The following is a 561,613-nucleotide window of genomic DNA, read 5'->3' as shown; positions in this document are numbered from 1 at the left end:
AACAGTCTGACCCCGGCGGGGTCACGTTCCCCCTGAGCGGTGGCGATGTCACGGGGCCGTTATGAGAGGAATCAGGGAGGAGGTCAATCTCCTGGATTACAGTGGGGGGGATTTATAGAGATTAATAGTCCCAGCCATCCAACTAATCCTGGATAATCTCCTCCGAGGAGGGGGGGAGCCATGCAGCAGACGTTTTAACCAGGGTTTCTACTGGTGTTTTATTTACATATGTAATCTTCCAGCTAGAGGATAGAGCAAGGCCGACTTCCTTTCTCACACTCCCGATAACGATCTCATCATTCTTGCAACACCATCGCTATCCTTCTTCCGCTCTGTGGCGCACGCTCTGTACATTTTAATGACACGCACCTGATTAAAATTAATACAAATAGTCCCCTCTAATCACACAGAAGACGCCACCACCTTCCTCGTCGACACATCCGTCCTGTAATTCAATTCAATTCAGTTTATTTGTATAGCCCAATTTCACAAATTACAAATTTGTCTCGGAGTGCTTTACAATCTGTACACATAGACATCCCTGCCCCAAAACCTCACATCGGACCAGGAAAAACTCCCAAATAACCCTTCAGGGGGAAAAAAAGGGAAGAAACCTGGAGGAGAGCAACAGAGGAGGATCCCTCTCCAGGATGGACAGATGCAATAGATGTAATGTGTACAGAAGGACAGATTTAGAGTTTAAATACATTCAATGAATGTGACAGAGTGTATGAATAGTTCATAGTAGGCATATTCCACGATGGAGACCTCCACGATCCATCAGGCAGATGGCGGTGGGGAGGAGGAGTGGGCGGAGTCTCAACAGTAGGCGGAGTCTCAACAGGACAGTGGCGCAGTCAGGAGCAGGAATTCCACGACCCAGACCTCAATGATCCATCAGGCAGATAGGATCTATGCCGTCTCATAGGGTCCGATGACCCCATGAGACGTTTCAACGTTCATGCCTTGTGCTGTTGTCGGCCTCTATCATTGCTGTTAGAATTAAACTTTCCGTGACAACAACATCGTCAACAACAAGAAATTCCCAGCCGTCACTCAGCATCGCGTCAGGCCAGGTGTGATCAGGTGTGATCTTTGGCTGATGCGTAGCCAAAGCGTGTGATCGATTGACGTACGAGTCCATGGAACTCGGCCACTAAGTCTCCTCTGAAATCATTAATCTTATTAGTTTGGGTCCGGAGCTTTGCATAACTAACACACAGTGTGTGTGTGTGTGTGTGTGTGTGTGTGTGTGTGTGTGTGTGTGTGTGTGTGTGTGTGTGTGTGTGTGTGTGTGTGTGTGTGTGTGTGTGTGTGTGTGTGTGTGTGTGTGTGTGTGTGTGTGCCTCGAGACCTGCATGCATGGTGACAGGATGTGTGTGCGGTGTCGTTTCCTGTCGGGCTGCCTGGGGGCGAAGGTTGAGGGGAAGTCAAAAAAGAAAGCATCCTTTCAGACATCCTGACCCAGTCACGGGCTTCCAACACAACAGACTCGACTCATCGCTTATTTATTTATACACCGTGTGTGTGTGTGTGTGTGTGTGTGTGTGTGTGTGTGTGTGTGTGTGTGTGTGTGTGTGTGTGTGTGTGTGTGTGTGTGTGTGTGTGTGTGTGTGTGTGTGTTCTGGAGCCTAAAGTACAGGTTGAGGCTATATGTAAATGCACCGTCAGCTGGCGCTGCTGACAGCCATGATGTACTGTACCAAAGAGTGTGTGTGTGTTGAAAACGCCGCCTCAGCAGTGGGAGAGCATGACAGAGTGGAAGCGCTGCTGAGGGTCCAGCAGGCAGAGGAAGTGGGAACGTGAAGGAAGTGGAGTCAGAGGTTTGAGTGGGAGACGTCTGTGGGAAGGCAGAGTGACTTTAAACGTGTCATGAAGAAATGAAGACGTCAGATCACAATTTGATTTAAACTCTCCCCCACCCGTGTGTGTGTGTGTCTGCGGGTTTCAGGACGATATCCTCTTCAATATCCTCTTCAACTAAAAAGGCTTTAAAACTTTTTTTAGAATGATTTATTCACAACTGAACAAGCAGCAATCACATTTAAAATGCATTTAAATATAATACATGCCTTGTTTATTAAGAGTTGTTTCATTCATGTAAAAAACCTGTTTGAGCTTAAGAAGGTCACCAAGAAAGGCAACATGGCGTGCCAGCAGCTGCAGCTGTAGGTTCATTATTGTTTGACAAACACCGTTTGTTATCTATAATATTCTATCCTCCATCTTGTTGTAAACAAGCCCACAAATAAAGCTATAACGTCGCATGCATCTTACTCTGCGACCTCCATTATGTCTGGAAACTATTCAAACTACGTCAGTGAGCCACATTGTGATGAATAAGTAGTAAATCGTAGTTATTTTATTTATTTTGAGTCCCTCCGCAGCTGAAAATAGTCCCCAACTCATGCTCTGTTTACTCCTGTTTGCTTAAAAACCACCGTGCCCTGTATTTATTGTAGCGCAATGTGGGTTTTTAGTCTTTTAGTGGGATTTGCTTACAATGACATAAACAGATGTAGCTAATAAGTTACTTTCCACCTCGCCATGTGCAACGTGAAAGCAACGGGAGCGCAGTGAGAGCGGAGGGACTTCGTGGGGTTCATGAAATCAGGAGCTCGGCCTTCGCGTGGGGTTTTAACTGCATTACGTCATCCAATCACAGGAACATGGGATAACCCCGAACGGCCGCGCGCGGGGGTAGGAAAGGCAGACTTGACGTCAATGTCCATATAAGGAGTGACGGCCGGGCCATATATGGTCGTTCCGCTTATGACGCTGTGGCCTTCTTCAAAAACAAGGAGGAAGGTGAGGGCGGGGCCGCGGTGGCCACGCCCCCTCTCACGGCTGTTATCAATGAACAAGTGAAACTCTCAATCTGAACGCGCAGTGGACCCGACGGAGATGTCAACAATCTCCAACCTCTTTATAACACAGAAAGTGTGACAAAAAACAAAAAAAACACTTAACCCGGATTTATTTTTCTTATTTATTATATCTATATTAGCTGTTCGTTTATTATTTATTACTTTTAAATCATTTTCAGTACTTTTTTCCGACATGGCTTCAAACAGTGAGCCTTTGGAAATAGCTGGCAATGAGCTGGTCCACATACTCCGGACCCCCTGGGACCGGTACGCCTGCGCCGGGCCTGTGGTGCTGGACTGCAGGCCTTTCCTCGGTTTTACCTCCGCGCACATCTGCGAGTCGCGCAACGTCAACTGGAACTCGGTGCTGCGCCGCAGGTCCAAGAGCGCCGTGGTGGCCCTGGAGTGGCTCGTCCCCGACAAGGCGCTGCTGGGCCGGCTGCGGCGCGGGGACTTCTCCCCGGTGGTGGTGGTGGATGTCAGCAGCCGCTCCGTGGCCGAGCTGAAGGCGGACAGCGTGGGCCACATGCTGCTCGCCGCCCTGCAGAACGAGGTCCACACGCAGATCTGCTTCCTTCAGGGTAATGACACTTTGATTTTATTTTAATATATAAATCATGTCTGTTAATGTTTCACACAAAGACATTTTTAAGGAGGACTTTGGTGAAAGCTTGGGGCTCATGCTAATAATATGTGACCTCCATTTAGGTGGATTTGAGGGATTTACAGAGGCCTACCCAGAGCTGTGTTACATCTCAGCCAGCAATCACCTCTCTGCAGAGGAGCCAGTGGTGACGGGTCGGATGACACCAGCATATGATCAGGTGAGCAGACACCAGATGACTATACAGAACAACAACAACAACAGTTCTTTAGGTGATGAACAATACATTGGCATCATTACTGCTTTGTGTCAACTTTAGGGTGGTCCCGTGGAGCTGCTGCCGTTCCTGTTTCTGGGCAGCGCCGTCCACTCCTCCCGCAGAGAGACGCTGGCAGCGGCGGGCATCACCGCCGTGCTCAACGTCTCCTCCACGTGCCCCAACTTCTACGAGGGCGACTTCCAGTACCTGCGGCTCACCGTGGAGGACAACATGGCGGCTGACATCAGAGCCTGCTTCTCCACAGCCATCGCCTTCATCGGTGAGTCTCCCCCCTTGAACTGCAGCCCCCCCCCCCTTAAGGTGAAAGTCCAGTAACGGGGTCATGACATGTTATATATCAAACCCACAGCATTAGCCTGGTCTCGGCTAAGCTCTTTTACACTGAATGGAATGTGAAATATCCGAAGAGAAATTCTTCGCGGCTTGTCCACTGTAATCCATTCTGTAGCCTGGACCTGAGGTCCAACAGTGTAATCTTCTGATTACAAAACAAATGGATTAAAACACTTTAATAACGAAGTCATTGTTTAATAAACTTAATAGCATACCCAACCACACGGTCTATTCAAATAAATGTGGTGTTAAAGTAAACAGTGAAACTGGATATTGGGCTGTACAAAATAAACTGAATTGAACTTGTGAGATATTGTTCAGATGTGTTTACCACTATGTATATGATACTGGTTCAGAGTAAATGAAGACGGCACACACCACAAGTTAAAGGTGTCCGGTTCGCCTGAAGGCCCTTTCAGGATGTTCTGACGCAGCAGCCCGTCGGCTCCACTGACGGCACAATATGTGAACATCTCTCTGCAGAGTTTTTATTTGAAAAAGTGAAGCAGAACAAACTTAGAGTTTTTAGTAAAGACAATTTAGGCCCAAACCGTAAGTTTTGGTCCGAATGGGCATTTGGGCACCGTGTGTGTCATTTGAATTTTCTCACTTTGCAAACTATACATTTCACTTATATATTAATTGTTGTTCAACAGAAAGCGTGTGCAACTCGAGCTAAAGCAACAGCTGTTGTGCGTCATTCTGCGTAGTGAAGATTTTCTCCTCCATGGCGACAATTGTCTAATATATTTAATCTTTTATTTATTGTTGGAGTTGTGTTTGGAGCTTGTACATTAAGATTATATGTTCTTGTATTCCTGCTTTTTCAGATTTATCTCATTACCAACATTGTTTATTAATTCCTTATATTACTGTGTTATATACACATTACTATAGTACTTGTACAGTTTAACGTAAAGGAACTCACTTTAACTAATGGCAATAAATAAATAAAAACACTCTCTGTGACGTCACAGAACGGTGTGTTAAACGGAGCTTCTCTCTCTCTCAATCTCTCTCTCTCCCTCTCCCCCTCTTTCCGTCTCCGCCCACAGACTCGGTGAAGCAGAGCGGCGGTCGGGTGCTGGTGCACTGCCAGGCGGGTATCTCGCGCTCCGCCACCATCTGCCTGGCGTACCTCATGCACACGCAGCGCGTCAAGCTGGACGAGGCCTTCGACTTCGTGAAGCGCCGGCGGCAGGTCATCTCGCCCAACCTGGCCTTCATGGGCCAGCTGCTGCAGTTCGAGACCGACGTCCTCTGCCGGGGTTGAGGGCGCCGGCCCCCGTTGAGGAGAACCGCCCCCCTCCCCGTTCACATGCTCCTCCATCTCCATCCTCCTGGTCGGGACTCGTCTGTCCGAGCGACCGGTTAGCACGATTGAAACTGTCACAACCAGAAATGTATTCTTCGTACGTTTTAGAGGGAACAAAACCTGCCGCGTGCTGCTGGCGTCACATGGCGGGTGGATCTGGGCCTCATGGTGGATCTGGTCCTCAGGGTGGATCTGGTCCTCAGGGTGGATCTGGTCCTCAGGGTGGATCTGGTCCTCAGGGTGGATCTAGTCCTCATGGTGGATCTGGTCCTCAGGGTGGATCTGGTCCTCAGGGTGGATCTGGTCCTCATGGTGGATCTGGTTCTGCTTTTCCCGGAGAAACTGACCAACAGTTGGCGACGTACACAACTGTGAATCTGAGCCCTGGGCGACTCGAGTTGCATCTCATTCTGGTGTCGTATCCTGAGGTGGATCCCACACTAGCTGGACTTTTTATATTTTGTATTATGTAAATAGACTTTTACTTATTTATGACTTCAACATTGGTCACAACATCGTGAGCATTGTTCCTGCACTTTACGGCTTTTGGCTGATTTCCTGCTGTGGTTTGTTTTGTTTGTTTTTTACCACTAAAATAAAAAACACACACCGGGTCTGTCAACCTGTGTAATGTGCTTATTCCATACGCGTTGTGCTACATATCTCACTTTTATACACGGCCGACGCATATAGTCCCTATTACAAATGCTCAAGGTCACACACTGACCTTGCAGTGCTGTGGTACAGTGAGTGATTTTGGGAGATTCTCCACAAAGAATGAGTTTCACAGTCTGAAGTCCTTTTTGACCTCCAACCGCCGGCTTTGATTTCACATCCACTTGCTCGAGTCGCGAGAACAACTCTGGGTCATTATTGTATGACTTTCCAAACTTCCCCGAAGTTTGGAAAGTTAAACAAAACTCAGATCCATTGTTGTCTCACGCGGCGCTACTTTGACCAAGTGCTGGTTCCTCATATTGGGGGGGGGGGGGGCAACACGAACATCCGACACGGTTCAGCACTCTCACGTCATTAAAGTAGACGTCTCCTCCTCATGAACATCCACTGGAGTCTCCCCGTTCTGTGATGTTGAATTTTGTCTTTTATGATGAACGGTGTAAACTCCACATGTGACCCTGATGGGCAGCGATGACAAAGAACTCCCACTGCATTAGAGACCAGCTGCCACGCCGTGCCTCATCCCCGACGCTAATGGTGCCACCCACGCGCCTGACGTCGCTAAAATAATCCACTTCCTCTTATTTGCATGAATCCGTTGTCCAAAACGTACACGAGCACAGCTGCCATTCACTCGGCTTCTTCCTTCCATTACCCAGTTTCCAGTCGCACGAGTTTCCAGGTTTTGATGAAGACCCAGAATATAAATATATATATATAATCCTGTTCAATTATATCAAGGTTTTTTGAGTGTATATAATATGAAAATACACCTACACTGTCTCGTCTGTGCAATATCCATGTACGCCACACCATGCAAACATTTACACTGTAAATATGTTTATAGGGCAACCTCTTCAGTACTTTTTCATTTTCCATGAAAGTGATCAAATCAAAGTGAAACAGGAAGAAGGAAATAGAGAATATAAATAGATATTATAGGCCGGTTTTAGTGCAAGTTGTCAGACTGTACGGGAGGTGGAAAGTAACTAAACTAACATTTTAACAGTACGATTTTGAGGTATTTATATTTTTACTTGTCTATATATTTGTTTTTATTGAAATGCAATGTGTTGTCTCCTTGGTGCTCCTTGTCATGTGACAGTCTTTGACTTGAAGCAGTTCTTCGATATGAATAAAATAACTACTCCAGGCCAGAAGAGGTAAATTCATCCAATATGTTCACAAAATAATAAAAGATTAGAAACACATGGGCGTAACCAGTGGCCCTAGATGTATATCCAGTACACACGTTACACTTTAGCTCCACCCAACCAGCTCCAACGGTGAAATGCTACGTTCATAATTAACAATCTAATGAAGTAATATATAATCCTATATGAGTTATGTAACTTAATTCTGCTCATAATTCCCCTATCCTTACCTATTCAGTACTTTCTTTTTTGACGTGAATACATGCACTTTTCTAGGTGATGTGTATGTGTTCCTTGTTGCTCTATGTATCAGGGTCTGAGTTCTTCTTCCACCACTGCAGGTAGTTTCAATAGAACACAACCCACTGGCGTACCGGACCTCGGTTTGCAGGGAGACAGCGCCCTCTAGTGGCGAGTCCGGGGAACGAGCAGAAACCGAGACGATTCCAAAGTATCCAGCAGATGACGACAGCAGACTGTTTGGTAACTGTGGATCCTATTTGAGACAGAGGAAACGCATCACACACACACACACACACTTACCTATCATCTCACTCTGTCATGTATTTATCACTGGAAGCAGACTCTTCCACCAAACGTTATTCATCTCGTTTGCTGCATTAATTTGCTCCTCTGTCAGCCCAGTTCCTTAATGAGAAACCATTGGGTGTCAGAATCGATCACAATACATTAGGCTGTGTGTGTGTGTGTGTGCTTGTATAGGGATCACACTTCCGGTATTTGCTATTCACAGCTGGAGACGTGGCACTTGTTTGTCATGTCCAAATGTTGCACCTTCCACCAAAAAAAATTCCTCGTTTGTTTGTGAAAACATTCATTCTTTGGCAATAAACCTGTTTCTGATTCTGATTCTGATTCTGATTAAACCAGAAATCCACAGAACACTGCCAACAGCTCATATGAGCAATATGTGTGATATTGTTAGTAGGGTAATTACAATGTGGTGATATAACACACACACACGCACACCAAAGTTAAACACACACATATGGCAGTTGTCCTCATTGCAAATGCAGGAAGGAAAAGGACAGTGTGACCACGTGGGAGGGCTCGCGATAATTGTTTGCAGGTTACACACACAAACACACACACTCACTCACACACACAGTAGAAACATAAGATGAAAACATATTCTCCTGCCTATAAATATACTTTTTATTCTAATATTTGACTGTTTTTTTTAACTTTGTAAAGGCCTCTCTAACCATCTGGACCTGAGAACATCACTGTTTGGTGGACCGGTTATTTGATAAATTCCCATTATTACCTTCGCATTGAAAATGCCGGAAGGTTATGTTTTGATCGCCGTGTATTTATTTATTTATTTATTTATTTATTTGTATGCGTGTTATTCGCAAAACTCAAAAAGTATTGAACCGAATCGCATGAAATTTAGTGGGATGATTGTTTATTATCCGGGGACCAGTTGATTAGATTTTGGGATCGATCGGGTCAAAGGTCAAAGGTCATGAACAGGTCAAAATCTTTCGCAGAACTCAAAAAGTATTGAACCGAATCGCATGAAATTTGGTGGGATGATTGTTTATTATCCGGGGACCAGTTGATTAGATTTTGGGATCTATCGGGTCAAAGGTCAAGGTCAAAGGTCATGAACAGGTCAAAATGTTCTTGAATCTCATGAAATTTGGTGGGATGATTGGTTATTATCCGGGGACCATTTGATTAGATTTTGGGATCAATCAGGTCAAAGGTCAAGGTCAAGGTCATGGAAAGGTCAAACTCTTTTTTTACCATAGCACGATACATTTTTGTCCAATTGGCATGCAACTAATGCCAAAATGTTCATAATTCAATGCCCAATCTTGTGATATGCGAAGGTATGCGCTCTACCGAGTGCCCATTCTAGTTAACACTGAAATGATTCTCTGCAGACTTGGAAGCATCCGGGTACTGTGCTGTCCCCGGATGCCCCCCCCCCCCCCCAGCATCGGCACCAAAACACATGTTCACCTTCTCAAAGCAGATCAAGGGGTTAACACTTTACGCGCGATCTACCGTGCGTGATGCACGCGCGTGTGCGCGTGGATGCGCGTGCATACCACGCATTTGCTCTTTACGCAAAAGCACCTCGGTCTGCATAACCTTGGCATCCGTAACACGCCCCTCTCCCCAGAATGCATTGTGCAGCGCGTCACCAGAGACACTTGATTGAAGTGCACTCTCCCGCTAAAAGCTTTATTCTCTTTCTTCTTTTTTCTCTTCCTTTTTTTATATTTAGAATGTGTAGCGTGGAGCGGAACGTGTACAAGTGTGTGTGTGGGTGTGTAGGTGTGTGTGCGTGTGTGTGTGTGTGTTGGGGGGGGGGGGGGGGGGTCACACAATTAGTGAGCAGGGCTCCCGATTGTAATTCATTAAAGCGGCGATGCATGGGGCGCAAGTAAACAGGACCACCCACCCACACGCCATTCATGAGATCGTGTGCGTGCACGTGTAGGCTGGCGAATGTGTGCGTGTGTTTGTGTGTGTGTGTGTGTGTTTTTTTGTGAGTTTGCATCGGAGAGGCCCCCCACCCGCCTTTAAACTGGAGCTCAGTGGTTTGGGGCGCAGTGACGCGGACGTACACAATAAGCAGAGGTGACGCGCAGCATTCTGCCCCGAGCCCATGAGCACGAGGAGTTTCTATCAGGTTCACATATCTTTCCGCGAGGAAATTTATTCGCTTTTTTTTTGGCGACGGCTGTTTATTTGTGAGCGGCTGCAGTTTGGAGCGTCTATAATTTATTAGGACTCCTGAAGGTGGTGATTTATCAAACTGAGAGCTTTTCACTTTATAGAAAATAAATGTGTGAACTTTTTATACGACTGGGACTACTTTTTCACAACTTGGTCGCTCCAGCGGAGGCGTCACAACATATGACCGGGACACCTCCCCGTGTTGGTTACTTACTTAAGATACTTGTGTTTTTGTATTACAGATTGGTTTTTTTAAGTTTAATGTTTAGATATGCAAATTATCCATTATCTAAATGTGAATACATTTCCGGAACAGATGTCTGATCATTTCTCTGCGTCACTAATAAATACATAAATCAACTCTGTCTAAAATAATAGATTTTCTCGATATGTTTGTGGGGATTAAATGATATATTAACCAAGGTTATGAGTTTTCATGTTTTGTACAACATAAGCTTTTCATTGTGTTGCACGATGAGTCGACAATGAATGAAACCTTGAAGCAACCCCTTTCTAAAAAACCTTCACACACACACGTATGTGAAGCTGCACATGTTGATGTACTACTGAAGTGGACAGTTCTGGTTAAGAGTTTGAGAAAACGGCCTTGTGTATTGATTGTAGAAGGCCATCACTGAGGGGAATAGAGGGTGAAAACATATACAGGACTGTCTCAGAAAATTAGAATATTGTGATAAAGTTCTTTATTTTCTGTAATGCAATTAAAAAAACAAAAATGTCATGCATTCTGGATTCATTACAAATCAACTGAAATATTGCAAGCCTTTTATTCTTTTAATATTGCTGATTATGGCTTACAGCTTAAGAAAACTCTAAAATCCTATCTCATAAAATTTTAATATTTCCTCAGACCAAGTAAAAAAGATTTATAACAGCTGAGTGTTTGTCAAGGCTCAGGAAACCCTTGCAGGTGTTTCGAGTTAATTAGACAATTCAAGTGATTTGTTTAATACCCTACTAGTATACTTTTTCATGATATTCTAATATTTAGAGATAGGATATTTGAGTTTTCTTAAGCTGTAAGCCATAATCAGCAATAAATCAGAATAAAAGACTTGCAATATTTCAGTTGATTTGTAATGAATCCAGAATGCATGACATTTTTGTTTTTTTAATTGCATTACAGAAAATAAAGAACTTCATCACAATATTCTAATTTTCTGAGACAGTCCTGTATATCACATATGACTGTTATCTTTTGTTTGTATATGCATTATCCAATCTTTATAGGAATCAACAGACAAAGAGACACATTCAAAAACACTTTAATGTGTATTTTGGATGTTTTCTGTCTACTATGTGTTTACCTGTCATGTCTCCTCTTCAGGATATAGATGACCACGATGAAACATTCACAACACGACTCTGCCTAAAAAGGAAAACCACAGGCCAGGGTGTAGTACATTGGTCTCAAATCAGAGAGCAGGTGTGTACTCGACCTTCACAGTGAAAACGTGCTTTGGCCCAAAACACCTTGTTTACGTGAAACGGGTGCAAAAGTTCAAAAGTGTGAAGATGATCACACGAGCTTGATTGGAACGCATTGATCAGCCAAGTGTGCTGTGCCCCATATTAAAGAGGATGATGATGATGATGATGATGATGATGATGACGGGGATGTGGATGATGATGACGATGATGATGTTGATGATGAGTATTATAAAAAGCAGATGGCATAGGCTCAGCACTCGGCTGGACACCGCAGCTCACTGTGGAGTTAATTGATCGAACTGCGTTGGTTGGTATGCGTTTAATGTCAGCAGGGAGGGAGAGATGCGGGGGAGGGAGTGGGGGGGTGGCCACAGGGAGAGCGAAAGATCCCATGACGCCCACAGCTTCACGGTGACATCACCGGGTCTAAAAAAGAAGCGCCAGAGGGAGATGGGGAGGCACCCTTCGTTAGATTTTGTCGCAAGATGATGCTGCGCCCCTGCGAGGACGCCTGGGTGTGTGCTCCGGCGTGAGCGGCTGTTTCTTGGGATCTAACTTCTTAGGAGACCGGGGCTCCGGAGACCCGCAGTCTAGAGCTGCTCCCGGGAGCCTTCGTTTTCCCCGCCGGAGGAAAACAGCGCACTTTGGACTCCGTCTCCGCGCGCAGAGCCGGGTCTGTTCTGGTGGACCGGCCGTGTAGACGCGCTGCCACCCGGTCTGACCGCCCTTCGCAGGGGGAGTGGGGTGGAGGGACACCAGCGCCCGTTCATCAGTGAATCCCACACTAACTTTACTTCACTTCCTCTGAGCCGTCCTGCGTTCGGTGTTCAGATGAGACTGTCGGTTAGACGCGCGTCTCCAAACGCGGACGCACGGAGGTCGAGATTATTTACTCTCATCCGATCTCTTGTATTCATTGTCGCTGCGCTGAATTACACCATTATGAACTGAATCTCCCCATCTTTAGGAAAGCAATCAATCCACTGAGGAGGGAAGGAAAGAGGATCAAACTTCGTGCGCAAAATAAGTTTTGGGGTCTTTTTTTTGGGTGACTCTGCAAAGGTTGGTGCGCAACGGGCAGCTTCACACACCAACGTACTTTTTTGGGGTGGGTTGGGGGTGGGTGGGGGTTGTTGGGGACATCTGTTCTATGAAGTGAGACTCTTTTTTAAATTGAAAAGCAGTGATCCGCGTCTTCACTTTTTAAAATGGACTTGAAAGAGCTGCCGTGGAGGATGCAAGAGGTCTACGGTTTGGAAACGACGCAGGGACGAAAAGCCAGCAACTGAGGTAAATGTCATCAAATTATAATGTATTTTGATCACATATATATTCATAAAAAATGCAAAAACACTTTGTTTTATTGTGCACCTCCATGTACAGGACTGTCTCAGAAAATTAGAATATTGTGATGAAGTTCTTTATTTTCTGTAATGCAATTAAAAAAACAAAAATGTCATGCATTCTGGATTCATTACAAATCAACTGAAATATTGCAAGCCTTTTATTCTGATTTATTGCTGATTATGGTTTACAGCTTAAGAAAACTCAAATATCCTATCTCTAAATATTAGAATATCATGAAAAAGTATACTAGTAGGGTATTAAACAAATCACTTGAATTGTCTAATTAACTCGAAACACCTGCAAGGGTTTCCTGAGCCTTGACAAACACTCAGCTGTTATAAATCTTTTTTTTAACTTGGTCTGAGGAAATATTAAAATTTTATGAGATAGGATTTTAGAGTTTTCTTAAGCTGTAAACCATAATCAGCAATATAAAAAAAAATAAAAGGCTTGCAATATTTCAGTTGATTTGTAATGAATCCAGAATGCATGACATTTTTGTTTTTTTAATTGCATTACAGAAAATAAAGAACTTTATCACAATATTCTAATTTTCTGAGACAGTCCTGTATGATAATCTCATGACACACTTAGAATGTATTATGTTCTAAACCGTGAGGTGAAATCAATTTTAATGACGCAATGTATTCGGTGACAGAACATGTTTGTTTTCGTTTATTCTGTAAAGACTCCTGGACCAACACGCTTCTCCCAGCATGGCCTCAGCCCTGGAGAACAGCTGCTCCATGGAGCTGAGCGGCTGGAACAGCAGCAGCGCGAGCGGCGCCGGCGCCTCGGTGCCCTGCAACCAGAGCATCCTGAAGCTCGCCCCTTACTCCCCGGAAGCCACGGCGGCCTTCGCCACTGCCATAACCTTGATGGTCATCTTCACCATCGTGGGGAACATCATGGTCATCATAGCCGTTCTGACGAGCCGGGCTCTCCGGGGACCGCAGAATCTGTTCCTCGTGTCTCTGGCCGCCGCGGACATCCTGGTGGCCACACTCATCATCCCCTTCTCCCTGGCCAACGAGCTGCTCGGCTACTGGTACTTCAAATCCTTGTGGTGCGAGATCTACCTGGCGCTGGACGTGCTGTTCTGCACCTCCTCCATCGTGCACCTGTGCGCCATCTCGCTGGACCGCTACCTGTCGATTTCCCGGGTGACGTACGGCCGCCAACGGACCCCCAAACGCATCAAAGCCGCCATCGTGGTGGTGTGGCTCATCGCCGCCACCATCTCCTTCCCGCCCCTGCTCTCGCTGAACAAAAGCGAAGGAGGGGAGGAGGGCAGCGAGAGAGGCCCCCAGTGCCAGCTGAACGACGAGCGCTGGTACATCCTCTACTCCACCATCGGCTCCTTCTTCGCGCCGTGCGTCATCATGATCCTGGTCTACGTGAGAATCTACCAGATCGCCAAGCAGAGGACGCGCTGCCCGCCGGGAGAGCCCCGGAAGGACGGAGTGGTCTCCGCCAAGCCGGGTCAGCCCCCTCAACACGTGGAAGCCAACGGGAAGGAGGAGGAAGAGAGCACGCCCCCTTCATCCAACAAGACCTCCAACATCAGACCCCCCACCCTTGCCGTCACCCCTTCCCCTCACCTAGGGAACACTCAAACCACCCAGAGTCCCGCCTCCATTAACCTATTGCAACCTCCCTCCCCTTCTCTAGCCATGACCCCTCTCATGACCTCCATTGACACCTCTCCCCGCGAGCCCTCGAGCCCCACCTCCTCCGTGCCACAGCCCGCCCCTGCCAATCCTAACGAGAAGAAGGGGAAGAAGGGGAAGAAGATCAAGCAGCAGGTATGTAAAAAAGCCGACAACAACAACGGCGACAGCTCGACCACAGAGAGCGACAACGAGCACAGCCACGGCGGAGGCCACGGTGGCGCCAGCATGCCGGGGTCACCGGGCGGGATCCACTCTCCGGCCTCGGTCAAGCTCTACCGGGACATGATCGTTAACTCGAAGGGGAGTCGGCTGGTGCCCGGAAGTAAGTCCAAGACAGACAACAACCCCGGGACGGCGAGGCGCAAAGCGATGGTCAACCGCGAGAAGCGGTTCACGTTCGTCCTGGCGGTGGTCATCGGCGTCTTCGTGGTGTGCTGGTTCCCGTTCTTCTTCTCCTACTCCCTGCAGGCCGTGTGCCCGGAGACGTGCGTCATCCCCGGGCCGCTCTTCACGTTTTTCTTCTGGATCGGCTACTGCAACTCCTCGCTCAACCCGGTCATCTACACCATCTTCAACAAAGACTTTAGAAAGGCCTTCAAAAAGATAGTGTGCAGAAGCACCAAGGGCACTTTCTTTTAGCAGAAACACGCACTGGACACGCACACAGAGGAAAGAAATGCAATTTTTTGAGGCATGGTAGAAAATAAATAATTTCCATTTTTTCCAGAAAACTCAAAGGGCTGACTCTTTTTTACAAGCCCCAGTGTGTACGAAAAAGGCAACTTTGACTGTGAAACGGCAGCTTGCAGCAGACACACACACACACACATATACTTTTTTACAAGATGTGGGTGGACAGCAGGACATGGAGTCTGGAGTAATTTCGCTTTGATTTCAAAGTTTTATCTCCGGATCACATTTGACTACATGATGCTCCGCGGTGCAGAAAAAGGCCAGAGGGGTGTAAGAAAAACCACTGAGAATTAATTGAAATAGAAGACAGTTAATTCATGATATGTGAGGGGCTTTTTCTCCCAGTTATGGACCAAAGGGGGAAGAAAACAAGTAAGAAGAAGAAAAAGTGACCTTAGATCCTTTGTATTGATTTATTCATCAATACAAGTGGGGGAAGTTACCTGTAATTTCTCATGCCTGCAGTCGAGCCCTGTGGTAAACATGTGTTCCCTCTATTTTTAACCCAACAACAAGGTTTCTGATGATTTTCAAATGTGACAGTGCAGAAAAAAAAGTGGACAGCTGAAATCGTGGGACTGTCATAAGGAGGGCGTCAGACAACTCTGCCTCTTTTGGTGGGCGTCGGTCTAGAACGGACACTCAGGTTGTTTGTAATGACACTCTTGGCTTTTTACGGCCTTTTAATGAAAGACACAAAACCCGGACTGCCACACAGGTTGGACTGGACTGAGCGCTCCTGCCAATAAACTCAGTATTTTGAACACTTAAGAGACATCACAATCTGTTCCTGAGCCTCTTGAAAGTGCTCCAGACGTTATATCGAAACAAAAGTTATATAACATCTGCTGAAGACTGAAAGAGAAAAAAAAAGAAAAATATTCTTCTTATTCAACATTGTTTTTCCGGAAATCTCAGTTGACATTTCCATTGCCGGTAAAGGACGGATGAACAATGCGATTCCGGATGTGTGATGTTGGTCCTAATCACACCTGAACGGGGCTCACTGAGCGCCCTGTGGCTGAGTCACTCTTTGCCAGCGCCTGCAGTGGGGCGTTGCTTCAGAGATGAGGGGCGACAGTATCAATGGTGCGTTTCTTTATTTTGTTCTCGCCATGAGACGAGGCTCTTCTGTTAGCTTCCTCGACCTAAAGAAAAAGAAAAGAAGAAAAAAAGCATGTCTTGTGTTTGTGAACAGCACACCGGCTTATCGAATCCATGGGACAAGGGCTGTCAGCAAGGACACTCAGTTTATTACTCGTCTAATACTGCTGACCTGTATGAGTGTGTGTATGTGCGTGTGTGCATGTGTGTGTGCGTGTGCGTGTGTGTGTGTGTGTAGGGGTAGTTGCGCGTTGACTTTGTTCTTTTTGTGTCATTGCCTCTTCCGGCCGCTTTGTGCTGCAGATCTACTGTAATATTGATGTATGTGATGAACTGAGTCCAGATTTCCTGCTGTAGGCGGCACTTTGTGAATGTTCCTACTTGACGGACAGGTCGGCGGCGCAGGTGGTGTCACTGAACCGAGGGTCCGTTCAGTGATCGCCCTCAGGGGACCAAAGAGCCTCGCAGGACACCAGCCTTGAGGTGTGACCTGTGACCTGTGACTGGAAGGCAAAGGTTGAAAAACACTGTATTATTTATTTCACAAATGTTTTTTTTTCTGTGTTTTCTATTTATTGTTCTGTTTTATTGTGCTTTTATTCTGAAAGTGAAGAGAAACAAAAGTAAAAGTGAAACAGATCGACGATCAAAAAGTGAGAACACTGTACAGAAGCTTGACTATAAGAACACAATGGATTTCATGCTATAGAGCTTTTGCTTTTAGAAGTTGAGGGGGAGCGCATTTTACTTTTATGCATAATGCAGCAACTACAATGCAACAACTTCTCATTTAGTTTCATCTGGTTAGAGCACGGTTTAAAAATAAATAAGAAAAAAAGGGTGAAATCGGAGACACGAGCACATGTGGATGAACAATCTATATCGAGCACAGCGCAGCAGGAAGAAGTTTCTCCCCAGCACTGCTCTGCAAAACTTTTCCTGGAGAAGTAATCAAACAGGAACGAAGCCAACTGCGGCCCGGCGCCAGTTTCAGTTGGATGATTTGCTTCATGCGGGACATTGAGGCTGCTCTCCAAACCACAAAGGAGACGCTTGGAGACTCAAATAACTGCCTGAAACAAAATGTCTGAGAGCGAGAGGCGCGAATACAACTGCTCGCTTTTCTCTCGACAGCTACGGCGACGCCACAGAGAGGCCGCCGATTCACGACCGTTTCCAATAAATCTGAGTTGCTATGCTCAACCCCCCCCCCCCTCCCCCCCATGGCTTTATGTGTTGAGACTGCTGCTTTGTTTATTATATTAAGAATGACTTATATGGCTTACAGTTGACAGACACAGTAATCTGCCTCTCGGTCGCCGTCCTCTCTTCTGAAAACGCCTGTATTGTCTCTTCTCCTGCTGCGTTTGGACCATAACTGCACGGTCTGAGTTTTACGATGCTCCCCCCCCCTCTCTCTCCCCATCTGTCATCAAAACCCTGCAGTTGAGACAAATAAAGCAACTTGAAAAAAGCACAAGTCGTTCCCTCGGGCTCGTTCATTTCATACATGTTTCCTACACGAAACGAGAATTTACAAACAGTTAGTGTCACAAGACTCCCAACAGAATGATGTTCCTTTCGCACCCCTCGGCATTCACGTTGAACCCTGCAGGCGCTAATCCAAAGCAACTCCCAGCCAGCGAATGACTATACGCAACGTCACGTAAATAGCCCGCACCGAGAGCCGAGAGCTGATGTCAGTTCAAGATGTCGTTGGAAAATGTCGTATGGCGCAGTGGGACATGAGAAGTAGGCCGCACGGCGCCCGCTGCCAACAAACACAGAGGAAGTCCATAAGGGGTTGGAGCATGTTGCTAAATATCACATATGCACACACACACACACACACACATATTGAGGGTCTCATTCTGTACCAAGTGTCACATACTGTATTCAAGTCATGAAACAGACTCAAGCCACACACACACACACACACACACACACAAACACACGCAGTGACAGCTTGTTATATTTGAGGTCAGCAGGTCTACAGTTTAATTGATTTATGTTGATGGACAGAATGGGGTTTCTAAGCAATGAATCTAGCCTCTCTGTCTTGCTTTTCCTTCACCCCCCCCCACACACACACACACACACACACACACACACACACACACGCAGTCTCATTTCTATGGTGTTGTGTTTCAAGGTGTGCGAGGAGGCAACCAGATAACTCATCATAGCCAAGGCGACGCGTGTGCGTGGTCACGCCACCGAGGCCGCAGAGTGCCGCGCGTGCACGCGCTGCTCCTTGTCCGTACATCCTTCGCTGGAATATAAAGCAGGCCTGACCCGGTGGTAGAGGAGCCACAGGAGAGTCAGCACGAGGGACCGCACACGCAGAGAAGAGGTGCACACACACACACACACAGACACACACACATACACACGTACACACGCAGAAGCACATACAGGGCGCATTAGCGCTCCGTTTAGGATCGTGTAATGGATGTGGCACCCCGCAGTGTGAATATGAATGTGTTTGGAGGATGTCGTTCCGGCGCGGAGCGTTTCCCAATTTCCAATCTCGTGGCTACGTTCTGACGGCAGATAGATTTCAGCTGTAATTTGTCTGTTGATTAACGCCCAAGAGGCAGGATGAGAAATGACAGACCGCAGAGCACAAAGGTGCAGGCATTAAAATGCGCCGTGCAGTGTGCAATTTGCATGAAGGTAAAATCATTTCCAAGCCAAAATAAGTTTGTATTTATGCAATAGAGCTGCAGGGATGGCTATAGTTGTATTGATTGAGTTACAATGGCACAAATGTGAACTTTGCATCAAATGTAATACATCAAATGTGTAGAGTGTCAGACTCCACACATGACTTCTTTTATATGAGAGAGAGCATTGTTACTTGAACAAACCGGTTTACAAAAAAAAACACAAAATAAAAGTAATTGAGACGCAAAAGATGTTTCAAAATAAAAGCCTGTCCGTTTATCTTCCCAGTGTGTGGTGTGACTTTCAGACACAGTCTTGCTTGTTTCTGCTTTCCCTGTGGACACAATTACTTTCATGTTTTTCCATGGTCATAAACACTGATGTGTTATTGTGCCTCCATGGTGTTGGTAAGGGACAGAGTGGCCAGGCCAAATTGACACTCTCTTATCATGGGGAGCATCCGGCCCGGCTGTAATAACTCTATTACCAATTATTTTTTTGTGGAAAATGAATCGAAGCTCAGAACTCTGAAGGGTTATCCAAATCTGATTGAGAAGTGTTCAAGCCGGTTGAGAAAACGGCCATAAAATCTGCAACCAAGAACATTATGTGCAGTATTGTAGGACTCACAAGGCCCAATATAAAGAGAGAGAGGGGGGGGGGGGATCTTTATTTAGCCCGGCCAACATGGAAAGTACGCACGTACTCTTCATACACGCGCTGAGGCTAACACAAACCAACACAAAAAGTCAGAGCACACACACACATACACAAACTAAGAGAAACAAATTCTAACCTAAAATAGATAAACATATGACACAAACAGATGCACAAACAGATACGCACTTATGAATGTCAGTACACACACACAGAGTGTACGCGGCCACACATGCTGTCACATGGGCTCATGCGCACACACACACATGCACACACACACACACATACACACACACACCATCACAGGCATCAATATATCAAACCAGATTAAAGCTGTAATATTCAGCTAAAGCATTTGCAGTGCTTTGCTGCCATTAATATATCAATAAAAAATGTTTATACTCAAATCTTCCACACACAGTGGACTATGTGTGTGTGTGTGTGTGTGTGTGTGTGTGTGTGGTGGACCGAAAGAGAGAAGAGAAAAAGTTTATGAGATTTGCAATAGGCAGGCTGTTTGTTGACATACAGTATGTGTTTTCTTGTGAGTGAGTGTGTGTGTGTGTGTGTGTGTGTGTGTGTGTGTGTGTGTGTGTGTGTGTGTGTGTGTGTGTGTGTGTGTGTGTGTGTGTGTGTGTGTGTGTGTGTGTGTGTGTCATTTCTGGTGCACAAAGGCGAACAGGAAGTGCCAGGTGGATGTGAGAGTGTCCTTTCCTTTCTGAGCCACACAAAAGGGTTTGAGTCATATAGGGCTGTATAAATTGGCCTGACTTGGTTGACAAAGTTTCCATTAAAAACAATCACAAAGCAAAATGTCATTCAATTTAATTTCCCGTTTTACTGCCCGCATCTTTTGATGTCTAGAATAATAATAATTAGTTTTGCTCATGTGAAAAGTCTGGAACTCCAACCACTTGCAGCATGCCGTGATTTGTTTTCAGTGAAGTGTTGTTTTGATTTTACACTTAACACGCGGAAAAATCACCTGGAACCAAAGCGCCCATGTTTTATGTTTTTTGAAGTGACATCTGAACTTCGTGTATAGTTTATCCAACAAAGTTCACGCGCACTGACCTAATGGAGAAGACGTTTTGACGGACAGACTGTGGCTCCTGTTTGATTAAATCAGATTATTTAGAAGACTCGTGACTCATTTATTATCACGAGCACAGACACAAAACAAAAGGTCACGTCATCCTGATTGTCTAAGAATAAATGTGTCTTCTCTTTCAGTGAGAGAGTCAGATGAGACGAGCTGACCGTGATCTATCCGACACAAAACCCTCTGACAAGTTGTGCAAGTTGTGCTGTGATGGGGCGTCATGGCTGGAATCGGTGACTTCCAGGAGTTTTCAGTTGTCAAACATTTAATAATGTGTTTACTATTGAGCTTTTAGAGGCTTTTAGAGGCAGATTCTTGTACCTTTAAGACGAAGCCTTAGCTTTCCCCCCTTTTGTTTCCTGTCTATTCCGGCTTTGTATTTATCCCTCTCGTCTAACTCTTGGCGAAGGAACGGAGTGAACGATCACTAAATGAAGGAAATTCATTCAAGTCGAGTTAGAGTGCTTTAGAAATACAGACTGCCGTGAATAAAAAACTTGTAGAAATACAGTAACTGCTGATTGTGGATTTCTGCTCGAGTCATGAATGAAGAAGACGCTTGACGATTTAAACGAGGCCGCTGACCTTTGTCCCCCCCCTCTCTGCCCCCCCCCCCCCATGACTGATGTCAGCGGTCGGCCTCTCATCATCAGTGTGGATGAAGTGCTCCATGTGACTAACAGGAGGAGAGCATCCAGCACAGCAAAGAGAAAGAGGCATTTAGTTCTTATCACAATCTCAATATTCAATACTTGTTTTTTATATTTTTTATTCTCTCTCAGGGTTTGAAAGCTTTTCACTGTCGTTATTATTCAATATTAATATTATTTTTTTCACTGGGAAAGAGGCCACCAGACAAAGAACTCGGCACACAACGTGGATTATCTCTTATCATTTCTTTTATAAGATTCAAAGATCTGCAGCGTTGTCTTCTCTGCTCATATGACCAGTACTCGTTATCATATTATTACATTTTCAATTATTCTACGTTGCCTTAAAAAGGGTTGTGGCATGGAGGCATATAGAGCAGAATTCTGCATTAATGCTTGAATATTTCTGCCATCCATCACTCTGCAACATTAGGGTAGAAGTCTGAATCCATCTTGGGGGGGGGGGAGGAAACCCCCGTTTGCTCTCTAATACGATGGAGACAAGTCATCTGAGATGCTTAAGATAACTGTTTCCTGTAAGCCTCCCTTAAGATATCACGCTTGCATATTCCAGAATTAACATTAACATTAATCCAATGTTGAAGTGCATACACAGTGTCCCCATGTCAGTCATTTGGTAATGTTGAATGTCAAATGTCACCCCCATTTTGCGAGATGACGATGACATTTCCCCTGAAACGCAGAGAGCGGAGACGTTCCACGTCTCTGCAGTGCAGAGTGCATTCTGCTGCAAGAAACCGTTTGAAGCATCGTTGGAGCAAGAAACCAGGACACACGAGGGACAATAAATCCATTCACTCCGCTCTAATTCGCCACTTGTATATTGTATGATCCTCTCCGAGACATTTCACACTCTGGTTCCAGGAAGGCACATGACAGCCTTCCAGCTGGGAAGATGCTCCCCCCCCCCCCCCCCTACACACACACACACACACACACACACTCCTCCCCGTGGCTTTCACTGCATGCCCGATGACAAAAGCGGCAACACCGTGTGATCCGAGTCAAGAGGGGAGCCGAGGAGGGTCAGCGGGTCATTTGATAGAGAGGGGTGTCACTGACTGACAGCTGAGAAATTCTCCATGATTTCCCATCCAGCACCGTAAACTGTGACCGAACATGGCGCGGAGATAACTGTTGGTGCTCGTGAACGGTTGAACGGCTGGTGGAGAGCAGTGATCTGCTGTCTGGGGGCCGCTCATCCATCACTTCCAAGAATTCAACTTGGAAAGAGTTCTAGGAGCGAAAGGTACACACACACACACACACACACACACACACACACACACACAGAGAACCCGCAGTGCAGGATTTTATTCAGCAGCAGCAAAAGCGCTGAGCCTTATGTATGAACACAGAGTCATCATCCGGGGTCAGATGTACAGCCTATACCTTGTAAAGGCATCACCGGATACATTCACCCTGTTGCATTGTGGGAGTGAACTCCTGAGTGTGGTGCCAAACGTATATATCATATATATATATTGCCTTTCTCTGTGATATATAATCTGACACGTCTTCCAAGGACTCATGGAGTCTGGCATTGCCCTCTGTTTAATTCCCATGTGGGTGGATGTCTAATTAGCTCAGCATTCTGCCTGGCTGAAAGTACACTAAATACTTTATTGACATCATATAGCGTGCAAATGAACACGCACATGCACTGGATGGCAATCAAAAGATATTCAAAGCATAAACGGCAGCTGTGTCAGCAATACGGAGAGTGTTGAGAGACACAACACTCGGCTTTGAATTACTTTGGACATTTCCAGGCCTACAATAAAAAGAAATGAAAGAAAGTCATAAAATACATCGTTGGGGTCTCGCTTGTCCTCCCCATCAGTGCCACACCTCTTTCCCCACAAAGTAGGACAAGAGGAGTCGAGGTGTCGTAACCCAAGCTTATACGTTACACCTCGGAGCCCCTGAACGCACCTGGTAGCAATCAGCAGGCAGACATATAGTTAACAACCCGCCGAGGGGAGATCCAAACGGACCTAAAAGCAGACTATGGGACTTGTCAAGTGTCTACACGACTCCATGTGCATATTAATATAAGTCTCTGGAGAAAATGTCCTCCTTTGCATTCTCTTGCAAATCCAACAGTGTATCTTCTATACATAATTTATATGTAAGCAAACACACATAACTTCACGAGGTGACAATATGTCAATGTGTTCAGCTTGTTCCACTGCCACAAACGAATAGACAATAAAAACAGCATTGACACAAAACAACTTAAAACAGAACAAGATCTAACCAACACAAAAGGAGAACCATCAAATGTGATGTTATGCTTTATTATACTTACATGTTGGCATTATATGTTGATCATGAGACTTCATGGAGCTTATAATGATGCCATGTGAATACTATTGAAGAGACCGAGGTGGAGTAGTCCAGGGTAATGTGTGTGGCTGCAGGAGTCAATACTTTCAAAGCTGTTTTAAGAAATCGTATGTATAAATGTATCTGCCGGGTTGATGACTCATCATGGTGTTATAAAAAATAACGTTCAGTACCACAGGCTACCGGACCCAGTTATGGAGACGTTGGTACAGCTGTCTATTTATAAAGCATTTGTAGTTCTGTGTATTTTACTGGTGATTTTGTATGTATTTTATTCTATTTTAATGTTTTTCTATTATCTGGACCTTGAGTCTGTAATATAAGTTTGATTCATTGATTGATTGATTGATTGATTGTCAATGGTCTCATATGTTGTGTGAGGTCCCAACTGTAAAAAGCTTCTTGGAGAAGAAACATTTATTTTTGTTGGGGGGATCTTTTAGGCCCCTGATTTCACTGGTTAACATAGCCTCACCCCGGGGAGGTAAACGAATCAGTGAAATTAACCTGGATGAATGTCAACTCCCTCGAGGCTGGGTCAATACCTGTATGCGCCCACAATGGAGGAAATCCTTCCCCCTGGTGTCTTGCTTCTCATTAAACAGGCGATGTGAGATTGGAGATGGACTGAGTACTTAATGTTGTGTGCACAATCGAGTGCACGCAGCTCTCTATTTGCCCATCTGTTAAAACTGGCTCAGCTTTAACACTCAGCGCGACAGCCATTAGCAGACATGGGGCGACAGAGCCGTCTCTATATCTGCCTCCTCGCTCTGGAACTCATCCGAGACGGCACCGACCTTTACATATTCAAATCACGAATCAAAACCCACCTGTTCAGAACTGCTTTTAATGTGTGATTGTGTGCTCTACGTTCTTATAGTCACTTTTATTGTATAGCTTTTAGGATGTTTTAAATATGTTATGTAAAGTGTCTTTGAGTGCCTTGAAAAGCACTATTTAAATTAAATGCATTATTATTAGTATTATCATGACGCACCCTCGCAGGGAATCTCGAGGATTACCATACAGTCAAATTACAAGTTATTGCTCTGTAATGGCAGCTAAGCTTCCAGTTTCTTTGGTTTTGCATTGTTTTGTCTCTGCAGCTTCTGCACTCCAATATTTAAGATCAGTCAAGAGACTGCGAGTCTCTTTTCTGTCTGGCTCCGTCCTCTCATTTAAACAAGCTGCAGTTTATCTGCCTTTCTTGGCGTGTTTTGCTGTGCGTTCATCCGCCAATTGTAGCCAGGTGTGCTGGTAAGCGGGGTCCAGGTGAAAGTGGCAAGATGGGAACAAAGCACTCACATACACGGACCGGCCAGCCGGGGACTTGGCAGACACGGGACGAGAGGGGGAGACAATTAAACATTGGGGAGAGACAGTGCCACGGACGAGGCCACGACACAGCCAGGTCAGAGACGGGTCACAGACGGGGTTAACAGTGGAACTGGAGGAGGAGGGTAGTGGCCTATCTCCACTCAGACACAGGTCCTCACACCTGGCGCCTTCGCGGGACCTGAGCCAGACTGCTCAAGCTCTTTAGAGCAAATGACAGGAAACAAGATCCATAATGGAATGTATATACACAAATTGTTGTGATCTGCGATAATTATCATTCCATTGAAAATAAAAGGATCCACCGTTTGCCGAGCTGTATCCACATTATGAATACTATAAAAGTATTTAACTATAGGATCTATGTTTGGCAGGATTTATAAAGGTATTATACAACCATGGCAATCATATTATAATTAGCTATGGCTATCTAAATGATTGCAGACGCATTCTCCTCATTTAATAACCATCCTGTGTCTGCTAATTAGTTTAATTTAAAAAATCCAACTCAAGGTCAGCTGAAAAAGCTGAAAGCTCTTGGAAATAGTTAGAGGTGGAAAACGTGGGATTGTTTCGTAGTCAAACTTCTATTCTGTAGGTCGAGAATAAACTCCACAGCTCAAGCTGTAATCACCATATTTGGATGAGGGACATCTCCAGTATTAATGGTCTGCTCCCTCTATTTGGCCTCGGCCCTTTCTGCATGCTAAGTGAGGTCCCGGGTGGCACCCAGAGGACCAAGGCTGAATGAATTGTAGCGACCCTGGGTCAGGAGAGCGACCAGACGTTGTCTTATTTATTGCAGTTTCTTCGGGACACAGGCTGCTGTGGGCGGAGCCTACGCCGAACAATTGTAAACACCGTTAAACGTTATAATCCGTCTGTCTCGGTCAGAGACTCCTTCACACGCGAGTAACACAAACAACAACATCATGGGTCCCACCCACGAGCGTAGCCATAGGTAGCTAGGATGATTGACAGGTTTCACAGCCACTCAGAGGTCATGAGGCGTTCACTGACCTCCTGAACTCAGCAATTGCTGAAACCAATCTTCTTATCGAGAACAACTTCTTCCTGTTAACCCAATAACACTTATAACTAAACGGGTTAACATTACATATCCGTTACACTATGATGACACTTCCGGTCACGGTCTTTGCTTTGAATTACGAGATGTAAGTTAATGAGAGAAACGGGGACAAAACAACAACCAACAACCGTTTTAAGGGCAGCGGACGGGATATCGAACCCGCAGAAGATTCTGGAAACGTCTTCAGAGCTGCGAGGAGTGTTTCTGGATTTTTTGAACGTGTGCCAAGAATTCCCGAAGCGGAAGACGTGACCCGTCGACCAACAGGTGCAGCGCAGGCGCAGCGTAGGCGACCCGGGAACGCACAAGGAGACAGGCGAGCAGACAGGTGAGCAGACAGGTGAGCAGCCGTGATCCGACTGGGCCGTTGGTATTTCAATAGCTCGTGTACTTGCCCCTGTTCTGTAAATGTCAGGGTGACTTTAAACAATATAATGATTAATGTAACGCGCTCGTTTGGTACATTAACATGTAACAGTTAGTTCGCTTGCTAACGTGTATTAGCATGCTAACACGTTAGCCACGAGTGTCCTGCTTTTGGCCATGCTCACGTGGGACACGCGCACATGTTAGTTCGGTGGCTTTTGGCATTTTAATTAAACATACCACACGTGTCTTGAAAAACGGTTCCTCTAAACCAGCTCGATAACTAATAGTGTAACTTGTGATTTAACGTTAGCTTATGGATAAAAGCTAACAGCTATCTCAAGGCCACTTGTTAGCTGTTTGCTGCACCAAACTTAATTAATGTTTTATCTTTTGGAAATGGCTGCTTTTGCCGGTGTTTGGCCTTGCAAATACAGGCCATCAATCCAAATCTTGGTGTCCTTTTAGAAGATGTATTTAGTCCAAGTCCTTTCTGCTTTGCAAACTTTACACTTGTTGTATATGCAGGGGAAACTGATTATGCACATCTTTATGCTGCTGGCTAATGCTGAACTATACATCTGTGTGTCTCACCCTCTGGTGTTGAATTCAAATGTTGTGTAAGATGCATAAAAGAAGATGTATGTCCTTGTTTGTTCATAACAGTGTGGTTAAATGATTCTAAAAAGATAGCAAATGGCAATAAAAAGCAAAGCACAATATCGGCAGGAGATTTTGCTTTCCTTCTTGCACAATAATAAATGCACGAGTCAGCTATCATTCATATATACATATATATATATATATATATGCTAATAATGTTGAGGACAATGTAGGTTTTTGGGATGCACATTTTTCAATAAATCTTTTTCTATGATGCAGGATTTTTTTTCTAGTGGAGTTAATAACATATTAATGACTCGGTGCCGTTAAGTCTCCCAGTAAAGCCAAGTTCATACCACTTGACTTTCGAGTTGTCAGATTGCTGTATGTTCCCACTGTCTTGTAATCGGTAGTGATGCACCAACTGCGAATTTTTCATATTCAATTTAGATAGGAACACATTACGATAGCATCATATATATTAATATTTACCTTTGCCCCAAAACATTTTTTACAGGTGCAATTGAATGCACGACTATGCAAGTCATAGTGACTGTTGGCTCAGTTATGAGCAGAACTGTGCAGGGCAGAGACCCCGTGCTGTTGGCCGACGGGTCAAAGTCATTAATCTGAGCAGCATGCACTGGAATCAATTATAAGTGTCGGATTTCAGTTCGTTGTTTCTTCACATCTTTTTCTTTCCTGCAGTTGTGACACATTGTGAGCTTTGTTTTGTTTACTCACCGACACATGTTGTGTGCGTGGCTTTGACATTGCTGCCTGTGCCATTGTGTGTGGATACGTAAAACTATCATACAGTGGCAGCACAGGATATAAGTATATCGAAAATATGAAAATACTCAGCTGTTCATCGGGGATGATAAGCTAAAAATCACAATCTTTTGATAAGCAGCCAATTGAGCGGTGCATCTCTCATAAAAAGGAGGAAAGTCAGATTTGTTTTCTTAGGTAATAGCAAAGTAAAGTACAATATATGTCAATAATGACACCAGGTTTGAGGGAAGTATGAACACCTGGATTGTCATCGTCGCACTACTCACGCAACCACATAAATGCACAGGCCTGCCGTGACTCAGGCCCGTTGGGCTGATGATGTAAAAGGACCCAGGAGGCTCGTGGGGGAAACAGATAAAATACAATTTGCAGTGTAAAATAAGAGATTAATATAATGATGAGCTTTCAATTTAACACTTCTAACTATTAATCAAAGTGACAATTGACAGATTAATGGATTATCAAAAAAGTTCTTCCTTACTGCCCGATTACCGCATGTTGTGTTCTTGTTAGTTTCCTACAGTGGAGACAGAAGTCTTCTGTGTAAAGAGCGAGAGAATAATAGTTGACACAGACATTATCAGCATATGTTACATGTTCGGTGTTCTACGTTTTCCTTTTCACTGCAGACTCACGATCGTCTTTACTCCAGAGTCAAAGGGATGCGACGGATCATCGATCATCCCTTCAAGGTTCGATATACAATCCCATCGGCACAGGGCTAGGTCACACATACCACACGTATTCATTAATTAAAATATTTGGCATAGTTCCCAACAGACATTTGCCAAAAAACGGCATATGCTGGCTAATGTAAATACTGCTCAAAGGCCTCGAGGCACCCTGCTACGTGGCATCAGCACTGACTTCAGCGTTGCTCCGACGTGGGGCCACCCGGGTCAGTTTTAACGGGGCTGCCACAGGATCATAAATAATGAAAATGTAATTATGAAACCTTAAATCAAATCATACAACTGCACCAAATAGCACACATCTGGAATAAAAACACAGTAGTCGGGGATCTTGTGGAGATGAGACGAAGGCATAAAAGTATATATTCACAAGTGTTTCAGCTCTGTTCAGACAGAATTATTTAATACATTATTAAATAATTCTAGCAGAATGACTAAATGATGTAAACAATAATAAAAATGAACCAGTGAATGATTAAAACCCTACATGAACTAATATCTATACTATATACTGTTGAGTGTTGACATGAAACAGACAGCCTTTTTAACAAAGCAAACTCATTCCCCTGCCATTCTGTGATCGGCAGTGATCTGAACTGATGGAAGTAAAATTGCATGCAGAGATGATGAAATCCAATATCAGGAATGTAAAAGCGCTACTCGTCTCTTTTGACATGATCTTAATTACCAAGAGCACCGACCACATCCGTGGCTGGAATAAATATTGTGTAGCGGGGGGGAGAAAACCTTCCCCCGCACAAAAGTGTCCTCTGAATGGCTTGAATATGAATTCATGCACAAGTTTGATCACACTAATCCTAGAAATGTGAATATAAATATATTTTACATTTGGGTTATTTTAATGCCCTTTTCCTCTCTTCACTGAGGTCTGGTGCATTTACGCCGTCCAAACCCTCTGCTGTGTCCACATGAACAATCGATCGTTTCTAGGAAGCGTTCCAGTCGGTTATCCGAGAAGTCGGGACAGTACTTTAGTTCGAAAATAACTTGGCACACTGAAAATGCAACAAACGGACCACTGCAGACATGCAGTTTACCCAGAGTTATTACAGAGTAAACTTATGATGATAATCATCATTGTGTTGTTATGATGGCATCAAACTTTTTACTTCAGGTGTAGAAGACACAGCAATGAGTTAGTCTTGATTTAAATGGATTAATGGAAGGAGGAAGGGTATATTTCATGTAAGTTACTGTCCTGCAAGGCCGTCTTGCTGCCATGTGCATGGGCTGTAATGCAATGATACTGTCATTTTATTTCCCTCATGTCCCCATAATTCTGGAGATATACATTTACTTCCTGTGGGCAGAATCTCTGGGAGTATAAATCCAGGAGATAAGCTTCCTCTTTGTTAGGCTGTGCCGCTGCATTGAGGAGATTGTTTATAAACAATGTTGACATATGACAGCGTCCGGTCCGGTGTATACTTCGCAAACATGCTGACTATGATGAGATTGGACAAAATATTAGTCAAGCAGAAAGCAAATAATAACAGGAAGGGGTTTTTCAGCTACGCGTCTTAGTTTTAATTAAGCTTGTGTAGCTTATTCTTCATAAAGCTCAAGTCTGTAGTCTCTAAGAACATTTAATTAGTTTGTCAATAGCAATGATCGGAAATCACAGTTTAAAAAAAATCTCTTGGGCAACCTGTCTGTGTGTAAAATTGATAGTTGCATGGACAAACTGATAACTCAATCAAGCATGCAACTTCTCAAAGTGTGAAAGATGGGACAACAAGCTTCGTTCAGCCCATTTACGGATATTGTTTCATCAGAATTTGAGTGTTGATTCCACACAGGCCTGTTTTCAAGAAGCACGAGTCTCCGCTGATTGAGTCAACAAAGCTGAGTCCAAATACAGCGCGGCTCACGCCGATTAACATTACGTTCATTCATGATTAGAATGTCGTCACAACAGTTTGTAAAAAGCAGTCGGAGCTGTGTGATAACTGATGCTATGACCATCGACAGGGCTTCAGAGCTAAGACTTAGACTATTATTATATTCAAAAAAAAAAAAAGCATACTTGCCTAGAGAAGATATTACCAGGAGAGGAGAGAGGAGACTGATAGTAGTAACTCATGCTCATGAATACATTTTAATATAATAATTCCATTGTGCCATTTGCAGTCTGCATCATGTTCTCAGCTTTTGCTTCTCATTTCCTGGCGAAACACCCAAATAACGGAGGCATCTGGCTAAAGTAGCCTTGTTATTTTTCTCTTCCGGTTTGAACGCATTTGTATTCGTTTTCTCGGCTTTACGCGAGTCGCGTTGTAACCGATGTTGATATTTAATGCCACAAGCACTAAGAATGTCTATAGAAATGGCAATTTTCTCGCTCTTGATCTCGTTGACTGAAAATTGAGAGCGTTTCAAAGTTCCTAACAATAACTTTAAGTTACCAAAAGTTACAGGGATGATTCAAGGACTCACACTGAATCAGTAACAGGTTATATCCCACTTGCAAGATTTATTTTTGGACAAGAACATTTTTATTTTCATTTTTCAAACACCCACTTGATGTGTGGGTTGAGGTTCGACAAAAAAAAGATGAAATGGTGAAAATAAGAGACATTAAAAGCACAGCTGACCCCTAATGCAATGTGTTTTTAAAGCTCTGAAAGGATCAGCGATATCACGTCATTTCACCCTCTGATGGCGAGGAGAGGAGGGAAGCCTGTATCCGTGTCATGTTGATACACAAGCTGATCCACGTTTTGAGTGCCCGCATATGTGGGTGAGCGCGGAGCAACAGTTGCCGGTTAAATGGATTGGCTCGATTAAAGTAAAAAGCAATGTCCATCCGGGCTGGTTTGCTGAAAGCGTGCGATTGAGGGCGTCGGCGAGCGTTTACACGCACATCACGGCTGATGGAGGAGTTTGTTCACTGCAATCAAATGAGCTGTGAGTCAGAGGTTTCCTCTCCCTCCCCCTCCCATCTCATCCCTCTCCTCTCTAATTTGTCTTCGCTCTCTGCACTGATGTCTTCCCTATTATCTCTGATTCGGCTTGTCTGGTTGTGAATACCTAATCACCCTGAAGATGCCACACTTTGGCTCCTTGAAGGCTTCATTCTCACTCCTCATCTCGTGGTTGGGCTTTCACACAGATGTAAATATGCGTGTCATGACCTTTCTTTGCTTGCCCACCCGCACTTGCCCATCTGTGCAAGTTTTGAAGGGATAACACAAATACCCTTATTTTGATAATTATTGATTTGCGTCATTTTAGATATCCCCTCTTACTCAGATTGTCTCGTCTTGAATGCTCCGATATCGTTCACCGAGACGACTCGCAGGCTCCTAACATGTCCTTTTGGTTTCTTTAAAGCGCAGCGCTTCAGGTCCCGCCACCAGTCGCCCTCGTCAGACAAAACCCGCTGCTGCCTCGGAATAAGGTAGGACAAACATTCCTCTTCCTTTTGCCAACAGCACAACACGATGCATAAAGAGCCCACTGGGTCTCGGCCAGTATGTTGAAGAATGCGCCAATTCTCAGTAAAATATGCAACCAAGACATGAGCATTTATGCTTTCTGTTCGCTGATCTATGATGATGTTCCATTGTAATCAACCAATCCGTGTTTAAATTCAAACGAGGCGTGCTACTATCGATGGCATCACCGCTAACGAAGGAACATTATGATGCATTCAGGCTCTGTTTAGTGAAAATGTGTTGACAAAAAAAGAAAAACGTGCTCAGGGATCTCCAAAAGTTATATTTGCGCCCTTTGTTTTATTTTGTGAAATTACAATCTGTGATCCGCTCTGTGACTGAAACTGTGACTTTTATGATCCGTTGCACCACTATAAGCGACCACAGCAACAGCGTACCTTCATCACTATTATAGCTTTTCTTAGCGGGGCAAAACAAACGTTCTTTGAATTTATAGCATCGGTGGGCCATCAGGGCCAGCTAAGCTTTCTCTGCTGGCCTAAACAGAATCACAAAGCAATTTTCTAATTTAATTCGACATGTATTATAATAATTTTTCCGTGTTAGCTTGTTTTCTCGTTGCACAGCTCCTGTCTTCCTCTGTTGCTCTGCTTTCAGTGCAGCTTGTTTTTAATATTGTCTTTGTGATAATAATGTTGCATTGTCCGTTAAGCATGCAGCGTCCACGTCATGCCAGTGTTTATTTATCTGCACTCTGCAGTTGGTGTAATTAAAGGTGTTTCGCTTGTCAAATGTTGTAGTGTTATGTGAATATGAGGTGTTTACCCGAAACACATCATAATGTAGCTGCGGCGTCATAATTAGGTTATTAGGTTGTTCAGCTGTAGTCGGCACAGAAGGCCCGGGTAGGAAATGCACGACCAGCCACTGATTTGTAGTGCGGCCCGTTTCTGTATGTGAAAATCAAAAGGGATGATAGTTGAGATATTCGACTATAGATTATGTATGATCTAATATCATGTAATATCTAAATATAATGACATCTCTTTGAGTTGTGCTACTTCGTGGTGCTGGTCATATGTGCGTTAGCTGTCTAAATTCCACTCTCTCTGTGTTCACTGCGATTGGAAACACAACCGCACTATAAACCGTGTACAGGGAATATGAATACAGAAATAGATTTCAGATAAAAAAACTAAATACATTTTAAAAAGTAACTGGGCTATAGCCTATTTGCATGTGTTCTTTGATGAGCTGTGCCTTGTGAGTGTCTTGTGAGTGCCAAGGGAACTGAGGCAGTAATTCATGGTATCTGGTGGGCGATGATTGCATCTGTCTCCCTCTACATGAGTGCTCTCGAGGGAATTGTGTTAGTTAGTCCATGCATGTTCATCTGGATGTGTGTGTGCGTGTGTGTGTGTGTGTTATAGCTGCACGTGTTCTCAAAACCCGGTTTGCAGTATTCATCTAGTCAATTGAAGTATCTCGTTTCAAAATGTCTTTTAATTCATCTTTTGCCTCATAAGTTCACTATTGTAAACATTTTGTTTGTGTTTGTGCCATGAGACTCGTCGCACTTTTCAAAAGAGCTCTGGGATTCTGAACAATATAATTAGATTAAAATAGTTTTTGCACCCAATAATTTGAACAAGGATAGCAACAATGTTTTTACTTCCAATTGATGTTTATTTTTTATTTAATTAATTATATTAGTAGAAAAAGCGTAAGAAAATAGTGTAAAATGCTTGTCAAAAGTTCCCAGAATCTAAAGTAACATAGATTGCTTGTTTGTCTGACCGACAGCCTAAACCTAAGCCTATAAAAGTACAGAATTTCCCCCAGCAGATGTGTGATAATTGACCGAAAATAATCCAGGGTTTTTCCTGGGTCAAAATGGGTCTTCGGTGCTCCCAAAACATTTTTTTTCCGCGGTCTCTATTGCTATATCACCGTAATTAGCAGGCATCTATGTATTTTTTTTTGCTTTGTTTCCCATAAATAATGGAGGCAATGCTTGAGGAAATCATTTTGCTAAAATAGATAGGCTAATAGATTGACAATTAGAGATGCACCGATCAGGTTTTTTGGTGCCGATCACTGAAATCAGTATCTGCCGATCCGGTAATACCGATCACGGTGTTGATTGAAGCATTCTATTTATTGTGTAGCATTATTGCCTTGGACTATGAGGAAATACATATATAAAGCACCTCAAACATGAAAGAAATTACTGATTTCTTTAAGCATTTTGGACTTTTATTTTGAAAAATGACCTAATTGATACATTAAAATTGTTTGATTGCTATTGTAGGGGATTTCAGATATGTATGGAACACATCTGCATTATTCATTTCCTGGAGCTCTTGGGGAAATCCATTTACAGGACTTTGTTTAACATACAAAAGTCTGACTTATTTTGATCAACTCTTCCTTGGTACAGTAAAAATGTTTTAATGTGAGCATAATTTAAGATAAATCTCAGAAACGATCTCTAAAGATACAAAATCAGTTCATTGTTTACTTTTATATGCTAGTGTATGATTTGTCGTCATCTTATTTTGAAAAACGGATGTTGTTTCACGTGGTTCTTTCCGCTAACTTTGCAAAACCGGATGTTGTCACATAAATCCTTCCGCTAACTTGATCAAAACCCTCGCGCGCTCCCGATCGAATGCGTTTACCGTGAGCATCAGTCTGTAGGGGCTCAGACATGTGAGAGTCGGCTGAGTCGACCCAGAGATTCAACTCGGGGGACGGGGACGCCGCTCGGTGGTGAGGATCCCCTCTGACCTCTCACTCTGCGGCCCTCGCCGGGCGATCGTCTCCGATGCGCGGCGATTGAAACGTCTCTGATAGTTCTCGCAGATTTTATGTCATCTGATCGGCCGTTTTGAGAACGCCGATCAAAACCGATAATGGGAATATCAGCCGATATGGATCGACGCCGATCAGATCGGCGCATCCCTATTGACAATAGTCCAGGTGTATTCGTGCACGTCGGGCTGTTGAGTGATCAGCAGCTGGCCGCTCTGTCCATTCGCGCACCTCACAGTTGCGTATTGATCAGACAAGAAGACACGCTTATTAACTCGATTACTATTGATCAAAGCAGAACGAGGGTTCGGCTGTAGCCTACTTGAAACATACTATTGAGAACATATTCGCTGACATGCACGTGATGAACAGTTTTTTTCCTGTTTGTTTTTTTTCATCGCGGACTTTTTTTTGCCTTAGGCGCTCGGGAAAACGGTGTAGGCGCGCGCCCAAATGTTCTCTATGCAGGAAAAACCCTGTAATCATTTATATTGATTGACTTCAACCAGTTGCTTTCTCTTTTATTTTTATTAGCGTTCGACAATTACTGTTTTTAAGCAAGCTTTATCAAAACCTCGTGGGACTATATCGTGTAGTTGCGAGTTACTGTAAATGGTACAGACAGCACCGCCTTTGTACTCTGAATGCCATAAATGTCATGGTGGAGATGTCCTGGGCCTATAACATAAATGTTATTAACATTTATTGATTAGTTACGCTAAGGTTTCAAAAGGGAATGCGCAGAATGAAGTAGCATCGCGTCTCTGAGGGAGTAACAGTTGACTCTAGGAATACATACAGTATATGATGCTCTGGACTACCGACCATTAGGAGTTTGATGGGTAAAACGTACACTATCTTTACATTTCTAAGTTTTGGATTAGATGCTGGCGGATAAAAGATCACCAAATAAAATATTGATATTGGTGCAAATGTCGGCCAACATTAAAAAAGAAGATGTTGAGAATTGACACGATTTAGAAACGCGATTTCATAGTTTGTCCACCAGAGAGAACTTACAAGTTGAACCAAAATGTCCCACTCATTGTGTTTGTATGTATGTTATGTGTGTGTGTATATATATATATATAAATAAAAGAATATTGGTCAGTGTATTGTTTTACTCTTAAACCGTAATATCCTTAATGAGCTTTGAAAAAATCAGTTAAAAAAATTATTCAAATAAAACAAATCCCATACCTGTTCTTTCTATTACCAAATTTTATTTAGCAAAATTGTAGACCATTACAGCAACGCATGCAATAACTTTAAGCCTGTGACTGAGAATGTAGAACATTTGTTTTAATGGTCACATATTATATTCAGTCCCTGGGTGAGCGCTGACTTAAAGAGCTGATTGTACTTCTGTCTGTTTGTCCACCGCAGTCAACTAACACTCTACCCTCTCTCTCTCACCCGCTCCCTCTTCCTCTTCCTGAGGCAGAACCACAGGAACAGGCTCGAGGGAGACGGTCGGAATTATTTTCCTCTCTTTTCACGTTTGCCTTCCTTTAAAAAATTAAAAAAGAAGTGAAAGTTTATCTCCTCGAGCACATGCTCTCACACAAAGCTGGTATTCTTTCTCTGAGCTGCACATCGTGTCACACTTGCTAGCCAGGAGACAGTGGGTGGGTATCTTTGGCCTTGAGGGTGAAAATGCATCTGTAAGTATCTCTTTATCTTTCACCCCCAAACCGCCATTTCCACCATGTGCCGTGATCCACCCCTCTGTCTCGCAAAACTTGTAAACAACTATTCCTCTGAAATTGTGCTAGTGGTAGAACATTTTTTCTTTAACTTTTTTTAACAACAAAAAAGACAGACATCCCGTACCCCTGTTTCTTATTATATTTCGACGCGTGACGTCTCGAGGTTTCTATGAAGATGAACTGTTTCCAGTAGCTATATGCATTTAGAGTCTGAGCATCCATGTTATTGATTTAAAGGATAAATTAAGCAGATCTTGTAAATGGATAGCGACGGATACATCGGATACATTGGCTGTTACTCATCACAGATGCACCGGTGTCGTTGTAGATGCTGGCCAATAAGTCACGTGGACTTGTAGAAATGTTTGTGGTAGTTTAGAAATTGTCACGCAGTTGCATAGTTGGCCCACCAGGCGGCACTGCCAAGTTTCTTTTTTGACTTTAAATTGTCAAACAAAGCTTTGAAGCTGCGATGACAAACGACCAATAGGACTTAAAGTGGAAGTTAAATGACGTCTGTTCCACGGTTAGACAGCAGATCAGAGACTCGTGTTATTTAAGATACAACATTGTTCCGGGTGTAAACATCACATTCCGTTTGGAGATTCTGAATTAGGAGCGTTTTCCGATTTGGACGTGGGATATACCGATATTATCTATTATCTAATATTAATTTCTTCATTTTTTCAACTTTATATCAAAGGAAGGGCCATTTGCTAACTTCCTGTTTTAACACACGCTAAACTACAAGCGACGTTTCAAACTCGAGTAGACTCTTTTCCTCAAAAGACTCAACGCTTACTCCGTTCTTTTGTGCCCAGAGACTGCATACGAGAAGGTTTGACATTGAGTTGCAGAATTAAACAATATGGCATTCGTGAGGACAGCTACAAGTACGCGAGGGCTGCCTGTTACACCATAACACCGGCATAAAAACAAAAATTGAACAAAGCGTTACGCTGAATTATCGCCATATTATGCAGAGAGGGCGTGTGGTAAATCACCTGAAGTGGTGAACCCGTATTTATATTGTATTTCAAGTGCAGCTTTCTTTTTCTTGTAAGTCATAGGCCCTTCTTCTCTCCTTTTCCCCTCTTTACAAAGAAGGTCTCGCAAGACGGTTGTTTACAAATTTTTACTCTCTTGTGGGCTTCATTTTTGGGGTAACATCATGTGACCAAGACAAGCGTCTTGACGTGTGGCAAGAGGCAAAGAGGGATGTACCCGGTCATTTTCTAAATAAAATATATTTCCGACCGTGATAATAAATTAAATATTTTTTTAATTCTTGCTTTCTGTGCAGTGTGTGGCCCTCTACCAAAGGACCCACAAACCAGTACTGATCCGCGGCCCGGTGGTTGGGGACCACTGACCTAGCGGACAGGATGAATGACTTGATACTGACTGATGTCTGTCATCGATTTGCAGGGTTCGTACGGTCATGGAAAACCTGGAAGTCATGGAATTTTAAAATGGTCATTTCCAGGCTTGGAAAACTCATGGAAAGACCGTAAATCATAAAAGTTTTGGAAAAGTCATGGAAATTTGTTATCACATGTTCATTTACGCCGAGTTTGAAATAATTAATATGTTTTTTAAAGAAAGACGCTCAAAATATACGCCGGCATACGCTCTCAATACGCACAATTTTCAAAAAATGTCATGTTTATACTGAGATTTCAGTTTGGTCATGGACATTTGGTTTAAAGTCATGGAAAAGTCCTGGAAATCCATTGATCAAAATGTGTAAGAACCCTGGATTTGTTTCAAGAGATATATTGATGAGTTACATTACTGTTGCTGCTCGAGAAAAAACATTTAGCCAATTAGTGTTTTTAAAATTCTCAATTCTCACCTAGTTCTAAATATTAAAGTCATCCAGCCTGACAGAGGAAATGTACAGCTAATATCCACACTTCAATATTTTGTTTATTTCAGTCGTATTGTCATCACGGTATTGAACAATATCATCGCACATCGCCAATTTCCCTCATGTCACGCAGGCCTACCTCCTGTACCCTTTTTTAAAATTAAATAAATGGCAACCACCAACCCAGTCTGCCACCCCACAGCATAACAGCCACGGTTATCATTTCATCCATAAAGTCTGCAGCAGAACATTCTTTTCAGCTCCCTCAACCACACAGGTGTAGGAAGACCCTCAGCTGTTATTTGCAGAGAGTGCATTTCATAGGAGCCGGATCTGTCGTGCGTCAAGGACTCGCTGACGTCAATTCACTTCCACACTGGTGACCTCGGTGTCCCGGAGTCCTTTTGCGGCGCTTTGTTTGTGCCACTTCACGCTGTAGTGCCAGCAGTAGCATCACAGCTGTGTGATCTGGAAAGGCACTTGAAGTGTTTATTTGTTTCGATATTCCTGCAGGAGTCTGCTTGTTTTTACAGTGCACGGAGCTTCATACCTCCACCAAATTAACTCTTGAGTGGTGTTTTTATAATGTCTCTCGCTCTGCCTCGCTATTTTTCAATTTCACCGCCCTCTTCTCCCACCGCTCTTCTCCCTTTTTTATTATTCTGTTTCCTTTTTTTTCGCCCTCTTTCTCTGTTGCTGTCATCTTAACCTCTCCCCCCTCCAACACTACGCCGGACCACTTTGGAGCCAAAGTCTCATTTGTTATAATGTTTAGGCATAGCCCTGATAAATTGTTTGGCTTGATCCCGGAGAGCAGGCCTGCTATTGGAATGCTTTATCTGATTTGATGCCGTGGGAAGCACATTTGCCATTATTTTTATGTGATTAAAAAGGGTTCTCATGGGTAGGCGTTTCATTACAGTGTTCCCAAATCTCAAGCCCTGATGGGTTGCAATTTGCTATCTTCTTTTTTTTGTTTGGATATAACATGCACTTTCACAGTTAAATCATTTGTTTCTTGTGTGTATATATATATATTTGTACGATATATTCATATGTGTGTGTGTGTGTCTGTGTGTGTATATATATATATATATATATATACATATGCACATAAATAAAGTTATTTTGCTTACATTCTTTCAAAGTCAATCATCCACCAAAGCATGATCTTGTTGCCCTCGCATCGCTATGTTGTCGTTAGCATGGCGACAGGGGGAGGGCCCCATGACATTAATCAGCTGCTGCACAGGACTCTCAACTGTGTGTTTGTATGTGCATGCTTGAGTGGAGTCAAGTGTCATGTCCAACTCTGTTTTTCATCGCCGTTAGGTTGATAGTTGCTTTTTTTTCAGTCCAGTGTCTTACTCTGCTCTAATTACGCTACTGTAGGGTTGAATGTTATGTTCCCACCACTAAAGAAGCAGACTTAAAGGAATTTACAGAGAGCATGTAAGATAAAACCGTATATTTCAGGTCAATGTCAGTACGAGGGGTAGGTAGATCCCAAGTTTCATCAGGAAACACTATTCTATTTATTCTTTGGACGACCATACAATACTTAACTGAATTAAAGATGTCTGGAATGATACAATGTCAATTATGAGGACCTGTGATGAAATATGAGTCAATATCATATTCCCATTGAACACAATAATGTTATTTTTCTGCGTCTCGTAACAAATACAGATCTAAGCTCAGATCAAGTCGGCAACCCCATTTAAAAAAGATTTGTAGTGGAAATTAGGCTCATTGCAGCCACGAATACTTATACAACTTGATGGATCACGTATATTTGCACTAATTCAGTCTTGCACAGGTTGCACGTTGTTGTTTTAAAAAGATATGCCATGTAAAACTCTTTATTGGAAAATAATTGAACTGGTTTTGTTTATTTTTTCCACAGGTTGCACTTTATTGTTATCTTTAAAAAAAATCTGTGCAAAATCTGTTAATTTGGCAACAAAAAGCTTTTTTGTAGCCAACATTTTTGTTATTTTGGCACAGATAGAAATTTATTTATTTTAAAAGCATATTGAGCCAAAATATTTTAAAATGAAGCAACATGATGTTTGAATTTTGTTTTGGGGATTTAAAGAGACGATTGAGTGCAATAAGTCATCACGTCAACATGATCCGAAAAGAAAGTAGCCGTAGCTTTCTGCTGCAAAAGTAATGAACTCGTTTTAGATCAATTCAAACAGATCACGCAAACAACAATCTTCTGTGGTCATTACGGGGAAATATTCTGGTGCCACCAACTGCTTCACCAAGTTCTGTACAGCACATGACGTAATAAAGTTATCATTAGCGTACAGTGCGAAGATACAAAACAGTCTAAATTTGAACACAAGGATTACGTTAAAATGTACCACCGCCCAATAACATTTTGACTGAATAAAGCATGAACGCATCATAATGTCACCCAATAGACCTGATGTGTGTCAGCAGTTATCAGTGCTGCCTACATAACTCACTCTCCTCCTACCGAATTGAACAGAGATTTGTTTCACAATGCAGTGTTATCATTAGGGATGCACCGATCTGATCGGCGCTGATCCATATCGGCCGATATTCCCATTATCGGGTTTGATCGGCGTTCTCAAAACGGCCGATCAGATGACGTCACATCTGCGAGAACTATCAGACGTTTCAATCGCGGCGCACCGCAACGGAGACGATGCGCCCGGCGAGGGCCGCAGAGTGAGAGGTCAGAGGGGATCCTCACGCACCGAGCGGCGTCCCCGTCCCCCGAGTTGAATCTCTGGGTCGACTCAGCCGACACTTACATGTCTGAGCCCCTATAGACTGATGCTCACGGTAAACGCATTCGATCGGGAGCGCGCGAGGGTTTTGATCAAGTTAGCGGAAGGATTTATGTGACAACATCCGGTTTCGCAAAGTTAGCGGAAAGAACCACGTGAAACAACATCCGTTTTTCAAAATAAGATGACGACAAATCATACACTAGCATATAAAAGTAAACAATGAACTGATTTTGTATCTTTAGAGATCGTTTCTGAGATTTATCTTAAATTATGCTCACATTAAAACATGTTTACTGTACCATGGAAGAGTTGATAAAAATAAGTCAGACTTTTGTATGTTAAACAAAGTCCTGTAAATGGATTTCCCCAAGAGCTCCAGGATATGAATAATGCAGATGTGTTCCATACATATCTGAAATCCCCTACAATAGCAATCAAACAATTTTAATGTATCAATTAGGACATTTTTCAAAGTAAAAGTCCTAAATGTTTAAAGAAATCGGTAATTTCTTTAATGTTTGAGGTGCTTTATATATGTATTTCCTCATAGTCCTAGGCAATAATGCTACACAATAAATAGAATGCTTCAAACGACACCGTGATCGGTATTTTCGGATTGGCAGATACTGATTTCAGTGATCGGTATTATCGGTGATCGGCAGATACTGATTTCAGTGATCGGTGATCGGCACCAAAAACCTGATCGGTGCATCTCTAGTTATCATGGGTTGTGGCCTGGAAAGCATTGGGACGGATCTATGTGGGCCGTTACAGCCCTGGTCAGGATGCTTCCTGGATGTCTCCCATTGGTGCAGAGTAGATTTTTGTAATGCCAACCTCGAAAGTTAGTCACACTGGTTCCATCAAGAAAAACTCAATGGGATTTTTCGATTGGATATTGGATAATATTGTGTAAAATAAGCTCTGTGCCAAGCTAACATTTATAATACCAACATGTTTTGTTCAGACCTTCACACGGAAACACTATTTTTGAAGGGCATATGCAATCGGCAGAAGTAAAAAGCTAACAAACTACATCAGGGTTGCATAAGCCTGAGAAATACACAACTAGCCAGTGAAAGTAGACCGCCAAAGAGATGACGTTTAGAAATCTCCTTTTGTCAACATTTAGCCGTTATTTTTTTATATCGTAGAACAAAAACATTAATAATCTCTTCAGTCTGTGTTAACCACAGACCTTAATGTCGGGCATCGCACCAAAAAGCCATAAAGAAAACAACAACATTGACTTTGACGAGGGAACCAGAAGTGCTCATATCCGGTGTTTTCAGAGAACTACCTGCACCACCCTATTGTGGCCAGGTCCAACTGGAAGAAACCCAGAACATACTAGAGCGATTACATACCACGTCTGACCTGTGAACACTTTGGGTTCCCAAAGGAATCACTGAAGGAGAGGGTTGAGTTGGGCAGAAGGCATGCTTCCACATTGACCAGGACCCTCGGTAAACCGGGGAAGTGAATGGGCTGATGGAGGGATTGGGCAGTCCATTTGTTCCTAAGCCAGTGCTGGCAGGTTCAGAATGCTTATCATCTTTCAATGAGGAAAGCAGAAACAAAAAACACAAACAAACAAGGCCAATAAATGGCTTTCCCTTATCTGTTTGTTTTTGTGCACTTTCTAGCAATTATTTGCTGCAGCTCTGCCTTCTGTTCACATCAACATGGAAGGACAGTTGGAGGGGATTAAAATCCGGACCGGTGACAAATTTTAAGAAAGTCTTGCTCAATGAGTGTACAAACATAACATGCAGATACGATAGAGGAGACTAAGCCATCTGCCAGCCCACAGAGAGTGTATGAGAAGGCATACGAGTAAAACTGAATTTTGAGGGGTTCTTATTGCATGTTAATTTGACAATAGCAACCTGCCTATTTATGTATTCAGTACTGAATAGACTTGTTTGCGCAAACCCAAAAAACTAAAACAAATTCTTGCCTTTAATTTCTCTTCAAAGTATAATATATTGCTTACTCAGGTACAGTCGTTCTTTTCCGATATGGGCTGGTTTTGATTCACGGGGTACTCAAACATTCAGAATCAATTAAAGTCGGTGACGTCGTTCTGAATCGCACAGCACACCTGAATGCTGTTTTATCTTTGAAATAGTTTTCATCACATTAAACCCAACGTTCACAATGCATTTCATTATCGTCTGTCGCAATTTACAAATCTACAACTTCCTAGTGGCACATCTCATATGATTTGACAAATATTAGTTTTATTTTCGGCTTTTTTCCCAGCCTTAGGCTAATTAATCGGGTTAACAACAGGAAAATGAGACCCAAGATCGCCGTCATGTCATCAATGCACCAGTGCAAACCAAAGCATCAAAAAAACAGTCGAGAAAAATGTACATTGTGTTTTTTTGCTGTTTTCCTACTGTATACGTCATTGTCACATTAAACCCTGATACATGTAAAAACACAACTTTTCTAATTTTGCCTATTAACATGACTGCAATGGATTTCAAATGAAGCGGTCATTGTGTGGTTGAAGTGTAGACCTTCAGTGTTAATTCAATGGACATTACAAAACTATCGCATTAACCGTTTTAGAATTACAACCATTTTTACACAGTCCCCCAAAGGCTCAAAAGTAATTGCACAATTGTCTTACAAATGGTTTGATGGGCAGGTGTGGCCGGTTATTTCATGACAAATTAGGCAAATAAAAGGGTCCGGAGTTGACTCAAAATGTTGAATTTGCTTTTGGTAGCTGGTCCAGGGAACTCTCAGTATGACGACCAAAGAGGTATCAATGCAAGTGAAGGAGGCCTGTAAAAGGCTGACGAACTACACAAACCTATCAGGCAGATAAGAGAAACATTAAGGTTGACTAAATCAACAGTTTGGTACATTCCTAAAAATAAGTAATGCACAGTCATGCTCATCAACACCAAAGGGCCCCAAAGACCACGGAAGACATGTAAAGTAGATGTAGCCGAATCATTTATTGGTGAAGAAAAACCCCGTAACACTAATACTGAGGTCAAAAATACTCTGGAGGACTACCTCCTTCAGAGTATTCATGTCATTGTCAAACTCTACAATTAAGCGATGCCTTCATGAACCTAATTTTACAAACAGGTGCAAGTCACTGGTAACAGTGCAGAACAGGAAGGCCGGATTAGACGACAGAAAGCATCTGAATAAGACAGATCAGTTTTAGTTTTAGTTCTTTTGAAGATAAAACCACCAAGATTAACTTAAACCAGAATGACGGGAAAAGGAAAGTGTAGTGATCCGATGCAAACCACATTATCTAGTTAACATGGTGGAGGCAGTGCTGTCGCATGGGCTTGTATGGCTGCCAATGGAACTGGGTCACTGGAGTTCATTGAGGATGTCACAGCTGATGGAAGTAGCAGGATGCGTTCTGAGGTGTTTAGAGCTTTACTATCTGCTCAGATTCAGCCAAATGCTGCAAAACTGATTGGATGGCGCTTCTCAGTAAAGATGGATAATGACTCAAAACATACTGTGAAAACAACGCAAAAGCTTCTCAAGTAATGGAATATCCTTCGAGCTTTTCATTTACTTAAGATACTAATTAAATACACTGAATAACACTGAAGGCAGAAAGAACCACAAACAAGCAGCAACTGAAGGAGGCTGCCGTAAAGGCCTGGCAAAGCATAACAAAGGGAAGCTTAGGGTTTGGTGATGACTTCAGGCAAGTATTAAAAATAATCATTATATTCACTATGTAGTTTGTCCAATTACTTTTGAGCCTCTGAACATGCGAGGGACTGTGTAAAACTAAAAATGTCTAATTCCGAAACAGTTTATACTTTATTGTTGTTATATCCATTGAAATAAAGCTGAACGTCTACTCTTCAACCACATATTGACTGCTTTATTTAAAATCCTTTGCAGTCCTGTAAATAGAATAGTTGTGTCTCCGTCCATATAGACCGAATTGTATGAGCCATTGAAAAGCTGAACACGCGCAATGTCATCCAAGGATTTTATAATGTTTATTGGGATCACTTATCTTATTTTTAGGCCACATATTTGATAATTCAATCTAAAACATGCAATGCTTGCCAAGTTTCTGCTCCTCAAATTTAAATCACATGTTACACAATGTGTTGATTGTGAAAACAAAATGTGCCTTTTCTCCTTTTCTTATCTTGGTACAAGTTCTCTTGAACATTGCATCAAATTCTTAGAGCAAAAATAATGAAACACTTGTGAATCAATGGGTACTAACTCAAAACAAACAAATCATAGTTACGAACAAAAATAAGCCATGTTGTTGCTTCAAAGTCCATAAAAACGTGAACTTTGAGTATCGCGACCAGAATGGCGGTTGTTTTCTGTAATTTACTCGCCAACGACGGCATTTACTCGCCTTTGGCGACTGGCGAGTGTTCATTTCGAGGCGCCGTGTGCTTGTGTGTTCTAACCCTTCTGTTACCAATCATTCAGTGTTTAACGTCTCTATATATGATTGACATCATGTTTTTTGCTTTTTTCCTAATTTACACATTTATTTGGGATGATATTGAGGTCACGATAACATGTAATTTTATAATCTTCAAAAGCTTTAGGGCCCTATTATAACCATAGCTGTAGTAGTGCAACAAACACTGATAGTTCACAAGGACGTGGGGGAGGGGAGATATGGTTCCCATGAAGATATTGATAGTTCACACAACATGGGCAACATGTACAAGTTTGCACAGCAGCCTTCTAAACACTTTTTTTTATTTAAAGGGCTATTTAGGTAGTCAACAAACGCATAAAAAGTACCTGACACCTAAACTTGGGAAATAATTTGAATTATAATAATTTTCTGGAGGTTTAAATTGCTGGAGTCAAATTGACCTCAAGGGTAAAAGATGTTGGTACATTTGAAGAGAACAGGAGGGTTAAGTTTGGGCTGGATTTTAGCTGCGTTCAGCAGGATCAGTGAGAGCTCTGAACACGGCCAAGGCTCTGGACAGGATTCTGCCCCTCAGACATCAAGTGTGCTGAAGAGGAAGAAAAGCAGTGTGCCGGCTTTAGAAAATCCTCCAGGAAGATATAGTGTTTTTCCAATTACCCGCTGTTGTCTTTTCTTTCTCGCTCTTTCTTCTTCCCCTTGTACTACGGTGATTAAATCGGCTGAGAAATGTAATATCAGAAGTTTTAGTTGATTTGATTCTTTTGAGACACAGGCTGAAACTACTTTATTTCAAATAAAAAATTGATGATTGTTTTTGGCGTTCTCCATCCGTCATTTTTTATTTTTTAACAGCTAATGGAGAAGTCATGGCCGCAGTATGAGCAGCCCAAGGTAGCATCAAATGGTATTGTTTGTGTTGCATTTTTTAAAGTGTTTTTATTTATAATCATGAAGTCTTTTGAGGGAAACTTAATTATAATACGCACAGGATATCCCCTCTGTGGTTTCATTTCCATTCTCTTATTAGATTTTCGCCAGATTGATATTTAAAGTACTATTAAATATGCTCGAGCAAATCAGTTGCTTTAGTGGTTTAATTTAACAAGAATGTTGGGAATATTCCTACTTAACCTGCAGAGGAAAATGGGGTTGGGAGTGTGGGGGGGAGATGAGAAACTGAAGTGTTTCATAGATGAACGTACAAACAGAGTAGTGGAGAAGAGAAGCTGACACAGCACAGATATAGAGCGGATAGAGAAATGGTGTGGAGAGAATAAGCCGGGGATAGACGAGCGAGGAGAGGAAAGTAAATCAGAGCTCCAGAGGACTGGGAAATTGCACGGCCTCTACGACTCGGAGAGCCGGGATGCTGATTGATTGAGGAATGACTAGTCTGTTGTTTATCACTGGAGTTAAGGTGGTGTTAAGAAGCCTTATGCTGCGGTGAGGGAGAAGAATGAGACGGGTGGAGGACGTATGGGGAGGGTGGACGAGAGGAGAAATAATTACAGCGCGGTGGAAGGTTGGCAGCTTCGGGCTTTAAAGTGAGAGGCACATACTTTAGAGACTATTGACAATATGAAGTCATACGTGAGAGTTGTGAATAGAGGGGATGACTGGGTACAAAGAGATACACCTGCAGTGTTATTTGTTTCAGTATATCTTTGTCTTGTGGATATCAAGATATTATATATATTAAAATCCCTCTAATCCTGATTTTCGCCCATTGTTTATAGTTGTTTATTTGAAGAATTTGTTATATTGCAAACAATCATGTAGTCTCTACTTTGAGGGATTAAACGTATAGAATGTTTAATCCCTCAAAGTAAAGAGTTTTGTTTCCCCTTTGTGGGAACCCTCTGGAGATTAATTACATAATGCGCCGCACTCACTCAAGCGATATTTATAAAAAAGACAATGTGAGGTATGGGCCTATGTTCTAAAATGTTTAAATGTATTTTGCTTCCAGCAGGCGTGTTTGTCTTGACACGCAACCACAGATAAAATGCCATAGTGGTCGTAAAGAAGTTAGGAAATCTCCGGCGGGGATTGCTTCCATGGTCGTCTTATGCAAAACTGACAACCTGCTCGTCAGGAAATATAGCCACGTATGTTTTAGAGCTGCACTAGCGTGGCAGTGTAAAGGTGTTGTAAGCAATTCCCCCCAAGCTTAAATTAGGCTCATAACAACATTCGAGTGTGTGTATGTGAAAGGTTCATCTCCATAAGCCCCCGATGACGGCAACAGAACGGCATGCTAATTCTTCCCTTCACTGGTAGATGTACATTACTTATGTTCACACGGTCATGAATGTGTTATAGGGAGAGACACAGAGACACAGAACATCGGAAAGTCAAAGTGACTATTTACTCAGGTATGAGAGAGTGAAATTATAAACTATCTGATTGGCTAATATTCAGTCAGCATCCTATGCAGAACGCCAGAAAGCCTTATGGACGGATGCATTAGATCTGCTGGAGGCACCTTCAGATTGGTTTCCTTTTCTTTCCAAGGCCAGGTTTTATGAAATCAGTGTCGTTTATCTGAAATAGTTTTACACATTGATGGTCCAGGGACCAATAATAAAGTCTGCACAAGGAATTGGCAGCGTGAAGGACTTTTAGAGTCTTTAATTTAATTGTCAACCGTCTATATTTGCATGAGGAGTTGAAGGAATCCGAAAAATGTAATTTAACAATTTTGACAGTCGGGGTCTGTGGGGAGGTGAGAAGATATGTAGAATTTGAACTTCTCTTCTGAAGCCCTCTTTACTTCCATCACGAACAGGCGAGGGTAATACCATAAAGAAGTATCAAAGCATTGTCAGCTTCATCCCGCCTTCTAGTGAGTCTATTCTAAAGGGCTAGAAAAACTGTTGCCTTGAAACGAAGTTGGTCAACATCTAAACTAGGTTTGGTTTACAAGCCTATTACCCCCCCCCCCCTCATTCTGGAGAGTCTCTTATATTTTGAAGCCTCTGAGTCTTAATCCATCTCCTTATCAGTTGATCCTACCTCTCGGACAGCCTCTTCAGCGAATGAGGGTACAGAGTTTTAAAAAATAAATAAAAAATAGACACGCAGTTTAAGGGTGTGTCAGTCGGCAACTGCAGATAAATCTTGTCCCCACAAACGACTGTCAGGAATGTAATGGAATTGCTTGTGTGATCCATTTCCAACCCTCTGAGAGGCTTTAGCCATGTGATCGCGGGGATAACATCTCACTCTTGTCTCCGCAGAATACCAATGTCATACTTGCCCTTGCCTCCAACTGCAGCACTTCTACACAGATTAGATTGAGCCGCCAAACTTTCTCTGTTGCTGATTGAGAGGAAATTGCGAGCTGGATGAGTAATATGTTGAGGTGTGTTAGAGAACCTGGAGGGGAAATACAAAGTCCTGAAATTTGTCTGAAAAGCCCAAAGGTTTTCCTCTTTTGTGAGTTTCCTAATTAAACAGGTGTTCCACTTATCCTGCTGATATGAGAGCTGGGAAATGACTCGACTCCTGCCTCATTTACATTCACGTGAAACAAACAGTCCTATAAGTCACCGGCCCTTTCATTACACTTCCAGTCATTTGACTTGGAACAATGTGGTTTCCTTATTTACTGCGGCGCAGATTTAATCTGCTTTCACCCACTGACGGCGATAATACAACAACCGATTAAAGGTCACATGTAAACAAGTTCTCTCATCACAATTTACAGGTTCAAACTGCCATTTCAGGATCAGTCAAAAAAAGACGATGTAATAAACATCAAAATCAACATATAAAAAACTAAACGACTGTTCACGATGCGGTTGTGGAGCAGCTGAACGACCTGACGGCTCACGTCTGCTGGTTGTCACATCAGTGCAGCATTCCAGCTGGTTTCTGTTGGCTGTCGGCGCATGCGATACAAATATTTGTCACACGCTCTTTAAATGCTGATGCATATCGTGTCTCAACGTTGAATGACTGAAACCAAAAAAATAACTAAAATCAGACTGTCAGTCTCACAGCTTCACGAACAGGCTTTGGCTGTTAGTGATACACATCTGTATTTGTATATGTATAAATACATGCATTACTGTATGACTTCGCAATGCAGGTTTCTGACATCACATTTATTTTAGCTTTATTATACTCAAGACAATTACCTCTGGAGTTCTCCTTAGAATGTTGTTTGTTATGCCAATGTACGGCCCAGATGTAGGGAAATCCTACTTTTAAAGATATTTAAAGTGTCTAATCGATATTTTAATCGCAATACATCGAACGACCGCTTGTCGTAATGAATGTACAGAACAAATTACCCAAATATGCTGCTCGCCCGAACCAGGACCACGTTTGGGCATATTGCTCAGCGGTCGGCCTGCACTGGGCTTTCCTTTCATTGACCTTTGTGTCATTTTTAGAGAAACGGCTCGGAAAAACACCCCACTCGCCAAACAGCCCTCAAAGAGAAATGATCACTTTTTGTAGGTTTTAAGAAATGCAATTAGTATACTTAATTAATATATTTAATTCACTGTTTATTCTATGTTCGGTATTAATATCCAAATCCACGGCAGCAACATAGCCAAGGGATTTATTCAAAGCTATCGCTCGCTTACTGTATATGGACTAGCATCACTCTCAGATACTGTATTATTATTATGTAATTTAGATGTTCATTGTTTTATTTGACAAATACATCAAAACTAATTCTCATAACAGATGTCTGGAAAGGGTGTATTGCGTTCCAAGATGGCGTCCCATTCAATCCCAAGTAAGTCGTTCATGGGCTGCGTACGGCTAATACATTTTTCAGGCCATGTGGCTTAAAAAAAAAAAAAAAAAGGCCCATGCAGAGACACTGCTGTCATTTATTATTCAAATGTCAACAGCGTTATCCCGGCACGTACTGTAGGACCGCCTTGCTACCAAAGGTGTGTGCGCTCTTGTGCGAGTTTGCAATCCGGTGGCACACTTGGCCGCGCGCTGCACCCACCGTGCACTCCCTCTCTCCGCCACGTTCTGTGTGGCTCCTTGTTAATGGCTTCCTTTGTAACATAGATTAGGCTTGAAAGGCGGGTGATAGTGAGCACATGATTGAGGGCCGAGAGACGCACAGTGAGCATGATGGATTCCTCTATCATTAATACGGACGGCCGTGCCGCAGGAGCTCCATCATGTCGGGTAATTATATTGACTGAGTCCGTCAGTCAAGCATTTCATCAGAGTGTAGATTTCGCGGGTGGTGTGCATCCGTGTGCCGGCTGTAGAATTAGCCGTGTCACCCAAGGGCCGGTCCGAGGACTTTGGCTGTAATTAAATACTGTGTGGCAGCAGCATGTTTCCCATTAGGCCACCAGTGTCACGTCCCAGCCATGTGACCTGTGGCAGTCTGGCACTCTCGCCCTATTTTTAAATAAAAGTTGAACAGAAACCCTCGTGCAAATGTTCCACTGAGATATTTGGATTTGCCTGTAGCGTTCCCATTCTGCAGCAGCGGCTGTGATCCAAAAAATAGAATAGGTCAGGCATAAATACCCATTTATCTTTTAAGTTTATGTCCTCAGGTAAAATGTTCTGCGTTTTGGGTTTTTAATGAATTACATTTCCGGAGAAAGATTCACTGCACAGATCCAGGATGCAGCTGCATCATTGATTGCCTTCAGGGAGATTCTGAGGAGCTGAACACCATTAATGCCAATGTTATGTTCTGTGAAAGCACTTCAGAAAAGTACAATTTCTTCCCAGACTCTAATGTTTCTTACTCTCAAACCCCTCGCCACGTCCGTCTCCTTTGTTCTCCCTGCCACTCTGTCGTCCAGCGTGCTGCATTCCCTCTCTTTTGTCTCTTGTTCCTATTTTCTGTAATGTTATTAAGGGGCTTGAATGGCTGTTTTTTGAAGGGCTTAAAGCTGCAGAGGACATTATGGCGTGCTGTAAGACGGTGGGATGGCGAGGACCGGTTTGGAGGCAGAGAGGGGGTGGCGGTCCCCTATCTTGCCGTACCTGTACTGTTGCAGGTTAAGTGGCGCAGGACATAACCACACGTCACGGGGGAGATGAATTGGAGGAAGGGGATTATTTTCCTTTCTGCCATGCCAGCTGGTGCCTGTGGCCCAATTCGTGTTAATTGGGTCTATACAGGTTCTGATCGCTCAACAGCACGCGGGTGAGGCAGTCAGCGATAGAGAGGAAGAGGCACACACAGCCTCTCTCCCAAGGCATCCTGGCCATTCGTTTCTCTATTTAGTGCGTCACTGAATGAACAGGCTGTTATTAAAACTGCTCTTGTCTCCGTCGCTGGAAAGTCCCCTTTCTAAAAGACACTTTGGTGGCTTTGGGGTCATTTTCCACAGATACTCTTGCCACGTAGTTGACAGCGTTTCAGGCGGGCTGAACGGTAAGGGCGTGTGCATCCTCTTTTGCATTTTAAGTAGATTTCTCTTTGAAGACAAACAGTTTCTTTTACGCGAAGTAATGATGGATCACAATGTTAAACGGGAACCAGACACTTTAATAAAAGAGAAATATTGTGTAGTATTAATTTCTATGATTTGTTTGTGACTTCCCGCAAACATATCCCGAAGGCCGACATTTACACACATTGCGCTGTCATTTTTATAAAAACAAACCAGCAATTTTGATTGTTGACCTTTATTATTTCCTGTCGCCGGAGGAGAGCAAAAGGAAATATTAAATCTACTCTGGCTTGATCGCACGTTTTCACTGAAAATTGGCAAACGATGATCGTTAGTAAAATATAATCTTTATGACACTAAACTGTGTAATTAATCCACGGTTCACATGCATAGTTCAACACCCTTACACCACCAACTGTCAGTTTCACTACAACCAGGTGGGACACGGGAGCTGTGGATGGAGCAAGATGTGCTGGTGGCACAGAGGTTAACAGACTTCACTGATTACGATTGGAGAGAGAATTTCCGCATGACAGGGCGTCAGTTTTTAACCACTGTGGGACCCAGTTGAACGGTTCATGAGACCAGACCAAAAACAACATGAGCACCAGTTCTGCTACTGATGAGGGTTGCCATGGCGTTGTACAAACTGGGCCATTGTGGAGATATCGCTCACTTGCTAACCAGTTTAGGGTTCACACAATCACAGTAAGACCAAAAGTGTGTTGCTCGAAGCTGTGAGCCACTGCATGACGGTGCCAAGCCAAGAGGAACTGATCCAAAAAGACGTGTGCTTCCAACGTGCCTACGTGCTCCCGCGAGTGATCGGCCGCGCAGACGGAAACCACGTGCCAACTCTGCCCCCTAGGGACGGCTACCGAGATCTGTGAGTCGGAAAGGGTGGGCTTAGTCGTTACGTCCTACTGAGTATCGAGGATGACCAATTCGAGGGTTTCTTTTTTCACTGTCCCCTCTTCCTGTTTTTTTGTCAGTCTAAATATTCCTGAAAGTCACAATGCTGCCAACAGCTATCCCCCAAAACAATTTGAAATGATACTATATTTAAATGAATATATAAATATAACTTGTACACATGTCTTGATATTAAACTTCATAAAACGATGTTTCCGAGTAGAAAGACAGAGGACCTCATAATGGATGTTAGTGGGACTAAGGGAGCCTGCTGCATAGGAGGTGGGATGTGAAAGAATCTCCGCCCACTCGGCAACTGGCTCTCTGCTGACTGTTGGATCACCTCCGTGAGAAGCCTGTGCTCTCTCGCAGCTCCATCCATTCATTTTGGTTTTGCTAGAGCCTTCCGGCGGCTGTTGGTGCCGAACCATGTCAGCCAAAATCTAGTACGGTTTAAATAGTTCATGGATCCGAGCCACATCTTTGAACTTTGCGTTACACTGCGTACGAGAGGTATTTTTCCCCACCGTGACTAACTGTGCTGTACACCTTAGGTTACCGGCGTCCTGTAACCCGGGGCACCACAGACTTTAATGGGTCAGCAGTTCAATGCCTCTCCCCAGCGTAACAATGTATTCAGCATGGTTACATGGTAATAAAAGGGATAAGGTGTAATAATGCAGCAGAGTCTCTGCTTCTTTCGGATGACTCCAGCTCGCATATTCGGGTTTCTAATAAACAGGATATGGGCGTATCCTGGTTGTCTGAAAACAAGAGGTGTGAAGATGCTCAGACGCCGATCTATTAATGTAAACGGTCGATGTTGTTTATTTGCCTCTCTCTGTCTGCCAACTGCAGATTCTTTATTTAGGGGAAAGAAAACTGCATATTAAGAGCTGAAATGATTACTGGTCCCTGCCCCTCAGTGTGAGGGTTTAACATCATTTAAAATGTAATATCAGTACAAAATAAAATAGACGTTTGATGAGGTCACTTGAGGCTTTAGGAAATTGTGGTGGACATTTTTCCAAATGTTTTGACATTTAGGTTTGTGCCATTCAAACGGAGCTGCTGTCGCATCTGTCATAAATGTTGACCTATTTTTAACAGGTCCAAATGTTGGAGTGTCTTTTCTACTTTGGACCTGCAACAGTAGAATTACAGTTGTTCACATGACTTGTAAAAAGAAGAATTCTACAAAGCAAATAAGTTTTGTTGCAAATGTTGTATTAAAGTGGCTTTAATCAATATTGTGAAGCCATCTGGCTGTGAACACAATGTTATTTTTCTTGTCTGTAGAGACGGAGCTCTGCTGAATGTGTAAACTGTTTGCTAACGAGTTCACCAAACCTTCTAAAAGGTGTTGGGTTTACAACCTGTTTCTGCTGCCCAATGTGGGCGAAAAAAATAAATAATTGAAGGTCTAAAGTTTGACAACAGCATTGGGCGAACAGGTTCGTTGACAGGTTCACTGACAACATAACCAGATGTTTCCTGTATCTGTATTTTTAATTTCATGGAGGTTTTAAAGAGTGAAATAAAGTTTTACGGTGTTAATGCCTTTTAGTCAACAATCCCTGATATTTCTACATTGTTACCAACCATTAAGAGAGCTAGTGGGCCGATGGCTAAGGATACGTATAGTGTCTCCTCAGTGAAAAGTCAAAAGTAATTCATAACGTTATCATGTGCAGTGTTTCCCCTAGGTTTACAGCTTCAGGGGGGCGGGACTAGTGCCGCTGCTAGCCATGTTGGTGCCCTAAGCTTAACTCCTTCACGATGCCCCCCCTGAGATAGGAAAGGGACCCACGGCGAGCGTTGTCGACGGGGGGGTGCTCGTGAGTGTGGTCACCTGTGTGAGCGGATGTGTCTGCTGCGCCACCCTGTTACCATGGTAGGGGAAACACTGATTTGGTGAGAAACTTGAATAAATGCAGTTCTTTGAGGGAGATGTTTTCATCATCAAACATCATCAAAATGACTGAACACTATAATTAGTTTTATTAATGAAAATACAATATATTATTTGCTAACCATGCAAGACGACTAAAAAAGTAAAAATATAATTTTTAATGGTAAACTCTGATTTAAGAGTGGTTGTATTGAAGTTCGGAGACTAAACCACCTAACGCAACGAATCATCCAAAACGATCTCCATCGGCCAATTGGGATCCTCGGTCATCGCCACTTGGTATCTGAGTCTTAAAAGGTGCAATCGGGGGATCTCTAAAAACAACATTTGCTCCCTTTTTTGTTCAGAACCGGGATTAGAGCTGAACCGTCGGGGCTGTGATCCGTCACATCCCTAGTAGTTGCTTCCATAACTGCATTAATATTAATTTTGAATTGATGAGAAGGAGGGGAAGCCAGAAACAAGGATCCATAAATGATGATAATCCGTTTAACTCGGCCCAGTCTCCACTGTTCCTGGAATTACGTTTTAAGCTTGTAAATGAAATTACTGTGTGTGTGTGTGTGTGTGTGTGTTTTTCCAGTTAGCGCCTCAACTCACAAACATATTGAGTTTAAGTATTGTAAAATGTCCAAGAAAACCTTGATGTCAGTAAAGAAACATGCTCTTAGTTCATTTAATCTGGTTATGTCAATAAATGACCAGCACATCCTTTCAGGGAGACGCAGAGATGCCAGTGCACTGACATCCTTCGATCTGTTTTCTCTCACACACACACACACACACACACACACATCTAGTACATGCGCCCACACACACGCCCACACACGTCCAGATCCACATAAACATATACGACACATAGTATTGTATAAAGCGCAGAGCCTGTGCTCTGATGTTATTGATCACGGAATGCCCTGCTCTAATGGGGGAAGAGTCTCGGCCTCTCAGGAATTCTGGCCTTTTTGAAATGTCAGTCGTTTCTTTCACACACTTTTTGCACTCTCAATCGTCATTGTTCATCCTTTCTTGGAGTCCATCTTGAAGCTTTGAAGGGAGTCCTTCAGGCATATGTAATGGGGAATTAAAGCGCACTGTGCCAGGTAAAGCTGTGGTGTCGCTTTTCCAGTTGTTCGGCTGTTTTGAGTACATGTTGGCAGATTAGATGCTCTCTAAAATCCTCACTGCGGGATTTCCCTTTTATATTTTAAACTCTCCCCTTTTTTATTTTCTTTTGTTGGTGTTTTTTGCAAAGCCAATTTAATGTAGTTCACCATCTACAGTGTTAGTATTTTTTATATTGCATAATCAGAAATGTTTGATTTGAGGAAATCACTTTTCAATGTCGGCAAAGGCTCAAACATGTTTTTTATTCTAAGTGTTATTTTTCGACTCATTGATAAACACTTTTCAAAGCAAATTGTGAAAAAAACTACATGGCCAAATGTGTCTTCTTAAAATGTGCTGTTTAATGGGAAATTTACATTTTTTAACTTAAAATTCTCATCTCATCTGTGAAAAGTATAATAAATACTACGTCACATGGCATATTCTGACTATTTTAATTGAATTGTAACTATTTACTGCATTCGGCGGTGCACAATTGGATAATTGGCGAGCAAGTTTTCATGTAAGATTTGATTAATTAAATAATTTCCGTTATTTCCTGACGAATTTCCCTTAAATTAAGTTAAGTGTTAATTCCAATTGAAAGTTTCCACCTAAACATATTTACTGACAAATTCATGACTAAGAGTACAAGGTTTCTTACATTTAAGAAGCTATGTGGAAATTAACTAAATGGTTAATAAACTCACTTTTTGTGTGATTTGTCCGACATACGTTTTTAGCTAATAGGAGGGACTTTTTGTCGAGCCCTACCTTTCTCTTTTTTCTTTTTCTTAAGAGTTGGCAGGACAAAGTTCTCCCATCCGGTGCCAGTGGGACCCAGCAGATATGAGTCTCATACACTTGACCTTAACATGAAACCATTAAGCGCTCAGACGTGGAGTGAAGTGCTTTGCTTCACCAAAGGTCACTCCCGCGTATTCCTCCAACCCTGGAGATCGGCAGCAAGAAAGAAAAGGGTGAACCCAGCAGGCTCCCCCCGCTTTATGACCTCAGGTCGAATACATTCCTGGACAAATATAGCCTCGATCGGTCTCCACACACTACGGTCCTGAGCTTGTGAAAGGGCCCCCACAGAAATGAGATGGATGGAAGCTGTTTATAGAGATGGGCTTTCATTTGCAGTTCAGCAACTGTGACCTAAACTGATGTGGATACAGATGAACCTCTGAGATTGAACCATACATATGTGTGTGTGTGTGACCTGTATTTTTTCTTTCAATGTTTACCTTTTTTTGGAAGCCGAAACAAATTAGATTTTTTTTTTGTAGTATATAACTGTAATGACCGGGAGACAGGGTTGTCTGAAAATGTTCTAAACTAGCTTGTAGAAGAAGAAAAACAACTGCGTATAGGTCTGAACCTCGTGGGTGTTACATCACTAATCAATTTACTCTCCACTCTGTTGGTCTTTTGAGATCTGCTGATTTTGATCTGTAACATTTCTAATCTATACAACCTCGAATGTGACCGACTCAGTCACTGAGTCTTTGATTCAGGGATACGCACGCACACACACACACACACAATACGCCCCTCTTAATTTCCCTTTCCCAATGTTTGCTTGTTTTGTTTCCCAGCCGAGATGACAATATGCAGTGTCGCCAAACTTGACATTCAACTGTCCATCAACTGCCGACATGATTTCTTGTCCCCCCCCCCCCCCCATTCTGTATTCCTGCATGTCATTTTTCTCTCTCTCCGTCTCCCAACATAACATGCCTTCTTTCTCCTGGCGCCTCCCTCCTCCTCGTCCTCATTCTCTCCTCTTCTTTCATCAAATCACTCTGTCCTCAGTCTTCCCCAGCTATTGGAGATGTCAGCTCTAACCCTGCTTCCTCATATGCCCATTTCTCTCCCCTCTGCCTCCTTTGCAACACCGCTCCACTCTCATTTCTCCACTCCACTCTCTCCCGTTTCGACTAAACGCTGCGGCCGCTTCAGTTCTCGCCGTGTATCGGTTTTGTTTGAACTAGAATCGGCTTCTTTCTCCCTTTGCTGGCGTTTCCTCTCACCACATCATCGCATCTGTCTTCATCCAACGCTCTTCCCCCTCCGCCCTGTGTGCTTTTACGTCTCTTCTTCTGCCCCTGTTTAATGTTGTTCCATCTACTCTGTGTCTGTGTCGTTTATCTTCCTCCTCCTCTTCTCCCTCTTAGGGAACCTTGTCTTTCTCCCTTTTCTTACTTCAGATTCATGTATCCGTCCAACCGTTAGGATTTGTCAACACGGTTTGTGTAAGTGTTTTAAGAACGAAGACAATCTGTACAAAGCTATGGTGATCCAGATCTGCGTTTGGTTCATCCTCAGTGACAGTGGTCGTTTAAAGCAGTGCTCTAGATATTTAATGATCTCTGTGACGCTGTCCAGTAGACAGATTTGAGTTTTTGTAGAAAGCTTCATGGAGCAGTGGGCAATATGACCTTAAATTACTACCGTGGTAAAAAAACAATTCTACCAATTTTTATTCTCTTGGAAATGTAAGGTACACATCTCTTTGATAAGCCCAAAAATATCTATTGAAGAAGAAAAACAGATTAGTATCTACAGACTTTCTCTGAATGAAAATGAGGTACAGAGTTACATGTGTTGGGAGATGCGGCCCCATAATTCAGTTTATTTTATACAGCCCAACATCACAAATTAAAACTTTGCCTCAAAGGGCTTTACAATCTGTACACATACGACATCCCTGACCTTTGACCTCGCATCGGATCAGGAAAAACTCCCAAGAAATAGAAAAAAAACTTTCACGGGGAAAAGGGGAAGAAACCTTCAGAAGAGCAACAGAGGAGGATCCCTCTCCAGGGTGGACAGAAGACATAGATGTCATGTTTACACATGTGATTAATTCAGAGTCAGTAGCCTAGTTGTGTGTGTGTGTGTGTGTGTGTGTGTGATGTAGATCTCTAGAAAGATTATTCACTTTAGTTTTTTTCTCCTTGTCAAAATCGGGAGTTTCACTCCATTTAAAAGAAGAAACCGAGAGCTGACGTAACCTTTTTACATCTTTAGCGCCCGGGGCCACAGTGTCTGCGTGGTCTGTAATATACTTCCTTTTTCCCTTTCAAACTAACTGACATTTATTGACATGGTTTACTCCCACCAGCATGAAAAGCAAGAGTAGGCGGCAGCCTGTACAAAACCATGAACGGCATGGGAGTCGTTCATCGGGTGACCATGTGTTTATCGCGTTAAAGGTGGTATTGCAAGACCCATGTATTGGCTATCGAAACTTGACACCGGTGACTGTATTGAAAGTAATGGGACCTTCCCCCCCGAGCTTCATGGCTCGTCTGGACTTGAAAGATCTGGAGTAATGGAAAGCACCCAATCGACAGGAAGCCCTGCTGGTCTCGTTAGCTCTTCCGGGGAGATGAAGACCTTCATCCCTCTATTCATCTCTCTGTGACGTCGGAGTAGGAGTCTGTTTTTCCCCCGTTTCACACTGCATATCCACCTTCGTCTCCTCCTTGTCTTCTGTCATCTGGATCCTGTACTTGTTTTCTCTCCCTATGGGGAAAAATTGGCACATCCTGATCCTGCCCACCCACACTATACGTGCAGTAGATGGCCCCGCTTAAAAAATACTGGGGGTGGGCCGGATAAAAAAACGTGTTTTGATCCATAGAAAACACTCTACGGAAAGAGGCAATTTCCTTCTTGTCTCTCTCCCCGAATGTGATGCTTCCTCAACTTGCTCAGGCAGAACCCCGTTAACACGCTTTAATTCACCCAGATCCTCCATCGTTTAATGTCTCACGTAGCTGTTTGCGCTGGATCTAATGAAAGCAGCAGATCCTCTTTTTCATTTGAAGATTTGACATTAAATAACCACTTTTAAAGTGTTGTACAGTATCCAGAGGTCACACATTGGCTGATAGAAAAGGCATAATGGTGCTCTTCTTCTTCTCCTCCTCAAGTTCTTCCGTCATTCTCACATTACTCCAAAATGCTTCGTCCCGGACTATTTTCCCCGACTCACCAAATGGATTTTTGCTCCTTTCCATCTTCCCCCTCCCCGCTTTCCTGTCCCTCCGTTTTTCAAATGCCTTTTTGTCACAGATCAGCTGAAATTCCTGTATATTTGTACATTTGAGCACTGTGAAGTGACAAATGGAGCAATGTCAGAGAACACAAGATGAGCAGTGTCTGGGGAGTCCGCTGATTCAGCATAGTTTTCTCCCGACATTATTTTTGCATTACTGGGAGATTAAGTGCAGGACTCTATTTCAATAGTGGCCCAGTCCCTGGTACAGGGGTATAAAAGGAACTGTGGGACAGAAGGTAGAAGAAAAATATGCAACTGCGATTAAACGATAACATCGATTGCTAATGAAGTTGTTGATGTAGAGCAGGGATTCCCAAAGTGTGGTGCCTCTAGGGGGTGCGCGAGAGGAAAAATGTAATGGTCTAATGGTGTAATAATTAATATTAAACATTCTCAGGGCTCTCAAGTGTCATTTCGGTCTTAACTCACGCACTCCCGCCACACATCGTATTTCTTACGCTGAAAAAAACTTGTCTATTTAATGTTTGAATGCAGGGGTGCTCAATACGTCGATCGTGGTTGTCGCAGAGCTCCGACGCCGGTCTGCGCGCATCGGGACAGAGCAAAGAAAAGTCACTGGCACCCCCCCCCGTCAACAACTCTTGCATTCTGTTGCGTTTTTTTTTTAAAGGTGTGGGGGATTGGGGGTGCGTGGTCTAAAAAGTTTGGGAACCCGTGATGTAGAGTACACAATTCAAGAGTGTGCATGCACCTTAGAAATACTTGAACAGGAGCAGAATAGACATTCCAAATTTAACGCACTGGCGGCCATTTTTTCACGTGCTGTTGCCAATGTGAAGATTGTAGCCAGCCTCCGTGTAAACTGAACCCACTGGGGGCAAGTCGCCAGGCTGCTTCGAGTCCACCGGGCTTCTTTAAGTCCACCGGGTTTCTTCAAGTCCACCGGGTTTCTTTAAGTCTGAGACGAGGTCGTGGAGCAGTCGGCTAACGTTGGGAGGCGCAGAAGGCTCTCGAGTCAATGAGTAAAACAAGTTAATGCTTCATCCACAAGCTCTCATTGGCACCAACACACCGCCATCGCCAGATGACTCGACTCGTCTTCCGTGACCAGTGTAGCGTTGTAGCATGGACGAATTAGCAAGCGAGCTAAACTAGCGGGCAGCCGGCCAGTTAGCTGGCTTGTTAATTCTGTTTTGCTTTAACGACCGCCAACGAGTCGAGCTAGCTGACGCGCCGTCTCTCTCACTTGATGTATGGATTAATATCGATATGAATACATCGACTAACATGGGCAATTCCAATGAGTGAATTAATATCTTCCTCGCACCGCGTTTCGTAAAGATAAACATCTAAAGTCCAGTGTTTAAATCCCCAAGTGTACAAATATATAACTTAATTAATTTTGATATCAGATCAGTTATTTCGATGTACTGTGACGACGATCCAAGAAGGCAACCTGCGGGAGGAAATAAAAGTCCATTTTAGATGAGCTTTGCATAAATTAACTCGACCAATCCGTGTAACAAAAAGAACCTGATGTGTTGAAATGGATGCCGTGACACCCGGCGGTCACCGTGTTCCCTCCGGTGCTGATTAATGCTGCTGTGAAATGCTCCCCATTGAGTCCCGTCTCAAGCGTGACAGTTTGTTTGATGCGTGTGACTTTCCCTTGTTCTCTGTTGGATGCCGTCCGTTGCTGTGCTCTGTGACTCTCGGGCCGGGTGGGAGACGCACACACACACACACACACACACACACACACACACACACACACAGAGACGAGAGGGCCTCTGTTGAAGCTCATGCCTGGCCTCCCCTCTGTCTCCAATTGCCTTGTTTCCCATCTAGTCGATCTGGCATTAGTTGCGCTCTTCCTTTTCCTCTCTACCACCCTGCCGGTTTGTCCTTCTCCGATAGCGACGTCTCCAATTTACAAAGTTGTGTTCTGCAAAGGTTGTGAGGGCAGAACCTCTGTGACATCACTTCCGCACTCTTCTGATGGGGATTAGGTTAAAATTATTCAGATTCAGACTACACCAGTTCACTCCAATGGTCTTGACGGGGATTTGTTTTATTTAAAAAGAAACTCAGTTTCAACATTTTAATGGAACCTTTACTTTCATTACATGGCTCAAGACTAACTTCAGGATCACTAAACTGAACTCTCACACACACACACACACACACACACACACACACACACCAATTCTCCATCCCTAGTGTTTAACATAATATCTATGATCAAGTTTTAAAGAGAAAGGCACATTTTCAAGTGTTGACTGACTCAGGGAAAAGAGCGGAGTCATAACTTCTTAATCGCAAGGTTGGTGGTTTCATCTCCGGCTTCTTCGCATGTCTTGGTGTCCTTGAGCAAGACATCCGAGCCCCCAAGTTGCTCACAGCAACCAACTGGTATGAAATGCTGAGGGTAGGTGAAAGCAAATTGAAGTTGACAGGGACCTCGTTTTACTGAGGCAGGGTCCGACAGTTTGCCCCCACGCAGCACCGAGGTCACAAGGTGGCAGAGCGGTTTCTCAGTTGTCTGCTTTTGGAACCGTCTGTCATCACTGAGACAGGCTGCCACAACATTTGAAATTTCAGGCTGTATTTCAAACCAGACCTCCATAAAAACAATTTTTCTGTTTAAAAAATATCTTTGCTTGCCCTTGCCAGTCCGTTCCAACACCAGCAGCTGTACTTTCACACATTTGTCTCCCTTTTAGAGGCGTTGATTGTCGTGAAAACGGTGTGCTTCTCCACATTTTTGGCAGTTGCACACCAAGTCACAGAGTTCAGTCATCATAATCTGAGCTTTCATTACTCAGCATATTACTTTCTTCTTTATGTTAGCCAAATCCTCCCGCGTGTTCGAGTGCCTGGACACTCTGGGCTACAGTGAGCCTTTCATTTGGAGGCTTTGATGGTGTGTGACAGGCAGAAAATGAGATCATTAAAACCCACCACGGAAATTATCCTCATAACACTGCTGCATGTTGTGTTATTGACAACATAGTTGGGTCCCGATTTTATGGATGGATACCAATATTTATTAAACAGTTTTTAGTTTAACTCTTAACAATACATACAAAATAAATTAATATCCCTGATACTAAGGCCTGGCAGGGTCAATTTCAGTCCACCGGGCTTGCAATATGCTGACGGACACCCTGATCTTTTTTCTTTAATTCCTATATTTCTGTATTATGAAGCAAGAAAAAACAAGATGCCGACCAACATCATGGTGAACCAATGTTCGATGGTCTTGGCCAGGGGTGTCAAACTCATTTTCACTGTGAGCCACATCAGCGTCATGGCTGCCCTCCAAGGGACGGTAATACTGTAACACTATAAATGTATATAATGTATGATCGTAACTACTCCCGAGCATATTGTTAAATAACTGTCTTTGCATTTGATTACTGTTTATTTGAGTGTAAACATATTGTACATGCATTTATATAAATGTGAAAATACAGTGCATCCGGAAAGTATTCACAGCGCTTAACTTTTTCCACATTTTGTTATGTTACAGCCTTATTCCAAAATGGATTAAATTCATTATTTTCCTCAACATTCTACACACAACAACCCATAATGACAAAGTGTAAACTGTTTTTTGCACATTTTTGCACATTTATTAAAAATAAAGAACGAAAACATAACATGTACATAAGTATTCACAGCCTTTGCCATGACACTCAAAATTTAGCTCAGGTGCATCCTGTTTCCACTCATCATCCTTGAGATGTTTGATTGGAGTCCACTTGTGCTAAATTCAGTTGATTGGACATGATTGAGAAAGGCACACACCTGTCTATATCAGGTATCACAGTTGACAGTGCATGTCAGAGCATAAACCAAGCCATGAAGTTCAAGGAATTATCTATAGACCTCAGAGACAGAATTGTATCGAGGCACAGATCTGGCGAAGGGTACAGAAAGATTTCTGCAGCATTGAAAGTCCCAATGAGCACAATGGCCTCCATCATCCGGACATGGAAGAAGTTTGGAACCACCAGGACTCTTCCTAGAGTTGGCCGCCCAGCCAGACTGAGCGATCGGAGGAGAAGGGCCTTAGTCAGGGAGGTGACCAGGAACCCGATGGTCACTCTGACAGAGCTCCAGTGTTGTTCTATGAAGAGGAGAACCTTCCAGAAGGACAACCATCTCTGCAGCACTCCACAAATCAGGCCTGTTTGGTAGAGTGGCCAGACGGAAGCCACTCCTCAGTAAAAAGCACCTGAAGGACTCTCAGACCATGAGAAACAAAATTCTCTGGTCTGATGAAACAAAGATTGAACTCTTTGGCCTGAATGCCAAGTGTCATGTCTGGAGGAAACCAGGCACTGCTCATCACCTGGCCAATACCATCCTACAGTGAAGCATGGTGGTGGCAGCATCATGCTGTGGGGATGTTTTTCAGCGGGAGGAACTGGGAGACGAGTCAGGATTGAGGGAAAGATGAATGCAGCAATGTACAGAGACATCCTGGATGAAAACATGCTCCAAAGCGCTCTGGACCTCAGACTGGGGCGACGGTTCATCTTCCAACAGGACAACGACCCGAAGCACACAATCAAGATAACAAAGGAGTGGCTTCAGGACGACTCTGTGAAGGTCCTGGAGTGGCCCAGCCAGAGCCCTGACTTGAACCCGATTGAACATCTCTGGAGAGATCTGAAAATGGCTGTGCACCGACGCTCCCCATCCAACCTGATGGAACTTGAGAGGTTCTGCAAAGAAGAATGGGAGAAACTGTCCAGAAATAGGTGTGCCACGCTTGTGGAATCATACCCAAGAAGACTTGAGGCTGTAATTGCTGCCAAAGGTGCTTCAACAAAGTATTGAGCAAAGGCTGTGAATACTTATGGACATGTTATGTTTTCGTTTTTTATTTTCAATAAATGTGCAAACATTTGCAAAAATCAGTTTTCACTTTGTCATTATGGGTTTTTGTGTGTAGAATGTTGAGCAAAATAATGAATTTAATCCATTTTGGAATAAGACTGTAACATAACAAAATGTGGAAAAAATCAAGCGCTGTGAATACTTTCCGGATGCACTGTATATATGCAAATTTCTCCAATATTATAAAATATATCCCTTTAATTTACTATAACTCACATTACTGTATCAAAGATCAAATGCACGTTGTAACATAAACTTCGATTAAAGCTTTTTTGTTACAGTTGAGAAGGACAATAACTATTTCTAGCAGATCACATAATAATTGTGAGCTGCTAAGAACATGTGTGACAGATGTGGTCCGGGGCAGTGGTTCTCCAGTGAGCAAGCTGAAAGCTGAGACCCACATCAAGGAACATTTTAAACTTCTCCAATTGATTTAATGAAAAGATGGTGCAGTTTGAAACTGAGATAAATAATATCACAGTATGCACAACAAATAAATATTCCCTTTTACGTTCAATTATAAACCAAAAAGTGCATCTTAAGGACACAAGGTAATACAACATACATAACAATTCAATAACAGTGCTTTCATGCACACACATAAAATAGAAAAGTCTAGTGAAAAGCCTCAAAAGATGTAATTCATGGCTCACTCACTGAATCTATGACAACCAACGCTGCACTACAAGTCAGGGTCTTGAGGAGCAGCTTTTATCCACTCAAAATACAAAGTATGATTCAAACATACCGTATTACCTTATCGTTGGTTAAATACTGAAAAAGATGAAGCAGCGTTCACATCAACCTGAGTGTCCCACTGACATAGACCTCATGGAGGAATTCATAATGAAAGAACTGGGGATGATTTTTTACTACAAAGCCAATGCACAGACGCTGGATGTGATGAAACCGCCATTTCCGGCGAACGCGTGAATGACGAAAGTAGGGCTGCAACAACGAATCGATAAAATCGCTAAAAATCGATTATTAAAATAGTTGGCAACGAATTTCATTATCGATTCGTTGTGTCGCGTGATTATTACGGCGCTCAATAAGTCACGGAGTATAAACAAAGTTGAGTTGAGCGCAGAGCGGCGCAGGGGAAACCAGAGCGGAGGGAGAGGACAGAACGCTGCGTTGTGAGAGCCAATCAGCGACGTGTGTGGCATTTCCACAAGAGTATAACGTAGAAAACGTGGTTATTTATTCCGTGGCGGATAGCAGAAAATATTTTGCAACGGAGATAAGCCACGACGCCACTCGCTCTGTGCGCTGCGCGTGCAGACAACATTTAACGGAGCGGAGCAGCGCGTGAGCTCTGATCGGGCGCTCTCTTAATGAAGTATCGATACTAAAAATATGCTAAATCACATCGTGTTTAACGTACGGGTACTTTGTTAGTATCGCTACACCGTGCAGCGTGACAGCAGCAGATGTAGCGGACTAACATTCAAGCTAACCTAACTTCCCAAACGCTGTGGACATCTGAACGCTGATTGGCCGAGACTCGACACGTCCCATCAAAGATGTTTTATTGCGAAGAGCACCACTTCACATTTTTTCCGCGTCTCACTGCAATCTCAACGGCAGCGGGCCAGGTGAAGAAAATAATGAATCGGAACGCGTCTCTGATATTGTTCAGGGGGCCGGTCCACATGGGGACCACTGCTCAGGAGAGGAAAGCTGTCAGTCTGTTTGTGACGGTTCATCACCATGGTGACCAGTGGGTCTCCAGGACCTTTCCATGACTTTAAACCAAATTTCCATGATTAAACATTTTGTGAAAACTCTGTCTATACGTGACAAAGTGAGAAGATGTAGTATTTAAAATAACAATGAGAATTCCAAAGCATACCGTATCTATACCGTGTAAATTAACATTTGAATAAAACAAATTTGCATTACTTTTCCAAATATTTTGGGATTTTATTTTTTTCAATTACTTTTCTAGGCCTGCTAATAGCCATTTAAAAATTCTATGACTTTTCCAGGTTTTCCATGACCATACGGACCCTGTTTTGAATAACGGGTTGAAAATTGAAGTTTTTTTGTTTTTTTATCCGATTAATCGATAAAATAATCAACCGTTTAATCGATTATCAAAATAATCGTTAGTTGCAGCCCTAGACGCAACGCGAAAAACGTCATTCGGGCACGCTGAATTTTTTAACTCGGGTTAAACATTGTTGTGCCGCTGTGTCGTTGCAGCCAATCAGCGTTGAGATGCTCCGCCTGACATCACTGATGTCATGCAGTTGTTGAAACGGAAACAATAGATCTTCTGGAAGCGGCCGTCATCCAGACGCAGTTACTGGAGAAGCTGTCTACGGATAATATTATATTTAATTTATCATATAAATATTATGAACCCAGACACGAGGGCTTGATGGCTAGACTTGTGGACTTGCACAACACGTACAAATAAGGGTTACTTCCGGACGATATATGCGTTATATGGTTAGTTTCCCTTGATAAACAGTCCCAATCAATTTTTTTGGAAAATATTTTCACAGTTAATTCGGCAACTGCTTTGCACTCATCCATGTGCTGCTTTATTAGCGCAGGCGAAGATGAGTGTTGTGGCGATTGAACGCTACATTGGAGCTCTATAGGTCTTGTGTGTGTGTGTATTTTTAGTTGATGCAGACACACCAGCTACTGCTCCTGGGGAGTAAAACTTTGAAGCGGATGACACAAAACAACATTAATCATCCTAATTATCTGGGCGCCGTTGGAGGAGGACTGTTCTTTAGAGAACTGCGTTATTCCACTCCCACTCCCAAGAACACAGTGTTCATGAGTTGAAGAGGGCTTTTTAATACAATCATTAAAAACGAAAGACCCCATTTCTTTGTGCAGAGCAAGGCACTTCACGTTGCATTGTTGTGGAATAGAATGCTTTGTGTATAGAGAAGGCAAAACAATTCACGAGTTCAATTATTTCTTTTTTCTGTTTCTCCATCATAGTCGGGAGGGTCAGAAGAGGTCTCTGAGCAAATGGGATGGAGGTTCACAGACCCAGAAGCTTGTTAAACAGGCTGCTGCTGCGTGTAAAATTTACTCCACCCAAACAGTCACATCGGGCGGCTCGTGCTTTACAACAAGGATAAATTGCATGCATTTGCCCTTTTTAATGCATTAAATGGGCTGAGATAAAAACAATGAACTGGAGTCAAGCTTTTGGTGGCACAAATGCACGGGAAATTCCAGTAAAGGCAAAGTGCAGTAGGGCGGGAGATTCAGTTAAGTGACATATCCACCCACTCTGTTTTTTAATTCTGGGATTTTTTTTTTTTTTTTGTGATTCGTGACTGGGAAAAAAACAAAACATGTTGAAACACTAAATAGCCGCTTGCGAAGTGTAAAAGAAGTCTCACGAATGATTAAACCTAAAAGCCCTGTGTGTTAAATCATCGGGTAATGTCCAAACACTCGTCTGTTTGAGTGCATCAGGGAGATTAACAGCCGGACACACTTCTTGGATCGATTCTTAGAAGACCTGCACAATTCCTTAGAATCTGGATTGGTTTTGACCGAGGGGCTCTCGCCATGTGCACTCTTAATACATTTTTGTTTTTCAATTCAGTTTATTTTGTAGAGCCCATTATCACAAATTACAAATTTACCTCAAAGGGCTTTATAATCTGTACACATACGACATCCCTACCCTTTGACCTCACATCGGATCAGGAGAAACTCCCAAGAAATAGAAAAAAACCTTCATGGGGAAGAAAAGGGAAGAAACCTTCATGAGAGCAACAGAGAAGGAATCCCTCTCCAGGATGGACAGAAGCAATAGATGTCATGTGACCAGAAGAAATACGCCTATCGCATCATATTTAGGGGCTGGGTGGTCCCTGCTGTCGGCTACATTACTTAATAAACCAGTGTAATGCTCCTACGTTGTCCCAGTGAGTCATGGTCAGGCACAAAGACGGCAACACACTTCATAGAGTTATCGATTCTCTTTCTTAAAGTAAATTGTGCTGGTGTCGGGTGTTTCAGCCCCGTCGACTCTGCTTCCTGCCTCCTTCCCCATTCTTCAGCTACTCCTGTTCTTATCGGGAATGAAGAGACACAAAACACTGATTGGCCCCAGCTGAGGCTGATTACACTTCATGCCCGTTACGTCCCCTCTGCAACTGAGGCATGCCCGCCGCCTCACAAGCGGTTCTCAAATCTAGTTATTTATATCGTACCTATATACCTTGGTGATGCACGGTTTTGGGTCATAAAGAAATAAACACGGACTGAAAGCAGATGGGTTGCGGCCAGGTGGTCGAAATCATAAAATAAAACGATGGCTTACATTAAAACTGTATGAACCTCAAAGCTCTCGACCTGATCCTCGGCAACGTCCTGCGGCCACTAGTCTATCACTCCTTAATGCAACAGTGATGACGTTGTCGTTCTTTTAGATGGATTAAAGAAAAAAAGAATGCTAAAATGGGTTGCAGGGCAGTTGATAAACCTGGATGCCAGTATATGTATGGGAAACACTTTGTATCTGTAAAGATTATTCAAGATTCATTTGTTTAAAAATGTAAAAAGACGCTCTCCTTTATTAGCTTGTCAGGTGACATCTTGTGTGACAGCGATAAATGCTGCTAAGCACAGTTTTACACATTAAAATAAAGCACAATCACTTAACTGTTTGCTGGCTGTTACAGTTTCAGATTTATAAATAACTGGATGAACGACAGGCCTCACGCGATCTCTTGTCACGGCGAGTTACAGACGTCTACTTTCGCATTGTTGTCCACATCGATTTGCAAGTCATTACGCGGTAATGGTTTCAATCGTCTGGTCGAGTGTCCCTGGCTGATAAAGCCCCCGTGGGCCGCTCGTTGCCAGCAAGTTGGACCTCAGTCGTAGCCAATTCCCCGACAGCACTGCCAGCTCCGCCGAGCCCTGCTGTCAGAATGCAGAGTGATAACGACCACCACGGGCCCTAATATGCAGTATCCACCAATCGGCGCTGTGCAGCCGGTTTACAAACCACACTCCTGAGTGGATGTCGACACCCCTGGCTAGATTTGAAAGCATTGGATTGTGTGGCGCTCATAATGACGCATTCTTTCCTGTCGTGTGGGATGTGCTTTCCACAGCCGGGAAACAGAAGGATGCACCCATTGTCATACACCAACGTACAGATTTAAATATCAGATATAAAACAGCACAGCAAATGAACGTGTGCTCTGATTCGCTCATTACATAGTCTAATTCACTTGGCTGATGTCGCGCCTCGGTTGTTCTGCAGAGGGAACAGAACTCCAGCTGAAGCTCGCCCATTTCCATTTCCAAGTGTTCGGTATCTCCGACAATATGTTTATGATGTTTGTGATGATCCAGCAGGGGGGATCAAAGCCATTTAAAAGTGTGAGTGCTCGATATGTGACGGCTCTGAGGTTCACATGGGATGTGTCTAGGTTTGGGTGCAGTGTGTCTGATGCTGACAAGTTTGTTTTTGGAGAAATGTGGGGGAGGGTCAGTATAGCAGGATGAGTTGGATTATGGTTTCATAGAGCACGTGGGCAAAGTTCTGAGTGTACGGAAACCATGAAGTCTTTGCTGAGAGGGTTTATGTACGTCTGAAGTGTGTTGATCAGAACTTAGTTTTTAGTTTTGTTGTCCACGGTGTGTCTGAGTTATTTGCTCAACTGCCTCACAGCGTCAACATGGTGAACTCTGTGGAAGAGCAGTGGAGGGATCTGGAGACGGGCGCCTTCAGATTCTGCTTCGTACACCTCCACGGCGAGCTCCTTTTTTCTGTCCCATGTTTGATGGAAGGATAACTGCTGTCTCGATATTTAAGGAGACTTTCCTGCTTGAAGGCGAGCGGTCTGTAGCCGCCAGCCTCTTGTTGTATAGCGTTGAGTCGGTATCGTTGATCCACAGGGTTATGAAGGCCATCATGAAGACTTTGTACAGGTGGAGCGTTTATTGAGCTAGAAGAACGCCATCGTAACACTCCGCAAAACACGGCAAGACGAAAGGCAGACAAGGACACCAACAGCACACTTCATAGTTCATTACAATAGCATGTCATCTGGCGAAGTATTTCCTTCAGTATTGTTCATGTGACTTCAAACAGATGACACTTCTAGATTTAATGGTTGCAATATAAATTACATAAATGTCTGTGTGTGTGTGTGGAAATGTTTGGAAATGCTTATCAGGATTTTACCAGAGGCTGAAGTTGTCAGCATGAAAAAAGAATGTCTCAAGCTGGGCCTGGTGTAGAGGAGGCTATGGACTCATACATAATTCATGGTGCGACTCGTTCACTTCCTATTCTAGGAAAAGGTGTGGAGCATCTCTGTCAGCCTTTGTCCAGACCAGAGCCAGACTCTTCTAAATATTAACACGAGGTAAGAACTATCGACTGCCTCTACAGTTGAGGATGAAGTTTGAAGAGTGCAGGATGATGATAATAATGCATTTTATTTATTCAGCACTTTTCATTTATAAAGAATCTCAGAGTGCATATATATATATATATATATATATATATATATATATATATATATATGGGCACTCTGTTTTTAGAATAATGGGAAAGAGGAGTGCGAATGCATTAAGAGGGTACAGGGTGGGATGTCGATAAGAGTTGTGGAGGAGTGTAAGTGGGAGAATTGTTTTGCTTGCATCCAATTCTGGATGTTCTCTGAGTGGTCTCACTGGTCAAAAGGAGACGAATGGAGAAGGGCTTCTGACATGTTGACCACAAAGAGGCAACAAGCTGGTGCGTGATGGTCAGCTGAGATAAAGGGTCGTCTTCTGTGAATGCAGCCAAAGCCATCCTCACATCTCGTAACAATATGGATAATCGGTAGAGTGTGCAGAGAAAGCAAGAGAGTTTGTGAATGTGTGTCTTATGAGCGCGTCGAGATGAAGTGTCTTTAACAGCTTGGGTGCAAATCGAGAGAATAAAATCTGCGAATTTCCTCCGAGGGGAGTATTATGGGATCCAATTTAAATGTGTGAGGATTTAAACAAGAGGTTATCTAAGCCCAGCCCATGATAACCCCCATGAGTAAGGCTCAGAAAGGTACGATTATAAGACAGAATTTTGAGAGGTGTTAAGACGACCATTAGTTGTAAAAACCTTGTGGTTGTGCTTCGCCACCAGGATTCTCCATTACTCACGTAAATGTTCTACGCCTCCCTGATGCTGTTTGATGCCTGACATTCTCTCTCTGTTGTCGAGTTCATGTATTCATTTCCATTTAAGTCCAGTACAAGAGGTTCTCTCTCTCTCTCTCTCTCTCTCTCTCTCTCTCTCTCTCTCTCTCTCTCTGACTCTCTCTCACTCTCTCTCTCTGACTCTCACTCTCTCTCTCTGTCTCACTCTCACTCTAACTCTGACTCTCTCTCTCTCTGACTCTCTCTCTCTCTCTCTCTCTCTCTGACTCTCACTCTCTCTCGCTCACTCTAACTCTCTCTCTCTCTCTCTCTCTCTCTCTCTCTCTCTCTCTCAGTTCACGCTGAGCGTCAGAGCGACAGGGTGTGTGTTTGGGAGCTGCGGAGCGTTGTCTGTGTGTTTCTCTCTTCTCTATTCTTTCATAGTTGTGTGTATTTAGTTTATGTGGTTTATTAGTTGGGTTTCACAGTAGTTTAAGTTGTTTGGTGGTTATTTGGTTTTTTCTCTGGGTGTCTTCCCGCTGCCGGTGCCTCACCGGGCTCGGTGCGTGGCAGAAATGTTTGCCCCGATTCCCCCCCCGCTGCTCACGAGGAGACACGGGATTAAGATCTCCGGTGACTCCTCGTGCAGCGTGGAGGAATTGGCTCGGGCAGTCGGGAAGAAGGTCGGGTTCAGCAGCGTGAAGTCCGCCGGCAAGATGAATGGCTCGGTCGTGATCTTCCTGGATCAGGTGGGGAAGGTAAGCCGCGTGGTAGAGGAGGGTCTCTCGGTGGGAGATTTGTTTGTACAGGTGTTTCCGCTGGATCAGCCGTCCACCAGAGTCCTCGTGTCAAACGTCCCTCCGCTCATCTCCGATGAGTTTCTCAGCAGAGAGCTCTCCCGGCACGGAAAACTGGTCTCCCCGATGAGAGAGATCTCATCGGGGTTCAAGGAGAGCGAGATGAAGCACATCATGAGTCATCGTAGATCGGTTTATATGATACTCAACGACCGGAGCGCGGAGTTAAACCTGCGCTTCAGCGTCAGAGTAGATGATTTCAACTATAACGTTTACGCGTCTTCATCGGCGATGAAGTGCTTTCATGCGGAGAGGAGGGCACACCGCGAGGTTTGCTCGGCGCGGCGACCCTGCACCAGCTGGTCCGGGCGGCTCGGGTCCGTCCGGCGCCGCGCGCTACACCAGCGTGGGGCCCGCTGGCGGCGGTTGCGCTGCGCGCAGCAGGGATTGCAACCGGCGTCTCTGAGAGGAGACGCTGCGGGCGCCGGACGCTGCGCTGCGGCCGCCGATTCCAGCGGAGGCGCGGCGGCGTCAATGCTGCTGTATCTGACACCCATGGGGTGAGTATGAATCAGGGACTGACTGATAGTGGTCATGGTGGTGATGGTGGTGATGGGGGTAAGGGTGGCGAGGGGAAGAGGGTGGGAGGCTGGACAGGGCAGGCAGCACCAAGTAAATGGGGAGGATGTGGGGATCTGCCAAGAGCAGTGGGGTAGAGGCTGTGGATGAGGTGGGAAGTGGGGAGGAGGAAGGAAAAAGAAAAGAAGGGAAAAACAAACAAAAAAAGATTAAAAAAACAACAAAAAATATTGGTGATGGTGGTGATGGTGGCACGGGCTTAGTGGTGGAAATGGGGAGTGGGGTGGAGAATAAAGAGGAAAGTGGGAAAGAGGAGGAAAAGGGAAATAAAGACGAGGACAAGGGTGGTGAGAAGCCCATAGAGGGGTAGGACAGGTGGGTGGAGGCGAAGAGGTGGAGGAGGACGGTGCAGAGGAAGAGGGGGCGGAGCAGGTAGAGATGGATGAGGAGGAAGCAGGGGGGCAGAAAGGGGCCCCAAAAAGAAAGAAGAGGCCAGAGTGCGGCAGCGAGGCCAAGGCCAGCAGGGTGGAGGAGGAGGAGGAGTCAAGGGCGGGGCCGGTGGAGGACAGTAGTGATGAGGAGGGGCAGACGACAGCGACTCTCCTCTAATTTTAACAAGCAGTCAAACTCAAAACTTCACACAGTGGATGAAATAAGCCAGTTTTACACAGAACAAAAAACAAAAGGAAAGTGGAGGTCAGGGATCACTTCCCTGACCTCGTGACCTTTGTACAGTCTTGCCGATATTATATGAAAAAGAAAAGTTTGAAAAGCAAGAGGTTTTTAGGATTAAAAAGATTTTACTCAAAGTAAAGGAGTGCATCCAGCAGGAGGAGGTGGAGAGCTCCAATGTGGGTTTTATTTGATTTGTTGATTTTAAGTTTTATTTGTTTTTTAAACTCTTTTCTTTTAATGAACACATTCAGAGTCGGAGTTTTAAACGTAAATGGAGCGAGGGACAGTAAGAAGAGAACATCTATTTATGAATTTAACAAGATGAAGGCCAACGATGTTCTCTTCTTACAAGAGACGACAGCGACAGCACCAACGAGGCGGACTGGAGGAGGGAGTGGGGGGGGGAAGTCCTTCTGAGCCACAACACCAACCTCAGCGGAGGAGTGGGCTTCCTCTTCTCCAGGGCCTTCAGCCCGCGGTCACTGGAGGTCAAACACATCGTGGAGGGGAGGCTGTTCTTTGTGAAAGCACGGTTCGACCTTCTTAACGTGGTTTTATAAATATCTATGCTCCAACAACTGGGACAGAGGGACAGTTGTTTTATCCAAAGTTAATGATGTTTTAAATGACTGTGCCTCGGAGGATTTTTTATTCTTGGGGGGGGATTTTAACTGCACAGAGGATGATTTTAATGACAGAAACCACACAGAGCCACATCCAGCTTCACAGCAGGTGCTGAGGAGGTTGGTCCATTCTCACGGCCTGGTGGACGTGTGGAGAAGGATGCATCCGGACTGCCGACAGTACACATGGTCCCACGTTAGGGAGGGAAGGATCTCCTCAGCCAGGTTAGACCGTATTTATGTTTTTAAGCACCATTTTAATATTTTTAAAATGTGCAGCATTGTTCGCTGGTTTTACTGATCACTCTTTGGTTTTATGTCATGTTTTATTAGGAATTTTTACCCAGGAGTGCATATTGGCATTTTAGTACAGTTTTAACTTTCGATAGGAATCTTAGAGAGGTGTTGTTTTATTTTGGGGCATTTTTAGGCTGAGGAAGAGTGATTTTAATAATCTTAGGCAGTGGTGGGACCGTGGTAAGGTGGAAATTAAGCTCCTTTGTCAGCAGCACACTTTCAACGTCACTAGAGACGCCACCAGATCTATGAAGGACCTGGAGACTGAGATAGTGGACCTAGAAAGTTTAAGCGAGTCCACAGGAGAACGAGGACATATTGAAGTCCTCAAAAAAAGGCGGCTCTCGCCGACCTGTTCAAGTAAAGTGCAAGGCGCACTGGTCAGGTCCCGATTCCAGACCATCGCGAGATGGACACTCCTCTAGCTTCTTCTTCGGCCTGGAGAAGAGGAGTGGGCAGGCGAGTGATCCACTCACTGCTGACGGACGAGGGCAGTCGGTTGTGGAGCCAAGCCAGATCCGCAAGCGAGCGGTGCGCGTTTACTCCTCCCTTTATGCCACTGAGTATAGCGAGGAGGGAGAGTCGGCGGAGGGGCTCTGTGGGAGCTGCCTCAGGTCTCCGAGGAGACTAATGAGGAGCTCGACAGACCCATAACCCCCCAAGAGCAGAAAGCTGCCCTGCAGGGAATGCAGGAGGCGCGCCCGGAATCGACGGCCTCCCGCTGAATTCTACAAGAAATACTGGGATGTCCTCGAAGGGACATCCTAGACGTCTTCAATGAGAGTCTGGCCTCTGGTTCCATGCCGATGTCCTGCGGAGGGCAGTGCTGACGCTACTGCCGAAAAGGAAACCCGCAGGACATCGGTAACTGGCGCCTGTGTCTCTGCTGTGTGTGGATTACAAGCTTCTGTCCAGGGTCCTGGCCTCCAGGCTGAGGGGAGCTATGGAGCAGGTCCTCCATCGGGACCAGACCTACTGTGTGCCCGGCAGGTCCATGGTGGACAACGTCCACCTCATTCGGGACGTTTTGGAGGTCTCCAGCTCGTTGGGTATGAATACTGGTCTGATTTCTCTAGATCAGGAAAAGGCTTTTGACCGCGTTGAACACGGCTTCCTCTGGAAAGTTCTGGGGAAGTTTGGGTTCAGCGCTGGTTTCATAGCTAAGATCAAGGTGTTGTACAGTAATGTTGAGAGTGTGCTGAAGATAAACGGCAGGCTGTGTGCTCCTTTTAGAGTGGGTAGAGGGTCCGGCAGGGCTGTGCTCTGTCCGGGATGCTCACGCACTCTCCTCGAGCCCTCCTCATTAAAATACGCTCTAGCCTACATGGTTTGGTTTTACCTGGTTTTAGTAAAGGAATGATTTTATCGGCATATGCCGACGACGTTGTTGTTTTATCAAGAATCAAAATGATGTAAACCTTTAAATCGAATAGTACAGGATTTTAGCACGGCATCATCAGCGAGGGTGAACTGGAAGAAAAGCGAAGCCCTCGCTGTGGGGAGTGGCGTGGCCTCCCGGTTCTTCCACAAAAACTCATATGGAAGACGGACGGTTTTAAATATTTAGGAATATACCTGGGGAAACCGAGCATGGTCCAGAAGAACTGGGAGGCGTCACAGAGAAGATAGAGGGAAACTTTCCAAGTGGAAGTGGCTGCTCCCCAGATGTCTTTTAAAGGTAGAGTACTGGTTTTAAACAATCTTATTGCATCCCAACTGTGGCACAGGTTGACAGTTTTAGACCCTCCCACGGGCTTCTTAGCCAACATACAAAAGAAGATGGTAGATTTCTTTTGGGAGGGTCTACACTGGGTGCCACAGGGGTGCTGTTTTAGCCAGAGAGGAGGGGGAACAGGGCCTTGTCCACCTGGCCAGCCGGACGGCCACTTTTAGATTACAGTTTGTTCAGAAGTTTTTAACGAGTCCGGGGTTTAGTGTGGCGAGACGTGGCCAGCTGCATCCTCAGACGTGCTGACAACCTAGGGCTGGATACTGCTCTGTTTTTAATAGACCCCAGCTTTTTAAAACTAAGTGGGCTGCCTCCTTTTATCAGGGTGTTTTTAAGTCGTGGGCCCTTTTAGCACGAAAGGTGCCCACAGTCTGACTCTCTGTTCTGGTTGTTGAGAGAACCATTAATTCACGGGGCAAAACTAGACATTAGCAGCAGCGTCATCCCTGGACTAACGGGGGCGCTGCTGCGAACAAAGACCCTTTCCCTGCAGCAGTTGGTGGATGCAGTGGGGCCGACGCTGAGCGACCCCGGCCCTGGGCTCCCTGCTGGGTCTGCATTCCGACCGGGTGGCGAGGAGGCTCCTGGAGCTGTGGAGGCAGAGGCTGACCGGGTTGGAGAGGAGCCTCCTCAACGACTACAGCCAGCGGAGAGCAGAGCCGGACCCTGCAGACCCCTTCCCAAACATCTCCCTCAGCCCGGGGCTAGGGGGACTCACCGGGCCCTGCTAAGAACGAGCCACCCAGAAAACTGCACACTGAACAAAGCAGACAAGAAGACTTTGTATTTTAACCTCGTGAAGAGCATCAACAGGTCCAGACTGTGCAACAGACCGCCCACTGTGTGGTCAGAGAGACTTGGGCATGGAGGCCCTGGCCCGCAGTGGGGGGTCCTATACAAGCCTCCCCTAAAGAAAAGGACCGCTGACCTCCAGTGGCGGATTTTACACGGTGCTGTCGCGTCCAACGCTTTTATTTCGGTAATCAATCCCGCTGTCCTGAGCCAGTGCCCTTCTGTGACCTCCGGGAGACTATTTACCATGTTTTTAACGAGTGTAAGAGACTTTGAGTTTCTTCGCTCTTTTAACAGTGGTTTTAGTCTTTTAATGTGGTTTTTACAGAGAAGGTTTTTATCATGGGAGCTGCCTACAAAAAAACAGAAAAAGAAAAGTGGCAGCTCCTAAATTTTTTATCCCGTGAAGCAAAAATGGCAATTTATTTAACTAGGAAGTCCCGGTGGAAAACAGAGAGGGGCAGGAGGCCAAGGCAGTGTGGCTCTGTAACATCAGAGCCAGACTCTGGCTGGAGTTCAGGTTTTACAAACACATTGGAGACCTGGATGCTTTTAAACAACGCTGGTGTTTTAAAGATATTGTTTGTTCTGTGGTAGAGGAGGAGCTGGAGTTTGCGCCACTTTTTATTAGGTAAAACATGTTTTTCTTTTGTTTTAAGGTTTTTTTTGTTTTGTTTGTGTGCTTTTATTTTAACCAATTAGATTTTTTAAAACACTTTATTTTTAAAGAAATGTTGTAATGGAAAAAATGTAAATAAAGTGTTTTTCAAAAATCAAAAAAAATCTCTCTGACTCTCTCTCTCTGACTCTCTCACTCTCTCTCTCTGACTCTCTCACTCTCTCTCTCTCTCTCACTCTAACTCTCTGACTCTCTCTCTCTCTGACTCTCTCTCTCTCTCTGACTCTCTCTCTCTCTCTCTCTCTCTCTCACTCTCTCTCTCTGACTCTCACTCTCTCTCTCTCACTCTCTCTCTGACTCTCACTCTCTCTCACTCTCACTCTAACTCTCTGACTCTCTCTCTCTCTCTGACTCTCTCTCACTCTCTCTCTCTGACTCTCACTCTCTCTCACTCTAACTCTCTGACTCTCTCTCTCTGACTCTCTCTCTCTCTCTCTCTAACGTTACTCCGGGCTGTCAAAACTCTGACTCAGTTTACTGCTTAGTACAGTGCAGCTGGTAATGAATCACGGAGTTCACCTGTTTGTGCGTCGGGTATCGTTGCAGCTTGTAAGCCCTCCGACCGCAGCGTGGAGGATCTCTGTCCTCTGACCAGGAGAGGGCACAGCTGAGTTTCTACTAAACACTAATAATGACGATTAATAACAAATTTATTCCAGCAAGACGTCTTTCCTGAGCTGTTATTGGCAAGAAAATGTTAAAGAGGACATATTATGAAAATTCCACTTTGTTAGTGCTTCTATACGTTAATTTGGGTATCTGGCATGTCTCCCAACACAAACACGCTGGGAAAAAACAACTCACGCGGCTTGTTGTGGTTCCTCTATAACAGAAACGATATGCTTGAGTGCGTCCAATGGGATCACCACCAACGTCTACGTAGATTTTGAAGCACGCCCATGTAGGGAGTCTGGCTACATGGCCTGGGACCGCCCCCCACCACAACTTTGCAGGTAAAGTTTATTTGAAAGTTGTGTTCATATTACAGACATGAGTCATCAAATAAGTCATAAGTCATCAAATACAACGATTTAATAAGTAAACAAGGTTTAAACGCTAATTAATGGAGGTAAAAACGTTACCCCCGCTGCTGCTTGGTCACTTATTGTTGTCAGATAACACTTTAGTTTACAGATGGAACTTTACTCATGTAGCATTTATATCTTTATGGCGTTCCCGTTACTTGCATTTACACAAACACTTTCACAAACTGTAACTTACATAAACACACTGTATTTGCTACATACTCCTACATGCACAAACTATTCACGTACTCGAATCTCTAGCACCACTATGCTCTCAAAACCGCTAACAAGACTGTGAGACCTTAGCCAATGGACAAACAAACAAAAATGTAGAAGTGACAAAGTTAACTTACCATTCAGAAACATCCTGTTGAGCCCTAACTTCTCGAACTTGTTCGGGAGCCTCTTCTTGTTCAGGGTCTGACTGGTTCAAAACGATATGGTTGCACGACGCTATCTTCATCTGCATCTCGTGGAGGAGGGGAGAGGGGGAGAAGGGGGAGAGGGGGGAGCTGGCTCATTAGCATTTAAAGGAACAGGCACTCAAACCACGTTAATCTGTGGGGAAGTGTTTTTGACAGGGTAAAAAGGGTGCTGTTTGAAATGATTCTTGTGGTATTTTGACCAAAATATGTTACAAACATTTCATTAAGACCCCAAGGAACCATATCAACTTCTGGAAAAATGGGCATACGATGGGTCCTTTAAGCAATTTAACTTTTATCCAGCCCCAATGTTGTTAAATCTTCAACTTTCATTTGGCTGTTGCCCTTTAGCGTGTGGCGCATGAATCAACTTTTGGTCGATTGAGCTGAACTAAAGTTGATGTCTGTGTACCCAGTACCATTGTTGCTCAACAAGAAGTAAGACAATTAATATGCTGTGCTATAAACAATAAGTCCCGCAAATTAACTCATCGCCGAGTTTGAACACACTTGTCTCCAACCCGTGGATTGATTATGCTTAATAAACAGCCAGCCATTATTAATTTCCAAATATGCCGCAGCCCTGCAATAAGAATAACTTCCACAGTCTATCAAAGATAGTGCCGAGCGCGGCTGGAACCCTGCCAGCACCAAGTCAGCCGACGTCGAGAGAGAAACACACTGCTATTATCAAAGTAAACACTTTGCCTATGAGAGATGGAGATAGAGAGAGAGAGACTTTAAGACGTTGTGAATGATCTATAAAAAGTAAGTCAATATTGCCGGGGGGCCTCGTTAAGTCAGTTCTCTTTCTTTGGTATCTGAGTTTGTCATTTTATAGATGCCGTGCACCTGTCGGTCCCGACGAGAGTTGAGAGAGGTAATGAATGAATGTGAGTTCAGCACCTTGCATCTACTCCCCTAATCTTTTAAATGTAGCCGACTGGTATGCATGAAAGATGTTGGAAATCGCGATACCTTTCATAAATATCACGAAACTTACGATACCAGAATTCGATACAATAACACAAATACGATATTGGTATATTTATCTATAATGTTAAATAAATTAAATATCTATGGTTTTTACCAGCTTGCTCCTGCCCAGCTTTTTGAACACTTAACAAATGGCATTAATATTAGTTTTAGCCTACAGTAAGATATTAATGAAACTACATGATGCCATCATAGCCTTGATTATACACGGCTATGTGGCCTTTTGTCCGTATCTGACCAGATGACTCCATAGTTCCTTCCATAAGTATGAGCAAGTACTTACAGTTATCTGTTCTGACCGGAGAAACCCGCCAACAGCCCTCTGTAGTCTTCGGCGGGCGACCTCAGAAGGCCCCGTGAAGCAACGTGGTCAACCGAGCCCGTTAATTCTTATGAAGCATACGTTTGAGTCTGACGAGGATAGTGTTGACGCACTAAACATCAGGCCAGACTAAAGCATGAAAGCAAGATTTGTATTGCTCTGACTTTTCTTAGAGATCCGCCTGATGGTTGATCTGGAAATCTCAAGCCAGATTAAATGTTTCATTTCAATTCACTGAATCTAAATACTGACTCCTAGACAGGCAGACCATTTCACAAACGCACCATTCAACTTCTAAGAATCACAGGCTACTTTATTTTTGGGCTGACGGCAGTAATGCCGACAGCCACTGCATTGGCTGCTCTTGTTCAGAAACAATGAGCACAGCAGTGCTTCTCAATGCATGAGGGGTCAAATATCTCAACTTGTTGGAACCACTGCTGCCGACAGCTGTGGCAGTCGGCACGGATCAGCCGTCCGTCTAAAAAAGGTCACTGTGACCCCCAAAGACCCTTTTTGGGCCGTAACTCAAGAATGTGTTTGATAATTATGACGAATTCACACAGTTGACGGATAAAATGATGAAGTGATGACATTTTAGACTACAACAGGGCTTACAACCTGTTAATTCTAGTTTTCTGTATCAATTTATTTTCCTATGTATGTACACTACCGTTCAAAAGTTTGGGGTCACTTAGAAATGTCTTTATTTTTCAAAGCAAAGCACTGTTTTTTCAATAAAGATAACATTAATCAAAAATACACACTATACATTGTTAATGTGGTAAATGACTATTCTAGGTGGAAACGTCTGGTTTCTAATGAAATATCTCCATAGGTGTATAGAAGCCCATTTCCATCAACTATCACTCCAGTGTTCTAATGGTACATTGTGTTTGCTAATCGCCTTAGAAGACTAATGTCTGATTCGAAAACCCTTGTGCAATTATGCTAGCACAGCTGAAAACAGTTATGCTGGTGATTTAAGCTATACAACTGGCCTTCCTTTGAGCTTGAAGTTTGAAGAACAAAATTAATACTTCAAATATGAATCATTATTTCTAACCTTGTCAATGTCTTGACTATTTTCTATTCAATTTTCAATTCATTTGATAAATAAAAGTGAGTTTTCATGGAAGACACGAAATTGTCTGGATGACTCCAAACTTTTGAACGGTAGTGTATATATATATATATATATATATATCCTACAAATATTTTGTGTATATATGTCTGTATGTGTGTGTGTGTGTGTGTGTGTGTGTGTATATATATATCAGGCATGAGAATCCCTCACCTTTCGGCGAAATTCGCCGTTTTGAAACCAAAATAGGTGACTTACGTGAATCGTGTAGATCCGAAGAGTTTTTGTTTTGGGGTAGGGGGGGGGGGGGTCAATTGGCCGGCCGGCGTTTATAAGATTGGAGTGGGACACGGAGAAAATGTGGAGTGGTGCTCTTCGCAATAAAACATCTTTGATGGGACGTGTCGCGTCTCGGCCAATCAGCGTCAAGATGTCTTCAGCGTTTGGTGGTTTAGGTTAGCTTGAATGTTAGTCCGCTACATCTGCAGCTGTCACGATGCACGTAGCGATACTAACAAAGTACCCGCACGTTAAAAACGATGTGATTTAGCATATTTTTAGTATCGATACTTCATTAAAAGAGCGCGGGATCAGAGCGCACGCGCTGCTCCGTGTTAAGCTGTTTGCACGCGCAGCGCAGCGCTCACAGCGAGGGGCGTTAAGTGGCGGAATTTTCAGCTTTAAAAATAAAAAAAGATGCCAGAAGTGAAATGTTTAAGTTCAGTCTGTAAAGTTGTGTAACTCTCCAGCTGCTCATCCTGATGAACTCGGTATCATCTGGTCAGATACAGACTAACGGCCTCATAGTGATAATCATTGCTATGATGGCTCCATGTAGTTTCATTAATATCTTGTAGGCTCATACTAATATTACTGCCATTTGTTAAGTGTTGAAAAAGTTGGTAAAAAGTGAATCATACAGATATTTTATTTATTACTATTATAGATAAATATACCAGTGTCTTATTTATGGTAGCCTATACTGTTTTATGGTATTGTATCAGAATCATGATATTTATGGCAGGTATGGTAGAGAAGATCATGACAACCAGGTAGAGGCAGAACAGACTCAAGGAACAGACTCAAGGCTCAGCAGAGCACAAGACTTGAAAACTTGTTCACGCCAAAAAAAAAGGAAGTTGGTTCATCATGAATGACCATATTATACACAATATTACTATTATTATAGGGCCCGATCACTGACTTGGTGCCAGAATGGAGGACCTACAGATTATCATACAACGTCCGACATCGATGTTCGTGGAAGTCACCAGCACCCCCCCCCCCCCCCCGCGCGCCGACCCTTCTCACTTTTTTCACCCCTGACCCGTTTTCATGCCTGATATATATATACACTACCGTTCAAAAGTTTGGGGTCACTTAGAAATGTCTTTATTTTTCAAAGAAAAGCACTGTTTTTTCAATAAAGATAACATTAAATTAATCAAAAATACACTCTATACATTGTTAATGTAGTAAATTAATATTCAAGGTGGAAGTGTCTGGTTTCTAATGAAATATCTCCAGAGGTGTATAGAGGCCCATTTCCATCAACTATCACTCCAGTGTTCTAATGGTACATTGTGTTTGCTAATTGCCTTAGAAGACTAATATCTGATTAGAAAACCCTTGTGCAATTATGCTAGCACAGCTGAAAACAGTTATGCTGGTGATTAAAGCTATACAACTGGCCTTCCTTTGAGCTTGAAGTTTGTCGAACAAAATTAATACTTCAAATATTAATCATTATTTCTAACCTTGTCAATGTCTTGACTATATGTTCTATGAAATGTTCAATTCATTTGATAAATAAAAGTGAGTTTTCATGGAAGACACGAAATTGTCTGGGTGACCACAAACTTTTGAACGGTAGTGTATATATATATTTTCTATGTATACATATATGTGTGTGTGTGTGTGTGTGTATCCTATTGTGTTGAGACAGTTTGATGCATATGATAAGAGTTATGTGGGTGTTGAGAGACTGTGGATGCGCTCGGAGCAGTTCAAGTGTTGGCTCTCGGAGCGGAGAAGAAATGAACAGTTAAGCTGTCAAGTGGAAGCAAATGGAGTGTAGGTTTCACTTTGTCCTTAAATATAACGCCGCAGCTCACCAACCTGATGACCAACTTCAACATTGGAGGCAAAGTAAAGTTCCCCGGTGCCTCCCCACCAACTTTCGAGGCTGTTGGCAGATGTTTCACAAAGTAACTTTTATTACACATTAACACATAAGGTATAAAAGCAGAGCGTGTAATTATATTGAGGAACTGATTCAATTAAAGCAGTTCTCAATTATTTGACTTTGAGCATAGCATTACCACCAGTTAATCAATAAAGGAAGAACCCGATTATGTGCCATTCCCAAACAAGAAGAATGTGAAACTCGTTTTGTGGAGTCACCTTAGAAAGTTTACCCGTCAAAGAACTTCTGCTCCCTCGTTTCTTTTTTCCCTTTTTATTTTCCGTCAGCAGTCGTTTCCTCCCTCCTTCTCTGACGGTCTTTGACTTTAAAGGAAATAGGCTTGGGCTCTCGTGTTGCGCCGGTCAGCGTTTATTATTACTCAGATTACTCCAATCAGCACCGTGCCCTGTGGATCTGTCACACATCTCTCCATTTATTTGGCGAGTTGTTCAATTAAAAGCGATCTTGATATTGAATTACATTTTTTTTGTGAGGGTCGATATCGGAAAACTTTACTTTTACATGTCACTGCACAGGCTATGTAAGATGTTGTCGGATCCATACAGCGCACAGTGGAGTAAATTGACTTTTCTTTAATTTAATTATAAAAGAAAACACACACGCACACACACGCAATTACTTTGTTGCCAAAGGACTGATGTTTTACTGTTTGACAACTACCCTCCCAGAGTGTGTTCTCATCGATACTGCAGTGGGTAAATTATTCTGATTAATTCAAGAGCGTAGTGCCTTCAGCTCGTGCATACCTGAGTCCAGGAGGTGCTGTGGGACAAAGACACGTCTGTGTTTGTGTGAGTATTTGTTTTAATAGTAATTAAAAGAAAACAAAGTGTCACCGGTACTTTTGATTTGTTAAGAGACTTCCTTTTGGCCGCATATTATTTCTTTATTCTAGTTATTCCCCCATGCATAATGGTCCTTATAGGAGTTGCTCCTTGCAATGTGACAACAATTATGTCCTTCCCACGCAAAATAAAAAGTAAATGCTGTTTTTTTATTGGGCTCCCGGCTAAGTCTGAGATTTGCTTTGTGCATTGGTGGGTAGGTGCAAATTCCTCTTGGCATACAGTATCTTGTTCAAAATTGAACTCGTGGGGCGCTCATGTCGAGTCCAACTTGCTAAACTTATATAATATGAGTGTCATTGACGTAGAGCAAACTCATCTGGACAGTGCTGAGGAAATAAAGAGCCGGAGAGGAACACTGCTGTTGTGCAAACGGCTCCATCACAAAGCCAAGGTCTGCAAACAGCTAGGATTTGATTGTACAAATACATCTTTTTAATTATCTGTTAGTTTAATTTAATGTTGCGTCTTGGCAAATATTGGTTTAAGTCGTCAATCTGTCTAACGCAAACACTGTCATCATAAAGTACAGTTAGGGTGATTAACAAAACTAACATTTGGACAGCAGATAAAAATTCAAAAAACACTTCATACTGAGCAGAGGGGTGAGACTTCTAGTGCATATTTTTAAATGTGTGCATTAAAAGTTGGTGTATCATTTTCTTTTTCATGAAAGTATCCCCTCCTCTATAAGGTACTCAGACAGAGGCCCAACAATGTGGTGATTTGTATGCTCCTCAAATAGGAAACGGCTTTTCACCGCTGGGCTGCACCGACGCTCCTGAATGCGAATGCAGCCCGGAGCGCTTTGATGGGGTCTGTTTACCTCTAACTTCTAAATAATAATAAAAACATGTGAGGGAGAGTGTCTTAATTCTCTGTTCAGGTAGACATTACTCTTATATATATTCATATTACAAATAATTGTTCACTGCTAAATTAATGCTTTGTTTATTGTTTAGAGAGTCTGTTTAAAATTTGAAAAGCACATTCCTTAAAAAGCCCAGTCTGCTCTGATTGGGGAGCATTTTTACCGGCTTTCGCTTCGCCGCCGTCTCCGTCTTCACGGCGCCGTTGCAGGCGGTGACTCATTTGGTGTGTCAACTCTCGTGGCTGCAGGTGACTGTAAAGCTGCGACATCACAACCTCTCTTGATACAGGCTATGTGCGTTTCTCTATGGAGTCACCGTCTTCACACAGCTCTCACACCTGCTTAATAATCCAAAAAAGACATGGAGATCTCAAATGTCTGCAATTTGTGATCTTTGAGGTTCAAAGAGTGGATGAGTCCCACTGCTGTGATGCATTTATTATGGCATGCAGCATGTGGACATGTTCTTGACTATGTGCTGTTAGCGAGGCCGCTGACACGTGTCCTTTTGGGTAAACTGAAGCTTTGATGCTGATATCAACAAATGCATAATTAATAAATCTTCTACAGATCTTCCTCATTGGACCTCATGCTGCCGCTTGAAGTGTTGCCCCTGAACGATTGTCACGATTGTTACTCTGAAGGGAATACCGTCTCCTTCTTGTGGCCTTGAACCCTCCAAGGTCCTAAATTGGGAACTCTCGTTCAAAAGCAGGGGTTTGCGATATCGTGCATTTTGTTGAGATTGCCATAGTAACCATCGTCATTGATTTAATTTCATCCCAGTTTACTCTGTGTAATCTGATGAGTAACGGACCTCACAAAGCCCATTCTGTGTCTCACACAAGCTCTATTCTCAGATGCATGCCCGATCTCCAATCCCCGAGCTATAGGGACTGTGTAGCTATTGGTGGGAATCGCCTCCTCTCACAACCCATGAACCTTTTAACAACTATTAAAAGTAGGCATTGTAGATACAACTTATAAAATAAAGCATGTTCATGCAGCTGCATGGCTCTCTTTCTGTTATTAAATTCATGGCTGGAGTAAATGCTGGTGCTTAAATTATTCCCTTTCAATTAAAACCTCCACATTTGGCCTTCTGATAACATTAAAAATGCAAAAACCAATGCTGCACTCATATTACATGTGTGTTTGCATAAAGGAGAGATGGGTCTGACTGGTCCAAGTCTGATCTGTGCAATGTGGATATTTATTGTATTCTTATCAAAGCCATCAGAATCAAATTGCCCCGATTGGTCACTTGTATTAAATATGTAGATTAATTGCATTTAAAAAAACATTTTGATTGCTTTCCATTGATGTAAACATATGAGGGTGGAGGGAATCGGAGGTAGGGCCGAGGGAAGCAGAGAATCATGACTCGGCTAAATGAGCTGATGCTAACATTATTGGCTGTCTACCTGCAGGCCAGGAGGAGTTTTACACACACACTAAACGGCCGTATGTTATTGATCGTATCTACATAGCGGCATGTCATTTCTGTCTCTACGTGGTTGCGTTAACGCTTCTCCTCGACTCTCAGCATCGCGCACGGCGGAGCTCCGCCCGATGCGCACGGACAGGTGAGCACACAAGTGAGCACACAAGTGAGCAGACTCCCAACAGCCGGCCGAGAGCGTTGAATATGTCGCGTGAAAAGCAAACTAATATGTGTGGTTTTTTTTTTCCAACGCTCCCATAATGGTGAAGATGTGACGAGTAGTACTCGGAGTAGCTCTCCTGCTCCGGGTTCAAGACCAGAAACTAGCCTCAGTGCTAATGGATATATAATACAGTACACAGAGAATGAAAAAGGGATTATTTCAGTTTTCTTTTTGGTTTTAGGAATGTTCTCTTGAATATGTAGACGGTATAAACAGTTGTGACAGGAAACCAGGCCCGACTCCCTGCCAATCCTACAGAAAGCACCAACTATAGGTGTTTGTGTCGGTGTGTTTCCCTCCTCCCCCCGGAAGCCGTAAACCTGGGGGAAACACTGAAATACCGAAACACTGAGTGACACACAAACACTGTGAACATGGTAATTCAGAGTGCTGTAGAAAGGATTCAGCTCTATGGTAATCTTTTTTAAGCTTGTATTGGATTCTTTCACATTGTGAGGGAAGTTTTAGTCCATGAAAAGCGAGTAAAGCTTGTAAATGAAATCGTAGAAACAGCCTCCAGTATAATGCGGTCTTATACAACACTACTACAAAGTACAGACTACAGACAAAAATGACCATCGGACCCAGTGCGCACACAAACGTAGTCAATAGAACTGCATAATTTACAGTGGTATGACAGGGCTCCACACTAACTGTTTTTACTAGGAGCACAGTGGCCCCTAACTTACAATTTTAGGGACGCAAGCAGAAAATTTAGGGGCGCACACTATAAATCGACTTGCAAAGTGTTCCCATCATTTTTACTGTATTACTGATAAATACCCCCCCCCCCAGAACGCAATTTTCGGATATTAGTCAGTCGCGCGCAATTCCAGGATGCTTTATTTTCATTGGTTGCTGGATTGAATCTTACCCAGATACGGGTTTTTTTTCTGATTGGCTATTGTGTAGCCCATTTCTTTTTTTGGATTGGCTGATAAGTGGCTCCTCACAGCAGAACTCCAGGGGAGCGCTTGATTCCTCCACGGTGAGGGCAGCGCGGCTCATGTTGGCATTAAAACATTAAATAGCCGAGTTTTTTTCAGCGTGAAAAATACGATGTGTGGCGGGAGTGCGTGACTTAAGACCGAAATGCGTGAGTCTCACGCTCAATGCCCCCCCCCCCCCCCCCCCGCGCTCACACACAGGCCAGCCTTCTTCTTCTTCTTCTTCTGTTTTCGTCTCCTTTCTTCTTCTTCTTCTGGAGTTAATGTCGGTTAGCAAACTAGTCATTCAGGCATTACCGCTAACTATAGTGGGCTGAAGTGTAGAACAAGTTTGTCAGCAACAAAAATATTTAATAACTAAAAAATAAAAAATCTGCTAATTTACTGGTCGCGCATGCGCGAGTTGATGAAAAATGTACTCGCACTGTGTCTAATTTTAGGCGCAAAATGCGACCATTTGGTCGCAGTCTGGAGCCCTGTATGAGGTGGAGGGCTACAGTGTTGATTCCAGTCTCCTGTTTATTGATCCACATTGCCCTGCAGGGCTCCAGACTAACTTTTTTTACTAGGACCACAGTGGCCCCTAACTTAAAATGTTAGGGGCGCAAGCAGAAAATTTAGGGGCGCACACAGGGTTTTTCCTGGGTCAAAATGGGTCTTCGGTGCTCCCCAAAAAAAATGTTTGCGCGCTACGCGCGCACCGTCTATTCGTGCAGGTCGAGCTATTGAGTGAGTAATCAGCAGCTAGCCGCTCTGTCCATTCACGCACCTCACAGTTGTGTATTGATCAGACAAGAAGACACGCTTATCAACTCCAGTGTTTCCCCTACCATTATAACAGGGTGAAATCTCCACCCGCCACTCTGTAATTTTCGTCTACCCCCCCCCCGTCAACAATTCTCGGCTCGCGTGACAGAGCGATGCGCGCACCGACATCGAAGTTCTGCCGTGATGCGCGCACACGGGTGAGCACACTCTCACCACCCCCCCCCCCCCCACCCATTGATTGAATGCATTCATAGAAAGCAGTTTCTTTTAGGAAACGGAATCAAAAATAAATATTACTATGCAGCACGTTCTCTTTTCAATACCATCTAGGGTTTGATGATGTTATGATTAGAGATGCACCGATCAGGTTTTTGGTGCCGATCACCGATCACTGAAATCAGTATCTGCCGATTACCGATCACTGAAATCAGTATCTGCCGATCACCGATAATACCGATCACCGAGTCGATTGAAGCATTCTATTTATTGTGTAGCATTATTGCCTAGGACTATGAGGAAATACATATATAAAGCAACTCAAACATTAAAGAAATTACAGATTTCTTTAAACATTTAGGACTTTTACTTTGAAAAATGTCCTAATTGATACATTAAAATTGTTTGATTGCTATTGTAGGGGATTTCAGATATGTATGGAACACATCTGCATTATTCATTTCCTGGAACTCTTGGGGAAATCTATATACAGGACTTTTCTTAACATACAAAAGTCTGACTAATTTTTATAAACTCTTCCTTGGTCCAGTAAAAATGTTTTAATGTTAGCATAATTTAAGCTAAATCTCAGAAATGATCTATAAAGATATATCAGTTCATTGTTTCCGCTAACTTTGCAAAACCGGATGTTGTCACTTAGATCCTTCCGCTAACTTTATCAAAATCCTCGCGCGCTCCAGATCGAATGCGTTTACCGTGAACATCAGTCTATAGGGGCTCAGACATGTGAGAGTCGGCTGAGTCGACCCAAAGATTCAACTCGGGGGACGGGGACGCCGCTCGGTGGTGAGGATCCCCTCTGACCTCTCACTCTGCGGCCCTCGCCCTCGTTGTGTCTTCGCTGCGGTGCGCCTCTTTTCACACATTAGCCCCCCCCCCCACACACACAGGCCAGCCTTCTGCTTCGGTTTTCGTCTCCTTTCTTCTTCTTCTGGAGTTAATGTCGGTTAGCAAACCAGTCATTCAGGCATTACCGCTAACTATAGTGGGCTGAAGTGTAGAACAAGTTTGTCAGCAACAAAAATATTTAATAACAAAAAAAAGAAATCTGCTAATTTACTGGTCGCGCATGCGCGAGTTGATGACAAATTTACTCGCACTGTGTCTAATTTTAGGCGCAAAATGCGACCATTTGGTCGCAGTCTGGAGCCCTGCCCTGGATATTTATTTTCTTTAATTTATTGGAAACTTGTGAACATTTTTTTGCCTCTTTGGTGTCATTTTGTGTTGCAATCAATGTTAGCTTCTGGCTGCGCTGTAACCAACTTTTTATTTTTAGTTCTTGCTATTTAGTTGATCAATCGTTGGTTGGTTTATGGACGATAAAGAAAAGTGTTGAAAGATGCCGAACTCTGTCCTCGAGTTTAAGTTTTGTTTGTCAGAACAGCCCAAAAACTAAAACCTATTCAATTTACTATGATATACTGTGTACATTTTATGTTTTTGCTTTCAGAATTACCAAGACAATACATTTTCAAAGTCATAGCAGATTATTTGTGAAAATATTGACTCAGCCATTCAGCTCCAAACAATATTATGACATATAGTATAGGGGTGCTAGTGAGAGTGTGCTCACCTGTGTGCGTGCATCACGGCTGAGCGACGCGCGCGCCGAGAAGAGTTGTTGACGGGGGGGGGGGGGGTGCAAGTGATTTTTTTTTCGGCCCGATGTGCACGCACACGCTGGCATCGGAGCTCTGCGGCGCGCGAGACGGAGAGCCGAGAAGTGTTAACGCGACACGTAGAGACAGAATGACATGCTGCTGGTTAGAGACGATCAATATCAGATCGGTCAAGTACGCAAAGGCGCAAAGTAACACAAGTGGCATTACGCATTGTTGAATATTTTCGCGAATGCGTACCTGCGTACCAGTTATGTGCACCCCTGCATATAGTCTTCTATCGTACCATCATTTGTGAACATTTCATGGCACGAAGTATGTACTTCTCCAACATGTTCATTAACAGAATTAATCTGACAACGCACGAGTAAACTGTGCGTCTTTCCAATGAGAGACGGTGATCCTCTGGATCAATCCCACCGACCTACAGGAGCTGGTGTGTTTGTTCGGTGTTCCTGCCAACAGTGAAAAAGATTAATGTGTCATTCAGACGAGTTGAGGGGGCTTATCCTGCCCACCAACCGAACTCCATTGATTGAGCCCCATTGAGTGAAATGTGCTGAGACGAGAGCGTTGGACCAGATTTCAATAACACTTCTAACTGTTCTCACCGCTTTCCGGCCCGTCAGCGCTTTGCGTGAGGAAGCGGGATCCTGGGAGTCGTGCTGCTGTTGGAGAGCCACAATGAATCAGGCTAATTTGATCGGTAGTCTCCCGGAAGAAAACTCAAAGAATATGCTATAAATTGCCTCGTTAAGTAAATTAAACTTTCACTGTGTGCTTTATTTGTTCATTTTCGTGATTGAGGGAAAGAGTCAGAAAGCGAGGGATCCATCCCAGATAACTGTCTCCCATTACTTACATCAACGGCGCAGATAATACAAGTGTGCTTCTTTATTACCATCATCAGTTTTATTGGTGCTGTTAATACTACGGTTTTGTTCCTCTGGCACTCTAATGCAGAAGAGATGAGTGGATCAATCACCGCTAGATTGGCTCCTGGAGGAGAAGTAACCTGCACGAGGCCGAAGGAGAGGGAGAGGGAGAGGGAGAGAGAGAGAGACGGGCCGAGTGAGCGCCAGAAAGATAAAAAGCAACGAAGAGAGAAGAAAGATGATATGAAAGAACAAAATAATTGAACAAACAAACCAGCAGAGATGAGTTATTAGTTGAGACGGAGGACCCTAGTGAGCGGGATGAAAGAAAATGGGTTGCTTTGTAATGTACGTGCTGTGTGGGCATAAAAGTGATGTACAGTTTGGGGAGGGGACTTACAAAAGTACAGCGGAGGAGGGAATCATTCTTTTTTTATTTTTTTAAGTGAAGTAAAGCACTTTTTCAAGGGTTGAGGAAAACCAAGATGAGAATAATCGAAAGACTGGCAGTGAATAAAGTGAGTCCTTTATTTCTCTTAGTGCTTCTGTCAGCAGGACTGTGTGATACTAACGCATAGGAGACTCGATGTGTTGGACTCGGTTTAGTTTTTTCTTCGAACCTACGTCACATTATCCACTGCATCCATACTACTCATAGCTCATAGGACACAAGCGCCATTCTAATCCAAGTCAGGAAACGCAGCACGGCTCGTCTTTGGCTTGGGTCCCAGGTCTGTTTCTAGGACATAAGGCGTGGATGGATACGTAATGCCACACGGAGAACACTAGGGGTGCACAAAAGTCACGGTTTGGATCGTACGGTTTGGAGTCTGATCAGCACGAAAGAAAAGAGGAAACAAATGTCCAGATGCCCCGATCAGTCTTATTTTCCCGCCGCTACCGATCGCCAATGAGCTATATTGCCGGATACATTCATTTTAGTTGTCATACAATAGTTTTTGTTGTCATTTTATTTAGTTGAAGCATCTGGGAAAAAAGCTCCAGATTCTAATGTGAAGAAAGAAATTGTGATATGTGAAGAAAGGAGAAAAGGTTTAAGCAGCCCTATTCCCTAAACTCAATACTGTACACACACTCAAACCGTTATCAGTCACTCAGTTCGTCATTTCAGTCGTGGGAGGAATAGTTTAGGGTGTGAGAAGTTTATTGCATTGTAATTGCATTATTTTACTCAAACGGCCCTCAGTACTTTGCATAATACTTCTTGGCTTCCCCACATACGAAGTGGCAAGGCGTCGTTCTTCTCGAGTGTCTCATTTGGAAATGGAGATTTAAACAGTCTCTGCATTCCAGGTGAATTAATGCATGAACGGATTTTTAAAGTTTCATACCGATGCGGGCAGGACAGTAAGAAGCTCTGCGGTAGACGTCAATCTGTACCAGCTGATAAACGACTATCGCAAAATCAGTCGCTGCGTTGTCACTGATCCAATCCATCACGGCCGCCACGTCTCCGACACACTCGGCTTTCACAGGCTCTTTATGTTCCTTTCCAGCTCCATGAAAACTGGTGATGTTGTTGATTTAAAATGCAGTGAGGGAGGCAGTTGTTTCTGGTGACCGGTGCCTCACAAGCCTCACAGGGGCCTCCTTGTTAAGATGCTCTGAGCTACTGTTGCTGACACATTAAACGGTGAATTTCAGTGAGTTCTTTTTTCTCTAGTATTCATCCGTCTCCAGTTTGAGTCGAATGTTTGAGCAGTTATTTTGACACCCACTTTTGAACAGCCGGAGTCTGTGTTTACTAAGGCCACGGAGGGGACGGGGAAATGCGCCGCCACCTACTCCTGTTTGACAACGTTTCAACAGATGTTTGATCCGTAAAAGCCACGGCTTCATCGGTCAGTGAGCTGTCGCCCGGGGCGGGAGACCCTTCCAGCCTTCTCGAAGTCAGGAGATCGTTGTTGAGCGCAACAGAACACAACATGATGTGATCGACTAAAACGGGTCACAATGTTGACGAGGGCGTACTTAAAAAATACAATATTCCTCTGACAAATGCTTCAAAACAGGAGTTGCCCAATCGGTTATGAATCAGCCATCTCATTGACTGAGGCCTTTTGTTTTTTTACTAGTCGCGCAAATGGGGAAGAGGAGAAGAGACCGTTGTTATTGCCAAACGGTAGACGATGGGGCACATCACGGGGAGAAGGATGGGAAAGAGGGAATAAAGTTTGTAATGAAAGGGAAGACGGCAGATTGTGAGCAAAGGAGAAGACAGGTGGTGATGGGAAGTCGTGCACAACGCATCACCAAAAGCAAATGAGGGGGGAAAAAAGACAAAAAAAGAAAAGATCCTTCAGCTGTTTGACACGCTGGTTAGAAATTCAAGGGAGAGACGAGAAGTGGTGCTGAGACTTGGGGAGCCGAAGAGGCTCGAGTTTAGGAGCAGCGGGAAGAGACGGGTCGCAGTAAGACGGAAGAAGCCAACGCTGTGTTTTGTCGTGTAATTAGAGGAACTGTTACCCCGGGCCGCCATCGGGGAAGTTTCTGTTCTCCACTTGAGCTCCTTGTTGTTTATCTGCACAGCTTGCAAGGCTTCGGGGGGTGTCGTGTTTTTCAAGAAAATATGCACACACCTGTGGAGTTGGCTTGCTTTTCTGTGTGCCGCCATTACTTGTCATTCTTTGAGTTCTCCAATCTATCGTACGTGCGCGACCCCCGTTAAACAAACCTGCAAACTTGTCACCTTTCGGTGAAATTCGCTGTTTTGAAATCAAAATAGGTCGTCCACGTGAATCGTGTAGATCCGAAGAGTTTTTGTTTTGAGGTATTATAGGGCCCGATCACTGACTTAGTCAGAGCGGAGGACCTATTCTTAAAATGTTTATTATTATTATTATTATTTAGATCTGTAGTCACAATAATCAAATGACCGTAGTTCAAACAACGTGGATATGGTGTGGCGACCAAAAGAAAGTCTCCAGCGCACCTGTCCCAAGTTTAATGACGGGTTTTAATGCACAGACGCTTTTGTCACGCTTTTAAGCACCAGTTGTACAAGCAGGTTTACGTAAGTGTCACCGAATATGGTAAATAATTCAAGGTCGTCGTGACGTCGACCTTCTGAGTCATTTGTCCACTCAGCAGTGCATTTGGGATTTTCCTCTCAACGCCATCTTGTTGTGGATATTCTAATGTGCACGCCGCTGATTGGAGCGTTGTCCGGCGTTGTTACGAGGGACACGCCTCTTAATTTAACGGGGGGGGGGAAACAGTTTTCAAAGCCCAGTCCATCATGGCTGCAGCACACATTTTCAGCAAGTGAACAAAAAAGATGTCGCATTCGTGGTGAGCTAGAAACGCCAGCAGAAGGTGTGATACAGTGTCATGTTGTTCAGGCGAGCAGTGTACTGCACCGAAGCCACACAATCACATCTCCTCTTTGTGCCTTTCCTCATAATCCCCTTTCCCCTGTCTTTCTATTGCAAGTAGAAATACGTTGAACAGCAACTGAACAGCATTAAATACAGTTATTCAATACAGAAGTAACAGGGGTCACTGTAGTTCACAATGCCATTACAAAACTTCCTTTTTATTGAAAATACCACTTCACTTTTCTGAGTTAAAACATACAGAAGTTGTTTGGCTGTAGAGGCTCTGGTCTCTGGTTCCCAAGGCCTAACTGTGTGGAGCTCAGACTATGGGACCCCCCCGCCCCCGAAAATAAGAAACCAACTCAATCCAAACTACAGAAAAAAAACAGATTAGGCCTGGAGACAGACTGTTACAGTCTCTCCTGCTTCTCACTTGTTCTTGCGGGCTTTCTTTTTTTGCTCCTTCTCTGGATCCTCGACATCGGTACCTAACCGGGAGGAGCACACACAGCAAGAGGAGATTTAATAAAAAGACAATGTGGATGCACTGCTGCTTACACCCACCATTACACTCCCCCGCGGCGCCCCAAGAAATGTCCAGAAAATAAAAAGGGCTGCTGACAAAAACACCACACAGTGTATCTATAGGCCGAGGAGACTATGAGTTGCATACAACGCATGTTTGGGCGTCGTTAAATATTTTTAAAATGCTGCTATTCACAGTAAAGGTAACAGTAGATCGTTATTTAGCCCCAATTTTCCAATCGTTATTTAACCCCAAGCTTGCAAGCTTTGTTTACAGTGCAAGGTCTGTTTCTCGACATGAACAAAATGTAAATGTGTTTATATGCAAGGCATGGAACCCCATAATGCACTACACAGCTCTCTGAAGGGTATTACTCGAGGCTATTCCCACATCCAGCATAATGACCATGATAAAAAATCTCCATAAGATGCTATTGATTGCCTGTGCGGTAACAAAGCCCCTCCCAAACGGCTTTCTTTTGCCTTACATCAGTTGTGTGTATACCTGACACCATCATAAATATGGCTAGTGAGCCGAGAAGAAAGAGAAACAAAAACGGCTTCTTGGTAAAGTCCCCTAAAAAAATGAAATTAACTGTGCTGAAGATGAGCATCCTAGGCCCCTGAAGATTTCAACCCGCACTCCCACACACACATGAAGGTAAAGTATACACAACTTTGAAATTGTTGACGTATCCACGTTTACAAGGAGTGATGCACCGCTGGGTCATATAAGGTCGAATGCCAAACGGAAGTCTTCACCTGAGATTGAAGAGGCTGTGCAATACGCATAAAATGACTAACCGCAAATAAAACCATGTGTAGTGGTTGCTCAGCCACAGGGTCATGATAGAATCACTTCCTTCAAAGTAACAACGCCGGCTGCCAAAAGCTGCCACAAAATGAAAACTTTAAGTGTTCACAATGGAGGAATGTCCATCCTCAGAGAAAAATATAAATAAATCCACCCTCAAGACTAGTGTTTGTGATTCGATGTTTGGCAGGAACCTTGTTCTTTTAAAAACGCCCAGGACTGTTAACATGTCCAACCAGGACTGTTGACAAGTCCAACCAGGTCTGTTGACAAGTCCAACCAGGTCTGTTGACATATCCAACCAGGTCTGTTGACATATCCAAACAAGGTATGTCAAAAATGTCCACACAAGGTATGTTAACATGTCCAACCAAGGACTATTAACATTTCCAACCAACTTCACCCCCCCCCCCCCCCCCCAGTCTCAAGCCTTACCACTCGGTATGTCCGGTCCATGGTCTCTGGAGGGGAATGTGTCTGCATGTGCTGTCTTGTTTTCGTAATACTCAAATAAATTACACATTGTTTTGAGAATTAGCCTGGGAGGGAGGAATTCTTTTGGGCTATTATTTTCTTCACAAATCAGAGATGGTGCTTGGCAGGAGAAAAAAAAGAAAGATAAACAGGGACACCACTGTATTCCTTCAGAGGGAGAAAGATAGGAAGGGGGCAGATTCCCATAGAATATTCACTCATCGAGCCCACCTAATGATCCTCACATGTCTCCCTTCACACTGACATAGAGCCACAGAGCCCTCAGCCTGATAGTATAAGATTTAAAGTTATGGTCATGAGACTTCGATAAATCCCTTTTCTCTGTTCCTCCGTAGGCTTGTAAAGCATGTGGCAGAATTCCACATCCACATTACCCGTTTCGTGGCAATCTACTTGTGAAAGGAGCCTAGTTCCCTTTTGTTAGATATGATATTACCGGAATTATGTATGACCAGTATACTGGTTATGAAGAGCCCTTCAGTCTCAGCTGTTGGTATCAAAATGTGTTCCCAATAATAAGTGAAGATAACACAAAAACACACATTCGTCGGATTGAGCTTAAGATGTGGGGTAGGTGGTGGAGCAACTACGCTCCAATAACAAAGCAATATGATTGAACAACAAAACCGTCCAACAGGAAGGTCAATCCAGGCAACATGGAAGTAATTATTAGAACAACTTTATAATGTAACCTTAAGAGCCGCCATGGTTTATACCAGTGTAGGTCTCCAGGCCGTTCATGTGCAACACGTTGGCTATTTTCATGATTTAGCCGCTAGAATAAAGGCTTGGTAATACTTTGACCCCTGTTGCTCTTAGATTGTGGAGTGCTTGCATGGATTGCCCTCATGTTTATCGGCACTTTGTCCTCATTTTCTAGAAGCCCCCGCCTGAGCGCACAGAGGATCCAGTTATCTCTCTCTCCTCAGGCCTCTATCACATCGAGACGTGTTGCAACAGGCTGCTTAAAAAAATAATAACCCCTTGGCAAAGTGCATTGTGCAAAACAGCCGGTGAGCCTGTGGAGCAAGTGAGAAAGAGGGGGACGACGGGGGTGGGGGGGTCGCAACCAAGTGATACAAATTAATTCACAGGGAAAAAACATTGATTGAAGTCGACGTCTCTTGCCGTTTGATTATCGGAACATGTTTTATCTCATCGTAATTAGTAAGCGGTAAGATCAACCTTTTGTCTACACTGGCTGTTGTCCGTTAATCCAACGTTCGACTGCAAATAAAACCGTACGGCAGCATTAAAGAAGTGCAGTATAAGTTGTGATCGGGGACTAACAAAACAGTGCTTTGACAATTACAAGGTCCACACCAGAGCTTTTGAACAAAGCCCAATATCTTTGTCAGCAGAGTTGCCCAGTCAACATGAGACTGGTCAGATTGTCTGAGCTTTAAGATTTAAGTATTTATAATTGGGATTGAAAATGCAACTCAGAAGCTTCATGTGGAAGCTTTGGTTTGGACCATATTTAACTGAATATTGTTTTTATAGTTTTTCGCTCCATCTATTTTAACAGGGAAGTTCAGCCATGAGAAAACTCATGAATCAGAGGGAGCTTTCTAAATTTCCCAAAGATTATCCTGCTGATGTTACTGATGTTGCATTATGGGAAGTGTGATATCCAGGATTTTTTAAGGCCCGATCATGGATGTATTACAAAAAGTCGATACCAAGCTCCTAGATGTTTTCGGTCCCTTCCTTGTATAAAGAAATTAAATGTTTTCTATTTTCCAGCTTTTCTTTCATGCTCTGCACATGCTCATTTGTGTTTCCTCCTCCCAACTCTGCCCCTCGCTCATTTCGCTCGACCTGTAGACTTTAAATTGGCAAGATTTCATACAAATAACAATGTCATTTCTAGGCGAGAGTTTCACAAATATAAATGTTGGGTGCCTTGCGCGGTTGGAGTTGCCCCGTCAGCAGCTTTACGGGCATGTCTTTTATAATGGCCTAATATGGGGGGAAATTGTTGGGACCAGTAGCTCTGCTGTGCAATTGGATGCAGGTCTGAGTGATGGTATCAGCTTTGGTAATGCCTCCACACAAGTAACTAAAAGTAAGGATATCGTGGCCTCTGCTTCGAGTTTTGCCATTTAAAACCGTTTTCCTACAATCCACTGCCCCCCCCCCCCTTTCACCTCTTGCAGTTGACATTAATAAACTATGAGCTTTATATAGCAATGATATAATGGTCTATGTCTCCGTAACTGAAAGGTTGACTGAAATGTGTGCGCCCGGTGATGTGACTTACTGCTTAACGGCTCCGTTGAGGCTCTACGCCGCATGAGGACACTAAAGCAGTGATGTGCCCCCTAAAATCATCCGTCATCAGACTCGCTGCACCACCCTTCAGCTCGTATATCTTTTTACTGTGTCCAATGGCCTCAGGCTTCATCTGCGCTGCTCGTTTTGCCACGATCCCGCAGCCTTCCAACGCCCCATCATTTCACTCTTGGCTCAAACCGCTTCACCTTGCTCTCTTTTAAAGTAGGTTCTGTTTGGCCGAGATCAATCCAGCCCGTGTGCAGTGTGACGAAAGCCTTGAGCAAGTCTGCGGTTGTATTTTTTTGCGGCTGTCTGTTTCTGGCCTGATTTAAAGTTGCTGTCAACTGTTTTGTTGTACACCATTGCAATAACTCTTGTGACCGTGAATAAAAGCCGGGGTAATGATACACCTCTGTCTCCCATTATTCATCTGTTGGTCAGACGAATCAGATTCTGCTACCGTCCTCTTTCATTAAATTTTACATCATAGTTTTATTGTGTGTGTGTGTGTGTGTGTGTGTGTGTGTGTGTGTGTGTGTGTGTGTGTGTGTGTGTGTGTGTGTGTGTGTGTGTGTGTGTGTGTGTGTGTGTGTGTGTGTGTGTGTGTGTGTGTGTGTGTGTGTGTGTGTGTGTGTGTGTGTGTGTGTGTGTGTGTGTGTGTGTGCGTGCGTGCGTGCTCTAGGCCTACATGCATACAGAGATCATGGGTGCAGCAGAGATGTGCTGGAAGCTGAATACTTTATTTTTCCTGTTATTGAATTATAGACATCATTAGTAGACTGTGTCTCTCAGCTGCGGACAGTGAAAAAGCATCACAGGCTCTGTTTACTACATCTGAAACTATTAGTCTATTAATTGATTCGTCACTGAAGCAAAAAGCGATGCATTTTCTTTTGTGTTAGAGCAAAGTCATTAATTGGCATAAAATGTATCCGCTGAATCAGGTAATCAAAAATGCCACCGTCAATAATTATCTGTATATGAATTTGCTCTTTGTTTCAAATTTAACCTCCTCCAGTAAAAGTTAGGAAGATGAATAGAAACCCGACAATGGGAACAAAGTCAATAAATGAAGTGTTATTGACCAGACGATTTGATACATTTAATAATAATTGGTGATACAAATAAAAAAAGTAATTTGCAGCCCTTCCCCCTTCTTTAAAATGTGCCTTAGCTTCAAGCTTTCTAGGCCTCAAACGCAACCAATTATTCACAGCTGTGATCTTTTTTTGAAAGGGCTCAAGCTTTTTTTTAATGATCCCGCCGTGCTGCTTATCCTTCTGCACGGCAACACACCCTTAAAATTCTCTCAGCGCCTCTGCTCACGGTGAGACGTCTTCACTGTCTGTCTCTCTTAAGTCTGTCACTTCGAGACGAGACGGTCAGCGTTTCTGACCTCATAAGATTCAGTTAGTTCTCTGTCAAGTTATTTTCAGCTGCTCAGGAGGCGCGCTCATGCTCGACACGCTCTCGATCGGGTCAGCGCATTCTGCAGCTCCTTTGCAGCACAGTGCAACACGCTCACCTCTGGGTCAAAGATGGCCGAGATGATTGAATATGATGATACACGGATGTTATGGGCTAGTTGGTGTTGATCAAACAGGCTTGCACTGTTTTCCCATCGGTGCATCCTTCAGGGAAATCTAATGTGTGATTTTTGCACCGATACACAAGAGATACATTCACAGTTGTTTGACTATTCAGAATTTTTATTCTTGTCACTTTGATATTAGGCAGTATATGTGTATGTATCTTTGTATGTGTGTGTGTGTGTGTGTATATATAAAGAACATTTCGTGACTATGCATCACAGAGGGCATTGGTCATTGGTCGATGTGACAACGATTCCGCTCTGTAGTCGATTTTGAATGGCGTGTGGCAGTTTGTTCTGCTTGTGGCACAGTTAGTATGTCGATGGATGTCATAAATAATGTGTGAGTTGTGCTTAAGGCTGGGTAACATGCTCAACATCCAGAGATGCTACACAGAGTAATCTGGATGAAGACAATAGTTTGATTTCACTGAGGAATTTGTTCAGATGTTCTGGGAAATGTTTAGTCGTCTACGTGCGTTTTATTATCAATTAAGACGACTTCATTGTGTATCGCAATCTGTCTGTAGTGCAGGTTTATCGTTTTAACCATTCGTGAACAACACAAGCTGTAGTATTTTGCCACAAATGCTGCTGTGTTAGCTGTATATGGGATGATATGCAGATGAGCACTCCCACACTGTGGTGCTTGCCACAGTAAAATAGCAAAGTGTCCTGCTGGACAAGCAGAGACAGACATTTTTCAATTGCCAAAGCAGATTTCTCTCCATTGAATTCATTAAAATTATTCCATTTCATATCAGCACAAATCAGAAAACATATCGGCAACACCGATATATCTGATAGGCTGGTATTGGTAACTAAAATGCTCCGACCTACACTTAATGATCATAATATCCAGCCTAGACCTCCAGAAACCCAACCTGCCCGTTGCACAGTTCACTCTCCTCGAGCACAGCTGGTACTCGAGCCTTATTGCAGCAGTCGGAGCTGGTGAGCGTTATCAGGTTTGTTCATTGAGCGGCGACTCCGGTTGCAGAACGAGGTTGGATTGTATAGAAGTCTGAGAAAATGACTCTACTTTTGTCTTTATTTATTCCCTCAGTAAACATTGTAAACATGAGTCTATAATCTCAATCTCTAGTTTCAAGTCTTCTTAAATACAGCATAATGATGGTTAATTAGACCATAAAGCAGGGTGGACTGACTGTGATTGACCGGTCACTGCCGTGACCAGAACCTCATACGCCATCGCTACGTAGCTCCCAATCTGGTAACTTCCGTTTATCTGTTGCAAATAAACCCCCCAGGATGGCGACGGCCGTAATCAGAGATGGCTTACTTATAGAGGAAAGGTACCCAAATGTGAGGAAATGTGCTACATGTATATATATATACACTATTTGTTTATTTATTATTATTATTATTATTTAGCATTATTAATGTAGATAGATCTTTCTGACTTGGTCATTTTAAAAGTAGCTCGCAAGCCAAGAAAGTGCGGGCACCCCTGCAGTGTGTGGTTCAATCATAACTTGACTGAGACGAGTATGTTATTTACTACTATTTGTTGTGTTGCCTCTGCTCAGGGGACAAAACACTGAGATGGTATTCTCAAGCATTTCATAAAAGCTGCAAGCGCTGTTTCTCGTTCTTGGCCCAATTGCTATAGGCCAGTTGCAAAAGACATCAGGTTACATCATATTATTTTTTTAAAGGCTTTTTCTTCTCACTCCTCTCCACATGCTTGCACGTGTTTCACGTGTCCATGTGGCCCATGGCTTCTATATTTGTCTCAGGAGAAGCGTAGCTGCAGGTCTCTCGGCTCTCGCCTTTCCCCGGTGAAACCCGGCAGCTCGGCTCAGGCGCGTCCATAAAACGTCACAGCTGACAGGGAGGGATGTTTCTAGGCAGGAGAGGGGAAGTAACATGGAGGTGTGTAGGGTGAGAGAGGAAGGGTGTCTGACATGTAATTAGCACCCTCTTTGTTAACCAAGTGCAAGGTAGAAACCTTTATTTTTACTTCACAGTATCGGATAGAAACAGCTCCGCGATCGGCGTAATTACCGTCAGACTGTGAGTCAAAAACACGATGATCGGTGTAATTACAGATCCTGTTAGTCTAAAACATTCGGAGCTCTCTTTTTCACCGAGCCTGCCTCCCCCCCACTGTTTTCACTCAATCATAATCGTGTACAGTTTTGTACGCACGCGTCAATGTTGTTTTCGTGAAAGAAACATCAAAAGTCACAGCAATTTTTTTCATTATCTCACACAAACATTTGATCTTTTTATCGTTCTGTCTGAGCCTCGTCTTTGGTAACTCGATGAGCAGGGGGACCCACATCAAATCACACCAAAAGCGCCGTGACAACCAGGTTCTACAGCGTGGGCATTTTGACGAGTGTGTGAATATTAAATATTGTTTGGTCGGGCCGCTCGCTCGGTTTCGACCCCCGGGTTGGTCTCTCCCTTCTTTAACCTACAACCCCATCTAAATGCCACTCTCCAGCCACCCATCAGATGGCTTTGGACTTTTCCCTTTTTCATTGAACAGTTCACTTATCAAGCTGTTATGCTGCTGATATGTAATCAGCATCGTGATCATAATCGGAAATAAAAATGAGATATGGTGAAAACTTTTACCATCTTTAAAACTTTAAAATGGTTCCGGTCAGCCTGCAGTGTCTGCATTTGAGTCATATCCACACACCAGCCTGACAACAATCGGAAGATAAAGATGGAATCTAAATCCTACAGATGGCCGTATAGAAGTGAGCCACATCCCCCAGAATGCAAATGGGAAGAGGACGACATAAAGGGACCAACGCTGTCCCTGTAAAGCTGGATCCACTGTTCCGATCAGCACAATAGGCGCTTTCATAACGCACCGTTCTGTATGAGATGTCCACTTTGAAAGGATTCTAAGATATAAAATAACATTTGTTCAGACTTCAAGATTCCTCGGTTGGTGACGGATTACCATGGTTACGCATCTCCAGCCGGCAAGGCGGGTGTCACATGGTCGGTCTGCAGAGGATGGTATACAATATCAGACGTGGGTCTTCCAGAAGCATTTCGCCCCTTAGTAGTTTTCAACCACAAGAGGATCATTAATCTGCTATCGCTCATTAATATTATTTTGTATGAAACTTGACCGGTGTGGGCTCCCTGTAAGCCTGGGCCTGTTTATGAGGTGAAAGAAGCTTTAGTAACTCTCAACCATGAGTGGACAGGTTTATTTCTAACTCCTTTATACGTTTTTACGTAAATGTCTCATTCTCCCAGTTAACTGTTCATTCTGATTTAATGGTTTTGAATCAGAACCGTAAATTCTTATAAAAATAAGATGTGCCAAATTTAGAAGGCCAATCGGACAGATTAAAGGGCGTATATTGGGATCTGGGCTGGAAAAATGTAACTTGATTAAAGGTGTAGAAGAGAAGTGCATGAATTAGGATCCAAATGACAGCTGACATAAACCTACTGTATCATTATGAACAATATATTTTCCCCTAATTTTGTAACAAATACTAATGCCGTCACAAAAGTAAAGTGATCGTTTCACACCTGTTAATGAACAAGTGCACGGGACGTGAAGGGACAAGTAAAGGTGATAAAACTCTCTAGCGCTAAATATACTGAATAGCCTAATTTTGGGACAGCAATGCCTTTGTCGGACAAAATGCAGTTATTTCATCATTTTACCGTGAACGTTGAGGCTGTGATTTTTATAATGTTATCAAAAAGAGGATTATTTGCTTCTCTAATTTCATACGGATTCCTGTGTTAGTAGCATTGTACTGCAAGTAAACCATGCCATGTGCATATAGATGGAAATAAATAACATGAATAGCTAGTACATCATCAAATTAGTCAGTAAGAGTGTGAAACCCCTTTTTGGTTTTGTTCTTGTCCGTCAGAGTGTTGCATGAGGATCTTCTACGAGCCCGGACCTCGGCCATTAAAGCAAAACGGAGCGTGAAGCTGAAGAGCGGAAGGGAGCCGAGCGTAAAGGTACGTATTCCTTTTGTTCTGGGAAATCAATGATGCTCTGTGGCTCAATGACGCACATGTCTAATTCACGGATTGATTTTCCAGGTGGATGAGACAGTTGAGGCATCCGGGTGCATAGACGTCTGCGTGAATACCGTAATCACATTCCTTTTGATTCGCCTGGTTTACCTGCAGACTGGACATGAAAGCCCTTCACGTCGATGTCCCTGTGGCGTTATCTATCTGGCCTCTCTAACACAAACGCATCACAGAACTTATCCTTTCCCTGCCAAAGCCATTCCCATTTTCTTGTTTCTGTGTTCGGAGAGATCACTAGTGTCATTGTCTCCACCACATTATGTAACTACGGGGATGGTTGTTGTCAAATAAGGTCCGCCGCTCAGAGTTGGCCTGCGGCAGCATGCAGGGTTTCAGAGAGGACTTCGGTCGAGGATGATGCTGCGGTTCCCTCGCACCTCCTGTGACGGAGAACCCTCCACGCCATGATGATAATGAAGTTGGAGTAATGTGGCCGCAAGCGATGCTGCTAAGATAATCAAAGATTAATGGATTACCGGCACCATTAATTCCTCGCAGCAGCTTTTCTGCTTAATTTGTCTGACAGTTTGCCAACCTTTTGACCTTCTTGGACAGCAACGTGTGAACCAAGTTAAATATTACTCTGGACGGATATTTAAAGCCCCTGCACTAAAATGATTAACTCCTCCTTCATTTATTTACAGAGGGAAAAAAAGAGACCTGCGAGCTCTGATTGAAACCACAGATCCCAAAAAAAGCCTGTGTGTGTGTGTCATTTATTTTGTTTAATAAAAGAACAAGGTGTATATCTGTTCTATAGGAAAGGGAACCTTACACGAATTCTGTTGTGATCTGGCACTATATATATATATATATATGTATATTTTATATATTCCATTTTCTATATGAAAATGAAATAAACAAAATCTTCTCGACCTTCAAGGGTCCGGGGGGGAGAAGTTTCCACCTTAACAGCGTATGGAGTTTATTTCTGATTAATGTTGTCTTCGTTGGAAGAAACAGTGCTTTTCTTTGAGAGAAAAAACATGTCTACGTTTTTGAACTTTTGAACGGTGTACATTTACAACTATACCCACAATGTATTCAAAGCCCTCCACTCACAGCAGTTTTTAGAGTCGACCGCCGCCATCGCCTCGACTGCTGCTCTGAAATTAATTCGATTCTAACCTGACCTGGCAGCTCATAATGGCTTCTGATTTTTAATCTTTTCTCATCATGGGCCCACTTAGTGCTTGGGCCATCACAATCTCGCAAACTACAGCACATTAATTAAAGACTATAAGTGATAAATTACCAGGGGCGGAGGATGAACTAAACCAGCATAAATTGTGAGGAGGAACGTGTGACGCCAGTCGTCTTTCTACGCGTCTGCGTGTGAATTATGTTTGTAGTTGACGTCTAGAATTGAGGAATGAGGCTCTTTGTTCTTTGTAGTCTAGGCGTACTGCCGTCTCCTGAGAGTTGCTTATATAACCCAATTACAGCCTTTGCCGAATCTACGGCTGTTTTTAATTTACAGTTTAACAACCTACCTGCTTCGCTACCTCGTCTCCTCCGTCTCTCTCCGCATCACGGCCGCCCTGGGACCCTCAACATCCTCTTTCTTCTCACCAGAGACGGTAATGAATGTGGGAACTTGAGCCAGTTGAAATGGAGCATCTCCCAATGGGAATGGCTTAAGTTTTAATTAGCAAAGTTAATGGGGCAGAGTGGGATTAACAGAGCAGGTGACGCAGACGCAAATGAAAAGTCTTTCCGGTCACCATAAAGTAAGAGATCTCTGCATGTGTGTGTGTTTTCCTTCGCTTAATGAGCGTTTGGCCATACGGCCAAATATACATATATAAAAGGTGATATATATATATCACCTTTTCTTTTTCAGGCTGGATCACGATTCAACATTTTAGCTCAATCATTTTTATTTTTTAGTATTATTTTTATGATTTAACCTTTTCCCTTTTGATTTTAAATATCTATCAGCTACTTTCTCAAATCCACATGGACCACTCTTCGTAAATGTAGTTCGGCAGAAGATGGATCTGCCACACGGCACCAAACCAGCAATCTGTATTTGTGCTTCACTAAAAGCTCCTTTTCTGTGTGACGCATCAAATCTCAGTTGGTATCTATCACTTCAAGGGAATTGCTGTTGTTACTGGCATTGCATTTTATTTTTTATTTTATTTTTTACACGACACCGAGCCCGATGAACCGCAGAGAGATTTAGTCGAAGAGTTTGTGCCATCACACAGCCTCCGTCTCGTTTATCTTGTAACCATAGCGAGGCGCTCCTGGGATGGTGGCCTTGAACTGCCTTCGCTCTCTCCAGTACGCTGCCTCTTGATCTGCATTGAATCCACCTTAATCTAATGATTACTCCTTCGAGCTCAGGCACGGCCAACGCCATCAATTAGGTAACCTATTTAAGCTTGATCACATCCCATCGTGACCTACGACGCCAACGCTCATTACTGTTGTTTCTTGGCGGGCGTCGGTTACGTAAGCGCTGCTTTTCAGCTGATGACTATGCACCCTGCTTTAACAGGTCATAGCCCGCCGGTGACTGTTTTCCCTCCCAAGCCACCAGGTAAAGACGACCTCTTAATGGCAGTTCTGTGCTGGTTTTCATGGACATAAGGGGGCGCAAAACTTTAAAAGGAACGTTTGCCACAAGTCAAATAAAAGAAAACAATCAGGAAACTGGGCAGCGAGAAGCGTTTTTTCTCTTTAGCTGAATAGAATGAAGGGAAAGCTAGAAATTGGAGAGGATTTAGGGCGACGGCGGGGAAGAGAAAGTGCTTGTTGGATGGGTGAAATTGTAGCTGTGGGGCACAGGGTGATGGATCAGTGAGCGCTACCAGCTGTCTCCTGCCACAGGACCAGAGGACAAAATATATTTCATGTCACTCTGAGATTCTGTGTGTGCAAGTGGATGTGTGCTTATTTCCTCAAATTGAAAAGTAGAGGCCTTGTTTCAAAATAAAAGCACTGCCCTCTGAAAAGTCACAGAAGTATTGCGAAGCTCCTAAAAAACTAAACAAAAAAGCTTGTTCACATTCACATGTGCTCCCAAAGGACGCGTACTGTTCAACTCCTGCTGTTTTAACGGGACACTGGAATATTTTTGTTTGCTCCTGTCTTTTCTCTGCCAGGACACTGAGTATAAGTCTGCAGGGGAGTCACCATGCTGCATGAGAAGAATGATGGGAAAGACCAAGACGTGATCCTTCCACTAATCCAACAAAACAGACCTGCAGTAAGAACACTGCCTGCGTGACTCTCCCACTGACATGTCCCACTTCACCCCGTGTGCACCAATCCCAAACGCTTTGTTCTTCACAATCACCACAGAAACATGCACGGCCACATGTGCTTCACTCCGCTTGATGTTTTTTCCAAATCGCAGGATGTGGTTTATCATGAGGTTTAATGGGATACGGCAACATTTTGGGAAATGTTCTTATTTGCCGTTAAAAGAGAAGATTGATGTCATTCTCATATTGGTTTTTGTAATAAATATGGAGCTGAAGCCTGCAAGCGATGCAGCATAAAAACTGATTTGCCGTTTCTGTCCATAGTTCAAAAAGATACCAGCACATTTTAGCAACTCATAATGTAATAACTCTGCATCATGTAGTAATTTAAATGTATTGTACGCTCATGTTACATTAAGTTCTGAAAAGTGAGGCCAATACAGAAGTGCCTTAAACCTGCATTCTATCTATTGGTCGGCAGGGGGTGACTCCTCTCTATTTTTGTATAGAAGTCTATGAGAAAATGACTTCTTACGTGATTTATTCTTTCATTGTAAACATGAGTTTATGGTCTCAATCTCGAGTTTCAAGTCTTCTTCAAAACAGAATTATTTTTGGTTTATTTAGTAAATGATGGTCCTACAAAATAGTACAATAGACTATAAAGCGGGTTATGCTTTAGGACGGGGCTACCTTTTGATTGACAGGTTGCTACCAGAGTCCTATACAGTGTTTTTACATCCCCCGCAGTCCAAATATAATCTTTAGGCTCTTGACCAGCAACAGTGTTGCATGACGACTTCCCGGAGTCGCTCTTCCATCTAATTCTGGTCAACAAACTATAAACGTTTTACCCCAAATGCCCAAATATTCCATAACATATATGCAGGACTGTGGCTATACCCAAAATATTGTCTTGGATCCTCTGGGCCATTTTATTTCTCTTTATACTCGTATGGTCATTTTAAATATTGATGATTCCATCCAAGCGTTGTTATAGCAGTAACGTTTGAAATCGCACTAATTCAGTCAGCGGCTCCGTTTTCTGGAATCCATCATCATTCAACAAGGAGAATGTATTATTGATCTTTGGAGATTCATTTGCTCATTTAGTCTAAACATGGTCATCAGTCTGAATTCAAGCTAAGACCTCATTTCAGGCACAGCAGCACACGCATAATAATTAATGGATGACGTTGCATAACACAGAAATATGGGTCAAACTGACCAGCAGTCGGCGTGCTACAGGATACCTGAGGTCTGATTAGTACGCACTCTGGCCTGCGCGTCAGTACACAAGCTGCGTTATACCTGATGTGCACTGATTGCTAGAGGCCGGGTCTAATATGGGCCCCGTACCACGCTCCAATGTATTCAGAGTTAACCCAATCGCAGAGATCACAACAAACTCCTTATGCAATCAAGAGCAAAGAATCGAAGCATCTGAGCTGGCTATATATATATATATATAAATTATAAAATTTCTGCAGCGCTGATGAAATCAAATACACTTTCTGGTACATGCGCAGATAGAGAACATGAGAACCTGCACTGTAATAATAACATTATTTTTTTTGCACGACATTATAAACACCTTATTACAATATAATAAGGTGTTTTTTAGAGGTGTTTTTCCTTATTTAGCTGAACCCTCGTTGTTATGAAATGGGGTGGACAAATTAATAGAGACACCTGTAGTTGCAACCTTTTTGTTTGTGGTGTTAATTCTGCTTTCGATTCTTTCCCGCTCAGTTGTCATGGGATATAAAGATCAAGAAAAGGGTGAAGGCTCCCTGTCTGGGAAAGTTCAGGCCAATTGTTGGCCAGTGCTGCCACCAGTGTACCCCAGACAGCCTGGTGAGTGTGCCACGTAGAGGCCGGAGGGGAGGGGAACGGTTGACTATAAGACTACGTAGCATCCCAAGAGATTCGATACACTGACCTCATATGACGCTCTCAGCGTTAGTGGATTTGAAGACACTTGTACAGAGACTGAAAAGGGCTGAAACCTCAACGAAGTGCACGCAGCTAGCTAAAAACATCAGGTTTCAGCATGTCAAAGTATTCTTCTGGCACCTCGTGTCTACCAGAGATGCTATGAATAAGTAAAATGATTTAATACCCTCCATATAATACATGTCTATTGAAATGACAATCGGGCAAGTTAGCAAAGGCCCTTGCCAACGAAGTACTGCGTTGCCGTGTGAAGTATCCACAGTCCACTGACACACAGGTTCTATACCATCCAAATGCTTTAGAGAAGGAATATAGTGCGCAAGAGAGACACAATGAAGTCGTATTGCCTGTATAATTTTAAGCTTGTGATTTGACAGCATTTACTAACTTAATTCTGGGTTCTTCACCCTGTTGTCAAAGCATCCCAGCGCACTGCAGCTTTTTGACATTTCATAAAAAAGGCAAGTGGCGAACGAAAATACTGTTTCCCCCTCTATGGGGGGGGGGCAGGACTTAATTGCGCTCTCTCTATAGATGCCCCCATTCAGATGGCATCCGTCAGCTGCATGTGCCTTTTTAAAAATTGGATCTGGGTTGATCTTGACGCCCACATCATCCGTGTGTGTGTGTGTGTGTGTGTGTAGCGCAAGAAGCCTGGACAAACCACCTTCCTTGGCTTTCACAACCTGCTGAGCATTAACGAGACGGACACCAGGTATCGGTGACAGGCCAACGAACAGCCAAAATGCTGCTGTCTCCCCGAGCGCACTCAACTAATGCACAAGTGCTGCCTCTGTGTGTTTTTGTGTCGCAGGTATCGCGGCTGGCTGGTGCGGAGGGTGTGCTGCGCACTGTTCGTAAGTGGGCGCAAGGTGTACCCCAGCCCTGTTGGCAACCGCCATGAGAGCGTCTGCCAGAGCAATAGGTACCTGAGAGGAGGAGTAGATGATTGAGTAAATATATAATGGGCAAAGATACCGAAAATGTTTCGGAGAGTGGGAGAAGTAATAATAGACGCAAACATGTACAGAAAGTAACCGCCATCTTGGGTTCTGGGCCGAGAGAGTGAACACTTTCCCCGCCTCTTGTCCCTATATGTTGTTTTCTCTCCTTGGATGGGATTGAGTTTAACCTTTATGTAACCTGACGTCTTCACCTGAGCATGTTGTTGTTGTAGTTGTTGTCTCACTGCAAGGCAGGTGTTTGTCTGCGTGCAGCACAGAAGAGGCTTTGTGATGTGTTCACCCTGCTGTCCTGTGACCATGTGTTTCAGGGTGAAGGAGGCGCTCACAGCGCCCGAGGGGGGAGACGACCGAGGTCAGCTCAGCCACCTCTCACCACTCGTCGGCCTCATTAACACCTGCATCTCCCCTGGCTACCTGCGGTGTGTTTGTGTGTGTGTGTTTGTTTATTACAAATACATTAATTCTACGTTTTGATTTAAAGCTGCACTGAGCAACTCCTTTCAGGATGTATTCTTCTGTCATCCGTGTGATTTGAAAATAGAGTTTTGAAGTTCAGTTTGCAAGCAAGGCGACATAAAAACAAACGCCCAAATGTGGAACATAAACACACTAATGCTATGTTCAAGCTAGAAGCAACAAGAGCAGTAAAACCGCAACGCGTGGCTAGTCGCCGTGAAAGTGTCGCTCAAGTGTTTTCCAATTTAGTCTTTCAATACCACGGGGATCTGGCGAAGAGCATTTGAGTCATAATGCGTAAAACAAAAAACATAAGCAATTTGTGGCCCATCGCGCGCAGAGAGAGAGAAAGATCGTGCAATAAAACAAAATGTATTATTGTCCGTGCAGATAAAATAACAGGCAGGGCTTTTAGACATAACAACCCACTTCGATCGCGGCAGCCGAAAAAGATGCGCGTCGTGCGTTCAACTAAAATTGGGCGCTGTGACTGTTTTTACTCGCTCGAGAAAAGTGTAAAGTTGCGACTTTAAATGAACTTTTAGGCTGCCTTCCGCCTGCAGGAATCTCTCTTCAAAATCTGCTCTGTCCTGTCTTTCTTCTCCCCTCCTTTCTCCCTCATTTCCAGCCTCTGCCTCCTTCTCTATCTACAGCTGTCTCTCACACACACACACCCACACACTCCTCTTTATCGCATTCCATTTTGTGTCTTCCTTATGTCATCAGTTTCTCTCTCGACCTTATCCCTCTTCTCACGTTGTCACACTCCCATCTGTCTTGTTTACATGTTCTCACACTCGACTCCATCCTCGCCCAATAGCAAAAGCCCCTTTTGGCTATATCTTATTCCCACCGTTATCCGTCTCCTATTCCCTTGTGGCCATTGTCCTCCTGCTGTCATTATCGCCTGTCATTAATTTAATTTTTTCCCCCCTCCATCTCTTTCTTCACATGTGTCCTCCCGCTAACCCTCCTCCCCCGGCTAGATTCCTGAGCTGGGTGATGCTGAAGATGTTTTCCTGCGTGTTTGGCAGTGTTATTGTTAACCTCAACCATCTGCCGGCTTTGCACAGAGCCTCACAAGAGGTGCGAGTATCTACAACACGCACATACACATGCAGACCACATCGCCAAACCTATTTCATTCACAGCTGATTAGATGTGCTACCATGAACGGCTTCCCCCAAAGGGTGTCATCGACTCCTCGTGCAAAACATGGAAAGCATCCTTTTCATTTTGACATTTTACGCGAGCATGATGTTTTTGCCCCACACACACTACAACACACTCGGGATGTGCTCAGCCATCTAATGAGATGGTGAACAGCTACACCCCTGCATGTAAACATATCATAAGGTAAAAACACAATATACAGACAGGCTATTTGTCAGTGAAGTATAACTACTTTTGAAATTCTGTATTAAAAAATAACAACCAGAAAATAGCTAAAACGTTCTAGGTTCTATTGTTCTACTTAATTATTGTCTTTTTTTTTTACAGAAGACTACACAATTCTAATTACTTGGTTGACTAAATACAAGTATATAAATATTGAGTCAGGCTCAAGATGGGCATGAATGACTCCAGTTAACTTTGGCTTTAGTTTGGAGCTCAATGAAATGAAGACAATCATTCATGATTGTTTATATGTTCACCTTGTGATTAATTTGTATAACCAGGCAGTGTTGCATGTAAACGTCTGTTCAGCAAACTGGTTCATTTTCTGTGATTTATGAATTAAGAGGCTTATTTTAATATTTTTAAATCATATGATAGTCTTTAGATTTCTGGGATTGGGTTTGCCAGGTAGATGGAATATGATCAACACAAGTTTTAAAAAGTATTAATTTCTAAAACATTTTCTTCATGTGTTTAAAAGGAGTAATACAGTGGGGCAAACAAGTATTTAGTCAGCCACCAATTGTGCAAGTTCTCCCACTTAAAAAGATGAGAGAGGCCTGTAATTTTCATCATATGTATACCTCAACTATGAGAGACGAAATGAGGGGAAAAAATCTAGAAAATCACATTGTAGGATTTTTAATGAATTAATTGGTCAATTCCTCGGTAAAATAAGTATTTGGTCACCTACAAACAAGCAAGATGTATGGCTCTCACAGACCTGCAACTTCTTCTTTAAGAGGCTCCTCTGTCCTCCACTCGTTACCTGTATTAATGGCACGTGTTTGAACTTGTTATCAGTATAAAAGACGCCTGTCCACAACCTCAAACAGTCACACTCCAAACTCCAAAGAGCTGTCAAAGGACACCAGAAACAAAATTGTAGACCTGCAACAGGCTGGGAAGACTGAATCTGCAATAGGTAAGCAGCTCGGTGTGAAGAAATTAACTGTGGGAGCAATTTTTTTTAAATGGAAGACATACAAGACCACTGATAGTCTCCCTCGATCTGGTGCTCCACGCAAGACCTCACCCCGTGGGGTCAAAATGATCACAAGAACGGTGAACAAAAATCCCAAAAACACACGTGGGGGCCTAGTGAATGACCTGCAGAGAGCTGGGACCAACGTAACCAAGGCTACCATCAGTTACACACTACGCCGCCAGGGACTCAAACCCTGCAGGGCCAGAGTGTCCCCCTGCTTGAGCCAGTACATGTCCAGGCCCGTCTGAAGTTTGCTAGAGAGCATTTGGATGATCCAGAAGAGGATTGGGAGAATGTCATATGGTCAGATGAAACCAAAATAGAACTTTTTGGTAAAAAGTCAACTCGTCGTGTTTGGAGGAGAAAGAATGCTGAGTTGCATCCAAAGAACACCATACCTACTGTGAAGCGTGGGGGTGGAAACATCATGCTTTGGGGCTGTTTTTCTGCAAGGGGACCAGGACGACTGATCCGTGTAAAGGGAAGAATGAATGGGGCCATGTATCGTTAGATTTTGAGTGAAAACCTCCTTCCATCAGCAAGGGCCTTGAAGATGACACGTGGCTGGGTCTTTCAGCATGACAGTGATCCCAAACACACCGCCCGGGCAGCGAAGGAGTGGCTTCGGAAGAAGCAGCTCAAGGTCCTGGAGTGGCCTAGCCAGTCTCCAGATCTCAACCCCATAGACCAGTGGTCCCCAAACTACGGCCCGCGGGCCGGATTCGGCCCGCCTCCACATTTGGACCGGCCCCCTGAATAATACCAGAGACGCGTTCCGATTTATTATTATTTTCACCTTGGGCCAAAATACCTGCAACAGTGTGTGGAAAGCTTGTGAAGACTTACAGAAAACGTTTGACCTCTGTCATTGCCAACAAAGGGTAGATAACAAAGTATTGAGATGAACTTTTGTGATTGACCAAATACTTATTTTACCGAGGAATTTACCAATTAATTCATTAAAAATCCTACAATGTGATTTTCTAGATTTTTTTTCCTCATTTTGTCTCTCATAGTTGAGGTTTACCTATGATGAACATTACAGGCCTCTCTCATCTTTTTAAGTGGGAGAACTTGCACAATTGGTGGCTGACTAAATACTTTTTTGCCCCACTGTATATTGAATGCCTATTTCTGTTCTATTGCAGACCTTATAACTTTTAAAAAACATTTTTTATTGAAGGGACACAATTATACCCACTAATGTGCAATCATGTTTTATCGCCCTGCCTTGACTTCACTCGACATATAATTGAGTTTGCGATAGTGACCTTTCGTTTTATTTTCCACATTTGTATTTGGGAGAAAGAAATGCTCCTCAAAAGATAACGGGCCACATACTGTTCAGACTAATGGAGCTGCTGCTGACCTTGAACCAAACACTCCCAGTATGCTGTCAACCGCTACAGTTCATTCAGTCACTTAAACATCCTCCTCACGTACATCCATAATCTCTGTCTGGATCCTTCTCAACTATTACGGTGTGAAAAATAACAGAATTGTACAGTTTTTGTGTCTGCCGTTTTTAAATTCTGAGTGTATTTTTCTTCCGTTCTGCTGATACAATCTAAAGACCGTGGAACTTGATTATAATATTTATAAGAGTCCCCAGAAAAAACTCCTCACCCATGCGCCACCTCCACACAATCCACCATTGTTCGCCTTAATGGCCGATTATGTGAAGAATGTTGTTTACCCAAAGCCACTTTTCTTATGTAATGCAGGGATCTCCGCTGGTGTATGTGTATGTGCGTCAGAGCGCCGCGGACTGTGCCCTCATCCCTCTGGTGCTCTTCTGTCACAACCTGAGAGTACCATACACCGTGTGTCCCCTCCACATCACCAGCTCCCTCATAAGGTATCGACACACACAGACAAATAATGCATGAGCATCTTTTACAAGCCACAATGATGCTGAATTGATCACTTGTGTAACCCATATTAAGCACAGCCTTAAGATGAGAGATGCATCATTACTCTAATGATGTGTTATCCTACAGATCACTTCTGCAGAAAGTCGGCGTGATCCTCCTTCCGCCTTCTGCACCGACTGAGCAGGATGCTGAGATAGACAGTCTGTACTCCCCCGTCATGACCTCCGTAAGTTTCCCATGTTTTGTTTAGGTCAGAGGTCAGACAGGATAGGACAAAGGATGTGGCAATATTTTAGTTAATAGTTATTTGAGGGTTTAAGTAAAAATGTACTTCTGAGTCGGCTTTGATGATCCAAGAACCAAAAGTGTGTGCTTGACAGGGCCTCGGACAGTTGATCGTTTAAACATCTCAGAGTCTACAGCCAGGCTGCTGGCATGAAATGTCTGTTAAAATGTCTTTCATTCACTAACTGAGGTTTTTGACAACTTAGAAAGCTAAATTGCAAAGTCATTTCAAAAGTTATTTCAATTCATCCTGACGGGCCCATGAATGTCTGTTCCAGTTTTTGTGATAATCTATCCAAAAGTTGATCTGTTTCATCCCAAACCACAAAGGTCACCCTCATGGTGGCACCGGTTGAAAAAGGTCAAGAGTACTCCTGGGGACCATGAATATATGCACCAAATGTCACGGCAGAGATACTTAAGTCTGGACCACAGTGATGGACCAACTGACACACCGAGGTCTCAGCCAGTGACTTAGCTAAAGATATTTATTTTATTGGAAGACGCGTTTGGAGAAGCTACATGTAGCTAATTTAGTCGTTAGCCTTAATTGGAGCTTGTGTTTAGTGACGACAACTCCTTCCCACCAGCAACTATCCGAAGACGGACTTTCCGTTTCAACGTCAAATGGACAGGAACGGGAAACTTTTAAAATCTGTCAACGCGCATCCAAACGCTCGATTCTACAGAAGCTAAATCCGGTTTTGTGTTCCCCTTCTGAGTCACCATCCAAACGTCCTCTCGGCCTGACGATCGGAGCGGCTCCTCATTGTAAAGTAATAAGCATCCTGTTTACAAGTAACAAAACACTGGGTCACGAATCAGAGAACACGTTGCTAATGCGTTTTGTTGAAAAAATAAGAAGCCTCCCAGCAGGTAATTATATAAAATTGTAGGGGAAGCAAAAAAAAATACCATTCCTTCTATAGAGTCCAATTCGTAGTCACTGGCGTACACACTTTTATTTTCACTTCACGGTGAAGTGTTATCACAGCTAGCTCCTCACCCAGAATGCAACCTGTCTATTCTCCCCCCTCCCCCGGCCTCATTCCACTCTCTATTCATTCTCAAAATGACCAAGGGGCTTGAGGTTTGCTTCCTAGATTGTAGCTTTGAAGTTGGACGCAGTGACAAAGCAATGAGAGGGCGGAGAAACGTGAAGAATGGTGGTTAGCTTGATTGTGTGAGCTTGGCAGGTCTGAGCGGGTTGTTTCTATTTTTAAGGGAAGGTAATTTGTGTTTTTTTGGCCTTGTTTCAGAGATAAATGTGGTCTGTATTATTCGCTCCCTGCTCTTACTCTCCTCTCCTCCTGCATCCATCACACTTTCCTCTTGTACCTTTCCCTATTGCTGTCTTGTTATTTATTTTTATTTTTTTATTAACGACCGACACCTATTCACCGGCGATATCTTCACGGCTATATCGTGCACAGGAGCTCCTTTGTGCATTGTATCGGTTTGCCTGAAGACGCATTTCATTTGGAGAAGTTACCGACGTTATTAAGATCAATATTGTGCCACGCGGCTCAATAACACGGCCCGGTCTGAAATCAATCTATTAGACGACAGCCACGGTGCAGCATAAGCAGGTTGTGTATAAGTAATGCAGCAAGTAGGTTGGTTTTTTTATTTACGATTTATAGCAGTACACATATTGGCTGTGCGTGTGAAGGCAGGCAGGCTTGTTTATTGGTTGTATTTCAATGTTAATAGACCTTTTATTGTTTATTGAGGGTAGGCCTTTCTTAGCTGCCGCTCAATGGTAATTGAATTTTCCCTGTCTGACATGAAAACAGTACTTGGGGTGAGGGGAGTATCTCTGAAGTGTCCCCTGTAGTCCCCTTTTTTATGCTATTTATCCTGCCTGCTTCCTGCAGTTTGACTTGTCCGCCCTCCGCTGCCTTCCACACTTTGTTTTCTTGCCTCTTTGTATTCTGGTTCCCTGTATCGCTTATGTATATTTTAGAAATGCAGGATAGGGATTTTATGTTAATTGCTCCCATACTGCCAAGGCTTTTCAGATCTCTGTCATGTTCCTCTCTCCCCTTCTCCCCCAGCTGGCACGTGAACTGCTACATGAGGGTCAGGCGATGAGCGTTGGCGTGTCAGCGGAGTCTGGCCGAGGTGGCCGGTGGCTGGCTCACATCACACAACTCATCAAAGAGGGATCTGTCCCCGACGTCAGCCTGGTGCCTGTGAGCATCTCCTACGACTGTGTGCCCGAGGCCAACGCACAGGTGGGTGTGGGTGTAAACACACACTCGCAAGTAGGGATGCACCGATCTGATCGGCCGATATTCCCATTATCGGTTTTGATCGGCGTTCTCAAAACGGCCGATCAAAACGCCCGATCAGATGACGTAACATCTGCGAGAACTATCAGACGTTTCAATCGCCGCGCAACGGAGACGATGCGCCCGGCGAGGGGATCCTCACGCAGCGAGCGGCGTCCCCGTCCCCCGAGTTGAATCTCTGGGTCAACTCAGCCGACTCTCACATGTCTGAGCCCCGAGAGACTGATGCTCACAGTAAACACATTCGATCGGGAGCGCGCGAGGGTTTTGATAAAGTTAGGGGAAGGATTTAAGTGACAACATCCGGTTTTGCAAAGTTAGTGGAAAGAACCACGTGAAACAACATCCGTTTATCAAAATAAGATGTCGACAAATCAAACACTGACATATAAAAGTAAACAATGAACTGATTTTGGATCTTTATAGATCGTTTCTGAGATTTAGCTTAAATTATGCTAACATTAAAACATTTTTACTGTTCCAAGGAAGAGTTTATAAAAATAAGTCAGACTTTTGTATGTTAAAAAAAGTCCTGTAAATAGATTTCCCCAAGAGTTCCAGGAAATGAATAATGCAGATGTATTCCATACATAACTGAAATCCCCTATAATAGCAATCAAACAATTTTAATGTATCAATTATAGGACATTTTTCAAAGTAAAAGTCCTAAATGTTTAAAGAAATAGGTAATTTCACCAAAAACCTGATCGGTGCATCTCTACTCGCAAGCAAACACTATAAAACACTTAATATGAGCCATCTGTAAAGTCCTCGGGAGCTAAGGGAACAGGTTTGGTTTAATGCTGCGCCCCAGAAAAGACTTGAGGCAAAGAATGCTGCGTGAGCTGGGACAGATACGTGTTTCTAAGAACAACAGGAAGTTGGTGATTATAGTTTGGCCCGATTATTAACACGTCGGAGCTGCAGCCGAGGCCGTGACACACAATCGTACTCCCTCTCTTAACTCGGTCAAATCTCAAGCACACAGACGAGATGCACATATTTAATAATAATAATAATCCTAAATCTTATATAGCGCTTCTCTAAGTACCCGAAGTCGCTTTACAGAGTCCAGTAGTCATACACACACACAGTCATACCGGTGGGGGTAAGCTACATCAGTAGCCACAGCTGCCCTGGGGCAGACTGAGAGAAGCGTGGATTTAATGTCACTTAGAGCTCCCGAGGATATCAAGTATTCTTTGATGTGCATCTCATAATAAACTCTGAATAAATCTGCTTAGAAATCACAGAAGAAAACGTCCTTAATTCCACAACTTGCCAGAAAAATGGTCACCTTGCAAAGTATCAAAGTAATCCAATCTGACTACTTTTAATTGTGTAAAATGCAAACTTAAAAAATAAAATAAAATAACCGACCTGAATTTGTAGGACAAAGTGAAACTCACTGAATCCATGGCAACACCTATTTTACACCATGCAAAACACTAAGGGACACTTAATCGCCAAATCCATGTCAACAAAGAATAATAAACGGCATTACAAAATCAATTAATATTAATATATTCTATTCTTTACTTGGCATAATGGAGACAATGTAATTTAACATAGTTTCAATAGAGAGTATGAATAAACCAAATGGCCACTGATGATCCAGAGTGCAACTTTTAAAAGTTTTCACTCACAAATTTGCTAATTTCTCACCGGCCAGCGATCACTGATTAGTTAAAGATTGCATTTCATTATTATTATTTAAAAACATTTAAGCAGATTGATTGTTAATAGTCTCCATTAGTCTTGCCCTCTGTTATCTGCACTTTGAGACGATACTGGGGAGTGGCTGTTGCTCTCACTTAATTTCCATAATAAGGTGTGTGTGTGTGTGTGTGTGTGTGTGTGTGTGTGTGTGTGTGTGTGTGTGTGTGTGTGTGTGTGTGTGTGTGTGTGTGTGTGTGTGTGTGTGTGTGTGTGTGTGTGTGTGTGTGTGTGTGTGTGTGTGTGTGTGTGTGTGTGTGTGTGTGTGTGTGTGTGTGTGTGTGTGTGTGTGTGTGTGTGTGTGTGTGCCCCCCACAGGTTGGCTTAAGCTCTGTGTTTCGCTGGATGTGGTCTGGACTCTGGAGGAGACCGGCTGGCGGCGTGTGGGTCCACTTCGCTCAGCCCTTTTCTCTCAAGGTGCCCACTCGTTTACAAAAGGGACGCCCAACCATTTTGACTTGTAACCCTTTTTTTAATTAAGACACGTCATCACAGGACTGAGAGTAGTGCGACAAAAAAGTGCCCTTCATTTCCCTGATTGTTCATTTGAATTATTTTTAAAGATCTTCAGTCGTCGAAAAAGAAAAAAGCAACAATTTAGAAAAAAAGAAAGCCTATATTTTCTTGTACTTTAAAACATCATCTTGTGGCCTCTTATGGAGGTTAGACAGGAGAAGAATAAGCCTTATACATCACACTCACCTTGGAAGTGGTGAAACGGACTTGGCTTCCACAGTTGCATGTTGACGTTGTTTTCTTAAAGAAAAAAAACATATCTATCCTATAATAAGGAGGCATTTAATACTGTCTTATTAGGATTTCTAACATTTGTCAAGAACAGAGCCAGCCTTGCTTCTGGTTGTGGAGCATAGATACATCTCCCAATATGATTCATTGTGGATCCAGAGGAGCTCCTCAGTTAACAACCACTGAGCGTTGTAACCTTCACCACGGCAGCCTTCACTGCAGGACTGTTGCGTAGGTGTGCCCAGTAAACTTGCAACTGAGGAACGTGGGCTGCAGCAATGATAGTTGGGATTAAATGTTTTAATGCAAATTTGGTTGAATATTCCTCGCTTAGTTTCCACCGGAGAACCAATGTTGGATGATTTAGACATTGTACTTGTGTGTGTGTGTGTGTGTGTAGGAGATGTGCGCGTCTGGGAGGTGCAGAGTAGATGAATGGCTCCCCCTACAGGACCTGTTGCTGCCTGTTATCCTCAACAACAGGTAGTCAACAACACCCCCCACCCCACCCACCGTGTACACACCTGTGTGCTCTAGTGGGTGTTTACAGTCTGTGTGGACAAACCTCAATGGAACACGGATTAACTTCTGTGAAATAGAAAAAGTTACTTTTTCTCAAACTTTGATGATAAACCTCAAATCTGGCACAGACGCGATGTGAGCTCTGATGAGCATCCTCATCCTCTTAGACTTGGTCCAATTACCATCAACATTACAGTCTGCCAGCGAAAAAGAAGGAACAAAATAACTGAAAGAAAATAACATTCTCGCTCAATCTCAGCTTTGCTCCTGACGAGCAGAGGGGCTTCTCTCCCTTTGTGTGTTTAATTCTTCTGAGAGCTCACAGGAAGCGATAGATGAGATGGAGCAGAGGCTGATAGTCGGATTGTTATCAGTATGTGAGCAGTTTCAGTCACTTGCCTACGTCCACGTCGTTAACAAGCTCCAGTACTCAACACTGTATCGCTGCTAACGCCTCTTTCATTTTGTATCGGCGGCAAGGAAAATTCAAAATACTTTATTCATGCCTGAGACAAACGTTGCATCAACTGCAGGGTTCTTGTGTTAACAGAGCCAGATATGACACGCTGTGTTTGACACACCGCTGCGTATCTCCCTCGCACACGCTGAGACTCATAAATAACACACTCGTATCACTCCAGCGTAGCCTCAAACAAGCAGCTTGTAAAATTCCCAAACAGTTTTTTTACGATTGATGTAGCCGCCGTTCTAATTTGCTCGTATGCACCTGAAGTTTGTCTACGCTCTGGTTTTCTTGCGTGTTCTGTTTATTTCTCAGAAACATGGTGTCAAGTCATCAGCTGAACCCTCATAATGCCCGTTTAGCATTTAGCTGATGTGCCTGCCTCCCTTCCCACGAATGTTGTCATAAAAGCCAATTGAGCGTTAAAGAAAATGTCCCATGTAATATAATTAAATGAAGCTTTTCAAAAAAAATTCAGCTGGAGCGAATAACACTTGATTACGACTTGATTTGTTATGCAACTCCCCTGACAATGACTCCAATTTACTGCGACACATCCAGATGGCACGTGGCCAACTGTGGGTCTTTTCTTACCGGCTGTGTTTATCCTTCCTCTACGTCCAGATTTCAGCTCTGCTGGATTTTGCGACAGATGTGATTACTGTGGTTTAGTACGGGAACACTCGGTAAGCGGCGGCTTTGTCGGAAATACTGCAAAGCGCGTGTCTGTTTACGGTGATAGCAAACAAACTGTTGTGTAATAACAAGTTGATGACCTTGCTGAGGAGGTGGAGGTGTGCAGCCTTTCATCAGCTCTCTATGGCCTCTCCCTCCAGTTCCATCTAAAAGTGACACTTTGTCAAAGAAATGCTGAAAATGGCCACGTAATTATTTTTTTATCAAAGATCGCAATTTCAATTCCTTTTAGTTTCCCCGTAGCTTCTTCCCAGAATAAACACAAACCCCACGGGGTGTTGGCAGTTGATCGGCATCAGCAGGACGTTTTGGTTTTTCATCAGCAGTCACCGCTCTGACGGCAGAGCTGGGCTGTGGCGTAAAGAGAGAAGTAAACAGAGGCGGAGGGCAATGAGATTAAACTGCACTTAACTCCAGCGTAGGAGCAGCAGACGCCACCGATAACAATATAAACAACTATCCTTGAGGGTTGCGGCGGAGCGTACTTTATGAAACTCCTAACTTTCCAAAAAGTGATTGCATTTTTCTCGTCTCACTCTTTATTCGCTCAAGGACCGAATGTGTGTTTGGGCAGAGGCGGATGTCGTGGCTCCTGCCGTCTTCTCATTATGCGTCTGAACTCCCCGAGCCACCTCGCCATCCTGAGAGAGACCTCGGCATCGCCGTCGTCCTCCACCTCATCTTCTGTAGGTCCAGCATTATGTTCCCCTGCTGAATCGCAAACCTTTAGAAGTTTTTGTTTTAATGGTATGCCGCATTATCTCTCCCTCTCTCCCTCTCTCTCTCTCTCTCTCTCTCTCTCTCTCTCTCTCTCTGTGTGTTGGTGTGCGCTGTCTTTCTAGCTGCTGCCTCCTGCACGACTGTGATGTCCACCAGTCTGGTGTCGAGTCTTCTGCTGTACAGACACCGCAAGGTACCTGCAGTATTCATCTCCCCCGTGGTGGAGGGCTGGCAGAGCAATTATCCACTTGGCGTTGTCACAGTTAAAAATGCGCCACTGAGGATCCATCATGACTCCAAGAGGCTCATAAACAGAATTGGTTTTCCTGCTGGTTTTATGGGAGAGTGACGGTTATATTTCTGAGTCGTACCCCACCAGCCTCGTAATGTAACGCCACCCGGCGGTCGACGCTGGCGCCTCACTTCTGGAACCAAAAGCTTCTCCCTCCCTCTTCCCCCCGCAGGGTGTGAGCATCTCGGCCCTGTGTCGTGATATCGTCTGGCTCACGGAGGAGCTGCTGTTCAGGAACAAGGACGTGGGTTTCGGGGGAGCTTTCGAGGACGTGGTCCGCTCTTCCCTCTCCCTGCTCGCCCCTCACCTCATCATAGCTGCAGTGCCGTCTCGGTTTGTTTTTCTGTCTCAAAAGAAGACCACTGATAAGCCCCGCACAGAAAACTTGTGTTGCTTGTCTAAAATCCAATTTCCCTTCCCTCTGTCTCCATTACTGTCTGTCTCCCACCTTCCAGGAGAGACTTTTCTATCGCGCCCCGTCCTTCTCTTGCTGCCTCGCTTCACCTCGCCGCACAGGCCCAGATTGTCACTCACACCTTTATTTTGGAAGCTGTTGGAGGTGAGTGACTTTGCGTGCGTGTGTTTTTTTGTGGCTCACAAAACTGTCCCTGTAACATTTAAACCTAAATATCATCTTGCGACCCTGTGTTCTCCGGGCTCCTTATTTTTAGTGGGAGGCCTTGGCTGTGTCTCCCGACTGTTGGCATGTCAGGAGGGAAGATCCGTTTGAAACGTGACAGTCTCAAAGTTTACATACTTTATATTCTGAAAGTTAAAATGACGCAAAGTTTCGAGCGCTGTCGGGGGAACTGCTGGCAGAGGCTCATTTTTTTATTTTTTCCGACTGAAATTAAAAAAGAATGCAATGCAGCTCTTTAGCTACGTTTAGTTTCCTTTGTCACTTCCTGTATGATAATCTCCTCTGATATCCAGTCGTGTCAGTATGCCGGACATGGATCGATGAAGTGCTGCAAATTTAATGTGAACAACTCGAGAAGCAAGGGAGCAGAAAGATATGAGACCGTGCTTCAACTTCACGGCTTATTTTCCAGAACCACAATCTCTCCCTAACCTTGCGGTTCGTGCCGAAAGCGAGACATTTTAAAAACACTGGCATTGAACATAATCTGGTGAATGAAGGATCGCCCAGGTTTGGCGTTCTTGTCAATCGGGTTGTAAAAAGCATAATGAGTAAAAGTATGAGTAATATATGGTAATCATTGATTCGCGGGAAGCCTGGAGTGTTGTACCTGCTCATCCTTGAGTCTGTTGAATATACATTGTACTTCAACGTGTGCTGTTTTTTGTTTTTTTTTAGATGCCATGCTAACAGGAAGCCGTAGATACTGCCGCCCCGTTTCATCTTTGTTGCTGGAGTTAAAAATAATGTGGAAGCTACTTGGGCTGCATGATTCATTTTTGCTGCATGCCTTGTATTCCGACGGTGTGCGTTGACTTTGCATGCAATCAACGCAGCATAACAGCTCTTCCTGTTTTTCCTGGGAATGTACACTACCTTTCAAAGGTTTGGGGTCACTTAGAAATGTCTTTATTTTTCAAAGAAAAGCACTGTTTTTTCAATAAAGATAACATTAAGTTAATCAAAAATACACTCTATACATTGTTAATGTGGTAAATGACTATTCTAGGTGGAAACGTCTGGTTTCTAATGAAATATCTCCATAGGTGTATAGACGCCCATTTCCATCAACTATCACTCCAGTGTTCTAATGTTACATTGTGTTTGAAGACTAATGTCTGATGAGAAAACCCTTGTGCAATTATGTTAGCACAGCTGAAAACAGTTATGCTGGTGATATAAGCTATACAACTGGCCTTCCTTTGAGCTTGAAGTTTGAAGAACAAAATTAATACTTCAAATATTAATCATTATTTCTAACCTTGTCAATGTCTTGACTATATGTTCTATGAAATGTTCAATTCATTTGATAAATAAAAGTGTGAGTTTTCATGGAAGACACGAAATTGTCTGGGTGACCCCAAACTTTTGAACGGTAGTGTATCTCCACATACCGTTCCTAAAATATTGCAAATGCTTCGGCTTTCATCGGCGGGCCCAAGGCTCCATCGGCGTCGTGTTTGCTCATTCATTCATTTCCTTTTGTGACAAAGTCTGGGATTTTTAAGGCGAAAGAAACTATCTGGATGTCAAGACTTTCCCACCAGCACATGAACACAGGATGAATGGGATAAAAAGTACAAATAAAAACATGTGTAAATGGAGGAAATACTTAATCCTGACAATCTCATAAACGGATCCACCAGTCAAACACTGGCTTCATATTTCCCCCCCAAACAGAAATAGTTTGAGAAATGTTGCTAAGTTTACTTTGGACAACATCATAATTATGTGTATTTCGTATCGGAGCAAATAATAAAATGTTTGCGCGTGTGTGTGTGTGTGTGTGTTCCTAGCGTGTGCGGTGTCGGCCATGCTGTGCGAGGTGGTCCGCAGTGGCGTCAGCAGCAGGCTGAGGAGCAGCGGCGTGGACGGAGAGCAGGTCAACGGGGACATGGAGTTCAATGTGTTGCTCGGCCAGTCCGAGCTGACGGAGAAAGCCCTGCATCTCTGCCATCTCCTGCCTCCGGGCTTCATGCCAGTGAGTAGACATTCATATCACTCACACACACACACACACACACACACAGTGTGCCTCGTTCAATGGATGTTTAATGGAGCTGAACAGCCATTCATCCTGCCCTGCTGCCTCTATCTCAGGCGGAGAGAGGTTTTGAATTGAGGTGTGTGTGTCTGTGTGTGTGCGCGTGTGTGTGCGTCCTCCATCAGGCTGACTTAAAGGGCTCCAAATCCGAGCCAGAAATACTATTCCTTTCTCTGTTTGCCCAGCTTTCATTTCGGCAGCTACACTTTCTTGTCTCTTCTGCTCTGAGCTTTTTCCTCTCCTCCCATTCCTCACCGGAGAAAAAAAATAACATTGCGCCCGGTCTCACCTTCCTGTCGGCCGTCCTTCATTCTCCTCCTCTGATCTCTGCTACGTCTCTACTACACTCTCTGTCAGCTGTCTCTCTCTGAACTTGTGTGTGTGTGTGTGTCTGACCGACCTTTTCTTCACTTTTGAGCTTTCCATTACCATCCAATCGGCTTTATTAGCATGACGGGCCAGATGTTAATGTGGCCAAAGCGGCAGAGAACATGGGTAACATTGCCAGATGATAATTAGAAATGAATCAAAAATAATATGCAATATAATAAAGACTTTAAATAACGATGAATTAACTGAATTAACTACAGAGCTTGTTGCATACCGACTTCAGAGAGACGGATACACCTAAAATACTGGTTTTCTCTAAATGTCTCATATTTCACAGTACAGTAGGTAGACAGTTGTAGTGCTGTCTCACGCTCGCTCTCTTTCTCTCTTCTTTCTTTGTCTCTCTCTCCTTTTCTTCCTTTCTCTCTCTCTCTCCTTCCTTTCTCTCTCGCTCACGCTCTCTCTCTCTCTCTCTCCAGCCCTGTCAGTCGTCCCAGAGTTTCGCTCTGGATGCAGTTGACAGTCTGGTACGATGTGGTATCCTGATCATGGAAGAAGTAAGAAAATATTTTGTTTCTCAAAATGTATTATATTTATTTAACTCTGTGAGCTATTGAAGTGTTGTATCCATTGCGTCTGGGTTAAATTCTTAGCATCCTGCTATATTTACCTAAGAAAACAAGGGGTTTAACTAGGGATATATATACATATATATATACAGGACTGTCTCAGAAAATTAGAATATTGTGATAAAGTTCTTTATTTTCTGTAATGCAATTAAAAAAACAAAAATGTCATGCATTCTGGATTCATTACAAATCAACTGAAATATTGCAAGCCTTTTATTCTTTTAATATTGCTGATTATGGCTTACAGCTTAAGAAAACTCTAAAATCCTATCTCATAAAATTTTAATATTTCCTCAGACCAAGTAAAAAAAGATTTATAACAGCTGAGTGTTTGTCAAGGCTCAGGAAACCCTTGCAGGTGTTTCGAGTTAATTAGACAATTCAAGTGATTTGTTTAATACCCTACTAGTATACTTTTTCATGATATTCTAATATTTAGAGATAGGATATTTGAGTTTTCTTAAGCTGTAAGCCATAATCAGCAATATTAAAAGAATAAAAGGCTTGCAATATTTCAGTTGATTTGTAATGAATCCAGAATGCATGACATTTTTGTTTTATTTAATTGCATTACAGAAAATAAAGAACTTAATCACAATATTCTAATTTTCTGAGACAGTCCTGTATATATATGTATACATATATATACTTATATATATGTATATAAATGCATGAGAGTTTTGAGCCCACACTGACAGTATAACGGGGGGGGGGGGCGAGTCGAGAAGTGTTCACGCGACACGTAGAGACAGAATGACATGCTGTTGTGTAGATACGATCAATAACAGACGGCTGTTTAGTTTAATAAAAGAACAAAGACGTGCTCTTTAAGAAAAGGGACCAGACCGGGAGCTGATCCCAGACCAGCGAGCCTACGGCCGACAACCAGCGCCTGACGTCAATTTTTTTTTATGTCATGCGATCTACCAATATTACCGCTGCGATCGACTGATAGATTGGGATCGACGTATTGAGCACCCCTGAGCTAGAGAGTCGGTGGAGACCAAACACGGAGCTCAGCATAAAATGAACGTAACAAAAGACTGTTGACTTTAGTGGTATTTGGTGTCAACAGTCTTTTGTTACGAAATGTATTCTACGTTGCACACAAAAGGTCAAACACTCAGATCAAGATTTGAAGTCGGTCACAGAGGTTCTTACCGGACCAAGAAGAGTTACAGTCTGAAATGCTGCTTTTTTCTTCTTTTTTCTCCCATAGATTCCCAGAGACGTTCCCCTCTGTGACTTCTTGAAGAAGGAGGGCGCCCTGAACTGGACCACCTCTGACGACCCTTATCACAGCGACTCCGACTGTGATGTGGAGGAGCAGGACCTGCGTTCCTACAAGGTACAGAGAACCACCGAGCTGAACTGCTAGTGACAACGTCTCAAGGAGAAGCCTCACTCAAAGTTTAGCGATGTGCACCAAACACCTGAACTTTTAAAAGTGTAGAGCATTGTTCTCCAGAGACACTTTTCTTCTGTTGTTGTGTTTGTGTTAAGTTATTCATGTTAAACCTTCTTTCTCCGCTACGCAAGCCAAGAAGGAACATGTTCCTTGAGGTGGTTTATTGTTCATGACCTACAGCAGAAAAACTAATATTTAATAACAATGACTCCCCTCTCCCCACACTATATCAAACATTTCTCTGTTTTGTTCATTTATATTCACTCAGTGGCTAGCAGACACCCTGATGCATTCAACGTGATTAACTCATATATTATTCTTTCTTATTCTGTTTTTTTATTTTTTTAGGCAAGCAAATAGCACTGGCCTAGTTTAGTTTACTAACTGGATCCCGTTCGCTGACGCCTTAGCGGCCGCTAATCTTCACGGGGTCCACAGAAAGGACAACATGAAGTACATACAAGCATCCAAAACATGACGCCAAACAAACAGTTAAAAATAGCACAAACAGAATAATTCAATATAAAATGAAGTGCAGTCGAGGACTAGGATGTATATTGTGCAGTACATTTATTTACTGCACAACCCTTGGAATAAATTCATGGATAAACATAAAACAAAAATTATAAATTAAATGTGGCTATAAGAAAGAAAGGTGGGGTGTAAAGGGCCATCTGAAACACCAGCAACTACTCAAATTAAATGTACATTAAAATGAGAGTTATGTCTTTATTGCTCATTTCTGTTATTTGGCCAGCTCCGAGTTTTGCACCCACATGAAAGTGTGCCGCTCTTTATACTTGTGTGCCTCGGTGTCCTGCAGACCAACTGACACCAACGAGCTCACTGTGCGCTCACTGTAGTCGAAAATGCTTTATTTATCATTTTTATTCCTACATCCACCTCTATCCACTTTTCCCAGATAAGCCAGCCGAGTCAGTGCCCAGAGATGCTCTTCTTCCTCTGCAGGATGCTAGCTGGTCACATGAGGGCGCTGTGCTGGGCGACCAGCTGTCTGGACCTCCTGCCCACTCCTCTGCCAGGTAGGTCTCATCTTTGATTGCCGCCGGAGGGTTGCGACACACACAATGGTTTAAAACATGCAAAAGTATTTCACCACTTTTTCAAAGCAATGAACCGGAGGAGCTGATGAACGAATTCCACATCAAATCAGAAATGAATGCCGACGGCGTTCTCCGTGTCTCTGATCCGTGTGTCACCCTGAGCCGCGAGTGTTCCCCCGGTCATGAAGTGTGTGTGTGTTGGCGCGCCGTGTGTTGCAGAGGCAGAGTTCGTGGCTCAGATGCACTCGCACCTGTGTGACGCAGCCGATCAGAAGAAGCGGCACTATGGTGAGCCTCAAAGCTCCCAGGATCACACGCCCACACAAAAATCTTCTATTTCCCAGTGATTCACCTGTTTTATATTATTGTAAAGCCGTCTGTTCTGTTAATCATGTTCATTTGTGCCGATTTCACAGAGAGCTGCTCGGAGGAGGCTGCACACACTGCAGTTAGATCGCTAATAGACCTGGGGGTGAGTGACTGTGTGTGTGTGTGTGTGTGTGTGTGTGTACAGCTCGACTCAAAGTTTTGGTGCAGTCCAACTAATAAAAAATAGTTTTACCGGTGATCCGTTCCAAATCCCGAGTTCACCGCGAATAATCAATTGGCAGTTTTTCAACAACATTCTGGAGCTTCCATCTCAGCGTGAGCTCGGATCCAATCGGATTTTGCTGCAACAAGAGAAACTGAGCTCGAGCCAGCTATATCCAATCATGTTCCAGGCAGAAATGTCAATCTCTATAAAGAGAATTCACTGAGCCAAGGGCACAAGCAATTTTAAATTAAAGATGTGGGAAGGTGTCGCAGGCATCGCTTGGTTTTAGTCACATTTTAGGCTTTGATGAGAACAATCTACCGGGGACCCGTCACCCTCGTCATGTTGTCTATAAATACTTTACCAGCATTATGTTTTTCACTATGAAGGATGTAATTAGCTTTTCATAACATTCATAAATGATCTGAAATCCACATTTTAACAAAGATAACATCGACTGCGCTGTAGTGAAGTACAAATTTGATTTCCACAAACTGAAGTACTTCAGTGGAGCGTCTGTCTCGACACATGATGCGTTCATGCACAGTGTTCAGCGCAGGACAGAAAGAAACTTGTCTCAAAGCTCAAGAACACTAACACAACTTTGGACTTTTTACTTCACTGCATTTATCTGGCAGCTGTTGTCAGCAGCAACTCTATGGATAATTATTTTACACGCACATTACATGATCAGCTTCTAAAATAGGATTTCTTGTTTCTATCCCGCAGATATGAAAGATGGTGCACGCTTATTTCTCAGGTGCGGGTCGTCCCCCTGGTCTTTGGTCAGAGCTGGGCTAGCCACTTATGTACAGACATGAGTAGTAGCGATCTCCTCATTTAACTCTCGGGCGAAGGAAGCGGCTGCAATTATTTCCCATAAATACGAACAATCTCTATAAGTGCATCTGTTCAACAGCTTCATTGTTCTTCTCCTTTTGTATTATTCCCTGCTGATGTGACTGCAGTTGTGAGTAAGATGAGTATGTTGAATGCCTGTTCTTACTTTTGAGGATCCCTCTGACATATTGGATGAGTTGTGAGGAGGAATCTTTTTAATTTATTTTTTCATAAAGTGTAAGAAGCGAACGGTTGTTCACGAGCGTCTGTTATCTCCGTCTGCATCGGCTCTGCAAACAGCAGCAGGGAATAATAAAAAAGGAGAAGGAAGCGACTTAAAAATCTTGAACTGAAATAGAAACTTGTCATAAAGATGGAGGACACACAGCTGCTCCTTCGTAACTCTAATGCAGCCTTTTTTTAATATATTTTTTATATCCATGGATAAATTCATCTGGGTTTCGGCACAATTTACCACTAAGCCTTTGAACTGGGTGAAGTAGGCGGCGTGTGAATCCATTGGTCAGTGGGTTGGAAATCACTGCCTTTTTAAAAATGGAGCATCATTGACCCACATCTAGATCTCATGAGGCCATTAGAAACTTTCCTATCAAGGCTGCCAGTCAGAAGTGGTCGTCATGCGGCTCGTATCTACGGTTTCCACCGCTAATCCACTCCCTGAGTGGATTGATTCCTAAAATCAGCAGCTCAAATCAAGGAGGAGGAGGGTGGGGTGCTTCTTGTGTTCATGCACCTGTAAAACAACAGAAGAGGCAGAAGTTTGAGTCTCCTTGTTTCAGACTTTTGTGGTGTCCTTGTTTTGAAAGTTCTTGTTTTTATCTCTGTTATTGCGTCTGGTCTTTTTTCTTCTTTCTTCATTCGGTTTTGTGCAATAAAAAAACAACAACGAGCACACCACTAAAGAAAAGAACGGCTCCGAGCTCCCGGCGTTCAAATAAAGGTTACTAAATCACGGCGTTGTGTCCTGACGGCGCTTCTGTTTGCTCCCCGCCTCAGGTCCTTACGGAGGAGCGCCGGAAAGGAGGAGGAGGAGGAGGAGGAGGCGTCTTCCTGGGCGTCGGCTCTTTGTTCCAGTTGCCCGAAAACCGTCAGAAGCTGCAGCGCTTCATGTCTCAGTACCTCTTTAATTAATGTGTTTAACTGCGTGACTCGGGGCTTTGTTGTGTGGAGGTCTGACCTCGTTGCCGTCGGAGCCGCTCGTGTTCGCCGCCGAGACGCCTGCTGGGCGGCCGACGCTCGTGCCTTTAAGTTAATTGCGTTTTTGATTTTCCAATGATGAGACACTGATTTTAAGTTTCTTTAGTAATGGCATTAGCATAAAGCGACGGGAGACGAGAATTGTGAAGTCCCCGTAATCAACCGCGAGGACTCGGGGCGGCTCGCGGCTTCGGCCATGTTCGTGTGGCGGTCGCCAACGCTTTTTGTTTGTGACGTGAACGTTGAGTTTAGTTCCGGTTTGTTCCCATGTTGGTCACTTCAGCGATGTTCAGGCTGACAATAAAGAAACGAGCCCCCTGACTGGTCCCTAACTGGTTTACAGTCGTGTCTCCTGCTGCTTCTCCTGAAGATGACTTCCTCAGCAGCTCCTCGCTGTAGCTCTCCTCCTGCTGGAGGACGCTGTGTGCTGCTCAGACCTCAGGAGAGTCCGTCGACCTTTTGACACAGAGGAGACGGATCGATGGCTCACAGCCGTCCGTTTGCTCAGTCCAGTGTTTGTTCTTTTTCTTTTAACTGGAATCAAAGCTGCAGTCGACTGTGAAACTCGACTGCCCCCTGGTGGTGAGCCGAGGGTCGACGCCTCAGAGCTCTTCACAGCAGACGGTGGGAAATGTACACACTGATGCAAGCAGCTCGTCAACGTTCAGCATTTATACATCATATATGTTTGTATACATTTATATACATGTATATACACATGTATAAATATTTATATGTGTGTGTATATATATGACATGTATATACACATATATATGTGTATTATATATATAAATGTATTATATATATGTGTGTATATCCCTTCGTACAGTGTGTACTGGAGGAATTTAAGCTACTCTGGACAAAATCTGCCAGATTTAATGCTGAATTTTGTATCTTATTCATGAATAAAACAAATGGTTTCAGGTATAAAAAGTCAACTCACTGAACTACAAAATTAAAAATGAGTCGACTCAATGTGGTGATTTCTCTGAAGCTGTTTATCAGTGGGGAAAAATCTACTTCAGTGATTTAAGCCAAGAAAATTAATTGAGCAGGTACACGAATCAAAGAGCAGATCAAAGTCATTATGAACCATTTTCTCCCAGGCAATATAAAAGAGACACTTTAAAGTATTTTTAATTAGCTTAAATTCCTCCCTTAACTGAAAATCTGATAACTTGTTGTTAACTGAAGTTAGTTGAACAGTTTCTTATACAATTCATCATGAGTACTAAACTTAATTTAAATACCTTTTTTTACATTTTAAGGGTCCTGAGTCTATAGCGGGCTGCTGCTGGTGTATAGATGGGTGTTTTTACAGAAGGCAATGACTGACTCGCCGAGGTCAAGCTTCACATGAGTCACGTAATTACCCGGTTTCCTGAAATAAAAATACCGTTGGGTTCCTCCCTCGCAATTACTGTGATGAACACACACACAGTGACACTTTGTGGATTCAGTAATTCATTGTGTGAGGCGGCCGGATCAAAAGTGCAGTTCAGCTTGTTGACATTCCTTCCTCCTCGTTTACACCACCTTGTTGATGATGGAGCCCAACTGGTCGATCTGGCACTCCACCACGTCTCCTTTCTGGAAGGAGGAACATCCTTTACTCTTAGACTCAACCACTCCCCCTCGTGTCTATATTACATCGCCGTGTTACCGACTGCATTGTGCCAGTTTGCCACATTACATCACCTTGAGGAATATGGGCGGCGTTCTGAACACGCCCACGCCCGGAGGAGTGCCCGTCAGGAAAACATCTCCTGGAGTCCGAGTCACGAACCTGGCGGGAGAAGAACACACACACACACACACACAGGAGGGGGGGAGCATCATTTCTTTCTCCACATGAAGGCTTACACATCAATATATAAAACTCACTCTCGCTCTCTGTCTTGCACACATGGTTGAGATTGAGGTGCAGCAAAGAGCATGAATTGATTGCTCTTGACTAAACTTCCCTGAGGTATCCTGAGTGAACAGAGATCATAGGAAAGGGTTCTGTGGGCTGCCTATTGTTACAGAGGGGGGGGGCTCTGATCGCAGAACGCTCCAGTTGGGCAGGGTGCCTTCAGGGCAAACGGGTGGCGGTCGTGGTGTGAAGGTCTCAGTTGAAGCGTGTCATTTCAGCCCGCACCGCATCCCCACGGAGTTCATTGGCACGCACTCCAAGTTTGGTCATTTGCATATTTATTTTATGGGAAACTAAGCTTGAGTTACTGAAGCAGAACAAATGTCAAAGTTGTGATATATATATATAGATAGATATATCTATATAGATATCTATATAGATATATCTATTTATAGATATATATATTAGGGCTGTGAAACGATTAAAAATTTTAATCGGGTTAATCACAGGTTTCTGTGGATTAATCATGATTAATCACATATTACCGATATTCTCGGTATATTTTGTGAGAACAGAGATTTATGACAAAAGACGGATTTATACATTCTTCTATACAATGGTGCTGCAACTCAGCAGTTATTTAGCAGTTTTCTTCCAAATGGAACATGAATACATCTTCATCCTAAACAGAATGTTTAACCCTCCTGTTACCTTTTGGGTCAATTTGACCCCATTCAATGTTTAATGTCGGTGTTCTTTGGGGTCAATTTGACCCCAGCCTGTTTTTCACTGTGTCAAACATATAAGAAATATCAACTTTTTTATTTATTTAAAGAGCTATTTAGGTAGTCAACAAACAAACATAAAGTACCTCACACTTAAACTTGGGAAGCAATATTAATTCTAATAATTTTCTGGAGGTTTTAATTGCTGGGGTCAAATTGACCCAGGGTAAAATATGTTAGTAAATGTAAAGGTAACAGGAGGTTAAACAGAACATTTTTCTCTTGTTTGTCAACCATTAACTCCACCATGATACAATCTAAAGGCCTCTAGTCTTCCTCTAGCAGCTGCTGAGGCAAACTGACTGTGGGTTTTCTTCATGAACTGGGCCGTGATGAAAGGGACGGCGGGGACACCGCTGCAAAGCTGAAACCTCACCGGCCCGGACAGGTGGACAGATTGACAAGTGACTTTTTTTTGCTCGGTCCCGATGCGCGCGCACGGAGCTCTGTGGCGCGTGAGACGGAGATCGATAAGTGTTAACGCAACGCGTAGAGACAGAAATGACATGCTGCTGTGGAGATACGATCAACAACAGACGTTTAGTTTAATAAAAGAACATCTATGTTATCATAGGTAATCAGATTGATTGACCACTGCAATACAGAGATCTACCAGAGAACATCTCGGGGTAAAGCCAATCGGTTTAAACCAAATTGATAAAAAATTTACTTTTCTTTCATGTTTGAAACTGAAATTGAAATTTGCAATCATGTTCACCCGTAAAGACTGACTGATATGTGCAGCGCAAAAAGACACGCATGTGTTCAGCACACATTAACAAATGGACATCTGGAGGGGTTTGATCAAAATAAACGCGCCATTGAATTTTGAAATGTCTTCTTTACATTCACATTAAAATACTACGAGCAGTTACATAAATGCAAATATGTTTTTTGAATTTACGGTTCTGTATGCATTATATCGGGGACAGACGTATGTACACTATAGAGTGGGCACTGTTTTAAAGTAATGTTATAATAAAAATCTAACATTACTAAAGTATAGAGATATTTCAATGTTTGCATATTTTTATCTATGTTTTTCCCCAAAATATACACTTCATGACATTTTAACCGTGTCAGGACAATCCGACATATCACCTCCGTTCGGGACGACCAGACCAAATTTTGTATTTAAAATTGATCCATTACAAAGACCAATCTTAACTTTTTAAAAAAGATAAATTTTTATTTTGTTTCGTTTTTTATAGTTTTTGTCAGTTTTTTATACACTAGCATTACACTGTTCTATATACAGTCAAAATAATCTTTATCTAAATTAATGATCGATCAATTCCCAATAGTCCACATTTAAAAAGTTAAAAAATAGAAATTTTTATTCAAATTCATTTTTTCATGTTTTGAAGTGCTTAAAAATATTTTATAAATATCATTCATACTATTCCAGGACAAATCATACTGTTTTTCAAAGAATCACACATGACTGAATCAGCTGTGTTCAGGACAATCCAAACTTCCATTTATTTGAGTAATGAATATGTTTAAAAAAATACATTACACTTTTCTGTTCATTTTGTTAAACACATGTTTGTAGAATTTCATTTCAATTTCAGGATGATTTATATAGACATTCCCACTGGTGACAACACACCATATGAACATGGTGATATTTGCAGACATTGACAGACACACAGACACACACACCAAAGACATATCACACATTTGAAATTACACTACATCATTTTTCAAGCACTTTCAAATAAATTTGAACACACCACACACACAATTCAACAGACACACACTTACACAGACTAAAATCATGCACAGACCACAACTATGCACACACACATAACACAACACAACACAATGACACACACACACAGACACACAGACACACACACAACATGCACAGTACACAGAGATACATGTTAGACACACATTGACAGGTTTATATGTTTTCTGCACACACACATACACACCATAATTGCACTGACCACAACACACACATTATCAGAGGAACACTCTCACACCAGACTGACAGACAGATATACCAAATTACACATCTAAGTTTTAAGTAAAGACTATCAATTTAAAATGTTTCATTTCTTTAATTTTACACTTTTCATTAATATTATTTTTATCCATACATGCAGTCTTTGTGTAATCAGACATCATTTATTTCAATGAAGAGGGATATTATATGTAAATGGATTAAAGATTTTTCCACAGTCACATTAGCTTTAACAGTCATTTCAATCAAGATGAAGATTCAAAGAATATGTTTTTCCCCACAACCCAATTGGGACTTTTTTTCAAATGTGCCACTATCAAGCACACCAAATAACCCACAATAACCAATAGTGATGATGTGACTGCCTTTTTCAAACACCTGTCCTAACAATAACAATGTTATAGTATGTGTGTGTCACACTTTGTGTTTTTCCAACTTTTTAGTGTCCATGCTCCACACAAATAATTACATACATAAATACACACATTATTGTCAAGAACACAACAGACACACACTAACACACAGACAGACACACATGAACACACAGAATTATTAACCACATTTGTTAGACACATAGACCATTGATTGTTTACACACATACACAGATCTCACACATTGTCACTGTGTCTTACAACACTAATCACAGTCTCACACACACACACAAGACAGATGACACACACTCTACACACACACAATAAACAACACAACACACATGACACACACACACACATACACACACACACAGACACAACACACACACACACCTAGACACACACACTCACACACTACACACACACACAGACACACTCTTACACACACACACACAGACACACAGACACTACAGACACACACACAGCTTGAACACACACACTCAACACACAACACACACACACATTCACCATACACATTCAGGCAGACACACACACACACCTCAGACACACACACACCACACATATTACACACATTACAGGAACACTCACACAACAATACACACGCACACACACAGGCAGACTCACAACTTTGATCTCACACACACACACACACACACAGACACAGCTGCATACACTTCAATGACAAACAACAGACAACACACAACACACACACTTCAAACACACACATATGTGTGATAGACATAGAAAACACATACATGTGAGAAATCGATTAATTTATTTTGTGTGTCTTGCTGTTCAACACATGCATACCATTTATGTGATTCACACTTTCGGTCTGCCAAATTGTCCTGCACACAAACATACAAAATATATTATAAATCCCTAAAAACATGATAATCTGTGGACTGTTCAAATGAAAATATGAATGATTTCTCTAGATGCTTTGTTTTGTGAATGACCTGTGCCAAAATTTTTTGTTGTTGTATTATTGTTCTTCCAGGATGTTTCTGCTATGTTGGATTAACTGGAATTCTTTAATTCAAACATAGGTTAAGGGTCAAACACATAGCTTTCTGTGTAAACATGTGTGCGTTCAAATGTAAGAAAATGTTAATGATTGTGACTTTAATTTGAAATGTGTGTGTGTGATATATCTCTCCTGCATCCTGGTGGTGAGATAGTCTTCAGGAATATGGATGTGTGTGTCTCAAATGTGGTGGCATCATATGATGTGGAAAAACAAAGCAAAGGCTGTGTGTAGCAAAATGTGTGTGTTCTTTAAACAATGAAATTGTGTGTGTTGAATTAAAGATTTTTTTTTTTTTTTGATATGTGTCTTGTGTGTGTGGTATCTGAGTATTGATTCCGAGATACACATGGAGTTGAAGATTGTCTCATGTTTTATTAAAATACCCAAATTTATTCCAGATTTTTCTGCAAAAATATAAAAAACACCTCAAACAAATAAATGATTTTTACTTGTAATTTTTATTTTTTTTTTGAAAATAATATCCATTGGGTCCGTAGATAGATATGATTCCCAGGATAATGGAAGTCTGGATTGTCCTGAACACAGCTGCATCGGTCAATGCCGGGCATTATGGGGAAAAACATAGATAAAGCACTTCAAACATGAAAGAAATGACCGATTTCTTTAAACATGAAAGAAATGACCGATTTCTCTAAAGATTTTGGATTTTTAATTTGAAATATCTCCAAATTGGGTCCGTAGATATGTCTGATTCCCAGGATAATGGAAGTCTGGATTGTCCTGAACACAGCTGCATCAGTCACTGCCGGGCATTATGGGGAAAAACATAGATAAAGCACTTCAAACATGAAAGAAATGACCGATTTCTTTAAACATTTAGGACTTTTACTTTGAAATATCTCCAAATTGGGACCGTAGATATGTCTGATTCCCAGGATAATGGAAGTCTGGATTGTCCTGAACACAGCTGCATCAGTCAATGCCGGGCATTATGAGGAAAAACATATATAAAGCACTTCAAACATGAAAGAAATGACCGATTTCTTTAAACAGGAATTTTTTATCATAGTCTGAGTTTTCTTTTTATAAACTCTTCCTTGGTACAGTAAAACGTTTTAATGTTAGCATAATTTAAGCTAAATCTCAGAAACGATCTAGAAAGATTCAAAATCAGTTAATTGTTTACTTGTATATGCTAGTGTATGATTTGTCGACATCTTATTTTGAAAAACGGATGTTGTTTCACGTAGTTCTTTCCGCTAACTTTGTAAAACCGGATGTTGTGTCACGTGAATCCTGCCGCTAACTTTATCAAAACCCTTGCGCGCTCCCGATCGAATGCGTTTACCGTGAACATCAGTCTATAGGTGCACAGAAATTTAAGTGTCGGCTGAGTTGACCAAGGAGATCTGAGTGTCGGCTGAGTTGACCGCAGTGCCGCGATCGACTGGCAGGTCGCGATCGACGTGTTGAGACCCCTGATCTACAGGAAGTAAAAGTCGTAACAAGGTTTCCGGAGGTGAACCTGCGGAAGGATCATTACCGATGAACAGACCGTCTGCATGAGAGCGGACAGAGTTCAGATTGAAGTGGTGTATTGGAAGCTCATTTTGCAAGTGACTTTTTTTCGTCCCGATGCGCGCGCACACGCCGGCATCCGAGCTCTGCGGCGCGCAAGACGGGGATCGGAGTCGTGTTAACACGACACTAGACAGAATGACGTGCTGCTGGTTCGAGACGACCAACAACAGACGGATTGGAAGCTCATTCTGCGCATGCGTTAAATGCGTTTTAAAAAAATAACTAGTTAAACCTGTAATTTAATTAACTGAGTTAACGCGTTATTTTTCACAGCACTAATATATATCTGTGACTTACTTTGAGACCCAGGCAACCAGCGCCTCCGTCTGGAAGATCATCTGATCGGTGTTGCTGCTCTGGACTGTGTCTCCGTTCACCAGGCAGCGGATGCCCAGGCTGTGAGGGTCTGGAGTTAAGAAGACTTCAGTTTGATTCATTTATTGAACGTGTGTTCCTGCCGGCCAAAGGCAACAACATGAAATGTCTGTGTGTGTGTGTGGGGGGGTGAAAGTCTTATTATTGGTTAATCCATCAACTTTCTGCTGTTATCGGGTTACATTACTTTCTTAATTATTAAACATAATGTAACGCCATCCATAGACATGTGACAGAAATGTCAATATATTCTTGGAATTAATCAACATTGTGCCTTTATAATATTTTTAAGTTACCAGGTTTTCTGTCATCTTTGATCAGAATAGCGTAAAAGGTGGTAAATGGTCTTTGATTGAATTTGGTGATGGCATGCCTGTAAATGTCCACTTGGTGGTTACACCGCTCACCTTTCACCGAGTCCGTGGTCACCAAGGCGGGGCCGAGGGGACAGAAGCTGTCGAACGTTTTACCCAGCAGCCACTGCTTCCCGTTGCGCCTCATCTGCCAGTCGCGCGCGCTGACGTCGTTGGCCACGGTGAAACCGGCCACGTGGGCGAGCGCGTCCTCCTCCTGGGTAAAGAGGGAGAGGAGGCGGAGTCAGAGGCGCTCCTCAAAGATGGTTAAAGACGGAGCGACGCTCACCTTGATGTGTTTTCCTCCTCGTCCGATCACAAAGGCCAGCTCCACCTCCCAGTCCACCTCCTCCAGTCCGGAAAGAGAGGAAGCAAATGTTCAAACTCGTTCATACCGGTTTTTATTCTAAGTTCTTCTGAGTAGCGGAAGTCCAATTTGATTTAAGGTCCAACACCTGCACAGCGTGTTATATTTAAACCTTAATGTTGACTCCAAAGAGCTCTGGACAAACAAAAAGAAAACCAATCTTCAGCCGGAAGTTTTCTGGTATTAGGATGCAAATCTATAAGTGAATTGATCTTGGATCTTGGCTCTTATTTCAAGACATAAGATGAGTATTTTATGTTGATTAATATTAATATATGAATCTGCCCAGACACTCAGTTACCCAAATATATTTAATGTGCTTGTCAAAATGTTAACTCCGATGTATAAAGTAATCTTGGCATTACTTAAGATTCACACTGAAATGTTCCGCACCGTAAAATCGGCGCTTCAGTCACGCTCTTATTTTAAATCCCCCCAACTAAGATTGAGACGTCGATCGAAGAAAAGAATCCGTTCAGCCGCCTCGACTAATCTTAGACTGCAGCCCGCAGCCACATGAGTCACTGAACAGCAGCTTCCCCATTGGCTCCCTGTGACCTGCAGACGAGAACATGCTTCTCTTGACGCAGGAGGCGACGTTCCACTTAAAATAGTTGTTGAGAGAGAAGCCTCCTCCTCCTCCTCCTCCCTTTCCTTTATCTCCCTGTTCCGCCTTGTAAATGTAAAAATACTTGTCACCTCTTTGAAAAAGTGCCATCTAAATGCCGTGTGGGCGCTCGCTCTCACCTGGCTCTCCGAGGGCAGGGCGATGTCGTCGTACGGCCCCGTGATGGCGCTGGGGAATTTGCTGAAGATGATGGGCTCTGTGGGGATCGGGGCGTTCTGCTCCAGGCAGTGGTCCCGGTAGTTCATGCCCACGCACACCACCTTCTCCGGGGCCGACACGGGGGACAGCAGCTGGATGTCCGAGCGCTCCACCACGCACCGGCCGGACGACAAGGCTCTGGGGGGGGGGGGGGGAGGAAGAGGAAGATTCTCATCGAACGAGAAGATGACGTCTGACCACAGAGATGCGATGCTTTTAATGATTTAGGAGGAAGACGATTTAATAAGAAGAGGGAGTTATTATTGAAGGAAAGGGTGTTTTTACAATGATCGTGAGAATAGGTTTCTGATTCGGAAACGAGGCGATGATTTAAGAGACAACTGAATATGAGAATGATGAAACAAAAAGATTGTTGATGTGGGGGAAATGCATTTATTCAGGAAGAACGGGAGGATTTAAGGCGAATACTGTAACCGTGACGATGAGGGAGACAGTGATGGAGTAAAGCAATTAGGGAAGATTATGAGGATCAATTAGGAAAAATAAGGGCGTGATTTAGGAGTCGGAGCATATTTATGAGTCCGGATGCGTCGGGTACCTCTGCGCCCGCTCCAGACCCTCGGCTCCCAGCTCCAGCAGCTCTCTCATCGTCGAGGGCATGGAGGGGTCGAACGCCTTCAGATCCACCACGCCGAGCCCCTCGCCGCCTTGCTCCACGCCCACCCGGACACCGCCTCCGTCGCCACGCCGTCTGAACTGCACCAGACGCATCGCTGCGCCGCTCAGGCCTCGTCTCTGTGGGTTTGCGACTTGTTGCCTTTGAGGGAACAAACTCCTGAAGATGCAAAAGGGACCAAGAGGAAGTCTCATCTGTTGAGGGAGTGAAAAGGTGACATGAGAAGACTGGCGAGCAGAGAGGAAACAACTTGAAGAGCACCTGCACACACATCAAAGCCTCCCGTTATCTTCCTTTTTTTATTTGGCAATTCCGTGTTAAAATAGTGCCCAAAACTTCAAATCAAGATACTGCATTTGTTTGTATTCGTAAGAAACTGAGCAAAGCAGTAAATCACCACATTTAAGTGGCTGGAAACAAGAAAGTTTGGCATTTTTTCTTGTTAGTCTTTCATAAAAAACGATTAATGGATTCATCGACTTATGATTGCATCAGTGAAACTGAAAACTTGAATATAATGCAAAAACGAATATTCTGCCATGTTCCTATAAAAATAAGTGCATGTTTAAATTGCTGAACCCCATAAGATGTTGATAAACCCCTCTGACTTCAACTGTCTTGAGGGGAACTATTAAACTCGACACCCGTGACACCAGAGCTCAACTCGTGCCGAGGAGGCCGCAGAAGGTGAATCCCGTCGGCGTGTCTGTCCCTGCTCCCCCGGAGCTGCTCACCGGCCACCGGGCTTCCGGTCGGCAGCTCGCGCGGTGCAGAAAGACTTTTATCTGAGATAAAGCTCCATATCAGGAGGAGCGAGACACTGTCACCTGCTACTGGAGCACCGGGCCGCCGACACTTCTTACCTGCCCTTTGTACCGTCTCGCGTTAAAACTCACCTCTCCTTCAAAACACTGCTTTTTGACTACTTCCGGTTAGTGTTTGTAGTTCACGAGGTCCGTCCTGTCGGAGGACAAATGTATTTATATATTTCTCAACGGAAGCTAACGACAGTTTGTAGGCGAGATTTATATTATATTACGTCAATAAATAATGTTTATTTCAGTTATATATTCATATAAATGCTGTTTTTTACGTTTGTTAAACACTTCTTGGAACTACAACTCCCAACTGTATCCCTAAATGCGCCTTCATGTACAGTGGGAACTTTCCGATACCTGACACAACCCAACCGTTAGCATGACTAACTATTTAACGTGTGTTGTTAACCGGAGTCATATTACACATTTAAAGTATGCCAACGGGAAATAAACAAGTGGGTATTTAATATCAGGTGATCAGTGACCAAAAAGTTTAATTGTGCGACTTTGACATTCGTAATTCCGAGGGACCAGAAACTCGCGGAGGCAGCACCAGCGCGTCTGAAAGGATCACGTGATCAACCCGAGGGGACTGAAGGGAAGGATCAGTTGTTACCGGTTATCAGCTGTCTCTCTTGCCCTGAAGATCCCGCAGAAGCAGCAGGACACGATGTGCACCAGGTGAGATACCTACTGCGGTCATTATCACGTCTCGCGCCTGGTTCTTTTGTTTCGGGCGCAACGGTTTTCTCAAAGGGTTGCAGGCTTCCTCACGTGCGCTTTGTGCAGGAAGAGACCCAGAAGGGATATCCCCGACCCCACACACTCACTAACAGCTGGTGTATAATGTTGTTTCGTGCACGGGTTCAGACACTAATGTAGGTTAATAGTCATTTGATTTAAACGTGATGCTTCATTCGAGTGATGTAGGACATCTGAGCCTCATGCTGCTCCTTTCTGAGTCGGGCTCCACGAAAGGGCCCAACGGGCTTCTCCTTTCTTTATTTGTTGCTGAGGTTTTACTTTCGTTGCGACTATGTTGGATCATGTGATGCCAGAAATGTCTGAGTGTGCAACAACTGACGAGACACTCCGTACCCTTGAAGGACTGGGCGAGGCGGAGGTGTTAGGATTAATTGTGACTTAAATTTAATTAAGATAGTATAAATACTCAAAGTCGTCAGATTGACCATTGCACCTGTGACTCTTTTTTTTCTTTCTCAATCTATGCTGGCTATTCAAACTAGACTGGTTAATAGATTGTTATCATGCACACACTTTGACCCTCTGTTATCATCAGCCGGCTCTTAAACGTCTCGTCTGACTGCATCAGGCTTGTCTTCTGCTGACGTTGCTCTCTTGAGAGGTTAACGTGTCTGTGTCCCTCTGCAGCGTCCAGCCTGTGGAGTGGACCGCCGACCTCAAGAACCAGAAGTGAGTATTGGCAGAAACGCCGGACTTCCGCTTTAGCTGCTTGTGGAGTTTTGTTTGTGCATCTTGAACCAGGCCGATGATGATGATGGCTCCTTCTTCTTCTTAGATACGATGGCATCGTGTTGGTGACCAGGAGCCATGACACGCTGCCCTCTGAGCTGGCGTGTCTGAAAGCACCGCTGCAAGACTACAGCTCTGTAAGCCGCCCACGCATTCCCTCACCTGACCCTCCTTTGTCTCTTATCACACACACACACACACTAAAGGGACATGACCACACACACACACTAAAGGGACATGACATGTTGTTCCCATGTAGGACTGGGGGGAAACTACAGATTTTAGGAGTTATTTGTTACTGTGTGTGTGTGTGTGTATATATATATATATATCACACACACACACAGTCATAGTCCTCAGATGGACCTTTGTGCATTTTTTTTTTTTTTTCTTTTCAAAATATATTCTGGATATTCAAGACTTGTATCAGGACTTTCTGAATCCAACTTGGACATTAGAACCAATATTCAGCCCAACGTGAACTCGGGTTAGAGTCCGATTTCCCACCTCTCCACGGCGGCGTTGGACAGGACGAGGTTCTGCTTCAGAGTCTCAGAATCCGCTCCAGCTTGAGTTTCATGTGAGGCGGCGGAACGGGCTTCTGTGTGCGGTCTGACTCTCCTGCTCCGCTCTCCCTTCAGGTGGACAGCGGCCTCGGGGAGGAGGTGGTGGTCCTGAAGGTCCCCGGTCTCCCCGGTAACCGGCTGGTGTTTGCCTCCACCGGCCCGCTGAACCGCGACTACGACGACGTCAGGCGCTTCAGCGATGCGGCGGTCAACGGCATCAAGCGGTCGGTCGACGGGAGCGGAATCTCTTTGTTTTAATTTCCTTGAATGTCTCGTGCTGCTGGTTTCTTTGTCTCGCTCACCTGCTCGTCCTTTTTCAGGGCCATGAAAGCAGGCATGCAGCGCCCCCTGCTGGTCTGCCCTCCGCACCAGGACTACAAGAACAGCTCCATGGTGGCTGCACTCGGGGCGCTTCATGCTCTCTACATGGTGAGAGGACACGGTCCGCCTGCTAGTCGACGCTTTAAAGACTTGGCTGATACACTTTTAAAAGGTTATCAATGTGTTCTGTGGTTGTGTCCGCATGTACCAACATATAAGATGTCAGCTGGGAGCATGCTAACCTTTAAAATAATATATATATTTCCCCTTTCCCCCCAAAAGCCCCTGGAAGTGAGGGAGGCGAGCGTGAAACCCACCAAGGTGTGCGTCCTGGGTCTGTGGGCGTCACAGGAGGCCGAGGGACGGAGGCTGGTGGAGCTCGCCGAGGCCCTGGAGAGTGGGAGGTGGGTTGGAAACACTTCACCTCAGCCACTGCTGAGCTTTCTCATGGCGTTCACTCATTAACAAAATAAACTGAATTGAAATTCACCACCTGCTGCCCTCCCTTTTTTTTTTTTTATGATGTTTCCCTCCTCCTCCTCCTCAGAGTGGCATGCAGAGACATCGGCGGCTCTGACCCTGAACGCATGGCGGCCCCTCGTGTGGTCGACTACGTCCAGGAGCTCTTCAAGGACAGCCCCGTGACGGTAGCGAGGACCGTTTCATATCATGAGCCTCTGTGTTGTTGTTGTTGTTGTTGTTGATGAGAGAAAGCCCTCTGGTGTTCATCCTTTTAGAATCTGAAAAATGTCGAGAAACTATTTCGGTTTCAGTTCAGGAAGAGTTTGTGTTTTGTTCCTGAGCCCAAAACCGTCTGTCCATCAACCTCCAGGTGGAAGTGGTGAGCGACGTGAAGGTTCTGGAGAAGGAGTTTCCCTGTCTGGCTGCCGTCAACCGCTGTGCCGCCGGTAGGAGAACATATATTTAGGTGTTTTTTTCTCACTTAATAACACTGATTATTTGTTCGCATACTTACTCGTAGTTTCCTCCTCACACAGGCGTTCCCCGTCACCAGGCCCGAGTTATCCGGCTGCAGTACTGTGGAGAGGGACCGGTCGAAAAGACGCTCATGCTGGTGGGGAAGGTGAGAGGTTTCACCTTGAATGACCTGTGGTGCACCTCTTCCTTTGAAAGCACTTTAATTCTGTTGCACGAGCCTCAGAATATGTCGACGTAGTTGCACGTTTGAAATGGTTTTTTGGAGCTACAAATGAAACTTTATCATCTCGTTAAATGAAAGACGCCCGAAAGAATTGAACTGCAACTTTTTTGATCGTTTATTGAGCAAAAGAAATGCCAAACATCAACTGGTTGCAGCTTAATTTCGGCTTCTTTTCTTTTACATGATTATACCTTGTATATAATACAGTTTGAAGAACTCTCCTAGGGCAGAAAAAAATGATCTGCAGATAATGTAGAAATGTAATGAAGGGACATGTGTTGGTGTCTGTGGTCTCAACGTGTGCTGTTCTCCAGGGAATCACCTACGACACGGGCGGAGCCGACATCAAGGCTGGGGGTGTCATGGCTGGGATGCACAGGGACAAGTGTGGAGCTGCTGCTGTGGCCGGCTTCTTCCAGGTCGGTGCCCCCCCCCCCCCAACATGGACCCTGCAACTTGAAGTTGTATGCATTCGTTCTAAGTTTGAAGCCCTGCTCTCTTCCCGACTCCCTCGTGCTCTTTAGATTTTAGCCAAACTGAAGCCAAAACATCTGAAGGTTATCGGCTCCATGGCCATGGTGAGGAACAGCGTTGGTTCAGGTCAGTGTAACCCCCCCCCCACCCCCCCCCATCATGCATTTGTTTCTGCCCGTGGGGTCTGTGTTGGAGCCCCCCTGCCTGTGTTTCCAGACTGCTACGTGGCCGATGAACTGGTGGTGTCCCGCGCGGGCCGCAGAGTGAGAGTGGGGAACACCGATGCCGAGGGACGCATGGTGATGGTCGACCTGCTCTGCGAGATGAAGGAGAAGGTCAGAACATCCCGTTTATTAATACCTCTAAATGTTAACTCGTGTCCTGCAGCTCCATCCTTCTCACTGTGGTCATGTGTGTCTGCAGGCGGTCCACGAGACGTCTCCTGAGCTGTTCACCATCGCTACTCTGACCGGTCACGCCATCAGAGCCATGGGGCCCAACTACTCTGTAAGTACTGCTGAGCGACTCGCTGGGAGACGGTGAGAATTAAAATGTCATAGCGGCTGTAGAAATCCGTGTTTGTACCGAGTTCCTTTTTTACATTTTCTGTGTAGATCATCATGGACAACGGGCCGGCGCATCGCAACGGGAACGCTGCCCAGTGGCAGAAAGGTGAGGAAACTATAGAGTGCAATGTGACGGTGAGCAGGTCATTTTAATACCTCCACGACGGCCACGGGTGGAGACGTACGGTCCATTCTCGCCTGGCGTGGAGCAGGATTTCCTAAGATTTCGGACAAATGCACCCCCCCTGGACTCGAGGATGAACTGATTGTAGATTTGATTGATAAATCAAGTGTGACTTCCTTTTTTTTTAATAGACTTCTATAGAATCTGATTTTATTTTTGCAACAGCAACGTAACTCAGAACGAATGTTAGTTCAAGACACTTCAGCCTTGCATCACTTTTCAGGTCAAAGGTCACTGTGACCTCACATCTTCTCTGTAACTGAGCAAACTGCTGTAAAGACCGTGGCGTCCAGGTAAAAGCTCGTAAAGATAATTTCGTTAAACTCTTTTGCAACATTTGTCACTTCACAAAGAGTTGCATGTTTTTTCTCTATTTAATATCATGATTTGGATCAAACATTTTAAAACATAAATTTGCTATCTTGCTAAATTAATTTGTCAGAACTTTTGCCTTTTTTAAGGAATAATATTATTATTTTTTATGTACCACCCGTGTCTAAACATAACTTGGGAGTCTTTGTATAACTGCAATACCTTGGACCACCCACAGATGTCGCCATTCTGACTTGTAAAACAGAAAATAAGTTCCAGCCCATTTGGGGCTTTTCTTCCTCACCACTGACTAACTAACACGGTCTTCGTCCTCGTGCAGCTGGAGAGAAGCTGGGCGACGTGTTTGAGGTGTCCAGCATCAGACGAGAGGACTACGACTTCCACAAGGGAAAGTCTGAGTACGAGGACATTCTGCAGTCCAACAACCTGCCGTCCACCATGACTCCTCGAGGACATCAGACCCCGGCAGCGTTCCTCATCATGGCCGCGGGGCTCGACAAGGTGCGAGCACACCGGCGGACTGATCTGTTATTTATCTGTAAGTGTGAAAAATTCAATGTGGACTGCAGTGACTAACTCGTATTACTTTTCCTTCTGAACGTCCAACGCAGCACGGCGTGGATTCTACGGCTCCTCTGCCGTTCTCCCACATCGACATTGCTGGGTCCAGCGGGCCTTTCCCTGGGGTCCCAACAGGATCCCCCATCCTCGCCATGGCTACCAACTACATCCTGTCTGATAGTCTCTAAGCGTATTTCTAAAAAGAAGGGGAAAAGCCTCTGCAATCAATGCCAATAAAATTTTGGAACTATCTAAATAGCAATTAAATCCCTGCCACAACACATCATGTGTACGTCCGACATTCCTTAAAACCTCAGAGTGCTTTTCTCTGCTCTCTTTTCTAAGATCTTGTGACACTCGTCCTGCCTGCAGCCGGTGTCAAAAGACCCTGTTAAGTGGCCTGAATCAACATAGAGATATTCTCAGGTGTACAATGGCAGTAAAAAATGAACATCCTTTTTTATATGCGTGTATGTGTGCGACAAAGTGGGAACACGGTTGTGTCATCAGAGATGCTGTGAGTCGGTTAAACCAAGCGCCTCTCATTGATCAATAAAAAGCTAATTTGAAAATACTCAGTGTTTGTTGCGTATCATTATGGATATTATACATGAATATATAAATGATCAGAGGGAAAGCAGAATAAATATTGTCATGTACATTCATGCCTCTGTTTCTCCACGTATAGAACACATAGTTCTAGAGTCGTCATGTATTGCTGATAGCAAGAACAATAACACCTTTTAGTAGGTAAAATGTTGCACATCTGGAAATAAATAGATGGAGCAAGATATCTTTAGATTTATTTGGAGAAATTCTTTTGAACACTGATATACTGATGGATATTTACCTTCGCATTGAAAATGCCGGAAGGTTATGTTTTGATCGCCGTGTATTTATTTTTATTTATTTATTTGTATGCGTGTTATTCGCAAATCTCAAAAAGTATTGAACCGAATCGCATGAAATTTGGTGGGATGATTGTTTATTATCCGGGGACCTGTTGATTAGATTTTGGGATCGATCGGGTCAAAGGTCAAAGGTCATGAACAGGTCAAAATCTTTCGCAGAACTCAAAAAGTATTTAACCGAATCGCATGAAATTTGGTGGGATGATTGTTTATTATCCGGGGACCAGTTGATTAGATTTTGGGATCGATCGGGTCAAAGGTCAAAGGTCATGAACAGGTCAAAATCTTTCGCAGAACTCAAAAAGTATTGAACCGAATCGCATGAAATTTGGTGGGATGATTGTTTATTATCCGGGGACCAGTTGACTAGATTTTGGGATCGATCGGGTCAAAGGTCAAGGTCAAGGTCATGGAAAGGTCAAACTCTTTTTTTACCATAGCACGATACATTTTTGTCCAATTGGCATGCAACTAATGCCAAAATGTTCATAATTCAATGCCCAATCTTGTGATATGCGAAGGTATGCGCTCTACCGAGTGCCCATTCTAGTTACCAATGTGTTTAGTGTGTTTGTGAAGAGGAGGAACTGATAATAGTTGTATTAACAATACGGTCTATAGTCCACAAAATACATACGATTATCTTATTGTAATTGGCCGTAAACTATGGAAGCCCGTTTCCACCACTGAGAAAAAAAATGAGGATCCTGTGAGTCATAAGGAGATACTATCTCCTTATTATGAGATAGTAAGTCATAATGAGATGGCATCTCATTATTATGACTTGCAGGATCCTAATTTTTTTTCTTTCTCAGTGACGGAAACGGGCTTTCATAGTAAAGCTCCACATCCATTGAAATGAAAGGGCAGAATTTATTAAATACCCTTTTCTTGCATTCATTTAAAAGTTTGTCTGTAATTTCTTTTTTTAATAAATATAAAATGGATCTTAATATCTGCGTTTGTGTTTACTCTGTATGTGCTAGGCCAACTATGGTATATCTATTAATTATAATGTACTTGTCTTTATCCGTGTAATATTAATCTGGTGCCTGTATTCTCCTCAGCGTCGCTGCGTGGTGTCTGTTCTGTGTTGTTTGTGTCTGTTCTGTAATTGTGTCTGTTCCGTGTTGTGAGTAAAAAAAGTAAAATTAAATAATGATAACATCAAATTTATACTAATATTTGTCCACCGATCGTTATTTGTGACTAATTTCGAACATTTTATAGTCAAAATTGTTGAATTTGCCTATTTCCTGTTCAAATACAGGATGAAACGAGTTGAGGCAGCGACGAGTCGAGCCTCACCTCTGATTGCGCAATCCATCCAGTGTTGCCAGGTCCGCGGGTTTCCCGCGGAATTGGGCTACTTTTGAAGTGTTGCCGCGGGTTGAATTTTTTGTCCGCTGGTTCGGGTAGACCTATTTTGCATGCAAATACATGAATATCTTTAAATGAAAATCCATATTTTAAATGAAATAATTTATTTATACCCAAATCCTACCAAACTGACTCCAGATCAGCACATACACACATTTTATTTATGATAATATACTGTATCTAATTACACAAGGCCATTTTAGGACCTAGGTGAAATAACTCTTCAGGGAAAACTGCTTTTAATGCTGGCATACTAAACATTTGGTGTTACTTTGTAGATATTACAATACATTTGGCAATGATAGCAATGCTGTTGGACTTTAAAAGCAGTGTATATGGTTTGGCACGGGCATATTTTGAGTTCTGATATTGGGCTGTTTTTTGGGCTGTTTTTATTGGCCATTGGGCTGGTTTTGTCACACAGACCTGGCAACCCTGAGTGAGAGACGACCCGCAGCAGCACACACACACCTGAGCCTCGCGCAGCGTCTTTTCGCGGCTCTTTTTCGGACCAACAGTTACACGTAAGTACGCCGCATTTTGTCAATGAAGTTACTTAATGAACGGTTCTCAGTTGTATATGTTGTTCAACTGCTTCTATAGTTTACTTTACTTGTGTTGGTTAGCATTGTAACACTGTGTGTTGTTAGCACCGTAAGGTTAGTAGTGGGACGTATTTAATGTATAGTGTTGTGTGTTTAACGTGGTCAGCATCAACAGGAAATCATTGACTTGTCTTTATGAATAATATTAGTTTGAATGGGTAATTACTACAGTTCCCCACGTTTAAGATGGGTTCAAGTTCTATGACAAGCAGAATATAGAATAATAAGGTGGAAAACACTTAGTTTTCTTGTCTGTCTGCCTATATCTGTGTAATAAATGAAGCTGTTCCCTAGTTATTACAAATGCTCATCACTGTTAACGTGAGGGACTCTGGCGATGCGCTGCGTTGTGTTTTGCTGTGCACAGGAGATGATGAAGAAGACCACCAACTTCTTCCCAGGCAGGAAGGCGGTGTCGTTCCCATCGGGCCTCCGATGAGGCCATGAGGATTAAAACAGATCCCTCGCTTCAGGACAAGTCTCCTGCTCAGCTCCAGCATCCTTCAGCGACAGGAGGTGATGGGGGAGTACGTCCTGCAGTTTGGTAAATACAAGGGGAAATTATTCAGATGGCTCCTAGAAAATGACATTGGCTACGCCATCTACCTGATGAAAACGGTAGAAGAAGAGGAGAGACCTGCTCAGCCAGATGAGCCCCTTGTGGCTAAAGCTTCAGTAAAAGGTTATTATTTAGTTTTGCTCCTCACGTTCCACCATCCTGAACGTCGTTCTCACTACGTGTCGTTTCTTTGTTTTTCTTTCGATCCCACAGCGACTGATCGAAACTTTGTTCCAAAGCACATGCAAAGCCAGCGTCCCACACCTCTTCTGCAGAGCCGGGGATACCAGCAGCACCATTCCTTCCTGGGGGTACATGTTCTACTTTTCTTCATTGCAATGAGAAAGGATATTTAAATGTTGATTATTTAAATGTCTCTCTTGCCTTTCCTGATTTGATCTCACTCCTCTCTAGATTCACCATCTCAGAATAAGGCCCCTGTGGACACACGGAGACACACGGTCCTGGATCAAGGTGTGCATTTCTGTGACATTGTTGTAACCACGGAGCTCTCTTCCCTGTCCTCCGATTGTACATGTACTGTAATGTTGTTTTGGGTTTTACATCTCTTCCATGTGCAGCTCCTCCCGTCTCTGTCGACGCTTCACCCCAGCTTGCAGCCTCTGTCCCTGGTCGTGATCAGGATGTGGCTCAGTGGCTCTCAGCAGCCGAGGCTGTGGATGAAGGCGGAGCTAGAGGGGTTGGGGCTGTGGCCAGGGTCACGTCCAGTACGCCACCTGATGAACATGCCGTCTGTGACGTCATCCACCTCAAGCGGAGCTCATTGACTCGATCTCTGACCTGCCGTCCCTGAAGTACTTCCAGCTTCACCCTTTTTTCATCTGGAAGCCGGAGCACGCGCTCATGGAGAGGGTGAGGAACAATCACGTGTTGCCCTGTCTCCACGGTTGTCCTCATGTCGCTTCGTCTGGAGTTGGGAGGCCCAGAGTCATCATCGGCACCAGCAGCCAGTACTACATTTTAGCCTCACGTGTAGGGGCTGTAAGAAGTACTGACGAGCCCCAGTGGCTGGAGATGCTGCCGCAGCGCTTCCGTGACATTGTGCCGACTTTCTGACGCACAAAAAGGCCGTCTGCAAGTCAGTGATGGACGAGATGAGGCGCAGCGGTAGGTCACCGGAGGACATGGCCAAGCAGCTGACGGAGACGCTCCATCTCAAGTCCGAGAGAGCTCACCTGGCCTACCTGCTGAGCGTGCAGAACGTCAGGGATGCGGAGGCAGGGCTCTCTGGCCAGAGAACCATCACTGGGCTCCTCAGACAGGCCGACGCTCCAGAGGCATTTGGCGGCTACTCCGATGCTGACGGCTGGTGTGGAGTCTCCGTTTCATCCCACCTCACTCTGCTGCTGCAGGGGAGCTTCAGACAGGCGCTGAGGTCCGACCACACCGGCAAAGTGGCGAGGAAGGTGGTGCTGTGGTCCGGCACCATGTCATCATACGCCGTGATGAATGAGAACTGGATGATCCTGAGCTGATGCTGCAGTCAGAGTGGACCGGTCCCTTCATGCCATGTATGAGGGTCTGAGTCAACGCTACACTGCAGCTGGAGTGGAGAAGGCCGGCTTCCAGCGGGTGGACAGGCATGAAGAACTAGTTTCAGTTTAAAACATGATTTTCAGTTTTTGACTTGGACGTTATATAGTTTAGTTGTCTTGTTTTTTTTTTTATGAAAAGATATAATTAGTTGGAACACTTCAGGTTGATTTATTTTATATTGTAAAATATATTGAGGCTCAATTTGTACTCAATAAATTGTGAGATGTTTTTAGCTGTGAATTTATTTCCCATGTATTAGGGACTGCTTTGCTGCCTTCAGGGTCCTGCAGGCTGGAGCTCAGGAGCAGCTATTGTGGGACTGCTGGAGGACCTCAGAGGCATCGTCTGGGAACCTGGAGAACACCAGCGCCTCAAGGACCAAGTTCAACAACGATAGAACCATCTAGTTGGACTTGTTCCACTGCATGCGGCGCTTCAGTCTCGGAGCATCACTCTCTCTCCACCTTTCTGCCAGTTCCTCTCTGCAGCCTTCCTCGTTGTGGACCAGGGAGATCTCCAGAGGCTCAAGGAGGCGAACACCTTCTGTGGGATCTCTCCTCCTAATCCCACCAAGCTGCACATGAGGCGCTGCAGGTCCAAGGTGCCACAGCCCGAGAGCTGCTGCAGAGGGTGGAAGACGTCCTCCATCACTTCTACATCTCAAAAGATGTCAACCTGCTCCTCTACAAATCCTCCATGTTAAAGATATGAAGGATGCAGCGTGTGCACATCTTGAGAGGCTGCCTGAGCGACCCTGAGGTGGGGGAGGGAACCCTGTACAGGTTTGGTGGCACCTTGCAGCTGAACTACACCGAGGGAGAGGGAGCTGCTGCACCCATCTGGATCCCTGAGAGGCCCCTCTCAGCAGGAGGGCTTCCACTTTCACCAAGCCCAGTGGGTCACAGGGAACCGGGTTTCCTGTGAAGTAAGTAAGTAAGTAATTTATTTTCCATAAGTACATGCATAACGTGTACATACTGACAGACATTAACAACAGAAAAAATGTACGAATGGAGGACCGTCCAAAGACCGAGGTCTGTAGGCTCCTCTGAGATGAGGAGTTGGACGGCCCCTCCCCGAATCCTTTAACCCCCCCCCAACTACCACAGGCACACAGACAGTACACACACATGTGGATCAAAACATAAAATGTCGTACAAGCAACAACAACAACAACAACAAAACCAGAACAGGAAAAAGAAAAAGAAAGAGACATAGTAAAAATCATAATAAAAGGCAAACGTGAACTACTGATAACTTAGAAGAAAAAAATAATATCACGAACATCAAATTATGTATATACATTTTATTTTAAATATCTTTCCTCTATTGTACTGTGCCGCCAGGCTGTATATCAATATTAATAACTTTCAAAATGAAGTGAGATGGCGTTTAAGGCGAGAACCAAAAGCCTTGGTGGTGGATGCTGATTTGACCTCGTCCGGAATTTGGCTCCAGAGCTTTGGACCTCTACGGATGAAGCTTTTAAATACAATGTCGACTGTATGTTTATTTATATGTGAACTATTCCAGGCACAGGCCATGACGGGGGTGGTGCGCTGGAACTTCCGGAGACTGGTTGACCTGAAGCTGCCCGGTGTGGAGCTGCCAGCCGTGTTCAACCCCGTGTTGATAGCAGAGCTGAACAATTTGTCTGTAAAGGTGACGGCAAAGGCAAAATATCCAGCGCTGCAGGTCACCAACGGGGACACAGGAGAGAGATTCGGTCTGGACTATGTGGAGCCCGGCTGTCGTCCTGTTCCTCTCAACTGGGACAAGCACAAGACACAGCCAAGCATGGCCGCTGCGGTCGCCAAGGAGACGGAGCATCCTGCAGCTGTAGAGGCCACAGACCGTCAGGTAATCCAGATAAATGACCAGTCAATGATCAATAATCATGATCAGATTGTGAATACTTATTGTCCTCTCCGTGTGACGCTTCATTTCAGGAGACCAGTGCCACTGTGAGGGAAGCTCCATCCAGTCTTGTGCCCATCCTGTCCTTCCACGAGGGGTCTGACGTAAAGTTCCAGCCGCCCTGGAGGCCGTCGTCTGCTCCAGGTAAATTAAACCCCGACCACCCTCATATGGACTTTGCACTGAGAACCAGCCGTGTAAATAAAAGACAGAATAACAAGACAATCGTCTTAATATATTGTTTATTTACAATAATCCTGAAAATATAAAAAACACATCACCATATAATTGTATTCTCCCAAGAAACACTGTAATCAACATGTGCTTTATACGCTGTATTTATCTCCAGCACCGCTGCCCGTATCCTCCTCTCCATATAGCCGCTCGCACCGGACCGATGAAAACAGGAGGCATCGTCCAGGTGCTGGACCACGGCCGGTGGACAGAAGGTGCCATTGACGGCTTCTGATGAAACACCACGGAGCTCCACGCATGCTGAAGCAGGTGGATGACGACTACGCCGCCATGGTCCAGAGGGGGTGCACTGACCCTCACAGTTTGTTACATCCGACCACATGCCAACATATCTCCAGATATGTCAAGCATCTGGCCAAAAGAAAACCCACCAGCTCCTCTGTGAACACCAGCCCAGAGAAGGTGTTGGAGACACAGCAGCTGTGGCAGAGCTTGACCACCGGCAGCCAAACGGTCAGTGTGCCGGTCATCACCATGCCTCCTGCAACCGTCAACCCTCCAGCTGTGGCTCCTCTCAAGGAGGAGTCACTGAGCCGGGATGCAGTGGAGAAGATGGTGGCTGAGATCCTGGACAAGCAAGAGCAGCAACATCCGCAGCAGAAGATGACGAGGAACTGTCCGGCCTGCGCTCAGCCAAAGTCCCGCTACCTTGCCGACGGTTCCTCGGTTCATTTATTCTTCCAGACCAAGACAGTTAAAGATTTCTACTGCTCCACCAAGGTCTTTAAGACGTATGAATGCGAAGGCCTGAAAGACCCCCGCATGTCCTTTGAGGACTTTGCAGCGTCTCCTTTCTTTGAGCGCGAGCTGGAGGCCGCCAAGCAGAGGGGGGCCGAGTGGAAGAAGGTGAAGGAAGAAGAGGAAGAAGAGGAAGTCGGCGGAGCCGCTGCCGACAGGTCGCCTGTGCCGCTGAGGCAAGGCCCCGGCAGCCCTCATGTTCACAGCTGCTTCCCCGGGGTGTTGGGGAAGTACGTCTACTGCCCCTCCAGGGTGTTCTCCCTGTACAAGGACCAGGGCATGGGGAAGGAGATGGCCTGGGGGGACTTCACACAGTCCGCTTTCTATGAGGCGGAGAGAGACAGATGGGTCACAGAGAGGAAGAAGAGACCACACACATATATAGTATTAGGAATACTAATTAAATGATACAATAAGAATTATTGGACGAATATAAGCAGCATTATTGCATTGATATTGATTGCAAATATATATGTCCAGTACATGAGAATGTATATAATTATTGTTTTGGAATAAATATCGATATTTTACGAGAATAAATACAATTATTGCTGTATATAAATATTATATAATAATGTAAATATATATAAAATGTGTATCCATCCTGACATTTGAGAAGCTAAAACCAGGTCATGTTGCTGATTGTTTCAGCACTTATATTATAAATATGTTTTTGAATACACTACTCTATGTGTGTGTGTGTGTGTGTGTGTTTGTGTATGTATATATGTGTATGTATATGTCTATATATATATATATGGTTGTTTTATTATATGTATAATAATGTAATAATTATGTATGCATGTACATATATACTTATATGGGATTCACATGTTCATTTCATTGTTTTTATATTTTTTATTTGTTCATTTTAGACTTCAGCTGTGTTTTATATATATATATATGGATATACAGTATATCAGAATCAGAATCAGAATCAGAATCAGAAACAGGTTTATTGCCAAAGAATGAATGTTTTCACAAACAGGTGAGGAATTTGTTGCAACATAGGAGTGGGAGGAAGAGGGATAACTGTTTAGGTAAAACTGCTTTTAATGCTGGCATACTAAACATTTGGTGTTACTTTGTAGATATTACAATACATTTGGCAATGATAGCAATGCTGTTGGACTTTAAAAGCAGTGTATATGGTTTGGCACGGGCATATTTTGAGTTCTGATATTGGGCTGGTTTTTGGGCTGGTTTTATTGGCCATTGGGCTGGTTTTCGGCTGGTTTTGCTAGGCCATTGGGCTGGTTTTGTCACACAGACCTGGCAACCCTGAATCCATCACAAACTGGGTTGATGCATGCAATTGGCCCGTGCGGGATGCCGTATCTCTGCATGTCGCCAATATAATGTTTGCAGATATGTTTATTTGCCCTGATTAGCCACAGTCTGGCTAAGGTCTTTAACCATTACAGTTTAATGTTTGTAAGTATGCATGTAGTTATGTATGTATGCATACATACACACACACATAAACACATGCATACATACGTGTTGTATGCATACATGCATTTATACATGCATGCATAAATACATGCATGCATAAATACATGCATGTATTTATGATATTGTGGTATGTGCTGTTAAGTATTCCCACTGTGATGGAAAATGGCCAAACACCCGTCCCCGTTGTTCTGTGTTGTTTGTGTCTGTTCTGTGTTGTTGTGCGCGAGAGAGGCTGGTCCTTCCCAAAATGGCCGACATCGGCGCCCACTCGCGGTTTGATTGGTGCCGACAAACGGAAACGGAAATGACGCAATAACGCGGAGTCATTAAAAGCTGACGTTAGCGCGCGTTTTCATCACAAATCCTCCCTCTGCTGCGAGAGTGGCTTCTGCGTGCTGCACGTCTGAGAGCTGACGAACACAAAGGCTGAACTTCTACAGGCGCCTCTCCACCTCCTCTCCACCTCTACTCCACCTCCTCTCCACCTCTACTCCGCCGGCCTCTTGACGAAGCCATCTTTCCGGTTTAATCTACGCAGACGCCGAAACTCCTACAGCAACCATGTTCGAGGCTCGCCTGGTGCAGGGCTCCATCCTGAAGAAGGTGCTCGAGGCTCTGAAGGACCTGATCACAGAAGCCTGCTGGGACGTCAGCTCGTCCGGCATCTCCCTGCAGAGCATGGACTCGTCCCACGTGTCGCTGGTGCAGCTCACGCTGCGGCACGACGGCTTCGACTCGTACCGCTGCGACAGGAACCTCGCCATGGGAGTCAACCTCAGCAGGTGGGGTAGCCTCACGCGCCACAGCCCGTTGGCGCGCTTGACGTGCAGTGTGTGTGTGTCAGTCTGTCGTGGGCTCGAGGCATTAGCATAAAAGTGACGTTAGCTACTTCGAGAGGTCCACTTGCCAAAGTTTCGTTGCGGCTCAAATGGACAAATTAGCAGCTGATGTTTGGTTTGTGTGAGCGGTTTAAATGCTCGTTGTTCATGATGTATCTACACGAGGCTAGACCGGCAGGTCAGTGTCTTCAGTTGGCATGAATAGCGACGTCTCGTAACAAACTGCTACAAAGAGGGTAGCCATCTTGGAGGACTTGCCCGGGCAAGTCTCTCTCCTGGAGAGCGGTTAACTCTTTACTGCCTGATCACATGCTGGGAGTTCACATGAGTTTATTACCAATAGCCGGTTTTGAGTGTTTTATGTTAATTAATAAACTTGTGGCGCAGTTCGAGAGCCGCCGACAGCTGCGTAGTTGTGACGTAACTACGTCATTTGCGCGCCAAGTGCGCTGCTGATGCTTGGCGGGAACCTCCACTTCCGGTGCGCTGCCGCGTCTTTGTGACAACACCGGGGTCCCGGACCATCGAACATTTGCTTTGCTTTAAAGCACATAGTTGATTGGACTTCACTGTAGATACATATTCAATACGTGTATTTGCGGATTTCTAATAGATACAAAATATATGATAATAACCGAAATATTAGTATATTGGAACACTATGCAATTGAAACTAACGTTTTTTATGTATTAATTTTTATAAAAGAACTAGGGCTGTCAATCGATTAAAAATAATTAATTAATCGCACATTTTGAAATTCATTAATCGCAATTAAAAGTTAAAAGTTCATTCTTTTTAAAGACCAAACTTCACACATAGCTGTGTTTTCAAAGAGGCTCCTACCTATAAAGTGCCAGCGAGGTATTTAATATTGTGGATGATAAATTGTTTCTTCAGTGAAACATCAGATTAGTAATTTTAAAAAAGTATATTGAGACCCCATTGGTCCTGTCATCTTTAACAGTGACCTTGGGAACTGACTGACGTTCACATGTGTCACGTTAACCCTCTGGAGGCTGGGCTCATGTTCTCCATTTTACAAAAAAAATTAAATTCACTGTTTAAAGGCGTTTGCATATGACACATACCCACGTGTTATATATCAAACATTCCAGAACAATCTCAGCTCTATTCAATGAGGCTCAGTTGTCCTCGTGCCGTGTTCTCTGACTGGACTGACAGGTTGCTAATGAGCCTTACCTGTGAGGTGGGAGGTCCTTGTGATTTACTGAGTGTTCATTGGTTGTTTTTTCCCCAAAATGTTGACAGACAAAAGGATTGACCAATCACGTTGAAGGTTTCGTGTGACGAGTTCTTTCCGTGCCGCGTCACCCGACACGCCGCCCCTTGGTTCCTCTGTATCAGAGGGGTAGACGGGAGGAAGGAGCGCAGGAGGAAACCCGACTGATTCATCCACGAGTTTAAACTGATTTCTGCTCCTTATTTTCGCGGAGAAATAATTGTTTTAAAAACGGAAACAGTGTTAAACCGTACTGCCGCGGTTTGACACTCTGTTTGAGTGTAAAAACTTCAACGAACACCGGAAGTAAACAAAGTTGCGTTAATTGCGTTAAAATATTTTAGTGCGTTAACGCAGCCAAATTAATCTCAGATTAACGCGTTAACGCTGACAGCCCTAAAAAGAACATAATTGCACGTAAAGATGGGAACAATTTATTTTTTATAAACGGAGTATAAAAAGAATCAGTTTTTTAATTGACTTTTTTTTATACTTTCTTGTCCTTGTCCTACAGTATGTCCAAAATCCTGAAGTGTGCCGGAAATGAAGACATCATCACCCTCAGAGCGGAAGACAATGCAGACACACTGGCCCTAGTGTTTGAGACTGTCAGTAAGTATGTTGAGATATTGAAGCAGTATGACATCATCATGATGGTTGATGTTTAAGCTTGAATTCTTCAGGATCAAAGTCTTAATTTGCCTCTTCTTTTCACTCTAACAGACCAGGGGAAAGTGTCAGATTACGAGATGAAGTTGATGGACCTCGACGTGGAGCAGCTCGGTATTCCAGTAAGTCCTTTATTTATTTTATTTTATTATTTATATTTTATTAGTGTTCAGAATCACATACACATATTGACATTTTTCAGATTCTTTGTATAAAGAGAAGTAAAAAACAAAAAAATAAACACATATGCAAATAAAGAAACAAAAACAATACCATAGTAACAAAACTATAAATAAATAAGGCAGGGAGAAATCATTTTCTATAGAGTAAAGAAATACAGTCAGGCCATTTATCTGTGACATAGTTTCACCACTTTTGCCAGTGCTTAAGAAATGTTTCCATTCTTTGGTTCACATGGGCTGTAATCTGCTCCATTCTGTAGATCTCGTAAATCCTTTTTTTGCGTCCATTGCGCCGATGGTCCATGCACACGGTCCCTGACACTTCTTTCTTTTTTGTCTTTCAGGAGCAGGAGTACAGCTGCGTGGTGAAGATGCCCTCTGGGGAGTTTGCCCGCATCTGCCGCGACCTGTCCCAGATCGGTGACGCCGTCATGATCTCCTGCGCCAAAGACGGAGTCAAGTTCTCCACCTCAGGCGAGCTCGGCACGGGGAACGTCAAGCTGTCCCAGACCACCAACGTGGACAAGGAGGACGAGGCGGTGAGTACGAGAGCTGGGTTGAAACTGACATTCACACAGCTGGCCACGGCCATTTAATTGCCTAAACCATTTTTCATCTTTTTATAGATGATTAATGAAAAAAGATTCTGAAACATTGACAGTGAATTGATCTGAGGCTATTTTGATAATCATTTTGAGGACGTCCTTGAACGGCTTGAAATGGGATTAAGATGAATCTATTGGGAACGTAATAGAGTTGTGACCGTCCTTCACAACGTCTGAAATTTGTGTTCCTCTTCTGTGTTTTTTTAGGTCACTATTGAGATGAACGAACCCGTCCAGCTGATCTTTGCCCTCAACTACTTGAACTTCTTCACCAAGGCAACGCCGCTGTCCAAGACCGTCACCCTCAGCATGTCCGCCGATATCCCCCTCGGTAGGAGCACCTGTCACTCTTTTTTATTATTATTGTTTTTTTAAGTAGAAAAGTCTGTGTTTAGACCAACTACTGTGTTGACTTATTTTTTTATTTGTTGTCTTTCATCAGTGGTGGAGTACAAGATCGCTGATATGGGACACGTCAAATACTACTTGGCACCCAAGATCGACGAAGAAGCTTCCTAAGTTGTTAAATACCGGTCCTGCTAGGGGAGAAAAGAGGAGAGCAGTGAAGGATCAATGATGCCACCTGTGTGACGGCGGGTACGTGTTTTGGACTCTTCTTTGTTCAAAACGACGCTCCGTGTTGTTTTCCGACTTCGTCTGTGTAGATTCTTGCGCTCTATTTTTTGCCCCGTTTTTGGTAACGGTGCATATCAATTGAACCTTCCTCCTTGTAGATAACACATTTGTAAATACTTCCTGTGGTCAGCGAAACCCAAATGTTTTTGTATTCTGTGATGCAGTCCAAAATAAATAATAAAATTAAGTTGTTGCCGTAATCCTTTTTCTTTTTTTCCCGTATGCGCTTAGAGAGTTTTGAAGACTAAAGGTTTTAGGCAGAAGACGGTTGCTCTGCCTCAGGTCTTCTCATTTCAGTTATAACATTCCCTTTTGTCTGGATTTACAGAGCTATCCAAAACTATCCCAGCATTTTTACAAACAGTCTTGTTGGTATTTGTTGCCTCTCGTGGAGCTGAATACTAAAACAAGTCTTTTCTAAATGTGGTCCTCTCGCTTTTCAGGGTACCTTCTGGTGTAATTTGCCATATTGAAATCAAAACGGGCCATCCACGTGAATCGTGTAGATCAGAAGAGTTTTTGTTTTGGGTGGAGGGGGTGTCAACATACCAGTATCGTATTTATGGTATTTTATTGATTTCTGGTATCGGCTATCATGATTTATGGAAGGTATAGTATACATACCTGCAAACTTGTCACCTTTCGGTGAAATTCACCGTTTTGAACTCAAAATAGGTCATCCACGTGAATCGTGGAGATCCGAAGAGTTTTTTTGGGGGGGGTCACCTGGCCCGCTGCCGTTGAGATTGCAGTGAGACGCGGAGAAAAGTGTGAAGTGGTGCTCTTCGCAATAAAACATCTTTGATGGGACGTGTCGCGTCTCGGCCAATCAGCGTTCAGATGAACACAGCGTTTGGGGGTTCAGGTTAGCTTGAATGTTAGCCCGCTACATCGACTGCTGTCACGCTGCACGGTGTAGCGATGCTAACAAAGTACCCGTACGTTAAACACGATGTGATTTAGCATATTTTTAGTATCGATACTTCATTAAGAGAGCGATCAGAGCGCACGCGCTGCTCCGTGTCGAGCTGTCTGCGCACACTGCGCTGCGCAGCGCTCACAGCGAGAGAAGAGGCGGAGCTTTAGAGACTTCGGCTTAACAAATAAAAAGATGCCAGAAGTGAAATGTTTCAGTCTGTAAAGTTCTGTAACTCTCCAGCTGCTCATCCTGATGAACTGTGGATCATCTGGTCAGACTAACGGCCTCATAGTGTATAATCAATGCTATGATGGAACCATGTAGTTTCATTCATATCTGGCTGTATTAATACTATTACTGTCATTTGTTAAGTGTTGAAAAAGTGAACCATACAGATGTTTTATTTATTACTATTATAGATAAATATACCAGTCTCGTAATTATGTTACCATATTGTTTGTATGGTGTATTGAATTCTGGTATCGGGTATCATGATATTTATGGCAGGTATGTAATATGTATAGAAGTTATAATATGAGTATCGTGACAAACAGGTAGAGACAGAACAGATTCAGGGAAAAGTCCATGAGGACTGTTCAGGCAAAAAAAAGGAAGTTGGTTCATGAATGACTTTAACCATATTATATATAATGACAATGTATATTTGTTATTACTATCATTATAGGGCTGAGTCAGAGCGGAGAACCTTTTGTTCTTAAACTGTTTATTATCATTATTTAGATTTGTGGTCAGAACAATAAAATGACTGTAGTTGTGGTTCTAAAAGCTTTGAGGCTTCAAACAACGTGGATGTAGTGTGGTGACAACAACACCTACACCCCCCCCCCCCCCCCCCGTTGTCACCTTTTTCACCCCTCATGAGTTTGCAGGTATGAGTATAGTAGTTATACTTTTAGGATCGTGACAACCTGGTAGAGGAAGGAACAGACTCCAAGCTCAGCAGAGCACACAAGTTTAAAAAAAGGAAGTTGGTTCATGAATGACTAACCATATTATATATAATGACAATGTAAAGTTGTTATTACTATTATTAGTTGTCACCTTTTTCACTCATGAGTTTGCAGGTATACAAACGAAACAACCGTAGTCGTTATTCAATAACCAGACGGAACTTTTTATATTATATGCAAAAAAAACAGATGGAATCTGTTTAGGTTAATGCATAACAGTTTGCATGTCTAATCTTATTCAGAAAAGTACCAACGCTGTAGCTGTTGAGTGAGAAACGCCCTCTGACGAGAAGTAGAAAGTAGCATTAAAATAAACTTCGATAACATCTGCAGCAGTAACTATGTCTGGCCACTAGGTGGTGGTCTCACTACTTTTTAGTTTTTCTAAAGATAAATGTATTGTAGTCATCCTGTCAAGTCACATTGGCGACTTCATTTATTCTGAAGAAGTCTACCCCAAAATGAATGAATCCCAATGTGTATGGATGTAATGGAACCGGTGACAGGCAGATACTCTTTACAAATATATTTATTCTGATTTTACAAATTAACAAGACAGGACTTTAATGATATAATACAGAGGGAACGGAGAAATAAAAGGGTAAAGAACAAAAAACAGACCAAAAATCGGGGGCAAAGTCCAGCATGTCTAAGACCAGTTTCCACATCTTGACAAATCCCTTGACCTTGTCATGGAGGGCGTGGGTCGTCTTTGAGACGGAAACTCTTGATCCCGACAGGTCTGGCAGCCGGTCTCAGGGACCGGTCACTCTGCACGTGACTTAAAGAGATCCTGATGTCGCCACAGCTCCAGGTCTGTTTCCATGCCGGGACAATGCTGTTAAATATTCAGAGGGTTCCCTCGACATGCCATGTTTCACTGCAGGAGGTGATATTAGTTTGGAGTCAGACGGTTTAAATCCTCACAAAGCTTCAAAGCTGAACGTCCCTTCCCGGTGCTCATAATATATATATATATATTAGGGCTGTCAATCGATAAAAATTTGTTTACTAATTAATCACACATTTTGAAATTCATTAATCGCGATTAAAAGTTGTTTTTCTTCTAAAGACTAAATCTTCTAAATGAACTTCAGACAGCGTGTATTTCAGACACTTGTTTAATTGTATTCTTTTTTAAAGACAAAACTTCACACAGAGCTGTGTTTTCAAAGAGGCTCCTACATATAAAGTGCCGGCGAGGTATTTAATATCGTGAATGATAAATTGTTTCTTCAGTGAAACATTCAGATAAGTAAACAAAGGTGTATTAGAGACCCCATTGGTCCTGTCATCTTTAACACTGAACAACAGCAGAACAAGTGGCCTTGATAAACTGACAAATATGTAATGTTAACCCTCTGGAGTCTGGGCTCATTTTCTCGATTTTACAAAAAAATGTAAATTGACCTTTTAAAGGCTTTTGCAAGTGACACATCCCAGTGTTTCCCCCACCATTCTATCAGGGTGAGGCCCCGCCCCCCTGTCATGTTCTCTATCGCGCCAGATAACAGCAGAAGTAATGTCCGGTTCTTTCCTTAAAGACGTCTTTGTTCTTTTATTAAACTAAACGTCTGTTGTTGGTCGTCTCTACAGCAGCATGTCATTCTGTCTCGACGTGTCGTTCACTCTTCTCGGTTCTCCGTCTCGCGCGCCGCAGAGCTCCATGCCGGCGTGTCTGCGCGCGCATCGGGGCGGAGCAACAACAAAAAAGTCCCCTGCACCTTCCGCCCCGCGTCACCGACACGTCGCCCGATGTTCCTCTGTGAATATCGAGGAGCAGACGGGAGGAAGGAGGCGGACTGCCGCGGCTTGACACTCACAGGAGTGCAACAACTTCAACGCACATCGGAAGTAAACAAAGTTGCGTTAATTGCGGTAAAATATTTTAGTGCGTTAATCGCGGCCAAATTAATCGCATAGATTAACGCGTTAACGCTGACAGCCCTAATATATATATATATATATGTATATGAGAGAGAGAGAGAGAGATGTGACATTTCCTGAGGACATGGAAGAGCTTGATGTCTCCTGGTCGTCCGGCTTGGAAGCGGCTACAACTCATTTCAGATTAGTCCTAATGTGGGGACACTTTTTTACGACCACTCTTAAGGCAAAGTTAACTAACACGTTATATCTCGTTTGTGTAACTTTTAAAAACTGAACTGTCAAAACAAGTTAATGTTTTATGGTCAGGACCGGTTAGGCCTTAAGACAAACTGAACTAGATAAACAAAAGCATAAACTAGCTAACTCCAATATTATGTGTTACTTTAGAATAATGCTGGTAGCATTAGGTGTAGTTAGTGACCTTTGGACAAAGCAAGGCACTCTTTATGCTCGGCTAGTCTTACGGGCTACTAGCGAGCATATATAACATTATTAGATGGTTACTTAACTTATCTCTCAGCAAGAAAGCCATTAAAATATACCCTAAATGTCACATAATCGGCCCATCTCTCTATTATTATTTTTCTCCTCGCCGATTCTCATTCTCCAGGCCATCGCTGTGACATCTGATTCTGATCTTAACTGTTGAATGAAGTTTGAAAGCAGCCCGAGGTGCAGAGCGCAGAGTCAGCAGATTAGAACTCAAAATAGATTGCTCGGCATTGTAATCCCAAACTCCTCTGGAATATCAAAATTAATCTGCAGAAAGAGAGTTGATAGCCGATAATAAGATTACATCCTCTCAGTATAAAAAGAGGATTTTCAATTTTTGGGGGGGGATTTATTTTTTCGGCAGACACTTTGGATAAATGTATTTTTTAATTCCCAATACGTCTGTCTGAGTTGTCTAAATCCAGGCCAGCGGTCCACTCTGCACTCAAATGTTCTTGACCAGCATATTAGAGGAGCGGTTCTCATATTTGATTGCATGAACAGAATGTTCTGCAGCTGTGGAGGCTCCTGGTCGGGGGCCCCGTGTTCAGAGAAGGAGGAGAAGACAAGGGGACTGTCGTTTTAAGCAAAGCGGCAGCGCGGCCATTTAAACTGCGTCAATATTTAATTAACAACTGCCATCCCGGTTGAGATGAATGACTTCCTGCAACAGAGCAAAGAGGGTTCAACCTGTCGGGCCGTCGGTTCTGAGGCTTTATGATGACACAGCTGTAATTATGAGTAATGGTTGGAGCAGATTTAGACTAAATCAGGCCAGTCAGACAATATCTCTTGATGTCAGAGCTGTAGGAGACTTTATATTACTCTAACTGGTTTTGTATTTGTATGTTTGACTTGAATTACTGAAGATATTAGACATGTACGTCTAATGAGAAAGGTGATAACTATAGAGTGGACGACGCCATCATCTACCTGCTCATCTATCTATACGACCCATCCTCCTGCTCGTTACAGACCGGTGTTACATAAGCAACGGTTATCCAATTAAATTCAGTTTATTTTTTATAGCCCAAATACACAAATTAGGAATTTTCCTCAGAGGGCTGTACACATACGACATCCCTGACCTTTGACCTCACAGATCAGGAAAAACTCACAAGAAATAGAGAAAAAAAACTTTCACGGGGAAAAAAGTGAAGAAACCTGCAGGAGAGCAACAGAGGAGGATCCCTCTCCAGTGCAGCTCTCTCTCTCTCTCCCTCTCTCTCTCTTTCTCACTCTCTCTCTCTAAATTGCTTTCTGGAAGCAGGGGATTTTGGGCCGTGAAGATAAGGGGATGAAACACTCTCGCTGGCTGTCATTCTCTGCGAGGCATGATGGCGTGTCTGTGTGTGTGTGTGTGTGTGTGTTCTATTCTCTATTAAAGCGCTGACGCTGCAGAATGGACGTTCTTGTTCTTCCCGTTTTTCCGCTGTCCACATGCCGCACGCCCTCATGTGTCAGGTCAGGTCCTGGAGGGTCCTGGCGGGTCCTGGCCGACCCCCCACCTGACACTCCCTCACACAAGTCCTCCCCCTGTCTCTCCACAGGAGCCCGCCGCGTGGATTATTGATGAGCGAAGTCCTCACGGCAAGGACACACGTGTGAGATCCACCTGTCTCAAGCCTCGTATTGTTGCATGTTCCATCGTCTCATTATATGATTCAGAGGCCGCGCATGTCTGTCTGTGTGTGTGTGTGTGTGTGTGTGTGTGTGTGTGTGTGTGTGTGTGTGTGTGTGTGTGTGTGTGTGTGTGTGTGTGTGTGTGTGTGTGTGTGTGTGTGTGTGTGTGTGTGTGAGAGGATGCAGGGATTCCCTCTCCACAAACTGCACCACTTAACTTCTCACGTCCTCCTCCCTGAGCTCTGAGTTCGCCAGGCGACACACGTATCTCTGACTGAGTCGTCTCCCCGCATGGATTAGCATATTGATGAGGTGTCCCCTTCGTGCCTGTTTCCTGTCTGTCAGATTGCACAGTGGGGAGGGAGACGGACGAGGCCCGTGCGGTTGGGGGGAGTCAGAGTGTGATTGGCACAGGTGAGAGGAATAATCATGAAATCTTTCACAGGGACAATTGAAAGACTTTCAGAAAATAAAGCTATTTGTGAATAATACTGAAAGTAATCTTTGGTTGCAGCTGTGATGTTGCAGGATCATGTTTTGTACCTTTGAGGAAGTCGTGCCGTCAAAAGGAACTCACGGATGTTCACTCATCCGACTGAAATTCAGTTATTTATTTATTTTGTATTGAAATAACAATCTTTCTTCCTCCTTTCCTGGCACTTCTCCTCCCGCGTCACAATCACACATTCTGTCCCTCTCGGTCCAGGGATGCCTCGGCTCGCTACTTAGCAACTGTTTCCACGGCAACAAAGTTGCTCCCATTCTCCTCCCACCACTCCACCTCCACAATTGTCGCGCCGTCCCCTCCAACAAACACACCTGTTGTTCGTCTTCATGTAAACCACCAGCACACCGACTGTGTTGGTGCATCGCTTCAGACACACTGTCTCCTCTCTCCTTATCTCCTCTCTCCTGGTCCTCTCCCCTGGTCTCCTTTCGCCTTGTCTCCATTCTCTTGGTCTCCTCTCTCCTGGTCTCCTCTTTCCTGGTATCCTCTCTCCTGGTCTCCTCTCTCCTTGTCTCCTCTCTTCTGGTCCTTTCACCTGATCCTCTCTCCTGGTCTCCTCTCTCCTGGTCCTTTCTCCTGGTCTCCTTTCTCCTTGTCTCTTCTCTCCTAGTCTCCTCTCTCCTGGTCCTCTCCCCTGGTCTCCTTTCTCCTTGTCTCGAAGAAGAAGAAGAAGAAGAAGAAGAAGAAGAAGAAGAAGAAGAAGAAGAAGAAGAAGAAAGGCCGCTGGCTGAATTTCAGACATGAATGCAAAGTGTCGGAGGCACAGAAAGATTTATTTATAGCCTCCATGTGCATGTGTGTGTGTGTCCATAGAAACGTGAAATCATTCTGTGTGTGTGTGTGTGCATGTGCATGTGTGTGTGTGTGCATGTGCATGCGTGTGTGTGTGTGTGTGCATGTGCATGCGTACTTGTGTGTGTGTGTGTGTGCATGTGCATGTGTGTGTGTGTGCATGTGCATGCGTGTGTGTGTGTGTGTGAGTGTGTGCGTGCTTCTGCGTGTGTGTGCTTCTGTGTGTGTGCATGTGTGTGCGTGCTTCTGTGCGTGCGTGCGTGTGCATTCATGTGCGTACTTCTTTGTGTGTGCTTGTGTGTGCGTGTGCATGCGTGTGCGTGCTTCTGCGTGTGTGTGTGCATGCGTGTGCGTGCTTCTGCGTGTGATTGCGTGTGCATGCGTGTGCGTACTTCTTTGTGTGTGTGTGTGCGTGTGCATGCTTCTGTGTGTGCGTGCGTGTGCAAGCGTGTGCATGCTTCTGTGTGTGTGTGTGTGCATGTATGTGTGTGTGTGTGCATGTGCGTGTGTGTGCGGTGGGGGACTAGTGTAGTCCAGCAGGGTGAGGAGGAGGAGGAAGAGGAGGAGGAGAGGGAAACGAGTGTCAAGGATGTTGTGGTGACAGACAGTGAGGTGGACATGGAGGAGGAAGAGGAGGACTCTGTGAGTCGTTGTGTCTCTACAGGGGAGCAGATGAAGTCCTTCAGTCTTTTCTCCGGAGGACTGCATGTTGCACGTGAAGGTGGAAGATCACCATGAGACAAGTTCTTCATCTCTGCCTGTTTCTTCACGGCCAAGAAGGGAAGAGGAGGCTTCACACAGAAGGAGTTCTACCGGCTGAAGAAGATCCATCAGGAAGGACATCGACACTCAGAGTGAGGATGAGGAGGCTTCGGTGAGCTGTGGAACTCTTTGAAGAGGAAGAGCCTGCAGCCGGCGGCCTCACTGCACTGGAACAGGAACTTCAGCAGCAGGACGAAGGGCAGGAAGCACTTCCTGTCTCCAAGTCTGGATGAATAGTTTATTTTATAGGAGCATTATGGACGATTTATTTCAAGATCGGTTCTGCAATTATGTTGATGTTGTGTGTTAAAAGTAATTTTAGTTTTTTGTTCTGCTAATTATAAAATTAAAATAAATCTCTCTCTCTCTCTCTGGGTCTCTCAGCCTGCAGCAGACACTGTCGTGCTTTGACGTGGCCCCTCCTCCTCCTCCTCCTGTCATGGGGACTTACTTTACAGTAGTAAATAATGATTGGGGGGATCCTCCGCTAATCCAGTGTCGTCTCATTGATGTGTCAAAGGACTGAATGGCATGAAAACGGCTAATCCAGACAATAATTTGACGAAAAAACAATCCAATCTGCAAAAGCAGAAGACCTTTCTCTCGAGGATCATTAGCACTTCCCTGAGATCATGTTTGACATTTAAAAAATGAAAAGCCAGTGAGTGTTTCCATGGAAGTGTTGGTTCTGTGGTGGTGGTTATGGATACTGAGGATGGATGATAACATGGTTCTCCAGTAACACAGAATACAGAAAGACGGCTTCCTGCTGTGTGTCTCTCACATACCTCCAGTGTCTACGGACAGAGGCCCAAACTAAAGGAAATCTGAATCAAAAGTGTTTAGATATGTTGAACATATGAGGTATTTGACGAAAGGTGCGTAACAATAAATATAGACATAGGATAAACATTTAATAAAAACAATAAACAAAAGTCCTTAAAAACCTGATCTAAGATATTTAAGTCACTCGTAGGTTTGTACATGCTGTATTAAACCTAAGACACACAAACACACACACACACACACACAGGGCGACTCCAGCCGAGCTGTTCATCATGTTTATTCTCTGTGAGTTCAGGTGGAGCTGACCTTTGACCTTTGACCCGTGTACTGATTGTTTGTCTTACTGAGCTACTCTGATAACTGTGATCCCTTCTTGCTGTACGAAGAAAGTAAAATCGATGTGTTTGTCTGTGTGTGTGTGTTGGCATGAATATGGTGGTATTGGACCTGGGGCGGTTGGGTAAAACAAAGACCGAAAGGAGAGAAGAGAAAAAGAAGATAATATCTTAAGGAGCTTGTAGTACCATATTGCCCCACTAGAGCGCTGCGCTCACTAAATGCGGGGCTATTTGTATATCTTATAGTCTTAAAAAGTAGAATGGGAGCCAGAGCCTTCAGTTATCAAGCTCCTCTTTTATGGAACCAGCTTCCACCTTCAGTCCGGGAGGCAGACACAGTCACCTCGTTTAAGAGTAGACTTAAGACTTTCCTCTTTGACAGAGCTTATAGTGAGGGCTGAATCAGGGTCACCTGGTCCAGCCCCCAGATATGCTGCTATAGGCTTATAGGCTGCTGGGGGACATTTTAGGCTGCGCCGCCGCTCCCATAACGCGCACTACGCGCTGTGCGTAGGGCACCAAGTCCTGAGGGGGCACCAAAAAATAGGCACCAAAAAGAATCCTCATAGTTATAATAATTATAATGCCGATATTATTTCAGTCTAGAAATATTAGGCACCTTTTAGGCATGTATATCACAAAACAGGCAGAACAAGAGATATATTTAATTGCTTCATCTCTCTATTGCACATTACTAACTCTGTCATGACCCGGAGTTTCTGTCTTGTTGTGTATCTTATTTTGAAGTCCTTGTGTCGTCTGTCTCCCTGTGATCGTCTGCCCTGGTCCTGATTGTTTCCTTCTGTGTTATTGCTGGCCCCGCCCTCATTGTGTCCACCTGTGTCTCGTTCCCCGTTGTCCAATCACCTCCGCCTGCCTGTGTATGTAAACCCTGTTCGTATCATTCCCCGGTGTGGCGTCGTACCGTTTGGTTCGTGTTTGTCGGCCTGTGTTACCTGTAATTCAGAATTAAATATTGGTTTTGAAGCAGTGTCGGCGTTTGGGTTCTCGCTCTCGCTACGACACCTCATAATAAACTCTGCTTTCTCCCCGGAGTCCTTTTGACGTCACGTCTCATAGGGTCCGATGAGATGGATCATCGAGGTCTGGATCGTGGAATATGTCTACTACCAACTATGCCATGGCCCAGCTGAGACTCCGCCCACTCCTCTCTACATCCATCCGCCTGATGGATCATCGAGGTCTGGATGATATGCCTACTACCAACTATTCATACACTCTGTCATATCCATTGATTGTGTTGTTACTATGTTTTAATTTGTGTATAATGATTCATTCTGGTCACATGACATCTATTCTTCTGTCCATCCTGGAGAGGGAGCTTCCTCTGTTGCTCTCCTGAAGGTTTCTTCCCTTTTTCCCCAGTAAAGGGTTGTTTAGGAGTTTTTCCTGATCCGATGTGAGGTTTTGGGACAGGGATGTCTATGTGTACAGATTGTAAAGCACTCTGTGTGTGTGTGTGTGTGTGTGTGTGTGTGTGAACAAGATGCTGACAGATTTGAGATTACGTAAAACCCACTTTGTAAAAAGTCCCTTTTGAGATAAGAACTTCAGGAAAGAGAGATCCTCTCCTCTTGACCTTTCTGACCTTTTCAGGGGCCTCACGCTTGTTTATTGTGTTGCATCTCCTCAAAACAACTCTTTTAAAATCAGCACAGCCACTTGCATCGTGGGTCCTCTGACATTTATATATTATGAATGTGTGTTAAATTGATGAACTATCCTCCTGTTTGTTGTCCTCGTTTAAGGCATTGTATTATTTTATGTTAGTGTTGTAATGTTTGGTCATTATTCTTTTGGGATCTATAAACGATAAAATATTATATTACAAATTATATTTTCTTATGCAATTCCTAATAAGATAAATGCAACTGAAATGAGGCTGAAAAGCAAACGTTTGTGCATCTTCAGCCGGCCTGACGCCCAGAAACTGATGGGTTCATTATCTCTACACTAGTGACATAATGTGGGTTTAGCTCTGAAATCAAAAGTGAATAAATGTTTGCTTAAAATGATGTGTGTGTGTTCTGAGGACACGTGTAATCATGTGGTGGCTAGGAATCAGTTTTATTAGACAGAAGGACTTTCCTCATTCATCCGGCTGGCTATTTACATTTCTTGGCTTTTCATTATGTAATCAGGATGATGAGAGAGGATGCTCGACCTGGAGTGTTTAGCGTCTCTGTATCTTTCTCTCTCAATCTCTGTCTCTCTCTCTCTCTCATGTATGCCTCTCCCTTCTTTCTCCCTCCATCCCTCTCTCTCTTGGCAGCTTCACAGAGAGCCAAGGTCATCTAATTTGATTCAGTTCCCCACACGGATTTTACAGCAAGGCTTTAATTGCATTTCTGTACCAATCACTCAAATGACAATCTCACACACACACACACACACACATCACTGTAGTCTAATGCAACACACACAGGGTCTTCCTCTCTTGACATATGTAAATTGGCTGCAGTAATGCTGTCACGACAAATTTCCCCTTGGGGATTAATAAAGTATATCTATCTATCTATCTAATCATGGTGATAAATGAAAACAGGTCAAACCAGTTGGTCCCTTGTTTTACAGGTTACCATAACAACAATTTAATACAAAAATAACCCAATTATATTTTTAAAATGTACATATTAACACAAATTGACCATTGAAAGCTTAAAAAAGGCAGTTTGCGTGGCTGAAATTAATATTATGTGTGTATGTGTATTTATTTTCTGTAAGTTAATTTGACTAGACATACTTTGGGCAGTCATATTAAGTCTCTTGTAAATTCATGTTCAGAAATTTTCAATGAAGAAGTAAATGGTAAAGAAAATTTGTAAAACATTATAGACCATTATATATTATATACTCTTCTCCAGATGAGATGAAATATGCCTAACTGGGCCATGCCTACTTCCAACTATCATACACTCTGTCATATTGATTGAATGTGTTGGAACTCTGTAATGATTCCTTCTGTACACATGACATCTATTCTTCTTTCCATCCTGGAGAAGGATCCTCCTCTGTTGCTCTCCTGAAGGTTTCTTCTCTTTTTTCCCCTGAAAGGTTTTTTTCTATTATTTGGGAGTTGTTCTTGATCCGCTGTGAGGTCAAAGGTCAGGGATGTCGTTTGTGTACAGATTGTAAAGCCCTTTGAGGAAATTTTGTAATTTGTGATAGACATAATAAACTGAATTGAATTTAACTGAAATATCCCAGCTGATTTGGTCGTGTATCAAGTGACCCTTCATCCATTAAAGGTTCACTCATCACATACAAATCATATCATGACTTTAGAGAGAGAACATTCATGGTGTATCCTGCATTAATGCGTTATATATCTCAGCATGACTTGTGAATATGTTATAAGCATAAATCAAGAGCCTGTTGACTCCCCCCCGCCCCCTCCTCCTCCTCCTCCTCCCCCCCCCCTCCCTCCCTCCCTCGTGTGCGCATTCCTTCACATCCAGTGGAGCGGCAGTCGGAGGTTGCGGGTCGGCGCAGACACACACACGTCAGCCGTCGGTGTCGCCGTTATAACACAGGACAACATGCAGGTAAGACACGAATATAGCCTCAACTTGTATTAATATAATTTTTGTAAAATCAGTATCCGACGCGAACGCGACAGGTTGAAATCAGGATGTTGCGCGTGGCAAAAGCAAAACAGCGTCTTGAGTTCAATATGGGTCTAATTGTTTGCGAAATTGCTATTTCGTCTTTTGTCTATATGGTTTTTTTGTTTTTTTGAACCCTTAGCGGCTCATTTGCTCACACTTTTGTTGTTGTTGCTGAAAGATGAGTTTCGGGTGAAGTTATGTAATTACATCTCAGCTGAATGCGGAGGAGGAGACGCGTGCACGTCGCCTTCCACCCAGACCTAAACTCCCTCTCTGACTTCGGTAATTTGTTGGGGTGGGGGTGGGCTAAATGTGTGACATTATGTTCAGTGTGCAGTCGTTATGATGGGAAGAGACATCGCGTGGCATAAGTGACTGCACACGTGACTTCAAATCTGTCTTAAATTCCGCGCAGCCTGCCCTTAAATCCTGTAGCCTATTCTGGAAAGAGGAGGGGAGATTGTGTTTATGATTCTACTCTTGGCTAAAGTAATGAGCAACAAGCAATAAGAAACAAACAACAAGCAAACAGCAACAACAAACAAGCAACAAGAAACAATCAACAAGAAACAAGCAATAAGCAATAAGCAACAAGAAACCAGAAACAAGCAACAAGAAACAAGCAACAATACACAAGCAACAGGCAACAAGAAACAAGAAACAAGCAATAAGCAACAAGAAACCAGAAACAAGCAACAATACACAAGCAACAGGCAACAGGCAACAAGAAACAAGCAAAAAGAAACAAGCAACAACAAACAAGCAACAATATAGATAGATAGATAGATAGATAGATATATACTTTATTAATCCCCAAGGGGAAATTTGTCGAGTCAGTAGCAGCAACACACAAGAATAAAAAAACAAAACACAAAATATAAGAAGGGTTAGGGTGATCTGGCAAGAGGTGAACTGTTGTAGAGCCTCATAGCCGTCGGCAGGAATGTTCTCCTGTATCTCTCCTTGTGGCAGCGGAGCGTGAGGAGACGTCTGGAGAAAGTACTCCTCTGTCCCTGTAGGAGGTGGTGGAGAGGGTGGTCCGGGTTGTCCAATATGGACACCAGTTTCTTCAACGCCCTCCTCTCCACCACCTGTTCCAGGTGCTCCAGCTGGCAGCCGATGATGGAGCCAGCCTTCCTAACCAGTTTGTTAAGACGGCTGGTGTCACCGGCCCGATGCTGCTCCCCAGCAGACAATGGCAAAGTGCAGCACACTGGCGACAACCGACTGGTAGAATAACTCCAGCATCTTGCTGCACACGTTGAAGGATCGAAGCTTTCTCAGGAAAAAGAGTCGACTCATCCCCTTCTTGTACACAGCATTGATGTTGGCCTTCCAGTTCAGTCGGCTGTCGATGGAGACGCCCAGGTACTTGTACTCCTCCACCATGTCCACGTCCACTCCCAGGACACTCAGAGGTGTAGGAGCTGTCGCCTTCCTCCTGAAGTCCACCACCATCTCTCTGGTCTTGGCCACGTTCAGCCGCAGGTGGTTCTCATCGGCCCACTTTACAAAGTCACTCACCACTGCCCTGTACTCCTCCTCCCGTCCATCCCTAATACACCCGACCACTGCAGAGTCATCAGAGTACTTCTGCAGATGGCATGACTCCGTGTTGTACTGGAAGTCACTGGTGTACAGGGTGAAGAGGAAGGAGACAGAACAGTTCCTGTGGGGCTCAACATCACTGACCACCGTTCCAGACAGCACACGGCCCATTCTGACAAACTGTGGTCTGCCTGTGAGGTAGTCAGTGATCCAGGAGATGGTGGACGCGTCCACACCGGCCACCCGCAGCTTCTCACTCAGCAGCAGTGGCTGGATGGTGTTAAATGCACTGGAGAAGTCAAAGAAAATGACTCTCACAGAGACACCGGTTCCATCCAGGTGCGACTGAGCTCGTTGCAGCAGGTGGTGGTCTCCAGCAGGTTTACTTGGAGCTGGTGTACTTGGTCACGGCCTTGGTTCCCTCAGACACCGCGTGCTTCGCCAGCTCGCCGGGCAGCAGCAGGCGGACAGCGGTCTGGATCTCCCTGGAAGTTATGGTGGAGCGCTTGTTGTAGTGAGCCAGACGAGCGGCCTCACAGGCGATGCGCTCAAAGATGTCGTTCACGAAGCAGTTCATGATGCCCATGGCCTTGGAGGAGATGCCGGTATCGGGGTGGACCTGCTTCATCACCTTGTACACGTAGATGGCGTAGCTCTCCTTCCTGGACTTGCGCCTCTTCTTGCCGGTCTTGGTCACGGTCTTATTGACGGCTTTCTTGGAACCCTTCTTGGGCGCTTTGACGGTGGCTTCAGGCATGATTGACTGATTCTTCGGAGTGAGAATATATAAACAAGCAACAGGCAACACGCACTGACAGAAGAAAACTGTAAATATATCATCATGTCAGACAGGAACAGATGGTCTCTTCCTACACATACACAGACATATCTAAAATCTCCATGAACACCACACACACACTCACACACACACACAAACAGACACACGCACACAAAATCACTTCACGTCAATTTGAAATTTTTTCTGTCGTCAATAAATCAGTCGATCAATCATCATAATCAGGTGGGGAGCTGAGGTGTGTGTGTGTGTGAGTGTGTGTCTGTTTGTATGTGTGTGTGTGTGTGTGTGTGTCTCTGTGTGTGAGTGTCTCTGTGTGAGTGTGTGAGTGAGTGTTTGATTGATAGATCTAGACCCAATACGTCTGCATTGTCTGTCAATGTACTTATTGGCCTGCAACCACACACAAAGAGTAAGGCGATCTGATAAGTGCGTGTGTATGTCTGTGTGTGTGTGTCTGTGTGTGTGAGAGAGTAGGAGGAGCTGAACATTGAAACATGGTTCCTCTATGGTTCCCTGGAGCATCATTTCTTTCTCCACATGAACGCATCAATATAATACTGCTGCTCTTCGACATTGACACACACACACACACACACACAACCACACACACACGAATGCACACAAACACACACACACACACACAACCACACAACCACAAACTAACACACACTCACACACACAAACACACAAACACATACACAGTTACACATACACACTTACGCACACAAACAAACTTACACACACACTTACACACACACACACACACACAGTCACACACACACACACAGAACAGATTGCTCCACATGAATTGCGCCACTCACTGATTTCCTCTGATGGACTGAGAGGCTCTCCACCATCCGCCTGCTCGCAAAAATTTCAAATATATATTTCATATATATATGTTTCTTATATATTTCTTAAATATATATATTTCTTATATATATGTTTCTTCTATATTTCTTATATATGTTTCTTATATATTTCATATATATCTATATTTCTTCTATATTTCATATCTATATTTCTTATATATATTTCATATATATATGTTTCTTATATATATTTCATATATATATATTTCTTATATGTGTCTTATATATATTTCTTATATGTGTCTTATATATTTCTTATATATATTTCTTATATATACTGTATGTTTCCTCTATATTTCATATATATGTTTCTTCTATATTTCATATATATATATGTTTCCTCTATATTTCATATATATGTTTCTTCTATATTTCATATATATTTCTTATATATATGTTTCCTCTATATTTCATATATATGTTTCTTATATATTTCATATATATATATATGTTTCTTATATATTTCTTATATGTGTCTTATATATTTCATATATATGTTTCTTATATATTTCATATATATGTTTCCTATATATTTCTTATGTGTCTTATATATTTCTTCACTTGGAGATGTTTCTCTCTCAGCTGCCTTCAGAGGCAACATTCTGGTTGTGTATGTGACACCATGGCTCGCTCAGAAGTGATGACCACGACGACCATCCGTGGAGCTTTGGTTTCTGTTGTCGAGGGACAGCTCTCGTTTTCTTTGCTTCTGCTTCACTTCTTCACCTCAACAAGTGCAAGTGCCTATACACTATCAGTAAAACACATGAATTATCTTTAAAACCAACGTGTCAGTGAATGATTAGCAGATATGTTTAGTAAGGATTTTGCGACTTAACAGATTCATTCAAATAATTTCCCAAAAAAACATCATTATGTGACTTGTCTCTAATAATGTTACATAATCGTGCTGAAAAAAAACTGGACCAAATGTTATCAACAGAGGGAATAATTTGAATCCTTCGGAGGGGTCAAGCTCCAGAAAGCGCTGCGTCCTAGATTCCAGTTTCTATGTTAGTCCTTCGCTCTGTTTTTTATCAAGTATTTAATGTATCTCTCTCTCTCTCTGTAATGCCAGCGCTTGTCACACACACTCACGCACGCTACCCCCTTGTGTTTAACTCCCAGTCGGTATTTCTGCTTTCCCCTGAGCGTAGCCTGCAGACAGGTGACATTTTGGAGAGAGAGACGAGGGAGACTGTGAAATAAATTGAAAGCAATGAGAAGGTGAGGAGATGGAGGGACTGACTTGTGCAGAGATCCGGACTGAAGAGAAAACAATGAGTATTAAATGTGAATGGCAGATTCACTCCAAGTGAAAATAGGTTCTGCCGCCCTGTGGACCAATTAGAATAAAGTTGTGTTCGGTAATGTTGGACAATAAATAGACAGATATGCTAACGTTGTAGCTCATGGTGAAGGAGCAGCGTTTAGGATTTTGGGGAATCTATAAGTACAGATGGAATATAACATGCGTAGCTATGTTTTCATTAGTGTGCAATTGCCTGAATCGTTGTGATTTTAGCACTTTAAAAGCCTATTAAACCCTTTATATCTATATATGGAGCGGATCCTCTTCCACTGAGTCTGCATGCATGATTCTACGGCAGCCCAGAGTGGCCAAACCAAACACTGCCTCTGCACATAGGCCCTCTCGCATTTTTACTTAACACCATGGACGCTCGGAAAGTTAGGGGTGAGGGACGGCTACAAGAGACTCCAATTTTCAAACTCTTCATGTACGTATCCCTCAAACTATATGGGCATACTGCGGAGAAATCCACAGCTTCACACCCCTGTTCTGGTTGCTGAGCTGTGATTGGACCGTCAGTGTATGAGGAGGCTTTAGCAGCAAATTGTGCATTAATTGTAACCCAGGTTTGTTGGGTGCCAGTTCTGAGGGTCTTTTGCACTTCTGCGCTATCAGCGAGCTGCAGGGATGTGGGCGGTTGTTGTGTGTGTGACACAGAAGAAAGTGTTTGTGTGTTTGTGTGCATGCTGGGTCTCGCTGTATTTATAGTCTGTGCGCTTGCCTCTGCTTTCATGTGTCGACTCTGAATTCTCAATGATCTGTCACGCATGTCGGATGAGAAGATGCTTTCTCATGTGTGAAGTTGATTATTGTGGAGGACTTGTTGTGAGACTTCAATACCGACTCCTATTACTGGAACCACACGCTCAAAAACAACAGCAGTCAGTTCTAGATTCACTCTGGACTGTCCAATATGTCACGAGAAAGAAATTTGATCTGGTCCAGAGAAGTTATTGTTGGTCTCACCCATGGATCGACACGTTTTAAAGCACGTTTTGACCTTGAGGTTTTGACCTTGAGGTTCAAGCGGAACAGATGAACCTCTGCTGGCTGAAATAAGACAACTTATTCATGGAAAGTCCCATCTGCTAATGCAACATGTCAAGACTCTGTCTCTCGCTCTCTACTCCCTTTCCATCGCTCTTTCTCCTTCGATGTTCCCGTCTCGTCAGTCGCCTCCTATTATTGCGCAGATGCAAGAAAAATAAATAATTAGTTTTCACAATACCACAAAGCATACTGTAATGAAAGAAAACAAGAATGGATGCAAACCCCACAGTACCAACAGCTGCATTCATTAGTATTCTTATGATCACAGTGTGACTTGTTGGGTTCTAGACACATTGTTTATCTGGTTGCTTTGGCCTACTTTTCTAATTCACTTCTACCGCTCTCATCAGCCGTTTACACGACATGTTCACTCATCCAATGGAAGAAAGGACGAGGAGGACAGACGAGCACGCAGCAGCGCCAGAGCCAGATGTTTCCCTCTGGAGTCGGTGGAGACCAGAAACAGTGCTAGAGGGCGAGAGAACACTGGACCTAACACACCTCCATGTGAACGATAAAGAGAATCTGGACAACTTCACACGCCGATGACATGTCAGTGCACCCAGGTCCCCCAAACGACATCAATTTATACTGATGCAGACCGAGAGAGCAAATAAAAGACTTGATCGGGTCAAAGGTCAAAGGTCATGAACAGGTTAAAATCTTTCGCAGAACTCAAAAAGTATTGAACCGAATCGCATGAAATTTGGTGGGATGATTGTTTATTATCCGGGGACCAGTTGATTAGATTTTGGGATCGATCGGGTCAAAGGTCAAAGGTCATGAACAGGTCAAAATCTTTCGCAGAACTCAAAAAGTATTGAACCGAATCGCATGAAATTTGGTGGGATGATTGTTTATTATCCGGGGACCAGTTGACTAGATTTTGGGATCGATCGGGTCAAAGGTCAAGGTCAAAGGTCATGAACAGGTCAAAATGTTCTTGAATCGCATGAAATTTGGTGGGATGATTGGTTATTATCCGGGGACCATTTGATTAGATTTTGGGATCAATCGGGTCAAAGGTCAAGGTCAAGGTCATGGAAAGGTCAAACTCTTTTTTTACCATAGCACGATACATTTTGTCCAATTGGCATGCAACTAATGCCAAAATGTTCATAATTCAATGCCCAATCTTGTGATATGCGAAGGTATGCGCTCTACCGAGTGCCCATTCTAGTTTATATATTTTTTGGTCTGTTTTTTGTTTTTCTTTAACCTTTCATTTCTCCTTTCCCTTTGTATTATATCCTTAAAGTCCTTTCTTGTTAATTTGTAAAATCAAAATATATATATATATTTTTAATGTATATATATATATATACGTGTGTATGTATATATTATACATATATGTATGTGTGTATATGTATATATATATTATTTATATATTAGTTGGTCTTTAGCAGAAGTTGCATTAACAGAACTGTATTTATTTGTTTTTTAATGTCCTTTCAAAGTGTTTCTAAAAAAGGCTCCAATAACAGCAGATTATGGAAAGAAGTGTTAAAAATGAAAAAAAGCCAACATTTCTGAAAAAATAAAAAACTCAGTGGAAGAACTCACAGATTCTCTGAAGATGCGACTGAACTCTTGTTGAATGTCTTTAAGTGAAACACCTGCTGACCCGAGGCGAATCATATTTTCCAGACGCGCATAATCTCCCGTTTAATTTAAAGAGCTCATCCTGGTTTAATTCATTTCCACATCGACCTGAACTCTCTCTCTCTCTCTCTCCTCCTCCCCCGTCCTCCAGGCGGATGGCAAGGTGGTCGATGGCAGCCTGCTGGGCGATGCGAACGGCGTTGAGCCCGCGCCAGGCAGAGTGAAGGATTCTGGGAAGTGGCAGAAGCCACGGTTCTCTCGGAAAGCTCTGATGAAGTGCTGCCTGGTTAAATGGATCATCACGAGCACACAGCCACAGGACAAAGGTTAGAGAGAGGGAGAGATGGGGGGGGAGGGGGGGGGGGATGCACAACTAGTGTGACTAACTGTGTTTGAATTGATCGCTGATTTGACTGAATGGACTCGGGGCTCATTGTGCCGGGCAGGTGACCTCCGGGTCAAGTACCCAGAGATCATTCATCAAACGTCTCGACACCCTCCGCTCCCCATGTGGTTCTCCACATCGGCCTGACACACTCCTCTCTGCCCTCGGTTGTTTATGGATGGATGGTCCGGTCCATAAATAAATGATCTCATTAATCATATATACGTCTTAAATAATGAATTTTCTATTATATATTATTTAATTTACAAATGGGGAATACATCATTTATAAAGAAAAATCCCAAACGTAAAACGCATAGTAGTCGAGCGTATTAATCGAGAATAAAACATTTATGACTGTTTATGAATTGCATAATGAGTGTTAATGTTGGAACAACGGTTTATAAATGATGAATTAAGTGTTTACTCATCCTTAAATATGCTAAATGCTGTGTAGTTATAAAAAGGGCGGATGCCCTGAGTGCCAGTGCTCCACCCAGCGGTTCAGCTGTAATCGTGCACAATTCATCTCTCGCCTGCAGGCAAATTTAGGACATCTTTTTTTGCAGGTCTCGTTATCTTCAAAGCCCTCGGCATCGCCACACGCTGGCATGAAGTCGTAGTTCAGTCCACGGGGGTCGGAATTATCGCCCGACCTTGTTCACCCTCTTCTCTTCATTTTAAGGATGAATTATGGCTCAAAACAGCTTTTTGTAGTTAAAGATCACATCAAAGAGTTCTCCAGAAGCTCCGGCTCTTTTCCTCTTTCCTTCCTTTACTTCTTGGCTCCTTCTCCTTTCTAAATTATTTCCATCCATGCCTCCTCTCCTTTTCTTTATACTTGTCGTCTCCTACTTCTTCTTGTCCCTTCCTGCCGACCACATGTGTTCCTTAGCTCCTGGTTTCTTTCTCTGCGTCTTCATTATATTTGTTCTACCTGAATTACCTCATTAATCTCTTTTAGTTTATTTTCCAACTTCTTTCTGTACATCCCCACCTCCTCCTTCCTTACATCCTCTTGTCCTTCCTTTGTCTCCTTTGCTCCTTATTCCTCTTCCTTTCCTTCACTAACTCCTGTTTTTTTGTGCTCTCCTCCCTCTGTCTTGCCTTCATTATCTCCTTGTGTCCTTTCCTATATTTACCTTTACCTTCCTGCTATCTCGTTCCCCTCTCTAACTCCTAATCTGATTTCCTGCTTCCTACATACTTGCTTTCATCCCTACCTGTAGGTTTTCCTGTCCTGAACTTTTTAAATCTGGATCTCAAGACAGGTTTGAGGTTTTAAATCATTAAAATGGAAACATGACCTCAGGCTACAGAGAAGAACTCGGCCCAAATGATGCATATCATACCCTATAAACCAAACGAGGCGGACATGTGTCATTGTGACCCGTCTCAAGGTCGGAGGTCAGCTCTGTCTCGTGTCCCATGTGATGGCCCTCTAGCAGGTCACTGAAAAGTAAGAGTGAGATCCAGCTGTCTAAGACCCGCCCCTTGTGGCTTCACACCCAATCCCGTACATCGCACACTTTCATCCGGTCCTCTTCTCCCCTTTCTCCCTCGGCTCCATCAGCGGCACTTCACTAAGTGCCGTCATGTTTTCCCATCAAACTTCTGCACTTTAGCGTCCCCAAGAGACAACGACACACGGCTCGATGGAAGTTTGAATTTTGTGTGTTTTTCTAAATCATCTGGAAACGCCATCTCTAGCCTCTCGGATCTTCTCTTAAGATTTCTTAAGGCTGAACATTAAATTGTTTTGGCAGCCCCTCAGACGTCGTACCAATACTGTGATTATACTGTGTAAATGTCATGCATTAAAAACCGTACTTAACGGTTATCAGTATTATCAGGACAAATCTTCTTTCCTTGTTTGTGTTTTAACAAATATATATTTAAATTAATATTACTTCTGCATTAATATGTGTAATCCATTCCCCTGCTGTAAATGGTCATTATGATGCTAATGTTAACTCCTATATAATGCTGTGCATTATCAATGCATCACATTCTATCAGCGAGCTACAGTGGGCGTGTGTGGGTTGTTGTGTGTGTGTAACAGAAGTAAAGTGTTTGTGTGTTTGTGTGCATGCTGGGTCTCGCTGTATTTATAGTCTGTGCGCTTGCGTCTGCTTTCATGTGTCGGCTCTGAATTCTCATCTATAGATCACATATGTTCACGTGGTTGTTCTGGTGTTTCTGCTGCTCACATGTCCTCACAAGGATATACATCTCCGAGGCAGTAGCTCATTTATGTAAGACTGTAGGAAGCTCTGTGACATATGACAGAGTGATATTCTCTGAACACACAGGGAACCGACTCTCTCGGCAGAGTTCGGCTGTTGTGTCAAAATGAGCTTGTCTAATATTAGCAACGCAGAGTTTTATAGCCAACTCCTTTATGGATGTGGTTCAAATAAATGTAAAAGTTTTGCTTAAAATTATTCTGATATACCCCTGAACATATTTATAAGGGAATTTAATTACATTGTGAGTTTCGGCACCAATACCAAAACTATATTTTTTCCATTGAGGTCCTGGGTTCTGGTGCAGCCCAGGAAGCGTAAAGAGCTTCTCTCTGCGGCGTTCTTCAAGAAATTCTCCACTGTCTTCAGAGCGTTGAGCTCCAAGTTGCTTCCTCTGCACCGTGTCGTCACTCGTCAGGAGGTCAGCCCCCCCCCCCCCCCCCCAGCTGTATGCAGACTCATCCCCACCAGAGACGAGTCCAATGAGGGCGGTGTCATCCGCGAACTCCGGGAGCTTCACGGACTGGTGACTGGAGATGCAGCTGTTGGCATACAGGGGGAAGAGAAGGGGGGAAAGAGGGAAGCCTTGAGGGGGAACCGGGGCTGATGGTCCGAGAGCCAGAGATGTGTTTCCCCAGCTTCGCATGCTGCTTCCTGTCAGACAGGAAGTCTGTGATCTGCTTGCAAGTGTCGGGCACCCTGCAGTAGAGACGGGATGATGGTCTACAAACAGGAGTCCAGATGCTGGAGGAGGAAGTGAAGGGACCTGTTGGCTCTGTAGGCGAACTGCAGGGAGGTCCAGGAGTGTGTTGGTTACAGTGTGGAGGTGGACAAGGTGCTCAAAAGGCCTCAGGGGTAAAGGGCCTGGAGTCATTTAGTCCAGGGATGGTTTTTTTTGGCGACGGGGATGACGGCGGAGGTCTTGAAGCTGGTATGCATGTCTGCAGTGAGGGGTTGAACATGTGTGTGAACACCAGAGACAGCCGCTCCGCACAGCGCTTACAGCACAGAGTTCAGAGAGTAAAGAAAAGCTTTCATTTGTCATCTTCAGCCCCTGGAGCCGGTTGTTAGGAAAGACGTGAGCATTAAAATGTCTACAGTGTGTTTCGGCTCACTGTGCGATCAGCTCGCCCCGTAGGCTACGCATCAAGGAACACAAGCCGTGCGCTCGCCATGCAGATTTCCACTTGTGTGCATTATTAAATGGCAGAAATGAGCACATGCTGCAGTTGTTATTCAGATCATGTTTCTCCGTGGCTACTCGTGTTATCCACGTATTGTCGGTTCCTGATCAACGAGGGTTCATGAGGAAGCTCACCCCTGATCTTATATAGTCTGAATGACTTGATCCATTCTCTCATGTTTCCTTTCCTTTTTGTCCCTCTCTGATTCTGTCTCTGAGTGTATGTGAGCTGCTGCTCTGCTGTGTGGTGTGTGTTGTCCGGCGCTTTCTGGTGGAGTGAGGGGATATTACAACCAACACTTGTTCCAGCTTTATGGTGGTAAACTGCATATGCTCTGGCTACTGACCTTTGATCAGACCAAACAGTTTGACAAAGCAATATGACTATGTTACGTTGAGGAACTGATGTTTGGCATTTATTAAATTGTTTGACATTTTAAGAACACAGTAATTAACGATACAGCTTATTTGCAGTGTTTCATTGATAAATAATAGAGACATGAGCTAAACTACAGCCTAAAACATAAATAAAGACGATTTACACCAATTCACACTGTAAAATGTTGATAATAATCAATATAATCAGCAACATTTAGATACTAAGACGAAACTACAGAAAAGCGATGATTGTAAGAGTCAGAATGGACCTTGGGGTGGAGTCCAGATGCTCTGAGAGGAAGTGAAGGGGAGGTCCAGTGTGTTGTGCTTACAGTGAGGAGGTCAAAAGGGCTCAAAGGCCCTAGGGTGGGTGCTCTGGTTGCCTCAGGGTTTCCACTCAAGTCATTTTTGGGCGGGATGGGTTTTGGTTGGCAGGTATGCATGTCTGCAGTGAGGGAATGTGAGGGGTCTGCATGTGGGTTGAACAGCCGCTCACACAAGCGCTTTTACGCAGAAGAGGCGAGAGAAAGAAAGCTTTCATTTGTCATCTTCCTGTTTATCATCATTGTTAGGAAACGAGTATGTTAGTGTGTCTACAGTGTTGTTCATGTCTGCAGTGTTTCGTCACTGTGCGATATGCTCGCCCGCACAGTCGCGTCAAGGCCACAGAATTTCCATGCATTATGTGAATTGTGTGCAGTGCATTAAATGCTGGCGAAATGAGCACATGCTGCAGTTGTCGTTTACTCGTGGTTTCTCACGTGGCTACTCGTGTTATCACGTGTTATTAGGTTCCTGATCAGCGAGGGTTCATGAGGCTCATATATGTCTTGACTAGTCTTCCATTCTCATGTTTTTCCTGTCCTCTCTTTCTCTCTCTCTCTGTGTATTTGTGTGCTGAGCTGCTGTGGAGCTGTGTGGTGCTTGTGGGTGGAGTGAGGAGTGGTACAACCATGGAGTGAGCCATATACAACAACACTTGTTTATATGGCTCTGTAAGCTGCATGATCTCTGACCACAGTTTTCACAACCACACAGTTTTATGTTACAATATGACTATGTTACGTTGAGGAACTGATGTTTGGCATTTATTAATTGTTTGACATTTAGGAATACAGCTATACTTGATACAGCTTATTGCAGTGTTTAGACATGACATAATGAACATCAGCTAAACTACAGCCTAAAACATAAATAAAAGAGATACACCACTCACACTGTATAAAATGTTGATAAATCATAAAATAATCAGCAACATTTAGATACTAAGACGAAACTACAGAAAAGCGATGATTGTAAATAATTTTGTTTAAAAGAAAAGGTTCTCTGAAAATACGAGGGGTTTTATTTCCCGGTGAAGAGGAAATTAAATGTTTTTTTTTTTTTAAAAAAAAAATATTTTCCCCAACCCTTTTTTCCCCTCACTTCCCACCTTTTTTTCCCACCCTTTTTGAGGTCATAACCTTTTTGTTTCCGTCCCGATGGGTCCCTTTCCCGGGTGGTTTTTTCCTCCCTTTATAGATAAAGTTTTTTTTTTTTCACCAGCTTGTGATGTTGTACTTTATTCGTCAGTAATCAAAATACTATCCAAATGCTAAAAAGCACAAAGAAACAGAACAGTTTTACACACACACACACACACACACACACACCAGCTGAGATGAATAGTATCACACAACTGTTTAGCTATTGGCTAGCCTTTACAAACAACAGAGACAGAAACCGCTGCCTGCAGCCTGCGAAATATGCACAACAAATGTATTTATGTAACAACCCTACTTACAGTTAAACATAAAATTACATCTGTGTTGAAGTGACGGTCCACGCCTGCTCTATATCTATATCGGAGGCTTGCCAACAGCAGAGGTCAGCAGTGAGTCTCGGCTCGTGGATGGAATCGATGTGATTCTCTGTGGCCGCTTGCAGACCCAGGTTTATTTTTGAAAAGAAAAAAAAAAAAAAAAGCGCTGGCGTGGCCAGGTACCACCGCTCAGAGCTCTCCAGTGATGTTTGATCCCCACTCATCCTCCTCCGCCTTCCTCACCTGTTCTTTCACCTTTTCCCTCTGCTGCCTGTGAGTCTTTTTCCAAGCGCCGCCAATTAAAGAAGAAAAAAGCCAGCGCTGTCGCGGGGGAGGAGGGGGGCTCTCTCCCCGCCCGCGCCTCCTCTCGTTTGGTCTCTCCTTTCTTTTCCCTCTTACGGTGAGTCTTGTTTTCTTGGAGTTTGGGCAACTGTTCCGTGATCAATGAGCAGTTTTGTGGTGCGTTTGAGTCCATTTCTGATGAAGTCTTCTCCTCGGTAGTACAACACAGTTTCTGTGAGTTGTCGTTTTTCAGTGTCAGTTCGCTTATGATGGAAATTCCTGTTCCCTCTAACATTAAACACATGGCTTCAAGCAGATGGAGCAGGACACCACAGCTGTGCATCTGCTGATTGAAATGTGATAGGCTTTTTACACTTTATTTTTTTTAAAGTGTGTGTTGCAAGATTTTATAGACGACATATAATGAGTTATTTAGCTTTCATTCATTTATTTGCATTTAAGCTTTTGTGGATTTTATGGAGAAAGGCGATGTACTGCAGCAATCAAATCTAAATAGAAGCAGCAACTGTTACAAACCATGGTGAATATAGAAAATAATGCAATGTATAGATCTCCCAAACTGTCTTTTAATCAATCGAGAATCATCTCATTGGATGCAGTCTCTAATCTTAGTCATGGAGTGCTTTTGATACTTTAAGTGACCTTCATTATGGCTACTCCTCGGTACTTTATTAAATACTACAGCCAATTGATTTGTGATTCTGTACGACCTGAGTCCATATTCAGAGGATTTATATCTGAATTCTCCGTTATATCAAGTTTGGTTCTTAAAACGATAAATTGTGTGTTGGAGATTTTTAATATCATGTGGTTGATAATGATTGCCTTGGTACTGCATTCATCTACCTTGTTGGACTCGATTGACTACTGTCCGAAGTACAGAAACCCACTCACATGGCCTACGGCAGTCTTGTTCTTCTTATGACGTTGACATTGAGCATTTTAAGCGTCTTCCCAGAATCCTCTTCTGTCAGACCACAACCTCATAACTTTTGAATTTATACTACCGGGTGTACTCCGTTGGTCAGGCTACCACCAGATGTCTAACTGACAGTGCTGTGGCTAAATTTAAAGCGATTCCTTCTGTATTTGATTCGATACCGTCTCAACCTGGGACTCCTGGTCTAACTTTAGTCCGTCCCAGATTGATCATCTTGTTGACAGTGCCACAGGCTCCTTGAATATTTTGGACTCGATAGCCCTCTGAAGAAGAAGACAGTGAGAAGAGGTTTGCTCCCTGGTATAACCTCAGACCCCTAACTGAAGCAAGCGTCACGAAAGCTTGAGCATGTGGCGTTCAGCAATCTCGAAGAATCCGGCAGTTTGGCGAGATAGTCTTAAAACATATAGAAGGCCCTCCGTGTGCCAGAGCAGCCTGTACTCATCAATAATGAAAAAATAAAACAACGGGTTTCTCTTCAGCACTGTAGCCAGGGCTGACAGAGAGTCACAGCTCTATTGGGCCAGGCATTCCCTATAAACCTTAGTGGTAATGACTTTATGAACTTCTTTAATGAAAAGATTTTCGCTATTAGGGACAAGATTAATAATCTCTTGCCCATAACCGGTGTAATCTGTTCTCAAGTGGAATGGCCTTGGAAACGCTGTATGCCCTGGTGTATATTGGAGTTTTCTCCTATCAACCGTGACCAATTATTTTCCAACGTTTCTACTTGAACCGTCTGTCTCTTGGACTACATCCAGCAGGCTGTAAAGGCGTTTTGCCTTTGGTGGCGTCTCTATTGGAATATTATCAATGTGTCTCTGCTAACAGGCCGCATTACACTCCTTCAAGGTGGCTGTTATTAAACCCTCTCCTGAAGAAGCCCCACTCTGGATCCAGAGGTATTATTTCAACTTCTGAGCCGATCTCTAACCTCCTTCCTCTCCAGATCCTTGAGAAAGTGGTCGCCAAATCAGTTGTGGAGCTTTCTACATCATAATAGTTTATTTGAAATTTCAATCAGAAGTTTAGAAAACACCACAACACGAGACGGCACTGGTGAAATTACAAATGACACTCTTAATGGCAGCAGATGAGACTCCTCTCGCCTGTCTTGTTGAACCTTAGTGCTGCATTCGACACCATTCAGCCATGACATCCTGTTACAGAGACTGGAGCAGTCGATTGGCATTTCAGGCGCGGCACTAATTTGGTTTAAATCCTATTTGTCAGATCGATCTCGGTTGTATTGTAAGCGATGGCGTACCGATAACCACCGCGTTAATCACGAGGTTCTGGTTCTGTATGCTTGGACCAATTTTATTTTATATACATGCTTCTTTGGGGCGTATCGGAAACACTCCATAAGCTTTCATTATGCAGATGACACTCAACTATATTTATCGATAAAACGGGGAGGTAGCCAACTCTGTAAATTCAGCATGTCTTAAAGACATAAAAACATGGATGACCTGCAACTTCTTGATGTTAAGCTCAGACAAAACAGTAATTTTAATGGGCCTGAGCACCTCAGAGATCAATTATCTGAGTGATGTGGATTCTTAGAGGCGACGCTGGCATCCAACACCACTGTAAAGAATCTTGGCGTTATCTTTGATGGGACTTGTCCTTTAACTCCCACGTAAAGCAAATCTCAGGACTGCATTCTTTCATCTACGTAATATTTCAAAATCAAGCACATCTTGTCTCAAAAGATGCAGAAAAATTAGTTCACGCGTTCGTTGCTTGAGACTGGATTACTGCAACTCCTTGTTAGCAGGCTGCTCTAATGATCTCTTAGGTCCTCAGTTGATCCGAATGCTTGCGCTCGTGTTCTCACTAAAGCACAAAAGATCTCACTCCTGCACTAGCTGCTGCACTGGCTCCCAGTAAAATCAAGAATCACGCAAATTCTTCCTGTAACCTACAAAGCCTTGATTGGTGATGCTCCATCATCTTAAAGGAGCATCGTACCATATTGCCCCACTAGAGAGCTCGCTCACTAAATGCGAGGACTACTTGGTTCCTAGAGTCTAAAAAGTAGAATGGGGCCGACTGTTAGTTATCGCTCCTCTTTTTATGGAACCAGCTTCAATTTCGATCCGAGGCAGACACAGTCACCTGGTTTGAAGTAGACTTAAGACCTTCCTCTTTGACAGAAGCTTATAGTTGAGGCTGAATCAGGTTTGCCCTGGTCAACCCCTTGATATGCTACTAGCAAACACCAACAGCAACTGAAATTTTAGGATACTAAGTACCTATCTCTTTTCTCCTTAAGGATGAATTTTCATCTCTCAATCACACCGTTACTAACTCTGCTTTCTCCCGGAAGTCCTTTTGACTTCGTCTCATGGGGTCATCGGACCTATGAGACAACGCAAATCTATCTGCCTGATGGATGCGTCTGGTCGTCAAATTCCTGCTCAAATTCATACTGTCCTGTTGAACTCCGCCCTCCTCCTCCCCACACGCCATCTGCCTGATGGATCGTGGAGGTCTCCATCGTGGAATATGCCTACTATGAACTATTCCTTACACTCTGTCATATTCATTAGATAATATTTTAACTCTAAATCTGTCTTCTGTACACATTACATCTGCATCTGTCCATCTAGGAGGATCCTCCTCTGTTGCTCTCCTCCAGGTTTCTTCCCTTTTTTCCCCTGAAGAATTTATTTGGGAGTTTTCCTACTGGTCCGATGTGAGGTTTGGGGCAGGATGTCTATGTCAGCCTGGGTGTAAAACACTCGAACAGAGTTGTAATTTTGTGAGGGTGAGCTATACAAATAAACTGAATTGAATTGAATTGAATTAAGGTTGAATTTTTAATGCTTCATACTTGTATTATAGTTTGTCTCCATGGTGGAATTTCACTTAAGTAGAAGACTTAATATACAATATATATATTACGGTAAAGTTGTTGGCTGCCGGTTGAATCATCAATGCATTACATTGGGGAACAATAATGAGCTCCATTTAAAATATATGGGAGGATTGTATTATGGTAAAATGGTGCAGCTTGCGTCATTTCTTGTGATTTATTTTCTTTTTTACTAATACCTCTACACTCGTTAAATGTCCTTTCTGCGTCTCTTTCCCTCGGGTTGTGGTGAAGACTGAGGTGATGCTGCTGATGTGTCTGACAGAGGAAACCGTCTGGATCCTCTCTCCCGCTTTACTGACTGTTGTGTCAGCAGGCAGTAAGCCTACCTTTTAAAAACCCTTTAGTGTCCTAATGGCCTGCCCAGAGGAATGATCACGCACGAAGACACGCACACACATCCTTAAACTAATTATAGCAGCGTCGATGTACACAAGAGCATTTAAATGGACAGAAACAGGCCCAAAATCGTCCTGTGATATCTGAATTGTAAATTTGACCTTCATCTGCTGTAAAGATTGGCACCACAGACTTATGAAAGAATAGTTACCGTAGAAACTGTAAATAGAGTTTTTTATGATGTTATTATTGATGGCTGATTTACATGTTTCTGGTCACGTGTATGAAGCAGAGGAAGAAGAGAGGGGAAGCTTCGCCACCACCGCCTCACCACAGAGAAATTGATCTCTCTCACTCTGGCCTCATCTGTATCTCCTATCTCCAACCAAGTCAATGCATTAACACACACACCTCCATTCCCCATCTAATCCTGATGCATTAGCAAGAGAAGCGGGTGGAGGAGCAGTTTGAGGTGTGGGGGCTGTAGTGCCCATTTGTGGCCGAGCCGTTTGGAGCACATGCCTGATTGTGTGGGCCCGGTATCGTGGCTTGCGGTGTCCTTGGGAACCTCTCATCACTTGTTGGCATTGTAGTCTGAGCATCCACAGCATCCAGCAGCAAAAGTGAACTGCAGGCATTGTGAGCCACCGCCTATAAAGACCCTGTGTGGACGACATGCATGCTCAACTCAGTTGGCAGAGCTTTGAAGCCCCGTCCAAACTTTATAGTTCCACAGGGGAAATACTAAGTGCAAATCCTTGGATCAGAATATCTGTATGAAGCGACAGCAACCATTTCTTGGTGGGAAGTCAATCAAAGGACAGCATAGAGACTCAAAACAACCACAAAGAAACAGAAACAAGATTAGATGCAAAACTAACTAAAGGGAGATGAAAAATGACAAATGAGGTAACAAACTATCTCAAAGAGATGCAACGTTTTACAACTTTCCACAACGAGGCTCGAAACGACGACAAAGAAATGCAAAGGAATCACCAGAGACAAAAAACATCTCCAAAGAGATGCAATAATACCACAAAAAGAGGTACAACGACCACCAAATTATGTAAAACAATCACAAGAAGATAAGCAACACAAAACCACCACAATGAGACGCAAAACGACCACAAAGAAACAAAAAACTACCACAAAGAGATGAAAACCTACATAAAACAACCACAAAGATACGTAACACAACCACAAAGAAACACAAAACAACCACCAAGTGTCACGCGGAGTGTAACGGGGTGAGGCTCAGGCGCAGAGAGACAGGCTGGACGAAATATAAATAACAAAAAGCACTCTTTAATGAGGCAAAACAGTTGCAAAATAAACAACGTCCAAAAGGGGCAGGCAGAGGATCATCGGTCAGGGCAAGCAGGCAGGATGGAAGCAGGCAGGATCAGGAACACGGACAGGACGACAGGAAAAGGACACGGAACCATAGACGACAATCGGACAGCAGACAAGGGAAAGACTGACACAATATATAGGGGGGAAACAGGTGTACGACATCAGACTAACGAGACAAGAGTGGCTGAGGGCAGGTGCAGGAAATTAAACAATTAAGACAGAGAAGACACAGGAGACATAGGAGACATGGAACACAGGAGAAACGGAACAGGGTGTTACACCAAGACACACAAAACAACCACATAGACACACAAAACAACCACCAAGACACACAAAACAACCACCAAGACACACAAAACAACCACATAGACACACAAAACAACCACCAAGACACACAAAACAACCACATAGACACACAAAACAACCACCAAGACACACAAAACAACCACATAGACACACAAAACAACCACCAAGACACACAAAACAACCACATAGACACACAAAACAACCACCAAGAAACATAAAACAACCACCAAGACACACAAAACAACCACATAGACACACAAAACAACCACCAAGACACACAAAACAACCACCAAGACACACAAAACAACCACATAGACACACAAAACAACCACCAAGACACACAAAACATCCACCAAGACACACAAAACAATCACACAGATACACAAAACAACCTCCAAGACACACAAAACAACCACAGAGACACACAAAACAACCACACAGATACACAAAACAACCACCAAGACACACAAAACAACCACCAAGACACACAAAACAACCACAAAGACACACAAAACAACCACATAGATACACAAAACAACCACACAGACACACAGAACAACCACAAAGACACACAAACAACCACTAAGACACACAAAACAACCACAAAGACACACAAAACAACCACTAAGACACACAAAACATTCACCAAGACACACAAAACAACACAAAGAGACCCCACACTGTCTCCTCTGACTAGGAGACCTGCTGGTGGTCGGGCCGTCTAGATGCCCAGGATGTCTCATAATGTCATAATAGGCTTTTTGAGTTACAAATAGCAGCTAGGAATTAATATTAATTAGTTTAATAATATTTAAAGTGGTTTGCTTTACATTAAATTCATCCCAGTTACTTGTTGCTCAGAACCCGGGTTTTAAATCTGAGTCTTAACAGATTTTGACTTATTTTACAAACGTGTCCCGCGCCATTCAAACGTCACTGAGCCGCCCCCGAAGAGGTGGATGTGGTAAAGAAAGGAGCGACACTTTGGAGCAGGAGAGAGGGAGTCGAGCAGAGGAGAGACAGTCTGCGGTTGGCCAAAGTTATGGAATGACAGAGGGGATGGAGGGAGCAGGGGGAGGAGAAGGAGGCGCACTCTGGGGCACAAAGGCGAATCAGATGGACAGACTGAAGAAAAAGGAGGAGTGCGGTGGAGTAAGGAGAGACCACGCGAAGGACAGGATGGGTGGAGGGCTCTGGCTGGACGGGCCACTTTGGTTCTAAACCCCAGTGAGCACTGACTAATTGAGGCGAGGGAGGAAAGTTGCAACTAGAGGCAGCAACAGATAAGTTCAGGAAGCTGCAGAGAGAGAGAGGAGTGATGGAAAAGTCTGTCCGGAGGAGGTAGATGCCGGGGGAGGAGGTTTCATTCCACACAGCTCAGTACGTCAGGACTCCCCTCGCTGGACGCTGCTGGTGCTCTAAGTGCCTTTTCTCTCCAGGGCCTTTCTCTTCCATATCTGGACCTGGATTTGGTCAAACAGTGAAGTGGACTGGCGGGACAGCAGCGCTGCACCGACGGTGAACTACGTTCACCTAAAGGAGGTCTCTGCTGAAAAGAGTTCGGTGGACCAAAGGAATACTGACAGTGGCGTTGGCTGCATAATAAATGCCTTTTCTTGTTTCCTATTCTTTGGGCAGTGCAGCGTCGCCCTACCCACTTTCCACTTTGCACGGAAGTCTCATTTTCGTGTCTTGACTCACACGTCTGATAAACGGGATAATTGGGGTGACTTATTCATAATTGCTAATGCTGTGTTGCCATGTTATGGCATGGAAAATGAGAAGACCTTCCTGTATACAATCGTGTCAATGGACGCCAAAGTCTCTGCTTTTCCCAAAAGGCATTTTCATCTGAAAGCAAGATGTGATTCATGAGCGTAAACTGTGACGTGAGGACTGAGGCTGTTTGGATTAAGGGGATGAGCAGCAGCCAGCCAGCCTGAGCTCCTGGCGGCGCGTGCAGGAGGAAAGTCTGGAAAGTGACTCCAAACGTCTCCTTTAATGCACCATAACAAATGGCTTGTGACACAACCCCCATTTTCCCTCATGGGTCTGCAGAGGGATGTTTTCCATATATGTCGGCGACCACGAATTTTCCACTTCAGCATCAGTGTTGACATTAGCGGCGCCTTCGTCCAGCCCCCCGGCCTGATTCTCATGCTGCCTCCCGGGCCTGGAAACAAACCCATGCGGCCGCCCACCAACCAGACCTGATTCCTGTCACTTCTTGGCTCACCTCCGTTGAAAACACTTGCTGCCGGCTCGGCGTTACTCGTGCCGGCCCAGGCTCCCACAACCCCCTCCTCCCCCCCGGGGCCAGGCCTTCTCGTGCAGGCTTGGCCCTGAGTGGTCTCCCGGTGTCCCGCAGTCATGGGGATCCAGGGCATGGAGCTGTTTGCCATCGCCGTGGTCATCATCCTTTTCATGGCAGTTCTCAAGCAGTTCGGCATCCTGGAGCCCATGTCCTCGTTTGAAGGTAAGGCACCCCCCCCTTCCCCCCTATTTTAACATCAGGCCAAAGGGACAACTTTTGAAAATGTGCCTTCCACATCATCCCTGCAAAAATACACGGACAAGTGAAGTAAATGAAGCTGATTATGTAATCCCAATGTCGTTACTCGTCATCTCTGCCTGCTCCGGCCCCTCAGAGAATAAAAACACAACGTCACCATTTTGCTAAAGCTACATGGGCATTTGTTATTATTATTCTCTGCATTTTTGGGGGGATATTTAAAAAGAAATGGACCATCAGCCAAACTGTGTGTATATCCGTGTTGGTGAATAGGTCAATGTTTTGTATTTATTTTGTTTTTGGTCCGGTGTACACAGAAAGAGACATGAGAGCTGCAGTTCCCCTTTGATTAGGGTTTTGGGTGATCGCCAGCCAGCCGGAATGCCCGGCCGTCAGAGAACCGATTACAGGAAGGCTCCAGTCGGCACATTAGTGCTTCTCATATGGCTCGGCATCATAAGTAATAAGTTCAACAAAAAACACCAGTAATGTCCTCTTCATAATGTATCACTCATCTCAGTCACACCAATATTTACCCCCCCACCCCCCCACACACCCCCGCACCCATTCCTCCTCCTCCGCCTACACCCCGGTTTAGCATTACTGCACATCAATTATACATGCAGTATCGAACAGGCTTTCTCTGCGGCCGCCTAAATATGGAGCCTGGAGTACTCCTCCGGGACCCTGAAGGACACCGGCCATCCCTCAGCGGCCTCCCGAGTTCTCCTCATGCGTGTTCGGACCTGACCCCAGCCGCTTCATGACTCCATCACCTCCCTGTGAGACTCATTTTCCCAACTGCAGCGTCATTCTCTCAACAACAACGTAGCTAGTTTGGCAGCAGGTATTTTAGATAGTTGTCGTTCATGGAGGAAAACGGCTGAGAAGTAACCGGATCCAGATGTTCAGCTATTTGTGAGCTTTCTGGCCTGTTGGATAATCAACAAATGACCTTTAGATTCCACCAAAGACAAAGAGGGAGGTGAGAGAGTGAGGCGATGTCCTCAGAAGTCGTTTCTGCTCGGTTGGAAGGTTTAATGATGCCAATAAAATATGTAGTCTATTAAAAGAAAGCGATAAAAGCTCATAAAAAGTGTATCTTTTTCTTTTTTTTAAACAAATACATTCATTTTACAATGCAAAACAAAGAAAAGCAATCCATCTCTCACATTTAGGAAAAACACAAACCATCAACAGTTGCCAGAAAAAAAACTTTTAGAAATAGCAATCAACCGATTATCAACATAGTTGCAAATTAGTATGTTAGTCGATTCAGGTTAAAGACTTTAAGATTTAAAGTATCTTAAAGTGTGTCTGTTCATAGGGGGAAATAATTATACGAAAGGGATTAAGAATACATTTCCGTACTCACCGAAAGAGAAATTGTAATACTTGTACAATACTTGTACTACAATGAAGGAACAAACCAATACTGTGAACATTTCTCTATTTCAACAGTTTGATTGAAGACATTTGACTCTTATTGAGATCTTTGCTACTACCTGGAGCACCAAGATATCCCCTTTGAAACAGAAATAGTGGTAGAGTGTTAGTTCATCATAACATAAAACATAAACTATATTGTAAATATGTTTGTAACAAAGACATTTCCCCTTGGGTATAAATGAAGTACATATAATCTAACCTAAACAGAGTCAAAAAAGAGAAGTAAAGGCATTAAAAGTACTGTATATACCCCTTAAAATGAAACTCTTTTCAGGCTTCCTCCATTCAAAATACATTTAATTGTGAGTATTTCTGCACGTAATAAATCACGTCTGGATGGAATGTTTAATATTGCCACATTGAGCATCAGCAGGACATTAGATGTCCTTCATCAATCAGCAATCCAATCAGGTCTGCTATCTTATTTGTTGAATTATTTATATCATCAGCACTCAAGAAAAGATCCTTTGATTTTGAAAATGCACCTATGGACAAACCCCTCGGCCCCTTTGATTGTTGTTTCCTCTCTTCTCGGATGTCCATTTTGGGTTGAGTTCAGCGTGGTCCTATTTTGGGAAGACATCTGATGCCAGAGGCCTTGTCTTCAGACGTGGAGATGTATTCTGAGGTTCTCCGATAGCGTCATCTATGCCACATTTAACTCATGCAGGATGAGCAACATCGATATGCTCTAAAAAATTTTTAAAAAAAGGTAAAGGAGGTTATTTATGGCTTGTTTGCTCATTCCCATGTTTGTTGGATAAATACATCATTCATCCAGTGTTGGAACTACGGACATTTACTCAAGAACTGTATGTGTGTGCAATTTGGATGTACTTGTATTTTACTGGAGTATTTCTATGCTACGCTACTGTACTACACTTGCATATTACGACTATTAATACAAAATACAAGTCAGTAAATTAAATTCTGATGTATTAATATAGGTAAACTCGGCAGTATATATCATTTTAAAAACACCTTTACAAACTGCAACATTCAAGTGGTGCATACATTAATGCATCAAGGATTATAATCCCCACTCAGCAATGTGCTGAAGGAGCAGCAGCGGGGTATTTTAAGACCTTTCTTTGCCCTGGGCTTTGCCTCTTGGGCCACACACACACTGCAGGTAGGGTGTGTGTGTGGCCCAGTACCTATCTCATTGGTGGAGTTTGTTGGGGCTGTTTACATCCTGAAAGGAAATCTGCATGTAAACCTCAGGAATGAGAAAAGGTTTTCGCCTCATCTGCATGTAGGAAAATCTAAGTAAATATTCTCCTAATAATCAGGTCTTGATAAAAAAAACGACGCAATGAAGTCGATCTCTCTATCTTGTCTTTTTTTTATAGGTACAGACTGAGATTTGAACCCTTGACACATTGATTAAAAGGGAAATTCTGTGTCCCATTTGAACTCCTATGCTCTGAATCTCAATTGTAAATAGAGAGAGAGAGACAATGCTTTTTCCATTCACCTGTCCTGTGGCTGCACAGTCTCCTGTTGTTTCATTGTCCTCCACTAGAGGGAGCAGTTATTACAGGAATGTGAGCGTGTGACACAGTACCACATTCTGTGTTACGGGCCCCAGGAGAGCCACGGGGAACAATTAGAAAGTGGATCACTGAGCTGACTGGGAAAATAGCAGGACACCTGTTGACCTTTCCTCACCACCTTCCCTGACTCCGTAAAGGCAAAGTGGCTCATGTGTGTCATATGGAGAAAAAACAATATTGCAATCTTTAGTGAGTTTTGTCCATTTAAAGGTTCAATAATCAGTGACTTGCTGCCTTTTTGTTTTATTATTTTTTATGAAAAAGGGTCAAATTGCTGTGAAAAGATTGTCTATTTGACAAGACTGTTGTCGCCAGCTAGAGGAATGAATCCCAAACCAACTGACTGCTTGTGCCAAAACAACTTGCATGTGTGACGTGGGAGTTTCTGAGCTTCGTCTGATTGGATTTCCCATGGATTAACGATGTCGTCCAGATTTTTGGGAGGGATTTCTTCCTTTCTCTCTCTCTCGATATTTTTTTACAGCAATAATCTGATTCACCTGACCTTAAAAGAGGAGTTGCACCATCAGACGCTAAGTCGTGGGGAACATGGAAAGATCCATGAGAGCGGGAGAGAGCAGGGGTGAGGGAAGAAAACACCAGTCAATTAGAAAGGCAGAAGGGGGGGAGCTAAATAGAGTAACTTGTGACAGAAAAGGAGTGATGAGTGAGTGACACTGTTCCAGAGATGGGAGGGTAATGAGAAGAAGAGCGGAGAGAGAGTGAGACCCAAAGAGACGGATGGATTAAAAGAGAAAAGGTGTTTTGTTCAAATCCAAGTATGTAAAAGAGGCAAGGAAAGAGAATGACCGTGGAGGGGAAGACAGAAGAAGAGGGGAAGCTGAGTGTGAGGTGGGACACGGAGGGACTCCAGACTATTGGCATCGTGTGCCTGATGATAATGTTCCTCAAACTGATGCACCTGCTGGGCCTGATCGACATCACTGAGACCAGTGAGACAAGCTGGGTGAGGGGCAATGAAGAGGAGGAGGAGGAGGAGGAGGAGGTGTGTGTGTGTGTGTGTGTGTGTGTGTGGGCTGGAGTTACATTTGTTTAACTTTGTATCCGCTTGTAGATATCTGTGAATGTTGTTTTGATGCATGTCTAGAAAGTGTATATCATAAAGAATATTTTTGGTTTATCTGGGATCCTTTTCGAAGGCCATTGTGGAAAAAAACGTTTTGACTTTAACATTCAGGCATATATAGGCAGTTTGTTATTGTCAGCAAAGGCCATGAAAGGATCCCACTTATTGTCTTTGTCTGCGTCTGTTGATTTTCGGCCCCAATGACACAAAATTGACACAAATATATATATATATATTATTTTTGTCAGTATACTTTCCCAAATAAGCTGAGCACTGTAGTTTGCCAGTCAAACAGGCCTCAAGACATTTTTGCTGGGAATGTTTTCAGCGGTGCATGATTACACGTTTGGTGCGCGGCTGTTCGTAGCCTCTAACTCAGCCTAGTTTACTAAGTGGACATTTAACTTGACGTTCAGTAACTGCAGGGCTCTCAAGTTTTGAAGACAGGCAAGCGTGAGATTTCCATCAGCACCCGATACAGCTGACCGTTGCGCGCGCCGGCATCGAGCCGAAAAGAGTTGTTGACGGGGGGGGGAACAATCGATCGGCGTATTGAGCACCCCTGCATTCAAGCATTAAATAGTCGAGAGGTTTTTTCAGCGTGAGGAATTCGATGTGTGGCGGGAGTGCGTGAGATGAGACCAAATTGCGTGAGTCTCACGCTCAATGCGTGAGACTTGAGAGCCCTGTAACTGCCTGTAGCAACTGTTGTGTAGCTAGCTGACAAAGCTTGAGAGCCCTGTAAATACTGTGTGTTGAAAATTCAACAGCATAGCCTATCCTTTAAATGTGGGTTTATTTACAGTGAACTGTGGTCTTGTGAGGCATTCACATTTGTTTAATTAACTTTGATGCATCGGAGCTTTCTGGAAAAATCTGAGTTTCCCAATCGTTACAACTTTGAAGCTGACACGGATGCTATTTACATGTTGTAGAACTTGTGATAACGACAACTCAGATGAACACATGAATGCAGCATTATGAATCAGTGGTGTCGAGTACAAAGAGCATCTTTGTAGGCCGACCCGAAAGATGATCAATTACAGGTAGACACTTATGGGAAAGTCCAGCTCCGATGAAAAAAAAAAGACAGGCAAAAAATAATAATGATCACTTTACAACACACACAAATAATCTCAGTTAAAGTAAATATTTGAACAAAGCTCCACGGTTTTGTTTTTTCACGAGTTTTCCCCCCCAGATATGGTTGAAAGTTCAACCTCGAGTTGAGATAAGATGTTGATGCCAAACTGCTTTTTTCAAGGTAAATAATTAACTGTAATGCTTCAAGGAAACTTGCTGTTATGTCTTCACATGGAAACCAATAATATCAGTGAGGAGCTCCACCGTGTCAGGACATGTTAGTCTTTACCGAGTTGCCTTGCATCTTGAGGCTGTTCTCTTTGCTGTTCTTCAGTCTGATTTTCCCAGCTGCTCCTGAACGCATCATCTCACTCTTCCGGTAAGCTTTGGTTGCCAGCTCAACAGCGAGCATGACTTCTTCTTCTCTCCCTCCCGCTCCCTCTTGCTCAGTGTGTCTCATGTATAGTTATCCCCCTGCCTCCCTTAATGATAACGATACATGCAACAAGTGTAGTTTATTTGCTAGGTTGGAGGCAGGTCTAAGTGGGTTAGATGCACGGCTCCGCGCTATCGAAGCTCAGACAGCTATGCTAGTTAGCCCGCCCTCTCCCGTAGTCGGCGCGGAGCTACAGTCAGCTGTTAGCTGTGCCCCGGCGGTAACCGTGCAGCCGGATGGTTGGGTAACTGTTCGCAGGAGTCGTAAGTCTACACAGAAGCCCGCTGTGCACCAACCACTTCACGTTTCGAACCAGTTTTCCCTGCTCAGCGACACACCCGCTGAGGAACACACCCTGGTTATCGGGAGCTCTATAGTCAGGAACGTGAAAATAGCGAAGCCACGGACCAGAGTCGTGTGCCTCCCGGGGGCCAGAGCGGGCGACGTGGAGTCTTGTTTGAAGCTGCTGGCTAAGGATAAGCGGAGATACAGTCAGATTGTAATACACGCCGGTGGTAATGACGCCGAGCCCGCCGCCGGAACTCACTAAAATTAATGTGGAATCGGTGTGTGCTTATGCCAAGACGTTGTCGGACACCGTAATTTTCTCTGGCCCTCTCCCAAATTTGCAGACAGACGAATTGTATAGCCGAATGTTGTTGTCAACCGCTGGCTGTCGAGGTGGTGCCCAGCGAATAATGTGGGCTACGTAGACAACTGGAAGACTTTCTAGGGAAAACCTGATCTGATGAGGAGAGACGGCATTCATCCCACGTTGGACGGAGCGCGTCTCATTTCTGCGAATATGACCAAGTTGATCACCGGACTTAATCTATGACAACCCAGGGTTCAGATCAGGAACCGGGAGCAGAGTTGTAGTTTAACACCCTTCTGCTCTTCCATTCAAGCAGTTACCCACCCTTGACTTTAGAGTAGAGACTGTGTCTGTCCCACGGCCACTTCAATTAAATAAATCAAAAGTAAGCAGAAGAGGAGTCGTACACAATAACCTTATACAAGTTAACACAATTATTTCAGCAGTGCAACAAAATAGGTCTATTAAATGTGGTCTCCTAAATATTCGATCTCTGTCATCTAAAGCTGTGTTACTGAATGATTTAATATCAGATAATCACATTGATTTATGTTGCCTAACTGAAACCTGGCTGAGCCATGAAGAATATGTCTGCCTGAATGAATCGACTCCTCCAAGTCATATAAATACTCACATTCCTCGAGGCATCGGTCGAGGAGGTGGAGTAGCAGCCATCTTTGAATCGAGCCTATTAATTAATCCTCAACCAAAATTACACTACACCTCATTTGAAAGCCTTGTTCTTAGTCTTTCACATCCAACCTGGAAAACACTACAGCCAATTCGATTTGTGATTCTGTACCGGCCACCAGGTCCATATTCAGAGTTTATATCTGAATTCTCAGAATTTATATCAAGTTTGGTTCTTAAAACCGATAAAGTTATTATTGTTGGAGATTTTAATATCCATGTGGATGTTGATAATGATTGCCTTAGTGCTGCATTCATCTCCTTGTTGGACTCGATTGGCTTCTGTCAGAGAGTACAGAAACCCACTCACAGCTTTGGCCACACGCTTGATCTTGTTCTTACTTATGGCGTTGACATTGAGCATTTGAACGTCTTCCCACAGAATCCTCTTCTGTCAGACCACAACCTCATAACTTTTGAATTTATACTATCGGAGTGTACTCCGTTAGTCAAAAGTTTCTACACTAGATGTCTAACTGATAGTGCTGTAGCTAAATTTAAAGAAGCGATTCCTTCTGTATTTGATTCGATACCACGCCTCAATATAACAGAGGACTCCTGGTCTAACTTAGTCCGTCCCAGATTGATCATCTTGTTGACAGTGCCATAGGCTCTCTGAGAATGACACTGGACTCGATAGCCCTCTGAAGAAGAAGACAGTGAGGAAGAGGAGGTTTGCTCCTGGTATAACCCTCAGACCCGCAAACTGAAGCAACGTCACTAAAGCTTGAACGCATATGGCGTTCAACTAATCTCGAAGAATCCCGCTTAGTTTGGCGAGATAGTCTTAAAACATATAAGAAGGCCCTCCGTAATGCCAGAGCAGCCTATTACTCATCAATAATAGAAAAAATAAAACAACCCCAGGTTTCTCTTCAGCACTGTAGCCAGGCTGACAGAGAGTCACAGCTCTGTGGAGCCGAGCATTCCTATAAACCTTAGTGGTAATGACTTTATGAACTTCTTTAATGAAAAGATTTTAACTATTAGGGACAAGATTAATAATCTCTTGCCCATAACAAGTGCCAATCTGTCCTCAAGTGGAATGGCCTTGGAAACCGCTGTATGCCCTGGTGTATATTTGGAGGATTTTCTCCTATCAACCGTGACCAATTATTTTCAACGGTTTCTACTTGAACACGTCTACCTGTCTCTTGGACCCCATCCCACGAGGCTGCTTAAAGACGTTTGCCTTTAATTGGCGGCTCTCTATTAGATATTATCAATGTGTCTCTGCTAACAGGCCACGTACCACACTCCTTCAAGGTGGCTGTTATTAAACCTCTCCTGAAGAAGCCCACTCTGGATCCAGAGGTATTGGCTAACTACAGACCGATCTCTAACCTCCTTCCTCTCCAAGATCCTTGAGAAAGTGGTCGCAAATCAGTTGTGCGACTTTCTACATCATAATAGTTTATTTGAGAAATTTCAATCAGGATTTAGAAAACACCACAGCACCGAGACGGCACTGGTGAAAATTACAAATGACCTCTTAATGGCAGCAGATAAAGGACTCCTCTCTGTCCTGGTCTTGTTAGACCTTAGTGCTGCATTCGACACCATTGACCATGACATCCTGTTACAGAGACTGGAGCAGTCGATTGGCATTTCAGGCACGGCACTAATTTGGTTTAAATCCTATTTATCAGATCGATCTCAGTTTGTATTTGTAGCGATGACGCCGATAACCACCAACGTTAATCACGGAGTTCCACAAGGTTCTGTGTTTTCTGACAATTTACCTTTACCTTATACATGCTTCCTTTGGGCATATCAGAAAGGAAACACTCCATAAACTTTCATTGTTATGTGATGACACCATATATATTTACCTATAAACAGAGGAGAGTAAACAACTCTAAAATTCAAGCATGTCTTAAAGACATAAAAACATGGATGACCTGCAACTTCTTGATGTTAAACCCAGACAAAGCCGAAGTAATTTTAATCGGACCTGAGCCCCTCAGAGATCAATTAACTGGTGACGTGGATTCTGTAGACGGCATTGCCCTGGCATCCAACACCACTGTAAAGAATCTTGGCGTTATCTTTGATCGACTTGTCCTTTAACTCCCACGTAAAGCAAATCTCAAGGACTGCATTCTTTCATCTACGTAATATTTCAAAAATCAGGCACATCTTGTCTCAAAAGATGCAGAAAATTGGTTCACGTTCGTTACTTGAGACTGGATTACTGCAACTCCTTATTAGCAGGCTGCTCTAATAAATCTCTTAGGTCCCTCAGTTGATCCAGAATGCTGCAGCTCGTGTTCTCACTAAAACTAAGAAAAGAGATCACATCACTCCTGCACTAGCTGCTCTGCACTGGCTCCCAGTAAAATCAAGAATCACTTTTAAAATTCTTCTCTTAACCTACAAAAGCCTTGATTGGTGATGCTCCATCATATCTTAAGGAGCTTGTCGTACCATATTGCCCCACTAGAGCTCGCTCACTAAATGCGGGACTACTTGTAGTTCCTAGAGTCTTAAAAAGTAGAATGGAGCCAGAGCCTTTGGTTATCAAGCTCCTCTTTTATGGAACCAGCTTCCAAATTCAGTCCGGGAGGCAGACACAGTCACCTTGATTAAGAGTAGACTTAAGACCTTCCTCTTTGACAGAGCTTATCAGTTAGGGCTGAATCAGGTTTGCCCTGGTCATGACAAACAACAATCAAAACATGAGGAGGGGAGGTGGGAGAAGAGGGAGGTTTTCAGAGGGAGGAGGAGAGAGGAAGGAGGCGGGAAGAAGGAGGAGGAGAGAAGGTGGAAGAAGAGGTGGTAGTCCTTGGGGAACAGTCAGTCAGTCCAGGGGTCCAAATGATAGTTCCCGACCGCCTTGGTAGGAAAAAGCCTATTGGTGTAAGCGGGAGGTCGTGGTCATGATGGACCGCAGCCTCTCCCGAGGAGGACTCGAACAGGAGTGTCAGGGTGGGAGGGTCGGCGACAATCTTTCTGGCCCTTCCCAGTGACCTGGAAGTGAACAGGACCTGGAGGAAGGGAGCGCAGATTGCAGGCGATAACCCTCTTGCGGCCGGCCGGATGATGCTCTGCAGCCTCGCAAGCAACTTTGGCTGTGGCTGCAAGAGGGTGTGCCAGGCGGTGATGGAGGAGCATGGAGGGACGCACCCATTGGCAGTGTAGAACTGTGCATCATCTTCCTGGCAGGTTAATTTCCTCAGCTGCCTCAGAAGAACATCTGTCTCTGCTGGGCCTTCTTGGAGATGGAGCAGATGTTCAGCTCCCACTTGAGGTCCTGGGAGATGATGGAGCCCAGGAGCTGATGTAGGACTCCACAAGCGTCGGCGGGAGTCACACAGGATGATGGTAGGAGGCGGGTGGGGCTGCATTCACTCCTGAAATCCACAACCATCTCCACTGTCTTCAGGCGTTGAGCTCCAGAGCTGTTCTGGCTGCACCAGGTCACCAGGCTGTTCTGTGCAGGTCACAGGTGGTCAGTCTCTCCCACCTGTGGGCGGTCTGCGTCCCGCCAGAGATGAGTCCAATGAGGTGGTGTACACAATCCGCGCGAACTTTAGGAGCTTGACGGACTGGTGACTGGAGGTGCAGCTGTTGAGGGACAGGAGAACAGCAGAGGGAGAGAACACAGCCTTTGGGGAACCCGGTGTGCGGTTGGTCAGGAGCCTGAGGCGTGTTTCAGCCTCACGTGCTGCTTCCTGCCGGTCAAGGAAGTCTGCAGTGATCCACCTGCAGGTGGGTGAGTCGGGAGCACTGCAGCTGGGAGAGCTTATCCTGCAAACAGGGACGGGATGATGGAATTGAAGGCAGAGCTGAAGTCCACAAACAGGATCCTGGGCGTGGGTTCATAAAGGTCAGATGCTGGTTCCCCGGGATGTAGTGAAGGGCTGGAGGATGTTGACTGCATAGTCTGCAGACCTGTCTTCAGCTCTGAAGGGTTGTTGACTGCATCGTAGACCTGTTACTCTGTAGAACTGCAGGGGTCCAGGAGTGGGTGGTGGTCGCATGGTCTTGAGGTGTGACAGGACCAAAGCGGACCACAGCTGCTCAAAGGACCTTCATGACCACAGAGGTCAGGCGACGGGCCCAGTCATTGTAGTCATTGGAATCCTGTGATCTGGGTTTGGGTTTTGGGGGCCGTGGGGATGATGGTGGAGGGCCTTAGCGGTGAAGCAGGCTGGAGCCTCCAGGGGAGGTGTTGAAGATAAATGGAACACCGAGACAGCTGGTCCGCACAGTGCTTCAGGGTGGAGGGGGAGACGATCCGGGGCCCGCTGTTTATGGGCATGTCTCAGGGAGGTGTTGAAGATGTCGGTGACACGAGACAGCTAGTCGCACAGTGCTTCAGGGAGGTGGGAGGGAGGCAGTCGGGCCCGCTAGCTGCGGGGTTCTGCTCTGTTTTTAAACAGCCTGTTGACTGCTCTCTCCAGGATGACAGAGGAAATCGCTGAGTTGATGGAGGGTGCTCAGAGGTGTGAGCCCCTGATGGGCCTGGGGAGGGTGGGCCTGATGGTCTGTGAAAGCTTGTTGGTGGGGCTGTGGGGATGGTCTCAGGACTGCTCCATTGTCTTTCAAAGCGGCAGTAGAACTCATTTAGCTTCGTGCCTGCCAGGAAACATTGTTCATGGAGTGGGGTGATTTGGGCTTGTAGTTGGTGATCTGCCTGAGCCCTCTCCAGACAGAAGCAGAGTCGTTGCTGAGAGCTGCTGTTGCAGTTTCTCAGAGTACAGTCGTCACAGCATCTCTCACCTTGCTAAACCTGTATTTGGACTCTGTACAGGTCACTGTCCCCACTCCTGAAATGCCCTGGTCCTTCTGCAGTCTTAGCTTCTAGGCTCCGCTGAGCTCCGCTGTAACCAGGGTTTGTCGTTGTTATACTCACCCTGGAGCTGGATGGAATACAGCTGTCCTCACAGAAGCTGATGTAGGAAGTAGGAAGTTACAGCCTCTGTGTGCTCATCCAGGCTGTTGGTAGCAGTCCTAGAGAGACATCCCAGTCAGTACAGTCGAAAAGCCGCCACGTAGATCCTCCCAGAGCCTCACTGGTCCACTTCTTGAACTTCCTCACCACAGGTTTGCAGAGCTGGTCTCTGCCTGTATGAAAATCAGATGAACCATGGCGTGGTCATAGTTTATTTGAGAAATTTCAATCAGGATTTAGAAAACACCACAGCACCGAGACGGCACTGGTGAAAATTACAAATGACCTCTTAATGGCAGCAGATAAAGGACTCCTCTCTGTCCTGGTCTTGTTAGACCTTAGTGCTGCATTCGACACCATTGACCATGACATCCTGTTACAGAGACTGGAGCAGTCGATTGGCATTTCAGGCACGGCACTAATTTGGTTTAAATCCTATTTATCAGATCGATCTCAGTTTGTATTTGTAACGATGACGCCGATAACCACCAACGTTAATCACGGAGTTCCACAAGGTTCTGTGCTTGGACCAATTTTATTTACCTTATACATGCTTCCTTTGGGCAATATTATCAGGAAACACCATAAACTTTCATTGTTATGCAGATGACACTCAACTATATTTATCGATAAAAACAGAGGAGAGCAACCAACTCTGTAAAATTCAAGCATGTCTTAAAGACATAAAACATGGATGACCTGCAACTTCTGATGTTAAACTCAGACAAAACCGTAATTTTAATCGGCCCTGAGCACCTCAGAGATCAATTATCTGGTGATGTGGATTCTGTAGACGGCATTGCCCTGGCATCCAACACCACTGTAAAGAATCTTGGCGTTATCTTTGATCGAGTCTTGGCCTTTAACTCCCACGATATGCAAATCTCTAGGGCTGCATTCTTTCATCTACGTAATATTTCAAAAATCAGGCACATCTTGTCTCAAAAGATGCAGAAAATTGGTTCACGCGTTCGTTACTCGAGACTGGATTACTGCAACTCCTTATTAGCAGGCTGCTCTAATAAATCTCTTAGGTCCCTCCAGTTGATGCAGAATGCTGCAGCTCGTGTTCTCACTAAAACTAAGAAAAGAGATCACATCACTCCTGCACTAGCTGCTCTGCACTGGCTCCCAGTAAAATCAAGAATCACTTTTAAAATTCTTCTTAACCTACAAAGCCTTGATTGGTGATGCTCCATCATATCTTAAGGAGCTTGTCGTACCATATTGCCCCACTAGAGAGCTCGCTCACTAAATGCGGGACTACTTGTAGTTCCTAGAGTCTTAAAAGTAGAATGGGAGCCAGAGCCTTTAGTTATCAAGCTCCTCTTTATGGAACCAGCTTCCAATTTCAGTCCGGGAGGCAGACACAGTCACCTCGTTTAAGAGTAGACTTAAGACCTTCCTCTTTGACAGAGCTTATAGTTAGGGCTGAATCAGGTTTGCCCTGGTCCAGCCCCTTGATATGCTGCTATAGGCTTATAGCTGCCGGGGACGTTTTAGGATGCACTGAGTACCTATCTCCTTTTTTTCTCTCCTTAAGGATGAATTTTCATCTCTCAATCACACGTTACTAACTCTGCTTTCTCCCGGAAGTCCTTTTGACTTTACGTCTCATGGGGTCATCGGACCCTATGAGACGGCATAGATCCTATCTGCCTGATGGATCGTCTGGGTCGTGGAATTCCTGCTCATGACTACGCCACTGTCCTGTTGAGACTCCGCCACTCCTCCTCCCCACCGCCATCTGCCTGATGGATCGTGGAGGTCTCCATCGTGGAATATGCCTACTATGAACTATTCATACACTCTGTCATATTCATTGAATGTATTTTAACTCTAAATCTGTCCTTCTGTACACATTACATCTATTGCATCTGTCCATCCTAGGAGAGGGATCCTCCTCTGTTGCTCTCCTCCAGGTTTCTTCCTTTTTTCCCCTGAAGGGTTATTTGGGAGTTTTCCTGGTCCGATGTGAGGTTTTGGGGCAGGGATGTCTATGTACAGATTAAAAAGCTCCCGAGACAAATTTGTAATTTGTGAAATTGGGCTATACAAATAAACTGAATTGAATTGAATTGAATTCCCTTTTTTTCCCCCTGAAGGGTTATTTGGGAGTTTTTCCTGGTCCGATGTGAGGTTTTGGGGCAGGGATGTCTATGTGTACAGATTGTAAAGCACTCCGAGACAAATTTGTAATTTGTGAAATTGGGCTATACAAATAAACTGAATTGAATTGAATTGAATTGAATTGAATCAGGCCTATTGCAATGGAGATCAAATTATTATTTGTCTGGCGTAAAGCAACATAGAAAACCTTCTTTTTGTTTGACACATTCATGTGGAGGGTTCCTTTGGTTGAGGTCAGAGGTCGTCTCCTGCTGTCTCCGTCTTATTTTTTTCAATGGACAATGCAATATCACACAAGGGTTTCAAATCCCTCTGCTGCGGGTTAGGTTTCCGTTTCACAGAAATATTAAATCTCTCTGCTCTGCTGGAGGTTTTATCCGAATATAACTTGAGTGTTCTACTGAAAACCTGTGTCCAATCTGACGTTTTTCTGTTTTTGTTTCTTTCTCCCTCTTCCTTTTATCACTCTCTTTCACTCCATCTTGGTGTCAACACCGAATCCCTCCTTCCTCCTCCTCTCTTCGTCTAAAGATGGTGAGTACAGTAATGATATACCCAACCCACTTTTATCAAACTTCCCTCCCTTCCTTTTTTTATTTTAAATGTTTGACTTGTTCCAGTTGTGAAGTGCTTTCTCTTCGTGTGTGTAAACTGGTAACCAATAATGCGAGTCACTCTTTGATTGAACTTCATAAATTCAGATATTCTGCAGTGGCATAAAATGTAACTGAATAAAGTAAAACAATATTAGTTTGGTGACATTTCCACCAAAGAGAAAGTACCTCCTGTTCTTTTTTTTGCCTGCAATTTTCTCCTTTTTTGCAAAAATATTTCTGTTAAACTCGCACGTTTTTTTCCTAAATGCTCTACAACAAATCTCTCCCTGTTAAATGTTTGACCCCCCCCCCCCCCATCACTCAACCCTGTTCCCCAAATGTCAACCACACACTAAATGTCTGCCCGACCTCCCTCTTGTTCCTCTTTGTGCATCTCCATCTGCATCTCTTCCTGTCCCCCCCACAGACAGCAGCGACAGTGACTTGGAGCTGTCGACGGTGCGTCACCAGCCGGAGGGCCTGGACCAGCTGCAGGCCCAGACCAAGTTCACCAGGAAGGAGCTCCAGTCCCTCTATCGAGGCTTTAAGAACGTACGTCCAGTTTCATCGCTTTACCGCCGTTGCTTTGCTTTTTATAGACTCGAATTATACTCTGTGATTCTTTTTTTTCTTTTTTTCTACCTTCTTCTCTTGAGCAGGAGTGTCCCAGTGGAATGGTGGATGAGGAGACATTCAAGACCATCTATTCTCAGTTCTTTCCCCAAGGAGGTTAGACATTAAAACAATCTCTCCTCCCTTGTCCTTCCTTTTTATTGACTGCTGCACGGAAATTATCAAAAATATTATCTTGAATTTGTCCATGTGCCCAATTTTATTTCATAGTTGTCCTGTGAGATTTACCGTACACAGTGTTTGATTTGATGCATCCAAAATAAGAAAAATGATCACGCCAGTCATGGATTAAGTATACCGATACTTAGATAATTAGGTAAAATATAATAATACATCAATTTACAAATACTCTCAAGTGCTTTCAGTAAATGTATTGTAGTATGCCTTTTTTGAAGTGGGATGTATGAAGATGTTACTATTGTTTTAATGTTACGGTTAATGCATTAAAATGTAAACAGTAGGTGGTTAATGTGCATTAATTTTAACCACTTTGTCTGGCTAAAGATTTATTGTATTTTGACTGTAAGTATGAAGCACGCTGCTGCATAAGAAGTACGAGAAATGCAAGCTGGACTATCACTGCACTAGTGCATTAATTATTTTAGTAAAGACTGAAATTATGAAACAAATGCTTCGTAATCTAAAGGGTGATCACATATTTTGTATTAACATTCTTTAAAAAAAATATATACTTTATTGATGATAATGCACAATATGACATACAGGGATAAAAGAACAAGTATTTTTGTGTATGTGTAGGTCGGTTTACAATAGTGAAGACAGGAAAGTATAACAGAAAAGAAAGAAATAAAAGATAAAAATAAAAATAATAACAAAAGGCAAACCAATAAAACACCCACCCACAGACCCACCCCATCCATGGCCTTCACATTCTTTCACATAGTTTGCGTAGTACAATATTGTAAAACTAAAGTTCAGTGATTAGGTTTAGTTACAGTTAGTCAGACAGATAAGGGCAGAGAACCAGATACGTACATACAAATTACCAGACGTGTCTCATTCAGTAGGCAACACTGACAGATGTGTATTAACATTCTTAACAATAAGTAACGTGTAACTAGATGTAAATAAATGCACTGGAGGCGAAAGTGCTATATTTCCCTCTGAAATACTCAGATACTATCTTACTACTAATTTAACTTTACACCGATGGTTCATGAAGGTCTGTATCTCCAAGCAGCTCCTAGGCCACACTGCACTAAATCTACCACCTCGACTCCTCTTGTGCACAGATGCAACCACGTACGCCCACTTTCTGTTCAACGCCTTCGACATCGACAGAAACGGCTCGATCCGCTTTGAGGACTTTGTCATCGGCCTGTCGGTGTTGCTCAGAGGTTCGGTCACCGAGAAGCTCAACTGGGCCTTCAACCTGTACGACATCAACAAGGACGGCTACATCACCAAAGAGGTGAGTGACACGTCGCACACCTGGCAAATGATGCATCCATTACACCAGGGCTATTCAACTTCAGTAGCAAGTGGGCCGAATAAGAAAATCACGGGGGGTGTGAGGGCCGCACAGAATATTGATCAAATAATGGCTAAAAATTAAAAACAGTAATATATATTTCCACAGGTAAACAGTCACACGCGAAAATGCGTCGGTATTGTGTGGCAAAAGTGTTGCGAACAAGCATCACTATAAACATGTTTCAAAGTGTAAATATCCTCTCAAGGGAACCAGTTGTTTCAGATCCCTTCAACTAAACTGTTCCCATGAAAACATAAGAAATGTGACTTAATGGATCAATATATAAATGACTTGGGATGACACTAATATCCGGTGGCGCAGTGCACAGACTGCATGTCTTTGAGTGCAGACTCCTTTTGCGTGAAAGAGATCGAAACCAGGTCGGGCGATCTTTTTATTTTTATTTTTTCGAAAATGTATTTCTTCATCCGTGGCTGTGATGCACTGCTCACTTATACAATCGTAATCGCCGACATGGATATGAACGGTGGCTTGAAGATCTCCAGCAATATGTTTGTGAATGTGTGACGAATCTGGTGAGCGAAACAGAGCCCCGCTGCAGATGTTAAGAGAACACAATGCACGCGCAGGGAAACCAGTAGGTTTGAAAACCAGTAGGGGTGTAACACCGGCAACCAACACGGGTGCGTAATATAAAGATGTAACCATACAGGTTTGGTTGAGGCAACAGTGAAACTCAATGGCTCTGGGTTAGATGTCTCAATGTATAAAAGAGGCTTGTCCGTCAGTTTTATTTTTTCTTACCAAGCTATACTGATTTGCAGGCAGTCTTGCGGGCCATAGTTAAACTCAAACGGGCCGTATCCGGCCCGCGGGCCGCTAGTTGAATAGGCCTGCATTACACTCTTCTGAATTACATTTCCGGGTTGATGTAATGTCCATGCAGTGGGACTCAAACACCACCACCATGAGAGATTGAGTGCTTCATCTTGTGTCTTGTTGGGCTGTAGTATAGCTAAGAAGGTAGTAAATAGATAGTCGATGTGACTCTTTGGCTTTTCTTTCGTTCCTCTTCTCTCTTCAGGAGATGCTGGCGATTATGCAGTCGATCTACGACATGATGGGGAGGTACACCTACCCCTGTGTGCGAGATGAAGCGCCCTCTGAACACGTGGACAAGTTCTTCCAGGTTCTGAATGCACACTAATGCAAAAACACACAAGCGGATGGTGGATAGTAACTCAGTACATTTACTCAAGTGCTGAACTTAAGTACAGTTTTGAGGTACTTGTACTTTAATGGAGTTTTTCCATTTTATGATACTATTATACAAAATATAAAACCAAAATATACATTATGATGTATTATTATGGATGAAGCTACCCAGCCGTATATAGAGGAGGTTACATTAGCCCCACCGTTACCAGCTGCAACATTTAAGCAATGTACACATTAGTTTATCACTCATTTTATAATCCAATAATATGATAAACATTATTCTGATGTTGGCCATTCTGCATAGTGACTACTTTTAGTTCAGGTACTTTTTTGTAAGTTGTTGTCTCTCATGTTTCCTTCCTCTCTTGTTTTGTTTCTCCTGTTTTTTTCAACAGAAAATGGATAAAAACAGAGACGGTGTAGTGACCATTGAAGAGTTCATTGAGACCTGTCAGAAGGTGACTCAGACACACACACACACACACACACACACACACACACACACACACACACAAAGACATAGATAGACAGACATTAAAAACTAAATGAAAGTTACTCATCAACACAAATACTATACTACAGGTCAGGGTTCAGGTTCAGGATTAGGATCAGGATCAGGATCTTATTTTTATCCAGAAGAAAGGGGACAAATAGAACAAACCAACTCACGTCCCAATTGCATCGCTTTCTGTTTTTGTATAACATGATGTATTGTTGCTGAGATTATCCACATCTGCATATATATACGGTAAAGCACGAATGGCTGGGGTTCTACCCAGAACCATTTGCTTCTGAAGAACCCTCTTTTTCAAGGGTTCTTTGTAAGACTACATGTTCTATTAAGCACCCCTTTCAACCAAAGAACCCTTTCTGGAAGAAGGAGAATTATTGGTAGCATGGGTATTAAAAACAAATGCATCGTCTTCAAAAACTGTGATTGTGAACTGTGAATGTGTGGTTTGAGGTGTGCCACAACTGCCCCGGCTCTTTAAGACTATCACAAGGAACTCTGGCTGGGTTCTAGAGGAAATCCTTGGAAGATAAAAAGCTTCTCTTTTAAAATTCCCAGGTGGGTTTTCTATGAAACCCTTGGAATGTAAAAGGCTTCTCAGTAAGAATCCTTGGGTGGGTTTTAAATTAAATCCTTGGAGTATGAAAGTGTTCTCTGAGATGTTGTTAGCACTCTCAGAAGGGGAACAGGTTCTGGATAGAACATCCAGAGTGGGTTCCGGTGGAATCAATACACTAAGAAGGGTTCTCTGTAGAATCTCTCAAAGTGGGTTCTGGGTGGATGGTTCTATTCTATCGGGACAGTGGTTTTAAAACCAGGTCAAACCTAAATTCCCTTTCTTAACGCTTGACTGTTGTGCAGTAATTCTAGACAATCTCATGGGCTCATATTAATGTCAGAGTAATAAAAAGCTCTGATATTTCTACCCCTTGTTATCAGCTGTTCATCATTTTCAGATTTATTTTTGTTTTATTAATCTTCCTTTTAAATCTTTCAAACTGAAAACAAACACCTCGAGCTATAAATGATGCACAACATACTTATTTCATTTTGAAATATATTCCATCATAAATTAAAAACTCAACTTCAACACTGCTGCGGTCGGTTCAGTGTTTGACTTTCTCCATCTGTGGTTGTTTTTTACCTTCGCATTGAAAATGCCAGAAGGTTATGTTTTGATCGCCGTGTATTTATTTATTTATTTATTTGTATGCGTGTTATTCGCAAAACTCAAAAAGTATTGAACCGAATCGCATGAAATTTGGTGGGATGATTGTTTATTATCCGGGGACCAGTTGATTAGATTTTGGGATCGATCGGGTCAAAGGTCAAGGTCAAAGGTCATGAACAGGTCAAAATCTTTCGCAGAACTCAAAAAGTATTGAACCGAATCGCATGAAATTTGGTGGGATGATTGGTTATTATCCGGGGACCAGTTGATTAGATTTTGGGATCGATCGGGTCAAAGGTCAAGGTCAAAGGTCATGAACAGGTCAAATCTTCTTGAATCACATGGAATTTGGTGGGATGATTGGTTATTATCCGGGGACCATTTGATTAGATTTTGGGATCAATCGGGTCAAAGGTCAAGGTCATGGAAAGGTCAACATCTTTTTTTTTTACCATAGCACGATAAATTGTTGTCCAATTGGCATGCAACTAATGCCAACATGTTCATAATTCAATGCCCAATTTTGTGATATGCGAAGGTATGCGCTCTACCGAGTGCCCGTTCTAGTTTATTATGAAATGAGAATTTCCCCCAATAAATACTGAAATGTGTACCCTTAATTTAAGGCAAAATGTCACAGTTTCATGCATTATTTCCCCATACGGTGTGCCTATTAGGATTTTGTAAATTCTATATAAAATATAATATAAATATTTATTTACATTTTATTTATATAAATCACAGTATTAAATTACATTTTTGTTTCTGTAGCTTATTGTTGTTTCTTTGAGCTCAGATTAGTCAATCGACCTTCAGTCAATCGACCTCCAGTCAATCGACTTCAGGCAATCGGGCTTCACCACCACTGTTTGTTTGTTCCTGCTGTCAGTCAAAGGTCCACTGAAGTCCACTTCTCCCACACTGCAGAGCACTTTGTAAACCCTGTTTCTAAAGGTGATATGATTTGATATATGATATTCCTTTATTTGTCCCACAGTGGGGAAATTTCAAAAATCACAGCTGCGGTGCACATCAGAGCGTCAATGAAAAATAAATATAAAACACAAAACACAATAACAATACTAAAAAACTAAATACTAATACTAAATACTAAATATACAGGGGGAAAATAAAGTAAAGTAAAGTGCTAAGTTTGCCAGGATCTCCAGCGATCTACTGCAGTGTGTTGTGCAGCCTGACAGCAGGCTTTATATATATATATATATAAAGTTATTATTATTACTGCAGCTGAATACTAACAGCACGTTTTTACAGCTCCAAAAGCTGCAGAAAATTAACTGCTGTTGTGCAGTGGGTAAGCGTGGGCATAAGTCTCGATACGTGGGAGGAAAACATTTGTCTTTGTGTGTGAGAGGATCTACCCGTGTCATTAATTGACCTCAAACTAAAATTGTGAAAAAACTCATCAGCTGTTCTAATATAAGAACCAAAGACATGAAAACAGATGAAGAATGTTGCTTCTCTTTTAGAGGAATTGATGAAAAAAGGAAAATTTTCAATAATATTCAATAATATTACATTTTGAATTATAATTCACAAAAATACTAATATTTTGATAGTGCTCAGGAAAACGCTTCAGGACACAACGTATTGTTCTACTCCTCTCTGTTCTATTCAATCCAAAAGTCTACTTTATAAAAAAATGTTTCAGTAAGGAAAAAGGCAGATAAATATATATATTACAATTTTACTGTAATGCAGAATTATACACAAATACTATCAGTACATTACAAACTACCAGCAGGCAGAAAAGGGACACATTTAATTAAGTGTAATGTCTATAATAGTAAAACGAATACACCTGAAGTTTCATCGTGACAAATGTTTTTCTTCTTGTTTTTCCAGGACGAGAACATCATGAACTCCATGCAGCTGTTTGAAAATGTGATATAAGGAATCCGGACTTTCACAACACACAAGCACAGCTCACCCACCTCACCCACACCTTCAAACTCATCCTGGCAAATAATGTAGGTGCTGTAAAGACACCTGTTTTTGTTTTTGTGTTTTCCTGTTTCACGCTTCGCTGTATCTTGCAACCGCTTCTGGACTAAAAGGACCGCGATAGAGACAAAACAAGGGAAGAGCTTCCTAGCTAAAAGAAAAATCCCTGTCTGTCTGAGTGTTTTTTTGTTGTCATCAAAAGAAGAAACAGAGGAGCGTCTTGTGTTTTTATCGTCACACAAAAAGAACCAACAACAACCAACAAGGAATGAAGAAGCTTACAATAATCCTCTGACCTGCACACAAGGATACTAGCTTCAACACTAATGCACCAAGTCTCTTTCTCTCTCTCACACACACACATGCAGAGTTTTTAGAGGTTAAAGTGAACTGGGAGAATATAAGAAAAAAATAAGAAAAAAAGAGAAATGAACATAAAGCATGTTTGTCATCAAATATGTGATGTGGAATTAGCTTGCACTACTGTTTTATGATTATGTATTATATGCGCCGGAAGTAAAGGCACTGTAGATACCTGCACCTGATACACCGCTGGTGTGTATGTATATATGTATAGATAATAGTTATACATTCTACCTTGTATTGGTCTCATCTGTGCTGCACTGGGTGATGGAACAGGACCAGAAGTGAATATTTGTTTTAGAAGTCTCTGTTTAACACCAAGTTTAGTAGCAGTTCTTCACGGGTTATTCAAATATTTCTCCCTTTTTTTTGTATTTTGGAAGATTATGTTTTTCGCTGGTCGGATTGGAAAAGTATACAGTACTGTGAGGAAAACAAGAGGACTGTTTAAAGACGTATTCTTGTACTGAATTAGGGCTTTATCTGGGTTCCTCAGTGTCTATGAGCTCTAAAGTGCCACAGTATTGTGTACAGTACAGTTGGACCTTTGTAATGTTGGTTTAATTAAAGACGCTGTCGACAGCTGTGACTTCTCCTTTTCAATGCGCCCTCTCACTGCATCCAGAGGGTGAACTAACATCATGTTAACTGACTCGAGGGACATTAACCCTTAAGGTCCCCGGGCCCTTAGCCTGTATTTCAATTTATCGTCCTCGAAGTCTCTTTTTAGCTTCACACATAAATTTATTGCACATTTTTTCCTTTTCAGAATAACCAGTGCTTTATCAAACTGAAGATACATTAGTAGATTTATGATGGGTTATGTTTGGGCTGCTCCTTTTTTTTGTTAACTTAAGTCTTAAGTCGACTGAGATTTATTTAGTCAATTAGTCGTTTGTTGTGGTTTTTTTCACGCGTCATGACTTTTTTCCAAGAAACCATATGAGCACAACTTTGGCAAACATAAGATTCACAACGGTGCTTTTGGGGGAAACCTTTGTGGCGAAACCCAGTTTTACAGATCAGTGGATTTAAATTGTGAGGGGGGGATGAATGGGCACCAGATTCAGAGAAGAGAACGTTACAGATATAAGCTTTTTTTAAACGCTGACCTCTGCTCAATGCTTGCCTCCTACACAGAGAAGTGCTTTGAAGACTCTCTAAACATGCAGCTGCACAAATGTTCCAGCATGTTAATGACTCTTCCTTCTCTGTGATTGGCTGCTGACAGGGGGATCTTACTTGAGTCATGAATTTGGATCAGTGTGTGGCTTATTTTAACATTAACACATTGCACACGATTGAGAACAATTCTTGATCAATTGACAGAAAATTAATTTTCATCATCTATTCATAGTCAAAACTGCCCCAAACAACCCAATTCTTCCTCATGAATGTTAATAGTTTCTTGTGATACTAAACTGAATATCTTGGACTGTGAATTCAAATAAAACGACGGATTTGATTTCATCAACTTTGACTATGTTTTCATGAATTTCATAGAGCGAATAATGAATCAATTAAAAAGAAAATAATCCGAATTTTAATCTACTTCAGTGCATAGTGTGTGTGTGTGTGTGTGTGTGTGTGTGTGTGTGTGTGTGTGTGTGTGTGTGTGTGTGTGTGTGTGTGTGTGTGTGTGTGTGTGTGTGTGTGTGTGTGTGTGTGTGTGTGTGTGTGTGTGTGTGTGTGTGTGATCTACACGCTCATTTTATCTAACTCCACTCATCTTACAAATGGTAAAAATTAGAAGTTTAATGTTATTTAATATTTTTCTTTTTGTCATGCAGGCTCACAACCAACACGGTGTTAGTCCATCTCTAAGCTCTGATTTCCTGTGTGTGGTTCTCAGCTCCAAGACCATTGATTCCTACTGAAGATGTTCATTTTTAAAAACACAAACATATACTTTCATCAGTAATTTTCCAAAACTTTAGTTTTTTTAAGAAACAGGAGGAAATAGTGCATTATTTAGGGACTATTTTCAACTGCGGATTAATCCACATGCAGTGCACTGGTTGGTATTTGGGGCAGCAGGATGGTGTGTGTGGGATGTGAAATACTGTTAATGGTCAGTAAAGTTGTTTTGCATGCGTGTGACCGATGACGTATCCCTGGGACTAAACGGAGTAAAGGGCTGCAGTGGTGCAGGGAGCCTGCAGTGGGCCAACATCTGCTGACGGAATTAGTTTATGCTTCATTAAGCATTATTTCAGACATCAACTGAGGGGAAAAAATTATAAACGTTCTTTTTTTTTAACAGATTAACTTCAGATAAATAAATGAGCGTTCAGGAAACTGGTGTGTGTGTGTTTGTGTGTGTTTGTGTATGTTTGGACAGAGCCGGGTGTGCAGGTTCTCCCTGTTTTTCAGTCTTTATGATAAACTATGCGAAAAAGAGGAAAGCTGCACCTTCACATTTAGGCGTGCAGAAGTGAAAGTGGAGTATATTTCCTATAATGTCAAACATTTTCTTGACAAATTTTAGACTTAACGTATTAAATATATGTAGGATGTAGGTTATATCAAAAAGGTTGGCGACCCCTGCTGTGCTGATATAATACTTTCTTTAATTAATTTGACCACACAGTTTGCTGATGCAGCTCTTTCTTTGCTGAGGCACTTGGCTTTTGATGACGTTACTGGGGTCAAAAGTTCAGGAATCACAAGCTGTGTCAAGTGTTTTCTGGGGAATTGTTTGCACGTATAGTAAATATTATGCAAGTAACAGATAATGTGTTCACGCCTGTTAGTTAACCAAGTTAGATCCAAGTACACAAGAATGCATGTGTTTATATGATAACATGCATTACAGTCAAGTTACAATTTCACGAATTACCATTTTCCAAGAGAGGGAATACTTATATTAATTTAGAGTAAGAAACATGTCAGTGCCCTTTTTTTCAGGTAATATTGTGCTCAGGTTGTTCATATTCCAAACGTGCATTTCATCAAAGCGCAACAACTTCAACATACATATTGTCATAATAAAGGCCCACTACATTTATGCTGTAACTTTGAATACAAGTAGAGATTTTCTTATGTATTAAATGGAAATGTGCTTGAGTAAGATCATTCTTGGTTTGGGTTATGGAGGTCTGGGCTAGAAGATTTGGTCCTGATATATGTTAATTGTGGATGCCATATATCAAATACTAGTACCAAATGCGTTATCAAAGTGCCAACTCCTCCAAACCTTAAAAAGCTTCAACACATTTGTCTTTAAAACCAAAATAAACTTAAATACATAATAAAGCAAACGGGTTGTCACACGCTGGTTTCACCCTGCTGGCCAACATTGTGCCAACTGGGTTACGTCAGGTTAATGATCCAGAGCGTGAACATGTAGGCCAATACACAACCATCAGATGGCGGTGTGGGGGAACACAACACATTGGAAAAGCCGAAATAACCTCATTTTTATGTGAGGAGGTGGTGAACGTGCTGATTGAGTAACTATTCAACGGTAAACCCCCCAAAAGAAGCGAAGCTTATGCAAGAAAGGTTATCGGCCTATTACAAAAGAGATTGAAGGTGCTGTCACTGAGCATCTTCACAGAGGAAAAAAGGGAGGGACGCGTCACCGCTAGATCGCTTCTGATTGGCTGATCCGCGGCTCCGTGATAGGGGAAGAGGGGAAGGCGCTCAACGTCACGGGTGGATTTCGGCTTGCGTGATGACGAACGTCAACCCCGTTGCTTTATGAAAGGCGAAATCCCTCCGTGAGCAGACGACCTGTCTAACACCCCGCTGCTGGAAGAGAAGGTGCTCGTCAAGCAAGAACCGGGCTTAACGACTCTCCACCGCGCTCCGTTCGGCGTGGAGTTATCTTCCGGTTACAAGTGTAGGCTCGCGGTACCCCCCCGTCCTCCTCGTGCGCACGCCGCTTCCACAACACAAACCTTCGGGGACGAGCCGACCTAACCGAGAAGGGAAGTGGGCTCCTTCTTCTCTTTCACCAGACAGGTGAGGACAAAACGTAACATTTTTTAAATCGCATGAGACTGCCTCGGCACAACGCGCGGACGTTCAGAAGCGGGACATGTCGAAACAACTTGTTCCTCGCGAGCTGCTGGGGCTCGCGCGGGAGGCGGATAACGAGTAGCGGTTAGAGATGTAACGTAGCTAACGCCGGGCGACTTAGCTAGTGGGGCCGGTGTGACCGTGGAGCCAAGGCCCAATTAGTCACATTTACCGTGGCCTTATTTAGCGCGATAAATATAAAACAAACAAAACATGTTCACGCAGGACTACTACGAGGCTACTTATCTTTACGAGCGCGACGACACGGCTTAACGTTTCTGACCTAGATACGAGGGCTTTATTGTGTCTTTGACGATATAAAACACATTCTAGGGAAACATGCATCCCTAATCTGTATAACCCTGGAGTGTTTTAGTAAACTGAATCGCCCATTAGAAACTACAACTACCAGGCAGCACCACCTGGCACACAGGAGGAGTGCGTTAGGATTGATTGGTTCTTGATGATGGGGTTGTCTTGGTGTGCGTGTGTCATAGGCAAGTGCACAAGTGTGATAATGATCGTGAAATGATGATGGGTGAAGATGCTGTGATTCAGTCTTGACGACAAAAAACCGTTTAGACTGTCTCGGCTCAGCATCGCTGCTTTTCTGAATGTATTCAGACGAGAGACTTGAGGCACAACCTCGACACTATACATACACTACACACTAACATATCCTCAGGGTCTGGAAAAAGCCTGGATGCTGTGAACAACATTTACATGTTAACCCTCAACTCCAAAGTGTGATTGAAATCTGCCAGCAATATCGAGCCTGTAATCTCAAGTACTGTGGAGGAGCAGGTTCACTTGCTCCTCTTATTTTGGTAAAATGGCATGGAAATGTAATGTCCTGAGGCAAATTGTTTTGTAGTTGTTATTCTGCGGCTGAGTCACTCTTGGAACCAAGCTAAGGCCAATAATCTGTGTTATTAGCTGTGCATACAAGTGGTGTACTGCTGTGACAAAACGAGCCTTAAAGCATAGATAATTGGTAGCTGACGCTCGTGAGATGTGTTGGATGACTGACGGGAGTTGTGGAATTTGACAGAGGACCCCAGAGGTGCACTTGCGATGTAAAAGGAACACCGCTGTAGTGGCTGTTTAAATCCCTAGGTGGTGCTAACGCTGCTGAATGTAAAGGTTGCTTGAGGAAGTTGATGATGCAATGACGTGTGCATCAAAAGCTTCGGCACCAGTCATCTGGGTGACGGGCCATTTTTTTCAATTTATTTAGACCTGTGACTAATGCTTTGTTTGGCAACCAGTGTGACGGTGGCTCATTTTATAAAGTAACATCGCCTGCTGTTTTGGAACGGGTGTTTTCGAAATGAAATGCCATGTTTGTTTTTTAAAACAAAACCAGGGTATTGAATGGAAAGAGTGTTCCTGACCAGCAAAAGGTGAGGAATGTGACTCGAGATAATGCTGTGCCATGCAGTTTGTTGACCTCTTCAACTATGTTCACCATGAATCAGTCTGCTGATTCGTTTCTTCTTCACTTTGTTACGTCCCCTTTTGGGATAAGCGGGGGGAAACGAACACAGGACAGTCAAAGAATAAGTGAAAACGCTCAAAAGTAGGAGTAACGTGGTCAAATAATATTTATTTATAACACAAAAGACAAAGGTTCAATAACGTGGGAGAGTTCGGGACAGTTGCGGTTGTACCAAACAAATGAACTCAAGATAACAAAACTAGGCCTGGCTATCTACCTCTCTGAAAGGAAACAAACAAAATGGCTCCACTAGCTTCTCTAACAAAGTTTGCGTCAAAACAATACAGAGGCAGCAACAACCAATAGCCTCGTGTTTCTAGACACACAGTACCTACATGAGTGCATAAATGTACAGGGTACCCCAAACTTACCTACTGTCCACAACCTCTCACCACAAACCTTCACCTCACTCAGTGACAGTGTCCACATTAATACTCAAAAAACCACCACCCTCAAACTCTTCCGTCTTCTCTCCTTTAAACAGAGCCCTCTAAGCCGATTGGCCAGCTCGCCTTCTTGCACCCAGGTGCAGTCGGATTGGCCTGTTGAGGTGGCCATTGATGCCACCTGAAGAGAACACAAGGGGGGAGGGGAGAACGCACAACACTGACACGTAACAACTTGATAAATTGCCTTGTCTGTATAATCAGTGAAGCAAAAATGACCATTATAACTTCATAGGCCGGCATCTTCAAATTCCTCAATTTATCTGACAATCCGTCAAACTGAAATGTATTTCATTATGTATAATCTGACAACATTCCTCAACCGATAGAATGCAAGGTGCAGTGTTAACCAATGAAATGCTCTTTGCCTTTAGGATGCGTTTATTCTACTTCCTCGAGCGTCCAAGACAGGTTGCTATGCCATAACCTGGTCCTCCAAGGATTTATGTACAACTAATACCCATACTGCATCCCAGCAGTTCTTTATTTTTACTATAACTTGCACCCTACTATTACTGAACCCATTTTTTATTTATTTTGCTGTACGCTGACGAGGATGCCGCGTTATTCCACAAGTGGTAAAGAATACAATTGCGACGCCATGAAGGATGGAAGTGGATGACCGAGGTCAAATATTAACCGGCCACCAGGAACGCTCAAGTAAAGTAAACGCACCCGCAAAGAAGCAGCGGTCATTTCTTTGGTCAACGCTACAACTGGGGAATTTTTGGACTGGTTTATTGCACAAAATCCAAAAAGCAGAGGAGAAATCTGAGAGCAGGCATTTCCCAAGGCACACGAGCCCCCAGAGTGAAGAGATGGGCTGGAGCCTGATCTTCCCCATTTACTGGTGAGGTGCATTCATACAACTGCATACTTTTATCTGCAGATGCGTTGAGCAGCTTGTAAACCGCAATCATCACATGGGTTGGTTCCTATTAACAGAGATTTTAAGACGTTTAAGAAACCGGCTGAAGGCACAACAACCAGTTTTCTTATGTAAATCTAGGAATTGGTTCTTCAACTTTGTACAATAACTGAGTCACTCTGACTGTCGGTAAGTGGACAGAGACCGGACCAGGAGCCGAGCACAGTGAGGGGATCTGGGTCACAGAACTAGGTACTTGGCCCCGTTTGCCGCCGGCAGCATGTGACTAAGATTACCCCGCCGCGCTGTACCAGGCCTTCCCACTATACTGTGTAAAGGTTTATATGCACGGTGTAAAGGTTTATAATGATCGCATTAGCAGCAGAATTCCCGTCTCCCTTTACCTTCCTCTCCTCCACCCATCAGCATCCATTGACCCAAAGCAAACCTTGTGTCTACAATAAACTAAATAAGAAACTTGCATATGCTCAAATGGTCCTTGGTAACATTGACTAGTTTTAATTTAACACAGACTAATTGATTTAAGATATATTTAAAAAAGGAAGTATTAAATCAAAGTTATACAGAGGCTACTTGTTAACTAGTGGTTCTTAACCATGGGCCCATCACCACCTACAGGGCCGCAAACTACTTTCAGTTTTGCACACTTGGACCGCACGAGTTATCAATTAAAGACTCCAGAGGTAGTCCAGTTATTCATGAGACGATCAGTTACAATAGCTTCCCACCACTTGTTGGCAGTAATGCGTCAGTCGGTTGTTTTACAAGCTCCAATAGGCAGAAGAAAACTCAGCCAGCCGCTAGCCTGTAGCAAAAGTTATGGAGAAGTATTTAAAATGAACAAATTAAGACAAAAGTGGTGATAAAAAAGTACAATCTAGACTTCACTCGGTAGGGCTTTGTTAACTCGAGCCGTCACAGATATGAAGAGCAACTTCTGGTTCTGCCACGCAAACTTGAAGACTGCTGAAGCATATTATAAGGCTGTATTTTCATTTGCACATTATTTAATTTAATTTTAAACGTATTTTGAATTGATCTATTTCATCACATTCTATTCATCAAATTTCAATATCTCCTTTTTTTCCCCTCTTGTGAAATCTATTTATTGTTGTTAAGACTGACTTGAGCCTTTAAATGTGTTCTTGTATTTGCTTGATTAGTTCCATGACGCACGTGTGTGTGCGTCTGGCTTATGTTACAGCTGAATTCAATGGCTCTATGTGCACTGTTCTCTTAGTCATTGGTGTTGCTCGGTCACATCTGGCCTCGCGTAACGAGGAAGTGAATAAATGATCATTCAGTAGAGTTTTCTTTGCATTTGAAAGATTTCCTCTGAGTGTGATGGACGTGTGGAGGAGAGACGGTGTGTGGCTGTTGCTTTATTGGCCATCTCTAGGCTAATCAAACTTTGGTGCTGATGCTATTGTTTGATGAGCAAATGCATGATATTTCCTAGGATTTAACAGTGTGCTGAGCTTCTGTTTGTTTCCAGTGTGAGAATCATATTTGAATACTACTTTGAATTCTATGGTTGGAATTTAAAGTATTCGACATGTGACTTCAACCCTGACGCACATACTCGTGGTATGTGTTGATCAGCGTTCTATGAATGTGATAATTGTCATCACACTAAAGGAAATTGCGTCGGCAAAAGGTACAGGCGGGTTGTCTCCCTCAAACATATGGACACTTACGCAACTTTGCTCAAGAAGTTGGCCATTATGTGTAATATGTCCTTGCGTAGCAAATTGTTTGCAATTAATGCTCTGAATACTATATAGATAACTTGTTTAAAGTTTTAAGTGACACACAACTATTTCATTTTTATAGACTTAGCAGTCAAGAAAATAATTTGCCCATCAATTGATAATGGAAGTAATTCAACAAAACGAGTCGCATGAAGCATTGAGTCTAACCCTCCTGTTATGGAGGACAGAAAATGACTTGAGTATAAATAAGTAATTGCATGAATAAATAAATGCTTAAATAAAAGTATAAATACAGAAATAAATCAATAAAAGTTATACCTAAACATGAGATCATTAAATAAATCTGCATTTATTTATTCCTGTAATTATTCATTTATTTATTTATTCTAAGTCATACCTGTGGTCTCTCTCCACCTTTCTTCTGGTCGATGAAGTGTAGTTTAATAAGTGCCAGGCTGTAGAAATGACACGCAATATTCTCTATACAATCAAATCAGCCATGACCATGATGCCTCGCTCGCAGCAATGGGCGGTTACATGTTGCAGCTTCTCCTCCCGAGACAATCGGTGCAGGCTTGACCCACACCGCAAGTCTCATACAAATTTAATCAGCAACAGTATTTCAGCTGGTGGATGGAACGGTAGCAGCAGACTAAAGAGCATTTCTAATTGATTGAATTGCTCACTTTATTTTATCCGACAGTCAGTGGTCCATTTGAGGTCTTTGGCACAACCCCAAAGTCCACACTTGTGGGCTTGTCAGCGTCTTCCTGCAAAGGATGCGAGTTCAGGGCCGTCCCACTGTTGGATCGTCAAGTGCTCGAGGGCTCCTTCGGAGACATTTTATTATATAATAATAGTAATTGATTGCTTATTACCAATGTTGGGGTTGTCACTATAACTACCATGTGTCTTTTTGTGTGGCTCAGACAATAGAACCTAGATTGTAAAGTCTTGTGTGTTTAGTCTAAACTCTTTGCTGCTCACCTTCGTTGTAGAGGCTGAACTTGTTGTTGTTTTGGCCTCCATCCCTGGGCTGTCAGGTCTGGCGTGAGGCGCTTTGGCCTGAAAGGCCCCATTCGCTCTCTGAGCCTTGTTTGTTCCACTTCCTGGCAACACCAGAACACCTCCAGTAAAGATTTTGCAAACTTGGAAACAATTTAAATGAGTCTATTAATTGATCATTTAAACAATCGGTACTGCATTCCTAGTTGTATGTATAAGAAAATCGGCACAAACTGAAGTTGCAGATCTACATGCTAAACAATGCCCCGCTTTTGTCTTAACTTCTCCGATTTTTAGCAGATCATTTAGAAACCCTAATATGGCTGACTGGAGGTAATCCGTCTTCAGTTACGGTACAAGCAAATAAAACCAGCTGCCCCACTGCGAGCGACAGCAGGAGTCTGGGATTTCATCAACTTCCAGCAACAAAGGATGTCTCTTTAGTCTTAAATATCCCCGTTGGAAATAATACCCGAGGCGCTGGGTGGTGGATATAATAAATGTCTACAGTTACAGTACAATGTCTTTTTTCTTGTGTCTCGTCTGAGAACAAACTTTAACTTTTTTTCTTTTTTATCTAACCTTCCACTTGGGTTGCTGATGGCGTGCGATGTGGGCGTAGGTGCTGCTTTGTTAGGGGGGTGGAAATGCATTTAGAAGCTCAACATCTCTGCTGCCCTGATGTATCGACGTGGTGATCTTCCCTGTTGCTTTCGTTTCTTAAACCGTGGCGTGCATGGAGCCCACCTGCTGTTATACGGGTAAGCACCAAAGAAAGCAAGTTTACCATAGTTACCAAGTTCTAATAAATCAACTACATCCAGATAATTATTAACTTCATTTCCTGTCGTATAATGACCCGTTTAAGTCACTGTGAGGTCTTAGTAGTACTGTTGTCCAGTTATTTCACTGTTCCTTGCCAGCTCGTTCTTTCTTACTGCCTTCAACTTCCGCCTGTGTTTTAAGATTAAAAGGCATGACGAGTGGTGACAAAAGTAAATCGGTACAAATGAATAGCAGGGGTTCTACAACTATAGTCTCCGTTTGATGTGAGCTTTGTGTGCTGAAAGGTTTGGGACTAGTCGCATGTCCCGTAAAAATGTCTTTCTTTTCACCATTACTCTTCCATGGGTTTTATCCAGATGTTTGCTCCAGTGGGGATGCATAAAATAACTGAATTGATTTTTAACTCATTGCCCGAAACAATTTAATAGATAAATATACAATGGAGAAGATGATCTACTCCATTATATATTTATATATTAAATTGTTTCGCCAAATAATCTGTCGTTGATCTACTATAGATCAACGACAGATTATTTAGGCTAAATGGTAGTGAATGAAAAAGATGTTTCTTGGTAAATGTTAGACCGAAACGTTCCCTTTTCTGTGGCGCACTCGAACCGGTGGGCTGCTCGGATGACAAACCAGTTACAAAACCAGGACGTGTGCTTTTTAGTTGTTTTGTCTGGTTGCGTGACTCGGTGCGTTATAATTATAACCTCTGCGGTCTTTCCTGTTGGTTGTGTAAAGTGTTTGCAAAGAGCCTCGCTTGTGTATTGGTTTGTGATTCCACTGACAGCCGGCACCATCATCTCACGTATATGACAAATGAGTTCATGTGTGGAGCAGATTAGAACAAAATGGTCATGACTTAAAACCGGAATAGGAAGTCATGTGACATGGAGAGCCAAGTGTCTGAGGGTTTGTCTTCCAACCACAAATCCAAACAGGTGATTTCTCTATTCCGCTTTTCTTTTTCACGGCATTGCCGATGGTTTTAACACTAAATTTAGACATGGACTGAGACACTGCACAGCTGAAACCAATAATGTTTGGCCAAGTTTGAGATGGCCTTATAAATGTGCAACCTTAAAAAAAACAAGCATTTTTAATTGAGACGAGCAATAGAAATTATTATAATTGATCAACAACAAAAAAATTGCTTTACATGGATTGATAAAGTACATAACAGTTAAAGGGTAGCACGCACATTAGAATCATTGGAATAATTTGAATGATTAAATTAGCTAATTAGAACAAATGCATGAAAAACCCACTTAAACAAGACTCTGACTCATGGCCACCTTTTTAACCCTACTTTTAAATGTTAGTCTTTGGGTACTTGAAGATAAACAAAAATGGAACTACTGCATAAAGGGAGTTTGTCAGTTTTGTTGTTCATAGAATAAAACAGTTAAATCATTAAATGAATTGACTTGTATTCAAGTAATTTCTCGAGACACGCCTCCAAACGTTTGCAAAGGTCCAATTTCTCAAGTGATTTGTTTTATATTTGTATGAATTCAATATGTAGATGTCAACTTTTGGGCTATGAGAATAGTAAAGGGTCTTTTATAGGCTAAAGAATATATATGTATATTTTAAAGCCAGTGTGGAAATAAACCTGTGTATGCAGCAGTGGGGAGGACGTATCTTGAAATATTATCGCTTTATTATAATTTCTTTCTCAAAAACTGGAAAACATCCCTTTCTGTATCTTCCAGCCTTCACCTGCTAGAAGTATCTCATTTCTGGCCACTCTCGTTGCACATCAGCCTGAAGCTCCCTTATCTGTGGTCACCTCTGCGCCACTGATGGTGGAATCTTTAAACATGACCTTGCAGAATTTTTACAATCGGCCCCACGTCCCCTCACAGGACGCGTTGGCAGCCGGCCAAACTCCGTGGAGACAAACTGTTGGAATAACGGAGAGATGCCCTTTGTGTGGCTGCATTGTTCACGGTAAAACCTTCAGGCGACATATTCCAAGTGACAATGGGCAACGCATTTGCACGGTCATGTGATCTCAGGTTCTCAATAGCAGTGTTGCAAGCACACCGTATCCTGTTCTGTTGACCTCCATATAGTGTTTGTCTCACTTTAGTGAGGAGTTTGTCAGTTATTGATTTACTGTCTCGGGCATTTGGGGTTTTACGCCCTTTAAAAAAAAAGTATCTTTAAAGATTTGTCGCTTCAGTCTGTGGCTCTAAGTATTTATTGATTAAAGCTGAAAAGATTAGTCTACTTTATTGATAAGATGAGTGATGGAAAAGGAATCTGCAATTCTTCTGATAATCAATAAACTAATTTCACAGGAAAACATGCCAAATATTCTCTAGTTCCCGCTCATAAAGTGACACGTTGTTCTGGGTTTTACATCATCTGTTGTTAACTGAATGCCTTGAAGTTGTTAAATAAACTGTTGGTTGAATAATGCAAGTAATTTGAGGAAGTCCTCTTTTGAGTTTAGGAAATTGCGATGGCCATATACAGTGCATCCGGAAAGTATTCACAGCGCTTCACTTTTTCCACATTTTGTTATGTTACAGCCTTGTTCCAAAATGGATTAAATTCATTATTTTCCTCAACATTCTACACACAACAACCCATAATGACAAAGTGAAAACTGTTTTTTGCAAATCTGTTAAAAATAAAGAACGAAAACATGACATTTACATAAGTATTCACAGCCTTTGCCATGACTCAAAATTTAGCTCAGGTGCATCCTGTTTCCACTGATCATCCTTGAGATGTTTAATTGGAGTCCACCTGTGCTAAATTCAGTTGATTGGACATGATTGAGAAAGGCACACACCTGTCTATATAAGGTATCACAGTTGACAGTGCATATCAGAGCATAAACCAAGCCATGAAGTTCAAGGAATTATCTATAGACCTCCGAGACAGAAGTGTATCGAGGCACAGATCTGGCGAAGGGTACAGAAAGATTTCTGCAGCATTGAAAGTCCCAATGAGCACAGTGGCCTCCATCATCCGGAAATGGAAGAAGTTTGGAACCACCAGGACTCTTCCTAGAGTTGGCCGCCCAGCCAGACTGAGCGATCGGGGGAGAAGGGCCTTAGTCAGGGAGGTGACCAGGAACCCGATGGTCACTCTGACAGAGCTCCAGCGTTGTTCTATGAAGAGAGGAGAACCTTCCAGAAGGACAACCATCTCTGCAGCACTCCACAAATCAGGCCTGTTTGGTCGAGTGGCCAGACGGAAGCCACTCCTCAGTAAAAAGCACCTGAAGGACTCTCAGACCACGAGAAACAAAATTCTCTGGTCTGATGAAACAAAGATTGAACTCTTTGGCCTGAATGCCAAGCGTCATGTCTGGAGGAAACCAGGCACTGCTCATCACCTGGCCAATACCATCCGGTGGTGTCAGCATCATGCTGTGGGGATGTTTTTCAGCGGGAGGAACTGGGAGACTAGTCAGGATTGAGGGAAAGATGAATGCAGCAATGTACAGAGACATCCTCGATGAAAACATGCTCCAAAGCGCTCTGGACCTCAGACTGGGGCGACGGTTCATCTTCCAACAGGACAACGACCTGAAGCACACAGCCAAGATAACAAAGGAGTGGCTTCAGGACGACTCTGTGAATGTCCTGGAGTGGCCCAGCCAGAGCCCTGACTTGAACCCGATTGAACATCTCTGGAGAGATCTGAAAATGGCTGTGCACCGACGCTCCCCATCCAACCTGATGGAACTTGAGAGGTTCTGCAAAGAAGAATGGGAGAAACTGTCCAGAAATAGGTGTGCCACGCTTGTGGAATCATACCCAAGAAGACTTGAGGCTGTAATTGCTGCCAAAGGTGCTTCAACAAAGTATTGAGCAAAGGCTGTGAATACTTATGTACATGTTATGTTTTCGTTCTTTATTTTAAATAAATGTGCAAACATTTGCAAAAAACTGTTTTCACTTTGTCATTATGGGTTTTTGTGTGTAGAATGTTGAGGAAAATAATGAATTTAATCCATTTTGGAATAAGGCTGTAACATAACAAAATGTGGAAAAAATGAAGCGCTGTGAATACTTTCCGGATGCACTGTACATTTAAAATTATTTTTTGCTAATCAGTGATTTATATTCATATTCATCAATTGCAGCCGTAATGTTATGATTTTTTTTAATATTGTGAGTTATATCCTTAAAGAACCATGACTGATAAAAACTCACAAATTAGTTAGGTTTTATATCCCAAAATAGTTTCTTTAGGGACACAAGACATGAAAAACTCCTTACAGGGTTCATACGGTCATGGAAAACCTGGAAAAGTCATGGAATTTTAAAATTTCCAGGCCTGGAAAAGTCCTTGCAAAAATTAAATCCCAAGTTTTGGAATAGTCATGGCAATCTGTTCAATTCACATGTCCATTGACGCAGTTTGATTAAAAGAATAAACATTTAGATAAATGTTTATTCTTTTAATCAAACTATTGTCATTTAAGGTGTACTCGTGTATACACCGAGATTTCACAAAATGTTTGGTCATGGAAATCCCTCAGTCAACAGGTGTATGAACCCTGTCCTTACTACTCCGACATGACACTAAACCAACTGTGGCTCATTATAGCCTGGGCCAGAATGTGTGACTGGACTTCAGACCACCGTCTGGAGGGGTTGGAGTCTATTATATACACGAACAGGCACACAAATTTGGCCCTGGAAATGAAACCGCCAACACAAACATCTGGTGTGAAGTCCTCGTCCTCCTCCGGTGGAGTCCCACACAACGCGGCACAAGCCTGCACAGGATCCCCGGCTCGGGTTACCATGGTTACAGCTCCGGGTGGTAACGGTGTCCACCAGCCGGCTGATTCTGGGACGAGTCAAATTACCACTGCAGGTGTCTTTGTTTTTCCTCGTGCTGGTTTTTCTCAAGTGCTTTTAACACACACACACACACACACACACACTTTGCCTGCTTTTATCCGTGTTGTATGTTTTACACAGTGGGAAATGGTATTTTTATGTTGGCGCCACTGCAGATGTTCCCTCTGTTTATATAATCACATGAGCTCACTTTCACTTCTCTCTTCTCTCGCGTCAGTTCCTCTCTTTCATCCTGTTTTTGCTGCGGATTCCCAGTCAACATCGACGGACAGGAAACGCAGGAAAGAGTCGAGGGGGGTGTTTGAGCGGATGTCATGCTACAGTGGCTTCTGGTGTTGGCACGTGCCTCATTAAACCTGACGTCAGCCCGAGGCTGCTTTTGCATATATTTTGTTTTTTATCCTCCGAACAATAATAACCTCTAACATCGCTCCACTCCACTAGAACATTTGGCTTATTTAAGACTCATTTTCAAATCGTCGCATGTCAATCATGACTGCGGCATTAGAAAATAAGAATGTAAACTATCGACAAACTTTGTCTCTATAGGGTTTGCCTTGGCTGGCTTTTTTTCCTCTTGAGCTCATTATTTCTATAACGCCCCCTCTATGAGTGGGATATTTTTGATTGCAACATAATTCACTCTTACTGCCTTTCTTAAGCCATGTTTATCTCAAAATGAAGTCTTGCAGTGGACACATCAGTCACACTACACACTAACTTTTGTTTGTGATTAAAATGCTGTCTGTCAAATTAACTTATGTCTCACCTCCCTCCTTATCCTTGAACCCTCTGCCTCTCCTCGATGCCTTCTTTGCTCTCCTTTCCTCTTATACTCTCCTCCTATCTTCTCCTATCGTCTCCTTTCCTCCTCTCTTGCCCCTTCCACACAGATGCTCCCAGCCGCCCAGCTTGACAGGAGTGATTGGATGTGTCAACTAGGTATTACACCTATCCCAACATTTTACACTGCAAGCAGGGAGACTGGCTGGGTGGGAAAGGACATTTTGAGAATTTGGAAATACTTGTGGAAAGGGAATATGACTCTTGGTATGCATCTGACATGGGTACCTTTGTTTACCAGGCGTGGTTTATAGGTAACAAGGTCAACGGTCACAGACTAACCTTTGCCAATAACTTTCTTGCAGCTTCTTAATGAGTCTTGATCTGGATTTATTAGGCCTACTTCTTCAAGCTTGTTTTTCTGTTTCTTTTCCGTTTTCGCAGTTCTTTTTTACATGCAACTCTTATATATAAAAAAGCAGTATTAAATGCAACATACTACTAAACTCGGGGGGCAATGGGGAGCTGGGAAATAAGAAAAGAGAAAGTCAAATGAGTGCATAGAAAAGAAAAGCCTTTTTTTCTCTAAAGTAAAGAACCTAACTAACCATAACTTAATTTCCAAAATATATATAATAAATAAATAAAATGACCATTAAAATAATGACACTGCCTTGTATTGGTGTCCAGTGGGAGAAAGGAAACAGGATGTTTCGGTCACTTTTGTCCCATCCACGACGCATTAAAGGCTTGCATGTACGGGAAGACTTCCATCATCTGGGCATTCGTGTTGCAACACTTCCCAATCTAGTACAGCATCCTTGTGGGATGCAATTAAATTTTTGGTGGAACACAATTCACAAACTGGCTAATGCAACTGCTGAGATGTCCTCAACGGGAAGAAGAGAAAAGGTCCCAGCACTAATTTCTGTTTGTTTCAGACGGCGGTGGCTGAGGTATCACGTTATGTATTTGAAGTCCAAGGCTCGATTCATCCGCTGCGTGGCTTAATATTTAATTGAGGACAGCAAGTCCCTCAGGAATGTTTTTGTTTTGCAGTTCTCTAAGATAGTACGACTCCTCGCCTACACGTATTAAGGGAAAGGTTTCTCACAGTTCAGAGAAGACCAGGTGCAGGAGCACTGGGTTTTTCCCAGATGGCAAGAGGTTACAAAAGCATTAAGTTAATGACGGATAATTATAGATTGAACAAAAGGCACCAACTGTGAAAGGTTTGCCGGGAGTCGGGGGTGAGACGGGGCTGACTGGAGGTTTCATTGTACACAAACGGAGGTTGATGCAATGCCAGAAGTGGGAAACGTATTCATCCACCCTTGCTAGCACAAACTGACATCTCCTCTCTCTACGGCCTACTGTTTTTGTTGTTGTTGACGTTCCATCATCTCTGATCATCTGATTGCTCTGTTCCTTCTCTCCATCAAATGTGTGCTCCGGTTTCTTTTGCCAGCTCTTTGCATAATCTCGCGTCTGTATATCTACCTTCTGTTCTTGTCTGTCGGACCGATTGGCAACATGGATTGTTAACTGATATGTAGAAATTGTTCTTAGTTCTCAATCTGTTTAATAGTTATTTAGAATTAGTGCAGGGCCAACATTAACCATTGCTTTAATTCAGATTAATGATTATTTACGTTATTGTAAATCTTTTAAATGTGAGAAAATACTTTAAATGACTAACATTTCTAAAAAGCTAAAGATTTATATTTTATTAATTAAATAGCAACATCCAATGATCTTTTCTTCCTGACAAACAAAAGTGTTTGTGTGTTCGCTCAAGTAGTCTAAATGGAGGTGAAATGCTTTGAACGGAAACAGAAAGCCGATCTCGGCATTTGTAAATCTTTAACCTGCTTATTGTGTTCTGCTCTTTTTACTTGATGAATCATTTCAGTAAACATACTTTTAGGACAAAAAAACTAAACGGGGAGAGACCCGAGATCAGTTTCTAATCGACAAGAAATGCAGCCTCGTTGGCCCTTTGATGTGATCAGACCTTCACAATGAAACTAGGATATTGGACCCTCTCAAAGTTGTCAATCAAGATATTAATCTCTGCGTTTATCTGTCTCCTGTTCTTCCCAAGCAGATGAGGCAATCCTGGACGATGTAATCGGACCGAAGGATTCATCTGCAGCGTTCACGCCAGAGAGAGGCCGAGGACGGAGCGACGAGGACATCGAAGACACCAGGATGGGCGTGGGGAAGAATACCAACTCCAAGTCGATGGACGGCAACAGTGAGGGAGGAAAACTTGAAGAGGAGAGCAAGCACAGCGCAGATTTCTACCCCATCCCGGTACACAAATATGTTTTCATTTTATCATTGGCTCAATTTAGCAACTCAAGAGATGTTTCCCTCAGGAGTTGGAGATAATACCAGATCTGAAGAACCAACCCACTTGCATTCGACAGGTGTTCAGAAACGCAACTCTAACACATCCAGCAGACAAGACGGTCAACTCTCCGCGAACACATTCAACATATGTTCTTAATAGGTTTATAATGTCAGTGTTGTACTTGCAGCTCGTTTCCCATATTCCCCAAAAATCAGTTAAAGCAGGTTCAAGTAAAAACAATCTGCCACCACTACAGAAGCTGCTGGGAAGCAAATACGATACAAGTTCAAAGTTTATTTGTGTTTTTGTGCAACCCTTAAGTTTTTAGACATTCATCTCCTTCATACATTTAATTTAATAAACGCTTAAAATAAAAGTTATACTATCTTACATATTGGGGAGGTGTATTTTTAAAAAACGGGTACGGGGGTCGTTTGTTTGAACAATTCCTTTTGACACACGGAGTGATGGCTGCCCAGTGTTGACAGAGTGCATTCAAAGTGTTTCGTCTCTGAGGTTTTTCTCAGAAGGATGACAGGATTTAGTGAAAACTTGGTTGCAGCACTGAAACCACAAAGTAAGAGAAAACTGACGGATGCCGGGTTCTAAAATCATAAAACCCTTCATCTGGCATGAAAAACATTGAAACGGTATTTTCTTAAAATTTACATTTGAATAGGTCCCCTCCCCCTTTGTAGATTTATCTGCACATTCACGGTGAAAAGCACACGCATAATATGCACTTGTCACTAATTCTAGGTGGAATGCACTTGTTTGCACAAGAAGCGCCTGCTCACGTGCAGGTTGGCCTTTACTTTTTTGATTCGTCACTTCCAAAACTTGCCCTCGCATGTCCTTTTCATTTGGTTTTGTAAGCATCAGCATCATCAGGTTTATGCAAACCGTAATTAAAAGCTAACCTTCTGTAATGCCTTATGAAACGAGAGAGGACTGACTGAGTCCGCCTGTGTGTTAAGGTGGTGGTAAACGGCGTGGGCGGGGCCAATGGAGACCAGGACACTGAGAACACGGAGCTGATGGCCATCTACGATAAAGAGAATCCAGGAGCAGAAAAGGTAAAGAGGAGAAACAAAGACGTGAAACACAAACCCTGTGTTTTTCATACGTGATCAGAAGTGCAAGTTCACTCCCATAAGCCGTGAAGCACACGGCCGCGTACTCTCATTGTTCACAAAGCTGACGCGTAACCACAGTTTCAATCACTTGATTTCCTTCCTCACCGTTACCGATTTAATCCTTCAGATTTCAGTCCGAGTGGATTTATATTCCGTGGTAACGGGTGTGGTTTGGTGGTACCGTTCCGTTAGCGCCCTCCATCTACCAGCCGCTCCTCGTCTCCTGAGTGATCACAAAGAATCGGAACTGGTCCGCTTTCTTCTTCTGAAGATGCATGTGTGATGGGTGATTGTGGTCTCGTTGTGTTCCACGTGGCTGTTCCCCAATAAATATCACTTTGTACTTTTAGTGTTGAAGCAGCAGCAGGATGGTCAGTTTGCATCATTAGTAGCTTAATAATTGTAATATAATTTTAAGATGGGGAACAGTGAGGCTATTTGTCAATGCAGGTTAGAATATAAAAATTGGAAAGATACATTGTTTTTCCCAGAAAAAAAATATATTACTTTTATTATATATTAAATATACCACATGAGAATCTAAGATTGTAACTTATGTTTTACTAGTCTGTCTTATTTTGCATTAAATGCAAAACCAGCTGAAGCAAACATCTTATCATGACTAGTCCGTTATATATTTTAGAAAAGCACATGGTTTCCCATTTTAAAAAGTCTACATCCTTAAAGAGTTAAAGCTATACAAATGTAGCTTTGTTTCACTTCTAACCCGGTTCTGCATTTAACATCGTAAAACACAAACTCACTTTCACCCAAGCAAGAACAAAATATTAGCTGACTCATCAAACTGTCTCCATCTTCTCTTGTTCTCACTTTTCTATGCCGCGAGTCATGCCATTTGTGTTTTGTTTCACCCACTGTGTCGCCATCGCTCGCTCTCCGTCATGTTATTATTATTATTATGTTCTTTTCTTAAGTGATTGTTCATGAGTCATGTCCACTCAGGCGTCTTTTCTCACGTCATCATTTGACTGGATCGGTGTGAGCCGGCCGCTATAGTCCTGAACTGTCACAGGAACTCATTCCTCCAGAAAACATTATTTTGTGTCCAGGACAAAGTAAAAAAATAATTTCGAAGACATTTGAGCTCCGTTTTCATCTTTGTGTGTGTGTAGAGCTCAATGTCTGAGATGCCGGACAGCACCGACGCCAGGATGCTGGACATGATCTACACCATCGAAGACACCCCACCCTGGTACCTGTGTGTGTTCCTGGGCTTGCAGGTAAATCTCCATGCTGAACTGATATGAATCATGAATATATTTGAAAAGATGCGTCTGAACTGGCAATGTGTCGCCATAAGAGCTGAATAGCGAGCGCTCCCCCTGGATAATCACGGTGAGTCAGATTCTTCGCCGGGGTTGTATTTGTCATCCCGGTGCAGTATTTTTCATCCGACCGCGTTCACCACACAACTGGACGCCAGTCCCAAAAATAGTGTTTTGCTCACAGGGCGCGTCATGTTGGTTTAAGATGGAGTTGATGACTATTCTACAAATAATGTCATTATCTGCCATCGCCTGAAGAAATACAGAGTCTTTAAGTTGGTGTCACGTGGTGTCAATTGTTTCTTTGAACAGTGGAGGTTTCCCCCTCAGGCCTTCTCAATAAACATTGCACATCACCAAGACGAATGTCTAATGCTGTGACTCTGACCTTTTGATGTCAGCAGTTACTAATTCCTGTTATAATGGAGATTATATGTGAATGTTCCTTAGTGAGCAGCATTGTGGTGCAGCTCAATGGACTGCGTATCGTCTCACCGCGTTTAACAGAATTTCACGTTTGATTTTACTCCATGCTTGACGTAGCTGAAAAAAATCAATTCAGTAGATTTTGCTTCCAAAACAAGTGTTGTTGAAGCTGCTCTCTGATTGGTCAGAGTGGCGGCACGTTCACGCTCCTCTGTCAATATTGGTGCCCAGAGCAGAGATACAAAAAAAAAACATTAACAGAGTTGTGGGAAATTAAATATAATCATGTTGTTGTAGGTGATTTCATCAAAAGGTGAAACAGCATCAACTCTTCCATGATCACCCAGAATGTTAAGAGTTTGTTGGGCATGACTTATAGATGTTTTTGCTCTGTTTCGATGTAAAATTATTTAGCTATTTATGATGATTGAAGAGTCATGAGACAAAAAGTAACATGTATACGCGGCTACACAATCCCAAAAAGTCAGTTCTTTTGGCCCGCAGCGTGCCTTGATGCCGACCTTCATTCAAATGCTTGGGATCTAATTAGTTTTTGAAAAGTAACAGAGGGGAGGGGTAACGAATCTGAGAGATAATTATCCAAAAGGGAAAAGGTTCATGATGATGATCTGATGTATTCTCTGAACATCCGAAAAGCTAATGTAACTATGGTGTCGGTATCGACTGGTAAACAATAGATGTGCACACAGACTCTCTCACACACACACAGACTCAATCTCTCACACACACACAGACTCTCTCGCACACATATACTCTTTCTCTCTCACACACACATACTGACTCTGTGGCCTCTTCTCTTCATAGCACTACTTGACGTGTTTCAGTGGAACGATCGCCGTGCCGTTCCTCCTGGCCGAGGCGATGTGCGTGGGCAACGACAAGTGGGCCACCAGTCAGCTCATTGGGACCATCTTCTTCTGTGTGGGGATCACCACCCTGCTCCAGACCACACTGGGCTGCAGGTACACTCACGATACTGAAGTACAGAACCAAGGGCGTCGACATGACGCTCCTCCGTCTCCATCCTGTGTGTGTCTACACATTTAAGAAAATACTTACAACAAATGTTTTAATATAAATGTATATTGCGGATATCTCACAGATGCCCTTGAGCAGGGATATCTTATGTTTCAGACTTTCTTTTTTGATTGTTTTGTTTGTGCTACAGCAGTTGTCTTGTACGCATGTTGTTAATGAGAATGTGATGTGTGCATTTCAACTTCCTCGTTTTGTTCATGTGACTGCAGTTTTGCTTCGAGTTGAAAGTGAACTTCCCAGAAGATGCCTATTTGTTGCCTATTGCATCACTTCTCATTGAGACACTAACCCAGACAGTACTCAGAGTTGCTTGTGTGGATTTTAAAATGTTTTTGAATTTACTGTGAGAATCCTGCACTGTCTTTGCCTTACGGCTTTGATTGGGTACTTCCTCATTTTCCAAAAGAAGAACAAATACATTTCCAGGAAACTCTTGTTTCCGTCGACATTCCAATGTCAACAGGCCAGATGGTCCAGTGCGTCATTGAGAGCATTTTTGATTACATTTTATTTAGCTGACTCTGTTATCAAAGCAACTTACACCGTAGACACAGCTACAGGGAGCAATTCAGGGTCAAGCGTCTTGCTCAAGGACACATCGACTAGGGCGGGGATTGAACCACCAACCCCCTGATTGGAGGACAGACCTGCTAACAATTTACCCAGTCGGCGCACATTTGTCAGATTTGAGTGAAATGTCTCTGCTTGATGGATATTTTTCGTGTTGTGACGTTGCCGATCCTGACATTTCTAAAGATGTCACGTTCTCCAGTAAAACATCTCAACAACAGCTGGACGGACTGGCACAGCATTCGAGACATTCACGGTCCCCTGACAACACATCCAAACACACCTTTCACATCTCCAGACTTCGCAGATCAAAACCTGTCCGGTGCTTTTCTTTGGTTTATAACCAAATCCCTGCAAACACTGATTACAGTCCAAATCAGCCTCAGCGGCATTTTGTGCTTCATGCTAATCAGAGAATGTCAGCAGGCTGCTAAATGTTAGCCGCTAAAACATCTGCTTGTTGTGGGCAAGTTATCATTCAGCTTTACGGAGCAGACTCTGAAGTCTTGTTTGTCTCTTTTGTGAAGAAGACGTTTACATTAATCTGCATACCTTTCGAACCGTGTGTGCCATGTAATCCACCGCAGTTGGGGCGTGTGAACGGAGTGGGGGGCAAAAGACATTCATATTATAAATAAGTGGTACATATTTTAAATAAGTGGCTTCAGTCAGTGGAATCTCTCCCTTTGTCATTCACTGCTTGGTCCATACAGGCACACAAAGTCTGATTGATTTATTGATTCAACAAAGTTCTTTCAACTGTTGGGACTCTAAATGTTTGACAAAAGCGATCTGATGCAACGTTACCAGCCAGACGAGGCCTTCTAGTTTCTGCAGTTTGAGAGCTTGACCCAAAACGCTTGAGCAGATCCGTAGCGGTCTGGCTTCACCGTGGCCCGGTTGTGTAACGCTCTGTACTTTAGATCAGAGAAAACAAGAACAGGATCTGTGCTTTGGCTTCAAATTACCGCAGTTTCATAAGGGTGTAAATGCCTAGTTGTACTTCTCTACCGATATGTCTACTTGTTCAATCCAAGAGGTCATATAACGCATTCCACACCGACTCGGTACAGAGAATCAAACAACTTATTTTGACGTCTCACGCTTAACTCCTTCGAAAAACTAGCGTCAGCCTGCAGATGTGAGTGTATTTTAAGCCTTTTATTACTGTCCTGGGCATTTCAACTAATATCATATACATTTATGTGTTCTTTATTCCAATAAGACCTTTTGATATCCCTCCGCTCTCACGAAAGTTGCTTACGGTTTAAAGGTCAGCCATGACTGCTGGAAGAGGAAGGAAGAGAATCTGTGGCATCAATAACTTAACTTTTGACCCCATCTTGTGTTTGACAAACTGTTTTTAGATTACCCAACAAACAACCAGGGGGGTTCTCACACCACACAGTGAACGATGGTTAAATAAGTAACTGAAATGCTGTCACCTGGTGGCTCTGCACTGAAAATCCCGTTTGCATTCTCTATATTTTAACACTTCTTTTTTGTTATACATTAGTGTCCTTTTTTAAACTGCTTTCCTTGTGTCCAGGTTGCCCCTCTTCCAGGCCAGCGCTTTCGCCTTCCTCGCACCTGCCAGAGCCATCCTGTCCCTGGACAAATGGAAGTGTAATAACACAGGTAAACTCATCTAGATTCTCCCATCTGATAGCAAGCGGAGGGTTATTGTATCTTTGTTTACAGTAATTTTATCTCCAAATGCTGTCAACATCTAAGACTGCGAAGCAGAGAGTTAATGGGGGGGGGGGGGTATCTGCACGCTCCAAATGAATATTAAGAGCTATGATTCTCATGATCTATTTAAGTTTTCTTGTTCTTCACCCCATCCTTTATTTTTTCCAGAGGTTCCAATGTTCAACAGCACGGAGATCTTCAACTCGGAGCACATCTGGCAACCCAGGATACGAGAGGTGAGCAAAGAAAGACTAATGAAAGGTAGTAAGGGGGAAGGGAGGGGGGGCGATTCTTGACTGCACTGACCAACAGGATCAAATTGCCCTAAATCACCTTATTGTGGAAAGGATTGTTTACATATTTAGCTTAAGATGTTCAACCTTACACAACGCTAATCAGATAATGGATGTTACTTAAGCTACATCGTCTTTTTTTGTTTTCTTTTTCCAAGCTGCTAAATGGCTGTCTTCCTGTAAATGGCTGCAGGGTTTGGTTCCCCGGGTCAGAAGCTGTTTATTTGAATTAACCTTTTCCGTTTGCGCAAGCCAGTTGTGTAATTGTTTTTTATGTTGCGCACGGATGAGACTAAACTCAATCAGACCGAATCAACTTGTTGAGCGGGACACGGATGGACTGAGGGCAAGAGAAAACGTGCATTTGACCGCCGGGAACACGCAGACGGATACGAGGCAAACGGATTATTGTCCTGTAACCTCGTCTCCTCCGACCATGATGCAAACGAAAGGATTCATTCATTTTATTTCCCCTTATGTTATTAATGGGATCGGCAGAGGTGATGACTGCAAAGCAAACGCACGGCGGGATTGATCAGTGCTGAATCGGACAGATTGTTTTCCTTATCAATTAACGAGCAGGTTCCAGCCTCATTGATCACTTATATGGACTGCACCTGTAACGGGTTATGAAAAGATCAATTTACCACTGATGCCTCTACATGACCTGCAGAAGTAAACAAGATTGTCTATTTCTATGCAGTTATTATTAATAGTAACATTTAGTTAATGCTGCAGTAAAAAAAAAAGGTTTTCTAAAAGGACTCTGCTGCTTAAAAAAACACGAAATGAAAGTACCTAGCCGTAGCTTTAACCCTTGTGTTGCCTTAGGGTCATTTTGACCCGAATCAATATTACACCCTCCCCCCGCTTTAGGATTAATTTGACCCCATTCAATGTTTAATGTCGGTGTTCTTTCGGTAGTCAACAAACAAACATAAAGTGCCTCACACTTAAACTTGGAAAACAATATTAATTCTAATAATTTTCTGGAGGTTTTAATTGCTGGCGTCAAATTGAACCCAAAGGGTAAAATATGTTAGTAAATATAAAGGTAACAGGAGGGTGAAACATTGAATCGGGTCAAAATGACCCAAAGGCGGGGGGAGGGTTAAATATTTAATCGGGTCAAAATGACCCTAAGGCAATACAAGGGTTAATAAAACAAATATATTTCATAAAATGTGATTTTCTTTTGGCATTAACGAAAGCACTCTTAAATTATTCAGATTTAAGTGTTGCATTAAAATCAGTCTCCATCATTTTGTATCCTTTGAGCCTGCTCCTGTACTCTGAGTTGATTCATAGGGAACAACTTAAACTGCATCAGTGTTTAAGTCTTAGTTTCGTGTTCTAACTGATAATTAAACTTTGTTTTTAACTTTTTACCCCTCTCCTCTACCACGTCTATGTTCTGTCAGATCCAAGGGGCCATCATCGTGTCGTCCCTGGTCGAGGTGTGCATCGGAGTGCTGGGTCTGCCCGGGATCCTGCTGAAGTTCATCGGCCCTCTGACCATCACCCCCACCGTGACCCTCATCGGCCTGTCTGGGTTCCAGGCCGCGGGCGAGAGGGCTGGAAAGCACTGGGGCATCTCTATGCTGTGAGCAAAGAAATGCAAATTCATGTGTCAACTAAAACCCATTTTCCAGAGCTTGTTGGTCGTTGAGTGAACCTAACCGCTTTCTAGAGCTCCTCCCCCTCAGGGAATTCCCAGCTAAAGATGGAGCAGATGTAATGTGATTATCTGCATGTATTGAGAAAGATCCCCTTCAGAGCTGTGATATTCATGTTGTGTGAGGTCCCTGCTGTCTCACGACGGTTTGCACAGCAGCTGGATGCTGCCTCCTCGCGCTCCACAGGGACGGGGGATGTGTGCCTGTAATTTGCCACTGATTTGCTTTTTAGTGAATTGATTGGCTTTGCGGGCCTCTGGGGTCCACGTCGGACTTAGACGGGAGTAAATGGAACATGTCCGTGTGGGATTGGTTCTCGCACCACGAGTAAAGGAAATGGTAAGACGCCGATCCACCAAACTGAGAGGACTTGTTTCTGTCTTACAGGACGATCTTCTTGGTGCTGCTCTTCTCTCAGTATGCCAGAAATGTTCACTTCCCTCTGCCGGTCTACAAAGCCAAGAAAGGCTGGACTTTCTACAGGCTGCAGGTCTTTAAGATGTTTCCTGTAAGTAAACAACTATTTACAGCACTTGCATAGCCCAGGGTTTTGGTGTTTTTTTGCACAAATTATGAACAGTTTCCTCTCCAGAATACCAAACACTCTCTTTTCATGAGTTATCTTTTGTTCCTTTACAGCTGCTCGCTGCCTCCACCGCAAACTAGGTTCCCATCTAGATCACATATTATTCAACAGGGCTAATATCCTTCTCCCTGGCGATTAGGAGGTTCTCCCTCCGCCTGCCTCTATGTCTTGTTTAAATCTGTGTTTTCCTGCCCTCTGCTGGTAATATATTGAACAGTATCGGTAGCTTCTACAATTTCACTTTTTATTGGATACATTTATTTCAAGATGAGTCATTTAAGATATTTGTTCAATATTTTACAGGAAGATAAGAAAGATTCTCAATATATGAAATGTTTACAAGAAATGACTGACCCCATGGTGAACTGAGGTCGGTTAGCAATTGCAAATGTTTAGAAACGGGTCGAATTACTTAAACAAATGATTTTCCATGTATCTTTACTGATTGGTGGTTTCTTTCCACCCAGATCATCATGGCCATCCTGGTGGCATGGTTGCTGTGTTTCATTTTCACCGTGACGGACGTTTTCCCACCGGAGGTCGACAAGTACGGCTACTACGCCCGCACTGACTCGCGTCGAGGAATCATCGCAGCGGCGCCCTGGTTCAGGATCCCATATCCCTGTGAGTCAAACTGAGGAATCATAATGATTACACCGTTTAAAATGAATACAAATGTGTTATCCTTCATGTGATCGCACATAATCAAAAGTCCATGAAGATATAAATATATATATAATAACATTGTTTTTGTAGGTAGAGGTGAAACAACGATATACACTAAATAAACCAAACTATAACATGTGCAAGAAATCCTTTAGAACAAATTTAGAGATTATGAAATTGACAAACGAAGATATCTTTAGTTTTTTTCCCCTCTGACCCGCTCCGTGTTTCCACTCTGACAGTCCAGTGGGGCGTTCCTACGGTAACGCTGGCAGGTGTGATCGGCATGATGAGCGCGGTGGTGGCCAGCATCATCGAGTCCATCGGAGATTACTACGCCTGCGCGCGTCTCTCCGGCGCTCCGCCACCTCCAATCCACGCCATCAATAGGTAACGCTGCAGCTCGGCTCTTCCCTTTCGGGGCTTTCTGTTTGTTCAGGACTTCACCTTCTGAAAGAATGTTGTTCTGCTGTCTCCCTAGGGGGATTTTTGTAGAAGGTATTTCCTGTGTGCTGGATGGTGTTTTTGGGACAGGAAATGGCTCCACCTCCTCCAGCCCAAATATAGGTGTCCTGGGAATCACAAAGGTAATACACACCTGCACTTTATTTCATTTGTCTTTTTATTTCTTTCTTTGACTTTTTGAATGTTTGTGCTCTTTTTTCTTTTCTTTTTTACTTTATCATTATCTTAGTTTCCTGTTCTCCCTGCACACTGTATGGTATTTATTTTTATTGGGATTGTGCAAATGATTCAATCGAGAGCCGATTCAATGCAAAAAAACAAATGTGCTGGTACCAGATTCTTGAATGTAACGTTTCCTCTTTTCCATAATTTTTAAATGTATGTTGGGGTTTGGTGCCGTTTCGACAAATTTAGTAACTTTGGAAAGTTCGACCTTGGACTCTGCCCCATTGTCCCTTCTTCAAGATTCAAGATTCAAGATGTTTTATTTGTCACATACACACACAGGGTGTGCAGTGAAATGAAAGTGGCAATGCTCAGCAGGAATGTGCAAGGGCATGAGAAAGAAAACTCCGTCTCAGTCTCTCTTGTCTTGCAGCGTACGGAGGCGCCAAACAGTCTGTTGGGTTGGGGGTGATCCTGCATCTCTCTGCCGCTCTGGTTCTGCACTCCTGTCCTGCAGTGTGGAGCAGGGTGGGGAGTGTAGTGCGCTCGATCGTTCTTACTCGAACCCTTCCTTCCCCTTCCTGTCCCGGAGCAGTTGCCCCAACCAGGCTGTGATGGTGTCAGGACTCTCCACCTCTCCAGAGTAGAAGGAAGGAAGGATCCTCTGGAAACTTTAAATTGAGGTGGTAGAGGCGCTGCCCTTTTCTTCACCAAGTGTCTGTGTTCATTGACCATACTCAGTATTTTATACCGCCACTCCTCCTCCACAGAGTCCCGTTAAATCCCAGTGGTGAGTACGTCCTCTGTGTTTGTACCTCCTAAAGTCGATCAACCTCCTTCACCAGCCTTCTCGGTTCGTGGAGATCAGATCCCCACACTGTGTCATCACGCAAACATAATGATGGTGATGAGCTGAACCCTGACACACAGTCATGTGTGTACAGGGAGTACAGTGGAGGGGAGGAGGGACGAACCTGGGGGGATCTGTTCAGGGTGAGGGGGGTTTGTGTGTCTGCCACCCTGACTCAGCTTGCGCCAGTCTGGAGGGAGGGATGGTGTTGAAAGCTGGAAGCACAGGTCTTAGTACAGGTCTCAGTACCATCTCTGGATATCATCTGACCCTGCAGCTTTCCTCCAACAGAGCCCTCCTCACACTGTGCTCGCTGTGTGGTGTGTGTGTGTGTGTAGAACTCACAACTCACCTTAAGCTCACGCTGTGTTGTTGTTTGTTAGGAGCTAGCGCTGTTGTGTTGTTGCTAGCCTCAAACCGCATAAAATGAGTCGAGTCGTCCCGCGTCCGCCGTCGGCACTCACTCACCTTGGCGGGTCTGCCCAGTCTGTGATAGTATGAGCCCCTGCCCATAGGCGCCTGGTGTCGCGCTGCTCCATCTGTGATTCCCTCCTGGCTTCCTCTCTCGGCTTCCTTCTTTCCGCCCTCCTTGCCTTGTACCATTCTGCCTCCAGTTATAGGTCCCATTAGGGAGGCAGCATAGGCAGCAATGCAGGCAGATTGGACGTTCACATCACGGCTTTTGGTTGCTTTTTTTTGGTTTTTAAAGACCCTAGACTACCGTGTGCTGTATGGGCTAAGCTAAGCGTTGGGCTTCGCTTATTGAACTATCACTGGGATCATCATTGGAACTGGTCTGGATCCTGGTCCGTCGCTGCGCCAGCCAGCCTGCCGCTCAGTCTAGCGGACACACGGTCAGACCACCGCGCCTCGTCACTCGCGAGCCGCGCTTCACGCAGAAAAATGGCGGGGTCCGATTGGCCGGACGGAGGAGAGACATTGCGAGCGGAGAACAGACATAGCTCGAGTGGTCCAACGCTCTTCTTCCTCTGGGTCTCCTCGTTAATGTGCTGGTGAAAGTCTGGTAGGTGTTTTCGGTTTTTTTTTTTTAAAGTGCCCACCACCCCCCACCCCCACCACCAGCACCAGGACTGATGCCCGCATGCCGACACAATAACACATCCCGTGGGTCCGATGGTTGTGTCCGCTTGTGGTGGTGTGGTGGTGTGGTGGTGGTGGAGCTGTGAACTCGGGAACTGAGTAGAGGGAAGGTAGAATGGGCTGATGTTCCAGGTTGATAGTTCAGGAGAGCAGAAAGAGTCTTAATGTTCTTTAATGTTCTTGGGGTTCATGTGTGTTGTGCAAATGCAAACCCCCTCACCCCTCGTTACCAGATTCCTTCGTTCTTCTGTCTGGAAAGAGAGAAAACAGCGGTTGGGCATGATATGACTTATCTCGATCCGGAGGTCAGCAGCCTGCCAGACACAGACAATCAATGTCCAGGTCCTCCTGTCCCGTGTTCCCTAACATCATCCATCATCATCATTCTTTTTTCCGAGACAGACTGGGCGTTATGATGCTGGGGCAGGTGGACGGTGGGCTTGAACTTGAATCAATTCCAATTTCAATCCGCTTCCTTTTTCTCGTGTCGTTCCCGTAATCCCGTGCTGTGTTGTTGTTGATGATTCGTCACATTTATCTCTGGCTGCTGGCTGCGCTGGAAAAATGGAAAAAAAAAACAAAAAGTTTGTTTAAAAGTTTATGTCCAAAAGTGTGTTCGCGTGTTGTTAGTGCCGATGTGTGTTGTGTTTGTAAAAAAAAAAAAAACACAAAAAAAAAAAAGAACAAAAACACAAACACAATCTCCGCGGAGCTACCTCGACGGCGTCTGGACACAGCCGCGCCATCTTCCGAGATGCTCGTCGTCATTATGTTAGGATGTGGGTGGGTATGTATAGACTGTGAAACTCTGGTGCATTTTCTTAATTGGTAAACCAATTTAATTGTCTGAAACTCGTGGGTAGAGGGGTAGCCAGTGTCTCCTTGAGCAAAACTCTTAACCCCCAGTTGCTCCCTGGGCGCTTCACAGTTGCTCACTTTCTCCCTCTGACGGTCTTCCAGGTGGGCAGCCGGCGTGTGATTCAGTATGGAGCCGCCATGATGCTGCTGCTGGGGCTTGTGGGTAAATTCAGTGCCCTGTTTGCCTCTCTGCCCGACCCTGTGCTGGGAGCTCTGTTCTGCACCCTGTTTGGCATGATCACAGCCGTGGGGCTCTCCAACCTGCAGTTTGTGGACCTCAACTCCTCCAGGAACCTCTTCGTCCTGGGTTTCTCCATCTTCTTCGGTCTGATGCTGCCGAGCTACATCAAGGAGAACCCACTGGTCACCGGTGAGTGTGTGTGGGGGGGGGTAGATGCCAGCATGTTCACAAAATGATTGTCACATTTCCCTTGGTAACGATTAATGGAGCTTTTAAAATATTTTCTGCACTTGCAGGGAACCTTTCTTAATTTAATAATGTGTCCTTGGCAATGAACAAAGTAACATAAACAAGATAAGACTGAGAAACTTAAGTTAACACATTCAGTTGGTAAGAACCCGTTCATGCATTGTCAAGAGAGCTGTTTCCACATGCTCCTGTTGTCTCATTCCATCTGCAGGATATTTGTCGTTAACATCCTTACCTCTGACGCCTTCCTCCAAAAACTGGACACACTTGCACTTTACTGTTTATATTATATTGTATAACAAATAGACTGTATACATCCATTTTATATCCACTGTTTATACTGTCCATAACTGTTTATACTGACTATGTTGTATTTATCCAGCACATTGCTGCACTTCTACTGCTTTCTTTTGCACTTCTGGTCAGATGCTAAACTGCATTGTTTTGTCCTTGTCCTGCAACGACAATGAAGCTAAATCTGAAAACCGTTGTGTGACTGAAATGTTCCTTAATCAAGTTACCTCTTGGCCATGCATGCATATTGTATGTAGATAGATTTAGTGTTCACTGCTTGTGTATCGTTCTGTCCCAACTCACTGCCTAAGCCCCGGTCTCTTATCTTTCTCAGGCATCGAGGGAGTTGACCAGGTATTGAACGTGCTGCTCACCACTGCCATGTTCGTTGGAGGCTCCGTCGCCTTCATCTTAGACAATACTATCCCTGGTAAGGTGTTTAACTCTTTTTCAAGAGTGTCAAACTGATGATTTGAAAACATTGTATTGGTAGTTTGGAGTGCACACACCATTCTTTAAAGAAAATATGTCGAGCAGGTCCAGCTGTACATAAAAGCGTAACATGCCCAGTCGTTCTATATCCATGACTATGATTGATCTGTCTTCCGGTTCTCCACAGGCACCCTTGAAGAACGAGGCGTCCAGAAGCTGAAGTGTGGCACCGGTCCGATTACCGCCGTGCTGGAGGGCATGCGCTCCTACGACCTGCCGTTTGGAATGGACTTTATCCGCAGACACCCCGTCTTCAAGTACTTTCCCATCAGCCCCACCTTCCAGGGCTACCAATGGGGTACGATAGGGAAAATCTGCAGGCGCAGACTTGGACATGGGGACGCGGTGAAGGGGGAAGGAGCGCCGGGGGAGATCGACACTGCAGCAGCGGGGGAGAGTGGGGTATAGCCGACGTGGTGCTGCTGCTGTAAGGTCTTAAATGTGGATGAATTTGGGGAGCAAGGGATGATACACGAAGATGGAAGAGAGGAGAGAAACGAGGAGGATTCCGGATTGTGTGGTGGAAATTGTGATGCACCAACGCCCCCCCCCCACCTCCTACCCCTCCCCGTCCTGCAGTATTTCCTTTAGCTCGTGTCTTTTCCCACTTCCCATTCTGCTATTTTAAGCATGCTATAGCAAGTCGCAGCATGCTATGAAAGAAAGTCACTAACTGGAGATTATTTGGTGTGTGTGCGTGTGTGTGCGAACGTGTGCTGCCCAATTTTTCTAAAATATTCTCTACTCTTAGGCGAGAGGATTATATCAATCGAGGATTATTCAAAAATTCTGTTGTGGACCGGTCGCCACTAGACCTGTTATGCAACCACATTGGACACACACGCACACACACACACACGTCAACAGCCTCACCAGAACTAGCTTGTGCCACAATGCATGTCGGGGGTTCTGCAGGTGGATGGAGGAGGTCCGGTGCCCTTAGCCAAGTGATTGTGATTGTTTGCTTGTTTGCACTATCTGCCTCCTGAGTTCAGAGGCAGCTCGCGCCCCTTTTCCTTCAGTGAAAACTCCTCGGAGCCGTTGAGCAGCACGTCACATCCGCTCGTCTCACAGTAAAGAAACTCTCATCCCCCCCATTCTTCGCTCTCCTCCAAGATCTCTAAAGTAACGAACCGGTTTACAGTGTCAGTATTATGCATCGGTTGCTAACGAGACTTTTCCTGGACACATTGTTGTCTCATTTGTCTGTCCAATGGAACTAAATCTTTTTATCTTTGTTTGACAACATTGTTTTGCTTTTTCCTTTACGCCTCCTTTCACACACAAAGGCACTTGCAAGCTTTTAATGATTCACTGTTCCACAATGCTGTGACGACGGCACACAGTAACCCAGACGGGTCACCTCGTCAGAGACTTGGGCGTCACTCGTTCTCCGCTTTGAGCAGTAATCTGTGTTAATGTGGGACTTGCACATAAATGCCCCCGACCCCACCCAAACCCAGAGCGGTCATTGGGCTCCTACATAACTGAGAAGTAGCGTTGGTGGGTTTAGGTTCAATGTAATGAACGCAGATGTTCTGAACAATTTTCAACGATCTAGATTAATTCCTTTACCCACTTTAAATAACTGGTGATGTTTGTAACGGTCCGTGTCTGTTGCGGTTCAGACGGCGATGCAACATTTTGCAGAGCGTCAGCGGGCGTGACCCGTCGCCACACTGGCTGCCTCTGGTGTTTGCAATTAGAAAACGGGTATTTAAAAGAACACTTTAGTTTTTAAAACACCATGAAAACAACTTTGCAACATCAGAATCTCGATAAACGTCTCGCTTTAAAAGAATGTTTTAAAGTAACCGCCAAATTAAATTTACTAAACATTTATCCAGCTGAGTTTATTAAGTTATTTATTTAAATCTCTTTTTGATCTGTTACCGCATACCAAAAGCATCGGCATTTTTCGCTACTAAGAAACAACAAAAAATAAGTTTGAAATCTTTCTGCGCTTTTTAATCTCTTTTGTTAAAGCTATTTATTTATTTATGACCAGAGGATTAGTGATAGCCTGCAGGCCCGTGGGTCTCTTACACAATGTTGAAAGTTATATTTATTGGTTTCGGTCCCTGTGCTAACAGTGACGGACCTCCCGAGCCCGTCGGTGCTTTTAGAAAACTCTCCTGGAAACGGCAGTGTTTTCTAAAGACTTTCTCATGTAAGCTGCTTCTGTGTCATTCCATTTATATCATGCTTAGAAAAACACTGAAACAAACAATGCCGGAAACTGAATAGTTTCCCTCAGTTTGTAATTGGGGCCTTCTTTTGCTACAAGTACTGTTGTTACATGTAATGGTGCCACGAACCCACCATTTCCCTCCAGAGCTCCTCTTCTCGGCTGCTCTATAAAGTTTCGCCGTTGTCTCGTTTGATGACTCGAGGACAAGCGGCTGATTGTGAATTTGTGATTGGACATTTTTTGGCCTTCATCTGCTGAAGTCTGGCTGTGGTCCCGTGTATGACGTCGGCCCTGCGTACGCTCCTGTTTGAGTGTTTGACCCCGGACGCGAGCAGAGATGAGATCTGGTGTTTCTGGCGGTCTTCTGCTGTGATGGACGTACTAACGGTGACCTGAGTATCTCACATGCTTTGCTTGGATGTAACTCAACAACTGTATTTGAGGCACAGAGCTTGGTCTTTTTACTGTGGTTGATTCTGTTGTGTTGCAGGATCACAGCTGTACAAATGGGTGGCCCGGTGTAAACGCTACGGGGAACTTAAGTTTGTTAGTGTCACAATGCGAGTCTGTGGAAATGTTGTCAAACGTCTGTCTCTGTAAATGTTTTCTCCATCTGTAATCCGAGGTAGTCACGAAAGCGGCTCGGCCGGAGACCACCGGCATGCGCACAGACTCCCAATCCTCGCCACCCTCATCTTAACAGCTGCTTGTGGCTAACGAGTTACTGGCTGGTCGGTCGACTTGGCCACGCCGGCAAATGTTTTTCCTTTTTTTTTTCTCATGGCGTCCTCGCCCCCCACCAGTGGCGGCTGGTGAAATTTGGGGGGGGGGCGCAGTTGGGCGACGCGGTTTAAATATCACTCAACAATGAGAAGAAAAGAGGTTTTGAGTAGAATATTGTAAAAAACAAAGCTTTATTTAACGAAAACACCGTGCTCAACACTGTCCAATAACAACTATCAACACACTGAAACTTTGGGCATGAGCGGTTCAGAGCAGCTTTAAGGAACGTTGGGTTTCAGAGGTTTACAATTAAAAGAGTTTCACCCTCACATGAAAGAGGTTCAGAGCAGAATAGAGTCAGAAAGAGATCACATGTTACATGGGGGACAGAGTAGACCCACTACTGTAAAGAAAAGTAGCCTCCTCTCTTTAAAGTTGGCAAACTTCTCAATAACTCTCTGGTTAAAGTCAATCATATCTGTGACGAGCCTGCTTCTATTATTCTTGAGGGAATGTGTGTTTTTCCGAACTCCTTCGTTGTGTTTTCGATGCCAGTTCGGTCTGCTGCTCTGCTCTGCAAACAGGGTTAGCTTCAGGCTGTTAGCTAGTTAGCTTCATGCTGTTAGCTCGATAACTGCGGCAAGATTCGTGCTTCTTACACTTGTCTGAAGCTCTTTAGATCCCTCACCCCGTTGGAGTCCAGAGAGTTTCAGTCCCAGGACTTTGGAACGACAGACAGGGGAAACTAAACAGCGCATTACTCACTGAGCTCCAGCTAACCAGCTCCGGTTAGCAACCTGCTCGCGTAGCTCAGTGGAGCTCTCTGGCTGAGGAAATGATACCGGTCTCTGATTGGCCGAATAGTCCAACCACGTGAAATAAGAAACTGTCATTGGCCAGAGCGCACATTTTTGCGCCCCAAGATTCACGTTTCATCCGCCAATGAGAAGCCGTCCTTGCCGAAACGACCGTGAAATGTTTGCTCGCTGCCACATGTTGGGCCGGCGCCCCGAAAATGGGGAGGGGCTTCTCTCCGTGATGATGAGTGGCGATATATTATTTATGTCACATTTAACTTAAGTGGTTGTTGACAGGGGCTTACGGTCTCCCACACACATTTAGTGTGTCAACATGGTATATTTACTATTTAAATGATTTGGTATATAATGTTTTTTGACAGGATATATAATATTTTTTTTTTTTTTCCTCTCAAAATGTTAAGAGGGGCGGCACCTTAGCGCCCTCTATGGACGCACCGCCACTGCCCCCCACGCTGTGTGACCTCGCTTGAGGAACAGGTGACTATCAGGTCAGAGAGTAGTCTCCTCCCGACATCTACTCGCAGAGCAGAGTGACTGCAGGGTTTGACATTACTTTTTTATTTTTGTACCTCTTGTAGGGTATTCTTCAGTACATGGGTATGCGCACATAATAATCACCAACGTGTAGGTCTGTACTGTACATTTATGCAACCGGCACTTCTCCCATCATCTCCTCTCTCATCATCTCCTCTCTACTCTCAACGCACGTTGTTGGCCCTGCTGAAAAAACAGTGAGGTCCTCTCATTTTTAGTGTACCTGTTTTTTCTCCCAAGGAAAATCTTAACTGTTGATGTTTCTGAATGCAGAATAAGCCACTGGCGGGCCACCTTACTTTTTATATAAAAAAATTATTAAGATCCTGTTGGTCATCATTAACCGGCCTTATCTCTGAACACAAGAGGGACGGGGATGATCTGCACCTACAGGCAGCCTCTTCTGGCTTTGAGCTCTTACTGCCCAGTTCTAGTCGTACTTCCTGTAGGATCCCATAAACATGCACACAATTGTGTTTCTGACATGGTTGTTGCAGTAAACGCATCACAAGCACAGACTTCATTGATTTACATCCAACCAACAGCTCTTAAAAAGGTGGCCTGCAGGTGTGTGACAAAAAGACATCAATCACTTTCAGTTATTTTGAAGGGGTGATACCTGAAGAATATACTAGTGTTTTATCTTTGTCAATGTTTTTTGTTTTTTTATAAATATATATATATACATTTTTATGTTTTAGAGAGAAAAAAATAACTTTTAATCATAAACCATGCTGGAAATCGCACCATTCTGTTGTACTTTTTTTATTTACAAAGTAAATACATGTTGAATCTGTGTTTTGGTGGAGTCCTTTTGTGTATTTTTGTCGGAACTTTTTCATTTTTTTTTTTTTACTGCTTTCGTGTCCATGTTAACACATTACCAGTTCAAATGAAAGAAAAGGCTGCGAAACTTTCAATAGATGTAAAAACGAATACGATTAAAATAAATGTATATTTAACAGAGTAAAGTTTGCTAAACCTTCTGGAAGAGGAATGTGTGTGAACTAATTGTAGCAACAAAATGTTTTAATCTTTGTTCCTAAAACTATTTATTAAGATGTTACTGAATGAATGCAGTCTGTTGTCTTTATTGATAATAAAACTGAAATATTTAGACAATGACTGGTTTGATTCAACGATGATGGAGTACATTTAAATATTGACGTGCTGTACAGAAAGACCTATACATTACTGACAGTTTCTTCCATCACTTAGTGATGAATGTCACATGTTTCCAGCAGTTTCCAAGTCCATTTAATTACAGCTATGCTTGTAACAATGACTACAGCGTAACACTGTCTTAAAGGATTTGCGGCAGGTGTTTTTCAATGTTGCCCAATATCACAAACTACACATTTGACTTCCCAAGTTTCCTTTCATATTACTTTTGGGGGGGTTATGCACGACTGATATGAACTTCCTTTTTACAATAAATCTGGAGTCACAAGGGTCTCAATGCTACCCCACGGTTTCTGCATTAATTAAATGAGGACCGCAACTCGACTCGAGCTGAACAATTATTTACCACGAACCAGCAAACATGTTAATGTGTAAAGAACACTGCAAATAAAACGTTTGGCGTTGGTATCTCAATAGTCAATTTGTTTATGTTTTCTTGAGTCGACAGAATTTTAAATGGGAAAATTAAAAATGTGTTATTTACATTTAGTAAATTGTGCTTTTTTTCCACTGAATATTAGAGGGGCCGCCGCGGTGCGCATGCGCGGTTCTCCTATTGTTTCGGTGTTTTCATTCATCTCTGAACGCAGCGCGAACAAAGGGGCGTGAGGCTCGCGCTCCGATTGGCTCCCCGCGAGGCCCCCAGACGCTGCTGTTCCGCGAGCTCCGCCACAGCAGATGGACCTCTCGCGCTCTCCTCCTCCTCCTGGATGCACGCGCCCCAGAGATTGTTTCCAACGGCTGGAGGGCGAGCGAGTTGAGCGACTTCACCGTTAACGGACAGTTCAACCGCCACGGAGAGGAAACACCGGAGCAGGAGGAGGCGGGAGAGGACGACCGCAGAGCCCGCGTCCGCCAGGTTAGGTGAGCCGAGATAGAGCTCCAAAAGTCGGCAGGAATCAGACCGAAGCGTCGGTGTAGCGGCTGCTCGCGGGGTTCATGTGGGACGTGGTCATGCGTGTAGTTTGTACCGTTAGCCCACTAAAGAAGACCGGGACGTGTTTTGACAACATTAAATGTTCAACGGCGACATTTATTAATTTCACAAAAGCACCGGCGACACGTGTGTGGAATAATAACCTCGAATATGAGTCGTTTGCGGTGCGTTTGAGTCCCACGCAGCGGTGAGAGGCGCGCGCCGTTACACCGGAGCCCAAATGTTGAGCGCAAAGATCACAAACGCCCGATGTAGCCGCGCATGTAGCCACATCGGGTCTCTGGCAGGGGAGCGCTGCTTACAGCTGTCAGTATAAACGGTTACATAACGAGCAGATTGAGTCCTCTCCACACAAGGTTGCTTCGACAGAAAGTGAATATATTTTAATGTAGGAAGTAGTAATGTCGTACACTAGGAAGGGAAAGGAAGAGGGTCGACTTGAAACTACCGTGTGTGTGTGTGTGTGTGTGTGTTTGTGTGTGTGTGTGTGTGTGTTTTAAACTGAACATTGTGTGTTTATATTATATACTATCCTGCATTCGCATTAACTACTGACTGAGTTTATTCTTTAATGAAGTGTCCAGCCAACAGTCAATGAGCCCATGGTGACCTCTGTCAGCCTGAGGTAGTTTTTCTGACCAGCTCAAAGCACCGATGTATTGAGTTCACCGTTGTCGGAGACTAAGGATACTGGACACTGATTCATCTTTAAATGGCTGGAGAGGTGGTTTATGATAAGATTTAGTCGTGGATCAACTGATCGCTGGAGCTCTCTGGTCAACAAAGGGCCCCAAATAGTTCCTGTTTGATCTGGAGAATCTGGTCGCCATATTTAGATTCTTGCAACGTTGTTTTTGACAACCGCAGTGCTGTATGCCTAATGAGAAGAACGCCACTTACACACACACACACTATTTTGGGGTTTCTAGAGCGCAGATGTTTTCGGTGTTGCTATGGCAATGGGGACAATGGTGCGGCAGAGCTTTAGTAATGTGGATGCTGTGGTGGTGGTGGGTTTGAAAGCGGACCGGAGGAGGTCTGAAGCTATTCATTCAGCCAAAGACTTTGACAGAGGAGCTTCAGAGACAACAGAGCAGAAAACAAGCATGCTTGTGTGTCAATGAAAGACCGGGTGGGGGGGGGTGGAGTCAGGAAGTCGTGGTCATGAGTTTTAATAGCATGGTATATGGCTTCTAGTCTTTCACAAGGGAATCACGAAAGGAGAAAGCTGAACGCTAAACATCAGTCCAGACGGCACCGAGACAATAACTCCCTAATCAGAAAAAGTAAATAAATGTTGTGACTGAGACACTGGAAGATGGAGGCTGATGTTCTCATGAGACACGGGGTGGATCCAGGGAGTCAACGAGCTCTACATGTGGAGCAGAGGAGCTCCCTGATCTGAGTCAGGCAGCTGCTAAACAGAAGCAGAGACGCTTTCTGCAGCCCGAAATGTCCCGGAAACCATTTCCACGTGAACGAGGTGTTCTGGTTATTGACGAGCAGTCGTCGCCGGCTAGGAACCGATTTGGTAAAACGACGAAGTGATTAACGCGAGTTCTCCAGGCTCGATCTTCGAGAAGACGCTCGACGCCGCGTACAAAAGGTCACGGTCAACGCGCCGCTTCCTGCAAGCTCAGCATGTGCTATTTTCATATCAATAGTGCAGCAACGTTTTGAGAGCCACCGTTTGTGATGAGAGGCAACATTTGCAAACGGTCGGTTAGAAGACGTCTGACAAGATAAGTTTCGTGGTTATGATATCGGTAACATATTTTAGTTAAGTTACCGCTCTACCTTTTTGACGGGACGCGCCTGTAGTTTCCGTCGGGGACGATGAGGCCGTGTGCTCCTTTCTTTTTCTGGGAACTTTCTCATTTCAACAACCTGCATTCTTCTTTGAGTTTTTCAGGTTTATGCTATCATTTTAATCAGATAATCATATTCAAATTTGTGTTATTTCAGGCCACAAAATAAACGACAATAAATCATCATTTACGCCTTGATGTTGAAAAGAACAAAGCAAAATAAACATCAGTTTATTTGTGGCTATTTGGGGGCCTCTCGGCTCCTGACGGCGGTCTCTCTTCAACGCTCTTGTCATTTTCCTCAAAGTGGATATTCAACCTCACTACTTTTTGTTTTCAACAGATAGATCCTGATGATATTTTGCCTTTTTTAGAACAGCTGCTGATGTTTGGACAACATCGAACATTTGAGACATTGCGACTAAACCGATATGTTGATGGCGTCTTGGCACACGTCTTGAAATGTTTCACGTTGCGTGTTGCTTTGAGAAAGCTCTGAGGTTTTCAGGTGGAAAAACAATAAATTCGCAAACTTTTGCCAACAGCAAACCGTGAACAGGTTTCACGACAGTGATTGATACTGCAGCAGGTCAAAGGTCAAATGTCTGATTTCCCTGTGGTAACATCGGGGTCACCTTTAGATTTCATTATCATCTGTCAAGCTCCTTGACTTAAAATTCCCGTTGGTATTGAGACACGTTTACAACGCTGTCAAACCGAGACACGTCCGTCTGCGACCGCCGGCCCGACCGATAGACAACAAAGACAACAAAGACAACAAAGCGATAGAGAGAAGAGCCGAAAGACCGAGTACATGAGTAAGTTGTAACACCTGACTACATTTTTTAAAAACACCTCAAAAGGCGACATTTATCTGCTTCCATTATGTCGCTGAAGGGTTGATCTGAGTGAGCGCTTCACAGGGCGAATACCGGTGCTGAAATATTGATGGGCGCGGGGCTCGGCCGATTGGTGATAAATATTTAATTAGGTCACAATAACTGAACACGTTTATTTCAGTGATTGATGGCTCAGTTTATTCATCGTGGGTTTAAAGCTGCTACGTCACTCTGCTCGTCAGGTGGTGAATATCTTTATTGATAATGTTTAGGAATGCGTCTGATCTAGAGGAACGAGTCGGTGTGCGTGAGCTTTTGTTTGGGTGTGCGTGTTAATACAGCCGTGATGTTTGAATTGAGGAAGTGTCGGGGCCGGTGTCAGTTTCCTGTGTGACTGGCTGAGCAAAGGAGGAAGTGATTTTTAACGGAAGGGGAGCACTTCCTTTATAGAGCCCCCACTTCTTCCTCGTCTGCTGGCTGTCAGCATCGCATGAGAAAGGCGTTTGATACCTGAGGATACACAGCGTCTGCCTGCCTTAACCTTTCTCTCTCTCTCTCCCGCCCACACACACATCTGCAGCTGTCTCTGGGGACTCAGATTACACCGCCTCCACTCGGGTAAGATCTCTTGTCGTCTTGTAACTGACGTTTGCACCACATTCATTCGGCAGCGTTGTCCCTCTGAGTTTGAGTATTAACACTTCTGTTCCAGAGGCGCTGAATGTGCTCTGCTTTTGAAAGATGATTCAGACTGGACGTTCACCGCGGTGGATTACATGGCTCACACAGTTTGAAAATTATGCAGATTAATGTTAATACCGTATAGAAATGAAAGGGAAAAAATAAGCTTCACAAAAGAGACAAACAAGACTTCAGAGTGCTCCGAGACCGATTTGGACTGTAATCGGTGTTTGCAGGGATTTGGTTGTAAACCAAAGAAAAGCACCGGACGGGTTTTGATCTGAGAAGTCTGGAGATGTGAAAGGTGTGTTCGGATGTGTTGTCAGGGGACCGTGAATGTCTCGAATGCTGTGCCAGTCCGTCCAGCTGCTGTTGAGATGTTTTACTGGAGAACGTGACATCTTTAGAAATGTCAGGATCGGCAACGTCACTAACACGAAAAATATCCATCAAGCAGAGACATTGTCAGCAGGTCTGTCCTCCAATCAGGGGGTTCAATCCCCGCCCTCGTCGATGTGTCCTTGAGCAAGACACTTGACCCTGAGTCGCTCCCTGTAGCTGTGTCTACGGTGTCTGTGACGTGTGATGTCAGCCACACGTTGGCAGCAGATGAAGGTCAGTAGGATTCACTTCTGGGGACCGGGACATTCATTTAATGGCAATCCATTCAATATTTCCTTTAGATATTCCAGTCTGGACCAAAGTGGTCTCACACTGACATTTCCACCCACAGGGTGTCATTAAAATCTAGAAAACGGCTACATTTTAAAAAAAATCCTGAGCTAAACTTTCCAACACGTCCGATGCAACCGTCTCTGTTTGTGTGAAACAGAGAAACGGTGAGAAAACAAGATTCATTCCAGGACATAAAATGTAGAGACGGATGTTTTATTTAATAGTTTGCGATTCTCCTGGATACTCGATAAAGCACGTCTTCAATTCTTCACCTCCGCGTCCGGTGGATTTCATCTCGAGTGCAGGAGGCCTCCGCGGTGATGGCCGAGTGCCGAGGGGGCGAGGAGAGCAGCGATATATTGAAGGGGAGATGAGGACGAGAGCAGCTGTCGCCCTCCATCACACACCAGATGTCGTGACTGCGTTCAACTCTGATGTGGATCCGTCTCCTGAAGGAAAACATCGAAGGGAAACTCGAGCGGATCTGCTGTTGTCATTGTTTACTGTGTGGGGCTTTTCCCTCTCCTCACCTCCTCCTCTCCCGTCTGCTAGTCATGAAGAGTCATGAGACGGAGAAGCTGTATCAACTCTCTGCGTTGCCTCTTTGTCTCTCAGCTCCTCCCATGCTGACTGAGAATGGATGATCCAGAGTACGGGGTTCAGATCGGAGAGAACAAGTTCATCAGGAAGTAAGTAAAGAAGTTCCCTCTTTATGTTGACCTCTCCATTGACCGTCGATATGTTAAAGTATACACGGGCGTTCTGGAAACCATTTTCTAAGCACACATGCATTTATTGATCTACTTAAAGGCTCTTATACAATATTCAGAGCGTTAATGCATCAGCTAATATCCCTGTAAAGATATGGTGGGGTGATGATTTTCTTTTAATCCAAGTTGTTGAGCACTTTGTTGTCATGGACGGCCGCGCAGGCTTGCGAGTCACTGCGTCGCGCACAGCTAGCGAGCTCACGGCCGCTCTGTTAGGGACGTTACCGACGTTACCGACGTTACCGAGAGCTGTCGCCATGTTGAGAGCCGTGTGGAGTCAATAGTCATGCTCTGAATATCGTGTAGAGAACCTTTAAGTATTTACAAGTAAGAAGGCCTGAAAGCAGGAAATCAATTAAACCACATACCACACTTTGTAGAATGGAGTATACATGATACACGTATGTATATATATATATATATATGATACATACATAAGTGGGCTACAAAATGTGTGACATCAGCTGCGTGTTGCTTCAGCTTTTCCTCCTCAGTGATTCAACATTTCTGTCTCCAGGGCAACAGTCCTCTCGCATCTGAAGACGTACAACCTCTACTTTGAAGGACAGAATCTACAGCTCAGACACAGAGAGGTGCGTGTGAGAAAGTGTATATATGTGTGTGTGTGTGTGTGTGTGTGAGAGAGAGTGTATATGTGTGTGAGACTACTCTTCTTTTAATGTGTTTTGAACAGAAGCATAACAATAATCCATTCCAGAAGGGTGATAACAGAGTGTGTGTGTGTATATGTATATATATATATATTTATTTATGTGTTGACTAAAGCTCCTCTCTCCCAACAGGAAGAGGGGGAGTTGATTGTCGAGGGCTTGCTGAATATCTTTTGGGGTCTGCGGCGACCAATCAGGCTTCAGATGCAGGATGACCACGAGCGAATCCGCCCGCCCCCGTCCTCCACGTCCTGGCACTCGGGTTGCAATCTGGACAGCCAGGAGGGGTAAGGGGTCCAGACGTTACACCCCGCTGACCGGAAATGGTTCTATCGAGCAGCAGGGGGCCGACATGGACTATGGCGAGGTCGCTGAGGAATGAAGTTGAATCGGATCATTTATTTCCACAGTTTACTAAATCCTATTCGGCAGAATGTAATCTTTACACACTGCTGGCTCAGTTTGGGTCAGAGAAGCTATTTGTGTTCCACAAAAAACAGCATATCACGGACATGCAGCCGACATGAGGGGACAATGTAACATCAGCAAAGAGGACGTTCACTTTGAAGTCGCTGTCCAAGCCACAGCTTCCACCAGTCAGCAGCTTCAAGACTTCAGGCTGTCGGGTTTTGATACTGAGAGTTCTGAAAGCAACACACTCAAACGCAAATATTGCTGATGTTTCAGTCCCAAAATATTGCAAAACTACTTCACATATCAAAGGAAATACTCTCACGTATCCCCGAAAAACTGCATCAACAAAGAGGAACAGCTGAAACTCCCCAACGGAGACGTGGCGTGGGCCCAGTCGTGGTGAACAAGCGTCTGGCGCTTAGCAGGAGATCCTATAATCAGTGTGTCGTGTTGTTATGGTGACGTCGTGACCAAAAGTTAAAGTTGACATTATGACTCATTTAATAAACAGTTTGTGTCGACAACATATTTGTGGGTGTGTCTTTACAGTCTTTTCTTTTCTCTTTCTTAAAGTGCCCCAAACGGCACAGATGGTCAACAGGCGACGCAGCAGAGCCCGCCCACCGTGGAAGTGACGGCGCCCGACAGCCAACCGGAGGACGAGGCCGACGTGATGGAAGAGCAGGGCGAAGGTGAGGCGCTCCCCTCGGGCCCAACGAGGATCGGGGGAACGGCAGCAGAACAAATGCCCAAAACGGCGGAATCATGACCTCATACCTTTGCACTCCTTTTGTTGGCGTTGGCTCACCAGGACGACAACAACAACAACAAACGTTGCATTAAAACACATTTAAAACACCGTGGACCAAATCTCCCTCGGCTGCTTTGTATAAACATGCTATCGCTGATTCGCTGTCCGATGGAAAATAAAATTTGAACCCGCTAAAAGAGGTTTATAATCATAAATATAATTAATTATATTAAGAAGTGTGTCACACACGTCTCTCATATTTGCTTCATCCTGTTACACAATAATGACTTAGAAAGTTACATTTACTTAAGTACAAATTTAAGGTTTACATTCATCAGTTCCGAGCTACTTTTCAGATTTGGGTTATTAAAATAAAAATTAATCTATAAAATATCACAAGTATAAAAAATCACAAAAATGATCCCCACTTACACAAGCAAGATTAAAGTGATGAACACATTAATTGATCATAATATATATTATTCATAAAATGACCTACCTGCCTTTTACTTTTGGTACTTTAAAGGTATTTTACAGGGGGACTTATTTACTTTTCCTCAAATCAGACACAGAAACAACTTCATGTATCGATAGATTAAATGTAACTGTGTCTTTTCATGTTTACGACCCTGAACGACCTCTGAAGTTGTGTTGTGCGCACAGGGGACAGCGAGAGCTCCGCTCAGCTGCCCAGGACGAAGAGCGACGCCGGCGTCTTGAGGCGGGGCCAGCGGCGCTCGCCAAGCGACCAGAGGAAAATCAGACGCCACCGCTTCTCCATCAACGGACACTTCTACAACCACAAGGTGATGCCTGAGAAGAGACCCGTGTTCTGAGGGTTCGTGTGCATGTCTGAACACGCCAACAACGTCCGGATTTTGATTTCCTCAGACGTCGGTGTTCACCCCGTCGTTCGGCTCCGTCACGAATGTCCGGATCAACAGCTGCATGAGGACGCCACAGGTGCTCCGGGTTCTCCTCAACAAGTTTAAAATCGAAAACAGCCCGGACGACTATGCGCTCTACCTCGTCCATACAAGTGGAGGTGAGTGGGAATTATTCACTTTCATTTCTGTGGCAGGGGGAGAAATGTCAACGAAGGGAAACCCCCACTGCGTGTTCATCAATACCTTTTGTGTTTGTGTTTCCAGAGCGCATGAAACTGAAGCGGAGCGACTACCCGCTGGTGCTCCGAGTGATGCAGGGCCCGTGTGAGCAGGTCTGCAAGGTGTTCCTCATGGAGGAAGACCTCGTCGAAGAAGTCACGTATGACGTAGGCCATGAGCGCGTCTTCCCCTCTTCTTTGTCTCCTCTGATTTACCCGGCGTCACCCCTCTTATTCTTCTGCTCCCGCCCACCAGGTGGCGCAGTATATCAAGTTTGAAATGCCCGTCCTGCGGAGTTTCATCACCAAACTGATCGAGGAGGAGGACAGAGAGGTGCTGAAGCTCAGGAGAAGGTACGAGGAACAGCGATACTTTATATTGTCCATAATATGGCCGACGCCTTCGACATGCTCATCGGCTGTTTTGAGGTGTCACACACATTAAATATTTTTTATAAATTCTAATGCGTGTGCTCGTACTTGCAGGTATACGTACCTGCGCTGTATAATTGAGAAGCAGCTCGGCCGTCTTCCAGAGGGGGCGACCTGTATGTGATGGACTGTTAAAAGCACCGAGGGTCGGCCGACAAGAACCCCGTGTACGTGTTTCATGATCCGGCTCCTCGTGAACTCCAACGGAGCCTTTTTTTCCCTTCTTTTTTAAAAATCGTCTGATGGATCAAACCTGCAGACTAAACTCTGACATGCTGTATTGTTTGCATGTGAAGTGGGAAGCATGTCAGCCTTGTCGGTGTTACCGCTTAGTCATCGCACACAGACGGACCTCCCAGTGCAGGACGAGCCCACGAAGCTCAGGCGTCATGTGACATGATTAGAATCAAGTGCCTGTTAGAAGGTTTCTCTGGGCACAAAGGCTTCGATCCTGTGTTCTGAAGTTATGAGAAAGTACAATAGAATGACGCCAGATCACAGTTGTGCTCTGAAAAGCCTTTTATGTTCCTCTGTTTGAGAATCATTTTTTAAATTTTGTGATTTGAAGGAATGTTACTGACATTGTCTTGAAATTTTGGGAAAGCGTGAGATGTTTTGTTGTGTATTTTGCATAACAGCAGCTGGTTAGCTTAGCACAAGCACAAGGACTGGTAACAGCTGGTGAGTCTGCCCAAAATCTGCCCCCCAGCAGCACTCGAGCTCACAGTAATATGTTCTACATCTCATTTTAATCTCTTCCATAAAAAACAAAACAAAGTGGGTCGTGTTACATTTGGGTTTTTTTTGTGCAAGACTAAACAATTAAAGTGTTGCTGAGCTTCGGAGGCGCTAGTGGGCAGATGTTGTCATCTGAAAAATGAATTCCGCCCTGAAAGAAGACTCTTTGCATTCCTGCCGTGCGCGACGAGAGGAGTTCACGTTGAGCAGAATACTGTTTGGTCCAAGAACTATTGTCAACATCATTCCTCACATGGTGACTCCTGGTGGGCGTTGGGACTTTGGACCGGCGTGTTTTATTAAATTTTTTGTTACATCACACAGAGAACAACGCAAGTGAAGTCCTGCTAGACTGAATCCTGCCGACCGTCTTTACCAGACGAATGTTGTAAAAGTATGAATGATTGTGATTCAAAGCGGTTTGCCTCCACGTGTACAGCTCGTCGCTTCTGGTCCGCTCGATGTCTCCAACATGGTGGTTCTAAAATCTCGCCGTGCAGAGAGAGTGAGAGTGCATGTTGTATATTTTTTTGGTGACTATTTTTTAAAGACCTGTCTGCATTTTTGTATTGTCTTTTACGGAAATTATGATCTTAAAAGATGTTGTGAACTCATGCCACGACTTGGAAAATTTAGGTTTTTTTCTTTTTTTCGTACAATGATTGTTATTTAATAAAAAGAAAAGTCATCCTGATGTGTGTGTGTATATATTTTTTTTAAATATATACATATTTCAAAATATATTTTTTATATATTTTGTACATGTATAATACAAATTCATATATTTTCTTTTAGGTGTATTTTTAAAAATAATTTAATATATATATAATAATATATATATTGATTTTTATTATATTTTTATTAGGGCTGTCAGCGTTAACGCGTTAATCTATGCGATTAATTTGGCCGCGTTAACGCACTAAAATATTTAAACGCAATTAACGCAACTTTGTTTACTTCCGGTGTGCCTTGAAGTTTTTACACTGAGTGTCAAACCGCGGCAGTACGGTTTAACACTGTTTCCGTTTTGAAAACAATTATTTCTCCGCGAAAATAAGGAGCAGAAATCAGTTTAAACTTGTGGATGAATCAGTCGGGTTTCCTCCTGCTCCTCCTTCCTCCCGTCTCCCCCTCCGATCCACAGAGGAACGAAGGGGCGACGTGTCGGGTGACGCAGCGCGGAAAGAACTCGTCACACGAAACCTTCGACGTGATTGGTCAATCCTTTTGTCTGTCAACATTTTGCGAAAAAAACAACCAATGAACACTCAGTAAATCACAAAGGACCTCCCACCTCACAGGTGAGGCTCATGAGCAGCCTGTCAGTCAGAGGACCGAGAACACGGCGCGAGGACAATGTGCCTCAATATATAGAGCTGAGATTGTTCTGGAATGTTTGATGTATAACACGTGGGTATGTCATATGCAAACGCATTTAAAAGGTGAATTTAATTTTTTTTGTAGAATGGAGACATGAGCCCAGCCTCCAGAGGGTTAACGTGACACATTTGAATGTCAGTCAGTTCCCAAGGCCACTGGTTCTGCTGTGTTCAGTGTTAAAGATGACAGGACCAATGGTGTCTCAATATACTTCTTTTTTGTACTAATCTGTGTGTTTCACTGAAGAAACAATTTATCATCCACGATATTAAATACCTCGCTGGCACTTTATAGGTAGGAGCCTCTTTGAAAACACAGCTCTGTGTGAAGTTTTGTCTTTAAAAAGAAGAAAAACAACTTTTAATCGCGATTAATGAATTTCAAAATGTGCGATTAATTAGTTAATTTTTTTAAATCGATTGACAGCCCTAATTTTTATATTTCTGTAAAGAAAATATATTTTGTATATATTTAAATATATATATATCTAAAATAAATATATATATATTCGATATATCTCTTTAAAAAAAAAATTATATATATATATATCGTTCAGGTCAGTGGGGAAAAAGCCCAGCATGTTATATAACGACATTTGAATATTGTTGTATAATTCAAAATGATGCACACATATTTTTGTGTGATGTGGGAGCTCCAGCAGCTTACTGCCACCCAGCCAATGAGCAGGTGTGAGACGGTGATCCACTTCAGCTGGTGGAGATTGTCGGGGGGTCACAGCCTGAGACGCACTTCTCCCTGTTGGAAGAGTCTGAGCAACCTGCGAAGAGGTTCATCATCATCATCGTCTTCATCTTTGTGTCCACCACAAACAGCCGGTCAACAGGTGAGTGATCATTTTAATTTGCACTTATTTGATATTTGTGTTGAGCTGGTTTCAACACTGTTTTCAGTGGAATGGTACAAAGTACTGAGTATTGTCTCAAGCTGTTTACTCCACTACGTGTATTTGACAATTTTACAGTTCCCATTTGAAAGACATACAAATCTCCCCAATGGTACACAAAGTATCAATAAAAAGCATTACATGTATCCTTTAGTGACACTAGTATACGATGTTCGATACCTTTGCTTCATTCTGGTGATAATAATTCGGTACTTTTAAGTCACATTTTTACTTCAGTACAGGATTTGAGTTCCTCTCTGCTTGGTTTCCTCTGCTGCTTGAGCAAGTTAATTGTTTTTGTTTGTTTTATTTCTTTGCTGCACAACATTCAGGGCCTCGTCTCTAGGAAAGCACAAAAGTGCATTGGTAAACCAGAGGCCCGAAATGTTCTATCGCCAATGCTGCTGCAGCTTTAATCTGTGAGCGACTGGATTATTGTCAGACTGAGTGACCTTGTGTAATTATAGCTCAACTCGTCTTTTTAGAGGACACAGATTAGTCTGCTCACTGTTTGTTGACGGCACCGTGCTGCTCAGTGGTGGACTGAGTAATCTCATTGTGGAGCCCCGTGTCAGGATACATGAGCAGCACCTTGGGGTCGGAGCGAGGCCACGTCCAACTGCTTCACACCGGTGCACACGCTACTCTGCAGTCATGCATCATATTTTACAAACTGATCATATGGTCCATTTAGATTTTCTACGTGAATCAGAAAAGTAACTATAGCTGTTTAATAAATGTAGTGAGGTATCGAGTACAATATTTACATCTGAAATATGGTGGAATATAAGTATAAAGTGCATGTGCTTACTGTGCTTACTTTCTACCAGTTCATAGTACTTTAGTATTACTGTATAATGTGTGTTTATTATTCTGCACACATATTATACTACATAACACTATTGTATATGTTTTACTTACACTATATTTATATATAAATTGTCTTGTATTTCCATTGTAATAAATATAAAAATATATATATATCTCTATGTATATATATATATATATATATATATATATATTTTAATATAGAATTTTAAAACTATTTTTACAATTCGTAAAAACATCTTGCTGGACAAATTCAGATTCAACTTTATTGTCATATATATATATATATATATATATCCCTGTATATATATATATATATATATGTGTGTGTATATATATATATATATATGTATACAGGCACGTGCACAGACATTTTGGGGGGCAGGTGCTCAAACCAAAAAAAAGGGCACCCAATGCCACAAAAATAATTCTGACAGAGTTGAAGCATAAGCAGCAATACACTGATGATGCTGTCCTTGACCTGCATTTCCTCTGGGCAGCATCAGACCGCTTGCTTACATTTTCTTTATGAATAAAGATGAATTATTATATCGCAACAACAGTACAAGCGTTCTGATTGGCTAATGGGTCGTCATGCCAGCCACGTATTGCCCTCCTCGCTGGTCTGATACGGATCAGTATTGCCCTCTTACGTCATTTTCAAAATGAGCGATATTGATAGACTTCAACAGACATCCCTCTGAACAATACCAGAGAGGCCTTATGATTTTTTTTCCAGTCTGGCCACGCAAATCCTAGACTAGCCCCTGTTAAATAGAACGGAATAAGAATGCACTCTCTCTCTCTCTCTCTCTCTCTCTCTCTCTCTCTCTCTCTCTCTCTTCTCTCTATTCTCTAAACATAACTAACGTCAGTAAACAGCTGCAAGGCTTTGAAATCACGGATTTCGTGAGTTTTTGTTTGTTTATTTTTTTAGGAAACGACGGACCAGTTGTGACGTCATGTTTTCAGCAGCGCTAATGTTGTGGTTGATTTATCACAAAACAACGTCCGGGGACAAACACCGTCATGATCTGTGTGTCTGGTGCTGCGGGTCAGAGGGAGGAGGAGGGAGGGCGCGGGGGCACGTGAGCTCGTGAGCGTCGGGGCGAAGTTCTCAGATAAATGCCCCGTCGGATATTAAAACACATTTGGGGGGACTTGATGACAGAAAGAGTAACTTTTATTCTGAAATAATGATGAATAAAAAAAGGGCACTTTACTCATCCAGGGCGTGCCTGTATGTATATATATATATATATATATATCCGTCTCCACCTAAAGCTGTGTGTTGTTCCCTCTGTTTACGTCATCCATCGCGGGTCATTGACGCAGATCTCGAGCCAGATCTGATGATGAAGGAGCGTTAGAGATTATCGCCGCGATCTGATCCCAGGTCAGCCGCACGTGTTGCATCGCGTCGCCGGCAGTGACGCCGCGTTGTGTAAAAACGTGTTAACCTAAAGCCGGATTACAAGAGCCGTGATCCGGCCTGACAACATAAAAATAAACCCCCGCGGGAACATTTCCCCGTGCACGTGCCGCAGTGTAACCGAGAACATGTGCGCGATGCGAAACATTGTACTTTTTACTCCAGTAGGCCTACGATGATTTGACAGCGGCACGACTCTTATTTTGAAAGTCAAGACTTCACATTAAAAGTATGTGATCAACTTCTAAAACTATGAAGTATTTTACCAGATGAACCTACTCAACAGTGCATACATTTGTCAAACATATTATTCATATTATTCAGTATAAAGAAATGTGGCTCATATAGAATCTTATATAATATAAATCCTTGTTTTGAACTCTTACTTGCAGTGATACTTTAAGCTAATAGTTTACATAGTATTTACCTTTTTTTATTTAAAATGATTTACCAATAAAACATTTTTGTATGATTTATTTAATTGATAATTTACTCTTTTTAAAAATATATTTATACATTTGTACTTTTTATAAATATGATTGTTTTCGACCCTCTGCGCCTATTTTAATGCTGTTTGTGTCCTGTTATTGTTTTTATTTTTTAAATTCTGAAAAACATCTTGCTAATAATAAATATTATTAGCATCTGACCAGAGCATTGGAAAGCAAACAACAACAACAACAACACGCTCTACATGAGTTATTAATAATACAGTATCGATGTAATGTGGTGTTGCTACTTTTATTGAAAGTAAATACTGCCATCAATGTCCAGAAAAACAGAAACGTAACAAATTCCCTCCTCCTGATAATGTTCCATCTTCTTGTTGCAGGATAAAATAAAACAAAAGATGTCCGGCCTGCAGAAAGCCCCCCTCGCGGCGGCTCTCTGCCTGCTGCTCCTCGTCACGCTGTTGCCCGGTGCCGGGGCCCTCCGTGGCCGCGGAGGCTTCGGAGGCTTCGGCCGGGGCGGAGGCTTCGGCCGCGGCGGAAGCTTCGGCCGCGGAGGAGGCTACCGGCCGGTGCAGAGCGGCGGCGCCAGCGCGGGGAAAGTCGCCGGAGCAGCTGCAGCCGGCGCCATCGGAGGAGCAGTGATCGGGTCCGCCCTGAGCCGGCCCGGGTACGGGGGAGGATACGGAGGGGGGTACGGAGGAGGATACGGAGGGTACGGAAGAGGAGGATACGGAGGTGGTTATGGCTACGGGCGCCCCAGGTCCGGCTACGACCCGGAGGGCTCTGGAGACATGGAGTACTACACCGGAGCGTCCAGCGGCCCCGTCGACAACAGCATCATCGTGGTCATCGGCTCGCTGCTGGCCCTGCTCATGGGCCGCTGGGTAGCCGCCGTGTAGAGCCGGAGCATCCCGAAGAAACGCAACGACCTTCTACCTGACCGAAAATAGTCCAGTGTGACCTCAAATATGACATTTTGAATGAAGCTGCGGCCAATTAGTTTCCCTTTTTTCTCTTCAGTGACCATCTGTGAGGACAGGGGAAGGGATTTGACCCACGTGACCTCCACAGACGTCAGAGACACCAGACTTTAGTCCGCAGCATTTCTGGTGAATATCCACCTCCTAGAAATATGTCCGTTTCCTCTTTTAAAGTGGCTCGTCTGTTTTTATAGATATATCTATAGATGGATATGTATATACATATATATATATTATACATATTATATATGTATATATGATATATATAATATATGTATATACATGTATTATATATATGATATATATAATATATGTATATACATGTATTATATATATGTAGATATATAATATGTATGATAAATATGTATAAATATATTATATATATTATATATGGGTAGATATATATATATATTATATATGTATATATATTATATATAGAGAGATATATATTATATATGTAGATTATATATATATATGTATATATACATGTATATATATTTTATATATTGTATATATGTGTCTGTAAATGTTTGATTGTTTTTTGGATCCATGTGTTTCCCCGTGAGGATATACCAGATTGATGTGATTCGGTTCATTCTCCAGAAGTGATGTCAAGACGAGAGTTAAAGCAGCTATGCCATTTCTCAATATATTTTATTATACGTTCATATTTTAGTTTTATAACTGCATGTTATTAGTGTATTCAAATGTCACTTTTATTCCAGTACTTTGCTTGTTTGTGTATACTTTACCTAATTAAAGTACATGTTTTATGCCATTTTCTAGACTTTTTATATAAAACATTTTTTTTAAAGCAACGTGCTTAGAACAAACGTTTGCTCTAAGCACATGTTGCAAATTGTCTCCACGTTACTGTGAGAAGAAACAGTCGATGTTAAGAGGTTTCTTTAAGCTGACGTCCTCAAAAGAAAAGCAGGTGCAGGACGAAGGAGACGACTCCGCTCTCCTGAACTGTGTGACGCATTTGAAAGAGCAAGTGGACCAACAGTGAGACATGTTTTACTGAAATACACGCAGCAGATTTTAAGTTGAATGAGCAAAAGCTTGGCCTAGTTCGCAAGACAGAACTTTTATAAGATTCAAGATTCAAGATGTTTTATTTGTCACATACACACACAGGGTGTGCAGTGAAATGAAAGTGGCAATGCTCAGCAGGAATGTGCAAGGGCAACAAGTACACACTATTTACAATAAAAAACAACACAATATTTACAGTAAGTGTGTGTGTGTGTGTGTGTGGTTCACAGTCCTGATGGCCTGAGGAAAGAAACTCCGTCTCAGTCTCTCTGTTCTTGCAGCGTGACTACGGAGGCGCCTGCCTGACCGCAGCAGCTGAAACAGTCTGTTGTTGGGGTGGTGAGGATCCTTCATGATCCTGCCGGCTCTGGTTCTGCACCTCCTGGTGTACAAGTCCTGCAGGGTGGGATGCGTTCAGAACGGTGATAACGCACTACTCTCTGCAGAATGGGTCATTTTAGTCATTTTAGTTAAATTAGCAGCAGAACTCCACCTGAGACTCTGCTCTCAGTTGTTCAGTATAACTGAGGGTCAAGGGATGAGCCGCCTGGAGCCTGGACCTGAGGCCTGGAGCTGGACCTGGAGCTGGAGCTGGACCTGAGGCCTGGACCTGAACCTGGAGCATGGAGTCAGTGAACAATTTCCAAATAAATAGAGAATTGAGGCTCACATCATTACAGAGTAGGACTGGCAATAACAATGTAGTCCAGCCAGTGAAGCTGTATTGGTCTAACCACCCGGCCGACAAGCTCATGTGGCGCAAATCAAACGCACCTCCGATGATCACCAACAACTCAGCGCTAAGTGTTGAGTGGACTGGTTCTACTGGGACAGAGAGGCTGAGTGTTCATACAGGGACATGTAACCATGCTTTAAAGGAGCTGCAGCACGGCGGTGGACGCTGTAGCCGATCGACGAGGATGCTTCAGGCTCCTGTTTGCTTCCCTGTGAGTTTGAGGCCTCAGCTGCTGCTGCTGAGCTCATGTTTACACAGGACCAGGTGGTGTGCTTTGCAGATGCTTTATTCTGCTGCAGACGCCATAATAATGGACATCATTTCTGGTCGGTTGTTGTAATAAGATAATATAATCATTATTAAATATATCAGTTCCATTACTTAGTTCCTGCGGTGCTGCATGACTTGTCTCAGCTTCATGAGCTCGCAGCCAATCAGATCACACCCCGGATCCTGTCTGCTGTCCTCTCGGTGTGACGCAACACCCAGCAGTGTTCCACGGACCTCGATAACGTTCAACCATCACGCTTCATTACACGCTCGGACCTGCAACACACACACACACACACACACACACACAGGAGTCGACCCATCAGCCCTCAGGTGGTTCTTCTTCAGAGACGTGGTCTCTTTCCTCCGTTCTTAGTGTACAGTTCACTCGACAGTGCCTGTGAAACTCATGATTTCCCTTTAATATCGGAGTCTTTATCGTTAGATAATTAAAATAAGAAGAAAACGTCCGCCAGTGCACATTGGTAAAGTTTAAGTTTATTTTGATGAGACAAATCAAAAACAGGGGAGAGTCAACCCGTCGTGAACGGGAGTCCTCAGAGTAAAAAGGCAAACATCTGCATTCTCAATACATTCATAGTTGACGGGAAACGGCACATTAACGGTAGCCTACGCCATTTGGGTTTTTGATCAGATCATTCAGGCAAACAATAAATCTGGTTTTGTTTAAACACTGAATTGTTTAATCCGCTTTAGTCACCTTTCTAGAAGACAATTCATCATCTTTGTGTTCCTGTCCAGTGGGAAACCACGTACACCTCTACATTTGGGGATTTTCAATTAAATCCTTCTTTTCTGATGAACTGAAGGATCTTCTGTGGCTTGTGAAACGTCTCGAGACCTTTTAGGATAAATAGGCTATTTAAATAGCGACAAATATGATCCATTCCTCTGGATTTAACTGCCCAAAGGACTTATAAATAAATTGTAATTAACATAACAAAGTAAAAGTCAACACATACTTTAATGGTCAAGTAATATTGATCCCAAAACGTCACGCATAACAGTAACGAGAGGAATAGACACCAACATGGAGGTTGCATAATTTTTTGATTGAACTATTACTGAACCGCTTATTCAGGTTTACGTTGGAGTTACACAAGTTCACATAATAAACTATGAGCTAGGAAATGTGATCCACGTGTGCATTAGTCATGTAAAATATCTTTTGTAGAGACATTTTGAATTTGAAAAACATCCAGAGAATCTCTTTTACATCGTCTTTGAAGCTTAGCTTCGGCGAAAGAGAGAGAAAGAAAAGAAGCAGTAATCATATCTCCCGTACATAACTTGATATGCGACCTTAAAGGTTATAAACTCAGCTGACAATGCAACATAAGACTCAGTAGGATTTGGAGATGAATCTCCGGCTCGGGGTTAAAGTACAACAGGCGATCACAAGAGGGAGGCGACATCGATTAGAAAGACGCAAGTGTATGAAAAAGTATCCGAAAATATACGACCCACTGCACTGAGCGCGCACATGGAGAGCGGTTACACACACACACATAAGGGAAAAGCGCACTTTGTGTAGCATTGGCTCCAAAGTTACCGTTTTGGCTCAACAGCATGCATACGGGGTCCGTTTGGCCACGTCAAATAAATACCGGCAGATTTAATAATCTGCTCTTCTTGCTGAGTTTATGTATTTCATTCATATGATCAAAGTCCATTTATGTTTTTGAGTAGATATGATTCATTACAAATGGTAATGCCGCTTTATAAGAGTAAAAGGCATTCACATGTGTACTCTAATGATAGGTATGAGACAAGTTATATTCCAGTATAAATTGATAGTTTAGACCGATATTTCCTATCTTACCAACTCGTCCCTGGATACCACAAGACAAAGTCCATTACACACATCGTCACTGCTTTTTCCTCTCATGCAAAAAAAATAACAACACAGAACCATGAACCATGAACCGCCCCCCCCCCCCCAAACAAAAATAAATAATAATAATGACATATACATTTGTTTTTCTTCTGATAAACATCACAAGCACAAAAAGATGTGTAGTGGGAGTGCCACTCTTTATATCTATGGTGAGAGAGTGCACACTGTGGGGAGGTTTAGCACTCTGCGTTCTGTTGTAATTGAATCTCCTCCGCTTTACATCACTCCGAATGGACTTTGATGGGCCGGATTTCTCCTCCGTCAGAATCCCGGGGTACTCGAACCATTTCGCTTTCCTTGAACACACGTAGTTCCACGATGCAGCGCTAGTCAAGCACGCGCATGAGGATGTGACGCCTACATTTTAAGAAAAAGTAGAAATCCACACATCAAAAAAAAGAAAGTCCTCTTCATCATTCCCCTCCCCTTCAAACAAACTCATCCTCCATCCCTTCCACTGCTAGCGAAGGCCTCAGTGGAGCAGCATTAGCACGTTGCTATTCAGGAGCATCAGCGTGGTGCTGGTGACCACGGCTGCAAACCCCAACCAGCCCGCCTCCAGCCGCTGCGCCCCGCCGGTCGGCCTCGTCAGGTACTTTTCCGCGTAGACCATGTACATCTCCAAGCACCTCCTGGCCTTCATCTGCTCAATCAGGGCCGGGTAGCCGATCTCCACGATGCCGACGGTATCCTCGTCGTCTTCGGCGCCGCCGGCCACCCGTGAAGCCGGAGGCTCGGGATTTAAAGTGGAAGGTGCGGAGGTCATGGAGTTCTCTGCTGCGGTGCCGTTGGTCTCCGTTGCGTTCGAAGCCGAGGCGACATCAGCGGTCGCAGTCGTGGTCGCAGCAGCCGGGTTGTTGTTCGGCTTTCGGTTCCCCGGCAGAAGGTCGGTCCTCTTCATGCAGGAGGCCATGTAGCTGTCGTAGGTGTCAGGAGGTTGGCTGTACTTGTAGTCTCTGCCGTAGTCGTTGGTGTCCGTGGACTTGGTCCCATACCTCCTGTACATGTAGTGGTTGTAGTGCTGCTCCTCCTGGGAGCTGTGGAAGCTGAAGGGAGGGCGGGGGAACCTCCCGAGCCCGTAGCCCAGGGCCATCCCTGCCACCACGCCCCCAGTGGCCGCCATCGCCGCGTTGCGTCCAAACCCTCTGGACCTGTCGGAGGGACCCATCCCCATACTCTGGACCGAATGGGAAAAGGGAGAGCCGCCCCGAGCCCCGTGGCCCCCATAGCCATAGCTGCCCCTGTACTGAGGGCTCAGGACTCTGTTGTTCGGGTTTTGGTTGATGTATCCGCCTCCGTAACTGCCCTGACCACCATGACCCCCATAACCGCCATGACCACCGTAACCTCCCTGACCATACGGGGAGCCCCGCGCTGGATACTGGTTCGGGTAGCCTCCCGGTTGCACGGGTCTGCCTGATTGCGGAGGGTAGCCTCCCTGGTTGGGTTGTCCAGGCTGCTTGGGGTATCCCCCCCGAGGGTTGGAGCCTGCGTTGTTCTTGTTGGCGTTGCCCCGGTGGGACGTGGAGGTCTTCCTGGAGCCGAAGCTCTTCCGAAAGCCGCCGCCGCCGCCTATTTTCTTGCCCAGGGAAAAATGAGCTTGAAGCAAAAGGAGCGACAGGCACAGCACGGATAGTGACTCCATCTTCATCTCCGCCCTGCGGGGAGAGAACAGGACATCAAGACAGTATTAGATCATAATTATACTCGGATTCATCAGTTTACCCTGAAATAGCTTCGTCCTATTTAATGATAGCAGTGAAATCCTTGAGTTGCACCAACGCTGCAGTGGCCTGGAAACAACCATAATCCTATTTTGGCTTCTGTTCTTGGCGGCGCCTTCAGTGAACGTGCTCTAAGAACTCGGGCTAGAAGAAGCGACCCACCGTGTAATCATGTTCCCCTCGTTTTAGTGCCAGCCTCAAGGGTTTGAGGGTTTTTTTTGCACCGCGCGGCTTCGCTCGCCACACGCTTCAGCGCGGCGCCGTGGGTCCTCAAATTAGGTTTCCAGGTTGGCTTCGAATAGCACCGTGCTCTGCGACCCGTTACTGCAGGTGGCGAGGATCGGGTCAATGAGAAAGGTCTCGTGGTTACACATCTGCATCCACGAAGACGCGACCCGATTTAAATCGTCAGAAGTTTTGCCATCTGGTTAATATCAGAGAAGCGTCCATGTTCCTGGATGTTTTGGGTTCTTCTTGGCAACGATGCAAGTTATATTCATCTTCATCAGCATCACTTGCATCTATCACTATACACTGGAGAATCGATATTTCTAAATAATTGCATCACTTCTCACACTATGATGGGAAATGCCCATCATAATGTCCGCCAGAGTCCATCAGTGTCTCTGTGGTCTGCTGTCGGGCCACCAGCTTCCGGAAGGTTTCTTCCAACATGAGCCTGAAGTTTAGGCTCTTGCCAGGTTCAGTGTGTGTGCACAGTGTGCGTGTGTGTGTGTGTGTGTGTGTGTGTGTGTGTGTGTGTGTGTGTGTGTGTGTGTGTGTGTGTGCGTGTGTGTGTTTGTGCACAGTGTTTGTGTGCACAGTGTGTGTGCGTGTGCACATGTGTGTATCGCCTCTCATCTTATCCGGTCGAGTTGTTTTGTGACGTCTCTCTTCTTCTATCTCATAGGATTTGGAAGTGGATCCGCCTTATAGACACGATCCCGTTATATCGACATCTTGGGTCCTTTATATTTATGAGACACGGTGTTGTTATTGTGATCAATTGCTTGAGTCAGATGCTGATTAATAATCACCATGGGGAAACACGAGTCCCAAATCACGAGATTATGTCCGCGTTTTCCTTATTTTCTCCTTTTCGCATATATCCGATGGTGAAGCCATCTGTTGTTATAACGTAAACCTTAATCCGCACAGTCGTATGCATATGAACCGAGTCGGTACATAGCAGACAGGTGCGGCGGTGACCGGGGACCTCAAGGCTCGTGATGGAGATGCACGTTGATGCGACACTGTCAGCAGCGCGGTGCTCCGGAGCCCTGCGCCGGCCAGAAGCGAGCCAGACCCGGGTTAACGGTCGGCCCACGCGCGCTGTGCTCCGCGACACTAACCTTGTGTTGACAGTCGGCCTGTGGCCTCTGCAGCTTATCCCGGTGAAAACATGGCGTCAAGAAACTACCGTGTAATGTGGCGACATACTCTGAGGACAGCCTTGAGCTACGTTTTTATTTGCATTATTATTATGAATAATGTTATTATTACAGATTGAGATGGCCGCGTGAGGTAAAAAAACAACCCACAAAAAAAAATGTGAATTTCATTTCTTAAGCCAGCATTAAATTGCAGATGCTCTAAACAACCCACCATAATAAAACATTACCTTGAGATGTGAGGTGGATGCGCTCGTGCTGCGTCCCCGGGCGTCTTCTCCACGTGAGTGAGGATGCAGCGCGAGTTCAAACGACTCCCGAGTTTAGGAAACGGGATAATATTCCGTATGACGTAACGTGGTAGGAGGGATGTGGTTCGCACGAGCTCCGCCAATGAATCATCACTATTTTTTTTCCCTCATAGAAAAAAAAAACCCTAATTGAATTAAAACAATATATTGAATCATCCTAGATTCTGAAAATTAAAAAAACAAATACTTTGAGTTGTTTTGAGATGTCATGTCAGTTTGATGCTCGGTCTTTCTCTGTTTGGTTTGGTAAAAGGTTTGCAGCAATACTTCTCAAAACTATAATTAAAAAATGCTCCACGAATGGCTTGAACTCAGTTCTGGATCGTCTCTGGTTTGGACTGCAGGTTCTGAACCGCCTCCTGCACATGGACAGGCGGAGGGGGCGTGGCTTCACTCGGTACACCTCCCAGCATCCTCGACCCTGTGATGATGTCGCTTCATTCGGACATGGAGGTGAAACGTAATCAATTGTAGACATCGCATACACATAAAGTACTTTACTTAATTATATTATGAAGTAATTCACGTGTTCATTTAATCTACATATCCTGTACATGTCAGGACACTTTGACCACCACATAAAATGAAAGAAAATAAAACCGGTTGCATTGCCAATTAAGACTTACAAAATAGATGAATCAAGACAGTTTATAGTACAGTATGTAATAGTGTGAGATTCAGATTGAACATTAAACTGCTGCCTGCATGATATTGTTATTTATTATTTTTGAGAGAAAACCACACAATGTGTGTTTACATAAAAGATCTAAATGCTTCACTCTCGAATTAGCAGTGACCCTCAGAGAAGACTGACACAAACCAAAGGCTGTCAGAGTTTCCTTACACATGATGCCAGTTTCATCCATTTTTAATGTTGTCTGTAAGAGGAGATGACAAGATGCAGAGGAGAGTAAACCTTTCAGCCGCTTGCTGTTTAACTCAGCAGCTCTCGGCTGCTCTGTGTTTTATTATTAAAATCACAGCACAAACAATCCCATAGAAGTGTCTGAGCTGAGCTGTGGTGCAGCCATACATTCACCAACTGTCCATTGAACAACTCAACAATCAAAACTCTATAAGAACTAACTTATTCGGTAAACCCATAGTCAATACAGTGGGGTATTAATAGATAGTTTTACTTAAATCCAACACAGGACAATAGCAATATTTTCAAGGAGAATACAAATAAATTAACCTGGATTTCACTTCCCATCGGATGTCATTGGAGTTTTTCACCAGATGGAAGAGGCAAAAACAAATTGAATAGAGATAGAAGTTTAATTGGTATATTTTTATTTACAAAAATGAACCACCATACATAAATATTAATATATATATAATATTCTGATTGTATTTGTTCTATTTCAATGAACTGTATGATGATTACATACATGTTAAGTTATTTTTAGTACATGACGAAAATGGTGAAAATATAATCAATTACAAACACTCAGTGTAAAACATTTATATCTAAATCACCAACATTATAAATGGGCAGCACGGTGGCTCAGTGGTTAGCACTTTTGCCTCACAGCAAGAAGGCCCTGGGTTCGAATCCCGGTCGTCCCGGTCGTTCCAGGTCCTTTCTGTGTGGAGTTTGCATGTTCTTCTCGTGTCTGCGTGGGTTTACTCCGGGTACTCCGGTTTCCCCCACCATCATAAAGACATGCACCGCAGCCTCACCCCGGTTCGTATGAATGTTGCTGGTGGTCGGATGGGCCGTAGGCGCTGATTGGCTGCCACGCTTCCGTCAGTCTGCCCCAGGGCAGCTGTGGCTACTCTGAAAAGCTGAAAAACAGGTTTTCAGCTAACGACCCAGCGTCAGTGTGGAGAGGCGTGCGGGACATCACCAACTATAGGAAACCCTCCCCCCACTCCATGGAGAACCCTCAACTGGCTGACGATCTGAATGTGTTTTACTGCAGGTTTGATCACCCCACATTCACACCCCTCACCCGCTCCAATTCAGACCTCACACAGTCATCTGCATCCCCTGTTATCACCTCCCCCCTCCCCCCTGACCCCCCACCGGCACTGACGGTCTGTGAAGAGGATGTGTGCCGGCTCTTTCAGAGACAGAAGACGAGGAAGGCAGCAGGCCCAGACGGTGTGTCACCCTCCTGTCTGAAAGCCTGCGCTGATCAGCTGGCCCCCATCTTCACACGGATCTTCAACAGATCTCTGGAGCTGTGTGAAGTCCCCTCCTGCTTCAAACGCTCCACCATCATCCCGGTTCCCAAAACATCCTCCATCACTGGACTGAATGACTACAGGCCCGTCGCCCTGACGTCTGTGGTCATGAAGTCCTTTGTGAGACTGGTATTGACCCATCTGAAGGGCATCACAGGCCCCCTGCTGGACCCTCTGCAGTTTGCCTACCGGGCAAACAGGTCAGTGGATAATGCAGTCAACATGGGGCTGCACTACATCCTGCAACACCTCGACTCCCCAGGGACCTATGCAAGGATGCTGTTCGTGGACTTCAGCTCAGCGTTCAACACCATCATCCCAGAAGTCCTCCTCACCAAACTCACCCAGCTCACTGTGCCTGCCTCCACCTGTCAGTGGATTACTAACTTCCTGACGGACAGGAAGCAGCAGGTGAGGCTGGGAGAAACAATATCCAGCACCCGGTCAGTCAGCACTGGTGCACCTCAGGGATGCGTGCTCTCCCCACTGCTCTTCTCCCTCTACACCAACGACTGCACCTCAGGAGACCCATCTGTTCAACTCCTAAAATTTGCAGACGACACATCAGTCATCGGCCTCATCCGTGATGATGACGAGTCTGCATATAGGCGGGAAGTTGAACAGCTGGTCCTGTGGTGCGGTCGCAACAACCTAGAGCTGAACACGCTTAAGACTGTGGAGATGACGGTGGACTTCAGAAGGAGCCCCCCAGCACTGCCCCCCCTCACCATACTCAATAACACTGTGTTGGCTGTGGAATCCTTCAGGTTTCTGGGATCCACAATCTCCCGGAACCTGAAGTGGGAACCTAATGTCAACAAAATCATCAAGAAGGCCCAGCAGAGGCTGTACTTCCTGCGCCAGCTTAGGAAGTACAGCCTGCCTCAGGAGCTGCTGATCATGTTTTACACCGCAGTTATAGAGTCTGTTCTGTGCACTTCAATCACTGTCTGGTTTGGATCGGTCACCAAACTAGACCAGAACAGACTCCAACGGACAGTCAGGTCTGCAGAGAAGATCATCGGTGCCAACCTGCCCACCATCCAAGACCTGTACACCTCCAGAGTCAGGAAACGGGCAGGAAAAATCACTGCAGACTCCTCCCACCCCGGACACAAACTATTCAAACTCCTCCCCTCTGGTAGACACTACAGATCACTGGTCGCCAAAACCTGGAGACACAAAAACAGTTTCTTCCCCCTCGCCGTCTCACTACTAAACAATAACCCACTGTAGCATATATATTTATCCCTTTTCTTCTCGCACTCTCCACTTCTTCTTGTATATACTTAAGTCACTTTACTTCTTAGACCGTTGCACTGTTTTGCACTGTTTGTTCTGTTCTGCACTACTTGTTTTGTTTGTTCTGTGTTGTAATGTACATTTTGTGTAAGCACAGAGACACTTTACCAAGACAAATTCCTTGTTGTGCAAACTACTTGGCCAATAAAACTGATTCTGATTCTGATGTAGCTTACCACCACCGGGATGACTGTGTGTGTGTATGACTACTGGACTCTGTAAAGCAGTGGTCGCCAACCCGTCGATCGCGATCGACCGGTCGATCTCGGAGACGTTCCCTGTCGATCTCCAAAATAAAATGAAAATAAAATCAGAAACACATTGTTCCTCGTTCTCGAACATTTTCTGAAGTGTCTTCTGAAACGTTTTCTTCCTGACTGGAAGATCGACGTCAGAAAAGATCTCCACCTGATTTTAATGAACGCCTGAAAACGGGTTCTCTGACAGCCGTGTTGTCAGCTGTGCTCCTGAAAGAGGGGAGCGTACCACAAGTGAGGCGCAGGGGAAATGCAGAAAGACCTTTATTCATAACTTTACATATAACACAAGTTCAAAGTACAAGGACATACAACTACGTCATCAATAAATAAATGTTGTAATGCCTGTACCTTAGTGTAAATGTTTACGTTACGGCATTTACAGGTTACGCCTGCACATGCGCAACTGCCGAGATTATTGGCGACTTGCCAGGTCTTACCTCCGTGAGATCGGCTTTTCTGCTTTTGTCCTTCAAAACAAAAGCTCAACATTGAGCTTTTTTTCTTGTCTGATGGAGCAATCTGGTTTACTTGAAAGTGATTGCAATTATATTTATTCTATTATTTGAAAAAGCACAGATGCAGGAGTCACAAATGGTGATTCTCATATTTATTATTATTATAATTATTTAAATCTGAGGATGTCTTTAGAGCTGATGTGAATGTAATCACCAACGGTCTGACTTCAGAACCAGATGATAAAACTTTCATGAATACCACATTTGCCCCGAAAAACTCGTCAGTGAAGTTGAGAAAATCACCAAATCAAAGACCAGGAGCTGGATTACTGACAGCAGCTCACAGACGGCCTCAGACTGTCTGTCTGTGCTTATGAACGAACTACAAGCTCACAGACAGAGTTCAGTCACAGCCACCACACTGACTGGAGTCACATGGCTTGATGGCATTATGATGAGAGCTGAACTTACATGAGTTGCACTGACTGATCATGTTGTCAGTGTCGTGTTGTAATGTAAATAAATACAACATTTATATTGGTAGTTCATCCAGCTGCTCATTGAAATGTGTTTTTTCTTATTCATATTGTGTGTGGTGAACAAATATCTTACTTTTTATATTGCACTTAAATTCTGTGTTCCTGGTCTCATCAATTTGAAAGCTGGACCAATGTGTTTTGATTTCATTCAATTAGAATTAGGCCAAATAAAAAGCCTCAAGTCATAAGTCCAGTCTGGACCGTCGTTTTCTCTCAACGCCTCAATAGGTAGATCTTGCCGGTCATGAAGGTGGAGGTCAGTGATCTTGGGCTCAAAAAGGTTGGTGACCACTGCTGTAAAGTGACTTGAGAAGCGCTATATAAAATAAATGATTATTATTATTATTATGTCGTAGAATCAGGAGGGGGGGGGGGTATGTCATTAGTTTATCTTAGGGCACACACAAAGAGACAGACAACCGGACACTCTCACATTCACACGTGTACAGACAATTTAGAGTCTCCAATTATCCTGAGCTGCCTGCCTGCCTTTGGACTGTAGGAGTGAGGCCGGAGAACCCGGAGAGAACCCGGAGGGAACCCACGCCGCTACGGGAAGAACGTGGAAACAGAAGGACACATACATGAAAAGTTGTGGCTGGAGTCATTAATATTGATCCGCCTTGTACTTAGTATCTTTAACACATTATTTGTCATCCTCGTGTATATATATACACATATATATATATATATGTGTATATATGTATATATACTTCTCCATCACTTTAACTCAGCATTGTGTTGCTGTTCAGCAGCATCAGCGTAGCCGCAGCCAATAGGCCTCCTAAACCCGCCTCCAGTCCCCGCGCTCCCCCGGTGGGGCCGGGCTCCGTCGTTTTCTTCAGGTACTTTTCCGAGTAGACCATGTACAGCCCCACACACCTCCTGGCCTTCATCTGCTCGACCAGCGCCGGGTAGCCGATCTCCACGATGCTGACGGTATCGTCATCATTGTCGTCGTCATCGGTTTGTCTCAGGACCCGTGAAGCTGGAGGCGCCGGCTTGGCTTCAGACTCGTTCAGAGGGCTCGAAGGAGTTGAAGGCGCCGAGGTCGAGGAGTTTCCTGCTGCGTTGCCGCTGCTCTTCGTGGTGTTCCCGCTCAGCTCAGCGCCTGGAGCAGCAGGAGCAGTTGTGTTAGTTACAGACGTCGTGGTTGTAACTGCGGTTGCGGTCGCAGTCGTGGTCGTAGCAGCCGGGTTGTTGTTCGGCTTTCGGTTCCCCGGCAGAAGGTCGGTCCTCTTCATGCAGGAGGCCATGTAGCTGTCGTAGGTGTCAGGAGGTTGGCTGTACTTGTAGTCTCTGCCGTAGTCGTTGGTGTCCGTGGACTTGGTCCCATACCGCCTGTACATGTAGTGGTTGTAGTACTGCTCCTCTTGTGGGCTGTGGAAGCTGAAGGGAGGGCGGGGGAACCTCCCGAGCCCGTAGCCCAGGGCCATCCCTGCCACCGCGCCCCCAGCTGCTGCCATCGCCGCGTTGCGCCCAAACCCTCTGGACCTGTCAGAGGGTTGCATGCCCATTGCCTGGACCGAATGGGAAAAGGGAGAGCCGCCCCGAACCCCGTGGCCCCCATAGCCAAAGCTGCCCCCATACTGAGGGCTCAGGACTCTGTTGTTCGGGTTTTGGTTGATGTAGCCACCTGGATAACCTCCATATCCGCCATGACCTCCTCCGTATGGGGAGCCCTGAGCTGGGTAACCTCCAGCTGGATAGCCCCCAGCTGGGAATCCTGGTCTGACTCCTTGATTGGGGTAACCTCCTTGATTTGGGTAACCTCCTTGATTAGGGTAACCTCCTTGATTGGGGTAACCTCCTTGATTAGGGTAACCTCCTTGATTAGGGTAACCTCCTTGATTGGGGTAACCTCCTTGATTTGGGTAACCTCCTTGATTAGGGTAACCTCCTTGATTGGGGTAACCTCCTTGATTAGGGTAACCTCCCTGATTGGGGTAACTTCCTTGATTAGGTTTACTTCCTTGATTAGGATAACTTCCTTGATTAGGGTAACTTCCTTGATTAGGTTTACTTCCTTGATTAGGGTAACTTCCTTGATTAGGGTAACTTCCTTGATTAGGGTTACTCCCTGGTCGGACTGGTTGTTCAGGTTTTTTCCGGGTTCCACCCTTATCTGTTTTGGGGGTCTTCTTAAAGCGACTTATTTTCCCCCCAAACCCTCCTTTTTTCGTGGCCAGCGAAACATCCGTGTGAACCAGAAGAAGAGACAGACACAACAGATCTGTTACAGTCAGCTTCATCTGTTGCACCGCAGAGAGGATCAGGGGACAGAAAGAGAACAAATATCAGAAGAAAGTTAAGTTTTAAGTCCACATTTAAATATAATAGATTAACACACCACAAGGTCTAAGTACAAGAGAAGATGCATTCCTGGTTTTTGAGTAGAGGTTCGAGAAATTCCTTCAGTCTGCGTCACCGATCCATCACTTATAAACCTCACGAATATTTTCCAGAGAACAGCAAGTCAATATTTGTATGTTTAGAGGACTTAACGGTTGTTTACCGGTTCACTACCAGCACCGTGTATTTATTGCATTTTATTTTAATGGTCACGGGTTTAATTTAGCACCAACACTTTGTCCACCTGTTAGTCTTTAGCCCATTATTTAGACATGAAGCAACACAGCGTCATCTGCGAGGCTGAAAATAATCCAGGGAGGCGGCTATACATATATATCTATATATAGTTATAGAATGGCGTTTTCTTTCAAAACACCGTCTATGGAAAAAGTCACGTGACAACCCTTCACTGAAAAACGGAATATTCGTGGACAAAAAATACTGACCTTGAAACTTCAGTGTCCGCTGCACCGACGTCCCTCTTTAAGAAACAGTGCCTCCCGAACTTTCTGTCTGACGCCTCCTCCCCCTCCTCCTCCTCCTCCTCTTCCTCCTCCTGGTTTTTAACCCCTCACTCCCAAACACGTGAATCTATCGTCGGTGTTTGTTTTAAACTCTGCTTTGAGGAAACAGCGAGTGTGACGTGATTGGACCGTTTAGTCTCAATAGTTAATGTGCTTTAAAAAAAATTATAGAAAATTGTCATTTTAATTTAACTTAAATAATGAGCGTTATGTCAAAGTTGGACATATTGGAGTTTTAGGGGTAAAAGTAGCTCCGAGATTTAAGCTTGTTGATATCCCACCGGATTTGAACGCAGCACAGCTGGTGATGGGAGTTAAAGGGTAATTTTACTCAAACATATTTTTCTCACTTAAAACTCTAGTGGTGTCCGTTTGGGTTTAAATTGTCCAGGTGTGTACATATCTATCTGGATCCAATACAAAGGAGGTTAATATTTCCGTATTTTTGTTTTCTATTTATTAATTGGATCAATCAAAATACAGGAAATATGGCGACATGTGGCTTATTTACACCTGTTGTCCCAAGCCTCATTTACAGATATATATATATATATATTTTTTTTAAAGCACCCCAACATTTCACGAAGTTGGAGCCAAAATGTAGTTCTGTTGCTTTCTGCTATCTTTGAGGGAAACACCGGGTGAACTGGGACATGTAGTTCCTACATTTGAACACCAGGTGGCACAGTGACATTAAAGGGCAAATAGGTAAGTTCCTGCTAATGAGAACAGGTGTGCATGGGAAGCAACAGTTGTTGACCGTGGTCGTGTCAACGTGGTCCTGAGTTGTGCTGTAAGCAACTTAAATTGAAATTGGATTTAAACAATAAAAGAGCCAAACTGGACAGTTAATTAGTTTGTGGCAGAACACGCGTCCTAACATGCTCCCTCGTGCGCCCCCTAGTGGCTCACAGAGGAAAGGTGTGAGGGCCTCTACAAATCCTGTAACATTAAAGTATTTATTTCTACACAAGCCAGTGGCGTAATGTACCAAAGTATGCTACATTAATAAAGTTGCTGTTCTCTACACGTGAGTATGTACATGTTATGATACTTTTACTTCTGATATACATGCAGATGTATTGACTGACTTCAGGTTGAGACATGGCTGTGTAGATGCTGCCCCCTGCTGGCCATCATAAGACCACAACTCTGATGTGTGGAATAAAGATCAACACAATCATTACGCAAATCTAGCAAAACATTAAGCAGCTAATTAACTTTTTGTGGAGTTCACATTAGTTTACTCGTGGTAATCTAAATACATTGTCAACAAAGAGAGATAAGACACCGTCTGTAAAGGGTTTATTGAGTTTAATTGTGTGAATTCGTTGTTTTCCATCACACAGACACTCATTGGCCCTGGTCAAGTGATGCATACATTCAATGCAGGGTAAGATGTAACTTGACAGCGTTGCGATTTAAAATAACTAAGATAAATGATCCTTAAAGACAGAGGACACTTCAGAGGCATTGGTTTTCCAGTGAGGTGGCAGTAGTACGTTTTTAGACAGGCTTGTGTGTTAACATATGATAAAAGAGCAAGAAAGGTCATTTCCACACAATATGGAATATCACTTATTGTTTTAAGTGTCAGGGTCCAGAAATCTGTCAGGGAGCAGAAACCGTCAACGTGACACATCTGTCTCAACGTTGAACTGCACCAACCCTTTTGTTTACAATAATAAATGCTGTTGATGTTGTAGAACTCTGCACACTTGTTTATATATATATATGTATATAAAAACTATATATATCTATAACTATATATATAAAAAACTATATATATATTACTGATTGAAACTGATTGCTTTTTCATCAGCATCAACACAGGTGATTAGGAAGAAGATCATTAATTTGGATCTGGATCAACACTTGGGATCAAATAGGGATGAAAAAGGAGAACTTTCTACGAAGAGGAACAGGTTTACCTGATCGTTCACCGCCATGTGATCAATCAGAAACTGACGATGGGTCCAATATATCTGATGACATGCAAACCCAAATGCCGTTTAACCTTTGGCACATAGGTAAAAACAAATCTAAATCTTCAAATGCATTCCTTTTCTTTTTTTTTCCATTTAAAAAAGAAAAAAAATCCTTTAACTTTTTCCAGAAGTCTACGGAAAAATATGTGAGACAAAAAGTTATTCCAACAGGTCAAATGTATAAAGAGGGATGGAAAATCTCAAGCACCGTCAAACACAGACACACAGAAAAACACACACCACTCTGTGTTTATGCAGTACACAACGATGCAGCGTTCAGGGACGTAATGCTGCGTTCAGGGTCTTGTAATGCTGCCGGACATCTGGGTCACAATAACAAAAAAACATTAAAGCTGCTCTCCCATATTAATAATATATCTCATATGGACAACATCAAGTACTTTCTCTTTTCAGTTTTAAGATTTCTTAAATTTGTAGTATTAAAATGAAATACATATTCTGTATATGCTGATAAAATCTGCACATTCTTGTTTCTTTACAGAATCTAGTGGTTAAACGGTAGCGCTGCACTTGACCACAGTCACCTCTGGGTTTTAGGAGTGACCTCTCTTTAATAATATTCCAGACTTCATTTGCTAGGTGCAGCTATGACTCCTCGTTTCGCAAAAAAAGGTATCCGGATAAAAACAAAAGAAAAAGTGCAGATATAAGTGTTTGCATTTGCACAGCAAAATGTACAGAGCCGCTGTGATGTAAGACAGAGACGCAAATATACAGGATATTTACAAATTTACAGTAGGAGGAGACCGTCTGGACTGTGAGGGGAGGGTCTCTCCCAGCACAACAGACTGCTGACCCGGGGAGGGGTGAGGCGGCGGTTCCAAGACATCAGGTCGAAGGTCGTCGCACCAAGAGTCCGACGACGGCGTGTACGAATGTGACCGCAGAGCGCTTGATGGTACGAAGCAGACCCTCCCGTGGGTGTCAGCGGAGAGGACAGGACTCCTAGATGAGCCGGCGGTTCCCCTCCTCCGTCCCTCAAGAGGGTGTTTTAAAAATAAATAAATAACTGAGGTTCACTGAAATGGAGCTCAACCACGGCCGCCCCTCCCCCGCACTCTGAGGACACGGAGCCGAATCCGTCCGCCGTCCGGTCCGGAGTCTCCCGCCACACTTCACACGCCGTTGGCACTCATCTTGCTCTTCTGGGACACCTCTGTTGCTGCTTTGGCCTGAGGAAGAGGCCGCAGGGGTCAGGACAACTGAATGTGTGGAATGTGTTCAGAGTTCAACGGCACCGACTTTCAAACACAGCTGTGCGACCGACGGACCCGACCGGCACACAGAAAAGCAAAGTGTTGGCGGGAGCGCGTGAACGAGAGAGACGTAGTGTCTCTTTAAAAGACGAGTGTGCATGATAGTGGCAGGTCTATATTTATCGGCTATTTTTAAAACACACAAATTAACTCGAGAAGTTCAGTTACAACTCAGTCGGTAGCTTTTTTTGAACTTTTATCTTCTCGTCGTTACTTCTATACAAACTGAAGCGATTCTTTCCAGAGCTGTAGCCCCGTGTCCCAGAGAGAGATTAGCCATGTGAGAAGGATCAAAGCCAGGAGGCTCTGAGTGGATTATGTGTTGCATAATGTCTCACGCGGGTTTCTGTGGGTTCCACAAGTCCAAGTAGCAACGGGCGCTCACCTGAAGGACCTCGGCAGGAGTCAGAGGTTTGTCCGACACGATTGGAGCCTTGTCTCTCAACTCCTCGGCCTACAGACGGATGAACAAACATTAAACAAGCAGAAGATGGACGGTTGCTGCAGGATTTCAAGGTTTTTCTGTCCAACCGATATTCTCCGAATACGGCATTGTATTTAAAACCCGGAGGAGCGACTTAGAATAGCCGGTCCACGTTAAAAGGTCGGCCCACCTTAAGTAAAGTAACTATAAACTGGACAAGTTCTGTGAAGACCAGCGACTAAGAAACTGTTCATTTGTCCATCATCTGGACTCTGGAGGATCATGCGCTCGAGTGGATGAGTGTGTGTGTGTGTGGGGGGGGGGGGGTTTGCCATTTACAAACATGTCCCAGGACTGAACTCTATAGTGGGACACAGTACGACTAGCATGTCCCCTAAATGACAGACGACGACCTCGTTTCCGATCGGATCCGTGTGTCACTGACCGGTCTGTCTTTGATGATGAGCGCTGGGTCCGACAACATGTCCGTGCAGACTGAGGTTGCGTTTGTATTCTCCGCTAGAGGGGGAGTAGACTTCTGCAATAAAACAACAACAACAACATATGTGATCAGAAGATCGCATCCCACAAACGACGACATGCTCTGGGTTATTGTTCGACGGCGGTATTAAAGCAATTCAATGAGGAGGCGTCTCGTCTCGTATGCATAGTAATTGATACTGGATATTTAAAGAAGGGAGAATAAGTGGATGTAGAGTATTTGATACGTCTGGAATAAGGGTTCATGGTCACCAATAGAACTGCAATGACGAGTCGAACCAAAGAAACTTAGATATTTGTTTAGCTGCAGCTCAGGTTACCAATGATTCGGCACCAGGAACATAAAGAGTGATGAAACACCTGGTGTTTCATAAGGAGAGCAAACACTGAGCGCCAGTGACCTGCATACGAGCGGGTTAGCAGCGTGAATGTGGAGCTCTCTCTAATCTGAACATTAACACGAAGACTCTTCGTGGGCTGTAAAGGTCAAACCTCGAGCTTGGCGACCGGCGGGATGACCGGAGGTTTTGGTTTGACGTCCGTCAGGTACATGGCTCTGGAGAGCAGCAGCAGCGACGGGGGGACGTTTTCCTTCAGGTGCAGGTCCAGCCACTAGACGGGGGAGAACATTTATTATTTGAGGAACAATGACAAAAACATGAGAAGCTTCATTGTTTTCCTTCATTCATCACGGGAACCAAAACACTATTTGCAACTATTTTCTTTTGTTTCTTGTTGAACACCAAAGTTTATGCCGCCGACCTCGCCGCAAACGCAAAATTGGGTTTGTTTGACATCGGGATCGCTTTTTTGGGTGGATCGCGCAATTCAGTTTATTTTGTTGAGCACATTTTCACAAATGATACATTTGTCTCGGAGTGCTTTACAATCTGTACACATAGACATCCCTATCCCAGAACCTCACATCGGATCAGGAAAATCTCCTAAATAACCCTTCAGGAGGAAAAAGGGAAGAAACCTTCAGGAGGGCAACAGAGGAGGATCCCTCTCCAGGATGGACAGAACAATAGATGTAATGTGTACAGAAGCAATGAACCCAAAATAAACAGGTTTACAGTAATCGAAATAAAACGGATGCAAAAAGATGCCGAAATAATGATAATAATACAGTCATACCGATAGTTTTATCTGGTCCCTCAGAATAATCATACAATCGATAAAATAAAGCTCCAAACCTAAAAGTGGATTCATGATGGACTTAAACCTTCCAAACCAGCCTGGAAAATAAAACTAAATCCAATGCAACGCAGTGTTGATGTTTTTAAATATGCATTTGATACTCTTGATTCTGTCTTCTCTTTCCACTAAATCAAGTCACAAAGAGTTGTATTCTACCAATCAGACGGAGCTCACCTGCTGCATCTGCTGGTGCAGCCGCTCGGTGGTGAGACCCAGAGACCTCATCCCTCGACTGCGGCACGCGGCCTGCAACTCGGACACAGTCATCGCGGCCACGCCCTCCGCTGCGATCATCTGGGAGGAGACGGAGAGGGTTCAAAGTTCAACGCTGTTGCACGAGCTTGGGAACAAGTATTACACATCCAAGAGGGACTGGAGCAACTCAAACTGAAACTTTTCAGTGGTTTTACCTGAAAATGTATCTTTGTTTGCTAAGATATGAAATGTTATTTGCAGAGTGTTTACAGTAAAAGCAGGTTGGTGTCTGCTCGTCGGGCACCTCCCAGTTACAGGAACTCTGTCCATTTCCTCGTCTCACGACGGTCACATCACGCCGACAGTCCCTCGGCGCCCCCGCCCTGCGTCTCACCTCATCGTCTGACTTGATGATCCGCAGCTGCATCATCAGCTGGAAACGCAGCAGGTTGTTGGTGCCGATGGGCTGCAGCTCCAGCAGCTTGCACAGAGCCACCAGCTGGGGGCGCTCCAGGTGCTCCAGCGTCAGCTCGTCCTCGAACAGCTTGGAGAACCGCACGATGTCCTTCGTGGTGGGCTGCTCGCCCGTGCCGCGGACCTGACGAGGGACGCACAAGAGTCACGGGTGCCAAAACCGGATCGCAGCGAAACGCTCGGGCAGACGAGGGATCGACGCACGTGTGTGTGGACGGACGCTCGTCACACACGTCGTGCTCCAGGTGTGACCGCGATGTACCTTCTGGACGTATGTGGAGAAGCGCTGCGTCTCGTTGTCCGTTTGAGCTTTGGCTTTATTCCGTCGAGCCATCTGCGCGATCGTCTCCTGGAGGAACTTGGCGAGCTCCAGCTTCGCCGCCAGACCCTTCTTCTGCTTCTCCTCCTGCGTGGAGGAGGAGGCCGAAACGGGTTAGTTACGGGTTATAACTAATTTAGTACTTTATAGTACTTTAGAACAATGTGTGCCGATTGCGTTACACGTTCTCCACAGTTCACCGTTACAGAACACGTTTCATTGTGGGCGGTGGATTAATAAGAGAGGTCGTCGAGTACAAAAAGCCGATTTAACAAACAATTTTGATTTAATTCTGTTTTGCGTTGCAGGTCGTCTGTTCAGGTGTTTTATTTCTTTGTGTTTTCCAGATTCTTATTAAACATGAGCACAATTTCTTTGCTGCATACTTTTAACTTCTCAGTTTCTCTTGAGCGATGGATCTCCTAAAAATAATAATAATAAAGACACTGGAGCACCAAAATTGATTTTTTAAAATAAATATAAAAGATATTATCTATCTATATCTGTAACTGTTTGAACCAGGACAGCATTTGCGCTGGGTACAGTGCAGATTAACTCATAATACTGTAGTTTTGACGATATCATAGATTCTATATTTGTCTCTCACAACTCAAACCATGTTTTTGACACCGCTAGATTTTTTTTTAAAAACGTTATGTCACATTCTCGGAGGCCGGACACGTCTGCGGCGTCCAGGAGCACGAGAGCGTTTCTTTAAATCACTCAACCGCGCTCCAGAAGGGACCGTCAGAGTCCACAGACACCTGCTGCTCTCCTTTCACAGGAGGATGGCCGGTAGCAAAAGGAATGTGGGGTCGTTATGACAACATGAACAATAGCTTCGTTCTTTCTGCTGCCCGCGGCGCCCCGAGGCTCTTAGATCAGCAGACACTACCGAGCGGTTCTTTAAATCACAATGAACGCTGTGACGAGGTCACGCGTGTGCGTGTGCAACATGTACACGTGCCTTTTTGGTCTCCGTCTCGAAGGTGGAGGGCAACATCTCCGGGAAGAGTTTGAGGAAGACGGGAAGAAGGAACTCCATGAACGGAACGATGATGAACACCGTGAAGGGCACCAGGCGGAACAGGTCAACGCAGGTCCGCAACAGCTGGAAGCACAAGAGACAAACAAATCTATAATAAAAAGCTAAATGGAGGATAAATATATATAATCATACCTGCAAACTCATGAGGGGTGAAAAAGGTGACAACGGGGTGGGGGTCCTCTGCTCTGACTAAGTCAGTGCCCACAAACCCTTCTAATAAGAATATAATAGATGTTTGTATATATATATATATATATATATATATGTATATGGCCGCCACACATTGAAATATTCAGTAATATTTATTTTGCATGGGCCCAGGTGTGAAGAGGAGCGAGGCCCATTCAGAGAAATCTCTACGGCCCACTTGAGCGACAATCACACAGGTTAACAAGTCCCACGTTACACTATTCTACAAATCAAGTAACTTCCTGAATTTGGTGCACTTGAACACTTTTTTTAATTTTTACATTATTTTAGAAATTAATTCCTTTTGTTCCAATAACCAATAATATATCATATATAATAAACCTTCCCAACCACCCTGTCTGTGATATCCCATCAGAGGCCCCCACCCCGGGAAGTGGCTGAATGGAGAAGGGGTGGGGGGGTTTCTGTGAGATTCACAGACTGAATTCCTGCTGGAAATCACTTCTATATACAGACTCTGGTTCGGGTGCTTCGTGACGTCACTATTGACGTCACAGCACAGAACCAGTGTACATGTCATGAGACAACGTTTCCATGGTGACGGACAGTCACGGAGATCGAAGGCACTGACAAGTGACTTCCACCAGGAAACCTGTTTAAACTTTATATGCATGTACATGTTGTGTATGTATACATGTACTTATATGTGTGCATACTACTGTTTATATCTGTCACGGGACACAACATGTAACTATCTAATCTTTCATGGAACAATGTAATTCTCAGGCCAGCAGACCATTGTTGCTAGCTAAACGGCGCTAGCCTTAATTAACTGTCTTCACTTTAACTTCTACAGTTAATAACTGTCAAAATATAAAAGCGAGCGAACATAACATTAATATATATATGGTGCTTCTGTACGTTTCTCACCTGTAAACATCAAGAGACTCGCATCAACAGCTGCGTCACTGTCTGTGTTACGCTGGTCTAACTTGTTTGTTTAAGACAAGAATTACAACACCAGTCATGGAAAACCCGCGACCGCCCCCTACTGGCGAACACAAGTATAACAATATTTAAAAATCATTCAAATTAGGAAAAATGGAAAAGTAGCACATCTTCAAATTTAAGAAGCTGGGACCATAAAATGTTTTTTTAATTATTGAAAGTGAAATTATTATTTTCTTTTTTTTCTTCTCTTAAGCAACTAATTGATTAATCTAATAATATTTTTAGCTGAACTTTGGTAGTTTTACAACAAAATGTATAAAGTAGAAATATTATTAATGATATAATGATAGTAATAAAAAATATGCGTTGTCATTATATATCATATGGTTAAAGTCATTCATAAACCAACTTCCCTTTCTTTGGCCTGAACAACAAGGACTCGTGAGCTCTGCTGAGCCATGACTCTGTTCCTTGAGTCTGTTCTGCCTCTACCTGGCTGTCACTAACATTATAACTTCGATACGATACCTGCCATAAATATCATGATACCAGAATTCGATACAATACCATAAAAACAATGATACCATAAATACGATACTGGTAAATTGTTCTATAATAGTAATAAATAAAACATCTGTATGGTTCACTTTTTACCAACTTTTTCAACACTTAACAAATGGCAGTATTATTAGTATTAATACAGCCAGATATTAATGAAACTACATGGTCCCATCATAGTATTGATTATACACTATGAGGCATTTAGTCAGTATCTGACCAGATGATACAGAGTTCATCAGGATGAGCAGCTGTAGAGTTACATAACTTTACAGACTGTCTGCCTTGCCTCTCTTTTCTCCATGTCCCACTCCAATCTCATAAACGCCGGCCGGCCAGTTGACCACCCCCCCCCCCCTACCCCAAAACAAAAACTCTTCGGATCAACACGATTCACTTGGATGACCTATTTTGATTTCAAAACGGTGAATTTCACCGAAAGGTGACAAGTTTGCAGGCGTCCTGCGTTTCTGACGAGTTGATGGAGCTTCTCTTACCCTTCTTCTCTCCCTGCGCGTGAGCAGCTGTCCGTGCAGCAGCCGCCACACCATCCGGCCCGCGATCTTGATGTCAATGCCCAGCAACCGGAAGCCGTTGTAGTAGTGCTTCAACTCATCCACAACCTTCTGGTACAGGGCCTTTTTCACGACCGCCCTCTCCTGCGGCGGAGGGACGGTGGCCGTTGTGGTGGTGGTGGTGCTAGCGGATGCTGGAGCGGGAGCAGAAGGAGGTTGGGACTTTTTAGCCTCCGGGGAAGCATCCTGAGCGGCGGCTGTTGACGCTTTAGTGTCCTCGGGCTTTAACTCCTGGAGCCAAACAGCGGAGCTGTGCAGAGAGCGGGCGAGCAGCGCCGAGTTGTGAGAGCGGCCGATGGCGTGGCCACGGTAACAGTGGGGGGAGCCGTAGTGCCCGAGTGTTAGCGGGGACGAGACCTGGCGAGGAGGGTCTATGTGGAGATAGGCTTTGGAAGACAACGAGGAGCAGCTGTTCCTCTTGGATAACAAATAGGATCCCCTGTGGACAGGAACAAGGGAGACTGGTTAGTTATTAAGTAATATTATACACCTTAAAACGTAAAGATAGAATACGATAGGGCAGCATGGACAGAAATCTTCCATCATGTATTATAAGGGGGTTAAAGTTTGCGGATGACACCACACTCATTGGGCTCATCTCTGGTGGGGACGAGACCGCCTACAGGTGGGAGACTGACCACCTGGTGACCTGGTGCAGCCAGAACAACCTGGAGCTCAACGCTCTAAAGACAGTGGAGATGGTTGTGGATTTCAGGAGGAATGCAGCCCCACCCGCCCCTCTCATCCTGTGTGACTCCCCCGTCGACGCTGTGGAGTCCTTCCGCTTCCTGGGCTCCATCATCTCCCAGGACCTCAAGTAGGAGCTGAACATCGGCTCCATCACCAAGAAGGCCCAGCAGAGGATGTTCTTCCTGAGGCAGCTGAGGAAATTCAACCTGCCAGGGAGAATGATGGTACAATTCTACACGGCCATCGTTGAGTCCATCATCTGCTCCTCCATCACCGTCTGGCACCCTGCAGCCACAGCCAAAGACAAGCGCAGGCTGCAGAGCATCATCCGCTCGGCCGAGAGGGTTATCGGCTGCAATCTGCCTTCCCTCCAGGTCCTGTTCACTTCCAGGTCACTGAAGCGGGCCAGAAAGATTGTCGCTGACCCCTCCCACCCTGGACACTCCCTGTTCGAGTCCCTCCCCTCTGGGAGGAGGCTGCGGTCCATCAGGACAAAGACCTCCCGCCACACCGAAGTTTTTCCGTCGGCAGTCGGGCTCATCAATGGACCCGGGACTGACTGACTGTCACCCCCAGGACTACCACCTCTTCTTCCACCTTCCTCTCTCCTCCTTCTTCCCGCTCCTTCCTCTTCCTCCTCCTCCTTCTTCCTCCCACTCCTCCTCCCTCCTCCTTCCTCTTCCCTCCTGGAGGCCTCCTCCACACACGTCACTTTAACATGCACTTTAACTTGAGGCCTCCTCCACACACATGCCACTTTATTTACATGCACTTTAATTAAACACTTAAACACACGCCACGTGTAACATACACTTTTAACTAAAACACACCACTTGAAGCACACACCCAAACACTTTCACATTATTTGTTGTCTTTCTGTCGTGTTGATTGTTGTTTGTTTGTCATGTCCAAATGTTGCACCTTCCGCCAAAAAAAATTCCTCGTTTGTGTAAACATTCCTGGCAATAAAACTGTTTCTGATTCTGATTCTGATTCTGATAAGTAACAATGGAGGGAAACGTATCTGTAAGCTCAATATTTAAAAAAGCACATTTACGACAGATTAAATAACCACATAGGAAATGACTGATCAAGTACCTGTAAATTCAATATTGACGATGGTGGCCTTATTAATGTGGAGATATTAAAGCATCGCTAGCTTAGTATAACACGGTACGGTTAAGTCTCTGACAAATAGGAATATAGTCTCATGCTATGTACTACCATGTTGCCCAACCCGGATGTTACATTGCATAATAATATGACAACTTAAAAGGGTCATGTTGGGTAGTGAGAGTGAGGACAACACTGGCCTATCAGCGGCCTGTTTTCTGATCTTGACTCATCTGTAAATAAAACACAGCCGTCTTCTGTTTACCTCCCATGTGTCATGAGAGACTTAATGGGTTTCTCTGCAGCAGACAAGAGTTAAACAAAGACAACTGAGAGGTAAACAAAGACAACTGAGAGGTGGTAGTTTCTGTCTGTGAACTGTGTAAGGAGAACCAGTATTCCCACCCAGCCTGCTGGAATTCTTGTTTTTTACTAACTTCCTGAATGTAAATGTAGCCATGTGCCGCTTACTTACCTTGATCGTGTGACTGCAAGGAGGACCTGGTGACTAAAGACTGCCATTGCAGAGGCAGATTACAGTATTCTGTAAAAGCACACAGACAGAGAGAGAAAGAGAGAGAGAGAGAGAGAGACAGAGAGAGACAGAGAGACAGAGAGATATTAGGTGTCTGGTTACATTTTACGCAAACGGTGCAACAGGCAAAAAATGGAACAAATACAACAAGTGGAAAACGTAGAGCATCTGTCAGATACAGCGCACGCACACACCTGTCATAACGAACACGTGCTCGCGAATGATCTAACGCCAATATGACGGAGCAGGAGCGCCACCGGGCAGCGGGTGAGCTCAACGTTATGTAACGGCGCTCCAGTGACACCGGGCGCTGCTTGTCCCTCAGATATCACGTATGAACCCACGTCAATGTAACAACCGACGGCTTAAAGCACCGTGAAAATAAGCTCGCACCCATTACTCAGATCGTCCTCACTGCTTCACGTCAGTTGAAGTAAAACGGCGACTATTATGCTAACTAGACGTGGCGTCCAGATAATGCTAAACTCTTGAGAAATCCTCAATTTGATTGTTTACCTCTAACATTAGCTGAGCTTACTGGTGTGTTACACAAATCTGACCTCACATATATTCAAACAAATACGTGTATTGGTCTCGAAACCTTTGAAAGTTGTCAGATACCCGTTAGCATCAGGCTAGCTGGCTAAGCTAGCTGGGGAACCGCAGTCGGCGGATGTCGAGCCGACGAGCTGCTCACCTCCAGCGTCAATGACGGAGCGATGGTGGCCGCTGCTGACTGGGCGTTGTAAGGCTTCTCGGTGAGACGTGAATAATAATAATCCATCCACCACAAGTGGTCGAGGTGAACAGGAGCGACGAGAGTAGTGGTTGGTGTTGCTGATAACCCCATTTACGTCGTGTTTACGATGGTAAAGTCGTCGTGTTTCGGCTCCTCGTCGTCCTCCGGCATGCGCAGCCTTCACAGGCAGCCGCACTGAAAGTCACACTGGACATGCGTGAATGTTGTGTGCGGTCCCACCGAAGATCGTCTATGTTTCGTGTAATAGCTTACTCTGTGGTTTACAAACAAAAAACGCGTTCCTTTGCCATCTTAAAATCGGAATACATCATTGGAAAATATATGAGAATTATAATAATAATCAATAACAATAATAAAATAAAAACAGAAATTACACAACAGGATTTAGATTATATTTTACTTTATTCATCCCCAGGAGGAAATTTCTCGACGCAGCAACACATTTTTTACAAATATACATTACAATAAAATAAAATAAAATAGCAGGAGAGACAAAAACATGTTAAAGAGAGTGGACACGACAGGACTCAGGGAATAGCAATATTTTTGAGATGGTTAAGTCATCATGTGGTTTTGCAAGAGATACAATTGCTCTTCAGCGTTGGGACCCAGTATAATAATCAATATGTGTGTATATATACACTGCTTTTGGTTTGCTTTGCAAAGGCCCTATTTTAACTGTCGTACGGAACCTGTTTCTCCCATTACACAAGCTGTTTTTACGCTCCCTTCTGATTCTATTTGCCACTTGCCTCAAACTTTACTTAATGCAGTATATCTTTACAAAGATAAGAAGTAAGGAATGTAATTTAGTCTTTTAAAAAATCCAGGGGGGGTAGATTCATTGGCCACTTTGCCTCACCTGCGGTTATACACTTCAATAGACATAATCTTGTTGCTGAGCATTGCTCAAATGTAAATCATCCAGTCAACCAGAGATTATTTGGCTGAGTACATTTTTTAAATTAGTTTTAATTTAAGCAAATATCAAGAAAAATTGGCATTATATTGATGTAGGTATATTGTGCACAGCTTGAAATGGGCTTTAATGTGGTCTGATATAAAACTAGAATGTGGTTTTTTTTCTCCAGTTAATTAAATTTTGTGTCAGAATGTGCTTCTCTTAGCTTACCTTTTATCAGACTATATTCACTGCCACTAGCCTAGTGGGCTGGACTTTGTGGGATTTATATGAGATATAATTTATGAATAGTTCTAAATTGCATTTGTATAACACACACACATAGATGTATATATATATATAAACAAGCTAGAGTACAAATGCATTCTGTTCATATGGTCCATCAGGTTTCCTTGGTGCCAATCATCAGTGGACGACACCGCTTTTGGTACCATAAATTCGAGGCGGAGTGAGGGGTCTTTCATTTCCAGCACCTCTCGAGTACAGATCAGGCGAGGAGTCGTATAAAACCCAATCAGACTCGACAGGACGTTGACGCAAACGTAACTACGGAATTTGCATCCCGTTGTGGTCGTCATACAATTAAAATAATCAAAACAAAAATGTATTACCGTTCACATCCACTAACCTTGAATTATATGGCAGTCTTACAATATATATATATATATATTTAAACAGTGTGTCTATTTTTTTTTTTTTTTACACCATCCCCCTCCTTTGAAGATATTTCCTCCTTTTCCTTTCAGGGAATGTGTGACTGATACTATGTCACATCCCCTTTTTGAGGGGCCCACATTCTTTCCTTATGAAAGCAGACGCTGTCATACGTAAACTACATATCCCGCAGTGCTCCTCATAACTCCTCCGGTCCGGATCTCTGTGATTTTTGGCGCTGAGCTGCAGGAGAGACCGACCACAAGGCCGAGGACTAGAAGAAGAAAAAGAAAGCTGGGTGCTTTTGTTAAACCGGAGAAAGAGGGAGCTAGAGCTTATTAAGAAGAAGACTTGCACGTAGTGGGAGGGCGGTGAGGATTGAACAGACGTCTATCAGTAGCGGGGTTTCGACTAAACGCTCCCGTCCCTGACACAGAAGAAGAGCCAAGCTCCGGGATTGGGCAGCGACCAAGAGCGGAACAGCCCCCTCCTCCCCTCGGTTCACAATTGCGTTAAAACGAGAAAGGGGGGGAAAAGGCCTGAGCTTTATCTATATAACAGGATATATTTGTGATTTCTCCCCCCATCCTTCTTATATATTACACGAGGACCCGTTGCTGGCTGGTGTATGTGTTTAGAATGGGACACGCTGAAGGTATTGATATTTTCTTACTATGCACATCTCTCTGCTCGGCATCGCTGCTGCTCCTCCGCTCTCCTCTTTAGCGATAAGCGTGTTTGCCATAGCCCGCTGCATGTTGTTGTCCCCCCCCCCCCCCCTCCACACACACACCTCGGCGTCTCCGTCCGCTCAGACCATTTTTTGGTGGACGAAACGAGCTTATGTTCGGCCACGTTCCTCGCCGAAAACGGCAGGCGACGGAGGTATAATCACGGCAGACAATTTGATTTAAAGGGGCAAAGGCAGCCATATTGGCGACGGAGCGTTAGCTTAGCCCCCCACCCCCACCCCCACCCCCACCTCCTCTCCTTTTCCATCTTTTTCAATGTGTGGTGCACACCAACGGATAAATAACCGTTAAAGGTTGTGTGTGTGCCGAAAGACCAATGGTGCCCCCCACTCCTCCACCGTGTAGTGGTTTTATAACTGCTGAAACGAGTCCATCTTTTTCCTCAAAAGACTAGCCCCCTTTTTGATGCTAGTTAGCTTCATGCTAACATCAGCGCAGAAAGCTATACGATCATACGGAACGGGTTTTCTTCTCTTTCTTGCTGACCAAGCAGTGGTTTATGTCACAGTTTTGAGTGAATATTAATGTTCCCCACTACACACACGGAGCCCACGCTAGTGACACGACCCTCCGCGGGGAGCTAGTGGTTGTTAGTTAACACCTTTTATGGGTGTTTACATCGCCGTTTTCCACCTTTGCCGACCGCCGGGCCGAGGAACCTCAGTCGGGGGAACGAGTCCATTCGCCGTCGACACTTTTTTAAATTTTTGCATATACCGGCTTAATTATTCCTAATATATATTTAAACAGTGTGAAGTGTTAGATTGGCGAAAGCGGGCGCAGGCTCCTTGTTTTGTTTCGTGATGGTAGGCCACCATGTGTTGGTGAAACAGCGAACGACCCCGTGAGGAGAGGCGCTTCACAGATGATTAACGGCTGTCAGAGAGGAAACTTCCTAATCACATCATCACGCTGCACGGCATTTGTTGTCTTTGTGTGTTTCTGGAGATACGTTTGAGATAACTGATGGCGAGTAATGTGTGCTGATAGTTTGACCACACAGGTCCTCTTATTGTCTCCTAACACCTGGTGAGTTTATCAGGGCGTTCGACTTGCAGATTTAACACATGGTTTAATCATTCGGTCTTATGGAAAAGAGAAATCCATCACAATTCCCCAAAGCCCAAGTAAGCATAACTACAACAGTCAACAACTTAAAGATAATTCAGTTTATCATCATTGAAAAATAAATCGCACAGTAACTTCATAAAGCATTAAAGATTACCTGTCAAGCAAAGCGTGGCACTTCTCTGGGGCCTCCAGGGTCCCCTTGGCTGGCAATTATTTTGTTTGCTCCACATGCAGATTTGTTTGCAAATATGCATCACGAAAGCACCAAATTAGCCAAAGTGGTAATAGCAGGTTATGTTTTTTCTTGAGAGGTGGGGGTTGGCCTCTCACTGGAGCGGTAAACAGATACATATGCATTGTGTCAGGCAAAATGTCACAGAGCTGCTTATGAGGCACATGCATACTGTATCCTAGTGCAGAACAATAAACACAAAATAAAAATGTATTTGCGATTTGTTTTGATCAGTATTGCAACTGCGTTATGATTTGCGATACCAGAGGAAGTGTTCGTTTTCACGTGAATGAGTCCAGTGGATAATTGTGTGGATCTGCACCAAACAAAGATGTTTCCTTAATTCTGTAGAATATGATGCTTGTGGACCAGGATGGTATTTCATCTTGAATGCTATTTTGAAAGACTTTTTGACTCCAACAAATATTGTGCCGTGCGCAATTTTGAAAGATGCGGTAAACCATATTGCAGTTCAGATTTAAATTGTGCATCCCGCATACTTGCATAGAAAGTATGTGTGTGTGTGGGGGTCAATAGGACTCATAGGGTCACGCAGATATGATGCCTGCAATATCAAGCTGTCATATGGTTTCCCGGGGCTTCTTACAGGTTAAATGAAGTGATCTTTGTGTATTAATTTTCCTAAATGCCGATGAAGATTTAATCAGAGCCTCTTAACTGCACACGTCTCTGTCTTCAGGTCCAGTCAAAGAAAAAGACAGTTAAGGATGCAGGAGCCCAACAATGGATTTCTCCTTCTCTTTCATGCAAGGGATCATGGGAAATACAATTCAGCAACCCCCTCAGCTCATTGACTCAGCCAATATCAGACAGGAAGGCACCTGCGACACCGGCAGTGACCCCGGCGAGGATGGTGGTCCCTCCTACGATGCTGCCCTGGATGCAGAGTTTTCTTACCCGCCGTCGGCCGCGGAGGACATGTCGCATGTCTCCAATGGCTATCCGCCCGGCCTGGGCATGTACGAGCCGCAGGCCAAGTTCTCCATGTACTCGCAGTTCCCCAACGGCTCGGCCAACGGCTACGGGGCCACCCGGAGCTACGGCGATCACAGCCTCATGCCGGGCGAGGGGACCGTCCTGAGGGGCCCCGGTCTGCAGGAGAGGCCTTTGTCTCCCGTGTCCCCACCTCTGCACCCGCACCTCCACCACCATCACCCCCATCTCCATCACCCCCATCACCACCTCCCCCTCCCCCACCCCCACCACCACCACGGCGCACACCACTTCCACTCGAACCCGAACCCGCCTCACATACAAACCCAGCTGCACCCGCAGAGTCCCCCGCCGGCACCGCTGCCGCCTCTGCAGCACCACCTGCCTCACACGCCTCACATCATGACCCACACTCTTCCCCCTCCTCCGCCGCTGATCCTGCCTTCCTCCAGTCCCCCGCCCTCCCTGGTCGACAGCACCCCTTCCTCTAAACCTCCCCACGGTCTGTCCAACACCACGGGCGGGGTGCTGAAGAAAACCAGCTCTCCAGAGATCAAGCTGAAGATCATAAAGACATATCAGAATGGGAAAGAGCTGTTTGAGTCTGCGCTGTGCGGAGACCTGCTGCAAGAGCTGCAGGTAACGTCTGCATGCACACAGACAGACACACACACACACATCTCACTGAAGACATCGCTGTCATATCCTTTAAAAAAAATCCATTTTACTCCAAACAAACGTTACCCTTGATTCGTTAATTGTGGATATGATCATTCATTTTAAAAACACTACTGTCTCAAACGAGTAGATTAACTGTTCAGCCATGTTATATTTTTTAATTGTTTCACATTTCTTCCATGGAAATGCATAGAAACAAAAGCACACCTTGCAGACGATGCTTATAAGGCAGTGTGTCTTGAACCACAGAAAGATGGCGTCACATACTAAATACAAGTCCATTTGGTCCCAATAATATTCAAGTGGAACCGTTCCACTGGGTGCAGCCTGCTTTTCTTTTACTCGTGGATCTCAGAGTTGTGATTTCAGCCGACACAGGGATCCATTTTTGAGCTGCCTTGTTATGCAAAAAAAGAAGAAAGTTGACATCTCATCACCGCTGCTTTGTTTTTCTATTCCTGCTCCTCAGAAGAACGAGACCACTCCGATGCAGCGCCGACACGAAAGGAAGAAGGAGAAGAGGAAAAAGAGCGCGCGACTGCAGGTGCAGGACCAGGATCATCAGGAGTTGGAAGAGAACCTGGAGCAGAACCTGGACCAGGACCAGGACCAGAGCCAAGCACAGGCAGGTACCACAGAGCAGGCGGAGGACGCCCACATCAAGTCGCCGCCGACAGAGACGTCCCCGGCCCAGACGGAGAAGCCTCAGAAGACCGTCATCAAAACTGAACCAAAGACGCCGAAGGCAAGTGTTGCAGCGGTTCCCCCTCGACAGCCGCTTTAAATTCTTTGCGCACACCGATCCCTGAAGCCGGCAGTGAGCAGTAGGTGACTCGCTCACGTTTCCTCGCTTTAGATCCCGAAGGTCCACCATCCGTCTGTGATCCAGGAGACGGGCTTCTGTAAGGAGTTTGTGATAGGAGATCTGGTGTGGTCCAAGGTGGGCACCTACCCCTGGTGGCCCTGCATGGTCTCCTCCGACCCGCAGATGAAGGTCCACACTCGCATCAACACCAGAGGTACAGGCACGGGGGGGTAAAACGAGTAACTGATCTTCCCGTTTCCTCCCACAAACATTTTGAAAGCTCAAGGATGTTAAAACGTCGCCGCTCGTCTTCCTCTCCGTGTCGCCCTGCAGGTCACAGGGAATACCACGTCCAGTTCTTCGGCAGCGTTGCCGAGCGAGCGTGGATCCACGAGAAGAGGATCGTCCTGTATCAGGGGAAGCAGCAGTATGAGGACCTTCAGGCTGAGACGCTGCGCAAGGCCTCGAACCCGGTGGAGAAACACAAAGTACGTACGGATGCATCTGGGAGGTGTTGTCAGGCTCATCCAGTATCTTCACAGATGTCAACTTTCAGTATTATGATTCCAGGAGTCCGTGGCTCTTATCGAACGTGTATAGAAAACAATTCATTTAAAAATTATAATTTCTTATAGAAACCAATCTCAAATTGCATGTTTTTAAAGAATTTAAGTCACAAATGTAACTTATTTTGAAATAATTATTAGAAGCTATTTAGCATTTTCTTTAGATATTTCTTAGTTACTGTATAAATGACTGAATTTTCTTTTACTTCACTTGTATTGCCAATTAGCTCATCCATTCAAAACAAAAAATAATATTTATAGTTTATTTTCCTATTTTCTCATGCATTCACTAAATAACTTGTCAATTTGAAATATTTCAGTCTTTTTGAGCCATTCGTATTCGATTAATATCATAAGGGTAATTTACGGTGAGTGTACGGCTGCAGTGAGACATCAAAATTGAATCTGTGTGAAAAGCAGTTAAATTAAGTTACTATTTATTTTAAAATGTACTTTCTCTTCTGAGCATTGAGCAAACTATGGAGATGACATTGTTTCTAAATGATCCCATGTATGTTTTTTGTTTCATTTTTGAACCGTCATGTATCGGTACATATTTGGGTAAGCCAATATTGATAACATCAGGTTCCATTCAGAAATAAAGTTAATCAGTTGTTTGGTATTTAATTTGTGTTTTTCTTCTCCAGCTTCTGAAGCCCATCGCTCAGCGGGAGCGTTCTCAGTGGGAAGTGGGCATCGGCCACGCCGAGGACGCCTTGGTGATGTCGCGGCAGGAGCGCATCGACAACTACACCTTCATCTACGTTGACCCCGACCCCATCGAAGGCCCGTCCAGCAAGAAACCCACCATGCGAGCCGAGAGGCAAAACCGGCGCTCCAGCGGCTCGGTCAGTAAGAAGGAGGAGGGGGCAGTGAAGTCGCCGGAGAGAGAGCAGCCGCCGCGACGGCTGATGCCGCGCAGGCAGTGCAGCATTTCGAACACGGACGACGGCGCCAACTCCCAGGCCGCACACGAAGAGAAGAGCCAGAGGGAGCAGCGTAAAGCCAGCTCCCCGAAGCCGAACGCCAGCGGCGACACGCGGCCCGAATCGCCGCCGCCGGTCCGGGCCTGGAAGACGGCGGCCGCCAGGAAGCTGCTGCCTCTCTCCATCACCATGAAGAGGCTCAACGTGGAGATCACAAAGTGCGACTGGCCTCTGCTGCAGAAAAAAGCTGCGCCGTCTCCGAAAAAAGAACCGGAGGAGGAAGAGGAGGAGGAGGAAGAAGAGGAAGAAGAAGAGGAAAAAGAGGAGAGAGTGGCCAGGGACGTGAGGGAGGCCCGGCAGCCCGACCTGGGGTACTGCTCGCCCGAGGACAGCAGAGCTAAACCCGAGCCCAGTCCAGAGGAGGAGGAGGAAGATGGGGATGGGGATGAGGGAGAGGGAGAGGTGGAAGAAGAGGGGGAGGAGAGGAGAGGGTCCCCCGCGAGTCGGAGGAGTGAGGAGAGGGATGCAGCAGACCTCCTCTCCCGGATCACACCACAGCAGTCCACACGGTAATACACCGACACGCAGGGTGCGTTCTGACGAATATTCGACATGTCGGTCAGGTCGATATGAGATTTTTTTTCTTTTCTTTTCTGTGTTTTCTAGCTTCTCAGGAGAGGAAGCTGCAGCGGCGGTCAGTCCGGAGCAGGTCGGAGTCAGAGAGAGGCAACGATCCCATCCCGAAGAAGAAAACTAAAAAAGAACAGGTATCCATTGGTTCCTCTCAGAATAATAAAAAATAAGCACCGCACCATTTGTTGCATGTCATTTTTTTCCCCTCCCCACATTTCCTGCACACTCTTCTTCAACCATGTCAAACATAACATGAAAACACAATCTAATTAATATTTTTTATTTATTATTAAATTAATAATAATCAATAATTAATTAATTACAAGGGGTGTTTAACGCCCCCATTCAATGTTTATTAGGTGTTCTTTCGATAGTCAGTCAACAAAACAACAAGTTTTCAACACTTAAACTTGAAAACAATATTTAATATAATATTTTTTCTGGTTTTTTTTGAATTGCTAAAATTGAAACCCACCCAAAAATATGTTAGTAAAATAATAGGTACAGGAGGGTGAAGGGTTGAATCGGGTCAAAAATGAAAATATTGAGGGGAGGGTGTAATATTGATTCGGGTCAAAATGACCCTAAGGCAACACAAGGGTTAAAGGGGGTGTATTTCAGGTACCGATGAGCCAATGAAATATACAATCCGCAAACATTGGTTGAAGGAACATATTCACAACTTTTAAGGCTTGTCTGAGGCTCTACGTGTCACACAATGGGCAGGTATAATAACAAGGGTGGATTTTACGACACTGGGAAGCTGTTACGGCAGCAATATAGTTTGTTCCACTCCTCAGGTAAACGGCGGTATTAATGTATTATTAATCTTTCAACATATGTCACGTCCTTGTGAGGAAGTCTATATGACCGGGGCTTCAATATTTGATGTAGTGTTAATGTCGGCTTGAACTTGACCTTAGTGCCGAAGTCATCCAAACTCACCTTCTGCTACCTGAATAAGAGCACCACGATGACCTCAACCTCCTCGTTTCACCCCCCCCCCCCACAGGCTGAGATGGCTCCTGAGACCACGCTGAGGACCGGCTCACAGAAAGGTAGGGCATCGGTCTGTCACGGCTGCTTTTTGAAACCTCTGCTGTGAGAACTCCTGAGACTTGAAATAAAATGTGAAAATCGTCTTTTTTGTTGTCATTTTCTTTCGCGGTCCTCCAGGAGCCAGTGAGATCTCAGACGCCTGCAAGCCCCTGAAGAAGCGAAGCAGAGCGTCGACGGACGTGGAGATGGCTTCTTCTCAGTACAGAGACACCTCCGACTCCGACTCTAGAGGCCTCAACGACACACAGGTAGACGCACCACGAGGGAGATACTCCAACATCAATAAACATACATCCACATGCAGAAGTCAGAATTCAACAGGTGCTATTGGCTTCAAAATATTTATGAGTAAACCAGGGGTGGGCAAACTTTTTGACCTGCGGGCCACAATCAGTTCTAAAATGTGACAGAGGGGCCGGGCCAGGAGCATTTGGACACGCAATGTAATTTATTAAACCTGGAGATTGCGTCTGTTTTTTATACATTTCAATTTAAGGTGCAAAGTTAAAGTAATCAACATTTACTGGAAAGAGATCAATGGAATCACTTTCAACATTCAAAAAAATTATTACCCAACGAAATACTCAAGCTCAATAATTTCTAATTGTTTTAAACCCCGCAAAATAATGGACGGATTGTCCTGAGAGATAGACTGTATTAAATATCCTGCCTGCAGCAGAAACTAGAAAGGGGTCTTTAAAGTGAGGGCGATGTGCGCCGTCATCTGGTCAGCATGTGTATGCACCCGTCACAAACAGACTGACAGCGCTTTACTCGAGAAAATATAAAGCTGACAATTGAAGTTCGATTTTTAAAAATTATTCATATCTCTTCTGAAAACACACCTTTACTCATGTGGACCAACTGTTTGTGTTTGAAATTGGTTTACCAAAGGTCATAGGTTCACAAAAGCAGTGACATATCTGAATACAATGCTAGATACATGTAATTGCACCTGTTCATCCTGGAGAGGGATCCTCCTCTGTTCTCTCCTGAAGGTTTCTTCCTTTTTTACCCCCTGAAGGGTTATTTGGGAGTTGTTCCTGATCCGATGTGAGGTCAAAGGTCAGGGATGTCTATATGTACAGATTGTAAAGCACTCCGAGACAAATTTGTAATTTGTGAAATTGGGCTCTACAAATAAACTGAATTGAATTATTCACGTTTTTTTAGTAAAAATGATGTGGTCTGTCACACATTCACCAAAATGATAAAGATGGGACTGAGAAATGACTTCATATTGCAGATAAAGTTTCATGGGGTGTGTGCAAATAAAAAATGACCATTAAATTTTTTTTATATATAAATATGTATTGTACATAAAAATAAAAAATCTACATTATATACATGTTGAGAAATAGAAAACAGAACACAACTATTGACAGACTATTTACAATATGGCTTCACTATAATAACATCATGTCATCGTGTCACGAGACCTCTCTGCTGGCCGGGCAGGTGGAGCTGCAGGCGCTGGTGAATCCTCTCTGTAAAATACAAGACTAGTCAGCAACGCGCACAAGTTACGGACACCGGGACGGACACCGTGACACGTAACGTGTAGTAAAGACTCTTACCCGGTCCAAGTGGCTCTCTTCTGGCTGCGTGTTCCTCCTCGTGGCTTTGCAGCTCCTCCCGAGGCTCCGCGCTGCTCGCCATAATCACTGCGGCTGTTTCTAAATGAGCCTCACCTGTGTGGTGGTTTGTGATTTACTGAGTGTTCATTGGTTGTTTTTTTCGCAAAATGTTGACAGACAAACGGATTGACAAATCATGGTGAAGGGTTTTGTGTGACGAGTACTTTCCGCGCCAACGCACACCGGAAGTAAACAAAGTCGCGATTTGGACAAGTTCGGCGGGCCGGATTAAAAAGCCTAACGGGCCGGATGTGGCCCGCGGGCCGTAGTTTGCCCATGTCTGGTCTAAACTGTACATGACATTTAGCTGACGCTGTTATCCAAAACAACTTATGTTACATTCATACACCGTAGACACAGCTACAGAAGCAACTCAGGGTTAAGTGTCTTGCTCAAGGACACATCGACTAGGGCGGGGATTGAACCTCCAACCGCCTTGATTGGAAGACAGACCGGCTACCCACTGACTTTTAGTCACGTGATCATCATCGTCTCTGTTTTGCCTGTTTGCACATTTCTTTCCTTCATTTTCAGCGTCGGTTTCTTTTTTACACAACTCGGCCAAACTTGAATAAGCAGAAGCATTTCATTCTAATTTGTGGTTCAAGGTTTTTATTGTTTCCAGCTATTTAAATATTAATATCTTAGAGTGCTTTTTTATTTATGTTTGTGATCTGAATAATTCTGGGTTCTGGACAAAATGACAGTTGATCAGGGGCTCTTGAAACTCGCTCTTCTTTTCCTCGACACCTTTTAGTAGTCTAGTTGTTCACGCACTTTAAAGAGCCGACGGTCCACATGTGACCACGTCTCACAAAACACGCTCTCCCCGTCTCCACCTCGCAGGGTTTATTCGGGAAGAGTCTCGATAGTCCAGCGGCAGCTGACGCAGACGCCTCCGACACCCAGTCCGTGGACTCCGGCTTGTCCCGTCAGGACGGCAGCACCGGCAAGAGAGACACCGTCTGCCAGGTCAGCGCTGCTCGCCATCCGCCATGTCTGTCTGTCTGTAAGTGAGCATTGATTAACACGAGCCGTCTCTCTCCGCGTTGTTTCTGTGCGTAGGTCTGCGAGCTGTACGGAGAGGGCCTGGCGGTGTGTGAAGGCGACTGCCGTCGGCAGTTTCACCTGGACTGCCTCGGCCTGACTTCGCTGCCCGAAGGCCGCTACACCTGCCTGGAATGCAGAAATGGTGAGCGAATAAATTAAAAAAAACGCAATCTTCACTGTCACATCTGTTGCGTTTGGCTCTATGCGTTCACCGTCTCTCGCTCTCTCTCTCTCTTCCCCCCCACCCAGGCAATCATACTTGTTTCAGCTGTAAAACGGCAGGCCGGGAGGTGACGCGCTGCTCCGTGTCCGGGTGCGGTTGCTTCTACCACGAAGAGTGCGTCCGCAAGCTGCCGGGCACAACCGGCGGTTCGGACAGAGGCTTCAGCTGCCCCCAGCACAGCTGCTCCACCTGCTGCCTGGAGAGAGACCTGCAGCGGGCCAGCAACGGTAAAGCAGCCTCGGCTTTGTTTCCAAGCTCCTCTGAGTTCCTCTTTTGAGTGGAAGCTGTGGGGAAATGAGCTACGTCAGAAAAGTGCTGGAAAAACAAAACTTTCGGGCTTCTCCCTGATGTTATTGACCAATAGCAAAAAGAAAGAAACTTCTTTTTTTTTAAACCCGTGCAAGGGGTAAAGCTGTACCCTGTTAGAACATGTGGGAGAGATGAGAAGCGCAAGAGGAATAACATAGTGGGCTTTTCGAGAGGTAAATCTGATTGAGCAAGAGATGACTTACAAAATAAAGTAATGTTCCTGAAATGTATTTTCTGATGATGGTGCATGAATGTTTGCTAAAATATCTGCCATAAAAAAGGGGAAGAGATGTTTGCACACAGAGATATCTGGTGGTTTAAGTATGACCCACAGACCACAGAAAAACCACGCCTAGAAAGAGTCACATTGTGAAACCAACGCCTACAATTTGTACCTTTTTATTTGACACAAGGCAGGATTAGTGCAGTCGGTCTGTACGGGCGGTGTGTGGGTTCATCTTTACACGGTGATGGAGAGGTATTTATTCATTTTTCCTGAAAACCTTTCAGGGCCTTAAATAAACATCCTTCAGCGAATCCTGTGTTACTGTATAATTTAAATGGACTCCGTGTTTTAGGCAGTGAGAGACAGACATTTCCTCTCTGAGCGTTTTAAGAATGTTTCAGTTTAAATACCAGTTTTTAGGCTCCCTAAATGTTTCATTATTTAATTATTTCCCACAAATTGCCACAATGTAAGCGTAGCATCCATGAACAAATTCATGGCTGTGTAGCGGAACACGTCACAACCCTCGAGACTGATCCTGTGAATGTTTAATGTCGGATTATGTAGCACGGGGGGGAAATTAAATTTTAATAGCCGAGGACTTGATTGTTTCAGCCACCAGAGAGCGCACCAAGTGGTCGTATTTCATCCTTCTGAATCTCTTTTTTAATTACAGCTGAAACCTGTAAAGGAGTCTGACCTAATTTATTATACAAACTCTGCAGCGATGGGGAGTTTAGCTACATTACAGCTACTTGACTGTCCCCCCTCCCCCTCCTCCTGCAGGCCGCCTGATGCGCTGCATCCGCTGTCCGGTGGCCTATCACACGGGGGACAGCTGTGTGGCGGCGGGCAGCGTGGCGCTCACCCATCACATCATGATCTGCAGCAGCCACGGCGGCTCCAAGCGGAACGGCCTCCTCAGCTCCCCCATCAACGTGGGCTGGTGCTTCCTGTGTGCCAGAGGTACGCTCTCACCGCAGTCTCCCGAAGCCGTGTTAATTAATGAATTATTTTTAAATAATGATATTTCACATTCTGGGCTATCTTAATATCGCCACGATCGGCAAAATCAGTTCCTCTGTGTTTCCCGTTGGAGCATCAATAGGACGTGATCGTCCTCCATGAATGTCATCTTTTCTTCTTCAGGAATACAACCTTTTCTATTACTTACAAAAAAATAGAAATAAAGTCCCAACGGCAGTAACATCTAATGAGTGAAACCGGAAACCTCATAAACATTGTGAAGCTCATTTACATCCTTTAATATTACATGTTTAATGAAATGTAATGTTTGTTTTCCATCACGATACTAACACTATGAATGATCCAGGCTGTGACAATGCACTCTGCTTAGACCACCCACCTGTCCCCCTGGGGGGGGGGGGGGGGGGGGCGAGTGAGAACACACAGGACTCGCCCAATTTAGAGCTGATGTGTTTTTTTTTTACCTGTCCAAGTTGAGTGCACTGTTGTGTGTGTGTTGGGGGGGGGGGGTGGGAGAGAGTGTTTGCTCTTTCTCGTGAACTTTGGGGTCATTTGGAGTTTTGACTGCGGCTCACCCCCGTCTCTTCCTGTGTGTCTTGTGTAGGACTGTTAGTGCAAGACCTTACTGACACCATATTAAGTTCATATGCCTATAAGTCCCACTACCTTCTGACTGAGTCAAATCGTGCTGAGTTGAAATTACCTATGATTCCCTCTCCTTCGTCAGCTACCAAAAAGAATGTTGGGAAAGGTAACTGAACCGCTTTTCTCTTTCTCCTTGTGTCCCACTGGTCTGTGTCTGTGTCGTGCCTGCTCCCCCTCCCCCGCCCCCACACTTTGGTTTTTCTTGTGGGCATCTTTCATTTCAAAGCCTTGAGGTGCAAAGTTAATTCACTGGTGAAAAGAAGAAGAGAAAATGCAGTTAATTTCAATGCAGAGTGGTGCAAAGTAACTTCAGCCAAGTATCCCTAACACATTAACAGAAAGCAATCGGCCTCATGCAAGAACACTTTCATTTTAATTCGTATTTTTATTCCAAACCTCTTTTCTGGGGCGTATGAGACGTCGGATTTACCAACCGGAGCTCGATGTGCGTCGACGCTTTTGCACAGCAGACGTTTTGACTTACGATAGGAAAAGCACGGTGTAAATAACTAAATTAATCTAATTCAGCTGCAGCTATTTACACCTGGGCTTCTCCCACTATGACGAGTTAAAACCTGAATGCAAAATATACCTTTTTAATGGTTTAATTCGAGAGTGAAGAGATAACCTGTGGCAGACGAACAAAGTTCAGACTATTATTGAGCTGACGGCAATGTGTCGTCAGAGCAGCGCTGACTGATGGAGAAATTAAGAAGATGTGATAAAAAAACATGTTCTTCCTGTGGCCGGGCCTTCCTCTGCAGGTGGAATTGGTCACATGTGAGGAAGCACCAATATTCAATTTAATTTCTCAGTTTTTATACTTCTTAGTTTATTTTCTGGAATTACAATAAATAAATACAACTTTATTTGTAATTCTTATGAAGATAATATTCACATTTTTCTTTTCATAATTTTTTAAAACCAAATTGCAGGTTGCTGATTTTTTTAATTTAATAGTAAAGGACAATGCTACGTAGTTATTTGTTATGTTTAGTTCTACAAAGGCAAGAAAGCACTTTTCAAACACTGGTATCGGGACTTAGTATCAGCCAATGCCAAAAAGTCACGTGACAACAGACTCCGCCTCTCTCTGTTGGTCCAATGGGATGTCCCGTCGGAGAAGAACCTTCAGTTAGGAATTTGTTTCGCAGCGTAGTTTTTATTTTTCTTCTGAGGTTGGGAATGAAACTACATATTCAAAGAAGAAATAGTTTGACCTGAGATTGGATGCTAACAAATAAATGACATGACGTCACAGAGATGGATGAGAGATCTTTATCCAACAGAATTTTAAAAAAAGTTGTTAGTCTTTTTATAAATTTTTATTTAGTAATTACGATTAACATCTTTTTTTTATTTTTATTATCATAAATTTTGAAAGGGGAGTAGTTTCCTATTCCTCCCGTGGAGAAAGAGCAGACCAACTGTAACAAGATTTTTAGTTTGTGCCCAGGAAGAAGTTACAAGTTTCCTAATTGACTTGAACGCGTCATGCAGGAACAGGATCTTGTTTGCGTGGTTCTTGCACGAGGCCCATTGTGAGATTATTTAGCGCCGCGCATGAACAATCAGTTTGATTTTTTTATTGAAGCTGTTCATGAACAAGTTAAATCAAACATTCTCTAAACTTTTCAACAAATATAATATCTTTGCGAGGGGAGAAATGGGAACCAAACCTCCAGTACTTACCGACTGTATGACGCTGTGGATTAGTTACTGTCTGTGGTTTGTGGGGCTGAACGCTGCTGGAGGACACATTGCTTCTCTGCTTCAGCACTCTGGGCTTTCTTTTTTTAATTTCTATTTTTAATATTATTATTTTGAAGGCCTCACACCTTTTTAATGCTGACTGCAACTAAGTAGTTATTTTTTTATTTTTTCGACTGAAATTCTCAGACGAAACCAAATTCTGCTCAACCTCATTTTCTCGAGCGTCGACCTGCCTTGGATGGAATATAATCTCAATCTGGACGAGACCTGCTCATGAATAGTGAGATTACTCTCTTCCAAAGTTGCGTCAAGCGGTTTCACAAATTTATAAATTGTAAAAATCCACGATTCCATGCAAGCTGGTCTGTGCAGGATGAGTATGTGTGATGGGGAACATTTGCTTTACTAGCAGGACTGCATGCCTGCTTTTTAAGTATAACCCTGACTCAATGTTAACTCGCTGGCTGACTTTAATTTTTTTATTCCTGTGCTGCCGCATGTTATTTCCCTTTAGACTGGTCTTGGTACTTTGCTCTGAATCTGATTGCCAGACATGCTGAAACTAAACTGAGCTGAGAACACACACACACACACACACACAAAAGCTCCTGGCATTCATTTGTTTAAATTTCAGAATAATGCACAGTTTGAATTACAATAGCTTTATAGATGCACATATTTTCCCGACATCAATAATATTTTCATATCGTACAGAATTCTTTCTCAGGCTTGTCTGCAAATGAGATTCAGAGTTTGTCCAGGTTTTAAGGTGCATCACCTAATCATACACTCCTCCTCTCTTTGCATACCCAATTCCCCACAATGCATGCACACACACACACACCTACACTTAAAAACACACACACATACACACACATACATACATGCATACATCTTCCAAATGTAGGAGGCAAGTTGCTGTGCTGCGACACTTGCCCGGCTTCCTTCCACCCGGAGTGTCTGGAGATGGAGACGCCGGCGGGGGCGTGGTCCTGCAGCGACTGCAGGGCGGGGAAGAAACCGCACTACAAACAGATTGTCTGGGTCAAACTGGGCAACTACAGGTACGGCACCGGGCGCAGGACTGCTGTGGGGTGGAGCAAAGTAAATATGTATCTATAGTTGTATATCCAAAAGGCCTCAAACATAACGGCATGATTTATTTTAATGGATCTCTGTATCGTAGAGTATTTCTACCAAAATAGCGACAATCTTTTGAAACAGTTTGTGTACTTTTAGAGCCTGACTGATTCCGGATTATTGAAGCCGATATTTGAGATATTATTTAAACATAAATTTGAGCTGAGACGATTAGTCAGTTAATCGGTTTGCCAATTGACAGAAAAATTATATACAACTATATTTGTAAATCAATTCATCATTCTATTGAGCTGCTAATTGTGCCATCATTAAGTATTTTGCACCAAGAAAATAATATATTTGGTTCAAGTGTGATTCATAATAACTGTAGAATACTTGTTTTAATGTTGTTGTTTTTTCCTCGTCCCACTCCCCTCGCAGGTGGTGGCCAGCGGAGATCTGCAACCCTCGCCTGGTGCCGTCCAACATTCAGAGCCTCCGCCACGACGTCGGCGACTTCCCCGTCTTCTTCTTTGGCTCCCACGACTACTACTGGATCAACCAGGGCCGCGTCTTCCCTTACCTGGAGAACGACAAGAACTTTGTCTCGGGTCAGATCAACATCAACAAAACGTTCAAGAAAGGTAATCCCCCCCCCATCCATCTTTTTAGACAAATAGACAAAACTGCTGTGATTCTCATCCTTAATCAAGGATGACTGAGATCTTGTTGGTGTGTTTCAGCTCTGGAAGAAGCGGCCCGGCGGTTTCATGAGCTCAAGGCACAGAGGGAGAGCAGGGAGGCTCTGGAGCAGGAACGCAGCTCTCGCAAACCTCCGCCCTACAAGTTAATCAAGGTGATTTTAAGTTCCCCGCTTCACACAAATAACCCTACAGTTGTATATGTTCTGTGTTTTTCATTTCTGCTTTTGTCGTCTTCTTGCATCAGTCCAACAAACCTGTGGGGAAAGTGCAGATGCACGTAGCTGACTTGTCGGAGATCCCACGATGCAACTGCAGACCAGCAGACGAGCACCCGTGCAGCCTCCACTCTCAGTGTCTGAACCGCATGTTGCAGTACGAGTGTCACCCTCAGGTCTGAGCACATGCTTGTTATTTAACTTCAAAACCAGCGCGACAGCCCTCTGAAGTACTCACTTACTTACCTTTTTATTTGTGTTGCCGTCGTCAGGTGTGTCCTGCAGGAGACATCTGTGAGAACCAGGGTTTCTCCAAGCGGCTGTCTGCGGAGACGGAGGTGATCAAGACTGACGGCCGCGGCTGGGGCCTCAGGACCAACCAGGCACTCCGGAAGGTGGGCGTCGCCTTTTACATTTTTTTAATGTCTTATTATTTATATGTATTAGTATTTATTGTTTATTATTTATAATTTATTATTGTTTATTGATATTATTTATTTATTATAATAATTTTTTTTTATTATGTATTATTTATTATTATTTACGTATTTAGTCATCTTATTTCCATTTGCAACAAAAGGTGAAAAATGTGTTTCTAAATAATTTTTTACATTTGAAAGCAGAAACGTGTCATTGAAGTGCAACGTGGGCCCAAAGAAAGAATCCATCATTTCAGTAGTTTTGATGTGTCAGTGAACGATGCTCATCCAAACCAACCTCGAGCCAATGTCTCGCTTGTTCTTTAGTCTGATGAGTCTGATCACTAGGAAGCAGGAGATGTGAAGTGTAGGAGGAGATGAAGGTCTCAGCATGTTATGGCCTTCACATCACTGGATATCTTTCCAGCCACAAAAACACTGCTGTGGTTTTTCCCCTATGACGACTGCACTTGTAGTCAAATAATTCAGATTTGGACATCGCCTCCAGCCCTTCTCGCTCATTGCAAGTCATTCTGAAACGGGGCGTCGCTTGTTCTCTCCTCCAGGGCGACTTTGTGACCGAGTACGTGGGAGAGGTGATCGACTCGGAGGAGTGCCAGCAGCGGATCAAACGCGCCCACGAGAACCACGTGAACAACTTCTACATGCTCACGCTCACCAAGGTAGGACGCCGGTGACGAGGGTCGTCGTCGGTTGGCTTTCTTTCCCCGCCAACCAAACGTTGTCCACATTTTTTTTTTCCCGTCTCTCCTCGCAGGACCGCGTGATCGACGCCGGGCCGAAGGGGAACTCGTCTCGCTTCATGAACCACAGCTGCAGCCCGAACTGTGAAACCCAGAAGTGGACGGTAAACGGGGACGTCCGCATCGGACTCTTCGCCCTCTTTGACATCGAGGCCGGTGAGTTTCCGGCGCGTGACTTCTGCTTGCGTCCCTCTCTCACCACGGCGCTCCCGGAGCTATTCGTGTAATCTCGTCTCTGGTGTTCCCGCAGACACGGAGCTGACGTTCAACTACAACCTGCACTGCGTGGGCAACCGGAAGTCGTCCTGCCAGTGCGGATCAGACAACTGCTCTGGATTCCTCGGGGTGCAGCCGACGGTGAGGGCGACGACCTCTCGTTTCCACGCGTCCCACCCTGGCTTTTTGTAGCCGTGTTTGATACCGGTTTTCCTACGATGTTTCCTCCAGAGCGCTGTGGTGATGGAGAAGGAGGAGAAGGCCAGGAACGCCAGGCTGAAGCCAAAGAAGCGGAAGCTGCGGCCGGAGGGCAAGCACACGCACGAGTACTTCTGCTTCTGCTGCGGAGAGGGAGGCGAGCTGGTGATGTGCGACAGGAAGGAGTGTCCGAAGGCGTACCACCTGCTGTGTCTCAACCTCACCAAGCCGCCATACGGTAACCACGCACTGAGCGCTCGGGACGCCGTGATGTCGACATCCTCATCTGATGACGATCTCATCTGATTTCAACAGCCCGACAAACCTGTTGGGAGGTTGAACTGAATGTGGTGTTTCAGTGGTCTGATCATGTGACATTGTGGACACACACACACGCACACCAACACACACACAGTCAAATTAAATTAAAAATAGATATAGAAATGCCAGTGTGTCACAGAAGGAAGCAGAGATAAGAATTTGAGTAGTAACAAATATATTCTCTTCTTTTCTCCTCTCGATCTGTCCGCAGGGCGTTGGGAGTGTCCGTGGCACGACTGCAGCGTGTGCGGCGCCGCGGCCTCTTCCCTTTGCGACTTCTGCCCACGCTCCTTCTGCCGGGATCACGAGGCGGGAGCGCTCACCTCCTCCGCCCTAGAGGGCCGCCCATGCTGCTCTAGCCACGACCCCGTCAGCCTGTTGGGCTCGAACTCCGGCCCGACCCAGCCGCGCCGCTCCGCTCTGAGCCCCGCCGCCGTCAAGGAGGAGCCGGAGGAGGAGGAGGAGGAGGAGGAGGAGGAGGAGGAGGCGGGCCACCCGGCTTCCGAATGACATCGCGGCTCCCCCTCAATACCTCATTCCCTGTAGCGTGCGCTCCCCTTTTGGCCTCCTGGGCTCCGATCGCCCGCTCCGACAAAAAGGGAATACGATGCTTTTTCTTTTTGACGAGCGCCACGAGACGCCGACAAACGCCTCGCCGCTGGCGGTCGCGAGAGCAGAGCGGCCGGAGTGCCGGCAGGGGGAAGCGACGAGGCGTCATTGTGCGCCGCCCCCCCCTCCTCTCTTTGCCACACACACACCACCACTAACACTCCACAGGCCAGAGCCCCACCTCATCATGTTTTGTTTTTTACCGCTGTGGAAATAGTAAGTGTCGTCACGTCGTCAGATACTTGGAACTTTGAGGGAGCTAACGAGTGAGGTGGAGGGAGAGGAGGGGAAAAGGAGGAGCTCTCCACCGCCACGCTGCTCCTCTCCTGATGACAGGAAACGAGCCGGCCTTCCTCCTCCTCCTCCTCCTCCTCGAGATGTGATCGGATGCATCTCTTCTATAAAAAAAAAAAGAAGGAAAGAATAAAAAACAAAAAGGGAGTGGGGGGGGGTGACCAATTTTTGTGCAATTCTTTTCAGGACCACACTACATTCCAACCTTCCTTCGACATGGTTTTGAAATATACTTATGGGTATAGATGAATATAATTATATACAGTATCTATGTTTGTTAATGTTTACAGACCGATTCTCTCACGTCATCTCAGTGAGCGGTGTATTACGTTTGTTTGTTTCGGTGTTAAGCATTGCGCAGACCTAGTGAACATAGTCCTATTAAGGTGACATATAATGGTATATAGCGTCATGGTAATGACATTACAGAAGTACTCGTGATCTTTCATATTGCCAGTCTCACTCGCCATTGTGTACATAAATCGGGTCATGATATTTGTAAATTACGTGAAGATCGGGAGGGGCGGAGCCTCACCTCTTTGGTTGTTCCTGGAAGAAGGAAACTCCTTTTTTTTTTTTTTATCAAGATCTGTTCCCACATTTTACTCCAATTGCTGTTCTTTGTATTGTAGACGGGGGGCTCAGCTTGTGATCACTGGTGCTGTCTTAAAAGTATTGTTGATCAGCCTTAAGTTTGACTCTGGCTGTAGTGACTACGGCCCAGACGCAGTCCGTTTCAGTAAAGTCGTGTACTGTGACCGCTTCTTCTTCACTTTGTTTTTTTGCCAAACTTTTCCTAAAAAAGCACTTTTCCACGGCTCGTCGCGACACTTAGCTAGAACACGCATATACAGAAATGTGTATATTAAAAGAACATAAGACAAGTGTTTCAAAAATGGATACCTCTTGTAGTAACGTCGGAATTATAACTGTATTCTTTTCTGTTGTCCTCTCGAGTTGCTGGGCGTTTTTTAATTTTTTATTTAAGTGTTTTTGGAGGTAGTGGCCTCAACGCGGCTGCTTTCTTTAGGCACAAGTAGAAATGACTGCCGGCCCGGCTTCGTATACAGAAAATAAGTCTGTAGTGTCCTCGAGACGCACTTCTGGAGGAGGACATCCTCGAGGCTGGGCTTCACGTAGAGGCGTCACGGTGCAACAACAGTCCAGTACGATGTACAAATACAAACTTCTGTACAGTGTTTTTAATCGCTCATCCGTCAAAGTCCAATTTTCTGTGTATTTATTGCACCACATTTTGAGACCAATTTCTTCTTTTTTTTCTCAAAACACCAGTGCAGTAATTTGTCTTCTCTCCACCATGGTGTACGTGAAATAGAAATGGAAAAGAAAAAAAACACGGGGAGTTTTACACGATATGTCTATTTAGTCATTGCATACGTTTTTATTTTTTTATTTTCACATTCGGTGTAATGATTCCACACTGGTGAACGCCGCTGCTCATCCACCTGTATCGTGACTCACTGTATTTGGCGTTTTAAAAGCAGTATGAAGCGGTTCAATATAGGAATGTAAAGTTTCAGTTCCACCTGAGGTTTTGTGCTTTTTGTTTGTTTACCCTGGACTCAAGGAAGTTTATCTGTAAACTCGCCTCCGCCTTTTTCTTGTGATTCTCTCCATCTTTACATCGTTTCTAAGTAGCCTGTTGTCTCTTTCGGCCTTTACAGGTGAGCTGCAGGGTAAAACTGTGCCAATTCCCCCAAATAACTTGAGATCTTTGAGCGCATTCAGTCAGTCTCCAGTTTATTCGGAACACTGAGTTGAAACCTGATGCAGTATACAACCGTCCTGCCGAGAAGGGCAGCCATTGAATGCAGAACGTTCTTCTGGGGTCACACTGCTCCTCGAGGGCGAAGCACTGAAGGAGAGTCACACGAAGCAAAACAACATGAGAGTGGAGCACTTTCAAATGCTAAACATACGCACATAAATGCATACATACCTAACACTTATTCATCTAGTACTTAAATACCTGTCGTTCAGAGGAGTTAATATTTCATCTGTGCTGCACACTCTTCTGCATTCAACAGCTGCTCTTCTTTTGTCACTCATGAAACTATTTTGGAAGTTTTTTTATATACACTCGTGGATTCCTGAAAAAAACAAACGACTACTTGATGATTTTCTTGCTGCTGTCTGATTTGCCAAACTCTTCACATTCAGAGACATGTTTTTGAGTTCAGCAGTAAGTATTTCGGTGTTCAGTATCAGGAAAGTGCATCTTTAAGTCACTTTTACTTCAAAAACTCAAACCGGTCTGCGTGTGCAAACTTGAATTTTCTTCATTTAAAAAAAAAGATTATTTATTGTATTTTTCTTTTCTTTTCTCCTTGACTCGTGTTTGCGGCTCAAGAGAAAATGTCTCTGGTTGTGATTACATAACTAGATTTAAAGCCTTTTACGGTTTTGTTTTATTTTCCTGTTTGGCTGAAACGCAAGATTCCGACATCACACACTGGTTTAACCCATTTCACTTAGAGAATCTCTTTAAATGCCCCTTTTCAGAGTTTTGTCTTTATTTATGTTACTTTTTGTTTGCATTTGATTGTTTGCACCCGCAGATCACATGATCATTGTGCCAGTTGGTCCTCTGCTGCCCCTCTGCGCTGACACGGCAGCAGTATTACGTCTGCCTCACTTAAGTGTCCCAGCGTGCGTCATCTCCTTCACTTAATTCTTTCTGATGGGTACGTGTCCTTCTGTTGGTTTCTTGTCATGGTAGGGCCCACATTTGTTATTCAAGAGACTGCATGTTTGCTCTCATTTAAGTGACCCTTTGATACGCCCCAGGAGGATTCTTTTTTTCTAAAGTCTCCAGGATTCATATCCTTTTTTTTTCTATATTTAGGATGGACCCCTCTGTATGTTCACGGGTATATTTCACTGTGACGTCTTTTGTTTTTTCGTGCAATGTCTCTTTTTAATTGACATGCTGTCCGAGCAGAAATAGTGTTTGAGTAAATTAATAAATACTTCACCGTCATAAGCACTCATCTCTTTCTTTCGTTTTTACTTGTGGTAAAAATGACTTGCAGTAACTCTAACTGGGGTCATATCTATCTCTCGGTGTTACTTCGATTAAAACGTGGATGAACACAAAATACCATGTTGATTACTTGTTCAACCTGTGACTGCATATTGTCGAAGAACTTGTAAATAGTTTGCATTGAACTTGCATAGAATCATCTTACTGTGGCGTGCTTCTTTTTTTCTTTTTTTTTTGCCTGTACAATTCTGCTTCTAAATGTGTGTGACTGTTGAGACGACACTCTTTTTGTACATGACTGTCTTTTTATTTGAGAATATTGATTCTGTCCTTTTTCATTCTAAAGTTGAGTTTGAAGAGTTCAGACATGCCTGAAGTTTGACTTTAATAAAGCTGTACTCTGTTTCGGTGAAAGGTTCTTGAACACAGTCAGTGTTTCATTTGAACACAAAAATGCATCACATTAATATATATATATAAGATGCATTTAAATGTTGCTTCCAAGAGTAGTACAAAATAAAGCCATTCATAATTATTACGTTAATGGTTAGGAGTTTACCTACATAAAAGTGGTGCCTATAGTTAGTGTAATATATGTTCTCCTAATGCATACCATTTAAAATAACACTTTTTTTCCCCGTGAAAATAAACATTCATTCATTCTAGATAAGTTGAGGTGGCTTTTGGCATCCACACGTCAAGACAGATACAATTACATACACAACCGTTTCCGGTTGATACAAAACTAAAGACTTCCCACATTTCCTTGCTGTCTTTGTATTCTCGGGTCAAATATCGTTAGTAGTAGTTTTTAGTTCAGTTATTAACTTCGATAAACTACAGAACTTATGGGAATCAAAAATAGACTATTTACAACTCCTTTTGTTAAAAAGCAAGCTTACTTATTAGTCTATGACGATTATACTATATTCTGACTCTTACGGTAAGTGTAAATACTAACTATGTAATTACATTAAGCCAAATAATGTAAATATGATTTATACCGAATATCCACAAAGAGCAAACACATTCGCCACAGTGATAAAAAAACATTTGATTTGTAACGTGAGTGAGATATTTACAAATAAATTGGAAGACCAATCAAAACAAATCCAATACTCTCTCAGTTTAAACTACCGACTAAAACAGTGTGGCACGGTCGAGATAACCCTAATCGAGCGAGAAAGTGGACCTTAATTTTGATGTATCTTTTTAAAATACTTTTACTTTGAAAATACCTCACCGGACGTAGATCAGGCGTCACCATCAGCTTCCCGCGCTGCTCATCTGCTCCTCCGGACATGGACGTCTCCAGCACCTTTGTTTGTCTGACAGGAGTTGGCAACACCCGGAAGTGAGGAATATTCAAGAAATAGGAGGGAGGGTGAGTGGAAAGAGACGGGGAAGAATCGGAGAATCACAAAAGAAAGACAAATAATGAATTAATTTTGGGTGAAAGTGAAGAAAAGGAAGAGCACGATGAAATCACATCATTGGAACAGTCTCACCAGATATGGGGAGGTCGCTGTTTGCGGATGATGATGGGGTCCTATGGAAAAAAGTTGGAACATATTGACTACAAGAAGGGATCAAACAAGTTTAAGTATGGGGGATTTAAAAAAAAGTAAAATCAAATTATCATCAGAAAAAAAAGTAATGTTCTTTACAAGATGGAGAACGGGGGGAAGCTATCAGTTGATGGGAATAAACTAGAAATAGTAGTCATATCGGTTTTTGGGAGGGCACTTTGACCGAAGATTAACATGGAAAGCCCACGTTAAAGGTGTCAATGATAAGTGTAAACACGCTATACATGTACTGAGATGTCTGGTAGGAATGACACGGGATGGAAGGAGGAGGACTGAGGCATAAACTAGATACAAAGGATCAAGTAAGCTGGCAAGAAGGTGCTTGAGCAAGTTTTTGAGAGCAACAGGACTGGTGGGGAAGGTGTAGTAGCAGGTGTCACCCGAAAGGTGGCAGTAATGCAACAGAAAAAATGCAAGCTGCTTTTAAAAACCACAGAAGAAGAAGTAGAAGAAGAAGATCTCCTCCTCCGTGGCATCTCTGTTTCGCCCCAAGTCTTTAAATGTGTCACTCCAATCGTGTGCAGAAACGGAGGACGAGGAGGCTCGCTTCGTGTTAACGGCGCACAGCCCCGTGAGCACGAAGAGATCAAACACATAGCGACCCGTTAAAGGTCAGTAACGGAGCCGGAGTCAGCGGGTTGACGTCGGGGGCCGGGCCCAGATGTCGGGTTTGACAGATGTTGCTTAGCTTAGTTTAGCTCGGTCTGCTAACATCTCACAAGCTAGTCCCTACAACACACGGACTAACTTGTTAGCCTCGTCCAGTGCGTCGTCAGAGGCCGTCGGGTTAATGTTGTCTTCATTAAAAGCACGACAATAAGACTTAAGTACATGCAATTCAACGGCAGCTTTTCAATATGCAGGTCACCCGGAAGAGGAGGAAGCCGGTTCAGCTTGTTGGACTCCGTGTCAGGTTTTAGACAAACTGCCGGATACTCAGCAGTAGCTTTACCAGGATGCCATTATATATATGTGTGTGTGTGTGTATATATATATATATTATATATATATATATATCTTTGCATTTCAGTGGCACTGGGATGGCACTTATTGTGGTGCTTTTGTGGTTCGACTGAGTTAAGGAAGTGTTGCTTCCTGTGTTCTTGTTGTTCTTGGTTTATACTCTAGGTTGAAATGCACTTATTGGAAGTCGCTTTGGATAAAAGCGTCTGCTAAATGACATGTAATGTAATGTATATCTATATTTATATGTATATATTTATATGTGTGTGTGTATATATGTTTATGTGTGGTCAATACACCCTGCTGACGTGGATTTATGGAGCTCATTTAGAGTCTGTGGGGGGTTATATGCACTGATTTGTTAAGATCACAATTATTATTAAATTTTTTTATGCTGACACTTCTAAGAATCTATTTAAAAGAGGTGTGTTTGGATGCTTTAAAAACTGTAACTGCAGTGGGGCACATATCTTGGTCACAGTCTTTTACAATAAGCATATTCAATAAATCCCTCTTAAGGCGATGCAGGTACAGAGAAAACACCGTGTGTGTGAGTGGAGGACCTTTTTAAAGCCAAGCCTTTGTTTTCTTTCCTTCACATAATGCATTAGGAGCATCATAGCAGTTATATGTACTATATAACTGATGTACAGCAATTATTTCTACTACAACTAGCTCACCACTCATTTATTTTCCTTTCAACATACCAATTCTATTTGTTTTATTTGACTAGTAAAGATAAATGAAAGTGGAGAGACGATGTTTGCTGTCGACTGAAGTCTACTCCGAGAAACGAGATGAAGAGGAAGCTGCTTCGTGGTTTCCTGTCGGAAATTTCCATCCGACTGGCGCTGCTGCTCGTGTTCCTGTAAGTACATCCACTGGTTTGCTTCCCTGCTTCATGGATCCGCACATCTTAAGGAAGGGGGCGTCGTTTTTAATCACGCAAAAGCCAACGCTGCTCTTTATATGTTGTGTGTAGTGTAACGGAGCAGCTTTCTCCCTTCTACCGTGAGATCCAGCCAGAGGAGATGTGGTTGTATAAATTCCATCGGGTGGAGAGCGACCACGTGCCCACCGCTGTGATGTTTGTAAGTAACGTGTCTGAGTTCAAATGAAAGGACAACAAGCTGTGCATCTGAACTCTCTTCCCTCCTCTAAATGTGTTTAACATTGTTCACAGTTACCATCTCTTTAACGACGATTGTGTGATGAAGACTTCTTTTTTTCTTCGTTTTACTCCTCAGCAGGATTATACCTGTGGCAAGATGCTGGACATGAATACTTACAGTGTTTTCATAGATTTTTAGTTGAATCAAACAAGTCCAAAGTAGATTTTTGGGAAATAAACGAAAAACTGGCTGCCTGAAAAGTTTATCTAAACTGTGCATGCTTTCCCAAAATTGTGATAATTGTAGCATTTTTACAGATAAAAAGTAGCAAGAAGAAGCAATCAAATAAAACCTTTTGTTATTAATATGTATACCATAGTTATCATCCTCTCCTCTTGTTTTGATCAGAGTGTGGCGGTCTTCACTCCGCTGATCGTCATCCTGGTCTTCACCTTCCTGAAGAAGACAGAGCGAGGAGATCTGAAGGAGGCCTCGCTGGGTAAGACGGTTGTGTACAGGCGTCATTAAAAAAGTACATTTTGTAGAATTATTTTGTCATTTCCATGATTCCGTGGCGTCTCCTTTTGTCCCCCAGCTGTGACTTTGACTCTGGTTCTGAACGGAGTCTTCACCAACGTCATCAAACTCATTGTTGGCAGGTAAACGTTGTTCACAAACATGGCAAGTGGAAGCCCGGTTTCACAGTGGATAAAAAACCTAAATCTATCCTCTCTGTCTCCCCTCCCTGTCTCCCCTCCCCCTCCCTCCCTCCCTCATTAGGCCACGGCCCGACTTCTTCTATCGCTGTTTCCCAGACGGTCAGATGAACCTGGAGTTGCGCTGCAGCGGTGACCCAGATACCGTCATAGAGGGAAGGAAGAGCTTTCCCAGCGGGCACTCTTCCTGTAAGGGCCTTTTTACGGTCGATAACGCCTCAAGAATAACGCCTCAGACTGTAGCCGTTGCATTTTCATCAGCAGGCAACGAGGAAAGCACGAAGTGGGAAGGATATTGGTGCACGCACATAAGTGTATTCAAGCCTCCAAGCTCTTCTCTTGTTACATGAGAGAACCTCAATCCCCATCTATATCCCTTACCGCTCCTCTTTTTGTTGTTTTTTCTTCGTGTTCTCCCTGATTCCGTATATTTAAAAAAATACCTCCTCTGACCACCCTGTCCTCCCGTTCTCCTCTGGCGCTAGTTGCCTTCGCAGGTCTGGGTTTCACGGCGCTGTACGTCGCGGGTAAGCTGCGCTGCTTCAGCACGGCGGGCCAAGGCCGAGCGTGGCGGCTGTGCGCCTTCCTCACGCCGCTGCTCGCCGCGACCGCCATCGCGCTCTCCAGAACCTGCGACTATAAACACCACTGGCAAGGTCAGAGTCACATGTCAATCATGTGAAAACCTGAAGAAATGTGATAATATTACCTTCAGGGCCACTCTCCACAACCTGTACAGCAGGCTCATCCACACTGGTGGTATTTTATTTCTGTGGACATGTTGTTGGCACCGTGAGACGGTGCCTACTAAACTGATGGGCTTGTCTTGTTTTTCCAACTCTGGTAACAACTCTCAGTTTGACTTCAACGCATCACTATGGTGACAAACCTGTGGCATTCAACATAATGGTGGAGTTATTATTATTATAATAATTATCATTATTATTATCATTGTTTTACTTTAATGCAGAAATCATTTTGTAAAATGTATTTTATGCAGTTGTTTATTTAATTAAAATTGTTCAATATCAAGTTTAATCTTTATGGTATCAAACTCTTGATACAGTTTAAAGTGATTTCAGAGTTTAAAAAAGCTGCAAATCTACCGTCATACGTTCAGTTCTGTCCCTATTGTCAGGACACTCTGTTGCAAGCTCAGTTTGAAGAAAGAAACCAGAGTGTTTCCCCTTTTTTTTTTATACATTAATTCAACCAGGAAGGAATACAATTCAAATATTTGCATGTGGATTTAATGTCCACGTTGTTCTCAGATTTATGACACTAGTATCCTCTGGTCGCGTATTCCCACGGCCTCTCTCACGATAGGCGGCCCCAGTGTTGCCAGGTCTGCGGTTTTCCCGCGGAATTGGGCTACTTTTGAAGTGTTGCCGCGGGTTGAATTTTTTTGTCCGCTGGTTCGGGTAGACCTATTTTGCATGCAAATTACATGTATATCTTTAAATAAAAATCCATATTTTAAATGAAATAATTTATTTATAACCAAATCCTACCAAAATGACTCCAGATCAGCACATACACACATTTTATTTATGATAATATACTGTATCTAATTACACAAGGCCATTTTAGGACATAGGTGAAATAACTCTTTCGGGAAAACTGCTTTTAATGCTGGCATACTAAACATTTTGTGTTAATTTGTAGATATTACAATACATTTGGCAATGATAGCAATGCTGTTGGACTTTAAAAGCAGTGTATATGGTTTGGCACGGGCATATTTTGAGTTCTGATATTGGGCTGGTTTTTGGGCTGGTTTTATTGGCCATTGGGCTGGTTTTGGGCTGGTTTTGTCACACAGACCTGGCAACCCTGGGCGGCCCGTATAAAATCGAGGCGCCCCGTCAGTCTGCATACAAACAACAGAGCTCTGCTCCGTTGCTGCTGCTCAGAAATGTAACCCCCCCTCCCCCCTCCCCAGCCTCCAGCCTCTTGTATCAGCATATGGTTGTACATACACAAAAAGTCAAGACACTATGTCCATCTAATGTTTTATATATTGTTTTATCCCAGGAATTTAACTCGCACTATTTTATGTCTTGGATTCTCTTTTATTTGCTTGATTTTCGTTTTTTATACATATTTAAGGATCACTGAGATCAATGATTTTCATTCGTAATTGTTGTGCATATGACAATAACTAAATAACGTGACGCTTGTTTTTTAGTATACTGAGTCTCACAACCTCAAACTTCTCTCTCAGGCGTGATATTCTCCCAGTTCTTTCTTTTTCATGAAAGCATTCATGTGAGACTCATACACGCTCCTCATCTTCTCCCCTCCCCTCCGTGCAGACGTGCTGGTGGGTTCCCTGCTGGGCTTCTCCTTCGCGTGGTTGTGTTACCGGCAGCACTACCCTCCTCTTCAGGAAGCCGACTGCCACAGACCTCTGCGTCACAGAGAGACTGTTCCCGCCGCGCAGGAGCGCAAGCTCGCCAACTCCAACTACATCCTGCCGCGGTAGTGCATCCACGCTGGGTTACGTGGTAATCCGTGGTGTTCTAGGTTTTTTTTCTTTTTCTCACACACCCTTCCGCATCTGAGCAGTTTACCAATATTTGTTTTGTTTGTTGTGTATCATCCTCACCGTACCACAGGGGATGTGTGAATAACAACTCCAGTTTAACAGTTGCTTTGTTTGAGTCTCTGAAACCAAAATGGACGTGGTAGTCCACATGAAAGTTCTCGGCGTTGGAGGGCCAGCCCTACACACGCACATACACACACACACACACACCCTGTGTATTGTGCCTCTGGATCAGCTGAGCAGGTGAACAACACAAGCGCTGCACTAATAGTCTCCTCCCGCATCAAACACGGACTCACTCTCATGTCGGAAAGCTAATCTGGTGATTTGTTTTTTTGAAAACATGCCGATTTTGAGTTTTGTTTTCCAACTAGCAGGTTGAGGAAAAGTCTTCAGTGTTTGGCGTCTGCATCGATGTTTTGTTCCAAACCTTTTCGGGTAACGATATATGGGGAAGAGAATCTGAGCTCCACCTGTTGACGGTTAACCTGCAATGCTTTGGATAATTGATCAATCTTTTATGTTCCTAGATTCTTTTATTTATAAACACTTGGTTTCTCAAATGTGAAAATGTGCGGTTGGGAATTTAATATATATATAATATATATATATATATATATATAGGGGTTGAACTGTTGGTAATTTGAAGGTTGTAAGAATTTTTTTTATTTTTAATATTATTTTGACATTTAACAGCTATGAGCAATGAATTTAAGAAATAATGAAACTTTGTGAAATTTAAATTATGAATTGCACTTTCATATATACAAAAAAAAAGGCTCAACAATTTACTTAACCAGCTGAGTACTGTAGCTTTGAGTAAACGTGACTCAAACCAGGAGTAAATGGGGCTGATATTCATTTACATTAACGATGGAGGTCTACGGCACCAATGAATAAGACTTTATTAGAAAGATTAATTTTATTGTTGCTTTACTTTTTGACTTGTCAACAACAACTAAAAGAAAAGTACTTAATATCACCTGTATGTATGTGTATGTGTATATATCGTATCCCACGGTACGCATCAACATCAGGTCCCGTTCATGTGTGATGCACCGATGTAGCAGCTCCACTCTCCTCATCTCGCTTTTTTCTGCATCGCTCTGCTTTACTTTCATTTTGATACATGCTATTATTATTGTTATTAATATTAATAATAATTCCATCTTTTCATCTGCTGACATGCCTGTAAAGTAAAGTTGTTCCTTGGCGAGTCGTCTCTGGCTCACTGCAGGCTGACGTACCCCTCTGGGCTCCTCTGCCAACACGTGTTGGCGTGTGACTCCAGGTGACGCTGCTCGCCTCTCAGTGCTCCTGCTGGTCAGGTTTTCTATCCTGTTCATAGTTTCATCAACTTTCCTTTTCAGACGGTGAACGCTGAAGACTGGGATTCAGTTATGTTTTTATGTTTACTTATTTATCTTGGTGGGGGTATTTCTGTTTGCTTCTAATTTAAATCTTTCCGTCGTGTTCATATCATTGTTTTTTGGATTTGGAGAAGGGAAAAAAAAGTCACGCGTGACTGTTTGTTCAGGTGGGAAGATGAGAAGCGACCAAACATCTGTGTGTGTGTGTGTGTGTGTGTGTGCGTGCGTGTGTGAGCGTGTGTGAGAAACCAGCCGGAGTTTTGCACTTTGGCTCGTCGCTGTGAATCTGGCTTGAATCCGCCGGATCACAAGAGGTTTCAGGCCAATCGGTGTGCCTTTGTTCACGACATTACCTCCTGAGTTAAGGAATGAAGTATGTGCTGCATGTTACGCCGTAAGCTTTATTGTTTTAAATCTTTACATCTTAATGTTTTCTGAATTTTTCTTTCAGTTGGTATATGTTTAAAAAAAAGAAAAATGTAGGTACTTTCCATGTGTTTTTATTGTCGATGGAGTCATATGTGAAGATGTCTGGGCAGAAACATGTAAAAGTTACAACATTCGAGATTGGTCAATTTTACTGGTATTTATGAGTGTATTTAATCTTGGGGCATGTAGGAGTTTACTTGAATTTTTAATATTTCTTTGTTTATGTTTTAATGTGGTCATGGTGTTTAATAAAAATAGGCACTTGGCTTTCTAGAGGGCTCCTTCAGACCAAATAAAAAGTCCATTATAAAATCCTGCATGTTTCTTAGCTAAATAGCAACATATTTTCTTCACTACTTCCTTCCAAATCCTCACATTTCTATCTGTTTCTATTGATTTGATGTGATTCTCAGTTCATGAATACAATAGGTTGTTAAATTATGTCTGGACTCCTTCGGATCCTCTATTTGTGACAACGGACTACAACATCTGCCTGTTTGCTTCGTTTACGCCGCTCATCATGACTTGCCTTGGCTCGTAGGACCAAGTAGCGGACGCTCGGGCTGAAAACATATCCTGATTGTACATGTGATGCTTTCAATGACTTTTGGTGACACTAAACAATGTTTCTAAATAATCTTGCAATACACACTGTCCTTTTGCGTGTATTTTTTTCTCCAGACATGTGTGATGACTACAGGCACCTGTTTAGACACTGAAACGTATTGCTGCAGCTTTTTCAATGTCACGTTAATGAGGAAGCATTGGCAATAGTTTTAACATTCAATGTGGGATTATTTCAAAAGAGATTGGAAAAAGTATTCTGATAGTTTAAATATAAAAAATAGCAAACAACTCTGGTCCAGGTAAAAGTCTTGCAATACATTTTTTTACTTCAGGTAAAGTACAAAAGTCTGAGCAGTAAAATATTAAACATACAAAAAGTACTGATCATACATGCATCATTATTTATAATCAAGTAATATAATATGTCTGATAGTTTGTTTACATTATTGTAAAGGCAGTTTTTGTTACTTTATATACTGGCGTGCACTTACCCCAAAAAGTTGATCTAAATGTTTGTACTGACAATTTATTATACAAAGTCAAACTAAAGATGTCAGATAATTATAGCGGAGTAAAAGGAAAAAGAACAATGTTTGTCCGAATTATGGAGCAGGAGAATCGGTATAAACTGCTGTCAGATTGAGTGATTTTTCTTTTCTTAAATCAGCTTTGTTGATTTAATTCTGTGGGCGTGGATTCAAACACGTGACGCACGTTATTGTCCAGTGATTGGCTGGAATACAACCTGGATGTCACGTGCGGATTTGCCGCCACATTTCCAACGAGGAAGAGCAAAGAAAGCTCCGCGTCTGACAGCAACTGCCCCCCCCAGAAAACAACCCGCAGTTCATGCCGTTTTAACGTTATTTTACCCGCCTGTCCTCTTAAAAACATCTTTAAAAAAATATTATTTATAAAATGTTCATCACGGATATAAGGAAGGACTTTTACGAAGTCGTTGCCAACCAGGTGAGTTGTTTAAGGGTAGCCGACCGTCGCGTCGGGTTAGCTAACGTAACGCTGTTTGCTAGCGTTGGCATCACTGAGTGTCACATAATTATATTATCTAGCACCGCTAAAACACGTTTTCTTTCAGAGAGTCGCTCTCCTGGTGGCGTCAGACATCGATGCCCTCTGCGCCTGTAAGATCCTCCAGGTAAGGCCATCGGCTAGCTGTTAGCATCAGCTCCTGCTACCTCTTGACCCTGCTCTGTTACACTGACTATTAGTATTGACTTTCTCAATATAAGTACCGTTAGCACTCTGTGTTGTGTAGCACCCCGTCATGTTGTGTACACCAGTTGCACCTTTTGATTGGAGGTCAGGGGGTCAGCATCTGTTGAAGCTTATCAACACAATAATAAAATATGCCTCCAGCTGCATCTGTGGCTCTTGTGGTTGGGAAAGTTCACTGGGATCATGTTTAAGCTGCGATGTTTATGTCTTTTTGTAAAGAGAGTATGATTTAAAATGTTGTTTTCCATATTTATTATTATTATCTACACAAGATCTTCCTCGATGCCAGTGTTTTGGTACATTTTGTAAAAAGCAAAACGGTTTCAGGAAATCTTAAGTAAAGGGATCAAAATAAAGCACCAGCGTATAGATGTGGTAGTCAAATACATTTACGTTTAAACTATTTCATATATACATTTAAATGTTGATTAAATGACTCCGAAAAATTTATATATAAAAACCTTAACTGAGCCAACATGGAGTGATGCGAGGTATTTTTCTTGTTTCTAGAAACATTGGAACGTGTTTGTTTTTTAACCACAAGTGACTTTAACTGCAGTGATTGTACCCGTGTCCTCGTATTGTATTTTATATATTGTTGTTGTATTTGTGTTTGTTGCTTTATGGACTCATGAGTCTGGAATAAATATATATATATATATATATATATATATATATATATATATATATATTGGTTTCTGAGACCAAAGTAATGGCTGCTCACATTAAATGTTGACTTTCGAGAAGAAAATAAAAAAAGGTGTATCCTCTCGGTGCTACTGCTGATTTGAATGAGGAGCTCAAAGAATAATTACTGAATGTTTTTCCGTCTCTTCACCAGGTGCTGTTCCACTGCGACCAGGTCCAGTACACGCTGGTGCCAGTTACAGGCTGGCAGGACCTCAGCACGGCATTCCTCGAGCACAAAGAGCAGGTGAGATCAGGTCGGACTTGAGCTTGCTTAGTGGGACTAAATGGAAGAATGAGGAGTGAGGAAGAACTGTTGAGAGGCCCCACACTGTCATTTTATACTGTCGGTGTATAATCTGGCTGTGTGCTGTGTTGTAGTTCCGGTATTTTGTTCTCATCAACTGCGGGGCGAATGTTGACCTTCTGGAGATGCTGCAGCCGGATGACGACTCCGTCTTCTTCATCTGTGACACTCACCGGCCTGTCGATGTGGTGAACGTCTACAACGACTCCCAGGTGACGCGCCGTGATCCGTTCGACTCGCACAGCCACTCGGTGGTAAATTGTGCTCCCGTGCTCACTCTTGTGTGCCGGGGGGGGGAACTCCCACCATCTCGTCCGCAGATAAAGCTCCTCATCAAACAGGACGACGACCTCGGCGTTCCCTCGTACGACGATATTTTTCAAGACGATGACGAAGGGGAGGAAGGCGACTCTGGAAATGAGAGCGAGGAAGGCTCGGAGCCGTCTGGGAAGCGGCGGAGATTTGATGAAGTGCGTATTTGAGCGGGACCGAGAGTGCGTCGGCGAAGAAGAAGAGCGTCGACGTGACTAATGATTGCGCTTGTCGTCTACAGGGGGCGGTGGAGAGGAGGATCGAGAGGCGGCGAGCGAAGCGGGACTGGGAGGCGCGGAGGTGACGCGCTTTTAAGGCTGTTCTGTCTTGTAGTTGTTAACATTTTCTGATTTGACACTTAATATTTCACTCTTTTCTCAGGAGGGAAATCCTGTTCGACTATGAGCAGTACGAATATCACGGGACCTCTGTGAGTAGACGGACTACCTTTTAAAAAAAATTCTGGGCACCAATTACACAAATGAGAGTTCATTATGCACAGCTGTATGTTGAGTGTTATTATTCCAGAATGCAAAAGCTTTAATCGTGTGTTTCATGTGTCTCGCGTCAGGCTTCACTCATGTTGTTTGAGCTGGCGTGGGTGTTGACCAAAGACACCAAGGACATGCTCTGGTAAGCTTTGGGATTTGTAGAATAAATGTCATACAAATGGTGGAAGTGCACTTTTGGATGTGGACTATCTTTGCAGGTGGGCCGTCATTGGACTGACGGACCAGTGGGTTCATGACAAAATCACACAGTAAGAATATCTTCAATATTTTAAAACGTAGTTTTCCGAGACGTCAATCGATGCATTTGCTTTGAATGTCGTAAACCCACAACTGAGTTCTCCCTTGTGCCCGCCTGGTTCCTTCCTAGTATGAAGTACGTCACGGACATCGCCACAATGCAGCGCCACGTCTCCCGGCATAACCACCGGAACGAGGACGAGGAGAACTCGCTCTCCATCGACTGTATGAGGATCTCCTTTGAATACGAGTATCCTTAAATCACCCTTCATGTTTGCCAGTGTGGATCTTTTCGATTTTTGTAAACCTTTTTTATTTTGTAAACGTTCGAGCGTCATGGTAGCATAAATCACGTCGACGTTTCCTTAACGCTCTGCTTCAGCCTCCGGCTCACCCTCTACCAGCACTGGTCTCTGTATGAGAGCATCTGTAACTCCTGCTACACGGCGTGCAACTTCAAGCTGTGGACGTTAAATGGCCAAAAGAAGCTCCAGGAGTTCCTCGCTGACATGGGGTAATAAAGTGTGTGTGTTAGTGTGTGTGTGTGTTAGCGCTTCCTCAATTGCTTTAATGGTTTCTTTTTGTTGCTTTTCAACAGGCTGCCTCTGAAACAAGTGAGGCAGAAATTCCACTCTATGGACATGTCGATCAAAGAGAACCTGAGGGACGTCATCGAGGAGTCTTCCAATAAATACGGGTGTGAATCCAGAAATGACTTGCTGTGCGACGAAGAGGAATCCTTATTTTTTTTAAACACATTTTTATTCCCCCTCCTTGTCCTCCATCAGCATGAAGGACATCCGCATCCAGACATTTGGCGTTCACTTTGGCTTCAAGAACCGCTTCCTGGCCTGTGACATGGTGCATGCCACCACTGCCTTGCTCGAGAGCACCGAGAAAGACGAGAGCGCCAGCGACAACTTCATCAAGGCCCTGGACTCCCTTTCCAGGTGTGTGGCGAGTGCTTTAAAGCTGTAAACGTGTCTTAATGTTTCTATAATCTGATCTGAAAGAGCTCTTGTCGTCCCCCCCCCCCCGGCTGGTGTCCTTTTCCTCTTAGGAGCAACCTCGACCGGCTCCACTCGGGCATCGACCTGGCCAAGAAGAAGCTGATGGCCATCCAACAGACGGTCGCCAGCTGCATCTGCACCAACCTCATCGTGTCCCAGGGACCGTTCCTCTACTGCTACCTCATGGAGGTACGAGTGTCCGCGCGATGCGTCCGTCACGGCCGGTCCGTGCTGCCTCGGCTCAACCCCTTACCCCTCCTGCTGCTCTCTCGCGTGTAGGGGACGCCGGACGTGAAGCTCTTCTCCAAGCCCATGGCCTTGACTCTGCTCTGCAAGTACCTCCTGAAGGCTTTCGTCCAATCCGTGAGTATCATGTCGCCGTCAGCCGGATCACACTGAACAAAGAAGGCTTTCAGCCGCTCTGAAAGGCACACTGCTGTTGGCGTCACTCGGTGTGTGTGTGTGTGTTGTTGTTGTTGTTGTTAGACGAGGAATAAGCGCTGCAAACTGCTTCCCCTCATCATGGCTGCTCCCAAGGACGTGGAGAAGGGGTCCGTCATAGTTGTGGGGATCCCGCCTGAGTCTGAGACATCGGACAAGAAGAAGTAAGTCCTGCTACTTTTTAAAAAATGTTTACATCGTGGGGTGTTAACAAAACAATATGAGCAGAGCGAAAAAGATTTATGAAGATTCTTCATATATGGAAAGTGCAATTCCTAATTTTCAAAGCATTTTCTTACTAAATAATCAAATATTACATCTCTGGTATAGTTTTCTCGCTGTATTCTGTTCCTGTGAAGTAATGTTGTGTTTTGGAGATACAATATTACTTTTGTCTTGTATCTCTTGCTCACTTAAACTGTTTTTTTTAACTGATATTGCAATACTGAAAACATTTAAATCACCTTTATTCCAATAAACTATTTCCTTCCCTTAGACTTCAATAAATAAATGAAAAATCTAGGTTTTCTTTCAGCTAGTTCTGTTGCTATCAAAAGGGCTTGGATGTCTTCAGGCGGCTCATTTAATTTTAATTTTTGAAAGTCCAATAACCCCCAAAAATCTTCACGTCGGAGAATTGTTGGTGTTTTTGCTTGAAAATTCACAAAAACAATGAAAACATTTCCGTCGATGGGCTAAATCCTTTCACCGCTTCGGGTTGCGTGAGTCCAGATTGCCTCATCTCCTCAACTCTCCTTTCTTTTTTCTTTCTGCCCTCTAACAGTTTCTTCGGTCGAGCGTTTGAGAAAGCCGCAGAGAACACCAGCTCCAGAACTCTTCATGACAACTTTGACACTTCAAGTAAGACCGACGTTTCCTTTTTCCTTTGCGAGTGGAGTTGTCCGTCTCCTCGTCGGACACTGGGGGGCAGCCTCGTCTTCATTTCAAGCTTCTGCATCAGGACACAAACGACATTTCTTCCTTCTGACCCTCGTTTTTGTTTCTCTGCAGTCATCACACTGAAGACGGAGGACCGGAGCAAGTTCCTGGACGCGCTCATCACGCTGCTGTCGTGAGGAGGCGGCGTGATGCGCTCGGCACTCGACTGGCGTTGGTCGATTGTTTTTATCACTGTGTGTATATTGTACAGCCTTATTGTTGCTTTTTAAATTCTTGTAATGTTTTGATGTTTTATTCCCGTCTGTATGTGAGTCGCTCGTCACATTTTTATGTTTTAAACATGTTTAATAAATCCCAGTTGGTCATTTTAAATGTTAGTTGTTGTTTTTGAGACATGAGTTGTGAAATGTGGAAACTCTTCTTCTTTTTTTCTCGAGTCGTTAATAACAACGACTCTGGTTTGGCTTTTTATATTTATATTGTAAGTGGGTACGCTTATCTTTTCATACATATATCTGTTCACAGCCAGTGACCCCATGTTCCACATGGAGGAACTTTTTTACCTCACTTAGCAGGTTTGAGATTTTATACAGAAGTTAAAATGTCAAATATTCCAAATCACATCCTCCAATGCTGAAAGAGCAAAACTTTATTTGAGACACCCATCGTTTTGTAAGAAGTAACTCCTGCCCGTCAGGAAAAGATGACCTGGTGTGAAACGGGCTAACGGAGATACCGAAACAATATTTTAAAACATGTTTCCTCAACATTTAGACGCTCAGTTGGACTAACTCCCAAGTTCTTCACTCCTAATAATGATTTTAAAACCGCTGACTCAGTGAAAAATCTGTAAACGATTAACCATTGTATAAGTAAATGTGAGAACAAGGAAGTCATTTGACCTACTTCTGCTACTTTATCATACTGAACAACCCATTAATCCTTTATACCTAAAAGAAAAAAAGTGTTCCACACGAATAGATCATTTACATTTTCTGTGGATTTATTTTTATTTATATTTGTCAGTATATAATAATGCACTTAGCTTCTCCTGAGCTCAGCGTGCTCATGTGGGGCAAATGTGAGGGTCGCGGGCCCCCGTGCGCGTGCACGTTGGAGGAAGTTGAGCCGTAGTGATTTTGCCAAAGTGGACTGGAAAAGTGGAGCCTGAGCTCTCTCTCTCTCTTTCTCTCTCTCTCTCTCTCTCTCTCTCTCTGCGGGGTGATTAAGATCCGCATCCCTCCTGGATCAGGATGCGATCGTGACCAACAGAGCGGAGGGTGTTTCAGGGCAAGGTTTGTGTGCCTCCTCGTCATCATCATCATCATCATCACTTAATTGTGTATGAATGTGTGCGTCCGGCCGCTTCCTCCGAGTCAACCGCTTGAGAACTGTTTACAGTCGCAGCAGCTCGATGTTATCCCGGAGAACGAATGCCCCGAACGGTTTGTGAGAAAGGAAGACGCATTTATATCATTACCGAGGGCGGATGGGCGGCTTATTTTTAGAGCCCTGATTGCTGTTCATCCCTTTTATCTCTTCTGTGTCTTTAGACGCGAGATGTCGGATAGTGAAAGATAAACATTCGGCATTATTCCGGCCTGGTATTTCCCCTGTTTTAGGAAGTGGCGTGGGTCAGTCTTTCTATGGAGAAGACTTGGAGTTGTGTAGCTGCTGAATTCTGACATTTCCAGCAGTCTGCTGCAGCTTTCACTGATTTCGGCGTATAAGCCCGAAATAATATTTTTGTAATGCCGAGAGGCCTTGTGACTAGGTTGATCCTTCCTTACCTCACGATTCAATAAAATATAGTTTTCTCCATTCTAACTGTCGGGGCCGCTGTTTTCCCTGCGCACTGCTGGTAATAAGGAAAGGGTATTACATTATGCAATATTTATATTTGAAAAAGTTAATGCAACTGATTGCAATAATGCAAACATACACAGGCAATGGTTAACATGTATTCATGCTAAACTTGCACAAATTGACACTTTGGAAACAAGTTTGCACGTTCTTAGTCTATGCATAAATGTGAGTCAGTCCAAGTTATACAAAAATATATATATCATTAATCACATTGGTAAGCGAGATGCCTTTTTATATTGCTCAGAAACGTTCAAAAATAAATTGTATACACAAAACATGTTCAACAAATCAAAAATGGTGTGTATTAAAAAGGTTCCGTCAAACGCTGTTTTATTTCAAATAAGAAGCTCGGTTCAACATGAAGGAATTGTTTCCTACTCGTGAGCCGGTCCAGGTGTTATTATGATCTTTCTCTCAGAAAGCAGGCTCGGTTGGGAGGAGGGGCTTTTCTCTGAGGGTGGACAGGCAGAGCCTTGGCTCCAAGTAACCGACACATTCTGGATGGAGGGAGGCCAAACTGGATCAACTCTTTCAACGATGTCACTGTGTTCTGGAGCTTTTCATCATATCGTACGAGCTTTATCGGCTGATGGACGTTGAAGTCTGTTTTCTTTTTGCCGGAGCACTTTTTATGCTTTTGCGTTGGCTAAAGATCCGACCTTCATGGACCTGCAGCAGGCGGTTTGGGGCTTTCTGAGGCCTCAGCAACAAAAGAAAAGACTTTAAATTAAATTTGTTTTCATTTGTAAGAGGAAGATTGTGACATCTCCTCTTCCAAAGCTCGTCTTCATTTGAAGTGCTCAGAAAAGAAACTTGACGTGACAACTGGCTGATGCTGATGAAGATCATGTAACGTGATCATCAGCTTCCATCAGATATTAATCTTTATGGCGACTCAAACTCGTGTTTCAGTTTTCCTCGGTGTGGCGATGTGTTCATGAACAAGTCTTCTCTGTGGTGGGATCCAGGCCGATCACATGACCCCCACCTGGCCAGTGAGCACCGGCGGTTGTAGCCGCCCCCCCCCTTCCCCTTCCCTATTTGCACCTCTGGTGAAGGGGGGCCGGCTACCTCTTCTGCCGCTCTGCATTCGAGGAATGTGGCATGCAACAAGCCCAAAACACACACACACACACACACACACACACTGAGGGAAACACCCCCCTGGCACGGACTCGTACAGCCGATGTGCAGAGCGGCATTTTTGAAGCGGCCTCCCACTCAAACAGCAGAGTGGAACTCTAGGGAATGTCAGTTTGGGCTTATATGGTTATTTCTGCAGTATTTTATGACATTGACCGTTTGCACTTACCCGTCTGAGCTTTCTTACAGCAACATGCCACTTTTCGTACATATTTATTTGAATAGCCCCGTCACATTTATTGATATTTATATTTGCATATGTTTCTACTCTTCCTTTGACACACCTGTAGAATTTAAAATCTCAGCTTATTCAACAATAACCGTGGTATAACTCGTGTTACTTGTGTGTACACACAGCGTGAACATTGGCTCAGCTGTTTGCTCCTTGCAGCCATTACAACGAGTATCTTTATTACTGCTGGTGACCAAGACACATTGTCCTTAAATCAAGTGTCACTGAAGTTGGACTATTTTCCCCCTGCGAGTATAAATTCTGTAGACAGTGCAGTTTATCTCTTCGGTGGAGTTTTGTAATATGTCCACCTGTGGAAGAAGAGTTACGACTCCCCTTTTCTCCCCTACTCCTCTCGTGTGTCTCGAACAATCCCAGATTCCAGATGGGATTAGTTTTACCGGAAAGCCAGAGACAAAGACCCACAGCTGACTGTCTCCCCGTCCTGTGGTGAGACAATGCTCACACACACACACACACACACCCACACACACACACACACAAACAGACACACACACTCTCAATATATGCTTAACTACAACAATTTCTCTCAGGACCAGTAAAAACATCACCACTTCAGACAAGCTGCTGCTGGGAGCGTCATGGCAGCCCACAGAGACTCTTAATGATCCCTAACCCCCCGTGACCTTTAACCCTCCGTGACCTCTCCCAGTTGGGGTGTTGTGCCCCGAATCGCTCTCCTCCCTTCCATTGTTTTAAAGTGCTTTCATGCCAAAGATATCAGCATTGCTCGGAGAAAATGTGGCTGAATCGGCTGAATTCCGACACGCTGCAAGTCCACTGACATTTGCTGTGAAGGGGTCAATATCAATATTTACTAATTCCATATGAAATACAGAGCTCATGCTCGAGACTCTTGAAAATGCCACGCCTGTCATCTCTCTGGCTGCTCCACTGTAGAAGACCCACATAGCCCTGTTTGTGTTTTTAGGGGGTCATTAGGGCAAGATGGCTGGTGGACAACATCTGAAAGCTGAGAACCTGGTAATTAATTTGAGGTGCAGCGCAGCAATGTGTGTCAAGTTGTTCTAAATCTGTTGTAAATCTGCAGAGGATTCATTAATTACAGTAAATGATGATGCCCAATCCGATTCTCACCTTTTTGACCGTGTTTTTTGGTGCTGAATAAAATCAAAAAAGTTGTATCACTCAAAATTAGATTTTTTTTTCGCTAATTGGATGGTGAGCACTTCCTTTCTGGAGACTTTTTAGAAACCCCCTCATTGTTGATGTACACAGGGAATGCTTGAATCCTCTGAATGCCCGAGGTCTGTAGTTGGTGTTTGTAAAGTTTCACCAGGATGTGATTATTGTAGAGGTCACAACAGGTCAAGTCTAATGGCTACTATCGGGACTGACATCATCACACTCAATTTTCGCAAATCCAAGAAACATTTAGATATATATTCATAAGCTGGTCCGAAAGTGGGCGTTTCTATAAAGGAGAACCTCGAGCCCATAGAACCCTTTTTTGTGAACGTATGGTGAAAGGCTCAAATTTAAGTTAAGTGTACACAGACACCGGGATTTCACTCTCATGCACTACAACTTCCATTCTGGAGAGATGCACTGCAGCCCTGTGCATAAAGACAGGAGGAAAAGGAAAAAGCTTATAGGTGGGCTTGTTTCTGCTGCAGATGTTCTCACATCTCACGGGTTGACACCTGAAAAAGAACAAGCACGAGTTTTCCCGCAAGATGCAATTAGTGTGGAACCAATACACCAGCTCCTGTTTGTGTGTGTTTTCGACAGGCTGCTTAGCCACTGATTGTTAATACTGGGACTCCAAATAACTGACGATGAAGGCCACCTGTGCCACTGTGTGTGTGTGTGTAAACACATGGTGTTAGAGGAGCGGTTAGTTTTTTCCAGACTGACATCGAATGCACTTTCTGGCAAACCATGCCAAATCAGAAATGTCTCCCGATCCCACCCAGACATTCCTCAAGCTGCCAGGCCTCCTCTTCCTCTCAGCAGAGAGCTGTCATTCACCTCGAGTGTGTGTGTGTGTGTGTATGTGTGTGAGTGTGTGTGTGTGTGCGCGTGTGTGTGCGTGTGTGGAAACATGATCTCACTCAGTCAGGCATGGAAGGAGTGGAGACTCTCCCCATCTTTGACTTCTTCTCTGAGATAAAACCTTCACGCCGCACTCCATTCATCACTGTTGAGAACACACTGTAAAGCCAGCGTTGGCTCGTCTCACTCGGTTATTGTGACGTTTTTCGGGGAGTTTTTTATGATTGAACAGAACCTTTCTATAATTAATAAGGTTATGTCAGGTAGCTCAGGTTATATCCTAGAGATGTAGCAATATTTACTAGTGACCTTAGGTTAAAAAGGAACTTCTGACTATTCGATTTACCACCTTTAAGGTCGCTTTAAAGCTGCAATAACTGAGTTATTGGGTCATTTTGGGTTAGAGGAAACAAGCACGATGACATATGAAGTGGCTATGACGCACTTGTTGAAAAACACTTGCTTATCGTTACATCTGGCAGATAACATAGCATTGTCATTCATTTGAACCCAATTAAATCCACTTTCAAACATGACGTGTCCTTTTTGGAATTATTAAAGGGGACATATCGTGCTCATTTCATTTCATGTCAGGTTCCATGGTTGTCTTTTGGGATTATACGAGAACAACTTTAATGCTAAAAAAACCTTTATTTATACACTTTATTTTTTCTACTGTCTGCTTGGAAACGCCTGTATTCTCCCTCCGCCTTAAACGCTCTGTTTCTCTTTATCAGAGATGATGTGATCAATTTGACCCTGCTGTGAAAAGTGAAAAAAAAAGTCATCAGAAGAGTCAAGAGATTATTTTTTTGAAAATGTAGGGCAGTCTTTTCTCCCTCCCTTCTCTTCCACACACACACCACACACACACACACACACACCACACACACACACACACACACACACAAGACAGACAACACACACACACACACTTTACAGAGACCATTTATCATCTCCTAACTTCCCCTAAATACACCTTTATTGAAAAAAAAAAAACTTACAAAAAATGGGTGAAAATACATGTTATATGGTACTAATGCAATTTTGATTTTCAATTTTTCATGTAAAAAAAATAGTTTGAACATTTTTTTTTTAAAAACGAGTGAGTGTGCTGATTGAACTCTGATGATCTGAGGGGCAACAAACTCTCATCCACAAAAACTGATTTAATTGTTAGTAATGTTGTTGGTGGCCACCTGCTGAAAAAAAGGCAGAGAAACATATGTGCATAGGCAGTGTGTGGACATACTCAGGTGGTGGTGGTGAGTGGGCAGAATATTCTAATAAGCCTCAGTGTGAGGAGGGTAAAACTAATCTGATTGGCTTGCTGAATCACATGTTTTCTGATACAGGCAGTCCAGAAATATTTGACTGAGAATCATATGTCATAATCCTGTGTGTCCTTTAACACGGAAGAAATGTGGGAGGAAAAATGAAATACACGGTTTTCACTTGATAACAAAACTTGAAAAAAAGACACATGAGTTACAGACATCATTCCTGTGTGTGTGTGTGTTTAGAAGTGCTTTAACCACCAACGTTCAAACACACACACACACACACACACCCTCCACCCCTCCTCCTCTTCCACACCCTCCGTGTTCCTTCCTATTTCCTGTTCCGCTGTCCGCTGCACAGGAAGCCTGGTCGTACCACTGGACCGCAACAAAAAGACGTGAGTCACCGAGCCGTAAACTTTGCGGACATGAAGGAGAAAAGAAACGTTCTGGTGTTTTTTTTCCCCTTTGTTTGTCTGATCTCCACCTCCTACCTCTTACATTGTTTCTCAAACAAACGTCTCATGGGGTCTTTAACTCTGTGTACAAAGCCACTTTTTGTCCTCCATGTTTAACCACCTGCTGACTCTTGGCTGCTCCATCAGTGAGTAAGCTCCATCCAGCTGGGGCGTCTGCAGACTGTTTGCACCTGCAGTCGTTAATGACAACAATCCGGCCTTCGTTATAATGACTCACTGCTACGTTGGTGGTTGTTTTGACGGATCTATGTGATTCAATTTGATTAAAACAAGAACAAATTGTCCAGTTCTCCGTAAGCAGACCGTATAGCGCCTCCCCCACCCCACCCCACCCAATGAAATGCTGGTGGATTCTGCTTCGATGAGATCATGCCTGGTCGGTGGACGGGAGTGACTTTTGACCCACCTGACCTGAGGCCATATTCAGAGTTCAAAGTTCACGTCATGAGAAAGGACCCACCCCCCCTGGCCCGAACCAACCTCCCCCCAATAAACGTGCACAAGGCTCACCGGCTGCAGCCACAGTCTGAAACCAGCGGCGCTGCAACCTTCTGACATGACCGTAACCGGGTTTCCCTCGCTGCGCCGGGTTCAGTGAGGTCAAGTTTAGAGGTAGCGGCTTCTATAGTCTTGGCACGTCACCATTTCTATGAATAATTTCTGAGGTTATCAGCGACTTTTATTTATCCTTCACGCGTTCACGAAGAAATGTTTTGTGTTTCCAACGTGCGACAATTTTACAAACTGAAACAAAATGTGCTTCTGCTGTCACAGCTCTTTTTTCTTTCTTTCCGGTGACCATTATGGGCTTCAAGTAAATCCCCCCTTCATCTTCTAGACTGCTGTGCATAGTGTGTGTGTGTGTGTGTCCATGCCTGCAGGAATGTCTTCTGGCCTTTTATTAGGCTCATCCATACCACCACATTATAGGCTCCCGTCACCAGGCAACTGCAGGTTCTGGCTGGTTACCATGGCGAGCCCATTGAGTGATGTCACAGGCCCTATTTGCCTCCCTCCTCATTGGAATGAGGGGGCTTTTTTTAAAGGTGCCCCCGTCCTACCACCCCCAACTCTCCACACACACACACACACACACACACACACCCTGCTCTTCGTCACCCCTCTGTGTGGAGACTAGAGGAGTGGAACTAACAATCCCACAAAAACATCTCAGTGAGGCGGACTGGACCTTCAGAGAGTGTCTTTGTGTATAAAAACCATAGAGTCCAAAGTGGGAATGCCTACGGTATGAATGTACATTCCACTGTACAGCGGGCCTAAATACTCACAGGCTGCTTCATGACGTCGTCACCTTGTTACCAACATCTAGCTCATAAATGATATTGTCTCTATGTTGGCTCAAGTGTAAACACATGCAAGTGATTCTTTTCACCACCAGTTGCTCTTTCAATTGTTTTCTCAGTTCACCGATTATCTGTTGGCTCGTTTGAGTCTCACGACGACAACAAGCTTAAGAGGAACTTGAATTGTGATTGTTTCATCAAACTCTTTCTAAGGTCAGGAAGGAACTTCCTTTTTTTTTTTACCTATTAGGCCAAAAACACATGAGAAGACCTGGAAGTGTCAACAGATCCATCTCCATGACCCTTGAGCCAACTCTATCCCAAGACTCTCACGAAGACTCTGGACAATATTGTATCACATTTTGCATCATTATTGTGTTATATGTGTAGCTAAAAAAAAATTTGAAGTGGGTTTTTGATGGGAATGAAGGGGATCTTCTCCAGTAAATAACACATGTGCTGACATTAGAATAAAACTGATTGGGTATTGGTTGCATTGGAGGTTCAAGTCACACACTGCTTGCTAATCACTTTCTGCATGGTCATACTTCCTCTTTTAAGAGAGCATATGACCTGCTAAGATTCTTAAGTGAACAGAAAAACAAGTATGGATAAGCTGCTATAATCCAGTCACAGTGTTAAATCAGAGGAATGAAATATCTTGTTTGTTCTTTTTTTCCGATGTAAACTGCCTTTATTTGAATAGTATAAATGTACTTGGGTAAACGTGTATTCGGGTAAACGTGTATTTGGATAAACGTGGTGCCCATGAATCAACTAATTGCTTCGAAGTGACGGTGTGTAATCTTTGGTGGAGCCAACGCATCTATTCTGGCGCCGCCCTGGTGGAGGGAGATAAGGGCTGAAAGAAGTGACTCCGGGACGACGCAGGAGCTTTCTCCACAGCTCTGATTTGAACGCCTTTCATTGACTGCGGGGCGAGGAGGGTGTGTGTGTGTGTGGGGGGGGGGGGGGGGGTCTGGAGGGGGAAGGTTGTGGAGTATTGTGAGTTGAACAGCGGAGCCCCACTCTGGTTGAATGGGCATTGTCATCTGGATTTCTATGGTGAACCAAAAATACTTTCTCCCGCCGTGGGGGTTTATGGATACACGGTGGGAACCGCACGCATTACGCACAGCCGCACCACGCAATACACACACTGCCGTCTGCGGACCATCACGAGTAAGCCGTCAGATGTTTTGTTAAAGAACACACTTCGACTTAAAGATGATTTCCAGACAATATATTCAGTTTAATCTTAAAGTAAAATGACACAATAGGCCTATGCAATATTCGTGTATCTGCGCGTAGGCTATACACGAATGATGAATCATTACATTAAAGGTCAACAAACGAAATAGAAAACCAGAAGTTTGTTCAGAGTGAAAAAGAAAAAGAAACTTCCTGCAGTGACAGTGTTGCAAAAACACACAAACACACACACACACACACACACACACACACACACACACACACACACACACACACACACACACACAAAGACACGTCGCAGGTGCTCAGTGCAGCCGGATAGCGGACTGCAAGCAATAACATTTAATGTTGTGATCCCACACAAGTTACAGGTCCACATTTACAGATTGTAAAAATGTTCACAGTCACTCACCGCCATAAAGTTCTGAAACAACACAAAAAAAGGCTGGCCGAGATTTATTGATGCGCTCTTTTCCTTCTCACGCTTTATTGCTGCTAGACATTGTTGGAGTGCCCAACATGTCGGCGCGATAGTCCCACGAGAGGAAACGGGTCTTTGAGTGTGTGGGAGTGCAATCATTCTCGGTTCCTGTAAAGTTTGTGCTGACAATGCACATCAAGGCAAAAACAAGTGTATATATTCGATGGCGAGAGCTCCTCTAAGAAAATACAACACGTTACAGCGGTATACACACGTCAAAGCATGATTCATTTCGAAGACATACAAAAGCAGGTACCTAACCAAGATATTCCTTTTGTTGTTGTGAGCTACCTCTTGTAGTCGATAGTCTTCAACACAAAACAATCTGTAGATACAAAACGTGTTTGTGGTCCGTGCGTTTTGAAGGGCCAGTGTAAAAAAAAACATCAGATGTGTCTCCATTGATTTTTCAAAGTTCACATTTCAACAACAACAAAAACAAATGCAAACAAAACAACTGCAGGTGGAAAGATTTAGTCCATCAAAAAAGAAGAGTTTTTTTCTCCAATAGCTGCAGGTCACTTTTACGCACCGCGCATCCGCGAGCCACATACCGTGACATACGCTACACATAATTCCTCTTGTCATACTCCCCGTTCGGCGTGACTCTCTTGGTCGGTGCGTATTTTGCAGAGTATCCGGAGTTCCCGCTGGAGGGACAGGAGCAGCACAGCATCCCTCCCCCGACCAGCAGCAGCGCCGTGGCCGCCCAGCCGATGTAGAGCGCGGCGCCGATCTCCCTCTTCTTGGACGGGGGCACCTGCGGGTTGTAGAAGTCCGATATGATGCTGTTGGCCATCCAGCAGAGTGGCACCAGCACAAACAGACCGCTCACGATGTAGACCACCCCTCCGGCGTTCACCACCCGGGCTTTGACGTACTCGGCGCGGATGCAGTTGGTGCACTGCGCCCCCGCGATCACCACCATGAGCCCCAGCACGCCCATCACGGAGGAGATGATGGTGAGCGCCCGGGCCGCCTGGAGGTCGTGGCCGAGAGCGAGGACGGAGTCGTGCACCTTGCACTGCATCTGACCCGTGCTCTGCACCACGCACGACATCCACAAACCGTCCCAGATCGTCTGGGCCACCACGATGTTGGCCTCGATGAAAGCCGTCACCTTCCACATGGGCAGCCCACACGAAACCATCACCAGGAGCGAGCCGAATACGCACAGCGACAGTCCCAGGATCTCCAGTCCGGCCGACACCATTTTCCCTCTTTGCGTTAAATCAAATCCTTCTGGAACTTTTCAAACTATCTCCCTAATGTATCTTATTGAGTGTAAAAAGGAAATGGTTCTACTCTTTATCTCGAAGTTCTCGCCTCGGCGTGAAGGAGCTTTGGTCCTTAGTTGCGCATCACTCACCACATTGGAGATGTAAGAGACAGCAGCTCCGGGTCTCTTTGTTGGTGAGGCGATGTGAAAACAACTGGAATCACAGTAGCACCGGACCACGAATATCTGCGGGGTTGAGAGGGGGGGGGCGAAAGGGGGGGGGGGATACGGACTTGATGAGAAACTTTTCATCCAATCAGCTGCAGCCGCATCCTCGAGGGACCAATCCAAACGCAGGGAAGTTGTGAGGCTGAATAAAGCGGTCCAGAGCGCATTGTGCGTTTGAACAGTTATTTACAATGAATAGGAGGAGGGGGTCAGGAGAGGGGGCTAAGGCGCACGGGGGGTGTTTTAAGGCTGTGGAGCAGCTGAAATGCTGTGGTTGGGTGAATCACCGCACTTGTTGTTGGTTTTTCAGACGTGGAGGCTAATGCCACTTGTCTGCGGTGAACACGTATAGCTTTTAATGGTCATTCACCCAATTGTGTAAGAGGCTCTTAATTGTTAAAAATGACACAGGAAAGAGGAAAGAAAAGAAGTAGTCATATTTATTTTGAATGGGCTATTCACTTTAAGTTGAAGCAGTCTATAGCTTTGCCTGCAGCGTGTTTGGAGAGGCCGATCCAGTTCTGTTTCCCTGCATGTCCGAGAGACAAATTCATCAGAACTATTTACCATAATACATCCAATTCACTAAATCGTTTGGATTCTACAAAATTGTCTATTTGATTCTTGAAATCAAGTTTTCGTATATGATAACAAAATGTGTGATTAATGTGCATTATGTGTTTATACAATGTTATTGAATGTTTTTATCATCATTATTATACTTTTTTTTGGGCGGGTGCACCGCCCACAGTAACTATAACTTGAAATGTAATGATTTGTCAGGATCTTTATTGTTAATAATATTTGTTCCACCAGAAATATATCCCAAAACAAACTTAATGAAATTTCAGAATAAAATCCACAACAATTGAAACAAGTACATGATTTAGTAATGAGAACACCATTTTTTTTTTTTTTTTACTTTAAGTGACTCTATCACCATTTCAAAAATACTTAGCTTAAATTAAAACTAATTCCATTCAAATTGTTTTTCAACTCATACTTTAGTAAAACACATTTCATTCGAATTGATTCTAAATGTTTGATTTGCTATTGGCTAGCTAGCTATAGTGTTGGCCTGTCCGTTCAAGATCTATAATAATAAAAAAGGAAACGTTATCATTTGTATGCAACATGTTGATCTGTAAAGTAATGTGTGACTGACAAACAAATAAAGTGGCCTACTCCTATAACATTATTGTTTATTATTAGAATAAAGTGAAATACCATGGAAATCTAAAATAGTATAACATGTGTAACATTTAAGCTGCAGGCGATTTTGTTGTCCACGAACATACATTATTCAGTTTTTAATTTTTTTAACTTATTTTTAAAATATATTTTAAGAACATATATAGACTGTAATCTTACATTTATAAAAACACTGATTACTAATGAAACATTCCCATGAAGTCACGGGTAAACGGGGGAGAAAGAATGCCTTTTTAGTGGCGGGGGCGAATTGTTAAAGAAACTGTCACACTTGGGCGGCCATGTTGGATCCGAAACGGAACGATGTTTTATGGGTCAGCCAACGACCGTTGAACCGTAATGGCGCCGGTGGCGCAGCAACACAAACGACTCGCCTTCAGGGACAAGGGGCGGAGCCGACTCACGGGGACCGTTTCCGGGTTTCCCTTCCTGGGCTGGGACAGCGGCAAGAGGCAAACGCTCCTGTTGATTCACTATTGTTCAAAGTTACGCTCAGGTAAGGAACTACTCAGTGGGTTGTTGTTTTTATGTGCGTCTTCTTTTTTTAGTTTTGGGATTTGAATGAGTCGGCGGAGAAGAAGACACAGCGGAGAGTCCGTTGAAGCCTCGCTGGGCAACACGACACCAGGCGCGGGAGCAACTGTTGCATGCGAAAGTTTGACATGTAGCGTTGACAAAGTTTCAGTGGGCGCATTACACTCAAAACTCGTTTTTTTAAATCAAAAAGAAGAGTTTTTATTTGACGAAGAAACACCCGTTTTAGGAAACCCGGTATTTCTTCGCGCCCGTAGAAGTGAAAACGTCCTCGTCCCAGTGTGGTCGACTCGGTGTCCGTCAGACTGGGTGTGGTGGACACCCAACTGTTGCAGAGGCCTTCGGTCTCCCCCTCTCCACTGGCCGAAGCACTGATTTGTAATCTCTGTAGTTATTTGACACAACAGTAAATACGTCCTCCTCTTCAGATTTTCACCACAACTGATGGAATGTATAATGTTTAATACAAAAAAAGCTATTCGACACAACGACAAAATAAACACTCAATGTATTTTGGGCTCATTCATTGTCCCATTGTTCCAGTCCCTACTTGATAACTGTAGGTGAACTCTCCACACGTCACTTGGCCTGTACACCTAAATCATTCCCTTTATAAAAGCAATACAGTAAATAAAAATCAGCAGGCGTGACTCCCACACATTTCCGGTGAAAACCCTGCTTTGTGTCACATTCCTGGACCCGGGAAGTCGCTCTCTAACATCCGATCGATCCTTGACCTTTTGATTGCAAAGGCCTCTTTTTGCGTGAGACAAATTTGGTGTTTAGACCAACTTAACATAATAAGAACGGGGGAAACGATACCGTATTCCCATAATGTGTCCGTTCTAAGATGTGGCTGAGAGCCACCATTGAAGAGTTATCATCCATCTTTGCTCGGTGAAAGCATGCATATATTTCACTTCCTTTTCTTGCTGAGCGGTGAGCGCTGCGGGGACATAATCTCAGGCTCCAGCTACAGAAACAACGTAGCAGCATCTCTGGGGGGGGGGGGCTGATGCAGCCACCTTTACCGCTCTCTCTGACCTCTGACCTTCCTGCGACTTTGTCTCACAAACACTGGCTGGGGAGAACGTCCGTCTTGACCCTATTAACCACACGAGGGGACGCTTCCCCCTCTGTCTTTACACTGTACTGTGACCCCACTGGACCTGGACTGCATCATGTCAGAGGTTTGAATGATGGAGTCACGCGGCAAGACTCCTCTGTTCACAAGAAAACGCCGGTTGAAGGAGCGCACACTTTGAAATCACTTTCATCCATTTATTCTGATGATGTTGTCGAGTTGACATTTAAATGATTTAAACTTCACTGCACGCCGTCGGTCAAGTAAATATGTTTCCCCTCACTAAATGTCGGCATCGTGATCCCATGGTTACCTCAATTCAGGGCTGCAACTTAATGCTCTTAATTCCTCTGTCATGACATGTGTCATGAAATTCTGCTCAGAATGTAGAGATAAAATCACTGGATCAAGGAATCTCTGCTTTTCACATTAATGCAAAACAATTCTGTAAATCCCAAAGTCCTGTGTACCAAGGTATAAACATTATGTTAAAAGTATTTTGTCCCCATATTTGCGATTTATTTTTATTTTTAGTATTAATCAATTGTTTTGTAAAAGGGTTGAGTTTACTTCACACACCATCCCATTAAAAGGAGAACGGCACTAGTTCCTCGTAGTGGGGAAAACAAAAGAACTATAACTTTTATTTGTTGGCTTTTAATTCTCTATTGATGACTTGTAGCAGAAATCAATTGAGACCTGAGTTATAATCTCGAATAGAGATCTCCATCGTGATTCAACGCTTGTTATTCAATCTGTCTGTTATTTCAATCGTTAATTTGTCATATTCTCACGTTCAAATGCCCATTAATAAAAACTTCATGTTACTGACCAGTAACTGTGTGGGAAGCACATTGTTATGATAACATTTTGTACGACTCCCACTTGTTTTCAGTCATTTCCTCCCCTGTCCCATCATCATAAACGGCCCAGTGTGTGTGCATGTGTGTGTATTGTGCCCCCCCCCCCAATACCCTGTCTCTGGGCTCTTGTGTTTCCAAAACCATGGCTTAAAAAACTATCATACTTTTATTAGTGTCTCCCACCACTACTAATTTTTGGTCCCCCAAGGACTACTTGCGTGTTTATGTGCCAAACATCACTTTATTATGCTCGCTACCTCTCGGGTCCCTCGTTGCTGTGATCATTTGCCAGTGAATTACCCTCCTTTATTTTTGTTGCGGTCGTGGCACAGAGTTCACAAAATCTCCACAGTGTGGAATTATTACTTTAATGTTTCCAACGAGAGCAGAAAAAAACGTTTAATCCGCGGGGCCCTCGGCGCTGGCCCTCGGCAAGATGAATAGTCCTACCAGCCCGGCCACTGTGACTGCTGCTGCCCCTTCGTGGCTTCCCTCCAGCCAATAAATCAACTGTAAATGCATCACACGTCGAGCACTTTGGCTCGACTGAGGTGGCATTTGTATCCCTGTTTGGCCCAAACCGCTCTAATCTCCCCCCTACGTCTGGGCCCCTGGATGGCGGTGTGTTTATTTGTGTGTGTGTGTGCGTGTGTGTGTGTGTGTGTGCAGCTCAGCAGCCCAGCCGATTAAATGCCCGTTATTAAGAGAGTTTCATTGAAGTGTGCCTCCTGCCTGGTCTGTCCTGCCGTGTTGTCTTTGTGATATTACAACTGCGATATTGGAGCGGTTTAATTAATCTGCTGCCGGGATAAACGCTGGTTCCCACAGAGCCGGTCGAGGAATAACACTTGTGGGGCCAAGGGGGGCTGTGTGCGATACGCCCGTGTGGGTCCGCTATAATAGACGAGATGTCCATTAACGAGGAAAGCGCACTCATCATCGTCTTGTTTTTGGGGCTGAACCTAACGCTTGAGCCACGCTAATTTAAGTTAATTTCTTCAATAATTGGACGGATTGCCACGAGGGCATCATACATAAATCCACAATGTTCTCCAGGGGTGATATATGTTTTTTGTAAAAAATAGTGTTGACTTTTCGTCTCATCACCAGCAGCTCAATTTTCACTCGTCCAGTATAATTTCTCAACACTTACTAGATTGATTGACACATAATTTTTCTCACAGATTCATGTTTCCCAGAGGATGCATCGCAGTGACGTTGGTGACCTGAGTGGCGCCACCCGATTAATTGTTCTTTTTGACAGCAATTGTATGCAGTCTGTGACATTCGACACACTCATTCATGTTCTTCACGAGATGAAATCTGAATGACTTTGGTGATTTCCCCGATGTTTCTATGCAGCGCCGCCATCTGGTCAAAACGATGGTGAAAGATGGAAGAATATTTTTTTTTCATTTCCAAAAAGCCCAGGTTGATTTTCAACCGTCCAAAGCCCAAAATATATACATTGTACGCCCGTATAAGACCAGGGAAACCATCCAGCGTTCTAGTTTTAGAAGCTAGAACTTGTACATCTTGGGATTTTCTGTTTTAAGTACTCATATATTTCTTTTTTTAATCAAACTGGCTGTTACTGGGTTATCCTTTTGACCCTCGGCCCTACAGCCTGGCACCCCTCCTCCCTATATCATTGATTCCCCCCCCTACCACCAACCCTTGCTGTCCCGGGACCTGAACATGGTCAGCGGTGAGGCGCGTGTTCTCCCTCCTCCCCACAGCTGAGCTGCCCTGTGGAGGAAAGGCTTCAGGAACCAGAGGGATAAACAGCCATTGTTCTCCCTGCGGCCTCGGTGAAACCACCCCGTCAGTATGAGAGATCTCTGGCCACCCTCGTGTCGATGCACACAGAGCCCCCCCCCTTTCCCCCAGAAAGAAAACAAAAAAACGACCATCTAATCGATATAACAGTGAGAAATGCGTACCCAAATAGCAGGAGGTCAATCCAGATTCCCATGCCACCTCTCTCCCCCCCCCCTCCTCCTCCTCAACGACCATTACATAACCAGAGTGCATCTCCGTTTGGCAGCACACGGCGGCCTTCCTCGTTCTCATGCTTATCACACTCCACCTGTCAAAGGCCAGTGTGGCGCTGGTATAACGGAGCCTGTTCTTCCTGCTCCGTCATTATGGAGCTAATTTATCAAGCGGGCGTGTTGCTCTGTCGTCTGCCCGGGGTCATCGAGTGGGGGGGGGGGGGCATAGAGGACAGTCAAATGGGAGTCTGGGAACAGCCTTTGTTGCCAAGGGGCACTAAATCTCTTCTCCTTCCGCGTGAAAGTGTTGGAGAACGGCGCGGTCGTCACGGCAGCCCCAATGGCCGCCGCGCACTGACTAGATGAGCAGCGCCGGCCCCAATTTACAACGTGCGTGTCCTGCGGCGTGAATGGAAATAAGCCACATGACAGGGAGATGATATTAATGAAGACGTGTGATGTAAAGAAAACTACGGGTCCCTATAGTGCCTGTCTTAATTGCTCTGTCATGGCCTTGTGGTCGTCTTGTTAAGTGAAATTTAGGGCGTATATACAACCGTATTTACCAAGAGGCAATGTAAGTTTGTAAATTAGCGTTAATGCAGAACATCTTAATGTTAATATAGGGATTTTGTGGTTGTTTTTTTGCCAAAACTCTCACTCAATTTACTGAATCGTATGTGATTTTTTTTCATTGGGAGAATATGAATTTAATTCTTGAGGTATTTTTTGAATCAAGATGCCTGGAAGAAGCGTTTCATCTCATTTTATTCACCGCTTTATTACTCCTTTTGTTCTTTCTCTTTTTTCCCCGTCATCAGACTTCCAGTAAGCAGCAGCGATGTCTCAGTTGGGGGAGAAAGCGAAGGTGAGTAACACATTACAGCTTTACGGAGCATCAGGAGGGGCTAATAAGGCAGCCGTGATTAACGCTCATGTTACTGCTAATCTCATGCACACACACTCGCGCAGTCACCCAGAGAGGATATCCAGGATACATGTGTAAGTGTTTAGTGGCCGGCTTTATTGCCTTAAACGGCTCAATGATGGCGCCATCATCAATCTCACTCGGACGCGCTTTGCTTGCACCTTTTACACACCTCATAAAATGATGAGAGGGTCATGAGTTTAAAAACGTATAAGAAATCACATAACACTCAATTTGCGACCGTTCCGCATTTTTACACAATATGACCGGTTCAATACTTCATTAATTACATTTTCGGACCTTAAATCTGAACAATTTGTCCCCTTTTTGTTTGTGCTCTCCAGTTCCCAGATGCGGCGGGTTACGTCGGGTTCGCCAACCTCCCGAACCAAGTGCACCGAAAGTCTGTGAAAAAAGGGTTTGAATTCACCCTCATGGTTGCAGGTGAGGGATCGCTCTTTTGTTTTAAGACTTACCTGTTACGTGATCTTCTTCTGAGAATAGAGCTTTTATTCTCTGTTCTCCCCGTTTTCTTTTTCCCCAGGGGAGTCTGGGTTGGGGAAGTCAACGCTTATAAACAGCCTGTTTCTCACCGATCTCTACCCTGAACGCTACGTCCCCGGTGCAGCCGGTAAACACACACCCACACACACACACACACACACACACACACCCACACACATGCATACACAAATATGCACACACTGTAATAATAGAGAAATGTTTGGTGCAATGTCTCCAGCAGCGCATTATTTCAAGAGGAATGTTGGGAATGCCTGAGTCTTCTTATGACTTGACTGAGGTTAGAACTTGTTCTGGCTCAAAAACAATTATCCAGGCCCTCCCTGGTCTGAGCAGATAAGAAAAGAAAAAAAAGAAAACTCTATTTAGATGACAAAACCCATGATTTCACAGCCACCTACTGTGCGGTTGCAGCCGCTCAGCGCTTAGCCCGGGCAGGTTTTTTTCCTATTATATATATTAAAGTTCTGTTTGGGTACCGGGGTCACCCGTTCATTGTTCCGGTGCTGCCCGCGTCCACAGAGAAGATTGAGAGGACGGTGCAGATCGAGGCGTCGACCGTGGAGATCGAGGAGCGAGGGGTGAAGCTTCGCCTCACCGTGGTCGACACCCCCGGATACGGCGACGCCATCAACAGCCAGGACTGGTGAGGAGGAGAAGGAGGAGAAGAAGAAGAAGAAGAAGAAGGAGAAGACAGGAGGAGGAGAAGAGAGGAGGAGGAGGGAGGATGGCATTGGGACATGTTTCCTGTACCGCTGTGCTCTCTCATCCATCCCCTCCTTAACGACTCATTTTATCAAGTTTCATTCCAACAACTCCCTACTGCCCTCCCTCTGCATTCCCTATGTCTAGATTTCCTTTGTGTGTGTGTGTGTGTGTGTGTCCCCTTCCCCCTGCCTGCCAGTGTGCCCTCCTCTATTTCCACTTGATTGTCCCGCTGTACGTTTACTCTCCAACGAAGGTGAACAAAAACGACACAACTGCCAATGAGATGAAATGACACCTTCTCAATAATTAGAATATTAAAAAGTTAATAAACCAAGCTCCTGCTTGTCGTAATATAGGTCTGCACTCGCAGTATATAATAATTGCTTTATCTGTACATGCAACCCCCTGAAAGAAATCCGTCTGTCGCATGTCGTCCCAATGAGACGTAACATGTCACAACAGCCTTAATGCATCTCATGACGGATAGAAACCAAACCACCGGTTCACTCATGGAGTCCAAAACTCTACTTGGCTCCTCCTCGACTTCTCGTCCGATTGCCTTCAAAATGACGCTCGTGATCACTCTCGGTGCCGTTGGTTGTTTGGCGTGATGTTTAACGGCTCTCCGTCCGTCTCTCTGGCAGCTTCAAGACCATCATCCAGTACATCGACAATCAGTTCGAGCAGTACCTGCACGACGAGAGCGGCCTGAACCGAAGACACATCGTGGACAACCGGGTGCACTGCTGCTTCTACTTCATATCTCCGTTTGGACACGGGTAAGTGAGCACCCACCCACCCACCCACGTCGGCTCTGCACCGGCACATTGAAGGTTACACCCTCCCCACCAAATAAAATGTCTCAAGGATCCTTTTTCTCTCGCTCGTGTCCGCTGTCCTCTTGTTTTTCCTCCGTGACGTCATCGTTCTGCGTCTATTTCTAAATCTCTTTCTCTGTCAGCCTGAAGCCTCTGGATGTGGAGTTCATGAAGGCCATCCACAGCAAAGTCAACATAGTCCCAGTCATTGCCAAGGCCGACACGCTGACACTGAGGGAGAGGGACCGCCTGAAGAGGAGGGTGGGTTTTGACACACACACACACACACATAATTAAGATCTATAGCCGTTCCGTATACGTAATAATCTTTCACCGTGATCTGATCCTTGGCAGATATACAGTCGTGCAATGCAACACAACTGATAACCTCTGCGCCACTCTACTCACCTAACACTGCCAACCTTTCAAGCAAAACATGCAGCCAGCATTTATTTTGGCTTCTCAAATGAAGGATTGGCAGCGTTTCTCAGTTTCCCGTCAACACACATCAACATTTTTGGCAAAACGATTTAATTCAGATAGTAACCAGTAACAATCTGACTAGATAGGGGGAGGGGAGTGAATGGGCTGTTGAAAAAATGACTGCTTTAATTGGAAAGCCGAAGCCCAGACCTCCCACCTGTTTCTCATTGAGGTCTCGGAGCCGGTGGTCTGGGGTGGTGTCGGGCTGACCCGAGTCCAGCTCGTCCCCGTTCCCCCCTCCGCAGTCGGAGGGCTCGAAATTGCTGATGCAGCGTTGCACGTGGCAAATTTTTTTTATGACGACAAGATTTCACGTGCACCTCACGAGGAAGAAACAACAACTCTGAAACTCCCCCTTGTTTAAAAATTACAATAAATCACACAATAAATATCTCTAGTGACATTAACATGGGAGACAGACGTAAAGAAAAACATACAGATAATAACAAAACTCCCCCTCCCCTCGCAAAGCATCAACGGTGACATTCCTCTGCTGCGTTGTCCTGAAGGGGTCCGCCCCGCTGAATTGTGCTCCGTCGAGTCGTTTTGTGTTTTTCGACCTTCCTCGAGAGCGTCGGAGTGTTCCTCTGGCGCTTCAGATGGACAAAACCGTGCTTCCTGCCACCACCGTCAACATGGACAAACTCACACAGGCACACACACATCCATACGTTTTCTAATCCAAGCAATTAGGAAATCTTTCTTTTTTAAAGTTTTATTTAGTTTGAGTGTATCTAATGAAAGCGATGGACAAGTGGCTATTGTCAGGGATCACAGAGGGTTAATCGAGCCGTCTGCCCCACATGTAGCACCGTGTGTCCCTAAAGAGGGCGTTTAACCTCGATGTCCATCTCAATTTGTGCGTCTGTGCAGTCTGAAGTTTCAGCCCGCAGCCCTGATGGAAATCAACAGAACCCGGCTGCATTTAATTCAGAGGCATGCAGCTGAATTCCTGCTGGTGAAACCTGAATATTTTACCATGTGTAACCCCAACAGGTTTTTCTTTCACATGCAAATATGTAAAGCAAATACCAGGAAAGGAAGCAATGCATGCAGTGGGTTAAATTACTCCTCATAGCTGCTTTGTTCTTATGCAGTCCAATTCTCTCTCTCCCTCCCTCTCTCTCTCTGCCTGGACTCATTTATCACAGTAGTCATTTAAAACAGTATTTTTTTCGTATGTATTGTGAATGCAGCAATGCTCATTCGTCTCCTTAAGTGTCTATCAGAAGAACAAACGTATTAGTCGGTCCGATCAGATTAGCTGAAGTGGCCCTTAGGTCTACGTGCCTCAGAGTCCTCCCATACGGTCGCGGGCCGCCAGGAACCTGCCACGAACCCCACGGTGCTGGAGGATGATTAATCCCCCCCCCCCCACACACACACACACACCCCGTGTTCCTCCCACAGTATTTATTAGTTTGTTTGTTTTTCCTCCGAAGGGTACTTTTTCTCACCGTTGGAAAGCGTTCGTCCTTTTGTCTAATTATTAGGGCGAAGCAGCTTGTCCAGAACAATGCAGGTTTCCTGCTATGTGTCCAGTTCCACCGGCGAGACGCAGCCTGCTGCCTCTTCTTCCAGCTTTCTTCCTCTTGGTTCTGCGCTCCTCTCGGCTCGGTTCTTCCCCTCCTGGCAGCGCCTCGGTCTTCCGCCTTTTTCTTTTCTCCCTCTGCCTCTTTGTGTTATTTGCTCTTATGCCAATTTCCTTCACTCTGGAGCTCATAAGTTGCCCCGAGGAGGGTATATTGAAGGACTGATCCTCTCAGTCTGGGTCCTTTCAGTCATATCCTGTGCTGGGCTTTAGTCTCAAACCGATTCACTGGCAGGTTTTCCTGTTAGGAACCATAACACAGCTGGTTTAGACTGGAATCCTGATGGAGGCAAAAACATACAAATACCCACTCAGTCTGAACAGAGGAGTGCTTTTGTGTCTTGTTTTTTTGTTTTGTTTCCCCGTACGATTCTATCGCTAGAACAATTAGTCGGTTCGGGAAATGGCAGAAAATCCTTTTTGTCTAAAGATTCTCCGGTTCCAGCTTCTCAGTCGTGAGGCCCCAGAAATGTAAAAGACATTGGCTTTAGGAAACATCGTGATGGAAAGATAATTGAGATAAAAAAATCCGCAGCTCAATCGCTCACGAAAATAATCATTAGTTGCACCCACACTTGATTCAGATGATTTTTTATTATTTTTCCACGGGTAAATTGGTCCAAATATTTGTATACGGTTCAATGTGCTTTTTGAAAACAGTCCACATTAATGTAAAGTATATGAAATCAGTTGGAAGAACGTACAGCAACCCATGACGTGCAAAAATAAGCTCTGAGAATGTTTTTTATTGTGATGTAACGACCTTGACCCCAATGGAAGTGATGCTTGAGCCAAGGCCTGAGGGCGGTTCTCCGGAGCCAGAGGTCGCCCATGGTTGGGGAACCCCGCGCCTCCTCCTCCCTTTGCCCTCTCGCACGAAGCGAGCAGACAATAGTCCAGCTCCTTCGTCCTCCTTCGTACAGTTTTCCTCCCATTGACAGGATGTTCAACTCTTTCTTTGTACACGTCTGAGCAGGCGGCCCCGCGAGTAAAGGTCGAGTGGTGATTACTTCACTGTCGCCTTGTGCCTGGTCCTTTTTTCCGGCCAGTGTTTCAAACACGCCGATGTATTTATTGTTCTGCCCTCCCGCGGTAATTGTGCCGGGGCATGCTCCGCGTCTCTGCGGATTGTAAAACAATAAATATGCACCCCCACCCCCCACCCGTCTGTTCTTCAGTAAAGAAAGTTCCGTGTGAACGGAGCAGGTTTCCCCGCGAGAGGGCCGACCTGAAACGGCGGCTTCCGGGCTTGGCCGCCCCGCTTCTGTCAGTGACCCTTTTGATCGCTGGAAACCAGGTCGCTCAACAAAAAAGCCCCCACTGTGTGTTTGAAACGCGGAACCTGCACCGACCCCCGTCTCACCTCGAGACGAGAGCAATGAAGAGGCTGTGCTTTGATCGGAGGGAGAGGTGGGTGGTCTTAACCGGACTAATACTGCTCCCCAGACAATGGGTGGGTGGGTGGGTGGGTGGGTGTGCATGCAAGCGTGTCGATCCCCCATAATATACATGATGCCTTCACGTTGCCATGGTGGCGGTGACCCCTCCCCACCATGTACTCTCTGTCGGTACCGACCAATCCAGCTGTTCCTGGCTCGGTCTGTTCCCGTCTGGACCGCCTCCCCTCTGGTTCCCAGACTCGGCCTGAACGTATCTGGAATTTGTGTTTCATGCAAGTGTCTTTAATCCCGTGAACAGAATGTGTGTGTGTGTGTGTGTGTTTCTCAAGGTCCGTCCGCGGTGATCCACCTGGAGCTGCAAGGCTCCGCTCTGCGCACGTAAACTCTCCTCCTGCTCCCGGCGACGCCGGATTATACCGACTCTCGCTCTGTGTATGTGAAAGTGTGTTTAGAAGGCTGGTATACGGTCTAAATCTCCCCCCCCCCCCCGCCCCTCAGAGGGCCAGTTATTCCAAAGCGATTTGCTTGCAAGACCGAAGCATTTGCTCTCGTGTGTATTACGGTGAGAGAATCAGTTTGGAAACTAAGGAATTGAGGTTTCTAATATGTGGCGTTTGAAAGATTAATCACAGGGACTCATTCAAATTATTTATATTAATTTGCAGATTCTCTTGAAAGCCACATGCTTCATCAAATATCTAGATATAATGGTGAACTCTTGTGTTGTTGGCAGCACGCGGTGGATCAGCCTCTTGGAACTTTACAAGTGTTTCTCCCACTCTGGACTGGTACTCATCACGGCATTTCATTCTTTATCATTCTTTATCAACAAAGTATGTGTTGGCCCTTTTTTATTTTCACGTGGGAAGAGAACACACGCCGGCTTGTCCAGAGTTCATAATTTACAGTTTATGAGCTGGACAGCTTTGGCTGACATGAGACAGACTTTCTACAAGATGGAAACATGAAGTAAACATGGTTTCCCCTTGGATTATGTGGCTGACAGATCATTACATGACGGGTAATTAAATAATTGGTCTCGGGATAAATTTAGTGAGCAGGTGACGGACTGAAATGATCCGCCACGCATACGGAATCACCGGCGTTTGTTGTGTGAATAGCAGCTGCTTTACCCAGAGATTAGATACGGTGCTGTGGTCTTTGTGCCGGATGCCACCTCCGCCATGGAACTGTGGAAACGCAGTCGCTGGAGGCCTGTGTGTCTCCGGCACTGAGGTCATCGGAAATAACGGCAAGCGCGGCATACCTGTGTCACCGGTAGGGATGGGTATCGTTTGGGTTTTTTTCCGATACCGGGCCTGAACCGATACTTTTTTTTTTTTAACGCACAATGAGGACATTAAAAACCTCTTTGGCCATATTCCCTGTAAAATCCATTATCATGGAGCACTGACACACAACGGATATCAGACTGTTAACAAACACAATATATGTTCTCATTATATGATGTGTGTATATACAGGACTGTCTCAGAAAATTAGAATATTGTGATAAAGTTCTTTATTTTCTGTAATGCAATTAAAAAAACAAATGTCATGCATTCTGGATTCATTACAAATCAACTGAAATATTGCAAGCCTTTTATTCTTTTAATATTGCTAATTATGGCTTACAGCTTAAGAAAACTCAAATATCCTATCTCTAAATATTAGAATATCATGAAAAAGTATACTAGTAGGGTATTAAACAAATCACTTTAATCGTCTAATTAACTCGAAACACCTGGAAACACATTTTCAAATGTTTGATTTTGTTTTGCTGTTATAAATCTTTTTTTTACTTGGTCTGAGGAAATATTCAAATTTTATGAGATAGGATTTTAGAGTTTTCTTAAGCTGTAAGCCATAATCAGCAATATTAAAAGAATAAAAGGCTTGCAATATTTCAGTTGATTTGTAATGAATCCAGAATGCATGACATTTTTGTTTTTTTAATTGCATTACAGAAAATAAAGAACTTTATCACAATATTCTAATTTTCTGAGACAGTCCTGTATATATATATATATATATTGTCATGTGCAGACCTTATAGGCAGGGGTGCAGGTACGCATGCGCGAAGATAATCAACAATGCGTAATGCCACTTGTGTTACTTCGCGCCTTTGCGTACTTAACCGATCTGTTATTGATCGTCTCTACACAACAGCATGCCATTTCTGTCTTACGTCACAAAAGCTGACGCTACATATGGAGTGAGTACCAAACACCATCTCCCGGTACTCACCTGAGTAACTCACTGAAAAAGTTATGTGCACCCCTGTATATATACAGGACTGTCTCAGAAAATTAGAATATTGTGATGAAGTTCTTTATTTTCTGTAATGCAATTAAAAAAACAAAAATGTCATGCATTCTGGATTCATTACAAATCAACTGAAATATTGCAAGCCTTTTATTCTTTTAATATTGCTGATTATGGCTTACAGCTTAAGAAAACTCTAAAATCCTATCTCATAAAATTTGAATATTTCCTCAGACCAAGTAAAAAAAAGATTTATAACAGCTGAGTGTTTGTCAAGGCTCAGGAAACCCTTGCAGGTGTTTCGAGTTAATTAGACAATTCAAGTGATTTGTTTAATACCCTACTAGTATACTTTTTCATGATATTCTAATATTTAGAGATAGGATATTTGAGTTTTCTTAAGCTGTAAGCCATAATCAGCAATATTAAAAGAATAAAAGGCTTGCAATATTTCAGTTGATTTGTAATGAATCCAGAATGCATGACATTTTTGTTTTTTTAATTGCATTGCAGAAAATAAAGAACTTCATCACAATATTCTAATTTTCTGAGACAGTCCTGTATATATATACATATGTAAATAAGTACTTATGTATGTGCATATATGTATTTATGAATATATATATGAATGCATATATAAATATATATACTTATATGTGTGTATATATATGTACTTGTATATATACATATATATATATGTACTTATATTTAGATATATATATGTATCTTATTTAAAATGTACAACAAATTGTTGTTTTTTTTACCAGTGAGGGAGTGACAGCGAGTGACAGTTACTCATTCCCACAATTTGTCAGTAACTATGTTTCCATGGCGACCTTGTCAGTGACGTCACGAAGATGAAAGGCACTGACAAGAAGTGACTTCCACCAGGAAACCTGTTTATACTTCATTTTAATATTATTAAACACATAATAATATATATTTAAAAAGAAGTAAAGTATATATTCTTTTTTATCATATTTCAAACATTGAGAATGGGTTTTTTCTCAGGGAGGGAAACCCGAAGTGCTCGGAGGAAACCCACACTGACACCGGGAAACGTCTCTCCGTCATGCTACCGCTAGTGTATTTATATTTATATGTATTTATGAATGTATATTTATAGGGTTAATCCTGTCACTGTTTTGATGGGCAAAGAGAACAACCAATTAGAGGTACTGAAGATGAGGTTTTACGTAGTCACGCATGCCTCCGCTGTCAAAGTTAAATGAGAGGCTATCGTAACCTGCTGACAGGGCGGAGTCACCAGAGAAGTTCACAACAATAGTTTTTTTTCAATTTTAATCGGCTCAGGCACCGGAAGGAAGCACCGAAATGTGCGTTGCATTTCGGTCCGGGTAGCACCGGTTGTATTGGAACCGGTGCCACATTGGCACCGGTTCCAATACAACCGAAACGTGCTTCTACCTCTGACGTGTAACTCGGACTGAAGGTACAGAGTAAGTCTGCAGTTTCATTCCCCGACATGCAGACCCCCGGGGGGTCTCGTGGAGGATGGAGAGAACAGTCGGCGGAAAGGATCAAACGCTCCTTTTAATAAACTCTCTTGGAAAAAGAGGCCCCGGGTCCCCTCGAGGGGGCTTTTCTCAGTATGGCACAAGTTTCCAAAGCGACTGAAGGCTCTAGCAGATCTCCTACTTCTAATGGCAACAATGCCCCCACCGCCCCATGCCCCCCCCAACACCACCACCACCCCATGCCCCCCAACAACCCCACCGCCCCATGGTCACCCTTCTAGAAGCTGGCAGACAGCCGCAAGGTTACATAACTGTGACGTAAACGTGCTGCCGGTTCCTCTGAATTCCTGATCCTTGCTCTCTCTCTCCCTCTCCTACCAAGTGCTCTGGTTCATGTTTTGTACTTCCAAGAATTGTTCTCTCTGCTTTAGAGTTTTAGCTCAATGAATACAAATACCAGGCCAGAGGAGGCGCCACTCTGACCTCCGGTGTGTGTGTGTGTGTGTGTGTGTGTGTGTGTGTGTGCGCGGTTACCTGTTGGACCACAATCAATCCCCGTCTTTTGTCTCAGCTGCGTTCATTTTTTAATGTTGTTCTTCTTCCCAGCGGCTTCTTGTTTTCTGCCGCTGTCGCTGGTCATCGCTCAGCGGGTGTTTTGAGTCATTCACATTTTGTTTTTGTGTTTGTGATGGATGAACCGATCCCCCGAAAAATATTATTCCCGTCCTCGCGGGTTGACATGATGGATTGGTAATGAGGGCTTTGCGCCGTGTTTCGTTGTGATGGGAGGGCTCCGGTTAAACCGTGCGGTCGCAGACAAAAAACTGCCTCGCCACGACTCCCACGGCGTCTCCGCCCCCCCCCCCCCCCCCCGCTGTGTAATTACATCTTTGTATAGGCCTGCGGGTTTGCTATATTTGGGGCGACATAACCGCCACAGTGTTGCTTCTATTCCGAGACGTCCTCACCGTACACAACACACAGGCTTCACCGACTAACTGCGTCTCATTTCTGACCCGTTCTCTCGCCGTCGCCACCCGCTCTCACTTATCATACTTATCGACATGACGGAGGAAAAAAATGTCCACCAACAATGCTCAAATGTTCGGAGATGTGAGCCAGAAACGCAAGGCGGTAAATCGTTGCCTTCCTTTTCCAATTAATACACAGACCCGAGTCTCGCATGGCATTGTTTGCAACGAGTGGACCTGCACGGCCAACCATAACAGCACAGGGAGGGGCGGGGTGGGGGGGGGGGGTTCGAGTATTCTAGACGAACAGGATGGTCATGAAATCAAAATGGTTCCCACTGCCAACATCTGTGTGCCAAGGTAAATACACAGAGTGCCATCAGAGACCAGGGCCTCCACGGTGCCCCGTGAAGCAACAGGAGAGACTACAGGGATTTGGCGCAGGCAGTGATTGTGACAGCCCATGATCCCTTCGAGGTCTTGATTACAGGTGTCGGGCCGCGCTAAGCACACGTTGCCGAACACACTAATGCAGGTAAACAGCCATCGAGCAGCTTTGGGCTCACCGAGGTCTGATGGAAGAGATGATGGACTCGTGTTTGCGTGGTGGTCATATATATATATCGCTTCTGGACATTTAATGGGATTTTACATTCATAGAATATGTTTTCCTTGGTTGTTCATTTAACTTGTTGTTCTGTGGTCTCCGTTTGATTTATTTAATTACATTCTTCTTCCTGTTTTATCGCATTTCTTTTTTCGTGGCAACTTTATGTGCTCGTGTGACTGCATTTGTTGTTTGTTTCTTTTTTTCCTGCCATTGTGTCACTTGTGTTTGTTTTCCCGCTGAGTGCAGAAGTTTCCCCAAAATTCTCTTCGCTCATGCCCCACGAGAGGCGTGTTTACGCGTCGGTAAATCTTCTACGTTTTCAGGGGAGCGGTGAAGGAGAAGGAGGCCCTGAGTCAGGCTCTGCTCCCGAGTCCTGTTTGTTTTTACATCTGCTGCACAACAATGAGCGAGTCTACACACACACACACACACACACACGCACGCTCACTCTATCTCGCGTACGGAGCTCGCTGAGAAAACAAGAGGCAGCCATAACAAGAGGCTCAAACAGGAGCTGTAGGAAAACCTGCACTCACTTCCCAGGCGGTCTGACCACTGTCCTGTTGTACACTGCAGAACATGAAAGTCTCCCCCCCCCCCCCCCCCTGAAATAAAATAGTCGGGAAAACAATACTTGACATTTTTTGCCTCCCTTACACAAGACTACATTGTGGATTTAAATGTCCTGTGGCAAAAACAAAAGAAAAAATTGAGCTTTTTGATGTTTTAGAATAATAAATAGTGACATCTGTCCCGGAGGCAGCGGAGAAGAAAGCTCCGATTGTTTCAACTTGTTTCTCCACCGGTTGACCCCGTGAAGAAAGCAGGGTGAGAACTTTGTGACTCTGAAACACACGCACACGGACACAGGCCGTTATTATTTTTTCACCTGTCTACCCTTTCTGTCTCGCCCCCTCTGGTCCTCTACGGGGGGGCTTTAATTAAAATGTGTTGCTGCAACAACGCTCGCACCCTCCTATTAGTCTATAGGGCCTCTTACTTTCTATTCGGTGAGAGCGCAACCTGTTATTTTATACGCACATGTTTTATATATATACAGGACTGTCTCAGAAAATTAGAATATTGTGATAAAGTTCTTTATTTTCTGTAATGCAATTAAAAAAACAAAAATGTCATGCATTCTGGATTCATTACAAATCAACTGAAATATTGCAAGCCTTTTATTCTTTTAATATTGCTGATTATGGCTTACAGCTTAAGAAAACTCAAATATCCTATCTCTAAATATTAGAATATCATGAAAAAGTATACTAGTAGGGTATTAAACAAATCACTTGCATCGTCTAATTAACTCGAAACACCTGGAAACACATTTTCAAATGTTTGATTTTGTTTTGCTGTTATAAATCTTTTTTTTTACTTGGTCTGAGGAAATATTCAAATTTTATGAGATAGGATTTTAGAGTTTTCTTAAGCTGTAAACCATAATCAGCAATATTAAAAGAATAAAAGGCTTGCAATATTTCAGTTGATTTGTAATGAATCCAGAATGCATGACATTTTTGTTTTTTTAATTGCATTACAGAAAATAAAGAACTTTATCACAATATTCTAATTTTCTGAGACAGTCCTGTATATATTTAAATATACATATCCTGTACTTTCGATAAATTATGGAAGCCTGTCCCACGGGGGAATTGGCTGTAGCTTGAAGTGACTTTAAGTTACAGTTGTATTGTCAGTGTTATTAAAGTTAAGGTTAACTCCAGTACAATTAGAAGAAGATATGAATAAGTAACTTAAAAAAATATATACATGAAGAGCATCGACGACACTGAAGCTGAAGCGTGTCAATGATATTTAGAAGAAACGAGGTCCTGGTGGTTTTGACGGTGAGAATCTACTTTTTTTCTTTCTACTTTTTACTTTCTCGGTTGCTTTCTGGTCTGTTCACAACCGGATCGTTCACAGAAAGTCCAACTGACCCTCCGCCAGCATCTGTTGGGAGGTCGCGATGAGGTCGCGACCGCTGCCGGCTCACCCCGTGTTTTCCCTTCCCGCCTCACAGATCCTGGACGAGATCGCAGAGCAAGGGATCCGGATCTACCAGCTCCCCGACGCGGACTCCGACGAAGACGAGGAGTTCAAGGAGCAGACTCGGGTCCTGAAGGTGAGAGTGGACACGCACAGCTGATGCTGGCGGACACAGAACTACGTCACACACACTTCCCGTTGCTGGTTTAGCGATTTGTCTCCGCTTCCCCTCCTTTTATTGTCCACTTCCCCCTCCTCTGACTTCATCCGACCTTTTTATCGTCCTCTCCCAGGCGAGCATTCCCTTTGCTGTGATTGGCTCCAACCAGCTGATTGAGGTGAAGGGGAAGAAGATCCGTGGTCGCCTCTACCCCTGGGGAGTCGTCGAGGTGGAGAACCCCGAACACAACGACTTCCTCAAACTACGCACCATGCTTGTGTGAGTCTCCCCCGGCAATAAAACCGCTTCTTTAACGGGACACTCGCAAGGGAAAGTCTTTTAAAAACCTTTCACAGAAATTCATCCTCATTAAGCGGGTTGTAAACAAAATATTTTTTAATTCGCCAATTAAATGGTTTACAGTGAAGCTCTACTGCCTCCCAGTGTGTGAAGAAAGGATCGCATTTCTTGTTTCGTTGCAGGACCCACATGCAAGACCTGCAGGAGGTGACCCAGGATCTGCACTACGAGAACTTCCGCTCGGAGAGGCTGAAGCGAACGGGAAGGTGAGGCGCTGGTTTTCTTTGATTTCTCTCCAGACGCACACGAGCCGCTCTGGCACGCTAAGGTTTTCTCACCTGCGCCTTTTGGTTCTCCGCAGGGCCGCGGACGATGACGTGGTGGACAAAGACCAGATCCTGCTGCAGAAGGAGGCCGAGGTGAGAACGCACGCACGGCTTCTCCTCTCACTTCATACTAAGATGTGTAACGGGTGGATAGCCGTAGAAACAGAGAAGAGGATAGGTCCGGATTGTTTTCATATTAATATTACACGTGTTTAGAGTTGTTGGACCCCTGCTGGCTTTGTGGCCTTCCTAATGCAACAAAAATAAACAGTTCTTCAATTTTTTATTTGCAAAAAAAGGTTAATTGTAGCCGTGTAACATTTGGCAACAGCACCTAAAGGACCTATCCGGTCGTAGCTAACGCATTTCTTTATGAAACACGCGTCCGCCGCACTGGTTATCGTTAAAGTTACGCAACGACACAAGAGGAATGCAGATCTCAGTCATTTGTTAGTCCCATGAGAAAATATTGTCTAATGTGTAAAAACCCTAATTACAGTGAGTCAGGTACCACCGGAACATTTTGTTTTGGAAACTTAAACAATTTGGCAAAAGTAGATCCCGAGGTGCAGTAATAAGGCCCTTGTGGACGGTGTAATGATCTGTTGTCTCGATGTCAGTCTGGACATGTGGGCGTGTTGAACTAAATGCAGACTCACCCTGGACCGGCAGAAAAACTGCCGCGTCATCGTTGTTGTACATATGGCATCGTAACACTTTGCCGTACCGTTACGGCCCGACTGGGTTCTGTGACGAAATGTTAGAAAGAGGAGAAGAAAAAGAAAGAAAGGTCTAATTCATGATCACCCCTTCTGTGTGTATACATATCCTCCATATGTATTGTTTTCATTTTGGGAACCTGCGAGTCCCCCGGCGATGGCCTGTTTCCTGACTGCTGTTGATTGGCCTGTTTGTGTTGCGGGCGGGCGGGGTCCAATCAGAGCTGTTTGTAAGCAATGTGCCCGAGGGGCAGGATATGCCATCACTTCCTGCCTGGATGTCCTGGCCCAGTTTTATGGTGGGAATGAGCTCAGTTATGAGGGGAGACATCGGTCCATTGGTTTACGTGTTGTCAGGGTTGACAGATTACCAGCTATTGTAGTTACGTCATACTCACTTGTCCTGGAAAACAGTCATCCGGTGTATGAAAGAAAAAAATATCAAATGTCCTCTACATTTATTATAAACATCTTATATTTTCACCCCGCTGCGAAGGCACTAACTTCATCTATCAGAGCTCCCACACAATAGATGATGTTTCCACATGAAAGGGCTGAAAGTTATGGAGACAAACGGGAGCTCATGGACCCGGATGCGTTGCACATGGCTGCTCTCGGTTATCATAACTTGTCACCAAATTGCCATTTTTAAATTAAAATTTTAAATAAATAGGTCATCCCAGATGTTAGATTTAAGAGTTTTTTTTTTTTTGGGGGGATGGGGGGGACGGCCATGGATTGGAGTGAGACGAGAGAGACCACGGAGAACATGCGATGTGCAAATCTAAAACATCTTTGATGGGACACGGACACGGGCTCAGAACAGAAGGTTCATGGAACAGAATTATGGAACAGAATGGAACAGAAGAAATGAACAGAGAGACTCAAAGCTCAGCAGCACAAGTAAAAAAAAAAAAAAAAAAAAAGGAAGTTGAATGATTTAACCATGTTTATATATAATATATAATGATATAATATTGTTATTATATTTATTATTCAATCGATCACTTATCACTGAATTATTTTTTTTTAAAATGTGTGTTATATTTTTTATTTTTATTTCACAATCAAGAAAAAGACGTCTAGTTAAAAAGCTTGAGGTGTCGTCCAAACACAACGATGTGGTGTGGGAGAACACAAAAGCCACCCCCCCCCCCCCCTGTTGTCACCTTTTTCACCCCTCATGAGTTTGCAGGTATGGGTTTATGGTGCAGACTTTTTTAAACAAGTCAGCTGGTTTTCAAACGGTTGAGTTACATTTCATTGATGAGCATGTTTGGTTCAGTCGTTGAGAGGAACACATCAGTGTCTGATCATCTCTGAAAACGATCTCTGGAAACGAGTGGGAGTACAAATGAAATCGTAACACTTTGTTTTACGGGTTCCTAGTGTCCTCATCAGTAACTGTTGTGTAAAATAAAAGGTTCCCCATGTTTAATTAGTTCAAGTTAACTGGTGCCGTCAGTACACACTTAGGTTTGAATGTTTGCAGTCATTTAGATTTTAGTAGTTCAGTAAAAAAAAAAGAAACTCCCACGTCTCACTATTAACACGACAGGAGCCCGAAACTAAAGCGTCACCCATGATCCGCTCCCTGGAAGAAATCCTATCTGATTGTATTCATATTTAACCTGAATTTAATACGGAAATAACATAATGAATCCATGTTGGAGTTTAAAGAGACATTAAGTTTAAGTCGGTGTCCATCTTGTCACCTGGACATTCACATGTCACGTGTTCCTTGAACCTTACATTTCAAACGGCTGAGCCTCGAGCCCGTCGGCGTTCCAGCAGCACACGACTCTGAGCTGCTCATCCAGATCACATCCACACTCATGATCCAAACGGAGAAACAAAGAGAAACGAAGAGAAAAGGCTCCTGATGTGGGTTTAACGTGAAGTACTGTTCCAAGCCACCAGTTGGCGATAGACATTAAAGAAAGCTAAAGGGGAGTTTATGATCCCCTCTTATGATATCTCAGTGACTGTTGTTGTCTGTCTACGTTTCAACAATTATTAATTTATTGTTTGACATCGATTTTATCGTTCATTTATTTTTAAACACTCAACTGCTGATATAAATTTAGATTATAGGATGTTATTTCATATGAAAACATATTGATTTCCTCTTCATTTGATTGAGTGACGACCATCTGTTTAATTTATTGTATGTAGGTATAGCATAGGAGAGAAAATCTCATGGTGTAAGACATGTTTTAAATATATATATATATTATAGACATATAAATACATATATATATATATTTATAACATATACATATATATATATATATATATAAAGTGTTATACCATGATATTTTCTCTGCTATGCTATACATACATACATACACATTTATATTCTAAAGTGTTAAACTGCAAGATGGGTTGGAAGTATAAAGTTCACTGTTTCCTGACCGTGTCCCAACATCATTCCACTGGTATAAGCAAATATATATAAAGGGTAAAAGCTTCAGGACTGTTTGTGTTAAAAATATGTTTTACGATCTATATAAATCAATTATTTCTCTTCTCTCTCTGTAGCTGAGACGCATGCAGCAGATGATCGCTCAGATGCAGGCGCAGATGAAGATGAAATTAGACGAGTGAACGAGTCGCAGCGGAAGGGAGACCCCCCCCCCCCCACACACACACACACACACAAAATACATATACACACACGCACACCTGGTCCATCCCTGTAGATCCACCAGGAGTCCAGGTATCCAGGATCACAGCATATTTACCTGCACACCACCTCCAGCACCTCTTTCTCTTCTTCTTCCTCTTCTTCTCGTGTGTGTGCCAGTTGAATGTGCGAGCGTGAACATGTTTTAATACTCGTCTTTGACCTTAAGTATGACTCAACAGAGTTGCCAGTGACAATGGTACTAAGAGGGTGTGCCACCACACTCATGTTTACACAAATACATATATATGAATGATTGTTATCACGTTAAGATTGTTTGAACCTATTTTAACTCTGAAGTAGTTTTCTATTAGCTCATGAGTCTTTAGCCCACGTCCTTTGACCTCTGGATGGATTCAGACCGTCAGTGTGATGACGATGCAGTAACGATAAATATTACCACGGTGAACTCTGACGTGAGCGAGGAGCGCCGTTGCTCCTTAACGTGTTGACACTAGAGGCCTCGTGCAAAGTAGTCAAACTATTCCCACTTTGCTACAAAGAGGAACAACTTTAGGTTCATGAGTCGAGTGAAAACGGGCCATGTTGTTAATATGTTTTTTTAATATATTTATCATCAAGAGCTGCACAATCTTTAATGTCGGTGCCAAACTACAATCAAACTAATCGCACCGTTCAGTCCGGGAACTTAACACGTGGCCATGTTTGCTTCAGTCTTATTTTAATGTGTAAAATGTTCCGTTTGTCCACGACGTGTTTAGCTTTTCCTCATCACGAGTTCGGCCCCGTTCGAGAAGTCCAATGTTTGAATGTGTAACCGTTGTCTGTGCGTGAACCCGCTCCTGCCTTCGACTTCAGTGTCGCCGTCGGTGTGTCGACGACCTCGTTGAGTTTTATGTCTTTTTCTATGCAAATCTGTCCGTTGAATTTCGGACGCACAACATTATTCATATTTCTTCTTAACCATGTGTCAGAGACTTGTTTTTAGGCGTAAACATTTGTTGTTGTTGTATTTCTCTCCGTAAATAAAATTCAGAGAAAAGAGAGTCGAAGCGTGTGAAGTCTGGGCTTATTTTGAATGACATGTTATAAATTGACAGGAAAGAAAACTATATTCATATTAATATAATCTCTGCATTTTAGAGTAGATGGTGTAATCTAATGATGTAATTAACTAATTAGTCACTTGCATGTCTTTGGAAACTTCAACTGGACTCATTTTTAGCAACACAATCCAAGCAAAGAGAGATTTAAGATGTTATTATTTTCATTTGTGGGGCAAAATATAATCCACAATCGGCTGGAGCGGAACAAGCCTTCAATGTGGTTTACAGCCAGTCTTCAAAGTGTTGTAAAGTCAAATGGAAACACCGGGACAAAGGAGGCAGAATCGGTTTTCTGTGGTTGCTGGTATGATTTGCATGAATATGAATATTCAAATGTTTGAGTCACAGAGTCTCAAGTATTTATTTCTAGAACAAATGAACACCGCAAACCTTTTTTGCTGCAACAACTCTTGATCTGGACACCGGAGGGAAGTGATATGAAGAGTCGGACGCATGCGGCTTTGGACCCTGAACCCTCCTCGTGGCATCCGGTCGATCCCCTCTGCTTGTCGGGAAACGCTGCGGCGTGATTGGCGGAGGAGGAGGAGGGGGAGGAGCTTCCATCTGTCAGCCTCGGTCCGCCCTCCTACTGTCCGTCCGGGGTTTTGGAGGCGAGGGGCCGCTTTCTGAGAGCTGTCGCTTCGGTGAAATCCAGGGAGGAGAGAGGTCATCATGACGGCCAACATCCGGTACAAGAGCCGCATCCCGGTGAAAACAGGTGAGCGTGCCTTCTGATTGTTGTATTTTATGTTGTATTATTATTGTGATGACAGCAGTGTGTAGTATTGAGCATCAACGCGGTGGCTGACTGCCTCATGTTTGTGTCTCCCTGGGCGTCGCTCCGCATCCTTACACCTGCGCCGCCTCCTCCATCCATCCGGGAACGGCCAATAGAGGATGGCTCAGAGGTTAGTGACATCCTTTCGTGTGTATTTATTCAGGCGCTGATGGGAATGCGGCATCAGCGACAATATTTACGTTTCGGATCAGCACCTTTTGTTTTTTTTGTCCGCTGATGTGCGCGGTTATTCCTGCCAGCTTTATGAACGCGTGATGGTCTGAGGGAATTCATGCCATCACAGGCTGATCTGGGATCACTGACAGGCGGTGGTGGAGTGGGATGGGGTGTGGGTGGGTGGTGTTTCATTTTTAGACTCGTATGTGGAGCAGGCCGGCATCGCGAGAAGGCGAGAAGCCAACATGGTACCCAAAAGGCAGCATCCTCTCCTCTCCTCGTCTCTTCTCCTCTCCTCTCTAGAATAACCGGCGATTATCGGTAATGAAGTCGACCCATTGGACTGGCCTAATTATTACATCACATTTAGTGAACGCTTCCATTGTTCAACTCAGAAACACAGCCGCCACACAGCCTGCCAGGGCAGGTCGCATCTCTGATGAACCCTCCGCCCCTCCCCCCCCCCTCCTTCTCCCCCACCTCCCCCTCCTCCTCTTTGCATAGTGGCTGATGACAGCAGAGGAGTGTTTGCACGTGCTGAGTGTGCATGGATGATTCATGAACCTGACTGTTGATGGATTTTAATTGGTCTCCATCAGAGAGGCGTCAAAAGAGCTCTTGGGATGGAAAAAGGGGAACATTATTTACACTTTAGTCAAACTGACGACCATAAAGCTGAAAAATATATCAATAGGTAAATACAACATGTTTTTTAAGATGTCCTATAGGCCATACGAATAGTAATATGAATATATACTTATTGTTCAAAATATAGAACCTTTTTTTGATTGTTCATTTTTTGGGGGGCATTTTTTAAGTTCTTTGTTTTTTGTAGTTCTGAGAATAATTAATCTGTACGGAGATCGGCTTGTGTTCACAATGTTGGGCCCTCACTCTTCCACATTTGTTTCTTCACTCTGTGGTAGTCCGCACTTTCTTATCCAATAGAAAAGGATCCTATCTTCACACTTGGCGTGGTGTCACCACCAACGTAACACACCTCCCCCCCCCATCATATACACACGAACACACACACAGTTTATGTGAGCATTGCTGGAAAACCTGGATTTGCACGATTGCCACAGATGTGTGTGCGTCTGCAACTCCTACTGCTGCGATGTCTGATTGCGTGAATACAAACCAAGATGGCCGGCATCCTAGAACGCAACGGTCTCGATCAACAGAAACGCTTTCTGGTGAGTCGACCGCTCCGTGCAGCTACACTAGAGGGCGCTGTGTGGCGCTTCACGTTGGCGGGAGAAGCCGCCAGCCGCTAACAGCTCGCTGGCTCACCTCCTACCGACATGAAGAGACTCTGTTTGTCCTTTGCGAAGCCGTATAGTTAGACATACATACAAACTAAATGTTCAACCTCGACGTGCAATCCCGAGGGGAACCTTTTGCAATGCGTAGCGGAAACAAGAGTCCAACCGGGAGCGGTGGTCGGTCACTAGTGGCCCGACGGATCGGTTAAGAGCAGTGAGGAGTCACTCACACAACGGAGTATGGATTTTTTGTTTTCACTGCAACCAGGAGAGCATAGATGGGCACCGAAAATATAACGCTGAGGGGTCCAGTGAGATGAGCCGTGGACAGACAGACAGACAGACGAGCGCACACAAGCGGCCGAACCCATAACCTCCTCAGGCTTCGCCTGTTGGAGATGACAGATTGATGACGACTTCAAATTACAATCATTCTGTCATGAATCCTAAATGTGTAGTGATTCACAGACGCTCAGTTTTTAGATTACGACAGGGTTGTTGTTGTTTTACACCCTCTTCATCCCACGCGCTTCATCTGATCTGATGTCTCATATTCTAGATGATCCAGACGGAGGAGTAAAAAAACAAAAAACTATTAGTGCTCAGTGAATGCTGAGATCATAACCGCTGAAAGATTCATAACTGATCAATATTTTCAATATTTTAACAAATTTCCCTGCTCCTCTTTCCATGTCTCTCTCCTCCCTCACATTGCCCTAAACATGCCCGTTACTTCCTTTCCTTTGCTATTATGTTGGCAGGCAACAGTCTTTTTTTTCTTTTTTTACATTTCCATCACTTCTCGGATCGTGAGCGCGATCTGACCCACAATCCTCTGCTGTGATTATTCTGAGTGTGGGAGGATATTCAGTTTATTTTTTCAACACGGATCAGAAATAGAAGAGAGAAAATAATCACAAATGTCCATTATATAATTTACTGAGAAGCGATTTTGGTTTAATAATTAGGATAAAACAAAGTCACAAATACAAGTATTTACTTAATATTATATGTCGCCATATGTGATACTTACATGTTCACACAGTGGGACAGTAGCGCCATGAAGAGATATTTATATACTTTACTTGTGTATCCTTCTTTATTGTTCCTCATGCTGACCATCAAATATGAAATGGTGTTGTTTGGTGTACAGATTGAAAAAATGAATGAAGGGCCTTTGGCATATAAACAAGTATAGTTAAAAATATAACCTTGTATTCTTTCTTATTAAATCTAATGTTTCTGATGAAGCAGTGTATAATTTAAGGGTACCACGTTCTAATATGGCACCATTTATAAAGGGTCTATAACAACATATTAACAATCACACTTTAAGACATAACTACTACACCTCTTTATTATCAATATTTATAAATTACAGATTACTTATACATTTTTGCAGATGCCTCAGAAAGTGAGAAGACCTCATTAGATTATTAATGACTTCATGAATAATGTTTTATTTATGACTTAGCAGACAGTGAGATTTAATTATTATTTGTATTTTTGGCAATCCAAAGAACACAATTTGGTCTCTATAATTTGTGCACATTTATCTACACACTTCTTCGTATTGACCTTTTTGTTTGTGTTTTTTTAAAGAGATTTCTTTTTTGAGAAGAACATCTCACACCTTGTTGTCTCAAACTGAGAGTAGATGTTGCATCATCAGATGCATTTGTGTCTGTACACACGCGTCATCGCTTCACTTCCTGTACTCTTGGCTCCGCCCCTCGCTGCCACAGATGGGCCCCCAGGAGCTCCCAGTGTGGACCAGCTGCAGAGCCGGACTAGGCATAGCTCCGGGGGGCCAGTCGGGGTATTGAACTAGGATCTGGACCCCCCTGTGGCTGTAAGAGGAGGAGGAGGAGGAGGAGGAGGAATCAATTTCCATTTCCAGTTGTTTGTCTTTTGTATCTTCTCAAAGAAGTTTTAATGTAAAATGTATCTTGATGAGAAGTTTACAAAGATATTGAACCCCAAGACGTCTTTATGGCATCACTTTCTCACATTTCTGCCCCTACAAGTTTTCTTTGGAGGGGGGGGGGAGTTTCTGCCCCGCGGTGTGTTCATAAGCACATTCTTTCATTTTGTCATGCCGCAAACAAGTGTGCGTGTGCGTGTGTGTGCGTGTGCGTGTGCGTGTGCGCCTGTGCCTGTGTGAGAGCTTTTGTCCTGTACCTGAAGCAACTCTTTCTTTTTCTTTTCTTTTCTCACAGTTTTAACGTACAGTAATTCCAGGGCTCTGCCTTCCAGGAAGCTTTTGGAAAGTAACCGGCGGTTGACCCAGATACAGAGATTGTTTAACCCTTGTGTTGCCTTTGGGTCAATATGACCCGATTCACATATTTTACCCTGAGGTCAATATGACCCCAGCTATTAAAAAGTTTAAGTGTGGTACTTTATGTTTGTTTGTTGACTCGAGAACACCATTAACATTAATGAATCAAATTGAATTGAGGCGACAGGAGGGTTAAATATTGAATCGGGTCAAAATGACCCGAAGGCAACACAAGGGTTAAAGAAAATCTTTTCAAGTATGTTGTCGGCCTGATAAGTTTGGGATTACACGTTCTTTGGAAATGGGGAACAGGAGTTTGAGCAATAATGAAAGGAATGGAGAGAATCATTTCATAACCTATACCTCAACTAAAGACCCGGCTTCCTCCTGAGCTGTTGACCGTATCACATGATCTTCATCAGCAGTCATGGAATTATGGAGTTATGGATGCTCAGACTTTAGCAGCATCTTCTTGTTAAGCTCACAGTTTATGCAACGTGGTCGAGAAGAGTTTCAGGTGCACAAAACCATCAAAGTGAGTCAATGGACCTTCAATTCTTTTGATATCTATACGTTATTTTTATCAACAAATCCCATGAAAAGACCAAAAACAACAATGTGTTGGTTCATCATTGACCTCCACACACCTCAGCCCACTGGACCCTGAAGGCAGCACCATTGTGCTTTCATTGGGGACTTTCCAGCTGCACACAGTTGGTGTTCTAGTGATAGAAATAAGATACAAGTACGTTCAGATGATACTTCTTAGTGGTATCAATACATCCTAGTTTGACTTCCTTTAAGTATCAGAAGTTGTGTCCTCCATTTTCGTTTGAAACAACTTCCAACTTCCCATAAACTAAACCCCGGTTCCTTTATGGAGACATTCAGCCGTACGTGGTTCCCTCTGCTAAACGCTCGGGGACGCATGTATATTATGTTGTTGGTTCGAGGTTCCAGCCGCGCTCCCACAAGTCTCCATTGTCCAAAAACTGGGTCGCGATGGCCGAGTGTCCTTCAGTGAAGACATTTTATTGTTTATCCTGAGCGATTACATGCTGTCAGATTAGCATGTTTAAGAGCCGAGTGCATCTCCAAGGGAGACGCAGAGCCCCGAGTGTTTTTGCACCCCTCTCCTTCATTTCTCGGCCACTCGCCCCTCATCCCTCGCCCCGCATCTCTCCCTCTTGCCTCGCTTGTGGCGAAAGAACACATTGAGGGCAAAGCAACATGCAGGTTAATGGTGTGACACATTGGACATTGCAGAGGAGTCACCACTAAAGGTCCCATTGCACCATGCTAAGTCCTCGACGGAGGCCACTGGGTTTCAGGATATGCACTGGTCTCTCAATGCTGAAGAAAAGTCGATTCTTCTTCACATAGTCGTACCTTTTTTTGGCCCCCAGTAATCCCTTTCGGTTGTTTGGAGTAGCTTTCTGTGGTGCTACAACGGGGGACATTAAAGTGTTGAAGAAAAATAGAAAGAAATAACACGTTTTCTCTGAAAGATAAATTCATGAGCAAGATAAAGCCTCATTCAATCGATGGAGGTCTGGTGTGAGCTTGTGAACTCGAGATGGATATTGAGTGGCTATAAACGGAGTTCTCTATAACGCTGGAGGCTCTCCTCAGCATCGCACTCCTGTAACAGAGTCTGAATATCAACGGACAGTTTGATAATAAATCAGGTCGTTTTTTTCTACTCATTGTTTCCCTGTCAAAACTTGGCACCTACATTACCCACAATGCAGCGGCTGTGTAGCAGTTGTTGGAGTTCCCCTTTTTAAAATCAAAGCAGTCTTCCAAACAGCTGCTTTTGTACTTTTTCTTTTGGAGGTTTCTTGCCGTGCGGGGAGAACACACCACCTCGTCACCATGGATACTCACATACATGGTGGATCGATCTGAAATGATCCTGCAGCTTGAACTGTGATCGGATGTTCAGTCTTCAATAGTCGACTTCTGTGTTGTGATGTCATTACTGTGGCCTCTTGTGTGTGTGTGTGTGTGTGCGTGCGTTTGTGTGTGTGTGTCCTGGCAGTGGAGCGGACTGCTGGGCCCTTTTGAGTGCTTTCCTCGAGAGCAGGAAGAGGCAGAGTGCTGCCTGCAGGCTGAGTGTCTGGTCCCTCTCGGTCTCTGCATGACCGAGCAACATGTTGACAGGCTGACAAACAAACGGACACACGCGGTGCTTTCATACACGGAAATAGTATTCTGGCAGCGAAGAAGTCTCCTCTTGTTCTTGGTGTAAAGAGCAAAAGAAAACAATATTTTCCGGAAAAGTCAGAGATAATTTTCCACGTCTCTTCCAACAGGATGGTTGGCGCAGACTTGAATGAGAGGTTCATGGTTTAAAAGATAAACAAGTGGTTCAGCACAAATACATCTTTTAACTTTATTTTAAAATGCACTTTTTGAAGGATAGAAAGTTTGTGAAAATCTATTAATGAGAATAAATTTGCCAAATATTCTTTTGTTTGTGCAACTAAACTGCAACTTTAAAAAAAAAGTGTTATATCATTGAAAATGAAAGGTTTTTAGGGTTCAGGCGGTTAAAACAATCCACAATGTATGACCACTTGCAACAGTATTTGCAGTTGTGGGTAGAAAAGACGAATAGATGCAAAAGACAAGACAAATGTGTAAAGGTTTGCACAAACCATGAAGAGATATCGGATGGCGTGAAGGTCAAAGACAACAAGAGAGTTTTAAGATGTTTTCCTTAAGTCGCTCCCTCAGTCTGCTTCCTGTCACTCGTCCTGACTCCTGGTTTTGTCCCTCTGCACCTGCCGTACACTGAGCCATATTAATCTGTGTGTTTGATCAGCTTTAAGAGGCCAGAGAGGAACTTCACTGACCCGAGTCACAACTTTGACAACTTAGTCCCTCCAAAGCAGCAATGATGACTTTGCCTTTACTTAGAACCCGGATCCAGATGTTCAGGCAGAAGATAACATCTGCATTTATTGATATTTCATGAGTTTGAGTGATATTTTTTTCCATTGTGCAAGAGACGATGAAGTGAAAGTAAGACGGAAGAGAGAGAAGTGTATTAAAACAATATATGAATGGAAGATGAATGGATTGGAGCAGATCATTCAAATTGAGTCCGGTAGGCTTCCGGTAAGATGTCTAGGAAAAGTTGACCATATATTGACGCGGATAATTAGATGACTACGAAAATAGTGATGACATTTATTAATATTGTTTTGCTACTTGGTCTGTGACTTTATGAAAATCTCCATTTCACCTCAGAATAAGCAAAACAATACATTACATTTGGTTAATCTAGTACATTAAGCCAATAAAACATAGAAAACAGAAATGAGATGAGAGAATGACCTCATCGTGTTACACCGGTCATCAGACTCATCACGGTTTACAACCCATCCCTGTGATCTTAAAAGTGCCTTACTCACGTGTACGTGAGCCACACTGTGAGTCTGGGAGGCCGAATGACAAAGACTGGACAGACCTATTGTTCTGGCTTCTCGTGGTAATGGGAGATGTTTAATTGAAGGTTGCAAGTAACAAAGATGCAGTTTATATGTAGTTTGTCTCTCTGGTGGTGAATGAAGGAAGGGACAGCTGGTCACTGGGAGACTGAAAGTGGATTTCTTTAGCTGGGGGGAGGGGGGCTATTGTAACTCAATTTCATGACATCTGTTCTTTTCTTCTATTTAGATTGACCCCCCCCCCCTCCTCCTCCTGCACACACATTATCACACTCATTCACGTCTACAAGGACCTGAACCCTTCATCAGCACCGCCGTCGATGATGGTTTCATGTCGGCTCAGACCATAAGCTCTTTGTCTGGGTGGACGCCTCTGTCGCCCTCTGGTGGCGTGGAGTGGGACTGTCACACCCTGTACGTGGCATCGCCGCGGGGTGTGCCCACTTTGGGGTGGAAGAAAAGAAGAGAGAGTGAAGAAAAAAAACGTCTTTTATTTCAAAGAGCATTTAAACTCTGCGGTCAACATCATGCATGAGTCACACACACGCACACACACACAGCGCTGTCACATCTGGAAGCAATCGGCTGCAACCTCTGCCATTAAATAAACCTCGTTCACCTCCACACACACACACACACACACAGACATACACACACGACATGGTGACTGACATTACATCCGTTTCATTACAGTCTAGACCAGAGCTTCCCAAACTTTCTGAGCTATTACAAACGGGCATCATGGAAACCTGCTGTGACTCAAACACCAATCCACTGAACCAACATCAATGCAGCAATAGTTTGACACATTGGAGAAATATGTATTTAAATATAAAAATCGATCCTAACCTTTATGGTTAACTCTTTTATAAAAAGCAATCTGCTCATGTCACTTTTCAGATGTTTACGAGTTACAGTTCCAACAAAGAGACGTTTCATTTCCTTCCCAAATGGTTCCATTAAGTGTGTTTGACCCTTTGAGGGCCAAACTATAGTTATTAAAGGTCAGCAATAACAAGTCACCCATAATAACGTCACAGTGTGTGTGTCTTTGAAGTCGTGTTGTGCTCGTTGCTGTTTGACTGGTTGAGATGAGGATCGTCACATCGCTTTGTTGTAAAGTATCGTAGCAATTCTCCACCTTTATTGTGGTGATAGTAAATACATTTCATGTTTATAAAGCACTGCAAGATGATGCATGAGCAGCCTCTCTTCGGCAAACACACACACACACACACACACACTTGTCTCTCTCCACAGGCCTGTACTTGCAGCGTTTGTGTCTTTTCGTTGTTTGTCCTGCAGCTTTTGTCGCTGCCAAGTTTAAGCAAGTTTGTTTTCATCCAAACTCCCGACTTGGCTTCTGTGCAGACCTTGATATATATATATATATATATGTGTGTGTGTGTGGGGGGGGGGGATTAATGAGTTTCTTTTAGACGCTCACTTCTTCCATCCCTTCTTTGTTTCCTTCCTCAAATCGCCACTACTCCCTCCGCCTGCCTCTCTCTCTCCCCCCCTCTCTCTCCCTCTCTCTCTCCCTCCCTCTCTCTCTCTCTCTCTCTCTCTCTCTCTCTCTCTCTCTCTCCCTCTGCGAGAATTCCTCCGTACCTGTCTGAACAGGGAGGGTCGGACGGCTGTGAGGCAGAGAGGAAAGGGTGAAATGAAAAAGAAAGAAAGGGATTCAACAGAAGAACATTAGGAGAGCACAAACAGGAAAGAGGACAGAGCGAGAGACAAGTTTCTCTCTCTCTCTCTCTCTCTCTCTCTCTCTCTCTCTCTCTCTCTTTCTCTCTCTCCCCCCTCCCTGCTGGGCTGTTTTTCAATTTTTCGGAGACCCGTGGCTATTTCTGTCAGTCAGTGCCGGAGCGGTTTGGGATGGATGCCATCATGCTGCAGGAGAAACTGGTGGAGCGGCTGCTGTGTCCACGAGTGAGAACAGCGAGGCAGAAGGTAACATAATCTCATCCATGTGGACTTCACGGGGTGGAAATAGATTGGAAAAGCGTGGAAGAACTTTGTTTCAAAATATTAGGGGGAATATGAAAAAACGGGCTGAGGGTTACACCGCAGCATCTTTTGACTTCTTTGCTTTTCTGTGTGAAGGACGGTGTGTGACTCGTGTGAGATCTCCATGTGACAATTCACTCATTCTCACTCCTCTGGCACTGATTGTACCGCCTTGCGTGCGCGCGCGCGTGCGTGTGTTTCATGAATGCAATCGCCCGAGGGGGCTGTCGGATATTGCCGTGACAAGTTATGACAGCTCATGAGGAGTGTGACTGTTTTGTTTGTGCCGGCCTGTTTGCACAGTGACAGAGAGGAGCTGTTCAGTTCTGCTGAATGTGGCTTCTGTCTTGTGCGTGCGTGCGCGCGTCGGGGTTCACGTCGGGGGAAGATGATGTTGTGCCAGATGCAGACTGGAGCGCGCACCGTGCGCCACGGCGCGGGGCCCCCGCTGTGTGGCCCCCGGTGTCCCGGAGCTCTCGCTGTGCGCTTCAGTGGAAAGTCTGAGGCGCAAGAGAGGAATGCTGCACGCGCACGTGGAGATTTTATGTCTGTTGTGGTCGTTTTTTACTTTATTTATTTGCACAAAACGCTGACAGAAACGTTTTGTTTTCACATTCAAAACCCTGAGCGCGCTCTCCGTTTATTTATTGTCTGCTTTTATTTTATTATTTTGTAAAGGGAGCTGGCTTTTTCGTTTTATTGGAGAGTTGAACAATGAATTTATCTGAGTTTATGGGTTAATCGTTTCCACATATTGTGCCGAACAATGTCCTGGTCTAGTTTCTCAAATGTGTTGTTTGTCTTTTGCCAGCCTGGAAGAAGTCCTCCCTCTTCAAAGATAATAACACAGTGTGAAACACTCGAGCTTCAGCTGCTAAACTTAGTACCAAACGTCAAATTTAGCAGTTTGGACCATATAAAATGAAACCCTATTATATTTATTTATTACACGTATCTTAATCTACAACATAAACACAATATGAATCATAACTTGCCTCTGAATGTCAGCTAAAAGTAGCAGAAATTACAAATACTCAAGTAAAGTACAAGTACCTTACAATGTAACTTAAGTCCAGTAAAGTAAATGTACTTTGTTTCCTTCCACTTCTGTTCTTTTGTGATAGACTGAATGTTTTGGCTTCAGACTCATTTGAACATAAAAAGCCATTTGAAGACATCACTTTGGACTGTAGCAATTTAAAACAGGGATTAGATTTATCAATTGATTTATCAGGATAATTTGGCTGCAATTAAATAATATTATTACTGATTAAAAAGCAGATGGCCTAAAATTGTGAAAAACAGCAAAAAAATAAAGAACTTCAATGAACTATTTCATAGAGCCAAGCAACACATCTTCACAAGTGAGAAGCTGTAATCAGAAAATATTGAACTTATTTTGAAACAATAAATCAAAACATCTGCCAATTATTTGGCCGTCCATCGACTTCATTGTTTCAGAAATATTTACAATGAAAACAAAGCAAGTGTTAACGCGTATAATTTCTTCTTCTTCTTCTTCTTCTTCTTCTCCTTCTTCTCCTCCTCCAGGAGAAGCAGTATGTGGGTTTCGCAACACTACCCAACCAGGTCCACAGGAAGTCAGTGAAGAAGGGCTTTGACTTCACACTGATGGTGGCAGGTACGTTTGCAGCCGAACACACAGACGTGTTGACATCATAATAAAGATCCATCCTCACGGTTTACTCCTTGTGACCGTCAGGAGAGTCTGGAATGGGCAAGTCCACTCTGGTGAACAGCCTCTTCCTCACAGACCTCTACAAAGACAGGAAGCTACTGAACGCTGAGGGTGAGTGTTTCCTCTATTATTTATCTCTCCATATCAGTCACAATGAAATGGTCGTCTTACAGTTAACTAAGTCCCAGAGCTGGAAGAAGTCCAGTTTATTGTGTTAATGTTGCTCTGATTGAACCACTTAGTGCTGCACAGTTGAGGAGAACTGAGGATGTTTGACCTTGACCTCACAGCCGCGTCTCCTCGTCTGCTCCCCGTCTGCCTCTCTGTGTCGATGCTTTGCAGAGCGCATCAACCAAACCGTGGAGATCATCAAACACACTGTGGACATCGAGGAGAAAGGGGTCAAGCTCAAACTGACCATCGTGGACACGCCGGGGTTCGGAGACGCCGTCAACAACAACGAGTGGTGAGCCGGAGGACCTGCTGGTCTGACGGGGCCCGATTCAGCCCGCTCGCCTGAATCCACGGGGCCCGGAGGAGCTGCTAATGTAGTCTGTGTGTGTGTGTGTGTGTGTGTGTGTGTGTGTGTGTGTGTGTGTGTGTGTGTGTGTGTGTGTGTGTGTGTGTGTGTGTGTGTGTGTGTGTGTGTGTGTGTGTGTGTGTGTGTGTGTGTGTGTGTGTGTGTGTGTGTGTGTGTGTGTGTGTGTGTGTGTGTGTGTGTGTGTGTCCTAGCTGGAAGCCGATCACAGACTACATAGATCAGCAGTTTGAGCAGTATTTCAGAGACGAGAGCGGGCTGAACAGGAAGAACATCCAGGACAACCGAGTCCACTGCTGCCTCTACTTCATCCCTCCATTTGGGCATGGGTAATTACACACACGCACACGTCGGAAGAGTTTGGACACTTGTCATTGTGTATATATATATAGTATATACATATATATACATATGTGTGTATATATATAATATATATATATTATATAATATAAACTGTATGGATATATACACATATATATATAAATCTATATATATTCAAATATATATGTATTTATACATCAATAAATCTATATATATTCATATATGTATGTATATATACACATATATATATGTATATATATATATAAATACGTTCCTGTGTGATCTCCTTTAACCTCATATCCCATATATATATATATATTAGTGCTGTGAAAAATAACGCGTTAACTCAGTTAATCCAATTACAGGTTTAACTAGTTTGTTTTTTTAACGCATTTAACGCATGCGCAGAATGAGCTTCCAATCCGCCTGTTGTTGGTCGTCGGGACGAAAAAAAAGTAACTTGCAAAATGAGCTTCCAATACACCACTTCAATCTGAACTCTGTCCGCTCTCATGCAGACGGTCTGTTCATCGGTAATGATCCTTCCGCAGGTTCACCTACGGAAACCTTGTTACGACTTTTACTTCCTGTAGATCAGGGGTCTCAACACGTCGATCGCGACCTGCCAGTCGATCGCGGCGTAGTGTTGGTAGATCGCATGACATTAAAGAGATTGGCCCGCCCCCTGACATGTTCTCTATAGCACGTCTTTGTTCTTTTATTAAACTAAACGTCTGTTGTTGATCGTATCTCCACAGCAGCATGTCATTTCTGTCTCACTTATCGATCTCCGTCTGGCGCGCCACAGAGCTCCGTGCGCGCGCATCGGGACCGAGCAAAAAAAGTCACTTGTCAATCTGTCCACCTTTAGATTGTATCATGGTGGAGTTAATGGTTGACAAACAAGAGAAAAATGCTCTGTTTAACCCTCCTGTTACCTTTACATTTACGAACATATTTTACCCTTGGGGTCAATTTGACCCCAGCAATTAAAACCTCCAGAAAATTATTAGAATTAATATTGCTTCCCAAGTTTAAGTGTGAGGTACTTTATGTTTGTTTGTTGACTACCTAAATAGCCCTTTAAATAAATAAAAAAGTTGATATTTCTTATGTTTGACAGTGAAAAACAGCCTGGGGTCAAATTGACCCCAAAGAACACCGACATTAAACATTGAATGGGGTCAAATTGACCCGAAAGGTAACAGGAGGGTTAAACATTCTGTTTAGGATGAAGATGTATTAATGTTCCATATGGAAGAAAACTGCTAAATAACTGCTGAGTTGCAGCACCATTGTATAGAAGAATGTATAAATGTATATATCCGTCTTTTGTCATAAATCTCTATGTTCTCACAAAATATACCGAGAATATCGGTAATATGTGATTAATCATGATTAATCCACAAAAACCTGTGATTAATCCGATTAAAAATTGTAATCGTTTCACAGCCCTAATATATATATATGCATATATATATATATATATATAACTAATTATGTGACTTCTGAAGGTAACTGGTAACACTAGTTTTCAGCTGGTAATACACACGCACACACACCACTTTTCATATTTTATCATTTCTCCAAGGGGATGTTTGATGTCGTCCAATCAACCTGTTTTTTATCTGGAGGACTTTAGTCCCACTTTTCTTCCTTCTCACTCGGGGTTTCTCTCCTTCTCAGGCTGCGTCCAGTGGATGTCGAGTTCATGAAGGCTCTGCACGAAAAGGTGAACATCATTCCGCTCATCGCGAAGGCCGACTGCCTCACGACCAACGAGATCAAAAAGCTCAAAGACAGAGTGAGTCCCAGTGCAGCTACACAGTGAACCCAGCATGTGTTTCACCGCCTGCAGCTCGGTCGCTGTAACCGTTCGTCTGATTCCTCTTTAGATACGAGAGGAAATAGACAAGTTCGGGATCAAAGTGTACCAGTTCCCCGAATGTGACTCTGATGAGGATGAAGAGTTCAAACAGCTCGACAAAGAGCTGAAGGTGAGTCTGAGCTCTCGGACACCTTCAACAGTCATTATATAAAGCACTTTAACGTTGGCCTCAGTGTGAGGTCGTTTCACTTGTCATATGTTTACGGGAAAACATGTTACCTCGGTCGGATCACTGCCGGGATTTTAAAGTTCCCCCAAAACACCCTCTCTCTGAAAATACCGACAAGACACAAAAAGGATTTGTTTTATTTATTTATTATTATTATTATTGTTATTATTATTATTATTATTTATTTTGTTGGCTTAAATGAACAGTGTGTAGTATTAAGAGGGTTCTATTGGCAGAAATTAAATACAAGACTATTAACTATGTTTTCTTGATTGTTGGGTTGTCTTCATGGAGCCAGCAGCCATGTCTCTACGGTGACAAACCAAACTCTGACTCTGTTGTAATCTGCAACCTCAAGACAAATTATGCCCATTGTTCCTTTAAGAGTAGTCAAATATAAATATATTGAGTAAAAATATGTGAATCAGCTTATTAGACTTTTGCTGATGACTAAAACAACGTTTGACATGAGGTCAGTGTTCTCACCAGATGATTATCAGTTTACAAGTGCCGAGAATTTAAGGCTTTAAATCTTCATCTACTAAGTGACCTTTTAACCCCTTCAGTGTAGGAGTAAAACGTTTTGGGGGTTTGTGACATGACCCCTTACTGATCAGCTGGAAAGATGTGTGTAAGAAAGATAAATAACAAATCGTATTTTAAAAAAGTACAACGTGTTTCATCCATAACATTCACGCCTCTCTGAATCACTGCGTGAGTGCGTACCAGGGCCCAGACAGCATGCTCAGTCAGCTTCTCTGGATAGATCAGGGTTAAAAAAAAAAAAAAAAAAAACCATCATCATGCCTCTTATGTGCAGGAGTGCACCCCGTTCGCCGTGATCGGCAGCAACACAGTGGTGGAGGCTCGAGGGCAGCGAGTGAGAGGCAGGCTGTACCCCTGGGGGATCGTTGAAGGTAATGTCTGGACGTCCGTCGCCTCTTATTGGACTCAGTCTGGACGTCGGCGTATTCATTCACTCTACGCTTGTCTTTGCTCAGTGGAGAACCAGTCGCACTGCGACTTTGTGAAATTGAGGAACATGCTGATTCGCTCACACATGCACGACCTCAAAGACGTGACCTGCGACGTCCACTACGAGAACTACAGAGCGCAGTGCATCCAGGAGATGACCAGGTGTGTGACGACGTGAGAGAGAGAGAGTGGAGGAAACAGCTGTTGATGTTTTCAGATTTCAGGACAGATATGTCTGCTTCACCTCTCCTCCTCCTTTTCTTCTTCCTCCTCCTTTTCCTTCTCCTCAGTAAACTGACTCAGGACAACCGTATGGAGAGTCCCATCCCCATCATGCCGCTGTCCACTCCAGATGCGGAGACTGAGAAACTAATCAAGATGAAAGATGAAGAGGTAAGGCGCGACTTTTAATGTTTTTCCCCGAGCCCGGCTGAAGGCCGGGCGCCGCCTGGGAATAGAAGCGTGTACCTTTGGGTCAGGGCGTAAACCACAGGGGGTCTGAGGCCTGAGCTGTAGCTCATATGCTGCTGGGAGAAATAACCGATCCAGAAAGTCGGCGGTTCAGAGGTTGCCTGGATATATATCGTAAATATGATCACATTAAAGATTTATATTAAAAAAGAAAGAAAGAAATACACTAATTCATTTAGTCTGTTTCATAAATTGTTATGTTACTACAATAATTTCTCTTATCAAAGTATATTGCTCTATTCTGTCATTATGTGAGACTAAAATCCAACTTTTCATCACTTCTGATTGAATTTATATATTAGTGCCAGTATTTCTGAATTATTGTTCTGCCCCATATGATGTAAGTTTTCCTTCCACATATTTAAATCCACAGCAGTGACTTTTACCTTGAAGATCGAGTCTTTATGATCTTTAATCTATTTTAGGATCAAACACACGCCAGCATCAGTTTCCGGATGTTTTCGTGAGTTTAAAGCAATCGTTCTCTTTGTCTGCAGCTGAAGAGGATGCAGGAGATGCTGAATAAGATGCAGCAGCAGATGCACAAGGACCAGTGATGTCCCCCCGGAGCAGAGCTGGTCTGCAGCGCCACCTGCTGTCCCCCCCCAGAACCACAGGGAGACCTTCAGACAACATGGGTGTCGCCTGTTAACGTGGCAACTGTACATTGGTCCTCAGTTTGGTGCTTCGTATAGTTTGTCTGCTTGGACGATTTTTTGTGGGAGTCGTTTTTATTGGCCTCTGAACGTTTTGAATCCAGTTTTCTCCCTTTGAGCCCCTCGATGGGGTTTAACGGTCTTAACACATATAATATAAATGCATAATTTAAATTACTACTCAGTGTATCTAATTTATAAATACAATGCTAAACCTTTTTGGGATATTTTGTCAGGGTATGATGTGTTTTATCAGATGTTTTGTAAAGAGATTTAGGTCGTTGGTGATGATAAGATTTGATGGATATTGTTTGTTTATTATTATTATGTGTTTGTGAGTGAATGTGTTTGTATTTCATGACATTTCCTCCAGGTATCCGTACATAAAACTCCCTTTTATCTATACGGTGACTTTTTGTTGTTTGGTTTGAAGCCAACTTTTGCTCTTGTTAATTCGCTCTGTGATCCTCACACATCATTTTGTGTGACATTATTTTCACACATATGTAAAGTCAAAATAATCTCTCCCGGCATTTTTATATGTGTGTGCGCGATGGCTGAGCTGGAAATGCACTTATTGCCAGTGGCTAACTGTGAATGGAGCCTCTGCCATGTCCAGAGGGTCGCGGCAGCGCATGCTGACGTCACTCGTATCCGCTCAATGCTGCGGCCAATTTTGTACTGCTTCATAACCGAGGCTCTCGCTCTAATGTCATGACCTCCAGTTCGCACTGCGGTAAAATATATCAACAATGAGGAGTGAATACTGTGTAATGTTTTTATTGGAAGTGAGTCTCTGCATTCTGCTAGTGTGTGTGTGTGTGTGTGTGCGTGCATGTGTGTGCGCGCGCGACTGTGTGCGCGCCTGAGTGTGCGTGCGTGCGTGTGTGTGTGAGTGCAAGTGCGTTTGTGTGTGCGGCTGAGTGTGCCTATGTGTGTGTGTGTGTGTGTGTGTGTGTGTGTGTGTGTGTGTGTGTGTGTGTGTGTGTGTGTGTGTGTGTGTGTGTGTGTGTGTGTGTGTGTGTGTGTGTGTGTGTGTGTGTGTGTGTGTGTGTGTGTGTGTGTGTGTGTGTGTGTGTGTGTGTGTGCTGATGCTAAGGAACATCTTTCCCCTGGAGGCTGTGAGCTCAGCCTCGTTTATAAAAGTGTGACAAATAAAACTCTCGTGTTCTCGTCCCGCTGCGTCGTTTCTCTGAGCGTCACGAGCTCAAAGGACTGAAAGGTTTATCTGCTGCAGCCATTCTTCCTCCGCACAATGCACAAGTCATCTTCTCCGGGCCAGTCAGACACATTTTGTGGTGGAAGAAGTAGCAACAACATACTTATTATGCACAACGGTTTGATTAGATTATAATGATTGATGCATTAGAGCTGGTCAAAGTAGAGCTCATTTTAAATACTGTATATACGGCTGGGTAGTAGAATTTCAACAAACGGATCTGAACCTATAATGATACGTCTTACATATTTCTTGATTTTATTTTGTTTTATTAGTCAGAATCTACAAAGTAACCAACAAATTAGGTTGTGAAATAAATGTTGGGAGTAACAAGAACAATATTTGCCTCTGAACTAACCCAAGAATAAATGGAAATAAAGTATGTGTACCTCAACATTGTCCAGTGCAGTAGTAGCAGAGCAAACCACCACTCTAATAATCCACATTCAATTCAGTTTATTTAGTATAGTCCAATATCACAAATTAAAAATGTGCCTCAGAGGGCTTTAGAATCTGTACACATAGACATCCCTGACCCAGAAGCAGAGTTAGTAATGTGTAATGGAGAGATGAGCATTCATCCATAAGGAGAGAGAGAAGAGGAGAGGGGTGCTCAGTGTTACACTTGATATATCTGACACAATGATGCAGGATGTGTTTTCTTCTTTGATGCATGAACTTAATGTAAAATAATGTTTATTTCACAGCTCTGTAATTTTCAAAATAATCTAAAAAATAATTTATTTAAACCTAATTATATGGAAAATGGATCAATGTCTTTATTTCAACCCATGTAAATATTCAATAGAATTTATCATACAACACTTTATTCTTCCCACATGTTGAATTGTGTTCCCATGTTGAGCTGCTCTGATCGGACTCAAAGAGGTCATACTAATATTATAGATAATAATAACAGTGACCTCCGTGAAGACGACCTCTAGTTGACCTCTCAGTACCAAACGGTTCTATCCAGAGAACTTCCTGCAGGAAGATAAAGAGTTACGAGATACTTCTCATGTCCTGTTGTTTGTGCGTGTGTTGTGCTGAACATGTGTTTGTGTGTGCATGTGTGTGTGTGTGTGTGTGTGTGAGTGTGTGTGTTCATATGAGTCAGTGGTCTTTATCAGTGGGGACCAGCTGGTAGGAACACACACACACACTCTCTCCTCAAGACATCGGTAGGGACTCAGTTATCTCCTGAAGACTCGCAGCACTGAAGGTAAATTACTATTCTCAGACCTTATGAAGACTAGTTTTAGTTCTGTAGCTTTCTTTAACATAAATTACATAAAAATATCACTTAATTTATTGCCCTTAAAATATCACCGAAAGCTGACAGGTCTGTGAAGTTCAGTTTGGCAGAATTACTTTTGTGTTTGCAAGAGGAGGAAAAGATACATTCATGTTAAATTAGTTGAGATTCAATTAAACTGCACAAGCAGTGTCTGGTCATAATGTACACGTGTAGCACTTTTATAGTATTGTAGTTATTTATTTTAATAAATACAGAGTGATGCGTCTAATAATCTGCATGCTCCAACAACACTGTATAGCTTCACGCCACGTTTCAAACTTATGTTTCATAACGATTGTTTTTATTGCTGGACTCTTGTTCACAACCATTTTTCTCGTAAGTTTAGATCCGGACGATCGTACAATTTTATTTATCCCCAAAAAGAAAGTTAATGAACGGGTGGCATCGTGTAATGAGGAAATGTATGAGTGTCATTTAAACGCTCGGTGACTAAGGTGACCGTTAGTGGAAGAAGAGCTGCGATGATGTATTTCAGTAAAAGTAGTAAAACTGCAGTGAAGAATACAATTCAGTTCAATTCAGTTTATTTTGCATAGCCCAATATCACAAATGATAAATTTGCCTCAGAGGGCTTTACGGTCTGTACACATACGACATCCCTGGCCTTTGACCTCACATCGGATCAGGAAAAACTCCCAAGAAATAGAAAAAAACCCTTTAGGGGAAAAGAGTGAAGAAACCTTCAGGAAAGCAACAGAGGAGGATCCCTCTCCAGGATAGACAGAAGACATGATGTCATGTGACCAGAAGGAATCATTAGAGTTACAACACATTTAATGAATATGACAGAGTGTATAATAGTTGGTAGTAGGCATGGACCACGATCCAGAAAGGGGGGGGTGGCATCAGCAGGGCCAAGACAGGAGACATCAGACCCAAGTAAGCAGGATAGTAGGCATGGACCACGATCCAGACCTCCATGATCCAGTGCCATGGCATCAGACCCCGCCAGGTCAAATGACCCTATGAGACGTGAAGTCACAAGGACTCCGGGGAGGAAGCAGAGTTAGTAATGTGCTATGGAGAGATGAACATTCATAAGTAGAGATAAGAGGAGAGAGGTGCTCAGTGTATCCTAAAACGTCCCCCAGCAGCTATAAGCCTAGAGCAGCATATCAAGAGGCTTTGCTTCAAGTAGAAGTACTGCATACAAAAAGTACTGAAGTAAAATTACTTACTATTATTAATATGAGTTTGCAAAGTAACTAATACATATATAGGAATAAAAAAGTATCTTCTCTCCTCTCCTCTTCTCTCATCTCCTCTCCAGTGATTAGTAACTATGAAGGGGCTTCTGCTCCTGTGCCTGCTCCCCTTGCTTGGAGGTCAGAGGTCATCAGCATGCCCCCACCTTTGCTCCTGTCATGGCAGTCAAGTGGACTGCAGCAGCAGGTCTCTCACTTCCTCCTCGCTGCCCACCAGTTTCCCCGTCGGCACCACCTCCCTCCGTCTCCATGATAACCGGCTGACCCGCCTCCCCAACGGGCTCCTGGATGACCTGACCTCCCGCCCCGTCTCCCTTCACGGTAACCCCTGGGAGTGTGACTGCGGCGTCCTCTACCTGCGGGCCTGGCTGCTGCGTCAGCCCGCCGCACTCACGTCACACCTGGGCGTCAACTGCAGCTCCCCTCCCGGCCTCAGAGGGCGGCTGGTGGTGAATTTGACGGAGAAGGAGGTGCTGGAGTCCTGCCACTACTGGTACTGCGACCTGGCTCTGGCCTCACAGGTGTGCCTGTTTGTGTTTGTGCTGGTGCAGGCGGCTCTGCTGGTGGTTCTCATCGTGTTCCTGAGGAGGTTCGAGAGGCTCGCCCAAGAGGCGAGGAGGACCACGGAGTAGAGCTTCACAGCCGGGGAGAATGCGAGGGAGAACGAGTACGCGCCTTTAAACGACGGTAGCAAGTGAGACGGAGCTGTGATGGAGAAGAGCTGTTTGTCTTGTGCACACCGGAGAGTAAATGTCTCTCACACACTTTTGTGTTTCCCTCCAATACCAAAATTCACTTTGACGCAAAGCCAGGTGACCAATTGAAGAAAACCCCGAATAAATGAGTAGCAGTTGCATCAATGCTGGAAACAAGTGGAATGGTTTAACCCAATGAAGCCAGGAGGCAGGTACAGGACCAACATGCACTGGGGCGGGCCTATATGTTGTTGTTTTTTTACCAGCGCAGGAGAGGCAGCGTTGTATTTGTTGTATTTTTTGTTTGCTTGTTTTGTTTTGCTCAATAAATCATGAGAAAAACAGAATCCTGTACGGACATTGCAGTATAATGTATGCAATCAAACATAATCCGAATGAAGACTGAATGTGAATCGGTTATAACGGAAGTACTTCATGGCTGATTAGGTGTATACTTATTTCTAATTGCATCATATTTGAATATCTGTTTCACATGGAGTAGTTTGCCATTGTTCTTCCATCCATCCATCCATCCATTGTCATCCGCTTATTCTGGGGTCGGGTCGCGGGGCAGCAGACAATAACTTATATATATATAATACAGCCATTGTTCTTATTGTAGTTCAATTTAGCAATAATAAAACATGTTAGGGATAGATAATGTGTTAGTTATTTATTTGGAGGAATTGTATTCTAATGTTTTAAACACAAACCAAATATTTTTTTAAATCTTGTATTTTGCATGACATTAAAGATTCAATAGAAAAATTCAATGCAGTTTTTTTCCCACAAACTTCTTTTAAGTTTTGATTAGTGTTGATTTTTAGATCTTTGCCCCTAAATAATTGATTTATTAAAACAGACTCACTTGAAGCAGACATGCTATTTTGTTCTCATCAACAGCTAACAACATATATGTTTCCTTTATTATCATCAACAAACAACATAACGTGTATAAAGCAACATGTTATATGTTTGGGTTATTTCTTCTTTGTAGCGGAACCTTTTATGCTGAGACCACTTTCAGCGGCGGACAGTTTTAACGGACGGACCCACGTATGTTTACACGTGAGGGCTGAAATTTCGCACGTGAAGTGGTTAAATGACACAAGCCGTCGGTTGACTTGCTAAAATACAAATACAAATTGTATTTATTAATATTTCTTTATATTCAGTCGCGTGCGTAATTCACATTTTTACCGTAATGGTTCAGCTTCAGTTAGCTTGTTAGCTTTTTTAAATGTAGGTCAGCTCTTTCGTGGTGTTTTAACATTACAAGTTTTCAGCTGGCGTTATTACATATATATAAGTTATTGGTTTGTTAACAGGCTTCAGTTAAAATGGGAAAACTAAGGAAGAAATTCAACTGGAAGGGAAGACTGCAAAATGACGCTAAGCGACCAGTCGAGGAGCAGAAGACGAGCGTTGTTGTGGAGCTTCAAGGTGAGGACTCAGCTGCACTCTCTATAAACATAAACGTTATTTTGGGCTTTATTGGCACTAATAATATAATAATAATGCATTTTTATTTTTAAAGCACTTTTCATTTAAAAATAATGTCAGGGTGCTACAGAGCCAGTAGATAGTTAAAATAAACTATATCAGTAGCTTGCAGTGATTTAACACATTCAAAACAGCCTTCCTGTATAAAAATATGTTGTCGGTGTGTAACACTCGTTGTCATCAGATGGGGCCAGGCTGAAAGGTGTAGACCAGAGCAACGCGTTGGTCCTCCCAGCCAAAAAAGCCAACAAGAAGAAAGCCCCAGTGACGCATGTCTCCAAGAAAAAGCCCCTCACCAAGAAGCAGAGGAAAGAGCTGCAGAAGGTCCTGGAGCGCAAGGATAAGAAAGCTCAGGTGAGACGCAGGTTGACGCTGCAGCAGGTTCACACAAGGCTGTCAGAATAAAGTGGCTCTCTGACGCAGGACTTTGAGGCTTTGTATCTGGTTTATCCCTTTAGTCCAGTTCATACGTGTTTAAGCACGCTTTATGTAACTGTACATTGACTGTCAGTCGGGCAAAACAATACAATTTAAATCTTGACCAAATCTGGGAACTTCTGATGCCCTCTAAAACCATCAATATATGTTTTTTTTAAATCAAAAAGAGCTGAGTGATTTATCAAAGCTCGAACCGCCTAATTACATTTTTGTCTTCTTTATTATTAAATATCAATGAATCGGGGCTTTATGTTAAATTAGCGATGACATGTTGACATGAGGTGTGCTTTGGGTTATTGCCTTTTATTACAGACAGTAGGGAGATGACAGGACATGAGGAAATGAGGGAGAGAGAAACACGTTTGTTCTTCAGATATCAGTGTTGATTTACCTACAGTAGTGAAATCAATACTGATATATAGTTTATTCCTACTCAGTTATTCACAGTAACTAACCCGTAATAAAATAATTAGGTATACTGTAAATAAATGTTCATACACTTCGTAACTCTGCTAACAAAGGAGATATCAAGGATTAGATCACACTCACCTGTCCTCCTGTCCGTCCATCCAGAGAGCAGACATCCTGATCAAACTGGCCGAGGTGCAGGTTCCAGATTCTGAACTGAAGCTGCTGTACACCACGTCCAAAATGGGAACAGGAGAAAAACTTTACCAGACCAAGCAGTGAGTGCACACATGCAACATTTAAGAAAAGCAACAACCATGAAAAAAGGTATTTTTCTCCATTGAAAGATCCGGCGGTCTTATTACTATTATTGTTGGGGTATTTTCAGGTTACCAGATGAAATAACAAATGGAGACTCTGGAACAAAGATCAATAGTCTGAGTGGAGCAAACCGAAAAAGAAAATGGAAAGTAGAGGAGGAAGAAGAAGAAGAACAGGAAAAAGAGGCAGTAGAAAGCAGTGATTTGGACACTTCATCTGAGGAGGAGGAAGAGGAGGAGAACAACGAAGAGCTGAACAAAACCACAGATGTGACCGCACCTTCCTCTCAGGGGACGGAGGAGAAACAGGAACTGAAGGAAGAACAACCCAAAATGGAACAAGATGAACAAAATGAGAAGACTTCAGATCAGGAGAAAGTGGTCAACAAGACGCCGGCTGTCTTCATTCCTGTCGACCGATTAGCAGAAATACAGGTATGTGAAAACTACAGGTGTTCCATTCATGCAGGTGTGTGTATGTTTTTTTTTTTGTGAGCGTGCTTTAAGTATGTTTGAATCTGCTACTGCAGGAGGCCCGTCTGAAGCTGCCCGTGCTGGCGGAGGAGCAGGTCATCATGGAGGCCGTGAGAGAAAACCCCTGCATCGTCATCTGTGGAGAGACGGGAAGTGGAAAGACAACTCAAGTGCCCCAGTTCCTGTATGAAGCCGGCTACGCCAGGTAGGTTGCTGTTTACCTGGGGGAAGAAAAAAATGCGGATGCACATTTTGTGCGATATCTCACATTTTGCGTTGGTCTTCTTACTTTTCCTGCAGCGGCAGCGGAATAATCGGTATCACAGAGCCAAGGAGAGTGGCAGCTATCAGCATGTCCCACAGAGTGGCCAAGGAGATGAACCTGTCCACGCGGTAACCCACACCGGAAATATCTCACACGGAACTGACTTGGAGAGAAGTTTCGCTGATAATGGAAACTTTTAGTAAACGATGTGGTGCGTGTTTGTGCCTCCGTGTTTAGCGTGGTGTCATACCAGATTCGATACGAGGGGAACGTGACCAGCGATACCAAGATCAAGTTCATGACAGATGGCGTTCTACTGAAGGAGATTCAGAAGGTATCTTTTCATTTTTGTTGCTCATTCATAAGTTATCAAGGGGGAAAAAACACAATTCGTGACTCATAAATCCTGCCCGTGCTCATGTAGCATTTCACAGTATTTTATAATGAGAACATCAATATTTTGAGGGATACGGTGAGAGAATGAAGAACCTCCTATGAGGATGTTAAGTCGCAGGCTTAACTGCGGTCTAAATCTCAAGTTAATCAGCCATGTGAAGTAGTTTTATTTCCAGTAAGAAAATGTGAAAGCAATTAATTTAATTAACATTCCTTTTAATGACCTTGATTGGTGTTTCTGCATTTCATTCAGTGTCTCTCTCTTGTCTCGTAGGATTTCCTGCTCCAGAGATACAGTGTGATAATCATAGACGAGGCCCATGAAAGGAGTGTGTACACAGACATCCTCATCGGACTGTTGTCGCGCATCGTCCCGCTCAGAAACAAGGTGAGAGACTGATGTGCTTCACGTGTCTGCTGTACAAAGCACTGAACATTTAAGGCGTGCACAGGTCGCCATGTGACACAATCTCACCCCCCCTGCTCTGTTCCGTCTTCACGCCTCTGCAGAAAGGTCTGCCCATGAAGCTTCTGGTCATGTCGGCTACTCTGCGAGTGGAGGACTTCACAGACAACACCAAGATGTTCCGGACGCCGCCGCCTGTCATCAAGGTGGATGCTCGCCAGTTCCCCGTCACCATACACTTCAACAAACGCACCCCGATGGACGATTACACCGGAGATGTGTTCCAGAAAATCTGCAAGATCCACCGGATGCTGCCTCCAGGTGCAAAAACACACACATGACAGAGATCACTTTGACTCATAAAAATGGACTCTTTCGACATTTTGATCGGGTTATAGAAAAAAGGAGAATCTTGTAGTTTCACAGCATCAATATCTGTGTTTGTTAAGATGTTGTGGTAGAGGCCTGAAGATTGACACATTGTTGGTTTATATTTAAAAGTCTAAATGTGAGTAAGCAGGACAGGAGTTTAACCTTCACACACACACACACACACACCCTGATGCCTTGTCTCTGTCCTCCAGGTGGTATCCTGGTGTTTCTGACCGGTCAGGCGGAGGTTCACGGTCTGTGCAGAAAACTGAGAAATGCTTTCCCCTTCAGGAAGAGTAACACGGCGACCGGTGAGTCTAAGACACCTCTTTGCCCCCTCACACCCTGACATGTATATACATCTCTGAGTATGTTTTAGTATGTTGATGTGTTTTTGTGTTTAGGTGAAGACGAGACTTCAGAGGCGATGAGGAAGTTTAAGAAGTTAAAAAAGAAGAAGACGGTCGTGAGTCTACTCTTAGTAAAATACCCCTAAAGGCCACCGTGAACTTGTTTTCTTCTTTTTTGAGTGTGTACTGCACATATTTTAAGGCCGTTGTCTTTGTCTTTCAGTCTCTGCCCCGAATCAACTTGAACAACTACTCTGCCCTCCCACTGGACGAAGGGGATGAGGACAGAGAGGCAGGCATCGGATACGAGGAGGACGAAGGCTCCGACCTGGAGACCGGAGGCGATCCCTCCAGTGCAGGCGAGCTGCCGCTCCACATGAATCATATCTTCAGATCCAGCTGGATGTGTTTCAGATGAGGGCTTCTGCTAACTCCGTTTTTTGTTCCTGCAGAGGAGAAGGCCGACCCCTCTATTCCGCTCTACGTCCTCCCTCTGTACTCCCTGCTGGCTCCGGAGCAGCAGGCCAAGGTGAGATTAACATCTGATGTCAGCACTAAACTCCGTGACAAGACACTGGAGAGAGTTAAAGATTTGGACTTGTGTCATCAATTTCCCAGAAACACAACTTCAGCTGCAGCTGTCATTGACATCCACTGCAGTGCTAAGGTTGCAAAAAAACATCGGCTAAATATATAGCATCTAGGGCAGGGGTGCTCACACTTTTTCAGCATGCGAGCTACTTATTATGTGACCAAGTCAAGGCGATCGACCGACGGGGGGGGGGGGGTGCTAGTAAGTGTGCTCACCTGCCGCGCGCGACCTGAGAAGAGTTGTTGACGGGGGTGCTAGTAAGTGTGCTCACCTACCGCGCACGCGACCGGAGATGAGTTGTTGACGGGGGTGCTAGTGACTTTTTCTTTGCTCCGTCCGTCCCGATGCGCGCAAACCAGTGTCGGAGCTCCGCGCACGAGACGGCGGGCAGAGGACTGTTAACGCGACACGTAGAAACAGAAATGCCGTGCTGCTGCTGTAATGTGGCGCTATAGAGAAAGTGACAGGGGGGCGGGCCAAATTCTTTTTATGTCATGCGATCTACCAATACTACGCCGCGATCGACTGGCAGGTCGCCGCGATCGACCGGTCGATCGCGATCGACGTATTGAGCACCCCTGATCTAGGGTAAAAAAATGGTTTAAAGGTCTTTAACCCTCTGAATCCCAAAAGGCATGTTTTCTTGAAACACTGGAAAGTCACTGTTACGTAACATAACATTTGACAGCGCGTTACATAAAAATGTGATGTTGGAATAGGATATAAATGAGTGTGATAGAAGGCAGTTTTATTTATGCCGACTAGTACACTAACTAATTAAGGACATTGTTTTCCAGAGAATAAATTACATTTTGATCAACAACAAAAAAAAAGTGTTGTCGTTAAGGTGCATATTGTTGTTCTGCAACTACAAGGAATTTGGCTTGGTGATTGTTGCATGACAATAAACACTGCATTAGTATAAGAAATGTACAATTAAATATTATAAACAAGAAAACAGTAGAAATGGGTTGATCATCTAAAACGATGACAAGATTAAAGTTAAAATAATCCGTCTATTCTGTACAAATGTACAGTTTAGACGAACCTTTTGGCTGTTTTCAGCCCTCATTTTCCATCAGCCGAGGACCATGTGGTGCCGTTGATAACCGTTGGCGGGGTTGTCTTCTCTCACCTGCAGGTGTTCATGTCTCCTCCACCCGGGACTCGTCTGTGTGTGGTCGCCACCAACGTGGCCGAGACGTCCCTGACCATCCCCAGCATCAAGTACGTGGTCGACTGCGGACGAGTCAAGAAGCGCTTCTACGACCGAGTGACCGGAGTGTCCTCCTTCAAGGTCTCGTGGACCTCACAGGCCTCGGCCAATCAGAGGGCGGGTAGAGCGGGGCGAACGGAGCCGGGACACTGCTACAGGTCAGGACGCTGAAACCGTCGCGTGATGACCACACTGTTGTTGATCACACTGTTGTTGACCACACTGTTGTTGATCACACTGTTGTTGATCACACTGTTGTTGACCACACTGTTGTTGATCACACTGTTGTTGATCACACTGTTGTTGACCACACTGTTGTTGATCACACTGTTGTTGACCACACTGTTGTTGATCACACTGTTGTTGATCACACTGTTGTTTTCTCCTCTTGAGGATTCACGAATATTCGTCTCTGTTGTTTCTTGCAGGTTGTACTCGTCTGCAGTATTTGGCGACTTCAGTTTGTTCTCAGAGGCCGAGATCACTCGAAGGCCTGTGGAGGACCTGGTTTTACAGATGAAGGACCTCAACATAGATAAGGTCAGCAAAATGGTCACAGACTCAAAGTCCCCAGCAGGCCTCTGAGTCTTCTCGTAAAAACATCTTCATTTGGTCTGTGCAGGTGGTCAACTTCCCCTTCCCCACGTCTCCGTCTGCCGAAGCTCTGGTCGCAGCCGAGCAGCTGCTGGTCTCGTTGGGAGCTCTGATTGAGCCGCCTCACACCGGAAGGTAACCCACCGTGTGTCTTTACCTGCCTGTTGGAACAGGTAGTGTCGAGGGATATGTGTGTCCTCCGAGTTGTCTGGAACTTTGACACTTTTATGGACTTTGGGGAACAATATTATATTTATATTCATATTTCAAATGTCTTAGTTCACCCAGGGGGGGAAAGATTGAGCTAATTATTTAGTACTGTCACATGTTCACACATGTAAACAGTTTTTTGTCTCTCTTCTCAGTGTGAGAGAGATGGAGCGAGCGAGGCTGAGCTGTCCCATCAGCCCCCTGGGCAGAGCGATGGCGTCGTTCCCCGTGTCGCCGCGCTACGCTAAGATGTTAGCTCTCGGAAAGCAGCAGGACTGTCTGCCCTACGTCATCGCCGTGGTCGCGGCCATGACAGTCCGGGAGGTCTTCGAGGACTTCGAGAGGTGAGGACGCGCATTTTGCTCTCAAGATGTCCGTTTCTAGATTAATACAGTGGATTACGAGGGCTTGTTTTTAGAGGTCAGCTGGCTCCTCGATCCCGCCGCATACTTCTTTTTGGTTCTCGTAACTCATTCCTGCTTCTCCTCAGACCTGCAATCAGCGAAGACGAGAGCTCCACGCTCACCCAGCGTCGAGCTCGTCTGATCCAGATGAGGAGGTTGTGGGCCGGGCAAGGAGCATCGCTGCTGCTGGGGGACCTCATGGTCATGCTGGGTAAGCGTCCTTTTTTTGTTCAGGTTACAACTGAAAGTATGTCGGGTCATACGTCGACCTCTGAAGGTCACATGACGTGGCTTCACAAACCTCATTTTCTTACAGGTTCTGATGAGGCATATGATTTGAGGGATCTAATTGAGACCTTGTTGTGGTGCCACAAAAGTCTACACAAAGTCTCATTTAAAAAAACAATTATTTTCACCCCTAATTGCAAGATGCAATAGCAAAAACTATCGCCACTTCTGAGTAAAGAGTGAAATTAGATTTTTTTTTAAACTGAGAATGTTTTATATTAAGTTAATTGATCTGGTTGTACTAGAGTTCTGTTTACATGTGACCAACAGGGGCTGTTGGTGCTTGTGAGTTTGCTGGTTGTACTCCCAAGTTTTGCGAGGAGAACGGCCTGAGGTATAAAGCCATGCTGGAAATCAGGAGGCTCAGAGGACAACTGACGAACGCAGGTACACAGACGCACAGACAACTCGGGAGGCACCCAATGCCGGTATCCCGACAGATATCTTTGGTTATATAATATATACATTGTCATGCATTTGTAATTACGGTTCAAGATTTCTTCCACACAGTGAGGCATACAGCGTATTGATTAAACATCGGTATCAGATATTTGGTATCCGCTGATCCCTAAAGGCCCAGGTATCGCCATGGTGACTGATGGGCGCGTCCCTGCAGAACGCTTACTGTATTGCATAATGTGCTGCAGAAAACAAACTGGAAATCATTCCCCTTCTCCCCTCCCAGTAAACGCAGTTTGTCCAGAGGTGGGAGTATTTGTGAATCCCAAGATGGCGCCGCCAACGGCCCACCAGGTGATTTGCTTGCGGCAGATTGTTCTGGCCGGACTGGGGGACCACCTGGCGCGGCGCGTGCAGGGAGAGGATTTACTGGACCCCAAATGGAAGAACGGATACAAGGCAAGTCTCTCCGAGGGCTGCAGTCGTGATTAAAGGAGGAAGTCGAAAGGAGAAAGTCTTCCTCACCAGCTCATCTTCATCTGTCTGTGTTCACAGACTCCCCTCCTGGACGACCCGGTGTTCATTCATCCCAGCTCCGCGCTGTTCAAGACGCTGCCGGAGTTCATCGTCTACCAGGAGATCCTGGAGACCACCAAGATGTACATGAGGGGTAAATGAGCTCTGATTAAAGACGTGGTATCCGGTGTGCTTGATTTTCACAATTATGAGCGAGCAAATTTAAAGAGTATTTTTTCTGATGTGCAGTGGAGGTTAATGGTGAATTGAATTCTATGTCAGATTTTAAATACCCCATTTTTTTTCTAACGTTTTTAATTTAAATGTGCTGTCACGATTTCTATGAACCAATTATAACTCGTTACAGACTTCCTTATTGCACATCATTGATCGAGGGACAATGTTTTGCTCCTTTTTATATTGTGCACATGCATTTCTCCGGAAAATGCCATTTCTAATCTGCCAAGTTTCAGGACTTGAACTGTGTGAACTGATTCGTGTGGATTCCTCTCCGTCTCCGTCAGGTGTGTCCGCAGTGGAAGCCGAGTGGATCCCTGAGCTTCTGCCCCAGTATTGTCACTCGGGCGCCCCTCTGGATTCACCGCCGCCGTGGTTCTCTCAGTCCAGCGGCACCATCAGATGTCACCGCGCGAGCACCTTCTGTAGGTTTCCCCACGGCCGAGCATCATGCCCGTGTTTGTGCCCGACGAGACGTCTCTGCTCACTCTGGTGTGGTCGCTGTGCTTCTCCTCTCAGACCGTGTCGGTTGGCAGCTGCCGGCGGTGGAGAAGGAATATCCAGACGACCTCGAGCGGTACAAACTGTTCTCCAGGTTTCTGCTTGAGGGACAGGTACTGACCACTGCTGGTTATTAATAATGATAATAATAAAGTAGCCTAACTCATCCTCTCTTAGATTGTTTATTTAGATCTCCAGCAGTTGTTTATTGGCAAAAACTACTCTGCCTTTTCTTAAATAGACAGCATTATAGTTAAATGTAACCGTTTACACTATCACCACCACGAGACAAGCTAATAAAATAAAAATACTAAAATAACCATGAAATTAAAGAATTAAATTATTTAACATATTAACCATTCCACACTTTTGCACAAGTTGTTATCCGAGTTCAGATGTGTTGCCTGAAGAATGAAGCCTGCAGATGACCAAACCTGACAGGAGCTCTGATGTTTGCTTGTCTGGTCCTCAGGTTTGTCCTGAACTCAGGAAGCACAGCAGCCACCTCCTGTCAAACCCCTCCATCATGCTGAAATCGTGGGCAAAGTAAGTCGACCTTCTCAAGTTTCAAGTTTCAAGTTTCAAGTTTCAAGTTTTTATTGTCACATCCCCTTTTATACAAGTATAATCGGTTTGTGAAATTCTTATGTGCAAAACACCCGACAGCAGTAGCAGACTAAAAAAAGAATAAGAATGAGAATAAACTATACAATATCCACACACAAAAAAAAGAAGAAAGTATTAACAATATATATATAAAACAATGTAATAGAATATACATCATGACAATATATATATATAAAACAATGTAATAAAATATACACTTTTTTGAGACAATATATATATATATGTATATACATACAATATATATATACAATATATATATATATAAACAATGTAAGAAAATATACACCATGGCCATAGATATTCACAGAATATGTTCTGGTGTATAGTTTTAATGAGGGTCTCAGTCCTTGTTCAGCAGCCTGATGGCCTGACTGAAGAAGCTGTCCCTCAGTCTGTTTGTGCGGCACTTGATACTGCGGTATCGCCTGCCTGACGGTAGAAGGGTGAACAGTTTGTGGCCGGGTGGTTATTGTCTTTCATCATCCGTTTGGCCCTGGCCACGCACCGCTTGGTGTATATGTCCAGGATGGAGGAAGCTCACCTCCAACGATGTACTGTGCCGACCGCACCACCCTCTGTAGTGCCCTACGCTCCAGGGCGGTGCAGTTCCCGTACCAGACGGTGATGCAACCTGTCAGAACACTCTCGATGGTACTGGTGTAGAATGATCTGAGGATGCGGGGGCCATGTTGAATTTCCTCAGTCGCCTAAGGAAATACAGGCGTTGTTGGGCCCTTTTCACCACGTGAGTGGTGTGCGTGGTCCATGTGAGGTCCTCGGAGATGTGCACGCCGAGGAACTTGAAGCTGCTGACCTCTCTACTGCAACTCCGTCTATGGAGATGGGGTGTGCTCTCCTCTCCGCTTCCTGTAGTCCACGATCAGCTCCTTGGTCTTCTTGACGTTGAGGACGAGGCTGTTCTCCTGGCACCACTGTACCAGTGATCCAACCTCCTCCCTGTAGGCTGTCTCGTCGTCGCCGGTGATCAGCCCCAACACTGTTGTGTCGTCAGCAAACTTGATGATGACGTTGGAGCTGTGCATGGCCGTGCAGTCGTGGGTGTACAGGGAGTAGAGGAGAGGCTCAACACGCATCCCTGAGGGGCTCCCGTGTTGAGGGTCAGCGGCTCTGAGGTGGTACTGCCCATCCTCACCACCTGGCGGCGGCCCGACAGGAAGTCCAGTATCCAGCTGCACATGGTAGAGTGCAGGCCTAGACCTCTGAGCTTGGTGTCGAGCTTGGCGGGAACAACAGTGTTGAACGCTGAGCTGTAGTCCACAACCAGCATTCGCACACAACAGTTCCTCCCCTCCAGGTGGGAAAGGGCGGTGTGAAGTGCCATGGCAATTGCGTCGTCGGTGGATCTGTTTTGACGATATGCAAATTGCCATGGGTCCAGCGTGGCAGGCAACATGGAACAAATGAAGTCCTTGACCAACCTCTCGAAGCATTTACTGACAATCGAGGTGAGGGCTACGGGTCTCCAGTCATTCAGGCAGGTTACCTTGGGGTGTTTGGGGACAGGCACAATGGTGGACATCTTGAAGCTCTCAGGAACAACAGCCTGGGACAGGGAGAGGTTGAAGATGTCTGCGAAGACTCCTGCCAACTGGTCTGCACATGCTCTGAGGGCGCGCCCCGGGATGTGGTCGGGACCTGCCGCCTTCCGGATGTCCACCCGCTTGAAGGCTCTGCGCACGTCAGCCTCTGAGATGATCAGCAGGCTGGTCTCCTCGGTTCTTAGAGGCATCTCTCCGTTTCTGTCAAACTACAAATGAACATGTTTCAAGGACTTCTCTCTCTTACTGCTGCATCTCTGCTGCTTTTAGGCTGCAGCCGCGGACGGAGGCGTTGCTGGCGTCGCTGTTGTCAAAGAGGGTGGACTGCAGAGATGCCCTTCTCTCCGTCTGGAAAACTGAAGATAAATGTGAGTATTTAATTTGATTGGCATGACTTTCTGCTCGATTCATTTGCTGCATTGACATGTTTTCTCTTGTATTTTTCTCTTCCTACAGTCCTGTTGTCGGCGTACTGCCAGTGGTTACCTGAAACCCTGCATCAAGAAGTGGCCAAAAGTTGGCCCCCATTATGAAGACTTAAATCAACTCAAAAAAAGAAGGCAGATTGTTGTTACACTTCTGATCAGAGACTCATGTTGATTTAGAAATCTGCAGAACTTAATTCATTGCCATCAGAGGGAATCTTCAGACCTTCAATTTTTTAAAATGTTCTCTCAAAGTGCAACTACAATACCACAACACTGCCTTCTCTCCATTTTGTATTTTATATACTGCATCTGTGACTTGTACAGTTTGACCTTTTAACTTGTTATCAGGGTGCTGCTGTCAGTTATGATTCTCTGATTTGGTCTTCATAAGACTTATTAAAAATTGTGTGGTTCTGAATAAGGCTGCTGTGTGATTTACTCATTGCTGTGTGATTTACTCATGCTCTATGTAAAGCGGTTGGTATATAATAATATAATAAAGGGCATCCCGAATGACTGTATACACCAGTGACTGTTTACGAAGCATGAGGAGCATCAATCATTTTGAACACAGGAGAATAAAGTAGTTTTTTAATAATTATAATCTCAGTTTGGGCATGGACAATAGACAAACTTGAACATTTAGAGGGCTGGCTCTGTTAAGAAGATAAATCCAATTTTTTATATGTTTGGTAACTTTGGATTGTTTCATATGATCTTCCTAAGCAGATGGGTTTAGCCCAGGTGTCCGACTTTGAAATGTTCAAATAAAAAAATGTATCTGAGCACTTCAACCACTTCCTGTTTTTGCGAACGTTCATTCACGACTTTTGGAAACCATCAGTTTAACAAATTAACTCTCCACAAAGTATTTAGTAGAACAATCACACAGAAACCTAAACATGTAGAATCATATATATTAATATCAAAATACTGAATCCTCCACGCATTATTCAGGAAACATTTAACACAAAATTAAAAAAAGAACAGTTTTTTCAATGGGCCTCTGTGATTGGCTAATGCCTCTCTCTGTCGTCATTTCCGTTAACAACTCGTATACTTCCGGAAGAAGCGGAAGACAACAGTGGAAAGTCACGGCTCCGAAGCAAAGAAATTTCAAATACGGAGAAAAAAAACAAAGCCCTTTTCATTTTAGTCGTTTGACAACCAAAGACCATCGCTGCCGACATGGTGAGTGACTCCCCGTTTCGTCTTGACATTGACGACACGTTTAACGTCATGTCGAAACAAACCGGAGCGGTTTAGCGAACGAGCGACGAACAACAACACGACATCAGCAGAAAGCTGCTCTGTCACGATGAACTCAAACGTCCTGGCCGCATTTGTTTGGGATCAACTCACGTTTAAAAAAATCTTTGGGAAACATCTGCGTTGCTTTAATGGGTTTTGATTTGTTCCACAGTTTTCCTTCCACGTATTCGACCACCCGATGTCTCGGGGGTTTCAGAACCGCTTCTCCACTCAGTACCGCTGCTACTCGGTGTCCATGCTGGCGGGACCCAACGACCGCTCCGACGTGGAGAAGGGGGGGAAAAGTGAGTTACTGTCACAACTTGTGCCCTGAAAGCTCTCCACACTGCCCCTGAAATCACCAGGATTCGGTTGTAAACATGACTTGCGTCTATCTATTTGTAAATGGAGAAATGCTTTGGAGTTTAATCTTTATTAAATCGATAAATGATAACTAACTGAATGTTAGGAATGATAATAATACCCTTTTATGTAGCACACAAGTTACAGAGTGCTCTACAAAGACGCATCAAAAATAAAACTAGAGAAAGTTTCCAGGTAAGTAATAAATCAAATAGAATTGACGGAGAAGTAACAATGCCAAGCGAGGTAGGAATTACTCAAACACAGTAAATACAAGTTATATAATACAGAAAAATACACGATTTTAGGATTCTGCAGAGAGTTAGAGATTTGGACTTGTGTCATACATTTCCCAGCGCCATTTCTTAGAGAGATTGTTATAAATAATCAGGAGCTAGCCGGAGTTCGGAGGCCCTCAGTCTCCTTTTAGTTAACTTAAAACCTTTTTACAATGTTCGTAGACATACATGTACTTGCATGAAGGAGCATGGGATTGAACTGCCATTGCTTGTGGTTAAAGGACATCATTTATCATTTCATTATTTTCAATTAATTTCCAAAACGTACACGTGCAGTGTAGAGATGCTAAAAACAGGTGCAAAATGGATTCTCCTCCTGGGTTTAGTGAGTAGACTTGCTGTAGGATTTTGATTGTAAACAAAAGTTTTAGTCCACAATGCTTTGTCTCCCCTCGGTAATAGTTTGGCCCGTCTTTTTTTTGCCCCATCTACCTCACTGAAGCCGACCTTTTGTTATGTAGGCTGCAGACCCGTGTGATTGTATCTGTGGATCTAGGTTTGATGAAGGTTTTCCAGTTCCACCTCTTTCCACATTTTCTAAAAGTGTTGAAAGATACATTACGCTTTACAGCAATTTCTCTGTGATTCCTCAAATTCTAGGTGGTTGTTCCTTTTTGTTTGTAAGACGATCAAGCAAAGATGTTCACTTGATCTTATTCATTGTGATTGATCTCAACTAATAAGCGGTTTCTTTTCCAGTAATAATGCCACCGTCAGCCCTCGACCAGCTCAGTAAGTGAACGTTTAAAAAAAGGCCTCTTTTCTGATAAACGTCCCCTTGCGAACCTTCCATGAATGTGACCCTTCTGCGCCTTTTTCCTCACACAGGCAGACTTAACATCACCTATCCAATGCTGTTCAAGCTGACCAACAAGAACTCCGACAGAATGACGCACTGCGGTGTGCTGGAGTTTGTGGCAGACGAGGGAATCTGCTACCTGCCTCACTGGGTGAGGAAACGAAAAAAGAGTTTGACGCCGGGGTCTGACTTGTTTTCTGCTGATCCGATCTGATTCGGCACTGAGATTTTCTTCTGTCTGTTTACTGCAGATGATGCAGAATCTCCTGCTGGAGGAAGGGGGTCTGGTCCAAGTGGAGAGCGTTAACCTGATGGTGGCCACTTACTCAAAGTTCCAGCCGCAGAGCCCCGACTTCCTGGACATCACAAACCCCAAAGCAGTGTAAGAAACATTAGTCTGGAACATTGACTGGACCCAGTTTCACATTTTAGTTTTTTGACTAGAGTGACTGAGTTGTCACTTTATTTCAGACTGGAGAATGCACTGAGAAACTTTGCCTGCTTGACAACAGGGGATGTCGTGGCTATCAACTACAACGAAAAGGTGAATTCACTCATTGCGTCAGACAAATGGTGAATATGTGTTTGTCTTTGTTACATTTTTGTTCTACTAACGGTATCTGTTTTATTGTTTCAGATATATGAGCTGCGAGTAATGGAAACCAAGCCAGATAAAGCCGTGTCTATCATCGAGTGTGATATGAATGTAAGACCCTCTATCGCTGTGTTTATTAAAGGGGGGGGGATGCAGACCAATGAAATAAATCTAAATGTTATTACAGGCATACATTGTCAATGGGTCTTTACAGACATTTAGCAGAAAGGGGGGTCCCCATCCGTAAACTCTGGGTTCCATTTGCATGGAAACGTTTGGGAACCCTCCACGCTATCAGACAACAGGGAATTATTCTGATGTGTTCTCCACTTTAAACGTGTCATGACTCTGGTTCCCAGGTGGATTTTGACGCTCCTCTGGGTTACAAAGAGCCCGAACGACGACCCCAGCACCACGAAGAGCCAACCGTAAGAACCAAACCCTTAAGGTACCCGCACAATTTGTGCTCTGACAACATTTTATTTTAAAACTAAATCCTTCACAGGAGGAAGCCGACCCCACCAATTACGCCGACATGGACCTGGGATTCAGAGTGAGTAAATGTCGCTGTGGCTTGAGGGACAAATAAACCACACTCATACCGGTAATAACCAGAAGGAATGTAACTTCTGATCCGTTTGTTATCTTCAGGCTTTCACTGGCTCTGGCAATCGTTTGGACGGTAAATTGAAAGGGATCGAGCCCAGCCCCGTCCCTCTTGACCCAAGTGACATCAAAAGGTGACGTTCAGTATTTTATATACATGCACACATAAAGCGGCCTACACATTGAATATGGCAACGTAACAGTTTACCTATTCAGCATGATAAGTCGGCAACATTATTAAGATTTGGGGGAATGAAATAAATACAGTGTTGCATATGAGGAAGATTATGGCCTGCAAAAAGAAACAAATTAAATCGGTTAATGAGCTGAGTTTTGACAAACAATAATGTGGTGAACTTTGGCAGATTGTAGACTTGTTTTCATGTGAGTGACCACGGACCACTGTGGTACAGGAGAGCATTGCAGGAAGTGACATAGGGCTTTGATGATGTCTATGAGGTCTTTGACAAGCAGCTGGAAATAACAAGTCCAACACCTGTTTGGGAACTGCCAATCTGTGCTTGTGTGTTCACACTCCTCCTTTCCCATCTTTGGGTTTCTCCAGAGATTAAATGTCTCTGCTTGTTGCCGCGACATCATCCTGTTGGTGCGTCACATAATAGACGTATTTCGTAGATTGACCATGTAACACATTGCCAAACTTAATGATCGCCTCACTTTGCAGCGTCTGTTTTCGTTTATGAAGTGGTCAGAGTTCCACCCTAAAAGCAGACGCTTTGTGGCGCCTCTACAATCTGTATTTTACTAAGCAGCACTCAACATTGAACAATGTGTTTTTGCCTCGAGTGTACATTCTTCACCTTTAAACTCTAAACTTTCTTTTCACAGAGGTATCCCAAACTACGACTTCAAATTTGGCAAGATCACCTTCATCAGAAACTCGAGGCCTGTGCCCAGGAAATTTGTAGATGTAAGAAATGTGGAGGATTTCATCACACATTTGAACATATTAAACTGCATTTAGTGTTTCAATACAGTTTCTCACAATCTTGACCTATAAAACCTTCTTTTTTTTTCTTCATAGTACTGACACTAAGCAAGTTAAATGTGGCATTCACTCCATTTGTTTGTACTGAATTCTTTGCATCCACTTTATTGTACAACTTGTGCTGTATTATTAACTCTTTAAAAAAAATATCTTGTTTAATCACTCCAGGATGATGAACTGAACAGATTCATCGCCTTCTCTGGAGAAGGACAGTCACTACGCAAGAAGGGCAGAAAGCCTTGAAGGATTCTAAGTGGAGGGACTGGATAATGCACACGGACTCACCATATCAACATTTACCTTCAACCGCAAAGTTAAAAAAATAAATTTGGATTTTGTTTCTGTCTCTTTGAAAGGTGTTTGCTGTTGAGATGGGATTATATTTAATTAAACTCGGACATTAATATCTTTGTCAACAAATGCCAAGCTCTGTAAAATGCTGTCCGGAGTTTGAGGAATAAATTGTATCACCAAACCACAAAAAAAGAATAACATGGGGACTATTGTTGGGATATTAGAACATTTCCCCCGTTTTTTCATAATCGTTACATTTTTACAATTGACTTTACTGTTCTCCAGATTCCCATTATTATAAAATGGGAGCAATAATAGCTCAATACGTTTGATTTTAATTATAATGACAACTTTTTTTTGTTAAAGGAGTTATTTGCTATCCCCCCCCCCTTTTTTTCTCTTGGTTTATTTATAGACAAATAAAGGACTGTTTGAAATGTGGTGTTGATAATATTTATTTATGTAATTCCCTTTTTAAAACAAACTACTAATTATCCTGATAGATATTGGGTAGTTCCTATGGCATTTCTTTCTTGACTCGAATTAGATACATTAATGTACATAAAAGCAAATGCATTATGTCTAATTATGTAGTTAAATGAATTGGTCACAATTATGGTTACTACAATTAGGGGATGTTTGGAATGGTTAGTTATTATTGGTATTCGTCCTTAATTTATAGTTATTATGTTTTCTTTAAGTGTTTAGTGGGTATTTTTTTCCAGGCTTTTATTTTTAAATGAACTCGAACCGGAAGTCGTGTCGCTGTATTTGCTAACGCAGCTAGCAATGGACCGCACTGGGAGAGCAGCATGGAGGGTAATTTAACAATTCGTATGCTTTTCGCTGTTATTCGTGATGTATTTTAATCTAGCTAGTTTGTGTTTGTGCTGGTTCTGAATGAAAGAGACCAAATCTGACCCAAAACAGTCAGCAAGGTGATTCACATCAGCTATCGCTGCTAAACTGCCCTCAGATAGCTAGTTAGCGATACGCAATGTCAGTCAAACGAGGTTTTAACAGAACCGTTAACATTTAACGTCACGTGATTCAGTGTTTGCTTTTGCCTCTTGTTACTAATCTTTTTATAAATGACATGCAGATACCCGCAAAGCAAACTGTGGTTTAAAGACATGAGCGGCCTGAGGAGGCGCTGTCGGAGCGACAACTCTTTCTTCTCTTTTTTAAGGAGCGTTCAGGAAACACTCGTGTTGAACAGTCTTACTTAATAAACGATGTTTAAGAAGTCGCTTAGGTAACTAATCCCAATGTGTCTATTAACCTCATGTTTTAAACACAACAGTATGAAATAAATCATTCTATATGAATAATTGACAATGAAAACTAGTTATATAATTCCCGATCTATTTTTTAAAAGGTAGCTCATAGTTTATTGAAGGCAATTTATCTTTAATTCCAGGACTAACTTTTTACAATCAAAAGTTATTAATCAATAAAGACCGCCTCCCCAGCTTCTGCTCCTCCATGTTACATTGTACATGAGCGTATGGCCGTAACCAGAGAAGTGGACCGTGATGCAGCTCTAGAGGGTTCAAACATAACGTTCTGATCTTGTCTGCCCGTGCAGCCTCCTCGAACGTGCGACGATTCCTGGAGTGAATTTAGACACTGCAAAAGCTTCAGGAACCGTTTTCACCACTACTACGCCTACGGCACCGCGCCGTCCTGCCAGCAGTGGAAAGAGGACTTCTACACCTGCAGAGAGTGGGAGAAAAACAAAGCCACCGAATCAAAGGTACCGCGGGCGGAGAGCCACATTATTTAAATCCATAAACTTGTGATCGCAGATAACATTTATGGTGTTTTAATCTGAATGACCAGAGGAACGCATGAAACAAAGGTCTTGACATTACAATCGTTTGTATATATGACCCCTTCTGTATTGCAGGAGGCCTTACAGACGAGTGAGAGGAACAGAGTAGCAGAGCAGAAGAAGTTCACCCCAGTGTGGGAACTGAGGACAAGCCCTCCCAGAGACTGGAACCTGCCGCTGAACCAGGACGAGCCTCAGGACTCATGAACACTATTTAACCCCCGATGTCTCTGTTCCATGCCGGCCAAAGCGAGGAGACTTAAATTATTTTGTGACACTCGTCCCTTGTTGCCTGTATTCAGGGAGCTGCTGCGTGAAAACAAGTTTAAACAGCGGTAGCAGCACCTAGTGGTCACTGATGAGTATGACAGCATCTGTATACAACTAGTACATTACCAGATGATCTCTCCAAAGGCAGGTGTGTTTTTCTCATCATAAATTATTAATTCTAAAGGCAAATGTAAAAAATAAAATAGTAAATGGGTTTAAAGATGAGTTGCCTTTTTTTGTCAAGCGTAATAAATGGGTACTATTGAGTCAATTAATGCAGTGGGTACATTTGAGAATAAAAGAATTTCATCCAAGTAAATAGTTTCCGTCGCAAATTGTTTTGATCAGGATTCAATTAACAATTAAAGCTGCACTAGAAAACACTTTCGATCGCATCGAACAGGAGAGTTGGCCCGAGTAAGATAGATAATACTCCTGCGATGAATATATTAGAGATGCATTAATACAACTAAATTTACCTTGACCGTAAGTAATTGATTGGGGTTTATCAAACACAATTTATGTATTAAAAGTATTTTTTTTATTTTCCATTTCTTCCGTTTTATACGGAGACGAATGTGGAGGAAAAGAAACGATGCATAATTTCCATGAATGTTACATTTCATACAGAGTGACGGAACAATTCAAGAAAGTAGAAGAAAAAAAAACATTTGCCAAGTGTCTTTCACGTGAAAGCTGCATGTTGGCTAATCGTGTAGAAACGAGGACATTAAATACACACAGGCTGCACCCGCAGCCCTCCACCTGTCCATCATTGCGTGTACACTTTAGTGACATCGATGTATTTCCCTTCAGGAGCTTCATATTTGCTCTTCGGCGGCGTGTAGGCGGGCCCTTCGTGGGTGAAGGGAAACAGCAACGGGTCTGGCTTCAGCGCCGCCAGGTACAGCTCCTCAGACTCTAACTTCAGCTCCTCCAACGCCTCCCTCTGCGCTTCGAGAGCAAGCTCAACCGCCTGCATTTCAGCCATGTGCTGCTCCTGCAAGAGCAAAGACGGAAGAGCACATCAAGTATGGCCCACTAAGTGTGCAAGAGGTCAGACGCAAGGCTTTCTATAAAAGCTTCAGTGGCGGCGGTGTTATAGGTTAAGTGATGACCTTCTTGTATCGACACCACTCCTTCAGCAGCAGGGCGCGACCCTCGCTTTCTCCAAATGACAGCCTCAGTGCAAAGCGTTCCCTTTATAAGAGTAAGAAACACAAGTTCATAGCACTTTAAAGTCAGTGAGCACTAAATAGAAAGGGGAATAACAAAAAGGTACAGCAAGTCAAATAAGAAAACAAGGCCAAATTATACATAAAAAGGCAAACGTGACCATAACATTTTTAAATGTCTGCTAGCCTCATTGTCAGAAAGCTTTATGTAGGTAATGTACTGTCAACCAGAGGGAATCATTCTATGATCTTGTTCAATAACAGTTATGGTATAATAACCTTGTTTCATCCAAGCATTTCATCGGAGTGATGAGGTCCTCCAGGGGGATAAACTCAGGTGCGACCTTCTCCATCTTCTTCAGCTTCTTTTTCATCCTCTCCTTCAACATGTGCTCCCGCCTCGGGTCAACCTTCTTCTTCTTCTTGGGCTCCGCCCTTTGAAAACAAAGCACACAAAGTAAATCTGGGAAATGTATGGATCCACAATAGTGTCCAGGATCATATCAAGTAGAGTTTTTTAGTGTCGACTTAAGCAGGAATTGCTAATAATTTTGATTACTGGCTGTTTGGATGCGAAGCAACAATGCCGGTGTCATCCTCTGGACACATATCGGCACGGACAGCTTTGAGCATTCATTGAGAAACAAAAAACATTTAATGAATTGACAGTTACAAAGTGAGTGCAAAGAACAACACAATATGTAAAAAGTCGATTTTGGGCATAGGCCCCTATGTAAGGCGGTTATTTGATTAACAGTTGGGAAACGATCATTTAAATACAAAACTGTGTTTAAATAGTGCATGCTCCTGACAAGCCCTTTATGGCTTTATCCAATATATTCAAGAAAAAGAAAACTCTTGACATGCAGTGAACCTGGGATAGTAGTTCATACCGGAGTGGGGCAGATGTCTTCAGCGTCATGACTGGAGCGAACCAGGGACTCAGTCCAGCGCGGTGATGCCCCCCCAACAGAAGGCTGTTTAAAAACACAACACCTGTCAGCCACACGCGACCAGCAGCGCGTCTCCACTGAATAACCTCAGAGGCTAGCTCCAGGTAGCTCGCGCCCTTGTCAGCTATTCACGCGCTCCGACAAACACTCACCTGGACGGAGCGGCCTGTCGGGTCAAGGCCCTGCAGAGGCCGCGCGATAAAGCCGCAGACATGTCTCTCCACGGGGCGTCGGGTTCACCTCAAACGCAGACCCGGGGATCGAGAAACGTTCACGTGCAGGTTGCCTGTCTGCGCCTTTTGCTCGACCGACAAGACCAGACGTGGCGCGAGAAGATGACGTTGTCAACCAGTCACGCGCACAATTTCCCGGTCGCACTTTCGCGTATTTCGTTTGCGGAAAATAATTCCATAACATGCACTAAATATATATAAGAATGTGAAAACATCAATGATAAAGACAACGAAATACGTTACTGTTATTTTAAACAGTGTAATAGTGTCGTAGATTTCATATATATACGTTACATTAGTTGTCGAATCTTACTGGACGAGTGAAAAGTATCCGGCTCCAGTATTTAGAGGAAAGGTCGCAGTTTTTTTTTAAACATTCACCAGGAACTCATTCAGAGAGTCGGACCACCAGAAGATATCAGCAGTTTGATCCCGGCCGCGGTGGTGTGATATCTGTGCATCATGGCGCTTCTCAGAGGTAAACACACATGTTTCAGTTCAGCAAGAGGCGAGAAGAAAGAAAGCAGGAGGACATTTCAAATGTTCTAATGTCAGGGCTTTGTTTCTCCTATTTGTGTCGTTTTGTGTAGGACTTTAGTGAACTAAGATGAATGGTGTCCTCTCCTAAAGGTGGCTTTATCTAGATATATTTAAGTGTATGTGTGTCGTTGTGCTTTTCTTATCACAACTTCACTGCGAAATAGGTGAAAGGTGACAAGATGGTGTCAAGATCATTAACAGCTCGTCAGAAGCTTCTCTCTCCAGTTACCTTTCCATTCCCTGAAAACACAATAACAATCTTACTAAATGACGTCCAGTGATGGAGGAAGGGAAAGGAGAAACTAAAAATGTGTAGGCCCTATTACAAAGTGACCTATCTCAGTGAATATTCAAATTTTTTGTGATAACTTATTATTTAAAATGAATTGAGTTTAGTAAAGCACTATACGATCATTTTAATATAAAAAGTGTCACTTAACGTGCAAGCAGCACACTGTAGTGTGGCACACTACAACTATGTCAGGGTCGTTTAATCTAGATCCAGTCTGAATACAGCGTATTCATGTAAATATTTTAGAATAACTAGTTGTAACAACAGACTTAAGATAAGTGTAGTGAAGTAAAAAGTACAATATTACCCTCTTACATGTGGTGGAGTGGAAGTGTCATTTAACGTAAAAGGGAAAAACTCAAGTATCTCAAAACTTAAATATAGTTACTTGTGCAAATACAACTGTTCCGATGTCACCGCACTGAACACACCCCTCCAGCTGTTACTCGTGTTTGGAACATTGGAAATCCTGACTTTATTACGTACTCCTCCTGTCCCTCCAGTCCAATTTTGTATCCATCGGATGGTATTTTGCCTGTGATCCCACATATTCATCGTCTGCATCTCAAAGCACCGACTGTGTCGACCATCTCTGTACTGACTGGTGGGTCGCTTGAAGTCAAAGTCTTGTTTTGTTTTTTCCCTCTGCAGGTGTATTTGTTGTCGCTGCCAAGCGCACTCCGTTTGGCACCTATGGCGGCGTGCTGAAGGACCACAGTGCAACGGACCTGGCCGAGCATGCAGCCAAAGCCGCCCTCGCAGCAGGGGGCGTGGCTCCAGAACTTGTAAACAGTGTCATCGTGGGAAATGTCATGCAGGTACCCCCCACAGATCTACCTGATCAACAGCTACAATTAACAGATGACTTCTGCCATCACATGTAAACGCTTGACAAGTGCGCTTGGGTTTGGTCCTCACAGTTTAATTCCTCTTCATCTACCTCCACACCCCCCATCCTAATTTCAGAGCTCAGCTGATGCAGCTTACATTGCTCGTCATGTGGGTCTGAGGTGTGGCGTTCCGATCCCGGTGCCGGCTCTCACTGTGAACAGACTGTGTGGGTCCGGTTTCCAGTCCATCATCAACGGCACTCAAGTAAGCATTCCAGCAAGAATAAAAACGTTCTGGCAGAAATGCAAAATGTTAAATTCAACACAACATTTGTACACTATGGACCATAATGTACATGTGTAATAGGCAAGTATCAGGCATTCGTAAAAGCACAATATTCTTGTCTTGCTCCAATAATAAAAGACTGTGTTACCTTGTGTGTTTGCAGGAGATTTGCCTGAGGGAGTCAGAGGTGGTCCTGTGCGCAGGCTCAGAGAGTATGAGTCAGGCTCCGTACGCCGTCCGCAACATACGATTTGGTACAAAGTTCGGAGTCGATCTCAAGGTTGGCTTCCCGTTGGTTCTTCTCTACTCTCTCATCCCCTGAACACTTGACACAAATCCACACGGAGATTTTTTCCAGAAGCTTTTGATGCAAAGACTAAAAATACCAACATACTTTTCCTCGTCTTCCTGCCAGCTCGAGGACACCCTGTGGGCGGGCCTGACCGACCTGCACATCAAAATCCCGATGGGCATCACAGCGGAAAACCTGGCAGAGAAATACCAGCTCACACGAGAAGACGTCGACAACTACGCATACCAGACACAGCAGAGGTGGAAGGCCGGTGAGACGGGCTTCGCCGTGCTCCACAATCCGCTCGCCTCGGTAAGAAGTTAGCGTTGCATCGTTTAATCGTGCCTGTTTTATTCACAGCGCATGAGGGCGGTCACTTCACAGAGGAAATTGCTCCCATTGATGTGAAAGCCAGGAAGGGCAAGGTGTCCATGACCCACGACGAACACCCTCGTCCACAGACCACTCTGGAGCAGCTGGCTAAAATGCCCGCCGTCTTCAAGAAGGGAGGGACCGTTACCGCTGCCAACGCTTCGGTGAGTTTACACTTACAGACGCGTGTGTGTGTGAGTCACAGGCAAGTGTCCTTACTTTAGTAATTAAGGGCTCTCGCTCCATTACCTTTGCTCAGGCTGACCCAACCAGCTTGGCTGATAATGAGTCTGGCCATTTAGGGAGCAGTGTTACCCACTGGATTTTTTCATACTCTGGATCAGGGGTCGGGAACCTATGGCTCTTCTGGTGACGGCATATGGCTCCCAGACAATTTTGAGTTGAGAAAAAAAAAATCTCCGCCCGCCACCCTGTAATTTTCTCTATCGCGCCAGATTACAGCAGAAGTAATGTAAGGTCCCTTTTCTTAAAGAGCACGTCTTTGTTCTTTTATTAAACTAAACAGCCGTCTGTTATTGTTCGTATCTCACCAACAGCATGTCACTTCTGTCTCTACGTGTTGCGTGAACACTTCTCGGCTCTCCGTCTCGCGCGCCGCAGAGCTCCGATGCCGGCGTGTGCGCGCGCATCGACGCGGAGCAAAGAAAAAGTCACCTGCACCCCCCCCCCCCCCCCCCCATAGCATCATGCAGCACCAAAAGTCGCATTACAATTATACGTTAAAAATACTATATGGCTCTCAATTTTTATTTGGAAGTATTTGGCTTTTATGGCTCTCTCAGTCAAAAAGGTTCCTGACCCCTGCTCTGGATGGTGGACCGCAGTCCCCAAAGAGAGGGGGGGGGGGGGGTGGGCTTAGTTGGTGTACTGGAAGAAAATGTAATGCGTTGTAAGTTAAATGCATCAATCTGGTGCACTTGGAGTGCAACATGAATGGAAGATAGATCTATGAAGAACTGTGTGCTCTTATAGTAAACAATGTAACTGCACATTTGTTGTAGAGATAAGAATGGTGAGGACTCCCCCCCCCCCCCCCCTCCTCCTCTTTTTCGATGCACTGATGTCATGTCAGTCTGCCCTGGGGGTGATAGTCACACAGGGAGCACAAAATCCACAGCCCTGGAAACCGTTTTGATTTTCTGCCCCGAGACAATTTTTAAAAATCTGCATATGTGAGCTTGTTGCCTGCACTGAGGGGCCAGGTGGTCTTTGAGCACCAAGGTCCCTCACATTGCAGCGCCCCCAGGGCCCCTCAATTATCAGATGTCAAGGTGCCCAGGGGTCTTAGTGGTGACATCATCCTTGAAGCCACAGCCCGCATCTATTGCTCCTGTCTGCCACCGCAGAAATTAACTGACTATTACTAAATCCTCCGCTCTCCAGGGGGTCTCTGATGGTGCTGCTGCCGTGGTGATTGCAAGTGAGGATGCGCTGAGTGAGCACAAGCTCACGCCTCTGGCCAGAATTGTGGCCTATCACGTTTCAGGCTGTGACCCGAGCATTATGGGAATTGGTAAGTGACACCACTGTTTTGGACATGTCATTTAATCCCTTTGAATGCAAAGGAATGAATGACTGTTGTGGTATTTCAAGAGGTCTCTCTTACTCATCTTAGGTCCCGTTCCGGCCATCACAGAAGCTCTTAAAAAAGCCAGTCTGACTCTCAACGACATGGATCTTGTGGAGGTTTGTTGTCAGTGACACTTATCAGATTGTGTCATCAGTGGTGGAAGAAATACTCAGACCCGGTACTTAAGTATTAGCACCAATACGCAAGCTCAAAAAACATTTAATTTCTAGTCCCGCATTTGTAAATGTACTTCTATAAAAGTACACGAGTATTATCAGGAAAATGTACTTAAAGTAACAGAAGTGAAAGTGAAATGTCCCCTGAGACTGATGTATTATCTCCGCCTGGGGGATTGTGTGTGCATGTGCACCTCTATTCTATTCAATTCTATTTTATATAGCCCAATATCACACAATAACGATTTTGGCTGCACGGTCATGGACCTCACTTGGTTGTGGTTAGTCTCACTTTCCCAAAACCGCTTTTATTTCCGCCATTCACTGAATGCCGACTCCTCACCCGCGCTTCTCCTCTTATCGGCCCCCAGCCGGTAAGGGGCTGCATGTGGTACCGGAGCAGAGTGCATCGCCGACCCCCAGCCGCTAATTAATGGCCAAAGAAACAGTTTGGCAATTATGGCGAGACACACCTGGCGGAGAGCTGCACTCGTCGCACCTTTTCTGGTTGTTACCACACAGTTGAGTCACTGATGTTGTTTTGCTCTGCACAGGTGAACGAGGCCTTTGCCCCTCAGTACCTGGCTGTTGCTAAGGCTCTCGGCCTGGATCCAGCGAAAACCAACGTCAACGGTGGCGCCATTGCCATCGGACATCCTCTCGGTGCTTCCGGAGGGCGTATCACTGCCCACCTGGTCCACGAGCTCAGGTCATTTGGTCTTTTAGTAACTACAGTTGTTGTAGCGTTCGCCCTTCCCAAAAAAATACAATGTTATTGGTATCGGGTTATATATGTCTGCATGTTAATTAAGTTGCTTAAATTATGAACTTTTTCTTTGACAGGCGACGAGGAGGCCGGTACGCTGTGGGCTCTGCCTGCATCGGTGGGGGTCAGGGTATCGCCATCATCCTCGAGAAGTACTAATCCGAAAAGCTGCTAGTCTCAGAAGAATTGCTGCTGATGAATGTCTTGCCTCAACGTTGTCTCGCATAGGCCAAAAATACAAAAATACATATATTTAAAACACTTCCATGTACATAGGAAATGTCAAATGCTCCCTTAACATGTACTGCTGGTCTGTTTTTTCACCTGGCACACAAAGATAAATCAAGAGACTGTTTGTGTATGTGGCCGAGACAGAGCGAGGTCGGTGGTCACGTTAACTTGTATTGCGTTATAGGAGGGTCTAAAAGGGACTCTGAACTCTGATGTTTGCCTTATAATCTTCTCTATCACTCCATTAACAGGGATCATTATTTCCAGAAAATATATCCGATCTGTGATGGTTCCTGCATTGAAAACTAATTTTGGTTATCTCTGTGTCAAAGAATCTCAATAATAAACATTTTCAAAAAAGAGAAGTTCTGCTTCACACACGATTTTTACAAAAGTAATAACTTTTGCTTGTTTTCTTATATATGCTCCAAATTGTTTTAGGAAAAACTAATAATATATCACAAAAGAGAAAGGGGTACTGAATATACTGAATGATATTTGATAGGAGACTTTCATGTACTCAATGTTATTAACAACTCCTCTAAAACTTTTTTTTGAAGTAAACAAAAGTCTGCAATTGATGTGTTCTGCTTTATCTGGGAAAATCTATTTTATTGGGATTTGTATACATTTGAATAAACAATCAAATGAATAGTAAATTTTTAAAAACAGTAATATTAGTAGAAATAGAAGTGAGTATAAATGCTAACCTTTACATGCATGCACATCTACATATACATCAGCCATCTCCAGCCATATACATACAGGATACCTTCTCACATGCTTTTACACAGACACTTAAAATGAGGATTAAAAGGGGGAGGGGGAGGGGAGGTCTGAATAACTAAATTAAGTACAATTAAATGATATATGCAGTAAATATATGGAGTAAAATAGCTAAAGTAAAAACAAATTATAGGTGTAAACTAAGCTAAGTAGATTAAAAAAATTAAAGAAAACTGATAACAGAAAGTTGACATTCGTATAAAAGCAGGATTTGATACAAGATGACTGAGCAATGGTAGTCCTCATAAAACAGCTCAGTGATGTTCCCACAATCCCTCTCAGTTGTTCAAGCATCTAGGTAACACAAGTCCATCTTTTTGTAAAGGTATTTATGGTCATTTGTAAATGTGCAGTCATTTTTTCCATTGTATGAACCTAGTTTAGTATTGGTCTGATTGATTGATTATTTAAAGATTGGTTCGGAAAAGTACAAATTTAGGAACATTGTTTGTTTTTCTTTACTTGTGCTTCTTTATGTATTTAACTAGCTCTTTACAAGCACTGATTGTTTTAATGTTATTATTGTTTATATCAGCAGACAAAAAAATAAACATAAATGTCTTAACTAAAGAAACAAAAGATTAACTAGAAAACAAATAGTCATGTTATTCGATGAAAACAATTGCACTGTTGTTTTTTATTTCAAGAATTAGGGGTAAATATTCGCAGGACTACAAAGACCGGCAAATCCTTGAAACCCGACGCATGTACGTAAACGTCATCGGACAGCGTCCTTATATACGTCACATCCCCGGATGTCGGTCTTTTTTCCGTAGCAAAGGTAAGGCAGCCCTGCTTCGTATTTCTGACGGATTAAAATCTGTGTTCATCTGCCTTACACAATAAAAACACCACTTTCCAAATGTCAGGAAACAAATCCTTGTGTTAAGACGATGCGATAGCCATCGTTATTGCAAAGATGTGTCCGTCGTTTTTCAGTAATAATGGACAGTTTGTGTCTGCGGGCCGAGGCCGCCGGTTAGCCTTCGTGCTGTAGCGTGAGCTAGCTTTCATAAACGTGTTGTCCTTAGTTTGCGGTGCTGTTAACAAACAACTCAGCTGCCACCTTATTATTATTATTCTCAAACTTAAAACATCACATGGTAGAAGACTGGTGCACCGGTTGTCCACCTCATGTGCGGGGTGTTGCTAAATGCTAGTCCACTGTGGTTCATGCGTGTAGTGCTGGGGATAGCTGGGACGGTCAGCGCTATTATCTTCTATCTACGGAGCGGTTAATGCCACCTAGCAACATTATTTCCGTAGACTGTAGTATAATCACAGGTACTTGTCTGTACAGGATACCAAAACCATAGAACTACAGTATGCATTACACGAGCCAACCAAAGCTGCAATCACCGTGACTATTTGAAGTGAATAATATCAAATGCAATCATGTTAGTTCGTGTACTAAACTATTTTACTTTTCTCTCAGATGGCAGAGGGAGACAAAAGGGTTGCCAGAAAGAGGCACGGGAGCCGGAACCCGGTTCTGGCCCGGGGAATCGGCCGTTACTCCCGGTCTGCGATGTACGCCCGCAGGGCCATGTACAAGAGGAAGTCCAAGACCACTGAGACCAAGGTGAGGGCAGATCTGTGACACCCAGCAAAAGACCGCACTGACTCCATGGCTTCATCCTGTATTGATATGTTCTTGTTTCAGATGGAGAAAAAGATTAGGACGAAGCCCAAGGCAACTGTCATCAAGACGGTCGGAGGAGACAAGAACGGAGGAACTCGTGTTGTCAAGCTGCGCAAGATGGTAATGTTCAAATTCTTGAAGGTTTTGTTTTCCACTGATTTTGTTGTCTTTATTTTAGTTGTAACTGTCATTATGCTGACATAAATTGAAGTGCAGTAACAGAAATTTAGGGAAGAATTCTACTGACTAATAACTCCTGTGTACATTTGAGAATTGTTCACATTGTGAGTATAAATAATGCACGGTTTTAATTTCAGGGACAGTGGGTCAGATCACATCTCATTACAACATGTCACTTTGGCTGATAAAGCAATGGTGTACTTGATTTAAAATGTAACATGTATTTCCATGTGCTCCTGCTGTAGCCTCGCTACTACCCCACGGAGGATGTTCCCCACAAGCTGAGGACTCACGGGAAGAAGCCCTTCAGCCAGCATAAGAGAAAGCTGCGCAGCTCCATCACGCCAGGAACAGTCCTGATTCTGCTCACTGGTCGCCACCGTGGAAAGGTGAGAACAATTTCTTGCACACTGTGACAATGAATGTTATGAATTGTTAAGGGTCTAAAAGGAGCAATACTTCTAGTGCTTAGGGTAAGCTTAACCCTTGTGTTGCCTTAGGGTCATTTTGACCCGAATCAATATTACACCCTCCCCCCGCCTTAGGATTAATTTGACCCCATTCAATGTTTAATGTCGGTGTTCTTTCGGTAGTCAACAAACAAACATAAAGTGCCTCACACTTAAACTTGGAAAACAATATTAATTCTAATAATTTTCTGGAGGTTTTAATTGCTGGCGTCAAATTGAACCCAACGGGTAAAATATGTTAGTAAATATAAAGGTAACAGGAGGGTGAAACATTGAATCGGGTCAAAATGACCCAAAGGCGGGGGGGGGGGGGTGTAATATTGATTCGGGTCAAAATGACCCGAAGGCAACACAAGGGTTAACGGGTGAATATGTAATCACCCTTCCATGATCCAGGGTTTCATACAGGAGGAAAGATTAGACTCCCAATGTTGGTGTTTAATGATCTTTTCTGTTTGCTTCTAGAACTAAAACAGCATAATGTCTCAAACCTTCATAGATGGAAAATATATATTTATTTGACTTATCTGGACTCTTGATTAGGTCAGTCATATTAGTATCTGCAAATATGGTAAATAAAGAGATCTCTCATTACATTTTAATGCTCAGAATGAGCCTGCCAAGTTATTTTTATGTAGTCATTTTTAATAGAGGTAAATGGTTTGTTTGCATTTAGTGTTTGAAACGGAAGTTGTTATATTGCATTAGAAGTTGTGAAGATTACTGGGATGTTTATTGTGTGATAGACTAAAATGTCTTGCAAACTTATTACTGTTGGGCTCAACTAAGTTGATGGTTTTCTATTGTCTAGGAATGTTGCCTCAAACATATTTTTCATCAATGGTCATTATCATTGATTATCTCACGCTTATGTGCCCACCCCTTTAAGAAAAATCTATGGTGCAAAAAATATATTTTCTAACTATTTTCCTTGACGCATCTATATAATCACTTTCTCTCGGTACCACAGAAATTGTCCCTTCCTCCAACGCTACATGTGCATGTTATGGAGGCATGCTGTTGTGCCCACACACTTTGAGGAGAAGCTGACTTAAATGTTTCAGTTGTAAGAATCTGACGGGCAGAGTTCGCTGCTAATGAAATACGCGTGTCAAGTAGATGTATCTTTGTCTGGAGCTTGGTATAAAAGTGGCTGGCAGATAATAAATTGTCTCATCAAATTGACATGTATGATCATGAGGTCATTAGTGTTTAATCAAAGGGAAATTGTTTTTGTTCAATAGCGCGTGGTGTTCCTGAAGCAGCTCTCAAGTGGTCTCCTGCTTGTCACTGGTAAGTGACTGTTTTTGGCTGTTTAGATTGATGTACATTTACTATGCTCCATTTGTAATGTTTTGTTTGTTTGCATACTTGTAGGCCCTCTTGCTTTGAACAGAGTACCCCTGCGTAGGGCTCACCAGAAGTTCTCAATTGCTACAAAAACAAAAATTGACATCTCTGGCATGAAGGTCCCAAAAACGCTGAATGATGCCTACTTCAAGAAGAAGAAGCTGAGGAGACCCCGTCACCAGGAGGGAGAGATCTTTGATACAGAGAAGGAGGTGAGCTAACTTGGATATTGTCTTAAATACCAATAACTGTAATATCATTTTAATGATACCGTGCTCACTGGTTTTCGTCTCCATCTGTAGAAGTACCAGGTGACGGAGCAGAGGAAAGAGGACCAGAAGGCTGTTGATGCTCAGCTCCTTCCCCTCATCAAGAAAGAACCTCAACTCCAAGGCTACCTGCGCTCCTCCTTCTTCCTGTCTAATGGAGTCTTTCCACATAAGCTGGTTTTCTAAATGCGTTGTAATAAAGTACCGCCATATATAATGCTCTCTTGCCTCGTTTGTTCAACAATGCTGCTTTTAGATGGCTAAATAATGTTTAATATCCTTTAAATTGCAACATGGAATAAGTATTTCAACAGATCAAATGTCACATTAATCTTTTTGTGAACTGCCATTCCCTGTTTAAATGGTGATCTACAGATTGAAAGTATGAGATTCTCATTAGTGCTTGCCTACATGACGGATTAAAGTATTGAACTGACTGTAATGTTTGACACTTATGTACCAGAGGTTTATACCCCGCATTGGCTTTCCATGTAGACTACCCTGGATACTGCAAATTTGACAAATGAACTGCATGTAGTGGTCATGGTCCAATTATGTATAGTAATGAAATGACCACACCAGGCATTGGACCCAGCTTACACCTTTGTTTTAATTAAAAAAAGACATTTCTCACAACACAAAAATAAATACAAGTGTTTCATCTTTTTTTAACATGGCCACATTTAGTTTGTTTTAATCCTCAAAAACAGAACAAAGTAGAACGCAGCACAGAAAAAGGCAGCGGCCCCTTGCCACGGAATGATAAGTGCCTTTGTCGAATCAGTCGTATGTAGTCAGTCGGTGTTTAGAGAAAGCTTCCCTCAGCCAGACTTGAACAGCAGAATGGCCACCTGACCCAAGTAGAAGTAAATGAAATGCTTCGTCTCATGAGTCACGTAGCTGCCAAAGTTCCTCCCAACGATGCAGTGCCAGGTTGGGTTGTATTTCTTGTCGAACTCCTGCAGGAAGAAGAAAGTGTTCAAACACTTATGGGCCGACATGCTGGAGGTGTGAAGAAAAGATGAGAATACATTGTGATGTACGTAGATGTTCAAGAGCAAAACTACGGACTATTTCCTATCCTAATGTTGCATCTAAAGTGAAACTATTTTCTGTGAATATTAAATTGTTGTAGGAGAATGTACTATATTTGTTTCACAACTTTTGATTGGCTAATCTTTCAACTGTTGTCAACATGCCCAAGCTTGTTTGCCCACTCAGTCCAAGAGGAACTGGAAGAGTGGAAACTATTACCAATACCAGACGGGGTGTTTATCATCAATTATGCACCACGATGGTTAGTTAGCCTCACACGGCTGATGTCGTTCACGTCAGTAGATAGTTGGAGATGCGTCAGCAGCACTACCTTCTTGATGAATGCAGCGATGTCCTTCTCGATGTTGTACTTCTCCAGGGCCTGCGTGGCGCACTCCACGGCGTCCTGCTGCATGTCCTCCGACATGTCGGCATTTTTTATCACGGCCTTTCTTTCGGACATGGTTGCCCTGGGAAACCAAAACACAGCGGAGGATTAATCATCTTCACGAGCGCGTTGGCGCGTGCACGCACATACAGGCGCTCAAGGCAATAGATTCCCCCCCTCTGAGCATCCCAATAGTACTTATCAATTGACTATAACGAAATAGCACATAATCACACTCGTCACCCAGTTAAATTGAAGACAAAACATCGGCTAATTGGAGACACGGTTATCGTTACATAATAACACACATATCTGAACTGGCCATTTCTCCAAGTGTTGCATAACAACTTCCATCATCGGCTCAGTGGATGCGCGCTCTGCGTAGTTTCTATGGAGACCCGAGACATTTGAGATTATCGGACCAGTTTCAGCCGACAGGTTTTCAACAAGAATCCCGTCACACATCAAGCTGCCAACAAATAAAGGAAAAGCCCATTTTCAAACGCTGAACGCTGAAAAGCAGCGATCAGAGCCAGCCTCGCTCCAACGTGCAGGACACCAAAACAAACACCGTATTCATATTTAGAACGTCACGTTTGCCGTGTAAATTATTTCACGATAAAACGTTCTGAATTAAGCCATCGTCGTGAAAGGTTTGCGAGCAACACGTCGCCAGATCCACATTCAGCGATGATTAGCTAAAAACTAGCGGTTGGTTCGCTCAAGTAAAAAACCCACAGAATACTAGTTAGCGTTAGCTGCTCATTCATCCCGGAGGAAGGAAAAGAAACACCGTCTGTCAGTAAGCACGAATGATAGCAGTTAAACAATACTTCAAACTGAATAAATTCCCCACCGTACAACTTTCTACATGGCAAAATTATCAAATGTACATACTTGTCTCCCGTTTATAGTGTTTATCGAGTTTTAATTAGACGACGGCTCCGGTTATGGCAACTCCCGCGAAGTGGTTGACACAAAAGTAGTGTGGGTGTGTAGGGGTGAGAGACTGCTGCCCCAACGTGTTCCTATTGGCCGGTATTATTGCACCGAGCGTTGTCATTGGTCAATGCGGGTCCATCTTTCGGGTTTTTGCGCCCGCATTTTATTTCAGACCATCCTGCTTTGCGACACGGTAAATAACTTGCTCGGGGCAAGTTGTGAGCGAGTCTGTCCCATGAGTCATTGACAGCAGGATATGTCATGGACTGATTTAAAATTGTATTGTGCAACATTGAACCATCAAACTTTATTTTAAATGATTATCTTATTTACTATTGTATCCTTTGAATAACTTTTTGGGGAAATGAAAACGAAGGGCTACCTAAAATCAAACGATTTGGTTGCAAACAATTATAATTGATATACCAGCATGTTTTGAACTGGGGATGTTTCTCGTATATTAAATAACTTATAATAAAGGTGTATAATTAATGGATAATTTCGTAATATGGTAGGTCATACAAAGTATAGTATAGTGTGCTATAAACCTTTGTAAAAAGTTAGAAAATATCAATTGTATTGTATGTAAAAAAAAAAAAGAAGACGAAGAAGTCACAACACTGTCACAATAATGACATAGAAAGGGTCATAGTGTTGTGCATTTTTTTATATGCATGGTATAGAGTGAATACAAATTTATCTAAAAGTCATGGTATAATGTGTAATATGATTTATTTACAATATTTATGTCGAAAAGCATAGTTTAGTATATCTATTAAGTCGTATGGGGCCCATAGCAACGTTGGACATAATAATAGAAAGTGAGCATCCTCCCCATATTCTCATCTACTCTCATGTTATTCATTGTTTGGTTTATTCATCACCTGGCATCTGCAATGTTTTTCATGAGGCTAATGTTAGGTTACAATGAGTAAAGCCCAAACAGGCACTTCGGTCAGCTAGGGTAGGAAGCGACCAGGTAAATAAACCTGTACTTGTATAGTAACCTTTCAGCTCGGTAAAAGGATGTATAAAAGTAGCGACAAAGATGCATCATGACTGTAAAAGTAACGGACTATAAGGGATCGAGTTCATTTCGGAGTTTGTCATATATACGTATAACGTGTCATATACGTAACTATATCAGTGACTCACCGAGCGAGCTAACGAGAGCTCTGGACGAGTACACCATCCGGCCACTGGGGGTCGCTGGGGAGTCTGTGGTTGTTGCAACTGAACCAGCTCAGCTGTGTTATGGAGCTAAAATCCCAAGTGGAACATTTATAACAAGATAGCATGTTGATAAATTAATTAAACAGTCATAGTATGTCCAGAAAATTCATAGTATAGAATGTCGAAATAAGTCATAAAATGGTAGTCGTACAGTATGTCGAAAATAAATCGTGGAAAAAATAATTACAAAGTCATAGTATATTGAAAGAAATTAATAAAAACAACTTTCTGCATATTTGGTTAACAATTTATTTGTATTTTCTTAAATATTTCAAGCAATATTTGTAATCATCCACATTCAAAACTGAATCAACATCCTGATTCTAATCAAGTTGTGTTACAGATTAAGATCTGTATCAGGTCTACTGTTTTAATCTATCGCCCCTGAAAGCAAAGAAAACAACCACATGATGTTTACTAGTGTAACAGTCATATTCACACATCAAACAATAACTAAGGACAAATTATTCTCATCGAAGAAAGACAAAAAACCCTCAATGACCTTTATGTCCCAAATGAGTGCCCATAAGCAGAAACTGAGCCCATTAACCACATATACTATATATTCAATTAACGAGTTTTCCCAAAATTGGAAGACAAAAAAACCCAAATACACACTTTTAATTGTCCATAGAAATTAGATTTTTTTACTACCTATTATTAACTACCAGCATAAAGCTGCTGTGTTGACTGAATGTCAAAGTAAACCCTCCACTCAGCGCTCCGCGTTGTTAATGGTGGACGGATGACAACTGTAACTGAAGCTATTCTGCTTTAAGGTTACTCCTCTTATTATCATGATTATGGTATAATCTTTTTTTAGGCATTTAAAAAAATGAAATGTATGAATGTGTTCAAAAATACATTAAAGAAGATGCACGACTAAAGAATTAACTCGTTTAAAAAAAAAAATATATCTTATGCGTGTACAAATGTCATTAAAAGGGGGTGTTTTCAACTCAAGATACAGTAAATACATTTAAATGACTTTCATTGTTGTTCACTTTTCCAAAACATAGTTGAATTTTTTCCGAACACACACACATATATATGTACACATGCTTCTGATTTAATTTTCAGGAAAACTGCAGCTTCAGATAAAAGCTGAACTGTAAACCTTGGCCTCACTGGCTGCGCTCCTTTGGCTCTCTGTATTTGTAGTGGAGGTATTCAAAGATGTCTCTCTCACTATCCACCAACAGAGGCTCCCCTGCCACACCTAAAACAGGTCCACAAAGAGAACATTATATATATTAAAAGCTTAAAAGCACCAATCATTAGTTACAGACAGAAGCCAGAAGAACAGGGTTGAGCAAGGTCACTTGACTGAGACTCACCAGTGACCCCTAGTGGCCGTATGGTGTACTCGTTTAGAGTGAAGCCCTTCTCCAGCGCATGAGTTCTCATGTTTTTATTGAAGATATCACTTCCAGTGAAATAGAGAACTCCACAGTAGTACTGGTCCTTGGGAATTAACCTTTGGGGAATGGAGAGAGGACCGTTAGAGAGCAGGAACAGACGATTGACGAGAAGAATATGGAAACAAAATAAAATATATGGGTGCCTCTATACTGTTTTTAAAAAAGTATATCCAATAACCAGGCCTGTTTTGTATTGTGCAAGGTGGAGGCAATGTTTTGATTTGGAAGACCATGGATCTGAGCAATAAAAAGCAGGGCACCTAATATCAATACGCCTGTGGAGGTATTCTTCCTCATCTTCTTCACTCGGCTGCAGCTGGCAGACTCCCTTAGGAAAACAGGAACAAGCACATTGTGACGCACTTCCTGGTTTGGGTCCATAGAGCGAACTTTTACTGTACGGACTGCGTGACATCACAACATCATGCACATACAGCTCCGCACACCAGAGAAGAGATGAGACATGACTGTATTTATCCTAAAGGAAATTCACCTACTTAATTCTTAGAAGTCATACTGAATGCTTAACATTGTGCACTGCATTGGGAGTGGTATTGTCCATGATTATTGAAAAGTTATATTGCAAATATAACATAATGAAGCACCGGCCTCACCATGAACTTAGTGTCTCCTTTGGACATTGTTTCAGTCACAAACCCAATGGACTCCAAATGCTCGACCACTGCATGAAGGAGCTTGGGCTGGAAAAGAAAAAGATGAATGAAGCCAAATGAATGATCAAAAGAAGTCAAACTACAATTAATAACAACATGACTGTTGCGTCTATTGCTCCAATAAAGGAGTCTCACCTGCTTCTCAGTCTCTGAAGTGTAGTCCGGGTGAGTCAGCAAGATATCAATATCACCACTCGATGCTGCACCTGGAAATGATCAACATGTGAATCAAGACCTCCAACTGCTGCCGTTGACTGAACATCAACCGGAAGGGGCAGGTGTTACCTCTCCTGAAGCTTCCACAGATTGTCCCAATATATTCTGTACCGATCTTCTCCAGCTCTCCAAGAATAAGAGTCTAAATGAAACAACAGTGTAAGAAAACCCTCAAATAAAAAAGCAAAAACTTGGGGAAAAAAAGCTTTATCTTCACCTCCATCTGTTCCATTTCAGCACGTGGAATCCTTTTTTCAAACTCCTCAAAGTACCTGAAGGCAGAAAAGGCTTTCGTGAGTCGTGAAACATACGCATGTATCCCTTGAAGATATTCATTTCGGAAGAAATTAATAACAGCATTCAGCTGAACTTACTTAAGTCCGATCTGTTGATGATGGTTCAGCTTGGACTCAATCTTTTTCAAATCTAAAAACAATGAGTCGAGTAATGCTCATTTCAGATCATACCAAAGCTAACACCACACTGTGCACATGTAATGAGCATGCAATATATTCCATGTCAAATAAAATAGGAAGTAGTAAGGGCCAAGACAAAAAAAAGAGCAAATGTTCCTTTGAAACAATTCTAATAAAGAAACTGAACAAACCTTCCAACGTCTTCACCCCGTCTTCAAAAAACTTCCTGGCGGCCGCCGGGCTGCAGTCGAAACCAAAGAGATGCACTTGGTTAGATGGAGCACAGTAAAGCTACACAAACACCTTGAAACTTCCCCACATCCCTCGTGCCACAGCCCAGCTGCTGAATAGTGGCTTTTTACTTGGATCAACTAATTAATTCAGCATGTCTTCTCCATATCTTTTAACTGGGCACTTTTAACCTGCTCCACTCAACCTGTCGTCTTAGACAAGTTATAAAATCCTATACACGGTCCTATACAAATAAATTGAATTGAATTAGAGTTTCGTTAGATTACTGAAGCACATAAGGATAAGGATGTTTATTGTCATACCCGATTCCAGTGACTCTGGTGAGGAAGTTGATAGAAGAGCTGGTGTCATCGGTTCGGATCTAGAGGAAAATATAAAAGTAGCTCATCAGTTTGTGCAATGCATTTAAACTATTAAACACATATGTATGCAGTGGGGCATGGACTAACACTCACCTTCTCCAGTTTCCGGAGTGTGCCAGTTTGTAGGAACTCATCAATCTTTTCTGCTATTTTAGGTCCAACGCCTTCCTGTTGACGAGTGAAACAAACACGAGGCAGTTACGTTAGTTGAGCAGAGTGGTGCTGTTGGCAAACAACAGCAACATTAGTCGTCCTCTCTCCAGCAACATGGGCACATTAGCTGGAGAGAAGACAAACAACGATGGACACTTATCCAGTTTCTAAGGCAGCCGAGAGCAAACCAGCTCTCTGGATGGAGTTCCACACAGAGAATGACGTTGGACGTATTGTACATCTGATCTGATGACCATAACAAATTACCAACAACATCAACAACTCACTGTTTAAATCAAGCGAGTCCTCTTCTATGATGATAATCATCAGGTACACTAACCTACCATAAGACACATATAAAAACACACACACATTTTTCATAAAGCATCTTCTTTGATGAGCGGATGCGAGCTAAAGGAACAAAAGGGTGACATGATGCACATCCAATAACAAAACTTTATACTGAAAAACATACGGAACAATATTGAGCAGCAACATCCTTCTTACACTCTCGACTTGGACGTAAACACCAATGACACGTTGCTTCACTTGGACTTGAGTCAATTGACTTCACAGGAATCCCAAATGTGTGGCTGATAATTACAGGAGACGCAGACGTAAATAACATTTGGGACTCGAACACAACAATCCCTTGGGCTCACCTTGGTTACCATGACAACCTTCCAAAAAGGGTGGGATTGATTGCAGGATTATTGCATGGCTGTGGTTCAGTTTGCAAAACCGTGTTTGCGTAATGTGTTTTTAAATTTGTTTGAAATGAAAGGCAACAACTGAAGCGCTCCAAAACCAAATATAGTGTACATACCAGTTTCTTGGCCTCTTCGCCATTTTTGATTTTGTTTGGGTACTTGGAGATGGTAGAGGCTGCTTTCCTACACAGGGAATGAGCAAAACTATTATTTCCCCAAAAAATAAAGACAGGGTTTAAATGACACGTCAGACATTAAGCTTCTCTTGGATGACGCAACAAAACGTTTACTAATCACAATTACTGCATTCTTCATATGCTATCAATGAATAAAACCATGCAATAAACATTAAAAACCGTGTTATATGTTATTGTAACACTTTTAAACAAAGCACACGTCCCTGTCGAGCTTACCTGTACGCGTTGTACTTGTGGATTGCCCTGTTGACGTTTTTCTCGTAATTGGCCAGCTCTGGAAACAGAAGACAGACGTCGTGTGGGGATATATAAATTAAATATATTTATATATATATATATATATATATATATACGCTCGTGCAGTTTCTCGACACTATTTTAGGAAACAGCCAGCTCAGCTGAAATCATTTAAATGTCCACTGCACGTGAACAGCGTCCAAGCGGGGAAACTCGGGATGGTGTTCACGCACACAAAGACAGGAACTTTGTCATTTAGCACATTTGTTTTTTGCAATTATGCAAAAAATAGTTGGATATTTGACTTTAAAACGCGCTCGAGCGTCGCGCTAGCTACCGTTAGCTAAACTCAGCCGTCACGTACCGACGAGGAAGTCTGTTATTCCCTCGTTCGGGGATTCCTGGGGCGCTTTCCTCTTGCTCATGGTGTCGTTGGCGAGCTCTCAGATATCCGTTCGGAACTTTAACGAGTTATTGTGCAAGCAGTAAAGTATTAAAAACCTCTGTAATCTCCAACTAGGTTAGCACATTAGCTAGCTAGCACAGGGTGAACAATGACCGAATGACGTCGGGGAGGGGGCGGGGCGAGCGTCATACGTCACACGACGGAGTAATAAAAAAATGTGAAATGACTGCAGCAAACACACAAGCTGTGCACACGCTGTAGCCTACTACATTGTACATTTTATTACACAACCGTACAAAAATATTCATATACAAGGACTTGACAAAAATATGCATTATTGAAAGAAAGAAAAAAGCCAACCAGTTTTACACAAAAACTAAACAAAACACATTTAATCAAATCCTCTTTTATGCGTGAGCAGTTATTAACAATGAATGTACAGTGCATCTGCATATTGTTCAGTAGCATGTGTTTTTCTCATTAAGTAACAAATTATATAACCTCAATGGTTGACCACACACTTATAATTTAATTAATGATGATGATAATGAATAAGCAATCTTCTATTTTACAAGGTTCAGTAATATATTCCATCATGCAACTATAAAATACAAATGGATCTCAATAAAGCAGTGGATGATTCTCCTCATCAGGTGTTAGGAATCTATTTTTATGTAAACTTTGTCCCTGGAGAATATTTTAATGGCCTCCTCGATTTCCGAGAGCCTGCAATCAAGATGAGCCCGACGCGTTTGAACGCTCAGCATGTCGGCTTTGAGAGGGAGGGACAACAGTTCGGCCACAAGGGAGCGATGGGCTGAGGAGGCATAAAAAAAATAAAAAAAACACAGAATCAGAATAGCAGATATTCACAACACACAATAGTACTCTAATCGTATGTGGCCATTAATGATAAGGGCAGAGATAAAGAGTTATGGAGACATACTCTCTTTCAGGGACTTCAGAGTTTCCTCTCTCTCGCTCTCACACATCAGGGTGTGACCAGCTGGGACTGAGGGATCAGGCATGTTCCTCCTCCTCTCCTCTGCCTCTTTATGCCACTGCTCCTTCCTTTCCTCAATACTTGAGTGATGAGAGGGAGAACAAAAATGAGCATCAGCTCTAAAATAATCACATATTCACTGAATTGATTACATGTTTAAAGTGAGCAGAAGGATACTCACTACTGGGGCACTTGTCCCTTGACTGCACTGGGCACGGGTTTCTCTCCGAGGCTCATCAGCGACTGGGACCGACGCATCACAGTTTTTCCAGCAGAGCGGGCATTGTGTTTCACAAAGTCTATCGTCTGGCCATGCACCTGTAACTGTAACTGTATCCACAACGTACGGAATCAAAACAAAAAGGAAATATTGTGGATAGACGGCAAATTGCTAAAATTGCGTAAACATCAATCTGCTATACCTCGTATTGTCTGATCATGCAAGTCTGTATGAATACGTAAACGTTTATTGCAGATTCTCACTTGCAAGTTCTGGTCCGGTATGGAGTTGCAGGAGGCCCGGCGTCGCAAAGCCACCGGAGAGGTTTTGGGACGCGACCTTGGGGGGTCAGTCGAGTGGGCCTTCAGAAAGTTTTGACACTGTGGTTTAGAAGTTGGACTGGAAACCTGTGCGAGAAAGGGATTCAAAGTGAGCCCGAGCAATTATTAATCATGTGAGGACATGTGTCTTTCGCAGACTTGCATCCTTGCCTGAAGCTGGACCATCACCCTGGACGGGATATCCTGGTACTTGGAGGCGGTCCAGAGAGCTTTCACAGGAACCGGACCAGAGTGTGCTCTCTGAGCCTCCTGTTCCTTGCAGCGTCTCTGGATCTCCCTGAGCCGACGCACGTTCTCTTTACCAAAGTCGTGTGCCCGCTGCTCTGAGGTTCAGGATTTGCAAAAGTCATCTCAATCACTTTTACATTTTTGTACAGAAATATTGGGCTCAATCAAACTTTTACTTGTTATAGTCAATAAAATACGTAAAAGAAATAACGCTAGACATAATCAGTTCCACGACACCATCGTCCTTACTCTGCTTGGGAACAGGAGTAATGGCGACGCCGTCAAGTTTGAGCAGCTCCCCAACGACCCCTCTACGTCCTCGTTCCAGAATATGAGTGGCACCGGGGCCGATACGGCGAGGGTGCGCCGGGGTACGAGCACTGTAGCAGCCGGGGTACAACACGGGGTCTGGGGCGAGGGGCCCCGACAGCAGGGCCAAAGTTCCATCAGGGTTTCCCTCTAAACGGCCACGTGCTGGAGAAAGAAGGACAAACGAAAGGTGGTCACTCAAGGCTCAAAGGGTTCTCCAAATATTCAAACACGCGATGAGAAGATGTTCATCTAAGATTGAAGTTTTATTCATTGAGGTCAATAGATTAACTCCAAAAGATCAAGATCTTAACAAAGGGAAACAGTAACAGTGTCTAACCTGAAGCTGGTCGTTTGTAGTACTGAGGAAACAAAGATGGATCCGGGGGGATTGGCCCAGATATTGTTGAAGGTCCCTCACACATCAGAAGCTGTAGTGTAAAGTTTAAGGAGGGGAACCAGAAGAATAAGAAACAACAGTAGAGTTACAGCAGCAGCTCAGACAGTCAATTATACTTTTTCATGATGAAGCTGATGAGCGGTTAGTGTTTGACAAAGAGACATTGTAAATATAACCAATGGTTTACTCAGCCTACAGGTGGTGTGATAACTGTATTGTATGTTATTATTGAGGCTCATAAACAAAATCACAGACTGAATGAACAAGGCCACGCAGAATGTAGTAGTAATAGTCGGTATGCGTGCTGTAAAGTAAAGATCACGAATCAGGACTGATTTGCCAGTCTTAAACCGTAACACCGGACAACCGCGGAGCACATCGACAACAACACAACAGTCTCATTTCCCAATTACAATTGTTTGTGATAGCTGGGAATAGAACACTGTGTCCGGGGAGAGGGTTCCGGCTTTGAATGCGTTCCCGGTGTTACGGTTTAAGAAGCGACCGTGTTAACTGGCGACTTTGAACCGAACGCGTCTGTTGTTGTCGCAGTTAGACAGGTGTTGAACATAGGAAGAGAACACGGAGCTATACCGCCGGACACACGCGCCGCCGTCAAACGGGAAACACCTCACTTAACGGGTGCACCGCGGGCTGTTGTGACGCGAGTGAGCTAACGGCTATACACGTAACACCGGGCGTACGGTAAACTTACGTGACCAAAATGCCTGTTTACCGACATCGTACCCAGCCGACACAGCGGGGTTTTCTCCGGTATCCACTCTGGTTCAGCTGGCAGAAAGCTCCCGGTCCCCTGCTCGATAGCTAAAGTTGTACAACATTAGCAGCTAACAATGTAAAACTAGCTTACGGTGAATGTGTTGGTAGACTGAGGCATGAGATCTCGCGAGAACACATGAATGAGACTTCACTCTCACATGGCGGAGCCAGATCAGTGCATTCCATTGACGTCATAGAGAGTCCCTTATGTCAGTGGTCCCCAACCTTTTTTGAGCCACGGACCGGTTCCGTGTCAGAAATAATTTCCACGGACCGGCAATATAAATGACGTCATACATATGACGTCATACAATTATACGAAGGGCATAAAGTGCCAAAACTACAACTCATCATTACGCCGAATTAGTGTGAGCCGTGCGCTTGTTTACCTGCAACGAGCCGCTAATGGAGACGGCGACACAGACGTGTGTTTGGTCCGCTGCTCCTCACCGAGTTCTGGTCGCTGTCATTAGAACACCGGCAGAGTTGTTGTGTGAAATGTCCCTTAAGTCCACCGTCATTTGCATCTCCAGCACATTTTTTTCTTGCTCGGACGGGCTCGATTCACCGGGTGGGTTTGTTTACAAATGGGTTGCAGGTCTATTCTTTTGCAGTCGGGTCTTTTGTGGTTGGAGTACCGCTCAAACTCTTTTAAAAGCCTCTTCCACCCGGTCAACGTCTGAAACATGTAGAATGTTCCGCTGTTCACTCGCCCTGCAGCAGCGACTTTATCGGCCAACTTGAAAACAGTTGTCATTTCCCTGAAGTGACAGAATTCATTGAGCAGGTTGAATCTGTTTGAAGATTCTTTGGCACTGTGCCGCCAGCAGAGGGTTCGGCGCGTGAGACTCGCCTGCAGCGATAAACCCGAACTTTAAGACTCCTGAACGCGGCTCAGACGTACACACGGGTGTATCCGGTCCTTTTTCAAAATAAAATATTTTTCCGACTGATTAAAAAAACAAAAACAAATGTAAACTTTATTTATTCACTTTTTTTCCGCGGCCCGGTTCCAACCAAGCCGCGGACCGGTACCGGGCCGCGGCCCGGGGTTTGGGGACCCCTGGCCTAACTGAAACCTGGCTAAGCCATGAAGAATATGTCTGCCTAAATGAATCGACTCCTCCAAGTCATATTAATACTCACATTCCTCGAGGCACCGGTCGAGGAGGTGGAGTAGCAGCCATCTTTGAATCGAGCCTATTAATTAATCCTCAACCAAAATTACACTACACCGCATTTGAAAGCCTTGTTCTTCGTCTTTCACATCCAACCTGGAAAACACTACAGCCAATTCTATTTGTGATTCTGTACCGGCCACCAGGTCCATATTCAGAGTTTATATCTGAATTCTCAGAATTTATATCAAGTTTGGTTCTTAAAACTGATAAAGTTATTATTGTTGGAGATTTTAATATCCATGTGGATGTTGATAATGATTGCCTTAGTGCTGCATTCATCTCCTTGTTGGACTCGATTGGCTTCTGTCAGAGAGTACAGAAACCCACTCACAGCTTTGGCCACACGCTTGATCTTGTTCTTACTTATGGCGTTGACATTGAGCATTTGAACGTCTTCCCACAGAATCGTCTTCTGTCAGACCACAACCTCATAACTTTTGAATTTATACTACCGGAGTGTACTCCGTTAGTCAAAAGTTTCTACACCAGATGTCTAACTGACAGTGCTGTAGCTAAATTTAAAGAAGCGATTCCTTCTGTATTTGATTCGATACCACGTCTCAATATAACAGAGGACTCCTGGTCTAACTTTAGTCCGTCCCAGATTGATCATCTTGTTGATAGTGCCACAGGCTCTCTGAGAATGACACTGGACTCGATAGCCCCTCTGAAGAAGAAGACAGTGAGGAAGAGGAGGTTTGCTCCCTGGTATAACCCTCAGACCCGCAAACTGAAGCAAACGTCACGAAAGCTTGAACGCATATGGCGTTCAACTAATCTCGAAGAATCCCGCTTAGTTTGGCGAGATAGTCTTAAAACTTATAAGAAGGCCCTCCGTAATGCCAGAGCAGCCTATTACTCATCAGTAATAGAAAAAAATAAGAACAACCCCAGGTTTCTCTTCAGCACTGTAGCCAGGCTGACAGAGAGTCACAGCTCTGTGGAGCCGAGCATTCCTATAGACCTTAGTGGTAATGACTTTATGAACTTCTTTAATGAAAAGATTTTAACTATTAGGGACAAGATTAATATTCTCTTGCCCTTAACCAGTGCCAATCTGTCCTCAAGTGGAATGGCCTTGGAAACCGCTGTATGCCCTGGTGTATATTTGGAGGGCTTTTCTCCCATCAACTGTGACAATTATCTTCAACGGTTTCTACTTCTAACACGTCTACCTGTCTCTTGGACCCCACCCCGACGAGGCTGCTTAAAGACGTTTTGCCTTTAATTGGCGGCTCTCTATTAGATATTATCAATGTGTCTCTGCTAACAGGCCACGTACCACACTCCTTCAAAGTGGCTGTTATTAAACCTCTCCTGAAGAAGCCCACTCTGGATCCAGAGGTGTTGGCTAACTACAGACCGATCTCTAACCTCCCCTTCCTCTCCAAGATCCTTGAGAAAGTGGTCGCAAATCAGTTGTGCGACTTTCTACATCATAATAGTTTATTTGAGAAATTTCAATCAGGATTTAGAAAACACCACAGCACCGAGACAGCACTGGTGAAAATTACAAATGACCTCTTAATGGCAGCAGATAAAGGACTCCTCTCTGTACTGGTCTTGTTAGACCTTAGTGCTGCATTCGACACCATTGACCATGACATCCTGTTACAGAGACTGGAGCAGTCGATTGGCATTTCAGGCACGGCACTAATTTGGTTTAAATCTTATTTATCAGATCGATCTCAATTTGTATTTGTAAACGATGACACCTCGATAACCACCAACGTTAATCACGGAGTTCCACAAGGTTCTGTGCTTGGACCAATTTTATTTACCTTATACATGCTTCCTTTGGGCAATATTATCAGGAAACACTCCATAAACTTTCATTGTTATGCAGATGATACTCAACTATATTTATCGATAAAACCAGAGGAGAGCAACCAACTCGGTAAAATTCAAGCATGTCTTAAAGACATAAAAACATGGATGACCTGCAACTTCTTGATGTTAAACTCAGACAAAACCGAAGTAATTTTAATCGGCCCTGAGCACCTCAGAGATCAATTATCTGGTGATGTGGTTTCTGTAGACGGCATTGCCCTGGCATCCAACACCACTGTAAAGAATCTTGGCATTATCTTTGATCGGGACTTGTCCTTTAACTCCCACGTAAAGCAAATCTCAAGGACTGCATTCTTTCATCTACGTAATATTTCATAATCAGGCACATCTTGTCTCAAAAGATGCAGAAAAATTGGTTCACGCTTCGTTACTTGAGACTGGATTACTGCAACTCCTTATTATCAGGCTGCTCTAATAAATCTCTTAGGTCCCTCCAGTTGATCCAGAATGCTGCAGCTCGTGTTCTCACTAAAACTAAGAAAAGAGATCACATCACTCCTGCACTAGCTGCTCTGCACTGGCTCCCAGTAAAATCAAGAATCACTTTTAAAATTCTTCTCTTAACGTACAAAGCCTTGATTGGTGATGCACCATCATATCTTAAGGAGCTTGTAGTACCATATTGCCCCACTAGAGAGCTACGCTCACTAAATGCGGGACTACTTGTAGTTCCTAGAGTCTTAAAAAGTAGAATGGGAGCCAGAGCCTTTAGTTATCAAGCTCCTCTTTTATGGAACCAGCTTCCAATTTCAGTCTAGATATAACAGTTTAGATATAACAGTTTAGAAATAACACGATAATAATAAGAAAAAAAATACAAAATATAAAAGGAAACACTGTACAGAAGGTGGTAATATGGACAAGAAGAAGAAAGGTGCTAGTATGTACATTTTTGGATACATTTTTTAATTACAGATAGTAATTACATCTCACATATTGCACATGCTAAGTGGAGTGAGGTAGTGTTGGGTTATTACTAGGGCTGTCAATCGATTAAAAAAAATTAACTAATTAATCGCACATTTTGAAATTCATTAATCGCGATAAATCGCGATTAATCGCAGTTAAGACTTCATTCTTTTTAAAGACCAAACTTCACACAGAGCTGTGTTTTCAAAGAGGCTCCTACCTATAAAGTGCCAGCGAGGTATTTAATATTGTGGATGATAAATTGTTTCTTCAGTGAAACATCAGATTAGTAAAAAAAAAAGAAGTATATTGAGACACCATTGGTCCTGTCATCTTTAACATTGAACAACAGCAGAACCAGTGGCCTTGGTAACTGACTGACATTCACATGTCAAATATGTCAAATATGTTAAATTCACCTTTTAAAGGCGTTTGCATATGACACATACCCACGTGTGTTATACATCAAACATTCCAGAACAATCTCAGCTCTATTCAATGAGGCTCAGTTGTCCTGGTGCCGTGTTCTCTGCTCTCTGACTGACAGGCTGCTATAGAGCCTCACCTGTGAGGTGGGAGGTCCTTTGTGATTTACTGAGTGTTCATTGGTTGTTTTTCCCCCAAAATGTTGACAGACAAACGGATTGACCAATCACGGTGAAGGTTTCGTGTGACGAGTTCTTTCCGCGCCGCGTCACCCGACACGTCGCCCCTCCGTTCATCTGTGTATCAGAGGGGGAGACGGGAGGAAGGAGGAGCAGGAGGAAACCCGACTGATTCATCCACGAGTTAAACTGATTTATGCTCCTTATTTTCGCGGAGAAATAATTGTTTTAAAAACGGAAACAGTGTTAAACCGTACTGTCGCGGTTTGACACTCGGTTTGAGTTTAAAAACTTCAACGAACACCGGAAGTAAACAAAGTTGCGTTAATTGCGTTAAAATATTTTAGTGCGTTAACGCGGCCAAATTAATCTCATAGATTAACGCGTTAACGCTGACAGCCCTAGTTATTACACATATTTAAAAAGGTTTTGTTAACCTAAACATTTTGAGTATTGCCTATATCAGGGGTCGGGAACCTATGGCTCTTTTGGTGACGGCATATGGCTCCCAGACAATTTTGAAATCTCCGCCCCCCTGTAATTTTCTCAATCGCGCCAGATTACAGCAGAAGTAATTTAAAGTCCCTTTCTTAAAGACGCCCCCACCCCTAGCATCATGCAGCACCAGAAGTCGCATTAAAAGCAAGACATATTTAATTTATTATACGTTAAAAATACTATATGGCTCTCAATGAAATATAGTTAGAAATATTTGGCTTTTATGGCTCTCCCAGTCAAAAAGGTTCCTGACCCCTGGCCTATATTATTGGTTCTTCTGGTGATTTGTAATGGTTCTTAAAAAGGTTCATTCATAAATGTGTCTGTTGACTCATCATGTCTCTCTTTAGGTGGGCGGCGTGTTGCCCGCTCCCCCAGGGAGACCGGCCGACACCACCGCTCCCACACCGCCGTCCTCCGTCAGGGAGTTCTTGCGTGAAGACAGGCTCCGAGATGTGACCCTCAATCGGGCCTCTGGACCTGCACGATACCCTGGTGTCGACGGCGTTGACGGAGAAGAGGAACCCGACACGTATTCAAAGCTTGAAAGCCAGCGTGACTCGGGTTCAGAGCGCAGCTTCCGGAGCCAAAGATCCTTCGACGTGGTTCCCTTAAGTACGACTTTTCGGACTCGATCCGGCGGCCCGCCCAAGAGCAGCAACGGCAGCGACTCGCACAGGAGCAACGGCTCCCACGGACACAGCTACAGCAGCAGCTACGCTCACAGCCGCTCCTCCCACGAAAGCGGGACCCGCGGGGGCTTGTCCGTAAGATCGAGCGTAAGCGACACGACGAGCGACGGGTCCGAGTCGGCGGGGTCGGCGGGGTCGAGGGGCGGGGCGAAGGGAAGGCCGGCGACAGTCGGTCAGGCAGAGTCGCAGGGGCGCGCCGGTCCTGGGAGGGAGGCCGTGGAGCAGATTAGGTCTCTGGGAGGTCAGTCGGATGATGAGTCCTTCTGACCCGCCGATAAATAAACATGTAACGCAGTGGGACCAACATGTTGTACATTGTGTTGCTTGCCGCCTCTTTTGGTGCCTTTGAGTCCTGAGAGAACTGCGGGAATGATTCTTGTGAGCAGGACGAGTGTTCTTCTGTCGGATGAGGAGCGTTTAATGTTTCCATATGTGCTGCTGTTTAGTTTAGTTTATTAAGGATCCCCATTAGTCTACACCGTAGTGGAGACTATTCTTCCTGGGGTCCAGGCAAAAAACATTACAATACAAATAGATAAAATGCAGTACAGCATGATCAATTATCACAAAAACACGTAGACTTAGAAAACAACGTTTACATTAAAGTAAAATAATAATACCCAAATACCTTAAATACCTCAAATAAAAACCTAATCTACTATAATTTCCTTTCTGATTATTGCTGCCTAACCCTAACCCTAATATTGATTCGCGTCAAAATGACCCGAAGGCAACACAAGGGTTAAGTCACTTTTACTTCAAAAACTCAAACCGGTCTGCGTGTGCAAACTTGAATTTTCAAAAAAAGATTATTTATTGTATTTTTCTTTTCTTTTCCCCTTGACTCTTGTGTTTGCGGCTCAACGCCTTGAGTAAGTTATTTTCAAATCTGGCACAAACATGAATTTCTTTATGTAAGAAATTAATTTCGTTTTTGTTTCTCTTTTATCTAAAACCTTGGCGATTCCCAGATGAATCTGAGATTCCCAGATGAATCTGAGAACGCCTTCCCACCCACCCAACCTGTGCCCACTGAGCCTCCCACCAGAGGTGGGAGGTACTTCCGTGACGCTCAGGACAAATTACTGCTGGAAGTCACTTCTAGTTATAGACTCTGGTTCGGCGCTCCGTGACGTCACTAGCGACGTCACAGAGATCAAAGGCTGTCTCGACAGCGTCAGTGCCTTGATCTTGTCGCTAGTGACGTCACGGAGCGCCGAACCAGAGTCTATAACTAGAAGTGACACTAATTTGTCCTGTGAGTTTCACGGAAGTACCTCCCACCTCGTGGTGGGGGGCTCTGTGGCGCACAGGTTGGGTGGGTGGGAAGGCGATTCTCAGATTCATCTGGGAATCGCCAAGGTTTTATGAGAATCCCTCACCTTTCGGCGAAATTCGCCGTTTTGAAACCAAAATAGGTGACTTACGTGAATCGTGTAGATCCGAAGAGTTTTTGTTGGCCGGCCGGCGTTTATGAGATTGGAGTGGGACACGGAGAAAATGTGGAGTGGGTGCTCTTCGCAATAAAACATCTTTGATGGGACGTGTCGCGTCTCGGCCAATCAGCGTCAAGATGTCTTCAGCGTTTGGTGGTTTAGGTTAGCTTGAATGTTAGCCGCTACTTCTGCTGCTGTCGCGCTGCACGGTGGAGCGATACTAACAAAGTACCCGTACGTTAAGAGCGATGTGATTTAGCATATTTTTAGTCTCAATACTTCATTAAAAGAGCGATCAGAGCGCACGCGCTGCTCCGTGTTAAGTTGTTTGCACGCGCAGCGCGGCGCTCACAGCGAATGCCGTTAAGTGGCGGAATTTTCGGCTTTAAAAATACAAATAAAAAAAGATGCCAGAAGTGAAATGTTTAAGTTCAGTCTGTAAAGTTCTGTAACTCTCCAGCTGCTCATCCTGATGAACTCTGTATCCTCTGGTCAGAGACTAACGGCCTCATAGTGTATCATCATTGGTCAATGCTATGATGGCTCCATGTAGTTTCATTAATATCTGGCTGTATTAATACTAATATTACTGCCATTTGTTAAGTGTTGAAAAAGTTGGTAAAAAGTGAACCATACAGATATTTTATTTATTACTATTATAGATAAATATACCAGTATCGTATTTATGGTATACTGTTTTTATGGTATTGTATCATGATATTTATGGCAGGTATGGTACACAGGAAAAAGGGGAGAGTAATTTTTCCAGAGTTAACATTATTTTCCTCTGAAAGTCATTTTTATTCATTTCGGATTATAATTATTTCCGATGACCACAAGAATGGGAGTAAAAAAACAGAGTAAACCTTATTGGAGTAATATTAAGAACACGCCCACTAATGTTTGTTAAGTTTAGTTTCTGCCGCCATTTTCTAGTCCCGCAGTGCAAGGTGAGGTGAGTGGCAGTGAGACGGCGGTGAGCCAGGTAAGTCTGCAAAGTACTACATATCGAATTTAATAGGATAAAATGTCATCAGCATTTTTTGTTGGCTTATTTGAAAAGTAAAGCCGGTGAGTTACATGATAGCTGGCGAATTTGTGTGTTAGGGTCATTTTCTCACGTTGTTCGGTTAGTAAGCACATGTGTTTTACTCTAAATTTAATGGTGTACATTGACGTGACATCTTGTGTGTGTTTCAACTACTATTGGGCTAGCAAGCACGAGGTTAGCAAGCTATTGTGTGTGTTTCAACTGCTATTGGGCTAGCAAGCACGAGGTTAGCAAGCTATTGTGTGTGTTTCAACTACTATTGGGCTAGCAAGCACGAGGTTAGCAAGCTATTGTGTGTGTTTCAACTACTATTGGGCTAGCAAGCACGAGGTTAGCAAGCTATTGTGTGTGTTTCAACTACTATTGGGCTAGCAAGCACGAGGTTAGCAAGCTATTGTGTGTGTTTCAACTGCTATTGGGCTAGCAAGCACGAGGTTAGCAAGCTATTGTGTGTGTTTAAACTGCTATTGGGCTAGCAAGCACGAGGTTAGCAAGCTATTGTGTGTGTTTCAACTGCTATTCGGCTAGCAAGCATGTGGTTGGCAAGCCTGTGTGTTTTTTATTTAACCTGCTGTCCGGTTAGTAAGCATTTGGTGTTTTAATTCACCTGCTTCCCGGTTAGTAATGTCTGTTTTGTTAGACCTGCTATTTGGTTAGCAAACACATGTTTTACTCTGAATTGAGTCCTGTACATTGACCGTTTTCGCTCTGCTGTTCGATTAGCAAGCTTGTGTGTTTTACTTCTATTTTGATTTGCAGTTTGGTTAGCAGGTATATACTTCTACTGACATTCCTTCAGGGCCAGTGTGTTGGACGAGCATCATACAAACCTTATAGACATGTCATTTACGTAACTTGTTGCTGCTATAGAGTTGGCCATTATTTTGTTCACCCGATTTACTTAATCAGAGCAGCATAGACAACATGTGTACAATACAAATGGAATAAGTCAAGGTGGACAATGGATTATAAATGTTAATGAATGACTTTGTAAATAGATGTGCAAAATCTAATAAAAATAACCTTTTCATGTCATGTAGGATGAATGCTGTTGGAGTGAAGTACAGAGATCAACAAAAATACCTCTATTTTGAGGGCCAAGTTACCTACACATCGTTTTTGGAAAGTGGTGAGTGGAAAACCTAATGAATTTCAGTCTAACACAGGAAACAAACTGAAGCTGTCGGTTTGGGGGCATGGTGCAGATTTTAATGAACTATTACTAAGGAGAAGATATACCTTAACTGTTGAGGTTTATATTGCTTATTTTATTAAATTTCCCTTGTTCTGGAGTTCATATTAAATTTTAAGTGCATTTATTTTTTATTTGTTTAATGTTCACAGCTTCCAAGAAGTTCAGCATCCCAACCTTGGACTAAAGTCTTTGATGACACAAAGACTGAGGTTGATGAGGAGGTCTTTGATTTCCTCGTGAAAAAACAAAACCTAGGTGTGCTCGAGAAGGTCCAAATTCAGATGGTAAGTTTCTTAGTGTCATTAATTTTTCTTTTTTAATGAGCAGGGTCGTGTAGAGTGGATAGTGAAAGGGAGAGATTGGGGGAATGATGATCAGTAGTCAGGAATTGATCATGATCACTGCATTGGGCATTGCCAACATGGACCATGTGCTTAACCACGTAGCCACTGAGCACACCAGTGTCATTCATTCTTTGAGTCTTGGCGAGCCTAACATGTTCTATTTAAGACGAGCAGATAAATCTGCTGGATTGTTGGTTTATTATAGTTCCAATAATCTTTGTTTGTGTGATTTTTTTTTTTTTTTTTTTGATTTTTTTTTGGTAGTTACTTTAATACTTTTGGCAATTGTATGGTGTTTGTGTTAATCACACCAGCTGAATGTTTACATGGTTTGACAGATTGCCTGAGTGCCCCTGAAAGCAGCTCCTTTACCAGCTCCAGTGGGGATATTGATGGGGACTCTGATGACACCGTAATATTGCAGTGCAGTCCTGCCACAAGACGGAGAGCTGAAAACACCTCTCTTGCCAAAGTAAGCAATGCTGATTGCACTACACGCCTTCAAAAAGTTTACATTTTAAACAATTAATCGATTTGTTGTTTGGTCAATAAAATGTCAGTTTCCCAAGCCGCAAGATGACGTCCTCAAATGTCTTGTCCACAAACTAAAGGGATATTGAGTCCATTGTCATAAAGGAATAAAGAAACCAGAAATATTAACATTTAAGAAGCTGAAATCTTCTTAAAAGCTTATTTTCTTTCAAAAAAACCTACTCAAACCAATTATTCGATGATCAAAATAGTTGATTAATTTTTGTTTGATTAATTGTTGCAGCTCTACATAGAAGTCTTGTGTGCTAGTAGATGAGGAGATTTATGTGTTTACATTGATCTGATTTTATAGTAGTGTAATTTTTTTTAATGTCACCTAGATGATTGAAGATGTTCTAAAGAACAAACCTGTCGGAGAGAGGATCATCAATGAGTATGCTCGGACAAAAAGTCTTAACAGACGGCAGGCTGAGCGACATGGTTAAGATATTGGTTGCACAAATAACAAGTGAACATGGGTATGCTGAAATATTATTTAATTCACAACTAACGTTTTGTATGCACCAAGTTTGCTGACTGTGTCATTTACACACCAATATTTTCAACAGTGCTCATAGTTTGTGTGTATATGTGTAGGACAAGTCCTTCAAGGTGTGTCAAAGAGGACCACGCAAAGGGGATCATCAACTTGCTCCCATACCTGGCTGATCCAAGGAGCAAGTTTGGTTATGTAAGTACAGAAAACAATTAGTCCTACCTATTTAGTCTTCACTTCTAAACTCAACAGTTTTCGAGCATGATGTACAGCTAGATTAAAAAAAATATGTATATATTAACTGCTTGGCTATGGTTTGAGAAAAACTAAAGATGTTAACATTCATGCATGTCCACCATCTCTGCCGTTTTTCCTTAACTGATGATTTCAAACCCTCTTGAGTTTAGCAGTCCAGTCTTGAGCAAGTTCAGCTCAGCTGCTGCATTTTTTAGATTTAAGTGTTAAAATATTTTATCCTGCTAATTCAAACTTGTTCAAAATAACAATTCATTTCACTCTGAATAATACCTTTTTAGGAACATTTTTACAATGCAGAAGATGGGAGTGGGTATCTGGCTTGGAGATTGAAGTTTGTCCAAAAGGAAGCTTCTGATGGACAAAAGAAGGCCATGAGACTCAAGAACACAAATGGGTATGTGTTGTTGTTACCTGTAACCAAACTGCATACATGAGAATCATGGCAGAGTTCCCAAGTGTTGTTTATTAAATCCTAGGACACTGTCATATCCATCATATCCACTGTTACATCAGCTGAAAGAGACTTGAGGGAGGACAATCCCCTAATGACAGACAGCTTGTGTTCTGAGGCCATTGCACTGATGAAGCATACAGCTGATAAAGGAATTGTTATGACGAAGATGAAGCAGACCTTCAACTATCGTCAAAAGATCATTCATGATCCAGTGAAGTCCTCTGATGTCTTTCTGGCCTTCCCAAGATTCCTGGACATACAAGGATTAGTATGTTCAACTTACTTCATTGTAACTTGTTGACTTGTATTTAAGAAACATCATTAACAACATGATTTCATCTATTCTGCAGATTGAGCAAGATTTTACTTTGATTGATGATGCCATCTCTGCAAAGTTCCTGGAGAAGTGGCCCACAATTTACAAGCAAAAAGTCCTTGAACAAAGCCGTGGTCTCAGTCAGATGATCTGCAGTACCTCGTCCAGACTGCTGAATCCACAACAGAAGTCGAAAGTGGTGAGGCGAAATAAATGGATTATATTGTTATTGTTCTGTTTTGGTTGTGATAAGATTGAATGTTTTTAGGAAAAAAGCACTTGATGCAGCTGGATTAATCAGTTGGTCCAACAATGTAAGACAGGAAATAAAGGAGCTGGCTTAAGTTCAGGAAGTAGTGGAGCTGTGCATAAAGCCTATTTATTGTAAATGGGAGCATTAGAAGTGTAACACTATTTGCGCTGACTTTTTTTTGGTACATAAAGTAGTGTAGATTTTTGTATTAAAGTAATCCTGGAAGTGTTTGTTTTTAATTATTACTTTATTCTTTCAGGATGGGACAGTGACATGTCGTCCATTTTGATCCTTGTGCACCTGCTGCCGCCGTCACCTCAAGGCCGAAAGAGACCAGGAAAGCTCTCCGCCAGACAAGCCAGTGAGAACTTGGCAGTTTGCTTCAATAGTCTGCAGTAATTTATGGAATTACAGAAATGAGGAAAAAAAGGGTAGAAACTAAATACATAATTCAAACAAATAATTGAGGGGCTAATCCTGCCTCTCTAGCATCAGGCCACATGTTGTCATCAACATCACATCTAATATTCTCTCTTGCCACCTGGGGAAGAACCTTCTGGAGGGCCTGATCCACCTGGCAGTCCTCTGGACTCGTGTCCTCACATCCGGCACGCATGGCTTCCAAAAGAGACATTTGGTCATGTGGGTGGTGACCAAACACTTGGTTCACGACATTACATTACATGCTCTATAAGTGTAGCCCTTATTTCATCTGGAATAACAGCTCTTTGTCTTCCTCCACGCATCCCCCTCTCCCTGCCACCCTTCTCCCTCCACGAACCCGTCTTCCTTGTTCCATTTCCAAAATGAGTCTTTCTGAGCTCTACCTATATATATATATGTGTGTGTGTTCACTAACAAGTCTAAAACAAGACACCTGCTTAGCCTTTCAGCTGAAATTGCAATCAGCAGTGTTTGAAAGGCACAAGGCTGAAATGTATTCCGTTTTGAATATGTGGTTCACAGTTTTGACAGCAGTGTGTTAGCATTTGAACAAAGTGCTGTAGATCCACAGTGTTGTGCAGGTTGTGGTTAAAGTCATGGGATAAGTGTTAGAGTTTTGAAAACTGTTCAAGCAATGAAAAACAAACTAGAGTTTGGTCCACATGAACTGCTGCTGTGCAGACTGTAGTTAGAGTTTTGCACATGTGACTCCAGTTGTGCCCACTGTCGCTTAGCAAACGAAAAAAACTGTAACGCACAAAGACATTTTATTTCTCTAAAACCGTGTGGGTGATGGCACGGTTGAGAAGTGTTCGTCCGAGTCTACATCCTGGTGTAACAGCAGCTCCTGATGTTTGGCTCCTCCTCCACTTTGATGGTCGCGCCTATGCCGGCAGCTGGCCGTCTGAGCTGGTTCTTCGTTTTGTTTGCTGTGATTTTTATTTACTCATCGCTCGCTGAGAACGGTGCTACATCTGTGTTAGTGTATGATTTCCTTACCTTATTCAACATCCGTGCATCGGTGCTGGGCTCGCTGTCTCATCGACCCGAACAATGGAGTTCCCACCGTCACCTGCATCGTACAATCCCCGGCGGCATCTGGAAGCCATCCTGCAGCTGCACCCGGCCGAGAAAGTCCAGGAGAAGGAGTAGACGGGCTGGATCCGCGGTGAGGCTCCGGGAACAATCCAGAGGCCGCTCTCTGTCCTCACTTCACGCCATCTCCAACGCTGCTGGTCCCTGCAGGAGGCTGTCATGTCTGCGACCCGTCCTCCCGGCGTCAACATCACACCTGCCGGCGTTTGCTCCTGTACCCCACCATCGAGCGCACTCGAGGATTTCTCCAGTGCCGGGAGGAAACGTTCATCTCTCGCCCACGAGTGTGACATTGCTGCCTGCGTGTGAGCGAGCCGGGAGGGAGAGCCGTCCTAGGTGGCTGCAGCCCCTTCCCCGGGCGTCAACCTTCGGCAGAGCTGGTTCGGACCGCATCGATATCGGACTGATAAATGCAAGATCGATCAAAAATAAATCTTTTGTTCTAAAGGACCTCTTTGTTACAAGGCATCTGGACTTCCTCCACATCACAGAAAGCTGGCAGAAGTCAGACGATTTCACCTCGCTGAATGAACTCTGCCCACAAGACTGCTCCTACTCCTGCGCTCCGAGAGCGTCCGGCTCAGGCGGAGGTCTGGCTACCATCTACCGGAGCAGTTTTCACTCTCGGACGGTGAACTATAAAGCCTACTCCTCGTTTGAAATCCTCATCAACAAAGTTGGTCGCACAAATCCTTTCCTCTGCGTCCTTGTCTATCGTCCCCCCGGCAAAAACAGATCCTTCCTGGCTGACTTTGGTGACTTTCTGGCATCCATTATCCGCTACGATAGGATCCTCATGCTCGGGACTTTAACATCCACGTTAACAAGAGCGCGGATACATTCGCTGTGGACTTCATTAACCTTGCGGACTCTTTCAACTTCATCCAACATGTGTCTTGTCCGACCCACGAGAAAGGTAATACACTGGACCTTGTCTTCACTCTCGGGCTAAATATTCACAATGTATGCATTGAAGATATGCTGTTATCTGACCACATGTCCGTAATGTTCAGTTTATCTTTCGACAATGATTTTGTGCCAGAAAAACGTGTGAAAATATCTCTCATTATAAATAACAAAGCTGTAGTGAATTTCAGAACTAGTTTCCCCAGCAATGTTTTGATGGCGCAGTCTGATGACGTGGACTGCGCAGTGAGCTTGTTTAACGCCCACTGCGCAGCCATTCTGGATAGTGTAGCTCCCCTTGTCACTCGCTCTGTCCGTCCAACTAATCCATCTCCCTGGATGAATGAGGAAATCTATGCGCTCAGGCTACAACGGCGCAGAGTTGAGAGACGGTGGAGAGCTGCTAACCTAGAAGTCCATCGACTCTTCTATAAAGATCTCACAGCTGATTTTAACACTCTGGTGGAAACTACTAGGGCTGCTTACGTTAAAAACCTCATTATCTCCAGCAAAAACAACCCCAAAGTGTTATTTAACACCATCAGCAAAATCGTGGCTCGCCCTCTTCCATCGATTCCTGTGTCTTCGGACAAGGAATGTAACACCTTCCTGTTGTCTTTTATAAACAAGATTGCAGATGTTAGAGCCAACATCACCCCCTCCCCCTGCCCCCCGGTCCCCAGTCCAGGTTCCGTACCATCAATGAGCAACTTCTCACCTGTTGAGCTGGAGGAGGTGTTGGAGGTAGTAAATGCCATGAAGACCTCCTCTAGTCCCCTAGACATCCTGCCCACCTCCCTGCTAAAAGAAGCTATCTCTTCTGTTGCCCCCAGTCTGGTCAAAATTATAAACATGTCTCTGGTCACGGGTGTGGTGCCTTCTTATTTTAAGCAGGCGGCTGTCCAACCTCTCCTCAAAAAGCCCAACCTGGACCCCTCCTCTCCCCTAAACTACAGGCCCATATCTAAGCTACCTTTTATTTCAAAGGTACTGGAGAAAGTTGTAGCTAACCAACTTAACCTCTACCTGGCCACACACAACATTGGTGACAAGTTTCAATCCGGTTTCCGTAAGAAACACTCCACCGAGTCTGCCCTTCTTGGAGTATCTAATGACATCATGATGGACTCCGACTGTGGCAAAAGTTCTGTTCTGGTCCTGCTAGACCTGAGTGCAGCTTTTGACACAGTCGACCATAGTATTCTCCTAGATAGGCTAGCGACGTCACAGAGATCGAAGGCACTGACGCTGTCGCTAGTGACGTCACGGAGTGCTGAACCAGAGTCTATAACTAGAAGTGACTTCCAGCAGTAATTTGTCCTGTGAGTTTCACAGAAGCACCTCCCACCTCGTGAAGCGGTGCACCCAGATCGTGGTGGGAGGCTCTGTAGCGCACAGGTTGGGTGGGTGGGAAGGCGATTCTCAGATTCATCTGGGAATCGCCAAGGTTTTAGATCAGTGGTGCCATGGTTACGGCCCGCGGGCCGGACTCGGCCCGACTGTACGTCACATCCGGCCCGCGGGTGATAAGGGGAGAATTTTTAAAATCTAATTTGTATTTTATTTTTTTTCGGTGGAATCTGTCGACTGCACGTCACACCCGGTCCGCGGGTGATAAGTAGGGTTGGGTACCGGAAACCGGTGCCACATTACAACCGGTAATACCCGGACCGAAACGCAACGCACATTCCGGTGCTTCTTTCCGGTGCCTGAGCCGATTGAAATTGAAAAAAACTATTGTTGTGAACGTCTCTGGTGACTCCGCCCTGTCAGCAGGTTGCGATAGCCTATCATATTTAAGTTTGACAGCGGAGGCTGCGCCGTGTGTGACTGCGTGAACCCGTGTCGAGCACACCAGCATCAGGCTGGACGCGACGGGGAGACCGTCACCGGTCCCCCTGAACACCTGGAGACCGATGATGACGAGCAGCCTGAACTCATTAGTACCGTAACGTTGATTGCAAGTCTTGCATTCATAAAAGTAGCCCAATAAATAATAAATTAGGCATTATAACCATGTTCCAGCGATCCCGGCAGTATACCCGGTGTTACCGTGGGGCATCACTTTGTTTCAGTGTAGCTCTCGCTGTCAGAAGCAAAACTTTATTTGTCACGTGTCATCTTCAGTACCTCTGATTGGTTGTTCTCTTTGCCCATCAAAACAGTGACAGGATTAACCCTATAAAGTCTGCACATGACAATACATATCACATCATATAATGGAGAACATATATTGTGTATGTTAACAGTCTGATATCCGTTGTGTGTCAGTGCTCCATGATAACGGCTTCTACAGGGAATCTGGCCAAAGAGGTTTTTAATGTCCTCATTGTGCGTTTTAAAAAAAAGTATCGGTTCAGGCACCGTTTAGGCACCGGTATCGTTTTAAAAGTACCGGTTTAGCACCGGTATCGGAAAAAACCCAAACGATACCCATCCCTCAAGGGGAGAATATTTTATTTTATTTTAATATTTTTTTAATTTTCGGTGGAATCTGTCTGTTGGTCTGTTGCTTCTTCCCGCCTCAGCTGAAGCAGCCCCGGTAGTGCTGATCGAGATGTCGTTTTCAAAAAAGAGGAAGGTTGACACTGAAGGTCGCATCTTTCAGGAAAGATGGAAGGAACAGTATTTATTTTGGGAAGTAGGAGGCAAACCCGTGTGTGTCTTATTTGTTCTCAACAAGTGGCTGTAGCTAAGGAGTATAACATAGCTGATGATCTAATATCATTTTGTTTTCGTTTTTTTTAACTGTTCAACTTCAACGTATTCCTCTACTGACCGTGATGTTTTATTTGCCCAATAATAGGAGGAAGGAGCATGCATGCGTAAAGGTGGCCATGTAGTGGCCAAAGATAACGGTCCCTGTTGAGCAGTGCGCGAGGACATTGTGCTCCTCGACGTCCTGATAAGACGGTCAAACAAGACGTGTGACATCACGCCGCCCCGTGACATAAGAGGACGTCTGGTTCCCACTAAACGTGCGTCCGCGAGACTTCTGGTGTCCGCTGAAGGGTCCCATGCAAAGACTACCAATAAAACACCTAGCATACAGCTGCTGCACATACACACACACCCTTTTATATGTGTGACGATCATTTCTCACCGACGTCAAATAACTGCTTCGTCACGCTGACGAACCGACTTGAAGAGAATAAGTTGTGTGTTTCCTTTTGTGAAAGAACAATCGGCTGCAGTCAGTTGTCTGCAGTGGCGGGCCGTGGGCCTGGGGCCTGGGCCTTCAGTGAGGTCCTACACAGTCCCACCCGAATTAATCCACCTCTTATTACTATCATTATGATGCCATGGCTCTTGACCAGGGCTCAATACGTCGATCACGGCGTAGTATTGGTAGATCGCATGACATTAAAAAAAATTGGCCCGCCCCCGTCATTTTCTCTATAGCACGTCTTTGTTCATTTATTAAACTAAACAGCCGTCTGATGTTGATCGTATCTACACAACAGCATGTCATTTCTCTCGGCTCTCCGTCTCGCCCGCTGCAGAATGCGCGCATCGGGACGGAGAAAAAGAAGAAAAAAAGTCACTTGCACTCGTTTGTTCACTAAACAGGGCATTGTCGCACCCAAAGCAGATTTCAAGTATACAGGACTGTCTCAGAAAATTAGAATATTGTGATAAAGTTCTTTATTTTCTGTAATGCAATAAAAAAAACAAAAATGTCATGCATTCTGGATTCATTACAAATCAACTGAAATATTGCAAGCCTTTTATTCTTTTAATATTGCTGATTATGGCTTACAGCTTAAGAAAACTCAAATATCCTATCTCTAAATATTAGAATATCATGAAAAAGTATACTAGTAGGGTATTAAACAAATCACTTGAATCGTCTAATTAACTCGAAACACCTGGAAACACATTTTCAAATGTTTGCTTTTGTTTTGCTGTTATAAATCTTTTTTTTAACTTGGTCTGAGGAAATATTCAAATTTTATGAGATAGGATTTTAGAGTTTTCTTAAGCTGTAAGCCATAATCAGCAATATTAAAAGAATAAAAGGCTTGCAATATTTCAGTTGATTTGTAATGAATCCAGAATGCATGACATTTTTGTTTTTTTAATTGCATTACAGAAAATAAAGAACTTTATCACAATATTCTAATTTTCTGAGACAGTCCTGTATGCTCGACCAAATCGACATCTTCTCCTCCTTCCGCCATTGTGGGTTGAAAAAACAGCTTTGTAGTCCGCGAATTAATTCCGTTATCAAATTCAGTTTCCTAGTTCTGAGGTTTTGCATCTACCTGCCCATAGGACCCGCCTCTCAATATTGGTAATCCAATCAAAAGACGTGCAGCACTCCGCCTGCTCGCTGCTCCTGTGCCGCTTCCGGGGCCTTCGAGAAGGCCTAGAGGAGCCAACTCTAAAGCTGATTGGTTGACACAACATCGTCATTCCCATTCACTTGAAGCTACCAGCGCCTTCAATGTTGATTCTGAAGGCCTAAGGGCAGATGTTAGCCCCCTGGCAACACACGATGGCTGAATATGATTGGATAAAAGATCTAACATAAAGACCAGCCCTCCAAATCTCAACCTGGCGCTGGCAGCAGCGCAACCAAGAGGAACGCTATGAAATTAAGAGAATAACTCTTACTCTGGGAAATAATTGAATACATATTTGTGGGGAAATATATTTAGAAAAAAATATATATTCTGATGATGTTTAGGCCAGCAGAGAAGGCCTTGCTGGCCCTGACGGCCCGCCACTGGTTGTCTCTCACCTGTATTCGTGGGGCGGAGCGCGCGGAGTGTGACGGGCTAGTGTCGGAGCAGCGGGTCCACGGTGAAGGAGAAAGCCGAGACAACGCGCACTGGGCAGGCGCGAGTCAGACGGAGGGCGGGGCCGTGCTGCGTTTGACATTGAGCAAAAGGGAAACTCATAGTTACTTTGTTATGCTGTTCGTATATATTTTACGCATGTGAGTCTTGTGACACACACTATTGCTCAGAGGGTGTGATCATAATCATATAGTCATTTGATATTAAGCATCGAGAAACCATATATACCAGATGTCTAAATAATGACAGTGACAGGTCGTCAGAATCAACACGAGAATATGTGTATATGAATTATGAGTTGATGACACACAGTACTTCTCTGTGAGGACAGGCGGCTCTCTAGATTTGATTAGATATTCCTTTATTAGTTCCACAGTGGGGAAATTGCAGAATTGCTCTATTCAGTCAAAACTAGTTTTGATGTATGTGTGTATACATATTATTTTATTTTATATAATAGAATTTATTAAGAATTGTGTGTGTGTGTGTGTGTGTGTGTGTGTGTGTGTGTGTGTGTGTGTGTGTGTGTGTGTGTGTGTGTGTGTGTGTGTGTGTGTGTGTGTGTGTGTGTGTGTGTGTGTGTGTGTGACACAATGTATATGTTGTTTCACACATTGTGTCACACTGGCAGTGGCTATAATATAATATTATATAGATGTGGATTTCATATTATACAATATATGTTATATTATATTTATGATACATAATTGTATATTATATTACAGCTACTGCACAGTGGGAAACGCTACATTTGTTTGGATGTAATGACACTCTTAAACCACTGGGGGGCAACGACCTCTAGCCAATATTCCAAAATACAGTTATATGTTTTGCCCTGATGAAAGCCTGTCAGGCAGACCCTAATCTCAGAATGAGAACAGTGTAGCCTACCTCCCCAGCAAGTGCAAGCAACTGAATGGTAATATTTTGAATTCAGGTTAGCAATAGTTAATATTATAGCTATAGTTGGGGTTTTTGGTATGACAGTCGTACTCCATTTAATTTGGAGGCGGTCTCTAATGAGAATACCTACACGCACCAGCACCCGCAGGATTACAATAGAAAACCACCTGCTAGAGCAGAGGTACTCAACAGGCGGCCCGCGGGCCGCATCCGGCCCGCTGACGCTTATTTTGTGGCCCCCGACATGCCTGTTTTTTTATTATTTTTTTGTATTAATGTTTTTTTTTTTTATACATTTTTATTAATCCCCAAGGGGAAATTAGTTCTCTGCATTTAACCCATCCTTAGTTATTAAGGAGCAGTGGGCTGCGGTGAAGCGCCCGGGAAGCAACTGGGGGTTCAGTGCCTTGCTCAAGGACACTTCGACTTGCAACTAATGGGGTGAGCGGGGATCGAACCGACAACCTTGCGGTTGAAGGACGGCCCTCTTACCCCACTGAGCTACAGCCACCCCAAAATAAATGCATAATTATAATTAGCCAACCAAAATCGTGTGAAAATTATTGTAGTGCGCCTTTAATTTAAGTTCCCGCCTTTTTATCGCGCCAGCTCATCTGTTAAAATATTTTGCACCTTAATTAATGATGGCGACAAAGAAAAGGAAAGTGGATGACGAAAACAGGGTTTTCAACTCTGCATGGAAAAGTGAATTTGCTTTTGCGGAGATACACGGGAAACCAATGTGTCTCCTCTGTCAAAAAACAATCTCTGTCTCAAAGCGAGCGAATTTACAACGCCATCACGAACAGCTTCACCCGGAGTTTAAAGATGCCTATCCACCTGGCAGCGACCTGAGGAGAAACAAAATACAAACGTTGCTCAGTGGGTTTCAAGCCCAGCAATCCATGTTCCGCAGCGTTGTTAAAAGCAGCGACAACGTTACAGAGGCCTCGCTCAACATCGCCTGGAATATTGCGTAAGCCAAGAAGCCAGCTACAGAGGGAGAATTTCTTAAAAATACATTTGCGGACTGTGCGGAATCACTGTTTTCGGAATTTAACAACAAGGACGACATTATCAGACAAATCTCAAAGCTGCAGTTGTCTGATTCTACCGTGACCAGGAGAGTGGAAGTCATTTCAGACGATCTTTTATCAAAGTTGCTAAAAGACATTGAAAGTGCCGAGTACTTTAGTCTAGCATTCGATGAATCCACCGACCGCACAGACATCGCGCAGCTTATAGTCTGGGTGCGCTTTCTCAAAGGGGACACATTTGCCGAGGAAATGCTGGCTTTGCTACCGCTAGCAGGGCAAACACGGGGAGAGGATATTTATTCTGCAATGATGAGCTTTTTTCACGGACCAGGCTAAAACTTCAACTTACAAAAGCTGGTTTCTCTGACTACTGATGGGGCTCCTTCCATGGTAGGAAAGGAGAAAGGATTAATTGCTTTGCTCAGAAAAGATCCTGAAACGCCGGACTTCTTCTCATATCACTGCATTTTGCATCAAGAGCAATTGTGCAGCAAGCTGAGAGGTGGAGAGCTCAAAGTGACAATGGACTCTGTGACACGAACAGTCAATTTTATTCTTGCACACGCATTGAAACACAGACAGTTCCGTTCCTCGGTCCAAGAGTTTGAAAGTGCATACACTGACTTGGCGATGCATGCGGAGGTCAGGTGGCTTAGTCGCGGAAAGGTCCTCGATCGCTTCATGGAGCTGCTACCAGCTGTGCGCATATTTTTGGAAGAGAGGGGCCGACGTGATTTACTGGCACCCCTGGAAGATGACACATTCATGCACAACACCGCTTTTCTGACTGATATAACGCGTCACTTGAATTCACTCAATCTTAAGCTTCGAGGAAAACAAAAGGTTCTGCCGATGATGATGAATGATGTGGCTGCATTTGAAACCAAACTGAGCCTGTTTGCGCAGCAGCTTGAGGTAGGAAATTTCACACACTTTCCTGTTCTACAGGCCCAAGTGTCACAACCAGGTTCATTTTCACCCACCCCTTACTGCGCCTACCTCATGGAATTGAAAGAGGAGTTTTCCTCCCGGTTCACGGACGTTAAATCCTTGGAACCCGTGCTGGCATTCACAGAGAATCCCTTTGCTTGTGACGTACAGGCTACTTCAGTCTCAGTCACATCTGGGCAATTTGGAGTCGAAAGGGCTGCGTTTGAGGAACAACTCATAGAGCTGCAGCACAACAACATCCTCAAAGAAAGACACAAGGAGGAGAGCATTGACACATTCTGGATATCCTGTGTTCTGAGGAACACATACCCTGCATTAATCCTGTGTGCTCAGAAAATCCTGACCTGCTTTGGATCTACTTATGTGTGTGAAAGCTCCTTCTCTGCCATGGGAATAATCAAATCAAAGCAGCGTTCCCGTCTAACTGACAGACATTTGGCAGACTATCTCAGAGCAGCTACAACTGAGCAACAACCGGATCTGAAAGGACTTGTGAAAAGAATGCACACTCAGAGCTCTCACTAGGAATAAGTAAACAGTTGTTTGTTATATTGTTATTAATATTTGTGAAATGCAGACTCAGAGCTCTCAATAGGAAAAGTAGCAATTGCAAACTTTATCAATGTCATCAATGCAAAGCTATTCACTCCAGTGTTAATAAAACATCAGCTTGACCAACACTTGTCATCCTTGGAAAAGCAGTCGCTACACTACATTTGTTACCGAAATTGAGAATATTTGTTAAATATTCCATGATGCTTTGGAATGCATTAAAAATGACTAGCAAGACAGCATATTAAACAGCAGTAGTAAATACAGTGAATAAAATGGTACAAATATATGTTCATAATAATGTGTGGCCCTTTGCACCTGTTGTGGTTTAAATGTGGCCCTCTTGGCCTCCGAAGTTGAGTACCCCTGTGCTAGAGCTTGAGACTGCAGGTCAGCGGGGCAAACCATTAACTCATGAGTAGTGAGTTACGTATTATGCCAAAGTATTATTATTAAATAAATTGATATTTATGTTATAATTATAAGCAATCCCCTTGGCGGCTGTTTATCAAAATAATGCGACATAATTGTAACAGACAACTAAGGAAGTGAATTAGTGCCATGTGACCTTGCCGGCACTCTCGGTCCAAAGTGTTTGGTTTGTGAGCTCATTTGATGGACGGATTTAGGGGGGGGAGCTCCCCAATATTTATTTTAAAAGGTACGACGTTTAAGAGAGATGGATTATAATATCAGCACGCCTGATTACAATGATCACGTGTTCGTGGATCTTCTCCCTCTCCCGCTGTCTCGCTCTCTCTCTCTCTCTCTCTCTCTCCTTTCAGGCACAAAGAACCACAGCATGCAATGGAGAGAACACCAGCATCCTAAATCTATATTATAATCATCCCCAATAGTGTGGTCTTTGTTAAAAAAATTGCAAATGTAGCGTTTTGACACAATTACATTACTTTTGTTCCTCTTTTTTTCTGCTTTCACTTTTGAACCGGAAGTCTTAGAAACAATAAATATATCATTCTTGGACCAGATGAATCGACCCATATAAGCCACACACATAGGTCGTTTTAATTCTATTTTTAATTGTTTGTCATTAGTGTTGTTTTGTTGCTGCTTTTCCTACAGAGTTGGAGCAATCGTCCCCACATTTGGTCCAGAACATCCTGGACTTTTTGATTTGAGATGCTTCATTCAGTTTTGCTTTACCTGTCCCTCTGAGTTTTTTTCTCAAATGCTGGGCTCAAGGATTACAGCATATTTACTTTGTGCTTTTGCGACCACATTAGATATGTCTGAGTAACCATGTTGTTTAGCCACGAGGTAGCGCTGCAGCAGCAGCATCTATACATTTATGATATAAATTATATTTGTTTGACTATTTTTATTGTTTTTATTGTTTGTGTGACCTTGCACTATGGCCTGTGTGTTCAATATTTACTGTCCCTGTTGTGAATAAATATATTTCATGGACTAATGTCTACATTTGTCATTAATATGTGAATCATTATAGTGAACAGTAAATACATATTTAATTTAAGTAATTGCAATTCAAATGTTTATGAGAAGAAAACTAATATGTTACATATAGGTTATAAATAAATAAGTCAAGTACTGATATAATCTGTCTGCCACTGGGATAAAGTGGGAAACACTTTTCTTGATCAACAGCCCAACTGAGTCTCGAACCCGCGTCCAAACGTGGCTTTTCAGGACATTGGACAGCGTAGATAATACTGCAATTTCATTGGCTGTCAGTGAGTTCCCACAATCACGTCTTGCCCCCCCCCGCGGGGAAGGGGGGTTAAAGGTCTGAAATGAGCCAACACCTCTGGATGTGTGTATTCTTTGTATTTGCCGGCAGCTAGCAGCCGGGTTATCTGGAGTGACAGCAGATTAACGCACAAAGACATTTTATTTATCTAAAACCGTGTGGGTGATGGCACGGTTGAGGAGTGTTCGTCCGAGTCTGCATCCTGGTGTAACAGCAGCAGTGCGTCCCGGGGAACAGCGTAGTCGGCCATGTTGGGGAGCCCGGACACCACGCAGCAGCTCAGGGCACTGCGGGAAATGCCCATGTCACAAGCCTCCGTCCACTCAGCGGTCGTCCCCTCGTAGCTCTCCACGTTGCAGCAGCTGGTGTTGCCGTTGAAGCCCCCGACAACAAAGAGACGATCGTCCAGCACTTCGATGCCGAAGTTGCTGCGGGGCGTCACCATGGGCGTCACTTCCTGCCAGCTGTTGTGCACGGGGTCGTACGCCTCTGCAGTGTCCAGACAGTTGTTGCCATCAAAGCCGCCAACCTTTGGGACAGCAAGTGAAATATATGGTGAAAGAAAAGAAACTCACTCAACTCCTTCTGATTCATCTGTTGACTGAACGTCACACGAGTTTCATGTGAACTTACTGCATACACGAGACCTCCATATGCAGCGGTGCCAGTTCCGCTGCGCGGGATCCTCATGGGGGCGATCAGCGTCCACTGGTCGGCCCCCGGGAGGTAGCATTCAGCCGTCTGCAGGCACTCGCTCCCATTGAAGCCTCCGCAGATGTAAAGCTGGGGAGAACAGGAGGGGTTAAGTAGAGAATCACTTCTTCTGGCTTCAACTCCTTATAAATTATACCGAGATCTTTCTACTCTAGCAGGATGATTCCCATCGTCCAACTATTGGTGTTGGTCTCTAATATCTAATACGTTGCATCATCTTAGTAAAGTTTCTTTAAATCATGATTACAAACCTGAGACAAGCTATCAACAAACTGTCTAAAAAAGAAAGGGGATTCTTGTTTATGTCAGTGACATCCAGATAATAAGTGTTTACATGTTTTTCTACTTGACCATCCACATACAAATTAACCACAGTGTGCAATAGTGACACACACTAACTCACACATGCACCTCTTTTCACTTCCATGCACACAACATCACACATTCTCTCGAGAGCCCATATGTCTCTGAAGACCTTCAGTCTGACACACTTCCCCCCAGCCAATCACTCAATGCACCTCAAGACAACTGCATCAGGTCCCATGGAAACAAGGTAAACTACAGGTACACATTTACTCTGTTGCCCATAAATAACTCCCAGACACTTTCCCCCACCACACCACCTTGTTGTGCAGCGTCGTGCTGCTGGCGTCGCTCCGGTGCTCTTGCATCGGCGCGATGAGACTCCACTGGTTGGCCTCGGGCCTGTAGCGCTCGGCGGTGCAGAGCCACGAGTTCCCATCGAAGCCTCCCATGGCGTAGATGCATCCGTCCAGCGCGGTGACGCTCACGGAGCAGCGGCAGTGGCACATGGAGGCGGCCTCGTGCCAGACGCGCGTCCTCAGGTCGAACCTGCGCACGCTGTTAAAATACTCCGCCCAGTCGAAGCCGCCGATGCAGTAGAGGCTCCCGTTGAGGACGGCGGTGCCGTGAAAGGTGCGGGGACGCTCGCAATTGTTTGTCTTGTTCACCCAGTAGTCGGCGCGGAAGTCGTACGCCTCGATGGCGTTGGTTGGATTGCCGCCGCTCCAGCCTCCGATGGCCAACAGGACGGCGTTCGGGAGGCGACGGCGGAGGAGAGGGTTGCTGAGCGAAGGCCTGCTGGTCCTGATGTGACCGATGGCCTCGAGGACACCCCGGGCCATTGACAGGCACTCAGTGCTGGTGCTCACCAGCTCATTGGACAGAACCTTGAGCCGCATGTAGTTCAAACTCGTCAAGGCCAGTCGCACCTACGCAGAGAGAAAGGGACAGGAGTGTTGAATTGAATCTGGTAAACACCATCAGCCAAATGCTGAAGGTGCAAGTCCAAACGAAGTGACCGAACGTTATCATACCTTTGAAAAGAGCACCGCTATGTGTGCTTTCCGTGTTTCGGGCGCGTGGTCGATCCAGCGAAGGACGGCCTCGAAGGCGACGCTCTCGTTCCTCACGTTGAGGTCGTCTCTTTCGAGGAGGTCGATGAGCTGCTGCAGGGACAGCTGCAGGAACTCTTCGTGGCGAGCCACCTCCTCGAAGTGCTCCACCACGTGGCGGTAGGCCCTGCGCTGCAGTTCGGGGCAGAAGACGATGTCGGTGAACTCAAAGATGCCGATGCAGTTCTCCGCTTTGAGCTGCTCCCCGAGGAAGTCGCAGCAAGTCTGCACGACGGCCATCACGTTGAGCTGGTCAGCCGCCAGCAGCAGCTCCCGCACGTTTTCTTCAGTCACTGAAACGGAGCCGGTGTACGCAAACTCAATGATGAGCCGCATGGCGTCGGGAGACACTCCTGGTATGATGAAGACTTTCTTGCCTGGTGGGCACCAGCGTCCGAAGAGAGCACTGAGGGTGAAACATAGAAGCAAAGAGTTGGAAACAGACTTCAGATCTTTGAATTTTTTATTTTATTTTAAATTTATTTAACCAGGAAATGCCTCATTGAGATTAAAAATCTCCTTTACAAGAGTGTCCTGGCCAAGACAGCAGCAGCAGCACGTCACACAAAGTTCCATACAATACAACATGAAACAGTGACAGACAATATTTAAAAAACCGAAAAAACAAAATCACAGCATGAATAAAACCAAAACTAAGACTCAAGTCAACACAACCCAGTTTACACAGGAGCACATACCTCCGTCATATAAAACATCTACAGCTAGATGAATTTCCCTCCAATAAAATCGACACACGACCCCGTTTAGTATTAAAGGGGAATTAGACAACACGTTCACCACCGGACATCAGAGTGTAACTCGCAGTAAGAATGTCTCAAATATTTCATGTTACATTTTGTATTTAATTTTGTTTTGTGATCTCAATTCATCTCCGTGTTGTGCAGCTTCTCCGTTGTGCGTTGAGTCGAGCATCTCAAGTTGCATTAAAGTAATCTGGTCACTTTTCTGAACACACAAAATCCTCAATGCTACTGTGTTGATCTGCAAATCTAGCTGCTATGGAACTGAGGGAGCACTGTAGCATTCAAATTCAAATAATAATACAATAATAATCATAAATAACTGCACTCTGCAATCAATGTAGCATACAACACTTCATGGAAGTTAATAATTATTGTTGATTAGACGTTCACAAGCTTCAGATACAACTCACATGAAGTATTCGCTGCATTCACACAGGATGACCCTGTGGACGTCAAACGTCACGTTCTCCACGTTGATGACCGCGTCGCAAAACTGGCCCTCCAGACGGAGGTCGTTGAACACGGAGCGCCGGGGCGAAGATCCGGCCTGGTCGCTCATCTCGAGTTCCTGTAGTACGAGAGTTTCTTGAAGGTCGACTGGTCTCTTGGGTCCCGAGAGGTGTTTTGAGTCCATGGAGATAATGTGAAGGAGCAAGAATTCTAGAATGGATTCATATATCATCACCGACCAACTGACATCTACACTCAGAAAAGTTTGACCATTGTCTACTCAATAAAATTAAGGCAACAAAGTGACAATTAATATAATTGAATAGAATTTAATACTTCATCTTTGATTAAAAACTATTGATTTAATTAAGCAAATTTAAACAAAATATTAAATACAAATATGTTGGATTTACTAATAATATGGCAAATGTTGAGTAAATCCAAATCAATTATACAGGGGAAATGATTAATATTGACTAGGTATTCAAAAGAAAGTAATTTAGATATACCAAATAGCTGTGAAAAAGTAATTTAGATTTACTAATTATGTGGATGAAATTGATTTCCATTTACTAAATATCCGGATAATACCAATTTATATTTACTAATTTTATTGGTGAAAATGATTAATATTTACTAGGTTTTCAAAAAAAAGTAATTTAGATATACCAAATAGCTGTGAAAAAGTAATTTAGATTTACTAATTATGTGGATGAAATTGATTTCCATTTACTAAATATCTGGATAATACTGATTTGGATTCAATAAATAAAATAAGTTACAACAACTCAACTTGGAAGAATGTTACTTAATTCAACACATTTAAACTGAAATTGTTATTTATCTTTACATAAATACATTTTGCAAATCAACTTATAATTGGTACCACATGACTTAAAATCTATGTAATGTTATTGATTGTCACTTTGTTTGCATTTTTAAAAAAAATGTAGAATCTACTTAATATCATGCCTTCTTTTTGCAAGAATGTATTAAGGAACAGTTAACAAATTACCACATTTAGGACAACAGCAGTTAAACATTTATTTGTGCAACTTTGTTGACCATCTTTCAAAAACATTTGTGTAAAATGCCAAAATACAAAGAAATCCTGGTGTACACAAAAGAATCACAGCAGCAAGCCCTTCAAATGAGAATGACAAATTGGATGTTTCTGAACAACCCTGAATGGTAAATAACTGCAGCACTGAAACTCAGACAAAGCCTCGAAAAAAACCATGTGACTGTAAACGCACTGTAAAAAAGAAAAACTCATTGGGTCCAGACTGAAGACAGGTGGGGACAGAATCTCATGCCGACATGATGTTCAGGAAACTGGAACTTAAGGCAGGCGTAGTCATCATTACTGCTTGAAGACTCACAGGTCAACCGGTTGTCTGTGGGCTGACATGATTCTCTCTACAGCCAGAAAAAAGACAAAACAGAAAAGATTAACAATAATATAACTTTAAATAGCATTTACAACATGACTAGGTGGTTCGAACAATAAAAATGTATTCTGTTGTTAAATTAAGACACTGAACTTAAAACAACTTACTCCCGTTTATCCTTGACAACTTGTATCCGATCATGGGTCACACTAGTGGAACAGCAAAGAAGGTGTTGAGGTTCATGCTGGTAGTCGTAATCACACCTAAAAAGAAAGAGTAAGGGGATAAAGGACAAGGGGAGGACATACATCCTCTTCAGTAAAAACAAAATCATCTCAAGCATCAACTTTTGCTCTTTTCAATGCTAATGTTGTAAATAAAATGAAAAGGCTAGATTCACACTCAAGTGCCACATGTCGTCATCATGGCGGCCAAGGTTTGATTTCCGGTGGGCCCTTTGCTCCAGATCCTCCCCTGTGGTGCTTGTGTGTCTCTCTAGCTCTAACACAAATAAAGAAAAAACATCTTAAAAACAAATAATTGCTTGCTTCTGGCATTTAAATGGATTATAATCTCACCGTGTTGCTGGGTGTCATTAAGGTCACGAAGTTGTTCCATCCAAGTTGGATTATAATGTCTGAAAGGTGGCAGGAGAAAATAATTAGCATTTTACAATTAACTAATTGTTCTTAATTATCTGTACATAAATGTAAACATTGACTCAAAGGACACTCTTTGGTGACGTCCTCATCTGATAATGTGGACAGTAAATGAAGATTTGATCATGCAGGCATGAAAACGGGTCAGGGGTGAAAAAGGTGAGGAGGATAGCCGCGCGGGGGCGGGGGGGGGGGGGGGTGCTGGTGGTGACTTCCCCGAACATCGATGTTGGACGTTGTATGATAATCTATAGGTCCTCCATTCTGACACCAAGTCAGTGATCGGGCCCTATAATACTATAATAATAGTAATATTGTGTATAATATGTAGGGCTGTGAAACGATTACAATTTGTAATCAGGTTAATCACAGGTTTCTGTGGATTAATCATGATTAATCACATATTACCGATATTCTCTGTATATTTTGTGAGAACATAGAGATTTATGACAAAAGACGGATATATACATTTATACATTCTTCTATACAATGGTGCTGCAACTCAGCAGTTATTTAGCAGTTTTCTTCCATTTGGAACATTAATACATCTTCATCCTAAACAGAATGTTTAACCCTCCTGTTATCTTTGGGGTCAATTTGACCCCAGGCTGTTTTTCACTGTGTCAAACATATAAGAAATATCAACTTTTTTATATATTTAAAGGGCTATTTAGGTCGTCAACAAACAAACATAAAGTACCTCACACTTAAACTTGGGAAGCAATATTAATTCTAATAATTTTCTGGAGGTTTTAATTGCTGGGGTCAAATTGACCCCGAGGGTAAAATATGTTAGTAAATGTAAAGGTAACAGGAGGTTAAACAGAACATTTTTCTCTTGTTTGTCAACCATTAACTCCACCATGATACAATCTAAAGGCCTCTAGTCTTCCTCTAGCAGCTGCTGAGGCAAACTGACTGTGTGGGTTTCCTTCATGAACTGGGCCGTGATGAAAGGGACGGCGGGGACACCGCTGCAAAGCTGAAACTTAAAGGAATTGACCGAAGGGCACCAGCAGGAGTGGAGCCTGCGGCTTCATGTGACTCAACACGGGAAACCTCACCGACACGGACACGGACAGGTGGACAGATTGACAAGTGACTTTTTTTTTGCTCGGTCCCGATGCGCGCGCACGGAGCTCTGTGGCGCGCGAGACGGAGATCGATAAGTGTTAACGCAACGCGTAGAGACAGAAATGACATGCTGCTGTGGAGATACGATCAACAACAGACGTTTAGTTTAATAAAAGAACAAAGACGTGCTCTAGCGAACATGTCAGGGGGCGGGCCAATCTTTTTAATGTCATGCGATCTACAACACTACGCCGCGATCGACTGGCAGGTCGCGATCGACGTGTTGAGACCCTGATCTACAGGAAGGAAAAGTCGTAACAAGGTTTCCGTAGGTGAACCTGGGGAAGGATCATTACCGATGAACAGACCGTCTGCATGAGAGCGGACAGAGTTCAGATTGAAGTGGTGTATTGGAAGCTCATTTTGCAAGTGACTTTTTTTTCGTCCCGACGACCAACAACAGACGGATTGGAAGCTCATTCTGCGCATGCGTTAAATGCGTAAAAAAAAAAAAACTAGTTAAACCTGGAATTGAATTAACGCGTTATTTTTCACAGCACTAAAAATAATATGTGACAGTCTTTTTATTCAGCGGTATTCGGATCATTATTTCTTCTCTCTCTGACTCTCCTCTGTCCCATTCTGCATCATTGTGCATCATCCCTCTTCTGCTTCATTAAAATCTCCTTTTATTCGCCTCTGACTCCCCCCCCCCTTCCTTTTTTTCTCCCGGTGGTCCTGTCCCGTCATGCTTTGGCCGCTTTGCCACGCCTGTTTTGTATAGCGTGCAAGACGGAGGAAGACTCACTGGCACCTGCAACCGCCAGCCAATGAAATGCAGGCAAAGGAACGGCTGAATGGACAGAGAACAAGCCGTCCTAATTGGTCATTATTTCCATGCCAATCTATATTTCCCCTCCCTGCTAACCCCCAACACAGATGTGAGGAGTGGGAGGGAGGACAGAATGGGTGGTGGTGGTGATGGTGATGGTGGGGGGTCCTCCGAGGCCTGCTCCGCTCTCGACTGTGGCTTGAGCGCTGACCGTGAAACATCGCTGCTCGCTTTTGTGTCTTGTTTAAAAAAGGGGAAGCAGACTCGGTGGAAACCAGCAGCGCAGGGCGTGGGGGTCAGAGTTGAGACTCCCAGGTGGTTAATAACTGAAGAGCCGGCAGACCATAACGCCGACCCCAAACACACGCACACATGCACACAAACACACACAAACACATATTGCAAGTAGAGCATTTTTATGAGCATTCCGGTATATTCTATGACTTTGTGGACATCGACCAAATGCACAGAAGCGATGCTTAGTCAGGGCGAGTTTGTGTGTGTGTGTGTGTGCACGCCTACTGTCGACTAGCGCTGCCTGCGACGCGGCCAGGTCAAAGCGGCGCGAGGTGTTGGGACGGCGCGGCGCTGCAGTACAAAACGAGACGTCTGGCAGACGCGGCGGCGCTGGGAGGGGAGAGGTCAGGAGGTCATTTGGCGTTCAAGCCGACGTGAAACTGGGAAATACAGTGAAAATCTTCGCGGTGTGCAGAAAAAAGGCTAAAAAATGAAAAGCAAAGTGCAGCAACATAAATAAAGGCGTGTTGAAACCATATTTAAACTTTTAGTAATCGTCTGATTTGCAGGTTCGGATAATTAAAGGGAATATTCTGGAAAACCATAACCCAAGACATATCTGTATGTCCTTAACGGCTATGTTTCTGGGTCTAAATTCATCGCTTGTGTCCAAGTGTTTCATGTGTCATCCAAATGAGAGCTTGTTGTCAGCCATTTACTATATTTATTTAAAGGTGAGCTGTATTAACAGTTACATCAAGCATGTCTTATTCATTAAACATCGGCACTATTTCAAGGTCGCGAGAAACGTCTCCTCTCGGTCCTGAAAGTGAGTCGAGGACAAACGGGTAACACAGAACTGAGATGTCCGTCTGAAGGTTTCCAGAGGAAATGATAAATACACTTGAGTCTTGTGGTGTCTATTTATATGTGAAGAGGACGAGAGAGGAGATGCAGCGCAGCGGTGACTTCATTTCGGACTTCCTTCACGATGCTTGGAACATCTGGAATGGCCGTTTGACCGTCTCCCGTTGACCGTAACCCGCCTTTTGTGTTTGTGCAGCACAAGAGAGGCGGACTGCTCCTACCCAGCAGGTCATTGAGAGGCAACCAGTCCACGGGCCTCAGATTGGGAGGTTTCTCCAGGTGAGACGGCCATCGCTCTTGGTCGTACCTGCAGGCGACACACTGCGAGTTACAGGAACATCATGACATGAATTGAAAATAACAAGTTTTTTTTCCATATATATTTGTTTCTGCTTCTTCTGTGTGTTTTGTATGAGTCGTGTCATGCGTGTCACCTCCAGAGCACCCCCTGAGGGATCCTAGAGAAACCAGCCACCAGCTCCACGAGCAGAGAGTCCACAGAGACCGACGAGACCATCGATCCCAGAGTCACGACAACGAAACCCGCCTCTCCGAAATTGGAGATCCACAACTCAAGATCCTGGGCAACAGAGGAAACAGCGGATGGATGATAATTACCTTCGCATTCTGCGGAAGGTTATGTTTTGATCGCTGTGTATTTATTTATTTATTTGTATGTGTGTTATTCGCATAACTCAAAAAGTATTAAACCGAATCATATGAAATTTGGTGGGATGATTGGTTATTAGCCGGGGACCATTTGATTAGATTTTGGGATCGATCAGGTCAAAGGTCAAGGTCATGAAAAGGTCAAAATCTTCTTTTTACCATAGCGCGGTCAATTGTTATCCAATTGGCATGCAACTAATGCCAAAATGTTCATAATTCAATGCCCAATCTTGTGATATGCGAAGGTATGCGCTCTACCGAGTGCCCATTCTAGTTGGATCTGTTCTGCTCTCATGCCACAGACCCGGTGATCGATAGGGTCAAAGGTCAAGGTCATGAAAATGTACCAAAAAAGTGGCTGCGGCGAAGGTATGCGCTCTACCGAGTGCCCGATCTAGTTCTTCATTTAATTAGTGGATCTGTTTGTGTGATGTGATGACTGTGTGGAGTCACGCAGGTGTGTCTACGTGCAGATGTGTGTGTCTAGGCGTGTGTATATGTGTGGACGTCTGGCTCGGCGAAATGGGGTGACCTCTTTTATTTTGATGTATTTATTTTCCTGTACTCTCGGTGGGCGTACTAGTCGGAGGGTGGGTTTGTTGTCTATTTGTATGTCAACAAAAAGATGGAAAACAATGGAAGTGTCAGTTGAAGTGCATGTTTGCCGTGTTATGTGCCTGTCAATATTTCCAAATAAAAAAATGTATGAGAGAAGAAAAAAAACGAGGTTGAGTACGGGAGAGTGAGACGTGGTTGAAACCCCTCGCGGGCGTGTTCGGATAGAGGCGCATCGAGGAGGAGAGACCTGGTCCAGGGGCGTGGCCGGTTTGTTGAGGACACCCCCCACCAGCACGGCGTCGGGCGGGAGGGGCTGGGGGAACTCCAGGGAGAAGTCGGTGTTGAAGGCCCACAGCTCAGCTCCTTGATGCAGCTCCTCCAGACCCCCAGGGGGGGGGGGGCCCGACTCCAGGTGGCGCTCGGCCACTTCCATAAAAGTCGACCATACACGTTCCTGGCCTTCCACACAAGACGCATTAACAAAAGTTATAGTAATACTCTTAATCTCATTTATTGCCAGCGGGTATTAGCTCAACCACTTACTGGCGATACAAGGCAATCACATAGCATTCCAGAGATAGATTAAGCATATTTCAAATGAGAGGAGAGGAAATAGAGTGCTCCTTTACGATTAATAAAATGTGTCGGGGGGCTTTTTACAGTGTAGAGCGAAGACGCGTGTTGTTACGTAAGCCAGTTAATGCCACTTGACACTATGTGATCTCCTGTGTGTCGATGTATTCTCACCTATGAGAGCCAAGAGAGAATAAAAGAGGTTCTTTGCCCGAGCCAAAAGGTTCATTCGGGCGGTCAGCCGGGAGCTGAAGACTGGGATGGAGGCGACGGGGCTGGGGAGAGGACCGTTCAGAGCGCCGGGGTAGAACGCCACGGAGTGGATACCTGGAGAAAACGCATTAAACGGCTGTAGATGTATTCATTGCTGTTGATTTAATTCCCATGAATAAAACACGAAAAAACTGGCTCACATTAGGGTATCGATGCATACTAAACACATTTAGAAATGTAAAGCACGATGGGTTATTCACCAAAGTGACGAGGACAGCAGATGCACCGAGTTTGCGTGCCAGGATGAAGGAGCAGGGGTTGAATGCATCCAGGATGGCGATGTCGTAGCGCTCCCTCTGGAGGAAAGTCATCATCTCCGTGTCCCCGAGCAGCCGGTCACACTGATGGGACAGGTGCCCCATGAACTTCAGGAAGTTATTAAAGTTCTCCCTGGGAGAAGGAGAGAGAGAGAGGAAGGGAATATGAAGAGGAAAAAGAGAGGCAAAGGGGAGTCAAATACAAATATCCATTCAATAAAGTCTGATTGGGCATCATGCCAGGGAAAGAGAGCGTTTCTGCCAACGTGATTCAGTCGATGTAACCCGAGTCCACGCCGATACCTTCCCAGCAAAAACTGCGTCTGTTGCTCCAGGAACCAGCCGTTGTGTTCTGCGATGTATTTCTCTCCTAAGGACCAGGCGCTCGTCCGGTAACTGTCCGCACGGCCGGCGTAGGAAAGTCCTGGGAGAATTCAACCGGAAAGTGAAGTCATTTAAATGAAGATTAAAGTGACCGCATCGCATGAGAAAATGATGAGAGGGAAAGTCGTGCAGGCGTGTTTTTTGTGTACATGTGTGTGTGTGTGTGTGTGTGTTTGACCTGTGATAACAAGGTTTCCTAGTTGCAGGAGCATGCGGACCTCGTGGCCGTGCTGGTGGAGGCTGTGAGAAATCTCATCTAACAGCAAGTAGTGGCTTCCTCCTGGGGGGGGGGGGGGGGAGACTCAAAGTCAAATAACCGCACTGAGCACGCTTGCGGCTCACTTGTTTTGCACGATTTATTAAAAAAATACACAAACATAACAGAGATAGACAATATCACTAAAAGATAAGCTCACTGAGCTTGTATGAAAGAAAAAAAAACATCAATCAGATTGCCACTGATGCATTGTGGGTTTGGGCTTTACGCAGCCTAAAAAAGTATTGTCCATTCAGGATTCAATTTTTCTGATAATTTATTTAACTAAACTAAACAAACAAACACATTAACTCCTCACGCTGCCTCTTCTGTGCTGGTAAAAATACATAGTCCTACCCAGGTGCATGCTGGTCCTGTAGCTGTCTACTCCTACATATAAGCACAGGTGCCCACCGTGTTACACAATTAACAAACAAATGAACAACCAAAAGACTAAATATATCCAGACAACAACGACAAATAATAAAACTAAAAACTATCACAATAAAAATCTATTCTAATAAATCAAAACATCCAACATAAATAATAAAACAACCTGAATCATTAAACAATACTACTTGTCAATAAAATAACTAAATACTTATATCAAATAAATAGCTCCAACAATAATATTAAATCTCACCATATGACCCTCTGACCAGGTGTTATTCTTTTTTCTTCTAATATTTCTGAATAAAGACTCACATTAATGCATCTAATACTTCTCCACTACTCACCGATGAGACGTCAGGATCTTGGCAGATTGGAGCACTGGAAGAGCCAGAAGAGAAAACATCCAAAATACAATCCCCATGTCGAGAGGACCGAAAGTCGTCTGCAATACACTGCAATGAAAACCTTGAACGAAAGTTTGCACTTTGAACTCACTAATAAGTGAGTAACTGGAGTTGTATCCAGACAAATGAGGACTTTCCCACGAGATATGAGCAGGAAACAAAACGCAGGATTACCAACGCGACCCTGAGAAAATCACACATGGTTGCTAACGATCCTCTTTTCATCGCAGCGCATCAAAGCCTCAACGTCTTTTTTTACGCCGTTGGCAACAAAAACAATTCCTTGTTCGATGTACCTAGAATGTGTGCTGCATGATTCGTCACGCAACACGTGTCAAGGAGCGGATGTTTTCCTTTTCTTTCGGGAGGTTTTACTCTGACGCGAGTCTGCGAGTAAAAATGTGTCTATGTGACACATGTGAGGGTCAGACACCGAGAGGTCCGAGAGCCTCGGACATGCGGTGGTCGTGGAAGGGAGGGACGGAGAGAGATAGAGAGACCCCCAACCCCTCGTTTGTATCACATTAAACAAATGGAAATGAGCATCTACCGGGACGTATCGCTGCTGATTGGCCCGTCTGAATGGGGCTGCGGGTTCCCTGTCAGGTCAGGCTTGACCTGTAGGTTACACTGGACAATGTGCTCCTTGTGGCCGCCACCGATGCTTCTCTGTGTCGGAGAGGTCATTCGAAGAACAAGTCAGTCAGAAAAGCTGCTGGAGTGTGGAGAAGAAAACAAGGAAGAGGGATCAATGCTGCCATCGTTGATTTTTATTGTTGTCGTCTCAATCATGGTGTCATAACCGTCATCGGTTCCGGACATCAACAATGAAGTGAGCCGTACACTTCAGCAAACACTTTGAGTCATGAGAACACTTGTATATATATGTTATCCTTCAGGGATCTCATCCTGATGGGCCAGTAGCACTCCATGGATGTTCTGAGAGGCAAAGAGAGAGAGAGAGAGATATGAAAGATAAAGGTGAATCTTCGTGTAGCTTTATAAATGTGAACTGTTTGGATGTGTGAGTGGATCCTCCTCCACGGTGCCGTAGGGGAACACGAATGTAAACACACACAGACATGGAGACTCACGACGAGCTGGTACTGGGTGGAGGTCTCCATCAGGCGCTGGATGAAAGGATGCCGAGACAGAACGGAGAAGGGGGCGCAGGCCCCGGGCTCGTAGCCCAGCTCGCCGAACACGCGCACCAGTTGCTAGAAGCCAAGAGTATTAATAATGTGGTTAATAATTCTGCTTGGATTGGGGAGGGGGGGTCAAGGGGGCTTTGCCTGATCCACATCACGGACATTTATTTGTTATTATGCAAATGAAGGCGTGGACTGTCCACTCATGGACTGTCCCTGTAAAACACCCACTGCTGTAGCACAAGTCGGGGAAGTACCCTTTTAATCATGAAAACCACAAAAACACAGAAAGATTTGCAACTCAACCATATCAGTTGCATTTCTGCAGAGAAAGGCCATTATGGGCCTTTTTATGCACATCGATGTAAAGTTTGTAAACAATGACGGCATAACCGAAAACAAAACCTTACTGAGGTCGAATGAATGACGCTGAACTGAAAATCCAAATCGTACACGTTCAGTCGACGATCTATTTCCTTCGTGAATTGGACCCTTTCCATTTCTGTATGTCCCTAAACGTCCACAGGGCTTCACCTCAGTGCGCTCCTCCCGACTCAGGCAGCCTGGAGGAAGAGGGCTGCCGTCTCTCAGCTGGGCGACCTTGTGGCAGGTGACAGCGAGGAGAGCCGGGACGGACACCTCCCACTCCCCCGAACACAGAGCGTCTCCGTCCTGGTCGGCTCCATCGAGTGTCGAGGAGCTGAGCTCGGCAGCCTCTTCTATCCTGGGCATGGACTGTACACACACACACGCATTATGACATCGCTGGTATCTGCTTCCCTGCTGATGTGCAAGAGATTGTGTGACAACGACAACTCCTGAATGTTTTTCATTTCTTTTATGACTCAGAACCATCTGAAGATATTGGTGACAGAATATGATAATGTTTTTAGATTTTTTTTTGTCGATTACTTTACTCACCTTGACAAGAGGGCCCGGGGGGGAGGAGTGCTTGAGATGTTGTCCCAGCACCACGCTGAGGGCTCTGATGAAGCCCTGTCTGGGGTCGGGGGCGGCCGCAAAGTACTGCAGCATGCACACGTAGTCCAGTCGAGGGGGGGAGAGAGAGCGGTCGGCAAACAGCTGGAAAAAGAACTGAGAAGGGAGAAGAGTGGCACATGTTACTGGTGATAGACTCTCTGTGCAGTTCCTGTGGATGAACAGTAAACTGAAGGTGTTTGACCCCCTTGAGTTGTAGAACAAATGGCCTTGTGATGTCTGTGTTTTTATTTCATTTCTGTTCTACAAAAAGATATCAATCGTAAAAAAATATATATCAGAAAAGTCCTTTTATAGTAATAGTTAAAAGAGTTGGGTCAAGCTTTTTGATGTTCTTTCACTCTCTTTTGTCTCTGGTTTTCCATTTCAGGAGTAATGAAAGTGGACATGGTTGGTTACCTTGCGTATGTTAGCCAGGCGGTCGTAAGGCAGCGGCTCAGAGGGGTCACCCGGGACGGGCTGGACGCTCTCATTGGAAAACCACAACTCTGTCTGATGAGAGAGAAGTCAGGAGGAGTTACACATTTGTTTTTACACTCAGGAAGCTGCAGATTTGACTTCATACTAGATAAAGTGTACAATAAATACTAAATGTGTCGTTGCGTTGACTTGTAACGCTGGTGGAAACCGGGTCTCAGTGCATCATAACGGGGGATGGGGGGGGTGAAGGTGGATACATCATTTAAAGTCAAAGTCATCTTTATTGTCAATTTTCCATTTGTGGAAACATACAGACGATCGAAAGTATGTTTCTCTCTTGTCCAACATAAAGTAAAGTGAATAATAATTATAGTAATAAAGTAATAAAGTGCAAACAGTTAACAAAAACAACAAAGAACATTAAGACAACATATTGACATACAAGTCTTAATATACAGGTATATCCAAAGTTGGACTTTTCTTGTGATTTAAACACCGTTTGAGTGTCTGACCAGAGAACCAGAACACATAGTGTTGGTCTGAGTGCTGCGTGCATGGACACCTGAAGGTACTGGTCCTCGTCGACATAGCCTGAGTGGCCAGTATCTACTGCCTTGAAACGCTGGAGCACGAGCAGCAGCTGTGACAAGGAGGGGAACGGCCAGGGGAGGGCGGCGCTGAGCAGGAACTGACGCCAGTCTATCAAGTCGTAGACGTCGATCAGGAGGGATAACATCTCCATCAACTGGGGACAGAAGAAAAGAACAATGCTCCTGTAAGCCATAAAGGAGTGTCTTTTATGGACAGGATGGTGCAGGAATGTGGGCGTGTCAATTGACTGAAATTGTTTATGAAAACTGGCTTCCCAGCAGAATTTGATGTTGTGAGGCAAAGACAAAATACATTATTGCTCTGCTTGGTGTTTTTAGTTGCTTGAAGAGTACCTGTGTTTCATTCTTGTTATTCCAGGGCTCGGGCAAGGTGTTTCTGCCCATGTTCACAGAGATGATATCCATGAGCAGCCCCAGGAAATGAGAGCTGGACATGAGGCCTGGAAGTCCGAAAGAAGGGCAAAGGACTATTAAGGTGGATGGATAGCTGGGGAGCAGGATTAGTAGACCCAATCACATTGCAGCTTGTCCCCCCCCCCCCCCGTATGGACCTGATGGAGCTACGTTGCAAAGCTGTCGCTGCAGTGACTCGAGCTGAGTGACGGTCGGCGTGGACCTCGTGGGTTTCTCCAGAGCAGGTGGACGGGGAGGGGGAGCCGGGCTGGCCACCATGTGGCAGTCTCCATTCAAGTAGAAGTCAACACATTCCTGCAGGAGAGAGAATTTGAGGGAATCTTAAAATGGGAGGAGTGGGGTAGAGGAGACAAAAATAAAAATCAATACTATTATAAAGTCGTGAGGTACCATCACCAGCTCGTTCTGCAGCTTCGCTCCTGCCTCTATGTGGTGGCCGACCACTTCTGACAGCTGCTCAATACTAGAGAGAAGAAGAAGGGAGGCGCAGATAACAAGTCAGACATGTCTGCAACGTTTAGTTCAGGGACGAAAAGGGTTTTTCACAAGCGGTGCATGTTTTAATATTCTCAAGTAAGAGGCACTTAAAGGGCTGTCATTACATTTAGAAATCTTTCCAGCTGTGTGATTTAACCGGAACACCGCTTGTCCAACCGTTTAAATCTGGGGGCTCACATACATATACGCACACACGTGCAGCATTGTGACATGACACGTAACCCCACGTCACCACACGTAACCACACGTGACCACACGTAATCCCACGTGACCCCGCCCCCCCACTGTCTCATACCTCTTCATTTCTGCGACATTGTGTGTTTCTAGCAACTTCTCCATGCTGCTCGATGTCTGTGCTGCTCTGCTCTGCAGGGACTGCACCATCACCAGACCATGACCCTTCACCCGCTCTAGGCGCGCCTTTGCTGCATTCCCTGGATACACACAGACACACACACACACACACACACACACACAATGAGCATTAGCTCCTTCCCAATAGAAACATATTCATTTTGTACATGTAAAAATACACAGGGATACACGTGATATGTATCTCATGTGGCACAGTTCTTAGAAAAAAGAGCCCCTAAGAATACTGACAATACAGCCATATGATGGTTTAATATATCGGGATATAAAGAAACTACTGAATCCCTGTGTGTGCATACCCTCATGATCCAGTGCGGCTGCATATTCTTTATGTATTTTGTCTCTGACTTCTTGAATATCAGTCTTTGCCTTCTCCTTCTCCTTCTGCTCTTTTGTCTCCCCCTGGTGGACTTCAGCTGACACCTACACACATATTCAACCCATACACATCAGGAATACAAATACATAAATTAATTTAAAAAATTGTTTTAATATATATATGTATATATATATATATGTATATATAGAACATAAATAATAATACATATATATAAGTCTATAAATACATTGATATATACACATATATATAAATGTATATATATAAATGTATATAAATAAATGTATATACAACTCTATAATATGCTCATGCCAACTCTCACACAAAGAGCATTACCAATTGTCGGATTGCTGTGAGTGCGTCTTCATAGTCGGAGATCAGTTTCTCATGGGGTAGCTAGAGTTTACAATAAAAAGATTATCAGCATATTATTCATAAAACGTTTTGTTGGTTCTTTTGTCTTATGGTACGATTACACATTTAAAGACATCTAAAATTCCTTGGGAATGCCCAAACGACCTTGACAGATTCAGCTTGAATCCGGCTTTTCGCCCTGGAGTCACGATGTCTGCGGAGGAGAGGAGAACAAGACGAGTGGAGGGAATTGTTTATGCCTAACTATATGTTTGTGCTGGGGATCATTTGGACTACGAGGAAATGAGAAAACCGTGAGTAGCGCCTCTGCCTTACGGTCTCGTCCTCTTCTTGTCCTCTCCGTAGTCCGTCTGACGAGACACACTTCTGCCCGCTGGCTCAGTGCTGGTGGGAACAACATCAATATTTCACTCTCTGCACTCTTTATCCATAAACTATTTATCATCTCGCCGCGACATAGTTAGTTGCTATTACTACCGAGTTCCTTGCCTCTCCTCCTGGTTCTTAGCGTCTATTTGGTCCAGCAGGGGGATACAATCCAACCTGGAGGGGAGCTCAGGCAGCACCTCCCTGTACATGCCCAAATAGTAGACCTTGAGAATACGGAACGTGTCCTTGAAACGGTCCAACTCCACCTGGACGACACATTAATCCAACATTATGCTTTTTGCAAGTCAAACTGCAGAAGAGCGTAGAAGACACACAGGCCGCTACGCCGTCGACACAGCGACTCAACCAAAGGAAGCCATGGAAAAGGTACCAGGAGGTGTATAGCGTGAGCTTTTAAAGGACTACATTGGAAAGGCCACATAACCAGAGGAGTTACCTGCATGAGGACAGAGTGGTGGTTGATGAGGACGGCGGTGTGTTCCTCCAACCAGCCGTCCCCCATGAGCTTCGCCCTCTCTTTCTCGTCCTCCTCCTTACGCTTGTCGCTAATGTCCCACAGACGTTCACGCAGCTCCTGTACAGAGATCAGAACAGCTCCGTATATTTAGTATTTTCATTGTTTTAAGCGGGTCAGCATGATCAGTTGAAGAATATTTGCATTGTATTATGTTATGAACTGTCCTCACGTCCAGCCTCAGATGCAGCTCTGCTTTGGTCTCCTCATCCTCTCTCATGTCATCAGGGATGCTGTTGAAGTCCTTCTGCCAGTGAGACACTAACTCCTGCTTCAAGTCCGGACGCCCCATGTAATGCTTGTACTCCTCTCTACGGATAATACAGGTGAGATGTTGTCCTCTAAACCTTATGGTGTGAACACCTGGTGTCACATTCAGCTGTATCTATGTAGTTACTATATTCAGAGGCTAATTATAAATACTCAACTTCCATTCTGCATCTGAAGATCCAGATACCAGATCCTCCTCAAATTGAATCAACATCAATAACTCTCGCACCGCTTTCACTTTATATACTTATACTCACTAATATACACCGCATATACTTTGCATTTTCTTAAATTTAAAATGTCTTGCTCTGCTATTTTAATTTCTTTTAGTGTATTGTATATATTGTAACCTTGTTTGCTGCTGCTACAAATCCATCCATCCATCCATCTATCCAAATATCCATCCATCCATCCATCCGTCCATTCATCCATCCGTTCATTCATCCATCCATCCATCCATCCATTCATCCATTTATCCATCCATCCATTCATCCATTCATCTAAGCTGTAAAATGACAAACCTAGTATTAAAAGGATAAAAATGATTGATTGAATGTAACTAACAAAAAAGTCGTGGCTCTGCAAAAGGTGTATGGCCAAGTGGAGAATGGATTTATCTTATATATTATTGATCTTCATGGCAGAATCAGCTGTGGTAAAATGAGAGGTTTTCTGAAGGGATTCTGATGAAGCACGACCACTTCTGTCCACAGGGACCGCCAAACTCAACACGCAATGAAAGTTCCTCGTTGGAGGTTTAAATAAACCATGTTCACGCTCCTTCAAAGAATACCTGATGTTGAAGAGGTGAAGGTGAACCGCAGACGGTTGTGAGCTCAGCCGATGCATCGTCGTCTTCAAGTTGTTCACGTAAGAATCGCACACCGTGTCCCAATGGGAACACAGGTACTCTGACAGCTCCTGGAAATAGAGAGAGAGAGAGAGAGAGAGAGAGGGGGGGGGGTAGAGGAAGATAAAACCAAGCAAGACAGAGAGTAATATAAAATTGGACATGAGGTCTATTTCATTAATGGGCTCTTAAGGGCAACACAGGTCAGGAATGGCTGAACCACGTTAGCGGGCCACCCTGTGGCTACCCCCAGTGAGTGCATCTGAATGTCATATATATGATCATACGTCATCAACAAGGTTGTTCAGGATATAATTACGGATTAGAGATTAGGTTTGCTCTTCCAACTCTGGTGAGTAAACCACACATAAAAAAGCGTTTATCCTACTGGAGGGAGGGGCTCATCGACGTAGACCCAGCTGGATGAACCGGGGCAGGGAGAGGCCGGCTTAGGTGGGACTCCCGGAGAATCCTCAGTGGTCACTGAGGAAGTTGAAACCTTCCTCGATGGCCCTAGTAATGAGCCAGAAGAAAAGTTCACGAGTGAAAACATGTCCTCAACACATCATGTTCATCAACTGCAGGAATAGTTTGAATATTGTGATCCACAGACTGCTGATGACGCCACCTCGTGGGGAGGAGGGTGTGTTGGATTTGGACTTCACACTTTGGGCTTTTTCTTCGTCAAGGCCGATGTGGGACTCTGCGTGTGCTTTTTTTGCGAGGCCCTGAGCTTGGTCTACAGGTGGAGGTGGACAGGAGGAGTCCGGAGCTTTCCCGCCGTCCAACACGACATCGTCACCAGGAGGAGCGGCGAGAGCTGATGATTCAATATATATCGTAATATTGTGAGTGATCATCGTGTTTCCTTCAGGGAGGACACATTATCGACTGAACATCATTTAACGCAGAAACATAGAGACTCTCATGATCAGCGTGTGATTGGAACAAAACTAATAGTTTTCACCTCATCTAATGGCAGTAGAAACTAGAACGGGCACTCGGTAGAGCGCATACCTTCGCCGCATACCTTTTCATGACCTTGACCTTGACCTTTGACCCGATCGATCCCAAAATCTAATCAAATGGTCCCCGGATAATAACCAATCATCCCATCAAATTTCATGCGATTAGGTTTAATACTTTTTGAGTTATGCGAATAACACGCATACAAATAAATAAATACACAGCGATCAAAACATAACCTTCCGCATTCTCGAATGCGAAGGTAATAAATAAAAAAACACACAGGACTTTTGACTGACCGCGACAATGACAACCAGTTACCTTGCTGTGTTTGCATCATGACTCGCTGCAGGACGGACGCCACCCTGTGGCCGAGCTGCTCCTCGTCCACATCTGCGTCAACACGGACCAAAATGTTTTGCCTTTTTCCAAACCATTCCTCGAGCTTTGGCCAGGTGTCCTGAAAAGCTGTGATCCTGGAGGGGAGGGGGGAGGGGATGATGTCGGATACTCAACACGCAGTCACGCAGTAGCAGGAATGTATTTGACTTTTGTGATTATTACCTGTGTGGAATCTGCGCCAGATACAAGCTCGTATCTGTGGGATGGGAGGAGGCAGAGGCAGCAGCAGCAGCAGCAGCAGCAGTATCCGTCTCTACACACAAACATATCGTTTACATGTGGCTGGTTACTTGAGCATCTATACTTAATAATGGGAGTAATGTTTGAACACACACACAGTACGTTACATGTCATTTAGCTGAGGCTTTTATCCAAAGCGACTTACAACCACGTTACACTCACACACCGTAGACACAGCTACAGGAGCAATTCAGGGTTAAGTGTCTTGCTCAAGGACACGTCGACTAGGGCGGGGATTGAACCGCCAACGCCCAGATTGAAGGACCTGCTCAGCACGGACCCACAGACACACACCGCTAACCTCACACCGACGTACCCGGCCGGCTGAACGGACGTCTGATCACACACTCATCGGGGACATCCAGCAGCAGAACCAGGTCCAGTGCGGGAGGCGGGGTCGGTGCCGGTTTGGGTGGATGAGGATCGGCAGCGAGCTCTGTCCTGCCGCTCACGACGCCGTCCGCTTCATCGACAGACCCGCCCAGGCCTTTCTCCAGCAGGTAGGCCTGAGCCATGTCCACCGGAAAGCCATCCAGGATCCACCCCGACTGAGCGGGAACCTGCCTGGAGAGGAGAGTGATTGTGGCGTCGCTGTTTGTATCGCTCTGTGAAATTCAATGCCGAGTAAAACAAGTCATATAAAGTATTTCATAGCAATGCAGGTTGTGTGCTTACCTGATCGCCTCGAGCATGATGTCCACCAACAGCTCGTTAGGGATGGCGTTGCCTTCCATCAGCACCTTTTCTGCAGCTTCTCCCTGCATGGCCCGGGTAGACCGCTGCATGAGCGGGGGAAAAGAGCTACGTATTCAATTCTCGGGAAAAAGACGTTTAGAAGTCAACATTTCAAATTATTACACTACCTCAGCGAGGTTGGTTCGTGATATAAAGGGAGTACAGGTAGGGTTATTTATAAGGAAATCCAGAATAGAGCTTGTGAACAACACGTACTCTTACATTGCCGTCTCTGCTCTCCTCTTGAGTGTCAAGATCTGAAAAACAATGAGACCGTGAGTGACAGGTGTCACATCAAACAAGCAGCCGTGTGAAACATTTCATATGCAGAGTGCATTTTCATCAAAAAGCAAAACAACACACTGGAACGCACCGGGCTTCGGGGACGTGGAGGATGAGAGCGGCAGCTCGCTGTCTTTCTCTCCCTGCTGCTCTGTGACCTGCACATGTTGTCCAAAAGGATATGTTTTAAAATGTTCAAAATCATTGAGGACCTTTGACCACCAAACGTTTACAGGCACACACCTCTGATGCTGGCCGGGGTGACTGGGGAGAGTTTTCTGAAAAGTCCTTTTAAAGCAGAATATTCTGAGATTATATAAAAAGGGATACGAGTGAAGTTACAATAAAGTTGTCGAGCACCAAACTAACCTCCTCTCCATTTCGGTAAGCATTCAGTGCCTCCTTGATGAGTGAGTCAGCTGATAAGACATAGATGCCATGGGCTGAACCAGGAAACAACACACACACACACACACACAAACAGCAATAATTAAGCCATCCAAACTTCTTCCACATTTCAGTAGCTAAGTGGTGCAACATTGTGTTTGTGCGTGCGTCTCGTGTTTGTGCGTGTGTTGCGTGTACCTGCAGCGAGCTTGGCCAGGCACGTGGTCTTCCCCGAGCAGAACTTGCCCAGGACACAGGCCTTGATGGTAAAGCGAGGGAAGGATGGCGGAGGGGGTTTCACGACGGGTTGATGAACAATGTTCCTCAGTCGCTGGACAACGTGTCCAAGAATGTCGTTGTTGGTCAGGGGCCATTTGGTCTCCGTGGCTTCCTCTGGCCACGCCCACTCACCTACCATGTTCTGACAAACAGGACATGGGGCTCAGGCAAAGAGGACCTTCAGCACAGTTCGGGGCATTATGTAGAAAACACTCTGCACTCGTGTTTGAAACTCACAGTGTATTCCTCGTAGTGCTGGTTTTTGAGTGTCTCCTGCTTCTGCAGCTCTACGGGGTCTAGTGGAGCAGACCCCGATGGCTGCTGGCCCTTCACGGACTCATAGAGAGGCAGGCCACTGAACAGCAACTCCTTCCACTCTCTCATCGGCTTCTCTGGAATCAGACTGGACACGACAGCACAAGAAGCGACACAATGGCGAAGCTCGATTTAATGAGCGTGAGCGTATTCACAGTAAATCAAAGTGTTTTCTGGACTGAGCCAAAGAGCAGAAGAGCTGATATGTAAGAGCGAAGTACAGATTGTAAAGCACTCTGAGGCACTTTTTTAATTTGTGAGAATGAGCTATACAAAATGGTTTTGACCCTTGTGCGTTGTGAATATAAATCCTAAATATATATTTACCTTCACATTGAAAATGCGGAAGGTTATGTTTTGATCGCCGTGTATTTATTTATTTATTTGTATGCGTGTTACTCACATAACACAAAAAGTATTAAACCGAATGGCATGAAATTTGGTGGGATGATTGGTTATTATCCGGAGACCATTTGATTAGATTTTGGGATCGATCGGGTCAAAGGTCAAGGTCATGAAAAGGTCAAAATCTTCTTTTTACCATAGCGCGGTCAATTTTTCTCCAATTGGCAGGAAGTGTAAAACAAACATTCAAGGCGCTCTTCCTCGGCTCCCGGCTCCTCCTGTAGAAGAGACCCGATTTCTCTAATCCACGGAGTTTCATACTCAATGTCACTGGCCCCGGTCAAAACGTCACTTTCCGGTGAAGTCGCTAAACAAGTATTTTCACAATAAGAGTCCCGTCTTGTTATTGTCCGCATTAAAGTCACTTTCACAATAAAAGTCTCTTGTTATTGTAAGTCACTTCACGGAATTCAACCGGCCTCGTCAATCTATAATACTAACATACAGTCACTCTCATGCAACATACATTAATTCTTGCCATTTACATTTGCATAGAGTCAACATTACCCCTATGCTTCATAATACATTAATAAAAATATCAATATTCTCCCTAATATTTTCTATTATAATATCTTTCTATATGTATTAATTTAAAACATAAGACCTCTGCAGATGTTATCAAAATAAACGATTACAACCTAACACCAGTAAGCGCAGGATGCGTAAGATGTATTTAAAAGCGTGCACCTCTTGAGCTTCTTGGGCCTTGAGCTGCTCCACGAGGAATCGGTCTTGTCTTTTCTCCTTCTGCTCGCGAGCTACCGCTTTCTCCTCCAGCCTCTGTCGGATATCCTGTATATACTTGCTATTAGATTGTAATGTCAGCTTCGCTCCACTTCCAGGGACCTCAAAGCCTTGGCTGAAGTCTCCAGAAGGCGGCTGACCACTGGAATTGAAAAAGGTTCGAATCACATTTTCTTTCTTGAAAAAGAATATATTTATATAACATGATACTAAATGCAAATAAAGAAACTGTTTGATTTTCTCTCACCTTGACAAGGAAGCTAAACCACAAGGAAGCAGTTTCCTCCTCGTCTCAAACTTCGCTATTTCAGTCTGGACTGTCTGTATACAAAATGAACAGGAATTGGAACAGTACCCAAAAAAAACATCACTCATTTGTCGTTTGTGTGTCGTGAGAAATTCAATGAATGGTTGTCCAGCTTGATGATTTCCTTAAATAGGATTATTGTATACAGAGGGTTGTCAGTTGGAATTCATAGTTAACCTGGAAAATCCCTAAAAAAACCTCTGCAGAGAAATTGATTTTGAATGAATACCTCCTTCTGTAAACATTAACAGGCGTGAAGCAATAACAAGCTATTGGTCTGTAGACCATCAGACGAGCAAGAACAAACTCAAAGTTCTTGACATATATAGATATTTATAAGTATTTTGATTTAAACTTTCTGCGAGGCCCATTGCCAGCCAGCATCAGTCTCTCCAAAGCGCTCTCGAGCTGCCCGTGTGTCAGAAGCAGAACACTCCCTCTGTGTGTTGGTGAATTATCACACCATTAATTAAACTGGATCACACCTGCACTTGTTGTTCTCTGCGTTGCTGCTGCTGTTGCCTCCTCTTCAGGTGGAGCTGTGCAGTGTAGGGAGGTGGCTTGGGCACCTGGACAATGGTGGACTGGTTAAACGTCCTGATGTCATTGTGCTTCTGACGACACACCCGCAGCTGCAACATAACCAGGTCCGCAGTCATCAGCAGGAGCTTTTTCCTTTATTCCAGTGCAGGTTTTTCACAGTCTACTGAATACGCGACTGAATACAAACCTGAAGACTTAAAGTGTGTTCATACATTTGACCTTATGTCAAATGACTGCAGGGAAATGCATTGAAATACATAATTTTTCTAATCCGACATCTCCGTTACCTTCTCGATATTCTTCAGTCTCTTCTCATCCTGGACTCCGAGTTGTCTCTTCTGCTGAATGGGAAGCGTCATCACCAGCCGGTCGCTCAGCTGCTGGCATTTCTCCTCATAGCGCTGAGAGATATTCTGGAGCTTCAGCTCCGCATCACGCTTCACCACTTGATGCAGTCGCTACGTCAAAAGAAAGACAGTAAGAAACGGAGGCGTTTGTAGATATCGGCATTGTGTCGAATTAATAACGTGAACTTTAAGCGTACAAATATTGACATGTTGTTATGCTACTTACATCAGAGTTGAAATCATGCTCTTTTTTGTGCAGGCCAACATTGGCTGCAGGCTGCATGAGTTCCATCAACGTGCCGCTGATTTCTGCCTTCTTCTTCTTCTCAAGCGAGACATACAGTTGGTAAAGGAGGCGCGTGGCAGCACCCTGCTTCTCCTCCATCACTTCCTGCGCTGCGTTTGTGTCGAAGGAAATCTCCAGCAACCGGAGAGTCGGCTCAACGCGGGTGAAGTTATTCAGTCTGGAGCTGGAGGTGCTGAGGGAAAAGGTGTGATACGGTTTAATATTTATGAAGACTATAGATTAGAATCAAGCAACATTTGGCTGTTTTTACAGGCAATAAAAGAAGCAAAACATCATGGATTGATGGAGAGTGCAACTTACTCTTTCTTCATAAACATACTGAAATCATTCTGCAACTGATATTTATGCAGAACCTCCCCAATGAGGTAACCACTGGAGAAATCACTGGCGAAGGTCTTTGGATCTGTGAAGAGGAACAAGCATGTCATTTATTTAATTGTAGTTGAATGTCTTTCAGTGGTGCTTCATAAAAAAAAGTCACAGGCCTGCAACAGAAAACATATTGGACACACGATAAAGTTATCAAAACATATTTGCATTAAAGTTTGAACAACTAGCTAGCTCAGTCGTTCAAAACTAAATCCCTTTGACCCTTTAGTGTGACCACGTGACGCTGGACACGGCTAACAGTGATTAACGTAAAACCACGGAGCGTTAGTTAGCATAATGAAGCTATCAGGTAGCTAACGTTAGCTAACAAGAAGTCGGTACGCTGACCTCAGAACGGCGGTAACTTACCAACAGCTTTTGACAGCCGGAGCTCCTCGTTCAGCCACCTGCACAGTATATCCGACATCTTCTCCCTTCAAAGTTCAGCTTTTACGAGAACTATCGCCATTTTAATGTGTGATAATGAGCCTCTGTCGCGCGCTCATACCGGCTGACAAACAAGGAGCAGAGGTAAAGACCCCGGAGGTGCGCTGTTGCCGTGGTGACCCATCAACAGGGTTGCCCATGGTTGCGCGCTTCAAGGGGAGGAGGGCACTCGTGGGAGGGGGCGGGCCTAGCTGTCCGTGGACCAGTTTTCTTTTCTGCACCCAAATTAAGAGCAGAGGGATGAAACGACTGCGGGCTGATCCAGAGTCAGTCCAGTTCGGCGCTTCTGAAGGTCAGCAGGGACGAATGTATTTTTGTAGCGACACTTCACAGCAGCCCTTCCCCGATCACTGATTAGGGAAGGGAAAAGGAACATTTGTTTTGCAAAAACAGACGATTATTTAATTACAACATTCATACATATTTGACAAATGCATTTTAAAGAATGTTCCATTGCTTTGTAGGAAAATGTTTACCGCCATATATTCACTGAGACGTCTGTGTAAACCTTCTTATATACAGTCTGTAATAGATAGATAGATAGATATATACTTTATTAATCCCCAAGGGGAAATTTGTCGTGACAGTAGCAGCAACACACAAGAATAAAAAACAAAACGCAAAATATAAGAAACAGGGATGAAAGATATAGAAGTATACAAGTAAGACAAAAGTAAAATACAAAACAAAATATATATGTAAATATACAACACATGCATACACAACACACAACAACACTGACAAATCAAATACAAAAATATTAAATATAGACAGAGTGCAAAAAGCAAAGTGTGTGTATGAGTGCAGAGCAAATGAAATGAAATGTGTGTATGTGTGTAGTGCAAACAAATGAGATGTGTGAAGTGCAGATCAACATAGTGTAAGTATTCAGTGATTGCACTATGATCTGGCAAGAGGTGATTTGTTATAGAGCCTCATAGCCGTCGGCAGGAATGTTCTCCTGTATCTGTCCTTGTGGCAGCGGAGCGTGAGGAGACGTCTGGAGAAAGTACTCCTCTGTCCCTGTAGGAGTTGGTGGAGAGGGTGGTCCGGGTGGTCTGGGTTGTCCAATATGGACACAAGTTTCTTCAACGTCCTCCTCTCCACCACCTGTTCCAGGTGCTCCAGCTGGCAGCCGATGATGGAGCCAGCCTTCCTATAACCAGTTTGTTGAGACGGCTGGTGTCACCGGCTCCGATGCTGCTCCCCCAGCAGACAATGGCAAAGTGCAGCACACTGGCGACAACTGACTGGTAGAATAACTCCAGCATCTTGCTGCACACGTTGAAGGATCGAAGCTTTCTCAGGAAAAAGTCGACTCATCCCCTTCTTGTACACAGCGTTGATGTTGGCCTTCCAGTTCAGTCGGCTGTCGGCGGAGACGCCCAGGTACTTGTACTCCTCCACCATGTCCACGCCCACTCCCAGGACACTCAGAGGTGGAGGAGCTGTCGCTTCCTCCTGAAGTCCACCACCATCTCTCTCTGGTCTTGGCCACGCTCAGCCGCAGGTGGTTCTCATCGCCCACTTTACAAAGTCGCCACCACTGCCCTGTACTCCTCCTCCCGTCCATCCCTAATACACCCGACCACTGCAGAATCATCAGAGTACTTCTGCAGATGGCATGACTCCGTGTTGTACTGGAAGTCACTGGTGTACAGGGTGAAGAGGAAGGAGACAGAACAGTTCCCTGTGGGTTCCAACATCACTGACCACCAGACAGCACACGCCCATTCTGACAAACTGTGGTCTGCCTGTGAGGTAGTCAGTGATCCAGGAGATGGTGGACGCGTCCACACCGACCACTGCAGCTTCTCACTCAGCAGCAGTGGCTGGATGGTGTTAAATGCACTGGAGAAGTCAAAGAAAGTGACTCTCACAGAGAACACCGGTTCCATCCAGGTGCGACTGAGCTCGTTGCAGGTAGATGATGGCGCCGCCCACTCCCACATGAGGCTGGTAAGCAAATTGCAGAGGGTCCAGCGATGATTTCACCTGCGGCCGGAGGTGGGCCAAGACCAGCCTCTCCAGCACCTTCATCACATGGGAGGTGAGGGCGACCGGTCGGTAGTCGTTGAGGCCAGATGGTGTTGACTTCTTTGGGACAGGGACCAGGCACGCGCCTTCCACAGCACCGGGACTTCCCCCAGCCTCAGGCTGAGGTTGAAGAGGCGCTGCAGGACACCAGACAGCTGGGTGGCGCAGGTCTTTAGGACCCTGGGGCTGATGCCATCAGTGATAGCCATGATATACATAATGTGTATATATCAGGCATGAAAACGGGTCAGGGGTGAAAAAGGTGAGGAGGATAGGCGCGCGGGGGGGGGGGGGGGGTGCTGGTGGTGACTTCCACGAACATCGATGTTGGACATTGTATGATAATCTATAGGTCATCCATTCTGACACCAAGTCAGTGATCGGGCCCTATAATACTATAATAATAGTAATATTGTGTATAATATGGTCATTCATGAACCAACTTCCTTTTTGTTGTTGTTGGCGTGAACAAGTCTTCAAGTCTTGTGCTCTGCTGAGCCATGAGTCTGTTCCTCGAGTCTGTTCTGCCTCTACCCGGTTGTCACGATCTTCTATACCAGGGGTACTCAACTTCGGAGGCCAAGAGGGCCACATTTAAACCACAACAGGTGCAAAGGGCCACAAATTATTATTAACATATATTTGTACCATTTTATTCACTGTATTTATTACTACCTAATTTTCACACGATTTTGGTTGGCTAATTATATTCGCTGACACGCACCTGATGAACACAGTTTTTATTTTTTTCCATCGCAGACTTTTTTTTGTCATAGGCGCTCGGGAAAACGGCTTAGGCGAGCCCAAATTTTCTCTATGCAGGAAAAACCCTGATAATTATTATGCATTTATAACCAGGCATGTCGGGGCACAAAGTCAAGTATCCGCCCATGGGCCGCCTGTTGAGTAAGTCTGTTCTATACCATACCTGCCATAAATATCATGATACAATACCATAAAAACAGTATACCATAAATACGATACTGGTATATTTATCTATAATAGTAATAAATAAAATATCTGTATGGTTCACTTTTTACCAACTTTTTCAACACTTAACAAATAGCAGTAATATTAGTATTAATACAGCAAGATATTAATGAAACTACATGGAGCCATCATAGCATTGATCAATGATTATACACTATGAAGCCGTTAGTCTCTGACCAGAGGATAGAGTTCATCAGGAAGAGCAGCTGTAGAGTTACAGAACTTTACAGACTGAACTTAAACATTTCACTTCTGGCATCTTTTTTTATTTTTTATTTTTAAAGCCGAAAATTCCGCCACTTAACGGCACTCTCTGTGAGCGCTGCGCTGCGCGTGCAAACAGCTTGACACGGAGCAGCGCGTGCGCTCTGATCGCTCTTTTAATGAAGTATTGAGACTAAAAATATGCTAAATCACATCGCTCTTAACGTACGGGTACTTTGTTAGCATCGCTCCACCGTGCAGCGCGACAGCAGCAGAAGTAGCGTATAACATTCAAGCTAACCTAAACCACCAAACGCTGAAGACATCTTGACGCTGATTGGCCGAGACGCGACACGTCCCATCAAAGATGTTTTATTGCGAAGAGCAACACTTCACACTTTCTCCGCGTCCCACTCCAATCTCATAAACGCCGGCCGGCCAATTGACCCCCCCCCTACCCCAAAACAAAAACTCTTCGGATCTACACGATTCACGTTAGTCACCTATTTTGGTTTCAAAACGGCGAATTTCGCCGAAAGGTGAGGGATTCTCATGCCTGATATATGGAAAATAAAACATACCTTACATCAATCGACTTAATCGTTGTGCCCGATTATTAAAGTATTGTTTAATATTGAGTCTTCTCAGTTGATCTTAATTGAAATGTGTTAAGCAAAATTCGATTACTCTGTTTATTTCATGTTTCCGACACTTATCCCGGCCTGGAAACGGCCATCTCAAATGACATTACTTTGTTCAACTCACCAACTCCCGCAGAAAGGAAAACACTGACAAACTGAGTGGCCGGACAGATAACTTTATTGCCTTAAAACAAGTAGCATTTCAATTTGTGTTATTAGTGTTAACATTCATGTATGAACTCAGAAGCACTTCACCGTCATTCAATCAATAGCAAAATAATCAGCAAAATATCATGGAATTTAAACGTTTTTTTTTTTTTTTTTCCAGATGCGCAATGCGTTAGTCGTGTTGCCATGCACAACATTAGTCTGTGTAAGTGTTATAAAGCTATAAGCTAACGTAAACATGGCGTGTAAAGCATTTATGAGCCACTGTTCTCTTAGTGGTATTTTTATACAACATGCATCTCGATTTCTTAAACACATCTAATCAGAGCGAAAACATGAGCAGGTGAGCGTACACTGCTGTCACACAGATGCACAGAACTGTTGTGTTCTACAGAGGAAACATGAACTCTGAATGGACAATGGAGACGAGGAAAAATAAAAATAACATGTCAGCAGTTGCCACGTATGAGCCCGACGACTCGAGTTCTTCCTCCAATGTGTCTGGTGAAGGTGACACTGCAGCGGTGACGTAGGGATGCGAAGCAGAATGAACGACTATGAGAAGACGGGATCGCAGTTAGAACGTCAGTGTTAAAGCACACGGCAAAGATACAGTGAAAGTGTGACGCCTCGTTTCGGAGGACTCGACGTGTGTCTCCGGCGTTGCCAACACCAAACATTCGCTTTTATTCTCTGGAGAAAGCTGTTGTTGCGTGGGGAATATCATGTTATACTGCGAGAAGGACGCACATTAATGTTAAATGACAGTCCTGTACAGTGCGCTGTAAAGGAAGACAAATATATATATATATAACAACATATACACTACCGTTCAAAAGTTTGGGGTCATCCAGACAATTTCGTGTCTTCCATGAAAACTCACTTTTATTTATCAAATGAATTGAAAATTGAATAGAAAATATAGTCAAGACATTGACAAGGTTAGAAATAATGATTAATATTTGAAGTATTAATTTTGTTCTTCAAACTTCAAGCTCAAAGGAAGACCAGTTGTATAGCTTATATCACCAGCATAACTGTTTTCAGCTGTGCTAACATAATTGCACAAGGGTTTTCTAATCAGATATTAGTCTTCTAAGGGGATTAGCAAACACAATGTACCATTAGAACACTGGAGTGACAGTTGATGGAAATGGGCCTCTATACACCTATGGAGATATGTCATTAGAAACCAGACGTTTCCACCTAGAATAGTCATTTACCACATTAACAATGTATAGAGTGTATTTTTGATTAATGTTATCTTTATTGAAAAAACAGTGCTTTTCTTTGAAAAATAAAGACATTTCTAAGTGACCCCAAACTTTTGAACGGTAGTGTATATATATAAAAAAGAAAATAATAACAACATGTAACACATCGCGTTCATAGGTTACTCTCCGAAGCCGTGCTTGTTTTGGAAGCAGGCTCAAAATAATCAACCCCTTCACCCATGGCCTGAAGTGACCCCTGATCTGAAACTCTTTGCTAAAAAGGCAGACGTTGTATCATTCTGTCAACCCCCTCATATGGACCACGTTCCTCCAGTAGTCAAGGACTGCTGCCGGCATCAGGTAGAAGCCATTCATGAAGTTAGTCATCATTCCGGTCACAGTAGTTTTTACTTAATAAACGTGTCTGGGGCACTGAGAAACAATAACAACCACAGGCTTGCCACAGGCTCGCGAGGAACCTGGCTGGAAAACAAATAAACATCCTGGTTTGCCGCTGGTGATACAAAGTCAAATGACCTTGGCATAACGATGCTTTTGGGAAGCCGAGCCAATGGCGATCCGTAAGCTGCGGCGGAGAGCAAAGGAGGGCATGGGGTCTCCGTTGGCCATGAGTGGCTGTGTCTCACCGTAGTGGAGCGGCAAAAGTGCTCTCAAGCGACCAATATCCCTTAGTAATTTCATTTCTGTCCAACAACAAAAGACAGGCGATAGCATTACTTTGAAATTCTCTATTAATATTCCTGGATAAGATTTCCCCATAGTCCTTTTTCAGTCACAAAATGTTTCAAGAGCTTCAGGAGAAAATTTGCAGTAATGGAATCAGAAGTAAAAGCATTAAATGTATTGTAAAACCAAACATTCAAGCACAGAAAATAAATTGACATCCAAAGCATCTGTCAGCTCTCTGGGCTGGAAGATAAAGCGAGCAAAGAAAAATGATTTTTCACAAGCACACAAACATGATGTGATGTAACGTTTAGAAATGTCAGCACTCGCTCAAATCAATTAAAACGGACATCGTTTGTACGCTCAGTGGCAGGACAATAAAATACATTTCTGATCTGCGTTATTGTAATATATTCATTTTTTCCATGACACATAAACATTTAGGAGCAAGGCCATGTGTGAAAAGGTGACGCGGTGTAAATGTCCGGGAGCGATAACGCACGGCACATAGCAACATTGAAAAGTGGACACTGGCCTGACTGAAATGTAATCCTACACGAGTAAAGACATTTAAAAAATACTGCACAATACTGGTAAAAGGAAGAAAGAACAACGACAAAAAAACACCCAAAAGTAACATAATAGTGTGTTTGCTAATGTAATTACATCAGTTTGTATTCATGTTCTAGCTTATAATCAGTGTATATATATCCACACAATTCCAGACAGCCGTGTAAAATAACCACTGCTCTGATTCACAAATATATCTTTCAATTGACGTCTCGCTGTGTTACGTGAATAGATCACGTCTGTAATGATGGGAGCTGCCGCGGTGTCGAGGGGAGGGCCACCGAGAGACCTTTGACCTCTTCTTTTCCTGTCAGCAGCTCATCATCAGCTGTCATGACACAGGCGAGGTTAACCCCCGACGGCGGGCCAGTGGAAGACATGCAGACTGTGAACGGCGGTTATCTGGTGAACGGCTGCCTTCCACCCAAACTGTTTGTTTGTAGTGTTCTTTAAAAAAAGAAAAAAAAGGGAAAAAAAGCCCCAAAGGAGGGGGAAAACCTGCCCCGGGGGCCCCCGGGCATCAGTGGGAAAAAAAGCCTTTTTTTTCTTTTTAAAAAAAAGGGGTTTAAAGGTCCAAATTCCAATTCCGGTCCCCCAGTTAAAGTTTTTTACTTTAAAAAAAAAAAAAAAAAAAGGGCTTGTTTTTTTTTCTGGAAAGGCCCCCTTAAAAGGGAAAAAAACCCAACCCGGTTCCAAAAATTTTTTCCAAGGGCCCTGGTTCGGAAAAAAAATTTAAAATTTGGGGGGTTGCCGCGGGAAAAAAAGGGGGGGAAGGAGCCCTTTTGGCCTCTTTTTTTTGGGAACCCAGCCAACGGCTGCCCTTAAACAGGGGGAGGAAAAGGGACGCGGGCCCTTTGGGCCATGGGGGCCTGTGAACCCCGGGGGTTAGGGGGAAAAGGGCCTCCCTTCCCCAACCCAAAACCCCTTTTGTTTTTAAAATTTCTTTAAAAAAAAAAAAAAAAAAGGAAGCCTTTGCTTTTCATTTTTTCCTGGAAAATTTTTCCCCCTTTTTTCCCCTTTTTTCCCGCACTTGTGGAAGTTCAGGGAAAACAAAAAAAAAAAAACACTTAAATGGAGTAAAAAACCTTAAAGCACGAAAAAAATTTGACTTCCAAACCCCATCGCGGGGTTCGGGGGAAGAAAACCGGCCGCCCCGGGGGTGGTTTAAGGGGTTTAAAAAAGAGGAAAATAATTAAAAGGAATTTTTGTCGTCTCGGAAATAAAATTTTCGTTTGGTTTTTTAAATATACTTTTTTCCCATGAAAAAAATTTAGGAAAAAAAATTTAAAATTTTCCGGTGTGTTGGGGAATAAGCCCCGGTAAAATTAAAAGGGGCCGGGTTTTTCAAATTTTCCAACGTAAAAAATTTTAAAAATCTAAAATAGGGGAAAAGGGGGGGGTTTCTAATAGTGTGGCAAGAATTTACATCTTTTGGTTTATTTTTGGATAACAGGTTTAACCAAATTCCGCCGCCGTAAAATCCCTGTCGCCCCCAAAAATTTCTTTAAATTCCGCCCGGGAGGAAAAGGAACTTGAAGGGGGAAGCCCGGGTGGGGGACCCCGAGGGAGGGCCCCCCCGACGCCCCCCTTTCAGCCCTTCCCCACGGGGGCCAAAGCCAGGAGCTTGGGGGTTTTGGTAAGGCCCTTTCCCCCCAAAACCTGGGGGTTTTTTTAAAAAAAAAGGGAAAAAAAGCCCCGGGGTTTTTCCGTCACCTTTTAAAAACTTTTTTAGTTTTTGTCGGGGGCCCCGGTAACCACCCCCCCCCCTTTTCCTCCTCCTCCCTCCTCCTCCCCTCCTCCCCCCCCCCCCACCCCAACTTTGGGGTTTGGGGTTGGTGGTTGCCCGCTAAAAGAAAGGAAAGAAAAAGGTTTTTGACCCCGAGGAATTTTCCGGGGGAAAAAACCCAAAAGAGGGTTTGGGAAAAGCAGAAAATTAAAGCGCCAAAGGGCCCCGTAAGGGGTTTGTAGTGCAACAAGTGGGGGGGGGCGCCCCCCGGTCTTTCCCGAATGCTCGGTTTGGGAAATGACAGAGGTTTTGCCAACCCCCCACTCGGCCTTCCCCATTGGCCACTGTGGGGAGGGGAACTAGGGGGGAAAGGCCACGGGGGGGCCCAGGAGGGGCCACCGCCCGGCCCTCCTAAAACCCCCCAGGGGAATTTCCAAATGAAAACCGGGGTTTGTTAGCCTCGGCCCCTGGAACCGGGGGCCCAAAAGGCCGGGAAGGGCCCCCGGGTTGTCATTAAAAGGCCTTTTCCCCCCTGGGGCCGGAAAACCCCCTTTTTTCCCCTCCCCTCCCCTTTTCCTCCCCTTCCCCTCCCCCAACCCCAAAACATAGGGGGGCCCCGGCCAATAAAAGCCAAGGAAAAAGGTCTAAACCCCGGGGGCCCAATGCCGCCGAAAAAGAGGAGGGGAAAGAAGGAGAAAGGGGCCCCCCACCACCTTTTTTGAAAGCAAACGGGTGCCGGGCCGGGGGGTTGGCTTTAAATTCCCCCCCGGGAAGCAAGATTTTCCGAATCCCAAATCCCCTTCCCCAATTTGGGCCCGGGGGGGGAAATTTTCACCCCCCAAGGGCCCCTGGGGGAACACTTTTTACCTGATAGTTTGGGCAGGGGGGAAAAAAAAAGTAAAGGTTTTTAAAAAAAATAAACACGCGATTAAATTAGACTTAGGTCCGGAAGGGAAAAGGGGCAGTTGGGCCCGGGTTGTCTAAATAAAAGGGCCCTTTTTCCAGGTAAAACAAACCCCTTTAAAATTTCTTTCCCTCCCCCTTTTGGGGGGGCCCAGAGGCGTTAAAAGGAAACCCCAAAACGACCCCAGGGAAAAAAAAAAAAAATTTCAAAAAATTTACAGCCCAAACCGGTTAAAAGGAGACCCGTTGATAAACAGGGGAAACCCCCCTTTCCTTTTTTTTTAGAAAGGGGAAGGGGGGCCCCGATGACCAGGTTGGGTAGCCCAAAGGAAAGGAAGCCCCCCTGTGGAAAAGGGGGGGTTTTTTCCCCCCATTCAAAAAGGAATGTCAATCCTGCGGGGGTTTGCGGGGTGAAAAAAAGAAGGGGGGGGGGAAAGGAACAAAAGAGAGCGGGCGGCTTAACATTCAGACAGGGCCCCAATTGGGGGCGGGGCCCCCTTTTCCCCCCGCTGAATTAACCTTTAAAAGTAAAATTTAAGGGAACCTTCAGAAAGAATTTTTTAACTGGCCCCGTTTCCTGGGTAAGAGGCCTTTAAAGGAACCACGGAAGGGGCAAAACGGGAAATCCAAATATTGTCGGAAAAAGGGATGTGTTTTTTGAGACCCCCCGTTGATGTCAGGGGGGATTTCGTTCCACCAAAAGGGACCCGGGAAACCCCCCGGGCGGGAGAACGTTTAGCCCAGGGGGAAAGTTCCCCAAGGGGGTTCTTTCCCGGGGCGGGGGAAACGGGCCGGGGTATGCGGGTGCCCGAACCCGGGGATGTAAAAGGGGGCCCAAAACCCGGGGTAACCCAAATGTTTTGAAGGGGATCCGGGCACCCCAAAACCTAAAAAAATGAAAAAACAAAAAGGAACACCTGTGGTCAACCCCAGAGTGGATTTAAGCCCGGTGCTTTTTTTTTTAACCAAAACGGGTGGGGAAGTTTCCTGCTTTTCCCTGAGCGTGGGGAGCTGGGGGCCCCAGGGGCCAGGGAAAGGTTGGGATTAAGGCGGAAGTGGGCTGGGGAAAATAAAGGGGGTTTTGGTTTGAAAAAACGGTTTTAAGGCCCTTTTGGGGTTTGACCGCTCCCCGGATTAAAGGGGCCCCAAAATACGTGAAAAAATTTTTTACGACCCGGCCGGGAAGGGGCGCCTGGGGGAAACCGGGGATACAGCTTGGGTGGCCCGGGCCCACCTTTTAAAATCCAAAACCCCAAAGGAAAAAGTTCCAACCGGGGAAGGATTGGCAAAAAATTCCACCACCCACACCGGGTTTTGGGGCCAAAAACAAAACCCTCCCCTTGCCCCCTTTGGCCCGGGAAAGGGGTTTCCCCGGGAAAACAACATTTTTCCCACCATTTAAAAAACCCAGAAAAAAACCTTTTTAAAAATTAGTTAATTTTTTTTCCCCAATTTTAAAGTGTCCTTTTGGGGTTTTTTTGGAAAACCAAAAGAAAATTCCCTTTAAGGGGGAAATTAAAAACACTACACACACACACACACACACACACTTAAAGACACTCCATTTGCACAGACCTGTCCGGTGTCGTGGTATATGTACACTGGCAGGTTGAGACTCCCCCGCGTCGTTCTTCACGATGACAGTTGCCGTGACCTTGGTGTTGTCGCCGCCGCCGGCTGCGATCTTTGCGAGGTTGATTGGTACAGAAAACGTGTCGGCCGGGTAAAGTTTGGACTGTCGATTTTCCTCGGTAACTTCATAACCTGTGATCTGACCGTGGCTCTGTCTTCGTGTCAGAGGCTGGAAGGAAGTCAGGAAAACAGATCGAGAGTAAAAAGGAGAAAGAAGAAAGAAAGCCAGAGACAAAGGAGAAAGATTCAAACAGAGGGACTGTGGGAGGAGCTTGCATCGTCTGATTGTGGTCTATGTGAACATGCTGTCACTATGTGCTCCTTGCAGTAAAACTAAAACAACAAATTGTCAATTGTAAAATCTAAAATCAAAAAGCTAAAACGATTTAATTCAAAGACAAAAACAGAAGAAACAAATACCTTCCAAATGACCCGCCCGGTGTCGTCTTTGTTTATCCACATCCAGACATCAAGAGAATCTGGAACTGAGAGGAGAAGAAAGCAACATTAAAATCAACAATGGCACCGCTGCTGTTGCTTTGTAATTAAATAAATTACAATAAGAGGATGAACACGAAAAAACTAAAACATTTTGAGCTTGAGAGCTTATTATTGATCTTGGAAACAGCACTTTGACGTTGGTTTTACCGTATTAAAATGTCTTGTCCACCTTCTTTTGTGACCGACAAACTCAAAAAACTACATTTATACTTCAGAGCAATTAGTATTTCTGATTTAGCAAGATCATATCAGCATGGAGCAACACTATTAATAGCTACAAGTCAAACACATGACCCTGCTGTCACTTGACTGATGCCCGTTTATGGTGGGGCAGAAACAATAAGTCGATCTTTGATTGATGTTCAATTTATCATTGAAGTTTTTTGCTCCATACATGAATTAGTTCCATCTTGAAAATGTGAGAACTTGCTTTCCATCGGTTTGGGTTTCCGGATTAAAACAAGCAATCTGAAGACACCACTCTGGGCATCTTGTGATGTGCACCCTTTTCAATAATTACAAAACGTTTAAAGACTAAACCATTATTCAAAGACTGAAAATCAGACCTGAAATGAAAAGAGTTACCACAAATAAACCCTTTACCAGAAGTGTTGGTTCGGGGGTTGAACCCCTTTGTAATCCCTCCCAACCCCGGGTTCAGGTCCGACAGGAACACCGACCGCAGGCCCAGACCGGAGAAGGTACGCTGGACACACACGAGGAGGACATTTGTGTTACCGCCTGGGACATGGGGCGAGGGGCAAAACCATGCAGATGGCGCCCCTCGTGAGGGAGCGGGTCGGCCGCCCGGTTGCAACGGACGTGTGTTCCGACAATGGGAGTGATGTGTCACACACACACACACACACCTTTGTTTTGTACCCTTGCGAGGTGAGCTCGACCTGGCAGACAAGAGCCACAGAGGAATAGCTGCCGTACTTCCACCGCCACCGCAGAGTGGCGTTCCAGGCACGGACCGCCGAGTTCAGGTTCTCTGGCGCTACTGGGAACACTGGGGACAAAGGGTGACACAACCAGTCAGTGTACTGACTGTGTGTACTTATGTCCCTAGTATGTCCCTGTTTACCGATAATCTGAATACAAAATAAAAACTAGAACGGGCACGGGGCCATCCCCGGCATATCACAAGATTGGGCATTGAATTATGAACATTTGGCATTAGCTGCATGCCAATTGATAAAAAATTTTCCGCTATGGTAAAAAGAAGATGTTGACCTTTTCATAACCTTGACCTTGACCTTTGACCCGATCGATCCCAAAATCTAATCAAATGGTCCCCGGATAATAACCAATCATCCCACCAAATTTCATGCGATTCGGTTTAATACTTTTAAAAATACAAATAAATAAATAAATACACGGCGATCAAAACATAACCTTCCGCATTTTCAATGCGAAGGTAATAACATACTATAAATTCTTCCGTTGATTTTGGTCAGTACCTCTGTGGCTGAGCTCGGCAGAGTCAGTGAGCACGTGGCGGCCGAGAGGATTCACGGCCACCAGCGTCCAGTTGCCCTCCCACTGGGCCGCACTGCACTCTCTCTGCTTCTCCTTCGCGTTGCTCACTGTACAGTTCCTGCAAAAAGGGTAAAACGTTTTTTATAATTTTTTTTTTTTTAAAGAGCATCCATCCATTTATTCTCATCCGCTTAATCCAGGGTCGGGTCGCGAGGGCAGCAGAACAGATTGTTTTATAGAACAGATGACGATAAAATAAAGAGCAGATTCGCTGAGGATGTGAGAATCAAAACAACTTAATTTAATGGGAAATAAAATGGAACCACTTCACGTACTCGGTCTAACCTCACAGGTGCAAACACATTCATAATGCAACTGGGTTCCTGTAAACGCTGTGGCCGATCAATGTGAGATGCCAGTGGTTACTTAGACTGAGTGCATTATCGTTCTCATCATCCCCGTCTTCTCTCTCTTCGCTGATTTGTGTTTTCTCCCGTTTTTGGGGGAAAACCCCTAAAAAATGGGGGTTTTTTAACAAATGCAAAAACTTGGCTTTTGGGATTTTTGTTCCGCCCCAAAAAAAATAACCTTTTTCCCGTCTGCCGGGTTTAAAATTTGTGTTTTTCTTTTTGTTTTCCCCTGGGCCACAGGAAGGGGAAACTTAGTTTAAAAATCCCCCAAATAAAAAGGGGTTGGGGGCACCCAAAATTTAATGGGTTCACATTTGGAATTTTTAGAAAAAACAAATTTTTCTCCAAGGTTCCCCTTTTTTGGTGTTTTTAAAAAAATTTAAAAAGTTGGGGGAAGGTTCTCGGTTGTGGTGTGTGAAATGGGAAGAATTTGAAATTTGGGCTGGCTTTTGGGTTTTTCCAAAAAAGGGACCAAAAATTTTTACCTTTTGGATTAAAATTCCCTTTTTAAAATTTTTTGGCCCCGGGGCCCTTTCTAAGTCTCCCCCGCTGTGCCCTTGGAACCCCCAATTTTTTTTAAACTTAAAAGAAGGGCTTTTCCTGGTTAAAGTAGCGTTTCCCCGCGGTAACCCCCGGTTTTTCCTTTTCCTCCCCGGGACCATTTTTTTGGGGCCGATCCCCCCCGTCCCTTGGGGAGTGGATCTTAAAAGGGGCAAAATTTAACACCACACGGAACACAACCAGGGTTTCCGGGAAAAGGGTCTTTTAATGAAAAAAAAGTTGGAAAATTTTGGGGGTGGAACAGAATGGGTTGGTTCCCGGGTTTTGTTTCGGAAGTTTTTTGGAGGCCGGGGTTTGGCTAATTTTGGGACCAAAAAAGGGCTTTTTTTTCTTTTGGGGGTTTCGGTATTTGAAAGTTTCCAAATTTCCCCCAACGCAACCAAATGGGGTTCCCAAATTTTGGGTTTTTTGGGGTACACTGGGTTTTTGTTTGGGGAAATTTTTGGGTTTTCCTGAAAAAAAATTTTTAAAATGAAAAAAGGCAAAAGGGGAAAGGTTTAAAAAAGATTAAAATTTGGGGAAAAAAAATTTTGTTTCTTTAAAATTTCAAAGGAAACCCTTTTTAAAAGTTAATACCCTAAATTTTTTAGGCAACCCTAATTCCCCCGGGTTTTTAATTAAAAAGGGGGTTTTTTGATTAAAAACAAAGTTCCCTGAAAAAACAGTTATCAAAAAGAAAAAAAGAATTTCAATGAAATAATTTAAAAAGGGAAATTTTTTCCAAATTCAAGTTTGGGAAAATTTTTGATTTAATTTTAAAATTTTTTTTAAAAAGGGTTTTCTTTAAAAATTAAAATCTTTTTAAGGGGATTCCCCAAAAAAATGTAATTGGAAACCCCCTGGAAATATCTGAAAAAGGGGTCCATCACCTTTGGAGTTTTCATTTGGGGAAACCCCGAGGTTCCACCCAGGTAGTTCCCCTTTTCCCCCCTTTAAGGAAAGTTTTGGGTTAAAAAAAAAATGTTTAAAATTTATTGGGGGGAAAAAAGTGCTTTTCCCCTTTTAAAAATAAAGTTTATTTCAAAATGGGGTCCCAAAACTTTTGAAAAAATTTTTTTCAATTTTTTTTGAACCCTTAAAGGGACCTATTTAATCCTTCCCTTGTTTCTTTGAGCCCCGGGGAAATTCTGACGGAAGAAAACGGGAATAGAAAGGTTCCCACGGGGGGTTTTTTTCCCGTTCCAAAAATGGGGGGGCCCCCGCCCCTGGGTTCACCGGGGGACGGGAAACCCCTCCTGGGCAGGGAAATAAAGGGGAAAAAAGGAAAAATAAAATAATGAAAAATTTGAAAGTTTTCCCCTTAAGCCCGTTCCCTTTAATTGGGGGGGTGTCCCCCACCCCCAAAGGGGGCCCGTCGGGCCCCGCAGAGGCAAAGAGGGGGGAATTTTTCCCCCCAAACAACCCCCGGTTTTTTAAAAAATTAAAAGGACCAAAAAATTTTAAAAAAATCCTTCCGGTTGCCCAATCAGGTTTTCCCTTAAAAGGGGGGATTAAATGGGGGGGCGGGGACGAAAAAACGCCTTTTTCTGGGAAGGTGGGTGGAAGGAGAAAGCCACGGGGGGCGGTTTCTTGGGGGGGTTCGTTCCCCCGAACCCAAAGAGGTGCCCTCCTCCCAAAGGGAGGATAGGAAAGCCGCTGGGTCAGAGGATGCTGTTCCATGTTCCTTATCCAGTTCACCTGTACTAAAGGTAGTATATGTAAGAAGTGGACGTCGTCACCTTTTGGTTTGTGGACTGCTACTTTGAGGCTTTGGGTTTGGTTTGGAGAAAGAACCATCAAATACTGAATGAGACACTTTTTGGGTTGTAATTTACTTTTTAGGATCTGAAAAGCCACTGTGAAAAGGGTTCAAGTTGGAAGACGAAAACACGGACAACTACCGAACAACGCCGTGGTCGAGACCTGTCAATCACACGGGTAGCCACGCCCCTAACCATACCCTGCTTTATGGTCTATTTGACTTTGTATTGACCGTCATTTTCTAAATGAACATCAGGCTATATTTGTAACAGTTTAGCTCAGCACCTTCCTTTTTGTATTATTTGTTTTCATCCTGTCTCACTAACTGTCACGTCATTCCAGATCCTGCTTCCCATCTCGTCAATCCAACTCCCCTCACCTGCCTCTGATCACCTCGTTAGTCCCTCATTACCTTCACCTGGTCTTCATGCCCATCGCACCTGTTGCCCATTCCCTAATTAGTCCCCGTCTACTCAGGTTCCCTCACTTGCACTTGTCCTCTGCCAGGTTGTCTTGTGTTTTTCCGACCGAGCCCTCGAGCGTTCCACAGTGCGTTGATTCTGTCTGTTCCGTTCCTGACGACGCTCTCAGTAAAGGATCTTTATTTGCGTTATTGTCTCCTGAGTCGTGCATTTGGGTCCACCCTAATCCCACCGTGACAATATTGAAGAAAACCTTAACCTAGAGATTGAGACCATAAACTTGTGTTGACAATGTTTACTGAGGGAATAACTCCAGAGAGAAGGAGCGTGATTTTCAAATAGATTTCTTTACAATCAAACTTATTTTTGCAACCGCCCTGCTGGCCATTTAAAAGAACGACAGTGTGAGGCACTTCCGCATCGTCTTGGTTTTGATGGCGCTCTCGTAACAACTGGAGCCGTCTCCTCGTATTGGTAGTTTCTGACGTTTTTACAGACCAAAGGGTTCATCGAAAATGATCAACAGATTCATCTTTAATGATAATAATCATTGGTTTCAGCCCTTATTAAAGAACATGATCAAAAACAACGGAACCAACAAAACCACCATTAAAAACAGGGACGAAAGAAGAAGACAAAGTGTTTCAGATTGCCTTCTGAAAAATAAATAAATAGGTTGACAGCAAAAAAACATCCAGGGGGGGGGGGAATGCTAAGGTCAGTTAATGTCTAGCCTGCAGTTGATGTGACCGCTGTCCTCTCGACAAATATAAAGACAAGGCGCCAGATTGGAGCACAAAATGAGATGTTGCAATAAAAGTGCCGCGGCCCTGACGAGCCCGCGGGTGAATGTTCAGCGTCTTCTCATTGTCGGCCATCGTGTGTTTAACTGTGACTAAGATGCTGCAGTACAGTTTATCTGGTTTCCCTTTGAGACAGGCTGGGACAGGCCGACGCAGAGCTCTCAAGCGCCCGCCAAGCCCACGACTTCCACATCATGACCTCAGCGCAGAATACGTAAACACACACACACACACACACACACACACACGAGCAAATCCTGTTTCTTTTTTTGGAGATAATTTAACAAAAGAATCTCACCATCCCAAACTAAAAGTGTCTTTGGCAAAACAAACAAGCCAGTGGATACGTTTTTTTTAAAAGAAGAAAAAAAGAAAAAAGACGAAACAAGCTGCTGCAGGTGCCAAATGCTCCCGGTGAACGGCGCGGAACAAAAATACTGGTTTAAAGCAAGGGAAAGCTTCAGTTATTGGAAAGGAGGAGAGACAAACTGTTGTTGTTGTTGTTCTTCTTGTTTTTCAAGCCGGCTTATCTCAGTGAATAGCTCAATGTTCCATTTCAAACCACCAGTTGTTTTTGTGTCACCGTTATCGTGACCTTGGGGGCCGACGCAGATACAGAGATAACATGCGAGGATAAAGGCAAGTGGATACTGGACCTACTGACATGTGTGTAGGGCAGATTAAAAAAAGGATTCCCGGGAGCTTTTTGAAAACATAAGTACACATATAAATTTTATATATCTTTTTTTATAAACCAAAAGCAAAAAAAAATTGAGTAAAAACAGCAAGATGACACAACACAGCCTGTTTACGAAGTCGAAAAGGAACATGTCGTGAATCATTTCTTCGGTACGCTGTGGACCTTTCCCTTCCTGCTAGACCGTTTTGCGGCAGCGGGAGCGAGGGAGGAGTCGTGGCTCCTAAAGTGGTTTCACATATGGTGTTAAATGAGCAAATTAAACCTAAATGCATGAAGGAAAGAAGGCCACGTCCTTCCAGTTGCCTGGTTTGAATGCCCAATCATTTATTTTCCCTTTCTTTCTTTTTTTAAAAATTGCATTGTAACAGCCGGCAGCCGGCTGCTGATATGGATATTATATAAACACTGCAGAGCCTCCATCGAGCAACTTGGCTGTGACCGCAGCCAAGAACACACAACAGAAGCCCTGCTCTGAGTGCGGCTTCCTTGACGTGAGGAACACGGACATTTGGCTGGCTTTTTTTATCTTCTTCTGCTGTGTTGCTGGCTTCAACATCACCTCCTGCTGAAACTCAGAGGCACGGCTCCACATACATCCAGCTGTGTGGAGTCAGTGTTTCAGACGTGTGTCTGAACCAAAAAGAGCTTTCTGAGCCCGTTGCAGGTCTTCTGGGTTCCTGCATGAAAAGAAAAGTCCTCGATCTTAACGATTTCCCCCAACTTCGGCACCACAGCGAAACATTTCTACAATCTCCAATTGATCCTAATAACATTTGAGCACAGTGCACTGATGGGAAGTCGGGGGGGAGAAATGGCCACAGATTCTGGGAAATCTCACCACGAAACTGATAGCTACAAATGCACATCAACAACACGCCAATCAATATTTCTCTGCCGGGCTCCGATCCTTGTCCTTGCAGCGGTAATAAATGTGGCCATCGACTACACGATAAATGAACCCACAAGGAGGGTGCCGTTACTTAAAAACCAAGGCCGGACCTCATCCGTGTGCCTGCTGTCGTTCTATTTTAGGACGTAACAAAAGCTGAGCGAACAAACAGCGCCTCGCTCAACACTGCGCTTTGCCACGGCTCCGTTTGACCGTTCAGCTGCGCCAGTCGGTCTCTGGAAGTTAAGCCGTGGAAAATGTCAAAGTGCGCACACAAAATATACTGCGCACGACTGACCGCCCTGTGATGCAATCATTTCTCGGAACCCGAATTTGCTCAGTGCCGAAAGGCCTCACCCGTCCCCGCTGTTTCCACAGGAACTAAACTGGTCGTCAAATATTGAATAATCTCAGTCAGGACGTGCAAAACAGAGTTTTTAGTGGGGGGGGGGGGGGTGTTCACAGTTACTTGCATGCTCAAATATTGTGCGTGTTCTCTTCGCCATGGAACTAATGGTAAAGTAATATAATGGTATTTCTGAGAAAAGAAAAGTCACCTATTCACATTTTGTCAACCTATAACTTGATCAAACACCAGTTTTAGCCTAAAAGACAGTATGAAGTGGAATGTTATCCCCACTGGAGACAACACCAGGACAACAAATGTCAAAGAAAAAATTATAATTGGGTGGCGCAGCAAAGTTTACTTCAAACTACATCAGATTCTTTTATGCACTTTGCCCCGGGGCAGTGGTAGAGTTGTACCATGACGCAACAATCACAGCCACCAACCTTTCAGCACCTTACTATCACAGCCACATTTGTTTTAAGCCAATAATTAAATCTCTGTTTATAAACTGTTTTCTTTCCTAAAACTGTGTGAGCTGAGGCCAAAACTCAGGAAAAAACAACCTGTGTGTGTACGTTCTCGGCCTCGACTGAGCGCCGCTGTCATTGCGCTGTCATACGATGGCCGCCACGACCAAAGACGTGCGCGCACAGAGCCTCCAGTGTGCTGCGGAACTGTGGTGACATTTTGAAACACGAGCTAAAGTGGCCGCTAATTATGTTTGACCCTCGAACGGAGCGAGAGAGAAGACCGGATGCGAGCGAGATTAAGTGAAAAGCGGAGAGAGTTTACAGCCGAGCGTGTGCTCTGACCTCAGAGGAGAGGGGACATTCAGTCCTGTGTGTGTGTTCAAGATTCAAGATTCAAGATGTTTTATTTGTCACATACACACACAGGGTGTGCAGTGAAATGAAAGTGGCAATGCTCAGCAGGAATGTGCAAGGGCAACAAGTACACACTATTTACAATAAAAAAACCACAATATTTACAGTAAGTGTGTGTGTGTGTGTGTGTGTGTGTGTGGGTCTATGTGGGGGTCCTGGTGAGGTCGGAGTTCACAATCCTGATGGCCTGAGGAAAGAAACTCCGTCTCAGTCTCTGTTCTTGCAGCGTGACTACGGAGGCGCCTGCCTGACCGCAGCAGCTGAAACAGTCTGTTGTTGGGGTGGTGAGGATCCTTCATGATCCTGCCGGCTCTGGTTCTGCACCTCCTGGTGTACAAGTCCTGCAGGGTGGGGAGTGTAGTTCCAATAGTGCGTTCAGCCGAACGCACTACTCTCTGCAGAGCCTTCCTGTCCTGGGGGAGCAGTTGCCAAACCAGGCTGTGATGCTTCCCGTCAGGACGCGCTCTCTACAGCTCCAGAGTAGAAGGACTGAAGGATCCTCTGGGAAACTTTAAATTTCCTCAGCTGCCTGAGGTGGTAGAGGCGCTGCCTTGCCTTTCTCACCAGAGTGTCTGTGTTCGTTGACCATGTCAGATCCTCGGTGATGTGGACTCCCAGGTATTTATACCGCTCACCCCTCTCCACAGTAGTCCCGTTAATCCCCAGTGGTGAGTACGTCCTCTGTTGTTGTGCCCTCCTAAAGTCCACAATCAGCTCCTTGGTTTTGGTGATATTCATGATGAGGCAGTTGTCCTGGCACCAGAGTGACAGATCAGCAACTTCCTCCAGGTAGGCCTTCTCGTCGTTGTCGGAGATCAGGCCCACCACCACTGTGTCATCCGCAAACTTGATGATGGTGTTGGAGCTGAACCTGGCCACACAGTCATGTGTGTACAGGGAGTACAGTAGGGGGCTGAGACGCAACCCTGGGGGATCCTGTGTTCAGGGTGAGGTTTGGAGGTGTCTGCCCACCCTGACCACCTGTGGCCTGGAGGTCAGGTAGTCCAGGATCCTAGGACACAGAAGGGTGGTCAGTCCCAGCTCAATCAGCTTGCCTGCCAGTCTGGGGGACTATGGTGTTGAAAGCTGAACTATAATCAATGAACAGCAGTCTCACATAGCCCCCTCTGGCTGTCCAGATGAGAGAGTGTGGTGTGCAGTACCTGGAGACAGCATCATCCGTGGATCTGTTTGGGCGATAAGCAAACTGCAGCGGGTCCATGGAGGAAGGAGGAAGGCGCCAGATGTAGTCCTTTATCAGCCTCTCAAGCATTTCATGACCACCGAGGTGAGGGCCACCGGTCGGTAGTCATTCATACATGCTGGAGAAGCATTCTTGGGCACAGGGACAATAGTGGATCTCTTGAAGCAGGCGGGGACCACGGACTCAGCCAGGGGAGAGGTTGAATATTGTGGTGAACACTGGAGCTAGCTGGTTGTTGCACAGGTCTTGAGTAGTTACCCAGATATGCCATCTGGACCTGCAGCTTTCCTGGTGTTCACCCTCAACAGAGCCCTCCTCACACTGTGCTCGGTCACAGAGGTGTGTATCCCCAGCGGTAGAACTCACCTCAGCACGCTAAGTGTGTTGTTGTTGGCGAGCTAGCGCTGTTGTTGCTAGCCTCAAACCGTGCATAAAATGTGTTCAGGTCGTCCGCTAGGGATGCGTCGGCACTCACCATTGCGCGGGGTCTGCTCTGGTAGTTTGTGATAGTCCGTAGCCCCTGCCATAGGCGCCTATGTGTGTGTGTGTGTGTGTGTGTGTAGGTTTTGGACCTCAACCAGACATCGTTTCCTTCCTCCCTTTCTTGCCTTTCCCTCGAGACCTTTATGAATGTCAATCTGGGAAGCAACAGGAAGTGAGGAAAACTAAATAAAATAATTTAAAGTCAATGGAGAAATGAAATGTTCTTTGCTTCTAAATTACTGTCTTGACATAATTTAAATCAAAAGCAGGCCGGTCCAAAACTGAGAGAAATCAACAAACCAGTCAGATCATTTTTAGCAAAGACACAACCAAGTGACTGGTTACAAAGAAAACACACACACACACACACACACACACACAGGGCGGCCATTGTCCTGCCAGGTACAAGTCGGCGCCTTCTGATTACAGTTTGTTATGACTAATGTTCAGGGTTCCATGCATTGAGTAATACTGCGACAAGCTTATTTAGCATGAAAACACTCCCTGTTTTTTCACAGTTTGTATTGGAGTGGATCTGATTTATTCCATAAGAACAACAACATGGCAACAGGATACAACACAAACCACTGTTATTATTATTGCTGAAGAACCTGTTCAGCAGTGACTGCGAGGACATCGTAACCGTCTCCTTCTGATTTTACCTTTCCATTTTTCAAAATAAAAAGTTCTAAAAAACTGTTCTAAAAAACACTAATAAAAACACTTTATAACAAATTAGTAAGCACTGTTACCTGTAAAAGTAGCCAACTATTGAGTTAGGTATGTACGGTATGTTGAATTATGTAATCTTCTTTTATTTTTAGAATTTCTTCACCCAGTTTTATGTGTCAGAACACACTTTATGTTTACAACTATGCTTCATCTTTTTGAGATAGAGAGAGAGAGAGAACAACCAGCCTATGATTCATTCTGTAGCATTCAAATTATTGAACAATTATCATTGAGGATTAGTTGATCTGAACAAAACAACCATTATGACAAAGAAACTCAATAATCACATTGTCGTATCACAACTTGTGGGTCCCAACTAGCGTTACCCAAGAAGAAGAACAGACGTGCCTGCTCGCTCAACACGTATAAGCTGGTTATATGCAATAGCTATTTTGTATTTCTTATTTTCCTGACTCTGCTTCTCCATAAATAAAGAATAAAGCAGCTATACAGCAGGTATCCCGAACTGCATCATCACAAAGCGGTTTGCATCACTAGCATTAGCCGCGGAGCAGCGTGATGGTATCGATCCCGTTAACGTCTCTTAAACAACCGACACACGGCGGTCACTCGGTTAGCCCTCATCCCGACAGCGTGTATCTTTACAAGGGGGACAGCGTACTTAAATTGGACGGACTGGGTTAAATGTATTAAAATGAATAATGACATTCCCATGCCAGCCAGCACCCCACCAACACGCAGGACAGGCCACTGGTGTTTGGGAAAAACACGGCTAACGTTAGCTCCGGGGTCCTGTCAGCGGCCATCTACGGACTGCCGTTAAAAGTTCATAAAACACATCAACATTATAACACCAACATTACCTCAGGAGCAGCGAGGAATGCCTCTCAGTGCTGTTGAATATGCCGGCTGAATATATCCAATATTCAAGTTGTTAAAACGCCCCGCGCTGGTGCCCCGCCGTGTAGTAACACCGATGAGTAAAACCATTCCCAGTGAATCCAGAGGAGGAGGAGGTTGGGATTACTGGAAGAGAGCGAGCAGGCCTCTGATTGGCACTCGTGCTGACCAATGGGCTTCCACTACACGTTTCTTCTTCTTCACGGGGCAGAAGGCGTTGTCGTGCTGCATTAACCCTCCTGTTATGTTCGTTTCTTACTTACAGCCGTGATGTTCCCGGGTCAATTTGACCCGGTTAATGTTGAATCATCCAAAAGTGATCAGAAACCAAAACATTCTAAAAACTATAGTTTGTACCTCATCACCAACAACATTACTAACAATTAAATCAGTTTTTAGTGGAATTGAGTTATTTGCCCCTCCATAGATCAGAGTTCAATCAGGATCACTCACTCGTTTTTAATGAAAAATACATGTTCAAACTATTTTTTAGGTACATTGAAAAAATCGAAATCTAAATTGCATTAATCTACCATAACATGTATTTTCTCCTAAATTTTATTTGCATTTTGTAAGTTTTTTTTTTTCATGGGGTGATGTAGATAAATAAAGATGAGACACCTGTGCTGTTCAGGGTCATAATGACCCGCCCACTAAAAATCAAGCCAAATGAGTCATAAAGGATTTGTATTGAAAGTAAACGTTAGTTATGTTTATTTTTAGTGTTAAGATGCATAAATTATATGATAAAAGATGACCAAAGGCCAGCACACAGTCATCCTCTTGGTGCAGTCGTATGTATCTGCAGAGTGTAATGTTGTAGGACTTCTCAGCAACCATTTTGTATGTTTGGCCCCTCCCCTGATACGTGTGAGTGGAGTTTTCACGCAGGGAAAAATAAAGGTTCCGTCAAAATAGTATGTATTTCTCGCACAGGTGCGGTCGTTAGAAAGAGAATGTGTGTGGGTCTGAGATTGGGATGAGACAGGGTGTGTCTCTCCCAGTCAGATGACAGTATATTAGAAGTACTATACTACATATTTATTAGTTGAGACATGAAAGAAACCCTCACATTAGTGTCCCATGTCCAATAAAGGTGTATTTAGGGGGAAAGTTAGAAGATGATAAACATGGTCTGTAAAGTGTGTGTGTGTGTTGGTGTCTGTGCGTGTGTTAGTGTGTGTGTTGGTGTGTGTGTTGGTGTGAGTGTGTGTGTTGAAACTTGGTGGGAGGGAGTAAGAAAGACTGCCCTACATTTACAAAGAAAGAAATAGTCTAAGCGTGACTCTTTGGTGACTTTTAGCCTTCACTTTCTGGCGGGTCAAATTGACCCGGAACATCATCTCTGTTATATAAACCTGCAGGGGGTTTGCAAATACATGATATTTTTTTAGTATTTTTTTTTACGTTGATTACACTAAATAAGGTAAGCAGAAGAAGTTTTATACAGAAAAAGTACTTAGAAGTATTTTTCCTAGATTTTCAAACTTTGAAACGGGTCAATTTGACCCGCAACATAACAGGAGGGTTAAGGTCATACCGGAAAAACGGGTTTTCCATTTTTTAATTCAGGGTCCCGATCAGAGGTGAGACACCAATCCAAACTTCCCCAAACTAGGGATGCTCATTTCCAATACAACGACCCCTTGTCGTTTCTAACACGTGACACGTTACATCTAAATGCACCACATGACCAGTTGATTATGATGTTTAATAAACTACACAACGTTGACGAACTTCAAATAATTACGGAATATACAATCAGGGCTTGGTGACACTTAATACTTCTTACGACATTAATACTGATGTTAAAAGGGACGTACTACGTTCCACTTAAATAATTAAGGGCTACATGAAACCAAACTCCCCTTTTCTTTTGTTTGTTGGTGTAGAGTTGTTTCCCCCCTGATGTATTAATCTAGATAACACATAAACTAAGATACACCTTGATGGATCCCCTGGGTGGAAAGTGGCATGTAAGAGCAGCACAAGATAAGGCTGAGACTAATAACTGTTTATAATAAAAGTAAAAATTATTGACAAATAAGGAAATTCATTAAAAACAATGATACTACACAGTACAGTAGATTACAATATGGTGCATGTGCAAATATATATGCAAATATGCTTGTGCAGAAATAATGTAGAATAACAATACCATATCATCATATGATTCTGAAAGCTGATCAAAGTTAATATCAGTCGAGTTTCATCAATAGTACTTACCAAATGTGTTTTTTTCCTTTTTGGGGATTCTATATTTCCTTATGAATGCATAGTTCATCATGCTCTCGTTATATGAATACTTTCTGTCATATATTGAATGTGTTGTAACTCTGTTATGTTTTTTATTTTGTTCACATGACATATATTGTACTGATAGAGGGATCCTCCTCTTTTGCTCTCCCGAAGGTTTCTTACCTATTTGCTCCCCGGGAGTTTTTCCTGAACCACTGAGGCAAATATGTAATTTGGGCTATACTAAATAGATTTAATTGAATTATATACATCCATCACATTATAAAACAAATAATGCCTTTAGTGTTAAAATGAATTATGTATTTAATATTATTATTACGTACAACAACAACAACAACACGTATTTTACACTTTCCCTCTCCATAAATGCTTTGATGTGAGTTTGAAACACAGCATTCATAATCTGCTTCCCTTTTCTGACATGGTCAAGACTTTCCACTCAAAGAGGTCTCCGATATTGTGCATGTCTCTTACGTCTCCCCTCCAGTAGGGGGCAGCAGCGCTCCGGGAAAACTCACACACAACACGGTGAAGAAGAGATGTGGGCGTGGCTTCACTGACGCAGCAGCGCCACTTTTGAGCGCTTGTCCTCCACATCGTCAACAATAACACAAGTTGTCAAACTGTGGCGAGGACCAATCCGAGAGAAGCGAGCCACGGGGATACAGCCTCCAGCCGTACGGGGAAGGTAACATAACTGTATGCAGTTGTTGTATGATAACATATACAGGCATGAGAATCCCTCACCTTTCGGCGAAATTCGCCGTTTTGAAACCAAAATAGGTGACTTACGTGAATCGTGTAGATCCGGAGTTTTTGTTTTGGGGTAGGGGGGGGGGTCAATTGGCCGGCCGGCGTTTATGAGATTGGAGTGGGACGCGGAGAAAGTGTGAAGTGTTGCTCTTCGCAATAAAACATCTTTGATGGGACGTGTCGCGTCTCGGCCAATCAGCGTCAAGATGTCTTCAGCGTTTGGTGGTTTAGGTTAGCTTGAATGTTAGCCGCTACTTCTGCTGCTGTCGCGCTGCACGGTGGAGCGATGCTAACAAAGTACCCGTACGTTAAGAGCGATGTGATTTAGCATATTTTTAGTCTCAATACTTCATTAAAAGAGCGATCAGAGCGCACGCGCTGCTCCGTGTCGAGCTGTTTGCACGCGCAGCGCTCACAGCGAGGGGCGTTAAGTGGCGGAATTTTCGGCTTTAAAAATAAAAATAAAAAAGATGCCAGAAGTGAAATGTTTAAGTTCAGTCTGTAAAGTTCTGTAACTCTACAGCTGCTCTTCCTGATGAACTCTATCCTCTGGTCAGAGACTAGCGGCCTCATAGTGTATAATCATTGATCAATGCTATGATGGTTCCATGTAGTTTCATTAATATCTTGCTGTATTAATACTAATATTACTGCTATTTGTTAAGTGTTGAAAAAGTTGGTAAAAACCATACAGATATTTTATTTATTACTATTATAGATAAATATACCAGTATCGTATTTATGGTATACTGTTTTTATGGTATTGTATCATGATATTTATGGCAGGTATGGTATAGAACAGACTTACTCAACAGGCGGCCCGCGGGCCGCATCCGGCCCGCGGACGCTTATTTTGTGGCCCCCGACATGCCTGGTTATAAATGCATAATAATTATCAGGGTTTTTCCTGCATAGAGAAAATTTGGGCTCGCCTAAGCCGTTTTCACGAGCGCCTATGACAAAAAAAAGTCTGCGATGGAAAAAAATAAAAAAATAAAAACTGTGTTCATCAGGTGCATGTCAGCGAATATAATTAGCCAACCAAAATCGTGTGAAAATTAGGTAGTAATAAATACAGTGAATAAAATGGTACAAATATATGTTAATAATAATTTGTGGCCCTTTGCACCTGTTGTGGTTTAAATGTGGCCCTCTTGGCCTCCGAAGTTGAGTACCCCTGGTATAGAAGATCGTGACAACCAGGTAGAGGCAGAACAGACTCAAGGACCAGACTCAAGGACCAGACTCAAGGAACAGACTCGAGGAACAGACTCATGACTCAGCAGAGCACAAGACTTGAAGACTTGTTCACGCCAACAACAACAAAAAGGAAGTTGGTTCATGAATGACCATATTATACACAATACTACTATTATTATAGTATTATGGGCCCGATCACTGACTTGGTGTCAGAATGGAGGACCTATAGATTATCATACAACGTCCAACATCGATGTTCGTGGAAGTCACCACCAGCATCCCGCGCGCCTATCCTCCTCACCTTTTTCACCCCTGACCCGTTTTCATGCCTGCATATAGAAGCACAGTGGATACACATGACCGTGTTGGGCTCGAGAGGCTGTGACTCTCCCTCACTAACGACGGTTGCTTGGAGCCTAGCTTGCTAACGCCACTTGTGAAGCTCCCGCTGACTACTCACGTTAACGCTACGCGGTGCTTCTTATACTTTGTTTCTAATTGACGCGAGCCGACCACATTAATTCCAGCTTGTAAATTAGGTTAAGGTTTAACACACGCGACCCGTTATCTTTAAAGGGAGGTCAGCTGTGGACCAAAGAGTGACAGGAGAGGTGTAACGCTAACTAAACTAACCTATCCACTATGCGTGCTTGGACTGTACTGACTGGGATGTCTTCAGGACTGCTACCAACAGCCTGGATGAGTACACAGAGGCTGTAACTTCCTACATCAGCTTCTGTGAGGACAGCTGTATTCCATCCAGCTCCAGGGTGAGTTATAACAACGACAAACCCTGGTTCTGGAGCTCAGGAAGCTAAGACTGCAGAAGGACCAGGCATTCAGGAGTGGGGACAAGGACCTGTACACAGAGTCCAAATACAGGTTTAGCAAGGCGGTGAGAGATGCTAAACGACTGTACTCTGAGAAACTGCAACAGCAGCTCTCAGCAAACGACTCTGCTTCTGTCTGGAGAGGGCTCAGGCAGATCACCAACTACAAGCCCAAATCACCCCACTCCATGAACAATGTGCTTCTGGCAGACGAGCTAAATGAGTTCTACTGCCGCTTTGAAAGACAATGGAGCAGTCCTGAGACAATCCCCCACAGCCCCATCAACAAGCCACAGACCATCAGCCCACCCTCCCCCAGCCCATCAGGGGCTCACACCTCTGGAGCACCCTCCATCAACTCAGCGACGACCCTCGTCATCCTGGAGAGAGACGTCAACAGGCTGTTCAAAAAGCAGAACCCCCGCAAAGCAGCGGGCCCGGACTCCGTCTCCCCCTCCACCCTGAAGCACTGTGCTGACCAGCTGTCTCCGGTGTTCACCGACATCTTCAACACCTCCCTGGAGACATGCCACGTTCCAGCCTGCTTCAAGGCCTCCACCATCATCCCCGTCCCCAAAAAACCCAAGATCACAGGACTCAATGACTACAGGCCCATCGCCCTGACCTCTGTGGTCATGAAGTCCTTTGAACGCTAGGTCCTGTCACCTCAAGACCATCGACCCACTCCTGGACGCCCGGGAGTTCGCCTACAGTGCCAACAGGTCTGTACGCAGTCAACATAGCCCTTCACTAGATCCTCCAGCATCTGGACTCCCCAGGAACCTACGCCAGGATCCTGTTTGTGGACTTCAGCTCTGCTTTCAATACAATCATCCCGTCCCTGCTGCAGGACAAGCTCTCCCAGCTGCACGTGCCCGACTCCACCTGCAGGTGGATCACAGACTTCCTGACCGACAGGAAGCAGCACGTGAGGCTGGGGAAACACGTCTCAGGCTCCCGGACCACCAGCACGGTTCCCCAAGGCTGTGTTCTCTCCCCTCTGCTGTTCTCCCTGTACACCAACAGCTGCACCTCCAGTCACCAGTCCGTCAAGCTCCTAAAGTTCGCGGATGACACCACCCTCATTGGACTCATCTCTGGTGGGGCGAGACCGCCTACAGGTGGGAGACTGACCACCTGGTGACCTGGTGCAGCCAGAACAACCTGGAGCTCAACGCTCTAAAGACAGTGGAGATGGTTGTGGATTTCAGGAGGAATGCAGCCCCACCCGCCCCTCATCCTGTGTGACTCCCCCGTTGACGCTGTGGAGTCCTACCGCTTCCTGGGCTCCATCATCTCCCAGGACCTCAAGTGGGAGCTGAACATCGGCTCCATCACCAAGAAGGCCCAGCAGAGGATGTTCTTCCTGAGGCAGCTGAGGAAATTCAACCTGCCAGGGAAGATGATGGTACAATTCTACGGCCATCGTTGAGTCCATCATCTGCTCCTCCATCACCGTCTGGCACCCTGCAGCCACAGCCAAAGACAAGCGCAGGCTGCAGAGCATCATCCGCTCGGCCGAGAGGGTTATCGGCTGCAATCTGCCTTCCCTCCAGGTCCTGTTCACTTCCAGGTCACTGAAGCGGGCCAGAAAGATTGTCGCTGACCCTCCCACCCTGGACACTCCTGTTCGAGTCCCTCCCTCGGGAGGAGGCTGCAGTCCATCATGACAAAGACCACCGCCACACCAAAGTTTTTCCCGTCGGCGGTCGGGCTCATCAATGGACCCGGGACTGACTGACTGTCACCCCCAGGACTACCACCTCTTCTTCCACCTTCCTCTCTCCTCCTTCTTCCCGCTCCTTCCTCTTCCTCCCACTCCTCCTCCCTCCTCCTTCTTCTTCCCTCCTCCACACACGTCACTTTAACATGCACTTTAACTAAAACACACCACTTGAAGCACACACCCAAACACTTCACATTATTTGTTGTCTTTCTGTCGTGTTGATTGTTGTTTGTTTGTCATGTCCAAATGTTGCACCTTCCACCAAAAAAAAATTCCTCGTTTGTGTAAACATTCCTGGCAATAAAACTGATTCTGATTCTGAGAACTTGGCAGTTTGCTTGAATAGTCTGCAGTAATTTATGGAATTACAGAAATGAGAAAAAAAGGGTAGAAACTAAAAGTACATAATTCAAACAAATAATTGAGGGGCTAATCCTGCCTCTCTAGCATCAGGCCACATGTTGTCATCAACATCACATCTCATGTTCTCTCTTGCCACCTGGGGAGAACCTTCTGGAGGGCCTGATCCATCCCTGGCAGTCCTCTGGACTCGTGTCCTCACATCCGGCACGCATGGCTTCCAAAGAGACATTTGGTCCTGTGGGTGGTGACCAAACACTTGGTTCACGACATTACATTCCATGCTCTATAAGTGGAGCCCTTATTCCATCTGGGGCCTTCTGATATTCCTCTCCTTTTTGAAACTGCCTCAAGGTGGAAATATTTTACTTCTGCCAATATGATGAATCATTTGTAGGTTGTTTGCTCCACACAGCACTTTTGTAACTGTGGGTGTCATAAACATTGTCGCCTCTAGGGTGTCCCAATTCCAAACTAAATCTAACCCAGTTTAGTAAGTACTGTTTTCATATGGGAATAAATGCTATAATTGCTTGACAACACTGTAATTAGTTTAATACTGTAATTGTACACACATGTATCTGAAAATCCTAAAAATGTGACTGGGAAAATATTTATTTTTTTCCTTTACAGACAAGGTCCTAATTAAAACCGTCCTAGAGCGAGTGCTGATGACCGCTGACGGACAGTCACCCGAGGTGAGTGTCTTCAGCTAATGCCGTCAGTCGGCGTCTGAATGACTGAGGGGTGGACTGGCATGATGCGGTTGTGTCTTCCTCATGTCGTACCGCAGTTCTGCTGGATCAAGCCTGCAGCCTCGGAGCCACAGAAAGCTTCCGGTCCAAAGAGGCGAGCGCTACCCGGCACAGTCCGAGGGAAGACGACATTTAGGAAAGGTATACATTGTTATCTTGTTTCTCACATTGCTACTTCACAGGCAGCTGTCTGTGATTTCAAACAGACGGACAACACGTATTGTATTGTTCCTGGTGCGGCCACACAATCATCCTATAGAAATATATATCTTTTCTTTTGTGTTAACATTTACTCCAGCTCTTCACCAGGCTCTTTAAATCTCTAATATTGTGGCTGTAAGTGTTTTAAAAAGGTTCATTTTCCCAACACTGAACTAAACTGTCTCAGTTGCTAACTTTAAACAATCTTAGATTTTCAGACTCCATAACTGACGAGGTTTAAATGCACATCGTCTGGTCTCTAGCCTGTGAACACAACCTTCAGTTCTTTTGAGATAGATTCTCTCTCTCTCTCTCTCTCTCTCTGGTGCAGCCGCTCGTAAAGGACCATCTCCTGTGGGACGGAGTTCCGGCGATGCTCAGACCCAGAAGCCCTCGGCCCGCTCCGGTCCCGTGCCGTGGCGTGCTGCTGCACGAGCTGGACGTCAGAGGTGAGGAGCTCATAAATGTAACCCATCGTAGTTATTATTTTTTCGGCTGCTTTTATGAGACGCGTCTCCTCAAGCAATCCAGAACTACACCTCCTTCTGTTTACAAAGTTTTCTCCAGGTATCGCTCAGTGCGTCGAAGACTAACATTACGTTTCATGGACTCTTTTGTTGCAGAGGTCTGCCTCCTGGAGAATGTGTGACGGATCAGAGCTTTCAGGTGGGTTTCCAGTGTATTGCTGTAGAAATGAATGAAAGCATTGTGACATGGATCAGAACCCCCTCCTCTCTACCTCCTTCTGTTTCATGGATTGTGGAGGTCTGGATCGTGGTCCATGCCTGCGACTAACTATTCATACATTCATACTCATTGAATGTGTTGTAACTCTGAAATGCTTCCTTATGTACACATGACATCTATTGTTTCTATTCTTCCATTTCTTCCCCTGAAAAGGTTTTTTCTATTTCTTGGGAGTTTTTCCTGATCTGATGTGAGGTCAAAGGTCATCGATGTCGTATGCGTACAGATCGTAAAGTCCACTGAGGAAATTTTTTCTATTTGTGATATTGGGCTATACAAGATAACCTGAAATGAATATAATTTAATTGAACCTGTGAAGTGAAGTCGAACTGTCTTCAACACCATCTGTTGAATTGCATTGGTTTTCTATTAGGGTGCAGCTACCGTGAAGGTCACTGTGGAGTCGGACTCGGAGGGAGAGGAGGAGGACGAGGAAAGCCACGAAGAAGTGGTGGTGGAAGTGGAGAAGGGACCCCCATCTCGTGGTCCCCAGGACAGGAAGTTTGAACACATGCGGGTCAGTCGCGTCGTCATGATCGCAAGACGTGTGTCCAGAGAAAAGCAGAAGCTTCCGGGCTTTGATGGACTTTGAGTGTATTTGTGTCTGTGTGTAATCGCCCTGCAGATGGAGCTCAAGGAGTGTCGCCTGAGGCTGGCAGAGGAGCGCAGGGCCCGACTGAAAGCCGAGTCCAGGCTCATGGAGGTGAGGATGGTTTCAAAGATAGAAGCGTCTGTTGTTTCTTTTCTCTTCCCGTGCACCGGAGTCACCAGTTTATTGATATCGCCTTCGTTTGAGAGATCTTGTCAGAGCCAGAATTTTATGTTGTGACACTGCAGGATCTTAATTCCACCTAAACACTAAATGGCTGGAGGGTCGGCCCGCCGCACTGAAATGGGTTTTGGGTGACGATGTTTTATCCCTCAGTGCTGCGTTGTGTTCATGTAAATTAGGAAACGGGAGACTGGCTTCCAGACGCCGTTTTTATCTTTTTGTGTCGTTTATGTCCAGCACGAGTTGGAGAACGCCCGTCTCCGCGACAACAACCTCTCCCTGTCGGAGGCGCTCTCAGCGTCAGCATCAGCACCGCCCGCCCTCGGTGCTCTTGAAGACGACGCGGTCCTCGAGAGCATCGAGAGTTCATTTACCAGGTTCCACGCTTTCCTGGATCTCCTCAAAGATGCTGGGTGGGTTTTCTTAGATCTGCCCGGAACAACATTTCTCCCTTTTGGCCTTTTGACTGTGCCAGTTTGGTTCTGTGTCTGAAAGAGGGTCTTTGTTTGAATATACAACATTCGGTTTCATTATGCATCTCTCTGGCCATCTTGTTTTTCCATCCTCTTGTTGGGACATGTCGGGTTTTCCCACCAGGAGACCTGTGACTCACCTTGGGCCGATACAAAGTGGTTTGGATTGAATTGAACTACTCATCTTTCCCTTGTCATATTATCTTTTATCTCATTTAGTTTTCACTGTAGCTTTTTTGGGGAAGTCAACAATTTAAATTGTAAATATCTATTCCTACCCTTTTATGTTATAAGTTAAATGTGATGCCTTATAATAGCTCAGTTTGTACAGCGTGCCGAGGTTTACTTAACTTACAAGCATATCATTATTTCTTTCCATTTAAGAAGTAGAACATGTTATGTTCTGGCTCATGAAAGGGTCAGCCTCTCATGGGCCGTGTGGCATTCTTACCGTAGGTGCTGGATTTCACTTTCGTTGTGAGGCGCCCTTTATAAACACTGGTCTGTTTGTTCTGGTCCCGTTGGCTTCCTCCTTTTCCAAAACCTGACACTGAGTCCGGTTCAAAGGAGAGTTTCATTTAGACAGGAACACCAGTTTTCTTTAATTGTTATTCTTTGTGTCTACTTTTGATTTGTATTCATTTCTTTGATGGTCGACCTTGTTTTATGAGGCCTTTAAAGGATGCCGGGTTGTTCTGCAACCAAGACCATACGGTGCAGGAAACTGGTGGAGATCAGCCGCTTCCTCTGGGGCCAAAGAAAGAAATTTGGATGAATTTGTCCCTCGTATTATTCCCCTCTATCACATTAATTGTTTTTAATTTGTGAACAGAATCAAACCAGTGTCCTTGCACCAGTCCTGTCCATCACTTAGCAGCACTTCATTCTCATGTGTCAGTTTGTTGTGGCTACTTTAAAAAAAAAATTATGGCGACAATTCTTGTATTAGTATACCCAATTATTATTATTAGAAAATGATTGTATTGCTGCTATGGGTGCATTAAGTCGTGTGTGTGTGTGTGTGTGTGTGTGTGTGTGTGTGTGTGTGTGTGTGTGTGTGTGTGTGTGTGTGTGTGTGTGTGTGTGTGTGTGTGTGTGTGTGTGTGTGTGTGTGTGTGTGTGTGTGTGTATCATTTGTTAACTTTGACCAATTCATCATCTCAAGACCGTTTCCCCGAACACTGCAGTCGTCCTTTTAATGACATTTATGTGCCTTTTACTTTCACTAAAATATATTTATCTTCTTTCTTCTTCTTTTTTAGCCTTGGTCAGCTGGCTTCGATGGCTGGAATCGACAAGTCCGATTTCCCCCCTCCAGGAAGGCCTCAGCTCTCGTCGACAGTCGGACCGTATTCTGCCGGCAATGTTCGGGCAGCGGCCGATGCGTCGTCTTCAATCAGGGTACGCCAGGAAGTGTTCACTGTGTGGTGTTACACCTTCAGCTTCCTGTTTGCATTTAGTTTGTAAACATCACCCTAGAATTCCATATACCGCTACCACCGACTTGCCTCCTTGCCTCCTTGCCTGCAACCCTGATGAACTGCCTGGCGTTTAAAGAGTGTCTTTCAGTTTCATGATGCCTCCCTGCTGGTGCGTCATGTTGACTTCAGCCATCGGGGATCTGTTCCTCATCCGGAGTCGAAATAAGAGTTAAATTTCCCCTCTCTCCCTCTGACCCTCTGTCCTTCTGATCCTCTGACACTCTATCCCTCTGACCCTCTGGCCGTCTGACCCTCTGACCCTCTCTCCCTCTGACCCTCTGACCCTCTCTCCCTCTGGCCTTCTGACACTCTATCCCTCTGACACTCTCTCCCTCTGACCCTCTGTCCTTCTGACCCTCTGACACACTCTCCCTCTATCCCTCTGACCCTCTGACACTCTATCCCTCTGACACTCTCTCCCTCTATCCCTCTGACCCTCTGGCCTTCTGACCCTCTCTCCCTCTGACCCTCTGACACTCTATCCCTCTGACACTCTCTCCCTCTGACCTTCTGGCCTTCTGACCCTCTCTGACCCTCTCTCCCTCTGGCCTTCTGACCCTCTATCCCTCTGACCCTCTGGCCTTCTGACCCTCTGACCCTCTCTCCCTCTGGCCTTCTGACCCTCTCTCCCTCTGACCCTCTGACACTCTATCCCTCTGACACTCTCTCCCTCTGACCCTCTGTCCTTCTGACCCTCTGACACTCTCCCTCTGACCCTCTATCCTCTGACCCTCTATCCTCTGACCCTCTATCCTTCTGACCCTCTCTCCCTCTGTCCTTCTGACCCTCTGTTCCTCTTTCCGTCTGACACTCTGTCCTTCTGACCCTCTGTCCTTCTGACACTGTCCCTCTGACACTCTATCCCTCTGACCCTCTGTTCCTGACCCTCTATCCTTCTGACACTGTTCCTCTGACCCTCTGTTCCTCTGACCCTCTATCCCAGGAGCATCATCAACTAATCATTTCATTCTTATATTTGATGGTGCAACAATATATATATTTTCATTTATAATATTAATTATAGAGAAAATAAATCTGATATTGATACATGAATTTAATACATTTGACCGACTGTATAAAAGGTTTATCACAGATTTGAAGATGTCTATTTTTGATGCCACCAAGTTCTCATTCATAGGGCTCCGTTTAGGGGGCGTATCCCATAATGCCGCTCATACTTCTCAGAGAACCGGGGTTACACAAATAAGTTTCAAGGTTTTATTTGCCATTTGTGCCAAGACCAACAGTCCAGACCCATCGGAACGCTAGTGCAGGACTCTCCGAGTCAACAGTTTAGAAATAACACGATAATAATAAGAAAAAAAATACAAAATATAAAAGGAAACACTGTACAGAAGGTGGTAATATGGACAAGAAGAAGAAAGGTGCTAGTATGTACATTTTTGGATACATTTTTTAATTACAGATAGTAATTACATCTCACATATTGCACATGCTAAGTGGAGTGAGGTAGTGTTGGGTTATTACTAGGGCTGTCAATCGATTAAAAAAAATTAACTAATTAATCGCACATTTTGAAATTCATTAATCGCGATAAATCGCGATTAATCGCAGTTAAAAGTTCATTCTTTTTAAAGACCAAACTTCACACAGAGCTGTGTTTTCAAAGTGGCTCCTACCTATAAAGTGCCAGCGAGGTATTTAATATTGTGGATGATAAATTGTTTCTTCAGTGAAACATCAGATTAGTAAAAAAAAAAAGTATATTGAGACACCATTGGTCCTGTCATCTTTAACATTGAACAACAGCAGAACCAGTGGCCTTGGTAACTGACTGACATTCACATGTCAAATATGTCAAATATGTTAAATTCACCTTTTAAAGGCGTTTGCATATGACACATACCCACGTGTGTTATACATCAAACATTCCAGAACAATCTCAGCTCTATTCAATGAGGCTCAGTTGTCCTGGTGCCGTGTTCTCTGCTCTCTGACTGACAGGCTGCTATAGAGCCTCACCTGTGAGGTGGGAGGTCCTTTGTGATTTACTGAGTGTTCATTGGTTGTTCTTTCCCCAAAATGTTGACAGACAAACGGATTGACCAATCACGGTGAAGGTTTCGTGTGACGAGTTCTTTCGCGCGCGTCACCGACACGTCGCCCCTCCGTTCATCTGTGTATCAGAGGGGGAGACGGGAGGAAGGAGGAGCAGGAGGAAACCCGACTGATTCATCCACGAGTTAAACTGATTTATGCTCCTTATTTTCGCGGAGAAATAATTGTTTTTTAAACGGAAACAGTGTTAAACCGTACTGCCGCGGTTTGACACTCGGTTTGAGTTTAAAAACTTCAACGAACACCGGAAGTAAACAAAGTTGCGTTAATTGCGTTAAAATATTTTAGTGCGTTAACGCGGCCAAATTAATCTCATAGATTAACGCGTTAACGCTGACAGCCCTAGTTATTACACATATTTAAAAAGGTTTTGTCAACCTAAACATTTTGAGTATTGCCTATATCAGGGGTCGGGAACCTATGGCTCTTTTGGTGACGGCATATGGCTCCCAGACAATTTTGAAATCTCCGCCCGCCCCCCTGTAATTTTCTCTATCGCGCCAGATTACAGCAGAAGTAATTTAAGGTCCCTTTCTTAAAGACGCCCCCCCCCCCCCTAGCATCATGCAGCACCAGAAGTCGCATTAAAAGCAAGACATATTTAATTTATTATACGTTAAAAATACTATATGGCTCTCAATGAAATATAGTTAGAAATATTTGGCTTTTATGGCTCTCCCAGTCAAAAAGGTTCCTGACCCCTGGCCTATATTATTGGTTCTTCTGGTGATTTGTAATGGTTCTTAAAAAGGTTCATTCATAAATGTGTCTGTTGACTCATCATGTCTCTCTTTAGGTGGGCGGCGTGTTGCCCGCTCCCCCAGGGAGACCGGCCGACACCACCGCTCCCACACCGCCGTCCTCCGTCAGGGAGTTCTTGCGTGAAGACAGGCTCCGAGATGTGACCCTCAATCGGGCCTCTGGACCTGCACGATACCCTGGTGTCGACGGCGTTGACGGAGAAGAGGAACCCGACACGTATTCAAAGCTTGAAAGCCAGCGTGACTCGGGTTCAGAGCGCAGCTTCCGGAGCCAAAGATCCTTCGACGTGGTTCCCTTAAAGTCGACTTTTCGGACTCGATCCGCGGCCGCCCAAGAGCAGCAACGGCAGCGACTCGCACAGGAGCAACGGCTCCCACGGACACAGCTACAGCAGCAGCTACGCTCACAGCCGCTCCTCCCACGAAAGCGGGACCCGCGGGGGCTTGTCCGTAAGATCGAGCGTAAGCGACACGACGAGCGACGGGTCCGAGTCGGCGGGGTCGGCGGGGTCGAGGGGCGGGGCGAAGGGAAGGCCGGCGACAGTCGGTCAGGCAGAGTCGCAGGGGCGCGCCGGTCCTGGGAGGGAGGCCGTGGAGCAGATTAGGTCTCTGGGAGGTCAGTCGGATGATGAGTCCTTCTGACCCGCCGACCAGAGGAGTCAGGGAAGCTCCGCCTCTCCGTGATCTCTCCGTCTTTTTGAAGTATATATTTTTATATTTTTTAATCTTCGGGAAAAAGGCGCATGTACATACATTTTTTTAATTCAGTTAAGTGTGGTAGTAGACGTTAGGGTTTTCAAGCCCACCCCCTAACAATCAAGTCTCCGTTTCAGTCTGCATATCATGTGGTAGCTTTTAGAAGAGAGAAAAAGCAGACACAATATTATTTTGATAAATTTTTTGGTGTACATTCCAGGAGGTTACCCTCCCATTGCTGAACGTTTTAAGTTTAAATAAACATGTAACGCAGTGGGACCAACATGTTGTACATTGTGTTGCTTGCCGCCTCTTTTGGTGCCTTTGAGTCCTGAGAGAACTGCGGGAATGATTCTTGTGAGCAGGATGCGTGTTCTTCTGTCGGATGAGGAGCGTTTAATGTTTCCATATGTGCTGCTGTTTAGTTTAGTTTATTAAGGATCCCCATTAGTCTACACCGTAGTGGAGACTATTCTTCCTGGGGTCCAGGCAAAAAACATTACAATACAAATAGATAAAATGCAGTACAGCATGATCAATTATCACAAAAACACGTAGACTTAGAAAACAACATTTACATTAAAGTAAAATAATAATACCCAAATACCTTAAATACCTCAAATAAAAACCTAATCTACTATAATTTCCTTTCTGATTATTGCTGCCTAACCCTAACCCTAATATTGATTCGGGTCAAAATGACCCGAAGGCAACACAAGGGTTAAGTCACTTTTACTTCAAAAACTCAAACCGGTCTGCGTGTGCAAACTTGAATTTTCAAAAAAAGATTATTTATTGTATTTTTCTTTTCTTTTCCCCTTGACTCTTGTGTTTGCGGCTCAACGCCTTGAGTAAGTTATTTTCAAATCTGGCACAAACATGAATTTCTTTATGTAAGAAATTAATTTCGTTTTTGTTTCTCTTTTATCTAAAACCTTGGCGATTCCCAGATGAATCTGAGATTCCCAGATGAATCTGAGAACGCCTTCCCACCCACCCAACCTGTGCCACTGAGCCTCCCACCAGAGGTGGGAGGTACTTCCGAGAAACTCAGGACAAATTACTGCTGGAAGTCACTTCTAGTTATAGACTCTGGTTCGGCGCTCCGTGACGTCACTAGCGACGTCACAGAGATCAAAGGCTGTCTCGACAGCGTCAGTGCCTTCGATCTTGTCGCTAGTGACGTCACGGAGCGCCGAACCAGAGTCTATAACTAGAAGTGACACTAATTTGTCCTGTGAGTTTCACGGAAGTACCTCCCACCTCGTGGTGGGGGGCTCTGTGGCGCACAGGTTGGGTGGGTGGGAAGGCGATTCTCAGATTCATCTGGGAATCGCCAAGGTTTTATGAGAATCCCTCACCTTTCGGCGAAATTCGCCGTTTTGAAACCAAAATAGGTGACTTACGTGAATCGTGTAGATCCGAAGAGTTTTTGTTGGCCGGCCGGCGTTTATGAGATTGGAGTGGGACACGGAGAAAATGTGGAGTGGGTGCTCTTCGCAATAAAACATCTTTGATGGGACGTGTCGCGTCTCGGCCAATCAGCGTCAAGATGTCTTCAGCGTTTGGTGGTTTAGGTTAGCTTGAATGTTAGCCGCTACTTCTGCTGCTGTCGCGCTGCACGGTGGAGCGATACTAACAAAGTACCCGTACGTTAAGAGCGATGTGATTTAGCATATTTTTAGTCTCAATACTTCATTAAAAGAGCGATCAGAGCGCACGCGCTGCTCCGTGTTAAGTTGTTTGCACGCGCAGCGCGGCGCTCACAGCGAATGCCGTTAAGTGGCGGAATTTTCGGCTTTAAAAATACAAATAAAAAAAGATGCCAGAAGTGAAATGTTTAAGTTCAGTCTGTAAAGTTCTGTAACTCTCCAGCTGCTCATCCTGATGAACTCTGTATCCTCTGGTCAGAGACTAACGGCCTCATAGTGTATCATCATTGGTCAATGCTATGATGGCTCCATGTAGTTTCATTAATATCTTGCTGTATTAATACTAATATTACTGCCATTTGTTAAGTGTTGAAAAAGTTGGTAAAAAGTGAACCATACAGATATTTTATTTATTACTATTATAGATAAATATACCAGTATCGTATTTATGGTATACTGTTTTTATGGTATTGTATCATGATATTTATGGCAGGTATGGTACACAGGAAAAAGGGGAGAGTAATTTTTCCAGAGTTAACATTATTTTCCTCTGAAAGAGTCATTTTTATTCATTTCGGATTATAATTATTTCCGATGACCACAAGAATGGGAGTAAAAAAACAGAGTAAACCTTATTGGAGTAATATTAAGAACACGCCCACTAATGTTTGTTAAGTTTCGTTTCTGCCGCCATTTTCTAGTCCCGCAGTGCAAGGTGAGGTGAGTGGCAGTGAGACGGCGGTGAGCCAGGTAAGTCTGCAAAGTACTACATATCGAATTTAATAGGATAAAATGTCATCAGCATTTTGTGTTGGCTTATTTGAAAAGTAAAGCGGTGAGTTACATGATAGCTGGCGAATTTGTGTGTTAGGGTCATTGTTGTTCGGTTAGTAAGCACATGTGTTTTACTCTAAATTTAATGGTGTACATTGACGTGACATCTTGTGTATGTTTCAACTTCTATTGGGCTAGCAAGCACGAGGTTAGCAAGCTATTGTGTGTGTTTCAACTGCTATTCGGCTAGCAAGCTAGCAAGCACGAGGTTATGTGGTTGGCAAGCCTGTGTGTTTTATTTAACCTGCTGTCCGGTTAGTAAGCATTTGGTGTTTTAATTCACCTGCTTAGTAATGTCTGTTTTGTTAGACCTGCTATTTGGTTCGCAAACACATGTTTTACTCTGAATTGAGTCCTGTACATTGACCGTTTTCGCTCTGCTGTTCGATTAGCAAGCTTGTGTGTTTTACTTCTATTTTGATTTGCAGTTTGGTTAGCAGGTATATACTTCTACTGACATTCCTTCAGGGCCAGTGTGTTGGACGAGCATCATACAAACCTTATAGACATGTCATTTACGTAACTTGTTGCTGCTATAGAGTTGGCCATTATTTTGTTCACCCGATTTACTTAATCAGAGCAGCATAGACAACATGTGTACAATACAAATGGAATAAGTCAAGGTGGACAATGGATTATAAATGTTAATGAATGACTTTGTAAATAGATGTGCAAAATCTAATAAAAATAACCTTTTCATGTCATGTAGGATGAATGCTGTTGGAGTGAAGTACAGAGATCAACACAAATACCTCTATTTTGAGGGCCAAGTTACCTACACATCGTTTTTGGAAAGTGGTGAGTGGAAAACCTAATGAATTTCAGTCTAACACAGGAAACAAACTGAAGCTGTCGGTTTGGGGGCATGGTGCAGATTTTAATGAACTATTACTAAGGAGAAGATATACCTTAACTGTTGAGGTTTATATTGCTTATTTTATTAAATTTCCCTTGTTCTGGAGTTCATATTAAATTTTAAGTGCATTTATTTTTTATTTGTTTAATGTTCACAGCTTCCAAGAAGTTCAGCATCCCAACCTTGGACTAAAGTCTTTGATGACACAAAGACTGAGGTTGATGAGGAGGTCTTTGATTTCCTCGTGAAAAAACAAAACCTAGGTGTGCTCGAGAAGGTCCAAATTCAGATGGTAAGTTTCTTAGTGTCATTAATTTTTCTTTTTTAATGAGCAGGGTAGTGTAGAGTGGATTGTGAAAGGGAGAGAGATTGGGGGAATGATGATCAGTAGTCAGGAATTGATCATGATCACTGCATTGGGCATTGCCAACATGGACCATGTGCTTAACCACGTAGCCACTGAGCACACCAGTGTCATTCATTCTTTGAGTCTTGGCGAGCCTAACATGTTCTATTTAAGACGAGCAGATAAATCTGCTGGATTGTTGGTTTATTATAGTTCCAATAATCTTTGTTTGTGTGATTTTTTTTTTTTTTTTTTTTTGATTTTTATTTGGTAGTTACTTTAATACTTTTGGCAATTGTATGGTGTTAGTGTTAATCACACCAGCTGAATGTTTACATGGTTTGACAGATTGCCTGAGTGCCCCTGAAAGCAGCTCCTTTACCAGCTCCAGTGGGGATATTGATGGGGACTCTGATGACACCGTAATATTGCAGTGCAGTCCTGCCACAAGACGGAGAGCTGAAAACACCTCTCTTGCCAAAGTAAGCAATGCTGATTGCACTACACGCCTTCAAAAAGTTTACATTTTAAACAATTAATCGATTTGTTGTTTGGTCAATAAAATGTCAGTTTCCCAAGCCGCAAGATGACGTCCTCAAATGTCTTGTCCACAAACTAAAGGGATATTGAGTCCATTGTCATAAAGGAACAAAGAAACCAGAAATATTAACATTTAAGAAGCTGAAATCTTCTTAAAAGCTTATTTTCTTTCAAAAAAACCTACTCAAACCAATTATTCGATGATCAAAATAGTTGATTAATTTTTGTTTGATTAATTGTTGCAGCTCTACATAGAAGTCTTGTGTGCTAGTAGATGAGGAGATTTATGTGTTTACATTGATCTGATTTTATGTCACCTAGATGATTGAAGATGTTCTAAAGAACAAACCTGTCGGAGAGAGGATCATCAATGAGTATGCTCGGACAAAAAGTCTTAACAGACGGCAGGCTGAGCGACATGGTTAAGATATTGGTTGCACAAATAACAAGTGAACATGGGTATGCTGAAATATTATTTAATTCACAACTAACGTTTTGTATGCACCAAGTTTGCTGACTGTGTCATTTACACTCCAATATTTTCAACAGTGCTCATAGTTTGTGTGTATATGTGTAGGACAAGTCCTTCAAGGTGTGTCAAAGAGGACCACGCAAAGGGGATCATCAACTTGTTCCCATACCTGGCTGATCCAAGGAGCAAGTTTGGTTATGTAAGTACAGAAAACAATTAGTCCTACCTATTTAGTCTTCACTTCTAAACTCAACAGTTTTCGAGCATGATGTACAGCTAGATTAAAAAAAATATGTATATATTAACTGCTTGGCTATGGTTTGAGAAAAACTAAAGATGTTAACATTCATGCATGTCCACCATCTCTGCCGTTTTTCCTTAACTGATAATTTAAAACCCTTTTGAGTTTAGCAGTCCAGTCTTGAGCAAGTTCAGCTCAGCTGCTGCATTTTTTAGATTTAAGTGTTAAAATATTTTATCCTGCTAATTCAAACTTGTTCAAAATAACAATTCATTTCACTCTGAATAATACCTTTTTAGGAACATTTTTACAATGCAGAAGATGGGAGTGGGTATCTGGCTTGGAGATTGAAGTTTGTCCAAAAGGAAGCTTCTGATGGACAAAAGAAGGCCATGAGACTCAAGAACACAAATGGGTATGTGTTGTTGTTACCTGTAACCAAACTGCATACATGAGAATCATGGCAGAGTTCCCAAGTGTTGTTTATTAAATCCTAGGACACTGTCATATCCATCATATCCACTGTTACAGGGGGCCCATCAGCTGAAAGAGACTTGAGGGAGGACAATCCCCTAATGACAGACAGCTTGTGTTCTGAGGCCATTGCACTGATGAAGCATACAGCTGATAAAGGAATTGTTATGACGAAGATGAAGCAGACCTTCAACTATCGTCAAAAGATCATTCATGATCCAGTGAAGTCCTCTGATGTCTTTCTGGCCTTCCCAAGATTCCTGGACATACAAGGATTAGTATGTTCAACTTACTTCATTGTGACTTGTATTTAAGAAACATCATTAACAACATGATTTCATCTATTCTGCAGATTGAGCAAGATTTTACTTTGATTGATGATGCCATCTCTGCAAAGTTCCTGGAGAAGTGGCCCACAATTTACAAGCAAAAAGTCCTTGAACAAAGCCGTGGTCTCAGTCAGATGATCTGCAGTACCTCGTCCAGACTGCTGAATCCACAACAGAAGTCGAAAGTGGTGAGGCGAAATAAATGGATTATATTGTTATTGTTCTGTTTTGGTTGTGATAAGATTGAATGTTTTTAGGAAAAAAGCACTTGATGCAGCTGGATTAATCAGTTGGTCCAACAATGTAAGACAGGAAATAAAGGAGCTGGCTTAAGTTCAGGAAGTAGTGGAGCTGTGCATAAAGCCTATTTATTGTAAATGGGAGCATTAGAAGTGTAACACTATTTGCGCTGACTTTTTTTTGGTACATAAAGTAGTGTTTAGATTTTTGTATTAAAGTAATCCTGGAAGTGTTTGTTTTTAATTATTACTTTATTCTTTCAGGATGGGACAGTGACATGTCGTCCATTTTGAACCTTGTGCACCTGCTGCCGCCGTCACCTCAAGGCCGAAAGAGACCAGGAAAGCTCTCCGCCAGACAGATACTTCCTGATGGCGCCGCGGACGGCCGCCTCGGTGTGTTGGTGCGCGATGTTTTTTGTTGTTTTCGTTTTAAATACTGTGTTCTGCTGTGATTCCCGGGGCTCTTTCACCAGAGAAGAGCTCATGAACATCAGGGGAACAACTCCAGCGGATTTACTTCCAACGTTTTTAACTTCTGTGGAGTTACTGGACATTTTTGTAAAAGGTGTGCTCACCTTCGCCCACGTGGTGAGACGCCGGCGGAGAGGGAAACGATCAGGGGCGCTTGTACGGCTACGGAAACGGGGATCTCGTACAGCGCTGCCGGGCATATTTCTCTCCAACGTCCGCTCACTGTGCAACAAACTGGACGAACTCCAGCTGCTGGTGGGGAGAGACAGAGACTTCTCCTCATCCTCTGTCCTGTGTTTTACGGAATCATGGCTTAGTGGATCGATACCAGACTCTGCGCTCCAGCTCGCTGGCTTCCAGCTGTTCCGAGCGGACCGGGTCACGGAGCTCTCCGGGAAAACAAAGGGTGGAGGAATCTGCTTTTACCTCAACAACGGCTGGTGCAACGACGTAACGGTGATCCTACAGCACTGTTCGCCGGACCTGGAATCTTTTATCATTCACTGCAAACCCTTCTACTCCCCACGTGAGTTCGCTTCATTCATCCTGGCCGGAGTTTACATGTCGCCGCGAGGGGAACGTGCACGAGGCACAGCGGACCCTCGCCGAACAGATACGGTGTGTGGGCGGACCTTCCCGGACTCTTTAGTTATTGTACTCGGGATTTTAACAAAGGAAACCTCAGCCACGAACTCCTAAATATAGACAGTTAATTAAATGCCCTACCAGAGAAGAGCATTCTGGACCACTGCTACACAACAATCAGCAGGGCCTATCACGCCGTCCCTCGAGCTGCACTGGGAAACTCTGACCACGCCATGGTTCATCTGATTCCCTCATACAGGCAGAGACTAAAGCTCTGCAAACCTGTGGTGAGGAAGTTCAAGAAGTGGACCAGTGAGGCTCTGGAGGACCTACGGGCGTGCTTGGACTGTACTGACTGGGATGTCTTCAGGACTGCTACCAACAGCCTGGATGAGTACACAGAGGCTGTAACTTCCTACATCAGCTTCTGTGAGGACAGCTGTATTCCATCCAGCTCCAGGGTGAGTTATAACAACGACAAACCCTGGTTCACAGCGGAGCTCAGGAAGCTAAGACTGCAGAAGGACCAGGCATTCAGGAGTGGGGACAAGGACCTGTACACAGAGTCAAAATACAGGTTTAGCAAGGCGGTGAGAGATGCTAACGACTGTACTCTGAGAAACTGCAACAGCAGCTCTCAGCAAACGACTCTGCTTCTGTCTGGAGAGGGCTCAGGCAGATCACCAACTACAAGCCCAAATCACCCCACTCCATGAACAATGTGCTTCTGGCAGACGAGCTCAATGAGTTCTACTGCCGCTTTGAAAGACAATGGAGCAGTCCTGAGACAATCCCCACAGCCCCATCAACAAGCCACAGACCATCAGCCCACCCTCCCCAGCCCATCAGGGGCTCACACCTCTGGAGCACCCTCCATCAACTCAGCGACGACCCTCGTCATCCTGGAGAGAGTCAACAGGCTGTTCAAAAGCAGAACCCCCGCAAAGCAGCGGGCCCGGACTCCGTCTCCCCTCCACCCTGAAGCACTGTGCTGACCAGCTGTCTCCGGTGTTCACCGACATCTTCAACACCTCCCTGGAGACATGCCACGTTCCAGCCTGCTTCAAGGTCTCCACCATCATCCCCGTCCCCAAAAAACCCAAGATCACAGGACTCAATGACTACAGGCCCGTCGCCCTGACCTCTGTGGTCATGAAGTCCTTTGAACGCTGGTCCTGTCACACCTCAAGACCATCACCGACCCACTCCTGGACCCCCTGCAGTTCGCCTACAGAGCCAACAGGTCTGTAGACGACGCAGTCAACATGGCCCTTCACTACATCCTCCAGCATCTGGACTCCCCAGGAACCTACGCCAGGATCCTGTTTGTGGACTTCAGCTCTGCTTTCAATACAGTCACCCCGCCCCTGCTGCAGGACAAGCTCTCCCAGCTGCACGTGCCCGACTCCACCTGCAGGTGGATCACAGACTTCCTGACCGACAGGAAGCAGCACGTGAGGCTGGGGAAACACGTCTCAGGCTCCCGGACCACCAGCACGGTTCCCCAAGGCTGTGTTCTCTCCCCTCTGCTGTTCTCCCTGTACACCAACAGCTGCACCTCCAGTCACCAGTCCGTCAAGCTCCTAAAGTTCGCGGATGACACCACCCTCATTGGACTCATCTCTGGTGGGACGAGACCGCCTACAGGTGGGAGACTGACCACCTGGTGACCTGGTGCAGCCAGAACAACCTGGAGCTCAATGCTCTAAAGACAGTGGAGATGGTTGTGGATTTCAGGAGGAATGCAGCCCCACCCGCCCCTCTCATCCTGTGTGACTCCCCCGTTGACGCTGTGGAGTCCTACCGCTTCCTGGGCTCCATCATCTCCCAGGACCTCAAGTGGGAGCTGAACATCGGCTCCATCACCAAGAAGGCCCAGCAGAGGATGTTCTTCCTGAGGCAGCTGAGGAAATTCAACCTGCCAGGGAAGATGATGGTACAATTCTACATGGCCATCGTTGAGTCCATCATCTGCTCCTCCATCACCGTCTGGCACCCTGCAGCCACAGCCAAAGACAAGCGCAGGCTGCAGAGCATCATCCGCTCGGCCGAGAGGGTTATCGGCTGCAATCTGCCTTCCCTCCAGGTCCTGTTCACTTCCAGGTCACTGAAGCGGGCCAGAAAGATTGTCGCTGACCCCTCCCACCCTGGCCACTCCTGTTCGAGTCCCTCCCTCGGGAGGAGGCTGCGGTCCATCATGACAAAGACCACCCGCCACACCAAAAGTTTTTTCCCGTCGGCGGTCGGGCTCATCAATGGACCCCGGGACTGACTGACTGTCACCCCCAGGACTACCACCTCTTCTTCCACCTTCCTCTCTCCTCCTTCTTCCCGCTCCTTCCTCTTCCTCCTCCTCCCTCCTCCTTCTTCTTCCCTCCTCCACACACGTCACTTTAACATGCACTTTAACTAAAACACACCACTTGAAGCACACACCCAAACACTTTCACATTATTTGTTGTCTTTCTGTCGTGTTGATTGTTGTTTGTTTGTCATGTCCAAATGTTGCACCTTCCACCAAAAAAAATTCCTCGTTTGTGTAAACATTCCTGGCAATAAAACTGTTTCTGATTCTGAGAACTTGGCAGTTTGCTTGAATAGTCTGCAGTAATTTATGGAATTACAGAAATGAGAAAAAAAGGGTAGAAACTAAAAGTACATAATTCAAACAAATAATTGAGGGGCTAATCCTGCCTCTCTAGCATCAGGCCACATGTTGTCATCAACAGCACATCTAATATTCTCTCTTGCCACCTGGGGAAGAACCTTCTGGAGGGCCTGATCCACCTGGCAGTCCTCTGGACTCGTGTCCTCACATCCGGCACGCATGGCTTCCAAAAGAGACATTTGGTCATGTGGGTGTTGACCAAACACTTGGTTCACGACATTACATTACATGCTCTATAAGTGTAGCCCTTATTTCATCTGGAATAACAGCTCTTTGTCTTCCTCCACGCATCCCCCTCTCCCTGCCACCCTTCTCCCTCCACGAACCCGTCTTCCTTGTTCCATTTCCAAAATGAGTCTTTCTGAGCTCTACCTATATATGTGTGTGTGTTCACTAACAAGTCTAAAACAAGACATCTGCTTAGCCTTTCAGCTGAAATTGCAATCAGCAGTGTTTGAAAGGCACAAGGCTGAAATGTATTCCGTTTTGAATGTGTGGTTCACAGTTTTGACAGCAGTGTGTTAGCATTTGAACAAAGTGCTGTAGATCCACAGTGTTGTGCAGGTTGTGGTTAAAGTCATGGGATAAGTGTTAGAGTTTTGAAAACTGTGTTCAAGCAATGAAAAACAAACTAGAGTTTGGTCCACATGAACTGCTGCTGTGCAGACTGTAGTTAGAGTTTTGCACATGTGACTCCAGTTGTGCCCACTGTCGCTTAGCAAACGAAAAAAACTAACGCACAAAGACATTTTATTTCTCTAAAACCGTGTGGGTGATGGCACGGTTGAGAAGTGTTCGTCCGAGTCTACATCCTGGTGTAACAGCAGCTCCTCAACTGAAACACCTTCCGTTTCAAGTGAAATTTTCATATGAGTGTATGAGAGCGTTTCATATCATGTGTGTGTGTGAGAGCTTTTCACTAGTGTGTGTGAGAGGGTATTCTGAATAATGTCCCTCACGGCCCCTCAAAGACGTCAGTTGGTCGGTGATGATATATGAATCCATTCTAGAATTCTTGCTCCTTCACATTATCTCCATGGACTCAAAACACATCTCGGGACCCAAGAGACCAGTCGACCTTCAAGAAACTCTCGTACTACAGGAACTCGAGATTTTTGAGACATTCTTACTGCGAGTTACACTCTGATGTCCGGTGGTGAACGTGTTGTCTAATTCCCCTTTAATACTAAACGGGGTCGTGTGTCGATTTTATTGGAGGGAAATTCATCTAGCTGTAGATGTTTTATATGACGGAGGTATGTGCTCCTGTGTAAGCTGGGTTGTGTTGACTTGAGTCTTAGTTTTGGTTTTATTCATGCTGTGATTTTGTTTTTTCGTTTTTTATATTGTCTGTCACTGTTTCATGTTGTATTGTATGGAACTTTGTGTGACGTGCTACTGCTGCTGTCTTGGCCAGGACACTCTTGTAAAGGAGATTTTTAATCTCAATGAGGCATTTCCTGGTTAAATAAATTTAAAATAAAATAAAAAATTCAAAGATCTGAAGTCTTTCCAACTCTTTGCTTCTATGTTTCACCCTCAGTGCTCTCTTCAGACGCTGGTGCCCACCAGGCAAGAAAGTCTTCATCATACCAGGAGTGTCTCCCGACGCCATGCGGCTCATCATTGAGTTTGCGTACACCGGCTCCGTTTCAGTGACTGAAGAAAACGTGCGGGAGCTGCTGCTGGCGGCTGACCAGCTCAACGTGATGGACGTCGTGCAGACTTGCTGCGACTTCCTCGGGGAGCAGCTCAGAGCGGAGAACTGCATCGGCATCTGAGTTCACCGACATCGTCTTCTGCCCCGAACTGCAGCGCAGGGCCTACCGCTACATGGTGGAGCACTTCGAGGAGGTGGCTCACCACGAAGAGTTCCTGCAGCTGTCGCTGCAGCAGCTCATCGACATCCTCGAAAGAGACGACCTCAACGTGAGGAACGAGAGCGTCGCCTTCGAGGCCGTCCTTCGCTGGATCGACCACGCGCCCGAAACACGGAAAGCACACATAGCGGTGCTCTTTTCAAAGGTATGATAACGTTCGGTCACTTCGTTTGGACTTGCACCTTCAGCATTTGGCTGATGGTGTTTACCAGATTCAATTCAACACTCCTGTCCCTTTCTCTCTGCGTAGGTGCGACTGGCCTTGACGAGTTTGAACTACATGCGGCTCAAGGTTCTGTCCAATGAGCTGGTGAGCACCAGCACTGAGTGCCTGTCAATGGCCCGGGGTGTCCTCGAGGCCATCGGTCACATCCGGACCAGCAGGCCTTCGCTCAGCAACCCTCTCCTCCGCCGTCGCCTCCCGAACGCCGTCCTGTTGGCCATCGGAGGCTGGAGCGGCGGCAATCCAACCAACGGCATCGAGGCGTACGACTTCCGCGCCGACTACTGGGTGAACAAGACAAACAATTGCGAGCGTCCCCGCACCTTTCACGGCACCGCCGTCCTCAACGGGAGCCTTTACTGCATCGGCGGCTTCAACCGGGGGGAGCATTTTAACAGCGTGCGCAGGTTCGACCTGAGGACGCGCGTCTGGCACGAGGCCTCCACCATGTGCCACCGCCGCAGCTACGTGAGCGTCACCGCGCTGGACGGGTACATCTATGCCATGGGAGGCTTCGATGGGAACTCGTGGCTCTGCACCGCCGAGCGCTACAGGCCCGAGGCCAACCAGTGGAGTCTCATCGCGCCGATGCGAGAGCGCCGGGGCGACGCCAGCAGCACGACGCTGCACAACAAGGTGGTGTGGTGGGGGAAAGTGTCTGGGAGTTATTTATGGGCAACAGAGTAAATGTGTACCTGTTGTTTACCTTGTTTCCATGGGACCTGATGCAGTTGTCTTGAGGTGCATTGAGTGATTGGCCAGAGGGAAGTGTGTCAGACTGAAGGTCTTCAGAGACATATGGGCTCTCGAGAGAATGTGTGATGTTGTGTGCATGGAAGTGAAAAGAGGTGCATGAGTGAGTTAGTGTGTGTCACTATTGCACACTGTGGTTAATTTGTATGTGGATGGTCAAGTAGAAAAACATGTAAACACTTATTATCTGGATGTCACTGACATAAACAAGAATCCCCTTTCTTTTTTAGACAGTTTGTTTATAGCTTCTCTCAGGTTTGTAATCATGATTTAAAGAAACTTTACTAAGATGATGCAACGTATTAGATATTAGAGACCAACACCAATAGTTGGACGATGGGAATCATCCTGCTAGAGTAGAAAGATCTCGGTATAATTTATAAGGAGTTGAAGCCAGAAGAAGTGATTCTCTACTTAACCCCTCCTGTTCTCCCCAGCTTTACATCTGCGGAGGCTTCAATGGGAGCGAGTGCCTGCAGACGGCTGAATGCTACCTCCCGGGGGCCGACCAGTGGACGCTGATCGCCCCCATGAGGATCCCGCGCAGCGGAACTGGCACCGCTGCATATGGAGGTCTCGTGTATGCAGTAAGTTCACATGAAACTCGTGTGACGTTCAGTCAACAGATGAATCAGAAGGAGTTGAGTGAGTTTCTTTTCTTTCACCATATATTTCACTTGCTGTCCCAAAGGTTGGCGGCTTTGATGGCAACAACTGTCTGGACACTGCAGAGGCGTACGACCCCGTGCACAACAGCTGGCAGGAAGTGACGCCCATGGTGACGCCCCGCAGCAACTTCGGCATCGAAGTGCTGGACGATCGTCTCTTTGTTGTCGGGGGCTTCAACGGCAACACCAGCTGCTGCAACGTGGAGAGCTACGAGGGGACGACCGCTGAGTGGACGGAGGCTTGTGACATGGGCATTTCCCGCAGTGCCCTGAGCTGCTGCGTGGTGTCCGGGCTCCCCAACATGGCCGACTACGCTGTTCCCCGGGACGCACTGCTGCTGTTACACCAGGATGCAGACTCGGACGAACACTCCTCAACCGTGCCATCACCCACACGGTTTTAGATAAATAAAATGTCTTTGTGCGTTAATCTGCTGTCACTCCAGATAACCCGGCTGCTAGCTGCCGGCAAATACAAAGAATACACACATCCAGAGGTGTTGGCTCATTTCAGACCTTTAACCCCCCTTCCCCGCGGGGGGGGGCAAGACGTGATTGTGGGAACTCACTGACAGCCAATGAAATTGCAGTATTATCTACGCTGTCCAATGTCCTGAAAAGCCACGTTTGGACGCGGGTTCGAGACTCAGTTGGGCTGTTGATCAAGAAAAGTGCTTCCCACTTTATCCCAGTGGCAGACAGATTATATCAGTACTTGACTTCATTATTTATAACCTATATGTAACATGTTAGTTTTCTTCTCATAAACATTTGAATTGCAATTACTTAAATTAAATATGTATTTACTGTTCACTATAATGATTCACATATTAATGACAAATGTAGACATTAGTCCATGAAATATATTTATTCACAACAGGGACAGTAAATATTGAACACACAGGCTATAGTGCAAGGTCACACAAACAATAAAAATAGTCAAACAAATATAATTTATATAATAAATGTATAGATGCTGCTGCAGCGCTACCTCGTGGCTAAACAACATGGTTACTCAGACATATCTAATGTGGTCGCAAAAGCACAAAGTAAATATGCTGTAATCCTTGAGCCCAGCATTTGAGAAAAAAACTCAGGGACAGGTAAAGCAAAACTGAATGACGCATCTCAAATCAAAAAGTCCAGGATGTTCTGGACCAAATGTGGGGACGATTGCTCCAACTCTGTAGGAAAAGCAGCAACAAAACAACACTAATGACAAACAATTAAAAATAGAATTAAAACGACCTATGTGTGTGGCTTATATGGGTCGATTCATCTGGTCCAAGAATGATATATTTATTGTTTCCAAGACTTCCGGTTCAAAAGTGAAAGCGGAAAAAAAGAGGAACAAAAGTAATGTAATTGTGTCAAAACGCTACATTTGCAATTTTTTTAACAAAGACCACACTATTGGGGATGATTAATGATTATAATATAGATTTAGGATGCTGGTGTTCTCTCCATTGCATGCTGTGGTTCTTTGTGCCTGAAAGGAGAGAGAGAGAGAGAGACAGCGGGAGAGGGAGAAGATCCACGAACACGTGATCATTGTAATCAGGCGTGCTGATATTATAATCCATCTCTCTTAAACGTCGTACCTTTTAAAATAAATATTGGGGAGCTCCCCCCCCTAAATCCGTCCATCAAATGAGCTCACAAACCAAACACTTTGGACCGAGAGTGCCGGTGTTACACCCCTACTGGTTTTCAAACCTACTGGTTTCCCTACGCGTGCGTGTGTTGTGTTCTCTTCACATCTGCAGCGGGGCTCTGTCTCGCTCACCAGATTCGTCACACATTCACAAACATATTGCTGGAGATCTTCAAGCCTCCGTTCATATCCATTTCGGCGATTACGATTGTATAAGTGAGCAGTGCATCACAGCCACGTAGGAATAAATACATTGAATAAAAAATAAAAATTAAAAGATCACCCGACCTGGTTTCGATCTCTGTCACGCAAAATGAGACTGCACTCTAAGCCGCGCAGTCTGTGCGCTGCACCACCAGATATTACTTTCAACTCAAGTAATTGATATATTCAACCATTACGTCACATCTTTTGTTTCATGGGAACAGTTTGGCGGAGGGGATCTGAAACAACTGGTTACCTTGTTCGGATATTTACACTTTAAAACATGTTTAGCGATGCTTGTTCGCAACGCAACAGCCACACAATACCGACAACAACTAATTGACTTTCGTGACGAGTATATAATGACGACGGTACTGTGAACAGAGATTAGAAACATTGCGAACACTGAACAACAGGAAGAATGGAATACTAGTTATGTTCTATCCACAAAACAATGATGAACATATTGCTGGAGCTCTTGAAGCCACATGTCACATCTATTTACGTTTGTACAAGTGAGCACTACACATCACACATGAAGAAACACATATGTACCTGTGTGTGCGGATGTGTCGGCGCGTATCACGGCGCGTATCACGGCAGAGCGATATTAGAATATCATGAAAAAGTATACTAGTAGGGTATTAAACAAATCACTTGAATTGTCTAATTAACTCGAAACACCTGCAAGGGTTTCCTGAGCCTTGACAAACACTCAGCTGTTATAAATCTTTTTTTTAACTTGGTCTGAGGAAATATTAAAATTTTATGAGATAGGATTTTAGAGTTTTCTTAAACTGTAAGCCATAATCAGCAATATTAAAAGAATAAAAGGCTTGCAATATGTCAGTTGATTTGTAATGAATCCAGAATGCATGACATTTTTGTTTTTTTAATTGCATTACAGAAAATAAAGAACTTTATCACAATATTCTAATTTTCTGAGACAGTCCTGTATATGGTTCATTTTTTACCAACTTTTTCAACACTTAACAAATGACAGTAATAGTATTAATACAGCCAGATATGAATGAAACTACATGGTTCCATCATAGCATTGATTATACACTATGAGGCCGTTAGTCTCTGACCAGATGATCCACAGTTCATCAGGATGAGCAGCTGGAGTTACAGAACTTTACAGACTGAAACATTTCACTTCTGGCATCTTTTTATTTTTTAAGGCGAAGTCTCTAAAGCTGCGCCACTTCTCTCGCTGTGAGCTGCGCAGCGCAGTGTGCGCAGACAGCTCGACACGGAGCAGCGCGTGCGCTCTGATCGCTCTCTTAATGAAGTATCGATACTAGAAATATGCTAAATCACATTGTGTTTAACGTACGGGTACTTTGTTAGCATCGATACACCGTGCAGCGTGACAGCAGTCGATGTAGCGGGCTGACATTCAAGCTAACCTGAACTCCCAAACGATGTCGACATCTGAACGCTGATTGGCCGAGACGCGACACGTCCCATCAAAGATGTTTTATTGCGAAGAGCACCACTTCACACTTTTCTCCGCGTCTCACTGCAATCTCAACGGCAGCGGGCCAGGTGACCCCCCCCCCCCCAAAAGTAAAACTCTTCGGATCTCCACGATTCACGTGGATGACCTATTTTGAGTTCAAAACGGTGAATTTCACCGAAAGGTGACAAGTTTGCAGGTATGTTGAATGTTTGTTTTACACTTCCTGCCATTAAATGTTGATAACTTAATCCACGCGCGTCCGGAAGCCTGTTTTCCATCATCTGCGAAGTGCCCAGTTTCGAGAATACTCTACAGTCCCTCCAGTTGATCCAGAATGCTGCAGCTCGTGTTCTCACTAAAACTAAGAAAAGAGATCACATCACTCCTGCACTAGCTGCTCTGCACTGGCTACCCATAAAATCAAGAATCACTTTTAAAATTCTTCTCTTAACGTACAAAGCCTTGATTGGTGATGCACCATCATATCTTAAGGAGCTTGTAGTACCATATTGCCCCACTAGAGAGCTACGCTCACTAAATGCGGGACTACTTGTAGTTCCTAGAGTCTTAAAAAGCAGAATGGGAGCCAGAGCCTTTAGTTATCAAGCTCCTCTTTTATGGAACCAGCTTCCACCTTCAGTCCGGGAGGCAGACACAGTCACCTCGTTTAAGAGTAGACTTAAGACTTTCCTCTTTGACAGAGCTTATAGTTAGGGCTGAATCAGGTTCACCTGGTCCAGCCCCTTGATATGCTGCTATAGGCTTATAGCTGCCGGGGGACGTTTTAGGATGCACTGAGTACCTATCTCCTCTTTTTTCTCTCCTTAGGGATGAATTTTCATCTCCCCATCACACATTACTAACTCTGCTTTCTCCCCGGAGTCCTTGTGACTTCACGTCTCATGGGGTCATCGGACCCTATGAGACGACATAGATCCTATCTACTGATGGATCATCGAGGTCTGGGTCGAGGAATTCCTGCTACCGACTACGCCACTGTCCTGTTGAGACTCCGCCCACTCCTCCTCCCCACCGCCATCTGCCTGATGGATCGTGGAGGTCTCCATCGTGGAATATGCCGACTATGAACTATTCATACACTCTGTCACATTCATTGAATGTATTTTAAGTCTAAATCTGTCCTTCTGTACACATTACATCTATTGCATCTGTCCATCCTGGAGAGGGATCCTCCTCTGTTGCTCTCCTGAAGGTTTCTTCCCTTTTTTCCCCCTGAAGGGTTATTTGGGAGTTTTTCCTGGTCCGATGTGAGGTTTTGGGGCAGGGATGTCTATGTGTACAGATTGTAAAGCACTCCGAGACAAATTTGTAATTTGTGAAATTGGGCTATACAAATAAACTGAATTGAACAATATTAGCTAATTTATGGAATGAAAGTTGAAAGCACTTTTTCATAAAATATATCTATATATGTCTTGCTTTCCTCCAGCTTGCAGTAGAAATGTGGCAGGCTGCCACCGTCATTATGCAACATATCCCAGTCGCCATACTGAGTCACTTTGCCATTAGTTATTGAGGTTAAATTGTACAAATTCAGATGCAGGTTTTGTTTTCATCACAAGATTCCACTTGATAACACTGACGACGTCACGTTTGTAAAAGCCCAAATCTTCTCCGAATCAAGCTGATTCTCGCCGGGTGCGGTGGCACGTGCCTGTAATCCAAGTTACCGGGAGGCTGAGGCTGGAGGATCGTTGGAGCTCAGGAGCTCTGAGCTGCGGCGCACTATGCCGATCGGGTGTCCGCACTAAGTTCGGTATTGAGGTCGTCTAAGGAGGGCTGCACCGACCCAGGTCGGACACGGAGCAGGTCAAAGGCCCCGTGCCGCTCAGGAGTGGGATCGCGCCTGTGAATAAGCGCTGTAGTGCAGCCTGAGTTATACAGCGGGACTCAGTCTTTTTACACTGTTTCTACCGGTCAACAAACAGCTGAGACAACAACTCCAACATCAACAAAAAGCAACCTTGCTTCATGTCTCCTGTCCTGTGTGAAATCCATGCACAGAACGCCTGCTCCGCTTGGCCATGATTGGCTGCAGCTGATCACGCCACATTTGATTTGTGTGCTGCAGGAAGTTGGTGCGCTCACTCGTCGACTGTGCGTATTTTCTCAGCGGAAAGATTAAATTGCTTAAAGCACCTATGCTGTTCAGATTAAACCCTTAATTAACATGTGTACCCCATTTTAGTGCGCCAGGTGGAAAGATATTGAACTCTCTATTATGAATGACCCCCCAATTCAAGCAGTATTAGCACACAAAAACCTGGGAAAACTTATAGACAATTTACAAAACCCATGGATCAAATTCAATTAAAAAATCTGGAACATGATAAAAAGAGAATATAAACTAGATCATAAACTACAAATACTTCAATGGTGTGCCTATGACCCGGGGTTCAAACCAATAAATCATATTGATTTAAGATTTAAATCTTGGATCCCAAAAGGTATAACGACATACTATTCTTTGACAGATAAAGGACAACTAAAGGACTTTGAACACCTAAGGGAAAAATATCGTCTTTTTATAGATATCTCCAGATACGCAACCATTTCGAAACATAACATTATAAATAAAATAGACCTTGATGAACCAATACTAAGAATATTTCTCGGTGCCTACCAAAACGAATCAAACAGAGGTATTATCTCTAAATCCTACAAGGGCCTTATGACAAAAAAATCCCACACTGCAGTATATGTAAAGGAAAAATGGGAAAGAGATGGCAACCTCTCAATATCAAACGAAGACTGGTTAGATGTGTGTAAATTCCAATGGAAATGTACCAACTCTCATATATGGCGGGAATTTGCATGGAAGTGTGTTATTCGTTTCTTTATTACACCGAAGCAGAAGGCACGCTTCGCGGGAGGGGATGCCACATGTTGGAGACAGTGTGGGGCTCAAGAAGCAAATCACTGGCACATATTTTGGGAGTGCCCTGTCATAAGGCCTTTCTGGGCAGATTTTCATCAAATATTGGAAATCATACTGAACACTAACTTGCCCCTGGAATTTGCAACTTTATTCTTAGGAAAATTTGATTTTCAAACAGGGAGACGAGATAAATACATGTTTGGCATTTTAATAACCGCTTGTAAAAAAGCGCTCACCAGACGCTGGCTGCTTCCTGAGCCCCCCACGATTCAGGAGTGGAGAGACATAGTAAATGACATCTATGCTATGGAAAGGATCACCTTCTCCCTCCGCCTTCAGAGAAGTATGTTTATTCAACTCTGGGACAAGTGGGTGAAATATGCGAATCCAATACGGACAGATCCTGTGGAGATAATAAATGAATGACCCTGCAACGCTGCTCTAGTTTAGGAAACCTCTCCGACCTCTATCCCTCTCCCTCCCTAGTCTCCCCCTTGTCTGATGTATTTCTCTGTTTGTATGTACACTCTCCCAAAAATGTTCAATGTTATTTAATTTGAAAGACTGGATGGTATATATTGAATACTACACCTGTGCTGATGTATACTTTATAAATTAAGATACTATCCAAAAACGAAAAATAATAAAAAAATAATTCAAACATGTCGAACATGTTAGAGGATTAAAGAAGTATTTGCTGTGGATGAATTCATATTATATGAAAACTTGAGGCATATGGAGCATTGCTCTGGTTGTGATGAAGCACCATCGTCACTAAAAAGGACATAATTGCAGATTCTTTGCACATATTATAGCAGTCAATATGAGTAGTGAAGGATTTATTCACTGCTATCGTTATTAGAAGTGATCTGGAAACTGAAGAAGAGGAGAAAACCTCATTCCGGATCAACGACCACGTGTAATGTGTCCGAAAAGGTCACAGATGAAACGATGGCATTTCAGTCACGTCCGTATTAAAATGATGACGACGATAATATCACAATCGGTTTTCACTTTGTCATGTTAATGATAAAGTGCATTATTCACATATAATTTATTCTGAAGACCGTTGGCAATAATAACACAATTAAACACGCTTCACTTGCTTTGAGGGAAATCGAGGACTGTATAATCTCCATTCTTTACAGAAATACACATTTAAACACACCGATGTTGATCATGATTTTACTTCTAATATTCACACATTAAGAAAAGATTCATCTGCATTTTAGGGGGCACATTCCAGCTGTGTGATATTCATAAGGCTGCAGATGTCCTGATGCCACATGCCAGCTACATGCCCCCCCCCCCCCCCCCCCCCCACACACACACACACACAAAGGGGGATTCACTGAGTAGCCTACGACAGCATCCATAAATCATGAGTGGGGGGCTTGGTGACCCGGTACCTGGGAGAGGCCTGCGCCCCCGTCGGCGTGTCGCCGGGCCTCTCCTCCCGGGAAAGCAGCTTCCTGTGCGGACCGAGCCGAGCCGAGGGTCGGGACGCGCCGGTGCTGGCGGCGCTCAGGACCGCGGCCATCGCGGCGACGGTGCAGCAGCTCTGGGAAGTAAAGACGGGAGGCGGAGCCGGTGGAAATAGCTGGAATCGCGGCGTCCGTGGCGATGTGCCATTCGGAGGGCGCAGAGACACCTGCGTGGCGTGAGCGCACACACCTGGAACAAGGCGAAGTATTGACCCGGCGCCGCATGGTCGGACCGGCCTTGACACTCCAACATGTCGAGGGAGGCGGCGGCGAGCGTGGAGGAGGGCAGCCGGTGGTGGAGCATCAGGCCGACGGCCTCAGACAGAGCCTGAGCCAGCAGCTGCTGGGCTCTACGCCTCCTACACTGCTGACACACACACACACACAGATACACACAAACACACACCAATACACACACACCGATACACACACACACACACAAACAGATAAAATGACACTCAGTGAAACAGAAACAGATACAAACACACACACACAAATACATAGAAACACAGACAGACACACACACAGATACACACACACACACAGATACAAAGATACATAGACACACACACAAATACAAACAGATACAGAAACACACACATAGGTACACACACACACACATACATAGACACACAGACACACAGAAACACACAGGTACACACACACAGATACATAGAAACATAGACACACACATAGGTACACACACACACAGAAACACAGACACACATACACACACAGGTACACACAGATACATAGACACACAGAAACACAGACACAGGTACACACACAGAAACACAGACACACATGCACACACACAGGTACACACAGATACATAGACACACAGAAACACAGACACACACATACACACACACAGGTACATAGAAACATAGACACACAGATACACAGACACACAGAAACACAGACACACACAGGTACACACACACAGATACATAGAAACACAGACACACACATAGGTACACACACACACACAGATACACACACAGACACACACACAGGTACACACACAAACAGATACATAGAAACATAGACACACACATACACACACACACAGATACACACACACAGATACACATGTAAACACACAAAGACACACACACTCAGATACACAGACAGACACACACACACACACACACACACAGTGAGTCTGTGAGCCTCACTCTGCGCTCGTTAACAGATTCTCTCATGAATAGTTCTGATGGGAGAAGCCGCTCGTCTTCTTCCTGGAACATTCCTTTGTTTTGCCGAGGCTAAGCGACGCTGACTCGTGGCTCCGGAGCACTTTCCCGGTTCCCGCGGACGGCGTTCCTCTCTCACGTGAACACAAAGAGGGAATCTTTTCAAAGGCGGTAAGTTAATTTGTCTTCCTCAGACGACTGAAGCTTCCTCCAGACGGTTTCTGTCTTCAACCAGAATCACGTATTTGAGTTCCTCACATCCAGAACGGACGAGAGGAGCTACGCCAGCCAATGAAACCCGCCGGTCCGACACATGAATCTGACCCGTTCTCGTTCAGCTCTCTGGCCGTTGCTGGGTTCAAATGGTCGGATATGTATCTACATCTCATAGACCTCACGTCTCATAGGGTCCATCTGATGGATCGTGGAGGTCTGGATCGTGGTCCAACTATTCATACGCTCGGTCACACTCATTGAATGTGTTGTAGCTCTGTAATGATGCCTTCTGGTCACATGACATCTATTGTTCATCTGGTCACATGACATCTATTGTTCATCTGGTCACATGACATCTATTGTTTATCTGGTCACATGACATCTATTGTTCATCTGGTCACATGACATCTATTGTTCTGTCCATCCTGGAGAGGGATCCTCCTCTGTTGCTCTCCTCAGGGTTTCTTCCTTTTTTCCCCCGTGAAAGGGTTTTTTCTATTTTTTTGGGGAGTTGTTCCTGAGGGCCAGGGGCGTCTACATGTACAGATTGTAAAGCCCCCTCTGAGGGTGAATTTGTAATTTGTGATGTTGGGCTATACAAAATAAACTGAATTGAAAATTGAACCTCTGAAACTGCATCACATTAACGTAGAAGTCATTTTTAGGACATCCAGCTGGTGTGTGTTTCTGAATTAGGGCCATTATTACAAAAATAATCCACGAGGAAGATGCGAGAAAAAAAACCGTTTGTATAAGAAAAACACAGATTATATACTATTGGATCTTTGGAGTTCTTTTCTCGTACATTTCTGTACGCCCCTCTTTCCCCTGCACTGTTTCTATTATTATAGTTTTATTATAAAGAGCCCATAATATGCCGTATCAGCTGATCGTCCGTGTATATGTCCGCGGTTGAGTATCTTTGGTTGAACGCTTTGATAACGCCGTGTTGAGATACGGCGAGGAGACGAGGCCGTTTACAGCAAATAAATCATCTGATCATCGTCTGTGACGGGACTCATTTTGATATGATCCAATTTATGCATGACATGTTGTACCTTTGCAGACCTCAGTGCCGACGCCCACTGAGACCTTTCCACATTACCTCTTGAATCCAAGTTACAGTTTTTTCCGATTGCTAAACGACAGCGGGCACAACTGGAGTCACATGTGCAAAACTCTAACCACAGTCTGCACTACCAACGTCACCTGAGCTAAACAGTTCACATCACCTGCAAAACTCATTCCAAGCAACACAACTCTTAACACATGATTCAAAACACGCTCAGCGCAGCCAAACAACATGCACAACCTTCACTGAGGTAACACACACTGAGGTGACACACACTGAGGTAACACACACTGAGGTAACACACACTGAGGTAACACACACTGAGGTGACACACACTGAGGTAACACACACTGAGGTGACACACACTGAGGTAACACACACTGAGGTAACACACACTGAGATAACCCTCACTGAGGTAACACACACTGAGGTAACACACACTGAGGTAACCCTCACTGAGGTAACACACACTGAGGTAACACACACTGAGGTAACACACACTGAGGTAACACACACTGTCACTCAGAACACACTGAGAGTAAAAACACTAGCATCAAACACCAATACAGAAAATACTAACTTTTCATCTTTACAGTTTGAACAATTTCAGTGACTTCAAACAAAGTAATATTTTCTTCAAAGAAAAGAGTGACATTCTTTAACATGAGTTATTAAATTATTTAGAACATAACAATTCTTAAAGGTAAATGTGTCACGAATTCCCCACCTTCCTAGCTAAATTCATCCTCCTGTCATTCCAGATCCTGTCATATTCACCTGATTGTCCCTCATTCCCATCACCTGGTCCTCACGCCCTTCTCACCTGCAGCCCATCCCCTCATTAGTCCCTCACTATTTAGATCTCTCACTTCCACTTGTCCTCTGCTAGATTGTCTTGTGTGTCACCGCCAAACTTTCCAGCGAATTCCTAGTACTAGTTCTGATCTGCCTGTTACAACCCTGTTTGCCTGTTCACCCGACTTGAGATTTTTGCCTGCCCCTTTTGGATTTGTTGCCCTGTTTGACGGACCACCCGGTTTTGACCCTACCTGAAACATTGAGTAAACTGCCTCCTCCTGCATTCCTGTGTTTGTCGTGCTTTTGGGTTCCAGTACCTGTAACTGTTACAAAATGGAAATTAGCAGTTTGCTTCAATAGTCTGTAGTAATTTATGGAATTACAGTAATGAGAAAAAAAGCTAGAAACTAAATTCTCTATTATATTGAATATTTTTGGAATACGTTTTTCCTGGATTGCTTTTTGCAGACGGTCCCTGGGCTTAGGTCTCACAGCTGATCGCACATTGAGACCAACGTTATTCATCGATGTCGGAGACCGGCTTTTGTGGGTAAAATGAAGGTTGTAGCTTGTTGACATCACTACGGTCACAGAGAGGTGTTTGTCTTTTAACTCGCGCTATTGATCCGGGAAGTCCGAATCTGTGAATATCTTTCTAACTTTACTGAACTCCAATCAGGCGCGAGGACGTGATAGGTAGTTGGTGAATAGACTTGCTTTTATATATATTTATACGTATTCCAACCACTCGAAGCACGTCAACATGTACACACACATTCACACCGATGACAAAATGCCGTTATGCAAGACTTCACGAGAAGTGAACTGAAGCTTGAAGGCATCATTCGTTTTATTATTTGTTTTATTAGGGACCTCGTGACTACTTCGTCGTAGAGGGCTTCATCATATCCTAAAGTTGTTAAATTTAGAGTGGCAGGACTGGCAAATCAGGACTGATTTGCCAGTCTTAAACCGTAACACCGGACAACCGCGGAGCACATCGACAACAACACAACAGTCTCATTTCCCAATTACAATTGTTTGTGATAGCTGGGAATAGAACACTGTGTCCGGGGAGAGGGTTCAGGCTTTGAATGCGTTCCCGGTGTTACGGTTTAAGAAGCGACCGTGTTAACTGGCGACTTTGAACCGAACGCGTCTGTTGTTGTCGCAGTTAGACAGGTGTTGAACATAGGAAGAGAACACGGAGCTATACCGCCGGACACACGCGCCGCCGTCAAACGGGAAACACCTCACTTAACGGGTGCACCGCGGGCTGTTGTGACGCGAGTGAGCTAACGGCTATACACGTAACACCGGGCTTACGGTAAACTTACGTGACCAAAATGCCTGTTTACCGACATCGTACCCAGCCGACACAGTGGGGTTTTTTCCGGTATCCACTCTGGTTCAGCTGGCAGAAAGCTCCCGGTCCCCTGCTCGATAGCTAAAGTTGTACAACATTAGCAGCTAACAATGTAAAACTAGCTTACGGTGAATGTGTTGGTAGACTGAGGCATGAGATCTCGTGAGAACAAATGAATGAGACTTCACTCTAACATGGCGGAGCCAGATCAGTGCATTCCATTGACGTCATAGATGTCATGAAGGTGCCGTTGATCTTTTTTCTATATAGGAGTAGGTATAGCCAGAACTGAAGTAGCCATAGAGGTACAGTTTTTTTCTTGTACAAGTGGACGTATAAGATAAGATTAATTTCAGAGACCGTTGATCGAGATTTTTTCCAACAATGGTTGACTATTTAAGAAACATGTTTGGTTTTGCCAAAAGCAAAGTGGAAAACCAGGCACCCGATCCAAAGGGAATCAATGTGGAATATTCAGAATCAAGCATGCAGCCAGGAAAAAGAAAAAGATTGAATCCAGAAATCAACGTGGAATATTCAGAATCAAGCATGCAGCCAGGAAAAAGATTGAATCTAGAACTCAACGTGGAATATTCAGAATCAAGCATGCAGCCAGGAAAAAGAAAAAGATTTAATCCAGAATCCGACGTGCACCCAACAACAGTAACATGGTTGAATCCACGAAAAATCATCCCAAACCCACAAATCATTGTCCAATCGAAAGAGGCCTTAAACAACTGCCGTGGTAATATCTGCATAACACATGTAATGCAGTCGCTGGAAGTCAAAGAGGCGAAGGAAAAATTGCATTGGGAAACAATTAAACGCAAGGCCCTGGAGGATGAATTAAAGTCTTATGAAAATATTATGGACAAACAACTGGAGCTAGAGAATCAATGCAAACAGTTGGATAAAGAGGTACTGGAACTTAAAGAGACAAGTAAGCAGCATATTTTGTTAACAGCAGAGTTGGAGGAACAGAATCAGGTTCTTAGACAGGACAATATACAGATCTCTGAGACTCTCAGAATGAAAAATGTGGAACTCCAGACTGCGGAGGCAGAATACAAGAAGATGGCCCAAGATCTGAAGCAGACACAACAGGCCTACTCTGGGCTTAAGGTTGACCATCAAAATGTTAAAGACATATTGGATGAAGTAAACACATGTCTTTCAGTAACAAATGACACACTGCATAACGAGAGATGTCAAAGGAGGGTGATCAAGTTGGAGGGAGATAACCTTTTCCTGAACGCCGCCCCGGCCGCCGCCCCGGCCGACTCCGGTTCCCCCTGACCCGTCTCCGTCCCAGCCGGTCCCGCTTCCCGGTAGCCCGTCCCGGCCGACTCCGGTTCCCCCTGTCCCGTCTCCGTCCCGGCCGACTCCGGTTCCCCCTGTCCCGTCTCCGTCCGGGCCGGTCCCGGTTCCCCCTGTCCCGTCTCCGTCCGGGCCGGTCCCGGTTCCCCCTGTCCCGTCTCCGTCCGGGCCGGTCCCGGTTCCCCCTGTCCCGTCTCCGTCCCGGTAGTCTGTCCCGGCCGACTCCGTTTCCCCCTGTCCCGTCTCCGTCCAGGCCGACTCCGGTTCCCCCTGTCCCGTCTCCTTCCTGGCCGACTCCCGGTTCCCCCTGTCCCGTCTCCGTCCCGGTAGTCTGTCCCGGCCGACTCCGTTTCCCCCTGTCCCGTCTCCGTCCAGGCCGACTCCGGTTCCCCCTGTCCCGTCTCCTTCCCGGCCGACTCCCGTTCCCCCTGTCCCGTCTCCGTCCGGGCCGGTCCCGGTTCCCCTGTCCCGTCTCCGTCCGGGCCGGTCCCGGTTCCCCCTGTCCCGTCTCCGTCCCGGCCGCCGCCCCGGCCGACTCCGGTTCCCCCTGTCCCGTCTCTGTCTCGGCCGACTCCGGTTCCCCTGTCCCGCCTCGGCGGCCGACTCGTCCCCTGTCCCGTCTCCTAGTCTGTCCGTCTCCCGGCCGACGTTCCCCTGTCCCGTCTCCGTCGGCCGGTCCGTCCCCTCGCCGCTCTGTCCGGCCGACTCCCGTTCCCCTGTCCTCTCCGTCCGGGCCGGTCCGGTTCCCCTGTCCCGTCTCCGTCCCGGCCGCCGGTCCTGTCCGTCCCGTCCTGCCGCGTCTCCCCGTCCGCTCGCCGACTCGGTTCCCCTGTCCCATCTCCATCCGGCCGTCCCGTTCCCCTGTCCGTTCTCCGTCCGGCCCGGTCCGCCCAGCAGTCGCCGGGCGGACGTTCCCGGGCTGTCCGTCCGCCCCGCCCGCCGACTCCGGTTCCCCTGTCCGTCTCGCGGCCGTCCCGGCCGACTCCGGTTCCCCCTGTCCCGTCTCCGTCTGGGCCGGTCCCCGCTTGGTAGTCCGCCCGCGACTCCGGTCTGTCCTGCCTCCGTCCGGCGGTCCCGGTAGCCTGGCCGGTCCCGTTCCCCTGTCCGCCTCCGTCCGGCCGCCCTGGCCGACTCCGGTTCCCCTGTCCTCTCCGTCCCGGCCGACTCGGTTCCCCTGTCCTGTCTCCATCTGGGCCGACTCCGGTTCCCCCTGTCCCGTCTCCGTCCGGGCCGTCCGGTTCCCCTGTCCTGCCTCCGTCCGGGCTGGTCCGCTTCCGGTAGCCCGTCCGGCCGACTCCAGTTCCCCTGTCCTTCTCCGTCCGGGCCGACTCTGTTTCCACCTCCGTCCCGCCGACTCCCCCTGTCGGCCGACTCTGGTTCCACCTGTCCCGTCTCCGTCCCGGCCGACTCCGGTTCCCCCTGTCCTGCCTCCGTCGGCCGACTCGTTCCCCTGTCCCGTCTCCGTCTGGGCGGTCCCGCTTCCGTAGTCCGTCCGGCCGACTCGGTTCCCCTGTCCGTCTCGGTCCGGCCGGTCCGGTTCCCCTGTCCCCTGTCCCGGCCGACTCCGGTTCCCCCTGTCCCGTCTCCGTCCCGGCCGACTCCGGTTCCCCCTGTCCCGTCTCCGTCCCGGCCGACTCCGGTTCCCCCTGTCCCGTCTCCGTCCCGGCCGACTCCGGTTCCCTGTCCGTCTCCGTCCGGGCGGTCCCTTTCCGTAGTCCGTCCGGCCGACTCCGGTTCCCCTGTCCCGTCCGTCCGGGCGGTCCTTCCCTGTCCTGTCCATCCGGCCAACTCGGTTCCCCTGTCCTGCCTCCGTCCCGGCCGACTGGTTCCCCTGTCCTGTCTCCGTCCGGCCGACTCGTTCCCCCTCGTCCCGGTCCCGCTTTCCGGTAGTCTGTCCTGGCCGACTCCGGTTCCCCCTGTCCCGTCTCCGCCCGGCCGACTCGGTTCCCCTGTCCCGTCCCCGCCGACTCGTTCCCCTGTCCGCCGTCCGGGCGGTCCGCTCGTAGTCCGTCCGGCCGACTCGTTCCCCTGTCCTGCCTCCGTCCCGGCCGACTCGGTTCCCCTGTCCCGTCTCCGTCCGGGCCGGTCCCGCTTTCCGGTAGTCCGTCCCGGCCGACTCGTTCCCCTGTCCGCCTCTCCGTCCGGCCGACTCCGGTTCCCCTGTCTCTCCGTCCGGGCGTCCCGCTTCGTAGTCCGTCCGGCCGTCCTGTTCCCCTGTCCGTCTCCGTCCCGGCCGACTCCGGTTCCCCTGTCCTGCCTCCGCCTGCCGACTCCGGTTCCCCCTGTCCCGTCTCCATCCGGGCCGGTCCCGGTTCCCCCTGTCCCGTCTCCGTCCGGGCCGGTCCCGGTTCCCCCTGTCCCGTCTCCGTCCGGGCTGGTCTCGTTTCCCGGTAGCCCGTCCCGGCCGACTCCGGTTCCCCCTGTCCCTTCTCCGTCCCGGCCGACTCTGGTTCCACCTGTCCCTTCTCCGTCCCGGCCGACTCTGGTTCCACCTGTCCCGTCTCCGTCCCGGCCGACTCCGGTTCCACCTGTCCCGTCTCCGTCCCGGCCGACTCCGGTTCCCCCTGTCCCGTCTCCGTCCGGGCCGGTCCCGCTTTCCGGTAGTCCGTCCCGGCCGACTCCGGTTCCCCCTGTCCCGTCTCCGTCCCGGCCGCCGCCCCGGCAGCCGTCCCGGCCGACTCCGGTTCCCCCTGTCCCGTCTCCGTCCCGGCCGCCGCTTCGGCATTCGTGTGGCGCGTCCCAGCCCGGTGCTCCACGATGAAGTCAAAAGCCTGCAGATGCTCCAACCACCTGGCCACCTGCCCCTCCGGCTCCTTGAAGGTCATGAGCCACTGCAGAGCAGAGTGGTCCGTCCTCACAGTGAATGTCTGGCCACACAGATAGTACTTGAAGTGCCTGATTGACAACACCACTGCCACGAGCTCTCTGCGGGTAACGCAGTAGCGCCGCTCAGCCTTGCTGAACGCCCGGCTGAAGTACCCCACCACTCTCTCTCCTTCGGGTCTTGCCTGAGAAAGTACTCCCCCGACGCCTGATCCGCTAGCGTCCGTGTCCAGCGTGAAAGGTAGGCTAGGGTCGGCTGGGGCTAGCACCGGTGCCTCAATCAGGGCTTGCCGAAGACTGCTGAACGCCGTTTGACACTGCTCTGTCCAGGCAAAGTTGCTGTCCTTCTGCAACAATTGAAACAGGGGCGCAGCAATATACGCAAACCCTTGTACAAACCTCCTGTAGTACGAGGCCAGGCCCAAAAAACTCTTCAACTGTTTTTGGTTGGTGGGGGTGGGCCAGTCGGCGACTGCCTGCACCTTCTCCTGCATTGTGCCAATGCCCTCCCCGCCTATCCGATGTCCCAAGAAGGAAACCTCTCTGCATGAAGTGGCACTTTTCTGGGTGTAGCTTTAGGCCTGTCGCTCTGATTTTTTCCAGCACCAACCGCAATGATGCCAGGGCTTGCTCGAACGAGTTACCGTGAACCAGGATGTCGTCCAGGTAAACCAGGCACTGTTGACGTGGAATTCCTTCCAATACCTTGTCCATCAACCTGACGAAGGTGGCAGGAGCGTTACACAGTCCAAAACTGAGGACCTTGAACTGCCACAGTCCCCGTCCGGTGCAAAACGCAGTCTTTGGCCGGGCCTCCGGGGCGAGAGGCACCTGATAGTATCCACTGCGGAGGTCCAAAGAAGAGAACCAGGAGGACCCAGAGACCAGGTCCAAAGACTCATCAATGCGGGGCAGTGGGTATGAATATTTCCTGGTTACCCCATTTACAGGCCTGTAGTCAGCGCAGAGTCGCCAGCCACGTATCTTTTTTGGAACCATGACAACGGCTGCTGCCCAGGGGCTGTCGGAAGGCTCGATGACACCCGCCTGCAGCATGCTCTCGACCGCTTCGTCACATGCCTGTTGACGGGCCAGCGGGAGGCGGCGTGGGCGGCACTTGATAGGACGTGCGTCCCCTGTGTCAATCTCATGCTGCACTAGATGAGTTTGACCTACCTCGTCTTCACTCTTTGCAAAACTGCCTCGGAACTCTAGCAGAAGCTGCCACAACTGCTCCTGCTGCTGAGGGTGTAGGTCGCCACAGTTCTTGCTCCACACCTCCCTCACCGCAATCAGCGTCCCATCCACCTCCACCTCCTTCTGGACCAACCCGGACGGGGGCGTAGTTGTGAAGCTCATAGTGTGGTCAGACGACGCGAGGGTTGCCCCAGGGGAGACAGTGAGGGGGCCTGGGTTGCTGTCTACAGTCTCTACGGTACTCGCTGATGGTGCGGGAGGTCCGGAGGGAGGCAGTGCAGGGGTGAGACTGGGGATCATCGCGATAGCAGGCCCTCCTTGGAAACTCACTGTGCATCGTTGCAGGTCTAACTGGCAGCCTGTGGCCCTCAAAATGTCCACACCCAGAATACATGGGTCCTGTACGGCCGCTATCCACACCTGATGACAGACCGTCGCTCCCCCCACCGATATGGTCAGTAGACCTCTGCCTTTCATGGGTGCCAGCTCTCCGGTGACAGTGCGCAGTCGAACAGTGGTGTCGTCGAAACGAATCCAGCCTGGGACCATGTCTGGTCTAACCAGGGTTACCGTTGACCCTGTGTCCAATAGCGCCAAGCAGGGCACTCCTTCCACAGTGATGGGGACATAGCACGAGTCTCCCTTACCAGTACGTCCCACTGCCACAACAGGCTCCAGTTCTGAGTCGTTGTCTGCTTCTGGGGGACGCGGAGTCGGGTGCCCCCGGGTGCACTGTTGGGCTCCTGCTGTCGAGACTTGAGGATAGGGGTTTGGAGTTGGGGTCGGGGTCCGCATATCCTCCTCTATGCGAGCCCTGAACCGTTTGCCTGAGACCCGCTTGACTTGGGGCACTCCCTGGCTAAGTGCCCTGGCTGACCGCACCCCCAGCAGAGCCTGGGGCCGGGGCATGGTCGGTGTGCTGGTTGTAGAGACACAGCTCTAATCAGTTCAGTCACTTCAGTCACCCATGCTGGTCTCTCTCCCTCTGAGTGACTCGGCATTGCAGACCGTACGGCAGGTGGACCCTCTCTTTGACCGCGTTCAGCCGCTACACCCCACACATTCTCTCTCTCCACGGCCATCTCCAAGGCCGACGGCAATGACTGTGGGTGTTGTAGTTGCACTTGGACCCGCAACTCAGTGGGGAAGATTGCTCTGACGAACTGGTCCCGTGCCAGCTCGCTTTGTACTCCGGGGGGCATGTGTACATAGGCCCTCCGTGATAAGCTTTCAATGTCATTGGCTAACACACGCAGCGGCTCCCCAGGT

The 561,613-nt window shown here is 44.1% G+C and overlaps 36 protein-coding genes, 2 long non-coding RNA genes and 2 pseudogenes across 58 annotated transcripts; 24 read left to right on the top strand and 16 right to left on the bottom strand.

Moving 5' to 3' along the window:
• The first annotated feature begins 2,891 nt into the window (after nt 1–2,891).
• Nucleotides 2,892–6,021, top strand: dusp2 (dual specificity phosphatase 2). Its single transcript, XM_056419728.1, has 4 exons — nt 2,892–3,448; nt 3,576–3,691; nt 3,791–4,010; nt 5,140–6,021. The coding sequence occupies exons 1-4, from the start codon at nt 3,061–3,063 to the stop codon at nt 5,355–5,357; spliced, it is 942 nt and encodes a 313-aa protein (XP_056275703.1). The 5' UTR covers nt 2,892–3,060; the 3' UTR covers nt 5,358–6,021.
• A 6,546-nt stretch (nt 6,022–12,567) lies between these two features.
• Nucleotides 12,568–21,121, top strand: adra2b (adrenoceptor alpha 2B). 3 transcript variants are annotated; one of them, XR_008832395.1, is made up of 5 exons: nt 12,568–12,688; nt 13,434–16,200; nt 16,608–16,731; nt 18,368–18,568; nt 20,773–21,121. XR_008832395.1 is itself a non-coding variant. In XM_056419727.1 (2 exons), the coding sequence occupies exon 2, from the start codon at nt 13,462–13,464 to the stop codon at nt 15,055–15,057; it is 1,596 nt and encodes a 531-aa protein (XP_056275702.1). In that variant the 5' UTR covers nt 12,568–12,688; nt 13,434–13,461; the 3' UTR covers nt 15,058–17,683. The 3 variants fall into 3 exon arrangements, 1 of the variants encoding a protein (XP_056275702.1); XR_008832394.1 differs by having other exon boundaries at nt 13,434–16,731; XM_056419727.1 differs by lacking the exons at nt 18,368–18,568; nt 20,773–21,121 and having other exon boundaries at nt 13,434–17,683.
• Nucleotides 21,122–28,488: 7,367 nt separating this feature from the next.
• gpat2 (glycerol-3-phosphate acyltransferase 2, mitochondrial) lies at nt 28,489–132,707 on the top strand. Its single transcript, XM_056419730.1, has 25 exons — nt 28,489–28,545; nt 31,905–31,966; nt 104,920–105,013; nt 108,205–108,308; nt 110,059–110,163; nt 110,907–110,977; nt 111,077–111,187; nt 111,536–111,646; nt 112,670–112,769; nt 115,794–115,927; nt 116,070–116,169; nt 118,286–118,465; nt 120,557–120,655; nt 121,386–121,468; nt 123,219–123,352; nt 123,509–123,579; nt 123,851–124,011; nt 124,134–124,237; nt 126,115–126,299; nt 127,172–127,249; nt 128,541–128,669; nt 129,652–129,772; nt 130,013–130,081; nt 130,210–130,265; nt 132,186–132,707. Exons 4-25 carry the CDS (start codon nt 108,237–108,239, stop codon nt 132,318–132,320), a joined length of 2,409 nt encoding a protein of 802 aa, XP_056275705.1. The 5' UTR covers nt 28,489–28,545; nt 31,905–31,966; nt 104,920–105,013; nt 108,205–108,236; the 3' UTR covers nt 132,321–132,707.
• Nucleotides 132,708–133,363: 656 nt separating this feature from the next.
• On the bottom strand, nt 133,364–143,400 carry fahd2a (fumarylacetoacetate hydrolase domain containing 2A). Its single transcript, XM_056419586.1, has 8 exons — nt 143,348–143,400; nt 142,443–142,714; nt 141,805–142,021; nt 140,980–141,039; nt 140,745–140,907; nt 140,260–140,368; nt 134,085–134,172; nt 133,364–133,976 (listed from the first exon to the last, which is right to left on the bottom strand). The coding sequence occupies exons 2-8, from the start codon at nt 142,712–142,714 to the stop codon at nt 133,914–133,916; spliced, it is 972 nt and encodes a 323-aa protein (XP_056275561.1). The 5' UTR covers nt 143,348–143,400; the 3' UTR covers nt 133,364–133,913.
• A 525-nt stretch (nt 143,401–143,925) lies between these two features.
• On the top strand, nt 143,926–149,573 carry zgc:152830 (uncharacterized protein LOC767682 homolog). The gene is made up of 16 exons (XM_056419585.1): nt 143,926–144,019; nt 144,731–144,772; nt 144,879–144,969; nt 145,474–145,622; nt 145,719–145,827; nt 146,002–146,123; nt 146,267–146,366; nt 146,552–146,627; nt 146,718–146,803; nt 147,196–147,300; nt 147,406–147,481; nt 147,572–147,690; nt 147,779–147,862; nt 147,970–148,027; nt 148,758–148,939; nt 149,050–149,573. The coding sequence occupies exons 1-16, from the start codon at nt 144,009–144,011 to the stop codon at nt 149,185–149,187; spliced, it is 1,548 nt and encodes a 515-aa protein (XP_056275560.1). The 5' UTR covers nt 143,926–144,008; the 3' UTR covers nt 149,188–149,573.
• A 5,055-nt stretch (nt 149,574–154,628) lies between these two features.
• On the top strand, nt 154,629–157,631 carry LOC130196903 (uncharacterized). 4 transcript variants are annotated; one of them, XM_056419310.1, is made up of 4 exons: nt 154,629–154,940; nt 155,545–155,871; nt 155,961–156,072; nt 156,278–157,631. In XM_056419310.1, exon 4 carries the CDS (start codon nt 156,397–156,399, stop codon nt 157,327–157,329), a length of 933 nt encoding a protein of 310 aa, XP_056275285.1. In that variant the 5' UTR covers nt 154,629–154,940; nt 155,545–155,871; nt 155,961–156,072; nt 156,278–156,396; the 3' UTR covers nt 157,330–157,631. The 4 variants fall into 4 exon arrangements, with proteins under 4 accessions (XP_056275285.1, XP_056275286.1, XP_056275284.1 ...); XM_056419311.1 differs by having other exon boundaries at nt 154,629–154,944; nt 155,674–155,871; nt 156,309–157,631; XM_056419309.1 differs by having other exon boundaries at nt 154,629–154,944; nt 155,674–155,871.
• Nucleotides 157,632–158,735: 1,104 nt separating this feature from the next.
• On the top strand, nt 158,736–162,734 carry pcna (proliferating cell nuclear antigen). The gene is made up of 6 exons (XM_056418629.1): nt 158,736–159,158; nt 160,970–161,067; nt 161,179–161,246; nt 161,651–161,845; nt 162,119–162,242; nt 162,354–162,734. Exons 1-6 carry the CDS (start codon nt 158,938–158,940, stop codon nt 162,428–162,430), a joined length of 783 nt encoding a protein of 260 aa, XP_056274604.1. The 5' UTR covers nt 158,736–158,937; the 3' UTR covers nt 162,431–162,734.
• Nucleotides 162,735–177,173: 14,439 nt separating this feature from the next.
• LOC130197012 (histone H2B-like) lies at nt 177,174–177,562 on the bottom strand. The gene has a single exon (XM_056419465.1). The coding sequence runs from the start codon at nt 177,560–177,562 to the stop codon at nt 177,188–177,190; it is 375 nt and encodes a 124-aa protein (XP_056275440.1). The 3' UTR covers nt 177,174–177,187.
• A 19,231-nt stretch (nt 177,563–196,793) lies between these two features.
• On the top strand, nt 196,794–219,487 carry kcnip3b (Kv channel interacting protein 3b, calsenilin). Its single transcript, XM_056419470.1, has 7 exons — nt 196,794–197,033; nt 212,016–212,140; nt 212,248–212,317; nt 213,475–213,653; nt 214,762–214,866; nt 215,291–215,353; nt 218,444–219,487. Exons 1-7 carry the CDS (start codon nt 196,928–196,930, stop codon nt 218,489–218,491), a joined length of 696 nt encoding a protein of 231 aa, XP_056275445.1. The 5' UTR covers nt 196,794–196,927; the 3' UTR covers nt 218,492–219,487.
• Nucleotides 219,488–222,592: 3,105 nt separating this feature from the next.
• On the top strand, nt 222,593–256,680 carry slc23a2 (solute carrier family 23 member 2). Of its 4 annotated transcripts, none has more exons than XM_056419429.1 (16): nt 222,593–222,871; nt 234,999–235,047; nt 236,996–237,204; nt 238,222–238,320; nt 239,514–239,621; nt 240,918–241,075; nt 243,271–243,359; nt 243,582–243,649; nt 245,128–245,309; nt 245,770–245,890; nt 246,436–246,592; nt 246,877–247,024; nt 247,116–247,221; nt 250,176–250,443; nt 251,132–251,227; nt 251,417–256,680. In XM_056419429.1, the coding sequence occupies exons 2-16, from the start codon at nt 234,999–235,001 to the stop codon at nt 251,695–251,697; spliced, it is 2,139 nt and encodes a 712-aa protein (XP_056275404.1). In that variant the 5' UTR covers nt 222,593–222,871; the 3' UTR covers nt 251,698–256,680. The 4 variants fall into 4 exon arrangements, with proteins under 4 accessions (XP_056275404.1, XP_056275403.1, XP_056275405.1 ...); XM_056419428.1 differs by having other exon boundaries at nt 236,993–237,204; XM_056419430.1 differs by lacking the exon at nt 234,999–235,047.
• Nucleotides 256,681–257,427: 747 nt separating this feature from the next.
• On the top strand, nt 257,428–267,255 carry rassf2b (Ras association domain family member 2b). Its single transcript, XM_056419448.1, has 11 exons — nt 257,428–257,604; nt 260,905–260,942; nt 262,296–262,369; nt 262,968–263,043; nt 263,254–263,408; nt 264,109–264,227; nt 264,950–265,092; nt 265,178–265,331; nt 265,438–265,559; nt 265,648–265,745; nt 265,878–267,255. The coding sequence occupies exons 3-11, from the start codon at nt 262,317–262,319 to the stop codon at nt 265,945–265,947; spliced, it is 990 nt and encodes a 329-aa protein (XP_056275423.1). The 5' UTR covers nt 257,428–257,604; nt 260,905–260,942; nt 262,296–262,316; the 3' UTR covers nt 265,948–267,255.
• A 1,314-nt stretch (nt 267,256–268,569) lies between these two features.
• sprn2 (shadow of prion protein 2) lies at nt 268,570–273,315 on the top strand. Of its 2 annotated transcripts, none has more exons than XM_056419456.1 (2): nt 268,570–268,785; nt 271,938–273,315. In XM_056419456.1, the coding sequence occupies exons 1-2, from the start codon at nt 268,585–268,587 to the stop codon at nt 272,454–272,456; spliced, it is 720 nt and encodes a 239-aa protein (XP_056275431.1). In that variant the 5' UTR covers nt 268,570–268,584; the 3' UTR covers nt 272,457–273,315. The 2 variants fall into 2 exon arrangements, with proteins under 2 accessions (XP_056275431.1, XP_056275432.1); XM_056419457.1 differs by lacking the exon at nt 268,570–268,785 and adding an exon at nt 271,271–271,334.
• A 1,744-nt stretch (nt 273,316–275,059) lies between these two features.
• LOC130196996 (interleukin enhancer-binding factor 3-B-like) lies at nt 275,060–279,920 on the bottom strand. The gene is made up of 2 exons (XM_056419438.1): nt 279,845–279,920; nt 275,060–278,157 (listed from the first exon to the last, which is right to left on the bottom strand). The coding sequence occupies exon 2, from the start codon at nt 278,148–278,150 to the stop codon at nt 276,972–276,974; it is 1,179 nt and encodes a 392-aa protein (XP_056275413.1). The 5' UTR covers nt 278,151–278,157; nt 279,845–279,920; the 3' UTR covers nt 275,060–276,971.
• Nucleotides 279,921–283,921: 4,001 nt separating this feature from the next.
• On the bottom strand, nt 283,922–287,517 carry prnprs3 (prion protein, related sequence 3). Its single transcript, XM_056419434.1, has 2 exons — nt 287,470–287,517; nt 283,922–286,923 (listed from the first exon to the last, which is right to left on the bottom strand). Exon 2 carries the CDS (start codon nt 286,921–286,923, stop codon nt 285,397–285,399), a length of 1,527 nt encoding a protein of 508 aa, XP_056275409.1. The 5' UTR covers nt 287,470–287,517; the 3' UTR covers nt 283,922–285,396.
• Nucleotides 287,518–288,835: 1,318 nt separating this feature from the next.
• On the bottom strand, nt 288,836–300,454 carry letm2 (leucine zipper-EF-hand containing transmembrane protein 2). Its single transcript, XM_056419435.1, has 11 exons — nt 300,243–300,454; nt 299,486–299,554; nt 297,130–297,646; nt 294,893–295,036; nt 293,869–294,012; nt 293,527–293,730; nt 293,112–293,231; nt 292,230–292,349; nt 291,682–291,774; nt 291,198–291,266; nt 288,836–290,728 (listed from the first exon to the last, which is right to left on the bottom strand). The coding sequence occupies exons 2-11, from the start codon at nt 299,530–299,532 to the stop codon at nt 290,672–290,674; spliced, it is 1,515 nt and encodes a 504-aa protein (XP_056275410.1). The 5' UTR covers nt 299,533–299,554; nt 300,243–300,454; the 3' UTR covers nt 288,836–290,671.
• Nucleotides 300,455–302,092: 1,638 nt separating this feature from the next.
• Nucleotides 302,093–324,589, top strand: nsd3 (nuclear receptor binding SET domain protein 3). The gene is given in 25 exon segments (XM_056419425.1): nt 302,093–302,536; nt 304,637–305,529; nt 306,038–306,313; nt 306,425–306,587; nt 306,707–306,861; nt 307,587–308,383; nt 308,385–308,434; nt 308,532–308,632; nt 309,511–309,556; nt 309,675–309,805; nt 312,041–312,166; nt 312,260–312,386; nt 312,494–312,694; nt 313,789–313,968; nt 314,594–314,740; nt 317,255–317,411; nt 317,869–318,071; nt 318,171–318,283; nt 318,376–318,522; nt 318,619–318,741; nt 319,332–319,448; nt 319,544–319,685; nt 319,780–319,886; nt 319,977–320,181; nt 320,476–324,589. Coding segments are annotated over 24 exon segments (4,962 nt in total). The 5' UTR covers nt 302,093–302,536; nt 304,637–304,680; the 3' UTR covers nt 320,775–324,589.
• Nucleotides 324,590–326,242: 1,653 nt separating this feature from the next.
• On the top strand, nt 326,243–333,547 carry plpp5 (phospholipid phosphatase 5). 4 transcript variants are annotated; one of them, XM_056419451.1, is made up of 8 exons: nt 326,243–326,371; nt 327,462–327,591; nt 327,746–327,814; nt 328,244–328,334; nt 328,431–328,494; nt 328,616–328,740; nt 329,037–329,207; nt 330,867–333,547. In XM_056419451.1, the coding sequence occupies exons 2-8, from the start codon at nt 327,466–327,468 to the stop codon at nt 331,034–331,036; spliced, it is 816 nt and encodes a 271-aa protein (XP_056275426.1). In that variant the 5' UTR covers nt 326,243–326,371; nt 327,462–327,465; the 3' UTR covers nt 331,037–333,547. The 4 variants fall into 4 exon arrangements, with proteins under 4 accessions (XP_056275426.1, XP_056275429.1, XP_056275425.1 ...); XM_056419454.1 differs by having other exon boundaries at nt 327,706–327,814; XM_056419450.1 differs by having other exon boundaries at nt 327,457–327,591.
• Nucleotides 333,548–333,613: 66 nt separating this feature from the next.
• On the top strand, nt 333,614–339,479 carry cdc45 (CDC45 cell division cycle 45 homolog (S. cerevisiae)). The gene is made up of 18 exons (XM_056419433.1): nt 333,614–334,434; nt 334,562–334,621; nt 335,543–335,635; nt 335,770–335,907; nt 336,016–336,165; nt 336,249–336,307; nt 336,389–336,437; nt 336,579–336,640; nt 336,717–336,767; nt 336,887–337,006; nt 337,139–337,270; nt 337,355–337,453; nt 337,545–337,706; nt 337,817–337,955; nt 338,046–338,129; nt 338,253–338,371; nt 338,992–339,068; nt 339,219–339,479. Exons 1-18 carry the CDS (start codon nt 334,384–334,386, stop codon nt 339,281–339,283), a joined length of 1,710 nt encoding a protein of 569 aa, XP_056275408.1. The 5' UTR covers nt 333,614–334,383; the 3' UTR covers nt 339,284–339,479.
• Nucleotides 339,480–348,676: 9,197 nt separating this feature from the next.
• cldn5a (claudin 5a) lies at nt 348,677–350,579 on the bottom strand. The gene has a single exon (XM_056419458.1). The coding sequence runs from the start codon at nt 350,352–350,354 to the stop codon at nt 349,707–349,709; it is 648 nt and encodes a 215-aa protein (XP_056275433.1). The 5' UTR covers nt 350,355–350,579; the 3' UTR covers nt 348,677–349,706.
• A 1,636-nt stretch (nt 350,580–352,215) lies between these two features.
• zgc:63587 (uncharacterized protein LOC393431 homolog) lies at nt 352,216–375,241 on the top strand. Its single transcript, XM_056419446.1, has 12 exons — nt 352,216–352,296; nt 357,097–357,143; nt 357,548–357,647; nt 357,748–357,834; nt 358,248–358,371; nt 359,078–359,212; nt 359,395–359,512; nt 370,078–370,179; nt 370,337–370,482; nt 370,686–370,769; nt 370,865–370,922; nt 374,090–375,241. Exons 2-12 carry the CDS (start codon nt 357,117–357,119, stop codon nt 374,153–374,155), a joined length of 1,047 nt encoding a protein of 348 aa, XP_056275421.1. The 5' UTR covers nt 352,216–352,296; nt 357,097–357,116; the 3' UTR covers nt 374,156–375,241.
• A 679-nt stretch (nt 375,242–375,920) lies between these two features.
• septin5a (septin 5a) lies at nt 375,921–392,748 on the top strand. Of its 3 annotated transcripts, XM_056419442.1 has the most exons (12): nt 375,921–376,019; nt 376,196–376,209; nt 386,819–386,909; nt 386,991–387,077; nt 387,309–387,432; nt 387,699–387,833; nt 389,512–389,629; nt 389,721–389,822; nt 390,703–390,799; nt 390,884–391,019; nt 391,148–391,250; nt 391,826–392,748. In XM_056419442.1, exons 1-12 carry the CDS (start codon nt 375,974–375,976, stop codon nt 391,883–391,885), a joined length of 1,113 nt encoding a protein of 370 aa, XP_056275417.1. In that variant the 5' UTR covers nt 375,921–375,973; the 3' UTR covers nt 391,886–392,748. The 3 variants fall into 3 exon arrangements, with proteins under 3 accessions (XP_056275417.1, XP_056275414.1, XP_056275416.1); XM_056419439.1 differs by lacking the exon at nt 375,921–376,019 and having other exon boundaries at nt 376,102–376,209; XM_056419441.1 differs by lacking the exons at nt 375,921–376,019; nt 376,196–376,209 and adding an exon at nt 385,087–385,210.
• Nucleotides 392,749–394,359: 1,611 nt separating this feature from the next.
• On the top strand, nt 394,360–396,768 carry gp1bb (glycoprotein Ib platelet subunit beta). Of its 2 annotated transcripts, XM_056419461.1 has the most exons (3): nt 394,360–394,425; nt 395,792–396,196; nt 396,278–396,768. In XM_056419461.1, the coding sequence occupies exons 2-3, from the start codon at nt 395,804–395,806 to the stop codon at nt 396,356–396,358; spliced, it is 474 nt and encodes a 157-aa protein (XP_056275436.1). In that variant the 5' UTR covers nt 394,360–394,425; nt 395,792–395,803; the 3' UTR covers nt 396,359–396,768. The 2 variants fall into 2 exon arrangements, with proteins under 2 accessions (XP_056275436.1, XP_056275435.1); XM_056419460.1 differs by having other exon boundaries at nt 395,792–396,768.
• A 716-nt stretch (nt 396,769–397,484) lies between these two features.
• dhx37 (DEAH (Asp-Glu-Ala-His) box polypeptide 37) lies at nt 397,485–409,445 on the top strand. 2 transcript variants are annotated; one of them, XM_056419426.1, is made up of 26 exons: nt 397,487–397,864; nt 398,109–398,278; nt 398,936–399,048; nt 399,159–399,525; nt 399,621–399,769; nt 399,865–399,957; nt 400,067–400,163; nt 400,500–400,613; nt 400,736–400,952; nt 401,216–401,314; nt 401,408–401,469; nt 401,577–401,712; nt 401,806–401,882; nt 403,087–403,319; nt 403,590–403,701; nt 403,784–403,890; nt 404,121–404,309; nt 404,456–404,580; nt 404,928–405,044; nt 405,343–405,515; nt 405,612–405,726; nt 406,097–406,234; nt 406,329–406,423; nt 406,783–406,856; nt 408,767–408,864; nt 408,953–409,445. In XM_056419426.1, the coding sequence occupies exons 1-26, from the start codon at nt 397,762–397,764 to the stop codon at nt 409,027–409,029; spliced, it is 3,450 nt and encodes a 1,149-aa protein (XP_056275401.1). In that variant the 5' UTR covers nt 397,487–397,761; the 3' UTR covers nt 409,030–409,445. The 2 variants fall into 2 exon arrangements, with proteins under 2 accessions (XP_056275402.1, XP_056275401.1); XM_056419427.1 differs by lacking the exons at nt 408,767–408,864; nt 408,953–409,445 and adding an exon at nt 407,901–408,013 and having other exon boundaries at nt 397,485–397,864.
• A 568-nt stretch (nt 409,446–410,013) lies between these two features.
• On the top strand, nt 410,014–414,581 carry ufd1l (ubiquitin recognition factor in ER associated degradation 1). Its single transcript, XM_056419449.1, has 12 exons — nt 410,014–410,115; nt 410,348–410,480; nt 411,537–411,569; nt 411,666–411,787; nt 411,888–412,018; nt 412,108–412,180; nt 412,274–412,342; nt 412,591–412,659; nt 412,737–412,784; nt 412,883–412,971; nt 413,687–413,768; nt 414,015–414,581. The coding sequence occupies exons 1-12, from the start codon at nt 410,113–410,115 to the stop codon at nt 414,087–414,089; spliced, it is 927 nt and encodes a 308-aa protein (XP_056275424.1). The 5' UTR covers nt 410,014–410,112; the 3' UTR covers nt 414,090–414,581.
• A 284-nt stretch (nt 414,582–414,865) lies between these two features.
• On the top strand, nt 414,866–416,469 carry c7h22orf39 (chromosome 7 C22orf39 homolog). The gene is made up of 3 exons (XM_056419467.1): nt 414,866–414,959; nt 415,729–415,896; nt 416,050–416,469. Exons 1-3 carry the CDS (start codon nt 414,930–414,932, stop codon nt 416,179–416,181), a joined length of 330 nt encoding a protein of 109 aa, XP_056275442.1. The 5' UTR covers nt 414,866–414,929; the 3' UTR covers nt 416,182–416,469.
• A 293-nt stretch (nt 416,470–416,762) lies between these two features.
• Nucleotides 416,763–418,698, bottom strand: mrpl40 (mitochondrial ribosomal protein L40). The gene is made up of 5 exons (XM_056419459.1): nt 418,525–418,698; nt 418,313–418,396; nt 417,699–417,854; nt 417,363–417,444; nt 416,763–417,244 (listed from the first exon to the last, which is right to left on the bottom strand). Exons 1-5 carry the CDS (start codon nt 418,584–418,586, stop codon nt 417,017–417,019), a joined length of 612 nt encoding a protein of 203 aa, XP_056275434.1. The 5' UTR covers nt 418,587–418,698; the 3' UTR covers nt 416,763–417,016.
• Nucleotides 418,699–418,952: 254 nt separating this feature from the next.
• On the top strand, nt 418,953–424,346 carry acaa2 (acetyl-CoA acyltransferase 2). Its single transcript, XM_056419437.1, has 10 exons — nt 418,953–419,083; nt 420,089–420,255; nt 420,404–420,532; nt 420,717–420,833; nt 420,969–421,116; nt 421,206–421,381; nt 422,622–422,751; nt 422,854–422,924; nt 423,539–423,693; nt 423,828–424,346. Exons 1-10 carry the CDS (start codon nt 419,068–419,070, stop codon nt 423,907–423,909), a joined length of 1,191 nt encoding a protein of 396 aa, XP_056275412.1. The 5' UTR covers nt 418,953–419,067; the 3' UTR covers nt 423,910–424,346.
• Nucleotides 424,347–426,187: 1,841 nt separating this feature from the next.
• Nucleotides 426,188–428,895, top strand: rpl6 (ribosomal protein L6). Its single transcript, XM_056419455.1, has 6 exons — nt 426,188–426,349; nt 426,431–426,529; nt 426,835–426,978; nt 428,304–428,352; nt 428,437–428,621; nt 428,712–428,895. Exons 1-6 carry the CDS (start codon nt 426,203–426,205, stop codon nt 428,862–428,864), a joined length of 777 nt encoding a protein of 258 aa, XP_056275430.1. The 5' UTR covers nt 426,188–426,202; the 3' UTR covers nt 428,865–428,895.
• A 373-nt stretch (nt 428,896–429,268) lies between these two features.
• On the bottom strand, nt 429,269–431,101 carry dynll1 (dynein, light chain, LC8-type 1). The gene is made up of 3 exons (XM_056419468.1): nt 430,999–431,101; nt 430,045–430,183; nt 429,269–429,637 (listed from the first exon to the last, which is right to left on the bottom strand). The coding sequence occupies exons 2-3, from the start codon at nt 430,174–430,176 to the stop codon at nt 429,500–429,502; spliced, it is 270 nt and encodes an 89-aa protein (XP_056275443.1). The 5' UTR covers nt 430,177–430,183; nt 430,999–431,101; the 3' UTR covers nt 429,269–429,499.
• A 1,410-nt stretch (nt 431,102–432,511) lies between these two features.
• On the bottom strand, nt 432,512–437,452 carry polb (polymerase (DNA directed), beta). Its single transcript, XM_056419447.1, has 14 exons — nt 437,279–437,452; nt 436,894–436,951; nt 436,597–436,663; nt 435,711–435,785; nt 435,558–435,616; nt 435,195–435,244; nt 434,962–435,013; nt 434,805–434,859; nt 434,657–434,729; nt 434,507–434,577; nt 434,312–434,398; nt 433,958–434,025; nt 433,614–433,753; nt 432,512–433,495 (listed from the first exon to the last, which is right to left on the bottom strand). The coding sequence occupies exons 1-14, from the start codon at nt 437,337–437,339 to the stop codon at nt 433,401–433,403; spliced, it is 1,011 nt and encodes a 336-aa protein (XP_056275422.1). The 5' UTR covers nt 437,340–437,452; the 3' UTR covers nt 432,512–433,400.
• A 110-nt stretch (nt 437,453–437,562) lies between these two features.
• enkd1 (enkurin domain containing 1) lies at nt 437,563–441,473 on the bottom strand. 3 transcript variants are annotated; one of them, XM_056419444.1, is made up of 9 exons: nt 440,991–441,472; nt 440,537–440,646; nt 439,762–439,852; nt 439,362–439,586; nt 439,035–439,207; nt 438,807–438,950; nt 438,505–438,653; nt 438,267–438,403; nt 437,563–438,137 (listed from the first exon to the last, which is right to left on the bottom strand). In XM_056419444.1, exons 2-9 carry the CDS (start codon nt 440,561–440,563, stop codon nt 437,977–437,979), a joined length of 1,107 nt encoding a protein of 368 aa, XP_056275419.1. In that variant the 5' UTR covers nt 440,564–440,646; nt 440,991–441,472; the 3' UTR covers nt 437,563–437,976. The 3 variants fall into 3 exon arrangements, with proteins under 3 accessions (XP_056275419.1, XP_056275420.1, XP_056275418.1); XM_056419445.1 differs by lacking the exon at nt 440,537–440,646 and having other exon boundaries at nt 440,991–441,473; XM_056419443.1 differs by lacking the exon at nt 440,991–441,472 and having other exon boundaries at nt 440,537–440,881.
• Nucleotides 441,474–447,672: 6,199 nt separating this feature from the next.
• LOC130196993 (uncharacterized) lies at nt 447,673–455,309 on the top strand. Its single transcript, XM_056419436.1, has 9 exons — nt 447,673–448,758; nt 450,169–450,303; nt 450,702–450,835; nt 451,236–451,373; nt 451,492–451,585; nt 451,927–452,042; nt 452,125–452,370; nt 452,453–452,617; nt 452,931–455,309. The coding sequence occupies exon 9, from the start codon at nt 453,966–453,968 to the stop codon at nt 455,160–455,162; it is 1,197 nt and encodes a 398-aa protein (XP_056275411.1). The 5' UTR covers nt 447,673–448,758; nt 450,169–450,303; nt 450,702–450,835; nt 451,236–451,373; nt 451,492–451,585; nt 451,927–452,042; nt 452,125–452,370; nt 452,453–452,617; nt 452,931–453,965; the 3' UTR covers nt 455,163–455,309.
• On the top strand, nt 448,765–543,083 carry LOC130196989 (kelch-like protein 10; annotated as a pseudogene).
• Nucleotides 463,406–468,542, bottom strand: LOC130196326 (kelch-like protein 10). The gene is made up of 5 exons (XM_056418351.1): nt 468,394–468,542; nt 467,142–467,625; nt 466,428–467,036; nt 465,724–465,873; nt 463,406–465,619 (listed from the first exon to the last, which is right to left on the bottom strand). Exons 1-5 carry the CDS (start codon nt 468,540–468,542, stop codon nt 465,239–465,241), a joined length of 1,773 nt encoding a protein of 590 aa, XP_056274326.1. The 3' UTR covers nt 463,406–465,238.
• LOC130197017 (uncharacterized) lies at nt 469,464–470,601 on the bottom strand. Its single transcript, XR_008832356.1, has 4 exons — nt 470,403–470,601; nt 470,225–470,325; nt 469,992–470,087; nt 469,464–469,852 (listed from the first exon to the last, which is right to left on the bottom strand). It is a non-coding gene; the product is annotated as an uncharacterized LOC130197017 (long non-coding RNA).
• On the bottom strand, nt 473,337–476,257 carry LOC130196324 (UDP-glucuronosyltransferase 3A1-like; the record flags this gene model as incomplete). Its single annotated transcript, XM_056418349.1, has 6 exons — nt 473,337–473,800; nt 473,928–474,073; nt 474,968–475,179; nt 475,468–475,620; nt 475,793–475,956; nt 476,127–476,257. Coding segments are annotated over 6 exons (1,056 nt in total), but the record flags the coding sequence as incomplete, so codon positions are not given.
• On the bottom strand, nt 478,011–491,897 carry LOC130197015 (sperm flagellar protein 2-like). Its single transcript, XM_056419469.1, is given in 38 exon segments — nt 478,011–478,199; nt 478,355–478,477; nt 478,943–479,143; nt 479,330–479,503; nt 479,807–479,899; nt 480,390–480,572; nt 480,772–480,878; nt 480,990–481,146; nt 481,243–481,315; nt 481,646–481,784; nt 482,022–482,145; nt 482,396–482,455; nt 482,579–482,627; nt 482,750–482,818; nt 482,912–483,069; nt 483,261–483,398; nt 483,511–483,649; nt 484,402–484,529; nt 484,847–484,971; nt 485,087–485,278; nt 485,746–485,900; nt 485,989–486,079; nt 486,383–486,630; nt 486,742–486,845; nt 487,018–487,058; nt 487,175–487,241; nt 487,327–487,371; nt 487,453–487,526; nt 487,669–487,891; nt 487,987–488,152; nt 489,157–489,227; nt 489,229–489,355; nt 489,461–489,534; nt 490,006–490,152; nt 490,351–490,521; nt 490,637–490,889; nt 491,018–491,120; nt 491,456–491,897. Coding segments are annotated over 38 exon segments (4,701 nt in total). The 5' UTR covers nt 491,514–491,897; the 3' UTR covers nt 478,011–478,148.
• Nucleotides 503,459–504,670, bottom strand: LOC130197018 (uncharacterized). The gene is made up of 3 exons (XR_008832357.1): nt 504,270–504,670; nt 503,676–503,818; nt 503,459–503,512 (listed from the first exon to the last, which is right to left on the bottom strand). It is a non-coding gene; the product is annotated as an uncharacterized LOC130197018 (long non-coding RNA).
• On the top strand, nt 522,069–529,585 carry LOC130196992 (centrosomal protein of 78 kDa-like; annotated as a pseudogene).
• A 423-nt stretch (nt 543,084–543,506) lies between the features above and the next one.
• LOC130197011 (cilia- and flagella-associated protein 46-like) lies at nt 543,507–555,164 on the bottom strand. Of its 3 annotated transcripts, XM_056419463.1 has the most exons (5): nt 554,979–555,164; nt 553,893–553,964; nt 550,550–550,723; nt 550,285–550,436; nt 543,507–544,142 (listed from the first exon to the last, which is right to left on the bottom strand). In XM_056419463.1, the coding sequence occupies exons 1-5, from the start codon at nt 555,003–555,005 to the stop codon at nt 544,097–544,099; spliced, it is 471 nt and encodes a 156-aa protein (XP_056275438.1). In that variant the 5' UTR covers nt 555,006–555,164; the 3' UTR covers nt 543,507–544,096. The 3 variants fall into 3 exon arrangements, with proteins under 3 accessions (XP_056275438.1, XP_056275437.1, XP_056275439.1); XM_056419462.1 differs by lacking the exon at nt 543,507–544,142 and having other exon boundaries at nt 550,205–550,436; XM_056419464.1 differs by lacking the exons at nt 543,507–544,142; nt 553,893–553,964 and having other exon boundaries at nt 550,205–550,436.
• Nucleotides 555,165–561,613: the final 6,449 nt, after the last annotated feature.

The sequence above is a fragment of the Pseudoliparis swirei genome, chromosome 7 (assembly GCF_029220125.1).
Source record: "Pseudoliparis swirei isolate HS2019 ecotype Mariana Trench chromosome 7, NWPU_hadal_v1, whole genome shotgun sequence".
Taxonomy (NCBI): Eukaryota; Metazoa; Chordata; class Actinopteri; order Perciformes; family Liparidae; genus Pseudoliparis; species Pseudoliparis swirei.
This window is presented reverse-complemented; position numbering and strand designations above follow the sequence as displayed.

What these genes read in the sequence shown, in the direction of transcription:
- gpat2 (XM_056419730.1), top strand. Translation starts at nt 108,237, where the DNA reads ATGCTGCATGAGAAGAATGATGGGAAAGACCAAGACGTGATCCTTCCA. An exon ending in ATTAACGAGACGGACACCAG is followed by an intron (nt 110,978 to 111,076) that starts GTATCGGTGACA and finishes TTTGTGTCGCAG; the next exon opens with GTATCGCGGCTGGCTGGTGC. An exon ending in CCTGCCCACTCCTCTGCCAG is followed by an intron (nt 129,773 to 130,012) that starts GTAGGTCTCATC and finishes CGTGTGTTGCAG; the next exon opens with AGGCAGAGTTCGTGGCTCAG.
- plpp5 (XM_056419451.1), top strand. Translation starts at nt 327,466, where the DNA reads ATGAAAGTGGAGAGACGATGTTTGCTGTCGACTGAAGTCTACTCCGAG. An exon ending in TCTGAAGGAGGCCTCGCTGG is followed by an intron (nt 328,335 to 328,430) that starts GTAAGACGGTTG and finishes TTTGTCCCCCAG; the next exon opens with CTGTGACTTTGACTCTGGTT. An exon ending in ATCAAACTCATTGTTGGCAG is followed by an intron (nt 328,495 to 328,615) that starts GTAAACGTTGTT and finishes CTCCCTCATTAG; the next exon opens with GCCACGGCCCGACTTCTTCT.
- LOC130196326 (XM_056418351.1), bottom strand. Translation starts at nt 468,542, where the DNA reads ATGAGCGACCAGGCCGGATCTTCGCCCCGGCGCTCCGTGTTCAACGAC. An exon ending in GAATGCAGCGAATACTTCAT is followed by an intron (nt 467,626 to 468,393) that starts GTGAGTTGTATC and finishes TTTCACCCTCAG; the next exon opens with TGCTCTCTTCGGACGCTGGT. An exon ending in ATGGAGGTCTCGTGTATGCA is followed by an intron (nt 465,620 to 465,723) that starts GTAAGTTCACAT and finishes GCTGTCCCAAAG; the next exon opens with GTTGGCGGCTTTGATGGCAA.
- acaa2 (XM_056419437.1), top strand. An exon ending in TTACCGCTGCCAACGCTTCG is followed by an intron (nt 421,382 to 422,621) that starts GTGAGTTTACAC and finishes TCCGCTCTCCAG; the next exon opens with GGGGTCTCTGATGGTGCTGC. An exon ending in CACCTGGTCCACGAGCTCAG is followed by an intron (nt 423,694 to 423,827) that starts GTCATTTGGTCT and finishes TTTCTTTGACAG; the next exon opens with GCGACGAGGAGGCCGGTACG.
- LOC130197011 (XM_056419462.1), bottom strand. Translation starts at nt 555,005, where the DNA reads ATGTCGGTAAACAGGCATTTTGGTCAC. An exon ending in TAAACAGGCATTTTGGTCAC is followed by an intron (nt 553,965 to 554,978) that starts GTAAGTTTACCG and finishes ATTTTGTAACAG; the next exon opens with TTACAGGTACTGGAACCCAA. An exon ending in CAGTTTACTCAATGTTTCAG is followed by an intron (nt 550,724 to 553,892) that starts GTAGGGTCAAAA and finishes GTGTGTCAGCAG; the next exon opens with TGTAGGAGGCGTAGAGCCCA.
- gp1bb (XM_056419460.1), top strand. Translation starts at nt 395,804, where the DNA reads ATGAAGGGGCTTCTGCTCCTGTGCCTGCTCCCCTTGCTTGGAGGTCAG.
- zgc:152830 (XM_056419585.1), top strand. An exon ending in CGTCAACCGCTGTGCCGCCG is followed by an intron (nt 146,628 to 146,717) that starts GTAGGAGAACAT and finishes CTCCTCACACAG; the next exon opens with GCGTTCCCCGTCACCAGGCC. An exon ending in CGCTCATGCTGGTGGGGAAG is followed by an intron (nt 146,804 to 147,195) that starts GTGAGAGGTTTC and finishes GCTGTTCTCCAG; the next exon opens with GGAATCACCTACGACACGGG.
- polb (XM_056419447.1), bottom strand. Translation starts at nt 437,339, where the DNA reads ATGAGCAAGAGGAAAGCGCCCCAGGAATCCCCGAACGAGGGAATAACA. An exon ending in GCGAAGAGGCCAAGAAACTG is followed by an intron (nt 435,786 to 436,596) that starts GTATGTACACTA and finishes ACTCGTCAACAG; the next exon opens with GAAGGCGTTGGACCTAAAAT. An exon ending in CACAGGCGTATTGATATTAG is followed by an intron (nt 433,754 to 433,957) that starts GTGCCCTGCTTT and finishes CATTCCCCAAAG; the next exon opens with GTTAATTCCCAAGGACCAGT.
- zgc:63587 (XM_056419446.1), top strand. Translation starts at nt 357,117, where the DNA reads ATGTCTCAGTTGGGGGAGAAAGCGAAG. An exon ending in GCCATCAACAGCCAGGACTG is followed by an intron (nt 358,372 to 359,077) that starts GTGAGGAGGAGA and finishes TCTCTCTGGCAG; the next exon opens with CTTCAAGACCATCATCCAGT. An exon ending in AAACTACGCACCATGCTTGT is followed by an intron (nt 370,483 to 370,685) that starts GTGAGTCTCCCC and finishes GTTTCGTTGCAG; the next exon opens with GACCCACATGCAAGACCTGC.
- rpl6 (XM_056419455.1), top strand. Translation starts at nt 426,203, where the DNA reads ATGGCAGAGGGAGACAAAAGGGTTGCCAGAAAGAGGCACGGGAGCCGG. An exon ending in TTGTCAAGCTGCGCAAGATG is followed by an intron (nt 426,530 to 426,834) that starts GTAATGTTCAAA and finishes CTCCTGCTGTAG; the next exon opens with CCTCGCTACTACCCCACGGA. An exon ending in TGGTCTCCTGCTTGTCACTG is followed by an intron (nt 428,353 to 428,436) that starts GTAAGTGACTGT and finishes GCATACTTGTAG; the next exon opens with GCCCTCTTGCTTTGAACAGA.
- dhx37 (XM_056419426.1), top strand. Translation starts at nt 397,762, where the DNA reads ATGGGAAAACTAAGGAAGAAATTCAACTGGAAGGGAAGACTGCAAAAT. An exon ending in CGTTGTTGTGGAGCTTCAAG is followed by an intron (nt 397,865 to 398,108) that starts GTGAGGACTCAG and finishes CGTTGTCATCAG; the next exon opens with ATGGGGCCAGGCTGAAAGGT. An exon ending in TATGAAGCCGGCTACGCCAG is followed by an intron (nt 399,770 to 399,864) that starts GTAGGTTGCTGT and finishes CTTTTCCTGCAG; the next exon opens with CGGCAGCGGAATAATCGGTA.
- c7h22orf39 (XM_056419467.1), top strand. Translation starts at nt 414,930, where the DNA reads ATGGACCGCACTGGGAGAGCAGCATGGAGG. An exon ending in CTGGGAGAGCAGCATGGAGG is followed by an intron (nt 414,960 to 415,728) that starts GTAATTTAACAA and finishes CTGCCCGTGCAG; the next exon opens with CCTCCTCGAACGTGCGACGA. An exon ending in ACAAAGCCACCGAATCAAAG is followed by an intron (nt 415,897 to 416,049) that starts GTACCGCGGGCG and finishes TCTGTATTGCAG; the next exon opens with GAGGCCTTACAGACGAGTGA.
- fahd2a (XM_056419586.1), bottom strand. Translation starts at nt 142,714, where the DNA reads ATGAGACTTCCTCTTGGTCCCTTTTGCATCTTCAGGAGTTTGTTCCCT. An exon ending in GAGGAGGAAAACACATCAAG is followed by an intron (nt 140,908 to 140,979) that starts GTGAGCGTCGCT and finishes CTCTTTACCCAG; the next exon opens with GAGGAGGACGCGCTCGCCCA. An exon ending in GACCACGGACTCGGTGAAAG is followed by an intron (nt 140,369 to 140,744) that starts GTGAGCGGTGTA and finishes TCTTAACTCCAG; the next exon opens with ACCCTCACAGCCTGGGCATC.
- cdc45 (XM_056419433.1), top strand. Translation starts at nt 334,384, where the DNA reads ATGTTCATCACGGATATAAGGAAGGACTTTTACGAAGTCGTTGCCAAC. An exon ending in TCCTCGAGCACAAAGAGCAG is followed by an intron (nt 335,636 to 335,769) that starts GTGAGATCAGGT and finishes GCTGTGTTGTAG; the next exon opens with TTCCGGTATTTTGTTCTCAT. An exon ending in GACACCAAGGACATGCTCTG is followed by an intron (nt 336,641 to 336,716) that starts GTAAGCTTTGGG and finishes CTATCTTTGCAG; the next exon opens with GTGGGCCGTCATTGGACTGA.
- enkd1 (XM_056419444.1), bottom strand. Translation starts at nt 440,563, where the DNA reads ATGTCGGTAAACAGGCATTTTGGTCAC. An exon ending in CTACAAACGACCAGCTTCAG is followed by an intron (nt 439,587 to 439,761) that starts GTTAGACACTGT and finishes TTCTTTCTCCAG; the next exon opens with CACGTGGCCGTTTAGAGGGA. An exon ending in TCTGAAGTCCCTGAAAGAGA is followed by an intron (nt 438,138 to 438,266) that starts GTATGTCTCCAT and finishes ATGCCTCCTCAG; the next exon opens with CCCATCGCTCCCTTGTGGCC.
- dynll1 (XM_056419468.1), bottom strand. Translation starts at nt 430,176, where the DNA reads ATGTCCGAAAGAAAGGCCGTGATAAAAAATGCCGACATGTCGGAGGAC. An exon ending in TCGCTGCATTCATCAAGAAG is followed by an intron (nt 429,638 to 430,044) that starts GTAGTGCTGCTG and finishes TTCTTCCTGCAG; the next exon opens with GAGTTCGACAAGAAATACAA.
- adra2b (XM_056419727.1), top strand. Translation starts at nt 13,462, where the DNA reads ATGGCCTCAGCCCTGGAGAACAGCTGCTCCATGGAGCTGAGCGGCTGG.
- prnprs3 (XM_056419434.1), bottom strand. Translation starts at nt 286,923, where the DNA reads ATGAAGCTGACTGTAACAGATCTGTTGTGTCTGTCTCTTCTTCTGGTT.
- slc23a2 (XM_056419428.1), top strand. Translation starts at nt 234,999, where the DNA reads ATGCTCCCAGCCGCCCAGCTTGACAGGAGTGATTGGATGTGTCAACTA. An exon ending in AGGTCTTTAAGATGTTTCCT is followed by an intron (nt 245,891 to 246,435) that starts GTAAGTAAACAA and finishes CTTTCCACCCAG; the next exon opens with ATCATCATGGCCATCCTGGT. An exon ending in CCAATCCACGCCATCAATAG is followed by an intron (nt 247,025 to 247,115) that starts GTAACGCTGCAG and finishes CTGTCTCCCTAG; the next exon opens with GGGGATTTTTGTAGAAGGTA.
- pcna (XM_056418629.1), top strand. Translation starts at nt 158,938, where the DNA reads ATGTTCGAGGCTCGCCTGGTGCAGGGCTCCATCCTGAAGAAGGTGCTC. An exon ending in ATGGGAGTCAACCTCAGCAG is followed by an intron (nt 159,159 to 160,969) that starts GTGGGGTAGCCT and finishes CTTGTCCTACAG; the next exon opens with TATGTCCAAAATCCTGAAGT. An exon ending in GTCCGCCGATATCCCCCTCG is followed by an intron (nt 162,243 to 162,353) that starts GTAGGAGCACCT and finishes GTCTTTCATCAG; the next exon opens with TGGTGGAGTACAAGATCGCT.
- LOC130197012 (XM_056419465.1), bottom strand. Translation starts at nt 177,562, where the DNA reads ATGCCTGAAGCCACCGTCAAAGCGCCCAAGAAGGGTTCCAAGAAAGCC.
- LOC130196996 (XM_056419438.1), bottom strand. Translation starts at nt 278,150, where the DNA reads ATGAAGATGGAGTCACTATCCGTGCTGTGCCTGTCGCTCCTTTTGCTT.
- letm2 (XM_056419435.1), bottom strand. Translation starts at nt 299,532, where the DNA reads ATGGCAGTCTTTAGTCACCAGGTCCTCCTTGCAGTCACACGATCAAG. An exon ending in TCGAGACGGAGACCAAAAAG is followed by an intron (nt 294,013 to 294,892) that starts GCACGTGTACAT and finishes TCCTCCACGCAG; the next exon opens with GAGGAGAAGCAGAAGAAGGG. An exon ending in TCTCCACATACGTCCAGAAG is followed by an intron (nt 293,731 to 293,868) that starts GTACATCGCGGT and finishes GTCCCTCGTCAG; the next exon opens with GTCCGCGGCACGGGCGAGCA.
- LOC130196993 (XM_056419436.1), top strand. Translation starts at nt 453,966, where the DNA reads ATGTTTGGCTCCTCCTCCACTTTGATGGTCGCGCCTATGCCGGCAGCT.
- septin5a (XM_056419439.1), top strand. Translation starts at nt 376,117, where the DNA reads ATGTTTGTGTCTCCCTGGGCGTCGCTCCGCATCCTTACACCTGCGCCG. An exon ending in CTTCACACTGATGGTGGCAG is followed by an intron (nt 386,910 to 386,990) that starts GTACGTTTGCAG and finishes TGTGACCGTCAG; the next exon opens with GAGAGTCTGGAATGGGCAAG. An exon ending in CCCCTGGGGGATCGTTGAAG is followed by an intron (nt 390,800 to 390,883) that starts GTAATGTCTGGA and finishes GTCTTTGCTCAG; the next exon opens with TGGAGAACCAGTCGCACTGC.
- mrpl40 (XM_056419459.1), bottom strand. Translation starts at nt 418,586, where the DNA reads ATGTCTGCGGCTTTATCGCGCGGCCTCTGCAGGGCCTTGACCCGACAG. An exon ending in CGACAGGCCGCTCCGTCCAG is followed by an intron (nt 418,397 to 418,524) that starts GTGAGTGTTTGT and finishes GTTTTTAAACAG; the next exon opens with CCTTCTGTTGGGGGGGCATC. An exon ending in AGTGGTGTCGATACAAGAAG is followed by an intron (nt 417,245 to 417,362) that starts GTCATCACTTAA and finishes TTGCTCTTGCAG; the next exon opens with GAGCAGCACATGGCTGAAAT.
- ufd1l (XM_056419449.1), top strand. An exon ending in ATCACAAACCCCAAAGCAGT is followed by an intron (nt 412,019 to 412,107) that starts GTAAGAAACATT and finishes ACTTTATTTCAG; the next exon opens with ACTGGAGAATGCACTGAGAA. An exon ending in AGCACCACGAAGAGCCAACC is followed by an intron (nt 412,660 to 412,736) that starts GTAAGAACCAAA and finishes AATCCTTCACAG; the next exon opens with GAGGAAGCCGACCCCACCAA.
- kcnip3b (XM_056419470.1), top strand. Translation starts at nt 196,928, where the DNA reads ATGGGGATCCAGGGCATGGAGCTGTTTGCCATCGCCGTGGTCATCATC. An exon ending in GCCCATGTCCTCGTTTGAAG is followed by an intron (nt 197,034 to 212,015) that starts GTAAGGCACCCC and finishes TCCCCCCCACAG; the next exon opens with ACAGCAGCGACAGTGACTTG. An exon ending in TCTATCGAGGCTTTAAGAAC is followed by an intron (nt 212,141 to 212,247) that starts GTACGTCCAGTT and finishes TCTCTTGAGCAG; the next exon opens with GAGTGTCCCAGTGGAATGGT.
- sprn2 (XM_056419456.1), top strand. Translation starts at nt 268,585, where the DNA reads ATGTGGGAGCTCCAGCAGCTTACTGCCACCCAGCCAATGAGCAGGTGT. An exon ending in CACAAACAGCCGGTCAACAG is followed by an intron (nt 268,786 to 271,937) that starts GTGAGTGATCAT and finishes TTCTTGTTGCAG; the next exon opens with GATAAAATAAAACAAAAGAT.
- LOC130196903 (XM_056419310.1), top strand. Translation starts at nt 156,397, where the DNA reads ATGAAACACCACGGAGCTCCACGCATGCTGAAGCAGGTGGATGACGAC.
- dusp2 (XM_056419728.1), top strand. Translation starts at nt 3,061, where the DNA reads ATGGCTTCAAACAGTGAGCCTTTGGAAATAGCTGGCAATGAGCTGGTC. An exon ending in GCAGATCTGCTTCCTTCAGG is followed by an intron (nt 3,449 to 3,575) that starts GTAATGACACTT and finishes ACCTCCATTTAG; the next exon opens with GTGGATTTGAGGGATTTACA. An exon ending in TGACACCAGCATATGATCAG is followed by an intron (nt 3,692 to 3,790) that starts GTGAGCAGACAC and finishes TGTCAACTTTAG; the next exon opens with GGTGGTCCCGTGGAGCTGCT.
- cldn5a (XM_056419458.1), bottom strand. Translation starts at nt 350,354, where the DNA reads ATGGTGTCGGCCGGACTGGAGATCCTGGGACTGTCGCTGTGCGTATTC.
- rassf2b (XM_056419448.1), top strand. Translation starts at nt 262,317, where the DNA reads ATGGATGATCCAGAGTACGGGGTTCAGATCGGAGAGAACAAGTTCATC. An exon ending in AATCTGGACAGCCAGGAGGG is followed by an intron (nt 263,409 to 264,108) that starts GTAAGGGGTCCA and finishes TCTTTCTTAAAG; the next exon opens with TGCCCCAAACGGCACAGATG. An exon ending in GACACTTCTACAACCACAAG is followed by an intron (nt 265,093 to 265,177) that starts GTGATGCCTGAG and finishes TGATTTCCTCAG; the next exon opens with ACGTCGGTGTTCACCCCGTC.